General features: G+C 43.8%; 1 protein-coding gene across 1 annotated transcript; it reads left to right on the top strand.

The window, feature by feature from the left end:
• Positions 1–38,151: 38,151 nt before the first annotated feature.
• GRIN2B (glutamate ionotropic receptor NMDA type subunit 2B) lies at positions 38,152–393,424 on the top strand. Its single transcript, XM_068970887.1, has 12 exons — positions 38,152–38,562; positions 161,694–162,292; positions 256,356–256,470; positions 330,103–330,305; positions 331,023–331,194; positions 332,088–332,241; positions 336,743–336,868; positions 339,510–339,739; positions 382,944–383,104; positions 384,900–385,087; positions 387,838–388,076; positions 391,529–393,424. Exons 1-12 carry the CDS (start codon positions 38,152–38,154, stop codon positions 393,422–393,424), a joined length of 4,494 nt encoding a protein of 1,497 aa, XP_068826988.1.
• The last annotated feature ends 183,292 nt before the right edge of the window (positions 393,425–576,716 follow it).

Here is a 576,716-nt window from a genome sequence, read left to right on the forward strand (position 1 = left end):
TGAGGTTTTAAAAAAACCAACTCTTCATTGATTTTTTTCTATTTTTTTATTCTGTATTTTGTTTATTTCTGATCTAGTCTTTATCGCCTAACTTTGAGTTTAGTTGCTTTTCTAGTTCCTTGAGGTGTGAAGTTAGGTTGTTGATTTGAGATTTTTCTTCCTTTTTAATGTGTTTGGTATAATAAACTCCCCGCTTAGTACTCCTTTTATTTCAAACCATAAGTTTTGGTATGTTGTGATTTTGTTGTCAATGAGGATCAAATTACTAAACATAATCTGGGTGCAGGGCATAATTCTCCAGCCAGTAGAACTAAATAACTAAGGCATACTCAATTATTTGTATTTTCCAGTAAAAATGTACTCTTATTATGTATCTATCGTCTTTTGATCTTCTATCTAAATATAGTTGACCCTTGAATAACATGGATTTGAAGAGTGCCAGATTCACTTGTATGCAGATTTTTTTCAATAAATATGTACTACAGTACCATACAATCAGCAGTTAAGTGGAGGTGCAGAATCGTACCTGTTGAGGGACAGTTGTAAAGTTCTTGGGCTCTGCAGGAGTCAACGCTCCTAACCTCTGCATTGTTTGAGTCAGTTGTATTAATCTGTTTATTAGTCTGTCTGTCTATCTCTGAAATGGACTGTTAAGATTACCTAATACAGCATTTTTATTTTCTAGAGGGAGAATCCATGCTCAGAGAGAGAAGTGTCTTGCATGAGATCCCATAGCCAGTTACCTCTGAAGGTCTAAGGACTTCTGACTCAGTGGGGAGCCTCTATAGTCTACAGACTGAAAACAAAGTTAGCATGCATGCAGACACTCCAGAAAATTGTTTTGGGTAATGGTAGGTAAGGAGGTTAATAGCTTAATTTGAATTCTTGTCGAATATTAAAGATTTGGGAGTCTCTTACCGTTTGTCTGATGCACTTTCGTTACACAGCAGTCTCTGTCCTCTGCACATGCTCATTTGTAACTTTTGGCTTTAGCAAGGCAGTGGGGCTTTAGCAAGGCAGAACTCTATCATGTTCTTTCATTGAGAACATGCTATCTGTCAGAGAAGGTGGTGGAGTGATTTGGATAGTGTCTGCAGCAAGGCTCTGGCTAGTCTGGGTCATGGTTTCCCTGCATGAGAGAGGCATGAGTTTGGCTGATTACGCGAGAAGCTCTGAGGAAATGTGCTCAGTCAGTGAGAAACTTTCCTAAGGTATCAGCTTTTCCGTATTTCTTGTGCTTTTCTCAGAGAGTTGTAGGGAGTGCAGGAGACAGTGGAATGATGCTTCTTTTTAGGGCAGTCAAAAAGAGCAAGGGAGGATGGGGAGGGAAATGGGAGGGAGATTCAAAAGGGAGATATATGTATATCTATGGCTGATTGATGTTGAGGTTTGACAGAAAACAACAAAATTCTGTAAAGTAATTATCTTTCAATTTAAAAAAAGCAAGGGAAGGAGAATTTTAAATGTTTGCAGTATTTTAAGTAAGCAGCATTATTATCATAGCTCATCATAATTATTATCATAAGTAGTGTCTGTTACGGGGGCCAATGTAACAGGTTTCTTTCTAGATACTTTACATACATGATCTCAGTTAATTCTCCCAGGAGTTCTTTAAGGTGGGTATTATTATCTCAGTTACTGATATCTTTACAGATGAGAAAACTTGGTTTAAAGAGTTTACTCAAGACGACTCATGTCAAAGCGTGGTTAGCTCTGTCTATAGTCCTTGCTAGAGAGTAAAATATGTAGATAAGGCTTAACTTGCCCATAAAGTGATAATAGTCTTTATATATATGGATTTCTAAAGGCCACCCCCAAAGACATTTTATATTCTGGACTTTTCTTTCTCAAGGACTTCGCTTGTCTACAGAGCCATGAGATCCCCATGTGAGTATGATAAAATAATGAGATGGATTTTCTAGGGTGATTTATGGAAATCATCACCATGTAGTTGTGCCTTCATTTTGGAGATGTGTTGCAAATTTTACCACCACCACTGTGGCCTCAATGATAAGCTTCTTACAGCGTCTGTGTTTTCGTAACTCTGGACTCTTTGCATACCCTCTCTGCCAGTGGTGATGCCGCAGACCTTTTGAAGGACTTACTGCATCACTTTGCTCTTTTCATTGGACACCCTCTCCGCTTCTGAATTCCATTCCAAATATCTGCCTTGATCTTTAATTGCAATCCACTATGTACTTGTCATAGCCAAGCTCATCCTGCACCTTAGCTTCGTCAGCTCTGCACTCCTGTCCAGTCCTCTCACTATTACTCATTTCCCTTGGCACCATACTCCTGTCCTCAGCTCTGAATTTAGTGCCAGTTAAAGGAGCCTCCACATTGGATGAGCCCCCCATTACACCCCACCTCTTCTCTAAAAGCCCACTGTAATCCTCTACATGCATTATTTTCTGTTGCATTATCAATATTGAGTTTCTATATGTAGAAAATGGGCTTCCCTGGTGGCTCAGTGGTAACAAATCTGCCTGCCAATGCAGGAGATGTGAGTTCAGTTCCTGGTTAGGGAAGATCCTCTGGAGGAGAAAATGGCAACCTGCTCCAGTATTCTTGCCTGGAGAATCCCATAGACAAAGGAGCCTGGTGGGCTACAGTCCATGGGGTCATGAAAGAGGTGGACATAACTTAGTGACTGAACAACAGCAACGACAAATGTAGAAAATATTTGCAAACAGAATTTGCCAAAATAGTATAGATGAAATATATAAGGTATGTACACCAACTATAATATGCACACATATATTTGGTAAAAGCCCACTGGGTATGAACGGAGTTGACAAGTTCTGCCGAAACGGTTTAAATCCTGATTTAGTCAACCTCTGCTACATATAAGGATACCCTGATTAATATGCACAAGGATTCTTAAGCTGAAAGACACTTCCTTATACCCCAAAGTTGAAAGAACTGATACAGCAGGAAAAGATCTAAAGATCCACATTCAAAAACTTTTTCTGAAGCCCTCAGATATCAAGCCTAATAAGTCACCTTGAAATACTTTACATATGCTAATCACAGCCACCAAGAATCACAAGGCAGGGCTAGCCAGCCTAATGTTGTACAGGAGCAGTAAAATATTTATTATCTGCAGAGTTCAGTTTACATTATTAACCCACTTTTCTGTCATTCCTCAAGAACGTGTCAAATTCTTGGCCTTTCAGATTTTTGGAAAGAGCCATTTTGATCTTACAATACCCATAAAACAAACACTGTTTTAGCCTCCACTTTCAGTTCATTCTGCTAATTGAGCAATTAGTGACCACCCAAGACCATTACACACAGATCAAAGCTTCCAGTCACATGCTCCCAAAAGCTTTTGAAGTCCCTTCAGTATACTGAGTGGATAAGGTAACAGTGCTCATTTTCTGGGTAGGATATGAGTAGCGTGTTACAGTAACATTATTTCAACTCTCTAGTTTCTTAACAGTTGCATTCCTGGGGTTTAAACTTGGCGACCAGGTCAGTGGAAAACCTCCAAACTGGTCGTCCAGCCTCACTGGCTTTGCCACTGACTGTCAAGTGACCCTGAGCAAGGCTTTTTAGCTTCATGGTTTCTTTGGGTCTCAGTTTCTTCATGTGGCAAGAGAGAGGGTTGAAGTCAATCAACCCATACAACTCTTAGTTGCTCTTATATTCTTTAGTATGTGTCTACATGTTGCAGGCACATCCACATTATTTATACAATATACACATGCCTTCATAGGCTCAAAAATGGGATGTGTATGCATGCTAAGTCGCTTCGGTTGTGTCTGACTCTTTGAGACCCTATGGACTCTAGCCCGCCAGGCTCCTCTGTCTATGGGGATTCTCCAGGCAAGAAAATTGGAGTGGGTTATCCTGCCTTCCTCCAGGGCATCTTCCTGACCCAGGGATCGAACTGGCATCTTTTATGTCTCCTGCATTAGCAGGCAGGTTCTTTACCACTAGTGCCATCTAAGCAACCCCCAAAAGAGGGTGCAACCCTTTAAATAAACTTGAAAACTCAGAATTAGATCATGAATCTCATTCAACAGAAATGGTTCTTTCCAAAATGATTCATTCTGTGATTCCTTTAGGTCAGAAATAGGAAATATGTGACCCTGAACAGATTTATGCATCCAAGTTAATTTTATTCAGCTAATGGGGTAAATATTTCATATGCTTGCAGTTGCTAACACAACATGGCCTTAAAAATTTTAGAGGCAGTGCCTAAAAGGGGACAGGAAGAGGCTCCATTAATCTGTGTCTCTGCCTTATTTCAGTTTTATCCATTTCTGTTTTTATCTTTTTTAAAGAAATTAAATGGTTGGTGTGAATAGTTGGAATGTAATATATAATTTTAATGTTTTTTAATATGCAAATAATATATACTCACTGTGAAATATTTGGGAAAAATGACAAAGTTGTCAGAAAGAAAAAAAAATCACTTAAATTCCAATAAAGTAATTGTTGTTAACATTTTGATATATTTCCTTGCAGCATTTGTGTATGAATTTTTATATAGATGGAATCATACAATATTTTTTTGTGCTGGATTTTTATTTAACATTGCAGCCATAAGGGATTTTTCTGTTATTAAAAATTCTTGGTAAACATAATTTTTTAGGGTATTTAGCATTCTGTCATACAGCTATCGCATAATTTACTTAACCACCTTCTTACTGTCAGCCATTTAATTACTTTGAATTTTTCACTATTATAAATGATTTTGCAGTGAACATTTTGGTGCATGAAGCTTCTCTGTCTCTATTTTACATTTTTTTTTTTTTTAGGATAGATTCCCAGAAATTAAATTACAGGGTCAAAGGTATGAACATTTTTAAGGCTCTTGATCCATAATGCCAAATGGCTTTTCCAAAATGGTTTTTTATCCATTTATACTTCCTATAGCAATATGTGAGAGTGCCTTTTTCTTTTTTTTTTTTTTTTACCATATCTTTGGCTACTCCCCTCTAAAAATTAAATTTAAAATATCTTTATGACCTGTTGGGTAAAAATTATACTCCTTTGCTGGGTTAATTCTTATTTCTGTAGTTACCTGTGACATTGAACAATTTTTTGTGTTGGTTAATCACCTGTAGTTTCTATTTTGTTAAAATTTCTGCTCTTATCTGCAGTATTTTAAAAATTCTCTATTATATTTATGAACATAATGGCTTTCAAATATCTATGTAATAAACACATAGAATTAAGTATAATGTGTAGATTTCAGAAACGTGTCTCACTATAAAGTGAGATACACTCGTGTATGTCTTTTCACAGATTTCCAGGTAGCTGGAACCTTAAGTTTTTGCAGTTCAATGTTAGTTAATATAGTAATGATTAAACAAAAAATTAAATGAATGTTTTTCATCTAGTATTTTGGTATGTTTCTTTCTTTATTTCTATGCATTATTCTATTAATTTGAAATCTCAATTTTTGCTCTCACACTTTTCATTTGACATTACAAGTTTAGGATTTTTTTATGACTACCAAAAAATTCCTCAGGAAATAACATTTTCAAGGGTTTCTGTTACCCACTCCTAACTCACACCATCTGTCTTCTGCATCAGTCTTTACCAGCATAGGGAAAACCGAAGGCACATTTCTTCGGTAGTTGGCCATATGATTAGAAATCAATGTGTGTACAAGCTCCATGAATATTTTATTGATAACAGTGGTGAAATAGAGTGTGCTCGCTATTTTAAAATATAGCTGCTCAGATGTAATTCAAAAGCTGTTCGAAGCAATTTAATCATCTTTATTTGTATACAAGCACTTAGATATGGGCCAAGTGCTAGTCATTGATCAGTGTCAATCAAGTTATTTGCATAGCGAACAAAGCTGGAAACCAACTGAATGGTTCTCAAGGGATGGAGGTGTGCGGTCAGGCCTCCTGTCAGCTCTGACTCCAGGTCCTCATCCTCAAGCATGTTGCTCTGAGCTTTGGATCTACTGGTTCTGTGGAAGAGAAGATGCTTTCAGGATGTTAGGTGAATTCTTCTGGAGCAAGCTTTAGAATTCATTCTCAGGAATCTTCGTCATATGATGTCTTCCTGGAGGGCTAACTGGATAACCTTCACTCCCCTGAAGTCCTCCGGAGAACTGTGTGGTTAATGTGGACCGTACTTAGCCCCTGAGACTCTCATTGGAAGCCCTCGTGTCTTACTGTATTCTAGGCTCTCGAGAGTGTTATGCATTCGCAGGGAGGAACGTCGTTATCCGAGGTGGCAGTCTTTGCCTCTCTGACCTCTGCAGAACCAAGAGGGATAAACAAATGGTTGAGGAATAGAGCCAGTGGGAGATAGAGGTTCATTTTTCACCAATGTGATGTTTCAGCTCAGGGCACCTGGAAATCTTGAGACTTCATCACCCCCTGAGATGCTTGTGCATCTCAGTGCCCGACTCTTTGTGACCCTGTGGACTGTAGCCTGCCAGGTTCCCCTGTCCATGGAATTATCCAGGCAAGAATGCTAGAGCTGGTTACCATTTCCTCCTCCAGGGGATCTTACCGACCCAGGGATTGAACCTGCATTTCCTGTGTCTCCTGCATTGGCAGGCAGATTCTTTACCACTGAGCCACCTGGGAAGCCTTTGGGAAGTTTCATTTATTCCCTTCCCAGCATAGGAAGGATAAATCTAGACTGTGTGATATTTCATTATGAGAATTTGAAGTAGCTTTTTAAAAATGATATTCCTTATAAAGGCACTAGGACTAGAGAACCATGAGGCTATTTTATTGAATTTGACATGTAAGCATTAAATACAAATTAGAACTGGGCCACTGGGAGGTAGAACTTCTGATTCCTTTCTTCCCCTGTGTTAGCCCTAAGTGTAAGCCTTTTCTGAGAGTTAATTTAAGGATCTTATCTTGGTTCTTTGGGATAGTTGTGTTTAGCCTATGGAATTTTAACTCAATTCATTTAACAATTATTATTTTTTAAACCCTCCCCCCCTTTTTTTTTTACCACACCACAAGGTTTGTGTGATACTAATTCCCCGACCAGGTCTCAAACCTGCGTTCCTCTGCATTGGAAGCATGGAGTCTTAACCACTGGACCACCAAACAATTATTTATATATGAGTCACTAGGATGGTTTTTTGGGGGTTGAACCTGGCCTCTACCATTTTTTAACTGTAAGATTGTACTGTAACTGTACTGCAAGTACTGTTGTCATAAGGAACCTATGAAGCATTCCTGCTGAGTTGTCGAGTATGATGCAAAAATAAGTGCTAAGCGAATATTGGTTCCTGTCATTATTTTTATTAGATCGTACCCTTCTAAATGGCAAGGCTGATCTTCAGCTTGTATTTTTAATAACTCAGAAGGGTGTCTTGTACATAGTAGGCAAATAGTTGCTTGACACGCTTAGTTTCTTCAGCTACATCTCCTGGATCTGAGCAAGTCTTCTTCTCCTTGTAGCTTTGATGATGGCTGTGGTGGTGATGGTGGTGGTGGCTCTGGTTGCGTATGTAAGATATATGTGATTTACTTGGTTACTGTTGTTCAGTCACTAGGTCATGTCAGACTCCTTGTGACCCCATGGACTGCTAGCCTCCTCTGTCCATGGAGTTGGCTGTTCTAAGGCTAAATAGAGGGCTCAGTTTTGCAGGTGCCAGTCTGACACCTTTTACCAGTTCCATTCTAAATATCACTTTAAAAAACTTTGTAAACTGCATTTTTTTTTCTTTAGAAAGGTTATGTGGCTGCATCTGTACAGTAGGTGAGAACACTTAAATTTAGAATTACTAAAGAGACTGTCAGATTCCATGAGGTTAAGAATAAAACCCCAAATTGGCAGTGAAGGAGTGTGACCCTCATTGCATTTGTAGCACACTTATTGAAAGGCACTAAATAATGTCTTGGAATGACCATTATAGGTTTAAATGTAATTCAGTGGCACCTGTAATTTTCTCAGGGCTTTGAAGCTTAGTGAAGTTACAAGCTGGTCAGGACCTTGAAGAGAAGAGCAGGAGAGCACTGATGCAGAGGGACATGAGGAAGATGCTCTTCCTTCTTGAATAAGAATCACAGTCCCATTAAAAGAAAAATGCCAGCGTCTTGGCTCACACACATTTGCATATTATTCACATGCATTTGCATATCAAGTTCAAGAGGCTCTATCTTCAAGTACATAAAATAAATAGTGTAGTCTGCTGCAGTTGTGTTCCAATCCAGGTTCCAGGGCACTGCACAGATGAAGTACATAACACATTTAAAAGTCACATTCCAGGAGACGAAAGATGGCAGTCAGCTAAAGGCAGCTGCATATCAGTTATGCTAACAGGGAGCAGAGATCGCCTGGCTTGGCTCAAGTGGGACAGCCACTGCCCTAGAGCGTCCTCACCTGCAGGGGATGCTTCTCGGAAGGGTCCTGAGCACTCTGGGCGTTCCAGAATCAGAGACCATGGTGCCCAGGGTGTTGCCTCTCTCCCAAAGTGAAAAGTCTGCATGGTGCCCAATAGCACTGCTTTCCATGAAATCCTAGCTGAGCTGGGTAGGAGATGAACCATTCACAGGGCTGTGGACCAGACACCATCATCTGCTAGATTTCACTGACTCTTCCAACCATAGAGACCTAAACACTCAAGATGGTTCAGGTGACAGCAAGGAGTAAGGTGGGGGAAACATTATCCCATAATATCTACAAGCCATCCTACAGCACTCCTTCGCCTCAGTAAACAAGTAAACACACACCAAGTAAACATAGGGCTTGCTATGTAAATGCTGGCTTATGACAAATCCCTTAGCTTCATTTCTCACCAGACTGGTGCTTCTAAGCTTGTCTTAAATGAGCATTCTAGTACTGCCAATGGTCGCACTGAGGAGCACATACCCCAGCTTCCTTGGTGGCTCAGATGGTAAAGAATTTGCCTGTAATGCAGGAGACCGGGGTTCGATCTCTAGGTTAGGAAGATCCCCTGGAGGAGGAAATGGCAACTCATTCCAGTATTCTTGCCTGGAGGATTCCATGGACAGAGGAGTCTGGCAGGATACAGTCCAGGGGATTGCAGAGAGTCAGATACAACTCAGTGACTAACACTACCCCTAGTCAGCAGTAGACAGATGATAAGACTCAGTTGAGATGCTGTGGTTTACAAATCCCCGTATGGCTTTCAGAAGTTAGAGAATAATCTGAGAATAACCTGGACTCTTCTGAGTCCAGAAGTCCCTGATGTAGATGGGCAGGTGGTTAACCAAAAGGGTCTGAGAGAAGGGATCGATGGAGCAAGAGGAAATTCCTGGAGGTGACAACAATGTGCTGGTAGTAAGGAGTGGCAAATTCGTGGGAGAGAGGACATCTGCATTGAAAGAGTGTCCTTCGTGTTTCACGTTTATAGTTCACAGAGATTTGACTTTAAGGTTGTCGTGGGATCCTTGCAGTAGTCATTGGGAAAAGGGAGGATGAACATGGTGGCAGAGGTCAGGGAAAGTAGAACTGATTCAGCAGTAGAGATAGCTTCAAAAAATTATTTCAAAAGAGAGGGACAGACAGACACACACACAGGAGGAGGAAGCACCAACTGATAGAGTCTGAATAGGTCCAAGTTTCTGTTCATTTAGAAAGGAGAAACCGTCAAGAGCCACGCAGAGGGTCAGGGCTCTTATTTTGTGACTGGAATTCAGGGCAAGCCTCCTGCTGTAACAGGCGATTGTGGGGTGATCAAGGAGGCAAGATAGATCCGCCATATGGGCAGGATGAGCCCCACAGCTGGGCAGCAGGGTCTCAGTTCCGCCCAGGCACCAGGAGAACAGAATTAAGATAGGAAGACCCGCCTGCCAATGCAGGAGACATGAGATGCAGCTTTGATCCCTGGGTTGGGAAGATCCCCAGGAGGAGGGCATGGCAACCCACTCCAGTATTCTCACCTGGAGAATCCCATGGACAGAGGAACCTGAAGGGCTACCATCCTTGGGGTTGTACAGAGTCACACAGAACCATTTCAGTCCCCACTAATTGAAGGGACACAGGCTGATGCCTTGGCCAGGCTTTGCTCAGAAGCCTAAAAAAAGATGAAATCTGCACATGGGTAAGGCTATAGAATGACAGTGACTGATGGTGAGCTTTTGTGCCCTGCTTGTGCAAGGAGATCCAACCAGTCCATACTAAAGGAGATCAGTCCTGGGTGTTCTTTGGAAGGACTGATGCTAAAGCTGAAACTCCAGTACTTTGGCCACCTCATGCAAAGAGTTGACTCATTGGAAAAGACTCTGATGCTGGGAGGGATTGGGGGCAGGAGGAGAAGGGGTCGACAGAGGATGAGATGCAGGGATGGCATCACTGACTCGATGGGTGTGAATCTGAGTGAACTCCGGGAGTTGGTGATGGACAGGGAGGCCTGGCGTGCTGCGATTCATGGGGTCACAAAGAGTCAGACACGACTGAGCGACTGAACGAACAGAACTGAAGTGTGCTTCTCTGTTCGCATTAGTACTGGGTGTTTTAGTTTTCCCAGGCTCATATTTACTTGTGGGAAGTGTACCTCTTTTTGTCATTTGAATGAAAGCCAGTTGTGTGTACCTTTTACTAAGTGCAAAACTCCATCCCTGGTGCCATTCCATTAACACTAGGAGGTTGAAAACACAAGCAGTTTGAAAAACATGGGTTTGGCATGGTCTTGGGGAACAGAAATTCTTCATTGCTGTTCCCATTCTGATTTCACGTGCCTGCTTCTCTTCACTTTTAGGTAAGTTATGTAAACTCAGGCACTTGATTTGTCCATTTACGGTGGGTGTTTAATACATTCAGACCTTTTGGAGGTTTGGTGAAAATTAATTAGGTAAAGGTTGTGAAGTATTTGGAAGATGAAGCCCTCGGTGATATTAAGTTGGGTGATTAGATCGTGCTTACCTAAAACTCCCTCAGCAGCTCAGATAGTAAAGGTTTTTTAATGCATAACCTGTGCTAATAATGAGCTTCCCTGGTGCCTCAAATGGTAAAGCATCTGCCTGCAATGCTGGAGACCCGGGTTCGATCCCTGAGTTGGGAAGATCTCCTGGAAAAAGAAATGGCAACCCACTCCAGTATTCTTGCCTGGAGAATCCCAGGGACGGAGGAGCCTGGTGGGCTACAGTCCATGGGGTCGCAAAGAGTTGGACACGACTGAGCGACTTCACTTCACTTCATTTCTGTGCTAATAATAGGTGATGGCAACCTTGTTTTCCTTGCCTAGAGATGCTATATATGTTAATTTCAGGGTTAAATGCAACTGTCTCTCTGTCCCCTTTATTCTTATTCTGCTAGTTCCTGTTGCCTCTCATCTCTCTGCCTTCTCTTTCCAATGCCGATTCAGCTGTTCTGTTGTTTGCTCAACTGACTTGGAATTGGGACAAGGGAGCAAACAGGCTTATGAAAGTGGAGGAAGGTGGACTGCAGACTGCATCAGTCCATGGCCACTAAGGCAGCGAGATCGTCCCCCTGCATCTGAGGACACGGCATGGTTTCCTTCATGTTTCAGCGTGATGCTGCTGTATAAAGGTATTAATAGTACTTACCCCCAGAGCAGGCTGTTGAAGTAAATACCTAAGAGCTATTGAACTTCTCTCCTTCTCAAGATTGTTTCAAAGAAATAAAATCCATGAGATCCAGAAACCCCCAGTCTTCATTACTCACGTTGTATAATTATTACGTGTCCTAGATGAGTGGGTAAGTGTAAGTAAGTCTGAAATAAATCCCCAAACTGTTTTGAAAGCAGGTCACTTTGACTAAGAATTGAAAGATTCTTTTAGGAGTTGGGATTTCCTTTATTTTTTCTCTTTCCATTCATGCTGTCTTTTGCTAATTTTTTTTGTAAGAGTCCTGTTGAATTTTCTGCTTTATCTTCCTGCCCCTCTATATTAGGTTTTTTCCTTGTTCCATTTTTCTTTTATTAGAACTTTTTTAAAATTAGAGGATAATTGCTTTACAATGTTGTGTTGGTTTCTGCCATAAACAATGCAAATCAGTCATAATTATTAATATATGTATATATATCCCCTCCCTCTTGAGCCTCCCTTCTACCCTCCCATCCCACCAATATCACACATTTTAACACATATATATGAAATCTAGAAAAATGGTTCTGTTGAAACTATAGGGAAAGAATGGGGGCTTAGATGTGAACGGACTTGTGGACACAGCAGGGGGATGGGGGAGTAGGACAAGCTGAGAAAGTAACACTGACACACTTGCACTGTCGTGTGTGAGACATAACTAGTGGGAAGCTGCCGTGTAACACAGGGAGCACAGCTCGGTGTTCTCTGTATTAGTTTTTTTTTTTTTTAATTTTGATTTAGGAATAGAGAGAGCAAGCATCAAGCATCCCCATGATAATTTCTCTGTATTTAATTACAAAGGCATTAAAAAACTTCAGTGGTAGTTTATTTGATAAAAATTCATTGAGCTGTGTGCATACTTATAATGTATGTATTCTTCTGTGTAAATGTTATCGCTTAATGAACAGTGTTTTAAAAGTCACTTACGTTAGGGACTTCCCTGGTGGTCCAATGGTTAAGACTTCACCTTCCCAGGCAAGGGGTATGGGTTTGATCCCTAGCCAGGTAACTAAGATCCCTCATGCGTTGTGGCTGGAAAACCAAAATATAAGACAATACAGCATACAAATTTGCAAAGCAATATGGTACCAAATTCAAGACTTTTAAAGTAGTCCACATTAAAAAATACTTTTAAAAAGTCACTTATGTTATTCATATTTTTGTAATCTATTTACTTCTTTGTGTTTTTGTTTCTTCTGTCTCACTGAAGAGTTTTTAAAAGCATTTCTGTTCATTTTTGTGATGGTTTTCTAGCTTGAAATTGTATTTCTTCTCCTCTGCTGGCATCAGCTGTGAGTGTGCTGGTAGATGAACATGGGGACCCATTGGCTTTTCTGCACTCCGCTAATGGGCACTCCCTTACGTATAGTGTGGGTTCCCCCAGAGGCTCAGTGGTAAAGAATCCACCTGCAAGGCAGGAGACGTGGGTTCGATTTCTAGGTCGGGAAGTCCCCTGGTAGAGGTCATGGCAATCCACTCCAGTATTCTTGTCGGGAAAATCCCATGGACAGAGGAACCTGGTGGGTTATGGTGCATGGGGTTGCAAACAGTCGGACACTACTGAAGCAACTGAGCACGCACACACGTACCTAGAGTACACAACAGGATCACGTGGGGCACTTGTGAAAAACACAGATCTCCAAATTTTATCCTCAGAAATCCTGCATCACCTTTTCTGGTGTTAGGCCTAGGTATCTATAGCTTTTGCCAAGTGCTCAAGTAGTTCTGAAGCAAGGTGCTTACCGCTCATCTTTGGAGATACACAGCGTTGGATGTGAGTCCTTTAATAAACAGTAATCCTTGCCCTCCTTTTCATCCTCTCTGTGCAAGAATACTCTGTCTTATGAACAAGTTGTATTCAGAAAATTGGTTCTGAGACTTTCATTCAAAAGAACTTAAGAATACACCTCTTTTGGGAAGGTTGGTAGATTTCTAAAGCCAACATGTAAAAGCCTAGTTAAGCCTTCTGGTTTGTTACCAGCTTTTCCCAGACCCTGTTGCTGGCAGCACCAGTTATAAGTGAAGTAGGGGTTGGGATGGAATGTGGATTATAGTTAGGGACAGCGTTGAAGGCCCCACCACAGTAGAAGAGCTTTTATATAAAGAGCTAAGTGGACATGAAGGAAGAGTGAAAATTCTTACATTAATAGGGAAGAAAAGTTCATTTGGCATAGTTTCTAAGCATACCAGGTAGACAACAAGCTCTTCTCTTAAGGATGTGTATTTGTGCTTTCAATTTTGAAAGGGGTTTCATCTCCATTTAGTTGTCACTTAGATTAGTTTTTTTGGGGGCTCTGACTGCGTTTTTTCCGTGTGGTATAGTATTTATCCTTCATTATCTGTAATATTTTCTACAGCACTATGTACTGCTGACACCTGGAAATTGAAATGGAATAAACAGAACTTGTTCCCTAAGTTGTCTTCCATCATGGACTTCGCCTTTCAAACATTGCTGTAGGGGACAGTTGTAGTACAATTTTAGTTTCCCGCCTTTTCCACATCTCTGTCACTCAGTTGTATCTGACTCTTTTTGACCCATGGACTGCAGCACACCAGACTTCCCTGTCCTTTGCCGTCTCCAGGAGTTGGCTCAAACTCATGCCCATTGAATCGGTGATGGTGAGTCATCCAACTATCTCATCCTCCATCGTCCCCTTCTCATCCTGCCCTCAATCTTTCCCAGCATCAGGGTTGTTTCCAGTGAGTCGGCTCTTCGCATCAGGTGGCCAAAGTACTGGGGCTTTGGCTTCAGCATCAGTCCTTCCAATGAATATTCTGGACTGATTTCCTTTAGTATTGACTGGTTTGATCTCCTTGCTATCCAAGGGACTCTCCAAGTCTTCTCCAACACCACATCTTACTGTGTTTTATTCCTTGATGAGTTTCAGATCTGTTTTCACTTCTCCAGCTATTTTTTTTATAGCCTGATTATCTTCTATGTGAATAGCTATAACTTCCTCGGGGAGGCTTCTCACTTTCTGTTATACTTCAGTCAATATGATAAATTCTAACCAGAATAACCCACTCCATCTGTACTACTCTTTCTTTGCAAATCCCTGTGAGCAGCCAAACTCACAGACAGAATTTTGAAGCAAAGGCACACACACAAAATTGTTTTTTCCAGTAAAGGAAACAAAACCTCCTAACTTTACATACATGTTCGTGACTTTAAAAATCCATGAAACTAGAACTGGAAGGGAACGTCCTCAACCTGACAAAGGGCATCTATGAAAATCCTTACAGCTAATATCCTGCCTAATGCTGAAAGACTGGATGCTCTACCCTGAAGATTAGGAACAAGGCAAGGATGCTTCCTGTACCACTCCTCTGAGCAGTTGTATTGGAGGAAGTCCTAACCCATGTAACAAAAATAGAAAAGGAAGGGAAAGGGAAAAAGAAAGGTGTATATATGATCATCTGTGTGGAAAGTAGCAAAGAATAGACCAAAAAACTAAGAAAATGAACCAGTAAGTTCGGTAAGGTCACAAGACCAATATACCAAAATTAATTGTATTTATAAATGCTATTAATGAACAATTAGAAATGGAAATTTAATAGTTTGCCTCTGCTAATCCCAAACTCCCATTCCGTCCGTCCCCGTTGTAACCACCCCCCTCCCGCAACCACAAGTCCGTTCTCTGTTTCTGTGAGTCTGTCTTTGTCCCGTAGATAGGTTGGTTTGTACTGTAGTTTAGATTACACATATAAGTGACTTACTCTGCTTAGTACGATAATATCCAGGTCCATCTGTGTTGCTGCAAATGGGATTAGCAGGTGCAAACTATTAAATACAGAATGGAAAAACAAGGTCCTACTGTTTAGCACAGGGAGCTATATTCAAGATTCTGTGAAAAACATAATGGAAAAAACATGAAAAAGAATATGTATATATGTTATATATATATATATATACCATTAAATATATAGTATAACTGAGTCACTTTGCTGTACAAAAGAAAGAAGCACAACATTGTAAATCAACTGTACTTCAATAAAATTTTTTAAATAGAAATGTAAAAAACAAATTTATGACATCAGAAACATTATATTCATAGGGATAAACGTTATAAAATTTCTGACTCGGTATTTTTTTTTAAAGAAACAGTCTTTTTTTAAAAAAAAAAATTATTTATTTTATTTTTGACCGTGCCGGGTCTTCATTGCTCTGAGGGCTTTTCTCTAGTTTCAGCAAGCGGGGGCTACTCTCTGGTTGTGGTGGGCAGGCTTCTCATTGTGTTCACTTCTCTTGTTTTGCAGCAGGGCCTCTAAGGCGTGTGGGCTTGAGTAGTTGTCGCTCCCAGGCTCTAGAGCACAGGCTCAATAATTGTGACACATGGGCTTAGTTGCTCTGCAGCATGTGGGGTCTTCCCGGATCAGGAATCAAACCTGTGTCTCCTGCATTGGCAGGTGGATTCTTTACCACTGAGTCACCAGGGAAGCCGAGTATTTTCTTTTTAATTTGTATCTTTATATTTAAAATATATATATTTCAAGACAACACAAAACCAAAGTATACAACTCAGTGAATTATTATAAAATGCAAAATGAATACCCATGAAATCATTTCCACCACCAATTCAGTATTGTTAGGAAGTCATTTCTTCTCAAAGTTTTGTTAAGATTCAACACAAGCCCCATAGAAATCCCAGCAGACTTTGTTTTTTGGTAGAAATTGACAGATGATTCTAATATTTATATGAAAAAGCAAAAAAGCCAAAATAACTTTAGGATGAAAGAGTAAAAACTGGAGGACATACACTGATTATGAGACTTACTATAAACACAATAGTAATCAACTTAGTGCAGGAATGGCATAAGAATAGAGACAGAGATCAGTCAGGCTGCAGAGAGAGTTCAAAAGTAGACTCACACATGTGGGCAGTTGATTTTTGACAAAAAAAGAACCTCTGCTCATATCTTTTGTCATGTAAAAAATTAACTTAAAATGTATCATAGAAATATAACTGAAACTAAAATATTTTTGGAAGAAAACAGGAGAAACATCTTTGGGTCTTTTGTTCAGGTAAAGGCTTCCTAGATGTACAAAAGCATGAACCATGAAAAAAAAAAAGCTGATAAATAAGATTTCATTAAAAAAAGAAACTTCTGTTCTTTGAAAGTCATTGTTAAGGAAATGATAAGATAAATCACAGGGTGGAAGAAAACGTGCAAAATGCTTGTCTTCTGTGAAGGACTTGTATTAATACGAAGAACCCTTACTACTCAATAGTATGACAAACAACCTAATTAAAAAGTGGGCAAAAGACATTTTATGAAAATAGGGATACAGATAGTAAATAAGCATTTGAAAAGATTCTCATCATCATTAGTTGGCAGGAAATTTAAATCAAAAATGTAGTAAGATACTGTTAAACGTCCAGTGGCATGGATGAATTTTTTTTTTTTTTAGTTTAAAGAAGAGGTAGAAGGAAGAAGGAAAAAGGAAAACTCACAAAATCTAATGTTGCTAAGAATATGGAAGAACTGCTGGTGGGAACACAAAATGGTATAGCCACTTTAGAAAAGTTTGGCAATTTCTTATAAAATGAATATTACTCTTACCATATAACCCAGCAACTTCATTCCCAGGTACTTACTTAAGAAGAATGAAAACATATGTCTAAGAAGTGTATGTGAATGGTATAGCAGCTTTATTTTAAAAATCATGAAAAGTAGGTAGATAAATACATTCATACAAAAGAATATCACTTGTCAGTAAAGACAACCAGGTACCAACATAAGCCCCAATACTGAGGAGTCTCTAAAGCCACTATGTCAGGAGAATACATGGAATCTAGAAAGATGGTACTGATGAATTTATTTTCAGGGCAGCAATGGCGAAGCAGATATAGAGAACAGACCTATGGATACGGGGGGATGGGAGGAGGGAGGGGGTGAGCTGTATGGAGAGAGTAACATGGAAATTCACAATACCGTATGTAAAATAGATGGCCAGTGGTAATTTGCCGTATGATTTAGGGAACTTAAATAAGGGCTCTGTGACAATCTAGAAGGGTGGAATGGGGAGGGAAATATGAGGGAGGTTCGGAAGGGAGGGGATATGGGTGTACCTATGGCTGATTCTTGTTGATGTTTGACAGAAAACCACAAACTTCTGTAAAGCAGTTATCCAAAAAGTGGCAAAAAAAAAAAAAAAGAGAAAAAGTCAGACATACGATACGACTACATACAGTATGATTCTATTTATAAGACATTCTGAAAAAGGCAAAATTACAGAGACCAAATCAGATTCCAGGGGTTGGGGAGTAAAGTGATTATAAAGGAGTACCTGCAGGGAAATTTTTGGGTGATGGAGATATTCTATAATTTGATTATAGCGATGGTTTCTTACATGCTGTATAAGTTGGCAAAACTTATATAACTGTACACTTAAAAGAGCTAATTTTAATATATGCAAATAATACTCCAGTAAACTAGACCTAAAAAAATTGTTATTAGTTAAAATTTACATACTGATGTATGCACCAATGAATAATTTGTCAGTTCTATTTAGTAGTAACAGACTTCCCCATTTGCATGGTACTTTTCAATTTGTATGCTGTATTCATACCTGTTTTCTCATGTAAGTCTCCTAACCCTGTGAAATTGTGTTATTTTCACATCGTTGTTCACAGTTAGAGAGGACCTCCTCTCTGACCTTTAGAGAGCGTAGGTGATGTGCTCAATGTCACATGGTAAAATTTTTTCAAATTCTGGGCTTTTCCCACAATTTTTCAGTGCCTCTTTTTTTTGCGGGGGTGGGGGGGTTGTTTTAATAATTGTTTATTTTTGGTTCTTCGTTACTGCACCTGGAGTTTCTCTGTTTGTGGTGAGCGGAGTCCACTGTTCATTGCGGTCCACCAGCTTCTCATTGCAGGGGCTTCTCTTGTGGAGCGCGGGCTGTAGGCACGTAGGCTTCAGTAGCTGTGGCGCTCAGGCTTCGGTGCTCTCCGGCATGTTGGATCTTCCTGGACCGTGTCCCCTGTATTGGCAGGAGGATTCCTATCCACTGTAGCACCAGGGAGGTCCTCAGTGCCCCTTTATTTATTACTTTATCTTTTGGCCATGGCTTGTGGCCTGCATGATCTAGTTCCCCAACCAGGGATTAAACATGAGCCACCTGCACTGGAAGCCTGGAGTCTCAATCGCTGGACCACCAGGGAAGTCCCCAGTGCCTCTTTAACAGTTGCTTCTCATTATGGGTTACTGGATGTTCTTTCTTCCCCTGGACTAGCTGGGAGTTCCTGCTTTGGTGCCTTGCACTCCAGGGAGTTTCCTGGCGCTTCACTCAGTCTCTCCCTCTCTCACACGAGCTCTGTCAGAGCCCTTTCCTTTCCTCCAGACTTTAGGCCTCCTGAGAAAATGCTCTTGATGAGCTCAGTCACTGCAGGAACCCACTGTGCCCTCTTCCTTTTGGCAAACATGACACATACTGTCATTTGTGTTGGCTATAACTAGTGGAACTCTGTGTTATTTCTTCATCTGTCGCTTGGAGAGATTTGTGTAAGAAAGAGCCTGTTGATTCTGGACAAGGAGACAGATGGAAATTTGGAGAACTGGCGTGGGAATGACCAAGTGCGTGGCTGGGAGAAGAATAAGTGAATTTCCAGGCAGAATGATTAATTAGGTGCAGGGGTAAAGGCTCAGCAGACTGATCACTAAACTCTGTGGAGTTCAGACTGGATCTCTTGGGTTTTTGTCAAGCTACATCACTGAATGTCTGTGTAGGCTCTAAGGGGAAGAAGAGACTAAGAAATGAGATGTCAGGTTTCAAAGGAAAAAAAAACGTTTTTTGGCAACCAGGAGGAGTTGATTCTGATGGGGATATTTTGATGTGGAGTGAGAGAAGAAGTTGGAGGAAAGATGGTTGTATGAAGACATTAAGAACTCACATCAGGTGATGAGAAAAGACTTTGGTGCCAAAATAAAGTAGCAAAGTCTGACTTAGATCTGAATATAAATTAGACAAAGGAAAATGACAAGGGCATGCAAAGAGCTGTGAAAGCATTTCAGATATGTTGACCTTGAAGTGATGCTGGGCAACCAAACAGATGGAGAGAAGTATAAAATGAGGCCTTTCTTTAACAGGTTAGGACTGAGTAAGATTTGAGTCACCAGCTCAGTTGAGGGAGGGAAAAGTATTAAATTCCGGGTAAAAATGGAGCTCTTTGGAGAGATGGGATGAGGAAAGAAAAAGAATGGTCAGAGAAACTAAGAGAGGAGAAGCAGAGACACTTGAGTGCAAACAGGTCAAGGTAAGCAAGGTGGTTAAGCTTCCAGAGAGATGATGACATAGGGGAGAAACAGATGATGAATACTGTCAAGCACAGTCAGGGAAAATAGAACAGCAGAAACAAGGAGGCAGCCGGAGACTTTCATGAACATATTGTTAGTGACTCCTGTCAAGGGGATGAAAGTGAGAAGACACTCAAAAAGAACTTGGGACTAGAAAATTCTAAGAAAAAGGGAAAGCAGATTTGAAGAGTGAGGTGAGGAGTGCCATGAAGACGTTGGAAAAGGCGATACCAAATGAATGAGAATGAGATATTCCCTGTTGCTCTGTAATCCACACACAGGTGTGCACACACACGCTGAACCTCATACGTTTTCGTTGGCCACTGTGAAGCCAGAGAGAATTTGCAAACTGAAAAAAGCTGCCTGAGGATGAAGGGTTTCAATGAGGCTGTGAGACAGCCTTTGAATGAGCAAGTGAGGGTCCTAAGCTGGAGGAGCTGAGGGACTCACCTTAGGATGGAGATGAGAGAAGGAAAGAGACATCTGAGCCCAGGGGCAGTTTCAGGCAGTGGTCCAAGGCCATGGTGGTGAAGTTCGTCTTACCAACAGGGAAATGTTCCCGTTGAGAAGAGCGCTGTTGCCATGAATAGAATCTGAATTAAAAACACTTCCGTGAATGACATTTCATTAACACCTCAGTTTCTTAATCATCACAAAATTGGGGTCTTCTCAACAGTGGCTTTTCCAATAGCCATGTATGGATGTGACAGTTGGACCGTAAAGAAGGCTGAGCACTGAAGAACTGATGCTTTCAACCTGTGGTGCTGGAGAAGATTCTTGAGAGTCCCTTGGACAGCAAGGAGATTAAACCAGTCAATCCTGAAGGAGATCAACTGAATATTCATTGGAAGGACTGATGCTGAAGTTCCACGACTTTGGCCACCTGATGCAAAGAGCTGAATCATTGATGCTGGGAAAGACTGAGGGCAGGAGGAGAAGGGGTCGACAGTGGATGAGATGATTGGATGGCATCACTGACTCAACAGACATGAATTTGAGCAAACGCCAGGAGATAGTGAAGGACAGGGAAGCCTGGTGTGCTGCAGTCCATGAGGCTGCAGAGTCAGACATGATTTAGCAACTGAACAATAGCAAGAACAGTGACAGCTATTATCCAGAGCAGTACAGGAATTGGCATGCTATCATAGGCCAGCCTGGTTGATTTCCCAAACACCACTGGAGTTTTATTTGCCTTGGCAATTGAGAATAAACTGGATCTCGTGACCGGATATCTATTCCTCCCTTCCTGTTCTTTTATAGTGTCTTGTTGCCTCCCTCAGTTCGGTTGCTCAGTTGTGTCTGACTCTTTGTGACCCCATGAATTGCAGTACACCAGGCCTCCTGTCCATCACCAACTCCTGGAGTTCACCCAAACTCACATCCATCAAATCGGTGATGCCATCCAGCCATCTCATCCTCTGTCATCCCCTTCTCCTCCTGCCCTCAATCCCTCCCCACATCAGAGTCTTTTCCAATGAGTCAACTCTTCACATGAAGTGGCCAAAGTACTGGAGTTTCAGCTTTAGCATCAGTCCTTCCAAAGAACACCCAGGACTGAGCTACTTTAGAATGAACTGGTTGGATCTCCTTGCAGTCCAAGGGACTCTCAAGAGTCTTCTCCAACACCACAGTTCAAAAGCATCAATTCTTCAGTGCTCAGCTTTCTTCACAGTCCAACTCTCACATCCATACATGACCACAGGAAAAACCATAGCCTTGACTAGACGGACCTTTGTTGGCGAAGTAATGTCTCTGCTTTTTAATATGCTGTCTAGGTTGGTCATAACTTTCCTTCCAAGGAGTAAGCATCTTTTAATTTCATGGCTGCAGTCACCATCTGTAGTGATTTGGGAGCCCCCCACAATAAAGTCTGACACTGTTTCCACTGTTTTCCCATCTATTTCCCGTGAAGTGATGGGACCCGATGCCATGATCTTCGTTTTCTGAATGTTGAGCTTTAAGCCAACTTTTTCACTCTCCACTTTCACTTTCATCAAGAGGCTTTTTAGTTCCTCTTCACTTTCTGCCATAAGGGTGGTGTCATCTGCATATCTGAGGTTATTGATATTTCTCCCGGCAATCTTGATTCCAGCTGTGCTTTTTCCAGCCCAGCGTTTCTCATGATGTACTCTGCATAAAAGTTAAATAAGCAGCGTGACAATATACATCCTTGACATACTCCTTTTCCTATTTGGAACCAGTCTGTTGTTCCATGTCCAGTTCTAACTGTTGCTTCCTGACCTGCATATAGGTTTCTCAAGAGGCAGGTCAGGTGGTCTGGTATTCCCATCTCTTCCAAAATTTTCCAGTTTATTGTGATCCACACAGTCAAAGGCCTCTCTAGCAGTAAGTAAAGTACCTTAGCTGAGTACCCAGATTCCTCTTGTCCTTTTTCAGCTTTATCTCATGACCGCTCTTTCCATGAACTCCTCTTCAGCCAGACCACACTGTTTACTATCCCCGATAAACTTTGTGCCTCACAGTTTCACCACCTTAGCGCTGCCTGCCTCGTTTCTGTTCCTGCATCTGAGCCCAGTTTCTCACCTCAGATACCCTCAGAGCTGCCTCTTGAGAAAGCTGTCCTCACTTACCCAAGCCCAGAGCCAGTCTCTCTCTGTTCATCTCTGTCCTCCTTTTCATCCTTCATGCCTCCTGATGGTCCAGTGTTGGGGAGTCTTTGTTGTCTCCTTGCTGGGGTGGGCGGTCCTTGTGAGCAGAAGCCCAGTCCTTGACTGCCTGGAACACTTCTCTCTGATCTGCAAAATGAGTGAGTCTTCAGTAAGGATCTGTTGATTCATTGGACATTTGAGGGGAAAGGGGTAGGAACTGGTGTGTGAGGTCAGGGTTTTTGCTTTAGTATCTGTTTTTTCCCTAGGTTTATTGAGATATAATTGACATACAGCACTGAGTAAGTTTAAGGCATATAGCATAATGACTTAACTTATTGTGAAATGATTACCATGTAAGTTTAATTAATATCTGTTGTCTCCTATATAAAGTTCTGACTTTAACGGGAAGGCCTCAGATACTCTGAGTGCACTCCCGATATCGGATGCTCAGATCTTAGCAAGTGGATTCCAGTATGGCCTGTGGCTGAGCTGTATCAGAGAGGAGTTTCATTTGCCCTGGACCAGGCCTGGGAGGGGAGGTACAGGCCTGGCCAACTGGCCCTGTCGCTCCATCTCTATGGTGATGGAGGACATGGTGAGGCAGGCCTGATATATGTGCTTTTCTAACAGTGCAAAAATGCTGGACTTAGGCAGAGAGAACAGCTTTGCTGTTGCTCCATTGTTAAGTCATATCCGACTCTTTGTGACCCCCATGGACTGCAGCAGGCCAGGCTCCTCTGTCTTCCGTCATCTCCCAGAGTGTGCTCAGACTCATGTCCCTTGAATCGGTGATGCTATCTAACCATCTCATCCTCTGTTACCCCCTACTACTCCTCAATCTTTCCCAGCATCAGGGTCTTTTCCAATGACTCTTTGCGGCAGGTAGTCAAAGTATTGGAGCTTTATCTTCAGTATCATTGTTTTTTCAAAACAGTATGAAATGTGAAGGGTGACCAGATTGCAACTATATTATTAGCGTTACAGCATCTTTTCCACTTTAAGAAAAAATGGAAAAGAAAAAAATATACAGAGTTAACTGTCATGTTGCCTTGAAATATCACCTTTATGGTTTCTTGTGTTGCTATATTTCTTTATTTACAAAGAAATTATTGGCTTACGATTTGACAATGGAAATTGACTCTAAAACTCATTTTTTCATGAAACAGATTCCATCCAAATCAAACCAAATGAATGAAAGTTAATGTTTCCTTACCCAGTTTGTTTCTTTGGTAACATAAATTCCCATTTAATGACCACATCTTCCTTCATGAAAAGACTTGGCCTTTCTCTGGGTTGTGCTTTGGAATCAGTCTGATAATTGCCTGGTGTATTTTTCTGATGCACAGTGCTTTTACGGTCCCCACTCTCCAAATGCTAGCTCCCAGCTATTCTCTTGACATATTATATTCTACAGACACTTATCCATCCTTTGCAGGGGAGCCAGTCACTCAGAGAATGTTACTGTTTATCATGCTGCCGACCAAACCTGGGCCTGAAGATACACAGGAAACCCTAGGGGTAGAAAATACAGTCTAAGGCAGTCACAGTCTCTACTTAAGCCCCCATTCTTTGGGTACAAGTGAAAGAAAGTGAAAGTGAAGTCACTCAGTCGTGTCCGACTCTTTGCGACCCCGTGGACTGTAGCCTACCAGGTTCCTCCATCCATGGGATTTTCCAGGCAAGAATACTGGAGTGGGTTGCCATTTCCTTCTCCAGGAGATCTTCCCGACCTAGGGATTGAGGTCGGATCTCCCGCATTGTAGGCAGATGCTTTAATGTCTGAGCCACCAGGGAAGTCCCTAGCAAGAGAGGCCATACCTTCAGGAGAGGCCATACCTTATTTAGTGGTGGATGGGGTGGAGGTCAAGTCCTGCCTTTGCCATTTCAAACCTGAGAGTTTTCTAGGCATTATACATGAAATGCAGGAGGAAGCTGTATCACTTATGGTCAGAGTAGGAAACAGATAGCAACCTTCAATTGATTTAATTTGAAGAGAATTTACCAAGATGTCGGCAATGCACAGAAACCACAAGAGGTGGTATAGTGTTCTGAACTAGAAGCGACTTTGTGAAGTTAACCACCACTTCTAGTCCTGAAGGAGGAAGTGGGGGAGGGATTTCTGGAATCTGGAGGGAGAACTTGATGGAGAGAGTCAGGTGGAGAAGGATGTTTCATGAACTCCATGACCTTCAGTCAAGTGATACAGCCAGCCCACAGGGAACCCACAGGAACAGAGGCACAGAAGGGAAACAGCCCAGTCTTGGCTTTCTTATTCCCTTTCCTTTTGTCTGTGCTGTCTGTTGGGTCAAACCCAAACGAACACCGGAGGGCTAGGATGTCCATGGATGTGCTCCAAGCAGGACTGCCTCCCTGGGCTCAGAGAAGAGTAGAGAGTTGAACTTGAGGGAGAAATGGACGACAGAGCGATTCACAGAATTTTAAAGCTGGAGGAGACTTTGAGAACAACCAGTCCATTTCTCTCACTTCACAGATAAAGAACCAGAGTCACGGAGAGGCTGAGCAGTTCTTTGCGAGTCTCCTGGCTCATTCACGGCGGGCTTGTAAGAGGGCCTGGGGGCTCCTAATCCTCAGTCCTGCGTTCCTTCTACTATGTGTTTGTCTCGTACAGTTACGTGGCCCGCGAGAGGGGGAAGGGTGAGTGAAATTAGAGAGGAATGTTTCTCCTGATGAGTAATTCTCTGAGTAGGTGCTCAGTTCCACATATAAGGTTAGAGAGAAATTTAAGTGAGCTCAGTTATGATTGGTTGCATGGTTAACAAATATGAATATCAATGGCAAAAATAGAGACAGCATTATGTATTAAGAAACGCATGACTGCATCTGAAGGTGGCCTGCGAACCAGGCTGCTCAGATGGTGTGGCTTTTGCTTCCTGTTGATTCTGGCCCTGCCACCATGCTCTCTTTGGGATCTTTTATGGCCTCAGGGTCTTGTTTAAAACCTTTGAGTGAAGGCTGAATCATGATTGGATACTATGCTTCAGCAGCAGCAGCAGCATCTTACAACTCAGAGACAAGGAAAAGAGGGCAAATTTGTTAACATATTGTACATCGCCAGTATAGGCATTGATTTACACACATGGTGGTGGTTTAATCACTAAATTGTGTCTGACTCTTGTGACCCCATGAACTGTAGCCTGCAAGACTCCTCTGTTCATGAAATTCTCTAGGAAAGAATACTGGAGTGGGTTGCTATTTCCTTCTCCAGGGATCTTCCCAACCCAGGAATCAAACTCAGGTCTCCTGAATTGTAGACAGGTTCTTTACCAACTGAGCTACAAGGGAACCCCTACACACACCAATCTATATGCAAATGAACACTCAGATACATAGGCAATTATCAGCTAACAACACTGACCTAAGAATGACCCTGCAGAATATCAAGAGTTTGGGAATGGTATTGGTGTTTATGGTATTCCCCTCTCATGCCAGTAACCCTTGGGAGAGAAGGATCTAAACCTTCCTTTATGTGTCAACAGAGATGGAGAGAGTCAACTTATTATTGCCTTTCTTAGGTACTTATTCACTGTTTCATTAAGTAATGTCATCAACAACCATTTATTGAGTACCGATTATATGCCAGACACTCTGGTAAGTACTGGAGGTAGATAAGGAAGACACATGTAATCCTTGACTTCACTTCATTAGGGTTTTCTAGAAAAGCATTTTATTAGCCAAACTAGTGAGAATCGGGTTCTCCCTTCCTATATTCCATGTAGGGAGAATCACTGTTAGTAAGTGAAGATCTGGTGATTAGTAAGTGAAGATATGATGAGATGGCTGGATGGCATCACCAGCTCAATGGACATGAATTTGAGCAAACTCTGGGAGATCGTGAAGGATGGGTAAGGGGAAGCCTGGCGTGTTGCAGTTCATGGGGTTACAGAGAGCTGGACATGACTTGGCAACTGCACAACAACAACAAAGTGCAGATACGGGTTCCAAAGATAATAAATGACTGTTTTTATGTAGTTGAAGTTATTGCATTACTTTGCCCCAAATTTAGTGGGTGTCTTGTGGCTGGTGGGAGATGGGGGAGTAGGTTCTGCTGCTGGTTGGTTCTAGAGTTTAAAGTCTAGTTTAAATATTGTTTATATTGAATATCAGGTGGTTAGTTATAGACTAACTTTTGATGGAGCAAAGGTGCTTTTTTTTTTAATTTTTATTTTTAATTTATTTTACTTTACAATACTGTATTGGTTTTGCCATACATTGTCATGAATCTACCACGGGTGAAACAAGCTATGTCTAAGATTAGTAGAAATTGTACTAAAGCTGGAGAGAGGGATGTGAGGGAAGCAGTCTTTGACTTCTAAGTAATTCAAGGCAAAAGAAGTTCCTTATCTGTCTCTGAACCGAATATATTCATATTCAGTAAATAATATCAGGTACCTGTTATTTGGGAGCTTCTCTGGTGGCTCAACAGCAAAGAATCTACCTGCAATGCAGGAGCCACAGGAACCATGAGTTCGATCCCTGGATGAGGATGTGGCAACCCCCTCAAGTACTCTTGCCTGGACAATTCCATGGACAGAGGAGCCTGGCAGGTTATAATCCACAGGGTCACAGAGTTGAACATGGCTGAAGCGACTTAGCACAGCACCGCACCTGTTATTGGGGCTTCCTTGGTGGCTCAGATGGTAAAGAAGCCTCCTGCAATGCAGGAAGCTCGAGTTTGATCCCTGGGTCAGGAAGATTCCCTGGAGAAGGGGCTAGCTACCCACTCCAGTCTTCTTGCCTAGAGAATCCCATGGACATAGGAGCCGGGCATCACTGACTCAGTGGACATGAGTTTGAGCAAACTCTGGGAGACAGTGAAGAACAGAGAAGCCTGGCATGCTGCAGTCCATGGGGTTGCATGGAGTGGACATGACTTAGTAACTGAACAACAACAACACCTGCTGTTTGCTAGGTTTAATTTTCAAATAAATTATTTATTATTCATAACAACTCTGGGGGTGATGTTAAGCATCTCCATTTTGTTGGGTTGGCCAAAAAATATTTGTTCAGGTTTTTGTGAAATAGTATATGAAAAACCTGAATGAACTTTTTGGCCAACCCAATACAATGAAGAAAATGAGGTCCAGGTAATTGAAGTTATTGCCTCCTCTGCACCTAAGGGGAGTAAGTGTCAAAGCCAAGTGTCAGTCCTACATTTTTTGACTTCTAGTTCCTTGCTTTCTCCTCTGTATCATAATTTCCTTCTAACTAATATTTTATTCTTTGTGGTTGTATTATATTATTTTCATTACTGTTTCCTGTTTTCTGTTGGTGAAGGAAATGGCAACCCATTTCAGTACTCTTGCGTAGGAAATCCCATGGACAGAGGCGCTGCAGTCCATGGGATTGCAAAAGAGTGGGACAAGCATGCACGCTTACCTGTTAGTAATTAGCTTGTTAGTCTCTTGGTCTCCCAGGTGGATTAGGTGGCCTCATGGAGCACCAGGTATGCTCTTTGCTAACTCATCACATTGTACTGTGATTTCCTATTTATTTGTCTTGGACACTGGACTAAGGCTCTTTGTAGATTGTATTCTATCCCATGTTGGGTCCCATCTCCTAGCACGTTCTTTGGCACATGGAAAGTGAAATGAAGGTTGCTCAGTCGTGTCTGGCTGTTTGCAACCCCATGGACTATACAGTCCATGAAATTCTCCAGGCCAGAATACTGGAGTGGGTAGCTGTTCCCTTCTCCAGGGGATCTTCCTAACCCAGGGATTGAACCCAGGTCTCCCTCATTGCAGGAGGATCCTTTACCAACTGAGCCACCAGGGAAACCCATGGAAGGCATTTAATAAACATTTGTCAGATGAGTGAATCCTCACCGTTATCCTGTGAAAGCTGTTACTATCTCGAGTTTTACAGATGAGGGAGCTGAGGGTCAGAGAGGTAAAGAAGCTGATCTCAGATCACATAGCAAGTTGAGAGTAAATGAAACGTGTGTTCTTAACTCCAAAGTTTTGCTCTCTTTGCCACAACACAACACAGTTATCATTGGTGTTGCAGGAGAGCTTGGTAGAAGGTTGCAGTAGCTAGGGATATGCTTAAGCAGTAGAGTGATCATAAGGGACACTTGGAAATGGCCCTTCTTAACACCCCATTTTTAATTCTGTTTTAGTGCAGGCTGTTTTTCTTTAGCTCAGAACACCAGTGTTTTCTGGGTGAATGCATAAAGTTCTCGTGGTCCTTGCCCCATTCCTGGATCACTGTTATCTTCCCAAGGTCATTGACCTCCTTTCCAGTAGATATTTTTCCTGCTACCCTGTTCCCATGATTGTCGTTCTTATCATCCATCACCCATTTTTACTGCTCATCACCCCTCTTAATAGTCAGTGACAAGCCAATAATTTTTATTAACACTTGAAAATGCTATTTTGCTGTTAAACCAATACACACGATTGCCCTAATCTGCTGCCAAATGGTAATAATCAGAATCAGGTTTCAAAAGGTTTGGATTTCACCAAGGCTGCCCACACTGTCCTTGGAGGCATATAAATTAATTATAATTAAGAACTGTGTGTGGATGTTGCAAGAGAAATTTTGAACAATTTTGGTGTCTGCTCTTGCAGAATATTAAAGAGAAAAAAAAATCTATGACTGGCTGTTGCTGGTGAGAGTATTGATCATCATCCATGTTTGTATTACAAATTCCTATGAAAATGCATGCATGTAAAGTGACTTATAATCCTTTATTAGTTACCTGTTCAAATCTAATGTCAAGAACTTGGGTGACAGTAGAAGTGACACTTCTGCTTTGAGCATACAGAAGGAAAAAACAGATGAGATAGAAAAGCCAGGATTTATCTACTAAAGTATTGCAGAACAAGGAGGTAGGTTGTATTAATAGAACAAGGCTGAGGTGGTATGTCTGCTTGGATTGAGTAAGAACAAGAAGGCTCTTTGGTGACAGAGGTCCTAGGAAAGCAAATTTCCCTGCTGAGGAATTCATGCTACACTGGCCCTTTCCAATGTGGGGACCACCTTTCCATAGGGTCTTGGGGACTGGTGGTCTTTGGAAGGATATCCTTTCCTGCATTTTGCAGGAAGACTTGATGGAGCCATCTACTCCCTAGTTCAGTAGTTTATCAGCTAAAGTAGTTTAGATAAATGTTACCTGTATCATTTTCCTTTCTCCCATTGATCCTGCTCTTCCCTGATTGAGCCCCTTCCCAGAAGTGATTTAACTAAAGGCTCCCTTTTCTTTGATTTTTATATTTACATTAGTGGTTGTGGCTATGGTATGTTGAAATGGATTTGGGATTAGCTCTGCACAGAAGTGTTTTTAGATTAGCTAAATACCCCAGCAGGACCATTAAACTGTTGTTACCATGTTGGTCACTACATTAAAATTGGGTTCGGCATGTTTATAGAGTGTACAGGTAGACTTTTATTTTGTCATTTGTTTCATAGGCATAGTCTCAGCCCCCAAACTCCAGACTACCAGGATTTCTTACTTTGTTCCTTTTGAACAAAGAGCAGGGGCAAGGGAACTCAGAAGCTCCAAGAGTTTGGATGATAATAATAGTATGAAAAGGAGCAAGATGACAATATAGAGAGAAGTTGTAGGTTCTAAGTACACTAAAATTAAAAGTGTGTGCCTGCTCAGTCATGTCCAACTCTTTGCAACCCTGTGAACGAGAGCCCACTAGGCTCTTCTGTCCATGAGATTATCCAGGCAAGAATACTGGAGTGGGTTACCATTTCTTTCTCCAGGAGATCTTCCTGACCCAGGAATTGAACTCTCTTCTCCAGCTTGGCAGGTAGATTCTTTACCACTGCACCACCTTTTATATGTTATTGCTACAGATTTAGATGAAATTTACATGGATCTGGAATGCATCTGGAGGATTGAAATTGGGTTTCCAAATGCCTTGAATATGTAGATGGCATTTGACTTCAGAATGGCACTGGATAGTAGACGTGTGGCATCAGTTATACTTTTTGCTTCAGATGATTGGTGAACACATTTGGCTAAGCTATTATTCTGACTCAAAGGCACCTCTTTGGTTCAACATTTGCTCTGGTCTTACAAATTTGAATTTAGGAAGTATTTAACTTAAAACCCCAAATTGACTTGGAACATAAACATTTTAAAAATGTTCTTAATAAAATTTTTCTTTTATTTTGGATCTGTTCCGCAGTGTTAAGTTAATCATACTTCTCTGTTTATGGCACACTTTCATTATTGGTTCAGATAAGGATGTCTTGCTCAGTTAATTTGTTCTCTATGTATGTTTATTCTTGTGTATATCTCTTAGAATAAGATAATAAAATTCCTTTAAAAATCCTGCTGTTATTTTGATAGGAATTGCCTTGAAGTTATGGATTAATTTGAAAGAAAATAGAACTCTCTAAATATTATGTTATCCCCTCTGTGAATGTGGTGTATGATTGCATTGTTCAGGACTTCTTTCATATCCTTTAATAAGAGTTTCAGCTTTTCTCTGCAGAGGTCTTGTGCATTTTTGCTAATTCCTAAATAATTTATAGTTGTTTTTGCTGTTATGACTGTTAACATTTTCTGGTTGGTTAAAAGATCTATTGATGTTTTCTCCGAGTAGTATTTATCTAGCAATCTCATTCTCCCCATGTTAATATTAATAGTTTTAAAATTCTGTTGGATTTTCTTTCCAGATAACCGTATTATCTTATACTACTATTTTTCTCTATCTTTTCTAGTCTTAAAACTTCTGTTTTCTTGACTTATTTACCAGGATGCTCAATATGATAGCACTAAACTTGCCTTTTTCTCATTGTCAAAAAAAAAAAATTTCTTGAGAGATTTTGGAGGAGTAGGATGGGGAGGTAGGAGAGAGGCTCAAGAGGGGGTGGATATATGTATACTTAGGCTGCGGTCCATGGGGTCGCTAAGAGTCGGGCACGGCTGAGCGACTTCACTTTCACTCTTCACTTTCATGCATTGGAGAAGGCAATGGCACCCCACTCCAGTGTTCTTGCCTGGAGAATCCCATGGGCAGAGGAGCCTGGTAGGCTGCAGTCCATGGGGTTGCTAAGAGTTGGACATGACTGAGCGACTTCACTTTCACTTTTCACTTTCATGCATTGGAGAAGGAAATGGCAACCCACTCCAGTGTTCTTGCCTGGAGAATCCCAGTGACGGAGGAGCCTGGTGGGCTGCCGTCTATGGGGTCGCACAGAGTCGGACACGACTGAAGCGACTTAGCAGCAGCAGCAACAGCTGATTCATGTTTTGAAACCAACACGGCAGCATAAAGCAGTTATCCTCCAATTGAGGAGAAGGGAAAAGCTACCTACTCCAGTATTCTAGCCTGGAAAATTCCATGGACTGTATAGTCCTTGGGGTCACAGAGTTGGACATGACTGAGCAACTTTAACTTTCACTTTTTTTTTCCAATTAAAAATAAATTTTAAAAAGTTTTGGGTATATACTCTTACAGGTAGACTGATGATCTCCTTTATTTCCTGTCATCAAAAAGTTAAGAAAATATTCTAACATTTATGTCATAAATAGGTGTTGCCCTTAATGAAATGTCTTCATTTTTTGAGATATTCATGCAAATGTCTCCTTTGGTCCATTAATGTGGTAATTATTTTTATTTATATTCTGATATTAAACCACACTTGAATATTATTATTATTACTATTATTAAATATATTATTTGTTTTGTTAGCTAATATTTTGTTTAGGATTTTTTTGCCTTTATGTTTATAAGTGAGAGACCTATGATAACCTTTTCTTGTACTATAATTATCTGGATTTATATTTAAACTTTTCTTCTTTCTCTGGTTTGTTCTACTTGTATGAACAAGGCTCATTTCTTTCATATGTACCTATTTTATTTCCTTTTGTTTTGGCAAAGGTAGGGTGAGTGTATCTGGTGCATTTGGATTGGGGACTTTTGATAACCATTTTATTTTCTTTAATGATTATTATTTTATACAAAGTTCCTGCATTATTTTGAACCTCTTTTTGCTTTTTAAAATTAGATTTTATGCATTAACTTTAAAAGCAGCTAGCTTTCATAATATTCTTTTATCTTAAAATTTTTATTGTATATATTGCTATTGATTCTTTTTCCATTTAATTTGCATTTTCTCTTCCATTTCTCTGATCTTGTCAGAATTTTGTCTAATGTAGACAAAGGATCAGCTTATGGTTTTGTTTTTTCCTTGCTTTCTATCTTATTGTTTCCTTTCTTATCTTTTCTTATTCAGTTCCTTCTTGGGGTTGACTCTGATCCTTGTTTAATAAGGGAAAATTTAATTACAATTAGTTACATTTTATTTTCTTAAAAATGAATTTAAAGGTATAGATTTCTCTCTAAATTGTTTCAGTTATGCTCTAGAAATTTTGATATTTAATATTTTCATTGTCATTCTAGTCAAAGGATTTTTCATTTCTGTTATGATTTCCTCCATAACCTTAGTGCTATTGTTTTTAAAACGTTTTGGATGTGGGACTTCCTTGGTAGTCCAGTGTCTAAGACTCTGTGCTTCCGATGCAGTGGACCCAGGTTCGTTCCCTGGTCAGGGAACTAGATCCCACATACCACAGCTAACACCCAGTGCAGCCAAACAGATAAATTTAAAAAAAAAATTTGGATGTGTGATACTTTCAGCTACCTTTAAAATTTTATTTGTAAATTTAATCATGTTATAGAAACTGCCAATCATTTCATATCGATTCTTTGGAATATACTGAGGCACTTTTGTAGAGTTACTATTTTTCATGCGCTTAAAAATATATATTCTTTGTTGTATATGTATTGCTAGATATCTGAAATAGTTGAAGCTGATTACTTATGCTTGGATTGTTTTGGTTTGGTGTTTATCTTTTTGATCGTTTGCCACTGCGTTTTTCTGTTGAATGTATCTGTTACTCCTTAGTGTGATTTTAGTTGCTGCTTTATACATGTTCCACCTTTATTTTTAGATTCATATATATTCAGGATTATGGTATCTTCTTGGACCTAGTATGTGACATCTCTCATTGTCAATTTTGATATTTTCATCTTCAATTTTATTTTGTCTTGATGCTAAAATTTTGATGGACATTCTCACATTGCCCTCCATTAAGGTTACATTCATGTATATTTCACTTGACTTACACTGTGTGAGACTTCTTTCCCCTGCGTTCTCCTGTGTAACAGATTTTTAAGGCCTGTGCATCTGAACTTTCTGTCTTTATTGCTATCTTGGTAAACTGGACCTGATGTATGGTTCTGGCACTTTTAATCTTCAATTTATTCACTGTCTGTCATATTCTAATCACAGTTGCCTTAATTGGGTCACTCGGAACACTGTCTTGACTGCATTAAGGATGGTACTTCGAGAATTTGACTTAATCATCTATTAAATCACACTTTATCCTTCCTGTTGGGGTTGCCCCAGGACTCAGTTTTCTCTGAGGACAGGATTGGTCCAGCTTCTCACTCAGATATGTCTTCCCTTGGAGTCCACTGTGGGCAAAGTGTAGACTGGCTCCTGATAGAGTTACCTGGCTCTGCTCATAGGCAACAATGCAAGCTGCTGTGGTCTTCTGCTTGCTGTAAATCTAAGGGCCACTCATCTCAAGCCACAAGGAGGCAGAGGACCAGGAGGTGAACAGCTAATTCTCTAATCCTGCTGCTTTCTTGTCTCTGCTTGTGAACGCCTGGGTCTGAATTGACAGCATCATTTGAGGGGGTGCCGAACTTCATTGATCCCCATTACTGTCCCTGGCTCGAATGACTCTTGAATTCTGCTACACTTGATGGTAAGCTGTCTGGGGAGTTTGCTGCTACCCTCAGGCCAGTAAGCAACATCATCTTCAGGGAGTTAGAACATCATGGAACTCATATCTCCTACCACCCCTCCTGCCCCCCACTGTGAGGCTCCCCTTAGCTTTCCTCTCAGTTTCTGCCAGCCACCGCACCCCCGACTTTCCATATGCTGACCTGGTGCTTTCATAAATAGCCAGGTTCCTTGAACAACTTCTACAGAAGCGGAAAGGTAACATCCTTTGCATCTATAGAGCATTTTATATTCTTCAAAGCACTTCCAGCTGCATATGACCATTTGATCCTCACAAAAAAAATTCTTTCAGGTATTTAGGTTAGGTATATTATCCGAATTTCACCTGTGAGGAAATAGAGACAGTGATGAAGACTTGACCATCCCCAGGTACTTAATTAATGTGGAACTGGTATGAGAACACAGCTTGGTTTGGTTAGTGAACTTGTTTATTTCTTCATTAATTCACACACATACTGATAGGGAGCAGGATGGAACCAGCAAAGGTTTTGGGGACCAACTTTGGTTTGAAACTTGATGCCATCCCCTCTTAGCTGTGTGATTCCGTTCGTGTACTTGACCCCTTTCTCAGAAGAGCAGTTTCCTGATTTGTGCCTGTGCCATATGCTCAATTGTGTTTGATTCTTTGTGACCCCATGACTGTAGCCCACCGGGTTCCTCTGTCCGTGGAATTTTCCAGGCAAAAATACTAGAGCTGATTGCCTTTTCCTTCTCCAGGGGACCTTTCCCACCCAGGGATCAAACCCACGTCTCCTGAATTGCAGATGGATTCTTTACCTACTCAACCATTCGGGCAGCCAATGCAGGGGAAAATTATATAATGTTCATATGTGATTTAATAATCCATGAAAATTACCTGGCAATTATAGTGTTTGGCATAGGGGAGATTATAGGTAAAATGTTACTATAAATATATAATATGTAAAATAGGTTAATAATACAGGTAAAAATGGCCAAATATCGATAATTTCATAATGGTAGGAACTCAGTGGTTCAGTCCTTTCTTGTTGTATCCAAGGCCCTGCTAGGCCCCAGGAACTGCAAATACAGGCAAGGTGAGGTTTTCTTGTGTGTCTCTATCTACTAGACTGTGGTCCTGGAGGTTAGAACCTATCTCCATTGCCTCCCAGACGACAAGAACAATGTCTGCTAGGGAGGAGGTGCTTAATAACTGTTTACTGAACTGAAAAGGTTTGTGCCTACCAGGAGATGACCAAGCAGTGAAGATAGGCAGATGCATCATCATATAACGCTAATACACTGTAATAGGTATTTAGATAGACACGCAACAGGCGATGGCAAGAGTCCAAGAGACAGGATGCTCAGTTCTCCTGGGGGAAGGGGAGTGCAGTCCAGAGGAGGGGCTGCCGCTTCATAAAGCAGGTTCCTGAAGACTGACCGTGGTCTGTGGGTGGAAGGGAGAAAAACCAATTTGCTTATCTTGGACTACAAGCTTTCTCTGCACCAGCCCCCTTCTAATGTGTGAAATTGAGTTTGTATTCACGGCACTTCTTTGTTTGTCTCGCAGTCCCTCTGTTACTGGTATCGTCCATAATGTATTGCTTTGTAAAGTGCTTTGCTCGATCCTGAGTATAAAAGAGATGCTCAGTAAAACCAGAGTCTATTCTTCGAGTGTCACCAGTCGCCATTGCATACAAAGTGTAATATATTGTGTGAGAAGAAATAGAGGAATGTAAGAGGTGTCTTAAAGAGAGCAAATAAAACATCAGAATGGGAGAGGGAAGTGCATTAAAGTTAATAAACTGTCATGACGGAGTGGACCACTTTTCAGTGTGAAAGAGTCTGATGTAGTGACTGATGATGGTAGGATTAGAGCCCCACTTTAATGAAGTTAGTTGCTACTTTTGCCAACTTCTAAATCTTTTGGTTCTCCTTGAGAGTCAGTCCTTGAAATTTAATAGATGTGATGCCAATAGCTCTTTGAGATGCTGAACCCATCTGTCTTCTTTTGAGAATTCAGTGCTGCTGGACTCTGTATAGTGCTGCTTGGCTGGGAGCTCAGGGCTGGAGAATTCAGCCCTCAGCTGCCCTGCCCTGTTGGGGACAGTTCAGCACACAGGTTTCCAGGGCCTCGTTGTCATTCCCTGTTTCCACAGAGACATAGCCAATGAAGCAGTCAAGAGCAAACCTTGCTCAGATGTGTACCACTGAGCCACTCCTCTACCTTGCGTGCACAAGAAAGACAATGCCATCGATACAAGGCTCCTTCTTGGCAGTGTGGAAGGATGACCACAACAGCAAGGGTTCCAGAATGCTTTCTGCCAAGACCTGGATCGGATTTGTGCTTCTTCAGCCACAAAATGTCCCCAGCATCTTAGCCTCAAATCATTAATGCTCTTTGCAGTCAGTCTGCTCTGCCTGAATACTGCGTTATCTTGCTTCGCTCAACACCCTCATCATTATTGTTTTCTTTTTGTTAGTTAGACTCTCAAAGCTTTTAGATTCTTAATATCTTACTTCTCCTCCCACCCTGGCCCTGCCCATCCCGCACCACCCCCCCCCCTCCCCTGCCAAACAAGCAGGAGATACGAAGCAGCATTTTCATCCTTGGTTACACTCTCTCTTTGGAGAAGAATGAAAACCCTAGTTTTGGTTTGGGGTGCAGTTTGTAGACTATTTCCTTGGAGTATAAAGATGCTATGTGTCTGTATTGGCATGCTGTTATAATATCATTGACCTTGGCAACCCTGCATAAGCGTTTTGAGCTTCAGTTTCTCTGTTTGAGAAGCGGGGATAAAATGACTAGTTTATCGGGTTTCTAGGAAGACCAAAGAGATTGCATAGGAAGACACGCTTAGTACGGTGCCTAGCGCATCCCAGACGCATAACAAATGATTATACATCTCTGTGGAGAGCTGCACCCTCCGTCTGGTGCAGAGTTTAATACTGAGGGGCATATGTGAAAGTAAAAAGGCAGGAGATCTTTGTAAAAGGTAGAAAGTGGTGAATTGTATGCAGACATGAAGTCAGTCATTTCAGGAAGGAGACTCTATCAGTAATTTAATAGCATTTGTCAAAATCACCATACTTCGATGCGTAATCAAATGGGAATAAAACTATCCTCATAGTAACTGATGATGTAAGAGGCAGTGTGATGTAAACCAGCCTGAAATTTGGAAGATCTGGGTGCATGTTCATTTCATTTAATTGGCTCACGATCTTGTACTTCTTAGGCTTTGCTTCAACATCCATAAAATGGTGATAATAATGTTTCTCTTATTTTCCCCCTGCTGGGTTATTGTAAGGATCAAAGGAGATATTTTTAAAAGTACTGCCCATGTATGGGTTGCTTTTGATTTAGTAATAAGAGCCAGATGGATTGCTGAAGAATCTGCAGGCTCTTTTCCTCTTTGAGGTGAATACGAAGTCCAGGTAGCAAGAATGGGGGCTTCAGTGTCTGTAGCTTCCTATATCTGGCTGCTCCAGGTCATGTTTTGTTGGTAGCCTCTGCTGACCCCATTTTGCTGCTCATTTTGCCTGGCCTTTGCCATCCTTTGGCCTCAGGAGCCATTAAAGGATGGGTTGTGACTGGGGTACCAGGGATCTCACAGCAACAGTTAGACCCCTTTTTGGAAAATCCTGTGTTGGTATACTTGGCGTGACTGCCTGGACTGCTTGCATCCTCTTTCCATGGCTTGTCCCTGCCTGTCTGCTGATGATGGCTAAAGCAATAACATCTCTTACTGTCTTGCTCAAGGATTTCTGATGCTTTGGGAAAGTTTTTTTTTTTTTTTTTTCCCCTCTTACTCTACTGCTCAAACACAAGAGATAAGAAACCAAACTAGAAGATAAAAGTTGGGTTTGAGGATCAGGAGAAGGAGATAAGTTCCCTGACTTGAAGTATCCAGCCTCTCCCCAGACAGTGTGGGTTGTAGTTTAACCTCTGTGTGTGTGTATGTTTCCAGGGAGTCGACGAGTTGAAGATGAAGCCCAGAGCGGAGTGCTGTTCCCCCAAGTTCTGGTTGGTGCTGGCTGTCCTGGCCGTGTCCGGCAGCAGAGCTCGTTCTCAGAAGAGCCCGCCCAGCATAGGCATTGCTGTCATCCTCGTGGGCACTTCAGACGAGGTGGCCATCAAGGACGCCCACGAGAAAGATGATTTCCACCATCTCTCTGTGGTGCCCCGCGTGGAGCTGGTGGCCATGAACGAGACGGACCCAAAGAGCATCATAACCCGCATCTGTGATCTCATGTCCGACCGGAAGATCCAGGGGGTGGTGTTTGCTGATGACACAGACCAGGAAGCCATTGCCCAGATCCTTGACTTCATTTCAGCCCAGACTCTCACCCCCATCCTGGGCATCCACGGGGGCTCCTCGATGATAATGGCGGACAAGGTAAAAGTGGGTCGCGGTGAGAAGAGCCTGAGGGCTGTGTGTGAGAACTAAATGATCCATTTGTTTACATGCCAAATCTGGTTATGAAAGATGGAGGGGAACCAGATTGCGCTGGGTGAGGGGACAGTCCAGGAGCTAGTCTAACTGTTTGGAGATTAAAGCGAGTGCAAGGTGCTTGTGTCTAGAAGCTCCTTTTGTTTTGAACGGGTTGTGTGTCCATTCGTTTGTAAATGAATTTACCGAAATGGCTAAGAGATGTTGAAGCTGGTAGCTCGGTGATAAATTTTTTTCAAATACATGAATGAATAGCTCCTTCCAAACTCTGTTCTTCCTTGATAATATCCTTTCTCTCCCCATACCAATTTCTGGAATCTAAAAAGCAAAATCCCTTGAGGCAGATAGTTTATCTCCTTGGAGATACAGATGTCCTCAAGAAGTACTTCTTGCTAAGGTGTCGAGGCTCAACACGCATCAGTCTGCACATATGAATGGATTTTAATCCATAGAACCAGTCATAGCTGTGCTTTTCCGCAGGCTGAGCTTTGAAAGGTGGTGGTTCTTAACCTTGACCACACATTGGAATTTCCTAAGAGCTTTCTGCACAACCAGTGCCTGAGTCCTACCCCTAGAGGTTCTGGGGCACAGTCTGGGCTTCAGGATTTTTAAAAGCTCCCCAGATCATTCTAGTGTGCAGTTAAGGCTGAGAACCACTGCTGCAAGGCCACAAATAAATCATAGTCTCTGCTGCATTAATATTAGATTGTCACATGACAAAATAATTATCCTGTGACACTGATACTTACCCTCTAACTGCAGGAAAAGTGTTTTGTCTGTAGTTATGTTTTGTTTTTACATTTTTCGCTTAGTTATTTTTCCTTGCTTTATACAATGGTTACTGCTTATTGCTTAAGTACAGTTATTTTCACATACATATTGTCTTTGCAGTCATTCATATCATAGTCATTCATATCATAGCATATCATCTTAGAATGATTCATTTCACAGATGCAGTATTTGTTTTGTATCACTTTGGTTTCTTAGAGTGTTTCTACTTTTGCATTGTCATCTTAAACTTCTTAATGTCATTTTCAAAACTGCCTTCAGTTTTGTACTTAAAAGACATGTTGTGGGGTTAATGATGTTTGCAAACATCTCAAAACCTAGCACGGACACTGTAAGCCTGCAACTTGGCAGGTAGAGAACCATCAGGGTGCAGGGCTTAACAGAGTGAAATAACCTTGCATGATCCCTATCGCCATCTGTTGGCAGCAGGCGGAGAGGACTCACGTCTGTTTAGGAGCTTCCTTTATTCAGTCTAGGAAAGGTCAAGTGGAAAGTACTAAGTGGAGGAACTTCAGTACCATATGAGAAAGATATTGTCCCATTCGCATGGATAAAGGCACGGGTAAGGATGTTAGAAAAATGTTGCCACTAAGAGCCCATGTAAAGGGAAGTGGGATAAACTTGAACAGAATGGAAATTATAGACTGACTATAGCAGAAAGTTGCTTCCCTGATAGCTCAGTTGATAAGAATCTACCTGCAATGCAGGAGACCCCAGTTGGATTCTTGGGTTGGGAAGATCCCCTGGAGAAGGGATAGGCTACCCACTCCAGTATTCTTGGGCTTCCGTTGTGGCTCAACTGGTAAAGAATCCGGCTGCGATGCGGGGGACCTGCGTTCAGTGCCTGGGTTGGGAAGATCTCCTGGAGAAGGGAAGGGCTACCCAGTCCAGCGTTCTGGCCTGGAGAATTCCATGGACTGTATAGACCATGGGGTTGCAAAGAGGCAAACATGACTAAGTGACTTTAACATAGCAAAAACTTCCCTGGTAGCTCATCTGGTAAAGAATCCATGCAGGAGACCTGGGTTCGATTCCTGGGTTGGGAAGATCCCCTGGAGAAGGGAATGGCAACCCACACCAGTACTCTTGCCTGGAGAATCCCATGGACAGTGGAGCCTGGTGGGCTTAGAGAGTTGGACACAACTGAGTGACTGACACTATACTATACTATAGCAAGAACTAGGGCTTCCCAGATGGCACTGGTGGTAAAGAATCTGCCTGCTGAGCAGGAGACATAAAAGCCGTGGGTTCAGTCCCTGGATTGGGAAGGTGCCCTGAATGAGGGCATGGCAACCCACTCTAGTATTCTTGCTTGGAGAATCCCATGGACAGAGGAGCCTGGTGAGCTATGGTCCGTAGGGTTGCAAAGAGTTGGATACAACTGGAGTGACTTAGTCACACATAAGCACACATAGCCAAACTTACTGAGGTTTTTACTTTAGGAAGATTTTTTTGGTCCTTGGTAGATTATATTTTAGCAGTGGTATTTTGAGGGCACAATATGCATGGAAAGAATGCCAAGATGGATGAGACAAATTTTTGAGTGATAAATAAGTGCAAAGTTACTGCGAGAGCAAGACAGGTGGAAATGATTGATTGATTTAGCATCTGCGGGCTTTTGTGCAACCTATGTTGTTTCAGGTTCAGCCTTCCCCAGTATAAAAGGTTGTTGGCTAAACTGGTTGATTGTGTCTCTTTTTTGCAGTTATTTGTTACGTCTCTTAGAAATGCATAATAATAACAGTGTAATAATTTGAGGAATGATGCAGTGGTGTGGAGAGACTGGCCTCTTTTGTTCACTGATGTATCCGAGGTGCTTTGAGTGTCTACCATGTGCTGGGCACATATTGCTTTGCCTGCATTATCTTATTTAACACTCTCAACAGCCCAGTGAGCTAAAGTAGTATTATTAATTTCCATTTAGCAGATGAGAAAACAGGCTCAGAAAGGTTGAATAACCTCCCAAATGATGCTGCTAGTAAGTGACATCCGGAACTTTAACATTGGTGGCTGGCTCCATAGGCCATGTGCTTGATGACCTTTCAAGAGAATGGAGAGGCTGGTTAAGGTCTCACATACCATGATATTCTTTACTTCTTCCTCTGTTACCTAGTGATGGGAGATGTCATCTCATGACAGGGGATCCATTGCTTGATTCATTGTGGCAATATTGGAGTCTGACTAGAGGAGAGGATTAATGAGATATGAAATACTGGAAGCTTGCTGCTACTGCTGCTACTAAGTCGCGTCAGTCGTGTCCGACTGTGTGTGACCCCATAGACGTCAGCCCACTAGGCTCCCAGTCCCTGGGATTCTCCAGGCAAGAACACTGGAGTGGGTTACCATTTCCTTTTCCAATGCATGAAAGTGAAAATGAAAGTGAAGTTGCTCAGTCATGTCCGACTCTTCGTGACCCCATAGACAGCAGCCCACCAGGCTCCTCCGTCCATGGGATTCTCCAGGCAAGAGTACTGGAGTGGGGTGCCATTGAGTAGCATAATTCTGTAGGGGGCCCGTTGGCTACCAGCTCCAGGGGTAAAAACGCAAGATGGAAGCCAGTGAGGAGGCCTCTTCTGGGTCACTGTAATGAGAATTCACCCCCTATACCCTCCCCTCACACCACAGTCACACCTCCAAATCCCATCTTATCTTTTTCTCTCTCCATCAAAAAAAGGAGGTAGGTGATGATTTTTAGGCTGCTGCTGCTGCTGCTAAGTCGCTTTAGTAGTGTCCGACTTTGTGCGACCCCATAGACAGCAGCCTACCAGGCTCCTCTATCCCTGGGATTCTCCAGGCAAGAACACTGGAGTGGGTTGCCATTTCCTTCTTCAATGCATGCATGCATGCTAAGTCGCTTCAGTCGTGTCTGACTCTGTGCAACATCATGGACAGCAGCCCACCAGGCTCCTCTATCCACGGAATTCTCTAGGCAAGAGTACTGGAGTGGGTTGCCATTTCCTTCTCTATATTTTTATGCACTTCCCTCAAAATAGCCTACGTAATATCTTATTGACTTTGGACCTGAAAATAAGTTTCTGAAAGGCAGGTAGAAAGAAGAAAAAGGAGAAAGAAGCAAGCAGGAAGTCCTGGTGCCACAGAAGTGGGAGGGTTGAAGGTTCAGTCCCGGGGGCAAGAAGCCCCGATGGGCAGGGGGCGACTGCAGCGGCAGGCATAGGGAGGGGCCCAAGGACCACTGGGACCCCAAGGGCAGCAACACTGAGACTGTGGGCAGCTGGGAAGGAGGGACATTCACAGGCTGGAGAGGTTGAGTGGAAGGCAAATGGAAAGAGGCCCCCAGATCTCCAAGAAATAAGCTTTGGGGACAAGTTTCAAAAATAAAATAACTTCACATTCTGAGGCCAGCTTTTTTTTTTTTTTTTTTGATAGAAGTGTATTTTTGGTACCATGACCATATTTTACCAACATAGAATGGAGACATGGAGTTTGACAACACTGAATCAACTATGGGGGCAATAGGGCAACGCATTTGAAAGTGGAACGAATGCAGAAAAATCCAAGAAATACAGCTTTACTGCATGTAAGGAGTAGTCTTGAAGGTGCAATTGCCACCTGAAGGATGGTGACTAAGCCTTCTCTTTTGCTTTCTTCTTCTAAGAGATAGGAAATTGCCACTGTTTTGACTCGGTTTTTTGTTTGTTTGAAATACAGCTCACTTATTACGTGTCTTTGTGGAAGATTGCTTTACAAGGATGAAATTCCCGATGCAGGGAGTCTGTGATGGAAGGAAGGTAGCACATGGAGTTATAAAGACTTTTTGGCACAAGTAGGGAGACGTGAGCTCAGCATCTGGTCAGCTCACGTTTTTTGCATATGCTAATTATCACAAATATTAATTAGTGCTGTACTTTCCCTTTGAGGAAATGCTCTTGTACCACGGCAGAAAAAAGCATGGAAGCTGGTGGAGCAGCGGTCTTTTAAGCTCAGAATTCAGAGTCAGAGCAGTTTTAATAATCACTTGCTAGGTGTGAGGATCTGGCCAACTCACCAACCACTTATTCTAAGCCTTGGTTTTCTTGTCTGTATCATGGGGATTATAATGTATTCTATTACAGGGTTGTTGAAGATTAAATGAGGTCATACAGAGCAGGTGCTTCACTAAGTGTCCAGCAAAGCATTCAGTAGGCTAAGCTGAAGGGCGTATGGAGCAGAAGAAAGGGAGATGGCTTCATGAAACAGGAGGGGAATTGATTAGAATCATAGCCAATTATATAGAACTGCAGACCAACCAAGGAGACAGCTCAGGTGAAAACCTGGGAATGGGCTCTGAGGTGTGGTGGGAGCTCCAGTCTCACCCCACCAGGGAGGCCGAGACTCATCCGTGATGTAGCCCCTACAGGGCCAGCCAAAAAGGGGCACGTTCATTTAAGGGAAAACTGTAACGAGGAAAGAACTGCTAGGCGCTTGTTGCAAGAGACTGTTTAGAATAGTAGCAGAACCCATTTAAAAATGTATGAGGTGATTTTTGGCAGTTCCCCACCTGAGAATAAAGTGTAGATTTTATTTTGCCTTTGTTATAATTGCTTTTATTCTCCCTGAGATGCTGGATTTAGGATGCCCGTCTGAATCCAAATAATGAACTGAAGCTAGACATAAACTTTCATTTCTTTCCAGGAGGTTTCTCTGCTGATTTGCTGAACTCTTGCTTGGGTTTTCAGATTTTAGCTCAGACAGGTTAAGTAACTAGTCCAAGATATCACAGCTGATGAGCAATGGGACTGGGATTCAGATCCCAGAAGTACCTATTATGAAGCCTGTGCTTTCTATTTATACAATTCGGCCCAACAAAGCTCCGCACTAAGAATTGTAAGTCGTGAGTTGTTTCAGTCTCCACTCTTACGAGCTTTGGGAATTGAGACAAACAAATTGCTTTAGCTTTATGATACTCATGGATACTCCATGATACTTCTGTTTTATAAGATTTAAATTTTGTTTTCTGCCCTGCTCACTTTACAACATTTTGAAGATAAAATGAAATAAAATAGTTGGAAAAGTGCTGGGCAAATAGATACTTTAGGTGAAGGAATTAAAAAGTGGCAATAGGGAATGACAGTCATTGACAGCTACTTTGTCACTATCATTAGGACCAATGAAAGAGCTTGGGAGGGTTGTAGGAAGGAACCCAGAAAGAGAGACTTGCAGTAGGATCAGGCCAAAGAATAGAAGATCCAGGCTCTAATGCTGCAAGAATGGAAGAGAGCCAGAGTGCCGCTGAGTAAAGGATCAGGGTCTGAAAATAGATGCATTGATCAGATACAGAACCGTAACTAAGATGTGTGTCATGCTCCATACCTTGCTCCTCCCTGAAGGACAGGTGAACATATTCTTACTCTGGCATCTGTTGCTATGATTCCTTCATCCCTACACTTCTTGGCTGAGAAGTCATACTTTGACTAGCATTCTAATTTTTTGGGTAGAGAGCCACGCTTTGGAACCCACCTGGGCTGAGGAAGATAGCCCGTATTCTCCTCCGTCCCCATCTCCTCTCACTCTCTCTAGGTTCCTTCCTCCTCCCCCTGCCTAATGGAAATAGGCTTGGAGGGGGTTGAGCCAGCGGTGGTGTGTGACCCTGTAAATCAGTGGTCCCCAACCTTTTTGGCATCAGGGACAATCTTCCATGGAATCAGGGGTGGGGGGATGGTTTAAGGAGGATTCAAGTGCATTTCTTTATTGTGCACCTTATTTCTATTACTATTACAGCAGCTGCACCTTAGATCATCAGGCGTTAGATCCCAGGAGGTTGGAGACCCCTGCTGTAAATAGTCTTCCTGCTTCCATCTGCTCTTGTAGGTTTCCATCTCCAACAGAATCTTGAAACCAAGATGGCCAGGCTGTTCATAGCCCACTGTATGCTTCTTCCCTATGTTTCAGTGACTTGGAGGTTTTACCTTGCTTCTTAGTTGTTTGTGATACGGTATTTCTGGGACAGCATTTGGTATTTCTTGCTCTTTCTTCAAGAGCAAATGGTGGTGTCAGAACACTCTTGGGGGATGGGCAGAATTAAGACATAGAGGTGGGAGGGACAAGACTGTAACGAAGCTGATATCATCAGATGCCAACTTTGTGCCGGGCATGGTGTTAATGAGTATGTTAATTCTTAAGCCGACCTATGAACTATGTATTATTATTTCATTTGACAGGGAAAAGAAATCAGAGAGAGTTTATGTATTGTGGCCAAAGTCACGTAGCTAGAAAACTTGTGGGTCTGGAAGTTTTAACTTTTTTGATTGACTTTAAAACTCCCAGTCCACACACTGAGGAAGTCAGGGCTCATTTCTGGGGTTCTCTTGACATTTTGATCATGGAAATGAGGAGGCTGCTCTAGCTCTAGGTATCCCACTCATACCCAAAAGCAGGGACAGGCAGAGGTGGCTATTAAATCAGGAAAGTCTTCCCCATATCCTGGATCTCACGACCCCGTATCTTATCACATGGCCACCCCGTGGGGGTTGCAGGCTCACTGATAGAGTGGCAAGGGGGCAAGTGTTGGGACCAGCTTTGAGGTTCATCAGCAGTATCTCTCAAAGGAAGTTAAGTGATCACCTGGGAATACAACCAGTATTTGTGTAACTCTAAGGCTCAGCATCTCTCATCTGTCATTTCTCCTCCTTCATACCAAACTACTTTTGTGCCATTGGTCTGGCATGTGTCCTCCAGAACTAGGACCTTGGCTTGTCAGTTATGTCCCTTTTCCTTTTAATTATCCACTTCTTCCTCCTTGCTGGAATCTGCCCTCTAGCTTAGTGGTGTGCGTGCTCCTGGTATCAGTGCTTAGAACCCAGAGGCCAGGCATGTTGTGTCCTGCAGTACATAGGATAGTACAACCAGTCAAGAATAGTCTTGCCCAAAATGTCAATTTTGCCCTCATTGAACCTGTTCAGATCACTGTCATATCAATAAATAAACAAACCTGCTTTCCTTGACCCCAGGTTTTCCTCCCTCGCTGTTTCTTTTCATAGTTAAATTCCTTAAATGCTCATTTGAAATTGCCCTTTTCACGTCCTCATCTTTCCCTTTATCCAAGATGCCCAATCCAAATGGGCTTTTCAGGTCGTTGGTGACCTTCTGCGGCACTGAACACCGTTGACCCTTTTAGTGCTGTTACAAATGTGATGACAAGAGTCGTGAGATTTGTCACAGGTTTGGTGACAGCAGGAATGAGGCTGAGTAGGATTGAAACATGGTTAGGTCACAGAAGGGGACGTGTCTGGGAAGCAGCTGGATTTGGGACTGGAGGTTGAAGAGAGTGATTTGGGCTGGAAATTAAGAGATGAGCCTTGTTAGCAAGGAGAGGATCGCTGGGAGTAGGAGGGTGGAGGAGAGGCTCAGAACCAACAAGGGGACTAAGCGGGAAGTGTGTCCAGAATAGGGACGGCCAGGGGAGGGGGAGATGGGAGAGAGCTAAAAAACTTCTTTAAGATAAGAACATGAACAAGGGAAAGAGAGGCGTCTATATAAAGCAGCAGGGAGCAACTGACCAATCTGGAAATTGACCGGGCCCTCCCCTCCCCTTAGGACAGTTCCTCCTGCAAACAGTACAGAAGCCTTACTTTCAGTTACTAGGGAGGGAAGGATGAGGGGAAGGGATAGTTAGGGAGTTTGGGATCGACATGTATATGCTGCTTTTTAAAATGGATAGCCAATAATGTCCTACCGTATAGCACAGGGAACTCTGCTCAATCTGTGGCACCCTGGATGGGAGGGGAGTTTGGGGGGAGAATGTGTGTGCACTTAGCTGTGTCCGACTCTCTGTGGCCCCGTGGACTATAGCCCACCTGCCTCCTCTATCTGTGGAATTTTCCAGGCAAGAATGCTAGAGTGGGTTGCCATTTCCTCCTCCAGGGGATATTCCCAACTCAGGGATTGAACCCGAGTCTCTTGCATCTCCTGCATTGACCAGCAGATTCTTTACTGCTAATGCCAAGACACTCAGCATTTGAGAGGAGAATGGATACGTGTATATGTATGGCCGAGTCCCTCTGCTGTCCACCTGAAACTGTCACAACATTGTTGATCGACTATCCTCCGACATAAAATAAAAAGTTAAAATAAATAAATAAAGCCTTGTTGTGGGTCCCCTGCCCTCTGAGCACTCCTGCCCTCTATGCCTCTCACCACACGGCAGATTACCTGTGTGATTCTTTAGGAACTCAGATCCAGCTGTGACACACTTTCATTTAAAACTTTCCCCTGGCTTTGCACAGCTGAGACTAGGACACCTTCTGGGATGTGGTCCCAGGCCACTCCTCCAGGATTTCCTCTTCACCTCCTGGCCCTCCCATGTCATGAAGACACACTGAGTTAGTCACCGCTCCTTGGACTGGTCCTTGGTGGTTTACAGCTCTGGCTTGGGGCCTCCTCTTCTCCTGTCCACCCTGAAGAACCTGCTCACTTTCCAAGAGAAATCATGGCACGTCTGTGCACCCTTTTCTGACTCTGATCTTCACAGACTTTCTTATTTCTTCTTTTGATTTTTTGTGTTTCACCTGTGCCCTATTTTAGGGCCTTTATGATAACCCATCTTGTTTCCTCATCTGTCTCATTTGCTGTACAATGGGCCCACTGTGGTGCAGGCCAGGCTTTACTAACTTTTGCGTTCCCAGCATATGCCATAGTGTCTGGTGCATAGCAATAGCCAATTTAGAAGAAAAGCTATGACAAACCTAGACAGCATATTAAAAGCAGAGATACTGCTTTGCCGACAAAGATCTGTAGAATCAAAGCTATGGTTTTTCCAGTAGTGATGTACAGATGTGAGCATTGGACCATGCAGAAGGCTGAGTTCCCAAAGAATTGATGCTTTTAAATTGTGGTGCTGGAGGAGACTCTTGAGAGTCCCTTGGACAGCAATCCTAAAGGAAATCAACTTTGAATATTCATTGAAAGGACTGATGCTGAAGCTGAAGCTCTAATACTTTGGCCATGTGATCCAAAGAGCTAACTTATTGGCAAAGTTCTGATGCTGGGAAAGATTTAGGGCAAGAGGAGAAGGGGACGACAGAGGATGAGATGGTTAGATAACATCGCTGACTCTCTGTCAGATATGACTTAGTGACTGAATAACAACAGGCAACTGTTATTACATGATTAGCAGTTATAATAATGGATACTCTCTATACACACTCCAGTGGATTGAATGCTGGCCCCCAAGATAGATGTGTGTGCTAACTCCTGGACCCTGTGAATGTGACCTCATTTGAAGAAAGGATCTTTATGGATGGAAATTAGGTTCTTATGATGAGATCATCTTGGATTAGCCAGACAGGCCCTAAGTCCAGTGACATATGTCCTTCTAGGAGATGGAAGACGGGGAGGCGTGGCGTGGAGTCTGGAGTTATTTAGCCACAACCCAAGCAAACCACCGGAAGCTGTAACAGGCCAGGGAAGATCCTCCCTTGGAGCCAATGCTGTATTTAAAATGGATAATCAACAGAGACCTGGTGTAGAGCTCAGGGAATTACTTAGCCTGGCTGGGAGGGGAGTTTGGGTGACAATGGATCCATGTGTATGTGTGGCTGAGTCTCTTCGCTGTGCATCTGAAACTATCACAACGTTGTTAATTGGCTACACCTCAATACAAAATCGGAGAAGGCAATGGCACCCACTCCAGTACTCTTGCCTGGAAAATCCCATGGGTGGAGGAGCCTGGTAGGCTGCAGTCCATGGGGTGGCAAAGAGTCGGACATGACTGAGCGGCTTCACTTTCACTTTTCACTTTTCTGCATTGGAGAAGGAAATGGCAACCCACTCCAGTGTTCTTGCCTGGAGAGTCCCAGGGATGGGGAGCCTGGTGGGCTGCCATCTATGGGGTCGCACAGAGTCGGACACAATGGAAGCGACTTAGCAGCAGCAGCAGCAATACAAAATAAAGAGTATTTTTTTAAAAAAAGAAGTAACATGATCCCGCTGACACTTGATTTTAGGCTCTGGCCTCTGGAACCGTGAAAAAAATTTTTTCTATTGTTTTAAGCTGCCAAGTGTGTGATACATCTCTTAGGGCAGCCCTAGGAATCTGGTAACACCAACATCTCAGTGAAGAGGGGCGCCCTGGAGTCTCGTTGCCTGGATGTTTCCTGGCTCCACCATTTACTGTGTGATCCTTGGCAAATAACTTGACTTCTCTGAATCTTGGATTCCTCATCTATAAAATGGTGGTAAATATAGACCCTGTTTCTTAAGGTTATTAGGTAAAGCCATTAAACAGCACTTAGAAAAGTCCTGGTAAATAGCAGGAATTGGTAAGAGTGGGTCTGTGAGAGCTTTTCAGTAAGTCTCCATTGAATACATGAGTGACTATAGTGATATGAATATAAACGCAGGCCATCCACGACAGGATCGGAGCTCACCGAGCTCCGTGGTGACTGGCTCATACATTCTGGATCCCTGGGACCCGGGGCGGTGCTGAGAGGTGAGGCGATACAGTTAGGCAGCTCTGCCCTGGTGGAACTTCAGGGCAGCGAGGCTCATCTTGAGCACCCTTTCCTGTGCTCCTGTCTCCTTGGGTTTGCTTTTGCTTCTCTGTTCTGTGTGCACTCATATGTGTGTGCACGTGAGCATGTGTGTGTGTTTCCCGCCACGGTTGGTTGCCTGTATCTTTCCTCAGTGCTCAGGACAGAGGATCTCACCTAGGCTGCCCTCCTCATCCAATGTCCTGCTTTCAGATTTTTCTTATTCTCTCCCCTGAAATAAAAATTTTTGCCTCTTTCCCCTTTATGCTCTTTCATTTCATACTTTTCATCATCTTCATCACAATTGTAATGAATCGCCATCATTTTTTATTAGTTTCCTGTCTTGCTCAACTACAGGCTTCATGAGGACAAGGGACTATGTCATTTTCCTTTTTGTATCTGCAGATCCTAACATATAACCTGGTACAGGCTTAGTCCTTAATATACACTTATTTACATGTGTGGCTGGATTCATTATTTCAGTGCAACAGCTGTCAGTAGCAATTAAAAATATTTTAAACCCAAATGAAAATGGATGCTAGGATTCATCTCTGGTTACTGGCAAGTTACCTTCCTTATCTCTGTCCAGGCTGCTGTCTCTCATCCTTCCATTCTTCACACCTGCCAGATGCCAGCAGTCAATATCTTGGCACTCACATCCACTTAATCTCCATCAGTCATGGCAAGAGGACAGTCTCAGGTCAGGGTGCATTCTGGGGTGGCAGAGCAAAGCTTTTATCATGCAAAGCAGATGGGTGCTGATGATTATCTTGACTTTATTAGCTTCTTTCAAAGGGAGATACAGAAAGAAACAAACATTTTCAAAAAGTTTTGAAAGATAAACATATGCAATTCCTGCGACATGCAAATCAGCCAGGTAACACCAAGGAAATTTAATCAGTGCAATTAAGTTTCCAATGGTAGAAGGAAGGGATTTTGAAACTTGCTTTAGCAAACAACAGCCTTTCTCCTTGATTTATTCATTCATTCCAAAAATATTTATTAAGTGTCTGCTGGGTGTCAGGAACTGTTCAAGGTCTTAAAGACATAGTCCATAAGAGAGGTCTTGTCCTCATGGTATATTGAGTGACAATAAACAAACGCATAAATGGAACCGTGTTATTTCAGGCAGTGGTGACTGTTTTCATGAAAATAGCAGAAAGGGATGTTGTCGGCTGTTTTAGGGTTGTCAGGGAAGGTCTCTGAGGAGGTGGCGCTTGAGATTTGTATGAGAAGAACACGAGAATCTGAGTCTTAGCAGAAAGATGGGTATTTTTAATTCATTCTAGAAAGTGTAAGAAGGGAGCAGTGTAACTTGACTTAGCATCTTTTCAGTTGGAAGCAGTAGAGTGTGCTGGACGGGACATATACCTTGGTGCGTTTTCAGCCCTGGCTCCATCTTTCAGAAGCTGAGTGACCTCTGCCTTGTTCTGTGACTTCTGTGATCTGTTTCTTCTCACCTCTGTGATGGGGTTAATACACATCAACTTCAAAGAGCTATTATGAAAGAAAAGAAAATAACATTTACAGGACTCATTACTCTGTTAGGAACACTCCTGGTTTTAATAAATCAATGCTATTATCATCTCTGGTATGATTGAATACAAATTCCTCTGGAATTGGACGTCATTTACTCTTGATATATGTACCAGTGATGTAGTTTTGTTGTTTTTACAAAATATGTTTACTAACTTGGGAACACATTAGCTCTGCAATGGAAGAAATTAGAAACATTGAGATTGGCTTTCCTCTCCCTAAGTAGTTTCCTGTCCTTTTGAGTTCATAGAGTTCCCAGTGGCCAGTGGCCAGTTCCTGGATTTGCATCGACATCATTGCAGCCCAACAGAATTTCCCCCCTTTCCGAATGGGGCTTCTGGCTCTGAGAACAGTGCCACAGGGAACAGAGCACCCAGGGCAACATTTGGGGGTGAAGGGTGTGGGCACTGAGCGTGGGAGGTAGTGTAATGGCACAGCCAGTGTAGCCTGCCTTGGGCTGAGGATTCCTGGCACAGCCCTAAGACGTCATGGCTGGCCACCATGTGTCCTGGATGCATTCTGTTGCCTTGAGAACATGTGGTCCAGGGTTGTAGAGAGCAGCAGCCTTCAGTCTTTCAGCATCGTGTTGCCATGACAGCAGACCACTGTAGCCAGACTTCACTGTAGTTTCTCCACCATGCTGTCACCCACCCCTCCCACCTATCCTTGCCAACACCTGCCCCCTCCCTGTCACTCTTATTCCCACCTGCCCTCCATGTGCATTCTCACACCTTCTGCCTCCAAAGGTCCTCATCTGTGTAGTCCTTCCGGTTCCCTCCAACCCCTTTGCCTTTCTTTCTCTTACCATTTCTGAGTTCTCATTGCTCATATGAAAGCAAATATAGTAAATTCTCAGGAAATAAAGCCACATGGCATCATAAGTTGAGAGGGCGATGGGAATGAAGGAGCTAAAAAATCATCAAAGAAAAGAGGGGAAAGGAGCTTGATAGAGTTTTGCAGTTTAGTTGTACAGTCTATGATCTTAAACTGACTTGAACTTAGAAGCAACAGAGAAACTTTAAAATTTTATTGTTATTATTATTTAAAAGTAGAGCATCTCTGATCCCATACTCAAGGATTCTGATTTAATAGGTTTGGAATAAAGCCCACTAATGGCAATTTTCACAAACTTCACCCAAGGGACTGTGAGGCACAGCCAGGTTTGGGTACCACTGAGGAGTAGAACATGGCGTGTTTTTAGGTTGTAAAGTTTTGTGATGGGTTAAGGTTTCTCCATTGAGTTTATTTTTGTGGTCTCCAGTGCAGTGTATTCGTGTGGCTGCTGTGTAACATTTAAGGAGCAAGACGAGGGATTGGAGAAGAATGAGAAGAAGCTAAAGGAAGTGAGAAGAGGAAAGAAAGTTGGAAGGGAGGGAGGAATGTGAAAATTATAAGGTGCGGGGCACGGGCGGGGACAATCAGCCATCAGACACCAGGCTCCAATGCCCTTGCCCCCGCCTTTCAGCTAGAGTGCAGGCTCTGTCTTGGTCCGGAAGTAATTAACATGCTTTTTGGGATGTATTTTGATTCTAGATTTTCCCTGGTTATTGAGAGACTGGGGAGGACTAGATCTGGAGTTCCAGAAGAAGTCAGCTTCATTCTCTTTCCCCCTTTGAATAAAACAAATACCTCCTACAATTTAGGGCTACACCTTATATGAGATAGTGCCTGCTTACATTTAGCCAGTTTAACTCTCAAAGGAACCCAGGGATTTAGACAGTAGGATTGTTCTTTTTCTTTACAGATGAAGAAATTGAGGGTTGGAAAGGAAAGTGGCCAGCCATGGTCACGCGCTGGCAGTGGCAGGGTGACAAGGAGGACCCTTGTCTGATGAGAGTGACGTTCCGGGACTTCAGTGGGGGGCTGCACTTGCCCGGGGTCACTAGCATGGACTTGGTTTTCCTGAAACATCCAGCTTAGCCTGTGTGAGGTGACTATCCCAGCCGCCCAGAGAGCGACCAGCTGGAGCTTGACCTTTAAAGTTGATTTTTCTTCTAGTCGGTCTTGATTAGGACCTAACTGCTCCAAACAAGATAACAGCTCTGAAGGAGAGAAGAGATTGAGATGAGAGACAAGAAGCAGAACGGGCAATCCAGTGGTTAAGACTTCACCTTCCAGGGGTATGGGTTTGATCCCTGGTTGGGGAGATAAGATCCCACATGCCTCTCAGCCAAAAAGCCAAAACCTAAAACAGAAGCAATATTATAACAAATTCAATAAAGACTTTAAAAAAAAAGGGTTCAAAAGAGGTTTTGGTTTTTTTTTTTTTCTTTTAAGAGAGGTACGGGAGGGTGGACAAAACTGCTGGTTGGTTCCCAGCCTGGGGGTGCCAGGGACTGTAGTCTCCGCTCTCCAGTGTGGACCTGCCCCCCTTCAAGCCCACCCACTTCCAAGTGGATACCCCAGAATTTGAGTCCTTGATCATATCAGACTCTTCACTGACGTTTTGGGGGATTGGAAGGATTATGTTTTTCTAGCTAGCTGTGTGTCTGGAGAATGTGAAATCAGATATACATTGGTCTGAGATTCCATCTCAGCAGATGAGAATTTGACAAAGAAGGAGGAATATTTTTGCTTTACTGCCCTGGATGGCTATAGGTCGTGGAGAAAATGGTCTCTTCCTACTTTCCGAATAGTCATAGAAAAATCAGCTGTGACTGTGGCTGTGAGTATGTTAGTCACTCAGTCCTGTCTGACTCTTTGCGGCTCCGTGGACTGTAGCCCGCCAGGCTCCTCTGACTGCTGTTACTTTGGACCAGTCTCAGAGGGTATCACCTTCCTGGGGGTGGTAATCAGAGGCTGCTTCCTGAGCCCCTTCATGCCGTTTCTCTCTATTTGCTGGGCCTTCAACACCCACACTTTCCCTGTTAGTTTCCCTGATGATCAGAGACTGGTCTGTTTATGGGCAAGGGTGGTATTCAGGTGTGCCAAGGGTGTCTGTGTTGGGATGGAGGGACAGAGAGAAGGGTGGATGCAGGCAGCACCCAGGAGAGGCATGGCGTTCTTGAGGTGTGACAGCCATTTCCTGAAGAGGACAGTCCATCCGTCTCCCCGTCCCGTGGTTGGGGCAGCACGGAGCACTCATGGTGCACTCGGTACATACTTCACTGTGAGGAAAGAGCCTTTGCAGTCGGATGGGAACAGGACTTATGTTCCTGGAAAGGGGCCTACCTCGCAAGGTGGGATGGATGAGTGAGCTGTGTGTCTGCAGTTCTTTTCATCTCTAACATCTGTGAGCCTGTGACTAATTCTCCTCCCCCTGACCCAGACTGGCCGCTTGCCTGGAATCTCTCTGCCACAGCTCTCCCCCTGCAGCCCCTCTGAGTGGAGATGACAGAGGGTCTCCTACCCTGGACGGATGGTTCTGGAAGGCAGCGTTGATACTGAGAGGAGGAAAGGTCTGGATGCCGGGGTTGGAGCCCAGAGACAGGAATTGGGGCAGGATGTGTGAATGCATAATCCTCAAAACCAAACAGGAGAGAAGTGGGATGCATCAGTTGAAGTCGTCACTAGCAGCAGCTCTGGTTGCACTCCTGGGGGCCAAGGAGGGGCACAGGCAAAGCAGCAGGGCCCCACGACTGCTCAGCGAGGTGGGGGAAAACAGTGGTGGCCAGAGTCTAGCTCTCATCCTGCCTGCCCCATGATCTTCCCAGACACATCTGACCCGTCTGTATCAGAAGAATCCGTAGATTCAGATACGTTTCTCATGAAGTCTTGGTCTTCGATCATTGCTGCCGAGACTAATATTGATGGCTAATTTCCCCAAGGAAAGTCATGTGGCCTTTGGGGTTCTGGAACTTCTGCCATTCATCCCTGGAGTTTCTATGTCCAAGGACAAGTCTCACTGGTCAGTGGAAGGGGACACCTGATAACACCTTGAAGAGTTACTGAGGTCACTTTGGTGCTTTCTGGATAGCCGTGTCGTGATTAGGATGGAAACCCGTCTGTTCAGCCGAGGAGGGGCCAGGAGGAGGCACCTCCTCTTCCTTCGCCGTTTTCTATTTGTCTGCCCTGTCATCCAATAGTGAGGCTGCCCCATCATTACCGTAAGGGCTTCTGCTTCTAAGAGTTGCAGATATCTGGAACTGGTTTCCTGTGCACTAGGAGGGGGCAGCAGGGCTTGAATAGGGTTCTTTTTTTGTGTGTTTGTACTTTCAAGTAGCAACCAGGGCCACCTTTGTCATCCTGACCTCCGTGGTGTGTCCTGAGAAAATGACGCAATTGGAAAATAATGTATTTTTAATCTTCTTTTTAAACTCCCTTTTCCCATGCTCCTCTCTCCTCTTTTGACAGCTGCCACCTTGTTTAACCATCCTGTGTCCTTATTCTGCCTCTTGGCTGCCCAGAGGACGCCTAGCTCCCTGCCTCTAGGTCCCTGCTCTGCTCACTGATGGGGCTTCCCCCAAGAAGCATCGTATGATTCCATCTTCTGTCCTCCAAGGAGCGCCACTGCCCACTCCCCCCGCCACCCCCCACCCCCACCCCAAGGATGTCCTTCTTGTGGGTCCCTGTTTCATTTCAATCTGGGAGACAATCTAATCAGTTAAGTCCTTGCCTGGTTTTAAATAGACAAAAGCAGCTGATGTGTGACCCTTTCCATGGGCATTTATTTATGTTTTAACTCAGAAGAAGGACTTGAACTCATGGAGTTTCAGATACCATATTGGGCCATAGGGGAAATGCATATTTAAAAGGGAAGGTACTTCCCTGACTCCCACAAATCCTGCCATTCGCAGGGAACCTCGCTTTGGCCAGCATCAGCCTAGGCTCCACTAGGGGACCTGGTTGCAAACAGAAACTAAAGGGAAGCCACTGGAGAAGGGTGTCAGGTAACCCCGACTGGCACAGCACACAGCCTGCCTTGGGGAGCATCTTGGCCAAGAAGCCAGGAGGCATCTCAGCTCACTCTGAAGAGTGGAAGAGAATCCTGTGGAAGAGGAAGCCCAGACTCATCAGTGGACTCTAGTTCTAGATGTTTTAATTTTTCACACCACAGAGAAGGCTCAAATCCTACTGTTTGCGCTAAGAAAGCTGTCCTTGCACGCCCCTAGGGCTCTGCTCCCCGCCTGTCTGGATCTGGGTCCTTCTTTGCTGCTCTCGCTCTTAGACTCTCGGTTTCTCCTTCTCTGTCCTTCCCCCTCCTCTCTGCTCCCTGCTCCCCTCTCGTCCAGGTTCTGGCGTGTGTTTCTCTGTCCTTTTCTCCCCTTGTCTTCCCCCTGTATTCCGTGACCCACTCTTCCATGTGACTTACCCTCTGTGTGGTGCACGCAGCCACCTTCATGCTTCATCCTGTCAGTGTCCGGGTCCCTCAGTGGCCCACCTTTGGACCTGGCATAGTTAAAAGTTCCCAGGTGGTCTGCTCGTGGCCGTCAAACAGTACTTTTATAGGTTGTGGCAAGTGGGTTCAGTTGGTCAGAACCTGGTATTTAATGAGGCCAACCAAAGATATGTCTTGTCTCTGTAGGACCCACTCTGCGAGCCGCCTCCTTCATATCCACAGCCTTGGTCACAGGGAGGCGGTGGCTGAAGGGCTCTGGTGGAATCCGTGCTAATTTATTGATAAAGGACATCAGTAATAATATTATATGTGTCTATTTTTTTAATTATATTTTTACATTGAGATTATTGTAGATTCGCATTTTATGTTGTTAAAGGTCTGAAAAAGATTTGAGCTCAATGTTATGGACAAAATTCAGGCTCAGACAGCCCTGGACTCAGATTCTGGCTCTCTGTGACCTTAGCCTGGTTGCTTAGCTTCTCTGTGCCTCAGTTTCCTTACCAGTGAGGCGAGGGCTGTGATGACAACAAACCACGCGTGGCCTCTGGCAGCCTCCCTCTGCCTGCACGCCTTCCCCTATCTCTTCTGTTACTAGGTCTTCAATTATGCTCTTTTCCTCCTTAAGTCTTTTTTTTTTTTTTTTAAACCAAAGTCTCTAGAAAGTCTGCTTTTCCTCTCCCCTCCTCTTCTTTTCTGTTCTCCCTGTTTTGTGCTTCTCTTTCCATTTTCCTCTTAGCCTGTCCCTCATCCTAGTTTCTTGCTGTCTCCCCATCAGCCTATCTCTGAATTTTCACTTCCTTTCCAAGGCACGTGTCCTGATCCATTTCCCCCCGTCATTCACTCTTCTAGGCCCTTTGTGGTTTCTGGGAGAATGTACAGCCCTTAATTACTTATAAGCAGGAGAGAATAATTACAGAACTGATTTAATTGCCTTTTCCACGTAGATCCTGGGCTGGATGATGGTGGAGTGGAACATATCAGCTGGCACTTTTTCTGTGAGGAAAAAGGGTTGGTTTGAGTGGCTCTGAGGTGGAGATGCAGCTATAAGGAGTCTATATGTGGTTCAGTGGTAAAGAATCCATCTGCCAGTGCAGAAGACATGGGTTCGATCCCTGATCTGAGAAGATCCCACACGCTGTAGAGCAACTAAGCCCGTGCACCACAGCTATTGAGCTTGTGCTCTAGAGCCTGGGAGTGCTAACTATGAGCCCACGTGCTGCAACGACTGAAGCCCCCCAACCCTAGAGCCTGTTCTGCGCAACGAAAGAAGCCTCCGCAATGAAAAGCTGGTGCACCACCAGAGAGGAGCCCCCACTCAGCACCACCAGAGGAAAGCCTGCACAGCAGTGAAGACCCAGTGCAGACAAACAAAAAAGTCTATAGCAGACTTAATCATGTTTGTCAAAGAACTGAAAAAAAACATAGGCAGTTATACCCAGCTCGCATTATAAAAGATACATATCACCAATATCTGAATTTGAGGGGCTAAGTTTTTTTAGAAACCACTTTGAATCATAGAAGCCATGGAGTCGATGGAAGACTTCTGCTCATTTTTGGGCAGGGAAGATTGTATCCTCTTTCAGCTGCTCCATGGGGTTGGATAGAAATCTCACTTAGTGGTAGCTGGGGTTACTGCAGAAAGCCTAGACTGAACTACAGAGTTAGGAGGCCTGGTTCTCAATCTTCCTTCATAACCAACTACAGCTGTTTGACTGGTCATATCCCTTGATCTCTCTTAGTTTTAGTTTTGTTCATCTGCAAAATGGAGGGATAGGGATTCATAACGTGTGGAATGCTTCCCTAAAGGAGAAAATGGCACAGACATTAGAGGAGGAAAACCAAATTTGATCAACCAAGATTTGGGAGGCCTTCATGAAAAGTTCACAGCAATGAGCTACACAGGCCAGGCAGATGATTCATTCTAGAAATTTCTGATAGGATGTCCAAGAGAAGCAGATGGCAATTACAGGGAAGCCACAAAAAAGAAAAGGAGTCAGGATGAGGAGATACAAGTAGACAAAGGCAGTGAGGGTCAGTGGTAAATATGGACACATGTGGTCAGACTGAGTTTTCCAGCTGCATCCTTTCTGATAGATTTTGAGGTTTGAAATAGAGGTTGCAAAGAGAAGGTTGCAGCTCCCTTCACTCGGTGAAGAAGGGAGAGGGAATTTCTGAACAGAAGCTCTCTGTGTTTATCTTTACCCCACCCTAGTCCCCACCCTTCTGCAGAAGTCTGGGTGCACATGTTACCTCGCATCCTGTGTGAGAGACCAGTTGGCCTGGAAGCAATCTCAGAGACTAGAGCACTGTCCTTATTTCATGGTAGAGGAAACTGAGGCCAAGGAAGATTAAGCGGCTTGCCTGAGGCCACACTCAGTTGTCTCCTGGAGTTGGCCTGATTTTCCAGATTACCAGGTCAGTCTCCGGTAGGACTTTTACATCCACAAATCACTAATCCTGTTTACTAGTTCACGCTCCAGCAGATAATGTGATGTAATGAATTGCAGTCTCTCCTCTTTCCTGGCTAGAGGTGAAGGACAAGGGCAAATTCAAATTAGAATGAGGGGAAAACTTCTTTTCTTTTTTACCATTTTTGTGCACTGAATGTGGTCTGAGGTAATTGATTACAATTATTTTTAACAAATCTGTCAGATATTGATAAAAGTAAATATTGAATGAATTTCTGAACTATTGTAAAAGACCTGTAACCCACTCCAGTGTTTTTGCCTGGAGAATCCCCTGGACAGAGGAGCCCAGTGGGCTACAGTCCATGTAGTCGCAGGTCAGACACAACTGAAATAACTTAGCATCCACGCAGGCGTGCAACGCACACAAAAGCCCTATATATTGGGGGTTGTGTGGATTTATGATAATCAAGGTATTCGGATAGAAAGTAGGTTTAGATAAAGTAAATTCCATCTCGGTGAGACTCATCAGTGATCAAAGAAGCAGGTATCTTCCAAACTACTTACAGGTTGAAGGTGAAGATGAAGTTGCTCAGTTGTGCCCGACTCTTTGCGACCCCGTGGACTGTAGTCTACCAGGCTTCTCCGTCCATGGGATTCTCCAGTCAAGAATACTGGAGTGGGTTATCATTTCCTTCTCCAGGGGATCTTCCTGACCCAGGGATCGAACCCGGGTCTCCCACATTGGAGGCAGACGCTTTAACCTCTGAGCTATCAGGGAAGCCCTGGTAGTAACCTGTAACTTACAGGTTACAGATAAGAAAATATACATTTTTCTCCAAAAATGGTGCTTTGGGATTACCCCTCTTACTTTTCATTTTGAACCATTCTTCTTACTAAGATGACTAGGAAAGCAGGACTCACGTACACATGGACATTTGTCTGCAAAGGGGGATTCCTCCTGGAAGGGCAGGGAAGCCTCCAGAAAGAAAGAGTGTGGGAGAGAGATGAGAAAGAAACTCGTTAGTATGTGTGGTTAGACTATAACCAAATCTTACATTTTACGATATTCTGCACTTTTCAAAGACAATTTATGTACTTTATCTTAATTTGATACAACAGTTGTACAAGATGGGAAGTACGGCTTTACCTTGTCACTCTGAAGAATACAGGTAACCATAAGCATCATTTCCCTTCTCCCAGATACGGAAACAAAGAATTCAGGAAGTTAAATGCTATATAAGAGACTGGAAAATTATAGGCTCCAGCACTGGAATCTAAGCTACTGCCTGGGAGAGGAGAGAACCAGGTAAACTGCACTGAAGGGCGCTAAGTGTGGGGTCAGTTGGTGTCATGGGGAGTCACACAGAATCCAGCGCAGGTCACCACAGGAGTTCTTGGTAGACCTTGGCTGATGAGATTTTAGTTGAATGAAGAGCTCAGGTGGAATTAGAGAAGATCAAAAAGTTATTTAGAGGGGAGAAAAACAAGCCATGATACGTTAAATCTGTATGGACATATCAGAAAGGTCAGGCCGTATCTAGGATGGGGAGATCACAGGTAAAGCCCATACAAAGGAATTTTAAGGTAAGGACAAGGATTAAACCTCAACATTCGTGAACGACAGACAACATTCGAGCAAAAGGTGGCAAAGCCGACAGTACAACCTCTCACTTTATCTGTCCTCTCTTGGCGGAAAAAAAGAGCCGCTAGTAGAGCTTTTTACCAGGGTACACTTAAACCTGTTCTGAACAAAGCTTAGAATGGCGGGGACATTTTCCCTTCATTAACACTTCATTAAGCTTTGTCAGATGTAAGCCTCCTAGCCAGATCCTGGCAAGGGACTCGTACTGAGGTGATAATGAGGAGAAAATGTACTAGGTTTTGGCCTGCTCCAGAGCTGTTGAATGTAGGCTGAAATATATTTTGATAACATTGGCTTTAACATGGACATTAAGCACTATTTTACACTGGGCAGTGTAAATAGAATACATAGGCACAAGCAGAAAGAAGTGTGCATGCCAGTATAACATGACACATCTCAAAGAGATTTGGTGATTTGTTGCAAACGAATGATAAGAATCTGAGTCCTGTTGGATCCAGAAAATGCTCGGATCTTGAGAGATCTGCAACTTTTACCTATTATTTAAAAACTGCCTCTTTCAAAACTAGACATAATAATCTTGTGTGATTCTTGGGATGTTGGTGCTGCTAGCCCTCATTGATGACTTCTGGCTATGTAATATTTATCAGCTACAGGTGCTCTTAGAATTAAATAGCACTCACTTTTCAGAAGCTTTCCCAGTGCTCCTAAAAGTCCTGTTACACTGCCTTAATATACCATGAAAGCCTGAAGGTGCAGACATTTTAAAAGAAAAAAGAGATATTTAATTTTTACTTTGAAGAAGCTTTTGATTTGATCATCCACACAAAATTGGAAAAATTTAAAAACTGGGTCAAATGTGAACGGCCCTTAGAAGTATTTGATGTGGACACAGGTGTCTGGAAGATATTATATTTATAATAATTAGCAATGTGATGCCAACCAAGGGACTTCCCTGGTGGTCCAATTGTTGAGATTCTCTACTTTGATATTAATTTCTCATTTAAGCTTTCTTCTCTGCAATCAACCTGCTATGTTTTTTCAGTCTTCTAAGTTTATTAAGACTTTCAATGGCTAAGTCAAATATCTCTCTTGGTAAGTGTCACGTTGTACTTGAAAATATGTGATTATTTGCAAATATGTTTGATATTGATCTGTAACACAGAGGTTAGAGCGTCTGCCTGGAATGCAGGAGACCCAGGTTTGATCCCTGGGTCGGGAAGATCCCCTGGAGAAGGAAATGGCAACCCACTCCAGTACTCATGCCTGGAGAATCCCATGGAGGGAGGAGCCTGGTAGGCTACAGTCCATTGGGTCACAAAGAGTCGGACACAACTGAGTGACTTCACTTTCACTTTCCATAGTGATAAGAGGACAATCTCTGCAGGATTTTAATACCTTTAGACCATGAAATTTTTGCACCTTGTTTTATGTTCCTGGATGTGTTCCAGTGTCTCCTAGTTTATCATCTATGCGAATTTGAATGGAATTTGTACCCGACTGTTGCATGAAAATTGTATAAATCTTAATTATGTTGAATTGGTTCATAGTGCTTTTCAGGTCTACCGTATCCTTCTACTTTTTCATATATTCATTCTATTAATTTTCGAGAGTTTGATATTGAAACTCCAATTAAAGATCTTGATTTATCTACTTAAAAAATAATTGTAATAGATAGTGGGACTACATGTAACTTTGTTCTGTATTAAAAAAAAAAAAAAGACTCTATAATTCCAATGCAGGATGAGCCAGTTCGATCCTTCATGAAGGAATGAAGATCCCATATGCTATGCAGCCAAAACAAAACAAAACAAATTCACTTATACGATGTCAACCAAAATTTTGGAAGAGTGTGGTGTGCGTGCATGTGTGTGTATTCTGAAGAACGTAACACATGGTGAAAGGGTATTTTCAAGGTGTTTTTCCTTGGCCTGGGGTTGACACTATACACTTTTTGAAAAGCAGTGTTGTGACTGCACCAAAGTAGATTTTCAAAAAAAGAAAAAAATAAATCATCCTGGCTTTCCTACAATAAGAAGAGGGCTTGGAAAGGGAAGATTTGTGGAATCCTTGCTGGGTACAAAACTTTATCTGTGTTATCTCATTATAATTATCTTAATTACTTTTGTGGTGAAAACTCATCACTTCCCTGAACCTCACGTTCAACCTTTTTCTATAATGAATTGTAGACATTAGCTTTCTTTCCAGGTCTATGTTCACAAAAAATGTCAACATTTTGATAATTTCATTGAATGGTTTTAGGATTAGCTTCTTAGAAAGTGGTCTAGGATTAATTATTTATTCATTTGGTAAATATAATTGAGCATTCATTATGTGTTAGTTCTGGTGCTTGTCACTGGGAGCACCATAGTGAGGTTAAAGAAATAGATGGAGAGAAATAAAATTTTAATCTATAGTAACATGCAGAACACCTCACTAAAGGAGAAAATGACTTGGAAATTAGATGAAGAAGGCCTAATTTGAGAAACTAAAGTGACCTGTCCTGAGGTCAGCATGCAAAGTTTGTAGCCATGAGCTACAAAAACCAGACAGGGTCACTATGAATACTTTGAAGGCTTGCTCAGAAAAATGATGCCTGTAAGAGCTGCTGATAGCCATATTGGTGCTTGGGTAGGTCATTACCTACCAATGTTAGTTGGATATGAAAAATGGAAGCAAAGAAATTAAAACCAAAATCCCAAATGTAACATGGTGAAAAACCTATGTAACTAAGTTCAGAAGATACTGAGTGGTGAGTATTGTGTTGGACTATGGTTTTATATGCACTCAGTCACTCAGTCATGTCCGACTCTCTGCTACCCCATGGAATGTAGCCTGCCAGGCCCCTCTGTCCATGGGATTTTCCAGGCAAGAATACTGGAGTGGGTTGCCATTTCCTTCTCCAGGGGTTCTTTCCAACCCAGGGAATGAACCTGTGTCTCTTGCCTCTCCTGCATTGGCAGATGGATTCTTTAATGCTGTGCCACCTGGAAATCCCATAGTTTTTTGATGCCTGGGGAAGTCTTTTGAACATGGCGGTGGCAGGCCCTTCCCCGGGCCTCACTTCTGCTGGGGGTGCCCCAACCTCAGGGGAGACTTTAGTGCTTCTTGGCACACAGCCTGTGCTGCCTGCTGCTAAGAGGTGAGATTCCTGCTTTCCTGATCCACAGATTCTAATTATTTTATAGTCATGATGACAGTGGTGGCATGATAGAGCATGGTGAGTCTTCATTTTCCTGATTAAAGATACATTTTGCAAACCCTGTACCAAATTATTTTTTAAAAAGAAAGGCCTTGGATATTTACTAAAAACAATGCTAGGAACTACATGATCTCAGAATAAAGGAGAGTCCTTTAAACTGAATACATTTAGCAGTATCAACACATGCTGCATTGTTCTTCTTTTTCTCATTTCTCTGGGCACCAATGATAACTTCATCATGGACTGTCATTGATCCATGGACTAGTGTTTGGGAAGCACTGGTGTAGATATTATTGCTAGAGGCGGCGTTACCAAGGAAATTACTTCTAAGAGCAGCAGATCCAGATGCGTCCCCTGAACTGTTGGTCTGGAGCTTGACAGGTTAGGGGCTTCACTCATATCCTGTTTCTCTGCCAGAAATCACATCGCTTAATAAAGAGTGTTGCACTGGGATTCTCCGGGGTATATCATAATCTCCTTCAGTGACTGACTGATGAGGCTCATGCCCTGGGGGGCAGTGATCGATGTACTCTGTCTCAACTTTAGCGAGGCTTTTATTTCTGTCCTGTGTGACATATTCATCAATAATCTGAGAAAATGAAATCTAGGCACAACTTTCTGGTGGGAAGGTTATCTCACAATTGTGGTGTTGAGGAGGTGGGGGCTCGTCTGAGAGTCCCACGCCCTGGGTAGGTGTCCTGGCTCTGTCCTGGCCAGCTGAGTGACCTTGGACAGGTCACTTCATTCGTTGGTCTCAGTTTCCTTATCCATAAGAGAAGAATTGTATCCCCTGGGGCCCACCAGCTTGTCTTCAGTGTCCAAAAAACCCAACAGTAACTTTATGTTTACCTGCAACAAGGGCTTCCCTAGCAGCTCAGATGGTAAAGAATCCACCTGCAATGCAGGAGACCCAGGTTCGATCCCTGGGTCAGGAAGATCCTCTGGAGAAGAGTTGGCAACCCACTTCAGTACTCTTGCCTATAGAATTCCATGGACAAAGGAGCCTGTCCATGGCGGGCTACAGTCCATGAGGTCGCAAAGAGTTGGACCTGACTATCACTTTCAGGCTATTTAGGCTAAGGAAAATAGTATGTTCCTTTGCTTTGAGTTACCAATATATGAGCTCACTGATGTATGGTTATCTCATACTGCTCCAGTACCTATTCATAAAAAGAAGAAAACTATGATTACACATGGATAAGGGTATTATGTCATCCCTGTAGTGAAGGATGAGCTGCCTTCACTTCTTACTTCTGGCCCCTAGAGAATCAAGCTGAAGAAGAGATTCATACATTTACTCTTTAGAAATGTGTTAAAAATGACAGGATAAACAATTCAAGGCTCAGAGTGGAAAGAAAAACAGAAAAACAGAAGATGTAGCACATCAGAGATTAAAAATCAGTCGTGTAGTATTATTTTAAAATTAAATCAACAAAGAAATATTCAGTGCTTTTGGACCTAGTTAGGAAAGGGATATAACTTGAACGGAAAAGGTACTTTGTTGAGTACCTGTTCAGCTCAAAGTATATTTTATCAAATCTGATTTTATTTTTTACTTGTATTATTTGGGCTTCCCTGCTGGCTCAGTGGTAAAGAATCCATCTGCCAGTGCAAGAGACTTGGGTTTGGTCCCTGGGTTGGGAAAATCTCCATGGCAACCCACTCCAATATTCTTGCCTAGACAACCCCTGGACAGAGGAGCCCCAATCCACGGGACTGCAAATAGTCAGACATGACTTACTGACTAAACAACACCATTATGTTATTTGTTCTATAATCTTACTGGTATCTTGGTTTCACTATAATCCTGTGAGGTAGATATTATTACCCCCATTTTATATAAATGAAAACTGAGGCCAAGGGATTTCAAGTGGTTGTCCAGGCTGCACATCAGGTAAGAGGTGCAGCCAGGAGTTAAACCAGGCATCTTGGCTCCAAATTGCAAGATATCCCTGCACTGATACATTCATTTTTGCCACTTCCTAATGCCGAGTAAGTGTCCAAGGCACTTTTCTCAGCATTGGAATCTCTTTGCCTGTCTCATTCTGCTGTGTTTCCTTTCCAGTGAGATGACCTTGAGGTCCTTTCCAGCTGTATGTTTCTAGAATGCCTGGATTCTTACCGAGTAAACAAGTTCCAGGGGAGCAGAGCTGGCTCCAGTGATATGGAGGGGTGCACTGGGGCAGAACTGAGAGGCACAGAATGAAATAGAGCAGTGCGTCACACACCGTGGTAGCATACCTAATGTCCTCCTAGAGATGATGAGAACACAGCTCACCATTTGAGTTATGAGTGGTTCGGTCCTTCATTACAGGATAAACTTTCTCTGGCGAGGTAGGGGAGAAAATGACATGTTTTATTCAGAAAGATTCTCAAGTGTAAAAATATTCCATGATTCCTATATAAATACACACATAGGCAGATTTTCTATTATGGAGATGCTTTATGTTCATTGAATGAGCTATACTGGTCCATTCAATAAAATCAAAGCTTTGACCTGGGTTATTAGTCGCTAAAGAAGCTGCATTTTCAATAGCTAATTGATGCTGTTGGGTGGCTTTTCATGAGCACATTATTCTTGGATCTTGGGCTTTTCTTGCGCCTGTCCTTGTTCCTCCTAGGACTGGGGCAACAGGGGCATAAATTTGTGGTGTGTAGTCACCAGACCTTTGTCTGACACGTGGGTCTTCCACTTGGCTCTGCTTCTTGCTGGCTGTGTGACCTTGGGCAGATTCTTGAAGATCTTTGAGTCAAAGTTTCTTTGTCCATGAAATGACATTGGATGATGTAACAATTAAAAATGAGATGATACACATAAGAGTGCTTTATTAAGCTATAAGCACTCTACAAGCATTAGATGTAATTGTCACTCCGGTTAGAAGGAACTGAAAAGAACTTGGGGATTTTCACCACAGTGATTGTGTGTGAGGTTACATTTCACCGCTTTTAAATTTCCATCATCCAGGAAAAGTTCTCGCCGCCACCTTTCCTCTGTGTAAATAAACCGTGGTAAAGCGCCTCCTGGGCTCTCTCACCCTCACTCTGTCACTTCATAGTCTTTATTCAAACTCCGCTCTTTTGTGCCTGTATATGTGACATCATACACGTAATTAATTATAAATGAGGGGAAATCAGCCTGCCAGACCACTGTGGAAACCACTGGATTCTTTGCTGTTCCTCATAGGCTCATTCACCTTTTTGCACATGTGGGCTTCACACTGTCAGAGCTGACTTGACCGCCAAGTGCCATCAGCATGTTATAAGGGTCCTTGGTGGCACCTTTTCTGCCACATATTGGCCAAGTGGATGGGTGCAAGGGTTGATCAAAAAGCAGCTCGGGTCCTGGGGCCTTGGTCAATGATTGCAGATTTGGTGAGCTCCCCAGAGGTGTGCTTCCAAGTGAGTGAGTGAGTGAGTCAGGTTATCGAAGAGGGTGAGTAGTGATTGGCTGGTAAGCAGGGAGACTGGTTTTATGCCATCTTGCATCACCGGGGAGCCAAGAGCAAGCTGCCAGTTCCCTCTGTACGACAGCCCTAAAATATATGTATCTCTTGAGCAAAACATCTGGTTTTTGTAACCACTCCCCCTGCACATGTCTTGCCCGTTAAACAGCTCTGAGGCCATGTTAGAAATCCTCATGTGTCACACCTGATCATCAGTGACTACAGGTTGAATGAGTGGTTTGACTCTATTAGTCCTTGAATAGGTGCAGGTAGAGGCCAGAGGGTTGGCAGTGCTGTTGCCAGATGAAACGTCTCGTGATGAAACAATACAAAGATAATTCAGTTGTTTTTCAAATGCAGGTTAATTCGCCAGAGGAATGGAAAGAGAAACAGGAAGGCCAGATAGAAAGAATAAGAGGTTGGCAAGAAAAACAGCGCCAGAGTCTTTGAGTTCTAGGGGACTGGGGCACACAGACATGGGAGTTTCTGTGGGTCAAATGGACCGAGTTAGACGAGGAGTTTTTTCCTTAGAGAGTGAGGCTTCCAGGGAAATAGCAGGGGCTTTGAAGCGAGGCGGGGAACGGAGCATTTTGGGTCACGTCTGGCTGTATTCCAGGCATTGTACTAAGTGGGATTTTAAGTGGTGAGTTTATTAAACACTTAACATTTTCCTCTCTCCTTTTCCCCATTTGCCATTTGTCTCATTCTCTCCTAATCTCACCCCTCTAATAGGCAGCCTTTTGCTCGTCTAAATTTTATAAAAACAAATGGTTTCACATTTCCTCTTGTATCGCCTTCCCAAATCTTTAAATCCCTTGCTAATTCATGGAGTTCCAGTTGGGAAAGTAAAAGCAGAATTGCTATCAAAGAATCCACAACATGGCACTTTCTATTAAATAGATATTGATTTGCATTTATCAGAAGTGTAATGTGCTCAGGGCAACACCAAGAAGGGTGGTGGGTAGGAGGTGGAGGGGTGGGGGAGATACCTTCCCAGACTTCCATCAGCTCTTCCGCCTCACCCCAAATAAACCCACATAATACTAAGTGCTGATTGTGCTATGAAGTACCGTGTTGGCCAACATCTGAAGCCCTACGTTCTGATCAGACCGCCAGCCCCAAGTGCTTCTGTGCCGAAACCCTGAGCCACCGTTGAGAGTAGGGTGGCAGTCAAGTGCGGTGACTATGAAAGTCAAAATCGGGGTCTGCCCACTCCTAGCTCTTTGAACACAGGGAGTTATATAACCTCTTAGAACCTCAGGCTTTCATTTTAAATTAGAGTCATAATACTTTGTGGGGTTGACAGAGAAGGAAGTGCCTTATGGTTCTTGGCACACACACACACACACACGGGGACCCCCTTCTCACTTTAGTCTACACTTGGGCTTCACTCTTACACAGATACCTTATTCAGTTCCCCTGGCAATCCTAGGAGGTGGAGATTGTTGTACAGGTGAAGACATTTAGGACTCGGGGGTTGTGGTTTGAGTCTGTGCACAGGAAGTAAAGAGGGGAAGCTACAGGATAAGTGGAGGGGGTGGGCGGGGGAGAGGGTGTTGATGGAGGGGTAAGGCCTGGTTTTCTTTGGCTTGGGATCTCGTGAGGCCTCCTGGGGGCCTGAGGCGTGGCTACACAGGACTAGATGGGAGCCCCCAACTGGGCTGTGGGATGTTCACGTAACAGGACACTTTCTGAGAGCTCACAGCAGAGCAAGTGGAAAGTTGAGCTTCACCTGCCAAGAAGAAATCTATGGGGCAAATGATGTGATGTAAGCAGATGAGCAAAAAGAGAGGGAGGCTAGGCCTGAGGAAACAATATACTTCTGCTTTTATTATTCTTGTTGCTGTTACCCCGCATTGGGCGACCTGTGACACCTTTCCCCGCCACCCCCTCCCCCCTTGGTCATCCACTGGAGCTGCTGTGCTCTCCTGTTCCATCCAGGGGCAGCCCGAGGCCCTGACCGAGGAAAAGTGCGGAAGGGCAGGTGGGCAGGGTCAGAAGGGACCAGGCGAGGGGCATTCTAAGAGGAAACGATACAAAGTAATGTGGAAGATAAAGACGGCTGAAGATGATTGAGAATTAGTTGCAAGGTAAAATAAATGCCGAACATGACATGCATAATTCAAGCAATTAACGTTCCAGATGGGAGAACAATTTTATATTCTTACTCATATTTTCAAAAGGTTCAGAGCCACTCGGTAAACTGTTTCCTGAATTCCTGTCATCACTGGCTTGATCCCAAAGAACCACACATGGCATCATTTCATTTAGACATGGTTTCCAGGTGGATTAAACCTCTTTTTTTTAATAAACAATTTTCCCTCCCTTAGGCCACAATTCCCAACCAGTGTGCCATGAATCAGTTATAGATGTGATTCTCCCCAGCCCTGTGGGCTACTGGATTCCCTTCCTTTTTGGCACAAGACCACGGTCCCCTTGGGGGTCTTAGCCCAGAGGGCAGCTTCAGTGTTGGGGCAGCAGTTCACATGAAAAAGATTAAAATACTGAATTAATAACTTTATGCCTTCGAGAAAATCTTCCTTACAGGTTGTGTGCCTAAGTCACTTCAGTCGTGGCTGACTATTTTGTGACCAAATGGACCATTGCCCGTCAGGCTCCTCTGTTCATGAGATTCTTCAGGCAAGAATACTGGAAGGGCTTACCATGCCTTCCTCCAGGGGATCTTCCCGACCCAGGGACTGAACCCCGGTCTCTTAATGTGTCCTGTAGTAGCACACAGGTTCTTTACCACTAGTGCCACCTGAGAAGCCCAAGACACAGGTTAACTCTAGGCAAATACAGCCCCCAATCTGCCCAAGTCCCAGGGGAAAGATCCTTCTCAGAACCCGAGGCTTCACTTAGTAAACCTCCCTTGAAGAACAGCTGGGCCCTGGGTAGCGTGGCCCTCTGGCCCACAGCGACTCCAGACCTCTTTCTTCTCTCTCAGACCCCCTACACTCTTCTCTCTCTTCTTCTTCATAGCTGAACTATTTAACACGCTGTTTAAAGATATGCCTGGCTGCCTCTTGGAGATTCAGAGTTGCCATGGCAATGTGGCCTGTTTCTCCAAATTAGGACATATTCCTGCTGCCTTTTTTTTTTTTTAACGTGATATGTTTTCTCTCTCACACAACTCCTTTGCTTCTTTAAATTCTTCCCTCTCTTTTTCCCCCAGAATGCTAGTTTAAGTGCATGTCCCCAGGACCAGCTAGGTCCCCAGCTTAAGGGGGCATTTTCCTGAGGTTCATCCCTACCCCAACCCCCCACTCCTTCATCCCACTGCATGAGGGCTTGTGTCTGTTCCGGTCATTTCAGTGGCCTTCACACAGTCCTTTCTGCTGGGTTCACTCCTGGCTTGGCTCCTGTTCTCTCTGGGCTGAGCTCATAGCAAGTAAGTTTCTGTTTTACATCAAGGCTGCTGTGAATGAGAAACGGTAAGGTAGAGACAGCTGAAGCTGAGATGTTAAGTATTCATTCTCAGAAACGTCTCAGTAAGCACATAATCACTTTAGGGGATGTTCACAAGATAACCAGGATTCTGGATAAATGAGCGTGCGTGCATCTTGTCTCTTCCCTTATGACCCGTTTTAGGATCCTGGGAAAATATGAGCTTCAAATCAAGAAAGCTCAATAATCTGAGAGTAAGGACAGAAGTTGGCCAGTAGTTTAAAAAGGGGGCAGGGGGAGGTATTCTTTTCCTTCAGGATTATTTCTGGTCCGTAGATGGTAGAATCTCTTTAAGTCACTTAAATTACAGCCTATGATGAAAATGGGGGAAGAAAGAGAATAAGAAACAGGTCACAGATTTAACCCTCCTTTTCCTCCTCTCCATTGCTGGTGCTCTGTCCTCGGCACATAAATGTCAATTAGAGAAGGTTCCTTTGGTCCATGCTTGGAACAAAGGTGCCCAGACTCCACTGTACTTGGGAATCACCTGGAAAGTTAAAAAAATTAAAAAAAAGAAATACAAGTGCCTGCATTGTTATGCAGGCCCATCCCACCCTCAGGCTCTGATGTCATTGTTTTGGGGTGCACCCAAATGTCATTTTTGAAATCCCTCCAGGTGATTCTAATGTGTAACAGAGGTTGAGATTTACAAGCTTAGCTGGTGATTGTTTGGGAGGAAGTGATCCTGGCTTCTGTACCCTTAGCTGTGAAGCGGCCATCTCTAAAATCTTTGGGGAAAAGAGGCACAGAATTCTCAGATTTAGTTCAAACCTTCCCCTCCCTCTCCGCAGATCACTTTTAGAAGATGTAGGGTCTTTGTGAAACATGACCACTCTTTAACCTGTGAAAGCAGTGAAGGGAGAACACCACGCAATTAGCCAGATAAACAAGCAGGAGCTGCCCTAGGGTGAAGGTCTTCCAGCCGACGGGATGACAAGATGGGAACACAGGCGGAGTTAGGGGTGCCTAATGTGAGGGCACTGGGGGTGGGGAAATCGTGCACTCTGGCGGTCACTCAGGTCGAAAGATGATGCTCTTCGTGGTGAGCCTGAAAGAAACATGACTTGGCATTTTGATGTGCGTCTGGAACTTGACCTAAAGCTGCTGATGGAGCTTCCTGTGGAAGGGCGTCTTCTCATTTGAGACATTGTCAGATGGAAGAACTGTGTTTCATCTTGCTCTCTTTTCTTGCTTTTGTCTGTACTCAGTGGACATAAGCAAAAAGTGGCGAGCCAGAATTTTGATCACGTTCAGGAAGCATCACTAGAATGGCCATCAGCTTCCTTTCTTTCCTCTGTGAGTGTCATGGAGGAGGAGCCATAGGGCTGTAGGAAGGACTTGACACCTCTTTGTCATCATAAGCTGTGACGCTGTGGACCAATCCCTTATCTCCTGGGACCTCACTTCCTAATCTGTAAAAAGAGCGAGAATGGGAGCGAGATAGGACCGTTAGGGCCTCTTGGGTTCTAAGGATGTTGTTTCCATCGGTCTCGCACTGGCAGTTCTCATGTGCTCACAGGTACCTAGCAGGTGGCCACACAGTGACAGCCCCCTCCTGGACCAGGTCGAGAGAGACACCAGATGAGAGGAATTCCGGATTTGGAGCATCTTGGGGTCAGGGTTCGTTCAGCAAAACCAAATCCGAAAACGAATTTGTAACAGTTTTATAACAGAACTTATAGTTTACTCAACTAGTTTCATGAACAGGATTTAGGAATCGGGGACAAATCATAGAGTAAAATTAGAAAAAGGCCAAGGTTCCAAGGAGACAGAAAGGAAGAATGTTCTGAGGCCCATGGTGGCTGTCCGAAGGCAGGCTCTAGAGTGTTAATCCCCTGGACCAGGCCCAGACAGTGGGTCTAACGATTCTTACATTCGAATGCCTCCAACACTCTGAATGGTTAAAAACTGTAGGATATCTTAGTGGTCAGCTGTATTCCAAGGTCAGATTTTTGGTATGTTCCTGGGTCAACACAGATCCACAGCACCTGTCTACTTTCAATTCAAGAGATAATTGTTTTTAATACTATGTGGAAAAGAAAGTGTGTTAGTCACTCAGTTGTGTCCGACTCTTTGGGACCCTGTGGACTGTAGCCCACCAGGCTCCTCTGTCTGTGGGATCCTCCAGGCAAGAATACTGGAGTGAGTAGCCACTCCCTTCTCCAGGTATCTTCCCAACTCAGGGATCGAGTTTGGGTTACCAGCATTCCAGGTGGATTCTTTACCATCTGAACCACCAGGGATTCCAAGTGCCAAATGCCCTGCCAGGCACTGTTTTCAAGAAGTATGCAAGCCCAATAATAACTCCAACTTTAATAAAAACCATCATGCCAGCCATTGTACTGTACCACTGTACTTTTCAAGGTCCTGTACTGTAAGATTAAAAATGTTTTCTTTATTTTTTTGTGTTTGTTTCATATGTATTATTTGTGTGAAAAGTAGTTCAAACCTATTACAGTACAGTACTATATGACTGATTGTGTTTGTCGGGTACCTAGGCTGTGTTGGACTTACCAACAAATTACGAATGCATTCTCATTTGGAACTCATTCGTATGCACGGGACTTCCTGTATTGTTTTTGGAGAAGGCTTGAAGGAAGGGTGGGCTTCCTATAAGTGGAGATGGTGCGGAGGATGGAAATGAGATAGAGGAAGAACAGCTGGCCTGGGAGGAGCAGCGAATATCCATTTTGGCTTTTCTGTCAGTTAGATGAGGGGAGAATAACAGAAGATTAGGGTGGTAAAAGGTGGAGAATTGACTTTATCTCTTTGGCAAGTAACATGATTTTGAAACTTTCCCGAAGAACACAGGAAGCTCAATTTCACTGATATCAAAAAATTCAAATTCAGACTGTAATGAGACACTATATTTTAGCCATCAGAGTGACAATTTTTTTCTGCATTAAAATACTTACTTTTGGTGAGAGTATAGGGAAATAGACACTCTCATAAATTCATGGTAAAAATATAAACCAGAATGACCTTTCAGGAAGACAGTTTGGTAATTATGTATACACATTACAGCTGCTGAACTTACAGAAAAAGACCCTATGACAATGCAAAAAATATTTATCTGAAAGATGGTTATCAAAGCATTATTTATCATAGTGATTTGAAACATTTTACATGTTCAGTGATGGCTACTTAAATTACGGCATGGAGGATAAACAACCATTAAAAATTGCATTAATGAAGACAAAAAAATTAATGAAATGGTAAAATGTTATATTCAATAAATACATGAACAAAGAAAGTTGTAATAGTCAACAAATGCTTATTGATTCCCTATTGTGTTCAGCATGCAGTATTTACTGTGATATGCAGGGAATGGAGTGTAAATAAGAGAGACAGACAATGCACTCTAGGAGATTCCATCCAGTGCGGACTGGGTTGCATGCTGAAAGTTTTACCTGATAGTGGTGTGGTGGCGTGTACTGTGTGGAAAATGATGCGCAGTGTGGTGTGTGTTTTGCTGAGGTGGAAACTGACCTTAGGAGGAGGACATGCTGATAAAAATGAATACACTGTGATGCTATGAGCAATGAGAAAAAGACACCAAAAACAATGTTATGATCACTAAATGAAGATAATGGACACGGTTTCAATGTTCTTCTGTATGTTCCTTATAATTCCCCAATTTTCCACATTACTAGATGTAATACTCTTGCAATAAGAATACATACTATGAAAAAGAAACAGGTCCTAGGACATTTGCTAAATTTTCCTGAATTCCACGTTTGTTTATGAATAGTACCTGCCTGGCCTGGTAGGGTTTTTAGATCTGTCTATATGGCTTATATTGTCCTATAGCTTAGTTTCTTAGCCTGAAATAGACTAAGAATAGACTAGTAAATAGACTGGGTGTGTGTGTGTATGTGTGTATGTGTGTGTATATTTATATGTGTGTGTGTGTATATATATATACATAAAATATGTGTTATATATTTTAATTTTTTCTTTATTCCTTTGATAAGGTATGTTACAAAGATAAGCTAATGCTAGTGTTTGTTCCAGAGAAGATGACAGTATTTGTCTTTTTCTCCAATTATATTCTCTGTAATTTCTCTACAATTTCCTCTTTCATTAAGATATGAAAGGCACATTCTCTTTGCATTTGTCTGTATAGGATCATAAAGCTGGAAGTCTTATATCAAAACCAGGTACTCCTCAGGTAGAAGCCTGAGTAAGTTAACCTGATTTGTTTCCGTTTCTGCAAGACTTATAGTTTCCTTATCTTAGTCTGCATTAATGAGTTATAATTCAAGTCACAAAAATAATAGAATTGGGTCATAACCCAAGGCGTAAGAGTGAGCTGACTAACTTGGTCCTGCCCTGGTTTGGCCTCTTCTTGGGCTGTAGCCCTTACTTTCTGTAACATGATGTCTTCTGTAAGGTTCCTTGCTTTTGTCGAGTATGTTTCACGTGGGTGTCTTAAAGGACTTGGGCTTGGTGACAGACCTCAACCATTTTCTGATCATAGGGTAGCAGACTCACCATCTGTGTCTGCCAGGGAGTGGGTGGGTCTTGGGTGCCTTGAGTTCTTTGATCTGAACCTCCACACACGCTCTCCTGTCTCATTCCCTCCAGTAGCCCCTCTTCCCCCAGCACTCTGCACCCCTTCTCCATGCCTGTACCTTCTCACACATTTTGGAAAGAGGAGGAGGACACTTTCTTTGAGGTGGCCCTTTTCTTTGAGACAGAGCCCTGGCCTCACAAGGACGCCTTCATGTAAGCATGGGGCAGCTGCTTCTGTAAGGGAAGTCCTCCTTTCCTGCCCTGAATTCAGGAATAGCCTCATCTGAGACACAAAGAGAAAGGCTGCTGGAAACTGGCAGGTGGACTCGCCACGGCTGGTATTCTCTTGCCTCCTGCACCTCCCTCTTAGAGACTGGCATCCCAGAGGATCCTAATTTTAATTTGGATAAAGAAAAATCTCGAATATTCTACCAGGATCCAATGAAATCTGCATCATTCTCAGGTCTCAAATTGGTCTGTTAGGCCAGGGCTGCAGATAATGAAGCGGGAGTGGGTGTGTTGAAAGAGCAATTGGAGAGAAAGGGTGTCAGCCTCTCCAAGGGCTCAGTTCCTCACTGTGTTTTCTCTTCATTCTAGACCACAGTCTGTTATCCATGTGCTAAATTCTAATTAAAAGTGAATTATACTATTTATTCAACATATACTTATTGAATACCCAGTACAGGCAGGTATTCTTGTGGCTGATGGATATTCAGGAGTGAAGAGACTTGTCTCAGGTCTCAGGTCTCATGGAGTACCCCCCTAATCTTGGGGGTACTCAGATAATACACCAATAAACAAGATAATTTCAGATAATGGTGAGTTTTATAAAGGAAATACAATGGAACCTTTTAATGCAAAGTGACTGGGAGAGTAGCTAGCTTAGACTGAGTATCCAGTGAAGATACTAAGGAGGTTAAGTTTGAATATTTAGTCTTTAAAATTTTTTTTCTTTGACCGTTCTGGGTCTTAGTTGCAGCACACAGGATCTGTTTTAGTTGTGGCATACAGAATCTTTCCGTTGCAGCTTGAGAACTCTCAGTTGTGACACATGGGATCTAGTTCCCCAGCCAGGAACCAAACCTGGGCCTCCTGCATTGGGAGTGCAGAGTCTTAGCCACTGGACCACCGCAGAGATCCCCAAGGAGGTAATGTTTGGACTGGAATTGAATGACAAGAGGCCACTTATGTGAAATCTATGGTAGACACACCTTAGTAAGAGTTAGCAGCAAGGTAAAGGCTCTGGTGAGGAATTGCGGAGAAAAAGGAAGGCAAATGTGGCTGAAGTGGAGTAAGCAGAGGATGACGGGTAGGCGATGAAGTCAGAAAAAAAAAGGCACTAGATCACGTACATCCTTAGAGACCATGGTAAAGACTTTGGATTTAATTCCACTTGTCATATGAAGCCATTGAAGGTTTCTTAGCAGAGACAATATGATATAATTTAACAGCAGTTTAATATCAAAAATGAAAAGTATGAGGCTTCAGCTCTCAGCCATGAAGGGGTAAGACAAGCTAGAATTAGCCCCCCACTCCCCGCCATAAAGAACTAGAAAATTGAAAGGAAAAAAGAAAATGGCTAATTTTAAACCTTGGAAAATAAGCAGCATAGGACCCGTCTTTCTGGGAAAAGTGAAGTCAGGTTATCCTATGCTGCTTACCTGGAGGTAATTCCATGTCTAAGGCACTGGGAGGGTTGACCTGAGTCGAGTTCAGCAGTCTCACTGAGGTAAGGAAACAGAGAGCATACTTTCAGGAGGCTGGGAAGGATTTTTGTGGGATTGAACACCTGAAATGAGAAAGAGCTCCAGAAATATGCATAGGGCTCCTCTTGAGTCTTTGTCCAAATATCAATCTGCATATTTCAAGAGAAACTCCCTGAGGTTGGAAAAGAACAATTTCTGAGGAAATAACAATTATCATGGAGTTGTAAGAAGAACAATGTCAGAACTTATGTAGGGCCGGGGACCTTTCTAGTTCCTTTAAGCCAGAGTGGAAAGACTACTGAATTCAATAGAGATCTCAGAAGGACCATGTCTTAGAAGTGGGGTTAAATTCATGTTAAAATAAGGGTTATTCTAGAATGCCATCAAAAGGAATAAACTGACCTGTAAGTAACTCTGCCAGAAAAAAATCTCACCTTTTTAAAAGGAATTCTAAAATTTAACACACACACACACACCAGGAAAATATCACCTGTAAACAGGAAAAAGATTCCAACAAAACTTTAGAGGCGGAAATAACAGATATTCAAAGCATAAATAAAGGATGCTAAAAGTGTTGTTATAAATACGTTCGAGGATATAAAAGAACATATGAATATGATGAGGAAGAAAATGGACGATTCTTATATTGTCCGAATAGTGGTATAATATTTGAAGAAAGAGTAACATAGTTTAAAGATGAATATTGCAAATCCTAGAGAAACCTGAAATCCAAAACAATGACAGTCCAAGAAAAGGCAGAAAATAAAAAAAAGGAACAAAGAATAGATGTAAAAAGTAGGAAGCAAAGAGCAAAATGGTAAATAGAGACCCAAACATTATTAATAATGCTAAATGAAAATGGCCTCAATATTTCATCTAAAGACATACATTGTCAGATTGGATAAAAACTGAGAGCTGTATAAGAAACACTCTTTAGATATAAAGACATAGCTAAGTTAAAAAAAGATGAAACAAAATATACTATACAAATGCTAATCAAAAGAAATCTGATTAGGCTGTATTAATGTCAGATAAAAATTTAGGGCAAGGAATATTAAGAATATTACCAGGCATAAAAAGAGACATTTCATGATGAAAAAGTGTCCTTTTTTCCCAAGAAGATGTAACAATCTTAAATGTGTGTTCATCTAATCACTTAAAAATACACGAAATGACCACTAATGGACCGCTATTGGTAAAGAGTAAATAAACAAAAATACATTAGTAGTTTGAGGTTTCAGCATTTCTCTTTCATTCATTACAAAACAAGTATGCCAAAATGTATTAAGCATATGGATGACTTGAGAGCATTGCCCATCATCTTGACTGTATGACTTTTGTAGAACACTTTATTCAACAACAGGAGAATATACATTATTTTCTAGTACATACCTAACATCAAGACAGACAATATTCTGGGCCGTGAAATAAATATCAATAAACTTAAACTGATTGAAGTCTCACAGGATGTATTCTGTGACCACATTAGAATTAAACAGAATTGTAGCTGGAAAATACTCAAATTTTGAAAATTAAGCAATAAACTTCTAAAAATAAATCGGTCCAAAAGAAATCACAAGGGTAATTAGGAAATACTTTGAACTGAATTAAAATGAAAAACAACACATTAAAATTTGTGCCATATGCTAATGAAATGGTTAAAGGGAAATTTATAGAATTAAATGCTTATATTAGAAAAGAAGCAAGGTCTTCAATCAATTAAGATTTCAGCTTAAGAATCTAGGAAAGTAAGATCAATATAAATCCATAATAAACAGAAGAAATGAAATAATAAGAGGGGATCTCAATGAAATAGAAGATAGATAAATGAAAGAAAACAAAATCAAGGTAATCCAAAAACTATGTCTTCAAAAAGATCAATAAAATTGATAAGCCTCTAGCAAGACTGAGAATTAAAGAGATTAAATATAATTGTCAATGTCAGTCATGAAACAGGGAGACCACTATAGATCCTGCAAAAATTAAAAAATATTAAAGGAGTATCATAACCGATTTTATGCTAATAAATCTGATGACTTAGATAAGTGAATGAATTCCTTGAAATGTACAAAACTGCCAAAATTCACTCTAGAAGAGAAGATAACCTAAGTAACTCTATATCTATAAAGAAATAGAATTCCTAGGTAAATCCTGTCATAAAGATAATGCTGAATCCAGGTGTCTTCACTGTTGAATTCCACTGAATTATTTGAGGAAAGAATAATATAAATTCTACACAAACTCTTCTAGGAAATAGAAAAAGAAGGAACATTTAAACATCAGTATTACCTTTGATAGACCTGGGAGACCCAGGTTCGATCCCTGGGCCAGGAAGATCCCCTGGAGAAGGAAATGAGAACTTATTCCAGCACTCTTGCCTGGAAAATTCCATGGATGGAGGAGCCTGATAGGCTTCAGTCCATGGGGTTGCAAAGAGTTGGACACAACTGAGTGAATTCACTTATTATCTTTGGTACTTAAAATGAGATATTATAAGAATACTATATACACTAATATTTCTCATGAACACAGAAGCAAACATTTTCAACAAAATAATAGACAATGAAAATATAGCAAGAAATAAAAAGGATAATACATGATATCCAAGAGGTGTTTCTCTCAGGAATGCTGCTGCTGCTAAGTCGCTTCAGTCGTGTCCGACTCTGTGCGACCCCATAGACGGAAGTCCACCAGTCTCCCCCGTCCCTGGGATTCTCCAGGCAAGAATACTGGAGTGGGTTGCCATTTCCTTCTCCAGTGCATGAAAGTGAAAAGTCAAAGTGAAGTCACTCAGTCGTGTCCGACTCTTAGTGACCTCATGGACTGCAGCCCACCAGGCTCCTCCATCCATGGGATTTTCCAGGCAAGAGTACTGGAGCAGGTTGCCATTGCCTTCTCCGCTCAGGAATGCTATGGTAGTATAAAATGTGAAAATTAATGTAATTTACTATATTGACAGAAAAAGAAGAGAAAAACCATATGACCATCTTAATAGATGCAGAAAAACATTTTGGAAAAATTCAACTCTCTTTTCTGATAAAAACTCTCAACAAACTGAGTATAGAAGGAAACTTCCTCAACCTGATAGACAAATTGTAATTGAAAAACGTAGAATTAGCATTGTGCTTCATGGTGGAAGAGTGAATCCTTTTATCTTAAGATTGGAAATAAGGCAAGAATGTTTGCTCTTACTGCTTCTACTTAGCGTTATACTAAGTCTTGTGACATACTGAAAAAGTCAAGAAAAAGAAAAACTATACAGATGAGAAGGGGAGAGATGAAAGTATCATGACATGATCTTAGAAAATTCTAAGGAATAGGAATAAAATCACTAGAATAAGTGAATGGAGCAAGGTTATAGGATTCAAAATATGTAAGAATCAATTGTATTTTTATATATTATCAAAGAAGAATTGGAAATTAAGAAATTTCAATAAAATACTATTTATAATAGCATTAAAAACATAAAATAGTTATAGAAAAGGTAACAAAACATTGGTAAGACTTCTGCATTGAAAACTGTGAAGCATTACCTAGAGCAGTTAAAGACTTAAGTAAATGGAAAGATAGACTGTGACCAAAAGATTTACTATTTCTTTTAAGATTCAGATTTTTTCACCCGAATCTTTAGATTCATCTAAATCGCTATCGAATTTCCAGGGAATTTTTTGGTATAAATTGACAAGTTATTATAAAAAAGCTTATGGAAAATTGGAATTACAAAGGACCTAGAATAGCCAGTAAAATTCTGAAAAAGGACAAGGTTGGAAGATTTAGACTTCTTGATTTCAAAACTTACTAATACATTATAGTAATAAAGAAAGTGTGGTGTTGGCATAAGGATGGATATATATAGATCAATGGAATAGAATAGTATTCTTAAATGGACCGTATACTAATATGTTCAGTTGATTTTCATTAAAGATGCCAGAATAATTCAAGGAGGAAAAGGCTTTTCAATAAAAAGTGATGGAACAATTGGATAATCAAATCATGAAAGAAACTATTCTCAGCAGGTATCTTAAAGGGATTAAAACTAGTAACTGTAGATTATGGTCTTTGTCATTTTTGTAAGGAAGACAGGAACTCTAGTCATCAAATCAACAATCAATGAAAAATATACCAAAAGATTAGCAAATGGATGCTCATTTATATATTTTAGCTTAAAATAAGATATAAAAGGTATAAATATTACTTGCTTCAACCAAAGTTTTCTGTCTATCCTGATCTTATCAGATAAGAAGGCTTCTAGTGTAGTGACTTTGTATGGTTATTATGAGACTCAAGTGTTGTAAACTACTTGACACACAGAGCTTCTCAATAAATAAAGGTTTGTTTTAATACTACCCCTTACTTTCATTTCTTTGCTGTTCATATCATCAACCTTCATCTGATTCTGTCATATTTTAGTTACCTCTCCTCATAGGCACACTTTATTTTATCAAATAGTTTGTAAGTCCATGGGCTGTGTGCTTTTTGTAACCTCTAAACCATCCATCCCCCTGTGCCTGATACATTTTATGTGTTTGACTACTGCATTACAGACTGAGAGGGCTAAACCGCTTTATGAATCTTTTTCAGAATCTGTTAGATTGCTTGGCTCCTTTTGACCAAATAAATTAGAAGGGTGGTACCATTATTTTTCATTAAATATGTTGCAAGTGTGGTTCCATAATTTTTTCATAGAGTTCTCTCTCGTTTTGCATATCCAAATTCTCTTCTGAAGCGCCTATTAGTAATTCATGAGACTTTAGGCCCAGCCCTTTAGGAAACACAGTGCAGAAAAGAGAGTGGAGTGACAGAGCAAATTAAATCGCTTTGCATCTCATTCCTTTAGTTGCATTTGACTTGTTATATGTGTTAAGAGTTAGGACATATTTCATGACTAGGATTGAGAATATTTATGGGCAGCTTCTTACTGCTTCATTGCCTCCCATATTTATTCTGTTTAATGGAGAAAGTTAGTAATGTTTGAAGTCTCAGAAACTTCCAAGGAGTCCAAAAGTCCAAGGAATATATTTCCTTCATTTTTCACTCAAGTTGGTAGAAAACATCTGGCCCTGGGTGGGAGGACAGGCTTGTAATTCTTGTGAATTCAATTACTTACTCGATTGTAAGCTGTTTGAGGATAGTGACTGTGTCTTAATCATATATGGCTCCAAAGGAACATTTCACATTGCCTGGTACTAAATTTTTCCTAAATGACTGAATGATCAGGGTCTCTGCTACTATTGGGTTGACCAAAAGGTTCGTTTGGGATTTTGTGTAAAATGGAAAAACTCAAACGAACCTTTTGGCCAGCCCATTACATGATTCAGTGTTGATCTGAAAGTGAAAGTGAAAGTGAAGTCGCTCAGTCAAACTTTGTTTTATATTTCTTTCTACCTCTTTTTGTATGTAGCCCCTTTCTTCCTCTCTGATTTCTTCTTCTTTCTGGACACTCGTTGCTTTCTATTGCTCAGCTGGTGATTAACTAATCCCTGATAACAATTAACTGATCATTAGGTTAGCCTTTGCTTGTGATATATCTTTTAGATATTAGCGTTTTAACAAGATCTCCTTACACACAGAGGAGTACATTTCCCAGTTTTGAGTTTGGGGCCAGAAATGACCTCTGCCAAGTGTATGTTATGTGTAAGGGAGGAAGTGATCCCTTCATTCTGGAACCTTCCTTGACTATATTGCTTGGTTTCAGGGGAAGAGAATGAGTTTGCCTGAGGAGCTGGAGAGGCTCCATATAAGAAATGATTTTTGAGCTGGGTGCTGAACAATGAACAGTGGGTTTTTTCTCATGGGGAGGTGTTTGCAGATAGGGAACAGAGGTAGGAAAGAGGAGCGGTAATTAGGCATTATAGAAAGAAAAAAAGGAACAGCATGGAGAGAGACGCAGATGGAAGAGCAGGTGTATTTTAGGAACATGGAGCAGTCTTGGGTAATAGGTAAATGTTGCATAGTAGGAAGTGCAAGGAGAGTGGAAAAAACAAAAAAGCAAACCAAACAAAAACCAGCTTGGGCTGCATTGTGCAGGGTCATGTTCGTGATCCAGAGGAATTTGGTCTTTGTCAAAGGGCAGTGAAATGATCCAATTTCTGTTTTAGAAAGCTCTCTTTGGTAGCAACGTGGAGTGTGAATTTTTGTGTGCACGGAGATCAGTTATCAGACTGTTGTGGTAATTAGCCAAAAGTTAGTAAAGGCCCAGCTCTGGGAATAAAGAAAGAAGGATTGCCTTTAGGTAATTAAAAACATGTAGTAACCAAGTTCTCTATCATCCCTGTTCATTTGTTCATTAATCCAATCAATGTTTATCTGGACCTCTAATATAGGACAAGCATTATAAACTTGAGAACTAGAAAGGACATGGCTTCTTTTCTGCAACAAACTCAAAGTTTATTAGGGGAGGTTGGCATTTAACAGGTAAAATGCAGTGTGGTAAGCACTATAGCAGAGGTAAGCAATGTGTGCTGTTGGTATACAGAGCGAAAAGGCTGCTAAGAAGTTCCATGAGGATAAATTTAGTGTTTACTCACGGTTGTATCCTAAGCACTTGGTTGAGTTGAAGAATCTAACAGTTATTTAATATTTATTGAATAGATATTTGCACTTAGGTGTATGTGTAATGACAACCTTGTTGCAGGCTAGAGAGGGACCCTTCTCTTGGTTTTGAAAATGGAAGGGTCAAAATGGATCGGATCATGTCTCTAGGTGGTGGGCTTAGGGATAGCACTAGTTACTTGGCTTTGGATCTTGTTTCCTCTTTTCTCTTGGGATGTGTATTATTTAGGGGGCCCTGTGAGCCACTGAGAGCTAGCTACCCGGAGTAGAGTCAGAGTAACTATTTGTTCCCCTTTGGTATTTAATGAAGTTTTTGTTTTTATTTTTTGGAAGTTCTCAAAAGGGAAACTAAAGGAAAGCCTTTGTCCAAACTTTGCCAGAGATTTAAGAAGTATTCACCCAGGGCCAAGAACTAAAGTAGGGGAATCCAGTGAGGAAGGAGAAACCTCATAGCAGAAAGTTTATGTTGCTCATTGGTTGCTCCTATTCACCAGAAGAACCTCCATTTAATTCTCAACTCTGGAAGTTCTGAATTTCATTTATTAAGGGAGGTGGATTGAGTTCATGATCGCTTATTTGCTGGGGAGAAATCCAATATATTCTGAAAAACAAAGCATTTTGTTTGTGTAGTTCAATTATGGTTGAAGTCTGATCTAATATAAATTCATTTGGCAACAAAATCTGACCTAAAGTGATGTGAATCAATTTATAGTCTTAATTTAATCATACAAGTGTTCAGTTTTTATATTTTGTGGGGGGAAACATTTATGTGTTTGATTATAGGGTCTTGTCCTAGACAAGGCGGGCTGTTGTGTAATATTTGGGAAATGTACCACCATGTTACTTTTAGAATTAAAAAAAAAAAATTAAGTGATCAAGCATATGCTTCTCCTGGAGTCTTACATATAAGGATTGTGGATTTAAAGCCTTTTGGACAAAATGAGTGTGAGCTGGGTTTTGAAGATGTACAGAATCTTGTTTTGCTTCTCAGCCAGAGGTGGTATTATCTCCTTTATTGGTTCACCAGGGTTGCGATAATAAAGGCCACAGGCTGGGTGGCTTAACCAACAGAACTTATTTTATTAAAGTTTTGTAGGCTAGAAGTTCAAGATCTGGGTGTCAGCAGGTTTGGTTTCTCCTGTGGCTTCTTTCCTTGCCTTGTAGATGGCTGTCTTCTTGCTATAGGTCCTCTTGTGACCTTTTCTCTTATGAACATGTCCCTGGTATCCAGACCTTCTCTTCTTATAAGAACACTGGTTCTGGTCATTCAGTTCAGTTCAGTCGCTCAGTCGTGTCCAACTCTTTGCGACTCCATGAATCGCAGCATGCCAGGCCTCCCTGTCCATCACCAGCTCCCGGAGTTCACTCCGATTCACGTCCATCGAGTCAGGGATGCCATCCAGCCATCTCATCCTCTTTTGTCCCCTTCTCCTCCTGCCCCCAATCCCTCCCAGCATCAGAGTCTTTTCCAATGAGTCAACTCTTCACATGAGATGGCCAAAGTACTGGAGTTTCAGCTTTAGCAACATTCCTTCCAAAGAAATCCCAGGGGACTCTCAAGAGTCTTCTCCAGCACCACAGTTCAAAAGCATCAGTTCTTCGGCACTCAACCTTCTTCACAATCCAACTCTCACATCCACACTACTGGAAAAACCATAGCCTTGATTAGACGGACCTTAGTCAGCAAAGTAATGTTTCTGCTTTTGAATATGCTGTCTAGGTTGCTCATAACTTTTCTTCCGAGGAGTAAGCGTCTTTTAGTTTCATGGCTGCAATCACCATCTGCAGTGATTTTGGAGCCCCCCAAAATAAAGTCTGACACTGTTTCCACTGTTTCCCCATCTATTTTCTGTGAAGTGATGGGACCAGATGCCATGATCTTCGTTTTCTGAATTTTGAGCTTTAAGCCAACCTTTTCACTCTCCTCTTTCACTTTCATCAAGAGGCTCTTTAGCTCCTCTTCACTTTCTGCCATTAGGGTGGTGTCATCTGCATATCTGAGGTTATTGATACTTCTCCCAGCAATCTTGATGCCAGCTTGTGTTTCTTCCAGCCCAGCGTTTCTCATGATGTACTCTGCATAGAAGTTAAATAAGCAGGGTGACAATATACAGCCTTGACACACTCCTTTTCCAATTTGGAACCAGTCTGTTGTTCCATGTCCAGTTCTAACTGTTCCTTCCTTACCTGCATATAGATTTCTCAAGAGGCAGGTCAGGTGGTCTGTTATTCCCATCTCTTTCAGAATTTTCCACAGCTTATTGTGATCCACACAGTCAAAGGCTTTGGCATAGTCAATAAAGCAGAAGTAGATGTTTTTCTGGAACTCTCTTGCGTTTTTCATGATCCAGAGGATGTTGGTAATTTGATCTCTGGTTCCTCTGCCTTTTTTAAAACCAGCTTGAACATCAGGAAGTTCACAGTTCACGTATTGCTGAAGCCTGGCTTGGAGAATTTTGAGCATTACTTTACTAGCATATGAGATGAGTGCAATTGTGCAGTAGTTTGAGCATTCTTTGGCATTGCTTTTCTCTAGGATTGGAATGAAAACGGACCTTTTTCAGTCCTGTGGCCACTGCTGAGTTTCCCCAATTTGCTGGCATATTGAGTGCAACACTTTCACAGCATCATCTTTCAGGATTTGAAATAGCTCAACTGGAATACCATCACCTCCACTAGCTTTGTTTGTAGTGATGCTTTCTAAGGCCCACTTGACTTCACATTCCAGGATGTCTGGCTGGAGGTGAGTGATCACACCATTGTGATGTGCTGGCCATTAGTGGCTCCGATAATGACCCCACTCTAATGGCCCCATTTTAACTCAGTCACCTCTTGAGAGGCCCTGTCTACAAATGCAGTCATATTGTGAAATTGTAGAGGGTGGATTAGGGCTTCCACTACATGAACTTCAGAAGAACACAGTTCATCTTGTACTAAGCCCATGGGATGTTTTGAAATGTGTGAATGCAGATTAGAGGTTACAATGACTGTGACGTTATTCTCACAGAACTGCTAAACAGCCTGTAGTATAAAAGAGAACGCCCCTCTCCCCTGAAGGCCTACCATGGAGGGAGGAGCCAAAGAAAGACCTGGACCCTGGGAGGAGGTATGTCAGGGTGGTCCCGCCTTTGCTGGGAAATAGAGGTCATCTTCAGGGAATGGATATTCTCTTCTTCAATCCAATGTCCACTCTCCCCTCTTCAAGCCCTTTTTGACTGGTTCCCTTAGGCAGCATTTCTGGACTCTCTAAAGCAGATGTCATGAGGACGTAGATTGAAGCATATGAGGTTTGGGCTGGAGTTTGGGCTCCTCAGTCTCTAGGAGTAATGAGAAATTGACACTTTCTGTTTCCTCAACTCACCTGTGACTCTTAGACTGAAATAACACCCCTCTTTGAAAATAAATCCTGCTTTGTCTTCAAGCTTGCAGTGGTATGAAATAAGACTGCATCCAGAGCTCAGCACTGTGCTCAAAAGCCAGAGCAGGAATTAGTGCCCGGAAATGGGCCTCTGGCATGCGTGGGGGCCAACATCTTCCTGAAGTGGCCTTTGGTTCCAGCACATCCCAGGGCTTTCCCACTGGGTTCTGTGCTCCTTCCTACCCTGTGGAGAAAATGAAGAGATTGAGACAGTTCAGTCCCTTTCACATTTAGAACATTGAAATGCTCTACAAATTTTATCATGTTCATTAACACCATTATAGGTTGCTAATTAAATTATAGACTGGGGCATCACACAAAAGTTAAGAAAAACAACAAAATGACCCTATTTCGTAGGCATTCATTGCCCAGCCAGTACTCCACTTAGGTTTTCTTGAGTCATGCTGAATTATTCAGTCTTCTTTTTACAATTTCAACATCCAGGAGAAACAAAAAACTGTAGCAATTGCCACTACAATACATAAATAAAAATGAATAATTCAGAACTCCTGTGTAATTTTACTCCCCCTTGTCTAACTCTGAGTGATCTTGGCTTTGCTTTCCATTTCACAGTCCTCAGCAAGGCAGGCGGAGGAGACTTTTCAGGTGAAGCAATAAAGACATAGAACATTTTAGTTGTTGGCCCTGAAGATGCGTTCCTGGGCTGCTGGAAACTCAGGGCCTGACTTTCATCCTCTCTGCTTATGTATATGTACCCTCTCTGCTCTGAACTCCTCATCAGGTGATGCTGAAGGGGTTAAAAATCACAGCCCCATCTGTCCCCATCAGCAGTTTTCCTCTCCTTTGCTACCTTTCCTCACAACAGTTTTACCAGGAACTGTAGCTTCAGGCTCTTCTCAAATGTAGCACTTTTGTGCATCTGTGCATTCCATGGGCGGAAAGGTCAGTGTCTCATTTTATCAGGTGGGAAAAGATCTGAAGACAGGAAGGGGATTCTGAGGGTCCAAGCTGGAGTCCCCTGGCTAGGCCAGGAACTGTCCTGCCGTGCTCTGTCTAGTTTCTGAGCATCAGCAGATGCTCAGAGGGGTTACCAGCCCCTCTGAGCTCTCGGCTGCTCCTGGTCCACGGGCATCGCTCCAGCTCGACCAGAGTGTGTATCATCGAGCCAGATTCTAGTCCTGTGTGCTGCTGGCCGGCTGTCACTCAGCCTTCAGAGGGGCCAGAGAGAGACACAAGGGCCACAAAACTTGTGCAGTCACCCATGCTTCCTTCTGTTGGAATTTTCTACCTGATTCTAGATGGCCCTTTCTGAACTTACATTCTGTTTTCAACATTCTGACCAAGGGATGGAGACTGAGAAAAAAATTCCTTCCAAAGCTCCAGTTGATCACCCATACTAGCGATTAGGGGAGAGGACCGTAGACATTCTAGCAATTAAATCCTTTATATTTGGACACCGGCATTCCAGGCAGACAAAAGAGGATCAGAGAACTGACTGTGTGAGATTAGTAAGCACATCTTTAATCCAGTACTTGATAAGATTTTTTATATTTCTGCAACTTCAAGTTTCGGGGTTTGGGGCTTTTGATTTTGATTTTTCTCCTTTTTATTCACCACCTCCCTTCCACCCCCAATGAAAGAGGAAGAACCATCTGATTTTTTTTCTTCTTCTTTCAAGGATATTAATGTATATTAATATCACCAGGCAGAAGCCCGGTTAGGGCTCCGCTTTCTCAAAATACCCTTTAATCATTTGTGAGGGGTTGGGGGCATGTGATAATGGAGGTGGGTGTGGGAGCAAAAAAAGGGAGAGATGCTTCAGTTTGAGAGGGCCGGGAGGCAGAGTCGAAGAGAGCTGTTTCCATGGCAGTGCTATGGAAACCAGGTTCTGCCGCTCACTCCTTCCCAGAGTATAATTTCCATGCTTCGTATAGCATGCAATCCTAAAAAGGGTGCAGCCTCTTGCCCAAACTGTGACTTTTCATTGTAACCTCATTGTAATGTATTGTTCTGGTCTCTCATAAGTGGAGGAAGGTGGGAAAAAAATAGGAACCTAGTCCAAATCACTGGTAGAAACCGTAAACCTTAAATCTTCTGTGAATTTTCTAATAAGATGGAAAGAAAAATTTTACCATATGTTGGTTGTCTTACCCGTATGCATCCACTTTTCCAGGTTCCATTTTATGGCATTGTCAAACCTCATAGGTTTACAGGTGTTAGCTACTCATACCTGTTTGTTTTTGTTTTTTTTTTTTAAATAACCCATTGGAATAAGGATACAGGATCTGACCCTTTAGGGACCTGTTATCTCTTCTATCTGTGCATAGACAGTGGTCTTAGCCATCCTATGATATGTATGTGTGAACTGATTTTCACAAATGGGGACCATGAGATAGACCACGGATGATTCTTCACTCTGCAAACACCTCTCCTGTGTATGCACTGCTGGCTGTTGATTCGTAGCATCATTTCATACACAGAGAACTGCAGCTATTTGTGTGTTTGTGTATGTATGTGTGTGTTGGGTCTCTTGAATCAGGGTGTTGATTTACACTTGCAATTATCACCTACTTGTGTTCTTTTAATGGAAAGATTATTGTGTAAGAAATGACGTCAAATGAAGCCCATGAATACAAGTAGCAGAAGAAAGCCTAAAGTCTACAAGTCCATTTTTAGAAGGACAGGCAGAAAATGTATGTGTGTTTTAACTCATCTTTCCACTTCAAAGAGAGGCTCAATGGACTTTCATGAACTATACCAAGCCAGATTGTTTGCAGTGAGAGCTTATTTTGTTAGACTTTAAAAACTGGCAATCTTTTTTTCTTCACTTCTCCAGTTCTCATATTACACAGGTACATCCCCAAAGACCCATTATTAGACTGTGAGCACATCTCTTCTCCAGACTCTTCAAATATCTCTGGTACATATCTGTAGATCTTCCTTTTCTAACGACTCCATTTACCCCCTCAATAAGCAACTCACCCTTAATGATTTTTAATCATTTTCTGCTCCAGGAATTTGTGAAACCCTGGATTCTCCATGATTATTTTATTCTTATAGTGTCAGGATTTAATATATATTGTCTGTTCTGAATGGTACCTGATACTAGATTCAGTTGAAATCTATTCCTGTTACATGTTTTTTGATTTGAGAGGGTTTTGCCTCTTGGCTTAACCTCAATATCAATTATGTTTGTCCATTGATTTGAAGAAAGTTGCCTTGAGTAATGCTTCAGTTACTTGCTGGCCACCTAAATTCATCATTCATTTATTTGGTCAATATTCATTTTTTCCTTCACTCATTCACCCTTTCATTCATTTATTTAACCGCAGATGGTTTCTGTTTGCATAGCTTTCTTTGTTTCTTGTATCAGTCATACCAAAGAAGCCCAGGGCACATTATATAGAGTTGAACCATAGGAAACTGCCAATATTCCACTGTTTTTGACCTGTAAAAGGGCAATTTTAAGACTTTAACCAAAGATAAAGGTGCGGTATAAAAAGACCTTGAAAAACAAGATTGACATTTAAAGATAGATTTTAAAAAATCCGAGAGCTAAAAGTTAAGGGAAGAGTTGAAAATAGCTTTTAGATACAGGAAGAATTAGGAAATAAGAGCCGAGCCTGCTCAAAGTTCTAAAGTTTCTGCCATGGCCAACACAGTAATCACTCACCACCTGTGGCTATTTAAATTTCAATTTAAGTTACTTAGAACTAAGTAAAATTAAAAATTCAGTTTCTTAATGGTATAAGCCAATTTCAAGTGCTCGGTAGTCACATGTGGCTAGTGGTTCTTACACTGGACAACAAACATTCCTGTCGTCACCGGAGGCCCTGATGAACAGTGTTGCAAGGCAGAGAGGGTATTGGTCATGGCAGAAAATACAGGTTAAAGCAACTTAAACTTCCTCAAGAATATCTGTAATGATAGAGAAGAGGTTTGGTGACTTGACGGAGGCTCAGGTTATTCACTGAAATTCTTTCATTCTCTCCTTGAGTACTAAGCTTTATGACTGTTTCATAACTCTTAGTGGTCCCAGTGGGACTGGTCCTAAATCCTAGAATACATAAACTAAGCATCACATTCCAAAAATACTTGTGGTGATTCTCTCCTTTGCTGGCCATCTCAGCCAACCCTAAATGTGACATGTGGGGTCTGACCTGGCTCTTCTTCTCTTGGACCCCTGTGGCTGGGACTGCACACTGAGGAATACACTGGAGAGTGAAGCTCTCATTAACCTGCCTTCATCGCTTTTGAGAACATCTTGTACTTTAGATTTAAGTTCCTAAATCCAAACACTTCCCAGGTTAACTGGAAACCCAGATGTTTGGTCCTTACTCTGAATCTTTGCTGTTTCCTTCCTTGTGACTTTTTAACATCGGTGGTAACTTTCTTATTGTGTCTAAAAGGAACCATTTGGGGAAATCCTGAAGTGGTGACATGTCCCTGGTTTTTGCCTCTTAAGTCATTGTCCACACTGATCTGAAGACTCAGTTGATGGAGTGTAAGAACACATGTACACAGAGGCATAAACACTGTCAGCCTTGAGATTTTCGTTTCCCCAAAGGTGGGACTGTACAGCTTCATTAAAACAAGACTGAGAAAAAGAAAGCATTTTGAGAAGGGTAATTTTGTTACTTATTCTGTGATATGTCCTATTTTTATTACCCATTATTGACCTGTAGATGCTCACTTCAGAAAAGGGATGTGTTCTAAATTCTTGACTTTTTATGCTTCATTGAGTGAATTAACACTTAGGAGGCAGCGCCCACCCCCCCCCCCAAAAAAAAAGTGAAAATGTTAGTCCCTCAGTTGTGTTCAACTCTTTACAACCCCGTGGACTGTAGCCCGCCAGCCCCTCTGTCCGTAGGATTCTCCAGGCAAGAATACTGGAGTGGGTTGCCATGTCCTTCTCCAGGGGATCTTCCCCAACCCATGGATAGAACCCAGGCCTCCTGCATTGCAGGGAGATTTTTTACCACTGAGCCACCAGGGAAGCCCAGGAGGCAGGCAAGCTTGGGTATAAATCCTTCATAAATGACTTCTGACAAGTGCCTCCATCCTTCCTTCTGTTTCCTCATCTATTACAGAATCTTGTACGGTGGTCATTCAAATAAAATGAGAGTATGTGTCAAGCACTGGCACATAGTAGGTTGCTCATTAGTTATTATTATTTTTGTGGCTGCTGTTGTTATTGCTCTGCCTCCTCCCCCCCAATTTTATCCTCCCCCTGTTTCCAACTTCCTGTAACCAAGTCCCGGAAGTGCAGTGTTTGGGATCCACAGCAATCTCACATGCTTGCTTCGCCATCTGGTTCTCATTTTTGCCACTCTTATTCTAGCCTTCTATCATAATTCTGATGTTCAGTATTCAAATGGATGACTCTTTAAATAGCTTTATTGCTTGGTCTTTACTTTTCTTGAGTTCCAGTTTTACAGAAAACTTCTCCAAACTTCTCAGTTGCTTACCTCACTGTAGCCTGGATTCCAGTTTACCATGAACTGCCTTTACTGATTTCTACAGCGATCCTCTAAAGGCGAGTCCAGTGTCTTTTCACTCCTAATTGACATGGTTTCATGGTTTCAACATCATGTGTCTATGGTAGACACCCTGATCAGCATCTCTATCTTATTATTAATTTTCTTATTTCTTTTCCTCACTTCCGTTTCTTTCAGACATTGCCATTTAATCTCTTGCAGCTGCCTCAGATTTAATAGAGAAAAACAGAATTTTTTATTTCATTTGCAGTTTTTATTTGTTTCATTTTATACTGTTCTTCTTATATGAAATGCAAAGCACTGTAGCAGGATTTTGCTCATGGAAAATGTTCAAAGTTGAAACAGATTTGGTAGCAGATGAGAAGAGGAAAAATGAAAAAAAATATGTACAGATGAAAATCGAGGTTGGGGAGAGTCAATAGTGGGAAATGCAAATGTAACAGGTGAATCATATTCAGTCTAAATGCCTGATCCCAGAAGTTATTTCAGTCAACATTTTGCTAAGAACTTTATTCCTACCTAAAAGAAAAGAATACTAACATTTTCTCGAAATTTCTTCTGTCAGGCACACTCCCTTGGGCATGCTGCTACACAGTATCTTGCAAGTCTGAGACTTCCCAAATATTTATTGAATTGATTTTTATGGTTGCATAGATTGATTAACACAAAAATTGAATACTGCCTATGAATACCACTATATCTTATGAGTTACCAGGAATCCTTCCTTTTCTCTTTGGAGACTTGTGGACATGGCTTACAGAGCCTTTAAAGACCCTAAGGGAAGCTATAGGCCCCCTTTTCAGGAAAATATCCACAAACCCAATTTTACGTGCAGCTTCAGGGGCTTCATGAACTCCTTGAGGTCCATTCAGAAACCCCAGGTTTAGCATCCTACTTTCTATTCATAGTTCACCCCTATTCATAGATTCATAAATTCTTCCTCCTTCCTTATCTCCATTGAAAGGTGACCTCTGTGGCCAGTTCCAAACTGAAAGTCTTAGTGCCATCATCCACTCTCTGCCCTCCAAGCAGGCTAGTGTGTTAGTTGCCAGACTTCATAGCTTCATCGAGCCCAAGTTACTCTATTTTATGAAGGAAAAAAAAAAAAAAAACCCGCTGAAGCATTTGTAAGTAATATTGTCCAGAAGGTCACTGTGCAGGCATAGAGAGGACCCTTCTAGATATCTGGCTGTATTTTACAACCGTTAAAGAGGGTCTGTCCCTTGAAGAATGGGAATGGAATCATGGGGGGGGGTGCTTGGTTTCCATACTGTCATCTCTGGTTTGATTTGGCATCTTCCTCCTTAGTTCCTTCCCCAGTTATTCATGCCCAGAGTCCACCAACTGAAACGAGGCCACTGTTCCCTTCTAGTTACCATGGGTGGCAGTGGCTTGTGATTAGATAAATGAATCTGGATGCTGGATATGATAAATGAACCCTACTCAATGTGACAGGCGGCCAGTCCTTTGTTGCCCACTGGTACGTTAATTCCAGTCCACACAGTGAGATGTCCCTCCACAATGATTATTTGTGGAGATGTTTTAGGGGTGCTGGAAAGGAGGAGAGAGGCCTTCTGTGACCCCCTTCTTAGACAGTTTGAACAACTGGCCCAGTTTGGGGATGTACTGACAGTGCAAAAAGGTGTATTATTCCTCATTCCTCTGTTTTCTCTGATAGTAGAAGACATCCACATGTTTGGGGGTCTGCTGTGTGCCAGGCACAGTGCTGGGCATTAGGCAGAGGCGTACAAGCACCACCAAGAAAGATGCAGTGGCTGTTCATTCAGGAGTACCTGGGGTTACTCCTTTCTCATGAGCCGGTGCTCAGGGAGGTGGGCTACTGGCTCCACTCACCAGTAAGAAAGTCCTTTAGAATGAGCATGTCTGCAGCTCAACTACGTTCATTCGACAAAGAGGTGCAGAGTGCCCGTGGCTGGCTGGCCTCTGGGGCTACTGAGTGGACAAGACAGAGTCCCAGCTTTGAACTTACATTTTCATGAAGGAGACAGAAAACAGATCACACAAAATCTAGTTTGGGGCAGAAGTTAAGTCCTGCAAAGAAAGGAAAGAAGGTAAGGGGATAACAACTGTGGGTGATGGAGAGGGAGTTCGCTTTGAAAAGATGGGTGAAATAGGTCTCTCAGAAGAGATGGCGCCTGAGCAGAAGCTTGAAGGATGGGAAGGAAGAGGCACTGTCTAGGTTGAGAGAAGAGCCAGTGGAGAAGGCTGGAAACAGGAAGGCATTTGGCAGTTGCAGAGCGAGCTCGAAGCCTTCCTGGATGCGGCAGAGTGAACAGGGGAAGGAGCAGCAGTTCAGGTTGGGGAGGGGATAGGCTAGACCCTCAGGCCAGGTTGAGAAACCTGGGTGCTGTTTGAAGTGTGCAGAGAAGAAATGGGAGGGCGTTAACGTTTACAGAGGAGCGCTCTGAGTGCTGGGGGAAGATGAGGTGGAGGCATAGAAGTGGCCAGGAGGCCGGTTTAGATGGTCATGCTTGCAGTCCTGTTGTGCAGCTATATTCCCGATGTTCCCAGCCTCAAGGAGCCCAGCTTCTGGAGGGTCTTGCTTATCTCTCTCTTCCTTTCCTTCCTTAAACCATTTATAACAAAATTTCATGGTGACCAGCCAAGGTGGCTAATGTTTCACTTTACAAGTTCTCTCCCTGTCTTTGAGATGTGATCCTCTGTCTCAGATTCTCTGTCTTGGAGTCTAAGAGTTTGAGTGCTAATGATTGCCACTGTTGGGTTTTCTTTTCTTTTTTTTTAGATTTTTTTTTTTAACGTGGACCGTTTTTTAAGTCTTTATTAAATTTGTTACAGTATTGCTTCTGTTTTATGCTCTGGTTTTTTTGGCCACAAGGCATGTGGGATCTTAGCTGCCTGATCAGGGATCAAACCCACACCACCTGCATTAGAAGGCGAAGCCTTAACCACTGAACTACCAGGGAAGTTCCACCACCGGTTTTTAATATCTCCTCTATAACCACATGCCAGGCATATAGTAGTATATGTTCTAATCCTCATAAAGTAATTAACCTCCAATTAAAATAAATAAATTTATATTAAAAATAAATAAATAAAATGGCAAAAAAAAACCACTATGCAGTGAAATGCTGCTCATCCTACTGAAGCTCAGAGAGATAAAGTCCCTCAGCCATGATCATACACTAGCACACGTGATAACTGGGATTTGATCATAGACCTCTTGACCTCACAGTCTCCCTGCCACACCATAATGTCTCTCAGCTGAAAGCCATGATGAGCTTAGTTGGGAAAAGTTAGGAAATGGGTTTTTCTGAGATTGCACTTATTCTAGAGCCGTGGTTCTCAAGGGAAAGGGGTTTTGACCCTCAAGACATTGACAGTATCTGGTGACCTTTTGGGTTGTGACAATCCAGGGTAGAGGGTGTTCCTGTCATCTTACGGGTAGAGGCCAGGGAGACTGCTCAAGCATCTATGGGGCCAAGGGCGACCCTGCATAAAAGAATTATTTTGTCCAAATTGTCAATAGAACCAAGGTTCAGAGATCCAGTTCCAGAGTCATTTTCTGTATTCCTGATTGGTTGGTCCCTTTGATCAGTACCCATCCCCTGTATTGCTCATCACCTTGATTGTATTTCTTTGCTCTGATTCTAAGGAGAAATTAGGATACACCTAAAAAAGAGCGACCTCTGTTGTCAAGCAGCTTTTTGTTTCGCTTTGGTTAATGAGTGGTTGTCTCCTAGCACCACTTGATCTATTGGTTACTGGTGACCTGGGCTCTGATTTCTAGGGCTTGGGAGCCCCTGAGCCATTCTAGTGGAATCCTGGGGCCCTTTCACTGAGCTGCCCCATTGTTCCACGCTGGACTTCCTTTGGAGGGGTGCACGTCACTGGAAAAAGTGCTTCTGCCAGAAAGTCATGCAAATTGGGAGCAGGTCAACTCTAACTCCCTCCCGCAACCAAATTCAAAGTGACCTCAGCAGCTCTGAAATTGGGAACATGGTCTGGTGAGCAAATTGCCTTCTACCAGATAACGTGCACCTTCAAAGTTTAAAAATGCCGATGCATGCCCTCTGTGCTCCTCCCTGCAACAGTGCACGCATGCAATCTTTATGGGCATGCGATCTTTATGGTTTTCTCAGTCTGGACACTAACACAATTCAGAGCTACTATAGCAATGACCCTATAAAAGCAGCAACTTCTCCACATGTTGCATTTATTTTATATGTACTGTGCACTTAGGAATTTATTAAGAAGATAGATCTCATGCTAAATGTTCCTACCACAATAAGTTTTTACAAAAGAGAATGGTTTATAAAATTGAATAAAACATTGCCATTTGAAGCAATGTGGATGGACCTAGAGAATATTATACTTAGTGAGGTAAGTCAGTGAAAGATAAAGACTATAGGATGTTATTTCTGTGTGGACTCTAAAAATTAATACAGAAACTATATACACAAAACAGAAACAGACTCACAGACACAGGAAACTAATGGTTACCGAAGGAGAGAGGAAGAGAGGGAGGGACAAATTATGAGCATGGGCTTAACAGAGGCAAACTACTATATGTAAAATAGATAAGCAACAAGGATGTACTGTATAGCAGAGAGGATTGTATTCACTATCTTGTAATAACCTCTGGGTGTGTGTCCATACGTTGAATTTTAATTGTGCACTGCATGAAATAACCCCAGTCATCTGACTCTCTCTAGGGCACAAGGCTCATTCCATTACTTAAAAGGATCAAGGACTATGAATTATCTTGCTGCTTCTTGAATTCTCATGGAAGGCACGGTCCCCAGCTGGCCAGGCTGCTTGCGGCCCTGAAGCCATGACCATCTTTCCCTGGGAGAACCTTGGTGTGGAAACTGACGAGGGTCCTCAACTGGGTGCCCTTCTCTCGGCAGCTCCTGGCACCTTTGCTTTCCCTCTGACTCGCCTGAGTACAAAAAATCGCCTCCCGCTTAATAAATGGCAACTTGTAATATTCTGAAACAAGGAGGCTAATCAGAGGCCCTGTTCTACAGAACAGGACGCTAAATGACAAGATTAATTTCCGTAATCAAGCAGCTTAATTTGGACACTTTCCCCTCTCTGTGGCTGATTGAAATTGAGGCGGATTTCGCTGTGGTGAGATTCTCCCCTGGCCTCGTAAATCTCACTTCCTGGGATGAGAAGAGGGGAGGCAAGGTGACTGTGGTCAGAGAGGAGATGGGAGGTGAGAGGGAGTGAAATGTGAACAGATGCAGAGAAGCAACTGGCATTTTCTAGGGCCCTTTATTAGACACTGTGTCAAGCCACTGGCCCAGTTGTCCAACTGATGACCACCCACCTACCTGAAATGTTTCCGTCATTTCAGCCAATCAGCATTGCAGCCATGTAGATACACACAGTTTGGGCAGAAGAACATCATAGAAGTCTTCTCATGTGCCTGCCTCTTTCCCTAAAACAGCCCCAGAGACCTTAAGGAACTTGTGCCCTGTTCAAGCAAAAAGTCAAGACAGAAAGTAAAGAAATGAAGCCATCTCATGGGGTTTGCAGGAAAATAAACATAACACAGTGATGGATCTCACATTCATATAAGGTGTTATCATTTATGAAGCACTTCCAGGACATTTGAGTGGCAGTCTATATTGCTCAAATTAGGATTTGAACTGAATATTTTTAGATCTTTAATAACACACATGATAATGACCTGCTTGCTTGTTGTTTCTTAGAAAAGTAAACACCTTACAGCCTAGATGCAAGCAGCTTCCTTTCTCTGGTGCTATAGTTAGCACTGAAGAGTATTACTTTCAAAGAAGAAAAATCACCAATCCTGCAGTTTGGGATAACTGTTTGGATCTGTGACCTTCAGGTTTTTCTCAATCCAGTTTTATTTGGGTTAGGAGGTTCTTTTATGCTGAGCCCTGAACCCTGGTTTCTGGTGGGAAATGTGGTAAGGTGGGAGAACCTGCGGGCAAGAAATTTGAGTGCTGTAGGGTTTAACATTGACATTATCTTTGCTCCTCCATGAGTCATAGACATTTTCTGGGCTTCAGTTTCCTGATCATAAAAGAAGGATGACAGTACCGATCTGTCTCACAGAAGAGTAACTAATAAATGATTACAAAGCTCTTCCCAAACATGAAGTACTAAATAAACACTAAAAGATAAAGTAAATTGACAGTCAAGGCCAGATTGAAATTAATAGTTAAACAGAAAGGCTGTGTGTGCGCTGGGGGTAAGAGAGGGGCCACTTCTTGCCCGAAAAATCCATGAACTCTGGGTTCACTGTGCACATTGGCCTTCATCCTCATAGCCAGGATCTTGGAGAAACACAGTTAGGTTTATTTGTTCATTCACAAAGTAATATTTGAGGACCTCTTAAGGGCAAGATGTTATTGCCTCAAGACACTCTTCTAGACCTCATGGGGTTTAGAATTTATTGGAGGAGATAAGACATAACCAAGGAAATATAATATATATCTTTATGAGAAGCGCTGCAGGAGCTGTAAAACTAAGTGTTATATATGAATGCAGAGGGAAGCTTTAATTAGTGTGATCAGAAAAGGAGGTGGTATTTGAATTTCATGGATTTCCAAGGGCAAAGAGGGCGACAGTCTAGGTGAAGGATCCAGCATGACCAAATGTGAATGAAAGTAGAATAATTGTCATGAATGAGGAGTTTGGATGACTTGCTTTTGGATTTATGTTGAAGGACTGAAGAAAAAGGACTGAAAAATAAGTTGGATTAGAATGTGGAGAAACCTATATGACTGTGAAACACTAAAAGGCTTAAGAATATGTGAATGGGGACTTTCATGGTGGTCCAGTGGCTGAGACTCCGCACTCCAGTGCAGCAGGCTGGGGTTCGATCCCTGGTCATGGAACTATATCCCGCATGCCACAACTAAGATTCAAATAAATAGAATAACAATTTTTTGTCATGCCTTTAAAGGAAGAATATATGAATTTACAGGTTTTTAGGAATAACAACCTAAAACATGAAGAAAGCTCTGATCTTCAGGAAGAGGAGAGTGAAAATCAATTCATTAAATCTAAGTAATGCACAGTGTATGCTGGACAAAACAGACAATAGAGGATTGAAGCAGGATTGAAAAGATTGCTTATCTCAATACAGTATCTTGCTAACAAAAAGACTCTGCGAAAACCACAAGACACAGTGAGATCAGAAAGAAGAGGCAGAAGTTTGACAGGTTCATACTTGATCACGCAGGAATGCATATCACAGCACAAAGATATAATTTGCCAGGTTCAGAGAAAGATGAAAATGGGTAAATAATGAATAAAGCACTTAGTGAAGTGACAGTTCCTACTGAGCACAATGTAATTCCATGGACTGTACTTTACACAGAATCAGAGGGGCATAAAATGACCGGTTGGCAAAAACATAACTGCAGGTTCACAGGCAGAAAGGCAAATACCCATCTGGTTGACTTTCTCCATCAGCTGAGACTTGGCTGTGGGTAATTCTGCGTGAATTGTTGTTCCCACATGAGTGTCTTCTGTTTTTTTTTTTTCTTTCTTTCTTTCTTTTTATGGCTTCCTACTGTTCCTACCCCGTCCCTGTCTCATCAGAGGCTTTAGGGGGCTTAGCTATAAGCTCAAGTGAAAGAAATTTCATTTAAAGGCACTTTTTTTTTTGCCTATTCACAATCCCCTAAATTTTATTTAAGGTATTGTGTTGGTTTAAAAAATGTTTTCATTTGGCTTATATGAAAAACTCTTTGTAACATCATAGTGATATCAATGAAAAAAAGTCTGATTTTAGGGAACAAGTAATATGGACTAGCCAACAGGGAGGGAAATAGGAGTTTGGGAACCTGATTTCTTAGCACAACTGCTGGTTTACCGATTGTCTGACTAGGTGAGTCACTTAATCTCACTCATTGTCTGCAGGACTGTGAAAATTAGAGATTGTTTATGCACAGACATCCCCCATGCCCAGCACAAGATATGCACTTAATTTTCTTCTAGAATGAAGTGTAACTTAATTTTTTTTCTTATTACAAAAGCAATGCATGCACATGGGAGAAAAATTGGAAGAGAAGGGAAAAATGAGAGCAGACATCGTCTCACCAGATAGCAGCGCTGCAAACATCTCTGTGTGTTATGCAAAATAAAAATGAGGTCATACTATGCATATTGTTTTGTATCCAGCCTTTTCTTTTTATCAACATACAGTGATTATTCTTTCCTGTCAGAAGCATCCTATATCATTTCTAATGACTGCAAAGAATTCTGCAGTTTAACCAGTTCTCTATGGTTCAGCATTTTACTTTGCTTTCAAAATGAAGACTTTTGCAAATGGCATAATGATGCATAGTCTTGTATAGAAATCATTTTCTCTGTCCTTAATTATTTCTTTAGTATAAGCTTGTAGAACTGGGTTTACTTAAGGTCAAATAATATCAACATTTTGTGACTTTTGGTATGTATATTATCAAACTGATGTCCAAACATTTAAAACTATTGTAGATGTTTGTGTAAGTGTATATGTTTGAGAATATCCAGTACTCTGACCTTTGCATTGAAGGCAAAAAACCTTTTCATATTTAAGAAGGTATAACGTTATTGCTTAAAACTCAGAAAATAAGATCAGACTTGTGGTTACCAGAGGTGAAGGGCAGGAGGAAGAGAAGTTGGAGGAAGGTGGTTCAAAGGCTCAAACTTCCAGTTATAAGGTAAATTGGGTGGGGGGGACAGTGCTCGGCTTGCAATATAGCTGGACATGAGTTAGCGACTGACCAGCAATAGCAGCACCATGATGACTATAGCTAGCACAGCTGAATGATATATAGGATGTTATTAAGAGAATTAATCCTAAGAGTTCTCATCACAAGGAAAATTTTTGTCTCTTTTTTAAAAATTATATTTAGATGAGGAGATAGATATTAGCTAAACATGGTAATCATTTCACGATATGTATAAATCAAACCATCATACTGTGTGCCTTGATTTAACACAGGGAGGTAGGTCAATTATTTCTCAATATAATGGGGAAAATGTTTAAATTTCTATTTAGTTGATCTTTCAATGAGCTTGAGCTTGAATTTTAAAAATATCCTTTTTAGCCATTTGAGTTTTATTTCGCTTTTGTGAATTGTCTGTTATTCCAGTAGGAGTTTCAAGTGGAAGCTTTCTTCCCCTGGGTCTGTCTTCATGATTTCACTTCAATAAATTATTAGTCTTTGTTTACGTGTTTATTACTTTGGTGACACTTCAGATTCCTTCAGGCCAGCATCGTATCTTATTTGTTTCTATCCTGAGCACCAGCATAAGGACTCAATAAACCTCTGGTGGGTGTGTGAAGAGATGGGTCTCAAGTGAATGGAAAGATAGGAAGCAGTGTATGAAGCTGAGGGGCTTCCCAGGTGGTGCCAGTGGTAAAGAACCTGCCTGCCGATGCAGGAGACATAAGACACAGGCAGGTTCACTGCCTGGGTTGGGAAGATACCCTGGAATTGGGCATAGCAGCCCACTCCAGTATTCTTGCCTGGAGAATCCCATGGACAGAGGAGCCTGGAGGGCTACAGTCCATAAGGGTCGCAAGGAGCTGGACACAACTGAAACCACTTAGCATGTGCACGCACACACACATGAAGCTGAACTGGATTGAATGCCGCCTGCCTGCTCTCCTAGACTTGCACTAAGCCAGTGTAGGTAGGCCTCCTCTATGCCATGCTGGTGAGCAGAGCTCTTAGCTGCTCCCAGGGACAGACTGAAAGGCTTAGTTTGACTACAGGTGGGTGACATGTAAGATAGTGAGTCAGTTCAGTTCAGTTTAGTCGCTCAGTCGTGTCCAACTCTTTGCGACCCCATGAATCGCAGCACGCCAGGCCTCCCTGTCCATCACCAACTCCTGGAGTTCACTCAAACTCAGCTCCATCGAGTCGGTGATGCCATCCAGCCATCTCATCCTCTGTCGTCCCCTTCTCCTCCTGTCCCCAATCCCTCCCAGAATCAGAGTCTTTTCCAATGAGTCAACTCTTCGCATGAAGTGACCAAAGTATTGGAGTTTCAGCTTTAGCATCAGTCCTTCCAAAGCACACCCAGGACTGATCTCCTTTAGAATGGACTAGTTGGATCTCCTTGCAGCCCAAGGGACTCTAAAGAGTCTGCTCCAATACCACAGTTCAAAAGCATCAATTCTTTGGCACTCAGCTTTTTTCACAGTCCAACTCTCACATCCATATGTGACTACTGGAAAAACCATAGCCTTGACTAGACGGACCTTTGTTGGTGAAGTAATGTCTCTGCTTTTCAATATGCTATCTAGGTTGGTCATAACTTTCCTTCCAAGGAGTAAGTGTCACAAGATAGTGAGTCAAGTGGCCAGCAATTCACAGAAAGAGCTGAATGATCAGTACAGGTTCAAATGAGGCACTGAGTGTCCACAGAACTGCGTTTCTTTTATTTTGTCAAGGTTTTTCCCATATGACACTTTGGAATTGTTATATCTGATTTCCTCAATTGATCGATCATGTCACCTAGAAGGAACTCTTTAAGTATGAAGATTCTTCGCTCTGTTTATTCTTGAGAAGGTCATTTTCATTTGCTTTCATAGTGGATGGTAGAGCCTGGCTGGGACATTGTCATAGGGTTCTCTGTCCCCTCAACCTTTGGAGAGGCTGGTGGTGGTGAAGCTCCTGGAGGAATTCTTCTGGCTTTCTCTCTCTGGAATCTTGTCTGTTTTGAGGTTCTGGTATTTACAGGAATAGGTACAGGAATGAAAAGAAGGAAGGACATTGACACTAAATAATAAATCATCGGTAGATTTTTACAGAGTTTTGACACAGAGGTCACAGATTGTCATTTGAACATACTGTGGCAGAGTGTTTTATATAGTCTCTGTGCACTGGTAATATTTGCACAATATATTCGGCATCAGTTCAATTCAGTTCAGTCGCTCAGTCAGCATTATGTGCTTAATAAGCATTTACTCTCCCTACTATGGAGCTCAATTCTAAATCTATAGTTACTGTCAATGAGTATATGTTGACATGACAGCTTTGGACTTATTACAGGTTGTCTATTGTTTGCTGGTTGTTGCTTTAGTAGGGGCAGATAGTTTTATAAATCTCCTGCTTATTAGGCATTCAACCAGAAACAAAAGAAAAAAGAAGATAAAACTCCTTGAGAAATGCATTCTTAATCTGTATAAACTGTTAGCAAATGCTAACCTACTAGATAGAATATTCTTTTGGAAATATATATATATAATTATATAGAGATAACTTACATCTTACATCATTTACTTACATATTTATATCAGAATATGATATGATATTTAAACTATGTCTATGCAGTAGAAAGTGAATTTTTGATATTTACTTAGTTTATTGGATCACTGTGGACATCCAAGTCTTCTGAATGTTCTGTTCTGTTCATGGTAAGTATTCTTTTGAGCCTGTGACATCCAATAGGTCGTCCACAGAAGCAAAATCAATGAGGTAATAGCTGTTTTTCTCCTTTTAAGTACATGCTTCCCAGGAATGCCATGTTGGTTTCATCTTGTAAATCTGCTTGTGGGACCAGAGGTGAAATTTCTATCATACAAAAGCCCCAGAAATGGGCGCACAGTGACCATTTGGACAGATAAAGGAGATTTAAGTAAACTTGCCCATGAAGAAAAATCATGAGAAATGTTATTAACTTTGAAGTGACTTTAGTAAAGAATGATAAAACTGGTCAGGAGTTTGGATGACATGAGTCAAACCAAGGTTCACAAATATACCATGGATGAAGGAGGGGCTGGGAAAGGAAGATGAGCAGGGCTATGCCCACAGTTCAGTGAACAGTATAACTCTCCCACTATAGGACAGGGCAAAGAGAAGGTAAAAACTATACCCAAACCTAGCAAAGGCAGCAAAAAGTGGGGTCAAAAGGGAACCTAGCTGTCCTTAGGTCCTGAAGCTGTTGCAATGGGGAACTTCCTATAGGGGGCCTTCACTTGGCCCTCTACCAGGTACAATCCTGGATACTGAATCGAGGGGCAGAGTGGCATGCCTCAGTCGGGACTGAGGGAGTCGCTCTGTACTCTTGATATCAGAACTCTTCGTATTCTGGTGCTGATCTTCCATCAACATTGAACCAATGGCTCGTGCTGTTCAGCAGGGTCCCCTGGGAGAAGTCGAGTGTTCTGGAGCTGGGACGTATCCCAGGTAGGCAGCAAGTTTTCAGGTCTGGCAGAGTTTCGTATTAGGATCCTTCATTCCCTCCACGGTGGCTCAGATGGTAAAGAATCTGCCTGCAGCGCAGGAGATCTGGGTTCAGTCCCTGGGTCAGGAAGATCCCCTGGAGGAGGGCATGGCAACACACTCCAGTATGCTTGCCTGGAGAGTTCCATAGACAGAAGAGTCTGGTGGGCTACAGTCCATGGGGTCACAAAGAAGTGGACTCGACTGAGCAACTAACACACACACACAGGTTTCCTCCCAGCCCCTGCTTAGCACATTCTCCCGAGGCTTCTCTCTCGCACTCTCACCGCAGGGGGCATCTTTAACATGCCCGCAGCCCCCTGCCATCCTTTGACAGTCCGTTTCTCAGGGAAACAATCCAGGATGCTCCTGACCACCTCCCCTCCTCCTCTCCTCCCTCCCTCCCTCCCTCCCACTGATTTGTTATTATGTACTGCAGCTGCCCGGAGGATCTTAAATAGACCCATAATGGCACAGCAGCGCCTCTTGGAAGTTTAAATATAACCTTCTTGTTAATCTTGTCTGTGGCGGCAGCGGGAACAGCACCTGGAGAAGAAGGCAAGGGGCAGGAGATGCCCTGGGGTTCTACCCTGAGATCGTGGCTTAGCCATCTCTCAGGTGTCCTGTGATCTGAAAGCCTTTGGACTCAGCCTCATGGTGGCAGTGCCTCTGCTTAAGTGGATTTGGTCCTAGACTGACAGTCCCTGGAAATGGAAGCACAGTGTAATACCAGAGTGAATGAGATGCAGCGAACGGCGGTGAAAACCCTGAAATTCCTCTCCACTGTGTGCCATCCCCCACCGCCCTGAGCAGCTGACTGTGTTTGTGTTTCCTTTAGCCTTTGGCCTGGCATGGGGCCTGCAGTGGGAAGGGCTAACTAGTGTCAATTCCATGAGTGGCCATGATTCTTAAAGAACAAGTGTATAAATCATAAGTGCTCCTAAGGCACAGCATCAAGGTCAGCTTCCAGGGGATGTGAGGGGTGGCCGCCCTGACATGGGGCAGTGAAATTGTTCATGAAGAGAAGGAGGGCTAGGGATCCTGGCTCCAGTTCCCAAACATGTCAACATGTTCTTGGATTTAACAAATGTCAAGTGAAAGAAAGCGAAAGTCTCTCAGTCATGTTCAACTCTTTGAGACTCCATGGACTAGACAGTCTATGGAATTCTCCAGGCCAGAATACTGGAGTGGGTAGCCTTTTCCTTCTCCAGGGGATCTTCCCAACCCAAGGATCGAACCCAGGTCTCCTGCATTGCAGGCAGATTCTTTACCGACTAAACCACCAGGGAAGCCCAGGAATACTGGAGGGGATAGTCTATCCCTTCTCCAGCGGATCTTCCCGACCCAGGAATTGAACCAGGGTCTCCGCATTGCAGGCAGATTCTTTACCAGCTGAGCTACCAGGGAAACCCTAACAAATGTCACTCCCTAATATCAATTCAGTCATTCAGTGAAAGTTTATTGAGTGCCAGCAGTTGTGGGGACTGTTCTGATTAGTGGAAGGAAGGGGCCATGGGGAAATGAAGTACCTTGTTAAATTCAAAGAAGATCTTAATGTTGGAATGAGAAATGATGCAGAGCAGAGATTTTTGGAGGATGTGTCCTAGTATATCCATCTGGTTTGATTTTTTTCTTGTGGAAATGTTCTAGGATGTACTGCCTATCCAACAACAGGAAAAAAAAAAAAGATAAGATGTTCAATGAAAGAATTTAATTTCATAAGGTGTAAAAAACTATGCTAAACTCTTAGTTTTGGAAGAAGGGAAAAAAGTGATTTTTGTTAGCATCAGGCAGTTTACAGTATAAAAGCGGAGCCCAAAACAGATAGGAATGAACACGTTACACGTTTTTATAGTAATAATACATTTTGGAGCATGTTGTGAGTTCTTATACATAGTTCTGCTTTATGCTTACGCTTCCCTGTGAGGTAGACATTGTTATCCTTATTTTATAGAAGAAAAAGCTAATACAAACAGATCAGGTAGTTTTCCCAAGGTCAATCAGCTAGTAGCCTGTGGGACCATGACATCTGTCTCCAAGTCAGGTTATGTGTTGTTCATCTCTGTCTTCTTAGGGTCTGCTATGATATGTGCCTTATCTCACATTCTTAAATATTTTTAACTGAACAAGTGACTCCATTGGTTAATTTTCATAACACTGCAATTGTAAGTTCATTTTACAGTAAACACACAGAGCATCTTAAACATTTCAGTAAACAGGTGCTGAGGAAAGGGGGTGAGTCAGGAATAACATGGGTCATTAGGCAGACATAGTAGGCTGCAGTTGACACATACACACACATGCCAGTAAGGATAATGATGAAAGAGGAGGAGAAGAGCGAAAAGGTTGGCCTGAAGCTCAGCATTCAGAAAACGAAGATCATGGCATCCAGTCCCATCACTCCATGGGAGATAGATGGGGAAACAGTGGAAACAGTGTCAGACCTTATTTTTTGGGCTCCAAAATCACTGCAGATGGTGACTGCAGCCATGAAATTAAAAGATGCTTACTCCTTGGAAGAAAAGTTATGACCAACCTAGATAGCATATTCAAAAGCAGAGACATTACTTTGCCGACTAAGGTCCGTCTAGTCAAGGCTATGGTTTTTCCTGTTGTCATGTATGGATGTGAGAGTTGGACTGTGAAGAAGGCTGAGCGCCGAAGAATTGATGCTTTTGAACTGTGGTGTTGGAGAAGACTCTTGAGAGTCCCTTGGACTACAAGGAGATCCAACCAGTCCATTCTGAAGGAGATAAGCCCTGGGATTTCTCTGGAAGGAATGATGCTGAAGCTGAAACTCCAGTACTTTGGCCACCTCACGCGAAGAGTTGACTCATTGGAGAAGACTCTGATGCTGGGAGGGACTGGGGGCAGGAGGAGAAGGGGACGACAGAGAATGGGATAGCTGGATGACATCACGGACTCGATGGACGTGAGCCTGAGTGAACTCCGGGAGATGGTGATGAACAGGGAGGCCTGGCGTGCTGCGATTCATGGGGTCACAAAGAATCAGACACGACTGAGCGACTGGAATGAACTGAAGGATGATCCCAGGTGACAGTAGATACACCGTGGTAATTAGACATCTAAGGTCATAGGAGTCACACTTGGGGAGTTAGGGAAACATCGTGGGCCAGAGTAGACACGCTGGGAATTTTAGAGAGATACCCAGGTCAGAGTAGACACACCTGGGAAAATGGGAAGACATCCCAGGTCAAGGTTGGGTTGGGTTGTTGGTTGCAGCATCCATATTTTCAGGGACCTTATTAGAAGTGTAGACTCTTGGGCTGCACCTCAGATCTTCTGAATCACAGCTATGACTTATAAGACAAGCAGGGTGTGGTGGAGTACGTGTGGAGGCTCTGCACAGCCTGAACTAGGAATGTTATTGGAGATAGGAGATCAGTGGTGGTAAGGCATTAAGCATTGCTAGAACATCACGGTCATAAAACAGCAGAAAGTAAGAGGATGAAAAGGCTCACAGGAGGGCATATTCCAGTTCTGTCTTTGTATGAAATAATGACTGGACCATTTAAGTTGGACAGCATTATTTTATTTAAAAAATTAAAAATTTTTCTTTTAAATTTGTTTTTATAGTTAAAATTACAATGTTGTGTTAATTACTGCTGTATAGCTGTAATACTATATTATAGCTGTATTACTCAGCTATAAAAAAGAACGCATTTGAGTCAGTTCTGATGAGGTGGATGAAACTGGAGCCTATTATATAGAGTGAAGTAAGTCAGAAAGAGAAATACCAATGCAGTATATTAACACATATATATGGAATTTAGAAAGACGGTAATGACAACCCTATATGCAAGACAAGCCCTATATGCAAGACAGCAGAAAAGGCGTAGATGTAAAGAACAGACTTTTGGACTATGGAGGAGAAGGTGAGGGTGAGATGATTTGAGAGAATAGCACTGAAACATGTATATTACCATATGTAAAATAGATGACCAGTGCAAGTTCGATGCATGAAGCAGGGCACTCAAAGTCGATGCTCTGGGCCAACCCAGAGGGATGGGTTGGGGAGGGAGGTGGGAGGCGGCTTCAGGATGGGGAGACACATGTACACCTGTGGCTGATTCATGTCTGTGTATGGCAAAAACCATCACAGTACTGTAACGTAATGAGCCTCCAATTAAAATAAATTAATTCATTAAAATTTTTTTAATTTCTTTTTGCTTTTATGGTTGAATTACAATGTTGTATTAATTCCTGCTGTACGGTGAAGTGACTCAGTTATATGTATTTATACATACGCCCTTTTTCATATTCTCTTCCGTTACGGTTTGTCACAGGAGATTGAATATAGCCCCCTGTGCCATACAGTAGGACCTTGTTGTCCATCCGTTCTGTATGTATCACTTTGCATCTACTAATTCCAAAGTCCCAGGTGGGTGGTGGATAGAATGACTGTCTCCCACGCTGCCTCCCCTTTGGCACCGCTAGTCTATTCCCTACGTCCCTGATTCTGTTTCTGTTTCACAGAGAGGTTCATTTGTGTTGTATTTTAGATTCCACATACAAATGACGTCCTATGGTATTTGCCTCTCTTTCTGATTTTCTTCCCTTAGTGTGATAATCTCTAGGTCCATCCCTGTTGCTGTGAATGGCATTATTCTATTCTTGCTTATGGCTGGGTAGCATTCCATTGTATATAGTGCCACATCCTTCTTTATCCATTCATCTGTCCGTGGACATTTAGGTGGCTGTTCCCATGTCTTAGCTATTGTGAATAATGCTGTGACCACAGAGGTGTATCTACCTTTTTGAATTACAGTTTTGTAGGATACATGTCCAGGAGTGAGGTCACAGGATCATATGATAATTCTGATTTTAGTTTTCTGAGGAACCTCCACTCTGTTCTCCAGAGTGACTGTACCAATTTACGTTCCCACCAACAAGGTAGGAAGGTTCCCTTTTCTCCACACCCTCTCTGTAGCATTTGTTATTTGTAGACTTTATAAATGATGGCTATTATGACTGATATGAAGTGGTACCTCATTGTGTTCAATAATTTTGGTTTGTAGTTCTCCAGTAATTAATGAGATTGAGCATCTTTTCATGTGCCTATTGATCATCCGTATTTCTTTGAAGAAATGTCTTCTGAGGTTTTCTGACAGCATTATTTTATAAGATTTGTAAAGGCAAAGACCATACCACATTTTTTTTTAGTTTTATGCCCAGTGAATAAAGATATTATTTCTTCCTTATGTACCATGAAACTCTTGTTTCAATTTATTTTAATCCTGTATGAAAATGGAGAACAATCAGTTGTTACTCTAGTCAATATGTATAGCTTTCCGCCCTCTTGCATGAAGCTGGGCTAATTTGAAAATGGTAGGTCCTATCCATATTCTGTGAACCTTAGGGATTTTTCAAAATTATTAGCACAATTAGGTCTGACATGAGTGAAGCAGAATAAATCAATCCTTGTCCAAATGGGTCTTGGTTCCTCTCTTCTGCACTATTATTTTGATAAAGGTATAATAGATTTGTATTTAAATTTCTTTTATTGGAGTACAGTTGATTTAGAGTGTTGCGTTAGTACCTGCTGCACAGCAAAGTGAATCAGTTATACATACACGTATCTCCACTCTTAGATTCTTTTCCCATGTAGGTCATTACAGCATCTTGAGTGGAGTCCCTTGTGCTGTACAGGTTCTCCTTTGTTGTCTTTCAGTTGCTCAGTTACATCCGACTCTTTGCAACCCCATGAAGCGCAACATGCCAGACTCTCTCCTGGCATTACTATCTCCTGGAGCTTGCTCAAACTCATGTCCATTGAGTCAGTGATGCCATCCAACCATCTCATCCTCTGTCATCCCCTTCTCCCCTGGCCCTCAATTTTTCCCAGCATCAGGTCTTTCCAATAAGTCAGTTCTTCTCATCCGGTGGCCGGAATATTGCAGCTTCAGCATCAGTCCTTCCAGTGAATATTCAGGGTTGATTTCCTTTAGGATTGACTGATTTGATCTCCTTGCTGTCCAAGGGACTCTCAAGAATGTTCTCTAGTACCACAGTTCAAAAGTGCCAGTTCTTTGAACTGATTCTCATTAGTTATCTGTTTTATAGTTTATACGTACCGATTTAATCATCTGTTTATGGCTGTGAGTGAGAAATACTAAAAGTTGAATGCTTTACCTACCTTTAAGGACCTTGTTGGGGCTTCCCTGATGGCTCAGTGGTAAAGAATCTGCCTGCAATGCAGGAGATATAGGGTCGATCCCTGGGTCAGGAAGATCCTCTGGAGAAGGAAATGGGAGCCCACTCCAGTACTGTTGCCTGGGAAATCCCATGGACAGAAGAGCCTCATGAGCCATGGGCTCACAAACAGGCAGACACGACTGAGTGACTCAACAACAGCAACAACAGCAAAGGAGCTTGCAGTCTAAACAGAGAGAAGTGAAACCATCATATTCCTTGTCGTCATGAAATCTTTGAGGTGAGAATGAACAAGTCAGGCATGACGGGTAATCAGAAAAACCAGGCTATTGTACCTGTTTTGCCACTAAATTGGCATTCTTGGAAAACACCTTCATTTCTCCTAGTCTCAGTTCCTCATCTGTTAAAATGAAGAGTTTGATCTGGGTGGACTTCAGGGTCTCTGCTATTCTCCTCCGAAGCCTGCAGGGGAAGTGGCGAGTCCAGTTGTGGAATGATGATGGGAAAGTTTAGCACACCAGATGGGAGAGGCGGACTGCAACAGGAAGCCTGTTTCTCTCGCAAAGGTTTTTAAAAAATACGTGGATCCTTTTCCTTTTCCTTTATAAGGTGACAATATTTGCATTACTAATTGCCTGCTTTCAAGGTTAATGGACACTTCTATTTAAAATGGTCCTGAAAGCCTTTTGGAATTGGGGAAGGGCTTGGCTTGTCATTTGCAAGCCCAGCTACAACTGATCCAGGTCTGTGCCCTGTGGTCACAATTATGTTCCCCTTTGGCCCTCTTCCTCCACTCACAAAGTGAGGTTAAATGGAGAGATTGCCAAGGAGTCTGGCAGTTTCCCTAGGCTGAGCCTTGCAAAATGGGGCAGGGGCACAAAGTCTGAGGGTCCCACCTGGTCCTTAGCTTTGTAGGTCTGTGGTTGGTCATATTTCCAGGAGACATTTTTTACGATATTTAAAGTGTATAAGACTTCCCAAGAAAATTGTACAGTATGTTTCCACTCATCTTTCTCTGGCAATGTCAGGAATAGGTGTTCCATGAACAGCTAACATTTACTGAACTCTTATCCTTGCCATGTACTTTAAAGCACTTTATATACATCACCTCACTGAATTCTTATAAAATCTAATGAATTATGTATTATTATTATGTCCATTTTATAGGTGAGAAAACTGAGGTTCAGAGAGTTTATGCCAGGTGGCATAGTGAAAACGCATAGCAAGGTCAAATCCAGTTCTTTGAGGTGTAAGCCTGTATTTTATAGTATTGTTTTGTTCTTTGTCATTGCCCAAACCTGACTTCTTTCTCTAGAAGAGACCTGTAGGGGAGCAACATTTGCCACTCCAAAGTTTTCTTTGGCATGTGGATTACTTTGAGTTGAAATGACTCAGGAAGATGCCTTGACCTTCCCCCTAACTACTGACAGAATGTTTAGGATCTGGTCGAGGAAGGGAAATAGCTTAGATCACTATTGTATGAACTTGGGGTGGAGACAGGGAGGAACCTACCAAAGTCTGTTAAGAGCCCCAGGGTCTCGCTAAGACCCTGCCAACACTTGCCTTTCCATCTCCATGTCAACTGTCTTCCTCTCTTTTGTAGTCCCAAACCATTTCCCTCGACATCGTCTTTTGGCTTTAGCTGAAGGTGGTATTTAAGGTGAAGGTTTTAGCCATTTTGGTGAGTTGACTTCCCTGGTGGCTCACACGGTAAAGCATCTGCCTGCAGTTCAGGAGTGCCATGTGCTGTGCTTAGTTGCTCAGTTGTGCCCAACTCTTTGTGACCCCATGGACTGTAGCCCGCCAGGCTCCTCTGTCCATAGGGATTTTCCAGACAAGAATACTGGAGTGGGTTGCCATGCCCTCCTCCAGGGGATCTTCCCAACCCAGGGATAGAACCCAGGTCTCCCACATTGCAGGCGGGTTCTTTACAGTCTGAGCTAATAGGGGAAGCCCAAAAATTCTAGAGTGGGTTGCCATGCCCTCCTCCAGGGGATCTTCCACCCAGGGATTGAACCCAGGTCTCCCACATTGCAGGTGGATTCTTTGCAGTCTGAGCTAAGAGGGAAGCCCCCAAAATACTAGAGTGGGTTGCCATGCTCTCCTCCAGGGGATCTTCCACCCAGGGATTGAACCCAGGTCTCCCACATTGCAGGCGGATTCTTTACAGTCTGAGCTAATAGGGAAGCCCCCAAAATACTAGAGTGGTTTGCCATGCCCTCCTCCAGGAGATCTTCCACCCAGGGATAGAACCCATGTCTCTTATGTCTCCTGCATTGGCAGGCGGTCTCTTTACCACTTGTTTGGTAGGAAGCCTATAATTCAGGAGATCTGGGTTCAATCCCTGGGTTGGGAAGATCCCCTGGAGAAGGGAATGGCAATCCACTCGAGTGTTCTTGCCTGAAGAATTCCATAGACAAAGGAGCCTGGTGGGCTACATAGTCCATGGGGTTGCAAAGAGTCGAACATGCCTGAGTGACTAATGCTACACTGCTACACTCTCATGCACACGTTATTAACCTTTCATGTGGTTTTTCTCCTGTTAATCTGTCTCATGTCAATTTAGTTCCTAGACAAGCCAGAAGAACCTAGAAGGGCAGATGGAACTCTTTTGCTCTCTGACAGATCTAACCATATTTTAGGATAATTCTCATGTCTGCCTTGCATTCTGAAATTTAGATATTTTGATCTAACTTGTTCTTACCTTGTTACATCACTAACTCATTTGGCTTATTGTCCACTAAATGTTCCTGGACCTTTTTTTTCCTCTGCTTAGTACAGACTGACTCAGCCTCTTTGTACCGAGAGGCACTTTACTCTTTTGGTTCTGATCATGTCACGATTGTGTGCTACAGTAATTCCAAATTCTGGTGGGTGAGCCCAGCTGAGTTCTGACTGCTCCTTTAGGTCCTGAAACATCAGAGTCGCCTGAAGCCATCCTCAGGCTCTGTAGCCGTACCCAGCCTTCCTGGGGGCTGGCTATGGGCACAGTGAGTTCTGCTCCTGGCCAGGCTAGCTGGCAGCAGAGACTCGGAGTGCATACCTGCAGTGCAGTCTGGCTTCTGTGCCCAGGAAGACGAGATGGCTCAGTGTCCATCTGGACTCACCGATCACCTCCTGGGAGGACAAAACCTGAATTAGATTGTCATGGCTGAACAGAAAAGGGCATTTGTGTATTCTGAGGCTTGGCGATGAGAGAAGCGCTTGCCAGCATTTTGCTGAGCTACGTCTTCCCACTCCATGGCTAGCATTATTTTTAGCCTCATTTCTTCTGATTACTCAATTGTCTTCAACAACTTTGTGAGGAAAACTGATGTCTCTGTCAGACAGTCTTAGAGGAATTTCTTGCTGGAGCTGTGCTGATGTAAAAACATTCTGTGTTCCTGTTGTCACTGGCTGTCTGTGACCTCTTGGGTTTGGAAGGGGGAGGTGAGACAGTAAAGGAATTAACCAGGGGATGATTGTTCTGGTGATAGCACGTCTTAATTTGGTGTTTGATTTGGTGGAGAGGAACTTTTCCAGATGTGCTGAAGTGGGCCTTCTGCTCTAGAATCATCTACTGGCCATGGGCATAGAAAATGGAGGTGGTCTTTACTCGGGAACATATAAGTAAGTAAACTACTCACCTTTCCTTTGCTTTAACTTTCTTCTGCTTTCGTGAAACAGTTGAAGACACAGATGTGAGCAGAATTAAAAAGTTGCCCCCCTCCGCTTCTATATCCCCCCAGAAGTATAATGTATGTATGTTAGTCGCTTAGTCATGTCTGACTCTTTGTGACCCCATAGACTGTGGCCCGCCAGGCTCCTCTGTCCATGGAATTCTCCAGGCAAGAATACTGGAGTGGGTTGCCATTCCTTTCTCCAGAATCTTTCTGACCCAGGGATTGAACCCTAGTCTCCTGCACTGCAGGCAGATTCTTTACCATCTGAGCCACCAGGGAAGCCCAAAAGTATGATGGTGAGGCAGAAATTGTTATGTGCTCGAATGCTGAGACAGGGTTGAAAGAGCCCCACTGGAACACACGATTCAAATAGGGGCCAAACCATGGAGAACGCCAAGGCCAGAGAGGGCTGGTCTACCTCGCGGTTGTCAGTGAGGAGAGGAGCTGAGGCAAGGTTACTGGAACCCTTTGGGGAACTGATGCAGAATGGATTCAAATAAGGAAACAGAAGCCAAAGAGGAGGAAGAGAAAAACGACCACATTCAGCAGCATCCTGGGTCCTCAGCTCCTTCTGCTTGGAAAGGAGGGAGGGTGCGGAACAAAGTGTGTCCTGAAATTTCCTCGAGGACTACAGATTTATGAATCTCATCACTTTATCCAGAAGACTGAGGTCCACACTGGGCTTAGTTTGAATGGCGGACATTACAAATGCGGCAGAAATTAACACAACATTGTAAATAAACTCTACTTTCCAAAAAAATTGCAGTTAGGAGTACAACCGGTAGCACTGACTTCCCCAGGCCTCTGCACTCTGAGTGTGTATGTCAGTAACAGTTCAAATCACATCTGGTTTTGAAAGTGGAATGAATTGGGAGAATGGCATTGACATATATACACTGCCAGGTGTAAAATAGATGGCTAGTGGGAACGTGCTCTCTAGCCCAGGGAGCTCAGCTCAGTGCTTTCTGATGACCTCTAGGGGTGGGTTGGAGGGAGGTCCAAGAGGGAGAGGATATTTGCTTACATTATAGCTGATTCATGACAGCAGAAACTAACACAACATTGTAAAGCAATTATTCTCCAGTGAAGAAAGAGCATCTGTTCTTGCTTCCTTCTACTCTTGTAAGACCGCAGTCCCCACAAAGCCGTTATCTGCTGGGGTGGCTCGGGAAGCCCCCAGAAGGGCACGTCACAGGTTCACAGCTGGTTCTGATACCAGATTTGCTGCCATTTTCCAGAGTTTCCTGGATTTCCCCCTTGGCGCTGCTGCCGTTTCCTCTTGTTTTATGTGCACGGCAATGGAGTTCTGTGGCATCTGCCTTGCACGTCGGCCTCTTTCCGACCCTGCTGCCTCCTCCCTTGGGGACCACAGTCTCCCTGTGGATATGATGCTTTCCCACTGAGCACCTCCTTAAGTTCACTGGGGCCTTCCTCATGCCAAGGTGTCAGCATGGGCTGTGGAGAAGTGTCTGGTGAGAGCTCTCGTCCCCCGTTGTGTTATAAGCTATTACTAAGGCCGCAGGCACGCTCGTGACATAATTTCTTCTAAGGTTTTAATGAAACAGCTTTTCAGTGTTTACTTACATCTCCTACTTTCTCATTCCCCGAGGACCTGCAGTCAGGCTGGGGGAACTTAAGCAATAACCATTACGATGGCTTCCAAGCTGCTCCTCCCACCCTGTGACTACAGCCTTGTGAGTGGATAGCATTTATTTGGTTGCTTCTTAAGGAAAATTTTCCCTCAGGGTGCTCCTTCGTTTCTCGTGAAAATAGACTTTTTTTAAACATATAATAAAATTCATTTATTCTAAGAACACAATTAAATGACTTTAGTAAATGTGTACAGTTACAATCTATTACTACATTTCAGTCTTTATATTTTCATCAGCCTCCAAATGTTTTCTTGATCTAGTTTTCTTTTCTTAAAAAAATTGTATTGGAGTATAGTTGATTTACAATGCTGTGTTTGTTTCTGCTATACAGCAAAGTGAATCAGTTATGCATATACATATATCCACTCTTTTTTAGATCCTTTTCCCATATAGGTCATTACAGAGTAGTGAATAGGATTCTCTGTGCTATACAGGAGATCCTTAGACACCAAGGAGATCAAACCAGTCCATCCTAAAGGAAATCAACTCTGAATATTCATTGGAAGGACTGATGCTGAAGCTGAAGCTCTAATACTTTGGCCACCTGGTATGAAGAGCCGACTCACTGGATTAGACCCGGATGCTGGGAAAGATTGAGGGCAGGAGGAGAAGGGGGCAACAGAGGAGATGAGATGGTTGGATGGCATCATTGACTCAATGGCCATGAGTTTGAGCAAACTCCGGGAGATGATGAGTGGCAGAGAAGTCTGGCATGCTGCAGTCCATTGGGTCTCAAAGAGTTGGAGACGACTTAAGACCAAACAACAACAGCAAAGTTTTATATATAGTAGTGTGTGTGGGTCAATTCCAATTTCTCAGTTTATCCCTCCTCTCCCCCCCATCCCCGCCCCAGCCCCAGCTTTCCCCCCCGGTAACCCGTAGGTTTGTTTTCTACATCTGTGACTCTATTTCTGTTTTGTAAATAAGTTCATTTGTAAATAAGTTCATCTTTCTTAGATTCCACATATAATATATGTTGTTCTTTCTGTGTCTGACCTCTTCACTCAGTATGACAATCTCTGAGTCCATCCATGTTGCTACAAATGGCATTATTTCAAAACCGAAGGGGATATTTTCAGAAGTCTCTTTTCATTCAGTCATAAAAGAATGAAAATATTTGTCCGCAGAGCCCGCCCTCCAGTTTCCAAGACCTGCCTGAACATTGAAAACACACAAGATGGCTGAGGCTGAAACAGGACCTTCATGGGTTCCAGGCCACCTGCTGCCCTTTAAGGCATGAGAGACTCTGCCCTCATTTATGGTTGGCAGCTGAGGCTGATTGGAAAGAGCATGGTATATGGAGTTAGACTTTGTGCCCCCATCCCACCTCTGACACCTACCTACTTCATAGCCTTGGGGCAAGTCCTTTAGTATCCCTGAGCTTCAATTTCCTTATCTCCATATTTAAGTTACACATTCCTACCCACAAGTCTGTTGAGAAAATGAAAAAGTTCATAATGAGTGGTATTCTTAGGGTGAAGTCAGAGAAGTGTAAGAAAATGATAACCTGTAGCTCAAGTGATAAAGAATGTGCCCTGCAATACAGGAGACTTGGATTCAGTCCCTGGGTTGGGAAGATCCCCTGGAGAAGAGAATGGCAACTCACTCCAGTATTCTTGCCTGGAGAATCCCATGGACAGAGGAGCCTAGCAGGCTGCAGTCCATGCGGTTGCAAAAAGTCAGACATGACTGAAGCAACTAAGACTTTCACTTTCAATCCTAACTCTGCTCAGTGCTCTGTGATGACCTAAATGGGAAGGAAATCCAAAAGAGAGGGAATGTGTATATATATACACATGTACAGCTGATTCACTTTGCTGTACCGCAGAAACTAACACAGCACTGTAGAGCAACTAGACGCCAATGAAAATTAATTTAAAAAACAAGAAAACACCCTCCTGAGAATGGACTGATCCTGTCTTTGGTATACTCTACACTCCTGTGGTTTTTTTTGCTGTTAAAATTCTGTGACTCTTTCACAAGAGGTGGAATGTTAAGCCTGTTGTCAGGAACATATTCCAGTGAAGCCCCTTCATTGTCTCCGCACTATCGTTCTTTTCTGTAGTTATTATATAGTCACCGTGCTGAGATTAGTACGGACCATGTGGGCGGCTCCCTGAGCACCTTCTTCTTTGCCTGAGGTGGGGCTAGGGCTGTGACACCCCTGTCCTCCAGGTCTCCCTGTGGGGTGGAGCTCTGGCCTCTTTTCTGGCCCTAAGGGCAGCCCCGGCCTTGCTTGACCTTTCGTTCCTGGCCCTGCTCTCTGGGTCCTTATTGCAGCCTCAATCTTGCACAAACCAAACTGCCCACCTTGGGCCCTCTTTCAGCACTGGCTTAGGTCCTAACAAAGGTGCTTATTTCACTTTCACATCTTCAACAACAGGGGCGTGTGTCTTCTCTGGACCTATGGTTCCTACTACAAATTTTATAAAATCGCTTGCCAACAGGTACTGCCCACTGCCCACTGCCCACTGCCCACTGCCCTGCCACTATTGCCCCTGCCAAAAACAAAATACAAAAAAGGAATCAGTCAGTCAATTCAGTCGCTCAGTCGTGTCTGACTCTTTGCAACCCCATGAATCGCAGCACTCCAGGCCTCCCTGTCCATCACCAACTCCCGGAGTTCACTCAGACTCACGTCCATCAAGTCAGTGATGCCATCCAGCCATCTCATCCTCAGTCGTCCCCTTCTCCTCCTGCCCCCAATCCCTCCCAGCATCAGAGTCTTTTCCAATGAGTTAACTCTTCGCATGAGGTGGCCAAAGTACTGGAGTTTCAGCTTTAGCATCATTCCTTCCAAAGAAATCCCAGGGCTGATCTCCTGCAGAATGGACTGGTTGGATCTCCTTGCAGTCCAAGGGACTCTCAAGAGTCTTCTCCAACACCACAGTTCAAAAGCATCAATTCTTCAGCACTCAGCTTTCTTCACCGTCCAACTCTCACATCCATACATGACCACAGGAAAAACCATAGCCTTGACTAGACGGACCTTTGTTGGCAAAGTAATGTCTCTGCTTTTGAATATGCTATCTAGGTTGGTCATAACTTTTCTTCAAAGGAGTAAGCGTCTTTTAGAGAAGAGAAATGATTTTCCACAGAGTGTTCATGTGAGATGGCTGTTATAAAATGCAGTGACCCCTAAAGTTATGGAAAACTTGAAAAGAGACCTCTGGGAGCTGCTGATGCTGGCTTTAACTGTCCGTAACAATTTGCACCTCTTGAAAAGGAAAATAAAAACATTTTCATCTGGGTCAGGTGGATACATGATTAGGGAATATTGTAATAAAAAGAAGGGATATGTGTATACATATAGCTGAGTGATTTTGCTGTATAGCAGAAAGTAACATAGCATTGTAAAGCAATTATATACTCCAATAAAATTTTTAAAAAATGCTTTTTTCCTTTATAAATGAAATCTATGTCTTCAAGGATTTGACTCTTCCCAGGTGGCGCTAGGTGTAAAGAACCCGCTGCCAATGCAGGAGACCTGGGTTTGAGACTTGGGTTCAATTCCTGGGTTGGAAAGATCCCCTGGAGGAAGACATGGCAACCCATTCCAGTATTCTTGCCTGGAGAATCCCATGGACAGAGGAGCCTGGCGGGCTACAATCCATGGGGTCACAAAGAGTCGGACACGACTAAAGCAACTAAGCAGAGCACATATATTCAAGGAAAGCAGAGATAATGAGCTCAAAGAGAGATGATTCAGATCAGAAGGGCTTGGGGATGAGTGGGATCGGGGAAGCCTGAGGAGCCAAGTGTTCGGCTGAGGAGGTCGCTCCCTGCAGTAATATTACACAAGGGACCGAAGGCCCTACAGTCTGAAGCTTAGATTTACTGCAGAGGTACTATGTGTGTGATGGACAGACTGGTGGAGGCCGGGAGAGCGCAGGGCAGATTCATACCTAGACTAGGTAGTGCTTGCTCACCCAGTTTCATAGGAATTCAGAAGTTTGAAAGCTGGGTGGACATCTCAAAGTAGGAGTGGTCCCCCGCTGATATATCAAGTATCAGGCAGTGTGTCAGAGCCTGTGGAGCGAGGGTGATGAGGGTGTGTTTCTGCTTTAAACTTATGCCAGACTAGCTGAGTAGAATTTGCTTCTGATTCGCCTTACCTCTGTGGTTATGGGACCCCTCCACATGTCAATAAAAGCCAGTTGTGTGAAATCACCACATGGCCTCAGAAGCTCTGTGGTCTGAAGATGGATGGAGCACTGCAGACAAGCCAAAGATTGTCCTCCCACTCCCAGCCTCCTGGCCAGCAGCGTGATCCCATCCCCATCTTCTGGGTGATGGTACTAGCAAGTTACCACCATTCGATACCAGTGGTAATGTGGAACGTTGAAAGAAACCTTATTTCAACAGATTGGAAAAACAATGGCAGCTATCATTTATTGAGCCCTTACTTCTTGTACTCATTCCTTGTTCCCGATCATTTCATCTTTCCAGCAGTTCTTCTACAAGGAAAGGGACCACTATTATCACCTTCAGAGCCACTAACAAGCTGACCTTGGACTGGCCCTCAGGTCTAACAGAAGGATGTTTACCACCAAAATAGTCTTCTTCATTCTAGGGTGTCTTGAGGTTTGAGAAGGCCTGGCCCAGGGGATACCCTGAGAAGCAGAGCACCCTCAGCTCTTGCCCCTTTTGTCCTCCTCCAGCTCCTTTCAGCCTCAGCCATCTTCTAAAACCTGTTGCCGGAATATGATGGCACACCCACTCAGTTTAATAGTAACATTCTTTTGCAGTTAGTGCCACTTAAGATCTCAATTGGTGACAGGGAACCATTATTGCACCATTGTCACAGTTTATCATTGTGCTGCCCTGGCACGCATCCTGTCGAGGCAGTTGTTGAATATAAGAGTTTATAACCTCCGGCATGCAAAGCTATGGATAAAACACTATTCCACTGTTTTAAAAACATTCTCTCTTGCTTAATGAGGTTTTTAAGTGTATGCAGGGGGAAAAAAAAATTAAGACTCTTTAAGAAGCCTTTGGCAAGAAGCTCCAGAGGTTTAGCTGGGGCTGACTTGAAATGTGGAGAGGAGCCATTGATCATTTGGTTAGCAAATGAAGTGAGTTGGACACTTGCAGGAGTTTTATTGCTCTCTCACCAGTGTCTTCCACTTGCTTAGGAGGTTGTGAGTGCAGAAGGCCTGATGCTAAGGGCCAAGGATGGCCTTCCTTGGAGAAAAAGGAAAAAAAAGAGTTCTCCTGGCTGCAGAGAGAGTTCCAACGGAGTCCTCAGAGTTCAAAGGGAGATGCCTTGGGTGAAGCTATTAATACCTTCCCTCAGATAAACAACCTCTGTGGCTGGGAGTGGCATTTAACTTCCAGGGGGAGCATCAAGGCAGAGAAATGAAAGGCTCCTGAAAGAAGAGAAACCAAAGTTTATATAAGAGGCACATGTAATAGTGTCCCCAGTGGACACCAGGTGATTTCTGTATCTAAGTAACTGGAGTACTTTCTGGAAATCACTCAAGTTTTCCATCTTTTGATGACCTTGTATTTAAAATGAAGGTCTTGAGGTAGATGACCTCCAAGGCTCCATTAAGTGCAGAACTTCTATGGTTCTAGAAAATTCTTGGTGAGAGTTGAGTATATTGATAAGATCATTATACCTAGATTTTTTTTTAAACTGTATCTTTCTATAATTAGTATGTGTGTGTTAGTCGCTCAGTCATGTCTGACTCTGCAACCCCATGGTCTATAGCCCATTGGATCCTCTGTCCATGGGGATTTTCCAGGCAAGAATACTGCAGTGGGTAGCCATTCCCTTGCCAAGAGTTGAGTCTATGGATAAGATCATTATAGCTAGATTTTTACAACTGTACCTTTCTATAGTTAGTATATAGTGGTTAAAATCAGTATTATGAGTGATAGTTGCTGGAAAAGTTAGACCTGCACTCAGCATTCTGTTGAAAGGCTATAGTGGCCTCCCCTATGTTCCAGGGGTGTAGTTCTGTCCCTGAACTCGGCATCTTTTCTTAGGATCCAGGTAGAAAGCTTCACCACATACTGCCTCCCTTCCTTTGATGCTCCCTGACTTTAGGAGGAATCTTTCCACCTCTCCCACCAGAGTCTCTCTCCAGCTCCCACAGTGATGGAACCTGATATGTTTTTCGCTTTCTCCACCATAATTTGCACTGAGATGTCAGGATACTGATACCAAGGGGACTTTAAGATTCAAGGGGCCTCCATGGGGTGAGGCTCAGAGAGGCCAGAAGCTCTTAGGAAGATTCTTCCCAGTGTTGTTGTTGTTTAATCACCAAGTTGTGTCCAACTCTTTGCGACCCCACAGACTGTAGCACACCAAGCTTCCCTGTCCTTCAGTGTCTCCCAGAGTTTGCTCAGATTCACATCCATTGAGTTGGTGATGCTATCTAACCATCTCATCCTCTGCTGCCCTCTTCTCCTTTTGCCTTTAATCATTCCCAGCATCAGGATCTTTTAAGATGAGTTGGTGTTTGCAGGCTGGCCTGAGTTTGCAGTCACCATCTATTACATTGGGTCCGTGGGAGGATGCTTTGGAGTTTCTAAGGGAAACTTTCTGGAGTTAATTTTTGGAACGTGGTGCATTTGTATATTGGGGAATGACCAGTCAGTCTTGTTAGAGAGATAAAGAGAGCGAGATCTGACAAAGACATTGTCATATTGAATGAAGTAAGTCAAACAGAAAAAGATAGATACTGTGTGATATCACTTGCATGTGGAATTAAAATAAAAAGATACAAGCGAACTCGTTTACTAAAGAGAAACAGGCTCACAGATATGGAAAACAAACTTATGGTTATCAAAGGAGAAAGGAGGAAGAAGGGATAAGTTGGGAGTTTGGAATTAACAGATGCACACTACTACATATGAAATAGATAAATGAGGACCTAGTGTACAACCCAGGAAACTACAATATATTCAGTATCTTGTAATAACATTTACTGGAAAAGATCTGAAAAAGAATACTTATATATGTCTATGTATTTATATATGTGTAACTGAATCCCTGAGCTGTACCTGAAACTAATGCAACATTGTAAATCAACTATATTTCAATTTAAAAATAAGGTGAGCTCTTTTTCTTAGAAAGGTAGATTACATGTTTATGCTGATTGTTTGCCTTCCCTTTTCTCTACCATATCTGGAGTGAATAAAAGGAGATTGGACACCTTATTTACAAAAGATTGCTCCCACTGACCTAAACTGTGTCTCCCAACGTGTTGAAGAGTCTGTTACTGAAGTTAATCTTAGTTATACACCTTAGGAGAACAACAGGTTATATGAAATCCTTAGATAATTCACAAACATTATGAAAGGTCATAATTCTTGCTCTTTCCCTCCATATGAGGTCTTTTTCTAGCTGAACTGGCTATTGTTTGTATGTCATTTCACTGGGACTGCCCACCCTTTGGCAGAGTGCTCATAAGCCTGCAGAGTGGGAGGAGCTGGGGGAGAATCAATGGTTCTGTTAAGTCAGACTTTGAGGAAAGAATGACTGAATGAATGCACATCAGCCTGAGAATCTGGAAATTTCTCTTCTAAGGGCATTCCCAGCAGCAAAGACCCATCTTATCTGCTATTACCTCCCTCTCTCCTGAACTGAATAGAATAGCATTCACCTTTTCTTATGATACATGTGAGATAAGCAATGAATAACCGAAGACATCTGGAATTCAACTGAAGTTCCCCTTTAATACAGGTGTGTACCTGCATACTAAGTTGCTTCAGTCATGTCCAACTCTTTACGACCCTATGGGCTGTCGCCCACCAGGATCCTCTGTCCATGGGATTCTCCAGGCAAGAATACTGGAGGGGGTTGCCATGCCCTCCTCCAGCGGATCTTCCTGACCCAGGGATTGAACCCAGACCTCTTATGTCTCCTGCATTGGCAGGTGGGTTCTTTACCACTAGCGCCACCAACGTAAGGGCTTCTCATAAACTTAAGAAAGTTTTCCAAATAATACTGAGTGGATACCTTTCCCAGCCTAGGTGAAGCCTGACCTTCTGTTTCATCCAGTCACTTGTTATGCCTATTTTATAGGGCTTAAGGAAAAAAAACCCTCTTACATGAGCCAGAATTGGGCAATGCAGAGGATGGACATAAAACCACAGGAAGAGCTGTCGATCAAAGGTTCCTTGGAGGAGGTGGATCAGTGTAACATTTTCTGTTCTCCTTTGAAGCCTGCATTTGTTGTCTCTCTTTTGTGGAGAGTCTCAAACTGGGAGGACTAAGCGCTCTTGAATAGACCCGTTCTCCCGAGCCCTCGGCAGCCCCTGCCACTCGTGGTGGCAGCTCGCACCCGCTGGGCAGCTGCGTGGACAAAGAAAGGAATGGGCACCAGGCACAGCGGCCAAACAAGCTGTGTCAGTTTCTCTTCCTTCCCGTTTGAGTTAGTAAAAGAGCTATTTCTAAACTTACATGGTTCACCTGAGCTTGTAGTCAGCGCTTTTTTCTTTTTTTCAACCCTGATTCTTGTGGTCAAAATGTGCCATATTCTTGGTTAGCATTCTGCTATAGTCTTGGTTCATACTGCTCTCTTTGGCTTTAGCCTCTCGAGACTAATAACGACCGGCCAACTGCAGGCCTGCTTTCTTAAGAGTGCAAGTGTATGCCTCAGGACCAGAGACAACCCTGGCTGACATTCTCTGTAATTAAAAGGGAGCACAGTTCTTGAAAAGCAAGTCTTGATATATTCAGCTATGGGGCGCTCTTTGGGAGATCAGTAACTAAAGCAGGGGGTTCTTCCCTGATGGCTCAGAAGTAAAGGATCTGCCTGCGCTGCCAGAATTGTTGTTCAGTCGCTTAAGTCATGTCTTTGTGACCCCATGGACTGCAGCACACCAGGCTTCCCTGTCTATCACCATCTCCTGGAGTTTGCTCAAACTCATGTCCACTGAGTCGGTGATGCCATCCAACCATCTCATCCTCGGTCACCCTCTTCTCCTCCTGCCCTCAATCTTTCCCAGCAACAGGGTCTTTTCCAATGACTCGGCTCTTCGCATCAGGTGGCCTTAGTATTAGAGCTTCAGCTTCAGAGACTCAACTTCAATTCCTAGGTCGGGAAGATTCCCTGGAGGAGGATGTGGCAACCCACTCTAGTATGCTTGCCTGGAAAATTCCATGAACAGAGGAGGCTGGTGGGCTGCAGTTCATGGGGTCTCAAGAGTCAGGCAGGACTGAGTGACTGAGCACAGCACACCTAAAGCAGGACAGCATGAGGTTAGCATGCTTAAGGCATCAGTGTGACCTGTGTGGCCCCACAGAACTAGACACAACTGGGAGTGTGGGAGATTTAGTTCATTTATGTATTGAGAGTGTTACTGGGTGGACTATTCTTCACATGTGAATCAGATGAAGCCAAAATTTAATTTGGTTTTAGATTCAGTTTCTTCTTCTAACTTTGCAATCTTGGCTGAAGTGCAAAGGATGAGTCCAGCAGCAGGAGAAAATAAAATCTACATGTTTAGTTCAGTTGAAGCATTCTAACTTAAAAAAAGAAAAATGGGCAAAGGCGAAAATGGCACATGCTCTGCTGGGGATACCACACGGCAAATATATTTTCCCTGGTGGCACAAAACTAGCATAAGATTGGAGGATCTGGAGTCCTTAATTCATGATCTGGTTCTGCTGATGACTTTGAGGCCTTTGGGCAGGTCATTAAACTCCTTTGTGCTCTCATTTATTACAATAAATATGGGAAATTCAAATGAAACCATGAAGTATCTTAGTGTTTTTACTCCTGGAGTCCTTGATCCACATTTTAGCTCTGCCACTTGGTAGATATTTGACATTGGACTGATCAACCTCCTGAGTCTCATCTGCTTGTCTATAGCATATAGATAGCGTTAAGAATAGCTGTGCCCTAGAATTGATGTGCTGGTTAAAAGAGAAGGCGTTTGGAGTGCTTAACACAGGGCGAGTTCATAGTGTATGTTTATTAAATATTACTACTGGCACTGTTGTTATTATGATGTCACTTTTATTACATAAAGATATGGTGGGAGATTAGGATAGCGTCTTTGAGTGGGTGACTTGGGTGGGAGTTTGGTGTTTAGAAATTGCAAGCCTATGGAGCAAGTTGGGCAGAAACATGAATGTGGAGACGGTGGGAATATGGAGAAACACAGGTGTCCTGGGACATGAGGCATTGTGGGGGTTGCAGTCTGAGGCCAGCCTGGGAAGAGGCGTTGGGACAAAAGTGCGAGAGACGTGACTGGCTGTGTTGTGTAGTTCACGCTTGGTTCTGTGCACGATGTGAAAGGCTTAAATGTTCTGATGACAGGCCTCACTTGTTCACACACATGTTTTGTGATGATAATTCTTACGTGTTAAGATGGGATTAGAGCAAAGATGGAGGCCTGAGGACCAGCTAGGGACTGATTTTACTAGAAAAACAGATAAAAGTGAAGACTGCCAGAAGTTAGAGGCAAGTAGATGGGAAAGAGGATGGGCATTTAGAGATAAGTTATTATTGAATGAATGATAGGGATTCTTTTTTTATTTTTCTTTTGAATTGAATGATTAGAAGTGAAAATATTTCACAAGGATTTAAAGGCAAGGTCAATGATAAAAGCAACATTTAGTGAGTGATGTCAGTTTGCTACGGTTGGATAGAAGCCACTATCCAAAACTTGGTGGCTTGAAACCGCAACCGTTTATTAATACTCATGAACCTAGGAGTCAACTGGACAGGACTTCTGGTCTCAGCTGGACTCAGGCATGCATCTGTGGTGAGCTTTGTGTTGGGTTGAACATCTCAGCCGAGTTCCCTCATCTGTGAGTATTGGCTGGCTTTAGGCTGATCTAGGATGACCTCAGTTGGGACAGCTGGGCTCTTCACCATGTGATCTCTCATCCTCCATTATGCTAGCCTGGGCTTATTCTCAAATCATGGCAGATCCCCAAGAGAGAAAGCAAAAGTATGCAGAGCCTCTTGAGGCCTAAAGTTGGAACTCTCACATTGACACCTCCTGCATCATATGCACTGAATTGAGTCATTAGGCAAGTTTATTTCAAGGGATGAAGAGCTTGACTATCCCTCTCAATGGGAGGAGCTTCAGAGTTATGTTGCAAGGGGTGGATCCAGGTAAGCCATTGATGAAAGCCATTAGTACGTTCATTCTGCCGCATAGGGACAGCTCAAATGGAGCTCTTGTAGTCACGTAACAAACATGTATTAAGCACTTACTATATTCTAGTCACTACCGCAGGCATTTCCTGCCTTCAGGAAGCTTCCTATTGAGCAGGGAGACAGGGACCCCATAGCTAGCTAGGATGCAAAGGGATATGTTCTGTGTTAGTTATGCATTCATTCGTGTGCTCCTCTGATCTGCTCAAGCGCAGATTCTGAAGACACTGAACCCTGAGGCTCAGCATCTCCTAGTTCTTGAGTCGGTTTACACCAAGTCCAGCCAACAGGTCCTAGAGCTTTGCTGCTGGGAGTGGGCTTCTTTGTTTATTCAGAATAAATTTGTTTCCTGTCTTTTCTGAGATCATTTGCTTCGTAACAGAGAGACATAGTTTGTCCCATGGAAGAGCCCAAAGTCCTTCATCTTGCCAGGAGTTCACAGACCTCAGTCAAACTCCCTTTGTTCATATGCCCCAGATTTTTGTACCTAGATCATCATGACTTCATTATTAATATCATGATGTTTTAGCCTTTGAAATACTTTCTCTGTTAACACCCACCCAACTCTGCCTAGTGCTTGGAACAAAGGGCTGCATTTCCCCCTACTACCTGTGGTTTTCTAAAAATCCATTCATGCTAGTATTTCTCTTGTCTCATATTTTGGACATCAGTAGAATGTCCATAGCTTATTACGTAGGGAAACCTGTCGTTTATAAGCTGAATGTAGGTATTGTACATGGAATGACTATCTTACTCCCCTCTTTCTCCCTAGGGCATGAGTCCTTCTTCTTTTCTTTTCTTTTTTTTTTCAGTATCCTGCTCCTTTGATTATTGAGATGGGAGAAGGATGAACTGATGTAGAGGAGACCCAAATAAATTTTCAGTGAAATCATTGAGTAAAGTGAAACTTTTCCTTTTTTTTTGTAGCATATTATAAACTTGTTAGATCTTTCTGTTATTTAATGTTGAAATTGAGAGTACAATTGTAGTTTTTTTTATACTAAATAGTATTTAAAAGATCTCCCACTCAGTCTTTGAAAAATTTGATTTCTTTTGGGATTGACGGTAGACTTGTGTCAAATCATTGGTTCTCTCTAAATGTGAGAGAGCTCTGGGTGCTCATACAGTGTATGCCTCTTTCTATGAAGACTGGAAAGATCTGTTTTTCCCACTTCCATAGACTAAAGGATGGACTCCTTCCATATCACTACCTTCTGAGTTTTTAGTGTGCTGATGAGCTGTAGTCTTGACCTTTCGTGGAGAGTTACAGTGAAACCAGGAGTGTGATGCGGAGATAAAAATATATGGGTGACTCGGGTCCAGAACAAAGAACCTCCCAAGCTTGATTCACCAAAATGAAAGCTAGCTCCAGAATGACGTGCAAAGTGAAACTATAAAGTAGTGAGAGATCTTTTCTCAAAGCTGCAAGAAATGAGCCTCATTATCTTACTTTCAGAAAGGGAGCCATATTGAATCATCAATTTTAAAACTGGAAGGGCTGAGAGATGAAATGGAATTCTTTCTGTATTTTATTGAAGCCTCCACTCCAAGACAAAAATGATATCTGACAATCTGACAAATTCACCCCTTGAGAAAAGGAAAAATATAATACTATTCTTAACCTCAGTGGCAAAGATCATCTGGATATAGAAGGGGAACATTTGCTGTCAAGCTGCTTAGAAATGTTGACAGTCCAGAAGCCTAGTCCCTGGATGCTACTGGGAGAGTGATTGTGTGTGTGTGTGTGTGTGTGTGTGTGAGAGAGAGAGAGAGAGAAACAGCCCCCTCCCTTCCTTTCCCCTGTGTACAGAGAAATGAACACCATTCCTTTTCCTCTGTACCCTTTTTCCTTCCCTTGACAAGCCTGCTGACTGACCTCTGCTTTCTAATTATGGAAAAGTGAAGGCTATTTCATCAACTCAGATAAATTCTGAGCATGTTCTACATTCAGCCTCGCTAGCTCAAAGTCCAGCACATAACTCGGGTGACATAATTGATCTACAGATATGGAAGAGCTGAGGTTTGAGTCTAGTAATAACATATGTCCCCAGGCAGCGCTAGTGGTAAAGAGCCCACGGGCCAGTGGAGGTTAGTTATAAGAGTTTCAGGTTTGATCCCTGGGTTGGAAAGATCCCCCGGAGAAGGGAACAGCAATCCACTCCAGTGTTCTTGGCTGAAGAATCCCATGGACAGAGAAACCTGGTGGGTTACAGTCCATAGGTTGCAAAGAGTCAGTAGTGACTTGGCAGCAGTACAGTATTCTGTAATACGGGTGAAAGTGTTATTCGTGCAGTCGTGTCTGACTCTCTGCGACTCCATTAACTGTAGCCCATTAGCCTCCTCTGTCCATAAAATTCTTTAGGCAAGAATACTGGAGTGGGTTACCATTTCCTTCTCCAGGGGGAAGGAATCTTCCTGACTCAGGGATCTAATGCAGGTCTCCTGCATTGCAGGCAGATTCCTTACCTTGTGAGCTACCCGGGAAGCCATATGTGTAATTACCTCACAGTTTAATGTTATAGAGTCAGACAGAGCTGACTCAGTTTGTCCACATTTCACTACATAAATACCATACTAGCAGAGTCTCACAAGGAACCCAAAATATCATTTGGTTCACCATCTCACTCAGCGCAGGCCTCGTGACTCAGTGGTTAAGAATCCACCTGCCAATGCAGGAGGCTCATGTTTGATCCTTGGGTCAGGAAGCTCCCCTGGAGAAGGAAATGGCAACCCACTCCCGTATTCTTGACTGGGAAATCCCATGGACAGAGGAGCCTGGTGGGCTCCAGTCCATAGGGTTGCAAAAGAGTTGGACATGACTTAGCAACTAAATACAACAATAATATTTGGAAGGGTAAATCATGGTGAATGCTTTCCTCTGACTAAACAGTCGTGAAATACTGGCAAGAATTCAAGCATAGAGATAGAAGTTGCTTGCATAAATTAGGAGACTGGTTTAAAAAATAGTTTGATGGTGAATAAATAAAACTTCAGATAAATTAACCAGGTAAATAAAAAGTGTATTTTCACTGTCTGTACTTGGGCTGTACTTGGCTGAATTCACTTTATGTTACATTCAATCCATTTCGGTCAGGATAGGCACCCTCTAATTAGCTGAACATGTAAAACTGTTCTAGGTCATTATTTCTCCAATCAAAAAAAAGGCAGAGGCTGGACAACAAGTTCCTAGTGAGAGAAGTTATTCATGCTTAAGGGAAACTGTAGCCTGTAAGTTCTCTAATTTTATATAATTTGCACCATCGTATAATATGCCTAGAGGAAGCTGTATTCTCCAGAATATCTTTCAGAGAGATTAATTTGTATTCTTCAGAAGAAGCAACTTGAAAAATTTGCCTGGGGTAGAAACTGAGTTTGAGGGACTTCAGGGTCCGAGAAATGGTTCTACTTGGTGTATGAAGAATTATATGAGGAAGCTGTAAATATATATAAAGAGAGAGAGGAAGGGAGGAGAGAGCCAGATGTGAACCAGCATGGAAAGGGTGCTGGTCCATTCCTGCAGTATTGTGGCCCTTCCCTAGGTCTACCAAGATCTTATGTCAAATTACTGAGCTCACAAGATGGATGAAACAAGTGGGTTTTTCCCTCCTTTATGTAGATTTCAATTAAGGCTGGGTGTCAGATTTCAGTTGGTCTGGGTGGAACAGCAGTGGGCAAACAGGGCAAACATTGGAACTCGAGGCCACAAGAGGTGGTAGAAGTTCAGCAAAGATGGAGCATGCCAGTGTAAGAACTGATACTTGGGCCAACATCAATAAGACTGTCCTAGAGGAGGGAGGCATTCGCTGAGATGTTGGGCATAAGCACACCCTTTAAATATGTGCATATTTTCTAAATATCAGTGTTCTTTGAGAGGGAGGAACAAAGGAGAAAGGCCTATGAATAACAAGGCTTTGGAGGAGAAATCATTCTAGGTGATGGTGATAAGTGTGTGCTTGCTAAGTTGCTTAAGTCATGTCTGACCCTTTGTAACCCAATGGGCTGTAGCTCACCAGGCTCCTCTGTCCATAGGATTCTGCAGGCAAGAATACTGGAGTGGGTTGCTGTGCCTTCCTCCAGGGGATCTTCCCGACCTAGGGATTGAACCCTGTCTCTTATGTCTCCTGCATTGGCCAGTGGGTTCTTTACCACTAGCGCCACCTGGGGAACCCCGCCGGTGATGGGAAGACACTAAATGATGTGAGGTCTTCTCTCCTTTGGGGACCTTTCATCCCAGTCGATGTGGATCTTGCAGCTGCTGTTGCTCTCGTTCTGCAGTGGGCTGGGGGGTACTGCAGAGAAGCTCAGGGCGGTGAGGGTACAGACCTCCTGAACTTTCTCTTCTGCTGCCTCTCCTCTCCTGACTGACTTGCCTTTTCTGCGGTCCCTGGCATAGGTGAGGCGGGCTGAATTTGGTGTAGAAAAGATGAGGTTCAGAGGAGGCTGGAAACTCTTGCATGGTCAGGTTGTAGATGAGAGTTTGGTTAGGTGATCACTCTTGAGCAGAAGTGTCCTTAAGGAAGTTGGCGAGTGGAAGCCCTTGGCTCCCGTTCACTCCTATTCTTGGCCTCCGTCTTACTCCATTTTCTCTGTCTTGACCTTCTGTTCTTGGAACCAAGAGGGGCCATTGCAAAGACGACTTGGGCGAAAGGATCCACGTCCAGAAGCTGTTCTTATCTGATCAGGTCCTTCTTTTTTTGCTTCCAGGTCAGGACAGAGACAGGGCCACTAGGTTAATGGAATGGGGCTCAGGATTACCTTGGCTTTGGAACAGTGCCCCCTGGGGACTCCCATTAGCGTGTCCTTGCTCTCTCCTTCCAGCTTACTCTCCCCGCCCTCTCCTCCACATCACTGTGCAGCTCCAGTCATCGAGATAAAGCTTATTTGTTCAAGTACAAACCTGGGGGATGAAAAGAAACAAACTATATGAAAATTTTCTTATTTTATTTATTTTTAATGATTTTTTCTTTAAATTAGAGTTGATTTACAATGTTGTTTTGGTTTCAGGTATACAGCCAAGTGAATCAGTTATACATATCCATATATCCACTCTTTTTTAGATTCTTTTCCCATATATGTCATGACAGAGTATTGAGCAGAGTTCCCTGTGCTGCACAGCAGGTTCTCATTAGTTACCTAGATCATGTATAATAGTGTGTGTATGTTAATCCCAATCCCCCGATTTATCCCTTCCCCTGTATGTAAATTTTAATTTGGGAGCTGATTTCTCATCTACTTCCTTTCTTTGCCTACTTTTGGTAATCACATTGTGCTCACTGTCTCCTCTTCTCTTTATTTTGTTCCCTATTCCTCTTTCTGTCTTAAAGTTTTCAATGTATTCTCTTGTCTCTCTTCTAATCCATTCCTGCTCCATAACTCCCATAAATTTCCCTTAGTATTAATTTAGTTTATTTCTGTTCTTTCCTAATAATGTGACAAAAAAGGACCAAGCACATGGACACTGTAGTGTAAAATCATATCAATTTGTCCCCCTCTCAGTAATTTTCAAGCACATCACATCTTTGCTCTCTTTGAGTCCAGTCTCTGCAAAATTCCCATTTTTCCCACCTTTAAAATGGTAATGCCATTTTATGTGAAGAAAAATACGCACGTCTCATACACATGAAAAATGTTTGCATCACCATAATGAAAAATACAGAAATGAAAAAAAAATGATATATCATTTTCATCTTTAAACTGGCAAAATTTTAAAGCATATATTAACTGTGGAGTATAGTGAGGTCAGTACTTTCCTACACTGCTTATAAGAGTGTGAAACGATACAACATTTTTGGAAAACAGTGTGTAAAAAATACATTAGTGACTTAAAATTAGTATCCTTGACTTAGTCTTCCCAAGTTTTACTTCTAAAGAGACTCTTATGGCTTCAGATATTCTCATAGAAGTACAAAGATATATATTCTTTTTAAAACAATTTAGTTTGTGGAAGTATAGTTAACTTACAATGTTGTCTCAATTTTCACTGTACAGAAAAATGATTCAGTGATTCATACACATACACACACATATACATTCCTTTTCATATTCTTTTCAGTTATGGTTTATCACAGGATAGCAAATGTAGTTCCATGTGCTATACAGTAGGTCCTTGTTGCTTTTCCACTTTATATGTAATAGTTTGTATCTGCTAACCCCAGACTCCCAATCTATCCCTCTCCCCACTCCGGCCTTGACAACCGTAAGTCTGTTTCTGTGTCTGTGAGTCTGTTTCTGTTTTGAAGATAAGTTCATTTGCGTCCTATTTTAGATTCCACACGTACGTGCTATCACATGGTATTTGTCTTTCCCTTTCTGACTTATTTCACTTACTATAAGAATCTCGAGATCCATCCATTTTGCTGCAAATGCCATGATTTCATTCTTTGTTATGACTGAGTAGTATTCCATTACACACACACACACACACTCCATTTTGTTTATCTATTTATCTATTGGTGAGCACAGAGATACTCTAATACTATTCACTGAGCACTTGTTCTGTGTCTATCACCGTACCAGGTGCTTGACAGGTGTCATCTCATCTACCCTATGAAGCAAGCACATTACTGACTGATATTACAAATGAGGAAACCATGCCAAGAGAGGCTGAATAACTTGCCTACATTAACAGCTTGTTGGTGATTGAGTCCCGTTCCCACCTACATGGTCTTACCACAGACCTCCTGCTCTTAACCTCCAAGCTGTAGTGCAATTAAACTGTTTACCTTTGGCTCAGCCCCATGAACGCTTAGGCAAGAAGCTCCTGTCTCCGTCCCCAGCCTCCAACCCAGTGTTTGGCATTCATTAGGCACTTGATGAATATCTGCTGAAGGAATAGTTTAATTGAACCTTTATTGTCCTCAGAACCAAATTCTCACCTATGCTTGAACTGCTCCTGCCACTAGAATCAGCTTCTCACCCTCTTAGTACCTGGTTGTTATCACCACTGCCACCATCGTCTTACTTCTCCGCTGTGAAAATTTTCCCCATTCCTGATCATGTGTTATCCTTTTCTCTTCTAAACTCCGTAGCATTTGTTTTAATTCACTTTGTGATAATTGCGTTACAGTTTGCATTATTATCATTAGTGCATTCCAGGCGTCAGAACTGTAAATTCTTTTTTATCAGGGCTAATTTCCCACAGCTTATTGTATCCTCCTTAGTGCTTAGTATGGGATCATTCATGTAGTGTATGCTCAGTTCAGTTCAGTTCAGTCGCTCAGTCATGTCCGACTCTTTGCGACCCCATGAATTGCAGCGATACATGTTATGTCTTTAATAGTAAATAGACAAGGCCAGATTATTCATAAAATACATCCTCCAACTACAGCTCTTGATTCAAAAAGAACTTTAGGAAAGCACTGTAACATTATGGCAGTGTTTTGGAAAATGATATTTACTCTAACTTTGTACATTAGACTTGGCAAAGTTAGTAACCCAGTAAGTGTTAGCCCCTTCTCTGATGCCCTTGTACCCTAGGGAAGGCCTGTAAGATCAGATTAAATACCTGCTCTAGACTAAGAATTTCACTAGTCCAGTTCTCTTGAGTCTTATTTTCTCTCCCAGGGATGAACATTCTCCAATAAAGTTGGCTTGGAACCACACTGTTTTCAGAGTATCAGGCAAATGAGCTATAATTAGCCATCTGGATGTTCACCTTTCCCCTCATTACACTTCTTGTTGTTCACATTTTGATAAAAATCTACTAGCAAAATTAACTAAATTGAACCTAAAGTGGTTCTATCTTTATCTAAAACGTGTAACTAGTTTTATGTCCATATTTGTACTAGTCATCAGCTTGGGTTAAAAGAAGGGTCACATTTTTTTTTTTTAATTTACTGTTAAAATTCCCTTATACCCATATTGTCAGGAAAAACAATTTTTCCCTCTGAAGGTCTCACTAGTAACCATGCCAGGTTATTCAAGAACACAAGGAATTTACTAGACCTCAGGAGGAGAGAGAACTGGACAGTCTGAGCAGTCTACATAGTATAGCCCATTTTGGTTTGGCTTTTTTTTTTTTTTTCTGATTTGTCTTGGGCTTGCAGTGCTTCAAGCTACATTAATTTGCTCATCCACTGTTCCCAAGACGGGGTCATCGTCCTGGGATTTCTGTATCTGAAGGACTTCCAGCTTCAGCCTTATGCCGTTTTGAAACTGGTCCTCCTCCGTGAACTTCTAGTCCCTTTCAAGTTGAGCAGGGTTCATGGTGCAGACTCCCCATTGCCTCACGGAGAGCACCACCATTTTCTTTCCTGTCAATGGTGTCAGTCTGAACTATATCCATCTACAGAAGAATGTCTCGTAATTCTGCAGGAGTTCGGTGATACCAATCTCTTTTCTCCCAGCTGAATCCTTGACCTGCGTTACTTTCTCCATCTCTTCTCTAGAGATCACAGTTTTCCATACCAAGAGGGATACTTTGGGATGCCCCAAAGCCTTCGTTTGCTTCTCCTCCAGGAAAGAAGCTGCTTGTTAGCCTTAGGGAACTTCTGGCAGGATGCAGACGTCTTTCCCGAGGTCCACCTTAGTGAAGAAGCATCCGTGGCTTCTTTCACTAAGCAGTGTTAAGTTCCACCTCACCATGACCCTGCCTCATGTGTATTTAACAGATACTTTGTTGTTCATTCTCTCAGTTATGTCCAACTCTTTGTGACCCCATGGGCTGCAGCACACCAGGCTCCTCTGTCCACCTTTATCTCCCAGGGTTTGCTGAAATTCATGGCCATTGAGTTTGGTGACACTATCTAATCATCTCATCCTCTGATGCCCCTTTCTCCTTTTGCCTTCAGTCTTTCCCAGCATCAGGGTGTTTTCCAATGAATCTGCTCTTCGCATCAGGTGGCTAAAGTATTGGAACTTCAGCATCAGGACCAGTCCTTCCAATGAATATTCAGGGTTGATTTGCTTTAGGATTGACAGGTTTGATCTCCGTGCAGTCCAAGGGACTCTCAAGAGTCTCCTCCAGCAGCACAGTTCAATTCAAAAGCATCAGTTCTTTGATGCTCAGGCTTCTTTATAGACCAACTCTCACATCCATACATGACTACTGGTAAAACTATAGCTTTGATTATATAGACTTTGGCAAAATAATGTCTCTGCTTTTTAATACACTTAGTTTGTCAGAAACCGTGTCCTATGCATTGGCAGGCAGATTCTTATCCACGGCGTCACAAGGGAAGTCCAACAGATATGTACTCTCTCTATGTAGATCTTTCTGTATTGACTTCCTTCTTCCTATTTTGCACATGTGTGCACAATATTGTGCAGTTGTGCACAACTGAGAGCACACTAGCTATTTCAGAGAATGTAGAAATTAAATTTGAGAAAAACAAAAAAAGTGGACCTTTGAGTAGAGGGGAAAAAATGCCTCTTTCTTCGAGCCTTGCAGTTTCTACATGGATGGGAAAGAACTTACCAAGCCTGTATTATGAGTCACTAGGAGGGCACATGGTAACACCAGTCCCTTCTGCAGTTCTAACCATCATCTCCAACCCAACACCTCAACAAAGTGCAGTTGTTCAAGAGTTCCCACTCTGTTAGTGTTTCAGTGTGAGATTCACGACTGTAATCAGTGACCTCTCTGGACCCTCCCAGAGAATAGACCCTAGAGCACTTACTTCACCACTGAGGATGTGGGTAAGAATAAAGGTTCAGGCTTTGCTCGTTGAGAATACATTCATCAGAGAGCCGGGGCTGGTTTTGATAATGATTAAGAGCATTGAAAGGGTGGCTCAGACTGCCTGAAAATGTAAAGCATCTGCCTGAAGTGTGGGAGACCCGGGTTCGAATCCTGGGTCAGGAAGATCCCCTGGAGAAGGAAATGGCAACCCACCCCAGCACTCTTGCCTGGAAAATCCCATGGATGGAGGAGCCTGATAGGCTACAGTCCATGGGGTCGCAAAGAGTCAGACACAACTCAGCGACTTCACTTCAAGAGTATTGAAAAGTGTGATTATTTTTATAGACCTGTGAACATATTTAGAAATTAGTTGATCTGCGAAAGAAAAACAAAAAAAACTGTTACAGGGCTACTATGTTGCCTGTGATAGAAATGGATTCTGTCTTAAGGGATTCAGATATTTAGAATTTCAATTTATTATTTCTGCCTTCTCTCTTCTTGCTATTAGTTCAGGTATTTACTCCGTGAGGGCATGATTTAAATACTGCTTTTTTTTTTTTTTTTGTCTCAGAATTATTTTGCATACTTTATGTGTATGCTAGAGAGTTTTATAGTCTAGAACTTTGACCAGCAGACATGAGATGGTTATTTCATTGCATTCATGCTGGCTGGTGAGTCATGAAAGAGAACCAAGGGAATAAGGTGCATGCTGAACCATGGGCATGAATTGGAGTGAGAGTGGGGAGTGTTAGTCTTTTTTTTAATGTACATTTTATTTTTCTTTTATGTGGAAGAGGATTGAAGGTCTGAATTCAAAGCTTCTATGAAGGTTCCTTGGTCATCAGGCTTTTTACTGTTGTTCTTTTGTGTGTGTTTTGCTTGTTTGTTTTGGACCACACAAGCATGTAGGATTTTAGTTCCCCCACCAGGGATTGAACTCGAGCCTCCTGTGGTGAAAGTGCCTAGTCTTAACCACTAGACCGCCAGGGAAGTCCCTAGTCTTTCTTTATGCTCAGAGCAAACCAGCCTGCAGATAAGCCCAAAGCTAACGGTATTCTTCAGACTGGGGACAGAACTTGGGTTGGAGCAAGCCGAGAGGAAATCTGTGATTTTCACACAGGAAGAGAGGGACAGTTTTCCTTATGATAGTGAAGAGGAATTGTATCTGGTAAAATAAGGTAACCTGTTGGTAAAGAGCCGCCAAAGTGGCACCTGCCAATCAGACCCAGTAGAACCTCTTCCACCTGAGATCCAGTGCTGGGAACAATGGCTGAAAAAGATGACTTTTATGAAACTATAAGATGAGTATCATCCATGGGCTGGTGAATGTTGTTGACTGGAGGAGCAAGAAAAAGGCAAGAGTATGTCTCTTGGTCTGGAAATCAGCAGCCATTCAGTTGAGCGAATGACTGAAGTCATGGAAGAATCAGTAGGACCCATGTCAAGACAAGAGAAGATGGAGTGTTCTCACACACTCAGGAAAGGACACAGTGGGAGCCCAGCTCTTATGGGTTGTATTGGAGGTCCAGTCAAACTTGGAAGCTGTGTTTAGTCAATTATAACTGATGCTTGGGCTCCCCAAGTGGCACTAGTGGTAAAGAACTCCTGCCAATGCAGGAGGCTTAAGAAATGTGGGTTCTATCCCTGGATCGGGAAGATCCCCTGAAGGAGGGCATGGCAACCAACTCTAGTATTCTTGCCTGGAGAATCCCATGGACAGAGGAGCCTGGGGGGCTACTGTCCATGGGGTTGCAAAGAGTTGGACACGACTGAGCAACTTATGCTTACGCTAGAAGGACAATTAAAATGATGATGGATTTATCAACGTAACCAATTTGTAACTATGTAAATACATGTGAAATAAACCTCTTCCTCGACTGTGTTGTTGGTCATAATATATAGTAAATAGATTCACACTTACCAAATCTGAGAATTTAATCTGTGCCAGGCATTGTAGTCGCCACTTTCATATGTGTTATCTCATTTGATCCTCTTTACAGTTCTATAAATGAAGAATTCACCCTGTTATTTTGTAGAGGAAAATAACGCTTGGAGAAGTTAAATTACAATCAAGATCACAAAGAAGTATGCAGATTTGGATCTGAATTCCAGATCTGTTTTTTTTTTTTTTTCCCCATAGCCCTCATATGCGTCTTCTCTTTTGTACTTACTGCTTTGCTATGTTGGTTTCTTCCTTTTAAAACCACATGCGTTTTTAAAGGGGCTTCCCTGATAGCTCAGTTAGTAAAGAACCCACCTACAGTGCAGGAGAACTAAGTTTGATCCCTGGGTCAGGAAGATCCCCTGGAGAAAGAAATGGGAACCCACTCCAATATTCTTGCCTGGAAAATCCTATGAATAGAAGAGCCTGGCGGGCTATAGTCCATGGGGTTGAATGAGTTGGACATGACTTAGCGACTACACCACCACCACCACCACCACCAAGTTTATAAAGAGCAAAATCTAAATTTTAGATGTTCACTTAGGGGTCTTTATGAAGTGGTGGCTATGGGAAACCAGTTATCCAAATCACAAAGAAGGTTGAAGCATCTGGGATTGAAACCAGCGAGTTAATGTTTGCAGAAATCTCGGAGATCAGGACCAGCTGTTCTTGTCAGACAGAATTCGTCACAGAATATCTTTAGACCATTATTCTCAGGGATAAATAATATATATCTGTCTTTAAGTGTGGTCAAAATGGACCAAGTTTGCAGTTTGTACATCAGGGGTGTTGAGATGCTAATGCCAAGGGCTAAATTCATGTTTTTTGTAGTTTGTTGTTCAGTCATGTCCAACTCTTTTGCGATCCCATGGACTGCAGAGCACCAGGCTCCTCCATCCATGGGATTCTCCAGGCAAGAATATTGGAGGGGTTTGCATTTCCTCCTCCAGGGGATCATCCCGACCTAGGAATCAAACCCATGTCTCCTGCATCTCCTGCACTGCAGGCAGAGTCTTTACCACTGAGACACTGGTTTGTTTTAAACTTTAATCTCAATGCCAGCAAATAACTCTGGAAACTCCTCCATATACCAAATTTCAGTGAATTCTATTAAATATTCTGGAAACTAGCCTTTTTGACAGCTACTGAGCTACCATTTCACAAAGGGTTATACCCTCCGAATGAGCCAAATTTGGTCAAAGTCAGTGCACATTAAGTTTATTGACTTGATCGTGGACAGATAGGCCACTGTGAAATGCCCCGTAATTCAGAAGAAACAGAACTAACTTTCTCTCATCCTAAATGTATAAGGATGTAGGAAATGACTCGATGTAAACAGAGTGAAGTGAAGTGAAGTCGCTCAGTCATGTCCGACTCTTTGCGACCCCATGGACTGTAGCTTACCAGGCTCCTCCATCCATGGGATTTTCCAGGCAAGAGTACTGGAGCAGGTTGCCATTTCCTCCTCCAGCGGATCTTCCCCTCCCAGGGACCTAACCCAGGTCTCGCATATTGTAGGCAGACGCTTTACCGTCTGAGCCCCAAGGGAAGCCAGAGTACACACTAGCTTTCTGTGCCATGAGAAAAAGTCAAGGACTGGCATGAATTTGGCTTCATTCAGGGCATATGGATACAGGACTTAAGTTAGCAAGGCAAGATGAAAGAAATTTCATTTTTTTGTAATGGTGCAGAATGGGATGTATTGAAATTTCAGAAGCCGAGAGCCATGTTCAGATTAGCAGAAACCTTTTAAAAAATAGAAGTTCAGGTGACATACATAGCTTACTTTCTCAGCTGTTAGATGTTGGTCTGATACTGCAGGAGTAACCTTCCCCAGTGCCCGACAGAGGTTTGTGTAGGTCCCCGTGGCCTTAGAGCACGTGGAGGCACTGTCTTGTTGCTGAGTTATGTGCCTGTGCTTCTCATTTTTCATTTTGTGTGTACAGCCTGTGCACAATAATCTGAGTTACCTGACATCATCGACTGGCTTGCTTTATTTCTTTGGGAGCCTGTTTGCAAGCAACTTATGGTTAACCCTTTCAGTGCCTGTGAAAGGTTGTGGTTTTGTGAACATCCAGCATATCAAAGAGACATAACTGCTTCTGCCTCTGGAAGTCACTCACTGAGTGACTGGAAACCCTCTTCTAGTACATATTTAATACAAACTGAAAAATAAAGCAAAAAACAATTAGGTATCCAAGGCATTTTACTGTGACCACATCAGGAGGATCTTTGCCTTTATGGAAAGGAAATGAGAGGGGAATCTGGGGCATTATTCTCCTTTGGGAAGAAAAGAAGGAGAGAAATTGAGAGACAATGCCCAGTGTTGCTCACCAAGTTCAGGCCAGCTGTTCTAAGGAGTTTTCTGTCTGGGGGGTGGTATGGGTGGGAATAGAAAGGTAAGCAGTAAGACTGAGATGATTTGAGCTCATGCAAGGAAAATGGTCTCATATCCTAGGAGACTGGAGAAGAATTTAGCTTATCTCTCAAGCCTCAAATTTAAATTTTAAAGATAATGCAAGTGTAAAAGATACCAGATACACATTTCTGATAAGTCTCTTATTTTATTGTGAAGGACCTTAGTAAAGAACAGTGGAATGCTGAGGCTTGGAATGGGCGCATTTTCAAGAATCTGTCTGAGAAACTTGAATTTCCAGATTTCCCTGTAGGCTGTAAACTGGCAGAAGTTTTCATACTTGCTAAAGAAGAACCCTTCTCTTGCTTTTCCTGATGAATTTAGAGGAGTACAAGCACGATCCACTTTAAAAGATGCATTTGGACTTCAGATTTAAAATGTGTGTTCTTTGAAAGATATTGCTATAGAATAAAAATATGCCCCCCCCCCGCCAAAAAAAGAAGTTGAGAGAGATGAACTTATTCTTTGTCACCAAAGATTTGAATATTAAGAATTTAGTATTACTAAGCAACTGATTCCGTGAAGGTTCTTGGTAGGAGGTCTTTTGAAAACTCTGTCTAGATAACTTAGATAATCTTTGCATCTTTGTGGGACTCAGGAAGACAAATACAAGGAGATGTTTTCTTATGAGCCAAGACGTTTCTTTTTTACGTGAAGCATAACTTGCGAACTAAACTGATTATTTCTAGTAACTTTGCTAATAAGTGGTTATATATGTAGCCAACATAAGCCTCAACACACAAACAAGGACATCGTCTCTCACACCAGTTACACCTGAAAGCATCTCTGGTTCAGATGTGTCCTTTTTAAAAATTTTGTTTTATTTTTGCAAAAGGTGAGAAACTGTGTCACTGTGTGAATACTTGAGGATATGCCATTGCTACTATGTATTCGTTTAATTTCATGGAGCCAAGAACAAAAGCAGATCTTGAAATATACCCTTTGTTCATCAGTAGGCAAATAAGATTAAAAAGAACTTTATGTTAATTTAAGAGACATGGTGGGAGCTTTGAAAATTGATAAGTGTTTGGGTAGTTGTCTGTGTATTTTTGAATGAATGGGACATAGAGACTAATAAATTGAACTAAAGAAAATTTGATGTCAGGCTACTTTTGCGAGTAGCTTGGATCTAATTTTACCATCATAGGTCATCTTTATGCAAGGAACACTAAGATAGTTGATTGATCTCTTGATTGATACACACAATTATTGAAATCTGTTGAAGGGTCAGAGGGAAAAGGCCAAAGTAGAGAAAAAATTCATGGAGAGAAAGGAAAGAACAGAAAGTATCATTCCCCTAGTTCTTCTGAAGGAACTCTGAAAAGAAATCTTAACAAAATCAATTTGCAATCATTTGAAGAGAGAGGGTTTTTTAACTGAGTAGCTTGACTTCATAAAGGACAAGTCCTGTCATACTAATCTAATCTTCTGAGATGAAAATGAAAGGCTGGGTAGATCAAGGAGAAAGATTTATATATAATTCATTTAGACTGTGGAATGCTTTGGGTATGATACTGTACGGTACTTCTATCAGCCCTTACATCGCTGCCTGAGAGAGTGGACATCAGAGGCCTGTTGTCCACCTGAGGACAAATTGTCTAAAACTGAGCTCAAGGCCAGTGCTACTTATATTTCTGTCCATAGTCGGGTATTTGGATTAAAATGCATAGGCATTTAATTTGCTCACGGCACAGAGCTGGTGAGAGAACTGGCAAAGAAAGAGATAAGTAAAAAGAAGCTTAAAAAATAGAGCTCTCCAGCCACCCTGAATCTATGACAAATATTCTAAGCCTCATGTTATCATTTAGTTTAAAAAAGTCATCAATTCTTCTGTACATTTTGATCTTATTGTCCAGTTGGCTCACTTTGAGCATGAGGATAAAGACTTATACCTTATCTCTACTTGTTATAGCACGTGATGGGTATTTAATAAATATTTGATTGATTAGCAAACAACTAATAAGATCATAAAGAACCAGTTGTACGACATTCAATAAAAGAGGAAAGACAATGCCAAAGAATGTCCAAACTACCACACTTTGCATTCATCTCACATGTTACCAAAGTAATGCTCAAAACTCTCCAAACTAGGGTTCAACAGTATGTGAACGGAGAACCTCCAGATGTTCAGGCTGGATTTAGAAAAGGCAGAGGAACCAGAGATCAAATTGCCAACATCCTTTGGATCATAGAAAAAGCAGGAGAATTCCAGAAAAACATCTAGTCCTGCTTCATTGACTATGTTAAAGCCTCTCACTGTGTGGTTTGCAACAAACTGTGGGAAATTCTTAAAGAGATGGGAATACCAGAGCACCTTACCTGCCTCCTGAGAAATCTGTATGCAGGTCAAGAAGCAACAGTTAGAACTGGACATGGAACAACAGACTGGTTCCAAACTGGGAAAAGAGTATGTCAAGGCTGTATATTGTCACCTTGCTTATTTAACTTATATGCAGAGTACATCATGCGAAATCCTGGACTGAATGAAGCACAAGGTGGAATCAAGATTGCTGGGAGAAATATCAATAACCTCAGACATGCAGATGACACCATGCTTATGGCAGAAAGCGAAGAGGAACTAAGGAGCATCTTGATGAAAGTGAAAGAGGAGAGTGAAAAAGCTGGCTTAAAACTTAGTATTCAAAAAATGAAGATCATGGCATCCAGTTCCATCACTTCATAGCAAATAGATGAGGAAAGAGTGGAAACAGTGAGAGACTTTATTTTCTTGGGCTCCAAAATCACTGCAGATGGTGACTACAGCCATGAAATTACTCTATTCGGTTCAGCTCAGTTCAGTCCTTCCATGCTTGCTCCTTGGAAGAAAGGCTATGACCAACCTAGGCAGCATATTAAAAAGCAGAGACATTACTGTGTCATCAAAGTGTTGTCTAGTCAAAGCTATGGTTTTCCCAGTAGTCATGTACGGATGTGAGAGTTGGACCATAAAGAAAGCTGAGCACCAGCGAATTGATGCTTTTGAACTGTGGTGTTGGAGAAGACTCTTGACAGTCCCTTGGCCTGTAAGGAGATCCAACCAGTCCATCCTAAAGGAAATCAGTCCTGAATATTCACTGGAAGGACTGATGTTGAAGCTGAAACCCCAGTACTTTGGCTAACCTGATGCAAAGAACTGACTCACTGGAAAAGACCCTGATGCTGGGAAAGATTAAAGGCAGGAAAAGAAGGGGATGACAGAGGATGAGATGGTTGGATGGTATCACCTACTTGATGGACATGAGTTTGAGCAAGCTCTGGGAGTTGGTGATGGACAAAGAACCCTGATATGCAGCAGTCCATGGGGTCTCAAAGATTTGGACACAACTGAGTGACTGAACTGAGCTTAACTGGATAGGGTGATAATGTGTACCAGGTCCATCATTAGTTGGTAGTATAACTATGCTAGTGGTTGGATACATAAGCTTAAGGACTCATGAAAATAGTCTGTGTACTATGTGAGGCTGGGATTAGACCTTTAGTAGATGACTGTGATCATTCTGTGGTTCACAATTAAAACAGGAGGTGTAAATTGTTCAGATAGGAGCCACAAAGATGATTTACAGAAGCTTGAGGCTGTGTGGTTGAATAAGCACACTCTGTAGGCAGACCCAGCTAGATTCTCAAACTAGCAGTGACCTTGGGTGTGTTACTTCTCAAAAGCTTACTTTCTCTGTTGCTGAAACTGAGAGAGTAATAGGGGTTACTGCATAGAGATATGAGAATTAATGAAGGTAATACATGTATAAAACACCTAATACACTTTAAACTCAATAAATATTGTAATAAGAACCATAATTGCTGAGACATAAAGGGATCAGTTTAGTCTAAGGAAGAAAAGGTTGAGAGTAAGTATAATAATCTTTACACACAAAGCAAATCACAAACCATCTTCTAAGCTGACATTGCCTTAATTTAGTTTGATAAAATTTTTGAGGACCTTTCACCAAGGAAAGACTTCCCAGGTGGCACTGGCGGTAAAGAACCCGCCTGTCAATGCAGGAGACATAAGAGACGTGGGTTTGATCCCTGGGTCGGGAAGATCCCCTGGAGAGGGAAACGGCAACCCACTCCAGTATTCTTGCCTGGAGAACCCCATGGACAGAGGAGCCTGGTGGGCTACAGTCCGTAGGGTCATAAAGAGTTAGACACAACTGAAGCAACTTAGCGTGCACACACCAAAGAAAATATGAGAGCCAAAGGGTTGCATCTGCGGCATGATGGAATTGAGACAGAGCAGGATTGCTGACCTCACTGGCCTGTGTAACTGAGGAAGAATGTGGAATTTTCTTTGAAGGCTTGGGAAATTGTCTAGTTCCTCCTCCCATTTTCCTGAACTGGTTTAATTGTATGTGAGCTGGAGTAGTGTCTTCTCAAGCCACTCAGGTTAGTGTGTCTTTTTTGAGATCCCAGGCTGGCATTTATTTAATTGAGCATTTAGGAAATGGCAACCCACTCCAGTATCCTTGCCTGGAAAATATCACGGACAGAGGAGCCTGGTGGGCTGCCGCCCATGGGTTGTAAAGAGTTGGGCATGACTGAGCGACTAACACTTACCCTTAAGGTGTGCTTACCCAAGGTCAATGCATTGGCACCTTTCAAGCAGTACCGAATCAACATCAACATGTTGCCGTGGACCATCAGGATCCGCCATTTTGTTTTTGTCAGCCTGGATCAGAATTCACAGCCAGCTGATAAAAGCCTGATAGGCGAATGGCTTTTCTGCCAAGTCTAAAGATAATGAGACCGTGTAAGAATCCTACTTGTCTGGGATGATTCATCTGTAGGCAGAGGCCCCACTGTGAAGAACCTAGATGAGAGATTAATAAGTGCCAGCATCTGATTGTAACCATGGCTCTGTACTACAGAGATGCTGATGAGGACGGGTGAAAGGCTAAGCTCTGAGTTTCTTTCTGTTTGAAACACCAGTTGGCATTTTCTTTTAAAGAACTCTTTCTCTGCTCACATGCGTCCATGAAAGGAAATGTATCTAGGTGAAGTATATGAACTATAGAAAAGTAGGAGACCATTGAATGTGGTTTTAAAAACAAACAAATATACAAACTTCAAAAGAACAATGTATATGTCCCCCATTCCTTACTCATCCGGTTCTTCTCTTTAGAAGCGATCTTGCCACCTTTGACACTGCCCTTGTTGTGATGGCCACTGCCAGTCTTTCAGAATCAGATTGAGATACTGACAGCATTTCAGCTACCCGTGGCCCCAGAGAGGAGAATGGAAATGCTGGGCTAAAGGTGTAGGCCAGTTGTGGGTGTATTAATTGCTTCAGTCGTGTCTGACCCTTTGTGACCCCATGGACTGTGTAGCCCACCAGGCTCCTCTGTCCATGGGATTCTCCAGGCAAGAATACTGGAGTGGGTTGCCATTTCCTTCTCCAGGGGATCTTCCTAACCCAGGGATAGAACCCGGGTCTCCTGCTTTGCAGGCAGATTCTTTAGTGTCTGAGCCGCCACGGAAATCTTCCAGTGAGGTCTTCATCTGTGGGACTAACACTGTGGGGAAAGAGAGACAGCAAAGAAAGAAGCCTCAGCCTGAGTTGCATTGCCCAAGACACCAGTGCCCAGGACGTCAGTGGCAAGATGGCCGGGATATTGGCAGAGTTGGTACTGCTGCATTGGTGGGGGGAGGGGCAGGCTGGACCAGAGATGGTGACCCTAGACTGCTTTGGAAACTGGATCTGTAGCATTGTACCTTCTCAGCCAAGTATTCCTTCTGTGTGTGGATAGAGAAATAGACAGGTGTTTTCTAGGAACATAGACAGGGTCCTGTGGTTCTCCTTTTGTCCAATTGGGCACTAGATGTTAGTTCCAGTGAAGCTGTGCACTCAGTGAGACGTCATATACCCACATGTCCCAGAGCTGGAGGGAAAGAAAATGAAGGGTAAGCAGTTAGGAATTCTGAACTCTTAAAGAGCCATTTGTGCTATTAACCCATAGGCACAAAGGAGGCATAGCTAAAGTGAAAGTTGAAAAATTCCAGCAAAAGAGAGTGATTTGCAGCATGAAGTGAACAAAGAAAATTTCAGAGAAACTTAGATGTAACCGATCCAGCACTGGACACCACTTTCACCTTTTTGCAAGCCAGGCATTCTGGGGTCTAAACGAGTCTGAGGAGAGGCCAAGGGTGGGGAGATAGTGGACCTCGCCTTGTACACTGCCTGCCACAAGGGAGGAGCCAACGAGCTCCAAAAAACCTGTGTACGTGCAGGCAAAGTCAATTCAGTCTTTGTGACCCCATGGACTGAAACCCTCCAGGCTCCTCTGTCCATGGCATTCTCCAGGCAAAAATACTGGAGTGGGTTGCCGTGCCCTCCTAGAGGGCATCTTCCTAACCCAGGGTGCAAACCCATGTCTCTTATGCCTCCTGCATTGTCAGGTGGGTTCTTTACCACTAGCACCACCAGCCCTCCAAAAACAACATATTTCGAATCAAATAACCCACACTTGGTGTGATTCAGGATGGTGTGGGAATGCAGGGGTTTGATACAATAGTGGACGAAGCAACATAAACTTCTTATTGTTAAGAGCAGGAAAGGATGTCCAGTCTCTGTTGGCACCTGGATATAGGGAGCAGGGAGTGTCCAGCATCAAGGGTGTTGGCAGGGACTGTGCAGAAAGTGGGAAGGTCTAAGTAGGGCTGTTCATCTGGTAGGGAGTGAAAGTCGCTCAGTTGTGTCCAACTCTTTGCGAACCCGTGGACTATACAGTCCATGGACTTCTCCAGGCCAGAATACTGGAGTGGGTAGCCTTTCCCTTCTCCAGGGGATCTTCCCAACCCAGGGACTGAACCCAGGTCTCCTAAATTGCAGGCGGATTCTTTACCAGCTGAGCTACCAGGGAAGCCCAGTCTCATCTGGTAGAGACAGGAATAAAAGTCATGCAGAAGTTTGGGTGGGCACTTAGTAAGTCTGAAGGGGGGGAAGCCTTCATCTTCTGCACCCAGCCAGGCTCACATCATGTGCTGTAAATTCTGGAGTTGGAGCAGCCCAGTCAGCTCTAGAAGATGTTCTGGTTGAGGATGGGACACAACCAGTCCTGCTTTAAAGGGTGGAAGGCACAACTGGTGGCCAAAATTCTAAGTCCACAGTCAAATCAGGCAGAGCCAGGCAGGTGATGACAAGCGGTTGAAGATGTATATGTATATTTAATTTGCTTGTATGCAATTTTCTTTTCATTTCTGGAGCCCTTCAAAATGTGTTGCCTATTTTAGACAGAGGACCAAATTGGTTTGGAAAAGTGAAAGTTTCAAAGCCATGTTAATTGTGAACAGCCATCCTTGGCTTTCTGTGAGGAAGTAGTGATCAGTTTCTCAGTGCAGGGACCTGGGGAAACAGATCACTGGATATTTGTTGGGAAAAACTTTTTCAGGAAACTTCTTTCTGCCCCTGGAGGCAATGGCTTGTTCAGTCAGTTCAGTCACTCAGTCGTGTCTAACTCTGCGACCCCATGGACTGCAGCACACCAGCTTCCCTGTCCGTCACCGTCCCCCAGAGCTTGCTCACAGTCATTTCCATTGAGTCGGTGATGCCATCCGATCATCTCATCCTCTGTCATCCCCTTCTCCTCCTACCTTCAGTCTTTCCCAGCATCAAGGTTTTTTCCAGTTAGTCAGTTCTTCATGTCAGCTGGCCAAAATATTGGAGCTTCAGCTTCAGCATCAGTCCTTCCCATGAATATTCAGGACTGATTTCTTTGAGGATTGACTGGTTTGATCTCCTTGCAGTCCAAGGGACTCTCAAGAGTCTGCTCCAACACCACAATTCAAAGCCATCAATTCTTTGGCACTCAGCTTTCTTTATGGTCCGACTCTCACATCCATACATAACTACTGGGAAAACCATAGCTTTGACTATATGGACCTTTGTAGGCAAAGTAATGTCTCCGCTTTTTAATATGCTGTCTAGGTTGGTATAGCCTTTCTTCCAAGGAGTAAGCATCCTTTAATTCCATGGCTGCAGTCACCATCTGCAGTGATTTTGGAGCCCAGAAAAATAAAGTCTCTCACTGTTTCTGTTGTTTTCTCATCTATTTGCCATAAGGTGACAGGACCGGATGCTTTCTGAATGTTGAGTTTTAAGCCAGCTTTTTCACTCTCCTCTTTCACTTTCATCAAAAGGCTCTTTAGTTCCTCTTCCCTTTTTGCCATAAGCATGGTGTCATCTGCATATCTGAGGTTATTGATATTTCTCCCGGCAAAGGCTTGTTGACCTGTGCCAAAGAGCACGATTGATCCAGATTCTCAATTCAGCAATGTTTCATCCTTCTCTATAGAGCAGGGACAGAAGGACAGAGACCTTTTTGTTTTCCAGGAATCTTTTGAAGAGACCCATGTTCATGAACATAGCTACTGTATTTAGAACCAGGGCTTTGTTATTTTCAGCAGCATGTAAGGTACCAGCACTCATAGCTTTGTCAAGTATAAAATGCCTTTCCTCCTCATCTCCTCTTGTGAGCACCTCCCCAATTCTTTACTCCCATTGGTATATGAATGTGATGCTCTGAGCAAATACATATTAAGAGATGAGAACATTAATATTTTTGAGACAAATGTCTACATCTCCACTCTGAAAAATGCTGCTGATGCATCCAGTACCATCACTGGTCTGTACTTCACCCTGTTCTTTATTAACGAGCACATTTCTTCTGTAAACTCCACCCTCTTGGCTTAAGTGAAATAGAAAGATTTTGATGGTATAAGCAGTTTTGATTTTGGATTGCGCTCCTAATAAAATTTTTCTTTTCTCTTAGTTCTGTGGTTTAGTTTTACCATGCCCTTCTTTTTATCTATGAAATGCTTTTTTTTTTAATTCATGAAAATCCCCAGATCTATATTTGTGTTGAGCACACTTGATTTTGTAAACTTGTCTACATAAATTTAGTCTGATATTGATAATCCTAATTAATACTGTTGGTTTGATGTTTATACTATTTTTCTCTATTTCATTTTCCCCCCAACTTTTCCTATTCCCCTGCTTTCTCCACTTGCATTTATTTAAAAGTATGTTTATTCAGTCACAGAATGTGGTGATTGTTGAATATGTCAGCTCGTTCTTTTATAGGAAAGGACCCCTTAATAAAAATACAAGTCAGTTCATCTGAGAGTTGTTTCGATGTGCAGAAAACACTGGTCATAGTGAAGAATTTTAATTGAAGATGAAATGCAATTGCCTTGTTAGGATTTTGATGTCTTGATGCCTTATAGCAGAGCCCAAGCACATTCTGAAAGTCCTTTTGGTGTTCTCCAGGCCTTTTGCTTCCTGACTCAATTCTTTAATTCACTTGAGTATCTTAGTGAGAGGGAACTGGCCTTTTTATTCTTCTCCTCTTATTGCCCTGTCTGTTGCTGGTAAGCTTTCTTCTTGCTAAAAAATTGTCCCTGAGACCTAGAATAGGAAGGACCTTGTAGACATTCTCAAAGTGAATACTTTTAGTTTGTTTCTCAGCTGTGGCTTAAATTCAGCGATTGAAGCACATCCAAGAGGGAGATTCAGGGAGGAAACTAGGACACAATTCAAGGAGAAAGCAAAATTATCTTCTGAAAGAACAAATAAGAGAAAGAATGCCGGCTTCTGGGGGAGTTGTTTAGCTATCCAGAATGGCTGTTAGACTAGCTCAATCTGCTTGAATGTCTGTTCATGGGCTTTTGAAAACCCAGAGCATTCTCTTTGTGTGCAAGGGTTTACTGAGAATGAATCTAGCGTTTAACTGGCAGGAAAGATCATGCTTCTCCACCAGTGAGCTTCCTTTATGTGTTTCACTCATGATATTTCTGATTAATGGCGAGACCATCGGGTGTTTTTTTCTTTCTTGAAGGGCTCACAGAATTGACACTAACCAAACCCACTCTAAATAGCTACACCAGCCTTAGTCATCTGAAAAAAAACGGTGGTTGGTATCAGAGTTTATAGTCACCAAAAAGGGGATCTCTTGGAGTTGGGAGGGTAGAGAAAATCCTCCCCTTGTGTTGGGAGAGGAGAGATTTTTGTCCCCATATTCTGCTTCTACTTTGTGGTCGGTGTGGAAGAAGTAGAGAAGAAATACCCAGGACTAACCCAGCTTGGAGGAACCTGACCTCTTAGCCCGTCATTTCTACACTTGCCTTCTAAATCTGATGGGTAGTGGAGGTTTTCAGCAAAAGCCTAGAGGTTTTAGCCTTTTTTCAAACACAGATCCTTCTTAAGAACTGAATTTAGAAGGAAAACAGAAGGAGGAGAAAGGTCAAATTTATTTAATCTGAATTTGCTTTAATGTCCTAGCAGGCTTGTAATCCCTGGGATGTTATACAGTGCTAAGATTTGTGCAGCATGAGGGACCTCAGAGGACATACGTATACCTACAGCTGATTCATGTTGGTGTTTGGCAGAAACCAACAAAATTCAATAAAGCAATTATTCTTCCATTAAAAAATAAATAAAATGCTGGAAAATGTTATCAGTTCAATAGCCAACAAAAATAAACTACATTTGAAAATTATCTATGGCTTCCCAGGTGGTGCTAGTGGTTAAAGAACCTACCTGCTAATACAGGAGACATAAGAAATGTAGGTTTGATCTCTGGGCTGGGAAGATACCCTGGAGGAGGGCATGACAACCCACTCTGGTGTTCTTGCCTGGGAAATCCTATGAACAGAGGGGCCTGGAGGGCTACAAACCACGGAGTTGCACAGAGTCAGACCCGACGAAAGTGACTTAGCATGCCTGCATGAGCATTATCTGGAGGCAACATCAACTGCCACTCTTGTAATTGAGGTGTAATTGATATGTAATTTTATATTGTATTTTGAGCATGCAATATAATGATTCCGTATTTGTAAACACTGTGAAATGATCACAGCAAGTGTTGTTACCGTTCCTCCCCAAACATGTTACAAAACTTTTTTTCCTTGTGGTGAGAACTTTTAAGGTTTACTCTCTTAGCAGTTTTCAAATATGCAGTATCGTATTATTAACTATAGTCATCATGTGGTACATTACATCCCAATGATGTATTTATTTTATAACTGGAACTTTGTACCATTGACTTCCTTCACCCATTTCACCTACTCCCCATCCATTGCCTCTGGCAACCTCCAATCTGTTCTCTGTATCTATGAGCTTAGCTTTTTTTGTTTTTCTTTTTTGGTTCCATTTTGATTCGTTTGCTTTTTTATTTTTAAGAATCCACTATAAGTGAAATCATATGGTATTTGTCTTTCTCTGCCTGATTTATTTCACTTAGCATAATGCCCTCAAGGTCCAACCATGTTGTCACAAATGGCAAGATTCCATTCTTTTTTATGGCTGAGTAATACAGAAGCAAAAATAAACAAGTGGTACTACATCAAACTAAAAAGCTTCTGCACAGCAAAGGAAAACATCAACAAAATGAAAAGGCAACCTACTGAATGGGAGAAATATTTGTAAATCATCTATCTGATAAGGTTTTAATATGTAAAATACATAAAGAACTCATAATGCTCAATAGCAAAAAAAGCAAACATTATGATTAAAAACTGGGCAGAGGGCTTGGATAGATGTTTTTCCTGAACATGCAGATGGCCAACAGGCACATGAATGATGCTCAGCATCACACATCTTCAGGGAAATCAATTCAAAACTATAGGAAGATAGGAGCCCATACCTATTGGAATGACTGTTATTAAAAAGACAAGAAATGACAAGTGTTGGTGAGGATGTGGAGAAGAGGGAGCCTTCGGGTACTATTGGTGGGAATGTAAACTGGTACAGCCGCTCTGGAGAACAGTATGGGGGTTCCTCAAAACATTGACCATAGATCTACCGTATGACCCAGCAGTTCTACTTCTGGGTATTTATCTGAAGAATGCGAACACACTAACTAGAAAAGATACATGAACCCCACACCCCCACAGAAAAATGTGAACAAATACAAACACAAACAATGGCAAATGACTACTTTTTAAAATTCACCAGCTGTTTACTGAGAGTCCACTTTGGGCCAGGGCCCATTCTAGGTGCTGAGTTACAGCAATAAACAAATAAATTGATGCCGGCCTTCATGGTGTTCATATTCTAGTTGGGAAGAGGCAAACATTCATGATAAATACATTGTATTATGTTTGATGGTGGTAAATGAATGCTGTGGCAAAAATCAAAAGTGGATTCATAATTAAGAGTAGGTTTCGTATGCTGGCAGGATAAGAGGACTCAGGCCTACCTTTGATGGGAGAGAGTGACTGTTGTATCGTATCACAGGCTCAGGATTGAGCTTTGTTGAGAAGGTGAGGTTTTAGTGAAGACTTGTACCAGGGGTGTGTGTTAGCCCTGTGGGTACCTGGGAAGCTGGATGAAGTGTTTCAGGCAGAGGCTATAGCTTGAGTAAAGGTCTGGGGTGGGAATTAGTGTATTTAAGAGCAATCAGCATGCTTGGAGGAGTGTGTGAGGTAGAATTGGAGAAGGTGGGATCTGAGGGCCAGTGGGGTTCCAATCCTGGGTGTCAGCTTCTTCCTTTTAGTGAGTTGGGAAGTCATTGAAGATTTGGGACCAAAGATAGCATCTTATGATTTAAGCTTTCAAAGAATCATCTTGCTTCTTTGTTGTACATGAGACTGGGGCAGAGGCAGGAGGGCCAGTTAGCAGGCCTTTCAATGACAGGTGAAGGATGAGGGTGGCTCAAACAATGTGGGTGGTCAAAGGCTCTTAATGGACAGCCTTTTGAAGGTAAGGCAGTCAAGGTGTCCTGGCTGATTGGATGTAGAAGTCCAAAGAAAGAGAGGAGTTGTCAGTAGGAGGAGAGAATCGCCTTGAACTGAAATTGGAAACATTTCCATTTTGGATATGTTCAGAGATATCCAAATGGAGATGTAGAATAGGCAGTTTGACGTGTCAGTTTGAAGTTTTGGAGAAAGAAGTGTGAGAGCAATCGGCATCGAAATGGGATTTAAATCGGGAAACTGAGTGAGATTTCTGAGAAGGGGAACAAAACGAGGATCAAGGATTGACTCTGGGGCGCGCCCGCTTCAAAAGATCAGAAGGAAGAGGAGGAACCAGCAAAGGAGATGGGAGAACAGCTACCAGTAAGTTAGGAGGAAAGGCAAGTGAATAGGAAGCCCTGGAAACCAAGGGACGAGAGCATATTGAGGAGCCTGTGATGACCCACGTCAAAGGCTGCAGATGGACGTTAGAGTTGGCAGCACAAATGTCACCACTGCGTTTCACAAGACGATCTTTTGGGGAGGAGGAGTGGTGTTGGAAGTGTGATTGGAATTAGTACAAGAAGGAACGGGAGAAGAGTTGGAAGAGGTGTAGATGATGCTTCATGGAATTTGCCGTAGAGAAGAATGAAGAAATGACTGGTACACTTCCTGCCTCTTGGGCTGGCTCCAAGGTAGATCCCCTTCACTTTTTGTACAAGTGCACAACCATTCAGGCATAACTGCAGACATGTGCCATCAGCATAGAAATTTGGAACCAGTTGAGACCATCAAGGTCATTTCAGTTCATCTCCCACCCAACAAAGGAATGTACTTTGTAATATTAATACAACAAACATTTAAATTTTTTTCACGTGCCACCTGGAGATTCAGAGATGAATAAGGTGCAATTCCTGCTCTTGAGAAATGCACATTTTTTAATGGGATGAAGCATGCATATATGCTTCCCATGAGAAAAGGGAATCCTCAAACACCGTTGGTGGGAATGTAAATTGGTGCAGTCACTATGGAAAACAGTATGGCAGTTCCTTAAAAAAATAAAAATAGAACTACCATTGCTGTTGTTGTTCTTCAGTCCCTAAGCCGTGTCTGACTCTTTGCCACTCGATGGACTTCAGCACACCAGGCTTCCCTGTCCTTCACTGTCTCCTGGAGTTTGCTCAGACTCATGTCCATTGAGTTGGTGATGCTATCTAATCATCTCGTCCTCTGCTGCTCTCTTCTCCTTTTTCCTTCAGTCTTTCTCAGCATCACAGGCTTTTCCAATGAGTCTGCTCTTCATATCAGGTAGACAAAAGTATTGGAGCTTCTGCTTCAGCACCAGTCCCTCCAATGAATATTCAGAGTTGATTTCCTTTAGGATTGACTCGTTGATCCCCTTGCAGTCCAAGGGACTTTCAAGAGTCTTCTCCAACACCACAGTTCAAAGCATCAATTCTTCGGCACTCAGCCTTCTTTATGGTCCAACTCTCACATCCACACATGACTACTGGAAAAACCACAGCTTTGGAGGAAGGAATGGCAAACCACTCTAATAAGCTTGTTGCAAGAACACCACGAACAGTATCAAAAGGCAAAAAGAACTACCATAAGACCCAGCAGTTCTATTCCTGGGTATATATTTGAAAAAACCCAAAACTCTAATTTAAAAAGACACGTGTATCCCAGTGTTCATGGCGGCCTCATGTACACTTGCTAAGATATAGAAGCAACCTAAGTGTCCATCAACAGATGAATGGATAAATAAGTTGTAGTCTGTGAGTGTGTATATATACACACACACACAATGGAATACAATTCAGCCATAAAAATGAATGAAAATTTGCCATTTGCATCAATAGGAATGGACTTGAAGAGTATTATGTTAAATGAGATGTCAGACAAAGAAAGATAAGTATTGAATAATATGACTTATATGTAGAATCTAAAAAAAAAAAAAAAATACAGCAAGCTAGTGAATATAACAGGGCTTCCCTGGTGGCTCAGAGGTTAAAGTGTCTGCCTCCAATGCGGGAGACCCGGGTTCGATCCCTGGGTTGGGAAGATCCCCTGGAGAAGGAAATGGCAACCCACTCCATTATTCTTGCCTGGAGAATCCCATGGACTGAGGAGCCTGGTGGGCTGCAGTCCACGGGGTCACAAAGAGTCAGACACAACTGAGTGACTTTACTTACTTACTTACTTACTTAGTGAATATAACAACAAAAAAGAAACAGACTCAGATACAGAGAAGAAAGTAGTGATTCCCACAGAGGGAAGTACGGAGGGGCAATATGGGGGTAAGGGAGTAACAGCTACTAACTATGAGGTATAAAATAAGCCAGCAGGAAACACTGTACAACACGGGGAATATAGCCAGTATTTTATAACTATAGATGGAGTATAACTTTTAAAGTTGTTAGTCACTGTATTGCACACCTATAATTTATATCATATTGTACATCAATTATACTTCATTAGAATTTTTTAAATAAATAAATATGGTGATGAGGCATGTATAAAATATTGTGAAAGCACAGAGAAAAGAGAATTGACTTGGGAACGTCAGAAAAGACAATACGCACAAAAAAAGCTGACTTTTGAAATAGGCCTGAGAGATGAGCCTGGCATTTTCCGCATGGAGTGCTGGGGAGAATCCCTTTATCTGTTAATAATCCAGCTCCTTTTTGAATGTTCATAACGACAGCAAGCTCCTTACCTTACGAGGCCCATTTCATTTTAAACAGCTATAATTGTTGCAAATGTACTTTCTCCATTGAGCCCAATGGTGCCTTTTACTATTTCTGCTCACTGGTCCCAGTTTTCTCCTCTGGAGCCAATGGGCAGAGACTTAGTTTTCTACCATGTAAGTCATTTTTATATTTGAAAACAGATAACCATGTTCACTTTCAAGTTGTCACTTTTTCACATTGGAAAAGGGAAATGGATAAAATCTGCAGCTTGGTTCCCTGAGAAGGTGATCTGAGGTGAAGTTGGTGCATGGGAGGTTTAGGAGCGAATGCTCTCCAGTCCCACACGCCCTGAATGGAAGGGCAGGAGTAGACAGAGGGAGAAATACAGTGTGAGACAGTATTTTCTTTCTTTATTTCTGACTGTTCTGGGTCTTTATTGATGTGCGCAGGCTTTCTCTAGTTACTGCGAGCAAGGGCTGCACTCTAGTTGCGGTGTGCCGACTTCTCATTGTGGTGACTTCTCTTGTGGCAGAGCATGGGCTCCAGGGCTCACTGGCTTCACTAATTGTGGTGCACTGGCTTCGCGGCCCTGCAGCATATGGGATCTTCCTGGCCCAGGAATGGACCCTGTGTCCCCTCCATTGGCAGGCAGACTCCTAACCACTGGAGCACCGAGGAAGTCCTTTGATGCAGTATTAACGGAACCTTGTGGGAAGTTCTGAAGACAGACACATCCTTCAGAGTTGCCCAGAATTAAGGCAGGAGGACCAGGTCTTTAGACTCCATGACCACCGGTCACTCCGTGCACTCTATCCACTTTGGGTGAGGGGGTTCTCTTCAGCTGGGGCAGTTCCCAAGGTGAACTGGCAGCTGAACGCCATTGCTAGTATATCCTTTATGTCTGAAGCAAATCTGTAAGGGATCTCAGTGATGTAGAAGAAGAATCTCATGTACGGCTAATTTTCTAGGCAGCAATTTTCTGAGGCAGTTAGTAGAATGAAAATAGTACTTGTTTTTGTTTCTTCTTATTAGCAAATAAACACCATGAACACCGACATGATGGGGTTCACCATAACAGTTCCAGACTGACAGGCTCTGATGTCCCATCGTAGCTTCCCTGTGCTGGCTGCACCTATCAGTCATGGCAACCCTTTATCTTGGACTGCTTTAAAGGTGCTCTGGAGGCAAGTTGAAGAAGTACATTCATATAATAAATTTGACTGGGAATCTGAGGAGACTGCTCCAAGGACCTGTGCACATAACGTTTTGTAATGACACCAGGAGATAAAAATGTTAGTGGGGAAGCATAGTGCGCTGAGTTATATCCCTGTCCTTCATCCTAGAAGATGCTACTTCTTGTGGTGATCACAGTGCATGCTGGGAGCCTGCCAAGATGGATGCATGGCCACAGTCCTTTCCACTCCATGCACACATCAAGATTGCTCTTTGATTTGTGGCTGTGACCATAATTTGCAAAGGCTGTCACTGCTTACAACTTATAGTTAGCCCAAAGCTTTGTTGAAAAAGAGCTGTTCCATTCCCGACTGCTATATGCCAGATTGATGTGTCAACTAAATTAATAATGCTGGACCACTCATTATACCAGGAAACATTTGTCCAAGCTATAACTTTGTCTCTTGATTCCCATTTGGTTTCATTAACCTCCTCTTGGTGCCCCAGATAAAATCGCCTTGTAAGGCCTCCTTATTTAATGAAGGATTGGCAAGATAAGATGGTTGAACTGGGCATTGACAGGAGTGGAGGAAATCAGAAAAGGATGATCGTGGAAGATGATAGAATTAGTAGGTAAGATAAGGATGTGGTGGAGGTAACTTGAAACCATATTAATTTTTCCTTTTTTTCCTTTCACTGTTTATTGGCTTTCTTCACATAATAGCTGGCAGTTTCTTTAAGAGCTCAGTTATTTCTGTGAGGGAGTTTTAAGAGAAGACTAAGAAGGAGAGGGTCAGGTTGGTATACAGTAGATTGGCTGTCTTTTAAATTCAGTCTCATTAGCATGGGCTCATTGACTATGGATGCCCATGGGTTTTCCTTCAAGGGATCTCTAGCTGTGTTTTGGAATCAGCTGTGGCTTCACTGTGGCTGGAGCTTTGTGGGTGTTCAAGAACCTCCTTGTGATATGTTCATTTAGCATAGAATGGGCAGTAGTTTTACCCATCTAATCCTACGCCTGTGCATTTTAAGGTATATTTGGATGCATCTGTCCCTTAGTCATGTCCACTGGGCTGGGGAAAACTCAAGTGATAATACATCTCATTTGAGAATCTCCCAAACTCCCCAGTTTAGCTGAAAGTCACAAGGAAAACACATGGCTGTCACTTTAAAGTGATCACAACCGTTCTGGGTAAGTTGTTCTGTCACGGGCCTTCCTTTCCTGTTACTGTGGTTTTCTGTGGGTCCCTGACAAGTCTTGTCATAATTAAGCTTTGCTGTCTTGGATTCCCACACTATATTGTAACCCAAGAACAAGGTCAGTGTCACCTGAAGAGCAGTCCATACTTGGCGTTGAAGTGGAAGACAAGGAGCAGGGGCTGGGTGCATTAAAAAAAAAAAAAAATCACTATTCTGTTCCGTGTAGGAATGCAAGGGATTTCTGAGTATTAATTTTATATCTTGCAACTTTGCTATAGTCCTTAGAGGCTCCTTTTTGACTGTCTGTTTAAGCCAGGGGAGAGAGCCATTATAAACACCATTTTACCCTTAGCTCCAATAATTTTCTGGTGGCATCTTTAGGGTTTTCTATATGTAGTGTCAGTCATTTGTAAACAGTGAGAGTTTTACTTCTTTTCCAATCTGGATTCTTTTTATTTCTTTTTCTTCTCTGGTCGCTGTGGCTAGGACTGCCAAAACTAGGTTGAATAATAGAGATGAGAATGAGCACCCTTGTCTTGTTCCTGATCTTAGAGGAGATGCTTTCAGTTTTTCACCACTGAGAATAATATTTGCCGTGGGTTTGTCATGTATGGCCTTTATTATGTTGAGGTATATTCCTTTAATGCCTACTTTCTGGAAAGTTTTTTTTTTTAATCATAAATGGATGCTTATTTTTGTCCAAAGTTTTCTCTGCATCTGTTGAGATAATCATTTTATCTTTCAATTTGTTAATTTTGTGTATCACATTCATTGATTTGCATATATCAAAGAATCCTAGCATCCCTGGGATAAAGCCCACTTGATAACAATGCTTTTTAATGTGTTGTTGGATTTCATTTGCTAGAATTTTGTTGAAGATTTTTGCATCCATGTATATTGGTGAGATTGGCCTGTAATGTTTGTGTGTGTGTGGTGTCTTTGGTTTTGGTATCAGGGTAATGGTGGCATTATAGAATGAGTTTGAGAGTTTTCCTTCCTCTGAAGTTTTCTGGAAGAGTTTGAACAGAATAGGTGTTAGCTGTTCTCTGCACTTTTGGTAGAATTCACCTGTGAAGCCATCTGGCCCTGGGCTTTCTTTTATTCTGAAATAATTTCCATTCCCTCCCCATGCATTCCTGGTACCCCACCCTCTCTATATCCCTGAGTTCCATGATCCTAAGAGGCTCCTCTTGGACTGTATGTTTAAGCCAGAGGAGGGAGCCATTATAAGTACCATTTTACCCATAGCAGAAGGAATTAACCCCACATGACTGAGCAGCTCCTGTTTCATTTGGATCACTTGGAAGAAAATGTGAAGAGTTCAAGGCACGTGAAGCACACCCAGCCCTGGCAGAGCCTCAGGCTGGCAGCTCTTGCTGCCGAATCAGGGTCTTTGGATACCAGCTGGATATCTCCCAGCCTGCATTTTTTTTTTCAATAGCGAGTGCCCAAAAAATACTCAGCAATTTCTCAGCTGTACAACAATATGTTTCTGAACTAAGAAATCACTGCATCATTTTGTTTAAAAGCCTGATCTCTTGTAACCATGCTTCAAAGCTCTGGTTTTGGGGATAAAAAAGCACTGCCCCCTTTGAATTAAAAACACAATTTTGTTAGCTTGGATAGTTATACAATGGAGATAAACCATCAGATAGGAGACAGGGGCCACTGACCAAGAAAAGAGACGCCATTACCCAGGAGGAAATCAGGGGAAAATAGACTGAAACAGAAGGACGAGGCTGAGAGGGTCTTCATTTTGTGGTTTCAGATTCTTCTAGCTGTAAGATGGAGGTAAAACGCAGGGCCTGACATGTCCAAATGGCAGGTGGAATACAGCTTCACATGGGAGAAATGTAAAAGGGCTTCTCCCTCACAAAGTGGGAGAAAACATAAGATGCTTAGAATTGACAGAGGGTTGTGTGTAATACACAGGTCAGACGGAGACCCTTGGCATTATAGAAGAAAGAGAAAGAGCTGTTCTCTATACGCTGTTCTCGAATACAGGCTTAATCACAGATGACCTTGAAGACAAGTCATTGTAACTTGTAGCTTACATAGACTGACTGTGCCTCATTCTAACCTATATGCCTCATTACCAGAGTAGAAGACAGAGAGAAAACTCCATGTGCTATTCATTTAACAGTTCTGTCTTTATAGACAATGCAGAGATCAAGTCTTGTGCTACAATGCACTTCCCAGCTCGCCATACCTGAGTGCCATTCACCTGCTGGACCACTCACTTGCCCCCTCCCTACTTGAGGTAGATTTAAGGGCAGATTGAGGGCATTTTGGATTATTCCCTGAATTGAATGAAACACACCCACAACTGATGAATCCAAAAGTCTCCAAAATTGGAAAGAGCAAGTTTGTGTTTATATAACTCATTTGATAGCAAACCCTGACCTCAGCTGACATGAGGCCATTTAGTCTTTATCCTGCTTCTTGTGACTCTTCCTACATTTTGCTCTAGAAATACTAACATATTTGATTTTGGGAGGCTGTCTGGGGCTCTGCAGTAGCCTCGAGGACTTCAAAGAGAGCATAGACCCAGGTTGGTTTTCTCCAGGGGAAGGTTTTAAGAAGGAGAGTATTACAGATGTTTGCAATTCAAACATATCCCTCTTTAAAGGCATCAATGTGGAAAAAGTAATTGACACAAACAAACCTCTGTGTCCAGCTGGTTCAGGCTCTCCCTCACCATCTTTGTTTTGACTTTTCTCTCTCTTTTTCTTTCTTTATGTTTCCCACTCTAGGATGAATCCTCCATGTTCTTCCAGTTCGGCCCATCCATTGAACAGCAGGCTTCCGTGATGCTCAACATCATGGAGGAGTATGACTGGTACATCTTCTCTATCGTCACCACCTACTTCCCTGGCTACCAGGACTTTGTCAACAAGATTCGCAGCACCATCGAGAACAGCTTCGTGGGCTGGGAGCTGGAGGAGGTCCTTCTGCTGGACATGTCCTTGGACGATGGGGATTCTAAAATCCAGAACCAGCTCAAGAAACTTCAGAGCCCCATCATTCTTCTTTACTGTACTAAGGAAGAGGCCACCTACATCTTCGAAGTGGCTAACTCAGTAGGGCTGACCGGCTATGGCTACACATGGATTGTGCCTAGTCTGGTGGCCGGGGACACGGACACAGTGCCCTCGGAGTTCCCCACAGGCCTGGTCTCTGTGTCCTACGACGAGTGGGACTACGGCCTCCCTGCCAGAGTGAGGGACGGGATCGCCATCATCACCACCGCGGCCTCCGACATGCTGTCGGAACACAGCTTCATCCCAGAGCCCAAGAGCAGCTGCTACAACACCCACGAGAAGAGGATCTACCAGTCCAATATGCTGAACAGGTGAGCGCGCGGCAGACGGCGCACCGACTGTGGCGGTCGGAGGGGAGCTCCGGAGACCGGGTCGGAGGTTCACGTGCCGGGAAGAGCAGTTCGCCGTGTCTGTGGTTGAAGGCTGCCCACTGGGAGGGCCAGTGACGGTGGGGGCGACCCAGCTTCAGAGCTTGCTGTGCAGTTGTTCTTGTTTTAAGAAATACAGAACAGCTCCCCTCCTTCTCGATTGCTTCCCACATGCCTGGTCTTCCTCTTAAGAGTTTTGTGTGTTCAACCTCCTTTAACCCTCAAGGCAACAACTCTACCAGGCAGCTTTTGAAAATTGCTTGCATTTTAGGATATAAAAGAATAGGCTTGTAGGTGTAAGCTGTCTAAGGTCATGCTGAAACTAAGAGGTTGAGTTTGGAGTTGAACACAGAGCTCTCCGATGGCTACACACCTGATCACTGGGAAAGATGAGACAGGCATAGATGTGAGAGAGGACTGGCTCCTTACCTTCGGGATGATGCTCTACCTGAGGCTGTAGGCACATGAAGAGAGTTCGTCCCTTGGCTTATTTTTGTTTTTTAATAAATACTCTTGATTTTATTGAAAAAAGTTAAAAAATCAGTAAATACAAAGAATTTTACAACAAATAACAGTGTGCTCACCACCAGGAATTAGTTATTAATAGTTTGTCTTTACAGATATGACATTACAAATATGACAGAAATAGATGTTACATGTATGGTGATGTCTTTTTCTTTTTGGCTCATTGAACATTTATTGTTTTTATTATTATTACATAAAAAAATTTTTTTAATTAAATTTTTTTTTTTTTTTTTTTTTGCTTCTCCTCTCTCTGCCTTTGAGATTAAGTGAGAGCACCATTATAGAGAAAACTTTTATGGTTGCCCTTGTTCAGGTTTACTGAATGAGAAGATATGGGTGGAATTCTGCTCCCCTGGCCTCACCCCTCCCCATGGACAGAGAAGCCTGGCGGGTTACAGTTAGAATCCAGCTTTTTGGCAGGACATCCTCATAGGGGCCATTGTATAAACGAGTCAGGTACAGGTTCTGTATCTGCTTCTGTGGTTTTGTTATTTGTCTAAAGCTGCTACAGTGGTGACCTAGATGGGTGGGATGTTGCGGGGTGGGAGAGGGGTCCAAGAGGGAGACCCTTCTCCAGGGGCTCTTCCTGACGCAGGGATGGAACCGGTGTCTTCTGCATCTTCTGCACTGGCAGGCAGATTCTTTACCACTGAGCCACCTGGGAAGCCCAGTAGCCGATTCATTTCATTGTACAGCAGAAACTAACACAACTTTGTAAAGCAATTATACGCCAATAAAAATTCAAATAATATGGAAGAGGCCCCCCCAAAAGTAAAGATCTTAAATCTGAAGAAACAATCATTGCCGAAATAATCAATGGCCATCTTTCTAACTAGCTCCCTATGCAAGTGTCCCCGTGTGGAGATGAATCTACAGTTTTACATAAATGAAACTCTAACCAGACATACTGTTCGATAACCTTACTTCCTTTCACTCAACAATGTATTTTGGGTATCCATTTCACCTTTATTGTGAACTATATCAGACACATAGAAACATATTCAGAAAAACTTAATTCATACTCAGGTACCCTCCACCCAGCTTAAAAAAAAATAAAATATTAGAAAGTGTACTCTGGAGAGGTTCAAGTATATTGTATTTACAGGAGGTTGAATGTGTACCGACTAATGCTTATTTGACTTCTGGAAGGGACTTGAACTCCATAGCCTCTCAACAACGTTCCCAGTTCAGAGTCGGCACTAAAGGTAGTTTCTCTGTGACTGTGACTGGACCTGGGATCCAGCCCTGACATTCCCCCGCCTTGAACTCCCTGCTCTCTCTGTCATCCCTCGTTATTCGCACTTGTTGCTAAAGACTATCTTGGTTTTCTTCCTGCCTTCCTGGCAGATCTGTCCTGGCCTCCCAGCTTGTTTGTTTCTTTACATGTCTCTTAAATGTTGGTGCCTCTCAGGGTTCTGTCCCAGCCCCTCTGCTAGATTTCTCATCCACTGCCGAGAGTGCAATGTCTGTAAATTCCCCCAAATTGATGTCTCTGGCTGCAGAGTCTCCCTTGAGCCCCATATGTATCCCTCTAACCATGACCACATCTGTTCTCCTTTGGATGCTGTGAGCCCTAGAGCACACCATATCCAGAGCTCAACTGCTGTCTTATCTCCCATCAACCCTCCCCACGCTCTTCTAGCGAAATTGGCACCTCTTATAAAGGGATGTTGTTATTTAGTCGCTCAGTTGTGTCTGACTTTTTGTGACCCCATGGACTATAGCCTGCCAGGCTCCTCTGTCCATAGGATTCCCCCAGGCAAGACTACTGGAGTGGATGGCCATTTCCTTCTCCAAGGGATCTCCTAACCCAGGGATTGAACCTGTATCTCTTGGGTCTCCTGCACTGGCAGGCGGATTCTTTACCACTGAGCCGCCCAGGAAGCCCCTTATAAAGAGTACCTCTTATTACCCAGTGCCTACAATAAAAATATCCAAGATGTCCTTGGTGCCCCAGTCAACCATGACCTTGTCTGTGGGTTCTCCCTGGAGAGCCTTCTCTCACTTTGACCCGTGCACTGCATCCCAGCCCACCTCTGCTGACTCGCATTGCTACAGGGCCTCCTAAACACCTTCTGGCTCCCAGTTCTGCTTCTTTTAAATCTCCTCTGCAGTCAGAGTGATCTAAAATGAAACTGTGATTTCATCACTCTCGTGCTTAATACCTTTCAGCAGCTTTTCATTGCTCCTGTAATAAAGTCCCAGCTCCTTAATATGGTTTATAGAGTCTTCCACAGCGTGAGCCTTCTTGGCTTTCCAAAACTGTCTCTTGCAGTTCTCTCTCTTCAATGCCACCTTCCTGCCAGGCTGAACCTACCACGCCCTCCCTCCCTTCCAGCCCCTACTGCTGCCTAAGTGTGCTCCCCAGGTGCCCCTGCCCTCTTCTCCTGCCCCCTTTTCATCGTCCCTCAGGATTCAGTCTTGGCATCCCTTCCTCTGCAAGCCAAGCCCTGGGCTGACATCACTCTGTTACACACGTGCCCCGCATCCTCTGCCTTTCCAATAAAGACGACCGTCATTATGTGCTTTATCACCTCTCTTCCCTGTATGCTCTGTGGAATCAGGGACGCTTCTGTCTGCCTTGTTCATGCAGCATGAGAACGATCCTTGGATCGAATGCAGGACGTATCTCCGAGATGCCCATCACCCATTCCCCCCCTGCCCCGCAGGAGCGTCTCTGCTCTGCTCCTCTTTTCAAGACAAGGGGCGTTTCCTTTAAAATCTTACTGTGTGTTCAGTTCTGTACATTCGTGCTTTCTCCTCATTGTCGGTGTTAAATTCAAATCTGATTCAGATGATTTTTCCAAATATTTGTTCATGAAAGCCAAAACTAATAATGAAGGAATAGCGAGATGAAAATATCTGCCAAAGAACCCAAGGAAGTCAAGTGGATATTACTTTAGGGTCCATGAATACGGTTTAGGAATGCCTGCTTTTATCTCAAAACTTCCTCTAGGTAAGCTGCCATCTGAAGATAGTACCTCTCATCTGGCTGACTTCATGTTAGACTGTAAAAGTTATCTGTGAAGCCTGGTCTCCAATCACCATATCTTTGAAACCATAATTGTTTTTAACCTTGTTGCCATCTTTTCTGGACACTAAGGCAGCCTCTTTCATTCTCTGTGCTCTTTTTTCTTTTTTCTGTCCACAAAATGGGATCTTGGTAGCCCCACCAAGGATTAAACCTGGGCTCTAGGCAGTGAAAGCTCAGAGTCCTAACTACCAGACCACCAGGGAAGTCCCAGTCCTCCGTCCTCCTTGCTTAAAGCTTATTGTCAAGAGGACCACAAACACTCACCTCCACCTTCTTGTGCACAGTGGTCCTAAACAGAGCAAAGATGGCACAGTGCAGGTTATTCACACTTTCCTTGAGACCAGTGCAGAGCAGAGAGACAGTCCGTCCTCCCTCAATTTGCCAAGTGCCCCATGTAAAGGGCTCACCAGGCTTACCAGAGCGCATCTGCACTGTTTCCTCCGTGAAGGTTCTCTTCTGCTCCTGTTCCCTGACTCTTCCAGGCTTCTGTCTCTGTCTGCTGGGCATCTCCCCTGGACAGGATATCTCCCCTGTCCGTGGACCTGCAGCCCACACACTTCTCCATTGCCTTTTCCTTCCCCTTCTCCCCAGTGCAGCTGCCCCTGGCTCTAGAATCCAATGCCTAGCCTCTCTTAGTATTTGCACACTAGTATTCGAATAGTTTTTCTATTAGGATCCAGAAAGGATTGGGAGTGACTAACAGGGACTCTTTCAGTTCATCATGGAATTCAATTAGGCATCCTCAGTGCTCCTCCTCCTCCTGATCTGAAATCAGCCCCTCCCCACTCCCATCAGAGCTCTGGTCTCACTAGGGTCACTCTTTTAAATAACAAACCAAGCAGCCACCGCATTTAGCCACAGCAGGAAATCTTGCAAATGAATTGCTGCAGATGCTGAGCTGTTTTCCAAGGAGGACTTTTCCTTTGGCCTGATGCTTAGCCCCCCCGCAACAGCAGCAGCCCCAGGAAGGCTCCTCGGGACATATCCGGGGGCACGCAGCCCCTGGTTGGCACCAGGAATACAGAGTCAGGAAATGGCTTCTTGCCTCACCTTCTGAAAACCCAGGAGCATTCACAGACCCTGTAGTCCGTCCTTTCCCAGCAATACTGCAAGGGGAGGGAAGGCCCTCATTCATACCTGACGAGACTGTGGCATTCTTTCCACATGAGGGACGTTCCTAAGTCTTGACTTGGGGAACACAGACAGAAGGCTCTATGCTCTCCCTGAATCCCAAACAGAAACACATATTCAAAGGGATTTACTTGTTATTTGGGCTTCCCAGGTGGCTCAATGGTAAAGAATTCTCCTGCCAGTGCAGGAGATACTGGAGACCCTGGTTCACTCCCTTCATCAGGAAGCTCCCTTGAAGGAGGAAATGGCAACGCAAGTATTCTTGTCTGGAAAATTCCATGGACAGAGGAGCCTAGCAGGCTGTAGTCCATGGGGTTGTGAAGAGTCGGACACGACTGACTGGCTGAGCATGCACGCACTTGTTCGTTGCAGGAGGAAAAAATTTTGTTTAATGATATATAAGCATTCTCAGAAAGAATCCTTAAAATGAGCTATTTCCTCCACTGTCAAATGAATGTTATTTATCCCCCATCAATCCAAATTCCTTATTGATAACTTCTTAGCTCTTGGAAGCCTGGTGCCTATATCCAGACAGACTTCTGGACAAAGCTGTTTACCAGGATTGTAAGAAAAGTACAGAAACCCAGTTAAATTTGACTTTCAGATAAATGACGAATTTTTGTAAGCATAAGTCTGACTCAATTATGGCATGGGACATGCTAATATTAAAAGATAATGTGTTGTTTATCTGAAATTCAAATGTAACAGGGCTCCTGTATTATTTTTTATTTTTTGGCCAAGTATGACAATCCTACTTGGTATCCTGATAGGAATTCATTTTCTGTTAGAACTTTACAGCATTCATCTAGGCCTTATTAGTAAACGTAGTACAGAGCCCTTATACCAAGACGTGCTGAGAACATTTTGTTCCAACTGGGAACTTTATTTGGTTGAAAGAGCTGGAGAATTTCTTATGCCATACATTCTTGAAGTGAAGAATCTTAGTTGCCCAGAGAAGCCTGAAAGCCTTTTGCTATCAGATGATCTGGAAGTGTTTAGGAAGTGATCAGGCAAGTTGTCTAAAGCCTCTCTTATCCCCCTGAGCTAGAGAAGATTGGTAGCTTTTAGTAGGCATGAAGAGCCAACTCTTTGGAAAAGACCCTGATGTTGGGAAAGATTGAGGGTAGGAGGAGAAGGGAATGACAGAGGATGAGATGGTTGGATGGCATCATCGACTCAGTGGACATGAGTTTGAGCAAACTCTGGGAGATGGTGAAGGACAGGGAACCTGGAGTGCTGCAGTCCATGGGAGCCCAAAGAGACACGACTGAGCCACTGAACAGCAACAGGAAATAGGCACGTATCTGTGTGTTTCCTTTATCATTTCCCTAGGGAAACAGGTGACGGTGAATTTCCTTCTCAGTGGGCCTCCACTACTTGGCCAGCCTATTTCTGAAACTTGATGGTGTACCTGCTGCTCACCTCAGGGCTCCCCTTCTGTCTTGAGGACCCAGCACTCTTGTTCTTCATCCATAGCAACTCTGGGGACTTGTAGAAAGAGCAGTTGCTCTTTGACGTCTCAGTATAGAAAATCTCTTATCTTGTTGTTGCTGTGCTCAGATGTGTCCAGCTGTTTGCAATCCCATGTTCTATAGCCCACAAGGCTCCTCCGCCCCTGGAATTTTCAGGCAAGGCTACTGGAGTGGGTTGCCATTTCCTTCTCCAGGGGATCTTCCTGACCCAGGGATCAAACCCTTGTCTCTTGCATCTCCTGCATTGGCAGGCAGATTCTTTACTACTAGTACCACCTGAATCTTGCTTAATTATTTTCCCCTGGTGTCCTCAGCTTTCCTACTCAACAAATGTTTTGTGTTAACTCCCGCCACCTCCAAATTCTTCCTTCCCCGTGAAAGTTGCCATCTCAAAAGGCCAGAATCCTCCCCTAGTGAGGTCTTTGAGGGGTGAGGATGTGAAGGAAGGTGCTTTGTTAGGTTCTTTTTAAAAGAGCTGTGATGAACACGATCTTCCTCTAACCCTGGGGCAGATGCCACATCCTTCAAACCATTATGTTAGTGGGATCGTTCCCACGGGATGCCTCTTTGACTCTCCTGGCCTGAAAAATGCTGAGGTTAAGAAATGAACTAGGAGTCGAGTCAGTTAGTTTTCAGGCACTGTGGGCAAGACCAGCTTGGGTGTTCCTATCTCTTGTGTGCATGATAAGTGGCTTTAGTTGTGTCAGACTCTTTGCGACCCTGTGAACTATAGCCCACCAGGGGTGGAGCCTGCATCTCTTGAGTCTCCTGCCTTGGCATGTGGGTTCTTTACCACTAGTGCCACCTGGGAAGCCCCACCCATCTCTTATTGTTGTTAAATATGAGGGGTGTGCCAAGCACAGGCAGACTGAAGGTAAGGCAAATAGTTATTATAGGTTCATTTCGTAGAATTTATATGTGAGTCAAAAGTTTCCACAAATGCATTGTTCTAAGTGGACTGTTAGGCATGGTGGTCTTTACCTGATTGAAGAAGTCTACCCTGGTGGCTCAGAGGTTAAAGCGTCTGCCTCCAGTGCTGGAGACCCAGGCTCCATCCCTGGGTCAGGAAGATCCCCTGTAGAAGGAAATGGTGACCCACTCCAGTATTCTTGCCTGGAGAATCCCATGGACGGAGAAGCCTGGTAGGCTACAGTCCACGGGATCGCAAAGAGTCAGACACGACTGAGCGACTTTACTCACACTCACTCACTAGAACCTAAGGAAAGCTCCATTTTTCACAAAAAATGTTTAGTAAGGCAAGACACAGTCTGTGCATAGAGAGACTTTAGCTGCTCAGTGGTGTAGCAGGAAATAGAAATTTGGGAAAATAACAGAAGACTCTAATAATCCTAAATGATATATTCATTGCTGATTGTAATTCAGGCAAAGCAAGCTTTAACTATTCATGGAGGAATGGCTGAATATGAGGATTATTCAAGCTCTCCTGTTTTTCTGTAGTCTTTCACCTTCCTCATGTCAGATATATAGATGGTCATTTCAGTAAGTGAGTCTGACTCCTTTCCCTTAAATTCAGGAAAGAACATTCTGAACTGCTTAACACTGAGACCCTCTGCAAGATTCCTTCCTTAGTCACTATTGCGTTCTATGGCTGACGTTACTTACCAGTGACATAGTTGGGGTTTCCCTAGTGGCTTAGACGGTAAAGAATCTGCCTGCAATGTGGGAAACCCGGGTTCAGTCCCTGGGTTAGGAAGATCCCTTGTAGAAGGGAATCAGTCCTGTGCCGTGCTAAGTCGCTTCAGCCATGTCTAGCTCTTTGTGACACTATGGACTGTACCCCACTGGGCTTCTCTGTCCATGGGATCTCCAGGCGAGAATACTGGAGTGGGTAGCCATTCCCTTGAGAAGGGCGTGGGGTCTCACAGAGTCGAACATGACTGAGTGACTAACACATTTCATTACTGTTACGGCTGGTGTTTCTTTCCTCTTTCTTCTCTTTCGTTTTCCTCCTCCTCTTCCTCCTCCTCTTCCTCCTCACTCTCTTCTTTCCTCCTCTAAAAAATTATTTACAGTTTGGAGGAGAAGGCAGGAAATAGAGAGGGGGAGTGAGTGGGAAGAGAATTCCATTCCACTGAGGACAGTTTGGGGAGGGGATGGGATGCCCACTTGCTCTGGGCGAGAAGGCATAGGTGGTCCAGGATCTGTGGGGAGGAATAGGATGGTCTCAGGAGAAAGGAAGCAAGAGCAGTGCAGGGCTGTGGCATTCCATGAAGGAAGCAGACAGACTCATCCTCAGAGCACGCTTAGCCTCAGAATGTGGGCTGGTGGCGATGGTCAGGGTTAAGAAGATGGTCATAAGTACATGCTCAAAAGCAGCCCCATTGTCAGCCAGGCGGGCAAAGTTAATAACTCCAGTGTTGACTGCCTTTCTGAATGCGTTCTGCACACCCGGCATAGTGCGATTATCTAACTGGATCCCTGCAAAAATCCTGATCCATGCAAATGTCCTTGGGAAACGTTTTCTTATCACCTTTTTAAGGGCAGCTTGTCCTTCCCACCCTCCCAAGCTCCCTGTCCCCGTCTCCTGCTATTTTTCTCTCTGTAGCACTTATCTGACATGTTGTATACATTTTATTTTAAAATATTTTGTTGTCTGCATTGTAGGCACTTGATAAATATTTGTGCATAAAAGCATGAATGAAAGCGGGAACCACTATGTCCATTTTATGTTTGTAAGAAGCCCGAAGCCCAGGCTTGGGCAATGTGTTGCCTGGGTCTGTCTGGGGTACCTGGATTTCAGCCCCTCCCCCTGCTGCATAGTAATCAAGCTTTAAAGAAGCCCTGGCTGCCCTTAGAATCAGAGCATCATCGCAGCTGTGAGAGGCCTCGGTGCTCATCTCATCCAGCCCTTTCAAGGTACGTATTCTCGAGGGAGAGAGAGAGAGTAGGTAGGATGGTGAATGGATTTCACAAATGTGAGGACAGAATCTCAGAGCTGTCCCTTGGCTGTTGGAGGCAGGGCAGCGGCAGAACCCAGGGGTCCCACTGGGAGGAGCCACACTCTGCAGAGAACACACCCCTCTTGGCCGCCTGACCACAGACTTGGAGGAGCTGGCAGGCAGCCAGGGCTCCCCAGGTAACCTTTGGCCAGGTCTGGCAACGTCCCCATGATCCTTGCTCCGTTTTTCTTACCCAGACAAGGGTGCAAATTCACAGTTAATGGGAATCGAAGCTGGTGTTATTTAGGAATTGAGTGGGAGTCATTTCTCCATCTGCTCTCTCTTCCCACCAGAGGATAAAGGCTGGCTGGGTGGCGGTAAGGACGGAGGCGAGTTGCCAGAAAGCGCTAGTGCTGTCATTTATGGTTACAGACATGGGCTGGAAGCCCGAGTGAGGGCTGGACCACGGCCGGCCAAGGTCAGCTTAATGAACACAAGCTTCTTGAGAGTAGAGAGGGTTCTGTGGCTTTGGCATCTCTGTAAGACCTCGCACGTTTTAAATAAGTAATGGTTTGAGCCTTTCTCCGTTTCCTCTCCAGTGGAGCTGTCGTGGATGCATAGATGGTCATCTCTCGGAAAGAATCCTCCAGGAACTGGTGTGGCTGATAAGGATCCGGAGGAAGTGGGGTGTTGGGCCTGGCTGACCTTGAGAAGGGCTTGCTGAGGGAACTGACCCCATGCTGCAGACGGGGGCACCCGGAGAGGTGGAGGAGGAGGGCAGTGGCTGGGGCTGGGGGTCAGGAAGCCCTCCCCGGCCCTTCAAGGTTTCATCAGTGGCACATTCTCTTCCAGGAGGGCCCAGCGGGGTCAGTGGGCCCAGACTGGCACCAGTCCCCAAGCTGGGCCGGCCGATCACACATGTAGGGACTGCTGCTGACAGATTAGAGCCCCTGCTGCTGGAATCTGTTCCCTCTTGTCCGGCTGCCAGCAGCAGCAGCAGGCCGGGGGCTGCCGACTGACTGCCTCCCTCGCTGCTCCGGCTTCACTGTCCCTCATTCATCGCTGCCTTGCACCGCTCCCCACCTTCCTGCTTATTCTTCTCCATCTTTCTCTGTAGGGTGTTCTGTTCATTGATCTCTTGCTGCCCCTCTCTCTTTCTCCCCAGCTTTCCTATCCAAGCTTTAAAAGCTTTCTTGCATTTAGCTTTCTGTGGTCTTACGTGACCCCGTGGAGTTCTTGCACATGCACACACAGGCATACACATTTATGTACATGTGCATTAGATATCCATACAGCATGGACTTTTGTGTGTACCCTGCCCTGGTGGCTCAGACAGTAAAGAATCTGCCTGCAATGCAGGAGACCTGGGGTTCTTTCCTTGAGTCTGGGAGATCCCCTGGAGAAGGAAATGGCAACCCACTTCACTCTTCTTGGAGAAGAATTTCATGGACAGAGGACTCTGGCAGGCTACAGTGGGTCTCAAAGAGCCTGACATGACTTAGTGACTTTCACTTTTGGCATCTCTCAGGTGAATAGAGCATTATTCAAAGAACTGGATGAAAATATTTCACATAGAAAATGTCTCCACTTCTTCCTGTCACTGAGACTGTGTTGTTGATTGCCTGCAAAGGGCTGTAGATGGGACAGAAGTTGGGAAGACTCTTTCTATGTGACTTGCGTGCAGTTAGCTCAACAAGGTTTCCATCCACTCTGATTTCATTTATAAAGTCTTGGTGGCTGTAAGACTTGTTGCTAAGTAACCCCACATTTACTGTTTAGGTAAAGGAGATAGACATAGTAGGCCAGTGGGTCTGTATCATGAAGTCCATAGATATCTTCTTTTTTCTGAAGGAAAGATCTTCCTGATGAAGCAGCAGAAATAGCCATGGCAGCCACACTGTGACTGTATCATATTCATTCTAAGCAGTCCTTTTCAGCACTCCTTAAAAGAGGTCAGGGTGGCATCCAAATGAGGATGTGTGGTCCAGGTGAGGATGTATGTCACAGACCATTTAGTGTTTGACATCAAACCTGATTATCAGTACCTTCAATTCATTCATGATCATGGCTGATGATAATCAAAGTGACCATTTTCATACATGGAATCTTCATGTCCATCGTCTGACGGATTCATTACAACAGAGCTGTGAGGGCTTTGTCTGATCACTGCACAGATAGACGGTGGGGATCAACAGAAAAAACTCTGACACTTACTTTCTTTTAATTTTCCCACGAGCATTTCCAGATATTCCTACGTACTTTTCTTGGTCATTGAACAAAAATCTATCAGAAACTTTTGTTCAAGTGAAAAAGCACAATAGAATGGCATTATAATATAATTCATTATTACATAGATTATACTAATAAGTCAAATTTCTCTCATTTTGAGTAGGTAGAGAAAAAGCCAGGTATCTGAGTGTATTATAGATTATGACTCAAAATGGTGAGTGATCCCACAGGCTGTGTGTGTGTGTGCGCTCAGTCGTGTCCGACTCTTTGTGACCCCATAGACTGTAGCCCACCAGGCTCCTCTGTCCATAGGATTCTCCAGGCAAGAATACTGGAGTGGGTTGCCATTTCCTTCTCCAGGGATCTTCCCGACCCAGGGATCAAACCCTTGTCACCTGCAAGTCTCCTGCATTGCAGGTGGATTCTTTATCACTGAGCCTCATAGGAAGCCCAAATAAAAATTTTGGCAGTTCCACACAGCATGTTGGATCTTAGTTCCCCAAATGGGGATTAAACCTGCACCCCCTGAGTTGGAAGTGCAGACTCTTAACCACGGGACCACCAGGGAATTCCTTGTTGTTCAGTCGCTCAGTTGTGTACAACTCTTTTGCTGCCCCAGAGACATTACTTTGCTGACTAAGGTCCGTCTAGTCAAGGCTATGGTTTTTCCTGTGGTCGTGTATGGATGTGAGAGTTGGACTGTGAAGAAAGCTGAGCGCCGAAGAATTGATGCTTTTGAACTGTGGTGTTGGGGAAGACTCTTGAGAGTCCCTTGGTCTGCAAGGAGATCCAACCAGTCCATTCTGAAGGAGATCAGCCCTGGGTGTTCTTTGGAAGGAATGATGCTAAAGCTGAAACTCCAGTACTTTGGCCACCTCATGTGAAGAGTTGACTCATTGGAAAAGACTCTGATGCTGGGAGGGATTGGGGGGCAGGAGGAGAAGGGGATGACAGAGGATGAGATGGCTGGATGGCATCACTGACTCGATGGACGTGAGTCTGAGTGAACTCTGGGAGTTGGTAATGGACAGGGAGGCCTGGCATGCTGCAATTCAAGGGGTTGCAAACAGTCAGACACAACTGAGCAACTGAACTGAACTGAACTGAACCACAGCCCACCAGGCTTCTCCGTCCATGGGATTTTCCAGGCAAGAATACTGGAGTGGGTTGCCATTTCCTTCTCCAGGAGATCTTCCTGACCCAGGGGTTGAACCCACATCTCCTGCATTGCATGTGGATTCTTTACCACTGAGGCACCAGGAAAGCCCCCCACAGGCTATGTTTTGTTCCCACATCTCACGTGTGTCCACATACAGACTTACCTCCTTTACCTGAGAGAGAAGGGGTCATAAATTCAGCAATAGGATGCACTAAACATAACCAAGAATCCTAAAGAAAGCAGAAAAGGGCTTTGAGCTAAAACCACGGACACAAAATCTTACCATAAAATGAATGTGGCCTATTTTATCCAAAGAGTTCATATCCTGTAATTTTAATACATATTTCTAAGAAGCTTGTGGGACAGTTGGTTTAAATGTGGCATAGAGTATCTGTAACCCCTTCTCCTCCTGCCCCCAATCCCTCCCAGCATCAGAGTCTTTTCCAATGAGTCAACTCTTCGCATGAGTTGGCCAAAGTACTGGAGTTTCAGCTTTGGCATCATTCCTTCCAAAGAAATCCCAGGGCTGATCTCCTTCAGCCCTTCAGTTTAAACAAGATTCACGAACATATTTTTGGTGGTTTGTCCAGAACTGGTATGGTGGCTGCCTGGTCATGAGGCCCCAGACTCCTCCTGTTAGCTTTCTACTCTTTTGCTTATAGGGTGTGGCCTTTATCCCCATGCTAAAGATGCCTCTTTTAAGCAGCAGAGTGAAGTTAGGAAGGAAGGAGGGCAGGTTGTTTCCTTTCAAGGAGAATACCCAGAAGGCCCATACTTTACTTCCAGCCCATCTGTCAGAAATCAGTCAAATCAGGGCACTGCTAGCTGCAAGAGAAGCTGGCAGTTCAGCTTCATCCAGTTTAATTTAGTTTTTGCCCTGGGCAGTAATAGGCCCAGTTACAAATCCAAGTTCCCTTAACTAGAGAGACAAAGTCAAGGCTCTATGTTTGGTAGGTGACCGTTTGTGTCTGGAGATAACTAGCTTCTCTGATTTCCCAGATGACAAGAGCTTAGAAATAATAAATAGGATGGGAGTTGGGTAGGTGAACTGATGGCACTAAGAAATAAATACAATTATGAGGCACAGAAAGTATTAGGAAAATCCAGTGGAAGACCTTGAAAGGAACATTTGTCTAAGATCATTTGGGGCAGACTGCCTTATACTCCTTAGAAAACATATACCCCCTTTAAAAGCATCCCTGTAGAGCAAAACAGCATAGGCATTGTTAAGTCATCAATAAGACCTTAAATTATATTGATTATCTTTTTTTTAAGGCATCAGTGAACTCTATACTACCTTTCTGAAATTTTCCATTTGAAAATGCTTCCTATAATCAAGAAAATCTTGATACTTAAAAACACGAAGCTTCAGCAATTTAGAACATTTACTTAAAAAAAGATTATTGAGTGACTACTTTGTGCCAAGTGTTTTATATAGCCTTATTCATTTTAAAAGTACTGCTCAGAGGCATTATTACTTCCATTTTTCAGAGAAAGAAACTGAGATCTGGAAAGGTTCCATCACTTGCCTACTCCATGTATAGATAAACTTGAGTTTCAAACCCAAGTCTTGATGGGTTCCAGGTGTACTTTGCCCCATGCTGTCCATCTTTCTGTGACTGAGGAGGTCAGGTGGGCGTGACCTTGTTGGCCAACTCATGCGAAGAGTTGACTCATTGGAAAAGACTTTGATGCTGGGAGGGATTGGGGGCAGGAGGAGAAGGGGACGACAGAGGATGAGATGGCTGGATGGCATCACTGACTCAATGGACCTGAATCTGAGTGAACTCCAGGAGTTGGTGATGGACAGGGAGGCCTGGCGTGCTGCGATTCATGGGGTCACAAAGAGTCGGACACAACTGAGCGACTGAACTGAGCTGAACTGTGATGTAGGTGAACACATCATTAGCCTCGGAATGGAGAAGTCTGATAATAATATCCTTTCTTGACTGCTCTGCTGAATTCTTGTCCTGAAGCCATGGTCAACCTGGAAACAGTCCAGGAAGAGATATCTGTGCACATGTGTTCAGGACACCCCAGACCGAGTCTTTCTTTTCCTCCCCATCCCAAGCTGTGTCACGTCTGTTTACCCAGCCTTGCTGCGGTCTGTCTTATACCTTCCTTTCCAATGAGAAAGGTTGATTTCCCCCCCATATTCCTGTATATTCCAAAGTCCTTTAAGTACGCCTATGAAAAAGCAACCACTTGTAGTATTCTTGGACCTGAAAGTCCTTTGAACTGAAGTGAGAGCTGACTTTCTGTTCTGAGATCCAGCAAGGCTCCTGGAGGTGACATACATGTGGAAAAACACTGTCAGGGGCTTGTAATAAAACAAAACAAGACCTTGGCCCCTGTCATGATTTACAGATGTCCTCCAAGGCTGCTCTTCATTTTTGACAGGTCAGATAAGTTTGGATTTGCTTAAGGGTAATACTTGACTGCTGCTACTGCTGCTGCTAAGTCGCTTCAGTCGTGTCCGACTCTGTGCGACCCCGTAGACGGCAGCCCATCAGGCTCCTCCATCCCTGGGATTCTCCAGGCAAGAACACTGGCGTGGGTTGCCATTTCCTTCTCCAGTGCATGAAAGTGAAAAGTGAAAGTGAAGTCGCTCAGTCGTGTCCGACTCTTGGCTAGAGACTGGGTAAGAGGGAAAGCAGTGCTTTGGGAGCGAAAGAAACATGATATGAAGAAGGTAGCTTTCTCTACTTCTTAATATCTCATTCACTGTTAGTTTTTGACCTCTTTTTTATGTCCTGCACACTGTGCTGGGCCCTGGGTGCTAGGCATACAAATGACATGCCATCCATTTGCTTGGCATCACTAGCAGTGGAGCATCCACAGAAAGTTCTTTCCGTCTCCTTGTTTAGGCTGATTTTTCTCATAACACAGAGTGAATTGCTGAAGAGGCTAGAGGAATGAGCCTCAGAAGCCAAGATCAAAATTTCAATATACATTTGTTAAAAGCTTCCAGAATTGCCTGATCCTTCTGACACAAGACTGTGATGGATCTCCTCTGATAGAGAATGAGATAGTGGAGTTGAGGAGGAGCAAAGAATCCTTCTAATATCGCTGATAGCAGCTGAATTCTTTGATCTCGTGGTCACAGATTATTAGCCACCTGCAAACTCAAAACCTCATAAAAGAATATTCTTTGGAAAGGAATCGGAGTCCCCTCCTCCCCCCCACACGCATGTTGTGTGCTCACTCTCCAACAAGCTTAGAAACAGGAGCCTCTGTGCTGCTGACTCCCAGGCTGCTGCTGCTGCTGCTAAGTCACGTCGGTCGTGTCCGACTCTGTGTGACCCCATAGACAGCAGGCCACCAGGCCCCAAGCTACTAGCAACCTTCACTTGCCTGTGATTTTACTTTGATGCCCAGTTGACCAAGGCTCTGGCTGAGAGCGCCCTCTAGCGGCTGGCTCAGTCCTCAGGGAAGCGCTTCCAGGAACAGAAACATTCAGCAGATTCCAAAATTCACCCAGCAACCATCAGTTCCTTCTCTAAGACTGTGAGTCTGTTTCTGTTTTGTGACTTCATTTGTATAATTTATTTTTATTGCCTACATGTAAGGGATGTTGTATGATATTTCTCCTTCTCTGTCTGGCTTGCTTTACTCAGTATGGTTGCCCGGGGAAAGGATAGGAGGAAGGGAGAGTTAGGGAGTTTGGGATGGACATGTACACACAGCTATATTTAAAATGGATAATCCACAAGGACCTACTGTAGAGCACAGGGAACTCTGCTCAACGTTATGTGGCAGCCTGGATGGGAGGGGTGGTTTGGGGGAGAATGGACACATGTATATGTATAGCTGAGTCCCTTCGCTATTTACGAAACTATCACGACATTTTTAATCGGCTATACCCCAATACAAAATAAAAAGTTAAAAAAGAAATTAACCCAGACTAGCCGAGTGGAACACTTGTGTGTTCTGAACCATCCTCCATGTGATCGGCTTTTTACAGATTCTTTCATCAGCACAAGGAACAGATTCTTTCATCAGTCGGTACCTACTATGTGCTCAAAACCATGGGAACCGGTCCAGAAGCTGAGTCTTGCTGGGGAATGAGTCCTGAGTCCCACAAACATTTCCCGAGAGCAGGGGCGGGGTGGCTGGGGTAGAAGTAGTAACAGAGAGTGAGGTAATGCAAATAAGCTGTGTTTGCTGTGATCATCAGAAGTTAACCTTTTCCCTTTCCAAACACAGGAGGCTTCTCAAATGTACCACCTGATGCTGACTCAGCAGCCTCGGGGAGGTACTGATGTACTGACTTGCCACCAAGCTGTCTTCAGTTCCTTGTGTTTGGAGTTTTCCATGTCAGTGTTTCTCAGTCCTGACTATGTGTTAGGATTTCCCTGAAAGGTTTAAGAAACTGCACAGATCCCAGGGTCCCCTGCAGCAACATTCCGATTTCGGTGTACAAAATGGGGTAAGAGCCTGGGAAGGCATGCTAACTTGCTTCAGTCGTGTCTGACTCCTTGCAACCCTACGTACTGTAGCTAGCCAGGCTCCTCTGTCCATGGGATTCTCCAGGCAAGAATACTGGAGTATGTTGCCATGCCTTCCTCCAGGGGATCTTCACGACCCAGGGACTGAACCTGTGTCTTTTATGTCTCCTGCAATGGCAAGCAGGTTCTTTACCACTAGCGCCACCGGGGAAGTCCAAGGGCCTGGGCATGCACATATATGAAAAGCTCCTAAGTTGATTCTCAGAGGCAACCAGGATTGCAAGTCATTGTTCTCAGTTCAGCTGCCATTTTTATAGCCCCCCAAACCAGAATGGGGGCACAATGGTAAAAGGATCTGCCTGCCAACACTGGAGACTTGGGTTCAGTCCCTGGGTTAGGAAGATCCCCTGGAGGAGGAAATGGCAGCCCACTCCAGTATTCTTGCTTGGAAAATTACATGGACTGTGGAGCCTGGTGGGTTACTGTCCATGGGGTCACAAAAAATCAAACATGAGTACACACAAGAGAGAATGAACAGAATAGGGTGAAAGACAATGATAGCATTTGCACAGACTTGAACTTGGTGCTAATGGGAGAATTTTCTTTTGATTCTCTCCTGAGGACCAGTCTAAAAATTGTGGTCCCTATCAGTGCTCTGAAATTTTAATCCCATAAATTTAAAGTTTGATTCAGAAAGAGTAAATACAGGAAACAGTAGAAAGGACACAGAGGATCCAGAAAGGGTGCCTAGAGGGTCATACACTGCTGGCCCTCTTGCAGGTGGTCATGCTTTCCTTATACAGTCTTGGGTCCCTTTGCTGGCACTCTGTGTGTCTGTTTTATGCACAGAAATGAGTCTCCATCAGGAAAGCCGGCAACGTGAGCATCAAAGCAAATCTGACTTTAAATGGCATTTCAATTCCCCTGTACTTAGATTACCAACTCCAGAGAAAGGGAACTTTAATGCTTCGAATTTGATGTCTGCTGGCCTTGATGAGAAATGGTGGCTTTACTAAATTTTGGAGCACACAAGTGGTTTTAAAATTAAAGTTATTAGCACTAGAAAATGATGTTCTTTGTATTACTACACTGTTATTACATTTAATGGAATTGCTCCCTAAAGTGTTAGAGAATGAAGGGAAAAGCGGTTTAGAATGAGGAAGACACAGGGTAAGAGATAAGATAAGGAAAAAAACAGTGGGCTGTCTTGATCTTACAGCTCTACCCCTGGAGGCCAGGGGAGCTCTCCTTCATGGCAACCCACTGAATTGGGCTTGAGAATGTTCTGGTTGGGGGAGGGGTGGATTGCAGGTGGTTTCATAATATGTGGTATTCTGACTGCTGTGAGCCAGCAAGAAAGCTAGGCCAAGACACAGCTTTGAAATTGTATATTAAGGAGGACAGAATTTTTCAAAATAGAGTGATGCCATCCATCTTATTAAAGACACCGCAGGACAGAAGAAACTGTCCAGAGGAATAAGAAGAAGAGAAAGAAATGCTGCTTTATTATTGTTAAGGCTTTTTGTGATTTGTGAGTGAGAACTGTGACAGTCTCCAAACATACTTCCCAAGCAGGTGATTATTAGGTGACTGTGATCACTGGCCTCGATGCCCCGTCTTCCACCCACCCTGCCATTTCTCCTACATGTATCATATCTCCTGGCGGAACGCATGGCATTTTGCAGTGGACCCTTAAGGCCATCGGACTTGGGCTTTGTCGAATGAACAGGAGGGAAGGAATCCAGGACACCTGTGCTCCCCCAGTCTCCAGATTTCAGATCTGGGCTCTTAAATGGAGGCTTCTGGTGTCTCTACACTGAGAGCATAACAGGAGGGAGGAAATAATCACTATTAAGAAGAGTTTATTAATTGTCCCACAACACGTGTACCTCTTTTGGGCTCTACCAGGCATGTTCTAATAGAAAGCTGGCTCCTTAAGGTTGATTGAGAATGTCTCGTGAAGGCAGTCATATCTTTATTTTGCATTTGCCCAGTGACTGGTGATGTAAGTAGGATTATGTGTTTAGCTGTCTGTTTCTAAGTATGTAGAGTGTTTTTTTCCAGATTTCATGGCAGGGATGCACAGGACAATGTTGGGATCTGCACTGGCAGTGAATGGCAGATAAAGGGAGGCGTAGTTGCTGCCCCGCACTGCAAACCTCAAACAGTTAGGCATCTGTGGCTCTTCGTGGCCGAGAACCCATGGCCCTTCTTAATGTTTCTTGTGCTTTACAGCAGTTTCCTTTTCCTTGCAGCCATTGTTTTCATATCAACTTTATTTTACCCTGGCTGTTTGATGTTGTCTTCACAACCAGTCAGCAAGGAGAAGGGCCATCAGGGTTAATCCCCTTAGAATAGCCCACCGTCCTATCTTGCGTGTTAAGTCCAAAAGGTGACCTAGAGACTTCCAACCAAGTGAATTGAGTCAGACAAAGACAGAAACCATATGATATCACTTATATGTGGGATCTAAAATATTACAGAAAATAACTTATCTACAAAATAAAGCAGATGGATGTAGAAGACAGACTTGTGATTGACAAGGAAGAGGTGGGTGGGGGAAAGACGGATTGGGAGTTGGGGTCAGCAGATATAAACTATTCTATATAGGGTGGGTAAACAACAGCGCCCTACTGTATAGCACAGGAAACTATATTTAATATCCTGTGATAAACCAGAATGGAAAAGAACATTAAAAAAATGTATATATTACTGAATCCCTTTGCTCTACAGCAGAAATTAACACAACGTTGTAAGTCAACTATACTTCAACAAAATAAAAATGAAAGAAAAGTAAATTAGAGAACTTGCCAAAAAAAGGATGACCTATAAATTTTATATTCTCTTCTGGAGGAGCTGGGGATACATTGGGAGTTGAATGGTCACCCGATGCTTCTTTTTCCTCTATTTCTGTGGGAGATGATAGTTCATGTGTCTCGGTGTCAGGAAAACTGAAACATGCTTCTTTTTCCACTGAAAAGGTAAAATTGGCAAGTAGGCAAAGAAAGCAAGTACAGCATTGACTCAGGCCTCAAAATCTTTTGGGTCCCGTGTAAAGAACACACATTCTACGTTTGTCAGCCCTACCAATGACACGTGCTTCAGATTGTGAGCTTTCTTTTTTTTTTTTTTTTTTTTTTGAAAAAAAATAGCCTGTCTTCCATTCCTTCTGAGCCTGGGAAAGGATCCTGCTTTCTGCACACTTGGTCATACCAGCTGTCGAATCAGTCACTCTGGTTATTAGTAAGCAGCAGGGAAATATGTCTATTAAAAAAAGAAATTGACAGGAGATGTAAAGAAGGAACAGGACATATCTGAGGGGGAAGAGACTTTTCAGAAATAAATGAGACTGGGGCATGATCTTGTAATGCCTGGGTACTGAGAGCCTGATCACAGAGCCCACAGATCTTACCACTGCTCCAGCCTTTGCTGGCCCACCCTGATGGTGTGGAGAGGAGTAGCATTAGGCAGGGGAGCAGTCTGTTCAATGCAGCAGCATCGTGCCTTCGTGGATTCAGTTCAGGGGTGTGTGCTCCTGAAAGGGGCTGTATGGTCATAGTTCCTCAAAAATATTCTGCTTTCCTTTACAAAGAAAGAACCCAGGGCTGACAAGAATGGCAATGGTCCCAGCAAGCATATTCTAGGACTTTACTGCCGGATGGCTACCCTGAATGGTGGAAAACCCATCACCTTTGCATCTGTGCTTTCCTGGGGGTGGAGACATTGCCACTGAAGGCCTCAATGTGGCTAAAGTAATCTCTCTCAAATCAAATTGGGATTGGGAAGAAGTTGCAGCCATGACTTGCTGAAGCAGATAATAAATAGGATTTCAGTGACCTGCAAAGAATGAAGAATTGGATATTGAGAGCAGAAAGCTAAGTTTTCCACAAATCTCTGTTGGTTTCCTTTTATCTACTGGATGCTGCTGCTGCTGCTGCTGCTGCTGCTAAGCCGCTTCAGTTGTGTCTGACTGTGTGACCCAATAGACGGCAGCCCACCAGGCTCCCCCGTCCCTGGGATTCTCCAGGCAAGAACACTGGAGTGGGTTGCCATTTCCTTCTCCACTGCATGAAAGTGAAAAGTGAAAGTGAAGTCGCTCAGTTGTGTCCGACTCCTAGCGACCCCATGGACTGCAGCCTACCAGGCTCCTCTGTCCATGGGATTTTCCAGGCAAGAGTACTGGAGTGGGTTGCCATTGCCTTCTCCAGTATGATATATATATATATCTCAGCCAGCCATCAAAGACCTTGAATATCTGTGTCTAATTTTTTTTAAAAACAGTCTTTAAAAATTATTTATTTATTTGGGTGCATTGGCCAAATACATTATTTTAGTTGCACCATGCAGGATCTTCATTGTGGCACACAGGCTTCTCTCTAGTTATGGTATGCAGGCTTAGTTGCTCTGTGCCATGTGGGATCTTAGTTCCTCAACAAGGAATCGAACCTGCATCCCATGCATTGGAAGGTGGATTCTTAACTACTGAGCCACCAGAGAAATCCCTGGATCTAACTTTTACAATTGGGCTTATCCAGCTGCTTCCCTCTTCCAACTCCCTGCCTGGCCCCAACATACCCTGCTTGTGATCCAGCAATATCCAATGGCATGACCAGCCCTACTCTAAATGTAACAGTTTCTTACTGTTCCTTGCATCCATGTGGTTGTATCTCTAATATTCCTCTTTCAACTTCCGTGATGGATACATGACTGTCCCTTAAGATCTAACTCGTGTCACCTCCTCCATGAAGCCTTCTCTAACAGTTCCAGGCAGAATTTGTCATCCTTCTTGTGTTCCCACAGCCCCATGTTCACAACTGCTATTATCACACTTAGATGTGCGGGCGGTTCAAATTAAAAGTAGATCTGGGAGCGCCTGAGGCTGGGCTGTCTCACTTATTCTCACAGGCACCCCAGGATTCAATGCCTAGAAGACTCACACATTTTTTTTGGTGAATGAAAATGTGATTGAATCAATAAAGATGAAAGGTGGGGCTCATGCCTGTGGAGTGAAAAAGTGATTATTCTTTTTAAAAATTCAATATGTTATCCGTCATGTGTGAAGGTGATATTTCTGATTCATTGGCAGTAAAATGTAGACTTTGGACTAGTTTGAAACATTGGCTTTATGTGCAGAGTGCTCACATAGCCTTCTGCCTTCTAATCAGTAACGTGAACTTGGAAATGAGTTCTTACTGCCCTTCCTGCCTTTTTTATAAATAGTCAGACTCCATCATTCTTGCACAGCTCCCCAAAGTTGTCATTCTTTCCTCTCTGCTTTCACAGCCTCTGTCCTCGTTAGCTTGTGCCCAGATTCCCATAACAAGCTGTTCTGGGTCTCCTTTTTATTAATATCACAAAAATCATCTTACTCACCATCAGGTTTATATTTTTCAAATATCATTTGGATCATTTTGCCTACATGATGAAGGATGGATGGGGACTTCTTTTAGCCACATTGAAACTTAGCACAGCAGTCATCCTCCCTAGACAGCAAATTTCTGCTTTCAAAATCTGATCTCAAATTAATTTTCAAAAGGGACTTCTTTTCTCGGCCTGCTCTTCTCTTTACCATCCAGCGATGCGGTCTCTTGCGTGGAAGGTGCACTGTGCTGAGAACACGCGTCTGTTCCCAGCTTTGCTACCCGTTAGCTGTGTTGTGAGTCATTTTACCTTTCATTTTACCTTTTCAGACTTTGGTTTCCTCATCTATAGGATAATGTCTTGGGAAAATGATTGCCTGGAAAGAATTGGGAAAAGATGAGCCCTGTGTTCCTTCTGATTAGGTTCTTTGATTCTTTGATTTTTATGAGGTATTGAACTTCCATGTTTCCTTCCAGCCCTGTGATCAAGACTTGAATAGGTCTGAATCCAGAGCTGTGGCCTCGTTCCCAGCACACACTATGCAGTAGCTGACTGAGCACCAGGAATAGAGTGGAGTCAGGGCTTGTGTGTTAAGCTTGCCCTTTGCATGCGTATACACACCAGGAGCCATCCTTTTTCAAATGACTTAGTTTTCCATTCAGCTAAGCTTTTGATTCACTTGATAAAGAAAAATAAATGGGCCAGATGTGATTTTCTTGGATTGAAAAGATCTATTTTGCATTCTTCCAGTCTCAGCAAACACTAACCTGCGGTTATTCACAGTCTAGTTACCCAGTTCTGAGCTGTCTGAACTCCTTGATTCTGCTTTTCTCTTCTCAGGCCCAATTTTGGGTGGAGCATTTTCTCTTTAAGAAACATCATCTGAAGGTGAACAGGATAAAAGTCAGGACAAGAGCCTCAAACTGCTTCTTGTTGACTTTTCTTATTTGATAGGGTTCTAGTAATGAGCTATTCAGCCTGCCCAAGGCTGAATTTTCTTGGTATCAATACAATCACTTCAACCTTGCCCTCCAGTACTTCCCTTCATCTCAGAAGAATGGCAGGGTATCTTTACCATTGTGTGTATCAGAAATTTGCAAGTTATCTTTCTTTTTTCTCCCTCAAATGCTTCATCTCATCAATTTTCTAATTTTACTGGTTCTATAGCAAAATATATTTCTAATCTGTCCACTTCTTCCCATTTTTCCTGGTGTGTGTGTTAGTTGCTCAGTTAGGTCCAACTCTTTGCAACCCATGGATTGTAGCCTGCCAGGCCGCAGGCTTCTCTGTCCATGGAATTCTCCAGGCAAGAATACTACAGTGATTGCCATTCCTTTCTCCAAGGGTTCTTCCCCACCCAGGGGGGTGGAATCCAGGTCTCCCACATTGCAGGCAGATTCTTTACCATCTGAGCTACCAGGGAAGTCCTATTTTTCCTAGAGTCCTAGTTAAGCTGGGCCTTCCCCATGGCTCAGCAGTAAATAATGCACCTGCATTGTAGGCGATTTGGGAGATATGGGTTTGATCCCTGGGTCAAGAAGATCCCTTGGAGGAGGAAATGGCAACCCACTCCTGTATTCTTACCTGGAAAAAAATCCCATGGACAGAGGAGCCTGGGGTCCATGGGGGTCTCAAAGAGTCAGACACGACTGAGCGACTAAGCATACATACCCACCTATTTAAATTAAACACATGCTCACACTTAGTGTATGTAATTGCTTAATGTTTGTGTCTTTCTCTGACTAGACTATTAGCTCCATGTTGGCAGCAATATATCTGTTCCACTCACCATTGCATTTTAATGCTTGGCACTTTAACTGGCCCAGAGCAGGCACTTATTAAATATTTGAAAACGAGTTAATTAACTTAAACTAATTGGAAAATTAAGCTTTGTATTATCTATGGACTTGATTTCCTCCAGGCCTTTGGTTTATCTATTTAAGACTTTGTTTCAGGTTGTATTAGAGTCTTTATGTTTTTAACAAATAATGCAGTATATCTGTGCACAGAGCTATAGTTAGTGTGAAGGGCAATACAACAAAAAAGACATGAGCTAATTCTCTTCAAAACTTGAGTTTAGTTGAAGAAGCAAAGGCTGCATACATGAAATTTTTGAGTAAAAGTTCTAGACAAAATATGATTTAGTGCCTCAAATGGGTAATACAGTTCATATGCTACAGTCAAGCAATATTAACTACTTGCAGCTTTGAAACACTGGAAGAATTGGAGGCAGTGGAACGTGACCTAGACTTTGAAGCATATGGAATGTAGGGGCCCAAGGGTAGGTGACTTTCTCCAAGTGAGAATGATAGCATGAACTAATATTTGGACTTGACACTGAGCATGTGAGGGTTATATTGGGATCAAGTTCATCTGAATGGAATTGTAGACAAGAAATGGGAAATAAGCATGGGGTTACCATGGGACAGAGTCATTTTCAGGGAAGGTTAGGGTTGGAAAGGTACTGTATTGGGAGTTGACATCTAATTATGTGACCTTAATCAAGTCATTTAGTCTGTTCAAATCTCATTTAAAAAATAGCACGGTAAGGAGCATGCATCAGTAAAAGGTAAGGATACATCAGCTTTTAGTTAATACATGTTATGTTTCTGTAAAGGAGTTGAAATGGACACCACTGAGGTATCTTTCTGCTTTAGAATCTTCTTTCTATGAAACAGCCTATTTGGTTTTTGAATCCATGCTTTGGGCTGAATGAGTATGACTGCTAACCAGTAGGCTGTGGAAAAGCCTGAAAACTAGATTGATGTCATTTAACTTTATCCTGGGAGGAGAGACTTGATGGAATGGTTATGTTGAGAAAATTAATCCTGAACCATTGCATGAAAGGAAGGAAAGAGTAGTGACCCAAGGTGGGAGACAAGTCAGAGCTACTCCAAATGCAAGGTGACAAAAGCCAGGATTTTGGTGACCTCAGAGATGACAAGAGAATTTTAAAGAATACTACTCTCGGATCTGGTAGTGCCTTCCACAGAGATAATACAGGAGATGAAATAGTCAAAGCTGGCTTTTAGGTTTTGAGGTTGAACGGCTGGTGATGAATCAATGGAAATGAAAAAGTTGAAGTAAAAAACCTGTTTTTCACAGAAAACATGTTAAATTCTGAGCTGAGGGCAGGATATGCCAGTGAGGATGTCTTGCAGTTCCTCCAGCTAATAGAGTCTGGAATCTGAAGTTACAGATTTGAAATTCATCAGAGTAGTGTTGATACAACTGTCAGTGGCCAGCTGAGAAAAGATCTGCTCTCTCAGGAGAAGAGTGTGTAGGGAAACGTAAAGTGAGACTCGGCTAAGCCTTGAACACCCAGGACAGCTGGAGGGACAAGGAGGCAGAATTATTCAGTGAAGGTCACAGGCCAGTAGAGACAGGGAGGGACAAGCGCTGTGGTCTGCTCTGTAGGGGGCAGGGTAGTGAAGTCAAAAGAAATAAGTAAAAAAAGCAGAAAGGGTCATAGCGTCAAGTGTGGTAGAGAGGGCAGACACATATGGTCTGTATGTAGCTTTTATTTCCTCTTTCATACCATTAACTGTCATTGATCAAGGAATGATTATTTAGGTTTTTGATTATTACTCAAGTCAGTTGCCAAAAAAAATCTAGGATCTTAGTTCCCCAACAAGAGATTGGACCCATGCCCTCAGCATTGTCAGTGTAGAGTCTTAATCACTGGACCACCAGGAAACCCCCCCTTATTTCTGATAAAGGGCAACTGGAGTGGCCAAGATGGTGGAGCCAAAGGACTCTGGGCTCATTTTATTAGTTTTTAAACAGTGTAGGGAAAGATTTAAAGGGAAGGGAAGGATTCAAACATTTTGTCTTCATTTCCCGGTATAGGAAAATGTTGGTGGGCAAGGAGCTTAATACTCACTGTTGGTAAAATAAAATTTGGGTCATTTACATGATATGGAAAGCCAGAGGTATCTCTCAACATTCTGGCCCCATATTTATCAGCTGTGCAGCCTTGGCCAAGTTACCTAATCTCTCTGAGCTTGCTTCTTCATCTGTAAAACCAAGGGTAGCACTAATGGCTTCCTGTTGTCTTCATACTGGTTAAATGAGAATGTATGCAAAGTGTGTACAAAAAGACCTATACAAGTGCTCAAAAAAATGTAGTCATTGGTTTTATTATTATTGTTTTATTTTATTTGTTTTATTGGACTGTCCCTGCTCTATTGATGTTAACAACTGAAAATGTCCTGGTCATCCAGTGGTTAAGACTCCTCACTTCCAACTGCTAGGGACGTGAGCTTGAGTCCCAGTCAGGGAACTAAGATCCCACATGCCATGTGGCAAAAAAAAAAAAAAAAAAAATAGAGAACTGTATTTAGAAAGTGTGAGCATTAAAGATTGTATTTCTTTTCCTCATTTCTTCCCAAGAGGGACAGATTTCTTCCACTCTAGTTCTGTGAGATGAAATCTACATGAAATCTGGACAGGTACTTGCCCCTGAATATTCCCTGCCCTGGGCTCCCAGCATCAATTTATCTAAAGGGTGGTGATGGCGCATTTATGAAGAATGCTGAAGAAGGACCTGGAAATGCTATATGATAGCAGAAATGAAATCATCTTAGTCTCTCAATTCGAAGTGTTCTGCTGATGTGGGAATGGGGAATCATCTTGAAAAGGAAAAAAAAAAAAAGATGTGTACATTTCTGAGAGCAGAGATGCATGTGATGACAGCTTAGAGTTTTGCCCAGAGATGCTGGCATTTTCCTCTGGGGGCGGTTCTTCTGTTTCCAACAGTGTTCCCGCTGCATTCCATGTTCTCTCCTCCTCACCCGTCTCCTCCACCCCCTCCCCATATGTCTTCCTCTTTGTCTCGCCCACCCTACTCCTGGTTTCTTTCTGTCTCTCTCTTCCTTTGTAGGTTATTTCCCTTCAGTAACAAAATGAATCCTGTCATAGAACAGACGATTACTTTCCCCAAATCCACTCTCCGTCTCATCACCTCTTTCTTTTCTGAAAGTTCTGGAATGAGCAAAAGAGGTGGGAAACAGTTTTTTCTACAGATTCGGTTGTACTTCTTCCTTGGTTTCTTGCCCCACCCCCTCCCCGATCATTCCAAACTTCTTCTCTAATGCTCTTTCTTCTCTTCTCCTCCAAGACTGTCTCTCTGTGAATCACCTCTTCCCAACTCAAGAATTATCTGGCCTTGAAAATCTCCATCTCTCAAAAATTGGGTCAGACAGGGAACTACCCAAAATTGGGAGGGACAGAAGGAATGAAGTTCTCTGAGGAGTTCAGACATGGGTATCAGTAACCTGAACTGCCAGATGCAGCTGTTGGAATGGCAATGAATTATCTGGACAAAAAGAACAGATGGCAGGACTTGCAGAGACTAATTTATGTTACCTCCCACCTCCATCCAAGGTAATCTGCAAATGCTAGGTTATTGTTAGCCTGTTTTATTTTTCTCGCTTTGAAACACAGGGTAACTGGTGTCAAATAAATGACAGCAAAAAGAAAACATCTGTCTTTGACTTTAATGACATTTCTGATTTCATCTCTTACTCAGATGAAACACAATACAGTGAATGAAAACCCCATTGTATTTTGTTGTTTGTTGTGTAAGAAGACACTTGTGTATGTAGAGGGTTTTACTGTTGGATGGTGAGGGAGACAGTTTTCTTTTGAATGATTGAATAAAGAAGGTGATAAGTAAATATCAGTTCTATACAAAAAAGGTCAAGAGAGAATTAAGGGGAAAGAGCACACATGCCACAGGGTGTGGTCAAAAAATTTTTTAAAATATATTCTGTCCACCCATTTATCCATCCATCCACCCAATTTTTATTGAGCACTGTCTGTGGGCACAGCCAAGTGCTAGGTGCTGTGGGAGCTCTACCAAGTTTATACTTGCTTCTTGTCACTAAGGAATTCTCAATATTCTGATTATGGAAGAGTGCACAAAGAATGTATTAACAGGCATCTCCCCCTTCAGGATCTTTCTTATCCCCACTTCCTTTTTGAAAATTGTCTTTGAAGCCAAAAACTACAACTCTCTGAGTGTCTCCCCAGGATTAAAGTGCCCTTCAAGACAAAGTGCTGGACTGAGTTTTATAAAAACTTGATTTAGTTTTTGCTTTTTAATATGTGAAGGAGAGCATTGTGATGCCGAGGGAGTTATGGGCGCCTTTGGAGAATTAAGGGAGGGAGTTATGGGCACCTTTGGTTGGGTGATCAAACACTGGAGAACTATCAGACAATGTGTCCTCACACACAAGTTCCAGGCTTCACTGGCTCTTCCCACTCTTCCTGAAAATTCCATTGACTCCCCACTCCAATGCTAGCCCTGCTGACCGCAACTCTGGGAGGGTTACTTCAGAACACCCTTAGCCCTGGGCTGCTGAGTGAAAGCCAAATGGCTGCAGTCCAAGGACGTCAAAAGAGCATTCATTCATTCCCTATTCCCCACCCATTTCCTGGGCGCCAACCACACTGCTGGCTTTGTAGATAAAGAGATAAAAGGCAAAGGTTCCTGTCGGTGAAGGGCTCCGCATGTCCACTGTAGAGGTAACTGAGAGAACAGCAGAAACTCCGCGTACAATCAGGTTTGATACCTGAGGTTTGCCTGCAGCGCTACAGTAAGGGTGGCTGTGAAGCAGGTGAAGGTGTGTACCCCAGGTCTGGGGGAAGGTGGCCCTGCAGAGGCATGTCTCCATGACGCCCAGTTTCTCTATTACTAGCCTCACATTTTGCCCTGCCGCACCATTATCCAGAGCCGATAATGACGAGAACATGATTGCATTTCCAGCTTTTACCCTCAGCCTCCCTGATTCCCACAACAGCCGTCTCAGCACCAGATACTTCCACCTTAAGATGACCATCCGAGTCTCTATCCTCATCACCATTTCAAAATGTCTGCAGAAATCATGGGTGAAACCTGGTGTTTTCAACAGTGCTAATCATCAGCATTGTAACTTTAGGGTTTACAGGTTTCTTACAATGTGTAAGGCTATACCTCCCATATACCAGCTGGACTTTCCAGAGAAGAGAAAGAACATGTCAGGGTCTCCCAGCTGATCAGGAACCCTAGATTCACAGATCACCAGATTCTAAAGCCCCAAAGGACTAGGTGCAGAGCCTTAAGATGACCCATGTGTTTCTACACAACCTTGGTAAAATGGTGATCCACAGTGATATTATAAATCTGCAGGTCAGTTGTAGAACTCATGGGAAACCACTGCTGAACCATAACCTAAAAGTGAAGACTGTCGTAAAGAGCCTAGCCATGGAATGTTGGGGCAAAATCATTGAACTGGAAATCGGAAAACCTGCCTGCCAGCCTCAGTGTGCTTATCTTTGCTAAGATCACTTAACATTTTGTGTCTGAATCTCCTCTTCTGTAAAATGAAGGGAAGGGGTGAAATGATCCCTCACGTTAAGATGTGTTTTAGGGCGTGGACTTCGGAGCCAGACTTCCTGGTTCTGCCACTTTCTAATTGTATGGCACAAATCGAGTTGTTTAGTCTCACTGAGCCTCAGTTTCCTCATCTGAGAAAAAAATGAAGTACTATACCTAACTCATAGAATTGTCATGAGTATTCAATAGGTTAATAATTTCAAGGGCTTCAACACTGTGTGTGGCTTAGGGTAAATGTAATTGTTTCCTGAATTTCTTTAAAAAAATGGTCCCTTCAGCTCTAGGGTATCACGATTCTTTGAAGCTTAGTTATTACTGGATATGTTAAAAGAATGTGCAGATTACAAAGGACTTGCCTCTAAAGAAGAATGCTGAAATGGCAAAGAGTTAGGAGGACTGCAGTGGGAACCTCAAAGAAGGGATGTGGTATAAGAAGAAATTAGCTGTTTCCTTGATGGAGCTGGAAATTCACGGGCAGAGATCTTTGTAGGGAAGCAAAGGGAGGTGGTGTAAGACTCTCAATTTTCCAAAAGCAAAGCAGAACCATAGAACATGTGCAGGATATATGAGTCTGGTTGCGTTGTCTGGAGTATCATGGTCAAGTTCATTGTGTAGTTAACAGCAGCTGCCTTGGTTCTCTGCCCTGGTTCTGGGCTGCCTCATCCTGGTGCTCAGAGTTCAGAGCTCGGTGAAGCAGGTGCTTCTCTTCACAAGCCTTTGTACCCTCTTCCCTGGAAACTACTCCATCTCTACTTTTTGGTGACCAGGTGGCACTAGTGGTAAAGAACCTACCTACCCATGCAGGAGACATAAGAGATGTGGGTTTGATCCCTGGGTTGGGAAGATCCCCTGGAAGAGGGCACGGCAACCCATTCCAGTATTCTTGCCTGGAGAATCCCATGGACAGAGAAGCCTGGTGGGCTACAGTCCGTGGGGTCGCAAAGAGTCAGACAGGACTGAAACAGACATGACTTAACAACCACACCACTTGTTAAGCAGAGGGGGAAAATGAAAATATTCTAGTTGCCTGCATTTCAGTTCTATGAATTTTCCCCATAAATTGGTATTTCCAAATAAGTCCGAGCTCAACGAGGCAGAGGCCTTAAGCATCAGTCTGTCTGCTCTGCTCGGTTTCCCTTATTCTCAAGTGAGCCCTGTCTCTGGTTCTCATGGTGGCACCACCTGCCCCTCCTGGCTGTCAGTTTAGCTTAGGAAGCAGGTGTTTAAGACAGGGACCCTGAGCCTTGACGTCCTCATCCGTGTGACAGGAGAACACCTTGCAAATGTATTGTGATGATGAAAGGCAATCAGACGTGTGAACTCCTCAACCGCAGCGCTGTATCCTCCTGTTTGCCTCCTTCCCCCCCCCCCCCCCCCCCCGCCTCCTTTCCTTTCTGTCTTCTTCTCTTCCTTGTATTCAGAGCGACACAGTCTGGTGACTAACTCCCAATCTGCTCTTTGATTTCCCCAGAAGGGGAAGCAGTCCCTCCAGGGAACATAGTTAACCTGAGGCTATGTAGTGAGGAGGGAGACAAACCATGTGCTGGGGGAGGAAAAGCAGAGTCAGGGCCCCTCAGCCAGAGTGGGCTCCGAGGGGCTGTGGGGTGCACCGAGCAGAAGAGGTACTGTTCTGTCCCTAGGAGGTGTTTGCCCATAACTGCCGTCCAAAGTTACTGATTCAGGGGAAGGGAGAAGGGAAGGAGAGAGTTGTCATCTAATGAGGACCCACTGTGTGCTGGATGGACATGCAGTAGGAGGTATTGGGTCCTATCATGTTTGGAGTCAGTGACAGGAATAGGAGCAGCCTTGGGATTCCCTACCTGGCCTAGAACTTCTGCTACTTGGAAGCAGCTCTTAGTTTTTGCACGGGGAGTTTATGTGGAAGTCAATCCTAAGGGAAATCAACCCTGAATATTCATTGGAAGGACTGAGGCTGAAGCTGAAGCTCCAATGCTTTGGCTGCCTAGTGTGAAGAGCTGACTCACTGGAAAAGACCCTGATGCTGGGAAAGATTGAAGGCAGGAGGAGAAGGGGACGACAGAGGATGAGATGGTTGAATGGCATCACCAACTCAACGGACAGAAGTTTGAGCAAGCTCTGGGAGATAGTGAAGGAAAGGGAAGCCTGGCGTGCAGCAGTCCCTGGGGTCTCAAAGAGTCAGAGATGACTTAGTGACTAAAAAACAGCAATAATCTTGGGGAGCAGATAGTAGGGACCAGGAAAGGGAGAGAGTGAAGGAGGGAAGCCAGTGAGAGGAGCTGTACTGAGCTAATCTATCCTGTGGCGACCAGTGCTTAATCCCTCCAGCACTTTCTGGAAGAGGCTTCAGAAATCACCTCAGTGCAGTCACGTGATTGGTCTCAAGCTCGCATGGTGCTTCCAGCCTGACATTCTCACCCTACTAGTCTTCTGACCCCGGATTCTGCCAAAGTCATTCCATCACCCACTGCCTCATTCCCTGAGCCACCGACTCGGGAGCATCTTAGCAGTGCCCCAGGGAGGCTTTGCCAGGACCTTGACCCTCGATGCACAAGCAGGCACTCGTGTGCCAACAAATTCTCTATCATTCTTACCCACCCGGACTTAGGAGCAGAGTCATACTGAAAGGCACCTGCCTCAGATGAAGTCCTAGCAGAATCTCTGTGAAATGTCAGATCTCTTTCCTTTGGTGAGGAAGGAGGGTGGGATAAGGCTATAGATCTGTATCTCTTGCCTCCCTTGAGGTTTCAGGAATACCCTCCTTCCCTGTGGACTCAAAGGTCCCCATGTGGGTCTCGGGGTCCCATGCTTTTCAGATTATTGTCACATAAGAGATAGTCCAAGACTGTGCATTTACTCTCCTTTGTTGCGCTATCATTGCTACCGAGTCTGATGTTCAGCAGTCTGCCTATGGCTGTATGGTGTGAATCTCTTTATCCATGGCTGTCCAGGTTTCACAGAAAGCCTTGAGTGGATAGTTGGCTGACTTGATCTTTTCAATTTCCTTTTGCAAAACGTGCAGAATATATCGACAAATCAGCCAGTTGCCCACATGTTCAAAGACAAAAGAGCCACCACACAACCCCATACATCATTCTCTACCTCCACCCAGTCCCAGGCCACTGCCAGGGAGATTAGCATTTGTGAAATCACACATGCCAGGAGTTTCCACTACTCTGCTTACCCCCCAGCAGTGAGGTCTTCACTGCACCCCACAATCCCATCTTGGGGCTCTGATTTCTGTAACTCTTCTTAATACCAGTAGGCTACTTTGAAGGCAGAGATTTAGGCAAAGACTTATATGTAGGTAGGTTTTTAAAAAAGCAACCCCAAAGAGCAGAAGTTAGGGACCAGAAGGGTGAGATGAGAAAGAAAAGAACGCTGAAGCAAGGATGCATTATTGGATTGAGCACTGATAAAGGCCGGTGGTCCTTCATCCTAGCAGCATCCTCTAAGGAGTCTGAAGAAATATGTTTTAGAACTGTGTACTGGAAGGGGGAGCCTTATCTGTAGGCTCCCAGGCACTCTCCCACTGCCAACTTGCACCAAGGAGTTCCTTCCTTAATATACCAGGTCATGGCAGCAGAGAAGCCCACGGGGCAAGAAGCCAGAGCTGGACAGGATGTGCCCAGCGCGAGATCTGCATGTGCTGGCTGGCGCCTAAGCCCAAATAGTCACCGTATTTGTGACTGAAGAGCAGGGAGATGAGAGGATTTAAGTGGTGCCCAAGTGGTGCCTGTTACAGCCCTGGTTGAACTATTTCCTTTTTTAAAAATTTTATTGAAGTCTAGTTGATTTGCAGTGTTGTGTTAATTTCTGATATTCAGCAAAGTGATTCAGTTGTACATATGTATATTCTTTTTCATATTATTTCCCATTGTGGTTTATCATAGGATATTGAATATAGTTCCCTGTGCTGGACAGCAGGACCTTGTTGTCTATCCATCCTGTATATTCGTTTGCATCTGCTAATCCCAAACTCCCAATTCTTCCCTTCCCCTTGGCAACCACAAGTCTCTTCTCTATGTTGTAAGTCTGTTTCTGTTTCGTAGATAAGTTCAGGGTATCATATTTTAGAATCCACATATAAGTGATATCGTATGGTGCTTGCCTTTGTCTGTCTGGCTTACTTCACTGAGTATGATAATCTCTGCGTCCACCCATGTTGCTTCAGATGGCATTATTTCATTCTTCTTGTGGCTGAGTAGGCCGCCTCTTCATGCCTGCGTCAAAGCATTTGAACGACTCCAGTTTCTCCTCCCAAGCTGAAGAAACACAATCATGATGACAAAGCCACAATTCTCAAACTGCGACTTGATCCTGCCCAGAGCTCCTACCGCATCTCCTACTGTATTAACTTGCTCCCACTCCAAAATCACTTCTCACTCTCACTTCTCGCTTCAAACCTGCTACATCTCTCCGCTCCCTGATTAGCACTCTCTGCTGGTAAATCTGCCTTCAGAATTCATTGAGAAAATGGAATTATTCTGCCAGGAACTCCCTCATTTTCATATTACCAAATCTTCCAGGGTATCTGCATCGGCACCACTGCCTTCTGCCTTTTCTCCAGGTTCTGTGGACGAAGCTCCCCTGTCTCGTAGAGACCAACCCTCTACAAAGAGCACCGTCTAAGAGAAAGCACAAGTTTGAATCCAGATCTCTTGAATTCTTAAATACTGGCTCCTAGCCTTTTTCCTTTCTCAAAGACCTTGTGTTTTTTTATTTTTCTCTGTCTCTACTAGACCATTTTCTCCAGCCATGAATAAGTTCTAATACCTCCTGTATTAAAAATAAAACAGGGATTTCGCTGGCAGTCCAGTGGTTGAGACTTCATCTTCCATTGCAGGGGATGCGGGTTCAATCCCTTGGTTGAGGAGAAAGGTCCCACATGCCTAGCAGCCAAAGAACCAAAACATAAAAAACAGAAGCAATATTGTAACAAATTCAATAAGGACTTCCAAAAAAAGGTCCACATCAAAAATCTTGAAGAAATAAAGCAATACCAAAAATCCACCTTTTTCTGTTCCTCGTAATAGCAAAACTTTTTGTAAGAGTTGTCTATGATCGTCTTCTCTCCTTCTTCACCTCCCATTCCAGTTGGGATTCCGTTCACACCATATTAATGGAATGGCTCTTGTGACTCTTGCTAGAGTCACCAGCAATCACCATTTGCCCAAATAGAGTGGTTACCCTATTGTCATCTCCTCCTCGCTTAGCATTTGATACAAGTCACAGCTTCCTCATTGAAATCCCTGGTTTTCATGAAGCCACACTTCTTGTGATTTTTCCTCCCACCATATTGGCTGGTTCCTCTCAATCTTCTTTGCTAGCTTCATTTTTTCCCCTCTCCATCTCTAAAGGCTGTCCAAAGGGCCCTGTTTGGCTCCCTTATTATTTTTTAATGTACACAGGTTTTCTACGTGATGTCATCTAGTTAATCACTTTATACATCTTCTTTATGCAAAGACTTTCAAATATTCATCCTCAACTCAAACCACCACCTCAGCACCACATACGAACCTTGATAGTTACCTCCCAGACATTTCTGCACAGCGTCTGGAAGGCCTAACATTGCCCAGACATTTCTGCACAGCGTCTGGAAGGCCTAACATTGCCAAAAGAGAACATTTCTCCCCTTTCAAATTGTTATCTCTTTTGTCTTCCACATCTCGGTCAATGGGCAACCAAATTCACCCCATTGCATTTCTCACTCTTACATCCAAGCATAAGCAATAACTCTGGAGCCCTCCTTCTCCTCATAGAAAACAATCCACTCGCCTTTCCACCAGTCGCCCTGTCCAAGATGCCACTGTCCTTTCCCTGGATTACTGCAGAACGCTTGAGGCGTCCTCTCCACACAGCTGCTGCTGCTAAGTCACTTCAGTCGTGTCCAACTCTGTGTGACCCCATAGACAGCAGCCCACCAGGCTCCCTCATCCCTGGGATTCTCCAGACAAGAACACTGGAGTGGGTTGCCATTTCCTTCTCCAATGCATGAAAGTGAAAAGTGAAAGTGAAGTCGCTCAGTCGTGTCCAACCCTCAACAACACCATGGACCGCAGCCTACCAGGCTTCTCCGTCCATGGGATTTTCCAGGCAGGAGTACTGGAGTGGGGTGCCATTGCCTTCTCCGACTCCACATAGCAGCCAGAATGAATTTAACAAGAAGAACTCAGGGACTTCCCTGGCAGCCTAGTGGTTAAAACTTCACTTTCAAATTCAGGGGGTTCGGGTTTGATCCCTGGTCAGGGAGTTAAGGTCCCACATACCTCAGGGCCAAAAAAAAAGACCATAAAAAACAGAAGTGATATTGGGATAAATGCAATAAAGACTTTTAAAAAATGGTCCACATCAAAAATAAGTAAATAAATCGAAGAAATCAGATGATACCGCTTCAAGATCCTCCCGTGGCCTCCTGTCCCACATGAGGTATTAGAAACCCAGCGCTTACTCGCCACGTTTGTGTCTCCTACTCTGTTTCCTTGGCTGTTGTGTGTTCAGTCGCCATCAACTTTCTTTCTTTCCCTCTTTCTTTCCTTCCCCCGTGGAGCTTCTTCCTGCAGCAGGATTCTTGAACCTGCTTCCTCCTCTTGGTGGCATGTTTTTCATTGAACCACCTCACTCTTGCCATTTAATTCTCAGTCTAACTGGTATTTGCTGGGAGCAACCCTTCCTGTCTGCCCTGGTCACTCCATCAAAGGGCCCTAATTAATTCTCCAAGGAGCAGCCATTGTTAGTTACTGTTTCATTGTCTCAATGTTGTGTGGTGGTGTTTTTCTTTTTTCTTGTCTGACTCTTTGTAGACATAAGTGTCCTAAGTCCAAGTTCCAAGGCTAACTTGTTCACATCTGTTTCTGAAACATTTTTCCGTCCCAGTATAGAGTAGATAATATACATCCAAAGAGCAAAGAAGTAGCAATTGCGCACTGAACAGGAGCAACTTTAAGACAAATCATTTAGTCTTGCTTCTACCAGTTTTCTGCCTCTCATCCCAGCTCTCCTTATGTAGAAATTCTAGGAGCCCTGACTAAGAATAACATGCTTATTTGTTTGTTTAGGGAAAAGTGAAAGTGAAAGTCGCTCAGTCATGTGGACTGTTAGCAACCCCATGGGGTATACAGTCCATGGGATTCTCCAGGCCAGAATACTGGAGTGGGTAGCTATTCCCTTCTCCAGGGGATCTTCCCAACCCAGGGATTGAACCCAGGTCTCCCACATTGCCGGCAGATTCTTTACCAGCTGAGCCACCAGGGAAGCCCTAGTACTTGACCAGAATAAACTTCAGAGGATGAAGGGTCTTTGAGGAGCAATGGTGGAGTTACCCAAAGGCCAATGGCTCAGACGGTAAAGAATCTGCCTGCAATACCGGAGACCTGGGTTCGATCCCTGGGTGGGGAAGATCCCCTGGAGAAGGAAATGGCAACCTGCTCCAGTAATCTTGCCTGGAGAATTCCATGGACAGAGGAGCCTGGCGGGCTACCATCCATAGAGTCACGAAGAGTCGGATGCAACTGAGCAACAAACACTTTCACTTCAAGGGCTCACTCTAGGTTTTTCCAAGCCTTCAGAAACCTGCCAGTGGAAGGAAGGAACTCACAGGCATCAGTACATATTTCTTCCACAACTTGCTTTCTGATAACACTGAGCCTCAGCTCAGTGCCCTGCTGGTGAACATTCACAAGGAAATAATTGTGCCATCGAATTAAGTGCCTTCCTTAAGACCTCCGCGAAGACTTGTCAGCCCTCAGCACTCTCCCTACTCAGTGTCGTTAGTACCACTCCCTTCCCATCACATCCATCCTGTGCGCTGGTGTAGACAGTCTGACACAGTGCTGGAAAGGCCATGTCATTTTTAATTGGAAAAAGAAAGCCTGCTTGGTGGAATGTGCCAGAACCAAGGAACCAGACACCCCATGACAGGTGCTAGGCCACATGGGTGCTAGGAAAGTGGTATAAGTGAGGTTATTTTTAAAAATTAGATGAAAGCAGACTGACTCCACATTTACCCATGTTTCCTTGAGCCCTGGGGACCGAGACTCAGACCTGTCTTTTTTGGCCCTGTCGAATCTCCCCTCTCCCATTGCTGTAAGCGAAATATACCATCCCTGGGCGAAGCTCCTTCCTAGCTTCACATAGGAATGGTGGTTTGGGTTAATTGTCCCTTTTATCCATTGAAAGATGCACAAGGGAGTGAACCGGAAGTCTTCCAGAGTTCTTGCAGCGGTGCTGTGATTGACAGTTTGGGTACTCACAAGCAGAGGCCTCAGAATCTCTGGAGCATCAATTAATGAGAGTGACTGCTGCAGCAAACTGCCTTCTGTTTCTATGAAATAAGGTAACAAAAGAGCTGTCTCTGAGCCTGTGGCCCTAGAGCAGCTACATTTCAGAAGGGACAAGTTAGCCTGCAAATGGGTTTCTGCACCAGAGTCCAAGGTCAAGATGCCAGAAGTAGCCACATGAATTTGGTAGCTCCGTTTAACACAAGCTTTTATGCATGGAAAAGAGCCCTTTGGATAATAAACAGAAATGTGGGCGTGGCATCGCCAGACCCCGTGCGCATTGTACTGTGATGGTGTCCTATAAAAGTGCCACTATGTGACTTGTCACACGGACGAGGCGGTAAACCAGAGGGTCACCATCATTTTGGTTGTGTGGAGGGGCTTTTCTTGACTGCACTTCCATATGAAAACAAATATTTGTTAAAATATATATCGGAGAATCTGGGCTTCTCAGGTGCACTAGTGGTAAAGAACCCGCTTGCCAGTGCAGGAGATGTAAGAGATGTGGGTTCAATCCCTGGGTCAGGAAGATCCCCTCAAGGAGAGCATGGCAACCCGCTCCCCCGACCAAGTATTCTTGACTGGGAAATGCTGTGGACTGAGGAGCCTGGCAGGTTACAGTCCAGAGAGTCGCAAAGAGTCATGTACAACTGAAGTGACTTGGCACGCATGCTTCGTAGAATTTAGACATTTTTCTGAAAAGAAACTATGTTCATGTGTTGGCATTTATAACAAAGAACAGGGGTGATTTTCTGATACTTGTCTGGTTTGTGTGGATCAGTGCATGGAGAAGTAAGTCTACTCTCGAATATTCATTTGAGTGGGAAAAAGTCAGCACAGCTGAATCACAGGCTGCACTGTGGCCATCTGTACACCTAGGATAGGTTCGGTGTGCCACGGGGAGGCGAGAGTGCTGGGCGTGAGCAGGGATAGTGAGTGGTCTCCTTTGGCGATGGCAGGGGTAGGCCAGGTTTTGGCCTCTGGAAATGGAAGATGGTGGGTGATGAGGGGTGACAGGGAGTGTGTGTAAGTGACCTTAGTGTGTGAGGGGCTGTTGGGGAGGATTTGTGTGAGAGCCGTTGTGAGGGGTGGATGGTGGCCTCTCACCAACTCCACGAGTGGTGAAGGCTTAGCAGGTGTGGGCCAAGTGGGCGGGCAGTGTGGCTCCGTATTGAGAGTGGGAGGCCGGGGGGTGAAGGCGTTGGTAGGCATGATGCTTTGGGCTGAGTTGGAGAGAGATGCATGTTGGAGCATGTTTTCTCCTCTTTTCACTGTCAGTGTGAAGGCAGCCAGTGACATACTCCTGTTTGAATTGAACACATCAAAGCCGTATCATCAGTGATAGAGCTGTGAGCTTTCTCAACCCTCCTAACCTCAGCCTCACGCCCCAGGGATTGCCTCCCCAGAATGTCACATGACTGACTGAAGGGGCTTCCAGGCCCTCGTTGGAAGTGGCTGTTGTGTGGCGGCCTTGCAGCTTCTCTCCTGCGCTTTTGTATCATCTGTGGTCTCACAGGAGTTTGCAGGCCATGCTTCCCGACACCAGAGAGATGCTGTCGGGCAAGGTGAGCATTTTCCACTCAGGAGTAAGCCAGCAGCAGCCCCACACCCCCTTCATCTCTGCAGCCACCTTGGTCCAGGTGTTCGCCCTTCTTTCCTCGGGACCCCTCCCTCACGTTTGGATCCTTTTGTGGACGTTCATCGGGGAAGGCGATGGCACCCCACTCCAGTACTCTTGCCTGGAAAATCCCACGGACGGACGAGCTTGGTAGGCTGGAGTCCATGAGGTTGCAAAGAGTCGGACACGACTGAGCGACTTCACTTTCACTTTTCACGTTCATGCACTGGAGAAGGAAATGGCAACCCACTCCAGTGTTCTTGCCTGGAGAATCCCAGGGACAGGGGAGCCTGGTGGGCTGCTGTCTATGGGTCACATAGTCGGACACGACTGATGTGACTTAACAGCAGCAGGAGCAGTGGACGTTCATAGCTGCCATTCTTTCATGAAAACACTCTTAGCTGAGTTTCTTGAATGATCATCCTGAGAGGCTTTGTCTCTTCACCTTAAAGGAGGGAGAAGGAGGAGGAAGAGCAGCCTGTGTAATGTGTGTATGTGGGTGTGTGTGTGTGGTGTGCAGGTGGCAGAGATGCTGTTCTGGGCACTGGAGTTCTCCCATGGCCCTCTGGAGAGTCAGCCAGGAGCTGGATCTCCGCCTGGGGTGGGGAGGGAGAGAGGTGTGTGTGTGGTTGTGTGTGTAGCATGTATCGTATGTGTGGTGTGTGTAGTGTGTGTATGTGGTATGTAGTGTGGTGTCTATGTGTGTGTGGTGTATGTCTGTGTGATCGTGTGTGTAGTGTATGTGATGTGTGTGTTTGGTATGTGTGTTGTGGGGGGGTGGTATGTGGTGTGGTGTGTGTGTGTGTGGTATGTGTGGTGTGTGTGGTATGTGTATGGTGTGCGTAATGTATGTGTGTGTGTATGGTGTGTATGTGTGTGTGATTGTGTGTGTAGCATGTGTGATGTGTGTGCATGGTATGTGTGGTTTGTGTTTGATATGTGTGGTGTGTGTAGAATGTGTGGTGTGTGTGTGGGGGGGTGGTGCAGAGGGCAGAGATGCTGTTCTGGATACTGGAGTTCTCCCATGCCCCTCTGGAGAGTCAGCCAGGAGCTGGATCTCTGCTGGGGATGGGGAAGGAGAGAGGTGTGAATGTGCATTTGTGTGTGTGCATGTGTGTGGTGTGTTTGTGTGTGTGTGGTATGTGTATGGTGTGCAGTGTGTGTGTGTGTATGTATGGTGTGTATGTGTGTGTGGTATGTGTGTGATTGTGTGTGTAGCATGTGTGATGTGTGTGTGTGTGGTTTGTGTATGATATATGTGGTGTGTGTAGCGTGTGTGTTGTGTGTTGGGGGGGTGCTGCAGAGGGCAGAGATGCTGTTCTGGGTACTGGAGTCCTCCCATGCCCCTCTGGAGAGTCAGCCAGGAGCTGGATCTCTGCTGGGGATGGGGAAGGAGAGAGGTGTGTGTGTGCATGTGTGTGGTGTATATGGTGTGTGTGTGTGCGTGTGGTGTGTATGGTGTGTGTGTGTTTGGTGTGTGTGGTGTGTGTCTGTGATTGTGTGTTTGGTGTGTGTGGTGTGTTTATGTGGTTGTGTGTGTAGTGTGTATGGTGTGTGTGTGGTATGTGGGGGAATAGTGTATGGTGTGCGTGTTTGTGCATGGTTGGACCAGGTCCCAGGATGGGAGGCTGGCATGCCCATGTGAAACTTGGGGAGAAAGCAGCTGCCCACGAGATGCAAAAGACTTTGCTTCCTGAGGAGAAGCAGGAAGTTACCATTCTAGATTCCAGACACACAGAGTGGTGGAGGAGAGAGATGAGCCAAGAGGCCCCAGAGGAAACGGAGTCCCTTTCCCCATGGAGGGCGAGCCCTCCACCCTGTGCTCCCAGTGGGATTCACCTGCCTGGTTCTTCCTTTAAGAGAAACTGTGGCCGTGGGGGAAGCGACCTCAGGGGATGAAGAGAAAGAGACTGATTTGCAGAACAAGGACAAGTCTGTTTTCAACTTTGGAGCCCCCACCCACCCTCAGGCTGTGTTTTTACCTCCACCTCCAGTGTCTTTGTGTTTTTCACTTTGGATTTATGACAGCGAAGGCATAGGTAGAATGATTTCTGAGGGTGGTGGAGAGATCGGAAATTCTTAACACTAAGTTGACCATCTGTTACAGTTTTGCAAAAAGAAGATGGTTCTTCTGGGGTTTCTCTCTTCTACTTCATTATCATTCAACAAATATTTACCCCTTGCCTAATGCAGATTCTGTTCCAGAAGTCCTACTGTACCAACCACAGAGTTAGATACGTTCACAAAGGCACTAGATTTAGTTTGTGATGCTGTTATTTGGGGCAGTTAATATGCCATTTTATAGAAGAGAAAACTAAGGCTAATAAGATAATTTGTCCAAGGGTTGATGAAGGAGATAGTGTTCAAACAGGGCTTTCTGAGTCTAATTCTCATGATCTTTTCATTATTCTGCACACCATGCTTTTATTTCAAATCAAAACTTTGTTTTGCTATCAGGAATTGTCAAGCTCTGCCTGTTTTCTGAGCTGTAGTGTATTTTAGAGTCAGCCAGGCCTGATTATGAATCCCAATAAATCTACTGGGGTCTACTGGGATTCATAAACACCTACTATTTAACTTGTATAAAATTATCTGTACCTCAGCATTACCAATGGTTAAAAAAGAGTTATTAACTCCTTATTTTAAGGGTATCTGTGAGGATTTTGTGAATATGTACATATATGCTCAGTCATGTCCACCTCTTTGCAACCCCGTGGATTGCATGCAGCCCATCAGGCTCCTCTGTCCATGGGATTTCTCAACCTAGAATACTGGAGTGGGTTGCCATTTTCTACCGCAGGATATGTACATACATACACATGTATATACATGTGCACGCATATGTACAATACATACATCATTTTGTGTGTGTGTGTGTGTAGCTTAATATCATATATGACACACTTATTATATAGGAAACGCTAGTGCTCTTTCCCTCATTCCCCGTTCTGGTGAGAACTCCCTCTTCTTATTTCCTGTGGATGCATAAAATTGAACAGTTCTATCATTCTTATTCTTATGCTTAAAGAACCAAGCCCTTGAATATTTAGTCATCAGATCAAGATAGGCAGAGTCCTCATAGGTGATGAATAAATGGGAGAACTAACATTACTACATGTATGCACAGAACAGGACTAGAATGATAGAAATAACTGGTTGTAAACTCTTTCTATTGTATGTTTTTCCAAAGAATATTACATGACATTCATTCCCAGAAGACAGATTAATCCTTTACCTGAAGTTGTGAGAAAGGAGTCTTTCACTGAAACCATATCTTTCTTTCTGACTTTCTTCCTCACCTTCATCCCATACCCCTGTCTTTAATCCTTTTTGAAAAATGTAGCCTTGATCTCTTATATGGTGATGCTTCTCACTGCATTGTCTTTTGAAGCATCTCATATCTTATCTGCCATGGTCCACTATGACAGTAACTGTACACACCTCTGTCCAGCATGGTCCCTCTGAAAGAGTAAGATACTGAACATCAGAAAAGCCTTGAGTAAGGTGCCACTGTGGGATTGCCATGAACCGTGGGAGATCAGGGCTTTTTCTTTCATTTATTTATTGTTGGCTGCCCTGGGTCTTTGTTGCTTCCTCTAGCTGCGGCGAGCAGGGGCTACTCTCTCGTTGCAGCGCGCGGGCTTCTCGCTGAGGTGGCTTCTCTTGTTGTGGAGCATGGGCTGTAGGTTCACGGGCTTCAGGAGTTGTGGCACCTGTGCTCAGCCTAGTCCACAGCATCTGGAATCCTCCCAGACCTCAGATCAAACCTGCGTCCCCTGCATTCGCAAGCGGATTCCCTACCACTGGACCACCAGGGAAGTCCAGGGCTTTTTCATATTAGGCACTTAAATTAGCACTGGCTGATAACACAGTTATCAATATCTTTATCAATTGTTATTGATTTATCAATAACAATTATCATTTATATTTATCATTTATAATGATCAATAGCAGTAATCATTTATCAATATATTATTTAAGTTCTCTGTCTTCCATGAAGTCCACTCTGACTTCACCTCTCCACACTATGCTCTCCTGTCTCTAAACTTGCACAGTATTTATTGCCTGTTGCATCACCTTAGTCTCAGGTCTGCATTTAATCAATGGCAGTTTATTAAAAGATTGTTTCATTCAAAACTTGGTCTTATATTTGCTGTAGATACAGAAGTAAGTTAGGTATATTCTTATTTCTGAAACATTTTCAATCTTTTGGTGGTTTATGTCATCAATGGTCCATTGATACTTTAGCTGTAGATTTTTTTTAAATCCTATAGAAATTATTTCATGGCTCAGTCATGTTGGACTCAGATCATTATGGACAAGGTAATGATTTGGGGATAGATATTGTGGAGGAAATAAGTGAACACTGATAGAGACACACTTCATCACCACTTTGCATTAGAATCAAATTCTTCTGCTTCCACAAATCATCTGGTTAAAATTGACATGAAAAATTATAATGGCTTACAAAAAGCTTGCTCTTATGAGATCATTATGACCAGTTTGCTTGGCTTTGTCATCAGGGGGTCATATTTTGCAATTCTGGAGCTCATGCAGCCTTGCATTGCTCATTTGAAGAATCAGCGTCCAGGTTTCCTGAGATCATTCTTTCAGAGCATAAGCTCCAGATTCTTAAATGTGATCTTTCTTTTTTTTTTTCTTTAACCTGTACAATAGTTGCTATTCTAATTAGCAGAGAAATATAGTTCAAGGAGCCATTCTTCGTTTGCTCATTCACTCATGGATTTCTTCATTCATTTTACAATCATGCCTGCATTCATTCAAAACATTTACCAAGTGTTTCTTGCATGTTACTTGGAAGGTGAGGAATGAAGGCAGTGCTTTAACCTTCGGTTCAAGATTATTTCTGAAAAGCTCAATATTCTTGAACACTTTGGTAGCTCCTAGTTTGTTAATTCCATACAGACAGAAAGATATTTCTCAGTCTAATGATATAAGAAGTTTAGCATGAATGATGTTAGCTTGACTCCTGGAACTCACTTTCTGCCACATCTATATTGTTCTAGAAGTGAGTGTGACATGGAAGGTGAGAGTTGAGAGGTTTCAGAAAAAGTGAACGATGAATAAATACATAAAAACCACTCTCAGAATAATTCTCAGTTCATTCTGTCAGGTCATTAAAAAAAAAACAAACACCTTGGCTTAGTCTCATTGTCTCCTTCATCACTCTTACTATTGGTACCAACATCAGCTGCATCATTCATCAGTGTATAGTACTATCAGATGCATAGCCCACCAGCAATGCACTAGGCACCATGAATGAGAGCATGTACTGAGGAGGCTGGACCACTGTCTTCAGGAGGTTGGCACCTAATTTGATCTTAGTAATAATAATGTGAGTATAGTGCATAGAAACATATTTCTTAGAATTCCGAAATCTCTTGGCTGAACATTTAACTTTGGTTCACTCAAGAATTAGGTCCTAGTGTCAAGAAACTTATTTTCAGAACATTTGCTCTTCTCAGTCTTTCTAATCCTTTTGCGGGTGGATGGGAGGCTTGGTACCCTCCCAGAATTTCCCCCTGGGCTTGAGATTAAGAGATAGCACTGATATTATTCATCAAAGTTTAGAACCCACAGAATACTTAGGACTCAGCAGGACTTTGTGGAATGGGGGCATTTGACAGAGAAGATATGACCTCCTTTTCAAAGAGCTTGGAGTCTAGGTCAGCTTTAAATCATAAGCATAGAAACATAATATTTCTTAGAATCCCAAAATCCCTAGGGAAGCTATTTCTCTCCAGTTTCTCTAAAGAAAGAGCTGTCCTTTGTTTAAAAATCTCATATCAAGCCTCTGTCATGGACTATTTTCTTTTTTTCTGCCATATCAGAGGAAGCATCTTACTGAACAGATCTGCCTTCCTCCTGTTTGCTGGGGCTTATTAAAAGAGCTGACTGCAAACAGATTTTTACTGCCTCAGTGTGGCCTTACATCAGGTAGCACCCAATAAGACTTGACAAGCTGACATCTCTTATCCATCAGCAGTGATAGGTAGGGAAGGGACCAGAGGGAGGAAAGAATTCTATTCCCACCCACTTTGCAAAGATGGACTTTGGTTGCAAGATAGAGGGTCCATTTTTAGAAATCTGTTTAATTTCTGGTTGGAGTTTTGGGGGATTTTGTTTCTGGCTGGAAACAATACCCATTTTGTCACTGTTAAAAGGAAGCTAATCCTTCTGACTATATTTTGAGATAAGGCTTTTAAAGAAGTAATCAAGGTTAGATGAAGTTACATGAGCATCAATCTTGATGCTGAAGCTGAATCTCCAATACTTTGCCACCTGATGTGATGAGCCGACTCACTGAAAAAGACTCTGATGCTGGGAAAGACTGAAGGCAGGAGGAGAAGGGGGCAACAGAAAATGATATGGTTGGACGGCATCACTGAGTCAATGGACGTGAGTTTGAGCAAACTCTGGGAGATAGTGAAGGAAGGGAAGCCTAGCGTAGCTAGCGTAGAAGTCTATGGGGTTGCAAAGAGCTGGACATGACCTAGTGAATGAATATCAACAATACTATCTTACTGATATCCTTAGAGGAAAATGGAGAGACAGCAGGGATATGTACACAGAGGAAAGTCTGTGGGAAAACACAATGGCCATCTGCAAGCCAAGGAAAAAGGCCGAGAAGAAAAGTACCCTACCAGCATCTTTATCTGGAACTTCTAGTCTCCAAACCTTTGAAGAAATAAGTTTCTGTTGTTGAAGCCATCCCATCTGTGGTATTCTGTTATGGTAACTTTAGCAAGCTAATACCATTACCTACTGATTGATTATTCAGCCTATTAATTACATAGGAATATCCATCTCACCATTGTTTGGAATGTTCATGTCCACTCTTTAACACATAATTTTGAAGAATTTTGCTAACTTAGCTTTTAAGATATTTTAAACTGAATATCCCCTTGTATATTTTTGAGTTGGTTTTCAAATGTTTCTTTTCCACATCAGCTTAAATAGTTGTAAGGATTATATTTTGTAATAAATTTTATAGTATATACATGTATTAAAATCATGCATTCACAATGAAAAATGAAAATAAAAACGAAGCTGAAAGAAAGCCATAAGAATGAGTCCTTAGGAGGAAATAGGGAAAAACTTACAAACGCTAGTGCTAGAGCATCACGCTGCATTCTTCTCCAGCCAGGTAGCCTAACAGCTCTCTGTGGTTAATACTGATGACAAGATTTTCTTTTTCAAAGACGGAATGATCTTATAAACCCAGATTTCCACCAACTTTTGGCTCATCCTTGCCTTAGTTTTCTTTCTTAGTCATTGGTGACACTGATTTTGGGGGGAAAAAAGCAAATCTACCACCAGATTCTGACTTGTTCACTTACAGAATTTTCATTTAATGTGGAGTGAAATACTGGTGCATGTGACTTCTTGTTTGGCTTCCCTGTTGACTCAGTTGGTAAAGAATTTTCCTGCAATGCAGGAGACCTGGGTTCAGTCCCTGGGTCAGGAAGATGCCCTGGAGGAGGAAATGGCAACCCACTCCAGTATTCTTGCCTGGAGAATTCCATGGACAGAGGAGCCTGGTGGGCTACAGTCCATGGGGGTGCGAAGAGTTGGACATGACTGAGCAACTAACTCACTTCTTGTTCTATCAAGAATTTGTCACCAACAGTGATGGCTCATCCCTAGGAAAGAAGTAAGTCATGGCTGCTGTTTCTTTGGAAGAATGCAAATATAAATACTTATTTCTGCTTAATTTTTAGGATAATTAGATTCTCTTATTCTTTTAGGAAGAAGTTAGTGCCTCTTTAGGTGGGAAACCACACTGGTCTTCTTATGTAAGCTGGGACCTCTTAAATATGTGAAGTTTACACCAATAAGGTCAATGTTCTTTGAAGATCACTTGCTTAAATTATTAGAACTAATAGGAACAGAAATTCACTGGAATAAAATCGTCAATGTCTGCTAATTATGTTTGTGAGGGAGCATAAAAATGGCACATCAAATGAACTGAAAGTGGGAGTAAGAAAGTCACGTTGTTAACAGAATGCCTCTCAACCAAGGATGTTAAAAGCAGTACCTAACATTTCTCAAATTTATTGTGAAGTTTTTGTATCTCATTGGCTCCCTATTATGCATTTTAAAATTCCTTATATTCTACCAGCATTTTAGTTTGGTATTCCGTTATCTTACTGTGAATAACAAGCATCCGGAAGAGTAGACTGTATGCCTTCTATCTTGTATTTCTTACATTGCTAAGCACCTGAACTTGCATGCAGATTTGGTCAATAAATAGTTATTCAAATGAAGTAATAAGTGGCACTGGAGAAGACTCTTAAAAGTCCCTTGGGCTACAAGGAGATCAACCCAGTCAATCCTAAAGGAAATTAACTCTGAATATTTATTAGAAAGATTGATGCTGAAACTGAAGCTTCAATACTTTGACCATCTGATGCAAAGAGCCGACTCATTGGAAAAGACTCTGATGCTGGGAAAGATTGAGGGCAGGAGGAGAAGGGGTGACAGAGGATGAGATGGTTGGATGGCATCACCGACTCAATGGATGTGAGTCTGAGCATGCTCCAGGAGATAGTGAAGAACAGGGAATTCTGGCGTGCTACAGTCCATGGGGTCACAAAAAGTCAGACGCAACTTAGTGACTAAAGGACAACCAACAACAACGTGAAGTAAATTGAAATGAAAAAATATTTACACCACATGAACATATTCTGAATGTAAAGCACCAAGAGAAGCTATGTCTAAGGACTGTTGGAAGATGTGAAGGTGACTAGAACTTTGGGGGATATTGACCATACTAACTTAAGGGTTTAAAATTTAGATGTTAGAAATCATGTGCTTGTACTTTATGGAAAGATGTTTCAAAAGCCAAAAAAAATAAAAAATAAAAAAGGTTGGCTTAAATGATACTCAGAGACTCTAAAATATGTTTTTAAAATAAAATTCTAATGAAAGTAAGTACACTAGGTTTTTCAATATATATTTTAGGTGTGAATTCAGTGACTTTTGACAAATGCCTTTTTAGGTATAATCCACATCTCTACCAAAATATGGAATGTTTTCATGACTAAATGTTGCCTTATGGCCCTTCCCAGTTGATCCTACCACCTCCCAGCCCCCATTGACATGCAATATTAACCACTGATTTTTTCACTATAGACTATTTTTGCTTGTTTTAGAACTTAGTATGGACATACAACATACATTATTTTGTGTCTGACTTCTTTTGCTCAGCATAATGTTTTGAGATTCATCCATGTTTTTGCATTTATAAATAAATTGCTCCTTTTTAAAGCTAAGTAATATTCCATTATGAATATAGTAGAATATGTTGTTTTCTGCTGACAATCACTTCAGGTTTTGACTTTTGAATGAAAATGCTCTGAACATTTTTGTTCATGTCCTTTATGGACATGTTTTTTTCATTTCTCATATTTTTTTCATTTTTCATATATTTTTCATTTCATTTCTCTACTCTGAGGGTAAATACCTCAGAGCAGAACTGTTGGGAGAGGAGAGGTATATATTTAACTTTGTAAGATACAGACAAACCATTTTTCAAAGTGGTTATATCATTTTACATTCCACCATAAATGTATGAATATTTCAGTGAACAGGAGGGAATGTACTGTAGAAAATTGGAGGGATGAAAGAACAAAAAGAGAATACTGAGAAATAATGCCTGCAGGAACAGCTACTGTTTCTAGAGTTAGGGTTGTGGTTAGAACTTATAAGATTAGAGGAAAACATATGTCTGGTGCCATATGAACCTGATGTGTTACTTAGAGCTTTAAGAATGATATACTGCCCAATTACTCTTGTTAACTTTAAGTCACTGACTCTTCTGCCATTAACTTTCTTGTCACTGAGTCTGTTTGGTGGTATTTTCAATTATAAAACTTTCATTTGCTTTCTGTTGCAATCTTTTGTTTCAGGAGTGTTTGAGACTGCTTGTTTGAGTATTTTTATAGTAGCTGCTTTAAAATCTTCATCACATAATTCTCATATCCCTGCCAGCACGTTGTTGGCATCTGTTGATTGTCTTTCCCCACACAAGTCAAGGTTTTCATGGCTTCATGTGTTATGAGGAACTTTAGGTTGGGTTCTGGATCTCCAGAATATTGTGTTCTGAGACTCTGAACCTTGTTTAGAGTCATTAGTTTGATGGGACTTTGCATTCTGGTGTTCTTCCCAACCTGCATGTCGATGTTTGATTTTCAGAGATCTCAGATAGTTGTTTTATGCATTATGTCTGGGTTTAATAGCTGCTTTCAGAGGGAGAGAAAAGTTGTCATGTATGTTCTCCATTTTATCTTACTGGAATCAAACCAGTGAACTTGAATTTCAAAAGCATGCATTCACAAAGCAAAAGAAAATCCAGTTGCTCATTTATCTCTGGTTAAGGGCAAGGATCTTTTTCATATTACCAATGTATCCCAATACTCAAAACACTGTCTCAGTTCAGTTCACTTCAGTTCTGTCACTCAATCATGTCTGACTCTTTGCGACCCCATGAATTGCAGCATGCTAGGCCTCCCTGTCCATCACCAACTCCCAGAGTTTACTCAAACTCAGGTCCATTGAGTCAGGGATGCCATCCAGCCATCTCATCCTCTGTCGTCCACTTCTCTTCCTGCCTGCAATCCCTCCCAGCATCAGAGTCTTTTCCAATGAGTCAACTCTTCGCGTGAGGTGGCCAAAGTACTGGAGTTTCAGCTTTAGCATCATTCCTTCCAAAGAATACCCAAGGCTGATCTCCTTCAGAATGGACTGGTTGGATCTCCTTGCATCCAAGGGACTCTCAAGAGTCTTCTCCAACACCACAGTTCAAAAGCATCAGTTCTTTGGTGCTCAGCTTTCTTCACAGTCCAACTCTCACATCCATACGTGACCACTGGAAAAACCATAACCTTGACTAGACGGACCTTAGTCGGCAAAGTAATGTCTCTGCTTTTGAATATGCTATCTAGGTTGGTCATAACTTTTCTTCCATGGAGTAAGCGTCTTTTAATTTCATGGCTGCAGTCACCATCTGCAGTGATTTTGGAGCCCCCCAGAGTAAAGTCTGACACTGTTTCCACTGTTTCCCCATCTATTTGCCATGAAGTGATGGGACCAGATGCCATGATCTTAGTTTTCTGAATGTTGAGCTTTAAGCCAACTTTTTCAGTCTCCTCTTTCACTTTCTAGAACTAAATAAATATCAAAGGCATTCAATAAATATTTCAGAATGAATGAAAAATAAGCTAGTAAACAAGGAAGAATACACTAATGTTCACTGAGCAGTATTACAAGAAGCCAATTAAAATAACCAATACCTGTGCCATTTTACAAGTTGATCAGCCTCTCTCTGTGTGTAGGTCAGTGTCTTCTTTTATATAATGAGAAAATTGATATTTATTTCATAATAGAAAAAATATGGAATTATCTAGCACATAGTAGGTACCAAGAAAAGAAAAAGCACAGATTCAAAATTTATTTTTAATTCCTCTTCAAGCACAGAGCCAATAACCATAGCTTTTAAAATTGAGAGCAAAAATAACCAAAAGATGGGTTCATTTCATGGGGCAGTTGGTTTTGTGTTAACAGATGGCAAATGGAAGCAGAAATATTCTACTGCCATTTTCCTTCCATCTTCTCTATTAAGGAACATGAAAAAGGTAATACCATGGCTTTGAAGTGAGTATGGAGCTTCATAGGTGACTTTTTAAACGTTCCTCAGGTTAAGTCAAATTATCTCTGTAAAGCGAGAATCATAATACGTACTCCCATAGAGCTGTTCTAAGTGTAATAGGATAAAAATTATGAAAGTTTGGGGGCCACAGGAGAATATAGGCTTTTCTCATTTCCCAGCCTGTCAAAGAGAATCTTCTAATTGCCAGCTCATCTCCAAACCAGTTCTAATGGGCAGGCGTAAATTGGCAACCTTATTCATTTCACTGCTGTTGACCTTTTGGTCCAGCAGAGCTGGGCTAAGTTTGACAGAACTCTGCTTGCTGAGTCACAGCCTACTCTGCCTTACTCCTACTGCGTGAAGCCTGCAATTTCTTTGGGACCTGCAGACCAAAACTCCATATCCATCAGTCTTCCAGCTTTGCTTGGAAACTCAACCTGGATCCACCTTGCAACAACCCTGTACCAGAGCTCTGTGAGAGACCAGAAGCCTGTTCCTCTTACCTGTTAGATTGCCCAGTCACCTGGCTCACTATTTCGCCTGTTACGAACTCTCAGTACATCATTTCTTAACCAAAGAATTTTCTCTTTTTCATTCCTTCATTCCCGATATTGAATGGAAATATCCTCAATAACACTTCCAAACAGCTGAAGTCATCAATTTTTTGACAACTGCTTCCACCCAGCATTCATATGTTACCCATCCTCACATTTTCTACCTCGCCCATGCCCTGCGTGGGGTGCTTCGTGAAAGTTTCAGGCTTTGTGCAAGAGACCTGGCAAGTGTTCAGAAATATGCCTTGGTTGCCTCAATTTAGTTGTTCATGGATACAACACTATTTAATTATTCTGCAGACTCCTGAAGACATTCTGAAGTCTATGGGAAGATGCTGTTAACATCTTGCCAACTGTGTGAATGTGTAGCAAATGGACATCTCTGTGAGGGTCTTCAGCTCTGTTTATTACTCTTTGGCATCAGAGCTGCTGAACTCAGGGAGAGGATATAGGGATTAAATATGCAAAGAGGGGGTTAGAAGACAGTGAAGAAAGTGAAAGTCACTTAGTTGTGTTCTACTCTGCAGTCCCATGGACTGTAGCTTGCCAGTTTCCTCTGTCCATGGGGTTCTCCAGACAAGAATACTGGAGTGGGTAGTTGTTCCCTTCTCCAGAGGATCTTCCCAACCCTGAGATGGAACCCAGGTCTCCTGCATTGTAGGTGGATTCTTTATGATCTTAGCCCCCAGGGAAGCCCAGAAGCCAGAGTCACAGGCTATCATTGAAAATATATCCTTTGGAACATGTGAGGAGACCTCCTTCACTGGACACAGTCCAGTGTAGAGATCTTCTGAGATGCCACCTGATGCTAGGGGATACCTGCTGTTTGCCTTTTTTAAATTGAAGTATAGTTGATTTACAACATTGTGTTAGTTTCAGATTGTACAGCACGGTGATTCAGTTATTTGTTATTGTTGTTTGGTCACTAAGTTGTATCTTTGCGACCCCATGGACTGTAACCTGCCAGGCTCCTCTGTCCACAGGTTTTCCCATTCAAGAATACTGGAGTGGGTTGCCATTTCCTTCCCTAGGGGATCTTCCTGATCCAAAATCAAACCTGCATCTCCTGCATTGGCAAGAGAATTCTTTACCACTGAGTCACCCTTATAGATTATCAAAAAATATGGAATATACCTTGCACTATACCGTAGGTCTTTGTTGGTTGTCTGTTTTATAGTAGTGTCTGTATGTTGTGCTTCCCGGGTAGCTTAACTGGTAAAGAATCCTCCCGTAATACAGGAGACCTGGGTTTGATCCCTGGGTTGGGAGGATCAAGGGCATGGCAACCCACTCCAGTATTCTTGCCTGGAGAATCCCCATGGACAGAAGAGCCTGTCAGGCTGTGGTCCATGGGGTCGCAAAGAATTTGACACAACTGACCAACTTAGCACAGCACAATATAACCCCAAACTCCTAGTTTATGCTTCCTCCACCTTTTCCTTTTTGGTTAAACAAAAAACTCTAGGATGAAAAAGAGACTATAAGGACCTCATTGGTAGGGTAAATGGTGATAGGATTGACATTTGATAGGTTCTTCAGGAACAAGAACAAAATGAGACTTCCATTTACTGTCTCAGAGGGGAATTAAGGCCAAGGAGACAAACCAGACTCTGAGAATATTTATTAGAACCTTGAGTTTTAAAAATTCATTCCCATTTGTATAAGGCCATAGTGATTTTTTTTTTTTTAAAGATCTTTGAACAGAAAGGGGCTTATATATTGGCCTTCATGGGCAGCAGGAAGTGAAGGATTGGAGAGACTGATTTCCCTTGTATAGTCCTTGAATGAAGAGCTTTCACAAAGGATAAGGAGCATGGGGGATATTCCTGAGAGCAGGGGAAGGAGACTGTGTCTTGGGCACTAGCATCAAAGGAAGAGAAGACGGCCGTCTGGTCCATGGGCGCTCTCAGAGCCTGGAAAGATGCTCCGGGATGTGGCAGACCGACATTCCTCCTGCTGTCGTGGACTGCCGCTCTGTTGGTTCTGGAGGCCAGTCAAGCAGACATGAGAGAGCCCTCACGGGTGCAGTGACCCAGATGCAAAGGCAGTGATGCGGTGAGTGAGATGTGCACTCTGGGTTGAAGGGGTCTGGTAAAGCTTCAGAGAGAAGCTGGCATCTGAATGGGATTTTAGAGATGGTGCAGACTTTGAGGGTCAGACTTGTGGCTTTGGGAGTCCCAGCCTCAGGCTGCAGGAAGAAATGTGCGAGACTGCTCTCCACATGGACTTCTCTGGTAGCTCAGTTGTAAAGAATCCTCCTGCAATGCAGGAGACTTGAGTTCAGTTCCTGGGTCGGGAAGATCTCCTGGAGTAGGAAATGGCAACCCTCTCCAGTATTCTTGCCTGGAGAATCCCATGGACAGAGGAGCCTGGCGGGCTATAATCCATCAGGTTGCAAAGAGTCAGACACGACTGAGCACACACACGCTTGCTGTTCATATAACTGCACTGTGTAAAGCAGGGGCTTAGGATATGTGACACATGTTGGTTTCCTGGAAAATACAGTTAAATAATGATTTTACTTTGACCTCTTCATTTTCTCTAGCAATTGAGTTCTGCTTAGGTCACTGAAAGAAACTTTATTTTATTTCTAACCATTTAGTCTCCCACTGGGAAAATATGAGTTCATGCATTTTTCTTTTTATCTTAATAGCACTAGAATATGATCATATTGGAAGATGGCACGTCTGATGTCTATTCAGTCCTTAATTCTACCGCTAATCCCTGCTCTTCCTCAGCCTTATTGATCCTCAGCCTTTTGCCAGTTCCAATAATTTCTGTGATCAATGAAACACCAGTAAACACTGTGAGAGTCATCAAATCAAATAGTTGTAAAGGACTCTGGAGGTCACTGTGCCTATAGGTAGATGAGTTCCAAACCCACTATAGACAAATGAGTTGTTTATTAGCACTCCAGGGATGGAAGCTGGCAGCCTCCCTTAAGTAGCTCATTCTAGTCATTAATCAGCTGGAAGGTTCTTCCTTGTGTCTAATTGAAATCTTTCCTGATTTAATTTCATTTGCTCCTGTTTTGTCTGCTTGGGTCAGGACAGCCAATGATTGAAAAAAGTGTTAGTTGCTCAGTCATGTCCGGCTCTTTGTGACCCATGGACTGTAGCCCGCCAGGCTCCTCTGTCCACGGGTCTTCCCAGGCAAGAATACTAGAGTGGGTTGCCATGCCTTCCTCCAGGGGATCTTCTCTACCCAGAGACGGGACCCATGTCTCCTGCACTGCAGGCAGATTCTTTACCTTCTGAGCCACCAGGAAAGTTCAGCAAATGATCACTACACACTGAAAACAGCTTTTTATGAATTTGAAGACAAAAACCTCATCGCCTTCCCACCTCTCTTCTCTAGATGAAACAACTCCAGTTTCTTGCACTGTTCATCAACTGTTTCTTTTCTGTATCTTCAGCTATTTTTATTAAAGTTTTCTCAATTCTTGAGTTTCTCTACATTGTCTTAAAATAATTACTATAGTGAACATTCAGAGAAGGCAATGGCACCCCACCCCAGTACTCTTGCCTGAAAAATCCTATGGATGGAGGAGCCTGGTAGGCTGCAGTCCATGGGGTTGCTAAGAGTCGGACACGACTGAGCGACTTCACTTTCACTTTTCACTTTTCACTTTCATGCATTGGAGAAGGAAATGGCAGCCCACTCCAGTGTTCTTGACTGGAGAATCCCAGGGACGGGGGAGCCTGGTGGGCTGCCTTCTATGGGGTCGCACAGAGTCGGAAACGACTGAAGCGACTTAGCAGCAGCAGCATAGTGAACATTAACTTAGACTGAGTGCAGAGTAACTGTTTGGGAGACCTCACTGATGACTTCCAGTGTGACAAATATCATGGGCCTTTCTCAGTGAAAATTAAAATGGCTGCTACTAGGGCCAGATTTTAGGTAGGCTATTGGTGACACAATGCATTACAAGTTTCTGTTTTTTAAAATTGTTTTAACAGACTTCATCTCATTGTGGTTCACCTGCATTTCTCTGGAATTCTCGTGTGCATGACCATTTGCCTTCTTTCTGTAAAATTACTTTTAAATTATAAACCTAGAGAAGACAGGGCACTAGGCCTTATATTGTGTGTTGTTTTTTTTAATGTGAGCAGTTTGGGAGTGGTTAGTGTATTTTAGAGTATCTTGTCCAAAGAACCTGAAATCATAGACAAATAACTGGGTAAAAGTGTATGACTTTATTTCTTCATGAAATGGCTTTGGGGTTCATGGAGAGGGGAAGGGGCTAAATAGGTAATCAGGATGCACTAAGTAAACAGATAATCAGGATTTCCTTCCTGGAGAAGGAAATGGCAACCCACTCCAGCATTCTTGCCTGGAGGATTCCACAGGGTTGCAAAGAGTCAGACACGACTGAGCACACACATACACAAGGTTGGGGAGCAGGGGGGTGAGATTCACCATTCATCAGATACCTCCCGTGTGTGGACATTGTGCTAGGTCCCATGGCTACACAAAGATGGGCAGAGATAGCATATCACCCTCAGGGGAAAGGCTGACGAATGGATGGGATGATAGAATCCGGGTATGTTTGTGTGGCAATACTACGGCACTTGGGCACTGGAGGAGGGGCCATCCCAGGAGGTAAGGGCTGTGGGGCTATTCTGCTGAGATCAATCATTTGGCACTGATTTTTCAGGCGGGAGGAAACTGGCACCTCAAAGTTAGGGCTAAGTAAGAGATGAGGAATGAAAGTGCCAATGGCATGCATTTTACCTGTAAATGAAGAAATCACTGTAATAATGGTTAAGTTTTTCTTACTAATTTTTATTGGTGTATAGCTGCTTTACAATATTATGTTAGTTTTTTGCTGTACAGCAAAGTGAATCAGCTATAGGTGTACATATATCCACTTTTTTTCTTAGATTTTCTTCCCATTTGCTACTGCTAAGTCGCTTCAGTCGTGTCTGACTCTGTGCGACCCCATAGATGGCAGCCCACCAGGCTCCCCCGTCCCTGGGATTCTCCAGGCAAGAACACTGGAGTGGGTTGCCATTTCCTTCTCCAATGCATGAAAATGAAAAGTGAAAGGGAAGTCGCTCAGTCGTATCCGACTCTTTGCGACCCCATGGACTGCAGCCCACCAGGCTCCCTCGTTCATAGAATTTTCCAGGCAAGAGTACTGGAGTGGGGTGCCATTGCCTTCTCCATCTTCCCATTTAGGTCACCACAAATCATTGAGGAGAGTTCCCTGTGCTATGCAGTAGGTTCTCATTAGTTATCTATTCTCTACATAGTAATGTGTATATGTCAGTCCCAGTCTCCCCCTTCATCCCACCCCCTTTTCCCCACTTCATAAATAGTTTTTCTTGAGGTTTCACAGCATCCCAGGTAAAGTTCTCAGTCCATCTACATGTATTAATTTACTTAACCCTCACAACGGTGCTGTGAGGCAATACTGTCTTAACTCCATGGGATGGAGGTACAGATGTGGAAATGAACAGGGAGGAGAAATCTCATGGAAATTCCTGGAGTGGTGGGTCTCAGTAGTGGGGTCAAAGTTCACTTGGAGACGATGCCAGTAGCATTTAAAGAGATGGGGCACCAGATGAGCAGGTGTGTGGCTGCTCCTAGGGGATTGGGGCTTGCTGAAGGGTGATGTGATGACCAGGAAGGACTGTAATGCTGCAGGCGTTATTTCAGCATATTTCTGAAAATAGATAGATGCAGAATGAGGGATGTCTGCTGTCTGAGTCATCAGAGATGCTGGGTGACTGCCGTGCAGCGATTGGCCATTCATGAGTGGGCTTCACAGAGATAGAGTCCTTCCTCTCTGTGTTAGCCCGTGCCCCTCTCCTTTCTCTCCTACTGATCTCTCTTCCTCTAGGACCACCCCCAGAGGTCAATTCCTCCTGGCCCCAGCCCTGGCTCTGCATGGCTATGAGGTGGCTCCCTGTGTGTGTGTGTGTGTGTGTGTGTGTGTGTGTGCTCAGTTGTGCAGTCATGCCCAACTCCTTTGGACCCTAGGGACTGTAGCCCATCAGGCTCCTCTGTCCATGGGATTATCCCAGCAAGAACACTGGAGTGGGCTGCTGTTTCTTCCTCCAGGGGATCTTCCTGGACCAGGGATCGAACCTGTGTGTCTTGTGTCCCTGAACTGGCAGACTGATTCTTTACCACTGCGCCACCTGGGAAGCCCCATGGGGTGGCTCCCTATTTGGCTCACATCATCCTCATGTCATCATTCCCTTGGAGTATCACTATCGGTCTCCCAGTCTCAGCATCAAACCCTTTCTGACTAAGGCTGTGATGCCTTCTTCTCTTCCCATAACTACAGATGCTACCCTCATGATCCAGTCATTACTTTCTTATCCTTCTGATGACTTCCATTCCACTGGAGCCTTCAGAACTCCTCTCCTGCCTTGTTCCCATCCTCGATCACCCCTAGACCCATCCTACCCTTTCCCTTCTTTGGGTGCCAGATATAGTGAACACATGACCCTGCCTATGGGGTGAGCTTCTATATGAGTTCAAGCTTGAATCTGAACACAGCTGTGAATGGAAGTGCCAGTGTAAGGGTCTGTACAGAATGAAGAGTGCATTTGTGCTCTTTTGTCTATTCATATAGTTGGTCCCAGGATGGGAAGAAGCAGCTTGAGTTAAATTGATAAGACATCAAAAAAATCCTGTGGTCAGACTTACTTAAAATAAGGACAAGGTGAACTGCATAAAAACATGCCTTGGAAGGTGATTATCCAGTTTTTGTAAACTGTATGCATCCTTGATTTTTATTACTGTGTCCATATCTATGATGGGATTAATTACATTGTGGCTCATCAGTCAATGAATTATGAGTTCTTCCAAATATATATTCATTCTTATGTGTGTGTATGTACGTAGAGAAAGGGATGGAGGTATAAAGTGAAAATAGAAGGTTAGAGCAGTTGCGTATAATGTGATGTATATTTTTATTGTATTTACATATTTACGCTTCAAAAGTATCTGAGCATATTGCTAAAATAATAATATGGTTACCCCCAGAAAGTGAAATTATTTTTCTTAGTTGTGTTTTCTGATTTGCTACAGTGAACACATAACATGGGACTAAGAAAAAATATAAAATCATGAGAGGTGACAACAGTATTTTAGGAGTAACATAAATATGAAGAGTGGGCAGAAATGGAAGAGGTCATTATTACAGACAAATAAGGGCTTCCCAGATAGCTCAGTAGATAAAGAATCCACCTGCAGTGCCGGAAATGCAGGAGATGCAGGTTTGATCCCTGGGTTGGGAAGATCCCCTGGAGGAGGGCATGACAACCCGCTCCAGTATTCTTGCTTGGAGAATCCCATGGACAGAGGAGCCTGGTGAGCTACAGTCCATGGAGTCACACAGAGCTGGACACAACTGAAGCGACTGAGCACACAAGGGAGGATTATGAAGCCTGGAGCTCATCCTCCAGCTCGCCTTACTTTGGGGCACAGAACATATGCTTAAAAGTTTTCCCCAGTTAGAAATTTATTTGAAGTGATAAATACCCCTGGAAGGGCAGAGACTTTCCAGTGATTCACAGGACATTTTAGCCCATAAGTCATCTTTGTGCAAATTGGAAAAAGATGTCCATTCCTTAAAGGCCTGCCAGGTGCTGGAGAATTGTCATAGTGAAAACACTCAGCAATTGTATTCATGTTAGAACAATCCTCCTGAATTTGTACAGTGCTCTCTCTGCACACACATAATGGGCCATTCCTTCACCACAGTTTGAGTTAATGACTTGGAGGTTGCTTTCCTCCTAGTTTGGCTGAGACCATAGCTTGAAAGGAGGATTGTCTCCAGGAGCACAGAAGCACATGGCACAGCGGGAGAAGCAGTGACCTTGGAGCACCTTGCAGGAGGTGTCTGAGAGCTCTGAATCCAGAAACTCTGGAGAGCCTGAAACCACAGAGGGCACTAACCCAAAGCACAAAGAGGGACCTGGGCACCCAGGGTCTGAGAGCAGAAAGCAAAGAGATGGGGAATCCAGAAGCTGTCCTTCAGATTCTTGGTGCTGGCCCATGGTCTCCAGAATTCTGAAGGTCTTGGGACACTGTCCTTGAATTATTGTGGGGCCCCTCTTCATGGAGCTTTGAAAGTGAGTTGATTCTCTTGTTTATATTGGAGCTACATCCCAGGGATGAATAGACTTGTTGTGCTAATGGTGTGTGGACCCCTATGGAGGGCAGATTAATGCGATCTATTTCTGTGTTCAAGCCCTAATGTTCATTTAGCAGCTGTGCTTCTTGGTGTAGTTTATAGCCATTTATGACAATTTCCATCCTAGAGCTTTTCATCCATCACTGATGTAGAATCATTCAGATTCACTGAAGTCAGGAGCCTAAGAGCGACCAGGAAGCCAATGGATATCTGAGCACACAGACTCCAAGCCTGCGCTCTGGCTTTGTGTCCTATGATAAAGCGCTCCTTGGCTCCAGGCAGTTTTGATTGTTGCCAGTCATCAAGTTATCTAGTAAAAAGTGGATACCCTGAGACTCCCTCTTCAAGGGAAAGATCCATTTTTGGACTATTAAACGGTAGACAATTTGACAATTATGGCTCTGTTACTTTGGGTGTGATGGTAGCAGCTGAGAAGGGAACAGGCCAGGGTCCCGTGGGAAGCAGTTTCTGAGACTGATAATGGAAGGACTAGGATATACATGAAAGAGGTCCATGAATTCTAAGATGCTCATTATACGAATCTTAATTAGTATGATTATTTGTTGGCAGATTGCTGAGGTTCTGTTATTGCTGAGATAATTCAAATTAAAAAAAAAAAAACAACAACAACACTAAAACTTTCTTGGAGTTTGAATTGGCCAGTATGGGTCTGTATACCAAAGACTCTGAACTCACTTAGAAGAGTTCCATGTAAATTTCTTAGTTCTCCAAGTATTCCTCTCACAGTTCCTGTAAACCCCTGCTTTGCATTTGTCTTTCATCCAAAGGACCCCCAGACCTGAGGGTATATCCAGGAGGATGGGAGCAGTCTTGCCTGCCTCTTGGGGTGCTCAGCTTAAGGAAAACCCCTAGGAACTGGTGACGGCATTTGAACAGGCATCTCAGCTGGTGAAATTCTGGGCTCCTTCTGGTGGGCCAGCCTTCCGCACCAAAACAAAACCTCCACTGAGATCTGGCCTGAACTGTAGTGGTGGTGGTAGCTTAGTTACTAAGTCATGTCTGACTCTAGCAATCCCGTGTACTTTATAGCCCGCCAGTCTCCTCTGTCCAGAGCTGTAGTCAATGCAGTTAGAGCAGACACTGCTATTATCATTAGAAAGATGAACTGGGCACCTACCAGACCAAGAATCCCGGGAGGGCAGGAACTGTTTCTGGTTTAAAATAACAACCAGTAAGCTGATAGTTTTGCTATTTGAGAAGGACTCAACAAGGATAGTGTATTTTTCACTCCAAGCAACCTCAGTTAGTGTTTGACTCAAGCTGGTGGGTCTAATTCCAAGATAGTTCACTCAGACTGGTTCTGTCTGTCAGCTTGGAGTCATCATGACTCAGTTTTCCTCCAGGGGGTGCCACCACTTGGCTACTTGGGCTTCCTCAGAGCGTGGCTGCTGGTTCCACCTGGCACAGTGCCACTTCTGCTGTGTTTTCTTATTCAAAGCAGTCACAGGCCCTGCTCAGATTTACCAGGGCAAGGGAAGGGAGAGAGGATGGATAAGAAATATACTACCTCTTGATGGAAGAAGCACAAGCTGGAATCAAGATTGCCGGGAGAAATATCAATAACCTCAGATATGCAGATGACACCACCCTTATGGCAGAAAGTGAAGAGGAACTAAAAAGCCTCTTAATGAAAGCAAAAGAGGAGAGTGAAAAAGTTGGCTTAAAGCTCAACATTCAGAAAATGAAGATCATGGCATCTGGTCCCATCACTTCATGGGAAATAGATGGGGAAACAGTGGAAACAGTGTCAGACTTTATTTTGGGGGCTCCAAAATCAGATGGTGATTGCAGCCATGAAATTAAAAGACACTTACTCCTTGGAAGGAAAGTTATGACCAACCTAGACAGCATATTAAAAAGCAGAGTCATTACTTTGCCGACTAAGGTCCGTCTAGTCAAGGCTATGGTTTTTCCAGTAGTCATGTATGGATGTGAGAGTTGGACTGTGAAGAAGGCTGAGCACTGAAGAATTGATGCTTTTGAACTGTGATGTTGGAGAAGACTCTTGTGAGTCCCTTGGATTGCAAGGAGATCGACCAGTCCATCCTAAAGGAGACCAGTCCTGGGTGTTCATTGGAAGGACTGATGCTGAGGCTGAAACTCCAATACTTTGGCCACCTTGTGTGAAGAGGTGACTCATTGGAAAAGCCCCTGATGCTGGGAGGGATTGGGAGCAGGAGGAGAAGGGGACGACAGAGGATGAGATGGTTGGATGGTATTCACCGACCCAATGCACGTGAGTTTGAGTGAACATCGGGAGTTGGTGATGGACAGGGAGGCCTGGCATGCTGCAGTTCATGGGGTCGCAAAGAGTCGGACACAACTGAGTGACTGAACTGAACTGAACTGAACTGAATCTCTTGATGGAGGAAGTGATAAAAATTTGTAGCCATTTTAACTGAACTCCAAATGTTCACTGGAGAAGATCTATTCAGAAGATTTGATACTAAAGTTGAATGTTCATTACAATTTTCTTCCTTATAGAAAAGTTTCAGTTAGCTAAATTATATAGCCCAGAGGATGGAACTTGACTTCCTTAAAATTCCCATCAGCTCCCCTTCCAAGCCCTGGCAAATAAATGTACAGTCTAAGTGGGACCCATTTATTATGCAGATGTCTTTTTAACAAAAGTCCCAGTCTGCCATCATCGCCTAATCCACCCTTCCCACACACAAATCACATACGTTTCTTCTTTTATTGAAACACTGGAGCTGCCAGGACCCAGTTACAAGAAGAGCCCCTGGTATGCAGAAACCAAGGGAGTGAATTCCATCGTATGAGAATCTATCTGGTGTCACGAAAGTTGTGGTATATCCATCTCAACTGTCATGTTACTTGTCAAATGTATTTATAACAACAACAACAAAAAGCTTTATTTGTCCCTCTATGCTAAAAAAGTCATCAGCAAATTCACGTACATTAGTTTTTCTTCTAGAGATTTCAAACACATTTCCTTGATCAGTTCAATCTCCAGAGATTTTCTGCCCTACAAGTTGCAGATGTTTATTTGATTCTTCTGCAGATTCCTTATTCCGTTAGAATCACCCTGGTAAGTGTTCCAGAATCTGCTTGTTTTTCTTGAATTTAGGTGACTCGAGTAGCAACCACCTATCAATGGCCTATCGATTCCAGGCATATATATGTGTTACACTGTCTCCAGGCAGCACTGCAAGGCACCAGTGGGTATTTGGGAAAGAAGGGGTGTCTGAGAGGCCAACTCACCTGAGGTCCTTAGTGCTGCCTCCAGGTGTGAACTCAGTCTTCTTAAGTCCACGGTCTTCGTGATGTTTTATGCAAGCCCACATCAGCCGTGATAGGTCCAACTGTACTAGTTTACCTCTCAGAGCCAACTTCTCTCCGTGTATGGAAGCACTTGGCCCTATCCCCCAATAAACTGACTTAGCAAGCCATAATACTGAGTCCATTTTTTTAAAAGATAGATAGATGAGATAGATGATTAGATAGATAGGTAAGTAGAGGACAGATAGGTAGATAGATAGCAACAATCGGAAAATTGGAAATAAAATAAAATAGACTTATTTTCCCACCACCATAAGACAAGCATTTTAATTTTACTGTAGCCTTTTACCTTGTGCCCACTGATTTTTATACAATTGCCATTACAGGCATATACCCAATTTTCATTATGTTTTTCAGAACATGTTTTGATATTGGACTCTCCCCCAAGTTTTTACCTTTTATAATAATAATTTATATTTGCTAGTGTAATAGTCTGGGTGGATGACCAAAGTAGATCGATGGTTTTTTGGTTTGTTTTTAAAATTTTTTTTCTGTCTATAAAAGCAATTCATGTGCATTATAAAAACATTTGAAAAATCTACATAAGCCTAAGAAGAATAAAAAGATTTTTGTTCTACTCAGAGATAATATTGTTACAATTCAGAGTATTTTCTTCCAGGCTTTAAAAATACGTTATAAATAGATTTTGTTTCTATAGACACACATATGTCATTTTATTGTATGCAGAAGTGGGATAATGCTGAAAGCCACAACTTCAGCTAATGTTTGCGTGTCTCGACAAAAGGAATTTTTTTTCCCCCGATGCTTTGATTTTCTAGAAGGACTCTCCTTTTAGAGAGTTTCACTGTTTCCCAGGAATTCCTTGGGATTTTTGAGACGTTCCTCAATGCGAAATTACTTCCTCCCAGGTTGGGCTGCATCAGCATAGAGCAGCACACACACGCTTCCTTTAGCAGAGCGTGTTATGCATTCATTGCCTCATAAACCATGGAGCAGGGCTGATAATGAGGTGGCGAGGTGACCTCCAGCTAAATGCTGAAGCTGGACGAAACGATGCTACTCTGCGCAACTGTGGTCGCCTCTTGACAATGCCCCAGCCTCTCATGAAGGATGCTGCAGACCTCATGGAGGAGAGTGGGCTGGGTCTGCTTCATCCTACCTGTGAGACGGATGAGCCGATCTTCCCTGTTGTGGTTAGTCACTCAGTCCTGTCTGACTCTTTGCCACCCCATGAACTGTAGTCTGTCAGGCTCCTCTGTCCATGGGGATTCTCCAGGCAAGAATACTGGAGTGGGTTGCCATGCCCTCCTTCAGGGGATCTTTCCAACCCATGGATCGAACCCAGGTCTCCCATACTGCAGACAGATTCTTTATGGACTGAACCACCAGGGAAGCCCAGCTTCCCTGTTACTTTGGTGCCTATTTCAGAGATGTGAGTTAAATTGGGTATGGACGCTGAGTTTCCAGTAGGAGTAAATACTGTACACATAGCAAAATACATATCTTAGGATCAACATTCTCTACTTTAACTCTAAAATAGTAGAATGGTGCAAGTCACCGGTCTTTTATGTTCCATACAGTGTAACATTTTTAAAATGCAAAATTCTTTAAATGCACAGGGAAGTACAGAAAATAGTAACTTGGATACCATGATTCCATTGCACAGATTTTTTTAAAAATTTACTTATTTATTTTGGCTGCTCTGGGTCTTTGTAGCTGTGTGCAGGCTTTCTCTAGTTGCAGTGTGCAGGCTTCTCATTGCTGTGGCTTCTCTTGTTGCAGAACACGGGTTCTAGGCATGCAGACTTCAGTAGTTGTAGCACGTGGGCTCAGTGGTTGCAACTTGTGGGCTCTAGAGCGCGAGCTCAGTAGTTGTGGCACCCGGGCTAACTTGCCCCGAGGCATGTGGGATCTTCGTGGACCAAGGATCGAACCAGTGTCTGTTGCATTGCAAGTTGGATTCTTAACCACTGGCCCACAGGGGAGGCCCACTCTACACAGATTTAATGAAGATCAGTGTGGTCCATATTTGCTTTCTATGTCTCTGAAAGACAGCATTTCATGGTGGGTATACCCTCCCAACACACAATCTTGGAAAAAAGTCTTTTGGCATGAGGACTGGGAGCCGGGGCATCTTGTCAGCCTCTCCACTCTAGTTCCTGCTCTCAGAAGGTCACTGTGAAGTGAAATGATTCCCTCCGGTGACTACAGAACCCACAGGAGAGAAAACAAAGGGTAGAGCAAAAGGAAAGATGAAGTCAGGCGTTGCCCAAAGCCTAGAGTGACGAGGGGGAAGAGGGTATGGTGGGAACACCGGCTGAGCTGGATGTTAATTGCGCCATCTGTAAGTGTGTTAGAAGCCCCGATAGACGCAATAGACTGGGTTTTTTGTTTTTTTTTTTTTCTTTTTTTTTCCCATCACATTTAGAGACAAGCTGCTTCCTGAATTGGATGAATTTTAAGGTTATGGTTGCACATTTAAAAAGTGAAAATTGAGGCTTCTCCCATTCTTTGCCTCTCTCCTGAGTTGTGGGAGTAATTCACAGCAATTCAGAATTTACATCTTGGAGCAAACTTGATGATTTGTCTTCATTGTATTTGAGGGAGAAAAAGAAGCCTCATCAGCCAGGGTCTGATTTTCCAAGAGCCTATCATTCAGTCACTTATTATCCATTTTATGAAGTTTCTAGGTCTTTTGCTTCCCCTGCCCCCTTCCACCTCCTGCTGGGTTTCGGTCATTTTTGCTGCTAGTTAGGACTTCCATCAGCGTGTGTGGAGGAGCAAAGAGAATGGGCAAAGCATTATTAAGTTTTGCTTCGTGATAAGAGCTCTACAAAGGACTCAGTGGGGGAGAAATGTGAGCCTTTGCCTACAACACGGTTTGAGTTATCTGTTGATTTGGGTTATGTATGCCTCCCTGTCCTCCTTTAGTCCTGGTGATTAAGAGTTGACTTGTGGAAAAACAGCTACAAAATACAGCTGAGAATCACAGTGAGCCTTGACTTCAACATGGTCCTGTGATAGGACACCAATGAGAGGGAGGCTGCATCATCCACCAGAGTTCACTGAAGGGCCGAATTGATGTGCGGTCTTTGTCCTCATCCGGAATAGGCACACAGTAAAATAGAAGCTTTCAATAGGAGAGAGTCTATGTGGAGGGGTAGAGTCTAGAATCACTTGGGACAACTTTCTCAAACTGAATGCAATGACTTCTCTGCATGCTAACTTTTGAGATAGGTCTGGGTATGGACTTCGGGTTGTATATCATCTTATGTCCTGACATGTAAAGTGAGAGGAATTGGAAAAGAACACTGAAAAGAGTTAAAGGAATTCCAAAAGGAGAAGGAACCTGATTTCTCAGACCTGAGTAGAATACTACTTAGCCATGAAAAAGAACAAACAGTGCCATTTGCTGCAACATGGGTGCTACTAGAGATTATCATACTAAGTGACATAGGTCAGAAAGAGACAAACAGATGCCATGTGATATCACTTCTGTATGGAATCTAAAATATAGCGCAAATGAACCTATCTACAGAATAGAAGTAAACTCACAGACGTGGAGATGGGACTGGTGCTTGCCAAAGGGGAGTGGAGGAGGGAGAAGGATGTACTGGGATAGGGTTGGCAGATGCAAACTATTACACTTAGAATGGAAAAACCACAAGGTCTGACTGTATAGCACAGGGAACTATATCCAGTCTCCTGGGATAAGTCATAATGGGCAAGAATATTAAAAAAGAACATATATATGTGTGTAACTGACTCACTGTGCTGGACAGCAGAGATTGGCACAACATTGTAGATCAACTCTACTTAACAGCAACAAAAAAGAATTCTCATTCCTGAAGATGGGGGGCTTCTAAGTTAGCTAAATAAGTGTTGTCAGGTATATCTCAGGTCGCTTATGGGCAGCCAGCTCCCCACTTTTGCTAACACAATCTTGCAATGTGTGGAATGGCCCTGTTGCCCCCCATCTTGGTCTTTATTCAGGCTCCAAGCTCCCTTTCCTTTGTGACTCCCCAGTCTTCCTTCTTCGCTGTCTTCTAATTTGAATAAGAACCAGTCAATTCACAACGGAGCCCCAAGTCCTAAGAAGGTTGTCATTTTACTAAGGAAGATCCTAAACACAAGATGCCGTGTCCTGAGAGTGGCCTACAGAGCTCACAGCTGTACTTTTTCTCCCTGTAATGAGTGGGAGTAGATGATGCAGCCAGACCCACTCCAGTTCACATCCTGCGTCCATCCACACCGTTCACAGGGTCCCTTAGATTGCCCCCCTGCGTTCAATCTCCACTTCTACTCCTAAGCTTCACATTCACATGGTTTCTCTGATCGGGACTATGAGCCCCTTAATGTGTTTTCATGCCAAGTGTCATTTTTCCCAACAACAAAAAAATTAATTAGAAAGATGATTTGGCTCACTTATCTGCCCCATTTGAAGACTTGTCCTGGATTCTTACTTATAGGGATGGAGCATCATGTCCAACACCTTCCCTCATGACCTCAGTCTCTTCCCAGGATTAACCTTGTCATTGCTTCTTTCCACTCCAGTGACCTTATTCCCCTTCCTCCACCCTGTCCTGTGGCCACAACACCAACATTCCTACAGACTCTCCAGCCCTTTCTTCCCCAAACAACTCATTAATTAACTTTAATTTTTATTGGAGTATGTATACATTGGTTTACAATGTTGTATTAGTTGCTGCTGTACAGCAAAGTGAAATCAGCTGTACATATACAAATGCCCCCTTCCTTTTGTATTTTCTTCCCACTGAGGTCACCACAGAGCATTGAGTAGAGTTCCCTGTCTGTACCATTATGTTCTCATGAGTAATCTGTTTCATACTTAGTATCAGTAGTGTATGCATGTCAATCCCAGTCTCCCAATTCATCCCATACCCCCTTGGTATCCAGACGCTGGTTCTCTCCATCTCTACATCTGGTCTCTATTTCTGCCCTGCAAATAAGGGCATCTGTACCATTTTCCTGGGCTTCCCAGGTGGCACTAGTGGCAAAGAACCCTCCTGCCAATGCAGGAGACATAAGAGATACCAGTTTGATCCCTGGATCTGGAAGATCCCCTGGAGGAGGGCATAGCAACCCACTCTAGAATTTTTGGGCTTCCCCTATTAGCTCAGACTGTAAAGAATCCACCTGCAATGTGGGAGACCTGGGTTCAATCCCTGGGTTGGGAAGATCCCCTGGAGGAGGGCATGGCAACCTACTCCAGTATTCTTATCTGGAGAATCCCATGGACAGAGGAGCCTGGCGGGCTACAGTCCATAGGGTCACAAAGAGTCGGATGCAACTGCAGTGACTTAGCACCTACGCATACTATTTTTCTAGATTTCACATATATGCATTACTTTATGGTATTTGTTTTTCTCTTTCTGACTGACTTCACTGTATGATACTCTTTAGGTCCATCCATACCTCCAGGAGCACCTCAATTCATAAAGCAAATGTTAACAGCCAGAGAAGGGGAAATGGACATAAACAACTCATTCTTTAGAAGCCCCTAAAACAGCTCCCCCCACAGGGCTCCTTCCATCAGTTCATTTCCCACACAGTTCCCTGAGTCCTCTAGGCTCTCCGTTCCTGGTAAGGCAGCCACAGTGCTTAACACTGTGTTGCTGAGTCTTCCCTCTCCTGGGCATCGCTCCCTGCTGGGTTCCTCCTTGCTATGCTGTGTTCCTGGGAAATTAGGCAGTTGGCAGTCAGCACTTGGAGAGGCAGAGAGAGGGGACCAGCAGGTGAGTGAACACATGTAGGTTTCCTGCAAGGCTTGCCTATCCTGACTGTGTACCGCCAGTGGGACACACTCCCCAATACAGATTTCTTTTTTGGCCATGCTGTGAAGAATGTGGGATCTTAATACCCTCATCAGGGATCAAACCCGTGGACGCGCAGAGTCTTAACCACTGGACTGCCAGGAACGTCCCCAGATTCTTTTATTTCCTCGATCAGGGCTTCGCGTGTGTCTTTTTCGGTGAGTGGAGTGGGACAGTGTAGCTACTGCAGGGATCTTTTTGTAGCTTTCCACAAAGCACCCTGCTCCACCTCTTCCACAGGACTCGCAATCCTCTGCATTCTTCAGAGCCAGTCAGCACCTCTCAAGGGCATGCATAGCCTCAGGTCTTGTGAAAGGGGCTGAACTAGAGGATAGGTAGGCAAAGGGAGCCAATATACGAATATATTCCTTTACTCCACCCTGGAAAGGCTTTCTTCCCAGTCTTCAGCTCTGAACAGAGGAGTGGGAAACATCTCTTGTCTCTTCTTAGAAAGTGTTAGTCGCTCAGTCGTGTCCGACTCTCTGCGACCCCATGGACTGTAGCCAGCCAGGCTCCTTGGTCGATGAAATTCTCCAGGAAAAGAGTACCAGAGTGGGTTGCCATTCCCTTCTCCAGGGGAATCTTCCCAACCCAGGAATCGAACCTGGGTCTCCTGCATTGCAGAAAGATTCTTTACCGTCTGAGCCATCAGAAGAGGTATTTTTTCCCCCATGATAAGTCTATGTGCCTGTTCCGGGATTGAAGTAGAGGGGAAGAGTGGACACATGACTGGCAGTATGAATTTTGTACACACATTTCTCTGTGTACCCCAAACTGGGAAAGCACTCCTGTGGTAGATTTTAAAAGTATCATTTAGGGATCAGACACACCTCAATTTTAATTCCACTTGTCATTTAGTAGCTCCGTGAGTTCGAGGAAGTGAGCCACCTTTCTGAGCCTTAGCTTCCTCATCTGTAACAAGAGATCACATGAGGTACCGTCTGCAAGACACCTGTGACAGAGTGAGTGCTTGGGAGATGCCAGGAACTTCTGTCTGTATTCACCATGTCTGACACATCACAGGGTTCCATTAGCTTGAGGTTGCTCCTGTCAGAGGCCTCACCTCGTAAATTTTACTTCTTTATAGGCATGATTGAGTTAGTTTGGGAAGTGCTTCTTCAGACGTTTGGTAGTAGGAATCAGGATTAAAAGGCTGGTGTTACTGAAAGATAACGGAGTTTTGAGATAAGTGACGTCGAGGGTGACATTGAGCAGGGGGCAAGGAAGAATGCAGAGGAGTGCCTCTGTGGGTCCAGAGAAGGATTAAGGGTACCTGACTTTCTCATTTGAAACTTAGCTATTTATTTTACCTTGCTTCTGCTAAGTTGCTTCAGTCATATCCGACTCTGTGCAACCCCATAGACGGCAGCCCACCAGGCTCCCCCGTCCCTGGGATTCTCCAGGCAAGAACACTGGAGTGGGTTGCCATTTCCTTCTCCAATGCATGAAAGTGAAAAATGAAAGTGAAGTTGCTCAGTTGTATCTGACTCTTTGTGACCCCATGGACTGCAGCCTACCAGGCTCCTCTGTCCATGGGATTTTCCAGGCAAGAATGCTGGAGTGGGGTCCCATTGCCTTCTCCGTATTTTACCTTAAGACCTAACTATTCTCAGTTAGTGTCCAAGCCCTCAATGTCAACGGTGTTCCCTTTCTCCCAAGTTCAACCTTTTCCCCCCAACATTCATAAGAGTGATTCCAAGATCAAACTCTCTTTCACAGGAATGTTAGCAAAAGTTCATGTGCCTGACATGCAATTAGGCCGAACAAACTGAACTGAGGGCATTTGGAGCAGAGAAAGGTGTATTGCAGGGCTCTGCGAGAAGACCGGTGGCTCATGCCCTGAAAGTCCAGAGCTCTCCTGGAGGGTTTTGGCAAAGCATTTTCAAAAGCTGGTGGGGTCCCAGGGTGTGTGGTCAGCTTGTGCACAGTTCTCTGATGGGCTGATGGTGAGATCACAGGGAGGTGTCATAGGGGTTAACATTATCAGTCCAGGCTCAAGTAGTTAACAGCTTCCATTTGTTGGAGAGGGGGACATTTTTCACATCTGCAAAACAACTTGGGAAATGTGCCTCAGATATTGCCAAGAGGAGCTAAAGCAGAGCTTATGGGAGAAGGGCTTGTCCCTGGAAGCCCCCATAGGGTTCCACTGGGTTACTGGAGTAGGTGGTGACCAGCCCTGGTCTCAGACCCGTTTTCAACACAGAATGACGTTTTTCTGGCCTGGGGAGTGAGGGGTAACTCTCTGCCAGGCTTCAGGGTTCTGCCATTTCAGGGCTGAGGAGAGGCTGCCTTCAAGCTTTTTGGAGAGGCAGGTGGTGGTGGTTTTGTTGCTAAATAGTGTCCGGTTCTTTGCAACCCCATGGACTATAACCCACCAGGCTCCTCTGTCCATGGAATTCTCCAGGCAAGAATCCTGGAGGGGCTTCCCATTTCCTTCTCCAGGAGATCTTCCCAATCCAGGAATTGAACCTGGGTCTCTTGCATTGCAGGGGGATTCTTTACTGACTGAACCTGAGAGTAGGGGAAGTCACAAGAAAGTGAGGGAGGGAGTTCGCTTCCTGGGATGGTCTCTACACCCAGCTACAGTACAGAACCACCAGGGAGCTTTAAAATGTACGTTCCTTAGACTCTTCCCAGGCACAGTGAAGACCTGTCTCTGGAGCGTGGCTCACAAATTCATATTTTTAGCAGGCTCCCCAGGTGAGCACTGGGGCTTCCAGGTGGCTCTAATGGTAAAGAATCTGCTTGTTAAGGCAGGAGATGCAGGTTCGATCCTGGGTGGGGAAGATCCCCTGGAGGAGGCTATGGCTACCCACTCCAGTGTTCTTGCCTGGAGAATCCCACGGACAGAGGAACCTGGCAGGCTACGGTCCATAGAGTCACGAAGAGGAACGACTGAGGGCCTGAGCACTCGCACATACACACTTACCTATATGTATAGCTGATCACTTTGCTGTACAGCAGAAACTAACACAACATTGTAAAGCAACTATACTCCAATAAAAATTAACTTAAAAAAATGTAATGAGTTTGGTGAGTTGAGATCACACATTTCAGAACTGGAGTTTGCTGGGAAACCAGAGAGAGATGAAGGTCCCAGAAAGTCCTGTTAGGGAGCCTGGGCTCCACCCTGTAACTCAGTGGGCAAATACTCCTCACTTCAGATCACTGGGTGACTTGCTGAAAACAGGAATTTCTGAGCCCTACTTCAGAGTGTAGGATTTCCCAGGTGGCTTAGTAGTAAAGAATCTGCCTACCAATGCAGGAGATGCAAGTTTGATCCCTGGTTTCAGATGATTCCCTGTAGAAGGGAGTGGCAACCAGCTCCAGTATTCTTGCCTGAAGAATTCCATGGACAGAGGAGCCTGGCAGGTGACAGTCCATGGGGTTGCAAAGAGTCAGATGCAACTGAGCACACATACACACACACACACACACACACACACACACACACACACACACACACACACATCCAGTGAGCCTCAGAGACTCACTGGGTCCCTGACTCAGGTAGAAACCTGTGTGAAGTCCACATGAGGCACTAGCCTGAGACTCCCCACAAGGCATGAAAATCCTGGGGCTCTTGGTGGTTCTTATATGTGATGTCCTAAAGTTATAAAAAATGGACTGATTCTACATTATTTTCAGATTCAGAAAATAATCACTCCAGGCACCTAAGTTTTCCAGGGACATCTGACTCTATTTTTGATGAAGTTTCTTCCGATGTTACAGGGTTGGATTCTCCACCGGGGGTAGCCTAGACCACCGGTGTAGTGACTTGGTACCTGTCTTACACATTCAACAGCATCTCCATCAGTGTTGTTGTCCCTCTTTAGGTCAACTGAAGAGTGAAAATAAAGCTATTCCTTCTGTGCATATTTCTGGAAAGAAAAAAAAAAGTTGGGAAAACAAGCTATGGGCCATGGGGATCTTATTCACCTCCCTCAGAAATTTTTTTTTTCTCTCTCTTGGCTTTCCTGGGGGTCCTTAAGCCTCATTCCTAGGATCCCAAGACCTTCCTGGATGAAATTTGGATTTGGCAGCAGCCACACATCAGTTGCATTCTCACTCAAGTAGGAACTTTGGGTATGGTTAGAGAAAGAAACGAGAAGAAGAGTTAAGCTCCAAAGAGGATTCATCTCCTCTAGCTGGTTTTTGTCCATTGCTGAGTTCTTATCTCCACTTCCCACCAACACCTACTTACTTGGATCTTGACTTATTTTGGCAGTTCTCTGCGCGCGGACTGTGGTTGCCATGGAGATGTTATCCCCCGTGCTGCATGCTGTCTCATCTCCATCTCTTCCTTTCTCTCCAGCGTGCGCTCGCTCCCTCCATCCTCTCTTGTACACTCAGCCTGGCCCCGTTGTAATTGAGGACATCAAACACCGCATCTCTTCAAGCTATTTTGCCGCTCTGCCCCCAGTCACACTGACTCTGTTTTAACTTCATATAATCAAAGCAACCTGGGAGTTATTGGAAGAGAGGGGAGGAAATTGACTCAAATGCTAAATTCCTTTACGTTATGCTAGGATGCTCAGGAGTTTGAGGGAATTCAGGCAAGTGTTAATCAAATTAACTTCCTTCTGCTTTCACAGGGATTAAACCTTTGCTAAGGTTCAGAGAGACTTATTAACAGTACTTTTCTGTTTTCCACCTGGACTGTTTCTTCATGTCCTGGTGTTATCTACAAAGGAGAAAGCCTGAACTATTTCAGCTCCTAATTTCCCATCCATGAAATAATTCACTTTGTGCATTTTCTGCACTGACCCGAGGGTGTCTCGGAGGAAAGATATTGACATCCTGGGTTATCAAGAGTTGAGCCAGACGTAGAAAAGATCTTAGTGTGAATAACTGAAGATTTGCCCTATTTGAATAACTACAGGTATTATGCATGTTTGACTATGTGGACACTGGGGGTAAAGTTCTCTTCCTCCCCCACTGAGGTCATTTTATTTTATTTTTTAATTTACTTTTAAAATTGGAAAATATTAGAAGATAAATAACAAATTCTCCTTTTGTTTTTCTGTTTTTTTAAAAAGATCTTCCGATTCCATTGTTACAAACAAAGTATTTTTCTCTGTTCCTTAACTAGCGAATTTATATTGGTAGAGAACACCCCCAATATTATATTTTATATATATTTCAGATTCCCCTAGTGCTTTTATTTTTCAAACTAAAAATCACTACCAGCAACTCTGTTATCAAGAAGTTCCTTTTGCTTTCTTATGGAATAAGATTTGAGTAAGTTACATGATTCTCAGAGACAAACAGATGTTTTATGGACCATTCAAAGGGGAGAATGGTATGAACATTCAAAGGGAAGAAGTTTAAAAGTTTAAAAACATTTCTGCTTGTGCAGAAATGAAGTCATCCCCACTGTTTGATTCATTGTTTTTCAAAAAGAAAGATTATAGATGTATATTCTTTAGAAGTTACACTTCTTTAAATCAATCTTTGGAGGGGTCACTTTCTACAGGGAATCAATACTCAGTGCTGATATCGATGCACTGCCATCTGTGTGTGTAAGAGAGATGACATAGAAAGGTGGGTGTGAGGGGTGAGAAGTAAGAAAGCAGAGGAAAGGCTTTCAGGACTAGTCTTCTGGAAGTTCAAAAATAAATCAGTAAGTATTAATTGACTGCATACCACAAGCAAGGCACTAATTTGGAATCTGCAAAGGATAATCGAAGGACAAGATTTGATACTTACCATCTAATAATGTCTTGTCTATCCAGACACACAAAATGATGAGTAACAAAAAGGAATAAGAGGAGCTCTGTGACAACCTAGAGGGGCTGGATGGGGTGGGAGGGGGGGAAGTTTCAAGAGAGGAGACATATGTATGCCTAAGACCGATTCATGTTGATGTATGGCAGAAACTAGCACAGTATTGTAAAGCAATTAGCTCCCAATTTAAGACAAAAGAATTTTTTGAAAAAAGGAACAAGATAGGTCAGTTCAGTTCAGTTCAGTCGCTCAGTTGTGTCCTACTCTTCACGACCCCATGAATCGCAGCACGCCAGGCCTCCCTGTCCATCACCATCTCCCGGAGCTCACTCAGACTCACGTCCATTGAGTCGGTGATGCCATCCAGCCATCTCATCCTCTATCGTCCCCTTTTCCTCCTGCCACCAATCCCTCCCAGCATCAGAGTCTTTTCCAATGAGTCAACTCTTCACATGAGGTGGCCAAAGTACTGGAGTTTCAGCTTTAGCAACATCCTTCCAAAGAACACCCAGGGCTGATCTCCTTCAGAATGGACTGGTTGGATCTCTGTGCAGTCCAAGGGACTCCCAAGAGTCTTCTCCAACACCACAGTTCAAAAGCATCAATTCTTCAGCGCTCAGCTTTCTTCACCATCCAACTCTCACATCCATACATGACCACTGGAAAAACCATAGCCTTGACTAGACGCACCTTTGTTGGCAAAGTAATGTCTCTGCTTTTGAATATGCTATCTAGGTTGGTCATAACTTTTCTTCCAAGGAGTAAGCGTCTTTTAATTTCATGGCTGCAGTCACCATCTGCAATGATTTTGGAGCCCAAAAAGATAAAGTCTGACACTGTTTCCAACTGTTTCCCCATCTATTTCCCATGAAGTGATGGGACCAGATGCCATGATCTTCATTTTCTGAATGTTGAGCTTTAAGCCAACTTTTTCACTCTCCTCTTTCACTTTCATCAAGAGGCTTTTTAGCTCCTCTTCACTTTCTGCCATAAGGGTGGTGTCATCTACATATCTGAGGTTATTGATATTTCTCCCAACAATCTTGATTCCTGCTTGTGCTTCTTCCAGTCCAGTATTTCTCATGATGTACTCTGCATATAAGTTAAATAAGCAGGGTGACAATATCCAGCCTTGACGTACTCCTTTTCCTGTTTGGAACCAGTCTGTTGTTCCATGTCCAGTTCTAACTGTTGCTTCCTGACCTGCATACAGGTTTCTCAAGAGGCAGGTCAGGTGGTCTGGTATTCCCATCTCTTTCAGAATTTTCCACAGTTTATTGTGATCCACACAGTCAAAGGCTTTAGGTCAACAGTTAATCAAATGCTGACATGTGGACTGGAGGCTAGAAAGGGCAGGAGGAGAGAAGAGGAGAGAGGGAGCTGGGATGGTCAGGAATGGAGAGGGGGAAACTGGATTGAGACCACAAGCATGAGTAAGATTCATATTGAATTCAATGGGAAAAAAATAGAATAGAGGCAGGGAAATGCAGGTAATGATTAGGGGACAGTGAAGAAGCCTCTTGGCTTCAGCAGGAGTTCATACAACACACAGAGAGACAGGGCCAGGGCAGAGAGGACTTTGATCATGGGCAGACTTTTTCTCTACGTAACAGAGAGTCAGTGAAGTTCTTTGAGCAAGCAGCCCTAAGAGGTCTTGTCCTAAGATGAAGTGCAGGTAGTATCTGGAAGGTGGGGGCGATTGATATCGGGCTGATGGCCCAGTAGAGGGCTGCTTTAGGTGTTCGTCTACCAAGTGACGAGATCTAGTCTAGGATGAAGGTCATGGGACTTGAAGGGAAGGGCCAGATGCAAGAAGTATGTTGTAAAAACAGGACTGTTGTGGGGGAAGGGGTGGGTCGCTGAACATGGGAAACTAGGAAAAGGAAGATGGCAGAGACTCCTGGAAAGTTTCAAGACCACAGGAATGAGGCCAGTTAATATTCACTGTGAGCTGGGTCATAAAGAAGGCTGAGTGATTAAGAATTGGTGCTTTTGAACTGTGGTGTTGGAGGAGACTCTTGAGAGTCCCTTGGACAGCAAGGAGATCAAACCAGTCAATCCTAAAGGAAATCAACCCTGAATATTCATTGGAAGGACTGATGCTGAAGCTCCAATACTTTGGCCACCTGATTTGAAGAGCCAACTCATTGGGAAAGACCCTGGTGCTAGGAAAGATGGAAGGCAAGCGGAGAAGAGGGCTACAGAAGATGAGATGATTGGATGGCATCACCGACTCAATGGACATGAGTCTGAGCAAACTCTGGGAGATAGTGAAGAACAAGGAAGTCTGATATGCTGCAATTCATGGGGTCACAAAGAGTGGGACACAACTTAACGACTGAACAACAATATGCACTGTGCTCTGGGCAGCATCCTAAATGCTTGGTAAATATTAACCAAGTCAGAGAGAGGAATTAGAAGGTCAGTTAGTGTGAGGAAGAAGATAAAGCAAATGCATTTCCAGCCCTAAGAGTTTGTAACGGGGGAAATGTGAGCAGAAATGGTGATTGAAGGGTGAATGTGGGTGATGGGAAAGGGGTGGGAATGCAGGTGTAGAATCAGAGCTCAGAGGAAGAGTTGGTTCCCTGAGGATGGCTGCAGTGAACAGAGATGCTATAATTTCAGGGTTCCTACAAATTTTCTACCAAACCTCAAATAAGGGAAAAGAGAAATTAAAGCAGCCAACCAAGAAGGGAAAGAAGGAGCAATGGCAAGTAGAGGAGAAGAACCAAGATAATGATGAAACTTAGACTAGACACGTTTCCAAAGGAGGGGCGTGTCGTGCGGCTTAAACCTGGGATGAGATGCAGTGGATGAGCACCAAGGATAATCAATGTATTTGATTGTCCAGATCATAAGTACAGTTCTGCCTCCCTCATGGAGGACTGCTGAGAGGTGATTGCAGCTCCAAAGCAATACTTTAAATATTGTATTTTTTAGGTCCAGAGAGAGCTTGAATATTCTGTGCCCAAGCAGGATAAAGTTTTTTTTCCCCATCTTATCCGAGCCAAATAAATATTCTAACTCTTGTTGTCTGCCTCTAACAAGAGCTCCAAGAATATAGTCTTAGACTTTCATAACTGACTTCCTCCCAGAGCGTGATCTGAGAATTAATTTCTCTATAAGTTCAGTCAGGCTTACTGCTTTGTGGTTTGTCTCCTGTTTTCTTATAAAGAAAATTAATTCCATTTCTAGACTGTTTTGGGGTTTAGTGCTTGTGAAATGACAGACTGACAGACCCCAGAGACCTGGAGTTCTCTTGTTATTCTGTGAATATATCTCCTGACCAGCAATGTGCCTCCAGTCTTCCTCAGGGCTGTGAGAACCCATGTGGTTCTCACCTCTTCCCTGAAAACTTCCCTTAATGGTGCAGGCTTAAGGGACAGTTAAAAGCAACTGACGGACTGCTCCTTGGTGGTCTACGTAGTGACTGAGTACTCAGGCTTTGAGCTATTCAGAACTGGGTTTAGATTTTTGTTCTACCATGTTAGGAGTTGGGAACTTACTTCCCTCTTCCCTGACCATCACTTCTGACAACAGTATCGTTAGTGGGAGGAACATGGGTTTTGGAGCCACTCAGAACTGAATGCGGTCAACTCCCTGTGGCACCAACCTTGGGTTTTCATTATCATGTGATCTGTCATTTTATAGCATTGCTGTGACAAAATCATGTAATGCGAAACATCCAGAACAGAGTTTGGCATGTGCTCAAAAAATGGTAGCATTTGCTAGAGGTTTTATTTTTATTTTTAATTGAGTGACCAGAGCAGAAATATGACTTCTAAGCAATTTCACTTATAAGCTAGAAAGTCATGAGATTCATTTACCTTGGGGAGACAAAATTCTGAAAAAAGGGGGGAAAATATCCATCAGCTTATTTTGTACATAATGGTAAACTCCAGCTGGTGATTTAGCTGAATTGACTGGTTCTGAGAAAGCAGCTCATAAGAGCAGCCAGCCTGATCTTTGCGCTCATGTTGTAAAGATGAAAGCACAACAGAGGGAGGAGCCAGAGCTGTGGCAAACTGTCAGACCCTAAGAGTGGTGGTCTCATCGCCAGAAGACCGGGGAACCTGGCCTGCCCTTGACCGTGTTCAGTCTGACCTGATAACTGAGCACTCAGGTAGAATGGTCCCACCAGGAATATAGAACTGAATGAAGGTCAGGAAAGAGATGGGAGCTCCAGTGGAGATTTTGGAGGCCTTGGTATCGAGGTGATGATGGTTGATACTTGGCTGTGAATGTGTCTTCGAGAGAGAGCAGCGGTGAAAACCTGAGTCTTGAGTGCCCCAAGTTAGGGATTTCCCAGCAAAAATGGACAGAAGAGGGAGAGAGAACTGGTTCTAAAGGTATAGGAAGAACCAAGAAATTATCCTACTTTAATCCACAAATATACAAAGGAAAGGGGAGTGCTGAAAATGTGGGAGTGTCATCTGTTAGTTGTATAATGTCAGGCAGAATAATGATGAAGCAAGAGCTACTGATTTTGTTTTGGTTATTGGTGACCTCGTAAGAACTGTTTCTGTAGAGTGATAGAGACAAAAGCCTAACTGCAAGGGTTAAGGAGAGAGGGCTGGTGAGGAAGTCGGGACATCAAGTCTCAATTACTTTTTTTTTAAGTTTGTAGTAAAAAGAGGTAGAAAATGGAATTACTTTTGCAGAAGTTGGAAAACAAATCTCTTTGTGACCTCCCCTGGCTGAGAAGGAGTTAATGTTAGAACTGCACAGTAATTTCAGAAGCATTAAAGAGCATGTTTCCATGGCAACATCAACCTACAGAGGGAGAGAAAGAGCTAGGATCCCCTGACAAAGAAGGAACAGCCGAGTTCTAGCCCCCACATGTACAGCGGGGAGAGATGATTGCATGTTTCTTTCAGCTTCCCTGTGAAGACGCAGTTGGGGTCCATGTGTGCTGTCCTCTTGAGGACCAGGAAAGAGGGAAATGGGGTTGGATTTAAATAAACTCGTGCTATCACCTTGCTTCAAATTCTGACTCAAGGGGCAAGCCATGTTAGAGTTATTGGAACAGATCAATGAATGTCTCTAACTAACTATCTAAAAATAGTTAAATAAATAAACAAGTTTGATCTTCCCCTGACCTCTCTGCTCTTACTTGATCTAGAAACTGTGCTATGAAGCACTGCGCTTCAGAGCAGCATTCATAGAATCTCTAGAAACACAGGCTGTGTTTGACTGATAACCTTGGCTCAGCACTTTCGCATTGTAGTTTCTATCTTGATGTTTTCTCCTTGACAAGATATACATTTCTTCTTACTATTTTCAGGTCCCTCGTATCCCTTTTAATACTGACAGGTGTACATTTCCGGTACCTTCAAACTCAACCAGGCTTTAAGAGGTGGGTCCTCTTGCGGCACTGAAGCCAAAGAAAGCTCTTTTCCAGACCATGCTGCAGGAGCCACATCAACAAATTCGTTGTCGCTAACTTTCCCAACAGTTCACTTTCTTCACGTCCATATTTTGTTCCACGTCCATGTTGCATCTGAGACGTGTGTATCTTCCATTCCCCTGGTCTTTCCTTGGACTGTAGACTCAGTAAATCACTTCACTTCCTATATGAAAGGGCATTATCCTTGGGACAGGCGGTTCATGACTGCATCTTCTGAAGATGAAGATGTGCTCTGGAATGAGGCCACAGCCTCCACCACCCTCTGCCTCGCAGCTGTAGCATGATGAAATTCTGAGACACCCATCTCCCTGAAAGACACCATCTTCACCCAGATAACCTGAGTCCTCTGTCTGTTGGAAATCATCTCCTGCCCCTGGAATGTCTTCCTTCTTTTGACCACTCTTTTCCTTTCATTCAGTGCAATTGCTTCTAGAAATTTCTACTTAAAGATCTGTACCAACTGCTCCTGAAAGACTTAAGTCAACTCCCTTTTTCCATGGATAACAAGACAGTTCCTCGTAACCTCATTCCCAGTCCCTGTAACTAGAGTCATCTCACTAATTCCTTTGCTTACCTCTTATTCTTCCCTTCAGTAGAGCTGTTGCAGGGAGCTGAGGAATTAAGTGCATCAGAGCTACAGAGCGGCTAGGTGCTTTGTGTATGGAGGGATTGCCAGTCTGTTGGTCTTGTTGGCCATCTCAGGTAGAGGAGAGGGTAGAAACGGGCTCCCATGGCAAAGCAAACTGAGGAAATGGAGAAAGGTCAAAAGGAAGAGAAAAACCTCCTTCTCCTCTTGCTTTCATGCCCAGGTCACTTTGGATTTCTGACCAGAGGTTTCTTCTTGGGCATATGTGACCAGGGTTGCTTTCAATTAAGTCGGAATGGTTCACAGGTAGGAAAAGGCTTCTGAGCAGAGCTGGATGTCCTAGAGAAATCTTTGCCAGTCATTGTTTGGCTGATTTTGGCATACCCCTGAGTAGGTCTGCCCGCTCGTGAGCTAGAATGGATGTCCGCAAAATATTAGTAGGCATAAAGTTGAAATCCCTGAAAAATATTAGTAGGCATAAAGAAGAAATACTGAATACTCAGTGATCAGCTCCCCTTTGATCTGCCTTGGCATTTTCTCTGGGAAGGTTCACTGCTTAGTTCTGATGGCCCACGCTGGGCTATATTCCAGTATATTGAGCACATCGTCTGGGGAAGAGAAGAGGGATTTTATTCAGGGCTTTGGAAAAAGAAAGCGGCTTTAACTTACATGCAACGTGAAAACATGAGCTTAAAATGAATCCGGGAGAGTTATTTGATTCCTTCCCACTGGGACTGTCACCTTTCTCAGTGCCTCTGATGACTCTGGGTTTCCCGTCACACCTTCACTCTCCTCACCCATCGCAGAGGTGATAAAGGGCCGTGGACATGAATACCAGGAGGAATTCCTTTCCCGTCTCAGGTTCTGTGCACAGTTCCCTAAGCTTTGGTGTCCAGCACTCTTGATTAATTGGCATCGTGAGTTCCTAAGGAACCCACAAGCAGAAGCGTGCCCCGCCAAAGGGAATTTTAAAGAGAATTACACAGTGTTCCAATCAGGGCTCTAGAAGGTCATAATGGGGGTCATTTCAAGGAGTCATTTATTCTAAACTAAAATCATGAGGTTATGAGCTCATCTTTTGCCTTCCTCAGAAAGCAAACTTTACATTGAAGTCGTACAATTAAATGATTCCCCGCTGTAAAATACCTCACAGGGATAACCAATCACAGGAGAGACAACAGACATCCCCAAGCCTGAACGGCTGGGATGTTGTGGGGGTGGGATGAATGTGCTGTTAATGGAAAAACAGAGATCCAGAGACTGGGAGACCAGACTCTGAACTTATCCTGCCAAAGAGTGGCAACATCTACCCAGGCAATATCTTCTGTTAAACTTTAAATATGGAAGGTCAGACTGTGATCCAGAAGTCCCTGCAAACTCTAACATTCTCTGGTATCCAGGCAATACTGTTTTAAAGGTAATCATAATAATAACACCAGCAGCAGCTAGAACTAAAGGCTTTATGTACAGGCGCATGTGCCCTCACAACAGTCCTGTGAGGTAAGTACTATTATTGTTCACATTTTCATAGTGAGGAAACTGAGGCAGGGAGAGATTAAATAGCTCATGAGATCACGCAGCTTCAGAACCAGCCGAGCAAGGACATGAGCAGAGGTCAACGGGCTGCAGAGTCCTTGCCTGTCCACACCGCGCTGCACTGCACATTGCTAATATTGGGTGTGTGTGTGTGTGTGTGTGTGTGTGTGTGATACATACTGCATTTCTCTCATCTTCACTTCACATTTTCTGTTTCTCCCTTTGTTTTATCATCGCTGTTTTTTCGTTTTCTTTTTTATTAAAGTATGGTTGATTTGCAGCATTGTGTTAGTTTTAGGAGTACCATTTCTCCCTTCTATGTTCTTTCTACTCACTCCTCATCACTAAGCATTTGAGGCATTCAGGACTTTTCATTCATTTGAATGTTGGTATCTTATAATGAGAACAAGCTCCTGGCTTTGACCCCAGATGAAAGAGTCCAGAAGAGAGTTGTCCCCTGGCCATGGCCTGCCACATTGACCACATTTGGTGAAAGGAGACAGACATGAGGGTGAAAAGGTAGACAGCAGGCCATTGCAGCTGGGGGCAGAACCTCTTGGAGCTCATTGAGTTAACATTTAGAGGAAGAGGAAATGCTCTCTACCGTCTTATATATCTGAGCAGAGATTGCCAGCAACTCTCAATGATGCCCCTCTTTTTCTTTTCATTTTGTGTGTGCTCAGTTGCTCAGTCGTGTCCAACTCTTTGCAGTCCCATGAACTGTAGCCCACCAGGCTCCTCTGTCCATGGCAGTCTCCAGGCAAGAATACTAAAGTGGGTTGCCATTTCCTCCTCCAGGGAACTTTCCTGATCCAGGGACTGAACCCACGTCTCGGGCACTGGCAGCTGGATTCTTTACCACTGAGCCACCTGGGAAGCCCTTCTTTTGTTTTAGATAAAACTAATTCATGGCATTCAGTTGTGAAACAGAATTTGGGTAATGGAGCTCAGAAAACCTCATTGTCAGGCTGAGGGGTCTGAGAAGACTCTTTCCCTGCAATAGTTGGGAAGTTCACGCATCACCACTTACCCTCAGCCAGACTGCTAAGGGGCCGAAACACAATCCTTTTTCTTAAGATACTTTAATATCTCATTAGTGTTACACTACAGATATAGAATTTCAATAACTGAGTTATGGACGAGCCCAAACGTGAAGCTTTTATGATTTGTAAAGAATGGTTCATAAAATGAATGGCATAAACACCACTTCAGAGAAAGTGTTTAGTCCACTGGCAGACAAACTATTTTTAATTTGCCTCAAGTAATGATAAATTAATATTACAGTCTACTCTTTAAATTAGTTTTTCCTGAGGTTCTAAGTATCATTTTGCAAAAGTGAGAAAAGGCCTGCACTTGACAGCTTGGGAAACTGGTATTTCTAATTATTTTGTTCAATAGCATGGTTTAGTGTTTTTATATTTGACATTGTGGCTCAAAGGAAACCTTTAAAACTTCTTCAAACCCCTTTTCCTCAAAGAGAATACCATTGATGACCAGAATAAAATAATTCACGTGCCTTGAGAACACTGTCCCATAACCTAGGAACTGATGGATCTAGAATTTGAACAGAAGTGGTCTGATGGCAGCATCCTTACCTTACATGCCATGCACACTGGCTGCTGCTGCTGCTGCTGCTGGTGATGGAGTATTATTTAGAGCACACTACATTCGTTCCTCTCCACTCAGCTTATTTTTCCTATTTTCCCTTAGTTTTCTTTCTACCAGCATTTAGGGGCATTGTCTATGTTGTTCATGTGAGTGCAGGATATCTTACTAATGAGTTACTTCTTCTGAGTCTGATCCTAGAAAAGGCTATTGGTAAATCCTAGAGAGAATTGTTCCCAGGCTATGGTCTGCCACAACGACCACATTATACTGAGTTGGCCATTTTAGATTCATTTTAATTATTATGAATTTCTATGCTGGGGAAAAGTCAGAACTTTCTATTTAATTTCCCAAACCATCACAAGGAACATCTGATTTTTAAATATTTACCTTTGTCTCCCAATACTGATCTCTAACTAAGTAGCTTTTCAACGTTTTCAGTTCAGTTCAATTCAGTTGCTCAGTCGTGTCAGTCATGTCCAACTCTTTGCGACCCCATGGACTGTAGCATGCCAGGCTTCCCTGTCCATCATCAACTCCTGAAGCTTGCTCGAACTCATGTCCATCGAGTCAGTGATGCTATCCAACCATCTCATCCTCTGTTGTCCCCTTCTTCTCCTGCCTTCAGTCTTTCCCATCATCGGGGTCTTTTCCAATGAGTTAGCTCTTCACATTAAGTGGTCAAAGTATTGGAGCTTCAGCTTCAGCATCAGTCCTTCCAATGAATATTCAGGACTTATTTCCTTTAGGATTGACTGGTTTGATCTCCTCACAGTCCGGAGGACTCTTAAGAGTCTTCTCCAGCACCACAGTTCAAAAGCATCAATTCTTCGGTGCTCAGCTTTCTTTATAGTCCATCTCTCATATCCCTACGTGACTACTGGAAAAATCAAAGCTTCGACTAGACAGACTATTGTCAACAAAGTAATGTCTCTGCTTTTTCATATGCTGCCTAGGTTGGTCATAGCCTTTCTTCCAAGGAGCTAGCATCTTTTAATTTCATGGCTGCAGTCACCATCTGCAGTGATTTTGGAGCCCCCCAAAATAAAGTCTCTCACTGTTTCCATCGTTTCCCCATCTATTTGCTGTGAAGTGATGGGACAGGATGCCGTGATTTTAGTTTTTTGAATATTTACTTTTAAGCCAGCTTTTTCTTCTTTCACTTTCATCAAGAGGCTCTTTAGTTTTTCTTTGCTTTCTGCCGTAAGGGTAGTATCATCTGCGTATCTGAGATTATTGATATTTCTTCTGGCCATCTTGATTCCAGCTTGTTTTTCATCCAGCCCAGCATTTCACATGATGTATCCTCAGTTCAGTTCAGTTCAGTCGCTCAGTCGTGTCCGACTCTTTGCGACCCCATGAATTGCAGCACGCCAGGCCTCCCTGTCCATCACCAGCTCCCGGAGTTCACTCAGACTCACGTCCATTGAGTCCGTGATGCCATCCAGCCATCTCATCCTCGGTCGTCCCCTTCTCCTGTCCTGCATATAAGTTAAATAAGCAAGGTAACAATAATCAGCCTTGACGTACTCCTTTCCCAATTTGGAACCAGTCTGTTGTTCTGTGTCCAGTTTAACTGTTACTTCTTGACCTGCATACAGTTTCTCAGGAGGCAGGAAAGGTGGTCTCGTATTCCCATCTCTTTCAGAATTTTCCACAGTTCGTTGTGATCCACACAGTCAAAGACTTTGATGTGGTCAATAATGCAGAAGTAGATGTTTTTCTGCAACTCTCTTGCTTTTTCGATTATCCAATGTTTATGTTGGCAATTTGATCTCTGGTTCCTCCTTTTCTAAATTCAGCTTGAACATCTGGAAGTTCACAGTTCACGTATTGTTGAAGCCTGTCTTGGAGAATTTTGAGCATTACCTTGCTAAGCATGTGAGATGAGTGCAATTGTGCGGTAGTTTAAATATTCTTTGGCATTGCCTTTCTTTGGGATTGGAATGAAAACGGAACTTTTCCAGTCCTCTGGCCACTGCTGAGTTTTCCAAATTTGCTGGTATATTGAGTCCAACACTTTCACAGTATCATCTTTTAGGATTTGAAATAGCTCAGCTGGAATTCCATTACCTCCACTAGCTTTGTTCATCCTGATGCTTCCTAAGGCCCACTTGACTTCGCATTCCAGAATGTCTGGCTCTAGGTGAATGATCACACCATTGGGGTTATCTGGATCATGAAGATCTTTTTTTTTTTTTTTTTTGTATAGTTCTTCTATGTATTCTTGCCACCTCTTCTCAATATCTTCTGCTTCTGTTAGGTCCATACCATTTCTGTCCTTTATTGTGCCCATCTTTGCATGACATCTACTATTTCTAATCTTTAGAAATAGAGATTTCTATTTCTAAAATTGTAAATTGTAAAACACTGTTCCTATTATTTTCAGGAGGACATGCATATGATACAGGAATTGTTAAAGAGACCGGCAAAAGCTTTTTGAAAAATCTGTGGTTTTGCTATTTTTTTTTTCTCTTTGTTTATTTACTTTTGGTGCCTGGGCAGGGACTTAAACCCTGGACTCTCAGATTAAAAATTGGTTTTTGTCATTTAGATGACGGAGCTTAGCAGTGTGATAGCTGCAGTATTAATCAGGTGAAGCATCAAGATAGAGAGCATCTCCTAGGAGTTGTGTTCTTCCCACATCAGGCAGGCGAGGTCGTCTGAGTTTTATAGATGATGGTCTATTTTATAGATGAAGGAGCTAAATGCTTTAAAAGGTAAGTGACAAACCAAAGACACAGTGACAAAGTTACAGGTTTTCAGAGCTGGAAAATCATAAGCAAAGGGGTCAAGAATTTGAGTCTCTTCCCTGGAACAGTGTTTCCTCCTTTATTACTTTGCTCTGAATAGCTGGAGAATGGAAATGGAGAGCTATGAAAAACTCCACATTTTTTAATAATTTTTTTTTATTTTTAATGGAAGGATAATTGCTTTAGAATATCGTGTTGGCTTCTGCCATACATCAACATGAATCAGCTATAGATATACATCTGTCCCCTCCCTACTGAGTCTCCCTCCCACGTCACACCCCTTCCCACTCCTCTAGGTTGTGACACAGCCCCAGATTGAGTTCCCTGAGTCATACAGCAAATTCTTACTGGCTATCAACTTTACATATGGTAGTATATATGTTTCCATGTTACTCTCTCCATTCGTCCCCACCCTCTCCTTCCTCCCTTCTACTCGTGTCCCCAGGTATGTTCTCTGTGTCTGCATCTCCATTACTGGCCTGCAAATAGGTTCATCAGCACCAATCTTTCTAGATCCGTGTCCATGTGTGTTAGTTGCTCAGTCGTGTCTGACTCTATGTGACCCCATGAACTGTAGCTTCCCAAGCTCCTCTGTACATGGAATTCTCCATGCAAGAATACTGGAGTGGGTTGCCATTCCCTTCTCCATCTAGATTCCATGTATGTGCATTAATATATGATATTTGTTTTTCTCTTTGACTTACTTCTGTATAAGCTGTATAATAGGCTTTAGGTTCATCCACCTCATAAGAACTGACCCAAATGTGTTCCTTTTATGGCTGAGTAACTTTCCATTGTATATAGGTGCCACCATTTCTTTATCTATTCGTCTGTTGATGGACATCCAGGTGGCTTCCATGTCCTAGCTATTGTAAATCATGCTGTAATGAACATTGGGGTACATGTGTCTTTTTCAGTTTTGGTTTCCTCAGAGTATATCACACACCTATGGGCACCTTACTTTTGACAAAGGAGGCAAGCGTGTGCAACGGGGAAAAGATAGTCTCTTCAATAAGTAGTGCCGCAAGACCTGGATAGCTAAGTGTAGAAAAATGAAATTAGAACACTTTCTAACACCACACACAAAGATATACTCAAAGTGAATTAAAAACATCTATGTTAGACCAAAAACTATAAACTGTTAGAGGAAAACAGACAGAACACAGTATGACATAAATCATAGTCAGATCCTCTATGACCCAGTTCCTAGAATAATGGAAATAAAAACAAAAATAAACAAGTGAGACCTAATTAAACTTAAAAGCTTTTGCACAGCAAAGGAAACTATAAACAAGGTGAAAAGACAGCCCTCAGAATGGGAGAAAATAATAGCAAATTAAACAACTGACAAAGAATTAATTTCCAAAATACACATCCAACTCATACCACTCAATACCAGAAAAACAACCAAATCAAAAACTGACATTTCTCCAAAGAAGACATACAGACGGCTAATAAACATGAAAACGTGCTGTGTCGCTCATTATTAGAGAAGTGCAAATCAAAGCTACAATGAGATATCACCTATCACCAGTCATTAATGGCTATCAAAAAATCCACAAACAATAAATGCTGGAGCAGGTGTGAAGAAAATGGAAGCCTCTTTGCACTGCTGGTGGGGATGTAAATTGATACAACCACTATGGAAGATGGTATGGAGATGCCTCAAAAACCATGAGAATAGTTTCACATTTTTGAGACATGATGTTGAGCAGAAAGATCACTGGTGTGGGGTGGGGACACCTGGATCCTCTTTCCAACCCTGTCATCTGATCTTGGTGAAAACACAAACCCCTCCAGACTTCATCTGCTTCATCTGAAAATGAGAGGATCGTCTGAGAGGATAGACTTGTCTCTCTTATTACCACGTTGAAAGACATTCATTAAAAAAAAAAAAAGTCCCTTGTGAGAATCTGGAGGGCACAATGAGAACTGTGGTGCCAGGGCACTTGGTTTGCTGGGGAGATTCTGGCAGAGCCCTCTCGGACGCCTCCCACACATGGTGTACTGCTAAATCATTGCAGCGGATGGGCTCTGAGTGGCATGGTCAAAGTCAAAGAGGCACACAGGCCTTTTACCTCAGCTTGACCCCATTCAACCCAGCAGAGGATGACTTTGGCCACAGGCAGCAAATGTGTTGGACCTGAGCCCAGCAGGTTCCAAGACTTTCTCCACAAGCCAGAGTCAGGCCAGAAATGTGATCGGTTTTACCTTCTGCAGTTTGTATGAGGGGTCTCTGTAGTTGAGGGCACATGATGGTGATGTGAGAGTGCTAAGAGGCCCATCTGAGGCTCTGATTTACTGATTTCACTTTACTTACTGAGGTAACGAAAAGAACCCTGAGCTTGAAATAAGAAGACTTGAACTCCACTCCTGAACAGGCAAGCCACCGTGGAAAGTCAGGTAATATTGGGGAACCCATTTCTCCCGTCCAAACTGACAGTTCTCAATGGATGGTTTTGAAGTTTTCTTCTAGTTCCGGTAATCTGAGATTTTTGCAATGTTAGAACTTTATGAGATAAGCCATCATTTGGCTTATGGGTCAAACTACATCCCAGAGACAAATCAAGCAATATTTTTTAATATACCAAACCTTGATGGGCCTTCCAAGGGACTAGGATCTTATGGGCAGAACTTCTGAATTTGAGTGCCACTTGAAGCTAGGCTTTCTCATTACAGTCTTGAGGATGACATTTTCAGAGACAAACAGAATAGCTGTGGCATCTCTTAATAATATAGTCAAATCCTTTACTGAGGATTTATACACGGACACTTTGAGGTTTTAGTTAATATTCAAAATTGACAAAGTGCCGCCAGATGCAAAGGTGGTTAGGTACTTTCAGGTCTTACGGAAATTTGAACTGATTAATATGACCATTTGACCTAGTTTATCCTCCATATGTGGGAGGCAGATTCCGTTTCTCCCATGTGTTCCACTGACAGTTCAGTCTTGGTGAGTATAATCATCCCACTTTTACTCGCTGAGGTCCAAAATGAGGCAAGTTCCTTGCCTTTAGATGATTCTAATCAGGCTAGTATATTATTTTTGTCTAAATGTTTCCTACTATATAACCTTGTGTTTGTGTCATATTTTATCTAGTTTTTCTACCCCCTATTTCAGGTGATCATCACAACCTAATAAACTAGAGGTAAAAAAAAAAAAAAAATTGGTGTTTCCATTTTAAAGAGGGAAAAACTCAGGTTCAGGGCCAAGGTCACAGGTCTAGAAGTGACTGCACTCCCAATTATGTTTTCACACTCTTCATGACCAATGAATGGATTGGTCTGTTCCACTATTCTAAGGGCATCCTTGCTCAAGGCAAGTGTGTATCTGCAAGCTCCTCACTAATAGCTAAAGGTTGGCACGTCTCAGGGAATTACTCAGAAAAACACAATGTGAATGATGAATCTTTACACTGCTGAAGGGTATGAATAATTAAAGGATACTTTGCAGAAGAGTATTTTGTGTACTGTCATAACATTTTATTAATATTTTTGAGAAGTAAAATATATGGGAAATGTCAACACAGAATAAAATGAACATGTAGAACTGGAATAAGGTGAACATTCTAGAGAGAGAAAACTATATAAGGAAAATCAAAAGGATTGGGAGCAGGAGCAACTAGAGAAATTTAACTGCAGAGCAATTACCCATCAATGTGGTTTTATTTTCTTGGAGTTTGAATTTCCCAACCTATCTACTCAATTCAAGGCTATCCCTTTTCAAAGAAGTCATCTTGAGAGGCCATATGCTTATTCCATTCATGCTGATAGTTGCTTATATGATTTGGGGGCTTCTCTTTTATAATTGCCTTCTGAAATGGACACTTTCTTTGAAATATTCTTCATGGTATTTTAGATAAAGTCAGAATTACTCAGAGACATGTCTGGTGAAAGGGAGGGTTCATTAGCCAGATAATTTCCATCTCTCCCCCATCCCTTCCTCCTTCTTCCTCTCTTTCTTTCCCTTTCCTTGAATCCCTCCCTCTCTCCTCCCTTCCCTCCCCTCCCTCCCTTCCTCTCTCCCTTCCTTCCTTCTCCCTCTCCGCTTCCTCTCTTGTGTTCTTCCAAAAAAGAGTCAAGACTAATTTTTTTCTACAAGTCGCATACACTTCCTCTGAAAACTTTCAGAAATTAAAGTATAATGCCATATTGATGTAGTAAGAACCTACTTTCCAAATGGATTATGTCTGATGCTTAAATTCTGGTCTGTTAGTTTAAAATCATACTCCCTGAAATGAACTGCTTGGGACTCAGGTTAGAGTACTGAAGTTGCTGTAAACTACTCGAATATCATCTTCCCACCACTGATGGGCGGGAGCAGGCGGCAATGAGCTGAGAGGAGGAGCAGCGCGGAGGGTGGAGGAGATACAGATGGAGCCTTGCGTTGTTGAATCAAGGATGTTACACGTTTACCAACTGAAGGCGTCCAGAGATCACAGCTGAGAGGGTAGAGGGAGTGGGTTACATCATGGCACAGTGTAGCTTGGTGCAGGATCACGGATATTAAAGCTGCTGTGGCGTGTGACAATCAGAGTGGGATGCTGGAGAACACATGGGACTGGGAACAGCTCTTTTTTTAAAATAAAAATTTATTTGTTTTAATTGGAGGCTAATTACTTTACAATATTATAGTGGTTTTGCCGTACATTGGCATGAATCAGCCACGGGTGTATGTGTGTTCCCCATCATGAACCCCCCTCCCACCTCTATCCCCATCCCATCCCTCTGGGTCACCCCAGTGCACCAGCCCCGAGCACCCTGTCTCATGCATCGAACCTGGACTGGCGATTCGTTTCACATATGATAATATAGCTCTTAAAATGTTATTTCTGCTCCCAATTAGCTGGGGGCAAATAATTTGACCTCTTTGTGCTTCAGTTAGTTCCCTTATCTATCAAGTTAAAATTATAGAACCAAATGAGCTCATAGTTTCTTCAAAGACTAAAATTCATTTCATAAGGGATTCGTTGTTGTTGTTGAGTCACTAAGTCATGTCTGACTCTACGATCCCATGGACTACAGTCCACCAGGCTCCTCTGTCCATGGGATTTTCCAGGCAGGAGTACTGGAGTGGGTTGCCTTTTCTTTCTCCAGGGGATCTTCCCAACCCAGGGATCAAACCTGTGTCTCCTGCATTGGCAGGCCGACTCTTTACCACTGAGCCACCTGGCAAGCCCTTTATGAGGGATACATGATGAATATCTTCAAATGCTTGAAGAGCTCCCATGTGGAAGAAGCATTAGACTAAGACTGTATAACTCCTAAGGAGGAGACCAGATCTAGAGGTGGAAGGGGAGCAGATTTCACCTTTAAGTAAAAAAGAACTGCCCAACAGTGAGGTGGCTGCCTTGGGTTAGGGAATACAGTGATGAGCTCCCCATCAGTGGAAGTATTCAAGAAGAGTTGAGAGGGCTGGTTTTATGATGTCAAAGAAAGGAAAGATAAACTGCGGGAAGTGGGCTCGTTGATTATGAAGATCTCTTCCAATTTTGAGATTCTAGGGATCTCTGCTCTTTTGTGACCTCTGTTTTTGACTGCATTTGCCCTGGAAATGACAGGTTGAAAAGTCCCAGGCAGCTTTAGAAGCAGGAATGTGGTCCAGGAGGATTTGGTTCACAGTACCTAGACATATTTAGAATTTCCTGGAAGACCTACATCCTAGCAACCCTAGGTTGCTTAATCTAATGTTACCTGGTAGCCTCAAAGAAGAGGCTCACAGTTTTTGTTAAATGAGAAGACTTAAAGAGGAGCCTTTAGGCTGCCTTCTGCACGTTCTTCTTCTCCCCTTCAGTGAAGTGGAGAGCCATGGTTGGTCGAAGTTTTGAAGCCTGTCAAAGACTCCAGACAATCCCAGGATGCCCATTCTGCTTCTGAACAGAGACAGGTCTCACTGCAGCATCAGGTGCAAGGCTCCAGAGCAGCATGTCATGTGAACGTGGAGCTAGTCATCACTGACTCCTTGAGCCATGGTGGTGGAGGGACCTGAATTACCATCAGCATGGTTGCACTGATGCCATGGGAATGAGCATGCCTGTGGGAATTCCCAGTGAGGGAACTTCATCAGGTCAGAGCAGCCAGAAGGGGAGAATGGGGTGAGCTGGGGGTACAGGTGTTGAAAGACAGCTCCATCGGTCTGACTCATTATTAGCGTTTTTGCTAATTTACGTATCTGAACCTGAAGCACTCTGCGAAATGTCTTTCCCTCCTCCCTGGACCCCCACCCCACCTCTGCAATTTTCCGTTCACTATAAAAGTGCAAAGAGACATCACTTTGCCAACAAAAGTCTGTATAGATAAAGCTATGAATTTTCCATTAGTCATGTTTGGATGTGAGAGTTGGACCACAAAGAAGGCTGAGTGCCGAAGAGTTGATGCTTTAAAATTGTAGCGCTAGAGAAGACGCCTGAGTCCCTTGGAGAGCAAGGAGATCAAAGGAAATCAGCCCTGAATATTCATTAGAAGGACTGATGCTGAAACTGAAGCTCCAATACTTAGGCCACTTAATGTGAAGAGCCGACTCATTGGAAAAGACCCTGATGCTGGGAAAGATTGAAGGCAAAAGGAGAGGAGGACAGCAGAGAACGAGATGGTTAGATAGCCATCACCAACTCAGTGAACAAGAGTTTGAGCCAACTCCAGGAGATAGTGAAGGACAGGGAATTCTGGCCTGTTGCAGTCCATGGGTTGCAAAGAGTTGGACTCAACTTGACAATTGAGCAACAACAATAACAAATAAAAGTTCAGTATCCCTGGTTTCCAGATGCATTTGGGAGAACCAGATCCCTGACTTGCTAGACTCATTAAGTATGGGCTGGACAGAATTGTCGCAAGAGTTTGAAAGCATCAGTGTATCTCTGGGAGGGGAAAGACCCTAAACTCCAGCCTCTCTGAGCAGGAAGCTGTCTTGCCCACTCCCACTGTGTCTTGTCTCTACCACCCCACCCTTGAACACACCTCCTTTTTTGAATAATCATCATTAACACTTAATGAGGATTTGCTCTGCCCCCTGGTCAGCTATCTCATTTAAGCCATACAAACCTAATAGAGAAGGTTCTTTATTATCCCATTTTTGTCAAATTATGAAAAAAACAGATATTCAAAAGGCTCAATAATTTGCTCAGTCATAGCTGCCAACTAAACTCAAGCCCATTGCTCTTATGTCAAATTTTTACATTATCTTTTCTTACCATTCCTATAATGTGAAAACTTGGATGGCAGTTATTGGATAATGAAATGGAAGCCCGAGGGACACCAGCTTTACGTGACATTTATAGAGCTATCTACACGTCAGTCTCCATCCACCTTTCTCTCTGTCTTCTTGACTGTCTTATTCTGGCATACCTTCTTCATGCTTGTAACCTTCTCTTCATTCTCTCTTTACAGGTATCTGATCAATGTGACTTTTGAAGGGAGAAATCTGTCCTTCAGTGAAGACGGCTACCAGATGCACCCAAAGCTGGTGATCATCCTTCTGAACAAGGAGAGGAAGTGGGAGAGGGTAGGACATGTCTTTGGCAATTCTCGAGCTAAGTGGAGGGGGTGGGGATCAGAAATTTTGCAACACACAGGAGGAAAAGGGCCACTTGGTTTTGGTCTCTGAGCTTGAGATCAATACTTTGAGAACACAGAGGAGGCCACTTCTCAAATGTGCATCTTCATTTTCTTGCCACTTTGGTCAATCAAGAGATGATTTTCCCTGTGTATTACCATTTTTATTGGTAGCTGTGCTGTCTGCAGCATGACTTTGTTTTGATGGAAGAGTGTGCAGGCACGGGATAACACAATTAAATGGAGAAACCGAATGATGGTATAGGAGCCGTGTCCTACAGGGTGTACTGGGAGGCCTGTGAAACCTAATTTATGAGTGCGCAAATTTTGATTTCCTATGATTGGAGGCTTGCTCTTAGGACCTCTCCCACTGTCAGCTGATCACAGTGTCTGAAATTCTACTATTAGGCATTAATTTACATGGGTGCCAGACTGCCTGGGTTCAATTCCCAGCTCTCTACTCACTAACGTGGCTATTTACAACCTTGGGCAAATCTCTTAACTTCTCTCTGCCTCCACTTCCTCATCTGAAAAGTGGGAAAAATAACAGTGTCAGTATCACAGGGTTGCTATATGCATTAAATATACTGATATATGTAAAGGACTTAGAAGGGTTCTTGGCACATGGTAAGCACTCACTAGGTATTGGCTTTTATTGTTATACCTGATTCCTAGTTCAATACAAATGTTCCTGAGAGGCATTTCATTACACATGTTCATGAGAATCAGGACACTTGTGCCTTGAGATGCTTTGCGGAGAAATGGTTTCTCAGATAAATAAGATTAAGGGGTACTGTCTACTGTGTCTCACTTTGGAAGAGTCTCCAAACACATATTAATTTGAAAGTTCAGAGGTGTCTTTTTTGCTGAGGTGTCATTGACATGTATCATTGTACTAGTTCCATATGTACAATATAATGGTTCAATATTTGTGTATATTGTGAAGTGATCACCACAGAGAGTCTAGTTAAAATCCAACACTGTGCATGGTTCCAAATTTTTTTTCCTGTGTTGAGAACTTTTAAAATCTACTCTCTTAGCAACTTTCAAATATGTAAGAGTATTATGAGCCATAGTCACCGTGCTCTACCTTACATTCCCATGACTTCCTTTTATAACTGGAAGTTTGTATTCCTTGACCAACTACCAGTCTGCTCTTTGTATTTATGGCTAGATTTTTTTTTTCTTTTTTTTAGATTCCACATATAAGTGAGATCATGCAGTATTTATCTTTCTCTAACTTCACTTAGCATAAATACCCTCAAGGTCCATCCATGTTGCTGCAAATAGAGGTGTCTTAGCAAAGGAACATCTTTAATTTTATCTAATTTGGCATTTCCCCAAATGAGTTTTATCACGAGACCCTTTAGTCTGTGGAATCAGATTCTGTGAAACATGTTGAGAAACACTGATTTAAGGCAATTTCTGCAGACTCTGTGGGCCAGTTGGCTGAGAGCAGACTTCAGGATGTCAACGTGGCTCTGACTAGGATGGAAACCAGGCGATATATTTTCCGAGAGAGTAGCCAGGAAAAGAAGCCAGAGATAAACTTCTTGAAATTCACAATCTTGTCACAGAGAGACGTGGACAGGTGAAACAGGGCATGTGTGTCTCAGGTAGTGGGACCCAGAGCCTTGCCCTTCAAATGAAAGACGTCTTCCTGTCATGTGTTCCTCCAATAAGGGCTCAGCTATAAGGCTAACATCATACCCGGCGTCCTTGATTGAAGTTATCATTTGTTCCGAAATGGCTGTTCTCTGGGCTCCTGCTCTTCACCCCAATCAAGCTGCTTTTCACTGCTGCTGTGCAGACATAATAATTTAAGAAGTGTTCTGGGGCCGGTGTGTACACCAGGCACTTCTGTAGATCTCCAGAAGAGGAGTTATTAAAAACTGAGGCTTCATACGTGGAACAGAAGACGTCCAGCTGGGGATAGCTTTTATGCCGTAGACTCATGATTACTGACTCGAGTATGGGGCCTCTCACAGCCATCCTGTCTTAAAGAAACACCACTTCCACTCATTGGCGCTGCCTTCTCTTCCTTAGGCTGGAATCTGAGGCCTGGGACCCCCACCCCTTTCCACAGCTAGTTTCTCCTTCCTGGGGGTTGAATCCCTCCCCTCCTTATCAATTCTACCTTTACTCTCACTCTTATATGTATTGCTTATCTTTATTTGATCCAAAAACCATGTGGATAATGTTTTAAATGGACCGCCTTCTCTCTGATGCACACACACTTTCTTATTTTTTTTTAATTTTTTTACTTTTAGATATGTTTTATTTCAGAGATCATTGGCATATTCAAGTGGCATCAGTAATCATCCATAAATAAAATTAAGGCCTAGCTGACAAAAATAAAGATTCAGATTGTAAAATGATGTGTTTCACTCAATGATAACACTTAGTGAAATTTTTAATTGCATTGGCTCCTTATTAGCTGGGAGCCCAATGTAAGCATCAACCACACCTGGATCCAGGTGTTCAAAAAAGATCACTCGGGATGACACCCACTTTTTTCCATTCAGCTCAGTTCTGGACATGGCTTCTAGAAAGAGCTTCTCAAGGCACCGTTCTGGTTATGTTCTTTCTCTGCTCCAAACCTGCTCCAAGCTCCTGTGGTTTGTGAATTGGACCCAAACTTTATCTCTTCTTGCATTCAAGGCACCGGTCTGTTTTCCAACACCATCTTCTCTTTCTTGGTGTGCCCTCTGTCGCCATCAAGCAGCACTGGGCCCATCGCTGTTCTGAGAAGGTGCCCCTGTACGTCTCGCTCCCTGTACGGCCTGTCATGATGTTTTCTTTTCCTGGAACGAATGGTCCAATTATACAAATCATAATCATCCTTTGAAACCAATTAAAATTCTGCTTTTTCCTTGCCTGATCTTTGACTGGGATTTCACTTTTTGCTCCCGTATCCCCTGTAGCATTGGTCCGCACCCATGTCAGCAGCACTCGTGACAGCTGCCTGTGTCAGAGCTGTGTGTGTGATGCTTCTGCAGGGCAGAGGCTGTGTCTTCATATCGTCGTGTCCTCATGGGAACCTGGAGGAGCATGTCACACGGCTCAATAAACATGTCGAACAACTGAGAACCATTACATAATGCAATGGTCTAAAATCCATCATTAAGAATCCAAGTTTATGTTGTTGCCCTTGATACAATAGCTGAATTTTTTTTTTTTTTTGGCAAGAGGAGATAAAATCTTTATGTAGATTGAGTTTTCATAGATCGTATTTTAAGTGTGCTAAGGGAGCTTGTTATTTAAAGAAATTCTGTGGGTAATCTTTGATAAAGCATTGTGGGGGGATTGGGATCATACTAAATAGAATAGAATATTTCACACTGACTTGGTTACATCAGAGAACGCTGCTGCAGAGAGAAGTCAGTATTTTTTGGCTTTATGAGCCTCGTGGCTCCCAAACGTGGAGGCCCCTGTGGGCAGGGAGGGGCAGCCAGGCTCAGGTGAAAGGCGTGTCTGGGAAATGGTGAAATTGAACATCCTTTTCTTCCACCATCACCCTGGCCCCCAGAACCCTTCTGCCTCCCCAGGATTCCTAATAGTGTTCTAAATGGTTCCCAGTGGTCCTGGGAAGATTTGGAGCTCAGAGAGGCAGGCCTTAGAGTGAGGATTCTACAGTGAAGAGATGCTCACTGGGGAGATGATCGAGGAGTGAGTCTCAACTTGCGGAAGAAACATGGGCTAAGGGATGGCGCTGTCGGCTTCTAGTGACATGCCTAACTCATGTGTGATCTGCTCCTTTCACTTGTCTAAGGCCTTTCCTTCCTCAGGTCTGGAATGGTGGCATGAACAATGGGTCCTTCTCAGCTCTAACTCCTGAGATTACAAATTCATGCTGTAAAGAAATAGGACCTTGGCGTGGAAGTTGGGTGAGAGCTGGAGCATACAGAAGAAGACTTTGTTTTTAAGGACAGTAGCTCCCAAGTCTTTCTTGTCACTTGGGTAAAAATCATGACCTGAGCTGAAGCAGCTACGCAGTCAGGTTTATGTTTATTTTCTTCAGTATACTTGTTACCTGATGTTTTGCTTATTTGTCTGCCCGTTTACTGCCTGTTTTCTCACACCAGGAGGGGTGTTGCATGGGGCAAGGGCCTCTTTCACCTCGGTAAATCCAGCACTTAAGAAGGGTGCTTGGCTCACTCCAGAGACCATTGTTCAATAAACGAAGAATCTGTGTGCTTAGGGGGGTTGGAGTAGTGACTAGCCATTCACTTCTACCTCAGGCTCTCCTGTGCAGATGGCGTGGTTTACTGAACAGCTCACAAGACCGCATACATCCCTGCCTTTAGGGTGAGTGCCCCCAAGGACCAGCGAGGGACTCAGGGGCCCTTCGGGGAGGCCTCATCTCCAGACAGGCATGCCCAAGCAGTGCTCAACAAGACCCTTTGGGTGGAGGAAGATTCATTAAGTTGTCAGTGTGAACCCCATGGTAGGATTTCACAGGATTCCTTCAGGTTTTTACAAAGCCACTGTCTTATAAATTCAGTTCCTTCCGAAAGACTCAAAGTAAAGGCAGGATGGTCTAGAGAACTGAGCTTGGTTTTGGAAATGAGAGAGAGCCCAGTTCAATGACCCACACTAGTTTTTTTTATCAACTGTGTTAGCTGAGCCACTGATATTACCTGAGTCAATTTTCCTTCTGTCATATAGGGCTTTGCCTAAGGCTATTATACAGATTAAAGGGGATTTTATAGTAACCAACTATAAAGGAGATGATAGTAAAACTGGTTAATGGTGGCTAAAACATAGCCATATTTTACGAATATCAACTGGTAGTCTCCACCCTCTTGGTACAATTTTTTAAGATACTATCTGCACATGATAAAAGTCAAATGATGCAAAAGAACATTCAGTGAAAAGAATGTCCTTTTATCATCTATGAGCCTTGGTTCCCCAGACTGCTCCTCAGAGCAATTGTTGTTCCCACTGTCACGTATTTGCTCTGAAAACACACCAAGCATGTACAAAGTTTCTACATCTACTCAACCTCCTTTTTTCCTTTTAAACAAAGGGTACATACTTTTGTGACCCTTTAATGGGATCCTGTATAAGTAGCCATTAAGGAGGCATGGAGGCAGGGAGCTGAAATAGCAGAGATCTCTGGATCAGAATTATATTCACAGAAAGCCAAGTACATATCTCTGGTAGGTAGAAATGTGAGGAACATTTAAAGAGGACTACACATACATACAGACATAGCCTGGTGAGTTGGAAAGGATAGGGGATGGTAGAAAAATATTTGTGTGCAGAAGGGTTCATTTCTAAGTCTCTCTAAGAGGGGGGCAGATGCATAAACTTGCATTAAAAATAGTCTGGCACAGAGAGGCAGTTCCAACAAGCATTCGGGCTTCTGTCTTTATCTGAGCCTCTCATGATTTGCTTCATTGCTGCTGCTCCCTGCTTCCATTTAATCGTTCCTAAAATGGGGATAATAAAAATGAAATGCAGTGGGGGTGTGTTCTGAGCAATGACTTCAAGAAATGATGATGGTGCATTTTCAAGCTGTAAGATATAAACAGACCTTAAAGGGACTGTCTAGGTCAGAACTGCGAGGATACGTACGGTTTTCACCTCCGCTATCCTTTCTCCCAAAAACACCAGACGTGTATTTTACAAGCCCACTCCCTCTTCCCTGCATCCATCCACCGGAAAATACTCCTCCTTGTATAGAGTATGGCATTCTGTTTGTCCAGGTCATTCTTTGGGCTTGCCAAACCTCAGATGTCATTTTAGGCTTGCAGTCTTAACAGATTAGAGCCACATTCACCAGTGAAAGAAGGACTCCAGGAGAAAGTGGTTGGTTGGAAATGCTGGGTCAGTAGTCTTATTTGTGAATTAACGTCTGGATCAGTAAGAGAGAGGAAGGTTAACCAAACTGGTAGAAAGGTAACTCCCAAGAGCTGCTGCAGCAGCAACATCATAAACCAGAAGGCGCCACTGGCATTTGGAGCCTGAGACGAATGAGTCAGGTTAAAGGATGCTTCTGGTCACCCCGTATCCAGGAGACAGCACTAACCCCAGGCTGTGGATGTCCTGTCATACTGGTACCTGCGGTTGTTGTTCAGTCACTCAGTCATGTCCAGCTCTTCGTGACCCCATGGACTGTTACCCGCCAGGCTCCTCTGTCCATGGGATTTCCCAAGCAAGAACACTGGAGTGAGTTGCCATCTCCTTCTCCAGGGGATCTTCCCAACCCAGGGATCAAACCCGCATCTCTTGCCTTTCAGGTGGATTCTTTTACTGCTGACCACTGAGGAATCCCTTGAGGACTAGCAAAATCATATTCCAGGATGGTCAGTTTGGTGGTGATATGAGAAAGGTCGATCACTGCCATGACAGATTCCACTTGAAAGCCACTGACTTTTGACATAAAACAGCCTCTGCATCTCCCAAGCATGTATGTGTGCTTGCGTGGGCTCACACACACACACACACACACACACACACACACACACACACACACAGATCATGGACAAGCTGACGGGCTGCTCACAAACACAGGAACCACATCTGTTTGGTTTTCCACTAGATGTCTGTACCCTGCCTTAGACAGTGCTCCGCAGGCCAGGAAATACTTGATGATGGCTGGAACACACCTGCCCCCACTTCACTCCACCTCCCACCCCAGGGGAGGAGCACGCCCCATCCGCACAGTTTCCAGGCTCACAGAAGGCATCTGAGGAGTGAAATATGAACTCCTTCCCGTGTCGGTGTGTTTGCTCTGCATCTCTCAATACCACCGCTTAATGGCATGTTCTTTTCGCTGACTTTGAACTGCGTCCTAATAGGCATCATTGGATTAAGGGATTAAGAAACAGACTCCATGGAGAAAGGCTGTGGGAATTGGGGTCATGGAGGGGAAGGAGGAGAGCAAGGAGGTGGTGACTTTCTTTAAATCTATGAAGAATGATCGGACCAAGTGTTGACATCAGCTGTTCTCTCTCTTCTCCTAGACAGAACCCGAGTAAGTGGGCTTAAGATCCAGCAGAAAGGATCTCTACTAGCTCCCAGGAGAATTTCTTCAAAGAGAGAAGTGTATAGTGCCAGAACTGTTAACCGCACCAGGGGCTGACTTTGGAAGAACCTAAAATCTGGGATATTTCTTAGGGGGCAGTCTGGCCCTGACAAGGCGTGGCCTCCAAGGCATTGAGGGTTTTGAGTCTTCCCTTCTTTCTTACACATAATAATTGAGCACCTACTATGAGCCTAGCACTGCTCCCACCAAATTAGTCTTGTCATTTTCCTAGTTGCTGGGGAAAACAAACAAAAAAAAGAGTACTGCAAGGAGAAGGATGCTGATTGTGACACAAAATTTCTATAACCTAAGGTGATTTTTAAACTATCGTCTAATGTTTGGGTGGCCTTTCATGTTGCCTGGTTAGTAAAGACCGTGCATCTATATGACCCTGGCTTATAGACGTGGCCTCTGGGTTGCATGCTTTTGGTTGTCTTTCCAAGTTGTTGATAATCACAGACTCTCACATCCAAGTGATGTGGCTCCCTCAGCTCCAAGAGCCATGGCCCATGTGGCTTTTTGTCTACACCCTTTTCTGAGGTTCCAGAAAGAGACTTGTGGGGTGGGGAGGTGTGCGCTTAGCCCTCCAAGTCTCTGCAGCCCTGTTTGTTAGTCCACAAAGTCAAGCTGCTGCCCCATGTACGTTTATAAAATAATTTGAAGAGCAGAGCAGGATGTATTGGGGGAATAGACTTCAGAAATGTCATTTTAGAAAGGCTGGTTGTCTTCATGTGCTGTGTTCAGCCACTGAAAGAAAAGGATAAAAGACCAAGATAACCTTGGTTGACTTTGCTTTTGAAACCTATACCTGCTTATCGGGTTTGAGAAAAGCTGGACGGAGCTTGGAGACAGAAGTGCTGGCTTGACCTTGACTTGAGGAAACGCAGTAAAGAGGAAAGTGTCCCCAAAGCTGAAAGATGGCTTTCATCCACCTTGTTTACATTTTATTGACTTTTTTATTTCATGACAGGTGTCTCTGGTTGGCTCCTGACTCTCTGAACCATCTTTCTAATTCTGGCTTATGATGTTTTTTCACTAGCAATACTGAAGAAGAAGTTGTGGTGTAGGGGGTAGTTACAAGACTCTTGTGTTGATAGACAAGTTAAAAACACTTATGATTTTATTATAACATTTGTAATTTTCTTATTTGCTTATTAAATGTATTTAGGGGACAAAATAAAATTTACCCATTTCCATACCTACAAAGAACTAGCATTTACATTTCTTCTGTTTCTTATCTGATGCTTTTTTCTGTGTATATTATAATATAATACAGTGGGATACAATAGAATTGGAAACACAACATATGAACAGTTTGCAATCTTCTTCCTTTCACTATGATATTGTGGCCATATTCTTATTTTATTAATGTCATCTGAAAGCATGAAACTTAATGACTGCCTCATATCCCATTGTAAAGATGTATTGTACTATTTTTTTTTTTTTTTGGCTTCATCGCATGGCATGTGTGTTCTTAGTTACCCAAACAGGGACCTAACCCATGCCCTCTGCAGTGGAAGCACAGTCTTCACCAGTGGACCACCAGGGAAGTCCCTGTATCATACTTCTTTAAACTAACTTCCCATGATTAAGCATTCACATGTGTATTCAGTAGAGACTGGTACTCAGATGAGAATAATTTCAGAGTTTTTGATAATCCAGCTTTGATGCCGTAAGATTGATGTCTAAGGTGACAAGGTTTGGTCACATTTTTGTTGTTGTATAATGACCCTAAACATTCAAAATGACATCCCTTAACCTGAGAAGCTTGGGTTATATTAATTCAGTAACAGGAAAGTAGACACATATGTGGTGGGTATGTGTCTCTCCTTGGTGGTTCCTGGTCGGCTGGGAATCTCAGAGGGTTTTCTCTTTCTGATCATCTGATCCTCTAATTTCGCTGATAAGAATATTTATCATCTTTGTCAGTTACAACACACAGAAGATGGGGTTGGTCATGTGGTTTGTGTCTTCATTTTTCATCATGCTAGGACCATTTCCTTGCAAGTTAGAGGCCTCCAAAATTCAGGCACATGTTCCCAAGGAGCTAATAGGGCTCATGCTTGTTGAGACATCATTTCTAGCGCTATTTCCATTCTCTGTGCCCCAGGTGACCCAGAAAGACGAGAGAGCAATCCCTTCTTTCACCAGTGGGGGCAGCACCTGGCTGGCTCTCACAGGCACAGGATGATGTGCCTCAAGACTGTCAGAGGCCATCATGGCAGAAACCACTCCTTTTGTACCTTGATGTATTTTCTACTAAACTGGCTACTTTGTGCATACATTAATAACCTACTAACTTTTCCTGAAGTTTGGCATTAAAGCTATAATATCTGAGTGCCCTTCATATACAAGCATACCTCTGTTGGTCCATCACCAGATCTTCTGCTTCGAGTTCTTCCTGTAGCGCTGATGGATTTGTGCAAGTTCACACACAGTGTCTCTATCCGCAATACCTATTTCTGAGAGTTTGCTGAGACCAGGGTAAAGCAATTTGTGTGTACAGGAAGGGAAGCAACTGACCTTGGCTTGTTAACTCTCCTGATTGGCCCCTAGTACAGAAATTTAAAGGGAAGTCTAATTAAGAAAGTAAAGTCTTCCCTGGTGGCTCAGACAGTAGTGCATCTGCCTGCAATGCAGGAGACCTGGGTTCCATTCCTGGGTCGGGAAGATCCCCTGGAGAAGGAGATGGCAACCCACTCCAGTACTCTTGCCTGGAAAATTCCATGGACAGAGGAGCCTAGTAGGCTACAGTCCATGGGGTCGCAAAGAGCCAGACATGACTGAGCCACTTCACTTCTACCTTTAAGAATGAAAGCTATTAATATAAAACATGAATATAAATATCCCGCAACAGGTATAGAAGTCACATTATTTGGTATGATTTTTCTTTCTCTGTTAGAATGATTTCTGTCCACAATTTGGTGAACATTTCAGTTCATTTTGAGAGTGAGTTGGCGGAGGGGGGGCTCTGACACTTTCTACCCACTCTCCCTCTCTGTGATCATGTGACCCAGCTGTTCTCTCCTGCCCATAAAGGCTGCCAATTGCTGTTTCTACAAGCATTCCAGGTCTTAGTTCTATCAGCTAAGTGTTCTTAAGGTTTAAACTTAAAGCACCAAGGGAATGATGAGAATGAAAGTGTGGTCTTGGGGAGGCAAAGCAAGGAGAAGAGCAGAAGCAGAAGGTAGTCGTTGGGGAGAGAGTGATAGACCCCACGGGGAAGAGGACCAATCTCCTCTGCTGTGCGTTCCAAGTGCACCATATTCTCCTTTTACACCAGACTCCACGAGATCAGGGATGGGGGAGCTTGGTGGGCTTCTGTCCATGGGGTCGCACAGAGTCGAACACGACTGAAGCTACTTAGCAGCAGCAGTAGCCACTAGATCTCCTTTCCTGGTTTTCTAGTCTTAGAGTTTGATGTGTGGTGTCTTCTGAGATCGTCAACTTTGGCTCTTCTCGTAATAAAATGTACCTTTTTTTTTTTTTTCACTCATCCTATAAGGAAGGAAAGTTGCTGGTGAAGAATTTGAATACTACCTACCTCTTAGTTAGAATTTCTGGTGGATGTCTAAGTCTCCTTAACATTCTCTTCATAGAACAGTGAAAAACATCTGTTCTCCCTATAGGTTCTGAGGACGATGTATAGTTTCTAGAACACTGTAGCCTGAGATCAAAGGATCTTAGGAAGATTTGGCCTCTCGCACATCTGACATTTATATGGCCCTTTAAGAGCAATGTGGTTTATGAAGAGTTTTATCATACAGGATCTAATTTTGATTCCGGTGAAAACTTTGGGAAATACTTGTGCAGTTACATAAACTGAGGCTCAGAGAAGTTGTCTGACTTGCCAAATTCATACACTTCAGGAATGGCAGTGCTGAGTGTAGATATTTACATCTGGCTCCATTTAAGTTCAATATGCTTTTTGCCTTGATACACAGACTGTAACTAGGCTAATGGGGTCAAGTGTAGCAATACCAATGGGAATTCTTCTGTAGACCAGAGGACAGACCACACCATGGACACATGTGAGCTCTATCACATGAGAGTGTTTAAACGAAGTGTTCACAGATGATCCTGTACTGGGAGGAGGGAGGGGTTTGGCTCAAAATGTGACTGGCTGCTTCAGGGTAATATTTTCCTGAGAGGAACACGAAATGAAAAAGTAAGGTGGGGAGGAGTGGAAGAAGGGAGAGAGGCAGGAAAGATAGAAAGAGCAACAGCAGAAAAGCTTTTCTGCATCCTTACACCCATCCAGGTGGTGATAAAGAACCCACCTGCCAGTGTTGGAGATGTAAAGAGACATGGGTTTGATCCCTGGGTCAGGAAGATCCCCTGGAGACGGAAATGGCAACCCACTCCAGTATTCTTGCCTGGAGAATCCCATGGACAGAGGAGCCTGGTGGACTACGACCCATAGGGTCGAAAAGAGTTGGACACAACTGAAGCAACTTAACACGCATGCATGCATTACAGACACACATACCTAAAAATACATCATGAATACACGCATCCATATTGTCTTTTTTTTTTTCCCAATTAGAACAATAACCTGTCTCTTCAAACTGAGGACAGAACACCTTTCTCCCAATAGCAAAGGCCACAGCTACTAGGCCACAGCTGTCTAGGTTCTGAGGGCATAGGGGAGATTTTGTAGCAAAGAGCTCACTTCTGCAATTGAAAGCTCTTCTAAAATGCAGCCCCCGTGGCAGTGGCACTGTGGCCATGCAGCCCCATTGATCAGACACCTGCTGGAGGTGCAGAGAAATGTTGAACCACCAAGGAGAATTTAAAATAGCTGACCTACAAAACAGTCCTCAAATCTTAGCAGGAGAGTGACATGAAATTTTAACTTTGTTTTCTATAAAACAGAATCAACCAAATATTTTATGAGTTCAACTAGCTAAGAGAGAGGAGTTTGGGGATCTTCTGTAGAGCTAGCTAAAGATCCATTGAGAGAAATACGTACAAATATATCAAAGGTAAAGTAGAAGCCAAATTTGATAGCTGAGACCACTGGTCTGCGATTCATCATTGCCACTTCAGTGTTTCCCGAAGTGTGATTTTGAGTTTCACTGTGGTACGTAAGTTAAGAAGAATGAGTATTCTTCAATTTAAATAATCTACTTTAAAGTTTTTAAATTTGTTTTTGGCTCTGCCACGTCTTCGTTGCTGTGTGTCGGCTTTCACTAGTTTTGGCAAGCAGGGGCCACTCTGGTTGTGATGAGAGGGCTTCTCTTTGCAGTGGCTCTCTTGTTGCGGAGCATGAGCTCTAGGGCATAAGGGCTTCAGTAGTTCTGGCGCGCAGGCTTAGTTGCCCTGAGGCACGTGGGGTCTTCTCAGACCCGAGATCAAGCCCCAGTCCCCAGTCCCAATACAGTATCCTGTATTGGCAGGATTCTTAAGCTCTGGACTACCACGGAAGTCCTATTTATTTTTATAGTTATCTTCTCTCTTTGGCAAGTAACGCTGTCTTACATTCACAATAATGATACGAATTTTTTAATAAATGTATTTTTTAAAAGAAGGCTATTTCATATATTAAATTAAAAATAGTGGAAATGGTGCACATATGTTACAAAATTAGAGGAGTAGTTCTTGAGTGAAATTTGGGACATGCTTCCAGAAGGCAAGGGGTGTTACTGACCCCTGGTTCCCAAGTCACAGGGTCGGGACGGCCCTCCCGTTCCCTCCTCTTTCCTCCTCACCTCTCTGTGTTGAGTCTACACACCAGCATAATTGCGACAGCACCTTCTCCCAACCTCCTGTACTTTTATGGCTGCATCTCTTGTCTTATGCTTTCTCCTTAACCTTGGATTCTTGAACTTGTCCTTTGGGGCATAGTTAAAAGCTGAGAGGCATCATATCTTGCTGCCCCTCTGCCTAAAACAGTGAATCATACAAAGCAGTGTAAATAAATGTTGCTTCAGCTTTCTCATCCCTTTCCTCCCTTTCTTCATCTATAAATGGGAAGGATGGTAGCACCTACCTCAAACTGTTGCTGTAAGGATCAAACGAACTTTAATTCATTTAAAATTCTTAGCACAGGATCAGGTGCAGGCACTGTGCAAGCGTTCACTGTTCTTTACTTGAACATGTCTTTTCTTCTCGTTTTATTGAGATAAAATTGACAGCCCTGTGTGAGTGTAAGGTGATTTGACTTCCATACATCATGAAATGATGATCATAATAAGTTTGGTGAACATCCATCATCTTGCATAGACTCAGCATTAAAGAAATAAGATAAAAAAGTCTTTCTGCTAATGAGAACTCAGGATTTCGTCTCTTCACAATTTTCATATATATCCTATAGTAGTATTAATTATATTTATCATGTTGTACACTACATCCCTGGGATTTATTTATCTTACACTTAGCAGTTTATACCTTTTACCACTTTCATCCAGTTTCACCTATCCGCACCCTCCGCCTTTGGTAGCTACAAATCTAAGCTCTTTCATATGAGTTTGTCTTTGAAGTATAATTGAACATATGTTAAACAAGTTTTAATACAACTGAAATTGGGTTCTAGAAAACAAGAAAATGAAGAAAAATGATCCACATGCACACATAAGAACATGGCTGGATTTTGGCCTTAGTTGCTGAAAGGACGTAGCTAGGAAACAACACAGAGAATCCTTGACACACTTGATGATAAACTGGTGATGAATATGCTTCTTCCTTCATTCTTGAACAATGTTTTATACAGAGATTTTTTAAAATTGAGTCTTACTAATAATAAAAGAGTAGCAAGGGAGTTCCAGAAAAACATCTATTTCTGCTTTATTGACTATGCCAAAGCCTTTGACTGTGTGGATCACAGTAAACTGTGGAAAATTCTGAAAGAGATGGGAATAGCAGACCACCTGACCTTCCTCTTGAGAAGTGTATATGCAGGTCAGGAAGCAACAGTTAGAACTGGACATGGAACAACAGACTGGTTCCAAATAGGAAACGGAGTACGTCAAGGCTGTATATTGTCAGCCTGCTTACTTAACTTCTATGCAGAGTACATCATGAGAAACGCTGGACTGGAAGAAACACAAGCAGAAATCAAGATTGCCGAGAGAAATACCAATAACCTCAGATATGCAGATGACACCACCCTTACGGCAGAAAGTGAAGAGGAGCTAAAAAGCCTCTTGATGAAAGTGAAAGAGGAGAGTGAAAAAGTTGGCTTAAAGCTCAACATTCAGAAAATGAAGATCATGGCATCTGGTCCCATCACTTCATGGGAAATAGATGGGGAAACAGTGGAAACAGTGTCAGACTTTATTTTGGGGGGCTCCAAAATCACTGCAGATGGTGATTGCAGCCATGAAATTAAAAGACGCTTACTCCTTGGAAGAAAAGTTATGACCAACCTAGATAGCATATTCAAAAGCAGAGACATTACTTTGCCAACAAAGGTCCGTCTAGTCAAGGCTATGGTTTTTCCTGTGGTCATGTATGGATGTGAGAGTTGGACTGTGAAGAAGGCTGAGTGCCGAAAAATTGATGCTTTTGAACTGTGGTGTTGGAGAAGACTCTTGAGAGTCCCTTGGACTGCAAGGAGATCCAACCAGTCCATCCTAAAGGAGATCAGCCCTGGGATTTCTTTGGAGGGGATGATGTTAAAGCTGAAACTCCAGTACTTTTGCCACCTCATGCAAAGATTTGACTCATTGGAAAAGACTCTGATGCTGGGAGGGATTGCAGGCAGGAGGAGAAGGGGACGACAGAGGATGAGATGGCTGAATGACATCACTGACCCGATGGATGTGGGTCTGGGTGAACTCCGGGAGTTGGTGATGGACAGGGAGGCCAGGCGTGCTGTGATTCATGGGGTTGCAAAGAGTCGGACATGACTGAGCGACTAAACTGAACTGAACTGAAAAGTCCGCAACACAGCACAGCAGTCCGTGCTGGGCACATCGCCCCCAAAGTGGGGGTTGGAAACATGTTCAGCTTCGATTTAGGACCTTGTGGTTCCCAGTAACCATTAAATAACCACCAAACCACATTAAGCAGTTGTGACTGCTCCTGAAACCTCATATATAAGGTGTCCTTGTGCCATGTGATCTCCTTGGCTTTTGTTTCATTGTAATAACCCACCGCTTTGTGGTTGATAGTAAAGAACAGCCAATCTCTCCTTTATGTTTTTCTAACTGTGCAGCAGGTAGGTTGACCCACAAGTTTGAAAGGAATTCCTCCCACAGGGGATGGTGGTTTATGTTCAAAGATAAGTCCCAGTCAGGGTTGACTGTAAAGGGGATGGCGGTGAAGTGGAGAGTGAATGATAGTAACAGTTGACGCATGATTAGTGTCTTACAGTTCATACCAGTGGTTCTAAAAGTGTGGTCCCCTGGCCCGCAGCAGCAGTATCACCGGGGAACTTACTTGAAATGCAAGTTCTCTGGTCCTATCTCTGAAGCTCCAGGGATGAGATCCCAAAAATCTGAGTTTTGACCTATAAAATGCAGGGGTATTTTACCACAGATGTTGCTTTTTCGCAAGGAGAAATGTCCACTTAATGGATATTGAATACTGCCACTTTGTCACTGTTTTCTGTTCTCATTTTTTTTTCCAGCCATTTACTTTGAAATAAATCTGAATCTTTATCCCTCCACAAAGTTAAAGATAGAGCCAGAAGCCCAGCAGGAAAGAGTTAAGGCCTGTACCTCTCACTCCAGGAGATTCTGAATTATTCATGGTCTTCAGTTGCTGATACAGAACTCCAGGATATTAGGCTGATTGTCTGAGGCTATTCATTCAGGAAATATCTCCTGAGGCCCTACTAAGTACCAGGCACTATTCCAGGTGTGGGGTAAACAGTACTGAATAAGATCAATAAATTTCCCACCCTCAATGAATTTATGTCTTGGTGAGGAGATGAGACAACAAACACATCAACAAATAAGTAACTGTCATCACCTCAAATAATATCCAGTGCCATTAAGGTGGTAAGCTTGGGTACAGTGGCTCTCAACCACGTGACACCAGCCACCAAGGGGCTTTTAGAAATATCAGCCCCCAAAGCGGCTTCCCAGATGACTCAGTGGTAAAGAATCTGCCTGCCAGTGCAGAAGATTCTGGTTCTGTCCCTGGGTTGGGAAGGTCCCCTGGAGGAAGGAATGGCACCCCACTCCAGTATTTTTGCCTGAAAAATTCCATGAGCAGAGGAGCCTGGTGGGCTACAGTCCATGGGGCCACAAAGAGTTGCACACAACTGAGTGACTAAGCATACACAAAGGGGCTTATTTAAAATGTATTAATTTTACATCAATGCCATTCTCCCAAATCATCCCACCCTCTCCCTCTCCCACAGAGTCCAAAAGACTGTTCTATACATCTGTGTCTCTTTTGCTGTCTCGCATACAGGGTTATCGTTACTATCTTTCTAAATTCCATGTATATGCGTTAGTATACTGTATCGGTGGTTTTCTTTCTGGCTTACTTCACTCTGTATAATAGGCTCCAGTTTCATCCACCTCATTAGAACTGATTCAAATGTATTCTTTTTAATGGCTGAGTAATACTCCATTGTGTATATGTACCACAGCTTTCTTATCCATTCGTCTGCTGATGGGCATCTAGGTTGCTTCCATGTATAATATCATATAAGAAACTACTCGCCAGTCCAGGTTCAATGCAGGATACAGGATGCTTGGGGCTGGTGCCTTGGGATGACCCAGAGGGATGGTACAGAGAGGGAGGTGGGAGGGGGATTCAGGATGGGGAACACGTGTACACCCATGGCAGATTCATGTTGATGTATGGCAAAACCAATACAATATTGTAAAGTTATTAGCCTCCAATTAAAATAAATGAATTTAAATTAAAAAACAAACAAACAAAAAATGTATTTTTTAAATAAGTTGTTAGATAAATTTCTAAGGAGTATACCCAATGGCTGTTATTAATTTAACTGCAACTTAAGGTAAAAACCTTTCAGATGATGCCCATATATCCCCTGTTTAAATGTTGTCTAGCTGCTTTGTTGCAGAGAAGGCAATAGCACCCCACTCCAGCACTCTTGCCTGGAAAATCCCATGGATGGAGGAGCCTGGTGGGCCACAGTCCAAGGGGTCACACAGAGTCGGACACGACTGAAGCGACTTAGCAGCAGCAGCTGCTTTGTTGAGACTCCAGACCCACTTCCAAGCAACAAGGAAAATGTGGGTAGTATTTGATCTATTGTTTTTCCCATGACTACTCAGTTTTAGAGAACTGAGATATGAATTTTTATAATTTTGACACACTGGGCTATGAACATTCCACTTTTTATGCTCGATTTTTCCAAAGAGTCGGTAAGTGTTAACCCTCTTTGTTTACTAAGAACTGCATCTAGTCACATACCCTAACCTACTGTTCCAAGTGAACATGACATTGGGCTGTTGTGTCAATTATTTCACTCCATCAGGTGTCTCCATTTGACCCTGTTATGACATGACACGAGGACTTGGTGAGAATATTTAGGAAAGGTAATAAATCACAGGATGGGTAAAACATGGATCATAGACATGTTCTATGTGACCTGGGGTGTTGTATTGAAGATTAAATTGGCTCTACCGTTTAAAATTTTATAGATTACCCTGAAACTCCAGATTTGTGGGTTCCTAGAAAATCAGGAGAGTGGCCACCCTGGGCTCGCATTCTGCTGGGACTGAGGGGTGGACCCTCCTTGGAATGGAATGCATGCTTGCTAAGCAGCTTCAGTCATGTCTGACTCTTTGTGACCCTATGGACTTTAGCCCGCCGGGCACCTCTGTCCGTGGGATTCTCCAGGCAAGAATACTGGAGTGGGTTGCCATGCCCTCCTCCAGGGGATCTTTCCTATCCAAGGATGGAACCCATGTCTCTTGTGTCTTCTGCATTGGCAGGTGGGCTCTTTACCACTAGTGCCACCTGGGAAACCCCAGGAATACATGCTATCAATTCAGTGCAGCCCTCTGGGGGTCCAGCCCTGTATTAACAGTCTGCCTAGTTCCTGCAGCCATTGGAGTCTGCAACTCCTATAACAGGAATGAGTTCAGAAAAGATGCAGTCCCTGCTTAAAATTTAAAACATGTACCTTGAGAATGGGTGCATCAAGGGTTAAGGAATTGGGTTAAAATGTAGAAGACACAACCCTTTGATTGCTTGCTGCAATTCTCCTTGTGGTCCCTAGGGGGCAGCTGAGAATTCTGAGCGCTGTATTAAAAACACATCAGCCCCACAGCGCATCCACAGTTCTGGACTGTACTGAATCCTCAAATTCACCTTAGAATTGTAGAAGGCAAAAGACACTACCTGTCTAAAGGGCTTTCTATTCATCAGACAATGAAATACAGAAATATAAACTTCTAATGTCTTTAAAAGTTTTAGGCATGTGTGAATTTGTCTTTTCTCTTGGCAAAGTCACAAATAATTCTACCTAGATGAATATCCTGGAAAGGCTTTATAGACAAGAGCTTTCAAGGGGAATTTGAGTGATCCAAGGACATGTACCTGGCAAAGAAAGAAGCCTTCTGCAGAGAGAAATCTCAGCCAGGAGACCAAGAAAATGAAGGAAAGTGGTGGGCAAATGAAAGGAAAGAGATGTGGAAGAGGAAAAATGAAATCAGAATTGAAGGTAGGGGAAATGTCACATCTTAAGAATAGAAACCTGATAGCGATTAAAGACAGAGCAATAGAGTCTGAGTGTAGGGAGAGAGCCAGATGACTCCCGTTATGCCAGTCTGCTTAAACTAATGCAGAGAGAAAGGAAAAAGTCAGCAGAGTCAGGGCGAAAGGAGGTTGAGGTTGTCCAGGCAGGAGAAGAGCGACACTCAGATGAGATTCCGAGCTTTCAGGATGTAAGGCAAGGCAGGTTCATCATGACGGTATCGGCAGGGGTATCTTGATCTTCCTGCAAGTGCTAAATAAGGATGTAAAGGAGGGTGCTTGGTTTCTTTCTGTCCTGGAGAGGAGGAATTGTAGGTTTCCGGGCCCCCTGCCCCACCTCACCCCAGAGGTGAGAGACGCTCCCATCTCAGAACAGGATTTCCTATATCCAAAGAACTGTAGTGAGTAGGCAGCATCTTACTCTACTCTGCAAAGTTCAGATGAACAAACCTTTCTTCTTGGATCTCCACTGGCATCTCTTCTTTTCATGTGAGAGCAGAATCTCAAAGTCCACCAGAAGGCATTGCTTTTCCTTCCTGTATTCAGTTACCGCTTCCTGTATCACAGGGCTTCAGTTCAGCTCTGCGAACGTATTCTGAAGGGCTTCAGGAAATAAAGGTAAACAAGACACTCTGTCCTCAAGAAATGCATGCTGTTGAGAATATCACACAGGTATAATGTAGGGAAGAATGTGATGATAGTAGGCAGCCACTAAGGAGACCCCCCAAATCCCTATGTATATTTTTATTCTCCCCATGACTGCTTGGGCTACTTAAGACTATACTTACGTGAAAGCCCAGAGGAGGAAACTGTGGTTTTAAACGTATTGCACACAAAGTTGTGAGGATCTCTTTTTCAGAACCAGAGCAATCTCATTTCATCTTTAGTAATAAACCTCTCTTTTATGTACTGATATTTGTTGTTTATGTCTGATCCAAAAGTTCAGCAGTTGTTCACTGAGAAAAAGTTCATAAAATAGAGAAAAGCATAAAAAAAAATAAACTTCACCTCAAATTCTATCACCCAGAGATAATTTCTATTTATATATTGGGTTCTATCATTCCAATCTTTCCCACCATGCTCTTCCAGATTATAAATGTTTTATAAATGTAAGTGTGTATTTTTAGAATATTGAGATAATATTATACGTCCTGTTTTGCAATCCATGCTTTCCTTTAACAATACGTTGTGACTGTTATGCTGTAAATATATATCATTAAAATATAAGAAATAAAATATGACAGAAAATATATCATTAAATGTTTATCAAGCCATTAATTGATCTATTATCTACATATTGTTGTTGTTCAGTCACTAAGTCTTGTCCACCTCTTTGCGATCCTATGGACTGCAGCACACCAGCCTTCCCTGTCCTTCACTGTCTCCCAGAGTTTGTTCAAATTAATGTCGATTGAGTCCATGATGCTATCTAACCATCTTATCCTCTGTCATGTATGCTTATGCAGTTGGTGATGCTATCTAACCATCTCTATTCATCTATTTATTTATCACATAACTTTTGGTGCTAGGTATTATCTCATTAGTTAGAATCTGTGTGTGTAGATATACGTTACAAAAATCCTTCTCCCATCAATGCACCCCTTCTTCTTCCCACACCCCTGCCCCCGTCATTGACACATAAGGTGCAAGATTTTGGCCATGGCTCATTGGTCTGAGCGTTTTAGCAGTAGGGGGGCTGCCCTTTTCGGGGTTTGCCTCCTGCATCTCTCACTTCCAGGTAACCTGCTAGAGGGGGGACACCAACAGGTGCTCTGGGAACGCCGGGCCGCCTGCCCATGTTGGCCCTCCCTGTATCACTGAACGTGAACTCTGCTCCTCCTCTGAGCAAACGCAGCCCTCCTGGGACTGCCGCTGTAGTTGCAAATCTGTCTCCTGGTGCTCTTTCCTAAATGCCTTTTTAAACATGTTCAATAATAGATGAGCACCTGGGCCCTTCTTCTAGGAGAGCTCCAGTGGTTTTCAGAACATGAAAAAGCTATTTGGCCCTTTAGAGCCGAGTCTTGGAACATCCCCAAATCCCCGCGACAATGTTTAATAACCAGTCGCTCCAGGACAGCAAGTGGTTTGCCTGGTGGGTTTTGTTGCTCCATTTCCTCTCTGCGTTACTTTTTCAATCCTGGCCTCAACTCTCGTTGAATCTCTGAAACCAGTCTGCTGGCATGGAAGTTCCTGATCTCTTCCCTTGCCCTTTTCTTCTTAAAAAAGTATTTATTTATTTGGCTGCATCAGGTCCAATTGCAGCATTCGGGATCTTCCGTCGCGGCTCATGGACTCTCCAGCTGCGGTGCGTGGGCTTCAGAAGTTTCAGCATGTGGGCGCTCTAGTTATGACACGTGGGTTCAGTCGCCCTGCGGCCTGTGGGATCTTAGTTCCCCAACTAGGGACCGAACCAGTGTCCTCTGCATTGCATGGCGGACTCTTAACTACTGGCTGGACCACCAGGGAAGTCTCTCCTCCCTGCTTTCTTTCTTTCTCTGGCTCCTCGCTGCTGTCTGCTTCAAGCGGGGTGTCCAGCCCCAGTGGGCCCTAAATTCCCAGATACAGGCAAGCCCATTCCCCTTGGCCTGTCCAGACTTGGCTCCACCTCCATCACTGCATGACCTTGGACAAGTCACTTAAGGTCCTCGGGCTTCAGTTTCCGTATCTATAAAGCAAGAATCCCCAGGATCCCTTCTAGTTCAGGCAGTCTGTGGTTTCAAATACATACTTGGATTTTCCACAGTGTTCTGACTGTGCCATGGTTTTAATGGCGTCTATTTATTCGTTAATTTGTTGTAAGAATTGCTTATTTTTGGAACTTCATTTCCTAGGTGGGGTAGCTCTGTCCTTGGTTCCGTAGGCTTTCTTAACGGCCACCTTTCTGGGATGGGAGCTGGGAAGGGGGATTGGATTTTTCCGCTGCCCTGCTTCTCTGGTCTTTTTAGTAATTGACAAAATAATGGTAGGGGGCAGGCTTCTTTGGGACCTGGCTCCTAAGCACTTGGGGGAAAGCTCTGATCGTCTGCCTTATGAGGTTTGACTGTTTGTGTCTCCTTCATGGAAGAGGCATGGGTGGCTGTGTTGCCTACATGTAAGTGTCACGGTTACACACACACCCACTGGAAACTTCTCTTCTTATCTTTATTTTGTGTTTCTGGATATTGTTTGATAAGTGATCACTTATCTCTTTCTATGAGATCCCTTCCTTCAATATTAGAAATAACTTATAGGTTATTTTTTTTTCCTTTATATGTTTTGAAGTCACTATTGTATTCTGAGACTAAATTGTATGTTACTGCTCTGGTTTACTATTGGTTGGATGAATTTTTAATTAGTGCCTGCCGTGTGCTGGATTTGTTCTCCAAGAAAGGAGAGTGAGGGAAAATGGACAGAAAGATGGAGAAAGCAAGAGAGAACCAAGGAAAAGGGTCGGCATCACAAGAGAAGTTAGAAAGGGTGGACATTTCTCAAAAGGGGTAAGGAATAGTGTAGACTGCACCCAGGACAGAAAACAGGGGAAATGAAGGGAAGAAATCAGAAGACTTTGGGAGTCAAAACCCTAGTTTGTGCCAGTTCTTCTAAAGGAGATTCTCGAAAGAGACAAGAGCCCTGGCTAACAGATAACAGTTAGTAATAGCTATCACTTCTGCAATATGTCAGTAGCATAGCCCAGGCCCTGTTCTAAGCAGATCACTTATATTAACTCATAGTAGTCTTCACAGCATTGGTATGGAGCATTATTTAGGGACAAAGCAACAAATCAAAAAATCATGAGGCCCAGAGAGGTATAGTGGCTTTCTGAAGGTCACACAGCTAATAGGTGGAGGAGCCAGGATTTGAACCAGGCAGTCAGACTCCAGAGATGGTATTGACTACCGCACACCATTACATGTAGCATAAGGAAAGATCTGGTCCCACTCATGGCCCATTGGTGGGGCAGGAGGCAGTATGGATTAATGCTCTAGCTTCTAAGTGTCCTGATGCCTGTTTCCTTCCCCATCAGTTCTCGCTGCTCTGAAATTCAAGCCTCATGCTGCATGTTTGCCAAAGGTGCTCAGCATGTTTGCTCTGGCCACAGGCATTGAGTATAATCGTTGCTGGTTGGGCTGAGTGGTTCTATTCTGGGCCAAGTCCGGTCAGGAGAGCAAGTCTGAGAAAAGAGGGTATTTGGCCGACATGTTTGCTTGTACAGAGAGAGATGAGAACTGTATGGGTTTTGAATACCTTGGCTATCTTATGCCTGCTGGTTTCATGTAACTGAGAGTATAGGAAATGTAGAAAAATGGTAGTGATGAACCTATTTCAGGAGCAGGAATAGAGATGTGGACACAAAGAACAGACTTAGGGATACAGGGGAGTGGGGATGAACTGAGAGGGCAGCATTGACATGCATACACTACCGTGTGTAAAGTAGATCACTAGTGGAAACTGCCATATACCACAGGAGGCTCCGCTCGGTGCTCTGCGACAAGCTAGAGGGATGGGATGGTGGGGTGGGAGGCTCAAGAGGAAAAGGATATATATACACACATGGGAAGGACTGATGCTGAAGCTGAAGCACCAGTACTTTGGCCACCTGATACAAAGAGCTGACTCACTGGAAAAGACCCTGATGCTGGGAAAGATTGAGGGCAGGGGCAGAAGGGGGCAACAGAAGATGAGATGGTTGGATGGCATCAGTGACTCAATGGACATGAGTTTGAGCAAAGTTCAGGAAATAGTGAAGGACGGGGAAACCTGGTGTGCTGCAGTCCATGGGGTTGCAAAGAGTCAGACACAACTTAGCGACTGAACAACAACATAGATCAGAAACTGACATGGCATTGTAAAGCACTTGTATTCCAACTACAGAAGGTGGCTCAGAGGTTAGAGCGTCTGCCTCCAATGCGGGAGAACCAGGTTTGATCCCTGGGTTGGGAAGATCCCCTGGAGAAGGAAATGGCAACCCACTCCAGTATTCTTGCCTGGAGAATCCCATGGACTGAGGAGCCTGGTGGGCTGCAGTCCACAGGGTCACAAAGTGTCGGACACGACTGAGTGACTTTACTTACTTACTTACAACTTAGGGAGTTGCTTGTTTATTTCTTCAACTCTCAGAGAGAAGGCTGACATTCCCAATTCCATTTCTTCAGTCAAAATATTGTTTCTCATTGTTCCTGCCGTCTCTGACAGTTAGAAGCTTCTGTTTCTCTTATTTGCAGATAAATAACCAGAACCTCGGCTAGAATGTCATCCTTCACCTAAGACCTGTTCTTAAGCCTTGGGCTGGGCTTTGCAGAACTGGAGGCAGACCGAGCCCTCCCTTTCTTATAATTGCCATGGTAATGAGTAGACAGGAATCCCAGAACCTTAGGTTTCAGGATAGTTCCAGCCCAGAAAAGCAAAACATACCAGCAGGATGGCCAAAACTAAACTCCAGAGCCCTTAGCAGTTTCAGCTCCAGAAGAGAACACAGTCAGTACTTGTTGTCTACAGGAACTCAGCAAAAATGAAAATAAACTGTCAGAAACAGAACCAGTTGACTCATGGGCAGCGAAGAGTTGAGGGGAGCCAGTGCTAAGCTGCCTTGTCCACCTTCCCATGGGCATCACCCTGCAAGGCTATTGTCTGAAAGTTTAAGCAGAGACCCCCAGCTGTAAAGTGTTAGCAACAGATTTCTTAAAAGATGTGCTTTATGTCAAGATTCTCTCTTTGGTCTTTTCGCGTACAAACAAGCAAATGGGATTAGTTCACCAGCACTGAAGCCTTTCATTCTTCAGTTTTCTACTTATTTCTCAACAGTCACACATTTTCAAATATTTTCCTACAACTTCTCTGCGAGGAACCCAAGGAAGCTTTTCTTTTCCTGGCCGCCGCCTCCTTCTTCTTGCTCTCTAGCCCTGCAGTGAGCTTCTCATTACACCTCTTACCATGATAATTCCAGAAATAACATCTCTCTCTTCCCTCATGCCTTTTATCTGTGGTTTCCCATTGAGCCACTCAAGCAGTGAGGGCTGCCCAGCAGCCTAGTGACCAGTGCAGTGTTCCTCTGCTTCTGGGCCTTGGAGGGAAAGTGCTGGAAACACAGGTGTAGCCCCTTGGTGTTTTGAGCATCAGAGAGTAGGGGATGTAGGAAGGAAGTAACAAAATTGTGCAGCTGTCTTCTTGATCATTTTTGACAAAAGCAGATACCTAGTCCCAAGTCTGACTCAATGGATAGAAATTTTTCAGTAAAAGAACCATAGACCTATCCTGCAGAGAAGGGGAATGACAGACAATACTCACCTGCTGTCACTGGATGGAGACACACTTATTTGAAACAATGGAATATTATTCAATCCTTAAAAAAGAAGGAAATCTGCAGTATTCAACAGTGTGAATATTTTGTCACAGAAGGACAGACATTGCATCATTCTGGTTATGTGAGGGCTCTAAAATAGCCACATTCATAGAGTCAGAGAGGGACGGTGGCTGCTAGGGGCCAGGGGGTAGGGCATATGAGGCGTTGCTAACCGATGAGCATAAAGTCTATGTTATGCAGGATGAAAAGGTTTTAGAGATTCACTGTGCAACATCGTACCTGTGGTCAATACTGCTGTATTGTGCATTTCAAAAGGTTAAGACAGTAGATCTCATGTTGTGCTCTTAACACCATAGAATATTTTTTTTTAATTAAAGAAAATTTAAAGACATAAACTTATTTCAAAGATAAAGTCACAATATTGTCACTGTATGTACCCGATGAGCAGAATGGAAGTTGTCTCACTTCCAGCACTTGTCATGCTATACAATGTGCTCCTGTTGTAGTGGCCTTTCCCTAGTGACACTGTGACTTCCTGGCTCTCAGTCCAGTCAGTCCACTTATTTCCTTTCTGACCTCTCTTTGAGAGCTGATTCTGGTGACCCCTCTTTCATTCTTGTGCCTTCCCCTCTGTTTGTGTCCCCTTCCTTCACTGGCTTACCTTTCACTCTTGTTCTCACTTGGCCACCCCATATTCACTGTGTACATCCAGGGTTCTGTCCTTAATCCTCTCATTCTCTCACAGATGGATCTACACAGACGTTATGGACAGCCTGTGTCTACAAGTGATGACTTAAAAATGTCTATGCCCAGATTTTTCTCCTGAACCCAGACTTAGACTTAAGTGTCCAACCACCTTTAGCCTTTTCTTTTTTCTTTTTTTCCAGCGTGGACCACTGTTTTTAAAGTCTTTATTGAATTTGTTGCAATATTGCTTCTCTTTTATGTTTTGGTATTTTGATCGCAAAATATGTGGGATCTTCGCTCCCTGATCAGGGATTGAATCCATACCCCTTCATTGGAAGGAGAAGCCTTAACCACTGGACCACCAGGGAAATCCCCACCTTTAGTCTTACATCCCACAGAGACCTCAAGCCCACCAAAACCAAACTCTCGTCTCCTCCTCTCTTCTCACATCAACACTGACACCACCATCTATCCAGTTATCAAGGTGGAAACCTGGGAACCGTTCTGGGTTAGTTCTCTTTCTCGTCTATCCCTCTCGTATCTGCCTGCTTCTCTTTCTTTCTTCTCTTGCATTTATTGCATGAGTCACTGCACTTTCCTCCTTTCCCCGACTCTGATCCAGTCCTATTCTAATCTATCCTTCACACAGTGTTAGAGGGATCCTCCTAAACATAAAATTATTCATGTCTGTGTTCCCTGTCTCAAACTTTGCCCTAGCGCTCCAGTGACATCAAGGTGAAAACTCAAAGCTACTCTGAGAAGCTTTGATTCTCATGTTCTGGCTCCAAACTCCTGCCAGCCTCTTCATTCTCATTTTCCATCACTCCTCCCCTTAAACCTGATCCTCTGTCCACAAGAAACTGATTATGGTTCTCTGAATCTACCAGACTCTCGCCTCCCTCTCTTAACCTGCTTTTCCCTTTATCTAGAAGGGTCGATTCCTGTCTCAGGACTTTTCCACTTGGCTAACTCTTTTTTTTTTTTTTTCAGTTCAGTTCAGTTCAGTTGATCACTCGTGTCCGACTCTTTGCGACCCCATAAATTACAGCATGCCAGGCCTCCCTGTCCATCACCAACTCCCGAAGTTTACTCAAACACATGTCCATTGAGTCAGTGATGCCATCCCGCCATCTCATCCTCTGTCGTCCCCTTCTTCTCCTGCCCCCAATCCCTCCCAGCATCAGGGTCTTTTCCAATGAGTCAACTCTTCACATGAGGTGGCCAAAGTATTGGAGTTTCAGCTTCAGCATCAGTCTTTCCAATGAACACCCAGGACTGATCTCCTTTAGCTTGGGCCAACTAATCAGTTGGTCTTAATTTTTGGATAAATATCTCAGTCAGTCACTTGCCTAACTCTTAATGACTCTTCAGGGTTCCTTTGGCCAGCTTTTCCTGACTTTTCTTGCCAAGTAGATTACAAACTGAGTATGTTTGTCCTGGAACCAACTGATACGTACCTTCATCCATATGCTTATCACACTATACTGTGCTTGCTGGTGTGTGTCTTTCCTGATGTGCTTGCTTGAGTGCGTCTTTCTCCTGACTGCAAGTCCCTGCCAAATAAGAACTGAGTCCTTAATCTCTGTGTCCTTAGTACATGATGCAGCCCAAAACATAGTAAAGGCTCAGTAAATGTTAAACAAACGAATAAATGAGATCTTAAATGATCTTAAATGATCTCATTTAATCCACACAACTTCTCATTGGGTAAATATTGTCCTTGTTTTATAGATGAGAAAACCTAGATCTGAGGAGGTTAAATAACTAGCTCAGGATCATGCGAATATCATGTCGCAGAGCAGCTTGGGTCTGTCTGAACCTCATGGAGAGTTTGCATGGGCACTAACAGCATCTCCTTGCACTTGAAGCAACTTCTGATGTAGAACAGCTTTGAGCATGGTTAGGAGAAAGGTAGGGAAGTAGGAAAGAGTCATATTAATAAGTTAGGGTCAGAGTGAGGAAAGTTAGCAATAGATCTTAAGCCCAGTGAAATGGATGGGCTTTATGCTGGCCTTTATTTTAGTCACAAAATTTCTGTTAATGCCTATAAAATCAACACCAGTGCTCCAATTCACTAGCATTCACTGAGCCACCGTTATATGCTTGACTCATTGGAGAATGTAAGGCTAGCATTGCCGCTGCTGGAGAAAATCTGCCCTGAGATATCTTTCTTCCCCCTCTTCTCTCATTTCTGTCTCTCCCTCTAAAGATATTAAACTTCTTCTTGGGCTCCTATTTCCACTGGGTTGCAGGAAAGATGTTGGAGACCCACTTGTCTACACATAGTTGATGACAAATTTGACTGATCACAAGGCCCATTTTATTGGAGGACAGAGTCACTGCCGAAGACTTGTGCTTCTGCCTGAATGCTGTCTGGGTCTGTTTGCATACCTGTGGGTCCATATCACCCTTTCTCATTGCATGAGGAATTCAGTCTTGTCACCCTCCCTCTTTATCTTCCACAAGCTAGTCTGGCCTGGGTGCTGTCTCTACCATGGGTTAGGAGGTCTACACCAGCTGAGCTCAAGGTTTCTGAGATGAGCAGTATGCTCCAGCTATCTTTCTCATTCCCTTTTCTCTGCCACTGGTGGATGTGCTTCAAAATGGACTTTCCCCTTATTGAGTGGAATGACCTCATCTTCATGGAAATATGTGGTAGATAAAAGAGCAGACAGTAAAAGGCCATATAAACCCTTTAGGTTAAATGGCATTCTTTGCATTGATTTATTCACTCAAAAAATTTATTAAGTATCTACTATGCACCAGGCTCCAGTCCCATCACTTCATGGGAAATAGATGGGGAAACAGTGGAAACAGTGTCAGGCTTTATTTTGGGGGGGGGGGGGCTCCAAAATCACTGCAGATGGTGATTGCAGCCATGAAATTAAAAGACGCTTACTCCTTGGAAGAAAAGTTATGACCAACCTAGATAGCATATTCAAAAGCAGAGACATTGCTTTGCTGACTAAGGTCCATCTAGTCAAGGCTGTGGTTTTTCCAGTGGTCATGTATGGATGTGAGAGTTGGACTGTGAAGAAGGCTGAGCGCTGAAGAATTGATGCTTTTGAACTGTGGTGTTGGAGAAGACGCTTGAGAGTCCCTTGGACTGCAAGGAGATCCAACCAATCCATTCTGAAGGAGATCAACCCTGGGGTTTCTTTGGAAGGAATGATGCTGAAGCTAAAACTCCAATACTTTGGTCACCTCATGTGAAGAGTTGACTCATTGGAAAAGACTCTGATGCTGGGAGGGATTGGGGGCAGGAGGAGAAGCAGATGACAGAGGATGAGATGGCTGGACGGCATCACTGACTTGATGCACGTGAGTCTGAGTGAACTCTGGGAGTTGGTGATGAACAGGGAGGCCTGGCATGCTGCGATTCATGGAGTCGCAAAGAGGCGGACACTACTGAGCAACTGAACTGAACTGAACTGAACTGATGCACCAGGCTTAGTTTCATTGAGTTAGGCAAGGCAGTGGTTTGTGTGATTAGATTGACTAGTTTTCTGTGATTATGATTTCAGTCTGTCTGCCCTCTGATGCCCTCTTGCAACACATACCATCTTACTTGCGTTTCTCTTACCTTGGACATGGGGTATCCCTTCATGGCTGCTCCAGCAAAGCACAGCCACTGCTCCTTAACTTGGACGAGGGGTATCACTTCACTGCCACCCCTCCTGACCTTGAACATGGAGTAGCTCCTCTTGGCCGACCTGTGCCTGTGCAGCAACATGGGGTTGCTCCTCTCGATCACTGCCCCTTGGCAAGCCACTTCAGTATTCTTGCCTTGAGAACCCCATGGACACTACGAAAAGGCAAAATGATAGGATACTGAAAGAGGAACTCCCCAGGTCAGTAGGTGCCCAATATGCTACTGGAGATGAGTGGAGAAATAACTCCAGAAAGAATGAAGGGATGGAGCCAAAGCAAAAATAATACCCAGTGGTGGATGTGACTGGTGACAGAAGCAAGGTCCGATGCTGTAAAGAGCAATATTGCATAGGAACCTGGAATGTTAGGTCCATGAATCAAGGCAAATTGGAAGTGGTCAAACAGGAGATAGCAAGAGTGAATGTCGACATTCTAGGAATCAGCAAAATAAAATGGACTGGAATGGGTGAATTTCACTCAGATGACCATTATATCTACTGCAGACAGGAATCCCTTAGAAGAAATGGAGTAGCCATCACGGTCAACAAAAGAGTCCGAAATGCAGTACTTGGATGCAATCTCAAAAACGACAGCATGATCTCTGTTTGTTTCCAAGGGAAACCATTCAATATCACAGTAATCCAAGTCTATGCCCCAACCAGTAACACTGAAGAAGCTGAAGTTGAACGGTTCTCTGAAGACCTACAAGACCTTTTAGAACTAACACCCAAAAAGGATGTCCTTTTCATTATAGGAGACTGGAATGCAAAAGTAGGAAGTCAAGAAATACCTGGAGTAACAGGCAAATTTGGCCTTGGAATGCAGAATGAAGCAGGGCAAAGACTAATAGAGTTTTGCCAAGAGAACGCACTGGTCATAGCAAACACCCTCTTCCAACAACACAAGAGAATACTCTACACATGGACATCATCAGATGGTCAACACCGAAATCAGATTGATTATATTCTTTGCAGCCAAAGATGGAGAAGCTGTATACAGTCAGCAAAAACAAGACCAGGAGCTGACTGTGGCTCAGATCATGAACTTCTTATTACCAAATTCAGACTCAAATTGAAGAAAGTAGGGAAAATCACTAGACCATTCAGCTATGACCTAAATCAAATCCCTTATGATTATACAGTGGAAGTGAGACATAGATTGAGGGGACTAGATCTGATAGATAGAGTGCCTGATGAACTATGGACGGAGGTTCATGACATTGTACAGAAGACAGGGATAAAGACCATCCCCATGGAAAAGAAACGCAAAACAGCAAAATGGCTGTCTGGGGAGGCCTTACAAAGAGCTGTGAAAAGAAGAGAAGCGAAAAGCAAAGGAGAAAAGGAAAGATATAAGCATCTGAATGCAGAGTTCCAAAGAATAGCAAGGAGAGATAAGAAAGCCTTCCTCAGTGATCAATGCAAAGAAATAGAGGAAAAGAACAGAATGGGAAAGACTAGAGATCTCTTCAAGAAAATTAGAGATACCAAGGGAACATTTCATGCAAAGATGAGCTCGATAAAGGACAGAACTGGTATGGACCTAACAGAAGCAGAATATCTTAAGAAGAGGTGGCAAGAATACACAGAAGAATGGTACAAAAAAGATCTTCACGACCCAGATAATCACGATGGTGTGATCACTCACCTAGAGCCAGACATCCTGGAATGTGAAGTCAAGTGGGCCTTAGAAAACATCACTACGAACAAAGCTAGTGGAGGTGATAGAATTCTTATTGAACTATCTCAAATCCTGAAAGATGATGCTGTGAAAGTGTTGCACTCAATATGCCAGCAAATTTGGAAAACTCAGCAGTGGCCACAGGACTGGAAAAGATCAGTTTTCATTCCAATCCGAAAGAAAGGCAATGCCAAAGAATGCTCAAACTACCCCACAATTGCACTCATCTCACACGCTAGTAAAGTGATGCTCAAAATTCTCCAAGCCAGGGTTCAGCAACACGTGAACTGTGAACTCCCTGATGTTCTAGGTGGTTTTAGAAGAGGCAGAGGAACCAGAGATCAAATTGCCAACATCCACTGGATCATGGAAAAAGCAAGAGAGTTCCAGAAAAACATCTCTTTCTGCTTTATTGACTATGCCAAAGCCTTTGACTGTGTGGATCACAATAAACTGTGGAAAATTCTGAAAGAGATGGGAATACCAGAACACCTGACTTGCCTCTTGAGAAACCTATGTGCAGGTCAGGAAGCAACAGTTTGAACTGGACATGGAACAACAGACTGGTTCCAAATAGGAAAAGGAGTACGTCAAGGCTGTATATTGTCACCCTGCTCATTTAACTTATATGCAGAGTACATCATGAGAAAAGCTGGGCTGAAAGAAGCATAAGCTGGAATCCAGATTGCCGGGAGAAATATCAATAACCTCAGATATGCAGATGACACCACCCTTATGGCAGAAAGGGAAGAGGAATTAAAAAGCCTCTTGATGAAAGTGAAAGAAGAGAGTGAAAAAGTTGGCTTAAAGCTCAACATTCAGAAAATGAAGATCATGGCATCTGGTCCCATCACTTCATGGGAAATAGCTGGGGAAACAGTTGGAAACAGTGTCAGACTTTATTTTTGGGGGGTCCAAAATCACTGCAGATGGTGACTGTAGCCATGAAATTAAAAGACGCTTACTCCTTGGAAGGAAAGTTATGACCAACCTAGACAGCATGTTAAAAAGCAGAGACATTATTTTGCCAACAAAGGTCCAACTAGTCACTGGTTTTTCCAGTGGTCATGTATGGATGTGAGAGTTGGACTGTGAAGAAAGCTGAGCACCGAAGAATTGGCGCTTTTGAACTGTGGTGTTGGAGAAGACTCTTGAGAGTCCCATGGACTGTAAGGAGACCTCTCTAAAGGAGATCAATCCTGTGTGTTCTTTGGAAGGAATGATGCTAAAGCTGAAACTCCAGTACTTTGGCCACCTCATGTGAAGGGTTGACTCATTGGAAAATATCTGATGCTGGGAGGGACTGGGGGCAGAAAGAGAAGGGGATGACAGAGGATGAGATGGCTGGATGGCATCACCAACTCAATGGACGTGAGTTAGAGTGAACTCCAGAGTTGGTGATGGACAGGGAGGCCTGGCGTGCTTCAGTTCATTGGGTCGCAAAGAGTAGGACACGACTGAGCAACTGAACTGAACTGAACTGGTGCACCAGGCTCGTGTATAGTCCTCTAGCACTGAGATTGGGTCACAAACCCAAAAGACAAAAATGTCTGCTCTTATGGAATATCCTTTATAGATAGGGTGACAGAAAACAATGGAGCTAAGTAAATTATACCGTATGCTGTTTTCTTCAGTCGCTCAATTATGTCTGACTCTTTCCAGCCCTTTGGAATGTAACCCGCCAGGTTCTTCTGTCCATGGGGTTCTCCAGACAAGAATAAGAATACTCAAGTAGACTGTTATTTCCTCCTCCAGGGCATCTTCCAGATCCAGGGATCAAACCCTTGTCTCCTGCATTGCAGGCGGGTTCTTTACCACCTAGCCACTGGGGAAGCCAATACAGTATGTTAGAGATAAATGCAAGAGATAAAGTGAATGAAGGACATTTGAAGTGTAACAGGGAAGGTGTTGAAATTTTAGAGAAGTAGCTGAAGACGTCCTCACTGAGAAGGTGACTGAGGTGACCATTTCTGCTTTATTTGTAAGGGGAGTTCTTGAATTAAGAATCAATCGGGAGAATCCAGAGTGAAGCACTTCTATCACAGATCGTGGCTCATGGCGAATGCTCAGAGACCACCACTGAAAGCCTCCCAGAAGGGAATTGCTGGTTATCTAAGAAGGGCCATAATAACATGCATAATTTTTGAATCCTTAATCCTATAGTTCTCATCCACATATAAATGTTCAACTATTAGAACTAGATGGGTACTCAGAATATGTCTCTAACCCCTTATTTTACAAGTGAGAAAACAGAGGGCCAGAGGTTTGAACAACTAGGGCAGCTTAGCTGATGAGGAAGATGGGCCTCTTCTTTCAGAATATTTTCCCAGCAGCCTCTTCTGGGGACTTTTCAAACCAGTGCTTAATGAAAGCTAGTATGGCTGTCTATTGTGTTACTCTCCCCAGATTATTTATTTTTCATCTCTTATCCTTCTCTCCCTTGTGAAGTCAACCACACAAGGCATTTATGTTAAAACCAATATCCTAATAAGTTGAAGGAGAATGCTGGACTCGCAAGGACATTCAGCCCCAAGGCTCCCACATTTCCTGTGCCTCTTAGGTTTTTTATTTAGCATGTAATTTAGTCTTTCTCAATCATCAGATCCTCCAGGTCAGGGCTTTGTTCTCTGCATTCTGAAGTTCTCACTGAACACTACCTATGCATGCCTTTTTCTTGGAAGGTGAAGATGATAAAGTCCAGAAGTGTTCATTGATCTCACACCCCTTTTCAACTAGACCCTGCCTGCTATCACAGGAGGTCCCTGCAATAAGATCTTTCATCCAGGAAGAGGCTGTTTCCTTAGAGGCAGTGGGAGGGAATCTGAAATTCTAGGAATTCTCATAGCAAATGACAACCTGTCCCTTAGGCCTTTCATACCTGCTACCTGGTCTTCTCTTCTCTGCTGGCTCAGATGCAGGGTGCTCAGATGCTCAGAATCTGCCCACAATGCAGGAGACCCAGGTTTGAGCCCTGAGTCAGGAAGATCCCCTGAAGTAGGAAATGGCAGCCCACTCTAGTATGCTTGCTTGGAGAATTCCGTAGACAGCGGAGCCTGGTGGGCTCCATGGGGTCGCAAAAAGCTGGACATGACTTAAGCGACTAACACACACACCTGGTCTTCCAAGTGGCCTAGTGTTACCTAACTGATTACATTAGAGCTGAGGCTGGCAGTGCTCTTCGTTCTTGCCTGCTCTAGAGATGACCAGTTCCAACCATTGGGAAGTCTGCTTAGTTATTCATGTATACCCTTCTCTGTCTTACTGGATTATAGACTCTGGGCAGGGGCAGTTAAGGCTGTGTCTCACCCCTCTTCGCCTCACAGTACCCAGCCCTGGGCCTGGCGTGGGATAGGTTCTTAACTGTTTGTTGAGCTCCTTCTGAAGCTGTGCTATAGAAATTGAGCAGTATGATGGGTTGGGGAGAGCTAAGATTTAGGCTGCTCCCTCTATGCTCCCATGTAATTTGGCATGTCAAGATTTTGATACACTTAGTTTATTACAGTTCCAGTAATTTAACCAAGGCACATATAAAGTACAGTCCAACTCTGCCCAACAGCAGACAGGCCCAGCCAAGCCTAACCAATGAAATTTCAGCTGTTATAATCCACATCAAACAAACAGCCCCTAAAATATCTGAACCAACGCTCCTTGACTTGTCAAACTCAGAGTCAGCCTCCTGCCATCCTCCTTTCATCCAACCCAAGCCAAACATTATTGAAGTGAAGCTGCGGGATTCATTGTTACCCAGCATTGACCAAACCTTATTCATCAGCCCCAGGCTTCTGCCTCCGGGGTACTCCTGGTGGGAAACTCATTATTGTGATTCTCAGAGCTTTTTTTCCTAGGTGGAGCCATTCTTTTTTGGAGAACATTTATTTAATTCCCTTTTGAGTGGGTGAGAACCTCTCCCTCTGGGGCAAGTCAGACAGCTTCCTCCATTCTAAGCTTCCCCATTTGGCCCTCTCCTCTCCCTCAAGGTGAAGAGTAAGCGGCGTTCCTCCACATCAAGGCCAGGGAGGCAAGGAACACACTATTATACTTCAGGTCTTTCGATTTAACCTTCAAGACCATATCCACTAGAGGTTCATAACTGCCAGAGGTCATATCATAGGCCAAATGTGGTGATATTTCATCAACAGTGCCAGTGAATGAGAAGAAAAGTGTGGAAAGGCATCACGCTGTATTGGAAAGCATTTGACCTTTAGCTTTACGGAGACTTAAGTTGAAATATGAGTTCAGCTGTTCACTGGCTCTGTAACCTTGACCAAAGTCACTTAATTTCTCAAAAGCTTGCATATTTAGGTCTTCAAAGCTTGCTTTTCTCCTCTATGAAATAGGAAGAGGAATTACACTAGTTTTCTACTGCTGTGGAACAAATTCCCACAAATCTGGTGATTTTAGTTGAGGTAAACTCATTATCTCAGTTTTTGGAGATCAGGAGTCCAGGGTGTCTCTAACTGGGTCTTGAACTGAGGGTCTTACAAGGCTGCAGTCCCAATATTGGCTGTGCTATGTTCCCATCTGAAGGCCTGAATGGAGAAGAATCCCATTCAAGCTTGTTCTGTTTTGTTGGCAGGATTCATTTGCTGTGGGCTTCCCTGGTGGCTCAGATGGTAAAGAATCTGCCCCCAGTGCAAGAGACCTGGGTTCAATCCTGGGTTGGGAAGATATCCTGGAGAAGGAAATGGCTACCCACTCCAGTATTCTTGCCTGGAGAATTTCATGAACTGAGGATCCTGGTGGGCTACAGTGCATGGAGTCGCAAAGAGTCAGACATGACTGAGCAATTAACACTTTCACACTTTGTTTTCATTTGCTTGTGTCTGCTTGGCTTGAGATTCTTGTGGGATGTGGTCTAGAGGCCCCTAACCGTATGGTCCTCTCCACAGGCAGGTTGACAGCATGCTGTTTGCTTCTTCAAGGCCAGTGGGAGAGTCTCTCCCTCTAATCTGTAAAGAAGAAACCTTATATAACATAACACAATCATGAAAGTAACAGTTATATCACCTTTGCCATTAACGTAACCTAACCAAGGAGGGGAGGAAGGCAATGGCAACCCACTCCAGTACTCTTGCCTGGGAAATTCCATGGATGGAGGAGCCTGGTGGGCTGCAGTCCATGGGTTTGCCAAGAGTCGGACACGACTGAGCGACTTCACTTTCACTTTTCACTTTCCACTTTCCACTTTCATGCATTGGAGAAGGAAATGGCAACCCACTCCAGTGTTCTTGCCTGGAGAATCTCAGGGACAGAGGAGCCTGGTGGGCTTCTATCTATGGGGTCGCACAGAGTCGGACACGACTGACGCGACTTAGCAGTAGCAGCAGCAACCAAGGAGGGAGCATCTTACCACTTTTTTTCATATTCTACTGGTTAGAAACAAGCCCTCAGGGAGGAGATTATACAAGGTTACTCAGTAGGAGTCACCTTAGGGTGTATCTGCTGAAATAATATCTGCTCCCCCCACCCCCACATTCAGTTATGGTGAGGATTCAGTGAGATAATCTATGTAAAACATATGAAAAAAAATATCAGTTCCATTCTTCCTGTCTGGGAGACACAATGAGATGTTTGGAGAATCTTGTTCAGTTGCTCAATCATATCTGACTCTTTGCGATTCCATGGACTGCAGCTTCTATTCATAAGCTTCTGACTAGAAATATTACACGTATTTCTTTGGATTATTCTTTTGTAATTCCAGAGAGAGGAGCTTCAAATCATTAACCTCTTATGGTTTGCTGCTGTTCATGTTCTTGTTTTTTGTTCTGGAGAAAGCCACTGCAGACTGTTCCCTTGTTTATTAGTGAGCATTGTCTGAGGAATTAAAAAAACAATTCTCAGTGTCTTAAGGTGACTGATTAGAAGAACACAAATTTCTGGGGCGAAATGATGCTTTCCAGTTTCTTCTAATCATTCCTTTCAAATATATGTCTTTCTTTTTACTCTTTCCCGGATTTCACAACAAGGCCTATGGATGTCTCCCACCTTTTTCCCTGCTGTTTAAATATTTATTTGTGTAGAATTTGCCTTGCAGGAAAAATTCAAGTGAATCGGAGAAATCAGTGAATAGGAGAGTAGAAATGTTACGGAAGGTCAGGGAAGGGGGCTGTTGACATCATTCCTCATACCTGGAGCCCAATCTGGTAACTGTGGAAAAGAAAAATCAAGGTCTGGATGAAAAAAGGAGGAGGAGGAAAGGTGGGTTGGGGAGAAAGAGGAGGAAATTGTTTATTTCTACGATGAACTTAGTACCAAGAATTTGATTTTTTAAAAATTATGATTGTTTCCAGACTTAGAGTCAAATATCTTAAAATAATTTACATATCCACAGTGAAAGAAAATTCAGAATGACGTCTCCACCAGCTGAATTAAATGGTCATTCATTATTGAAAAAGAGAGACGGTCCTCTATAACATAGGGAAGCATTTTAGTTGATTGCTGAAATAATCGATGGTATTTTCATTAATACAGATACTATACTGAGTTTGAATAAGTTATGTTGAAAAGGAACATACCAAATGGAAAGAGTATAGAAGACAGAGTCTAAAATCCTGACTTTGAAACTTCATAAATTTTTATCTATGGTTAAGTTACTTAACTGCTTCATACCTCAGTTTCTTCATCTTTAAAATGCAATAATAGTAACTGCTCATAGGAAGGTTGTAAGGATGAAATATATGTATGTATGTATGTGTATATATATATATATTTAAAGAGCCTAGAAATCCAAGTTCAAGCCTGAGCTTTGCCACAAGCAAGTTTTGTTGCCTTACACAGTCACTCAACCAATCTGGGTCTCAGTTTCCTCCTTCTTCAAGTGGGAATTCTGAAAGAGGCTCCTGTATTGATTATCAGTGATGTCACAAAGAAATGACAAGCATCAGGGCACACCTCATACATACCTAGCATTCAAGTACTTGAGAATGCACGGAGAAGGCACATATAAGCAGATAAACATGCATTTCTGGCAGATGAATTCCAGATGATGTTGGAGCTAGTCTAAATTTTACTTCTAAAATGTATTCAGAGTTGTAGCATTATATATACGTGTCATGGGAAAAGTTTATAATCAAAGAATGTGTGTAGCAATTTGCCACTGAGAATAATTAGGCCCTTCATCACGAGAGAATCACAGCCTCTCAGACAGGAAGGCACATTTGCAGGCATCTGATGGGAGCCCCTCATTTACTGATGAGGATACAGTCCAGGCTGGCAGAGGTTAGGTAATTCACCCAAGGTCACATGCCGAATGGCAGAGATGGAGCTGGGAACCAGGGCCTTGCCCTTCCCACCCAAGGCCCCCTCAGCAGGGCAGAGGATGTGAATGACTGATTCCCAGGGAAGAAAAGTGAAACTAGGTACTGACTTCTACATTCAAAACAATGAGACTTTTTTTTTTTAGAAAAAAGGTATGTTTTAAGCAATGATTTTGATTATTTAATTTGACTTGGAAGGTCAAATTACCGACTTGAATTGCCAAAAATGTCACAAAGTCTACCCCAGATTCTGAAAAGAAGAGAGGCTTCTCTTTTCTAAACATCATTAAAGCACCTGCACGTACGCTTCTCTTGACAAGTAAACACATTAAAGCTAGGTCTTGTGCTGGGCCCAGCCCTGGACCCACTTCTAGTTAAGCCTGTCATCAATGACTTGGATGCAGCAAGAGCATACTCATTAAGTTCATGGATGAGACTGAATCTAAAGTGGAGGCTAAAGCCTTGGGGGATGCGATTAGAATTGGAAATGGTCTCAACAAATTGGACAAGTAATCAGAAGCTAACAGGATGAAGTTCAGCCAAGACAAGGGCAGAGGGAAGTCGAGGACTCAGAGAAAATCAAGACAAGAAAACTCTGAGACATGGACATGGCAGGTCGGACTGAGAACTACCAGAAGGTGTGTGGGCTACAGAGAACCTGGAAATAAACGCGACGCAGTTGTGGAGCATGAAGTTATGTGGTTACAGAGGTCACCATGTGCAGCAATGCAAGTCAGTGTCTATCTGTGGATCCTACGTTTTATGGAAAGGAGAATGGAGTCTGAAGTTTTTGTAGGATGTTTATGTCCTGCACTGATCTTCTTATAATAGAATTATGTTCACCAAAAAGTAATCTGGAGTGAGAGCCAGTGGTTAATATTGCTCGCAAATTTTAAAACCTTTAGCTAAAAAAAAAAAAGAAGAAAACCATTATCTTCATTATCTGGGCAGGTAGTGAGTGTGGCCCTTACCTATGAGGTAGACTCCTCAGTTACACATTTGGTTCCTGCGGGTATAGGGCAACCTGGCCATTCTTTGATTCTAAGTTCCTCATTTTTTACAGATAATTCAGAATGGTCCAGAGGTATTTAATATTGTTTGTCTCACCATTATTTAAAATCAGCATGTCACTGAAGTGCTTGAACGCTTTGTCTGTGTGCAGTATTCCGTGATGTCTAATTCTTCCCACATAAGGGTGGACTCGGAATAGAGAAGTCAGCCAAAGGGAACCCATAACACAGTGAGGGGGACGAGATGAGCTGGATTCTGAGCCAGGAGCAGAGACAACAGCTAGGAGAGGAACAGAGAGAAGGGTGGAATTCACAACAGCAGGACAGCAGACAGGACGGAAGTGGGGGTTTTGTCCTACTTCCTTTCAAAACCCTGAATTGAATTTATACAGATGATCTCGTGTAATATTCAGGTCTAGACATGAATACCGTTGATAAACATGCTTTACCAGTGGGAAGACTGAGGGCATGGGGTCACACTGAAGGAACATTGAGTCTAAGCCCAGTTTTTGAACCAGGTTTGTGTGACATCAATTCCTGTGTTTTTAAAACCAACTGCTATCGTGTGTTTGCTCAGTCGTGTCCAACTCTTTGTGACCCCCTGGACTGTAGCCCACCAGGCTCCTCCGTCCATGGGATTCTCCAGGCAAGACTACTGGAGTGAGTCACCATTTCCTTCTCCAGGGGACCTTCCCAACCCAGGGATTAAACCCCAGTCTCATGTCTCCTGTATTGGCAGGCAGATTCTTTACCACTATGCCACCTGGGAAGCCCCAAACTGAACCAACTGCCCCCTAAACATATGAAAGAGGAAGAGCAGGGTGAAGGAACAATTGTGGCAAATTTAAAAAGTGAAAGAGAGAAAGATGAAAAGAGAAAATGACTAGAGAAAAATAGAACAGGGGTAGAAAGAAGGAGATATGGTAGGGGGAGACAGGTTAAGAAGTGGAGGAAAGGAGGCCTCAGTGAAATGAGGAGAGGGAGGTGTGAAACCCCAGCAGAAGTTGTGGCATGCGTCTGACAAGCACGTTCTCAATGTTGATCAAGACCTCCTTCTTCCAAGACGCACTGCACTTTCCCAATCTCCCCAGAGAACTGGATCCCGTGGAAAACTACAGACTCCACAGGAATTAAAGAGAACCTGGTGAGTATCTGTTGGAAAGTAAGAGGATGATTAAAAGGATGGTAAATGGAACACGTGGGGCAACTTAAAAGGAAATGGGACATTGGAACATTGAGAAGTGACCTATTAATGGTTTCCCGGTATGAAAAATCTGTTAACACTGACTGCCCAAAACCACAGGAGTTAACCGGTATTAGGGCAAACCACCTCCCTCTCTGTGAACACAGTGACAGCTTTTACTGCCTCTGCTGATGGAGGATCTTTTTATTTTCATGACCCATCCAAGGCACTTTCTGGCACTGGGATCTGCTGCTGACGGGCTGCCATGGTGTGTGGATCAAGAAGCATTGTTCCTGAGATTTCACTGGGACCTTGAGTAGGATAGGCGTGATCAGAACCAGGACTTGCCTGGTGGCTCAGTGATTAAGATTTTGTCTTCCAGTGCAGGGGGTACAGGTTTGATTCCTGGTCAGGGAACTAAGATCCCACGTGCCGCAGGGTGTGGCCAAAAAAGTTAAAAAAAAAAAAAAAAAAGGAACCAGAGTGCCTTTCCTGGGAAGAATTGTGGCTTTTGGGGTGTCAACTGGGTTTGAATTTTGACACTGCAACTTTTGGCTCAGTGCCCTTGGGCAAGTTACTCAACGTTCCTGAACATCAGTTCTCTCTTCAGTAGAAAGGAGAAAATATAACTTACCTGGCTGGGTATGTAGACCTTCCTCAAGTTCGGAAGATTGGAGGTATTCCATAAATGCTATCCTTCACTTCCTGTTTCCTTCCTTTGGGGTACAACAAAGGGGAAGAGAATGCCTCCGCTTCACCATCACCTGTCATAAGCAGGGGAGTCAAGAGTAGGGAAAGAAGAGGGGTCACATTCTATGCCCAGAAAATTCACACTCATTCCTTTTCATAGACAGAAGTAGGATGGGGCTTGCCATCCTGTGGTCACCAGGAGTTCAGTTCTCAGTGTGACATGACTTACAAGAAGCTCACTCCACTCTCACTTGCCAAGTGGTTCTTCAGTGTTAAAGGCTGACATCTATGCTCTGTTACTGGTATTATTAAAGATGGACCATTATGAAATGAGAGTTTAAGCACCCTTCCATAAAAAGAGTTGGACTCCTACATTCTGGAGATGTGTTTAACTTGCACATTACGAAGACCCTTTCTTGTGATGACTCAGATGGTAAAGAATCAGCCTGCAATGCAGGAGACCTGAGTTCAGTCCCTAAGTTGGGAAGATCCACTGGAGAAGGGAATGGCAACCCACTCCAGTATGCTTGCCTGGAAATTCCTGTAGACAGAGGGGCCTGGCATGCTACACTCCATGAGGTCACAAAGAGTCGGACACAACTGAGCGACTACACTTTCACTTTTTCACTTTTGTGCTATTGACAGAGGACTAGATTGAAAGCTACAAAGCTCAGCTCCACTATCTTTGGAAAGCGTGACTTTCCCTCCAAGATGTTACTTTCTTTCATCAGTGTCAGTGCCCACTGACTGCCTCTGCCAATAACTCCTTCTGCCTACACATACCTCAGTGTTCATTCACCAGGATATTACATATGCCTATGGACATATCTTGGCCCCGGTCTACTCCTTACCAAAAAAAGAATCATCATCGTCACTGAGTTCAAGTCCTTTAAATCTATGATTGTCATTTCCCAGTATTGTGGGAAACCTAGTACTAGTTCTTTTGAGGATTTTGTTGTTGTTGTTAGTTTTGTTTTTAGTTTTTTTTTTTTTTTTCAGTTATCTTATATACCATACTCTAGAAAACAGGGTCAAGGGAAGTGTCCTTGTCTGGAAAATGTTTTGTGTACTTAAGCCACTGGAGATGGGGTTTTGCTCAGTTTCCTTGGGCAGATCTTGTTTATCCCTTTATTTCCTCTTACATCGTCTTTGGCTCAGGTCAACGAGTACATAACTGTCACCATCTGGGACAGTGGAAAGATGACAGCAGGTCTCTCTGAAGAGTAGAAGCCTTCCTTCCCATTTCAGTGGGAAATCTGATCTTGTGTCTTTTAAGTCCCGTTTGCCAGTCAGACCTGTATACTTATTTACAGGCCAGTGACATCATTTTGGCCTCAACTCTTAAACAAGCTCTGTTTGAGTTAGTGATACAATTTACTGATGCCGCTTGGACTTCAGTGATTTGGCACCCAAAGTAGAAGGGAAAAGGAAAAGAGTACTGAAATATTTATTTGATGGACTATGTGAACAGGGATCTTCATATGTCCAGCTTCTATGTATATTAAAGGATCTACTGACCTAAACAGGGAGGAAACCTAGTAAACCTTTTCATCAGGGTCCCATTTACACTTGGGTTATGAAGGATAATGGTTTCTTAGCTTAGATAAGGCTCAGTGTCATGATTATTGTTTTGAGAAAATGCTGACTAAGCCATGAACCATTTCTTGCTGCAGATGCAAAATGTATGGAAATTCTGACATTTCCTTACACTGATGGATGCAGAACTTTACCAAAGATGGGACATCTCATTGAAAAGGACTCACTGATGTTTTTCCTAAGGAAATGTACACAGATGCACAATTCTTTTTTTCATTGTCCTTTTCTATGCACATATCTTTTTCAACCTGCTCAGTGTGGGCCACGAGTGTCATGACCAGAAATAGACAAAGAGGAGTGTGAGCATAATTATGAATGGAATTTCTTCCCCCAGGTTTCAACTTAAATCTCAGTTGCTCAGGGAAGCCATCCCTATGCCCCCAAGTCTCTAACTTAGCACCTCTTCTTGTGCATGACTCTGCCACCCTGCCTTTCCTTGTTAGCTTTCAGAACAGATTAATTTCTTGTCCATGACCTATATTTTTTATTGAAGTACCGTTAATTTACAATGTTGTTACGCACGTATTTATCCCAAACTCCTCATTTATCCCCTGCCCCCTCTGCTATCTCTTTTGGTAACCATAAGTTTATTTTTTATGTCTGTGGATATATTTCCGTTTTTGAATAAGTTCATTTCCATCATTTTTTTTAGCTTCCACATATAAGTGATATCATTTGACATTTGTCTTTGTGTGACTTACTTCACTTAATATGATAACCTCTAGGTCTGTCTGTATTGCTATAAATGGCATTATTTCATTCCTTTTTATGGCTGAGTAATATTCAACTGTACAAGGTCTTAATAGATGGCGTCACCATTCACCCATGGCCCAGACCCCAAACCTCAGAGTCAACTTTTGTTCCTCTCTTTCTCTCCATCTCATATCATGTGTCAGCAATCCTGTCATCTTTACCTTCCAAATGTATCCTGAAACTAACCAATTCACACCCCCTCTACTACACCACCATGGTCAAACTCACTACCACCTCCTCACTTGACGTCTCCGTCTACTCTTGCTGCCAGAGTCAGTGCTCTATGTAACAGCCACAGTGGTCCATTCAAAACAGAACATTTCATATCAATGACTTGCTCAGAACCCTGCAACAGTGGTCCATCAAACACAGATGGTCTAAAGCCTCACTACATAGTCCCACCAGACTCATTTCCTGCCACTCTTCCATCAGATTCTCCAGCTCCTGTCATATTGGCCAACTTCCTGTCCCTTAAACACTCCAAGGAAGATGCCATTGCAAGATTGATGCCTGTTCAGAATTCCACCTGAAATTCTCCTCCTTTAGGTATTCACAGGACCCTCACTTCATACAAGTGTCTGCCCAAATGCCACCTCTTTGGAGAAAACCTCCCTGACCACCCTGTGTCCCATCACACACCTTCCTCTTTCCCACATTTAACTTTCTTAGTAGCACGTCACTCCAACTGACCCTCTATTATATGCTTGCCTACTGTCTGCCTCCCTCACTGGAGTGTAAACTTCTAGTGGGCAGGGAGTGGATTGTTCACCTCTGTCCTCAGAACCTAGAAAAATGCCTGTGTTCTAAGTGGTGTATAGTTGTTGAATGAAGGAATGAACAAAAACTTGTATTCTAATTATAACTCTTGGTATATGAAAGCTTTTTCCTGAGCTTGCGTTTCCACCATCAAATGCCAGAGGTGTAAAATATCTTCCCCAGCATAACACATGGGAACTCAAGCACATACTCATTTCCTCCCTGCCACTGTCTAGGTGAAGCAGAATGTCTTACTTAAAGCAAGCAAACGGCTCTATTCAGGGCACCAAGTTAAAGAGCCCAGGTTCACACGTTTGCCAGTTCTTCTGTGCTCACACTCAGTCTTTTGATGACTACTTACATCTGCTGTTTGCAGCAGACGATGAGTGTCTGTTGATTCCAATTAGACAATTATCTTTGCAGAAAAGCAGCAGGTGGGGGAGGTGTTGCAATCCCAGATGTGCGCTGCTTTTCCATCTTCTTCTGCTCCTCCCTGTGCCCTGAGCTAATAAAGTGGTGTCTGGGAAAGTGCTGGCAGGGTAGCGAGGGGGAAAAATGAGATAGGTATCTGGTCTTTGCCCAGAGGGAGCTCTTAAGGAGAGTCTATTGATTTCCCTTCTTTGTAGAAAACAGGAAAAAGTGCAAATGGCCCTCTCTCCATTTCCAGTCCCTCTTTAGTCCTGCAGACTGTTTCATCATCCTGCACTCTTCCATGTGAAGAGGTTTGTTTCCTCATATTTCTCTACACTCTGTTTTAACTTTTTATTTCATTTTGGAATATAGCTGATTAACAATATTGTGATAGTTTCAGGTGGACAGCAATGGAACTCAGCCACGTGTCTACATATCCATTCTCCCCCAAACTCTTCTCCCATCCAGGCTGCCACATAACATTGAGCAGAGTTCCCTATGCTAACAGTAGGACCTTGTTGGTTTTCCATCTTAAATACGGCAATATGGACACATCCATCCCAGACTCCCTAACTAACTCTTCCCCCAATCCTTTCTCCCTGGTAACCATAAGCTTGTTCTCTAAGTCTGTGAGTCCCTTCTGTTTTGTAAATAAGTTCATTTGTATAATTTCTTTTAGATTCCACATATAAGGGATATCATATATTATTTCTATTTTTCTGGCTTACTTTACTCAATATGACAATCTATACATCCATCCATGTTGCTGCAAATGACATGCACCCCACTGTTCATTGCAGCACTGTTTACAATGGCCAAGACATGAAAGCAACCTAAATGTCCATATATATATATTCAATGGAATATTACTCAGCCTTTAAAAAGAATGAAATAATGCCATTTGCCTCTGAATTTTTAAATCTCCTTTTAGCATTAACATCCCATCAGGTCCCAGAACACATTCATTCAGTGTCCTGCCTTACTGGACCACTCTCGGCCCAGGCACCAAAATGAAATCCATCACTTCCTGATAAGTGCCAACGCCAAAGTGTTTTTCAAGCATTGGCATTAAATAATGAGTTACTGGCTGAAAGGAGGGAAGTAAAGATATTAAGGAGCATCATAATAATACCCATCCCTGGTGTATGGACTGTACTGAATGGTATTCCCTAGAGGTCTGGGAAAATCCAGGAAGTAGCCATATGTACAGATACCGAGATCTTCAAAATTCAGGATAGAGGGGACACATGTACACCCATGGCTGATTCATGTAAATGTATGGCAAAAACCACTGCAATATTGTAAAGTAATTAGCCTCCCATTAAAATAAATTAATTAATTAAAAAAATAAAACATGAAAATGGGAAGCGATGAAGCAAGACCATCATATATAGAGCAAGCATTTACCAATCTCCCTACACCTGAGCCTCACACTCCCTCCCCAACCATGCTCAGTATGGCAGAGGGTGTCGCTGTTTACCAAAATGTGTTTGCTCTTCAACTTGGGGCGTGTAACTGGACTCTCTTTTCCAGATTCTCTTATAGTTAGGCATGGCCTTGTGACTAATGGCCCACCAATGCAACATGAACAGAAGCAATGTGTGTCATAAAATCCCCCCCCACAAACTCAACTCTGCTCCTTCTGTCTCTGTCTGGCTGCAAGGGAAACACCTCCATGGGGATCTTGACAGCCTCCTGTTGAAGATGGGAGAGTCTCCACTGGCCCCAAATACCTACATGGAGGAGGCTGCCCTGGCCTCCTCAGTGCAGTTATGTGAATTAGAAATGGAATTCTACTGTGTTGGAGTTATAAAACACTTAAGAGATTATTTGTTACAGAGCTGATACACCAGATGCTGTAAGGTGGTTTTCAGTATGTGTATTGCTTTTTCCTCCATTTTATTGTGCCATCAGCCCTCCATTTTATTGTGCCTTCAGCCCTCCATTTCTTTGGGTTCTGTGTCCTCAGATTCAACCAGGATTGAATCCAGCCAACTGGGGTTGTTTGAACCCACAAATGTGGACCCTGCAGATGTGAGGCCCAACTCAGGGGCTTGAGCATCACAGATATGGTATCTTTGGTGGACTCTGGAACCATTTCTCAGGGGACCCCGAGGCATGACTGTAAGCTTCTTGAAAGCAGAGTCTGTGTCAAGTGTCTTCTACATCCCCCATGGGGTCTCACATGCAACCTGGCCCAGCCCACATGATCAATAAAGAGGTGTTGGTCAGAGAGCTTATCTCTACGTTTTATTGTAGGGTGAGTTAAAACATGAGTAGGAACATGGCCAAATCATATGGGCTTTTCATTTTGCTTAGAAATCCATCTTGGGGATGAAGGATCTCTTCTGTATGTACAGGAGCTCAGAACTGACATGGTCAGTGAAGTGTGACACACATTTTTTATTATCCCTAAATGGATTATCTGCTGTGACCTGGCTCTTCCATCATCTCAGCACATTCCTCTTGTCAACAGCTGTGTGGTAGGCGCTGAGAAGGGCCCTGAGCCAAGGGAGGATGAGAAACAAGTTGGGGAGGGTATTTGGGGATGAGTGCTGGTGTCATTGACTGGGTACGAGCAGATAAAATGTTATCTTTTTACTATTATATGAATTTCCTTATTATCTATTATGAGACATAATCAAGGGTTGAAATAGAAATACCAAAGTTAACAGCAGGTAGGGTACTGAAATAACCCCTATCGTAGGCAAAACTGGAGCTTTAATCAAAGCAGGAATGTATCAGTTTGACATCACAGCTCTTCAAGGGAAGAAAAGGCATTTTATTTTCACCAGTTAGCTGTAGCCAGGCAGGTGACACAAGGTAAATATCAAAATCCTCATTGTAGACAGACATTATGTGTTTTACCCTGCGGTCCATGATTCGTCCAAAGAAAACCCAGCCATCCTTCATCCTCAGTTGCAGGGGTCAGTGTCCTCATGAGCCTCTTACTGCCATCCGCACCCACTCTACTTCCTGCCGCTAAAGACCCGCTTTTCAAAAGTGTGTGCTTCAGGTATGTTATAACCCAGATTTCTGGGTTCCACCCCCTGCCCCCACAGTTGCTGACTCATGGGGTCTGGAGTGAAGCCTGAGAACGTGCCTTGTTAACAAGCTCCCAAGTGATGCTGATGAGGCTGCCATGTGGACTACATTTTGAGCATCACTGGTGTAAATTCCCTCAGCTTCACTTCCTATTAACAAAGGCATGCCCAAGTGTGACAGCCTGACAAAGGGAAGGATCCCAGGTTCTGATAAATGCCTTTCCCTTAAAGCCAGATTGAATCTGTGCATGCAGAGTGAGGCTGCTCAGGGCAACTGAGTGAAACATCCGCTACCACCTTTGGCCCCCACTGGCTCTCTCCTTTGCTTCCCCATGTCTGCTCCCGAGTTTCCCCCTCAGTAAAATGAAGAGGTCGCCATAGATGCTGTTGTTGTTGTTCAGTTGCTAAGTCGTGTCCAACTCTTTGCAACCCCATGGACTATAGCACTCCAGGCTTCCCTGTCCTTCACCATCTCCCGGAGTTTCCTCAGACTCATGTCCATTGATTCGGTGATGCCATCCAGCCATCTCACCATAGATGCTGCTGCTGCTGCTAAGTCACTTCAGACGTGTCCGACTCTGTGCGACCCCATAGACGGCACCCCACCAGGCTCCCCCGTCCCTGGGACTCTCCAGGCAAGAACACTAGAGTGGGTTGCCATTTCCTTCTCCAATGCATGAAAGTGAAAAGTGAAAGTAAAGTCACTCAGTTGTGTCCAACTTTGTGACCCCATGGACTGCAGCCTACCAGGCTCCTCCATCCATGGGATTTTCCAGGCAAGAGTACTGGAGTGGGGTGCCGTTGCCTTCTCCTCACCATAGATGAGTGGACCTCAATCTTGCTGCATGTGGGAATCTACTTGGGAGACTGTTAATCATACTATGTTTAGACTACATCCTGAAATTCCAAGATTGAGGTTGGGGACAGGGCCCAAGAATCAGCATTTTTTATGGGGCTAAATCTTTATTGAATCTGTTACAATACTACTTCTGTTTTATTTTTTGGATTTTTGGCTGCAAGGCATGTGAGATCTTAGCTCCCCGATCAGGGATCAAACCCGAAACCCCTGCATTGGAAGGTAAAGTCTTAACCACTGGGCCACCAGGAAAGTCACAGGGATCACCATTTTAATAGCTTTACAGGTGATTTTCACATACAGCCTGGTTGAAAAACACTGAATCTCTCTAGATCGTTTTCAGATCTCAGAGTCTACCCTTACCACCTCCCTCCCTCATGGAGTCTCACCTGGTCTCTCCACGCTAAGCCCAGTCCCAACCCTCAAGCCTCCCTGACTCTTTGCCCTGACCCCTTTCTCTCTTTCCCCATGTACTTTATGTTCTATTCACTGGGTGACATGAATGCACTGCATACCTCATTAACTTCCTCTACTTAATTAGGCAGAGGACAAGTCCCAAACAACTGCAGAATGCATGGAAATTCACTGACAGAAGCATAAACAATGAATTAGGAGCACTTTTAGAACCCTTCGGAAATGTTAAGTGCAGAAGCAGAGACGGGACTCATTCCTGGAAAGTGACTGTGACTCATGAGGTCACAGGAGAGCCAAAACAGTACGCATGGCGTTTAACACTGGCTCCATATTATTTATTCCCCTAGGCTGACCCGTTCCCCCTTGTTGTGATCGCAACAGATTGCACACATACAGTTGGCCCGCCATATCTGAGGATCTGAGCACTAACTGTACTATGTTATTTTATATAAGGGATTTGATCATCTGAGCATCCCTGGATTTGGTTCCCGGGGATGGGAGGAGAGGAGGCAGTCCTGGAGCCAATATCCCATGGATATCAAAGGATAACTGTACTTTATATTTACTGTAACTCAAGTAAGTATAGTGAATCCCTTTTTCCTAAACAACCCTTTATCCTTTAAATGGGCTTCCCAGATGACACAGTGGTAAAGAATCCATCTGCCAATGCAGGAGAGGCAAGAAACTTGGGTTCAATCTCTGCGTCAGGAAGATTGCCTGGAGGAGGAAATGGCAACCCACTCCAGGATTCTTTGCTGTAAAATTGCTTGGACAGAGGAGCCTGGTGGGCTACAGTCCATGGGGTCACAAGAGTTGGACACGACTGAGCACAACATGAAATATCCCTTAAATAAGCAGAAATGAACTGGAAAATGGAAGCAGTGTCTGGGTGCTTTAGCTTTTCCCACACTTCCACTGTAACCATGCAGATAGTGGCAGTGAACTGGTGGCTTCACTTGGAAGGAATTAGGATGTTTCCATTGTATTTCCTTAGTAGGTGCAGATTTGGAATTGCTCTGACCTTTTGTCTCGAACTAGAAACACTGGAAATCGCTTTCTTTTCTGGACTACACTTGAAGTTTTAGTTGGTGGAGCCTTTTCAATTTGATTATCATTCTCAGTGAAGTGGGTTTTTTTTTTTTCCTAGTCAAGTCGCTTTAGTTAAGTTACATGAAGGGCACTGGGGGCTTCCCTGGTAGCTCAGGTGGTAAAGAATCTGCCTGCAATGCAGGAGACAGTGTTCAATCCCTGGGTTGAGAAGAACCGTTGGAGTCAGAAATGGCAACCCACTTCAGTATTCCTGCTTAGAGAATCCCATGGACAGAGGAGCCTGGTGGGCTACATCCATGGAGTCTCAAAGAGTCAGACACGACTGAGAGACTAACACACACACACACATAGGCACACTGAGGCAATATAGTCATTTAATCCCACCACGTGCTCTGGACAGAAATCCAGGGCTGGGGACTGGTGCCTCTCTGCTAATTAATCCTGCGTGTCAGGCATCTGGAAACTGGCCTCTTCTGCCTCATCTGAGTTGACTAATTAATTAAGCTGTGTCTGTAAACAAGCCGTTTCTCCCCCAGCACTTTTTTGATCATCTGTTTCTTTAGCCACAAGCTGGTGACCCCATTTAATGGTGAACTACCTGGCCAATAATCTTGCTTTCCTGCGGGGCTGAGAAGTTTCCATCTAGAGGCTGTCCAGAACTATACAAGAAGCCCAGGCTTTGGAGGGAGGCCGATTAGGATTTGAATCCAGTTCAGCCGTTTATTAATTATGTGCGTGTGTACATGCTATGTCCCTTCGGTCATGTCTGACTCATTGCTACACTGTGGACTGTAGCCCACCAGGCCCTTCTGTCCATAAGATTCTCCAGGCAAGAATACTGAAATGGGTAGCCATTTCCTTCTCCCAGGGATCCTGCCAACCCAGGGATGCAACCTGGGTTTCCTGCATTACAAGCAGATTCTTTACTGTCTGAGCCACCAGGGAAGCCCTTATTAATTATGTGGACACAGGCGAATAATCTTGCATCTCAAAATGTCAGTTTCCCCATTTTCCCCTTGCAAAACCTACCACATGGTCTAGTGCCTGGGCATTTTCTCAATACAAATACTGCTAAATAAATAAATACTTTAATCATCGGGTTTTTTCTATTTGCTGCTACCTTGACCTTGTGCAGGGTATAGTCAGTTTCAAGACATATCCACACACAGTACCACATTTGTCTCTCTTGAAACCCAGTGGGGGAGCTTGGGAAAATGTCATTACTCTCATATTTTACAGGTAGAGAATCAGGCTCAGGAAGGTTAAGGGACAAGATCCCAAAGCTATTTAGAAGTAGAGACCGAGCAAGTCTCCACACTCCTGGCCAAGTGCTTTGAGATCAGTTATCACCCAGTCTGTAGTGCATGCTGTGAAACCAGATTATAAATACCAGGGGAAAAAAGAAAACAGTTTCATGAGATAGCGAAGACCACCTTCTACAAGAAAATGAAAAGGTAGCGCTAATATAAAAGGTGTTGAAATACCTACTAGAGAAACATTATTTGATCCATGGAAACACGATGACAGTTTAACTTCCAAATTTCCCTCACCATGCCCCCTGCTTCTGTTGGCTCAGGGGTGAATTGTTAGTCATTGTTGGAACCAAAGCTATTAACTAATTTCAATCATATTAATACTCACATTTGGACAGTTTGTTATATACTTTGGATTTTTCCACCAGCCCTGTAGAAATATGTGTACATGCATATCGCTCTACTTTGCTGATAAAGAAGTTCAGATTCCAAGAGGTTGAGTGATTTGTCACATTCGCAGGGCTTGTCAGGAGTAGCGCTGGGCTTGAAATTCAGGTTTTCTAACTCTATGTTTAGCACTGTTCCAACAGTGCTACAATTAAGAAGGACTTACGTCAGCACTGTACTTATTAAAGAACTCTAAAGAACTTCATGCTATTTTGTCTTTTAATTCTATCTCCATTTGTCTTGCTTCTTATCTTCTCCGCTGGTTTTGCTTGCTAGCATAGCATTTTTTCCAGAGGTGGCTATATTTCAGTTAATAACCTCTGCTATGTAACCACCACCCGAAACTTAGTGACACTGAGACCACCACCGTTTTGTTACTCGTCATTCTTTGGGAGAGTCTGGATTAGTATAAGCTGGGTGGTCCTTGGTCCGTGTATCACTCATCTGATGCAGTCAGGTGGCTCAACCGAGGGTGGGTAATCCAAAATGGCCTCACTCGTGTTTAGCTGTTGGTACTGGCTGTCGACTGAACCTCTTTCTGTGTGTTTGCTCACCCTCAAGGAGGCTGGTCCAAGTTTTTTCAGGGTTGCCAACAATAGTTGAATAAGGAAAAACCCTCTGCACTGTCATTTGTCAAATCTTTACACATGTCACATTTTTTGGTCTCCTTTTGGTCCAAGCAGGTCACAAGGGCATGGCTCCTGAGACATATGATTCATTGGGCGCCACTGATGCCTGCGTGCTGCTGCTACTGCTTGGTTGCCCAGTCGTGTCTGACTCTGTGCGACCCCATGGACTGTAGCCTGCCAGGCTTCTCTGTCCATGGACTTATCCAGGCAGGAATACTGAAGTGGGTTGCCATTTCCTTCTCCAGGGGGTCTTCCTGATCCAGGGATTAAACCCAGGTCTCTGGCATTGCAGGCAGAATCTTCACCATCTGAAGCACCTGAGTAGCCCAACATCTACCATAAGTGGGTATAAACATAATATCTACCTTGTAAGATTATATTGAGAATTAAATTTGATAATGTGTGTGCATTGCTTAGCATCGATCCTGACATATAGTAAATGCTCAGTAAATACTAGTATTATCTCCATTAGCCCTTATTAGCTACCAAGAGCAGATTCTCCTTTTGAAATCTTATCACTTTTACATTCAGCTAAATTTTACTGAGTGCCCATGATGGTACTATTCTCTATGCTGGGCATTCAGGAAAAAAGAAATATTATTCAGCCTCTGCCATTGAGGAACTCATAGTCTGCTAGAGCAGAGGAGATGCATAAGCAAATAAATATAGTATCCTACAGCAAGTTCAGCGATTAAGATTTGCTCAGAGCATTTAGAGAGTACAGGAAGTCTACATAAGAACCTTCAAGTTGTGAACTTTCAAAGATGCAAATGTGTATTCATGTGTCCAGTCACATAAGTTAGTTCGCACGTCTGGCGTACATTGTCACATGTGTATATCCTCTACAAATGGTCGTACTTTTGCGTGCTGTAAGATTAAAAATATTTTCTGTACTTTTGTGTTTGTTTTTATGTATTATCTGTGTGAAAAATATTATAAACCTATACTACAGGTCAGTAGTGTATAGCCGATTGTGTTAGGTACCTAGACTAACTGTGTTGGACTTACGGACAAATTGGACTTATGAGCATACTCTTGGAACAGAACTCCTCCGTATGTAGGGGACTTGCTGTACCAAAGAAGGATACCTAACCCCTGAACCCAGCCTGGAGGTGGGGTGCAGAAAGGCTTCTTGATACTATATCAATTAAACCCTAAAGGCTATGTGGCTTTCGTCCAGAAGGGCAGGGGTTCAAAGTGGAAAATATTAGAGCATGAGTGAAGGCATCAGGTAAGAGTGTAGTGTGTCGTTATCAGAGTTAGAGATGAGGAATCCTGAAGAGATAAGCCAAAGAGATGTGAAGGCAAGAAAGACAGAGAGAGAGAAAGGGAGAGGGACGGAAGGAGGGTGGGTAGGAATGGGAAGGACAAAGTGTGGGAAATAAGTGCATCCTCTTCCAAGGAGGTCAGGGACTTTTCTCTAGGTGAATGAGGAGGCATGAGAAGTTTTGTAAAGAGCTGGGGTGGAGTCAGATCTGTATATTAAGAAATCTAGAGCCAAGTGGGGAAGAAGGCAATGGGAACCCACTCCAGTACTCGTGCCTGGAAAACCCCATGGGTGGAGGAGCCTGGTAGGCTGCAGTCCATGGGGTTGCCAAGAGGCAGACACGACTGAGCAACTTCACTTTCACTTTTCACTTTCATGCATTGGAGAAGGAAATGGCAACCCACTCCAGTGTTCTTGCCTGGAGAATCCCAGAGACGAGGGATCCTGATGGGCTGCCATCTATGGGGTCACACAGAGTCGGACACCACTGAAGCGACTTAGCAGCAGCAGCAGGGCCAAGTGGAGGAGGTAAGGCTGGAGGAGGGCAGACACCAGCTAGGAATAATCCAGAACCCCAGGCAAGTGATAGAATATCTGAGAATGGAGGCCCGAGTGAGATTCTTTCCAGCCATTTCTACCCTGTGAAGCTGGGGAAAGTCATTTCAGTGAGAAAAGGGGTGATTTCAGATATCCAAGTTTGGGACAGCATAGTCCAGAATATTCTGGAAAAGAAAAGCTATTTTCTACATATGTAACAGGTATAAAAGTGAAAAGTTGGAAAGTGTTAGTCACTCAATCATGTCTGATTCTTTGTGACCTCATGTGAGCCCACCAGGCTCCTCTGTCCATAGGATTTTCCAGGCAAGGTTACTGGAGTGGGTTGCCATTCTGTTCTCCAGGGGATCTTCCCAACCCAGGGATCGAACCCACATTTCCGGCATTGCAGGCGAATTCTTTACCATCTGATCCACCAGGGAAGCCCATGCTTGTCTACAAAAGGCACTTTTTACTGGCTAAGGAGAGGTGGTAGACCCTCGACACCCTTAAAATGTTCTAATGAAGAATTTTGTCTTCTTGTGCATGGCCTTAGTGAAGTGTGAGCAAACCATTCTGTGAATTCTCTAAGGGACCTACTTGGACACACATCTTCAAGATTTTTTTCTTTTCTCTGTGGTCTAGTCTTTTAGAAATTTTAATACATTTTCGATGACTTTGACCTCTTCTAATTGTGCTCCCTTATTGCTTCAGTTATTTTTCTGTGACTTTTCAATGTTTATGCCTTGTTTCTTTTCACATATATTCACAACCTTATGCCTTGGATTTCCTGAATGATCATGCTCTCAACTCTGCTGTTTCCTTGTCCCTGAAAACACATTCATAATCATCAGACTTTACATCCAGATTTGTGGTCTGGAAAACATTGTCATTATACTTACACAATATATTCCTTTTCCAGAATTCTTCCTTATACTTTCTTCTCGGCTCTTGTGCACAAGCAGCCTGCAGTGCTGAAAACAGCTCTCCGCAGCCTCCCCTGATGAGGCCCTGTTCCAGCCCTGGCCATTTTATTCCTTAGCTCCTGAAGATTTGCATGAGACCTCGATTTTGCTGGTTTGGTTAGTTCCGTCAACGTGCAACACTGGCGTCATTTTTCAGTGTCCTGAGATGTACTTGATAGAGGTTCTGGCCTTGTGTGTCTAAGATTTATGGGTAGATGCTTGGATATTTTCAAATAACCTTGTCTTTAAACATTAAATGCATTTCAAATTCAGAGAAGGATTATGATGGAGGATGTGATGAAACTCATCAGGAGGCCAAGGGCAGAGCAATCGGGGATCTGGTTCAGTAAACATTATTTGAAGAGCAGTGTAATCGCCTCTAGCTTCCAGAGGTCTCCCATGAGGAGCTGGTTTCTTCTACATGGTGGTGCTGCTTCTGCTTCATGTCTTCCATCCTGCTGCTGCTCTGGGCCCCTAGGACATGGACTGTCTAAGAGCAGGGTAGGCAGGCTATTCTGCATCAGTACCATTCAGTTCAGTCACTCAGTCATGTTCACCTCTTTGTGACCCCATGGACTGCAGCACGCCAGGCTTCCCTGTCCATCACCAACTCCCAGAGCTTGCTCAAACTTATATCCATCTATTTGGTGATCCCATCCAACCATCTCATCCTCTGTCATCCCCTTCTTCTCCTGCCTTCAATCTCTCCCAGCATCAGAGTCTTTCCAGTAAGTCAGTTCTTTGCATCAAGTGTCCAAAGTATTGGAGTTTCAGCTTCATCATCAGTCCTTCCAATGAATATTCAGGACTGATTTCCTTTAGGATTGACTGGTTTGATCTCCTTGCAGTCCAAGGGACTCTCAAGAGTCTTCTCCAATACCACAGCTCAAAGGCATCAGTTCTTTAGCATTCAGCTTTCTTTATAGTCCAGCTCTCACATCCATACATGACTACTGGAAAAACCATAGCTTTGACTAGATGGACCTTTGTTGGCAAAGTAATGTCTCTGCTTTTTAATATGCTGTCTAGGTTGGTCATAGGTTTTCTTCCAAGGAGCAAGCATTAGTACCATTAATTGAGCATTATTATTTGAGTATCAGTTATCAATTATTAATTGAGCATGAGTACCATTAATTGAGCATTATTACTACATGTTTCAGAGAAGGCAATGGCACCCCACTCCAGTACTCTTGCCTGGAAAATCCCATGGATGGAGGAGCCTGGAAGGCTACAGTCCATGGGGTCGCTGAGGGTTGGAAAACGACTGAGCGACTTCACTTTCACTTTTCACTTTCTTGCATTGGAGAAGGAAATGACAACCCACTCCAGTGTTCTTGCCTGGAGAATCCCAGAGACGGGGGAGCCTGGTGGGCTGCCATCTATGGGGTCGCACAGAGTCAGACACGACTGAAGTGACTTAGCAGCAGCAGCAACTACGTGTTTGATATAGTTCTTGTATGTCTTATCCAGTAATTGAGGCAGTATAGAGCAGTGGTTCCCAACCTTTTGGGCACCAGGGACCAAATCTACCACTTAACCTAGTGTCTGGCACATCCTGAGTAGGTGTCCATGCATGTTAAGTCTCTTCAGTCAAGTCCCACTCATAGGCCCCACTATGGGCTGGGGTCTGCCAGGCTCTTCTGTCCATGGGATTCTCCAGGCAAGAATACTGGAGTGGGTTGCCAATCCATCCTCCAGGGGATCTTCCTGACCCAGGCATCAAACCGGAGTCTCTTATCTCCTGCATTGGCAGGCAGATTCTTTACCACTAGTGCCACCTGGACAAAGATATGGCAACCCCCTCCATGCAGTATTCCTGCCTGGAGAATTCCATGAAGAGAGGAGGCTGATGGGCTGCAGTCCATGGGGTCACAAAGAGTCGGACATGACTGAGTAACTGACCCTTTCACTTTCAGCGCCACCTGGGAAGCCCATCTTCAGTGTAAATAAACTCTAAATAAATATCTCTAAACATTGGGTATTTTCTGCTTGAAAATAGAAAGCATTCTGCTTGCAAGGAATAGTCAGTTTCAAGACATCTCCACACATATTATCATGTTTGTCTCTCCTGAGCCCTAATTGGGGAATTTTGGTAAATATTGTTACCCTTATATTTTACAGATAGAGAGTCGGGCTCAGGAAAGTTAAGGGACAAGGTCACGCAGCTGTTTAGATGCAGAGCCCAAATGAGTCTCCATGCTCCTGGCCAGGTGCTGTTGCTTTGAGACCAGGTATGCCCCTGGCCTTTAGCGGATGATGTGAAACTAGATTATAAATACCAGAGGAAAAAGGAAAGGAACAGTTTCATGGAAGATGATTTTTCTGTGGACTTGGAGGAGAGAGGGAGGCAGGGATGGTTTCAGGATGATTCAAGCACTTTACGTTTATTATGCCACGCTGATCTGACAGGAGGCGGAGCTTAGGTGGTAATGTGAGCAATAGGGAGCAGCTGTAAATACAGAGGAAGCTTCGCTGTCTCACCTGCTGCTCACCTCCTGCAGTGCAGCCTGGTTCCTAACTGGACTGGTACTGGTCCATGGCCTGGGGTTTGGGCACCCCTGATACAGAAGAGTGGTAAAAGCGAAGACTCTGGTGTTAGAATGCTTGAATTCAAATCTTGTTCCTGGGCTTTTGAAACCTCTATATAAGGATCTTCTTGGAAGCTTCTGGTTATGAGCTATTGATCCTGGAAAAGGATTTGTGGGCAGAGTCCATGAAGAACAGAAACAGAGGTGAAAGGAATGAAAATAACTGGACCTGGAAGCACAGTTTAGTATGTGGGCCAATGGGTAAAAGAACCTTCCAAGTGAGATTGTCTGCAAGTAGAGACCCTGTGATTATCCAAATTACCCCCAGCCCAAGGCCTGGAGACCAATGGTGGATGCAGCCACAAGTCACTATGAGACTTGACCTCAGGAACTCTATTGATCAGCTCTTCTCATACCCAAGAACTTGGTCCTGTTTCTCCTTGGTCCCATGCAGGAAGTGCTTATTTAGGAATGATGGTGGGATCTGCCTGTCACTGGTGACACAGCCTACTTGATATTTACAGCTCAGTCAGCGGATGGACTGGGAGATAGAGTAACATGGCAGCTCTCAGAGAACCACATGGCTGGAATTAAGGAAGTGGCAGTTCACAAAAGGAGAGATTGAGCTAAGAAAAGGAGTCGGGAGAGAGAGTGGGTTGATGGGGGAGAGGTTCAGACAGAAGATCGCTGGTTGGTAGCAGATATCTACAACCCAGAATTTGAAAGGTTAGGTAATTTGTCCAGAGTCACACACAACCAAAGCCAGGACTCAAATTAGGCCTTTTTGAGTTCAACACCTATGCATTTAACTAAGATGGTGAATTAGAATGAACTAGTGAAGTAAGTGAAAGCCTGAGTGCACACATATGTACATATGGAAATACCACTTTAGACCTTGCCAAGTCAGCTCTCAGATCTAGGAGTGTGTTAGTCATTCAGTGGTATCCGACTCTTTGCGACCCCTTGAACTGTAGCCCACCAGGCTCCTCTGTCCATGGGGATTTTTCAGGCAAGAATACTAGAGTGGGTTGCCATTTCCTTCTTCAGGAGAGCTTCCCTTCCCAGGGATAGAACCCAGGTCTCCTGCATTACAGGCAGATTCTTTACCATCTGAGCCACTAGGGAAGCCCTCAAGTCCAGGAAGCCACATTCAAAACCTTCTGGCACTGTGGACTTTTGCTCTATCCTACCAGCTTGTAATCCAGGGTCAAGGTAGCAATGAGAGGGAAACTTGATGGTAAGTAATGTCCATGACTAAAGCCTGTAGCCAAGTCCCCCCAGAAGGTCATGAATCCACCCTCATATGTTAGTCAGTCCATCAGCATCCATGTTCATCTGAGTTCTCAAGCAACCAAAGCCTTGGGTGTGTTGCACACATGTCTGGAGCCCCACGATACAGGAGAAAGTTGATTCAGAGAAGGTGGGACACAGATTGGTGCTGATGAAGTTCAAGAGGAGATGGTTCAGGACTCAGTTTTGATGTTCAAGAAGAGGGGCCTTTTGGGGGGCAGGAGAAAGGTGGATCAGAGGAGAAGGTGGAGCTCAGGTCTCAGTAACTGAGCCCCTCTGAGTCCTGGAATGGACTCCGAGGGTTACTGTCCAAGGAGCAATAGTCAACTTGGGAAGTTTCCAACCCTCAGGGCAGGAAGGCATCAGATACTAGAGGAAAACATGATGTATCCTTCAGCCTTTTTGAGCCTATTTAGTAAACTATTTACAATATCCTCTGATTTAAAAGAATTACTATCTTTTCTAAACTATCCATCTTGCCCCAGGGAGGGGCTTATGGGAGGGGAACACCTGGCTAGATGGCATTCGTTGGGTTCAAGGCCTCAGGTAAACCTAGAAGGATCATAGCAATTTTGTTCACATGATCTATTTTATTTGCACCTGAATGAAACTATTGCGTGAAACTGGAAGAATTGCATAGAGTTTACTCTGACATTTTGAAACACATCAAGTTGAGGATCTGAGAAGTTGGAAGTGGTTTAACATTTCCCGTTGCATGGGGGAAACCATGTTTCTGAGAGGAGAGCGGTCATGTTGAGGAGCTGCACTGATGTTTCTGGGAGCAAGAGTGATAGTAACGGCAAGGAGGGGGAGAAGGAGAAAAATAGCAAATACTGGTTGTGTAAAACCACCACACACCATGCCCAGAGACGAAATCACTCCCCAGAGGTCACACAGCTTGCCTGTGTCCTGCCTCCCACAACCACCTGCCTCAATCCTGTCGATGTCCCCCACTCCCAACAGACTTGGGCTGACACTTGGTGTAAAGTCTTCAGACACAACTGTCAACCCTAGTTTCTGCGGGGCTGAGATGAAAGTGGGAGGCTGTGGAGCTGAAACAGACTCTTCTCCAGACTCTTCCCTCCTAGAATCACAGAAGGGAAGGAGTAAAGAGGTCAGAAATAGTCTCATGGCAACATGGCATTATGCAAGAAACTTGGGCTTCCAGAGTCAAACAGATCAGCAATAACGTCCTAAACCAGATATCCCCAACCTCCAAGATCTAATGCCGGATGATCTGAGGTGGAGCTGGTATAGTAATAATAGAAATAAAGTGCACAATAGATGTAACACGCTTGAATGATCCTGAAACCATCTCTCCTCCACCCCCGTCCCTGGAAAAATCGTCTTCCATGAAACCAATCCTGTGCCAGAAAGGTTGGGGACTGTTATACCTAGACCCTTGATGAGCCTCAGTTTTTCATAATACTCACCTATCTGGGAGTTGGTGCTAGTGGAATGCCATCAGTCTGTGAGGTGCCTGGCACAGGGCCTAGCCTAGAGTAGCCACAGTGACTCTAATGCCATTGCAATCTCTCCCCATGGTATTATCTGAAATGACCATAACTGTTGTCTGGTGCTGAGGGAATTAGCACCTTCCATTCCTGGACCCAGATTCTACCCCAGCATGCCACTTCTCCATTCCTTCACTCTCAGAGCAGGAGAGATGGAGGGAGAAACCATGGAGAACAGGGCCCACGCGGACAGCCATGACCAGCAGCAGCAGTGGGCCTGCACAAATCCCAGGGAACCCTGGGCTCTCTCCGAGGGGCTGGAGTCAGCCAAGGAGAGCAGCTGAGGCCTGCAATGACAACTGACTCTCGGTGCCTCTGGGAGACACACACAGGTGCCAGGCAAGAGAGGTTGGATGGGTGTGTGTGTCCAGAGCCCCCACTCCCAGCTTAGTAAGTTTCAAAGATCAGGGCAGTCACAGATCAAATTTGAATATGGAAATAATTTTCTAACACATTTTTTTCAATGCAATAGCTTTCCAGATCTTAGACATCACTGAGTATGCACGTGATGAGAGGATGTGTGCAGCAGATAATGTGGTTGTACATACAGCCATCCACATGGAACTGAGTCTGTCCAGGGCACCTTTATAATCTAGAGACAGAATCGAGAGACACAGTATGTGGGGCACCTCCTACCTCCTAAAGCCTCTCCATGGAAGAACACTGGACTGATATCTAGCACTGGGGGCTTTCTGAGGATATGAAATATTTTTCCCCCTAGTGACATTATAATTTACCAAGAACACACAGTCAATAATTTACTGAGAATACACTTGTTCAAGCCAGTACAAGGGACAGAAAGAGGTCAATAATATAGTCTCTGCCCTCCAGTGCTTAAAGATACATTCAGAGAAAAGAATTTGTGAATCAAGCTATAGCTAACATTTTAATGTAACTGCCCAGGGGAGCAGCTGACCCACAAAATGATGATGGAAGATTACATCGAGCATCTTCTCTGGGCAGGGTGGCCAGGCACAGCATCGTGGTGGTCCTGAGACCCAAGGAGGGCTGGGAAGACGGCAGAGCGTTTGAGAAGCAGGGAAGGAGATGATGGAGGAAAGATTGTGCAGCCCTGAAAGCAAAGCTACCACACACAGTACAGAAAAAGCTTGTGCAAAACGGAAAAACAAGGAACCCTGGGAGGAGACATAGAAAACCAACTTGTGGCTACCAAAGGGGAGAGGGAGGGAAGCAGGGACAAGTTAGGAGCATGGGATTAACAGAATAAACTACTGTACAGAAGATAAATAAGCCACAAGGACCTACCTATAGCACAGGGAATTATATTCAGTATCTTGTAATAACCTATAATGGAATATAACCTAAAGAAATATAACTGAGTCACTTTGCTATGTGCTTGCAACTAATACAGTATTGTAAGTCAACTCTCCTTAAAAATAAACAAAAAACAGTAAAGACTGAAATATTACAGCAACAAAGCCAAATACATCATATTAATTAATATAAATGAGCAAAATTTAGTTCTTAATAAAGACTTTCAGGTTGGCTTGTACAGCAAAAGCCAACTTATGCTATACTCTAGAGTCACACCGAAAATAAATTTGTACTTTTATATTTCTTCCCAGTCCCTTTTAGTTATTTGCCACTGTCAAGGTTCATAGCATATATATTTCATCTTATAATGTTAGCTGTTTTATTATTTATTCCTGGCTCTATGTTTAAATTAGTATTGCAAATAACACTTCCAAACATTTAAAAAAAAATGCTATGAGAGGAGGTAAATTTTTTTTAAGTAAGAGTATGGAACCAAACATTCTATGTTAAAAGAGGCATCCAGTTCAGTTCAGTTCAGTCGCTCAGTCGTGTCCGACTCTTTGCAACCCCACGAACAACAGCATGCCAGGCCTCCCTGTCCATCACCAACTCCCAGAGTTCACCCAAACCCATGTCCATTGAGTCAGTGATGCCACCCAACCATCTCATACTCTGTCGTTCCCTTCTTCTCCTGCCCGCAATCTTTCCCAGCATCAGGGTCTTTTCAAATGAGTCAGCTCTCCGCATGAGGTGGCCAAAGTATTGGAGTTTCAGCTTCAACATCAGTCCTTCCAATGAACACCCAGGACTGATCTCCTTTAGGATGGGCTGGTTGGATCTCCTTGCAGTCCAAGGGACTCTCAAGAGTCTTCTCCAACACCACAGTTCAAAAGCTTCAATTCTTCGGCGCTCAGCTTTCTTCACAGTCCAACTCTCTCATCCATACATGACCACTGGAAAAACCATAGCCTTGACTAGATGGGCCTTTGTTGGCAAAGTAATGTCTCTGCTTTTTAATATGCTCTTTAGGTTGGTCATACTTTACTTCAAAAGAAAAACCAAAAGTAAAATTTTGTGCATAAAAATTTACCAAAAATAGTCAGAAGACAAATCTTAGAACAGAAGAATGTTTCAAGTATAAAGGGTTCCTGTCATGCTGTATATCACAGCTTCCTATCAATAGACAGGAAAGACAAACAACTCAATAGAAAATAGGTGAAAAATGTGAACAGAAGTTTAAAGAGGAAAATCGAAACAGATGTGCAAAGGTGCTCTGGCCCATTGCGAGTCAAGGAGATGAAAATTAGAGCAGTTTGATACCATTTTTTTATTCTTCAGATTAGCAAACATTAAATAGGGATGACAAGCTAGTGCTGGCAAGAATGTTAGCCAGGTGCACTCTTGTGCTTTGCTGATGGGAACTTCAGTCACTGTAAATCTTTAGTAAAGTATTCTTTCTGGCAACATCAACATTTTCATTCTGCTTTTTTATTACTACGAATCGATGCTTTGGATATACCAAGATACGTGCTAAGTGTTTTGGTTAACTTTCGGGGGAACACCCTAAATGTTTATCAGTAAAGGTATGACTGGATAAATAGGGTGCTTTCATTGTTAGGAAGTACTGTGCAGCTAAACGGCTTCCCTGGTGACTGAGCATAAAGAATCCGCTTACAGTGAAGGAGACGCAGGAGATGTGGGTTTGATCCCTGGGTCGGGAAGATCCCCTGGGGGAGGGCATGGCAACCCACTCCAGTATTTTTGCCTGGAAAATCTCATGGATAGAGGAGCCTGGCGGGTCACAGAACATAGGTTCACGAAGAGTCAGACACGACTGAAGCGACTAAGCATACACGCAGGCATGCAGCTATTAAAAGGAATTAGGTCTGCCATCTATTGGGTTGGAAGGAAGTCCATGGCATATAATTAAGTGGGAAAAGCAAATCTGCTGAGACATGTCTACTACGATCTGATTTTGGAAAAATACATACATACTCACATATACTCCTTCCTCAAATGTATGTGCATTCTGTGTGAATATAGAGAATGGATGGTTATATACCAGAAATTCACTTGGTTACCAGGAATGAAGGGAAGAAAATATTGAGCAAAATGAAGTGTTATCAGATACTTAACCTTTGAAACCCTCAGAGCTGAGATGCATAGCTCTGTTGATGTTCAGTCACTAAGTCATGTCTGACTTTGTGACCCCATGGACTGCAGCATGCCAGGCCCTTCTGTCCTTCACTGTCTCCCCAAGTTTGTTCAAATTCATGTCCACTGAGTCAGTGATGCCGTCCAACCATCCCATCCTCTGCCACTCCATTCTCCTTTTGCCCTCAGTCTTCCCAGCATCAAGGTCTTTTCCAATGAGTTGGCAAAGGAGAAAACAGGAGGAGAAACAGGAGTGCCCTGCTCTCCTCAGATTTCTGTCCTGTTAGGAGTCTCAGGTCTGCCCCAGGGCAACCCCCACCCACGGTCAGGGACAGCTGCCTGATGGACGTCACTTTGGGATGGGATGGAGGTGCAGATTTCCCATCGCCTGGCAGGGACTATGCTGGTCCCTTCCACTTGCCCAGGGAAATGCCTTGTAGTTTGAAATTTTGCATTCCAACAGTCAGAGGAAGGCTTCAAATAAGCAGCGAGCATTTGCTGTTAGATCCGGATGTCATCTCCAGCCAGAAACAAAAATGCTCTGATTTGGAAAAAATAACCTCTGATGCTTAAAGAGGCTCTAATAAGTGCTTTTGTTCCAGAATCTTGAGAGATGACTTTGCCTGTACATGAGAGAGGGCGTCCAGGAAGAGCGATGCCCTTTGCTCTCTGAGCAGGGACTGCAGCAGCCTTCACAGCAGCCCTGCCTGGGCCCTTCTCCTTCTCCACGAGGACACATTCCCCCAGGGGACAGACCCAGGGACTTCCAGAAAGAATATGTTCCCTGTGTGTCCCAGTGTGCCGACGGCTGCCACCTTCACTGCTGCTGGTGGAGGAACTCTAAAGCAGGAGGAAGACTTTGATGTCTCAAATCAGCACAGATTGGTTCTAGAATTTTCCTGAGGGAAGGCTTATGGCATAACATGCTATAGTTTTGTGAGGCAGACTTTCTTCTGAGGAGACTCCCTGGCCGAACAGGTGTTCAGCTTGTACTGTGAGAACTGATCAGAAACCCTCGAAATGACTTCGTGTTTCCCTGCGAAAACTAATCAGAGATTTCTTTTTTCTCTTGAGGAAGATGATTTCAGGTCTCCAGAGATCTTCTGAAATGTTAGTGTGGCAGGGAACTGCATTTTTTATAGACAGATGTTGTTGTTAAATGTGTTTGTGGAGATGATGTTTGCTTAGTGCCGCCCTCTGAGGAATTCAGGGCGCTTTACAGACATTTTCTTCATTATTTCTTAAGGATTTTTCTTTCTCCTGAACATATTTTACTCCTTGACTATAAATTTTTCATTCGGCGTTTCTCACTGGATTTTCTCTGAAATATTTCCTGTTTATTTCATTTCCTCCTACTCTCTGCATTTCCAAGATGATATACTCATGCTGGTTCAGCCATCCTAGAAAAGACTTCAAGATTTTCCCTTTCAGAATCTCAGGCTTCTCTTTCTGAATTTACTTTCACAACCCGTTTATAATGTTTTCACCATACTTTCCCCCTCTTGAAAGAATTGCTTAAAACATACCTTATTCTTCCGCATAGATAGTCCCTATGTTAACTTTATTTGTTTACTTGTTTCTAACAGTCTTGCATCACAAAGAAGTTGAGGTAACTCTTGGGTTGGCCAAGAAGTTCATTTGGGAATTTCTGTAACATTTTTAACCCAACAATTTGTGGTAACTAAACACATTCTTTGGGCTTCCCTGGTGGCCCAGCAGTAAAGAATCAGCCTGCAATTCAGGAGATGCAGTTTGATCCCTGGGTTGGGAAGATCCCTTGGAAAAGGAAATAGCATCCCACTCCAGTATTGTCGCCTGGACAATTCCATGGATAGAAGAGTCTGGTCGGCTGTAGTCCATGGGATGCAGAGTCGATACAACTTGGTAACTAAAACAACAGCAAACAGCAAACACATTCTGAAACATGAGTACTGAGTATTGGCGTTGCAAATCTGATATTCATAGCAGAATTGTGTTTTTTCTTAACTTGAAAGGTTTTTTTTTTAAGATTTTTTTTTAAAACTGAAAGGTTCTCCTTTCAGTCCTAAAGGAATTTGTTAATTTCCTTCCCACTGTCATCATCCTTGAAGAAACAATCAAGAAAAGAGAATCACAACTGTAAGACAAGCTAATCTTCTGTAGACACAGGTCAGATACTTCTCTCCCTTTAGGAAATAATCTCTAAGAACACCTTTTTACTGGTGGAAATGTAGTAGGGAGCCTGTATCCTAAAGAGATCTTGGAAGCATGAGAATATATAGAAAGCACCTAGAAATTACTCCATATTTTACAGATGTGGAAACTGGGGCTTAGAGAGTTATAGAAATTTGTCCACAGTCATAGTAATACTTAGGGACATGTTCAGAATTTCATTTGGGAGACAAGACATCTAAGAAGTCACTAAAGACGGTAGTAAAGACTGTGAAATAATGATTTAGTTACACTGGGCAGTGGTGAGCTGGTAAATGTTTAACGTCTGGGGGTCTGGGTGAGCAATGCATGCATGCCCAGTCGCTCAGTCATGTCTGACTCTTTGCAACCCTGTGGATTATAGCCTGCCAGGCTCTTCTGTCCATGGAAATTTTTCAGGCTAAAATGCTGGAGGAGGGGTGCTACTTTGGGATCTTCCTGACCCAGAGATTGAACCCAAGTCTGCTGTATTGGCAGGCAGATTCCTTACCACTGAACCACCTTGGAAGCCCATGTGTTTACATATCTGTGTGCTGGGAGTGGGCAGAGGAAGCCCCAGTGTCAATGTCATGGTGCCCATGGCCAGTTTCAAACCACCAACCTGAAGCCGTTGAGCAATGAGTTGGGAAGAGATGGGTGCAGGCCAGCTGGGTGTCAGGAGAAATAGTGATCTTCTCTGTGGGGGAAGCGGATCTGTAAGGAAGAGAACTGAGCAAGACCAACACTGCTCTCCACACACGTGAAGGACCATCTTTGGTCTCTACATAGAGCACCTGCAGGAATCTGCATCTTTGTTCTTGCTTTTGTTTCTGCAGATAAACTGCTCTTCATCCACTAAGCAATCACTCCTGTTTCAAGGCCCAGCTTTAAGAAAGGGTCCTGGTCAAAATATTCCCTGACACTTTCAGAAATAGTCACTACTACTCTGAATCCCAGAGTAATTTTTTAATACCTTTTATTAGGGTAATTAGCAAAGCCTGACTTGATACTATCATCAGTAGCTAGTGTCTTTCCCTCATAGTAGCCCTTATAATAGCCCTCATGGTCAACAGAAGAGTCTGAAATGCAGCACTTGGGTGCAATCTCGAAAACAACAGAATGATATTTGTTCGTTTCTGAGGCAAGCCATTCAATATCACAGTAATCCAAGTCTATGCCCCAACGAGTAATGCTGAAGAAGCTGAAGTTGAATGGTTCTAGGAAGACCTACAAGACCTTCTAGAACTATCACCCAAAAAAGATGTCCTTTTCATCATAGGGGACTGGAATGCAAAAGTAGGAAGTCAAGAGATATCTGGAATGACAGGCAAATTTGTCCTTGAAGTACAAAATGAAAAAGGGCAAAAGCTAACACAGTTTTGCCAAGAGAATGCACTGGTCATAGCAAACACCCTTTTCCAACAACACAAGAGAAGACTCCACACATGGACACCACCAGATGGTCAATACTGAAATCAAATTGATTATATTCTCTGCAGCCAAAGGTAGAGAAACCCTATACAGTTAGCAAAAATGAGACCAGGAACTGATTGTGGCTCAGATCGTGAACTCCTTATTGCCAAATTCAAACTTAAATTGAAGAAAGTAGAGAAGACCACTAGACCATTCAGGTATGACCTAAATCAAATCGCTTACAATTATACAGTAGAAGTGACAAATAGATTCAAGGGATTAGATCTGATAGACAGAGTGCCTGAAGAACTATGGATGGAGGTTCCTGACGTTGTATAGGAGGCAGTGATCAAGACCATCCCCAAGAAAAAGAAATGCAAAAAAGGCAAAATGATTGTCTGAGGAGGCCTTACAAACAGCTAAGAAAAGAAGAGAAGCAAACGGCAAAGAAGAAAAGGAAAGATATACCCATTTGAATGCAGAGTTCCAAAAAACAGCAAGGAGAGATTAAAAAAAAAACAAAAAAGCCTTCCTCGGTGATCAATGCAAAGAATAGAATGGAAAAGACTAGAGATCTCTTCAAGAAAATTAGAGATACCAACGGAACATTTCATGCAAAGATGGGCTCAATAAAGGAAAGAAATGGTATGGACCTAACAAAAGCAGAAGATATTAAGGAGAGGTGGCAAGAATACACAGAAGAACTATACAGAAAAGATCTTCATGATCCAGATAACCACGATGGTGTGATCACTCACCTAGAGCCAGATATCCTGGAATTCAAGGTCAAATGGGCCTTAGGAAACATCACTATGAGCAAAGCTAGTGGAGGTGATGGAATTCCAGCTGAACTATTTCAAATCCTAAAAGATGATGCTGTTACAGTGCTGCACTCAATATGCCAGCAAACTTGGAAAACTCAGCAGTGGCCACAGGACTGAGAAAGGTCAGTTTTGATTCCAATCCCAAAGAAAGCCAATGCCGAAGTATTCAAACTACCACACAGTTGCACTCATCTCACATGCTAGCAATGTAATGCTCAAAATTCTCCAACTGTGGCTTCACAGTAGGTGAACCGTGAACTTCCAGATATTCAAGCTGGATTAGAAAAGGCAGAGGAACCAGAGATCAAATTGCCAACATCCACTGGACAATAGAAAAAGCCAGAGAGTCCCAGAAAAACATCTACTTCTGCTTTATTGACTACATCAAAGCCTTTGACTGTGTGGATCACAACAGACTGTGGAAAATTTTTCAGGAGATGGGACTACCAGACCACCTTATCTGCCTCCTGAGATATATGTATGCAGGTCAAGAATCAACAGTTAGAACCAGACATGGAACAACAAACTGGTTCCCAATTGGGAAAGGAGTATGTCAGGGCTGATTGTTGTCACCCTGCTTATTTAACTTATATGCAGAGTGCATCATGAGAAATGCTGGGCTGGATGAAGCACAGGCTGGAATCAAGATTACCGGGAGAAGTAGCAATAACCTCAGATACACAGATAACACCACCCTTATGGCAGAAAATGAAGAAGAACTAAAAAGCTTCCATGAAAGTGAAAGAGGAGAGTGAAAAAGTTGGGTTAAAACTCAACATTCAAAACACAAAGATCATGGCATCCGGTCCCGTCACTTCATGGCAAATAGATGGGGAAACAATGGAAACAATGAGAGACTTTATTTTGGGGGGGTCTCCAAAATCACTGCAGATGGTGACTGCAGCCATGAAATTAAAAGACACTTGCTCCTTGGAAGAGAAGCCATGACCAACCTAGACAGCATATTCAAAAGCAGAGATTCCTTTGCCGACAAAAGTCCATCTAGTCAAAGCTATGATTTTTCCAGTAGTCAGGTATGGATGTAAGAGTTGGACTATAAAGAAAGCTGAGCACTGAAGAACTGATGCTTTTGAACTGTGGTATTGGAGAAGACTCTTTAGAGTCCCTTGTACTGCAAGGAGATCAAACCAGTGAATCCTCAAGGAAATCAGTCCTGAATATTCATCAGAAGGACTGATCCTGCAACTGAAACTCCAATACCTTGGCCACCTGATGCAAAGAACTGATTCATTGAAAAAGACCCTGATGCTGAGAGAGATTGAAGACAGGAGGAGAAGGGTTGGATGGCATCACTGACTCAATGGACATGAGTTTGAGCAAGCTGTGGGAGTTGGTGATGGACAGGGAAGTCTGGTGTGCTGCAGTCCATGGGGTTGCAAAGATTTGGACATGACTGAGCAACTGAACTGACCGAGTGCTTTCCCAGATGAAGCTAACGGTAAAGAACCCACCTGCCAATGCAGGAGACATAGGAGACGCAAGTTTGATCCCTGGGTTAGTAAGATCCCCTGGAAGAGGGCACGGCAACCCACTACAGTGTTCTTGCTCGGAGAATCCTGTGGACAGGGGAGCATGGCGGGCTACAATTCATAGGGTCTCAAAGAGTCAGACGTGACTGAAGGAACTTAACACAATGTCTTCCCCAGGAGACTGTCCTTGAAGGACAAAGGACCATGTCTTACTCCTTCATTTTCCTAGAAGCAGTGCAGGGTGGTGGGTGGGAGCCCAGGCTCTGGAATCAGACTGGTCAGCTTCAGAGCCAACACTGTGCTCACTTACTTTGATACCATGAGCAAGTCATCAGAACCCTGTGCTCCCACTTGTAAAATGAGACCTTAAATTGCAGCCTCCATCTCACAAGCTCACTGTGACGATTCATGAGATTCCTGGATGTGTTTGGTACCCAGCACATACTAAGCCCTCAGTAAGCATTGCCAGTGTTATTTTCTCGAGCACGTAACTCAGTGCCTGGCACAGAACTGATGTGCAGTTGATGTCAGTTGTGTTGCATTGAAGTGAAGCACAGATGTGATCCAGCGAGCTTGACAGGAAGTTGGGGAAAAGAGTGCTAGAGGAGACCATGTGAGCACATGATTGCTAGGGAAATGAGAATGAGACAGTAAATGAAAACCGATGGATCATAGAACTACAGGATCAGAACCTAGCTCTCCAGCTGTGATATGATGAACACACAGAGCCGGGTAGGATCACCTACTCCCTCCCCTCGCCCTGTATGCTGAACACTCTAAAGTCTGGAAATATCCCAATTTTCATGACAATAGCTTGTGTAGACTGCTGTTCCTTGAAATAGCTCCTTTTCAGTACTGTACAGTTGCTTTAAAAAATCTGAATGCTAGACATTAGTATAAATACTGTTGAATTTTGTCCCATTCCATTCAATCCATTATTCCAGTGAATTTGTGTTGCTTCCTACCTTAATTCTGCATTGCAGTCTATCTTCTATCCGTTCTAGTTTGTGTTATCTGCAATTGGGTGAGCATGACTTTTATTTTGTTTTCTGAAACACTATACAGGCCACTTCTAAAAGCAGCGTCTCCAGACATGTTGCTAGAGACCTCTTTCTGTGATAGCATTGATTCATTAAACGATCTTGTATTTGTTTTTCTCTTTGGGTATAGATCTTAGATTCCTTTCAAATCTATCAAGTATATAAGGATCTGTATTATATTCATTCTTGTTCACAAGTTTCATGAAAAAACTTGCCAGCATGCTATGTCTGCAGCATTTTTGTTTCACCAATATAGCGAAGCTGTCAGAAAAGAAAATGCAGGCAACTTGTTGAAACCTGTTCCTGATTAACCTATGTGAACTTCCTAAACTGACTTCCTTTTCTGATTTTAACAAGAGATGTATGTTTCAAAATAGTGAAGTTAACAGTATCAAGATAGATTAGACTCGATGCCCAAACCTCGACCATCTAAGTGAAAAGCCTGGACACAATCCTGAGAGTTGTGGAAGGCTGTTGACATTTTTGAATAGGAATTATATGATGATACGATGTTTTAAGAAGATCCATCTGGCAGCAGAGTCCATGGTGGATGCTAGCAACATGTTATGTGAGGTTTAATGTTGCTCACAGTGATCCCAAAATAGGCTTCCAGATCACTGGACTAGCAATAAAGATGGAAGAGAATACATTTGGGTTTAAAGAAGAAAATTCAGGGAGACTATTGGGGTAACACAGCAGCGGTGAAAAAAAAAGATAGATACTTTGGGGCTTCCCAATCTTTTTCACATAATGGAACCTGCAGAAAATGTCAGTTTGGCCACTGGGGTAACTAGGGCTGCTTGGACAGGGCCATGACCCAATGTCATCGGCCCTCCAGGGCTGGGGCCTCCCTTCTTCAAGCCCCACCTCCCCCATATAACACAAAAAAGACATTATTAAGATCTCCACGCAGACATTTTTGTTTTAGAAATGAGTAGTCTTAGCAATATGGAGAAGAACAAACTTGCACCAAGGTCAGGACCAGCAGTATGGAAGAGACTAGATGTGTAAAGGGAAGCCATGTTTGCTTCAGGGCCTGATTCTGAACAGATGTGAAACGTGGCTGACACTCTTGGAAGAAAATAAGCATCAAGGTTAATGCCAAACAAGAGAGGCCAGGCCACCAAGCCACTGCCCATGCTAGCTGACACAGGAGAACAGAGGCGGTGGCTATACAGCCTAACTTGGGCATGAAAGTAGGCAATACCCACCAGACATTTTCGGGGGAGGTATAGACCACAGCTAGGGGAGCGACTTAGCAGCAGCAGCAGCAGCAGGGAGGCACTGGGTAGAAACTGAGGTGAAGACAAACGCAGAAGCAAAGCAGTGACTTTGAGTTTTGTATTATTGTGGAATCTAAGCCCGTTTGCTTGGAACTGTATGCAGTCCTGCCCATTTATTGCTCCTTGTTGGTTTTTGAGGCTCGTAAATTAAGGCGTTCTGTAGTTTTGGAGCCTCACCTGTGCTACTAATTTGCTTTGCTGCATGGAGCAAATTATAGACTGAGAAAATGCAGGAACTTGCCATCTATGATTCCTGGCGCTAATTGAAGATGTTTGGTTATAGAAAATTAAAAGGTGTTTCCTTTTTCTTCAGTAAATTCAATGATAGAGTGAGAGCAAGAATCTTACCAACAAGGCGTGCAGATTCTATTATAAAAACAGGAATGAACGGCTCTTTTATAAAGGAATGGAACCCACACATTTCTCCCAGTGCCTGGCAGCAGGGCCACCATGTGCCTGATGCCAGGGGCACCCACCTTTACGCTGGAGTGTGTGACAGGGGGGCACACGGCCACATGTGACAGCTCACAGAGAGACCTCTCTGATTCCCCCTGGGGCACCCACCCAGTCCAGCAGGTGCTATCTGCATTGAGCTGTGACACTCATCACCCCCACGACCACACTCCCGTCCCCAGGCAAGCTGTGCTCTAGCCTTTTATTCCAATTCACATCCACCCAGTTGTCCACATGGCTTCCCCCTGGACCTCTGGCACGGGCCAAAACACATCCTTCTGGATTATTTGCTCCAGTCGCTCTGTTGACCTTTCCAGAAGTATGCTCTGCTCTCATCGTCCCACTCCTCACTACAGTTAAGGAGAAAACACCGGCAGGCACTCCAGGCAGGCAGCTCTGGCCTCCTCCCAGCACTGGGCAGGCATCAGTTTTGCACTTGTCACTGGGCACTGTAAACATTTGATTGCACTATGACTCCTTCACTCCATGTGAGCTTGATGAAGGGCAGGGCTTCTTTGAGCACTGGGGCTTAGGAGCGTATCCAGCAATAGTAGGCCCTCTTTTCACGTTTTGTACATGGGTGAGTAAATGAATATCCTGCCTTCCTTAGACAGAGAAGGCAATGGCACCCCACTCCAGTATGCTTGCCTGGAAAAGCCCATGGACGGAGGAGCCTGGTAGGCTGCAGTCCATGGGATCACAGAGTCAAGACACGACTGAGCGACTTCACTTTCACTTTTCACTTTCATGCATTGGAGAAGGAAATGGCAACCCACTCCAGTGTTCTTGCCTGGAGAATCCCAGGGACGGGGGAGCCTGGTGGGCTCCCATCTATGGGGTCACAGAGTTGGACATGACTGAAGCGACTTAGCAGCAGCAGCAGCAGCAGCAGCAGCCTTCCTTAGATCCAGACACAGTATTCGCATCCTGAGCACATGGTCTAAGGAGGATCCGTCTCTCTACTATGGACAAAGCCAGCATCTTTCACCTTCGTTTAACAGCTGACTGGGTGATACGAGGAGAGGCCACCCTGTCTCTGCCAGTGGTTTCTGAGTCTTTCCTTTACCCCTGTGCAGGTAGGGAAGTGGAAAGACAAGTCCCTGCAGATGAAGTACTACGTGTGGCCCCGAATGTGTCCTGAGACAGAAGAGCAGGAGGATGACCACTTGAGCATCGTAACACTGGAGGAAGCCCCATTCGTCATTGTGGAGAGCGTGGACCCTCTGAGTGGAACCTGCATGAGGAACACGGTCCCCTGCCAAAAGCGCATCATCTCCGAGTATGTCACCTTCCCTGGGGCTCTGGGGAGGGAGTGGGGCCCGGGACAGTCAGACTGGCCCCAGCCATTGGCACCAGGCTGGGATCCGAGGCACAGAATCGACTGGGCGCCATGTCTGAATCCTGTTACTGTTGAGTGATGGGGTTTCTGGCAGCCCTGTGGCCTGGCATCTGGTTCTATCCAGATCATGACCCGGGAGAATTGCTGCTAAACTACTGTTATCATTTCTGAGGCTTTGCCTGGGTTTCCATGAGATTCAAGTTCATAGAGATTTAAATTTACATTGGCTTTGAAGGATGTTTTTTCCGGTCAGCATGTCCTGACATTGTGAGATTTAGAAACATTTTGGGAAATAGATAAAACTAAACTTATATTGTTAGAAGTCAGGATAATGGTTCGTTTTTGGCGAGAGTGGAAAGGGTCTGGAAGGGAGATCAAGAGGCCTCTAAGGTGCTGGGATATCTGTACTTGCCTAATGCATTTTATACTTCAAAGGAACATTGAAAATTATAAGAAAACATGGTCCAGTGTGATGAGATAATGAGATTATTTTAGTTCTCTGTTCTGATTTATGTCTTCATTCAGGCCTGATATAAATTGTGCCGAGCTGTGAAGGGGTGCCTGCTTTGTGGTTGGAGTTTTAATGGCAAAGGGTAATATTTTGCCTCTTGTATAAAAGCCTGGTTTTTGCTGTTTTTTGTTTCTTTACCCGGTTAGAAATAAAACAGATGAGGAGCCAGGTTACATCAAAAAGTGCTGCAAGGGGTTCTGTATTGATATCCTTAAGAAGATTTCTAAATCTGTGAAGTTCACCTATGATCTTTACCTCGTTACCAATGGCAAGCACGGGAAGAAAATCAATGGAACCTGGAACGGTATGATTGGAGAGGTGAGTGTCAGGAGTTAAGGGCCGTTTCCATGTTTCATTTATTTCATCCAATATAAAAAATACTTATTTCACAATCAGCATTTTTTTATTGGAATATAACTGCTTTTACAATATTGTGTTCATTTCTGCTGTATAACATCATGAATCAGTTATATGTAAACCTATATCCCCTCTCTCTTCTGCCTCCCTATCACCCTCCATCCCACCCCTCTAGGTGATCACAGAGCTCTAAGCTGAGCTACCTACACTATACAGCAGCTTTCTGCTGTTGTTGTTTAGCCACTCAGTCACGTCCAACTCTTTTCTACGCTATGGACTGTAGCCTGCCAGGCTCCTCTGTCCATGGAATTTCCCAGGCAAGAATACTGGAGTGGGTTGCCATTTCCTTCTCCAGGGGATCTTCCTGACCCAGGGATCAAACTCTCATCTCCTGCATTGGCAGGCGAATTCTTTAGCACTGAGCCACCAGGGAACCTCTCCACCCCCCAGCTATCTAGAAAATACAAAATAGTATAGTTGACTCTTGAACAACATAGATTTAAACTGTGTGGCTCTATTTATGCATGGATTTTTGTCAGTAAATACATCATCGGCCCTCCTTACCTGTGGGTTTTGCATCTTGGGATTCAGCCAACCACAGATCCTGTCCTGTTTACTAGCGGCAGTTGGTGGAATCTGAAGATAAGGAGGGCTGACTGTGAGACTTAAAGATCCTCAGGTGTTGGTATCCACAGCAGGTATTGGTACCTGGCGACACTGAGGGATGACTGTAAACGAAATGTACTGTTCCCATTATACAAAGGGAAGCACTCTAGGACCCAGAATCTTTTCCCCACGTTGACCCTTCACCTCCCTGGGCACTCTTAACTGGAGCCTTGCACCTTTTTCCTCAGGTGGTCATGAAGAGGGCCTACATGGCAGTGGGGTCGCTGACCATCAACGAGGAGCGATCAGAGGTGGTCGATTTCTCCGTACCCTTCATAGAGACCGGCATCAGTGTCATGGTGTCACGCAGCAATGGGACCGTCTCACCTTCTGCCTTCTTAGGTGAGTGATGGGCTTGTAGGTGTGAAGAATATGGATGCAGGGACAGGTAGAGGAAATGAAGAAGAGGTACAGGCCAGGCTCTCTCAGTCAGGAGCTGGTTTGCCAGGAGCTTCCCTCAAAAATTCCCTCAGTTTCCTTGCGGGGACCTCATCTTTCTCCAACATGGAAACTGAAGAACACCCTCAAAAATTGGAAGGCATCATTCCCTATTAAAAAAAAAAACAACAACAACAATGCAGGACTGGTAGCAAGGGATCCTACTTGAGTCCCACTCCTGCCACTTCCTGCCATTTAACCTAGAACAAGCTTGCTCCCTGCTGGGACCCAGTTTCTTCATCCATTATTGCTGCTGTCAGTGCTAAGTTGCGTGCTACTCTTCCTGACCCCGTGGACTGCGGCACACCAGGCCAGTCTTGCCTGTCCTTCACTATCTCCCGGAGTTTGCCTAAATTCATGTCCATTGAGTCAGTGATGCTCTCTAACCATCTTATCCCCTGCCACCTCCTTCTCCTTTTGCCTTCAATCTTTCCCAGCAGCAGGGTCTTTTCCAGTGAGTCAGCTCTTAGCATCAGCTGGCCAAAATATTGGAGCTTCAGCTTCAGCATCAGTCCTTCCAGTGAATATTCAGGGATGATTTCCTTTAGGATTGACTGGTTTGCTGTCCAAGGGACCCTCAAGAGTCTTCTCAGTCACCACAATTTGAAAGCATCAGTTCTTTGGCATTCAGCCTTCATCCGTAGAAGAAGGCATTTTGACTAGCTGATCTCTGAAGCTGCTTCCTGCTTTAATAACTTCTAATTCTGGATATCATTCAAATACCTATTTATTTCAAATCATCTTCAGGAATGGAGCTCAGTGCTACCAAAAAAAAAAAAAAAGGTTTTCTGCCTTCATGTTAATTTTCAGAGGCTGCCAAATCAAGCTATTCTGACCCTAACCTGTCCCCCACCCTTCTCCATAGGAACCTGTACCTCACTCTCCAGCGTCATTTACGTGTCAAAAGCCTTCCATATGATATAAGACTAGATGAGGTGAGGCCAAGATTTCAATTAGATGAGGTCTTTTGTGAGATCATACGCCATATTTTTTTGCAGGGACTGTGAAAGCAAGAGATTGGAAAATAAAATGTCACCTTGAAAACAGACCACTGGCTAGGAGATAGGAAGCTGGTTTGGTCCTAAACAAGCTGAAGGCCCTTGGGCCAGTCACCGTCTCTCTAAAGGGCATTAATACTTTTTTGTGAGGATATTGGAATAGACAATGACTAACACTTCTTTCAGCTCCAATCTGGGGGAAATTATTGGAGGAACATACTCCAAGGCAGAGTTACAGATTCCAGAGAATTTTTCTATAATTACTCAGATTTCTCAACTAACCTCTTACTCACAGTACAGCGACTCTCGCCCTGCCAATTTTATGTGAAATGTTATTGGATAGCACACACCATGTATATTAATCCTCAGAGCAATTTTACCTATTTTATTTGCTTTTTCTCCTTTACAAGGGTAAATGAAACATTAAAAAATACAAATAAACCATATTGTAATTCTCACCTTGTCAGCCCAGCACTAACCTTAATTTCTGAACTAGAAGGCCCAGTGACACTTCAGTGTAGCTCTAGGATGACATAGAAATACCAGGCGGGGGGTGTGTGTGTGTGGAGGAGGAACAGTCAGTTAATTACAGGAGTGAGAGAAGTCAATATTTATTGAACACTTATTATGTGAAGGCCCAGGCATCGCTCTACCAATTTTGATTATATTATTTCATTGGCACTATTAACATACCCAGTTTATGGCTTAGGAAACTGAATCTCATTTATGTAATTTTCCAGCAGTCTTCCAGCTAGTAAGGAGCAGATCCAGGATTAAAGTTTAGATGAGGCTGCCCTTGCAGCCTGTGTTCTCATACATGTCGGGCCATTTCAGAGCTCGACTCCTAAATCAGGAACCAGTCCAGTGGGCTGGGACTAAGATGTGATTTTAAATGGCAAAGCACAGACTTTTGCCCTCAGAAGCCCTCAATGTTTATAACCTGGCCCTGCAACCTTCAGAGTATGAACTTACAAAGGGCTGGGACCGTTGAATCTTAGTTTACTGCTCTGTAAAATACATATAATAATCCGTAATGAAAGGACCATAGAAACTATGTGGTGGAAAACCCCATGGACGGAGGAGCCTGGTGGGCTGCAGTCCATGGGGTGGCGAAGAGTCGGACACGACTGAGCAACTTCACTTTCACTTTTCACTTTCATGCATTGGAGAAGGAAATGGCAACCCACTCCAGTGTTCTTGCCTGGAGAATCCCAGGGATGACAGAGCCTGGTGGGCTGCCGTTTATGGGGTCGCAGAGAGTCGGACACGGCTGAAGCGACTTAGCAGCAGCAGCAGCAGCAGATAGAAACTAAGTTGTGTAGACCAGTACAGATATTTTTTTTGTTTTATGTACTGAAAGTTGCCCTGGGTCTAATGAGGGGAAAGCCTAGAGACAGTGCTTTTACTCAGTTATTCCCTAATCTTGGGCAAAGTGAGATTGGAGTAGGATTGCAGTCAGTCAGAACCAAGGAGGAGAGGGTTTCTCCTCCACTTTTTTATTGTTCAGTTGCTCAGTTGTGTCCGATTCTGCGACCCCATGGACTGCAGCATGCCAGGCTCCTCTGTCCTTCACTATCTCCCAGAGTTTGCTCAAATTCATGTCCATTGAGTTGGATGGTTGGCCATCTAACCATGTTGTCCTCTGCCATCCCCTTCTCCTCCTGCTCTCAATCTTTCCCAGTACTGGGGTCTTTTCTAATGAGTCAGCTCTTAGCATCAGATGGCCAAAATATTGGAGCTTCAGCTTCAGCATCAGTCCTTCCAATGAATAGTCAGGGTTTATTTCCTTTAGGCTTGACTGGTTTGACTCTACTGTCTAGAGGCTTTGAAATGTACATTCCACCCTCACATCTCTGGCTACCACGGAAAGGTTTTGCATTTCACAGTTGGAGTGTGCCTTATCAAGGTTCTTTTTAAATTAATTAAGTGACTAGGCTGTTATAATTCCCTTCGGAGTTCAAAAGTAAAGTAGATTTCAAAGTTAAGGAAATATTTTTGAGTTTCCAGTCCGTTTTCCCCATTTTCAGTTTCATCTTTATTAATGACTTGGAAGATGGAGAAAACAGCATGTTAATTCACGTAGCTCAGAGTTTACAATGAGATGTGACAGCTATTAAAGGCCAGAACTATTTTGAGGCACAATTGAGGAAGCATTGTACTGTGGGACTGAAGAGTGATTGTCCCTTTTCACAGGCCTCCAGAGAGAGAGCCACTGGAATTCAGTGTTCAATTACTGGATACCTCTGAGCCAGGGAGATTTAGATCAGCTGGAAAAGAGTCTCCAAAAATGATTAAAGAAATTAAAGAAAGCAAGTGTAGAACATTCCTACTATCTTGCCTGGTCTTGTCCCATCAACCCTGTCACCCGGAAATAAGAACTAGATTGTGCTTGTATTGTTAATTATCATGTTCCTCTGTTATTTGCTACATTCCCAGTGTTGTAGATACTGATATTTAATTTAGATTGATTTTTTTAACATTGACATAGTCTCATACACTAATGATATCTAATAAAATATACCATATCCAAGCAGGTTGAAAAAGTCAATCTAGGCAGGAAAGTTTAAGAGAAGTGAGGCAAGGAGGCAAGGGAGTCAGTCATTGTACTTAAGTATTACTGAACCAATTCAAGCCTCCAAGAGTGACTGAGTTTGTTGAGAATGAACTTGGCCACAAGGCTTGAAAATGTTACTGAAAGCTTTCCTAGGTCCCACTGTGGGGTGTATAGATGAGGCTGTAAACCAAGAGTGGGTCCCACAGGACTCACTTACTCCATGTCTAGTGTAGGGTTGGCCAAAAAGTTCGTTTTTTTCTGTAAGATGTTATGGAAAAATCAGAACGAACCTTTTGGCCACATGAGTGCATGCTCAGTTGCTTCAGTCCGACTCTTTGCGACCCTACGGACTATAGCCCACCAGGCTCCTCTGTGCTTGGGATTCTCCAGGCAAGAATACTGGAATAGGTTCCCATGCCCTCCAGGGGATCTTACCAACCCAGCGATCAAACCCACAACTCCTGCAGCTCCTGCACTGTAAACGGACTCTTTACCACTAAGCCACTGGGGAAGCCCAACTTTTTGGCCACCTCAATACTTACTCTAGTTCCACTGTTTACCAAAAACCCAGATATTGGTCTCATCATGGCATAAACTGTCTCTGCAGTCTCAAAAAGGATGCGCAAGAGGCTGTCCTCCTCACGTGTTTGAAAGAAAATAAATTTCCACGTGCCTATCAGGGGAATGGAAATAGTCAGACACAGCCTCTTACTCCTCCCTAACCCAGGCTCTCTGAAAGGAGCACACACCTGTGGTTTGTGTTTCCCAAAGAGACACCTGGCACGGAGTAAAGGAAGACATGACTAAATCAGGACCTGTTCTAACCGCGAGTGCTGGTGTTCTCCTTCCCCAGAGCCATTCAGCGCTGACGTGTGGGTCATGATGTTTGTGATGCTCCTCATCGTCTCGGCCGTGGCCGTCTTTGTCTTCGAGTACTTTAGCCCTGTGGGTTACAACAGGTGCCTCGCTGACGGCAGAGGTAAGGCGGCCGCATCCGCTGCATGTCTGCCTTTTCCTAGCTCCCGGCCCTGAATCTCTGTGCCCCTCACCTGCTGTCTGCCTCCTCCCTAACCCCCAGTCTTCTGGGTCGTCCTCTTGGTGACTTGTTAGAAAGACTCCAATTAAGATGCTAGTTTGAATCTGTGTGTCCCCTCCCCGGCTTAAGCCTGACCCCAAGCCCGGTTCCACCCCTAGGCGAGTGAGAGCAGAGCTGGCAGGAGATACGTGTAACATAACCGTGTTAGAGGAAACTGTTGTGATAACCTTAGGCTGTGATAAGCAGTCTGTCTGATCAGATGGGCTAACAAGGCAGATGAGATGCGTGTATCAAGAATAAGAAAAAAAAAGTAGACTGAATCATGGAAAAGCAAGGGCTAGAATTAGTTTCAGAATTTTCCAAATTCAGAGAATAAAACATCTAGAATGGTTAAAAAAAAAAAAAAAGAGAGAGAGAGAGAGAAAAGAAAAGAAAAAATAGGTCACCCCAGGGTACACGCCAGGGTAGCTGTGACTGAAAGAATCCTCCACAGCCAAAGGATCACCTCTGGTCTCTGCAGCATGTGTCCGCAGCTCACATCACTCTGTCAAGAGGTAGAGATTTGGGTATTAAATAAAATGGCCAGGAGATAACAGTTCTCACCCACAGCTACTTTGAGGGTGGTGCATCCATCTTCCTGGCTATGAAGGTCCACCCGTGTGTTTAAGGCATTTGTGAGACTTCACACAAAGTTTACTGGGATTTCCAAAGGGGGCCAAGGGAGTCTTCTAAATATCTCTTCTAAAACTTCCTGAGAACCCCAGGATTAGGAAATATTATGCCTTCTCTGAGTCTTTTCCCATCCATAATGTGAACTTTATCCTGGAATTATGCCTCAAAGAGCAGAGATTCTTAATACATTAACTATAGGGCACTTAAAAGACAAAGATGCAAAGACCTCACATTCCAGTATTCTGAATATTCAATATTCAAGTCCAGAGTGGGACTCGAACCACTATATGTTTCAAAATAGCAGTTCTCTACCTTGCTTGCGTGTTAGAATCACCACTCCACCCCACGCCAATGTAATAAGAATCTCTGGGGATGGGGTGCCAGGCAGCGATATTTTGTCAAAGCTCCCCTTGTGCTTCTGCTGAATCCGCAGTCCAGGCTGTGAACCACTCCTGTGCTGAAGGATTTCCAGGTGCACACCTACATTCTCATCTGGGGTGTGCATTCTGGGCTGGAAATTTGAACGTCTCCACCATACAGAGGAGTCAAGTGCTTCCAGCTTGTGCCAGAAGGTCACCCAAAAGCCGTGACTACTCCCCATCCCAATTAGTAACAAGTGAGACATTGGAGAAGCACAAGAGTACCTACATATGTTGGCGATGTTAAGAACTGAAGCCAGCATGTGCCCTCCCCGACCCACAAAGAAAATCAAAGCAGCAAATATTCAGGCACCAAATTCAGAGCAAGAACTTACAATGACTCACTTTACCAAAGGATGCTTGTCTTCACCAAGGAATTCAACATAGGGCCACTGTAAATATCAAGTCCCCTTGGGGCATCTTACAGTGTACAAAACTGACTTAGACACAACTCTTTCAATATGCATCTGCTCCATGAGATAAGGTCCACACACAGAGATGTGTGTGCGCAGTTAGATCTTAGGCCTGACATGTGTAGTCACTGATGGTTTAGGTGGCAGAGCAGATGCTCAAAGGATCGCAGAAAGCATCGTAAGACCTGTGCTAATGTGCTGTAAAACTGTGTGTGCAGATGTTCGTTTCTGAAGCAGAGGAGCTGCCAGCAGACGCAGGGAACAGGCAAGGTTTCACCATCGCCAAGCAGAGAAAGCAGAGAGGTCACAATAAATTTATGGGCAGAAGCCTTGCATGATCTACATAAAGTTTGGGTGGAGGACAAAGACAGCCTACCTTTCTGCCTTTAGATTCATATGGCCAAGCCAGGGATCTGCGGCTCACTCTCTGGGCCTCCTGGTGTTCTCTTATAAGAACAAAAGGCAGGCGCTGCTGAAGGCAACCTTGGCATGGGAGTGAGGTCAAGATTGTCTTTGAAAGACTGAATGCTGAGTGCTAGAAGCCACTCCAGAAAAATCAGGATCAACTGCATTCAAAGCAGTGTCAGTGAATAAAATTGGAGGAGGTCTGTGACCAATGGGCAGAAAAGACCCTGCATGGTTCTTGCTCATCTTCTTTGAAGTTTAATTGCTTTCTTGATAAATACAAATATAAATTTTAAGAACAACAGTAATGAGGATGCAAAGGTGACCACAGTGGGATGGTTGCCTTTGTTACTCAGTTTTGATGGGATCTTAATGGTCTTCCATCCGTCAAGGCAGAAAGCTGGCTCCTCCATTGTCCTGGTTGAGTTATGGCCATTGGTTGAAGTGAGATCTCCCACACATCCCAGGCCTCTGGTTTTTCTCTTCTGCCTTCCGGAGGGCCCCAGAAGAAGAGAGACATGAACTCTCAACTGAAAAAGCCACCTATGAAAGGGCTGGGGCTTCACTGGCTGGTGTCCAGTCTGAGCAGGAATTTATCAGCCAATGTACTTGTAGGTTTAAATGGAACCAGTGAGTCTGTTTTGACCTTCTGTCCTTGTCTTTTTGTCCCACCAGAGCCAGGTGGCCCATCTTTCACCATCGGCAAAGCTATTTGGTTACTGTGGGGTCTGGTGTTTAACAACTCCGTCCCCGTGCAGAACCCCAAGGGTACCACGTCCAAGATCATGGTGTCCGTGTGGGCCTTCTTTGCCGTCATCTTCCTGGCCAGCTACACTGCCAACTTAGCTGCCTTCATGATCCAAGAGGAGTATGTGGACCAGGTTTCCGGCCTGAGTGACAAGAAGGTAAGAGCGCCACTTGAAACTGCCCATCTTTCCCCTCAGTCCCGTCCTGAGCCGCACTCAGAGCTCTCATGGACCTGTTAATTTTCTAAATCTCTAAAATCGACCGTTCTTTCTTATGACTCCTTAAATTGGGACGCGGGAGCAGAAATCAGTGTCCCCACTGAAATAATATCACTGTACGTTCGCCTTCTCATTTGTGAAAGGTCAGCGCCAGCAGGCTCTGGGCTGCAAATGAGGGGCTTGGTGTGTTAGCGACTTTCTGAGCGCAGGGCTCCTGTTGCTGAGTACGCTCAGCACAGAGCTGTGAATTTGGGGTGTCATTAGAGGGCTGCCCCACGCACGCACGCTGAGCGCGCCGGCTCCTTAGGCCTTCATTTTCTACCCAGGGCTGTTCGCCTGCACGTTCCGCCTTTGTTCTTCTGCACTCTCGCACGTTCCCAGAGCTGGGAAGGAGGATTGTTCTCACTGTGTCCTGAAGGAAAGTAGCTGCCCTTTAGCTAGATGATTGTCCAGGGTGGGAGGTTGGTGTACCCATGAATGGGCTGTCCCCAAACCCAGCACAGGCCTCATTGCTGGCCTGTGCCACGGTTGGGGTAGGGGGGTGTGTTTGCTGGTTGCCATGGTCTCTGGGTGAGGATATACAAAACCCATGCTCAGCACCTGTGACTCTCTAGGTCTGCTGGAACCACCAGTTTCCATGGGGCTCTGTCACCTGCACTTCTGGTGACTGGAGTGGTCCAACCCTGGCACGAGGGGCTGCCTTCCCAAAGTGTCCAGCAAAGCTTCTGGACACCTCAGAATCCTCTGGAGATTTTCACTTACCACAAATCTCCTCCTCTCTGCTTTCTTAAGATTTAGAAACCGTGATTTCCCATCTCTACCCCCAGGAGAAACTGTGTGATACAGACAGACCTGTGTTAGACCAGACAGGTCACATGTAGTTAATGGTTTATCACATGTGCAGCTTTCCTCAAGATAAACCTAATTAACCACTGAGCAAATGGTTTGGGAAGAGGGAAAAGGAGAAGATGGTCTCTTTGGAGGCTCCAGTTATGGTTTCTCCATCTACTCATCACTACTCATCAGAACATTCAGAAGCATGAAGAAATTAACAAGCTTCTTAAGAAAATGAATATATATATATATATATATACATATATTTGTATACACACACAAAAGGATCACTCACGATGTTTTCCTGTTTATGTCAGCTCTTTCTCTGCTGTGTCTTCCTTTTCACTTGATTTTTCTTCCTTGCTTTTTTAACTATTCCCTCTCTTGTATTTCCTTCTCCTTTACTTTTAAGCTTTTTTTGTTACTTTTTTATCCTAACTCCTGATTTATTATGCATTTATTCAGATATTCATCCATCTATTACTTCATTCGTTTTAAGCCTTTCTCACCTTGTTCCCTTGTCAATATCCTTCGTTCACCATCATGATCCCCTCAGAAAATCTGAGCTAGACCTCTCCCCTCACTCCCTTCTACAACTGCTTTTTGTGCCCATTTCTGTAACCTGGGCAGTCATGGGACTGAGAACAGCTGATCCCTCAGGGCTGCGTACCTGGACCTGCCCTAGCTGCAGTGGGCCGTATGTGTGTGTGTTAGTCGCTCAGTCGTGTCCAACTCTTTGTGACTGTAGCCCGCCAGGCTCCTCCTTCCATGGGGATTCTCCAGGCAAAAACACTGGAGTGGGTTGCCATTTCCTCCTCCATGGGATCTTACCAACCCAGGGATCGAACCCGGGTTTCCTGCATTGCAGACAGATTCTTTACCCTCTGAGCCACCAGGGAAGCCCTTGTTTCAGGTATAGCAAATAAAGTCCCTTGGAAGCACATGCTCTCCAGGACACTTAAATACCTGTTGGTTTTGTGGTGTGTACACTTAATTGGCAGTGGTGGTTTAGTCGCTCAGCCATGTCTGACTCTTGCAATCTCATGGACTGTAGCCTACCAGGCTCATCTGTCCATGGGATTCTCCAGGCAAGAATTCTGGAGTGGGTTGCCATTTCCTCCTCCAGGGGATCTTCCCAACCTAGCAATTGAACCCGGGTCTCCTGCATTGCAGGCAGATTCTTTACCCTCTGAGCCACCAGGGAGGCCATGCCCCTCCTCTAACACAAACGTGCCAGAGGCATGCAGGGCTCATCCCCACATGTGGGTCTGGCAGAGGTACGGAGGACCGTGTCCTCACATCAGGGGATGGCAGAGGTGTGGCCGGTCCTGTCCCCATGCAGAGGGTGGTGGAACCACGTCCCTTTGCAGTAAACAACGTGCTTGAGGTCAGGGCACTCTGGGCTGTTTGGTGGGGGAGCCACCACTTTTATCACATTGTTTTCTTCCAATGCCTCCGAGAATTCATTAGGACGCTGTATTTATGTTTTCCATCCTCTCAAGGGCCATCCGGCAACAACTGAATGATTTTCTACTTGAGCTAAGCATAATTGAGATGGAGGGAGATTGTTTTCCCTTCTGCGACTTTGAAAGAACATACCGTTCTGGGCCACACCACTTGAACAGAGAGGCTCTACCCCTGTCTGTCCTCCACACCATGTTGGTTATGTTCTGAAAAGATGGATCCCACCATTGCTTGAAGAACTCTGTGGCTCCATTGTTTACAGTGTAAAGGTGACTTTTTTCAGATGTGGCTTTCAGAGCTTTTACTAATGATCCCCAGTGTGTGTCATCTATTGCATCTCATCCCATGTGTAGACTCATATGCCCTATGTTCCAGGCATCCTTGCCTCCTTCTCCTTCCCAACCACATGCCTCTGCACCTGCCTGGGTTGTTCTCCTCACTTCTGCACTCACCACACTCCTACTGAAATGGCAAGACAAATTCGAGATCACTTTATTTGTAAAGCTTTCTCATCTGGGAAGTTAGCCATTGTCTTCTCTGTCCTGGCAATCATTTGTACCTTTGTTATAACCCTTGTCTCCCACATGGTAATCTACAGACCTGTACCTGACCTGTACCTGTATCTGCCTCTATTTTTTAATATTTATTTTTGGCTGCACTGAGTATTAGTTGTGGCATTTGGGCTCAGTAGTTTCAGGACATAAGCTTAGTTGCCCTGGGGCGTGTGGAATCTTAGTTCCCCAACCAGGGATCATACCCACATCCCTTGCATTGGAAGGCAGATTCTTAACCACTGGACACCAAGGAAATCCCTCTCCCGCTATTTGACCATGTGCTCCACAGTGTCAGTGACCATAACTTGGTTATCATTTTTATAAAAAGTCTGTGGGAAGAGAAGGAGAGAAGTATATTGAATAGTCTCTTGCACAGAGCAATGGACTGAGCATGACAGGCAAAGAAAACAGCAAGAGAAAAGAGCCCTTTAACAGCTGTTCTGCTTGAACATGGTGATCTGATCCATTTCAGAACTCTGCAAATGACAAAATAGGAAATGGTAAGCATCCCACCAGAAAGTGTCAACATCATTCACATAATTATAGAAAACACTCAAGTAACTAATAACACACGACTGCATATCAGTGTCAGGAGCAGTATGATAAATCAGAGTTTTCTGAAAGTACACTTAAAATGTCAAAATTCTTATTAGTTTTCCTTCAGAACTAAAAGCTAAGTCTTGGGAATGACTTTGCGTGAGAGGAAGTCTATCTTGTGAATTTAGGAAAAAAAAAGTAATAAAGCCATCAAAGCCATAACATTTTGCTTTGCAAAGAAATGAGGTGATTTTGAGGATTCTTTTTTCAGTGTAATTAAATTTTCATCAGGGAAGGTAACATTTGAGGTGGAGAAGGGTTTCTAAACTTGTTTTGACTCTCATAGATGACATATCTTCTATGTAAATCAGACCAAATCGTAAATATTGTGGAGCAATGATGGGAAGGTATTTGCCATCATTAAATCTATATATTTTAAGAAATTAACTTCAATGTTTGCAGGAAAATGTTCCTGGGTCTTATTTATGTCAAGGTACAAAGTCAGAATGTTCAGAGTTAAATTTCCATGGCATCCTATTTGGGGGTTCCTTTTTACTGGATGACTTCCGTCTTGCAATAGCACATTACATCAGTGAATTCAGAATGATTCCGCTGCCTCTATAACTAGAAATGGTTGCAAGTTCTAACCTTTAGCAGCCCTACTGTACATTCCTTCAGCTCCCCCAGTGGGAGGAGGCTGTAAGGGGGCTGGTGACATCTTTCTTCTCTTAACAAAGAGCCGCAATGCTCATTCTCATATTCTCAGCTCTCCAGATGGGTTTCTCATTTCGCAGTCTGCCAACTACCATGTGGAGGGGAAAGAGCTTGGCCAGACAAACAGAAGACATAGTCTCTGGGTGTTGGATACATTAAGTATGTTGCATCTATGTTACACAAATGATTTCCATGAGGTATGATTATTCCCATTTTACAGATAAGAACACTGAGGCTCCAGAAAGTTTAGTGATTCCATAAAGTCCTACATTATCAAGGTTTGAGTTCAGAGCCAAGGTTTGAGTTCCTATGTGTCGGCCTCTAAAAAGCACTATGCCAGGATGTCTCCCTAGACAACATTAAGACACAGCTAAGATTGGTATTAACACCCTGCACCCACTTCTTCATTTAATCTCCCGTCTTCTTATTTAATGACTTTCAGTTTGGGTTCCACTTAATCTATCCCTTCTCAGGTCACCATACACCACCACTGCTATGACTGCTACAACTACTTCTACTAATAGTAACAGTTATCATTATTATTAATATAACTTCAACAGTGATGTCTCTGTGAACATTTTTCAGCTCTCAGGAACCAGGCATAATGCCAAATACATTACACAGATTATCTTATGTAATGGTGCTTTTAATATCTTCATTTGTAGATGAGAAAATTGAAGCTTGCAGAGGTTAAGTCATCTGCCCTTCTGATGTTCCTGGCTGGCTAATAGCCCCTAAACAGCCTGTCACCATGTCTAGATCCCAGTTCTCTTTCCAGCTAATCCTTTCTTTCTAACCTTCCCATCTACCTTTCTGATGCTTAGCAAATGAGATCCTTCTCCTCTATAAAGAGTAGCTAGCTATCTGATTAACTCACCCCAAGTAATTAGATAGTGTTTTAGCATTTGCCTTTTATTTCATAAGTTTTTCAGAGGCATGACTTTGAATGGAGGGTGATATTTCCTGGGTTTGAGCAGACTTACTGCCCACAAGATTGACTTTAGCCTGGGCCTTCTGTGACCAGGAGCTTTAAGCCATGGTTAGAGGGTGGGAGAGGGATGGGAGCAGGGAAAGAGGTCAGGAGCCGAAGGAAGCCTGCTGGGGGTGCAGAGGCTGCCAAGGTCACTAGAGGCTGCTGTCAGGCCGTGGGCTCCTGAGGGTACCTGGCTGCATCCCACCTCACGCATTCTCACCACATGAGTGACATATGCCTGTGTTGTATTTTGTTGGTTCTTTTCCTTGGGGAACTACAGGAACTTTATTTACTTGAAATGTCAAGAAGGTGTTTCTCTAATTAATGAGGGCAGGCATGTTCACTTGCAGCATTGAAAGTACCATCAGGACAGCCTTCTTAAAACTGAGGACTCCATGGCTTTTCTAGACAATGACTCTTCTGAGTTCCCGAGAAGTTCCACAAGCATCTGGAAACTGCCTCATATCCTTCTGGCAGATAGGCACTGTATGACTTTTTAAATCAGTGTGCAAACGCATGTGTCAGTGTGCATTCTGGAAGAAACCCAGCCTGGTGAGGAGTGCATTTACACCGCAGTTACACTGGTGTATGATGCCTGGGGGGCCCTTGATCGTGAGTCAGGAAATGGGCCTTGCTTTCGCCTGTACAAATGGGACTTTCTCGCCCTATTAACTTTAGGCCAGGAGCCAGTGGGAGACAGCTGATCTCAAGCCTGATCTGTCACACGCTGGTCCTGGCCCAGGCCATCTTGGTTAGGTCCTGGAATACTGAGCTAAAAATAGCTCACCAAGGCACACAGCAGGCATGAAATACTAGCTGGGGACATGGGAATGAGGGCCTGGGCCTGGCCTTCAGGTAGCTGAGCAAAATAAGGGAAAGATTTATTGTGTGGTGTCCCCCAGAGTTGTCAAACCTCTGGTCCTTTTGTTGGAACTGGTCTAGAGCAGTTCTGGAGGGGGACTTCCCTGATGGTCCAGTGATTAAGAATCTGCCTTGCAATGCAGGGGACATGGGTTCGATCCCTGGTGGGGGAACTAAGATCCCACATGCCACGGGGCAACTAAGCCTGGGCACAGCAACTACTTAACCGTGAACTCTGGAGCCTGTGAGCCACAGCTAGAGAGTCTGTGTGCTACAAGGAAAGATCCCACATGACATAATGAAGGTCCCACATGCCACAACTAAGACTCGACACAGACAGACAAATAAATTTTTTGAAAAAAAGGCCAGTTCTGGAGGAAATGACAGGAGAAGAAAACTCCCCAAACCCTGGGGTGGTACTGGGTACAGGACACGCATGGCTTCGGGGAGGGACACCAGCCCCTTTGCCTCCTGATTAGCTAGCTGAACCAGTCTACACTATGGACCACCGGCCCCCAGTACCATACCCCCTCATTCCTGCCAGGCCTCCATCCAGATGGATCCAAAACAAAGCCCTGGGGCTTCAGCAGCCCCCACTCTGTTACTCACGGTTGGCTCTCACCACGTCTCTAGCAATATTTGAGAATGGGACTGCTTATGGTCCCCAGGTGGCTGCCGTGAACTCTTGATTCTCAATTTCATTCTTGACTTGACTGGCTGCCTTAACTGAGGCATCCAGTGGAGCTTAGCAATGGTCACCCTCCCGGTCCTGGGATACAGATGTCCTGGTGTTGACTGTGGGGCTCCCAAGGGGGCCCAGAGTCCCCTTCACAGTGTCAGGCTTCACTCTGTCCTCTTCTCCTTGCATGACCAACTGCTTCCTGACCTTCTGTGACTTCCCCCTGTAGAGGTCCTCACCTCCCACCTCTGCAATACAGTAAGTTCCCTACGTATGAACAAGTTCCATTCCACAAGAAGACATGCATAAGTCCAATTTGTTGGTAAGTCCAACAGAGTTAGCCTAGGTACCCAACTAACACAATCAGCTATACAATGCGTGTGTGTGTGCTCAGTCGTGTCCAGCTCTTTGCGACCCCATGGTCTGCAGTCCTCCAGGCTCCTCCAGGCTCCTCTGTCCATGCAGTTCTCCAGGCAAGAATGCTGGAGTGAGTTGCCATTTCATACTCCAGAGGATCTTCCCGACCCAGGAATCGAACCCCCATCTCCTGAACTGGCAAGCAATTCTTTACCACTGAGCCACCAAGGAGGCCACCATAATAGGTTTATAATACTTTTCACACAAATAATATATAAACAAACACACACACAGAAAACATTTTTAATGTTATCGTACAGTACCTTGAAAAGTACAATGGAACAACTGCTACAGCGTACAGGGGCTGAGCAGGTATCCAGTACAGGCATCGAGGGAACAGGCAGGAAGAGTTACTGACTAGAGGGGGGAGAGCAGGTGGGAGATGGAGGAGCTGAAGGATCGTCAGCCATAGGAGACGGAGGGCAAGCTGCAATTTCATTCACACCTGACGTTGATGGTACAGGCTCTGGTTCCTTGCTGGTTCACATCTTTAAAAGCTCACAACTTGTAGGTTTGTATGTAGGGGACTTACCATACTGTCAGGGTTTCTTGGGATTGAACGGTGGTCCCCGAAAAGCTACGTCCACATTCTCATGCCTGGAACCTGTGAGTGGTGACCTTGTTTGGAAAAAATATCTCTGCAGTTGTAATTAAGTTGAGGATCTCAAGTTACAATCACCCTGGATTGCTGCTAAATCCAATGCAAGTGTCCTTACAAGAGAAGGGCAGAGGGAGAAAGCTGACACAGAAGAGAAGGCCAGGAGGAGTAAGAGGCAGAGATGTGGCAGCCACGGAAACCCTGGGAACCGCAGGAAGCTGGAAGACACGGGCATGGACTCTCCCCTAGAGCCTCCGAAGGGAGTGAAGCCCTGCCATTGATTTTGGACTCCTGGCCTCTGGAACGTGTGAGAATAAATTTGTATTGTTTGAAGCCACCAGGGATTTGTTACGGAAGCCACAGGAAGTGAACACGGAGTCTCAATACCCTCCCATAACCCGCACTCTCAGGGGCTTGCCCACCCCCACCCCCCCGCCCACCACTCAAATCCTACTGCTCCTACTCAGCTTCTCTGGTCAGCCACCCACCCCTGTCCTTCCAAGCAGGTATTTCTTACCCCAGAATCCAGTTCCTCTCCCCACTAATCTCTTTGCCAGGAAGAACAGATCTACATCACCCTGAAGATTTGCAAAGATATGGCTTACACCCAGAGGGAGTCTTCTCCCTGCAGCTTCATTTTAAGGAGACAATAAAAAGCCCCATGTGTTGCTGTGTGCTCACGTTTGCTGTGTCCTTGAGCCTGATTACTGATAGTTTATCCCCAGATGTAACGTGTGAGCTGTGTGTGTGCTCCACACGCAGGCTCTGAGCAGGAAGGTCATTGTCAGAGGGGACGGTGGACATGTTTTTGGCAAGGTGTATCATTTTCACAACTCTTCTGGGGAAAATATTATTCGTGCAGCCCTCTTAATGTTCTGGGTTTTGCGGTGCTGCTCAAATTACAGAGCTGAAAGGGATGCTAGTTGGTCATCAGGCACAGGTGCTGTTTTTCTCATCAAAGGCAAACAGGTGTCCATGTTGATGAAGGTATCTTCCTTGTTACGTAGGAAGGCACACTCATATGCATGTACGTGTGTGCATATGTGTGCACATATATGTGTGTATCTCTATCCTCCAAAATTGTTGTTGTTCAGTTGCTAAGTCATGTCTGATTCTTTGCGACCCCAGGAACTATAGCACGCCAGACTTCCCTGTCCTTCACTATCTCCCAGAGTTTGCTCAAACTTATGTCCATTGAGTCTGTGATGCCATCCAACCATCTCATCGTCTGTGCCCCCTTCTCTTGCCCTCAATCTTTCCCAGCATCAGGGTCTTTTCCAATGAATTGGCTCTTCACATCTGGTGGCCACAGTATTGGAGCTTCAGCTTCAGCATCAGTCCTTCCTTCCAATGAATATTGAGGGTTGCTTTCCTTTATGCTGACTTGTTTGATTTCCTTGCTGTCCAAGGGATTCTCAAGGGTCTTCTCCACCAACTGAGTTTGAAGCATCAAATAACTGGCTAATTAGGAACGTGACATTTAACAGAGCTGCATAAGGAATGTAAGTTTCCCATGCACGCAGAACTTAAGAAAGTTGTCTTTGCCTGGAAAAAGAGAAAAGATTTGTCTCGTTCTGCTATCAGTGGAATCATCATTTTGTGAAAGGAAACAAAAGGCAATGAAGGAAGGAAAAAGGAAAGAAAAGAAAGAAAGAAAGAAAGAAATGCACTGAACCCAGTTGTAAACTAGATCTGCTCCATCCAACTCTTTTTAGAAAAGTGGTCCTGGGCAAGATATAGGAGAGTTAGACACCTTCCTGGAGCCATAGCTGTTTTTAAATTGTTATTACACAGATTAGCACGAGGATGAATCAATCCACAATTTCCCCACCTGCATTGAATAGGGCTGGGCCTGAAATAGAAGCCAGCAATAAACAACAAACACTTTTATTAGCAGAAATCCAAGCACATTCCACTGCATGCAGCACTCAAGTGTTGAGTGCCCTGGGAGTGGGAGGAGACAGTGCTTCTCTGAACTGATTGGATCCTTCAATTTATCTGTGTGGTGTCCAGTGTTGCTATTGTTTATAGTCACTAAGTCGTGTCCAGCTCTTTGCTACCCCATGGACTGTAGCCCACCAGGCTCCTCTGTCTATGGGATTTCCCAATAATATTGGACTGGGTTGCCATTTCCTTTCTCCAGGGGATCTTCCCCACCCAGGGATAGAGCCCGCATGTCCTGCATTGACAGGTGGGTTCTTCAGCCACCAGCGAAGCCCTGTGGCTTCCATATGGGGCCTCTTCCAGTCGGGCCATGTCTTCCAGGTCGGGAAGAGCAAGTGACCCTGGAGACTCCCAGAGAAGTTGGAATTTACTTGCGGTCCAATTTCTGGTTCCAAGAGAAGGGAGCTGTTGCATTTAGCTGACAGTTGAAAGCAGAGTCTTCACTCTGGAGTTCATTGACATCCAAGAAAAATAAGGGAGTTCTTCAAAATCCTTTTCTGTCTGGTTAAAAGCAAACATTAGAAATAAGTGTTTCAGTACAAGGGAGCTCAGCTTTCACAAGCTGATGAAATCTTGGCTTGTGGGTTGAAGACTTATTAAGAATTACTAAGTTCAAGTCCTTCGAGACAAATTAATGCAGCCATGAAAATTTATATGTGGCCAAAGGCATCAAGCCTAAAATAAATCAAGTTTTAGAGGTGTCAGAATTGTATTCACAGTGAAAACCATGGCTTGGACTGGCTCTGGGCTTTTGTGGATGTTTTGGCCTTTTGGCTCTTCCAGTGTTCCTCTCCCTGTTTCTATGAAGATGGCAAGAGAATAGACAAGGGGCTCAGTGGGCCATGTGTAGTCTCTTGTATTGTATTTTGGGAAGCTTTCTGCATAGCTGGGCATGTGCTCAGGGTAAGGTCGGGGAGGAGGGGTTGAGGGCAGGCCTTAGAGTGCCTGAAGCTGGGGAAGACCAACCATTTAGTTCAAGGGTCCCCAACCCCCAGGATCTAAAGCTTGATGATCTGAGATGGGGCTGATGTAATCATAATAGAACTAAGTGAAAGTAGCTCAGTCGTGTCCAGTGCTTTGCAGCCCCATGGACTGTAGCCCACCAGGCTCCTCTGTCCATGGGACTCTCTAGGCAAGGATACTGAAGAGGGTAGCCATTCCCTTCTCCAGGGGATCTTCCTGACCCAGGGATTGAACCCAGGTCTCCCTCCTTGCAGGCAAATTCTTTACCGTCTGAACCACCCGGGAAGCTCTAATAGAACTGAAGTGCACAATAAATGCAATGAGCTTGAAGTGTCCTGAAACCACCCCCTACCTTCCCCTGTCTGTGGAAAAAACTGTCTTCCATGAAATCGGTCCCTGGTGCCAAAAAAACGTGGGGGCCCATGATTCAGTTTACAGTTCAGGGTCAAGTTCTCCATTCTGGGCCAGTCAGAGAGCCATGGAGAGACCAGTCATGCTCTACAGGCTCCGGGTGGTGGTGTTTAGTCGCTAAGTCCTATCCGACTCTTTTGTGACCAGACCCTCAGACATTTCCTCTGGTGTTTTAATCCAGCTCTAGCTGGGTGGCTCTGATTCAGAGCATCAAGGGCAGTGGCTCCAGGCCAGTGTGATCCTCAGAGCTGCCCACATGGCGGGTCCCCAAGGTATGGCAGCTCAGACGTTCAGGGGCAGAGTCGGAGGAAGATTGGAGTCTCACGTCCTCTCTGTAAACATTACAGGGTTAGTCTCTCCGTGTAGACCTGTCTGTGGTGTGAACACTGGGGAAGGGTGGGTAGAGCAGGGTATTGATATCAAAGTCACTGGGGGAACCTTTTTCATCCAACTGGAAATTAAAGTCCAGGTGGAAGAAGGTCCCACCTGAGCAGCACCTGCCAGCATGCAGCCAGGAAACCGGATGTATGAAAAGGGTTGTGAGAGAAAGTTACTCTGGAGAGGAAGTTATTGGAGGACTATGCCTTCTCTTTCCTCCCACCCGTCAGACCTATAGGCTTTGGGGGATCTTTGGAAGAGCTTGAGATTCACCCCCTGCAGTTAGAATAAGGGAAAGACTGGCATTTCACTCCAACTTGAGAAGACCCAGGTGACAGATCTTGGCTGATGGTCCAGGGGGTGGTCCAGATGCCCACCAAGAGCTGCTCATGTCTACCTTCCCCAGGTCCAGGCCACACGGGCAGGAGGGGCCAGTCTGGGTGGGAATGGAGGGAGGTGATGTTAAAGATACCTCCCCGTGGGCTTCCCACTCAGGATGAGGCAACCGTTAAACCAGAGATATGCAGGACGGGTGGGCAGCCCGTGGAGGAGCTGAAGGGACTGATGTAGACAAGTGACTGCCTTCAGGGAACCGAGACCGAGTGCTCACTAAGAAGCCCTCGGGAACTCCGTGAGCCTGCCTGACCAGGAGAAGACTCTATCTTGCACAGTGCCGGTCAGGGTCCCACCTATCCTTGGCTCCTCTTTCCCTCTGCCTTCCACCCGAGCCCCCCGACCCCGCCAGAGAACAAGGGAGAACAGCTCAGGGTCAGGTCCCAGAAGAGCTGACTTGGCCCCCCCTGCCAGGGACTAGGGTTCTTGCAGCCACATGTGCCGTCCTTGCCCTTGTTACTGAACAGTGAACTACTCAATGAACACGTACTACACGCCAGCTGTTGGAGTCGTCGTATCTGTGGCTCCTTGCAGCCTCATGCCCACCCTGTGCAATAGATGCTACCAGTGTCTTTCTACAGACGAGGAGGGCCATTTCAAGGATGAGTAAGTGCCCTGAAGTTACACACAACCAGGTGAGGGGGTTGGATCTGATCCGGGCAGAACTGACTCCAGAGCCCATAGCCACCCCATGTACTCTCTGTGTGGACATGGGGACAAGGGACACACTCCTAGAGGCATGGCCCTGGGGTGGCAGAATCCTGTGTAGCCCCCGTCATGGGACCCTCTTTGGCCTGGCTTCTCGGATTCTTAAGGAGATGATTAAGGACCCTCACCAACCCATTAGGAGTGGGTAGACCCTCTACCCACCTGTGGATGCACAGGACCCCAGGAGAGCCTTCTGTTCACTGGGATCTGGGCATAGCCAAGGGCTCTGTTGCCCTTGTTTCTGAACTCATGTGTGTGCATGTGTGCCTGGTCACTTCAGTCATGTCCAGCTCTTTGTGATCCCATGGACTGTAGCCTGCCAGGCTCCTCTGTCTGTGGGTTTCTCTAGGCAAGAATATTGGAGTAAGTTGCCATGCCCTCCTCCCTCCAGGGATCTTCCAAATCCAGGGATCGAATCTGCATCTCTTAAGTCCTCTGCATCGGCAAGAGTGTGTGTATTTTTTTTTTTTTTTTTACCACTAACGCCACCTGGGAAGCCTTTCTGAACTCATAGCCCCTCGCATATTGAAGAGCCACTTACTTAATGTTAACTGGATGAATGAATGTTGTCAGACGCCATGTTTTCTCCCTTCTTTGAAGTAACTAATATACATACTTACTTAATCCAGCTAGAAAGGAAAAGATCCTACTCTTAAGAAAGAGGAAGGAATTGGAGAAGTGAGATGTGCACCCTTCTCCCCATTCGATCCTCTTCTTAGGAGGGAACCAAAGCAAGAACAGTGTTCACTTACTGCTTCTGAAGTGCTTGTGGCCAAGAGACCCAGAGAGCTTAAGTCTAGAAACCACCTCAATAGTAAAGGTGCTAGATGGATGCTTAATTCCTTCAAACTTGCTCACCCATCTCCCAGCTCATCACTAGCACAGTAGTGGGCTCTGAGTTGAGGACAAGGCAGTTCCATTTCTTGCAAGAACTGATTGCCAGCAGACCCTGAGACAGCTGGAGCTCAGCCTTTTCTGGACTGAGTACAAAAGAACTGTTGAGCTGCATGTCATCCTGGTACTGAAGAAAGAAGTCCGTGATGTCTAATGATGTCTCCTAGCAGCCTCAAGTCCAAATTGAACAAGATGGCAAACAGCATTGCATTAGGAAGGACAATGCAGCCGTGGCCCTCCCAGGCAGAGGTGCCACTAGGGAGCAGTGCCCTGGGCGGGGTGGGGGCGGGGAACGCACTTGAATATCCAAGGTTATCCTCTTATGTGCCTTTCTGGGGCACACTCACCCATCACTGCCAACACACTCACACACCTGAGGGTGCCAATGCAGGCTTGACAGGGAGTGCTGAGCCATTTCTGCTTTTCCCCTTTTCTTCTTGTAGTGTGGAGGTGTTAGTCTCTTCAGTTGTGTCCGACTCTTTGCAACCCCATGGACTGTAGCCCGCCAGGCTCCTCTGTCCATGGGGCTCTCCAGGCAAGAATACTGGAGTGGGTTGCCATGCCCTCCTCCAGGGGATTTTCCCAACCCTGGGATCAGAGGCATTTCTCCTTATAAAAGCACATCAAGTTAATTGTGGCCAATTGCAGCCAAATTCCTTTCTCTCTGCCAACCAGGGCTTTCTCACCTGCTTCATTATGCAAACTGATGTTCAAATGCTGAAGCACAGAGCAGCTTTCAGCATGGCAGTGATTCCAGGTCATGATTAGGAGAGGTGACTGCCGGCATGGACATTGTGACCCTCTGATGCCAACAGAGGAAGCTGAGGAGGTTCAGGCGGGGATGGAGTCAGAACTGACCCCAGCTCCCCAAGCACCTGCTACCTTGGTGTGAATTGGATCCTGATGAGGGAAGTCACTGCTAGATCTGTCAAGATTAGGGCTGATTTGGAGTCCAAACAGTATAGGCAGAAGAGCTTGATTTTTTAGATACCCCAGTGGTCTGACAATCATAGATACCATTCCATGAGATACCTGGGCATCCATAATCTGGGGGTCAGGTGTAACCATAAATGTATCCATATTCAGAATACCTGGAGGGACTTCCCTGGTGGTCCAGTGGATAAGAATCCACCTGTCAATGCAGGGGACATGGGTTCAATCCCTGGTTGGGGGACTAAGATCCCACATGCCGAGGAGCAGCTGAGCCTGGGCCCTGCAGTTACTGAGCCCACACGCTCCAGAACCTGCAAGCCACAACTAGAGGTTCCATGTGCTGCAACAAAAGATCCCACATGAAATAATGAGGATCCTGCATGCAGCATCTGTGACCCAATGCAACCAAATATATAAATGATTGATTTAAAAGAATACCAGAAGTCAAAAGCAAGCATGACCCACCATGTAAAGAACACAGAAGGATCAATACACACACACGAAGAAATCAGTGAACAGTAAGATCTCACAGGGGCCTCCCAGGTGGCTCCGGGGTTAAGAATCTACCTGAAATGCAGGAGCCGCAGGAGATGCGGTTTCAGTCCCTGAGTTGGGAAGATCCCCTGGAGGAGGGCATGGCAACCCACTCCAGTTATCTTGCCTGGAGTATCCAATGGACAGAGAAGCCTGGCAAGCTACAGTCCATAGGGGTCACACAGAGTTGGACATGACTGAAGCAACTTAGCATGCACATGAGATCTCAGATTATGAGACTGATTTATTTGCAAAAGGCCAATATAGTTAATTCAGGAGCCCCTGTATGCAGAGTAGGAGTCTTCCCAATCATTACAGTGGGGAGGGTTGACTTCTCTCTGGTCCGCTCACCCTGTCACCTTGCCCCGGCACTTCAGAGCCTCATCTTGAGTTAGGATTACAGTCTCTCCTCTCAATCCTGTCATTGGAAAGAGGCTTTTAACAGAATTATGTAATTGTCACCCTGGTCCTCTCTGCTGGAGGCGACCTGGGCCCGACACAGCTCACAGCAGTGGGGGCATCTCTGCTTGATGGTGCGGTTGGTCCTAGTGACAGGAACAGGGCTGGGATTTGCGGGGGAGGAGGGTTGTCAGGATTCAGGGCAGTTTTCCAGCCCCTCCTGAATAGTCTTCATGAAGTGCCCTCAGTTCTTTGGTTTGAAGGGTCATGAAATTGCACATATCTCTGCACCCTGGATGAGTCCCCCTGGGTTACAGATGACCCCGGCAAGGCACCATTCCACTGCCAGTCCCCCTCCCCCACTGGAAGCCCATGCACATAAAAAGAATAGCAGGCACCCTTGCAGTATCTGAAGGACGCGGTTCAGTGGTAAATGAAGAGTCCTTGAAAGACGGGGTGCCAGGGGCAGTCCTCAGGCAGGGCTGAGGAGTCTGTGTGACCCCTGCTATTTTAGAACATTTTCGTGTGCTTTCTAGTTTAAATGTTTATATAGAGGACTAAAAAAATTTAAACTATCTGCTTCTTCAAATGAGATCTTAGGGACATTGAGTAATAGTTTAATCACAAGTTAGTGACATTTTTTTTGTGATAGTTTCAGGTGAACAGTGAAGGGACTCAGTCATACATATGCATGTATCCATTCTCCCCCAGACTCCCCTCCTATCTGGGCTGCCACAAAACACTGAAAAGACCCTGATGCTGGGAAAGATTGAAGACAGGAGAAGGGGGCGACATAGGATGAGATGGTTGGATGGCATCACCAACTCGATGGACATGAGTTTGAGCAAACTCCAGGAGATAGTGAAGGACAGGGAAGCCTGGTGTGCTGCAGCCCATGGGAACACAAAGAGTTGGACAGGACCGGACAACTGAACAGCAGCAGCCCTGTGCTGTACAATAGGGCCTTATTGGTTATCCATCTTAAACATAGCAGTGTGTACCTGTGTGTATAATGTGTGCATGTCCATCCCAAACTCCCGAACTAGCATCTCCTCTCTGCAGCAACCATAAGCTCCTTCTCAAAGTCTGAGTCTATTTCTTCTGTTTTGTAAGTTCATTTGTATCATTTCTTTTTAGATTCCAGATATAAGAATCGCACTTGTTTCTGAGATCATCTCCCCTTTGACACCTAAATTCCTTTGGACTGAAAAAAACGGACTTTTGGTCTTACAGACATGGATCATACATGGGGACTTTGGGATGCCTGGAAGGGATCTTAGAAAAGCAACAGGGCCCAGAAAGTGGGGTCTGACCACAGAAAGGGAAGTGTGAGGGCCAGCCCTGACCCCAAGCAAGGGAAACTCCTTCCCGTTCCTCCAGGACTTCATCACCATTTCCCACCCTTCCCCCACCCCAGATACCCTGCCCCTGTCCTCTGACCACAGTCAGAAACCATCTCTGCCACCCTCCGTTAGAACCGCTGATCAAATGACCATTTCCTTCATCACACTGTAAGCTCCTTGAGGCAACAGACATGCTTTCAATAAAATAACTCTGTTCAGCTCCTGGGCTTGTGCCTGGTACATCACAGAAGGGTGTTAAGTGAATGAGTGTTCCCAGAACAGAAGCTAATAATATTAACACTAAAGTTCTGCACTCTTATGGATTAAATTGCCCTTAATGAGCTAAGCATTTACAGTCTTCTTTCTCTGGGGAAATGTATTTCTGTTTCCGAACAGCTGACTTATAAATGAACTATTGAGGACAATGTGTTCATAGGTTGGAGGCTGCCTATTAAAAATTGCATTTCCAAAGCCAAAAATAAACCAATTTTGTGTCGTGTGCTCCATTGCCATGTGAGCAACTGTGGCCGTCGTCCACGCAGTCCCTGTTGAAACCAAAATCTGGACTTCCAGTCTCAGAGTGGGCCAGTCATCCATGCCAGGGGTGGCCTTCCTGGGCTAGACGCTCTGCATTCTTGGTCCCTTCCTCCCAGACCTTTTAGGCAGATGCTAACTCTGCTTTCCAGAAGGGAAAACAGACGCAGCTGCTGAAAAGTATGGCTTCACAGGTGGCTCACCGGCAAAGGATCTGCCTTCCAATGCAGGAGACGCAGGTTCAATCCCTGGGTTGGGAAGATCCCTTGGAGGAGGAAGTAGCAACCCACTCCAGTATTCTTGCCTGGAGAATCCTCATGGACAAAGGAGCCTGGCGAGCTACAATCCATGGGATGGAAAAGAGTCAGACATGACTGAGCATGCCACATATACACCCTGGAAAGTATATGATATGGCCAACTTACTAAGCCCCTCTGATGCCTCAGTTTCCTAATTACAACATGGGGATAAAAATATTACCTACACTATAGTTGTGTGTTGATTAAAGATGTATAGTACTGTGTACTTACAATAACGTGAAATGCTTAGAAGAGTGTGTCCTAATCCCTCAGTAAATATTCAGGCAGATTCAGGGTTTGCCAAAATCCATCTTACAAAACCCGCGCTGTTTCCATTAGATGATTAACATGTGCCCGGAAAGCCATAGACAAACTGCTCTCGATCCATGATAGACCTCCCCATGGTCCGCCCTCGACTCTCCCTGCACTTTATTTCGGTGAGATTCCGACATAGGGGAGTGGGGAGGACCTGTATGTCAGGGCTGGAAAGGTATGCAGGGCAGGATGGAGGTGCCACCCTGCAGTGCTTAGACCCCCTGAAAATAGCTCTGGGTCCAGGGATGCCTGGAAGGAGGGTCTCTGCCATGGGAAGCAGGCACCAGATGCCTCTTTGCAGCCATCCTGTGGGAATTTTGAGAGTGAGCAATAAGCATCCTTTCCTAGGTGCAGAGTGAGAGTTCAGTGGACGTGTCTTTTTATTTTTTGGTGTGCTGGGTCTTCATTGCGGCACATGAGCTTCTCTGTAGTCGTGGCACATGGGCTTTGTGGCCCCACGGCACGTGGGGTCTTAGTCCCCCTACCAACCAAGGACTGAACTTCGCGTTGCAAGGTGGATTCTTAACCACTGGACCACCAGGGAAGCCCCTCAGTGGACATTTCTAAGTCTATGTCTTTCACCCACCACTGTGATAAAAAACAATTTCAAATATCATTTCCTTAGGCAAGTGATCCCTACCACAAACATTTTCTTGGACAGTTTACAGACCTGGGTTCCTCTTTAGGCCTTCCCTGCCTTCATGGTCCATATTTATTATTGCCCAGGAAGGGTCTGTCCTTCCAGATTCCCAGAAAAAGTAAACCTAACTGCTTCTATCTCAAGGTCTCTTATTAAAGAAGTGGGAATGGGCGTTAGCTGCACTGCGAATTACTGATGAAAACAGAGCATGTATTACACTCCTACTTTTATTGTTAATACACATTTTGACTAGTTTAGCAACAGAAATTATGTTCTTATTGTCCTAAATGGTGGCTACTCTATCATAGTTTGTCTTCTAATAAAGGAAAGACTGATGTTCCCCAATCACTCCTTGCCATTTAAAAGATTACCAGAAAATCAAGTTTGATGTCGGTTGGAGAGAACCTGAAACCCAGCGGTTTCCTTCCCTGAAGCTCCTAGTCTCAGTTGCTAAGCCAGGGAGCTCTCTCCCCACTTTCTGCACCACTTAGGGTGTCTGCTGTCCGCGTCACACTGAACACACACTGTGTTAGTGCACCTTTTCTTGGGCATCTCTGTGATGCAAACCTAATGTGATGGTGTTCTCTAAACAGTCTGTTTCACTGACTTTCAGTCTTCATGTCTACTCCTCATTTATTCATTCAGCTGCTGCTGCTGCTGCTAAGTCACTTCAGTCGTGTCCGACTCTGTGCGACCCCATAGACCACAGCACACCAGGCTCCCCCGTCCCTGGGATTGTCCAGGCAAGAACACTGGAGTGGGTTGCCATTTCCTTCTCCAATGCATGAAAGTGAAAAGTGAAAGTGAAGTCTCTCAGTCATGTCCGACTCTTAGCGACCCCACAGACTGCAGCCCAACCAGGCTCCTCCATCCGTGGGATTTTCCGGGCAAGAACACTGGAGTGGGGTGCCATTTCCTCAGCAGTAATCATAAATCTCTCCCACTGGCCCATCACAGGGCCTGACCAGGTCCTTCCCACCTGCCACGTTTCTCTTTAGCTTCGCATTACAGGCTCCCCATTTGCATAGCAGCACCATGTTGCCAGCGCATGTCACTTGTGGTCCACGAGGGCCCCACGATACTTTCTGACCGTGCTTTGACAGAGCCAGTTCCTGCCCCTTCTTGCTCTGGGACAGTGTGACTTTACATCCTGTGGAAGTTCCTTTGTGCACTCTCTAATTGAACTGTATCCTTTTAATATCTTCTCTCCTCATGCCAGACTTACTACTTTGGGGTTTAATTCTATTTCCAAATGGCCAGCCATCCAATCCAATTTAGTGTCATCGCAGATTTAAGGAGCAAGTTTTCCATTCCATCATCTAAGTAATTAAAGAAAATGGGACCTTTCCCTGTGTGCTTAATAAGTGATCCCCCACACTCCCCACTCAAGCACTCATGTCTGCCCTTTCACCAGATGTCTCATCTGTCTTTTCATAAAGAGAAATGTCTTTCTTTACAGTTTGCTTTGGCATTGAGTAGAAACTGGTGGCTCATATGGTAAAGAATCTGTCTGCTATGTGGCAGACTGGGGTTTGATCCTTGGTTCGGGAAGATGCCCTGGAGAAGGGCATGGCAACCCACTCCAGTATTCTTGCCTGGAGGATCCCATGGACAGAGGAGCCTGGTGAGCTACAGTCTACAGGGTCACAAAGACTAGGACGTGACTGAGTGACTAACACTCACACAGAGACTTTTCTTCCCTACTGTTAATTAGCTCCTGATTTGAAATTTATAGACTAGTTTTACAGCAGGCTAGGTTCTCTGTAAACCGTTGACAAAGGGAGCATGACACATGCACTTAGAACCATTGAAAGGACCCAGTGGGCTGGCATCTTAAAAGAATGGTCATGGAGCTTGATAAGGAAGCTGGCATAACTTCCTACTAGGTAGCTGATTCAATAGCCCAATTAGTGCACACATTTACCTCTAATTATGCACACCCAGATAAGGGTCTTCAAAATAGAAGTGTGACATGAAACTCATCTAGATTGTTCTCCCAAATATATATTGCAGTTCATAAGCAAGCTACCCTACCAGTAATTCTCTCTCATTTGCTTTATTCTAGAAAAAGTCTCTCTCCAAGCCTGAGATGAGACACACCTTGGGTTTTAAGTGGAAAAATAAATTTTAATGTGTCTTATCTAATGCAAACTTGAAGTTGTTCTTCTGAAAATTCACACCAGACCAAGACTCAGGAGGAAGGCTCTTACAGGAAAGTGCATTAATAGAGACAAGAGTTTCCAGGGAATAGCGACTTATCATACGTCCCTAAAAGACAGTCTAAGCCCAGGACATCCTGGAGGGCAGGTCCTCAGTTAAGCAGGCACCTAAAATCTGGAAGAGGTTCTAAAACAGGTTTTTCCCTCCCTGTCTGTTTTTCTCTTTTTTTCCCATTAGTGGAAATTATGTTATATGGCGTGAGGACCAATCCGTCTTCTTTCAGGCAGCAGGCAGCAACTGCAAATGCCATGCCGGTGTTGGCGCTCTCTGGCTCATCTCTAAGTCCTATCTGCTTTATGAGTGTTTTGTGCGTGCATGCCATGTCACTACTGTTATATCTTGAGTCTTTGCAACTCTATAGACTATAGCCTGCCAGGCTCCTCTGTCCATGGGATTTCCAGGCAAGAATATTGGAGTGGGTTGCCATTTCTGACTCCAGGGGTTCTTCCTGACCCAGGGATCCAACCCACATCTCTTGCATTTCCTGCATTGGCAGGCGGGTCCTTTACCACTAGCACCACCTATTTTTACCATATTTACAATGTTACTTGTCTCTCTCTACTAGACTGTAACCTCCACGAAAGCAGGAATTTTTGTCCTTATTTACTGATATATTCACAGTAACTGTAGAATCTGTTAAATAGAATCTGGCAAATACATATCCTCAAACATTTGTTGAAGGATGAGTTAATGAATTATTTAATCAATGAATGAAATGAGTGAGAAGATAGTTACATAATTCATAGTGTTCATAGAGTAAACCAATACTTCCTTTTCTTTATTAGCCATTCAGATGTGAGGAACAGTAGAGGATAGTTTAATCACTAATGGTGAGGAAGAGAGGGTAATGTAGAGAAATATTGGATATTTGTAGTCAGAATTTGCTCATCCTGTGATTGCTACTGTCAAATCATCTAAATCAAATAGGTGTATAAGAAGAATACTGAATAATACCACTATTGTGGCTCACCAGATCTTAACTTACAAAGTGATTTCAGGATTTATTTGATTTAGAAAGATTTGTTTGGCAAGATATTTGATTTTTTCCAAAGTCCCTGATTGCTTCTCATCTCGTAAGTGAGCAGGGTACAGCAGGCTCTCTGTGTACCCATGTAAGTGCTTTCTGCTTTCCCATCGCTGATGTAACAAGAGGGTGCTGTGCTTAGTCATTCAATCGTGTCTGACTTTGCAACCCCATGGCCGGTAGCCCACCAGGCTCCTCTGTCCATGGGGAGTCTCCAGGCAAGAATACTGGAGTGGGTTGCCATGACCCGCTCCAGGAGATCTTCCCAACCCAGGAATCAAACTCAGGTCTCCCACATTGCAGGCGGACTCTTTACTGTCTGTGCCTCCAGAGAAGCCCAAGAATACTGGAGCTGTTAGCCTATCCCTTCTCCAGAGGATCTTCCCAACCCAAGAATTGAACCAGGGTCTTCTGCATTGCAGACGAAATAACTATAACAATGCCACTTGCCACTTTTAGGGGGGAAAGAGATAAATCATGATTAAATCCAGCTTATATGAACGAATTATTAAAAGTGAAGCCAGTTTCAAAGATTTTTCTGGCATTAAACACAATCTGTTAAACCACTTTTCACCTTTTGGGTCTACTTTCCTATGCCCGATCCACATCCAGCAGCTGGAGGCATAGTGGTGCTCACTGAGCATGTCTGACAAAGGTAACCCTAAAGAGGAGTGTGTTACCATAAGTTCGACTGATCCTCAGCCAAAAGGTTGAAAGTGAGTGAGCTTTTGGCTTAACCCTGTCAACTGGAAAAATCAAATCCATTCCTCTCCTGATGTGGTTATTGATCTTTTACTGCTTTCCTTGTGGTTCAGACGGTAAAGAATCCACCTGCAATGCGAGAGACGTGGGTTTGATCCCTGGGTTGGGAAGATCCGCTGGAGGAGGGCATGGCAACCCACTCCAGTACTCTTGCCTGGAGAATCCCCATGGACAGAGGAGCTTAGAGGGCTACAGTCCATGGGGTCTCAAAGAGTCGGACACGACTGCACAACCAAGCATGAGCACAGCAGTCACCATAAAATAGTGATGCCCACTTTGTAACCGGAAGCCCATCAAGGAGGAAGCAGTCACACTGGGTCCTCCTTATCCCCAGGCGTAGAATCCTGTCCCACTAATCACTGAGGCTCGCACAGCTTCTGGTGCTGAGTTACTGCTTAATACATGTGTGGTGACCAGATGAGGGAGGAGATGGAGGGGGCAGGAACTGGGGATGGCCCTGTGGCCCTGGATAGGTCAGACTGCCCAGGCCTCTGCTTCCCACTCTGTACAGCTAGGACGTCACTCAATCGGCATTTCTCAAACTTTGTTTCACAGCCCACAAGTGTCCTGGGAGACATAATGGGTATTCTTTTTTTTTTTTTTAATTGGAAGTTATTTATTACTTTACAATATTGTATTGGTTTTGCCATACATCAACATGTATCTGCCACAGGTATACATGTGTTCCCCATCCTGAACCCCCTCCCTCCTCCCTCCCTGTACCATCCCTCTGGGTCATCTCAGTGCACCAGCCCCAAGTATCCAGTATCATGCATCGAACCTGGACTGGCTATTCATTTCATATATGATATTATACATGTTTCAATGCCATTCTCACAAATTATCCCACCCTCTCCCTCTCCCTCTCCCACAGAGTCCAAAAGACTGTTCTATACATCTGTGTCTCTTTTGCTGTCTCGCATACAGGGTTATCATTACCATCTTTCTAAATTCCATATATATGCATTAGTATACTGTATTGGTGTTTTTCTTTCTGGCTTCCTTCACTCTGTATAATAGGTTCCAGTTTCATCCACCTCATTAGAACTGATTCAACTGTATTCTTTTTAATGGCTGAGTAATACTCCATTGTGTATATGTACCACAGCTTTCTTATCCATTCATCTGCTGATGGACATCTAGGTTGCTTCCATGTCCTGGCTATTATAAAAATTCATGGCAGAATGTGTCCTGGGAAATGCCATATCAAGATTAGATATGTCCCTTTACTGAAGGACATATCAGAGCCCACTCCCATGTGGGTCCCTCATGAACCCAGAAGGGGATACAGTGAGCACTGTGGGGTCACTGAGCCCTCTCCCAGCACCAACACTCTACAGTCTAGAATGTCCCCTGCTGGGGAGGTCGACTCCATTGATCAGAGCAAGGAGTTCTGCTCTGTGTACACTGGGCAGTGTGAATGTGTGAGCATGTGCTGAGGTTTCCATTTCTCAGTCTGGAATTGACTGAGCTGATCAATGGCCAGGAGAGCAGATGTGTGTCTGTCTCCTCGCCATGCCCCTCCCTGGATTCCCAGCCCTGCCCCGGCACAGACCTCAACTTTGCCATCCCCAACTTTGCGTCTCTAAAGCTGTTTTTACTGTGATAAGAACCTCAGGTTGCCATGCTAATAGCTGGCATGCTCCTAAATTCCCAGGGCATCTTGACATATGGAAACCCTGGTAGTAGTCCTGAGGAAGCAGTCTCCCCCAGACTGTGGACGAGCTGCTGGAGCTCTCCACGGTGAATCCATCTGCAGCATTTACTTAACATCTTCTTTTAAGGCTGTGTCTCTTTGCCAGCACCCACAACTTTCATAAGAATACCTGCACAGTGACTGCCTTCTGACAAGTCTGTCTGGGGGGTCAGCATGAGTGGACAGAAGGCCATCATACCTCTTTGTAACGGTCTCACCTAAGAGGAGGTTGAAGAAACACCACCAAGACCACCTGTCAGGCGCAGGATGACTTCAGGATGAAACTCAAATGCCTCAGCCCTTCTGCCTCTGGTTCCTTCATCCCCGTGTTATCAGAATCATCTCCAGTTCTGTCACATTTTTGGTGCGAAAGAAATATCCACACGCATTGTCAAGTCCTAATTTGACATGCTCTCCTGGGATCACAGCTCAGATGTATTTTTTGAAGGGAAAACAGAGACGTGGCCAAGAAAGATGTCCTATGCTGCTGTGAGGATATTTTAACTCCTTATTCACCAGGGATACGAGAAGGGCACCTGCTCTGAGCACCGGTCAGTTTCAATCGAGCTGCTCGGTAACACACTTGAGGGATTTTTTTAAAATATAATAAATAGGCTTTTTTTGTGCTATTTAATTCATTCACTCATTTAGTCCTTCAGTCATTCATATGGAGAGCCACTAAGTCTCAAGTTCTGTTTTAAGCGCTGTCTGGTGACACAGCAGTCACACAGCAGATCACAGTTCATTCAGTCAGTCGTGTTGACTCTTTGTGACCCCATGGACTGCAGCATGCCAGGCCTCCCTGTCCATCACCAACTCCTGGAGTTTACTCAAACTCATGTCCATTGAGTCAGTGATGCCATTCAACTATCTCATCCTCTGTCAGCCCCTTCTCCTCTTGCATTCAATCTTTCCCAACATCAGGGTCTTTTCAATTGAGTTAGCTCTTCACATCAGGTGGCCAAGTATTGGAGTTTCAGCTTCAACATCAGTCCTTCCAATGAACATTCAAGACTGATTTCCTTCAGAATGGACTGGTTGGATCTCCTTGCAGTCCAAGGGACTCTCAAGAGTCTTCTCCAACACCATAGTTCAAAAGCATCAATTCTTCGGCACTCAGCTTTCTTCACAGTTCAACTCTCACATCCATACATGACCACTGGAAAAACCATAGCCTTGACTAGATGGGCCTTTGTTGGCAAAGTAATGTCTCTGCTTTTTAATATGCTATCTAGGTTGGTCATAACTTTTCTTCCAAGAAGTCTTTTTATTTCATGGCCACAATCACCATCTGCTGTGATTTTGGAGCTCCCAAAATAAAGTCTGACACTGTTTCTACTGTTCCTCCATGTATTTGCCATGAAGTGATGGGACCAGATGCCATGATCTTTGTTTTCTGAATGTTGAGCTTTAAGCCAACTTTTTCACTTTCCTCTTTCACCTTCATCAAGAGGCTCTTTAGTTCTTCTTTGCTTTCTGCCACAAAGGTGGTGCCATCTGCATATCCGAGGTTATTGATATTTCTCCCGACAATCTTGATTCCAGCTTGTGCTTCCTCCAGCCCGGGGTTTCTCATAATGTGCTCTGCATAGAAGTTAAATAAGCAGGGTGACAATATACAGCCTGACGTACTCCTTTTCCTATTTGGAACCAGTCTGTTGTTCCATGTCACAGCAGATCACAGCAGTGATCAAAACAGAAAAAAATCTTGTCCTTCATATGGCTTGTATTCTAAAGGGGAGGGGGCAGAAAGTGAAAGAAAAAGACAATTGTATACTATCTTATGGACAGAGGGGCCTGGTGGGCTGCAGTCTATAGGGTCGCAAAGAGTCAGACACAACTGCGTGACTTAGCATGCATACATATACTATCTGAAAAGGTGTTCACTGCTGCAGAGACAAGTAAAACAGAGAAGAGAGAATTGACATAGGAACTGCAGTTTGAAGTAAGGTCTCTGACATGAAGTTAGTGAGGGAGCGTTGAGTGTGTGGGACTTCTGGGTGGACAGCAGAGCAGGCTAAGGTGGGAGGTTGCCTGGTGGGTTCTAGGAACTTCCAGGAGGCCAGGGTAGCCTCGAGGGGCCGGTGAGGAGAGCCGTAGGAGTGGAGGTGATGGGGCTGAGCCCCTCGGCCACGTCCTCTCTTTCCTCCTTCTGAACATGGAGGCCAACCTAGACTCTGCCGTGGCCTCTGCTTAGGTGTCTTCTCCATATATTCCTCCCATTATTGTTTCCTGGAAATTGGACAGACTGCCAGTGAACATTCCAGCCCAGGCCACTTATGTCCTTCAAGCTGTTGATTTAGCTGCATAATGATGCTTAATGCTGCGTCCTTCACCAGCCTGACCACGCCCCATGCTCTGCATAGGGCTCCTGCCTGGATGCCAGCGCGTGGTCCACTTTCACACGTTCAAACTTTCTTTCCATCTTCCCTTGAGACACCTTGCCTGGGTCCCTCTGTGTCTTTGCTCTTGTCTTGAGTGTCTTCACTGCATGTCTGCCTGTATAAACCTTGGCCCATCTGTAGGGGTTGCTCCATTGCTGCTTCCTCCCTGGAGTCTCACAATGATCTCTACTCCTCTAAACCTTTTGTCCCTCTTGGAACTTGGTATATTCCTTAGTCATTGGGTTTTCCTTCTCTACATGTTGGCTGAGCACCTACTCTGTGTATCTAGAACTCTGTGCTGTGTTTTGCAGTTAAGGGTGAGGACCCTGGACTGGAACCCTTGTTGTACTAGTTTCCAGCTAGGTAATCTTATTCAAGTTACTTACCTCTCTGGGCATCAGTTTCCAGGTCAGTTACCTGGGGATAATAATACCTTCCTCATGGGGTTGAAGGCTTCTCAGGTGGCACTGGTGGTAAAGAGAATCTACCTGCCAATGCAGGAGATGCAAGAGACACTGGTTTGATCCCTGGGTTGGGAAGGTCTCTTGAAGTAGGAAATGGCAACACACTGCAGTATTCTTGCCTGGAAAATTCCGTGGGCAGAGGAGCCTGGCATGGGGCCCGCAAAGTATCACACGTGACTGAGCACGTAGGGTTGATGGGAAGATTAGTGAGTTACTATATGTAAATCGTGTATGCATTAACATGGATGTGTTAGCTGTGTCTGTGTTGTCTTAACACTTTTATTTCCAGTTGAACTATAATGTAGGAATTGTATCTACTGTCCCATTTCATTTCAGATTCTAATTTCAGAGCTCAGCAACTTATGTTCGGATGATTCCCCTGAAATGTGTGTTGATGCTGGTACTTTATGGCCAGACACCTAAGACCTCAGGGTACATACACTATAACTTGGTAAAGTGAATACAGGAATCAGCCCACCTGTTCTGCTCTACCAGCTCAGGAACCAGACCTCAGCAGGCTACCATGAACTAGAATGCTACTATCTAATCTTAGGGCATATTTTAGGAAATATTTATTAACGATTCTAGATTCAAACTTTGCAAAATACGAAAGAAGTGACTGTTTTACAATGAGGAAAAAAAAAAAAAAACTGATCATTAACTCCTTTCTAGGAATCCAAAGAACTGATATTTTCTTTTCTACAAGCTCTTGTTTTGGCCATAGCAGGAGGGTACCAACAGGAGGTGAGCCAGTACTGTGCCCTCCATCACGCTCTGCCCTCTGCAGCCTGTCATGGAGCCCCAGCTCCACGTTGAGCTCAGAGAGGTAAGGGGTGCCTTCCCCAGAGGCACAGCATCCAGAGCTGTGAAGACTACTTACCAGGCTTCTTACAGCCAAGGGCAGGTTTCTTTTTTAACTTTTTATTTTGTGTTATGGTATATCTGATTAGCAATGTTGTGATAGTTTCAGGTGAACAGTGAAGGGACTCAGCCATACATATACATGTATCCATTCTCCCCTAAATCCCACTCCTGTCCAGACTGCCTCATAACATTAAGCAGAGTTCCCCGTGCCCTATACAGTAGGGCCTTGTTGGTAACCCATTTAAAATATAGCAGTGTGTACTGGCAACCATAAGTTCATTCTCTAAGTCTATATCTTTCTGTTTTATAAGTTCATTTGTATCATTTCTTTTCAGATTCCATAAATAAGGGATGTCATGCAATATTTCTCCTCTCTGTCTGCCTTACTTCACTCAGTATGAAATCTCTAGGTCCATCCATGTTGCTACAGATGGCATTATTTCCTTCTTTTTATGGTTGAATAATATTCCATTGTATAAGTGCAGGTTTCTTCACATGCAAATTTAGGTGTGTTTGCCACTGTAGACAACCGCAGGACTAATATTAATAACAAGAGAAAAAAAGAACAAAAATGACTAAGGTGTTAGGTTCTTCCTGAATGCTAACTCCGTTTCTGACGGTAGCAAAATGGAATCTTTCTCCAGGTACCCAGCGAGAGAACTGAGTTAATTTGGGCAATTTGATGATATACCTGTATCTTCTAACTACATTCTGTATTATTGTTGTCACAGTAATTGTTAATCAGACACCTATTCCAAATGAATTTGAACAATATTCTCTCCAATGAATAATGTAGAATGAAATAGAAAACCAAATTTCTTTCCTCCATTTCCATCAGATTCTAATTCTCATGAACAGCTTGCCTTTCTAATCTGTCACTATGTATCCACAGCCAGCTTGTTCCATGGCAGGTCCTCGGTGGCTACCCGGGGCCCCAGGTTTGAAGTGGAGGACCTGTAATGAGATGCTGTTCATTATTTCTGCTCTTAGAACACTGTCGATATTCAGTTTCAGAGCTAAGTGGTTTGTTTATGAAGTCGCTTAGTTAATAAAGGGTGGAACTCAGTTTTGAATTTAGATCTTCTTAGCCCATGACCCATGTTCTGACTTACTGTTCCATCATTACACTGCCTTTTCCAGCTAAGCACATTGTGCCTCCTTTCCACATCTTCCTGAGCACTGACGGGCCATCAAACAGTGAAGGTCATACCTGCAAGGAGTCTGGTCTGTGTTGTCATCTCACCTTCTTCTCTCTTTGGGCAAACAAGGGGTCACTGATCACCATGGAAGAGGACAGGAACCACTTTCTCCAGCCATTCTCTCCCACCTTCAGGGGTTGCTTAGAGTCTGAAGTCACACACGCACAACTACATCATCCTAGATAAGCTGTAGGATAATATTATGGAAGAAATGAGAACCAGGCAGAATAATAAGATAATAATCTTGGATGTACTTACTTTACATGGTGGTTTAGTTACTAAGTTGTGTCTGACTCTTGTGACCCCATGAACTGTAGCCCTCAGGCTCTTCTGTCCATGGAATTTTCCAGGCAAGAATAACTGGAGTGGGTTGCCATTTCCTTCTCCAGAGAATCTTCCTGACCCAGGGATCAAACCCAGGTCTCTTTGACTGCAGGCAGATTTGTTACCAACTGAGCTAATTTACTTTATAGTTCATAGGAAAAATGGAAAGGTCAAGAGAGAGAAGAGATGCAAAAAGAGGTGCACTTGAGGGAGGAGGTCCCAGGCAGGAGGGTGACTCATGACCCAGAGCTCCCACTCCCAGGTATTTACCTTCAATGCAAATTTATTTTCATACTAAAACTTGTACATCCATGCTCCATTCATGATTATCCCAAACTGAAAGTAACCGAAATGTCCTTCCATGGGTGAATGGATAAACAAACCAGTGCAGCCACACAGTGGAATTCTACTCAGCAATAAATAGGAATGACCTTCAGATACAAGCAGCAGCATGAATGAATCTCAGGGGTGTTATGAGAAGAGAACAGCCCGTCTCAATAGGTTACATGTTGTGTGATTTCGTTTGTAAGACAGACATTCCGGAAAAGACAAAACTGTGGCGACAGAGGACAGAGCAGTGGTCGCCAGAGGCTAAAGGTGGAGGGGGAACAACTCTAGAGAGAGAACATACGGGAGTTCTTGGAGGTGACGGACTTGTTCTGTGTCCTGTCCTCCTGCTGGTTACGAGATTCTGTACACGGTTAGGGCTTCCCTGGTGGCTCAGTAGTAAGGATCCGCCTAACAGTGAAGGAGACATGGGTTTGATCCCTGGTCTGGGAAGATTCCACATGCCTCAGAGCAACTAAGCCCGTGTGCCACGACTCCTGAGCCTATGCCGTAGAGCTCGGGAGCTGCAACTACTGAGCCCTCGTGTCTCAACTCCTGAAGCCCGAGCACCCTAGAGCTCATGCACCCCAACAAGAGAAGCCACCGCAAGGAGAAGCCCATTGTGCAACTAGAGAGTAGCCTCCACTCACTTCAACTAGAGAAAAGCCCAAGCAGCAACAAAGGCCCAGCACAGCTAAAGAAAAATAAATTTTAAGAAAGATTCAACGCACGATTAAAATTCATTGAGTGAATGGGGAGTTATTGTTTAATAGGTACGGCGTCTCAGTTGAGGAAGATGAAAGATTTCTGGAGACGGATGGTGGTGATGGTGCACAATAGTATGAATGTATTTAATGCCACAGACCTGTACACTTAGAAATATTTAAAATGGTAAATTTTATTGTTAGAACAGAGGGACAGCTCTAAGAAGATTAAATGAGTGCCAAATGCATTTTTTCCTATGAATAAATAAAAGTAGCACAAATTCTTGTATTAAAAGCAAAAGATTCTCAGATTGGATCCCAAAGCAAAACCAAACTATCAGTAATGGATTAAAAGATAGATCAATAACAAAAAAGAGTTCATTTTATATATGTGTGCAGGCTCAGGCGCTTCAGTCATGTCCGACTCTTTGTGACCCTGTGAGCTGTAGCCCACCAGGCTCCTCTGTCCGTGGGATCTCTCAGGCAAATATACTGGAGTGGGTTGCCATTTCCTTCTCCAGGGGATCTTCCTGACCCAGGGATCGAACCCATGTCTCCCACATTGCAGACAGATTTCTTTACCGGCTGAGCCACCTGGGAAGCCTTCATTTTATGTACGTGATGGTGGTGTTAGTCTCTCTTTCGTGTCTGACTCTTAGCAACTCCACAGACTGTATATTGATAAAATGAACGAACACAGTAACAAAATTCGTGGAACTGTACATCAGAATAAAGGAAGTCAATGGTAAAACAGTCCTGTGGAAACGGAGGGTACTGATGCTAGTAACAGCGATGACGGGATGCGACTCGGGTAGGTAATGTGCTCCCCGCCAAATTCTGCTATTCTGCCACCTCCTCTTCACTAGCACATCACCAAATGCCACCCTTGCTGCCTAAACCTTCCCACCTTTTCTCCTGGGTGCCTCAGACGGCTGAGCTGAGCTGCATCTGGGCATTGATTCTTTTTGTGATTCAAATGTTAAAGCAGGAGTGCTGGGATGAATATTTATGCATGGGATTGTCAAGCTTTGCAGACAAAAACCCCCAGATTCTGTCTCACGTGGATGGACTCTGCAAACAGGACGTTACAATATCCATCTCTACAAGGTCACAGTGCTGGTTTGTCCTAATTTGCATATGCTGATGGGACTCTGACTGAAGGAGAAAAGCCATCTTGCAGGGTCCCCAGCTACCCCTGAAGGGACTTATTGCCACCCTCCTCCTTTCATTTGCCTCCTGTCATTCCCAGGATCTAATGCTAAGGAACTTCGCTGGGCTGTGTCTGGTGGTCAGCACAAAAGCCTGGATGCCATCAGCATGTAGAACGGTTTGTGTTTTCTTTTTTCCTGGCATCATGGCCTCAAAACTTCCCTGTGAGGACCTGTTTCCTCTCTCACTGTGGGAACAGAGCTGCACGAGGAGTGTCTTACAGTGGCTGTTTAGTCGCTCAGTGGTGTCTGACGCTTTGCGACCCCATGAACTGCATCACACCAGGCTTCCCTGTCCTTCACTATCCCTCCAACTTGGCTCAAACTCATGTCCATTGAGTCGGTGATGCCATCCAACCATCTCATCTTCTGTCACCCCTTTCTCCTCCTGCCCTCAATCTTTCCCAACATCAGGGTCTTTCCCGATGAACTGGCTCTTCTCATCAGGTGGCCAGAGTAAGTATTGGAGCTTCAGCTTCACCATCAGCCTTTCCAGTGAATATTCAGGGTTGATTTCCTTTAGGATGGACTGGTTTGATCTCCTTGCTATCCAAGGGACTCTCAAGAGTCCAGCACCACAATTCAAAAGCATCAGTTCTTCAGCACGCAGCCTTCTTTATGGTCCAACTCTCACATCCATAGATAGCTACTGGAAAATCCATAGCTTTAACTATACAGATCTTTGTCTGCAAAGTGATGTCTCTGCTTTTTAGTACACTCTCTAGGTTTGTCATAGCCTTACTTCCAAGGAGCAAGTGTCTTATAGTGGAGGGTTCTTCTAATGGGATGGGACATTCATGCCCCACCTCCACCCTTCCAAACCCAACCCACTCCTCCAGCTTAAATCCAGCCTCCTTCAAGAGCTGTCCAGGAAGCCAGGTTACTTGTACTTTCTCCTTTGGAGTTTCAGTGGCACTGGTGTACACCCTGTGGTCCTGATTTTATCTAGCTGTGCACGTGGTGTCTTTCACAGTCTTGGATGGTAGGGAATTATCTACAATGTTCCTGCTCTCCTTGTTTTCGCTGGCACCCAGACCCTCATCCCGGTGCATCTCCTTCTTGGCTCCTGTCTCTCTCCTTTATCCCTGCATGTCTCAGGGCTCTTTCCAGCACAAAAAAACCCAGTCTTGACACTCAGCCAGAATTCTCTGGTTGCTTCTGATAATGATGATGATGACAGTTACAATAGCTTATCTAGTGTGTTTAACTTGTGCCAGGCACTATGCCAACATGTTGCCCAGATTAATCTGTTGAATGGTAAGAAGCTTAATGAGGTAGGTAGCATTATTAGCCCCATTGTACAAATATGGAAACTGAGGCACAGAGAAGTTAAGTGAGTTGCTCCAAGTCACACAGCTATCAAGCGACAGAGCTGGAGTTTGAACTCGGGCTGTTTGGCTCCAGAGGTTCTACTGCTTCTTTTCCGTTAGAGCATGGACTTTGTGCAGAATTCAACTCCCATTGGGACCCAGGCACTGCCTCCCTCTTCAGCCCCAATGCCCTCTGGTTACCATGGCCATATCTATTAGTCTCCAGTAATGACAAATGAGAGGTAACTCAGCAGTGGCCACAGGACTGGAAAAGGTCAGTTTTCATTCCAATCCCAAAGAAAGGCAATGCCAAAGAATGTTCAAACTACTGCACAATTATACTCATCTCACACACTAGCGAACTAATGCTCAAAATTCTCCAAGCCAGGCTTCAGCACTACGTGAACTGTGAACTTCCAGATGTTCAAGCTGGTTTTAGAAAAAGCAGAGAAACCAGAGATCAAATTGCCAACATCCGCTGGATCATCGAAAATGCGAGAGAGTTCCAGAAAAACATCTACTTCTGCTTTATTGACTATGCCAAAGCCTTTGACTGTGTGGATCACAATAAACTGGAAAATTCTGAAAGAGATGGGGATACCAGACCATCTGACCTGCCTCTTGAGAAATCTATATGCAGGTCAGGAAGCAACAGTTAGAACTGGACATGGAACAACACACTGGTTCCAAATAGGAAAAGGTGTACGTCAAGGCTGTATATTGTCACCCTGCTTATTTAACTTATATGCAGAGTACATCATGAGAAACGCTGGGCTGGAAGAAGCACAAGCTGGAATCAAGGTTGCTGGGAGAAATATCAATAACCTCAGATATGCAGATGACACCACCCTTGGCAGAAAGGGAAGAGGAGCTAAAAAGCCTCTTGATGAAAGTGAAAGAGGAGAGTGAAAAGGTTGGCTTAAAGCTCAACGTTGAGAAAACAAAGATCATGGCATCTGGTCCCATCACTTCATGGCAAATAGATGGGGAAACAATGGAAACACTGAGAGATTTTATTGTGGGGGGCTCCAAAATCACAGCAGATGGTGATTGCAGCCATGAAATTAAAAGACCCTTGCTCCTTGGAAGAAAAGCCATGACCAACCTAGACGGCATATTAAAAAGCAGAGACCACTTTGCCGACAAAGGTCCATCTAGTCAAAGCTATGATTTTTCCAGTCAGGTATGGATGTGAGAGTTGGACTGTGAAGAAAGCTGAGCGCTGAAGAACTGATGCTTTTGAACTGTGGTGTTGGAGAAGACTCTTGAGAGTCCCTTGGACTGCAAGGAGATCCAACCAGTCCATTCTGAAGGAGATCAGTCCTGGGTGTTCATTGGAAGGACTGATGCTGAAGCTGAAACTCTAATACTTTGGCCACCTCATGCAGAGAGCTGACTCATTGGAAAAGACCCTGATGCTGGGAGGGATTGGGGGCAGGAGGAGAAGGGGATGACAGAGGATGAGGTGGCTGGATGGCATCACCAACTCGATGGACATAAGTCTGAGTGAATTTCGGGAGTTGGTGATGGACAGGGAGGCCTGGCGTGCTGCGATTCATGGGATCGCAAAGAGTCGGACACGACTGAGCGACTGAACTGAACTGAAGTGAAAGACAAATGCAGAAAGGGAATGCAGCCTCTCTCAGGGCCCTGTCCGACTGGTGTCTATCTAGAAACGCTTTGGCTCCTCTTGCCCTGCTACAAGACTCTCCCTGCATCTCTTAGCTCCAGGGCTTCAGCCTTTGTAGGCCTGTTCAGGACAGCGCCACTTGCTCTGGGCTCCTCTGTCATGGGCGCGCGGTTCCGTGATGCCCCGCACGTGGCTCCTGGCCCACTGGCCACACCAGGCTTGCCTCCTTGTCTGGCCTTGGTGTTAGCTGCTCCCTGCACTTGCTGCACTTTCCCCTGATCTTCACATGCCGAATTCCTCCTCTCATCCAGGGCTTTGCTCAGATCCACCTTCTCAGACAGGCCTTCTCAGGCCAGCCGGGCTAAACTCGTCTTCCTGCCAGTCAGTCACCCTGTGTCCCGTGTCCAAGCTGCGTCAGTTTCTCCCCAGAACGTGGTTTTCACTACTTGAGATCACCTGTGGGCTCGTGATCTGTGGCTGCACAGCAGTTTACCCCAGCACTTGGTGGCTTAAGCAAGAGCCATTGCACTGTATTTCCCCAACTTGTGAGTCAGATATGCGGGCAGGGTTGCCTGGTGCCCTGACTGGAGCATTTGGAAGGTTGGGTTCAGCCAGGCCTGGAGACAGAAGTGCCTACACATCACAGCTCTGACATGGAGCCCATGGGGGTGTTGACTTCTTACAGAGGCCCGGGTGGAAACCACAAAGCTTCTTATGCTGAATCCTCAGAAGTCCCAGTGTTCTTTCTGCACGTTCTATTGGTCAAGCAAGTCACAAGCCCAGATCAGAATTAATTTTGGAGAGTGTAGGCTTCATTTCTTATACAAGGACTGGAAAAGAATCTGTGGCTGTGTATTAGTCAACTACACATTATAGTTTATTTTATTTGGGGCTGCACTGGGTCTACATTGCTGCATGTAGGCTTTCTCAAGTTGCAGTGAGTGGGTGCTGCTCGCCTTGCAGTGGTGTCTCTTGTTGCAGAGCACTGGCTGTGGGGCATTCGTGCTTCAGTAGTTACAGAGCAAGGGCCTAGCTGCCCTGGGGCACGTGAGATCTTCTAAGGTCAGGAATCAAACCTGTGTCCCCTGCATTGGCAGGCAGATTCTTAACCACTGGGCCACCACAAAGTCCCCAGTCCACTACATTAAAAAAAAAAAAAAAAAGGTTTATTATCTGTCCCCTTTGTTTACAGTATGAACTCCTTGAAGGCAGGTTCTTCCTCTCCTGTCACATTGCATCCCCAGCACCCAGAATATGGTGATAGATACTGTAAATATGTGCTGAATGTCTATAAGAATGAAATGATGAATGAATGAAAAGGTAAAGGAATGAAAAACTGAATGAATGTTTACATCCCTCTCTGGTATGTAAACTTCCTGAAAACAAGAGTCTGAAGTTTTCATCTTTGAATCCTCATAAATACAGGCTCTGCACTATTAGATGCTCAGAATATATATTTCTCAAATAAATGGAGGCATTTAAACTGTTATCATTAAAAGAGTTGAGAGAGTTATTCTCAGCACATACATAGGTGTTGAGTATCAGTAGCTGCTATGAACAAATTAATAATGCTGTATACATAGTAAAATCAGTTCATGTATTTAATAAACAAGCAAAATGGACCAGATCTCCACTCCCTTGTTGTTGTTCGGTCACTCAGTCATGCCCAACTCTTTGCAACTCCAGGGACTGCAACACACCAGGCTTCCTTCACCTTCGCTATCTCCTGGAGTTTGTGCAAACTCATGTCTATTGAGTTGATGATGCCACTTCCTTGACATCTTGCCTTTTCCCTTTCTCTCTGAAGGGTGCAGAAGGGCCTCTCTAATGGGAGGGATTAGCCAGTACCACTCCAGGGCCCCCAACTCCCCTCATCTCTGGGTTGGGGTGGAGCCTTTTTCTTGCCTCCACACCTTTCCCCTCCCTGATAGCCAAGATTCACTCACTTTGAGGTCATTAATGTGAGGGCTCAGATAATCATCTGAGCCTCTCAGATGGCTGAATTCTGATTCCCAGCTGCTCTCCAGGAGGATCAAGTGAGATTACAGGTCCCTTAACATTCTGGCACCTTCCTGCCCTTGGGTGAGAGCCTGCTTACAATTATGGCTGGACTCCCTGGGTTGAACCCTGAGAGGGAGTTGGCATCTGATATTCCAGGAAGGGAAAGGTGCCCTCACCAAGTGGCCCCACATACACATGCATAGAGTCCCTTGCCGGTGAGCAAAGGTAGGACCTGGCAGCTGGTGTTTGAGCCGCGGTTGGAGGACTCAGCTCAAGGGTCAAGCCCTATAAGCTGGTCCTCCTATTTCACTCTGTGGCCTGGAACAACTCCTTGGTTTCTTCAGAGCCTCAGTTTTCTCATCTGTGAAATGAGACTGATCCCCAACATTTCTTCATTTCTGTGTTTTTGTTTTTATGTTTTTTTGGTGTCTCCTGGTGGCTCAGCAGGTAAAGAATCTACCTGCAATGCACCAGACACAGGAGACCCGAGTTCGATCCCTGGGTCAGGAAGATCCCCTGGTGGAGGAAATGGCAACCCACTCCAGTATTCTTGCCAGGAGAATTCCATGGACCAAGAGCCTGGTGGGCTAGAGTTCATAGGATCACAAAGAGTCAGATACAACTGAGCAACTAAGCACATATTTTTATAATCTAGAGAAACATTCCAAGTTCAAGAAAGCTCTGTAATAGCCAAAGGTGACTAATAAGGAATAACTATATAAAATTCCCTGTTTCAAAATCAGACCAAGCTTTTTAATTCGATGCTGGTTTCCTTGGTGTATTGGGGGTCTTTAATTAAAAAAAAAAATTTTCTCAGAGTCCTCCCTGTTCCATGGATTTTAAGACCCCTGGTTCTGGACAGTACTAAGTCTTACTCCTTCCCCAAACCGCAGGGAGCACTGACTGCCGTTCAGGTTAAACAAACGCCGTAGAACACCTCACAGCTTGGAGTAAGTTTTATTATCGGGCATTTATTGGAAACATCAGGTGGTATTTGGAAGATCCTTCCTTTTCCTTCTTCCTTACTGAAAATAAAGTTCTCCATGGCCATTAATTTTAGTGAAATTCAAGTCCCAGTGACAGTGTTTTTAAAATATAGGTTTTATTTAAATTTCACCAATCTGGGACAAGAATTTTTCAGAGGAAAAGGCCGGCTTACTTCTGCTTCCGCTCTGGCTGATTCTGGGATGATACACTCACCCGTTTGGTCCCCAGACTGGCCAAGTTTAAGGAACAAATTAGGAAACAGGAGTTTTCCATCTTAGGGGACATAATGTAACATGGGACAGTTTTAGGTATGAGAACCTCACCCTCTTGGAAGCAGTTAATAGTTTTGAGAATTCGCCATGTGCCAGATATTGTGTTAAGTGATCCTAGATATTATCGTAATCGTAATTAAAAAAAAATACTTCCAGGAAAATAGGGCTCCATGAAGTTAAAGAACTAGCCCATGTTCATACAGTTGGTCAAAGAACTGGAATTCAAATCCAAATTGTCTGCCTTCAAGACCAATGCTTTCCATAGGCCTGTGCCTCCCATTCTTCTTGTGTTGGCAATTTCTGACTGTTTTCTTACAGAAGATGCTGTCACCATACAAGAGTCTTGCACTGTTGTTATATACTCCTTTATATCCTTAATAGTTTTAAACTGTTTTTAGAGAATTTTATCTCGCTGGTGGCTTGTCTTTCTGTGATCTTAACGGTACCTTTCAAAGAGTTCTTCATTTTTACGAAGTCCAACTTAGTTGTTTTTGATATTGGATTATACTTTTGGTGTCACATCTAAGAAATCTTTGTCTAATTCAAGGTGACAAAGCCTTTCTCTAATATTTTCTTCTGGACGTATTATAGTTTTAGGAGTTGTATTTAGGTACATTGATCCAGTTCAGTTCAGTCGCTCAGTCATGTCCGACTCTTTGCGACCCCATGAATTGCAGCACGCCAGGCCTCCCTGTCCATCACCAACTCCCAGGGTTCACTCAGACTCACGTCCATCAAGTCAGTGATGCCATCTAGCCATCTCATCCTCTGTCGTCCCCTTCTCCTCCTGCCCCCAATCCCTCCCAGCATCAGGGTCTTTTCCAATGAGTCAACTCTTCACATGAGGTGGCCAAAGTACTGGAGTTTCAGCTTTAGCATCATTCCTTCCAAAGAAATCCCAGGGCTGATCTCCTTCAGAATGGACTGGTTGGATCTCCTTGCAGTCCAAGGGACTCTCAAGAGTCTTCTCCAACACCACAGTTCAAAAGCATCAATTCTTCGGTGCTCAGCCTTCTTCACAGTCCAACTCTCACATCTATACATGACTACTGGAAAAACCATAGCCTTGACTAGACGGACCTTTGTTGGCAAAGTAATGTCTCTGCTTTTCAGTATGTTATCTAGGTTGGTCATGGCTTTTCTTGCAAGGAGTAAGCATCTTTTAATTTCATGGCTGCAATCACCATCTGCAGTGATTTTGGAGCCCAAAAAAGTAAAGTTTGACACTGTTTCCACTGTTTCCCCATCTATTTGCCATGAAGTGATGGGACCAGATGCCATGATCTTTGTTTTCTCAACGTTGAGCTTTAAGCCAACCTTTTCACTCTCCTCTTTCACTTTCATCAAGAGGCTTTTTAGTTCTTCTTCACTTTCTGCTATAAGAGTGCTGTCATCTGCATATCAGAGGTTATTGATATTTCTCCCAGCAATCTGGATTCCAGCGTGTGTTTCTTCCAGTCCAGCATTTCTCATGATGTACTCTGCATATAAGTTAAATAAGCAGGGTGACAATATACAGCCTTGATGTACTCCTTTTCCTATTTGGAACCAGTCTGTTGTTCCATGTCCAGTTCTAACTGTTGCTTCCTGGCCTGCATACAGATTTCTCAAGAGGCAGGTTAGGTGGTCTGGTATTCCCATCTCTCTCAGAATTTCCCACAGTTTATTGTGATCCACACAATCAAAGGCTTTGGCATAGTCAATAAAGCAGAAATATATGTTTTTCTGGAACTCTCTTGCTTTTTCCATGATCCAGCGGATGTTGGCAATTTGATCTCTGGTTCCTCTGCTTTTTCTAAAACCAGCTTGAACATCAGGAAGTTCACGGTTCACATATTGCTGAAGCCTGGCTTGGAGAATTTTGAGCATTACTTTACTAGCATGTGAGAATTTCCTATATCTTGTGAGATGTGGAATGAAGTTCTCTTTTTTACATATAGAGTTCCAATACCATTAGTTAAAGACTGTTGTATCTTTACTGAATTGCCTTTGTACCATGTATGTTGATCTCTTGTGGGCACTCTGTTCTCATGATCTCGTTACTCTCTCTGTGTTAATGTCCCACTGTCATGATGACTACAGCTTTGTAAGTCTCAAAGTCAGGTAGTATGAGTCTTTCAATTTTGTCCTCCTTTTTCAAAATCATCTTGGATATTCCAGTTTCTCCATTATTTCTTTAGTTTTTAAGTATTGAAAGATATAAAACAGCATCTAGAAGTCTAAAGATAATTTAGAAATCAAAGTTAATAAAGAGTAGCCCAGAAAACTTCCATAATCTAGCTTTATTGGGACATGAGGCCTTCTGGATATCACATTCCATTTGATTTGGTTAATCAAAAATTGTCATATCTATAGAGAGCAGATTTGTGGTTCCCAAGGGGAAGGGCTCGGTGGGGAAGGAAAGAATTAAGTGTTTGGGATTAGCAAATGAAAACTGTTATATGGACAATAATAGAAAAATAAGGTCCTACTGTATAGCACAGGGTACTACATTCAATATCCTGTGATAAACCATCATGAAAATGGATATATATATAATGAATGGGCTTCCCAAGTTGCACTGGTGTTAAAGAACCTGCCTGCCAATGCAGGAGACACGAGACTAGGTTTGATTCCTGAGTCAGGAAGAACCCCTTGAGGAGAAGATGGCTACCCCCTCCAGTATTCTTGCCTGGAGAATCCCATGGACAGAGGAACCTGGTGGGCTACAGTCCATAGGCCTGCAAACAGTCAGACACAACTGAACTGACTTAGCATGCATGTATAACTGAATCACCTTGTTGCAAAGCAGAAGTTAACACTGTAAATCAACTCTACTTCAATAAAAATATTTTTAATTTAAAAATAATTATTATATCTATCTTATATTGACTACCGATTTTCAAAAAACTAGAATGTAAAAATTTATACCAACACTGTACTGGACATGATTTCAACTTTCATTGATGTTTCAGAAAATACTTTAGACCCTAGAGTATCTCGGTCATTGTAAGCATCAGTTCTCACTGTCCTAACAAAATGGGAAATTACTGATTAAAGAGAGCACATTTGGTTATATTGCTGCCTGCCATGGTATCTATGAATACTCTACTTTTGACTGGGGGACACTATCTTTCAAATATCTGAAGTGTTACAACTGGCAGTTCTATGCATAGCATTCTGTCTCTTCCAATAAAGCATATTCGTATTTACTTTAAACTTGTTATCTGCTGGGAACCATAAGAAGTACTATTAATTAAGGCAGTTGATTTCTGATAATGTTAGCCATCACTGCTGTAGTATGACATTGAGCAGATAACTCATCCTCTTTGGGCCTCTGTCTTCATTTGTAAAATTAAAGTTTAGACTAGTTAACCTTGAGTGGTTCATACAACTCTAAAATTCTTTGACTCTTTTGTAGTATCTTTATTTTCTTAAAAATCACAACCCCTTAAAAAATAATTAAACAAAAACTCTTAATGGCAAAAAGCTCTGTGGTAAGTCAGAAAGTAGAGATTTTTTGATGCATCTCAGATTACCTAACCCCCCTGCATGACCTTACTTTTAACTACAGCCAACTCTAAGCAATGAAGATGGCATTTATGGTTACTGGTGCTGTGACATTTAGTGGCCCATGAAATCCCCATATTCTAAGAAGCTATAAGTGTCTCAGGTCAAGGCAAGGATAAAGGAGAATGGTTGTAAGCCCAGACAGCTCCAGAGCTTCAGAGAACTCCTAAGTTAGACTTTTAAAGGTATCTTCAAAGATTTTTAAGATATCTTCACTTAGAAATGGCAACCCACTCCAGTATTCTTGTCTAGAAAATTTCATGGACAGAGGAGCCTGGCAGGCTACAGTCCATGGGGTCGCAAAGAGTTGGACACGACTGAGTGACTTTCACTGCACTTCACTTAATGGTGAAAGCAACTGGACTTTAAATATCTACATTGGCTTTCCTATACCAGGCCACAGTATATATGACTGTGAACTCCAGTCATACTCTAGCTGATCATTGCTGTTCTAATAGAATGAGAAACTTGGAGAGTATGAAGTTTCCTAGAGAATGTAAAATGTAGGTATGAATTTAAACTGATATAAGAAGTCTTTATTGAGCACTTACTGTGTGCAAGATGCCGTGTCATGTACTTCCAATGCATTGTATCATTTAATACACACAACAATCTTGAAAAGTAGACAGTACTGTCTTTTTATTATATATGAGGAAATGATACACAGAGAGCTCCTGTTACTTGCCTTGGTGGCTCAGATGGTAAAGAATCTGCCTGCAATGTAGGAGACCTGGATTCAGTCCCTGGGTCAGGAAGATCCCCTGGAGAAGGAACTAGCAAACCACCCCAGTATTTTTGCCTAGGAAACCCCATGGACAGAGAAGGCTGGCAGGCTACAGTCCATGAGATCACAGACTTGGACACGACTGAGCAACTAACACACACTCAGAGCTGGTCTTCAATCCATATCTGTCTCAATCTAGAGCTTCCTGACTACCTCAGAGACGAGCTCTCAGAACTTGGTCAGCTTATTTAGAAAGTAAATGAATTTGTAGTATTAATTACAAGAATCTAGACCAAGAACACCAAGTACCGATGACTCACTCTTGGGTAAACCTGATGGAAGAAGGAACTCATAGAAAGTGTCCTGAAGAAATTGCTCTGAGTTACATGAATGAGGTGAAGGACATGAATTGGCTCAGGGAGAAAGGTGAGATCATGCTGAGGGAACAGAGTCTCGGAGGCCATGAAGATACAAATGCACGAATTGTGCATTCAGGAAGCAACATAAAGACTGATTACTGCAGGGCAATAGCCAGAAACAAAGCTGATGTCATAGGGGTGAACATTCAAGAGATTTCCCTTTATTATGCTATGCCCTGGCAATCCACTCTCAGTTCTTAAACACAAGAGGGAACATAATTAAAATTGCATTTGCTTTTACAATCTATCCTACAACTCATGTAGGATACATATGGGCTTTTAAAGCATCAAGGAAAGTAAAGAGAGAATTTCTTAGCAAAACATATTTGCTACCCAACAAGTGATTTTCAGGAGTATGATGTAGCTTGCCTTACATCCTAGAGCCTTAATAGTCCAACGATGGGGCCTGGAAGCAGATTTTACACAATTTTCAGAAGTAAAGGCAACTAGCCCACTGCAGTTAAGCTAATAGCTCATTCCCATCATCCCTGGTTTTGTGCAGTGTGCATACACAGGGCAGACGAGAGTGACAGATTCAAGTCAGGGGTGGGCATTTAGAAAGCTCTCAACAATATGGATTAAATTGAGTTGAATTGAAGTTCACTTTCAGATAGCAATTGCTACTCCTGAGCAAGGGCTAATGTTTGGTGAACTCTCATTGGTCCCTTCCATGATAAATCCACAAATGTTAACTTAATATCTCTCCACATTTTCTGAAGCATTCATCTTCTCTGTCTCTCTTTAACTCTCTTTTTAGTTCCAGAGACCTAATGACTTCTCACCCCCTTTCCGCTTTGGCACTGTGCCCAATGGCAGCACGGAGAGGAATATTCGCAATAACTATGCAGAAATGCATGCCTACATGGGGAAGTTTAACCAGAGAGGTGTCGATGATGCACTGCTCTCCCTGAAAACAGGGTAAGAACTGCTTCCAAGCTCAGAATCTTTGCTGTGTTGCTCACATTTCTTAAACATCCATGGAATAAGATGCACCGTGTTTGTGTGCCATACCAAGTTCAAGCAAAGAAGACTGCATTTGCACTTTGTGGGTCTCCAAGTTAAATTGATGGTATAATTCAGATCAGTGTATGGAGATTCCACTGGTATTATTCACTTATATATATTTTCAACAATTTTTACTTACTTGCATGAATGTCACAGTGAAATAAGAATGTAATAGATATAAAAGTCAAACAGGAGAGTCAAGGCTAAAGTTCATGTGTTACACACAAAATAAAGACCTGCTGACCTAAAAGTGAAATTGATTTTGGTGTCTTATGGACAAGGGAGAAAGAAACAATGAAAAGGGTGAAAGCTTTTAGATAACAAACAGTAAGAATATGTTAACTGATCTCCAATTCCAACAAAATTGGCACTCTTTGATCCAGCTCTATAATCTAGAGTGGATTGTTCATTCAAAAGAACTCACGAACTGCAAATATGTTGGCTTACATAATCTCAGCCATGGCGGTTCCTTCCCTCAGAAGCCACAGCTGTGGAATAAGACAGACAGTTGAGCCTGAGAGTTGTTGGAGTTTAGGTCTCATAGCTGATTTCCTGTGTTGTAGGATGACTGACAGCCTTTAGGCCTTCTGGTGGCTCCTGTTGGGAATGAGCCTCCCAGAGGCATGTTTACTTAAATACTGTTAGACTCTGTCTTATCGTTATAAAGTCATAGCAGATTTCAGAAGGTGGGATCTGAGTTTGGGGGACAGATGACTCTGGGTTGTCTGGCCCCTGGTGCAATCACAGTTCTCAAGCCCTTCAGAGCTTTGACTTTCTGATAGACACCCTTCTAAAGGATACTCATGGACCTTTGGAAAAAATGTTCTGTTTTTTGTCATGCCAGAAAAGGCTTCTTTTTTCTTAAGGAGGGGTAAAGCTAACTGAACTGCACTTGAACAGTGCAGGTCATGATGCCTGCCTTTCTTTCTTGCAAACCTCTGTATTACCTATATGAATATATCTGAATTTTTTCTCCATTTATTGTGTTTAAATATGGACCTGTACCTTCCTGAACTTGCCCCTAGCCTTTCCCCACTCCCTGCCTACTTCTCCTTGCAAAGCACTGTACATACAATGAGATTCTCATATGTTTGGGAACATGAGACATCTGAATTCTCCTGTATGTTGCATTGGCCGTGGCTTCACACATTCACTGTTGACCTGAGCCTATAATGCCACCACCCCCAGCAACACTCTCCTCTCCTTGTGCTACAAAACAAAATACTAAAACCTTTCTGACCGCCAAAATAGCATTGCCCATCCAGTACTCCTCGTCCACCTACACTTATCCCCACTCTGGACTGTAATGAACTGAGAAATGAAAAATGTTACGTAAGTCTAACCCATGCTATTTGTTGCTATCATTGTGATGGTTCCTTTTCATTATTTCTGTTATTATTTTTATTGATTCCTTTTTACTCCTTCTCCTTTTCAGACACAGCTTATGAGTTGGCTCCAGGCCCAACTTGCATTCTCATCATTCCCAACAGGAGGGAAAAAAAACTCCTCCTTTCAATCTGAAATCATACAAAGAACCACCTGGGAGTTAGGCTTTAGCTTCTGGCCGAGTTCCACCTTGAGTCCTGCTTTGAACCAATTCTCCCCATAGTCTGCTGGAGTCCTACTTCTTCCTCTTAATGGCCCCATAGGTAGTTTTGGACTTGAATTCCTCCACTGGACTTGGTTTGTTTGCTCCTTTCTTGCACAGGAAACTGGATGCCTTCATCTATGATGCAGCCGTGCTGAACTACATGGCCGGTAGAGATGAGGGCTGCAAGCTGGTGACCATTGGCAGCGGGAAGGTCTTTGCCTCCACTGGTTATGGCATTGCCATCCAAAAAGACTCTGGATGGAAGCGCCAGGTGGACCTTGCTATCCTGCAGCTCTTCGGAGATGGTGAGTTAAAGAAAGGGAAAGTGTCTACTTGGCCTCTTCCTACGGCCAGTCCAAAACATCACCCTTCTTCCTTCCCTGTCCCTCTAACCTCTGCATTTCCATTAAGCATTTCATAGTATGCTAGGACATTGGGCGGTCTATGTTAGTTTTCTAAAGCTTCGTAATGAGGTTGTTGTTATTGTTCAGTGGCTTAGTCATGTCCAACTTGTTACAACCCCATGGACTGCAGTGCACCAGGCTTCCTTGTCCTTCACTATCTCCCGGAGTTTTGCTGAAACTCATGTCCATTGAGTCAGTGATGGATGCCATCCAACCATCTCATCCTCTATTGCCCACTTCTCCTCCTGCCTTCAGTCTTTCCCAGCATCAGGGTCTTTTCTAATGAGTAAGTTATTCACATCAGGTGGCCAAAGTATTGGAGCTTCAGTATCAGTCCTTCCAATGATTATTCAGTGTTGATTTCCTTTAGGATTGACTGGTTTGATCTCCTTGCAGTCCAAGGGTCTCTCAAGAGTCTTCTCCAACACCATAATTCAGAAACATCAATTCTTCAGCACTCAGCCTTCTTTAGGGTCCAGCTCTCGCATCCATATATGACTACTGGAAAAACTGTAGCTTTGACTATACAGACCTTTATCTCCTCTCTCTGGTCCCAGAGAAATGGCAAAGAAATCCATTCATGACCATTTGCTCATCCTTCCCTCTCCTGTTTTGCCTCTCTCGGTGGAAGAGATAGGAAGCAGGGCCAGGTCCTCAGAGACAGACACTGGAAGGTACTCACTCGCCAGAGTGATTCCTAGAAGAGACAACTTGCTCTGAGAAAACCTAATCTCCTATTTTTATTTTGCTCACACCTTCCACATCCTGCTTCACTTTATTGTCTAAAGGACCTCCTTCTCCTGTTAGTCTCACAGAAGCTAATCTTGTTACAACGAGCAGCCTGACTGTACTTGGCCCCACAGGCCATCAACTCAGCAGTTCCCCCGTTGTGTCTGCTGAATCTTTGCTGGTAGGGAGAAGACAACATAGCTGGATTGGTAGACTCCAGGTGGGGTCAGTTGTTCAGTTAGGAAAATCATCCAAGTTTGATCCAAGAAATGAGCAAAAAGTGATTTGATGAATGCTGGAAAGAGGATGGGGTTCTAGGTGGAATGTTCCAAGCTATTTTAGTGTAAGAGCTTCTGTCACGGTGATGTAGCTGTCACTTCAAGGCAATAAGTGAAGAGCAGCAGTAGAGACGATTTGCAAAAGTTACCGGAGATTCCTGGGCTTCCCCGGGGCTCAGACGGTAAAGACTCTGCCTGCAACGTGGTGGACCCAGGTTCAGTCCTTGGGTTGGAAAGGTCTCCTGAAGAAGGGAATGGTAACCCACTCCATTATTCTTGCCTGGAGAATTCCATGAACAGAGGAACTTGACGAGCTACAGTCCATGGGGTCACAAAAAGATGGACACGACTGAGCGACTAACACACACACACCAGAGCTCCAGTCAGACTATGCAAACAGATTTCACGTTTTAAGCCAAATCTGGCAATTTTCTTCATGAGATGTTCAGATTTTTGCTTCTCTAGAGTTACATGCATTCTCAGGCTCATGGTTTCTTTTATTTTTCTCTTGCCTACACTTTCTACCTTTCTAGTTCCTAGTATCCACTGAAGTGGATCAAGGTTGTTGTAACCTGGCATGACTTGAATTAATCAAAACTTCTCTAAGCGGCATTAAAAGGAGGCAGGTCCGAATTTGGTGGTCTCATTTTATTCCAGCTTCCTCCCTTTTCCTGTGAATATTTATGTTTTCAACAAGAGATCAGGAAGTCTGAGGGCCTCTAGGGAATCAATCAATCTCTCCACCGATTTGTCTCTGTCTCTCCTCCCCCAACTCGATCTGCTTTGCACATTTCGTGAGAGCAATTTTCTGAATCGCTTCTTCCATTATGTTGTTCCTCACTGTCTACAAAAAAAAAATAAAACCCGTGCAAAGTGCTTAGTCTGATACTCAGGTGCTCAGCAATCTTCCATCAACCTTTTGTATTCAGCTTATTTTACCGTTATTGTATTTGAATTGTTCTGCCAGCCTTTCCCAAATACGACTTGTGTTTTTCTCCTTCCTCCCCTTGATCATGCTCTCTCTGCTGCCTGGAGTGTCTTTTAGTAAAATATCAATAAAAATTCACCCATTCCCCATGCCCACCTCCAAATCCTACCTTCCTCATGAAAACCCACTGGCCACCGTATCTACAAAATTACGCTGACTAATTCAGGAAGCTTCTATACTTACATACAGCTTGTCATACTGATTGTTTTTATACCAATTTACACTGGGTAGCTAAGGCTTACCTGGCTCAGACGGTAAAGGATCTTCCTGCTATGTAGGACGCCTAGGTTCTGTCCCTGGGTCGGGAAGATCCCCTGAAGGAGGGTATGGCTGCCCACTCCAGTATTCTTACTTGGAGAATTCCATGGACAGAGGAGCTACAGTCCACGGGGTCTCAAAGAGTCTAAGCAACTAAAACTTTCATACATTCATACAGGGCACAGAGGTAATGTCTTCTATCTCTGTATCACCTCTGGTACCCACATTGTGTTTTCATTGACCGCTTGTTGAATAACTTGATAAGTTTAACAGTATTGATAACATTACTAACTTTCTCTCTTGATTTTCTTTATGTCTCTTTCCCTCTCTCTCATGTTTTCCTCTTTTTCCAACACCCTCTCTCCCCGTCTCTTCTCTCCGTCCTGCCCGGCCCCCAGGGGAGATGGAGGAGCTGGAAGCTCTGTGGCTCACAGGCATCTGCCACAATGAGAAGAACGAGGTCATGAGTAGCCAGCTGGACATCGACAACATGGCGGGCGTCTTCTACATGCTGGGGGCCGCCATGGCTCTCAGCCTCATCACCTTCATCTGTGAACACCTCTTCTATTGGCAGTTCCGGCACTGCTTTATGGGTGTCTGTTCTGGCAAGCCCGGCATGGTCTTCTCCATCAGCAGAGTAAGTGGTTTGATTTAGGTGCCTGGAACTTGGGAGAGGAAGCTTAGCCTAGCGCCATGCAAAGCAAAGAGTCCAGAGGGGCACTAACTCCAGCCTGAGGCTGTGAAAGCAAGAAGCCACATCATGTACATTTCCCCAGGGGGTAGTATGACATCATTTCAAGTGGCTCAGAGAACAGGTGATGCTGTTTTTCCTTCAAGAAATAGCTTTCTGTGTGGGGTTTGGGCATTTGGTTCTTAAAAAGAACTGGCAGATCTATCAAAATGAAACATTTGGCCTTTCCCCAGGTGCCTGTCATCACTATTAGTTAATTCTGCCTAGGCTGGATTAATCATTTAATCCTTTTAAAAATTACATTTCTGTATAAATCATGACATATATCTCTCTTATTCTGACATGCAAATGTATATTGGTCGTTTCACCATCCCGCTTTATATTTTAACCATGTATGCATTTGGAGCATTCAGGAGCTTAACAGAACTTTCAAAAATAAGTCCTGACCTGTGAAGAAATTTGCATTCCAGAAACTACCTTAATTGGAGCAAGAGTACCACTCAAGTCCTTTATTTAGTTCTTTTCTACATGACTAGTCTAAAGTGAGATTTGGAGCACAGTGTTGAATATGAATAAAGGGTCACAGGGAAGAGGTTTTTTTTTTCTTTTCTTTTCTTAAAAAAGCAGACTTTTTGATTTTCTTAATAAAGTTATGAGATTCATTCACGATAAGTGAACTCAGATGTCCTCTTAGAATAGAGGTCTAGGCTTCAGATGTAACCAACTTTGTCTCTAATGGGGTTATATAAGAAAATGGAGTACTCATTAAGTTGTCCCATCTTTTTATCATTTTCCTATAGTATTTTAGTTCTAGAGAAAAATGTCCTCTCTGGCTGTGAGCTGCTTCAGGCCATTCAGTTAACTGGAAGCAGGAGGCTGGGACTTGTGGTCCCTAAGCCACCTTTTTGCACCTCGTGGCACTTCCCAAGACCCCAGACAGGGAGCTGGACACAGCACAGGAAGCCTGTAGTAGAAATCCTATTTGTCGCCCCTCAACATAATCAATGGCTCTGAAGAGGATAAGTGCATTTTCTCCTGGCCATAATCAAGAAGGGTCAGAAAGGAGAAGAAAGCAGGGGAACTCTCTATTTTTTTTTTAAAGGGAGTATAATTGCTTTACAGTGTTGTGTTAATTTCTGCTGTACAATGAAGTGAATCAGCTGTATGTATACATATATCCCCTCCCTCTTGGACCTCCCTCCCATCCCCACCCCTATCTCACTCCTCTAGGTCATCACAGAGCACAGAGCTGAGCTCCCTGTGCCAAACAGAAGCTTCCTACTAGCTACTTTACACATGGTAGTGTATATATCTTCTCTTCTGCACTCAGTCATGTCTGACTCTTAGCAGCCCCATGGACTATAGCTCGCCAGGCTCCTCATCCATGGGATTTTTCAGGCAAGCACACTGGAGTGGGTTGCCATTTCCTACTCAGGGAATCTTTCCAACCTAGGGATTGAAACCACATCTCTTCCATCTCCTGTATTGGCAGGCAGATTCTTTACCACTGTGCCACCTGGGAAGCCCCTATTGTGTGTGTGTGTGTGTGTATATATATTAATCTCCCAATTCTCTTGTAGATCTCTTATCTTGTGGCTGCCTCCAGGGCAGGGATGCTCATCTCATGCAAACCATCCTTTTTTCCCATCTAGCTGCCACTCTACTTTTGAATCTTCTCTCCTCTCATCCTCCTCCCTCAATCGGGACAGCCCCTTTCCAAATGAATCCCCCTTGTTTTAAAGACACTGTTCAATCAACTTCTTCTGCAAAGACTTTCCCTTGCCAGGTGGAAAAGTTCCAAATATGTCCACCTTTCAAGGCAGGGAACTAGAGATTGGCAGGAGGTTGGCCTGACTTTAGACTTGAGCCCAATCCTCTCCCTCTCTCAGACAGGGCTCTACACAAGAAGCTGCACACAGGGAGTTCTCAATCAATACTAATGTTAAGATACTATTATTTATGATCACAGTGAGTGAGAAACTTGAAGGAAGAAACCTGGAGCTAAAGAGAATAAAAGAGAGCATTCGACAAGGGAATTCTTTTAAAATTCATTTTATTGAAGTATAGTTGATTTCCAATATAAAATTTCACTGTACAGCAAAGTGATTCAATTATACATGTATATACATTCTTTTTCATATCTGTTTCACATTATGGCTGTTTACAGGATATTGAATATGGTTCTGTGCTATACTGTAGGACCTTGTTGTTTATCCATGTTATATATACTAGTTTGCCTCTACCAACCCCGAACTCCCACTATACCCCTCCCAAACTACTCCACTCCAGCAGGGGGATTCATGATTGCTATTTAGTCCTTAATATCTGTCCCAGGTCCTCCCTCCCATGGTGTAAGGCACAGCAGCAGAAATATCCTTCCTTGACCTCAAAGCTGCCTAATTGTCCTGTTGAATTTGGTTCATGCTTGGCTCAGGGAGAGAATTGCTCAGCTGTGATCTGATGATCAAAATCCTAAAAGCTGCTCAAAATTTGTCAGAGCTGGTAAAGAGTGGCAGTTGTGAGCGCCTGGGCTCCCCAGTCTTTACTGCCAGCCAGGGGTGACCAGCCAGGGCAGAACAACCCCAACATCTGTAAAGCATTGCTGTTGATTTCCAGAAGGCTGACAGTGTTGTTTGCTATCAGTTGATATCATGGCCTCATTTCTGTGAAGCAAAAACTCAGTGTAGAAAGAAAAATCAGTACAAATCAGTGGCGGAGTGAGGCATGAATCTCATGTCTTGCGATTCCAGTCCATTTGCTTAGATAACTTGGTGTATGCAGTGAGGCCCCTTTTGGAAAGCCAAGCCTATCTATCAGACCCCAGCTTATGATGCATGCTACATTCTAAGTTGCTTCAGTCATGTCCGACTCTTTGTGACTCTATGAACAGTAGCCTGCCAGGCTCCTTTGTCCATGGGATTCTCCAAGCAGGAATACTACAGTAGGTTGCCATTTCCTCCTTCAGGGAAATCTTCCTGACCCAAGGATGGAACCTTTGTCTCTTACATCTCCTGCAGTGGGAGGTAGGGTCTTTACCACTAGCCCCACCTGGAAAGCCCTAGGGTTCATGATGAGACTTGCTAAATGCTGGTGAATACGGCAAGCAAGTGGCAACCCACTCCAGTGGGTTCTTGCCTGGAAAATCCCATGAAACAGAGAGGATCCTGGCAGGCTACAGTCCATGGGGTCCCAAAGAGTCAAACATGACTGAAGGAGCGCACAGCACAGCACAAGGCAGGCAAGCTTCTAGACACAGGTTTCTATGAGTCTACAAGACCACCTCTTTCATGTTTTCCTGGACTTTTCTCAACCATTTAGGCAGTTATCGGGGGTAGGGATCCACTTGAGGGTCCCTTCCAGCCTCACGAGAGACCTAACCCATCTCATCCTCTTTGCAGGGTATCTACAGCTGCATCCACGGCGTGGCCATTGAGGAGCGCCAATCTGTAATGAACTCCCCCACCGCCACCATGAACAACACGCACTCCAATATCCTGCGTCTGCTGCGCACGGCCAAGAACATGGCCAACCTGTCGGGTGTGAATGGCTCACCGCAGAGCGCCCTGGACTTCATCCGCCGCGAGTCGTCTGTCTATGACATCTCCGAGCACCGCCGCAGCTTCACGCACTCCGACTGCAAGTCCTACAACAACCCGCCCTGCGAGGAGAACCTGTTCAGCGACTACATCAGTGAGGTGGAAAGGACTTTCGGGAACCTGCAGCTCAAGGACAGCAACGTCTACCAGGACCACTACCACCACCACCACCGGCCCCACAGCATCGGCAGCGCCAGCTCCATAGATGGGCTCTATGACTGTGACAACCCGCCCTTCACCACGCAGCCCCGGGCCCTGGGCAAGAAGCCCCTGGACATTGGCCTTCCCTCGTCCAAGCACAGCCAGCTCGGCGATCTGTACGGCAAGTTCTCGTTCAAGAGTGACCGCTATGGTGGCCACGACGACCTGATCCGCTCCGACGTGTCAGACATCTCCACCCACACGGTCACCTACGGCAACATCGAGGGCAACGCGGCCAAGAGACGGAAGCAGCAGTACAAGGACAGCCTGAAGAAGCGTCCAGCCTCAGCCAAGTCCCGCCGCGAGTTCGACGAGATAGAGCTGGCCTACCGCCGCCGGCCGCCCCGCTCCCCAGACCACAAGCGCTACTTTCGGGACAAGGACGGGCTGCGGGACTTCTACCTGGACCAGTTCCGTGCCAAGGAGACCTCGCCGCACTGGGAGCACGTGGACCTGACCGACCTCTACAAGGAGCGTGGCGAGGATTTCAAGCGCGACTCGGTGGGTGGCGGAGGGCCCTGTACCAACCGAGCTCATCATCTTAAGCACGGCACGGGCGACAAGCACGGCGGGGGGGTCGTTGGCGGGGTCCCGGCCCCCTGGGAGAAGAACCTGACCAACATGGACTGGGAGGAGCGCCCTGGGGGCAACTTCTGCCGCAGCTGCCCATCCAAGCTGCACAACTACTCGACGACGACAGCAGCAACGGCGGTGGTGGCTGGCCAGAACTCGGGCAGGCCGGCCTGCATCCGCTGCGAGGCGTGCAAGAAGGCCGGCAACCTGTACGACATCAGCGAGGACAACTCGCTGCAGGAGTTGGATCAGCCGGCCGCCCCAGTGGCGGCCGTGACGTCCGCAGCGTCTAAGTACCCGCAGAGCCCCACCAACTCCAAGGCGCAGAAGAAGCCCCGGAACAAGCTGCGGCGCCAACACTCCTACGACACGTTCGTGGACCTGCAGAAAGAAGAGGCCGCCCTGGCCCCGCGCAGCGTGAGCCTCAAGGACAAGGGCCGCTTCCTGGACGGCAGCCCCTACGCGCACATGTTCGAGATGCCGGCAGGCGAGAGCGCTTTCAGTGGCAGCAACGATGGCAAGGCGGCGGCGCCGGCCACGGGACATCACCACCACGGCAATCCCGGCGGCGGCGGTGGCTACATGCTCAGCAAGTCTCTCTATCCCGACCGGGTCACGCAGAACCCTTTCATCCCCACTTTCGGGGACGACCAGTGCTTGCTCCACGGCAGCAAATCCTACTTCTTCAGGCAGCCCACGGTGGCTGGGGCGCCGAAGGCCAGGCCGGACTTCCGGGCCCTTGTGAGCAACAAGCCTGTGGTCTCGGCCCTGCACGGGGCTGTGCCGGGCCGCTTCCAGAAAGACATCTGTATAGGGAACCAGTCCAACCCCTGTGTGCCTAACAACAAAAACCCCAGGGCTTTCAATGGCTCCAGCAATGGGCATGTGTATGAGAAACTGTCTAGTATTGAGTCTGATGTCTGAGTGAGGGAAGAGAGAGGCCGAAGGTGCGTCCGGGAGGGTCTGGCTGTGGGCGTGTGGCACGCATGTCACGGAGGGCGAACGGGGGGTAAGGGGGTGAACTTGGTTCCCATTTGCTCCTTTCTTGTCGTTTTCATTTATTTTTGAGATCCTGGAGTTCTGATTCCTTCTGAGGGTGAGCCTGGTGACCAGCACCATTTCTGCCTCCTTTCCAGCACCCTCTTCCTACTTCCTCCTCCTTCCCGTCTGTCCATCCTGTCCCCGTTCCCAGTTCCCGCAAGAGGATACAGTAGGCTGTTGTTCCCAGTTCCGGAGAGTGGATAAGTGGGCTGGCTCGGCTAGAGCCGAGAAGGCAGTGGCCACAGGGGATCTTGCTGCTGGCGTGGAAGGACTCTTTGCCACCCGGTTGGAGTGAAGCCAAGGAGAAGCAGGAGGAGGCCACGGGGAACGCAGGATACCTCTTGCTGAACTGATCTGTATGTGTAGGTGAGGAAGCAAAAGCATTCCCATAAGATCTATTAGCGGCGTACTGCCTGTGAATGAAAAGAGGCTTTTGCTAAATTCTTGTTGCTTAGATGGGTGTGTTTGGGGATCAGGCGCCAAGCAGAGGGTGGGAAGCCCTGTGTGTTTATATATAAGCCAAAAAAAAAGTTTTCTCCAATTCCATGATGATGGTGAACTGGAGTGAAAAGTCATTGACAGATGATGAAAAGAACATTAGAGCAGTGTTTCGTGGCACATTAGAGGCAAAGAAGGAGGGACTGCCTGTGCATGTGTGTCTGTATACACTTGCACACCTATTGTCTATACACATCTGTTGTCAGAGGCCTATTTGTGTAGAAGGCAACCTTGACCCCATAAAGCTGTTTCTTCAGTATCCCTAAGCAACAGGCTTTTTTTGGCTTGTATACAAACAAAGATGGTCCTATGTTATCTGAATTATGGCTCTCTCTCCCCCTTCACCCGTCCTGAATAAGGAGAATGAAGTTCTTGACGAGAAGTTTCTGTGGCCTAGACAAAACATGTGGGTGAACATTCCTACAAGAGCAACATATACAAAAATAATTCCTTCATGGTTGCCAGGACTTTCAACTAGTCTTGGCCAAGAACTTTCCAGGAAGGCTAAAAGGAAATAGAAGCAGCCAGGATTCTTTTGCACATAACTGAGGGCAGAATAGTGGGCAAAGCTCATTTGAGCTTTTGAGACCCTCAGCTGGCTGTTTTGCGGGAAAGAGCTAAAGGAACACTTTGAAGGGCAAGGGGCATCGTTTATGATAGGGTAAGTGAGAGGGGGGATGTTTTCAATGCTTTGATCCCTTCTTACTTAACCTGGAGCTAGGTGAGCAGGCTTGTTACCCCCTGAATTGGCCACAAGTGATATGGAACAGACAGTGCAGAGCTTTGAGCTTGCTCCTCAAGTACAGCTCAGGAGACAGGAGAGGAAAGGGAAGAGATTTGAAAGAGGGGACGGGAGATGGAGAGGGACTCCCCTGCTACCTCGTTGGGTCTGGCTCCCAGAGAATGTGACATTGAGCCCAGTGTGGACACTCTGTAGAAGCCCCTCCTCCTTCCTGCAGCACCTCCTTCATCTCCCAGATCGTACTATACAAGAATAAAAAAGTATGTGTGTGTGTATATATATATATATATGTATACATATAAAACTCCAGGGATGAGGGTACTGGCAGACAGGAAGCCCCCTTCACTCAAAGTTGAAAACTTGAGAAGGGAAACGACTACTTGTCACTGCCAGTCCCGAAACTTGGGGTAGACGTGTTCCGGGGCTCAGTTCCACTCTTTTGCCAACCTCCCCTCTCCCCAGGTGGCAGCCAAAGAGCCGGGTCAGTTTAGAAGCTTGGCCATAGGATCTCCATGTTACACACAGGACATATAAACCAGAAAGGTGCTCATCCTCCTCTGAAGGAAGCTGCCATGTCTCTTGGAGAAATCCCATCCACCCCGACTCACCTCCCTTCCTCACCTCCCCACCCCATCCTTGACTGCGACCTCCGCCCTCCTTGATTTTTACCTCAGTGTCTTTCATTTTCAAGCCAACGGAAGGCCTTGTAAAGCTTTGTTTTCTTTCTAAAATGAACCTGGGGGCAAGGGGCTGAACCTCTCACAGATTTGGAGAGAGGAGCACGGAGTGCTTTACCTTAGATTCAAGGAAAGACTCGGAGCGAGAGGACAGAGGGCGTGAGGTGTCTCCAGGAGGAGGAAGGCGAAGGGCCATCAAACATTCTTCACCCTGACTTGATTCCAGGTCAGGGGCTCCTCCTTCACTCTTCCTCTTACCTCACCCCGTTCAAATAAAAAACCAAACCAACCATAGCGAACAGCAATCTAGAACAAAGGGGGCTCTGTTGTCTCCCGCTGGTGATAGAAATCAAGATGGTGTTTATTTCATATGTAAATATTTTGTTTTTTAATTCATTTTGTATAGATAAAGTGTTCTCTCTCGTGAGTATTCAGGGTGTTGGCTGGAGGGAGCGGGGTGGGGATGGGAATGAAGGGGGAAGTGTTTTGTTAAGGGGTTTCATTTTCTGTTTGGGGGGGGAGTTTTGTATGGCTTTGGCTGCAGGGTGTCTGAGGTGAGAACAGTGAGCGGAAATGGAGGCCACAGTGGTGACGAAGCTGGGGAAGGGCTGTGGGTCCTTGCCGCCCACCTCACCAGTCTTCTCACTGGCCTGTGAGAGGTAGTCATAGACGGTGGGTGTGACTGGGCTTGGCTTGGGTCCAGTTTGGCTTCAGGCAAACCCCAGGCCCAGCTTCTGTCTTCCAGGTGGCCCACAGATCACCAGCATCCGTGCCAGGTCAAGCTGGTGGCGCCATATTTCTCCTGTGGGCACCTAAGGTAGGAAAGATTCCCCAAAGGGCTTAAACCAGAACTGAGATCAAATCAATCTCTCCTTCTTGATGTGGCTAAGAGATTTCAGGAAGCTCCATCTTGGGAAATCTCCCCGCAGCTCAGTTTTTTCTCCCTAGTACCTGGGCTCCAGCCTTCTTCCTACCCACTTCCTTCCTCCTGAGAAATCACCACCACAGGCACACCTGGAAAATTCCCATGAAGTCTCCTTCCTGGAAACATGTGATATCTGGTTATGGGAGGGTAACTCTGGATCTGTGTCTTACAAATTTGCATGCTTTCCCGGAAAAGATTACCAGATCTGCTCCAAACTCAGTGGCCAGGAGATTCTCTTAGAAAGGTTACAAAGTTGGTTTTAGAGGTGGAAGGGTGAGTCTGGGAAGGGTGGTGCCTGTAGTGACTTTATATCTGCCTTGTCCTCACTTCCGCCATCAAGAAAGTGCTGTTTGTCTCAAGCCAGGTGTTCAGAACCTGACCTGGGGTTGACCAGACAAATAGAATTTCTTTCACTGGATTGTTGTCTCTGTGAAGGGTGGCAGCCTTCTCTCTCTTTGTCCCGCAGGATGAAATTTCCAAATCCATTTCACTGGGATATTACATTTCTGTCCAATCGTCCCATCATCAAAAACTGTTGGCTGGTTAATTTCATTTCTCTAAAACCCTCTTTGGCCCCAGTTGGCCACTTCTCTTCAACTGGATGTTTGAATTGAGCTCAAATAAGATATTCACAGCCTGCCCAAGAAATCTTACAGAAAGGAAGGCTGAGCAATGCCAAGTTCTAGATGTTACTTCCTTTCAAATCCATGAGGATGAATTCCACTGTCAGCTCCATCTCTTCCACAGATGGGTCTGGACCAGGACTCAATCTATCCAAACTGTGAGATTCCACAGACACCCTCAAGAGGGCTAATGGTTCCAAGTTTCTTCAGAATCCGTGATTTCTATCTCTCATGTCCTCCATCATTCCCTTCCACTGTGGAAGTGAGTTGGTAGGTGTTGTCCTGTATCCCTCCTCTCGGTGGCCATGCTGAAATTTCAGTGTTTCTACCGACTTCAGATTGACCCTTGAATTTGCCTGAATTAAGAGTGTGCACACCCTTCAGAGTGACGCATGTACAGTGGATCTTGTAATTTCAAAAAATGTCACTGTGTATCTTCAGCCAGGATGTGGGAAACATCCTTGATGTGGGTTTCCCCTGTACTGGCCACAGCCATGTTGTATTGAGGGAGAGAAAAATTCCCAAATGATTCCATTAAATGTTGGTGGTGTCAGTAGTGCCAAAACGCATGTATAATGTGATACAAATAGGAGTCGTCTAGAAAATTAAGGGAATATCACCCGCCCAGTCTTCCGTGGCCATCAGAGAGTCTCCCATGGGTGAATTCTCTGCATGGGAGGTGAAGACACTGTGTTGCCAAAACGCAGCGTGCTGGTCACCTGCACATCTCATTTAAAACTAGGGTTTCTTTATTTTTGTTTTTAATTTAATTTGTTTGTTCTTTGCTTATTTCAGGATTTAGGCACAGAATAACCAGATTGTTTGGGCAATAGCCTTTGGAAAAAAGCTATTCCAGAACTCAGTTTATTCTTTTAATTTCCATCTCTTAAAAAAAAAAAAAAATCCCTGTCTGTTTGACACTCTGTGTGTGTCTGGTGCATTAAGAATGATTCAGATGTGTGCATAAATGATGCAACTGCAGTGCTACTGATGAATGTATTAGGGATTTCTAGGTATGTGGCCATACCTTCTATGCTGTCTGAACCCAAAGCCATATAAGAAATGTGTGCTCAGTAGATTGCCAAATACTGGCTGAGCGTGTAATTCTTTGCTTGAGTGTCAAGAGACTCTCCTCCTTGTCTAAGGAACTCTGTGGATGAGAAGCAGCTCAGGGTAGGCAGTTACACTGGAATGGGTCTGGCCTTACAAATGGCATATGGCCCATGGTGTGACTTCAGGGGTCCTGAGAAGACCTTTCCTTTTTATTCCTCAGCCTCACTCCAACTACTGTCTTCCCACGCAGAGTTATCCCTTTAGCCCTGAGCTGCTCATCTGGGCGTTTAAGTGAAAGTCATCCCAGGAAGGGTGCCATATTAAGCCATATTAGACATTTAGATATTGAAACACCTAGCTTACATTAGGGTTCTCATTTCCTTTCCTGGGAATAAAGTGATGGTAGAGGAAAGAGGGAGAAGGTAAAGAATGCTGAGAGTTACAGAGTAGGGAGGAAAGAGAGAGATTCCAGAATGTAAAGACATATAAACCATCTCATCTTTCTCTCGCTTTTATTTAAGGCTCATGTGACACAAAAATAAGACTCCCAGTTGGGAATCATTTCCAATAAGCTGTCACATGAGTGTGTAGTTTATAAATTCCTAACATTGTAATGGGTAGGACAGGCCAAGGGCTTTGACTCCTTCTGTAGGCAGTGGAAGACTGATGTTTCTCCTCCATTACAGGTTACTGAGTAGACAGCTGGAAAGACCAAATTATGATAGCAAAAAGTTACTGTCTGTCCCAGTTCAATTAATCTTCCCATGTAACTGGGTTGTTCTGGGTTTTCCACTTTCTACCTTCATAGAGGGATGATCCCAACACACACTAACTGATAAGGAGTTCCAGGACAAGGTATAGTTTAACCAGTGGGCAGTTCTTTTTTAGACCTACCAGGTGTTTCGGACATCACTAAAATGTAGACTCATCAGTCTAAGAACTTCTAATAATATTCTAGGTCTAGGGTTTCATTCTTGTTTGGAGGTTCCAGTATTATGTAAAATCCCAGGATGTCTGCATATATCCCCCCTCCAGCCCATTCCAACCACATTGACTTAATCACACAGGGGCCCAATGGGTACTATGACCTATGTGCTCTCCTGACAAAGAATACTCCCAAGAACCTTAAATGAAAAGCAGTGCTCTTTCCATGCCTTGGAGAGATTAGTTTGGGGCCTCTAATTTACAATGCTGAAGCCAGGAAAGAGAATTTTGCCCAAAGGGTGATAGATTAGGCTAGCAGTCCTGAGCATAAGTGGGCAGAATTAGGAGTCATCCATGTTTATCTGCCAGTCTGTCTATTTGCATCTATCTCTGAGCTCATCACAGTGAGTTTCTGGTTCTGTTCTGTGCTTTACAATAGAATTGCTGGTGTGGTTATGAGGGTGAAGACTCCTGATGAGAACTGAAGGTAGAAAGCAGAGCAAACGAGTAGAATTCCCCAGAGCCTTGGGACTCGTGTGTAGAATTTGTGCTTCGGCAAAAGTGAAAGAAAGGGAGCTCACTGCGAGGATTAAGGGTACAATTAAAAAGCACAACGCCAAGTCCATTACAAATCCGTTACTTAAAAGATCTGGTCTCTGCAGTTTAAACCTGAACTCTCTTTTTTTGTAATTATTTTAGTGTTGTGGTTTTCAGGGTGGAGTAGATTCCAATACTACACAGGAGAAAAAAAAATAAAAATTCTGGTTAAATGTGTTAGTGCAATTAAACCAGTGTCTACTGAATGCCTATTATGCCCCTGGGCTGGTGCTGTGAAGAATATAAAAGAGTTTAAAATGGAGTATATTATACTCACATATAATATGTGAACACAAAAGCATACAGTATTTGAATGTATGCACTATGTATGTATAAATAGGTGTGCATAAATGGGTAGATTTATACTTGCAAGTTTAATTTTTTCTGGCTTCAAGGTATGAGTCAAATATATTGTGCATTATATTATCTTAAAAACACTGCAGAGAGCCAGCTCTCCCATAATGGCCATGCCCAAATCCTTTCAGAATTATTCTGCCTCCCAGTGCTTAAACTCTGAAAATTTCCTCTCTGCCCACTACCTAGCCTTTACTATCATCCTGTCTGCCTTTCTTTGAGGTCCCTCGGTTGTTCTGGTCCATAAACCCCTCTGATTTCACTTACTTCTCTCCTTGGTCTCACCCTGCGTTCACCCATATCAACAACACCCTCCCCAGCAATGTCTCTTCCTCTCACCTTCTCACCACACCTACTTTGTTTTTGACTCTGTATCCCATTCTGCCAACATCCACTCCATCTCCAAAACAGAAGGTCAAAATCTATGCCAGAGTGCGCAGCTCGGATCCATTTAATTGCACCTAACCCCTACCCAGCTCAGACATCTTTTTTTTATTTTCCAATCTTGACTCCCCATCACATCTTCCAAGGGTTTGTTAAATTTGTGTTTATGTTCATTTTCACCTCATCTCTTCCTACTGTATTACTAACAAAATGTACCAGATTTTATACATTTCTCACATGATCTTTCCTGTCTACCTTTAAATTTCTCCTGTGCTTCATTCATCTTTACCATCCTCCCTCCCAACGCGGTGCCCCTCTTCCCGGTACTGTTACTCACCCTTTGATCTCTTCTGTGGCACCCCAGCCAATAGCAATTCTTTCTTTTGCATCTTTAATCTTTTCCACACACCTGCCTACAACCGTCTCTAAAGACAATTAATCCTACCATCATCTCCAAAAGCAAATCCTGCAACAGTCTCTAAAACCAAAACTCTGTCAATACAGTTAGATCCTTGAATTCCTATCCTATCTCCAATTCTTTCACTTATAAGCTTCTCAAAAGGGTCATCTTTCTTTCTTCATTTCCTCCCTTAATGCTGGTGATTTAACTTTAAAATCGGGCTTTATCCTGTCACTCCACTTAAACTACTGTGGCAACCTTCCAGTGAATGTCTTAGACTTCTTGTTATAAAATCTAATAATTTTTTGTTTGTTTGTTTTATTTCTGCTCCTCAGTCTGATGAATACTACCCTAAATTTACTGCTGGGTAGCACCACATTCTGTAGAGTCTTTTTTTTTTTTTTTCATTTTTATTTATTTAATTGAAGGATAATTGCTTTACAGAATTTTGTTGTTTTCTGTCAAACCTCCACATGAATCAGCCAAAGGTATACATATATCCCCTCCATCTTAAACCTCCTTCCCATCTCCCTCCCCATCCCACCCCTGTAGGCTGAGTTTCCTGAGACATACAGCAAATTCACCTTGGCTCTCTATTTTACATATGGTAATGTAAGTTTCCATGTTACTCTCTCCATACATCTCACCTTCTCCTCCCCTCTCCCCATGTCCATAAATCTGTTCTCTATGTCTGTTTCTCCATTGCTGCCCTGCAAATAAATTCTTCAGTACCATCTTTCTAGATCCCGTATATATGCGTTAGTATGTGATATTTATCTTTGTCTTTCTGACTTCCACACTCTGTATAATAGGCTCTAGGTTCATCCACCTCATTAGAACTGACTCAAATGTGTTCCTTTTTATGGCTAATATTCCATTGTGTATATGTACCACAACTTCTTTATCCATGCATCTGTCAATGGACATCTAGGTTGCTTCCATGTTCTAGCTATTATAAATAGTAGCAGCACATTCTGATTTTGATCCTAGCCCTCTGGCCCTCTCTGTGTGTTCCCTCACTGATTCCTGCTCTTAGTCCTGTCCCATCAGCATCGACTTGCTGGGATGTTCTGTGCTTGACCCTCTTCTCCTTTCCTCTATGCTTCTATGGCAATCTTTCTGTTTTCCACAACTTCAACAACTCTCTGGATGAGGATGAAGTCTAAATATTCCCTTCTAGACCTGACTTTTTGCTTCAGCTTCATGCACAAATTTCCAGCCATGTCTTTAAATGTGGAGGGATTCATAGTATGGGAAGGTCACCTCTGACCTTATGGCCCCCCTGTTCGTTTAGCTTCTGAGCCACAGTCATCTTTCCCACCACCTTACTGGTGGTCTGGTGAGCAGTCTATCCTATTCTTTCTGGTCAGCGTCATTGCTGTTTGACTCCCTGAACAAACTCTTAGAGCTGGTATTGTCTTTTCACTCAAGCTGCTCTGGTGACCAATCATGTTCCCTTCTCCTGACCAGCCTTCTCGATAACTTTCATTTTGCCGTAGAGCATGAGTTATTTTTCTGTGGGAGGCATCTTCTGCCACTGTGTGCTAATTTAAAGCATCCTTTAGAGAACCAAACTCAAATACATTACAGGCAGTGACAAGTCTGTTCTTCAAAAAAATGAACAAATTTCATTCTTCACTGAGACAGGAGGGGCTGGAGGAATTATTATGGGCAAGATGGGGCAGAATGAGACAACTTGGGAGGCACCCTAATGAAAATTAAAATGTAAGTCTGGGGGAGAAGTGTTCATCTCAAAGGCCTCGTTAAGTCTAGATGGTCCTATTTCAGGGAATGGGGATAGTTTAATGTTTAAGAACAAAATCCAGCTCATTCTGTTATGACACTTTTTTTAAAACCAGTGAAAGAAATAGTCTGATAATAGCTGGTGGAAGGGTCAAGAGGTGCCATCCTCGTGAAAAAGGACATTAATGAATCTCTCTTGGTCAAGTGGAATGGAGAGACTTCCAGGGAACTCAGTATATCCAGAACATCCATGAGGTGTTCATGTCAAATTTTTTTTTCTTTTTTTTTTTTGCCTACAAATACTTACAGAAGTGGAGGAAAGTTAGCGTAGGAGGAAGGGAAAGCACGGAGGCCTCCAACGGAGCATGGTTTTGTTAGGTGCCAGGAACTGCACCTGAGTCTCTTAGGCCCCTCCCATTGGTTACTGGTGTTGATGGTAGCTTTGGAGACTCAAAGCTGATGACCTTCTAGGTGTCTGTTCCTTTGATCCTTCCCAGGGCATGAAAATTCAAACTTGGACTTTGTTTCCTGGGTATAATTGGAGTAACGATGGAATCATACTTCTCATTTTCCCTCTCCACTTGTAATCTGAGATGCAGCAGGTTCAGAAGCACTTTCTGAAGCAGCTTCCTGCCCATGTGTAGCCTGGTAGTTGTTTGATCCAAAGCCAGAAATACCAGGGAAGGTAACAGCTGTACAGGGAGGTGCCAGGGAAGTGAGAACCCCATCACAGCAGCCTTCAGCTGTAACCATGCCCCTCCCGAGGAGGGAGAAACCTGGGCACCACCAAACGTGTGCCGTCCTGGATGTCTGCAGGGAGTCAAGGCACACAGGCCAGCCCTAAGCCCAGCCCGAGGCAGAGACGGGGTAACAGGGAACCTAAGTCCGACACTGAGGCTCCATCCCCTTCTTTATGTTTAGATGCACAGTCTCCGAGATCTACCAGGAGCAGAGCATCATGGGATGCGGTCCCAGGACTCTGAGTGCACTGGGCCGCCCGCTGATCTCAGATAAGAATATTTCCTATTTCTAGGGGGGACATTTTTTAATTTTTTGAAAGACTAAAACATGCCTGCCTGAAACCTGAGTCTTCTACAGAGTCCTCTTTGTAGTTAACTCCCAATGTCATCATCATGTTTTCATTGTCTTTGATCATTTTCTTTCGAAATCAAGGGCTATTGGAATGTTCCCTTTGGCTGTGAGGTAGAAGCATCTGAAAATCAGAGGCTCAGCCTTGCCTCCTCTGTCTGAGCTGTGCTCTTTGTTGCTTATAAATTGCTTCCACAGATTCCCCCCAACAGCATGACAACACGTAATTTGGTCTCTCTGTCATGCTTGTGCACCTCCCCAACACACATCACAAACATACATGCACAGACTCACTCTCCTAACAATTAAACCTCACACTGCCAACGTCACCCATGTTATCGGGGAGCAGGGGTGCATCTTTGGTAGATGAAAGTGTTCATTTGGAACTCAATGGATATATTACAGCCTGTGATTTCTCTGGGCTCTTCCTAGCCTGTGGATGGCTGTTACCTCAAGGTTTGACAGCATGTCTAGGCTTTATGTGAAGGGAGCATTTCTTCCTAATAGAACAACGTTTTTGCCCTGCTGCCGGTCCCTGTTGAACCCTGTGGAATCCGTGTGGCCCTCTGATGTCTCATTAGTGCTTAGTGCTAAGAGGATGGAGATGCAGAAGCCATTCTCTGCAAGGACAGACAGGCTTGCTGCTTAGATAAATACCTCTCCACATGTGCCCGCATCTCCTCTTTGACAACAACATGAGCGGGGGTGGTGAGGTCTGCCTTCAGTGGGGACGGAAATGGCAAACATACCTTGGGAGATTCAATAATCTTTCTTCTCCCAGGGTTGAGAGCCGGGAAAATATCAAGACTTCATGTCAGCAGGAAGCAAAGAGGCCAGAGAACCATCCAGACAGAACTCTTATTGCAAAAAACATAAAATGGCAAAAAAAATACCCTTTATTTCATGTGGATGCAATTGGAAGACAGCCAGGGCACTTACAGCCATGTTTTCCCTTGCTCACATGTCCTCTTACATTCTTGTTCTCAGTTCAAGGATCTCAAGGTGCTCTATATTCTAACTTAACCCTCAGAACAGCCACACCCATGCACACATACAGTGTTAGAATGAGACTCTGAGAGAGCACAGGGCTGTCACGTGTGCTTGGTATTCATGTTTTCAAACCAGAGCCCAGCAAACCTAGTACAATCAGCCCCACAGCATCTGAATGATGAAGGACCACACTTGCTGCACATCATGTGTACTCAGGATCCCAGAAAAGAGAACAGCTTTATTACTAGACTCCTCCTGGGCACTGGCAGTGACCAGGGCAAGTGCATTGGTTGTTTCTTGGTAGCAGGTGCAAGAAATGGGGCACATAGAAATTTGAGGATTCATTGCTTGAACATTCTTAGCTTAATTCCCGTGTGAAATGGCCCTGAGCTATGGCAGTTTCTAGCCTGACTGTGCTCCCCCTCCCTGGAGAAGGATGCGGTTCCCAGGGTCACCAACTGCTCAATTACACCTCTACCATAACCTTCCCTCTGAATGGCTTCCTTTGGCATGGGAATACAATTGTCTTTTAATTTTATAGATGAGAAAGCTGAAGCACAACAAAATGTTATGCTTAGTTAAAACTAAGGTTATATAGGAAATTCTTGGAAGAACTGAAACTTGTCTGAATTTCTAACTCTCAGCCTAGGTCACAGAGTAATATTGCCTGAATTGTCCACCACACCCTATGTTCAGCATCTAATGGAAGAAAAAAAAATCTTCACACCGTACACACACACACACACACATTTGAGTCTACAGAGATCAGGAAAAAGCTAAGGAAAAAACTTCAGAAGGAGGAATGAGTAGAAAAGTTTCTGTAATGAAGATGAGTTGAAGGCTAAATCACAAAAATGTTTTTGAATTTTGTGGAGTGACACATTGTGAATAATTTTTTATCCTTAAAAAAATTTTTATGTAGCATGAAACCCACTCAAATAAAAAGGTCAAGAAAAACTGAGACAGAATTTCTTCCAGAGTATTCCATGGGGACAGGAGACTTCTAGAATCTGTGTGAGGAAGCCATGACTCTGAAGGTGTCAGCAGTTTTAATCAGCTGACAGTGAAGAGGGCAACCCCAAGACAGAGCCTTTTAGCCTCTTCTGGGTAACTCAGTCAAGTTCAAACACAGCAAACTTGAGGCTAATTTGAAGGCAGAAGTTAGTGCTGGAAGCTAAGTAGAAACATAAGGAAGGTCACATATACGATGAATTTCATAAGGAAAGAGTTATTCCCCATAATAATTATTGCTGCCTAAAGCCAGGAAGAAGGGTGGCATGGATGTTGCAAAGACTAATAAAGGTCTCCTGAGAATTCTTGTGAAGCCTTCATTTTGCCCCAGGATTATAATGGTAAAATCTTTAAGCAAACAAGGGCCAGGGAGTCCTGCAACCATCCTCTTTTGCAATCCACCGGCCCACTGATGAATGGTTCAAGCTCAGGAAGTAATCATCAGTCTTTCCAAAGAGAACAGTCTTTAGGTTGTGCCACAGAACCGATGTTGGTTCACACACAGAGCATTCGGCTTATACCAAGAGCCTGAAAGAGCTCTTAAGTGTCCTAGTTCAATGTAGAAAGTTGTTTGTTTGTTTCATTTCATCAGTCAAGCCTGCCCCAAAGGAAAGACAGGAGAAGAAGTCGGACGTTGGAAAAGTCATAGCTGACTGGGGCAGTGGGGAGAGGGTGGGGGAGGGGTTCTGTACATCAATTACACAGTGTGGTCATTCCTCAAAGCCTGGTTCAGGACTCTGTCTCTGAGAGAGAATATGGGCAGAGAGAAGAGGTGAGTTTAATTCCTGTGTACAAGGATGATTAGAGGAAGACACTAGAGCCCTCCTCAAGCTCAAAGTTTAGAATCAAGCCAATTACAAATATCCTTTCTCTCCTGTCTGTCTCCCAAGAGGCTGCCTGAAATCATGATGGTATCAGGAAGCTAAGAGGGAGAGACAGGGGTTCCATCTTGAGTCCCTGGGAGCGTCATCCTTCACAGGAGTGATGTTACAGGTTCTGGGTCCTGATGCTCCTTCATGAGGAGTAGCAGAGCCAACGGCTGATCATTCAGAGCATCTTTCATGCCTGGGATGACTATTCCCTGCTAGGCTCAGCTCTCTTCATTGGAGGCAGAGAGGGGAATAAAAGGATTCCTGGGGACCCTCAGATCGAGAAACAACAGAGAATTATTTAGTCAAAACTACAGAGATGTTGTGCTTAGTATTAAAGATTATGGTAGAAATGAAAAAGCCAACCCTTCAGCAAAGCTGCTAAAAAGATAGCTCATAGAAATAGATGGGAAACATTATAACAGCAGAAATTTACAAAGAAAATCCACATCTGCATGGGACTGGAGTTGCTGAGCCAAGAGGACATGTACCTTCTCATTTGGAGTAGGTTTGAGTGGGCCTGGGTGCTAGGTGTCCCATGGAGAAGCAGCAGAGAGGAGAGTCCATTTCAGAGCCCAGGTATTTCCTGGGGCACCAGACTCCTTGTGAGTTTAAACGCCTTCTCACTGAGACTTAGGGTAGGATGTAAGTTCCTCTGGGAGCATGGTTTCGATTTCTTCTCAAGATAGGGTTGCCCATTTGGTCAGCTCATATGTCTCCTTGGCCTCTTGCTTTCTGCAGCTGACTTGAAAGAATTATCTACATGGTAATTCAGGTAATTGGGTAAAGCCTGATGAGTGAAAAGATGAATAAGATCAAGCACAGAACTCTGATCTTCTGGGGCTGTGTTCATCCTTTTCTGGTTTCCTTTTTTTTCATTTTTCATTTGCTTTGGCATATTGCGGGGAAATCTACTTGATCATCACTGAGCAAATATCCTTCTGGCAGAGTTCGGTGGGGAAGTTCACAGAGAATGAGTAGAATCAGCGTATTTCCTTTAATCCCGACTGTCTTTGGGATCTTCTTCTCTTCTCCAGAGCCATCTCTTCTTTGGGGCATTTGCTCTCTTCCTTTTCTGGCACTATGATGCCAAAATCAATTTCAGTGGTTGGCGCAGAACAAGAAGAATGGTGACTGTAATAGGAAATAGACCAAAATACCCAAGTTTTTAGCCATTGCCAGCTGGGTTTTCTCATTGAACCCTTCCGATTTCTTACATGGAAACTATTCCAACTCTTCCTCACCTCTCAGCCTTCTTGGTGGTTCTCCTGGTCCTCTTCATGAATTTGGATCCCCCTCCTTAAGGAGCGATCTATTCCTTAGCCTGCATCATTATCTAAACTCTTAGATTGTTCAAAGAAACTCTTAGTAATTTCTCGTGGTTTTTTCCTCATTATTTTTTTTTAAACTTGGGAGATGGAGAAGCTTTAAGAGGAGAACGATAAGCAAAGAAGAAGTGTCTTATTGCCAGATGTTTCAACTCAAGGTCAAGTGCTGGGAAAGTGTGTGCCTGTCCCAAGGACAACCTCAGGTTCATCTAGTGGAGAAAGGCTACCCTGGTCGCTCACAAGATAAAGACTCTGCCTGCAATGAGGGAGACCCAGGTTTGATCCCTGGTTTGAGAAGATCCCCTGGAGAAGGGAATGGCAACCCACTCCAGTATTCTTGCCTGGAGAATCCCATGGACAGAGGAGCCTGGCGGGCTACAGTCCATGGGGTCGCAGAGTCTGAAACGACTGAGCGGCTTTCACTTTCACTTTTTTTTTTTTTTCCCCCCCACCAAATGGAGCGGAGATGTGCAGTAGAATATCAGGCATCCTCTCTGAGGATGTGCACCAAGGCTTTGATCAAGGGCACAGAGGCATTTCATGGTTGTCATGGGTATCATCTCTCTTTTTTATTATCTCAAAGCACAAGCCCGTGTGACAGGGCATGCTTGCATTCCAGTCTGAATCTTCCAGCGATATGACACTCTCCACAGCTATCCTTGGCCCAAAGGCCACAGACTCTAAATATCACACCCAGTGAGCTGTTGTACATTATATTTTTTAATCATTAACATTATCTCTCTATTGGAATGAAAGACAGAAGGTGAACTAGGAACCAGACACAGTGACAAGTAGATTTAAAAAAATCTTTCTTCCAAAAAATGCTCTTCACTGAGCATTTGAAAAAATCCAAAAGCAATGAGGTGAAATCAGGGTAGAATGGTCTGGGGGGAAGAGACGGTGACACAGATGCTCTGGTTTATTCTATAAAAGATTTGTTTGCTGTTCCCTATGAGCTGAGGCAGCAGAAGCTGTGCAGATATTGATTGTTCAGAAAAAAATGGGGACATTGACATTAGAAAGAGACATAGGTTTCCTTCCAGGTAGACATGGGTAAACACTACATCTTAACTCTTCCAAATGGGTCTACAAACCCTTAGGGTGGCTCCTCTCAAACGATTTCCATTCTCCAGTCAAAACTGTTCTGAGTGGAACAGTGCAAGCCGCATCATGGTTACGTTGACTTAAATTGGGAAGGCAAAGGGTGCTGGGGAGAATGAAATATATCGGGAATAGAGTTAGCTGAAGCTTTTCAATTTTGGAATGATTGTGGATCACAAACTTAGGTTACCTCTGAGAAAGAAAATCTTTTAAATAAAATTATATCTTCCCATCCCCAGTGAAAACTCCAGGTTTCTAACCAGATTACTATTTTCTTCAGGAAGGAAATTGGTAGATTTGATTACAAATAGGCTTTTTTTTTTTAACAGATCGATTTAATCCTGAGTCTTACACATATTAACATAGAATTTACTGACTCAGACATGATCTTCTAAGCTATAAAATAGTATTGAAAGGCAGTAGATCTGTGTGTTCTGAGCAAACCGGAAATGCTGAAAAATGTTAAATAATCCTCCCAAATATTGAGTCTCTATAAATTCTACCAGACCCCCAAGGAATTTAAGAGTTATGCAACCAAAAGAGAGATTTTTAAGACTCAAGGTGATTTTTTTTTCTAAATTATTGAAAAACACAGTAAGCCCAAGGACAATTCTTAAATCAGAAAAGCTCATAGAAAGTGAGCTCTACCCTTGTCATTTAGAAATCTGTTAAAGTTTAGAGTTGATAACCAGATTTTTGTTTTTGACTGAAACTCTTGTTTTGGGGAGACTTGGCCTGCAGTGTAGGAGCATGTTTTGGAGAGATGGTTTATTGGTGTGTTGATATTTATTGATACTTAAGAACGTGAGGTCTGTGGCCTCCTGAAGCTTACATATTGATGAGAGGAAACAGGCAAGAAATCAATAAATGTATTTCATGTCAGACACTTCAATGCACCATGGAGAAAAAAATGAAGCAGATTGAATAGGGGGTGTGGTGATAGGGTGGGTGTGGTCTTGCTACTTCATATAGGTTGGAAAGGAAAAGTTTCTATAAAAAGGTGACAGTTGAGCAAAGGCTTAAAAGGAAACAAGGCAGTGAGCCTTGGAGTTTTCTAGATGACAGGGTTTTCAGCCAAAGAGAAAGCAAAGCCCCTGAAGTTGAACATACTTGAGGAATTGAACATACTTGAGGAACATACTTGAAGAACGTACTTCCTCAGGTGTACTGGACATACTTGAGAAAGAGCCAGGAGGCCCATGAGTGAGGAGGAGAGTATGGCAGACGAGGTCAGAGAGTTGGCATTGACCTACGGGTAGGGAACTTACAGGCCATTATCGTAAGGGTTTTTACCAAGAGCAAGATGAGAAGTCACTGGAAGGTTCTGAGTAGAGAGTGATACGAGTTGGCTTCCGTTTCAAATGCAGCTTTGTGACCGCTGTGTTGGGAGCACCCTGTGAGAGAGAGTGGGCATTGGGAGAAGCAGCAGGTCCACTTGCAAGGTGGTTACCTCCATCTAGGTAAGAAATGTAGTGGCTTGGGCCATGGTGTTAGTGAGGGAGGTGAGAAGTGATTGGATTCCAGAAATATTCTGAGGGGTTTGTCGAGGCCCTAGATGTTGAGTAAAACAAAGAAAAAGTTCAAGAATGAGCCTAGAATTTTTGGCCTCGTCTACTGGAAGTTTGGAGTCACCATTAATGAGATGAGAATCTTGGGGTTTAAGTAAGCTGGGAAAGAGATCCTTCTTCTAAGTGAGGTTCAGATATCTATCAGATGTCCAAATGAGGAAATGTTGATGAGGCTGTTGGATCCTTGAACCTGGAATTTGAGGAAGAGGTGGTGCCTGAAGATATAAATTTGGAATTCAGAGGCATCCAGATTGTGTTTGAACCCGTGGTACTAGATCTAGGCATCAGGACAGATCTCGGAATGCAGGTCTAGGAGTGAGTACTTCCCCGGTGGCTCAGACAGTAAAGAACCTGCCTGCAGTGCGAGAGACCCACGCTGGGTCCCTGGGTTGGAAAGATCCCCTGGAGAAGGGAATGGCTACCCACTCCAGTGTTCTTGCCTGGAGAATCCCATGGACAGAGAAGCCTGGAGGGCTAGTCCCTGGGGTCGCAAAGAGTCGGATATAACTGAAGCGACTTAGCACGCAAGTTCAGCGAGGGCAGCACAAAACACAGGGTTGAGGGCAACTGCAAAATGGTAATGATGCTTTGCCCTGGAATCAAAGCCAGGTGAGAGAAAAGTGAGCCTTTGTAAGGAACTGGAAATAATGAAGTGTAGTAGGGGGAAAGGACTGAGATGCAGGCTGGGGTCACCGAATGATTGAGCCAGCTTCCAGAAAGAGTAATCTGGAAGGTGGAAGCTGGTCAGAATGTGTGATGCTTCAGACTGCAGTTTTACGGAGGTTGGAGTTACTGGTCGGGGGTCTGGTATGGGATGGGGGCTGCTGTTATGTAGAGGGAAAGATTATTGAAGGAGTAGAGGCCAGGGAACCGAGTGGCATTCTGGTGCCTCTTCTTCAATCCTGAAGGATTTGTGTGTGTGTTGTTTTTTGTTGCTGTTTTTAATGTTCACTAAAAACCCCATTGCCATCTGTGGTAGGCCACGTCTATTTTTATAGATGTCAGCAAATGTGATCGTGGCTTGAGGCCGCACTTTGACTGTTTGCCCTAGAATGAACACATTTTCCCAGTAAATCTTGTCCTTTCTATTTTCAAGGTTCCCAACAAAGTCAGTTTCCTTGGGGGAAATCGTAATTCTTTGTTCACCTTTCTCTTCATTTATCTTTAGAAAAAGTCAAAGTGAAAAAGGATTAGAAAGCAGCTTTGCTTCTGCCCAGTTCTGCTCAATGAAAGTTTTCTCTCACGGTTCGTTTTTATTTAGTATTTTCTTTTGTGACAGAGAGGAACATAAGGAAATGATGCAAAGTCTAAAAACCCTGGGTGAGAGGTTTGAAAGATCAGGAGTGGGTTAGGAAGAAAAGGACTTTTGAGTGGGGCTGCATGAAAAAGGGACAAGTGAGGGCTTTTAAGAAGGGATGAAGAAAATCAGAAATTTGACCAAGGGAGGCAGAAGGAAAAGTCCACTTGCATCAGCATTTAAAGATTTTGCAAGAGCAACCTGGAGTCTGTCCCCAGGAATGTGCTTTCGACACAGATGGTGTGCTCTTTCTATTGTATATCCTGTGCCCTTAAAGAAAAAAAAAAAAAAAAAAAACCTTTCATAATCTGAAAAACAGATAGAAGCTGTTCAACCATTTCTGGTGCACTAGTTCTCCAAACCATCACAGAACCTTGGGCAAGGCATGAATTTCATCACATCACAGCTACCACTGATTCAGCCTCTGTCCCCCAGTGAAGGGACCCCTGAGCTTAGTCACGCCCTGCCTGGCATTTTCCCCCGAAGATTCAACTGTGTTCACCCTGGCTTGTCTGATGCCACGTCTTGAGTTCTTGTATTGGGGGGATATTGTGACCAACTCAAGGGAGTACATCGTGCTTTATGCACTGAAGACTAAGAGGACCTCATATAGGAAGGAAGAAGGAAGCAAGGGAAGAAAGCCAGGGACGGGGTTGTCACACTCTGTTTTCTGACACCTGGGAATGGAACCTTCCAAAGGTGAGCAGAAAACAACGTGGTTTCTAGTGCCTGGGTCTCAGATTTTTCCCTAGTTCAGGTTGCCTCCCACACCTGATTCAGCAGGTGCACCTGTTTGTTCAGGGCATTTGCAGGAGTGCCAGCAAGGGGCAGATCTTAGTAGGAGCTTGGTTACCCAATGACCATCCAGCATTAATATTTCTGAGTAGCTGGAAACTTTGAGGGAGCTAGATGGCATGTTACAATGGAGATCAGAAAGGGACGAGATGGAGCAGTGAGCCCTTGTCCCTAAGGGCACCTCTTCCTCTACTTGACAGAAGCCGGTACTCCGGCACCGTCTTCATCACACTGAGCCACAATGACGCGCATGCGTGTGAGTGCCTGTGAGTCTGTGCGCACATATGTGTGTGAGCATGGGGGTGAGGGGGGATGATGGAAACCACAAACTCACCGCATGATTGGGTTGCAAACTCAGAGCCGCAGCCCTCCAGAGGCTCCATGGCAGAAGGGACACGTTTCTAGCTTTCCTGGTGTGGCACCCTCCCCAGGGAAAACACAGAGGATTCAGGTTCACCTTGACTCTGTGAGGCCCAGCCTCCCTCCCTGGGGTGGGCTCTCCTTCCTCTTGACTCTCAGATCCCCAGCCCATTCACCTCCGAGTTCTCTTTTTTGTTTGTTTTGTTTTCGTTTTCTGTAAATATATATTTCTTATTTTGGACGTGCAGGGGTCAATTGAGATTCTGGAGTGGGGGGAGGGGGCGGATGACTGGGTCTTTTTATTTTTTTCCTTTCTCTCTTGGATTTTGGTGTTTGAACTTGAAAAAAAATAATTACAAGTATATATATAAGCAAATGACTTACCTTAAAAAAAAAACGAAATAAGTTGATTTCATTCTTTTAATTTATCTTGTTTCTCATTGGGGTTGGGTGGGGGTGGGGGGTCTTTTGGGTGGAGGGCTTTTTTGTGAGCTGTATAGATTTCCAGTTTGGACTTGTTCAAAATGATGCAGGAACAAAAATTAAAATGAATTTAAAAAAGACACAACATAAAAACAAGAAAAACTTTGTGATGTATAAAAGCTGTAAATAGTCAAAGATTCTTTCTCTTTTCTAATGGCAAATTATTTCTGTCACTTTATATTCAAAAAATAAAGAAACCTACCACAAATTATCAGGGTAAAAAAATCAGAATCAGTGTTGTTTTTTTTTTTTTCTTTTGGTCTCTGTGCTTTCTTTACAGTGGCTTGGAAAAGCTTGTTATAATAAGATCCTGTTCAGAAAAAATTCCTTTCCTAAACAGTTTTTAATGGTCAGTGGTAGATTGGACTGGTGAGTCCAGTTAAGTTGGGAGTCTGTTTCTGCTAGCTGGTGCTGAAATTGTTGGTAATACTGAAAATTATGTTGGGAAGGGGTTGGGAAGAGGCTAAATAATTATGATCTTACAGCAACTTTTTAGTTTCCATAACATTCTTTCCTTACTACACAATAACTGTCTTCTACTTTTTTCTTTTCAGCATGGAAAATTTTAAACATATTCAAAAGTAAAAAGAATGGTATAATAAACCTCCATATAGCCATTATCCAGCTTCAGTAATTATCAAATTATGCCAGTCTGATTTCAACCATATCCATATTTCCCCTTCTATATTATTTCAAAGCAAATTCCTTAATGACATAATTTAATCTGTAAACATTTTACTGCAGATCTCTAAAAATCAAAGCCTCTATTTTAGAGTAATCGCAATACCATTGTGACATAAAAAATAAGCAATAATTCCTTGATAACATATCTAGTTACTGTTCAAATTTCTTGTCTCAAACATAATACTGTTTTACAATTCAGGTTTTTTTCTTATCATAAGCCAAATAAAGTCCACACAATTGGTTGCTCTTTCTCAAATTTCTTTTGAATCTGTAGTTTCACCTCTCAGCTTATTTTTTGAAATCTATTTGTTAAAGACATGGAATCTTTTATCCTGAAGACATTCCGACAGTTGGATTTTGCTGGTGGCATCCCCAGGGGCATGACGGACATATTCCTCTGTCGTCTGCATTTTCTTTCAATTGTTAACTTTCGTACTCTTTTTTCTTTTTTAAGGTTTATTTATTTATTCATGGCTGCGCTGGGTCTTCGTTGCTGCCCACGGAGCCTTCTTCAGTTGTGACGAGCAGGGGCTGCTCTTCACTGCAGTGCAAGGGTTTCTCATTACAGTAGTTTCTCTTGCTATGGATGGAGCACCGGCTGTAGGCCTGTGGGCTTCAGTAGTTATGGCTCACAGTCTCAGTAGGTATGGCACACAGGCTTACTTGTCCCTCGGCATGTGCGTTCCTCCTGGACCAGGGACTGGACCCTTGCCTTCGGCACTGGCAGGTGGATTCTTTACCACTGAGCCACCAGGAAGCCCTCTTTCTTACTCTTTAGTGCATTTCTCTTCCGTTGCTCAGAAATATCAGGAGAGTGAACCAACCTGCATTTTGACCAGTGTGTAGTGCATTGCAAAGAATTAGCTACTCAGATAGATCTTCCAGGTGGTTGGCAGTTGGGTGGATCTAGTCACGGTGTGACCAGGCTCCTCTCACAGTCAAGACAAGAAACGGTGCTCGGTCTGGCTCTTCAACCAGTCCTTCTGAGCTATTACATTTGCCTGCATGGTCTTTTTCTTCCTCCTCTAGTCCCAGGTCTGTCTTCGATTGTATATGTAAGGATACTGGATGATTTCCTTTACTATACCTTGATTTCTAAATTATTCAAATTAAATGGTTTTTCTGATGATAAATACATTTAGCTTTTCAAATGAAAATCATAAAGCACATTCCAGCGTCACTTTATGAAGAGCCATGTGCTCCTCCTATAATCCTAGTGCTGAAAAGTACTATAGTGAGAACAGTTACTAAAACCCTATCTTATGACGTGGGGGCCTCAGCAAGTTAACGCATGTGGCAAAGTCTTGACTAGAAGTCAGCATTTCTGGTCCTTGGTTCTGAGCATCTTTCAGCCCAGATAACAACCTTCCCCCCTCCTCTAACACAGGTTACCTGGAGCAGTGGTCCTCAATTCTGGTTGCATAGTGGAGTCATCTAGGGTGGTTTTAAAACACTGATGCTTGGACTCCCCTGGTGGTCCAATGGTTAAGACTCCATGCTTCCATCACAGGGGGCTCAGGTTCAATCCCTGGTCAGGGAACTAAGATGCCCCATGGTGTGGCCAAAAAAAAGAAAAAAGAGCATGGGAATAAAACACTGATGCTTGAGTCTCATCCCTCAAAAATTCTTGTTCAGTTATTCTGGGGTGCTGCTTGGACATCAGGCATTTAGAACCTCCCTGGGTGATTTTAATATGCAGCAGAATATGGAGAGGAGAGGAGGTCTCATATTTACCCCTAATTCAACTCTGTGCTGTAGCTGCTGCCTGTTCCCGTTCTCAAGCTCACTACAGACCACCTCACCACTCATGGCACATGTCACAGATGACCACCTTCTGGAACTCCTAGACCTGCTTTCTCCTCTCTCAGAGCTGCAGAATGAACCTAGGGAAGGCTCAGCTTACTCTTACAATCCAGTTCTTTGATTTTGCCTACCAACACAATCCACAGCCAGAGAGAGATAGACTGAAAAGTTTGTCTACCTACAGGAAATTCAACACAGACATTTTAAATCCATGCACACACATTAAATACTATTCCCAAAACAAACACTATGACATCTAGAAAAATGGTAATTAATGAACCTATTTGCAGGGCAAGAATAGAGATTCAGACATAGAGAATGTATTTGTGGACACAGTGGGAGAAGGAGAGGGTGGAACAAATTCAGAAAGTAGCATTAAAACAGATATGTTACTATGCGTAAAATAGATAGCTAGTGAGAAGCTGCTGCGCAGGGAGCTCAGCCCAGTGCTCTGTGATGATTTAGAGGGGTGGCATGGTGGTGGGGTGGGAGGGAAGCTCAAGTGTGAAGGGGTATATGCATACCTAGATAGCAGATTAAAAAGCAGAGACATTACTTTGCCAACAAAGGTCCGTCTACTCAAGGCTATGGTTTTTCCAGTGGTCATGTGTGGATGTGAGAGTTGGACTGTCAAGAAAGCTGAGCGCCAAAGAATTGATGCTTTTGAACTGTGATGTTGGAGAAGACTCTTGAGAGTCCCTTGGACTGCAAGGAGATCCAACCAGTCCATTCTAAGGGAGATCGGTCCTGGGTGTTCATTGGAAGGACTGATGCTAAGGCTGAAACTCCAATACTTTGGCCACCTCATGCGAAGAGTTGACTCACTGGAAAAGACTCTGATGCTGGGAGGGATTAGGGGCAGGAGGAGAAGGGGACGACAGAGGATGAGATGGCTGGATGGCATGACTGACTTGATGGACATAAGTTTGAGTAAACTCTGGGAGTTGGTGATGGACAGGGAGGCCTGGCGTGCTGCTATTCATGGGGTCACAAAGAGTCGGACACGACTGAGCAACTGAACTGAACTGAACAGCTGGTTCACATTGTTGTATGGTAGTAAAACAATTATCTCCAATTAAAAATAAATTTAAAAAAATTAAAATGACTATTCCCATGATCACAAGAAGAAAACCAAAAAGTGATGCCTATTCTAGGAAGTTGTTTTATTGGATGTCTCATTGTTGCTGGATTTATTCCAAAATTTGGGATGATCGATGATCTTCTAAGGACCAAATGCCTCTAGATAGTATCTGCTCTTGGGTTTTGTAAAATCCCTGTCAGTTACCATTACTTGTCTCACCTTAGTAGGTAATTAAGTGTACCACACTCTCCTTCTTCCATGCCATCTGCCCTCGACACACACACGTACACAAGTCTGATCTACTAACTGAAGTCCAATCTACTAACTGCTGCAACATACTCAACAAGTTGTACTGGCTTTACGAAAATAGCATTTCTTATTTCAAGTCAAAGTGGTGACAGTGTTTGGTTTTTCCTCCTGTTCTCTGTGCACCAAGATTCCACCAATGACTAATAAAATGGTACACTATATGACCTTCTACAATGTTTAAGTATACATACCCACAATAACTTTAAATATCAAGTTTTTTTTCCTTTCTATGCTGCTTCCTTTTGAGATTAAATTTAGTATTTGGACAGATCCTTCTTTATTCCCAGTGCATATGGCAGTGTGAGTTTTATCCTATCTAGAAAACCTCCTGGACATCAGAAGAGAAGGTATTTTTTCCTTTAGTTAGACCTAAAAAAAAAAATACAGCATTTATGTGCACCTGTTCTGTTCCAGGCCCTTTATTCACCGACTTCTGTAATCCTCTTGGAGCTTCACTGGTGGTCCAGTGGCTAAGATGCCATGCTCCCAATGCAGCGGGCCTAGGTTTGGTCCCTGGTCAGGGAACAGATCCCACCGCCGAAACTAGGAGTTCACATATCACACAACTAAGACCTGGTATAGTCAAATAAATAAATAAAAATAAATATTTTTTAAATGTATTTTTTAAAAGTATGTAATCCTCTTAATAAGTCTGGTTTCACAAATGTTACTATTGAGGTTCAGAGAAATTTATCAGCTTGCCCAAAGGCACACAGCTATCATGGATAAAGAAGACAATTTATGTGATACAAACTTCTTTAAAACCTCATGAAGCAGACAGTCTCCATTCCCAAGGGTCCAGAGAACTGTAAAGTAAGGCAGAAGGCAGGGGAATGTTTATGGGATGAAGAATAAAAAACAGGACGTAAGTATAGAGCCCAGAACTGCCTTGGTGTTTGGAGATTGGCTGACTAGACATGCTGTCAAGCAGAGCATTCACAGGGACACAAACATTGTCTAAGGTTTGGTTTACTGCCATGCCCCCCTCCCCGAGCAGAAACAACTCCATACTGAGCTTAGAAATGTGTGTCAAAGATCAGCAGTTCAAAGCCAGCAAAGCTGATCCCAAACATCCCACTCTCACCATTAAGTCAAATAGTCTTACAGATCTGTTCAAAGGAGAACACAATACATGTGAAGCCATTCTGAAATCAGAAGCATACTCCAGATAAACGGTAGGTCATGCTATCATATCTATTAATGGCTTGGTATTCACTTGCTTGTTTCTGATACTCAACGTAGTTACTGCTACTCACTTAGGCAATGCTCCTGCCAAATCTTGCCCCTTTGGATGCCGTAACACTCTGCTTTTCCGAAGTGTCACATTTCGTAGACATTCTGAGAATGTTATGCAGAAGTGGTCTTTGCCTGTGAAAACAGCCACTACTTCTGTCATTATAAATCCAGTCTATTGAGGATTTAATTTACCAGACCTGTGCTAAATATTTCACGTGTCATCTTATTTGCTCTTTCTAATAATGTTGGGACAAATCATATTTTTCTTTTCATCTCTCATCTTACAGGGAAGGAAACTGAAGCTCAGTGGGGTTACTTAATGTGTCTGGAATTTCACAGGTAGACCTCTCCACATAACCCGCAAATCCTCCCACTACTTTAAAGGTTTCCAGTGCCCCTAAAAGCATTGCTTTTGTGGCAGCCTTACTTTTTTTTTTTTTTTTTACCATGAGCCATGTGGTATCTTAGCTCCCTGACCAGGGATTGAACCTGCACCCCCTGCATTGAAAGGTGAAGTCTTAACTGCTGGACCACCAGGGAAGTCTGAAGCCTGCCTTCTTGACACTGATTAATCCAGAAATTTTCAACTCTGGCTGCCTATTAGAGTTACCTGACCAGATTTCGAAAATGCAAGTGCTGACTACTCAGTAATTTGTAAAAGCTCATTGGATGATGCTAACTTGGAGCCAGGGTTGGGAACAAGTGGTTTCATTTAATACCAGCAAATAAATCAGGGTCACAAGATGGGGAAGAGGCTGGAACACGTTTCCACAGCCCAGTGAAAACAGAGAAGTTTTCATGGCTAGAATACACAAAACCCAGAAATACTTTTGACCCTATGAGCCCCTAGGTATGTGAGAGCTATTGAGTCTTGCCTCCAAGCTCCACATGCACCCATCTTTGCTGCTTTGTGACTCCGTGCTGCTGCTACTGCTAAGTCACTTCAGTCGTGTCCAACTCTGTGTGACCCCATAAATGGCAGCCTGCCAGGCTCCCCCGTCCCTGGGATTCTCAGGCAAGAATACTGGAATGGGTTGCCATTTCCTTCTCCAATGCATGAAAGTGAAAAGTGAAAGTGAAGTTGCTCAGTCGTGTCCGACTCTTAGCGACCCCATGGACTACAGCCTACCAGGCTCCTCCGCCCATGGGATTTTCCAGGCAAGAGTACTGGACTGGGATGCCATTGCCTTAGCGGGTTCATTTCTACTTGACCAATCAGCCGATGTTAAGCTCTGCCAGTAGAGGACGCTGGAGAAAGAAGAAGACTTGCTCAGTCAGCAAGCCAGCCTCTCTGTGTGCAGGTGACCCCCAAGTCTACACCACACTGCTGGGCAGTTCCCAGGGTTCTAGAACCACCCTGATCATGCGGCCAGGGCGCGCTGCCACAGTGGTTAAGTCTCAGCTTTGCAGGTTCTCCTTAAAGAGTAAAGTCCCTTCCCTGTTCACTCTCCCCTCAGTCTGAGGGGTGGAAGCTCTTCTCTGCAGGGGTCTCTTCCCCTCCCCAGTAAACAATTGTAGTCAGTCCCCTACATACGAATGAGTTCTGTTCCAAGAGCATGTTTGCAAGTCCAACAAGATTAGCCTAGAAAGCCAACCAAGACAATTGGTTATAGAGTACTGTACTATAATAGGTTTGTAATACCTTTTCACACAAATAATACATAGAAAACACACACACACAAATTTTCAATCTTTCAGCACAGTATCTTGAAAAGGACAAGAGCTAGCACATGGGCTGGCATCAAGTGAACAGGCAAGAAGAGTTACTGGCTGGAGGAGGCGGGAGATGGTGCAGCTGAAGGATCGTCAGCAATAGGAGATGGAGGGCAAGCTGAAATTTCACTCACACCTGGTGTTGATGGCATGGCTTCTGGTTCCTTGCTGGATTCAGGTCTGTCTAGCCGCTTGAAAAACATGATCCAGTGATGTCTGGATAGTAGCTCTTCTTCTCTCACCATAGACGGGATGGCAGCACTGAACTGCCTTCTGAACGGCTGCTGCGCCCTTCCTGTGCTGTTCTGCATTTGAGACCTATGCCTCAAAAACTAACAGAGCCTCCCCAAGTAGAAGTGACTCACATGACTGGACGTAGGAATCCACGTTCACACCTTTGAAAGTTCACAACCTAAAGGTTCATATGTAAGGGACTTACTCAGCTACTCAGAAACATTCTTCAAGTTCCGTTTTCTCCATTTAGATAATTGGCTGTGGTTTCTCTTTCCTTACTGAACCCCAATGGCTACATTAGTAAAAGTCTCTCAGTTGTGTCCAGCTCTTTGCAACCCCGTGGACTGTAGCCTGCTAAGCTCCTCTGTCCAAGGAATTCTCCAGGCAAGAATACTGGAGTGGGTAGCAGTTCCCTTCTCCAAGGGATCTTCCCAACCCAGGGATAGAACCCAGGCAGGTCTCCCGGATTGCTGCTGGATTCTTTACCAGCTGAGCCACAAAGGAAGCCCAAGAATGCTGGAGTGGGTAGCCTATACCTTCTCCAGGGGATCTTCCTGACCCAAGAATTGAACTGGAGTCTCCTGCATTGCAGGTAGATTCTTCACCACTGAGCTACCAGGGAAGCCCGATGTCTACACTGGGTTACATCAAAAACTTGTTTGCTGAATCCATCACTCTTTTGGTAACCTGGCTGCCAGATCACAAAGTGGAGATGAAGGAACATCTTCTCACAGGCTCCCCCGTGAAGCCTGAATAAGCATGTCCCTTTTAGACAAATAACAGATGTTGTATTTCTGAAAAAAAAAAAAAAAAAACTCCTGGGTTTTGTAGGAATATGGGGATCTAACTCAATTGATGATTTTAGTTAAGAAAAGACTCCATGAGCTATAGACTTCTTTGTGACAGTTAACACTGTAGTTTGCTTTGCTTCCATTGCTTTATCACATCAGTAGGAGAATTCAAGTTAATTAACTTGCAAGCTGAATATTATTAGGAGACATTATTTCCTGACAACTTTATATAAATTATATTTACATAAGATGAGTTACATAATATATAATTTATAATTAATTTTCTACATGACTTAATAATAATTTATATAAGTAAATGCTTATGCTTTCATGTTTTATATTGATTCTCGTGATTGTGGTGGCAGTAGGGGAGAGAAAAGGAAGCCTTAATTATTTTGTCTCTGTCTATTTTTATTAGAGTAAACTTATAGGAAATTTTTGATAAAACTGGTGGCAGTGGTGGTTTAGACTCTTGTGACCCCATTGACTGTAGTCTGCCAGGCTTCTCTGTCCTTGGGATTTTCCAATCAAGAATACGGAACTGGGTTGCTATTTCCTCCTCCAGGGAATCTTCCCAACCCAGGGATCGAAGTCTCCTGTGTCTCCTGCATTGGCAATCAGATTCTTTATCACTGAGCTACCTGGGAAACCTAAAAGCAGTGGTTTAAAGCAGATGGAGGCTGACTCAACGAGGCTGTCTTCTCTTCTCTGTCGTTCTGTGCTGAGTTATGTCTGACGCTTTGTGATCCCATTCATTGTAGCCCGCCAGACTCTTCTGTCCATGGAATTTTCCAAGCAAGAATACTGGAGTGGGTTGCTCTTTCCTCCTCCAGGGGATCTTTTCCATCTGGGGATCAAACCTACATCTCTGGCACTGGCAGGCAGATTCTTTACTGCTGAGCCACCTGGAAATCCCTTGCTAAAGCTAGTCTGCTCCAAATCAACAATGATCACAAAACTTGGGTGAGGACTCTGGGGAGGATTCATGGGTGAGGCTTACATGAAGGTTCTAGGGGGAAAAGCTGGGTTTCCACTGCTTCTACTTATTTTTATTAATTCATCCGTTTACTGTCTGCCGTACACCAGACATTGTTCTAGAGGTTAAAGAAGAAACAACTTGGAAAAAAGGAAAATAGTCCTTCCATCAAGAAACTCCCATGCTAGTTCTTAATTGGGCAGAGCCTTGGAAAATCATATGTGGTCCCAACAAACATTGGGATTGACTTCCAGGCAGGACACTGTATCTGGCCCCACATATACTGGTCACAAGAAGTGTTCACTGTGCCTTGGGTGCCAGCTCCAATGGAGTACCAGCTCCTGGGATATCAGCCTTTGCATCTGGAATGATGCATTAACTCCTTTTCAGGGAAGGGGTTCTCTTCCAGACAGATTCATTTTAAGGACAGCCTCCACAACAGAGGATGAAAACCATACCTGGATGGAAGTGAAAAAATAGATACATTGATATATAAGAGTATAAAGAACTCTGAAGTTGGGGGTTGGAGATAGAAAGAGGTAAGTGACATAGGAAGAGAAATTGCTTCCAAGCAGTTGTCTTTCTGAGTCTCACAACATCCCTGCCAGATAGGCAGGGAAATAGTATTGTTATCATATTATGGATGAGAAAACTGGGGAGAAGGGGCTGTTCCAAGGTGAAGCTGTGAGTAAAAAGTGAGTCCCAGATTTTCCAGCCCAGTGTTCTCTGCATGGCACCAGGCTCCTTTCATGATGACTGACTGACATGGACAATTGCAGGACTTTTTTTTTTTTTTTTTAATGTAACATAAGATGATGAAGGATGATGAGACAGAAGTGAAGGTGAAATGGAACCAAGTATGGCGATGCTTACTCCCTGGAAGGAAAGTTATGACCAACCTGACAGCATATTAAAAAGCAGAGACAGTACTTTGCCAACTAAAGTCCGTTGTTGCAGTCCTTTAATGGACCAGAACCTGGTGGTCTGGAGTAGACGATAAGAAAGTAAAGGAGAGAAAGAGGCTAATATTCCTTGGTTTACACAGAAAGCCAATAAAGCCCCTGCACGGGGCTTGCTCTGTTCACGAAGGCCTCAGGCACCCTCTCAATGGGGTGAAGGCGCAGAGCACCTTCTCGAGAGGGTCTCAGAAGCCCAGGCAGGAAAGTGAACTCAGAGAGCCTCTGTGCTCCAGGTGATCAGCCTGAAAAAGAAAGGGAGAGAGAGAGAGAGAGAAAGACACGGGGACCAGAGCTCTGATGGAGCAAAGGTGTTTTAATTAATGTGGTGTGTGTATATATACTGTCTTACAAAGTTGTTATTCTTAGCAAAGATAAAGATTAAAATTCCAGACTTACAAAACATAGGCAATCCATATTAAAGAGAGAGATTTGTAAACAATCACTTTTACTGTAAGGTTCACAAGGAGGAAGAGGATACTTATCACTGTATAGAAAAACTAATGAAGGAAATGCCTGGATTCTTCAGCCCCCAGGAGAGGCTTGCAGAGAGTTCCTGACAGATCCAAAATAGCACCCAGGAAGCCTCCTGTTAAATATTTCCTGACAGTCTGTCTAATCAAAGCTATGGTTTTTCCAGTGGTCAGGTATGGATGTGAGAGTTGAACTATAAAGAAAGCTGAGTGTCGAAGAATTGATGCTTTTGAACAGTGGTGTTGGAGAAGACTCTTGAGAGTCCCTTGTACTGCAAGGAGATCCAACCAGTCCACTCTAAAGGAGATCAGTCCTGGGTGTTCATTGGAAGGACTGATGTTGAAGCTGAAACGCCAATACTTTGGCCACCTGATGCGAAGAGCTGACTGATTTGAAAAGACCCTGATGCTGGGAAAGATTGAGGGCAGGAGGAGAAGGGGACAACAGAGGATGAGATGGTTGGATGGCATCACTGACTCAATGAACATGAGTTTGAGTAAACTCTGGGAGTTGGTGACGGACAGGGAGGCCTGGCGTGCTGCAATTCACGGGGTCGCAAAGACTCGGACATGACTGAGCGACTGAACTGAACTGAACTGATGGAGACAGGTGCACATTTTCCTTATGACTTTGACTGAGTCACTACTACAAGGCCTTCAGATGAAGAAAACAACCTGGCAGATCCTTTCAAAACATTTGCCCGCAAGAGCTGAATCGTATGAAACTACAGAACTCATGCTGGCTCTTCTGAGTTGTGGTGCTGGCAGGTAACGGCACAGAAGTTCCTGGGGAAACAGTGAAGCGAGGGCTGCATTTTAGCTACAGTTCTGCTCATCTTGCAACCCAAGCTCCCCCATATCTGAGCTTGTCCTCAGGCCCCTGGTTGCCCAGTGTCACTCCCCTGCCATCCTGCTAAGTCAGCAAATACAGATGTTGTCCTAGGGGCTAAAAATGTGCCAGATTCTTGCTGGGGCACTGACTTGTTAGAACCTCCTGGTATTTCAGGTTCTAAACTACCTCTTCCCCGCTCTTTAGCATCTGTAGGTTGGCAGTCAGTCACTTCTCTCCCATGTCACTCTGTGACCTACTGCCATTCCTGTCTAAGCGGGAAAGAGGGATGAATGAGGGGCTCCTAGGCTGCCCACAGCCACTGGAGGATTCATGTCATCCTCCCTAAACCCAGCCTCAGCCATCGAGATACTCTCAAGGCACACTGATGACCAAGGGGACCGAGAATATAGGGGACCCTAAGTATCAGAAGATGAAGCTCCATTGCTCTCACATCCTGTCCTCACCCCTGTGGGTTCTGAGCCATGATGGCTTTGACCTACCTGGGGTAAACCCTAAAGAAGTAGAATTCAAAGGAACATTTGCAAAAATGATTGACAGGAGGGGAACAGCAAAGACCACAACTCACTTGGGAGAGGGATCTTCTCAAGAGAGTTTGGGGAAAGGATTGAATGCTTCACTACACAATTACGTGAGGCTTGAAGAAGGGAGGGGAGAAGAAAAGCAAATGTAGGCACAAGCATACACCCTCCTCTGTGCTTAAGGTGCCCTTCCCAGTAACAGAACAAAACTCAGCCATGGAAAGTCAAATCTTCCTTTTGCATAGGAAGGTGACTGTCAGACATGGGTCAGGCTTCTGTTTTTTATTTAAACCTTTCTCTTCCTTCCGAGCTTTTGTCTCTAACATGCCTTAGGCTGAACTCGTTGGGAGTTGAGAGAGAGAATCCTAGTGTCAGAATCCCCAGGAAGGAAGCCGATGGGCGTTCTCCACAGTTACAGAGCCAGACAGACCCAAGACCTCAAGGGAATGCTTTCCTTGTTAGTGCAGGCTGGCACCCTGCCTGGCTGCGGGAAGGTCAGCCCAGCCCTCCCCTCTGACTGACTTCTTGCCCTTGGAGTCTTGGCTTCTAAAACAGAGCGAGCCGCAGTGTGAGCATGGAGGCGTGTTAACTCCTGCGATGCTTCAGGAAGGGCCATGGGAGCCTCCTCCTCGGGCTTCTCCCTTTGCAGCCTGGTCCCCCTCTCCCTTCAGGTTGCACTACCTTCTTAGTAATTCTGCCAGTTGAAGGAGAGCCCTGGTTTTCAGGCTGTAGTGGATACAATGTTTCCCATCTTCTGCCATTGCTTAGGGCCGGCGCTTATTCCTTGGCATCAATTGGGAAAGTAACAGGCTTCCTGAACCCCCATCACAGCGGCCACTGCATCACATGGGGGCCGGGACTCAGCAGGTGGTATTCAACCCATAATAACTCCCTGTTCTTTTCCCAATTATCCCAAACCAATAGGTCCAACGCAGGCTCCGCATTTTGCCTTTGCAATTTAGATGCCACAGGTAGCTTCCTGTTTGGATGGTTGAGAAAGGAAAAAAACAAGCTTGCTTTGCTAGGGCTGCTGCGGTGGGTGTTCCAGCGTCCTAGGGCTTCACAGCCTGGGTCTATCAGACCCATTTAATGCCCTTTCTTTCCAATCACAAATGCAAACCCTTCCTGGGTGGAGTTTGGCGGGGGTGGACCATCTGCAGCAGAACAGAGCAGAGCCACCACCGGAGGCCAACAGCAAGGAGGAAGTGGAGCACAAAGGAAACAGTGAACGGAGGCTGAGGCCTGGGAAGCTGGAATCGGGCCTGATCCTGAGATCCCCCAACCCGCCCCCACAATAAATAGCACCTCCAACAGGACAAGCCCTTTGTGTGCACAGACCAACTGCGTTTCCACCACATCCCTGTGAGGCTGGGGGTTCAATGCACACAGCAAAAACATTGTCTTCAGATGTTCATGCTGCCCTGTCGGTTGGTGGAGGTTAGCATCATCCACTTCCAACGGAAGGAGAAACTGAGGCATCCTGGGTTCGGGGACGTGCCAGAGGTGGCTCAGTTCAGCAGTGAGGCAGTCCTGCCTCGTTGACACAGTTGCTCGGTTCGGACGTTCTGTGTAACTGCATCTCATGTACCCCAGGATGGCTGAGGGGTTGGATGGGTGAACCGACTGGGTGGCTGACTTCGGTATCCCAGTCCTAAGGCTTCCAACTCATCATGAAGCTCAACAGGCAAGGCTGCTCCTTGATTCCCCCGAAGGGGCTCTCAGCTTAATGGACTAGAACTGAGCTCCGTCCCCACCTCAACCTTGAGGTGAATGAATTCCCAGGAGAGATGGGGCCTCTCCCCTCTTTAGGAGAACTGGTACTTAGGTGCAGAGGGGTCTATGCTCTTGAGGGCTTACTGCAGGGCAGTGGTTCTTGAGCTGGGGTCTCAGGAGAGCCATAAGGCAGAGCCCTGTTGTCTTGAATGAGGGTGTTTTTAAAGTGATAATGTCCGCATATCTTGGTATAGTGGGGATGGATGTGTGGTTGTTAGTGGTGTTTGATTAAAATTTAACTTCAGAGCAAAAGGAAGAAAATGAGAGTGAGTCAGCTGGAACTTGGGGGATAGATAAGTTCTCACACCCTCTGCCTCTTCCTCCCTGCGTGCTGTTTCCGTTCCTCTGTGCATCCGGGCTCAAAGTCGGGGTCATCTTTGACTCTCCTCGTGCCCCTGGGTCAGTCAGTCATCATGTTCTGTCACATCTGCTTCTGAAACATGCCTAAATGCCTTCCCTGCCCTCCCTTGTCCGGGTCAGGCCCTCCAAATTTACCAGGGACAATGGCAGTGATGTCCTGAGGGCTCTTCCCCTGCCAGAGCCCCTCATGCCAGCCTTCCCTTCAAATTCGCTAGGCATGAGATTTCCCTAGCAGCCCAGTGGCTAAGACTTCCCATTTCAATTTAGCCGGTGCAGGTTCGATCCCTGGTCAGGGAGCTAGGATCCCACATACCTCGTGCCCAAAAAGCCAAAACATGAAACAGAAACAATATTGTAAAAAAAATCAACAAAGTCTTTAAAAATGGTCCATGTTATAAAGAAAAAAAAAAAAAAGGCAAAAACAAAACCCTACTAAGCTTGCCTTCCAGCACCAAGTGACCCCGGCCGTTTCCTAACAGAAGCCACCTAGCTCCTAGCTGCCTCCCAATGAAGTTGGACCTCTCCCCTGACATCGTAACCTGGCCTCCCTCTCTGGCTTCCTGCCTAGCATCCACATTCTTCCGTCTCACCCCATACTGCCTGCTTTCATGCAGGTATTCCTGTGTATACCCCAACCCCCACTGTGTAGGGAAAAGCCCTCCTATATGTCAGTTCTCCTCTACTCTGTCACTGACGCTTCCGTGACCAGACGGGTGGGATCTCCGCTCTTCAAGCCGTGTTCTACAATTCGGCTCGGTTCAGATGCTATGACCTGGGGACAGCATCAGGTCCTACAGGCTAATGACTCAGTCCCACAAGACTGTCCTCTCCCTCCACTGCAGATGCCCATTGTAAGTCCAGGTTGCCACTTATGCTTCTAACTGACCAGCTATCAGAGGTTACTAGGAACTCCACTGCAGTTTCGATTAATTGGCTAGAGTGGCTCACAGAACTCAGTAGCAGTTTACTTACCAAATCGTTGATGTTTAGTCACTAAGTCATGTCTGACTCCTCTGTCCACAGGATTTCCCAGGCAATAATACTGGAGTGGGTCACCATGTCCTTCTCCAGGGGATTTTCCCAACCAAGGAATCAAACCCATGTTTCCTGCATTGGCAGGCAGATTCTTTACCACTGAGCCACCAGGGAAGAATTTACCTGATTATCAGTTTATTATAAAAAGACACAACTCAGGAACAGCTGGATGGAAGAGATGCTCAGGGAAAAGGGTCACTCTCCTAGCATGGCTGCCTGTTCACTAAACCAGAAGCCCTCCCCAAACCATTGTTCAGGATTGTCACAGTGCCTGCTCTATGTCAGCATGACTGATAAACACATGGACCATTGCTGATTAAGTCAGACTCTAGCCCCTCTCTCTTCCCAGAGATGGAGGTGAGGATGAAGTTCCTCAGAAAGTTTCAGCTCTGGTCACAGAGCTGGTTCCCACCCTGCAGTTTTCTAGGGACTTTGTAAATATCACCTCATGAACATAAACTTCCCTCGCAGCTCAGTTGGTAAAGAATCTGCCTGCAATGCAGGAGACCTAGGTTTGATTCCTAAGTTAGGAAAATCCCCTGGAGGAGGGCATGGCAACCCACTCTAGTATTTTTACCTGGAGAATCCCATGGACAGAGGAGCCTGGTGGGCTACAATCCTTGGGATCCCAAGAGTTGGACATGACTTAGCAACAAAAATACCACCAATATAAATTCAGATGTGGATTATGGATAACAAAAGACACCTTTAGCTCTCTGATCACTTATGAAATTCTAAAGTTTTAGAAGCTCTGTGCCAGGTAAGGGGATGAACACCAAGTATACATCTCTTATTATAAATCACAATAGCCTACTTCCTCTATCCCATAAAATGCCACCTAAAATGTCTTCCATAAGACATTGGCAGGCAGATTCTTTACCACTGAGCCAGTCATTGGCCTCTCCTTCCTGTGATCTCTCTCACGCCACTTGCTTCCCACCTGTTCTCAGAAAGATCACAACCAGATCTGGAGGTCCTGAGTGATAGAGACCACTAACTCATTACTCCAGGATGTGACCAGGGGCTCAGCAAAGAGTAAAGATGGAAACAAAGTCTGTTAAGTTAAATGGAAAGTTTGGGAGCAAAAATGTCAATTTTGCCTTTTTTTCATACCTTTATCATCCCTTTCATCTCCTCCTTTCCTTCCTTGTGTCAACTAAGAAAAGATGCAAAATGCGAGAGTTTCTAGTTAAATTTTATTTGAGGCAAAATGAAGACTGCAGTATGGGAGACAGCACCCCAGAAAGTTCTGAGAAACTGCTCCAACCAGGTAGCGGAGGAGGTCGATATAATTTTGGTGAAGGGGGAGTTCAGTGCAATCAAGCACTTATTTTACAAAAGGTTTTCTGCTCGTCCCAAGGAGCTGATGTCAACATGAAGGGATTTAGTGCTTTTATAAATATGAAGAGATGCAAGGATTGGGATCATGAAACCACGAAAATATCTAACTATCTAAGGACCTATTCCACCAATTTCTTGGGAGCAGAGTGCGTTACTCTCCACCCTGAACTCTCTTCAGGGCATGCTGAAGATCAACATCTTCTGCAGCAGAGAGCTCAGTCTTTGCATAGGCAGATGGCAAATGCTCTTGGCAAGTGCCAGTTTATAGTTTGCACTTGCAACAAATAACTGAGTATCTACTATTTGCCAGGTAAATGCTTGTTGCTAAAGATATAGCAGTGATTAGACTTGACAAAAATTTTTTCTCCAGCAGAGCTTAAGGTCTAATGAGAGGAGGCAAAAGATAAACCAAACATGTGAGAGACTTAGTTCACTGAATGATAATTAATGTTGTGTTGGAAAGTAGAACAGGAAAAGGGGGAACAAGTCCAGGGGGAGTGGCCAGAAAGGCTTCCCAGAGACGGTTCCTCAAGAGCAGAGAAAAAACAAACCATGCAGCATCTTAGGGAACAGCATTCTGTGAACCTAAAACAAGAAAACAGCCACTTATTTTACCAGCAAAATGGGTTTATTCAGTAGCAACAAAGAATTGCAGTTCACGACATGCAGCTTCGAGGACCACAGGCAAAATTAGTGAAGCAAAGGAGAGGAAACTGTTTTATAGAGGAGAAGGGGAGGTTGGGAGGGGCTATTGTAAACAAAAAGTCTATTGGAGGAAACTAGGAAGTTGAAGTATAGTGATTTTTCATTGGCTGAGCTGTTGCCAGGGAAGGAGAAAATCTTTCTTCCTCCTGCTGGCAGTTGTACAGTCACTTCCTGCTGGAGCCTATATCCCAGTCACTTCCACTGGGATCTGTGCTTCAAACGGCATGTGCTTTAGAGCGCCCCCTTCTGGCCTGCTGACTCCATTTTAGTGAGTTTTCCTTTTATTAGTTTTCAGGTTTCTGAGCGGAAAGAATGCCCAGTGCAAGACTCAGTGGATGGAATATGCATGATGTGTGGGAAGCGCTGGGTGAGAAGGAAGGAGAGGAGAGAGAATTTGTTTGAATTCTTTCTTCTTCCCTTCTACCTTCACTGTCTTCTAAGAGAAGCTCACCTTCACGGCAGGAAATCAGCATCATCAGTGCCAGTGGCTTAGACTGGTCAAAGCCTGGCTGCCATTCCCTGCATCCCAGTCAGTGGAAGGCACACCAACCCCGGCTATGTGATATAACAGAGGGCCTAGATTCTTTGAAAAGTCCCCATTTACCAGTTAATTGTGGTGCTAACATAGCACTTGGATTAATGCCCAGCCTTCTCTAGCTATGGCATTTCAGCACATGGCCTGTGACTGATTCCCAGGTGCAGAGTATCTGGATGCAAAGAGAAATCAGATGGGAATGGAGAAACCAAAGGGAATGGCAGAAAGCCCTGCAGCTAGTGGAGGGCAGGGAACACATTCATAAACTTCAGGGGCCATGCAGTAGCTGTGTCCGACAGAGCTGGGTTGACCAAGCCAGCAATACCAGGGTATTTGGACATGGGTCGCTGCTGGATTCCTATGTTGACATTGGGCAGGCGCCTGATCTTGGGTTCCCTCTTTATACGATGAAGGAAGATCTTACCAGTGGCCTGCTCTGCCCATGCTTCTCCTGACCTTTGACTTGTCTGGATGTATCTTTACTTCCAACCTCTTTCACACCAGTGTTTGTGTGTCTGCTCAATCATGTACAACTCTTTGCGACCTCATGGACTGTAGCCCGCCACACTCCTTGGTCCATGGGATTTCCCAGGCAAAAATGCTGGAGTAGGTTTCCATTTCCTTCTCTAAGGATCTTCCCAACCCAGGGATCAAACTCGAGTTTCCTGTGGCTCCTGAACTAGAGGCAAGTTCTTTATCACTTGAGCCACGGAGGAATCCCTTCACACCAATGATTCTGGTGCAAAGCCATCATTGCCTAGGAGGGTCTGATCGCCCAGAGCTCCATGTCACAGGGTCAGTCTGTGCAGGGTCTCTATGTCCAAATCCTGGCGATGCTGGCTGGACTGCAGACAGCCCTGCTTGAAGTTTTAGAGGCACGTTGTCTCTTAGTTTTAAGGATTTCTACCTGGCCCTCAATGGAGACCCACACGCGAGTGTTCCACCTCACTGCAGCATCTGGCACCAAGATTTCCCACCTGATGGAAAGTAGCCTTCAACATTTTCGTATCTGCCTTCATAATATGCGGTGCTGTGCTCTGCTAAGTCGCTTCAGCTGTATCTGACTCTTTGTGACCCCATGGACTGTAGCCCACCAGGCTCCTCTGTTCATGGGATTCTCCAGGCAAGAATACCAGAGTGGGTTGCCATGCCCTCCTCCAGGGCATCTTCCTGACTCAGGGATCAAACCTACATCTCTTAAGTCTCCTGTATTGGTAGTTGGCGTTCTTTACTGCTAGCACCACCTGAGAAGCCCTTTGCCTTCATAAAAGCCACAGTCAAACTGTCTACAAAGATGTAACGCCAGCTCCTTGTGTCACATAATCCCCACCAGGCTGTGGGCGAGGCTTTGCTGTTGTTGTTCCGATTTTCTAGATGAGAAAGTGTTATGTAAACAGCTACGTAATACTCTATGGATCTTTGTGTTTATCATTTTCATATCATTAAATGATTATATGCTTCGGGGTTCTTCGAGATGAGAAAAAAAATAATTATTCCATATTTAACTGAGTACCAGACAGCAGGTTAGGTTTTGTATTTTCAAGTTTAATCGCACAGCAATGTTGCTGATGGACAGGGAGGCCTGGCATGCTGCGATTCAGGGGCTCGCAGAGTCGGACACAACTGAGCGACTGTTCTGAACTGAACTGAACGCTGTGAGATTACCACCCCAGGCCTTCCCTGGTGGCTCAGTGGTAAAGAACCCGCCTGCCAATGCAGGAGATGCAGGTTCAATCCCTGGTCTGGGAAGATCCCCTGGAGAAGAAAATGGCAACCCACTCCAGTATTTTTGCCCAGAAAATCCCATGGACAGAGGAGCCCAACGGGCTACAGTCCATGGGGCCACAAAGAGTTGGACGTGACTTAACAACTAAACAGCAACAACAATGCTATTATTCTCACGTTCACCATGGAGGAAACAAAAGCTCAGAAACGTTAAAGAGCTTTTTTGCAGCTGCACAGCTTGTGGGTGACAGAGCTGGGATTCAGGTCTGTCTGCCTTCTCAGCCCATGTGCTCCTGTAACAACGCCCCTCCAGAATCTGGAGAAGGAAGACCCCTACCAGTGGAGGAAGCATGGAAATTCTAAGATGATATGAAAACATCGTGCTGGGACTCCGGGTGAATGGTCACCCTAGCAATGGGGGTGCTCCCTGTGAAGTGTGCCAACACGCACCTGGGGGTTACTCTAGGGGTGACAATGAAGCCCGCATCCAGAAACAGATTATAAGAAGAGAGTGAAAGATAAAGGAGCACAGGAGTTCAGGTACAAGCTCATTCACTCAAAAGTGAAGCCTCAGGTAGCTCTGATGCACAGCTGCTCACCCAGAGGTGACCATGGCCCCTCCCCTGGTCTCCGACTCTCCTCCTGACAGCTCTGGTTCTCCTCGGCCTGCCTCCCTCTTCCTGGTACACAGTCTCTCCTGTATGGAGAAATGCCTGTCCTCCAGGCCTAGGTCCACACTCAGCTATACTCGGATCTCTTAATTTCCATCGCAGACAAGTCTCAGGAAAAGTGGCCACTCGTGTGTAGTGAGCAGTGAAGAGGCTCTGTCCACTGGGCCAAGTGATTTACACTTTTTTTTTCAGTTTCTCACAATGACCCAGCGAGACAGGAACTGTAAAGTGAAAGGTGAGTGGTAGTTGCTCAGTCATGTCTGACTCTCTGCAACCACATGGACTGTAGCCCACCAGACTCCTCTGTCCATGGGATTTCCCAAGCAAGAATACTGGAGTGGGTGGTCATTTCTTTCTCCAGGGGATCTTCCCAACCCAGGATCGAACCTGGGTCTCCCGCATTGCGGGCAGATCTTTACCTTCTGAGCCACCAGGGAGATAGGAACCTTAGGAGGACAAAATTGGCCACATCAAAATATCTCTAGCATGCCTGTTATTTCAAGCTGATAACAATCAAGGCTCAAAAGATTCAGGAAGACCCTTTGACCTTCACCCTAACTGCCTGAAAAAATTTAAATTGAGGGCCTGTTCCTAGAATTTCCAGGGGATAATTACCAGAGAGATCTGCAAAGAATATGGGTTGGGTGTGATGGGGGACACTGGGCAATGCCTGGAGCCCAGGGTCCTCTCTGTGTTCTGTGGTCTCTGAAGGGCCCAGCAAACATTTGTTTACCAAACATCTGCTTTTCCATCTTTACGTCAATTGCCTTCCTCCCCTTTGAAGTTGCAAACCACCACCCCCAACATCTGCTTTTGTCCTTAGCTGGAGCTGCTATTTAAGAGGAGGGCATCAGACATTTTGGCTCTTCTGTGTGTACATGTTAATAAACTTTTGTCTGATTTTCTTATGACAGTTTAATTCGTAGACCTCTCAGAAAGAGTCGCACACGACTGAAGGAACTTAGCATGTATCACACAGCAGAAGAACCTAGAAGGGACAGATTTTTTGTCTCTGACAGCACTATTATCATACCCACTTTAGGGACTGGCAAACTAAGAGTAAGGGGCTTCCCTGGTGGCTCCTACAAGGCAGGAGACTAGGGTTTGATCCCTGGGTCAGAAAGGTCCCCTGCAGGAGGAAATAGCGATCTACTCCATTATTCTTGCCTGGAGCATCCCACTGACAGAGGGGCCTGGCGGACTATAGTCTGTGCGCTCGCAAAGAGTCAGACACAACTGAAGCGACTGAGCACGCACGCAAACTAAGAGTGACTTCAGTTACATGAGGGACTTCCAAACTCCAGGATCTAATGCCTGATGATCTGATGTGGAGCTGATGTAATAATAATAGAAACAAAGTGCACAATAAATGAAATTGGTTTAATCATCCTTAACTGTCCCCCACCCTCCCCCCACCTACAGTCCACTGAAAAATTGTTTTCTATAAAACTGGTTCCTGGTGCCAAAAATTCTGAGGCTTTCAGCTCAGTTCAGTCGCTCAGTTGTGTCCAACTCTTTGAGACTCCATGAACCGCAGCACACCAGGCCTCCCTGTCCATCACCAACTCCCGGAGTTCACCAAACCCATGTCCATTGAGTTGGTGATGCCATCCAACCATCTCATCCTCTGTCATCCCCTTCTCCTCCTGCCCTCAATCTTTCTCAGCATCAGGGTCTTTTCAAATGAGTTAGCTCTTCGCATCAGATGGCCAAAGTACTGGAGTTTAAGCTTTAGCATCAGTCCTTCCAATGAATATTCAGGACTGATTTCCCTTACGATGGACTGGTTGGATCTCCTTGCAGTCCAAGGGACTCTCAAGAGTCTTCTCCAACACCACAGTTCAAATGCATCAATTCTTCATCGCTCAGCTTTCTTTATGGTCCAACTCTCACATCCATACATGATCACTGGAAAAACCATAGCCTTGACTAGACAGACCTTTGTTGACAAAGTAACATCTCTGCTTTTGAATATGCTGTCTAAGTTGGTGATAACTTTCCTTCCAAGGAGTAAGCGTCTTTTAATTTCATGGCTGCAGTCACCATCTGCAGTGATTTTGGAGCCCACAAAATAAAGTCAGCCACTGTTTCCACATCTATTTGCCATGAAGTGATGAGACCGGATGCCATGATCTTAGTTTTCTGAATGTTGAGCTTTAAGCCAACTTTTCCACTCTCCTCTTTCACTTTCATCAAGAGGCTCTTTAGTTCTTCTTCCCTTTCTGCCATAAGGGTGGTGTCATCTGCATATCTGAGGTTATTGATACTTCTCCCGGCAATCTTGATTACAGCCTATGCTTCCTCCAGCCCAGCGTTTCTCATGATGTATTCTGCATATAAGTTAAATGAGCAAGGTGACAATATACAGCCTTGACATACTCCTTTCCCAATTTGGAACCAATCTGTTGTTCCATGTCCAGTTCTGACTGTTGCTTCCTGACGTGCATATACATTTCTCCAGGTGGTCTGGTATTCCCATCTCTTTCAGAATTTTCCATAGTTTATTGTGATCCATACAGTCAATGGCTTTGGCATAGTCAATAAAGCAGAAATAGATGTTTTTCTGGAACTCTCTTGCTTTTTCCATGATCCAGCGGACATTGGCAATTTGATCTCTGGTTCCTCTGCCTTTTCTAAAACCAGCTTGAACATCTGGAAGTTCACAGTTCACGTATTGTGAAGCCTCACTTGGAGAATTTTGAGCATTACTTTACTAGCATGGGAGATGAGTGCAATTGTGTGGTAGTTTGAGCATTCTTTGGCACTGCCTTTCTTTGGGATTGGAATGAAAACTGACCTTTTCCAGTCCTGTGGCCACTGCTGAGTTTTCCAAATTTACTGGCCTATTGAGTGCAGCACTTTCACAGCATCATCTTTCAGGATTTGAAATAGCTCAACTGGAATTCCATCACTTCCACTAGCTTTGTTTGTGGTGATGCTTCCTAAGGCCCACTTGACTTCACATTCCAGGACGTCTGGCTCTAGGTGAGTGATCACACCATCATGATTATCTGGGTCGTGAATATGTTTTTTGTACAGTTCTTCTGTGTATTCTTGCCACCTCTTCTTAATATCTTCTGCTTCTGTTAGGTCTATACCATTTCTGTCCTTTATTGAGCCCATCTTTGCTGGGGCTTTAAGCCTTCTTGTTTTTGCTGTGCCAGTGCAAGCTCACGTGCACGCGCGCGCGCGCACACACACACACACACACACACACACACACACTCATTTACACCTAATGCTTTAGCTGCCAATCAGAACCTATTGTTTTCAAATCTATACCTGTAAGCAGACCTACATCTAAGCTTCAGAATAACATTTCTGCCCGCCTGTTACATGCATACCTGGGGGTCTCTTTGTAGGCTCAAATGCTTCCTCTCTAAAACTTGTTGGGACTTCGCTCATGTGTGCAGTGGTTGACACCCTGCTCCCAGTGTACGGGGCTAGGGTTCAATCCCTGGTCAGGAATTAGATGAAGTGACCATAGGCTGAAAGTAGGAGCCTACGTGCTGCAACTAAGAAAGACCCGGTGTAGCCAAAGAAATTAAAAAAATTTTTTTACTAAAATAAATGGAATTTGTTAGTTTGTTCCCATCCCCGCTCCTCCTGCACCGATAGCTTGGCAAATGGCCCAGTCATCTGCTGGGCCACCCAAAGCAGAAGCTAGGAGCCACTGTCCACACCTTCCACACTGTCACTCACTCTGTCCACTCAGCTGCTAAATGGCTTTCAAACCTGCCCCTCACCTTCACTTCCAGTTTCTGTTTCACCCACACTCCACACACTATCACATGCTTTCCTGAAATATTACATTCTCTATGTCATTCAACAGCCAAACATTCTGTCACAGCCCCCTGTCACCTGCAAAATACAGAATAAACTCCTTGTAAGTCACAAATCTTCCTAATCAAGACCTGTCCACTCTCCTTGCTCTATGTTCCATTCTCTCCCCAGCCCCAGATGCTCCACTGATGGTCTTGCCTTCACACCATTTCTTCTACATGGAACATTCACCCCTTTCTTCCCATTACCACCTTCCCATCTTCTCCAGATCCTCACTCTGTAGAAAATTCCTATTGCTCAGCAACACATGGCCCCACCGTCATCCCTTTGTTTACTGATGTGGCAGGTATTCTCTTCCTTCCCCCAGGGCTTACTGGCTCACCAAAGGCTGTGGCTGCAATCTCTGACATTCTTAGTTTATGGATATGGCAGGGAATATTCCATTTATCACTTCAGTTTAAAATTTAGTATTACTGTGCCCCAAAGGAAAAATGTCCCACCCACTGAGGGAGGGCAAAGTGAAGGCTTCCTTAATTGTGCCTGAGGCAAAACGTGACCGGAGTGACACCCAGAGAAGAACTGATGGTAGGGGCCAAGTCACAGTCTTAGTGAACCAGTAAGCCCTGGGGGAAACTCAGGAAGGGAAAGAATACCTGTCATCTAGCAATAATCAGAGAGCTTCCCAGGTAGCTCAGCTAGTAAAAAATCTGCCCGCAATGCAGGAGACTCCGGTTTGATTCCTGGGTCAGGAAGTTCCCCTGGAGGATGGCATGGCAACTCACTCCAGTATTCTAGCCTGGAGAATCACCGTGAAGAGAGGAGCCTGGCAGGCTACAATCCATGGGTTGCAAAGAATTGGACACGACTGAGCTACTAAGCACAGCACAGCAGTCATCAGATTGCAGCCACTCCCTAGAGTGAGCCCTGAGGACACTCCTGTGAAAACACAGGAGACTTGTCCCAGATAGCTGAGGTGCATATCAGAGGAACGATCTCAGTGAGCCCAGACTCTTGCATCTTCCTGTACATAGAAAACCACTAAATTCTTTAATTTGACAAGTCTGATTTTCTCTAATTAACGGTAATTTTTTGATGCATCCGGTCCCATCACTTCATGGCAAATAGATGGGGAAACAATGGAAACACTGACAGACTTTATTTTCTTGGGTTCCAAAATCACTGCAGATGGTGACTGCAGCCATGAAATTAAAAGATGCTTGCTCCTCAGAAGGAAAGTTATGGCAGAACTAGACAGCGTATTAAAAAGCAAAGACATTACTTTGCCAACAAAGATCCATCTAGTCAAAGCTGTTGTTTTTCCAGTAGTTGGACCATAAAGAAGGCCGAGTACCAAAGGATTGATGCTTTTGAACTGTGGTGTTGGAGAAGATTTTTGAGAGTCCCTTGGACCGCAAGGAGATCAAACCAGTCCATCCTAAAGGAAACCACTCCTGAATAGTCATCAGAAGGATGCTGAAGCTGAAGCTCCAATACTTTGGCCACCTGATGCAAAGAGCTGACTTGTTAGAAAAGACCCTGATGCTGGGAAAGATTGAGGGCAGGGGGAGTAGGGGGCAACAGAGGATGAGATGGTTGGATGGCATCACTGACACAATGGACATGAGTTTGAGTAAGCTCCAGGAGATGGTGAAGAACAGGGAAGGCTGGCTTGCTGTAGTCCATGGGGGTGACAAAGTGTCAGACATGACTGAGCGACTGAAGGACAACACCGTAAATCTTTTCATGTTCCCGACTACCTGCTCTTTGCTGCAAAACTTCTATATATCCTAACCCTGTCCCCTCCCCCCTGCCTCCTTGGAGCCATTCTGTCATCTCAGGATTATTTGACATACTACCTTCCAAGTTTGAAGTCCTAAAAATTCCCACCGAATAAAACTTAACTCTCAACTTTTCTTAGTTGACAGACAACAGGGACCAAACATCTCCATATTACCAGGGGCCATCATGAAAGCTAATCACAGTGCTTAGCTTTGAAGCACTTTCCAAATAAAAGAGTTGGCAATCTAGTAACTAAGTGAAGGACTAAACAAGGAGAAAGTGAATTCAGAGATCTATCTACTTACTGAAGGGTTAGTCAGTGAGGTGTGGAAGAGAAAAGATCCCAGGATGGGAAACCAGTTTGGCTCACAGACAGTTGACCTCTCTGTAATTATATTTCTTGTTCAATTAGAATTGTCTTAACTAACGCTGCAGCAGCCCTGTAGCTGGGTTACTTGTAGTTCATGAGGGAATATGTCATTTAACTTACGCTCGACATTGTGTAATTAAACAGCAACTTCATGCATCTCATTTCCCACACATACCAGTTAGGACACTTCCTTTTTTAAAGAAATGAAACTTGGTCTAGTGACTTGGGAGAAGTGGGGAAGGATTGAAGTCTTTCATCTATTACAGCCGAGGGAGGTGGTTAAACACATTGGTTAGAGCGCTGTTTTTTTCAGCTTGCAAGTCTCAAGTTATGAGGAAGTTGTGAAATCAATTTAGGGAGTTCCATCTAACATTTTTAATGAACTCAAATAGGATAAAATGTAAAAAAAAAAAAAGAGAGAGAGAGAGAGAGAGAGCATTGCACACAGCAAAGAGAATTATTAGCTTGTGATACTTTCATTTCAGATGTGTTTATTTGTCCTAGGTGGTAGTGTTATATTTCTTACGATAGATCACTGTCCAAAAGTTAGAAAACACTAGTTGAAAGCATGGACTTTAAATTTTGTTGCAATTAGCTCTACTGCCAACTATGATACCTGGGTGATCGTGGACAATTGTTTAAGTTCTCTAAATCATAGTTTTCTCTTCTATGACATAAGAATAATAAAAACTACTCAGTTCTTGATATTATCATGTGGATTAAGTCTTTTAAACATGTAAAGAAATTAGTTAGACTAGTGCTTGTCACAAAGTAAGAATTATACGCTTTTCAACATTATTAATATTATGGTCTCTAATGAACAACTGGGCTGGACGTGAGCTATTAACCTCATAAAGAAGAAAGAAAAGGGACATCCCTGGTGGTACAATGGATAAGAGTCCATCTGTCAATGCAGGGGATGTGGAAGATTCCACATGCAAAGGAGCAACTGAGCCCATGCACCACAGCTACTGAGCCCGCACTGCAGCTACTGAAGCCCATGTGCCTAAGAGCCTGTCCTCTGCAGAAGGGAAGCCACTGCAGCGAGGAGTCCCCGTACAACAACTGGAGAGCAGCGCCTGCTCTCAGCAACCAGAAAAAGCCCAAGCACAGCAATGAAGACCCAGTTCAGTTCCGTTCCGTCACTCAGTCGTGTCCGACTCTTTGCGACCCCATGAATTGCAGCATGCCAGGCCTCCCTGTTCATCACCAACTCCCGGAGTTCACTCAAATTCACGTCCATTGAGTCCGTGATGCCATCCAGCCATCTCATCCTTAGTCGTCCCCTTCTCCTCCTGCCCCCAATCCCTCCCAGCATCAGAGTCTTTTCCAACGAGTCAACTCTTCTCATGAGGTGGCCAAAGTACTGGAGTTTCAGCTTTAGCATCATTCCCTCCAAAGAAATCCCAGGGTTGATCTCCTGCAGAATGGACTGGTTGGATCTCCTTGCAGTCCAAGGGACTCTCAAGAGTTTTCTCCAACACCACAGTTCAAAGCATCCATTCTACGGCGCTCAGCCTTCTTCACAGTCCAACTCTCACATCCATACATGACCACAGGAAAACCATAGCCTTGACTAGCCAGACCTTAGTCGGCAAAGTAATGTCTCTGCTTTTGACTATACTATCTAGGTTGGTCATAACATTCCTTCCAAGGAGTAAGTGTCTTTTAATTTCATGGCTACAGTCACCATCTGCAGTGATTCTGGAGCCCAAAAGGTAAAGTCTGACGCTGTTTCTACTATTTCCCCGTCTATTTCCCATGAAGTGATGGGACCGGATGCCATGATCTTCATTTTCTGAATGTTGAGCTTTAGGCCAACTTTTTCGCTCTCCTCTTTCACTTTCATCAAGAGGCTTTTTAGCTCCTCTTCACTTTCTGCCATAAAGGTGGTATCATCTGCATATCTGAAGTTATTGATATTTCTCCCAGAAATCTTGATTCCAGCTTGTGTTTCTTCCAGTCCAGCATTTCTCATGATGTACTCTGCATATAAGTTAAATAAGCAGGGTGACAATATACAGCCTTGACGTACTCCTTCTCCTATCTAGAACCAGTCTGTTGTTCCATGTCCAGTTCTAACTGTTGCTTCCTGACCTGCATACAGATTTCTCAAGAGGCAGGTCAGGTGGTCTGGTATTCCCATCTCTTTCAGAATTTTCCACAGCCATAACCTAAAAAGGAAGTAAGTAAATAAAAAAGAAGAGACTATGCAGGAATGCTGGTTCATGTGAGAAATAGAAAAAGATGCTCTTGATATACTGAGACAGTAATTCAATTCGATAGACATTTACTGAGCATCTACTACCCAGTCTCTGTGCTTAGGAGGTTGGATGCTTTATTTGTACTGCTCCAACTGGCAGGAAAGCACTAAGTTGCGGAATGACGGTCCTTGCCCTTGAGCCCTTAAAACCTAGTCAAGTAGCTGAGATCCAAGAACAAGCATCTCATTTACTAAAAGGCAATATGTAATAAGTACCACATAAATGTTATACATTGTGCCACCAGAGAGCAAGGAAAATAACTTCTGGCTAATGACATTCACGTGTGGGGAGAGGAGAGGGGCAAAGGAGGATCCCTTTGAGAAGGACTAGAAGAACAAGTGCTACTTAAATAAGGGAAGACTGAAGCAAAAGGAGCCAGCAAAAGACAGTCAGAGGTATGGAGATGCGAGATTGTGATGCTGGTTTAAAGGAGCATGGTGTCTGTCATGAGGGCTGTAAGAGGTAAGACTGGAAGCAGAAGGGACTTCCCTGGCAGTCCAGTAGGTAACACTCTGTGCTTCCAATGAAGGGAGCAAGGGTTCAATCCCTGGTCAAGGAACCAAGATCCCACCTGCTGCGTTGTAGGCCCCAAAAAAGGATGAAAGCAGAAGGAGAACTGGGTTGATGCCTTTGACTTTGTTGTCATTGATAATTGCCTTTTCTCCAGGTTCCAGCAACCAAGCACCTTTTCCCATTCTCACAGCTCAACTTCTTTGCATGACATTTAGCTATTTTATTTATTTATTTACTCATTTATTCATTTATTAAAGTTTTGTTGAGATATAACTGACAAAACTGTAAGATATTAAAAGTGTACATCATGAGGACTTGATAGACATACTCACTGTGAAAGGATTCCTGCCGTCTAGTTAATTAAAACACTTATCACCTCACATGCTTACCTCTAGGGGTGGAAGGTAAGAACATTTTAGTTCTACTCTTTTTGCAGATTTATATTCTACTATACAATGTTATTGACTATTTTCACCATGTTTTGCATTAGATCCTCAGCTCCTAAACATTTTAGAGCTGAAAGTTTATTCCTTTTCATCAACCTCTCCCCACTTCTCACACCTGGAAAGCACTTCTTTACTCTCTGTTTCTATGGGTTTGATTTTTTTTTTAACGTCATGTGTAAGTGATATCCGTGTTTGCCTTTCTCTGTCTGGCTTATTTCCCTTAGCATAATGCCCTCTAATGTATTTATTTGGTAATGTCTACCCTTTCCTCCCCTCCCCACCTGGCATCAGTACCGCTTGTATAGAGCCTGATGCCCAGTGAGAGGGGAGGAAAGGGTAGACATTACAAGATAAATACATTACTTGGCATCATGCTATGGGAAGGGGCTTCCCAGGTGGCACTAGTGGTAAAGAACCCACCTACCCACGCAAGAGACGTAAGAGACACAGGTTTGATCCCTGGGTCATGAAGGTCCCCTGGAAGAGGGCATGGCAACTCACTCCAGTATTCTTGTCTGGAGAATCCCATGGACAGAGGAGCCTGGTGGGCTATAATCCATAGGGTCGTGAAGAGTCTGACATGATTGAAGTGACTTTAGCACAGCATGGCACAGCATGCTAAGGGAAATATTCTAGAGACTACGTATGTTTCTTCCTGCACAAGAGATGACACAATGACTTTGGGGATTCATAATTTGGTGGGGCAGTGATGTGGAAAAGTCTCCTCCTCCTTCAAAACCCCAGACTGACCTCTGACAGACTTTGCTCACAGAACCCCATCATACAGCCTTTCTTCTTTCCCAACACTCCTCACCTGCATGATTTTATCTGCCTTCTGACAGTCTCTGATACAATTCATTCCACACACCGACATCCATCCTCTTAAAATGTTACTGTCACCATATTGCTTTCCTGCCCCAAATATTCATAGGTTTCCCACAGTTCAAAGAATAAAGTCCAAAATCCTTCTCCTGAGGCAAAGAAGCTTTGGCAATGGCTGTGAAAGCTGCCTGTGGATATAGAAAGAAACACTAAGTGTTTCTGGTCCAGAAGCTGGAACACTCTGAGATGAGTTATTTCTCCCTTTGTAGCCCAAGTGATTTCTCCAACAGTGTAACTGAAAATTTAATACCAATGTCCCCAGAGTAGCATCTCCTGCCCACCAACCCAAAACATCTGAGCAGGGCTCCACAATAAGTCTCACCATGCAAAGGCAACGGTGCTTCGAGATAATATAAGTGTTCCAAAAACACGAAGTTCTTCCAAAGTTAACCTGGAGTGTTTACCAAGACTCCGTGATCACTTCCCATAGAGGAGGCTTTGGTAGATTTGTTGAGTGGTCCAGTATGCTTTTTCTCCTTCCATTCTTCTGATTCCCATCAGTCTGGACCAGGGGGTCTATGCTAACCACACATTTGAATAAGATGGAGAGTTTTTTAAAAATTACAGTCCCTGAGCCCCACTGCAGTTGACTCAAATCAGAGTCCCTGTGGTGGGACCCAAACATCAGATTGTAAAAATCCATGACCCTGTGATCAAGAAGTGAAACAGAATGGACTTGTGAGAAGGAAGACTTTAGGGAGTCCTGACTCTTTCTAGAACACCAAGTACCAAACTTTTAAGAAACTACATGAGTATGGGCTGAGGGTGGTAGAGAAAGGTAATGGAGAGAGAAGGAAAGCTAAGACGATTGAACTAAAAGCTAAGATATTTAAAAGCTAGTATATATCAAGGAGGCAATGATCAAAGTGCACTGACTTCCTTGAAGTCCTATGAGAAAAATCTCCATTTTACAGATGAAGAATCAGAGGCATGGAGAGAAGGTGAAGTGTCTGCCAAGGTCAGCAATGTGAAGCTGGGAAAAATGAGGAACTGGGTGGCACACACTTTACTACAAAAGATTCCAGGCCCTTGGGGGCCCCTTTTGTTGTTTCTGGGTCCATTACCTTCCTGGGTAGAGTAAGCTGTTCATAATACAGCTCAGATCTCCTCATCCCAGCAGTACACTGTGCTCTAGTCCAGACCTTGCTCCTTCCTACTCCTCTATCAATATGTGCCATCTGAAATTTCTCTTATAAAAATTGCCTAAATGTGTGAAGGAAACTTCATTGAAAAGTGCCCATCCCGGGTCTACGAGGAGCCTGCTTTCTTTCCATCTGTTAAATTTACCCATTGTTGAATTTCCCATCTGGTGCTAATGAGTGAATGTTTTCTCATTCCTGTGTCATCATACTTCCATTATTATTGATACAACTGTGGCTTTTGAGACATGGCAGCCATTAACGATGGGAATCTCGGTACCTTGGCCAAGTTGGAAAGTGTGAATTCAACTGTGTAGGCAAGAGGAAGCTTTAGGAGGATTTTGAGCAGAAGAACAATGTGGGACCTACTTTCAAAAATCAGTCGGGCAGTGATATGTAGAAGGAATTGGAGCAGGGAAGGGAACAGTTGGTTGGAACATGATGTCGCAAAGCCAAAGGCTTGGAAATGTTGGCACGGAACACGTGGATTCATCAGCACTAACCATTCTCAGCAATGAAACCCTGGTCAAAGAGCATGGCTAGCAGATGATGCATTTGTATTAGCAGGACAGCACTTAAAATGTGTGTCTCTCCTGAGCTGCTTTTATCTTCAGATACCATATTAGGAGAAAGCTTCCATACATCTGTCATGACTGAGTGAGTGGCCTCCTTGGTGCACTAAAGCTTCTATTTTCAGACTTGAATGTCCCCAGCAAGTCACTCCATTTCAAAGGAATGAGGATGCTCTTTCATCTCTCTCCCTGTTATGCAGGGTTGGATCCAGGCAGAACTTTCTTCTTTGACCACCTCCCCATGCATCGGCTCTTGCCTTTCCTTGGCCACTTTATTCATCTCTGACCCCAGGCTAGGCTGCTGGGTGTAGCAGGGGAACCACCCCTTCCCTCTCTGTGCCTTGTCTTCCACTCCTCCCGCCCTCTTCCCCAGTTCAATGGAGGCATGTACCATGTACTTGAGCTCTGACCCTGGTGTACTGACAGACAACTTCAGGGGCTAATGGCTTGAGATCTTGCCCCCTTGAGAAGGGCTTTTCTGACCTGATGGCCAAGTCTTGCCGTGGTCTACACTGCTATCTGAACACAGTGGTCACCATGCTCATGACACAAGAAAGGCCTGGACAAAGTACTTGTGAACCTGTGTCCAATGTTTCTGAAGTTTCTTTCCATCTCTTCAGCCTAACAGGAGGAAGACCTCCATCAGATCCTCCCATATTGTAGCTACCGTGCCTTGGTATAAAAAGCAGGATATGTAACCATCAATAGTGTGGGAAACTCAGATTTCTTTGTGCTCAGTCACTCAGTCGTGTCTGATTCTTTGTGACCCCATGGACTGTAACTGGCCAGGCTCCTCTGTCCATGGTATTTCCCAGGCAAGAAAACTGGAGTGGGTTTTTATTTCCTACTTCCTATTTCTTTAATGATTCAGAAAAAAAAAAAAAAGTTTCTAACTCACCATTCAGGCTAATTTCTCTGTTCCATCACTACTCCAGGAGCAGCAAATCAGCTTTCAAAATTTTCCCTCTGCCAGCCAGTAACCTCAAGCAGGATCTGAAAGTCACCTCTTCCTTCCTTTCCAGTCTTTCCGTCTTTCTCTCTAATTCTTTTTCTGTTTTTCTTTGTTGTGTGTCACCCTACTTCTCTTCCTTTCTTTAACTTCCAGTCTTCTTCTCATCCTCAAACAAAACAAGACAAATCACTCTGCTCCTTTTAAAATCTTTTCTATCACAGCATAAAGTGACAGTGTTAGTTACTCAGTCATGTCTGACTCTTTGGGACCCTATAGACCATAGCCCACCAGGCTCCTCTGTCCATGGGCTTTTCAGGCAAGAATACTGGAGTGGGTTGCCGTTTCCTTCTCCAGGGGATCTTCCCGACCCAGGGATCAAATCCACGTCTCCTGCATTGCAGAAAGATTATTGTCTGAGTCAGAAGGCAACTTCATTTGCCCAAGAACCCAAGGCAAAATCCTGGAGTTTATTCTACTGAGTTTGGTGATCATATTTGAACTTGTATCTGAATCCCCTGCAGAGTTTCTTAACATGCAGATTTCTAGGGCTTCAACATCAGTGTTAGTAATGAGGTAACTGATTTGAAGGTCTGAGACAGGCCATGAAACTTGCATTTTCTTATGAGTTCCTAGGTGATGCTGATGTTGCTGGTCCAGCTGTCACACTTGTTCCAGAAGTCTCCTCATTGTCCTTTCCCTTTTCCCCCATCTGGCAAACAACCAATCAGGTTCCACTGATTTTTGTCTCCAAATTAGTCTATCTTCTCCCTGCCACTCCTGTCCTAGCTCTGGCTTTTGCCATTCTTTCTTGAATGATTCCAATCACCTGCAAGCCAACCCCTCCACCTCCAGTGTTGCCCTTTCCATATATACCGCTAGTGAAATAATCCATCTAAAACTGCTCAGACCCCATTTGTCCCCAGATAAAACCCAGAAGGATAAGGTTAGCTTTTTCAGCATGGCAGGCAGTGTCCCAAGGGGACTGGCTCTGTCTACCTTCCCATCACTCCCTGTGGCACAAAGGGGCTAGGACTTCATAGCCCCTGCATTTCCACGTTCCGCATGTTCTGCATTTCCATGTTCTCTTGGATCCTGGTACGTTTTCTAGACCGCTCGAGAAATGCATTCTGTCTGTGCAGCTGGCTCTCAGCTCAGCTTTCAATTGTTTAGGAACACTTCTTTTATTTATTTATTTATTTATTTATTTATTTTAATTTTAAAATCTTTAATTCTTACATGTGTTCCCAAACATGAACCCCCCTCCCACGTCCCTCCCCATACATCTCTGTGGGTCATCCCCATGCACCAGCCCCAAGCATGCTGTATCCTGCGTCAGACACAGACTGGCGATTCAATTCTTACATGATAGTATACATGATAGAATGCCATTCTCCCAAATCATCCCACCCTCTCCCTCTCCCTCTGAGTCCAAAAGTCCGTTATACACAGCTGTGTCTTTTTTCCTGTCTTGCATACAGGGTCGTCATTGCCATCTTTCTAAATTCCATATATATGTGTTAGTATACTGTACTGTATTGGTGTTTTTCTTAGGAACACTTCTTTTAAAAACCACCAAGGTGGGACTTCCCAGGTGGTCCAGCGGTTCAGACTCCTAGGCTTTCAATGCAAGGGGTGCAGGTTCAATCCCTGGTTGGGGAAATAAGATCCCACATGCAGCTTGGTGCAGCCCAAAAAAAACCCCAACATGACCTCAGTGACCCCATGTTCTTATCCCAGGATTCCCTAGCACATCTTTACAGTATTTCTAAGCACCCGGTACTGAAATGTTCTGTTTGCACATCCTCTTGTGGCAGGAAATTGAGGGAGTTTTGTCTCGGTGAATGCTCTCTGAACTGATTTCCTCCTACAACTCTTCTCCTTCTTCTCCTTTTTCATCCACCCTCTTCCCCTCGATCCTCACGGAAGAGATCAAAGATCCTGAAAGGGCCAGTAAGGGCTAAGCTTCCACCCACCACGGGCCCTCCTTGTCAGTCTGTGAAACCTAGTGATATTTTCTCATGCACCCTTGATAAGACAACAGGTCTCCTTTGCACAAAACTGGCCTTTCTCTTCACAGAGCTTGGGGAGCTCTATAGCTCTGGCTCTGCCATCTTATGTGGAACCCAACCCGGAGAAGAGTGGCCAAAAGCAGATCATTTGAGAGGCTGGCATGCATACTAAGTCACTTCATCATGTCTGACTCTTTGCGACCCTATGAACCACAGCCCACCAGGCTCCTCTGTCCATGGGATTCTCCAGGCAAGAGTACTGGAGTGGGTTACCAAAATTGCCTCCAGGGAATCTTCCCAACCCAGGGACTGAACCCTCATCTCTTACGTCTCCTGCATTGGCAGGCTGGTTCTTTACCACTAGCGCCACCTGAGAGGCCACAACCCTAAAGGAATCCAATTCTTTTGCTGTGTTCATGGGTCACTGTGGCTGCAGGAATCTCCAACTCTGCAGAATTTGGTATCTCTCATGTTTTGTGTCTAAACTTGAATAAAATCAGGCTGGAGCATGCTGGTTCCTATGAGCTGCTGCCCTCAGAGCATGGGAACAGATCACAGAAATCAGGCATAATCTCCTATGTCAAAATGTCTTGTCCACTGCTGTCTCTCAAGTTCTTTCTGCTTCAGCTTTTCTGAGCAGGAAATGACATTCTCACAGGAAGATGCCCCCAGCTTCTTAGCCATCTATAGGGTGTTGTGCTCAGTTGCTTCCGTTGTGTCTTACTCTTTGCAACCCCATGGACTGTAGCCCAATAGGCTCCTCCATCCATGGGATTCTCCAGGCAAGAATACTGGAATGGGCTGCTGTGCCCACCTCCAGGGGATCTTCCCGACCCATGGATCGAACCCACGTCTCTTATGTCTCCTGAATTGGCAGGCAGGTTCTTTACCACTAGCGCCACCTGGGAAGCCCCTATAAGGTATTAAAAGATAATAACTTTGACACTAAAAATGTAAATGGCCCAAATTGATGAGATTGGGAGGAGGCTAATGTAATATTTGGGATTAAAATTTCAAACTAGGCAAGATGAATAAATGTTGGAAATTAATCACACAAAGGACAGTGTTTCATCGAACCATTTTATGGACTCAGTACACTGTGCACATCCTCTTCTGGGCATATGCAAATGCACAAACCTCACATATTAAATAGTAGACTAGAGGAGGAGAAGTGCTTTAGGTGTATAAAATATGATCATTTTCATTATTACAATTATTGCAAACCTGAACACTCTTTATTGGAATTGTTCTTTGCTTGGAGAAATTTGGAGGCTTTGGCAATTTTCTACCATTGTTATGAATTTCTGTGTCAGGAAGCAGGGTCTTTGGAGGGGAAAAGGGTAAAGGATGCAGAGAACCAGTTGGAAAAGAATCCTGTTTATTATCAGAGCTTCTCTGGCCTGACTGCTGAATCTGTGGCCCATTAATAGTCTGGAGGCATCTATCCCATACCTTCCATCTCTGAGAAATAGCCACTGTATTCTGCACTATGTTGTCAGATCTTGGGAGGCTAACAAGTTAAGAAATATAAGGATTCTTGCCAGTAGGAACTGCCTTGATCTATAAGCATCAGACCTAAGGGAAGCCCTGAGTTCTTTGTTCTAAAGCATAAGGAGGAATGACTGTGGTTGCCAGTTTTGAAAGAGTTGGACATGATTGAAGGGACTTAGCACAGCACACAGCTGGCTTTGAAATGTTGGTGGAAATTCAACTCAAGGTGCAACAAGGTGCCCATGCTGCCACTGGTTGGGACTTCTTAGTTGGCCAGTAAAATGTATGGGAATTGATGGCAATGTGTTTATAAGAAGAAGGTGAAGGGAAGGATGAGAACCTTTACTCTGAGTAGCAGTGACCTCAAAAAGTCCAAGCTACATCAAATGCAGCAGAATATTCAAGGAGAATCCTTAATGTTTTATCATCCCCTATAATCCCTTCTCCTTCGTTCCTGGTTCCTAAAACAGAATATTTTCAAACAATGATCATTATAGCTATGAAATTGCAACCCACTCCAGTATTCTTGCCTGGAAAAATCCCATGGACAATTGAGCCTGGCTGACAACAGTCCATGGGGTCACAAAGAGTCAGACCTGACTGAGAGCCCTGAGCACACAAGACACACTTAGGACTGTGGTACTCATTTTCCATGCATTACAGCATTAAAGCCATGCAGTAATCTTGTGGAGTATATACTGTTTTAGCCCCATTTTACATACAAAGAGACTGAGGCACAGAGAAGTTGAGTAACTTGTCCATGGTCACACAGCTAATAAGTGGAGGAGGCAAGATGTGAATCCAGGTAGTCTGACCAAAGAGAAATGAACAAAGTAACACAGTTTCCCTATCCCAGTGGAAAGATCAAGACTGATTGAAAAACAGAGACATTTGGATCCTCTAGTTGCTAAGAGTCTGATACGACTGAGCGACTTCACTTTCACTTTTCACTTTCATGCATTGAAGGAAATGGCAACCCACTCCAGTGTTCCTGCCTGGAGAATCCCAGGGATGGCGGAGCCTGGTGGGCTGCTGTCTATAGGGCTGCACAGAGTCGGACACGACTGAAGCAACTTAGCAGCAGCAGCAGCAGGAAGGACTACATGGTGGAGTTGGTCATGTTCTGAAACTCTGGGAGCTACAAGTAATCTGTGTCCTGCTCCAGGCTCAGAAAACACAGGAAACATTTCAATGCAGGTGTGGTCACCAGCCCCCAAGGTGGTGCCCAGAGATCCTGTTTAGTTGCTGCCATCACGTGCCAGGGTTGGTCTATGTGACCAACAGAAATGGCAGAAGTCATGGTATGGCACTTCCAGCTTCAATCGGGGAGGCCTCTGTGATGTCTGGAAAGAGGCTTTCATAGTTCCTCAGTGCTGAATCTCCACAACATGAGGAGTAGATGCTGGGTTCCTGAGCCATAAACAGAGAAATCAGTCAAGATCACCCAGAGCTCAGTCTATCCAGAGGAAGAGGTTAGTAGGAACTGGCACCTCTGCCACCTTGCAGAGAGCCCTGACTGGGGTGCTGAAATGCAGCCCCGATTCAGGTGTAATCTCTGCCTAGGGCTGCAGTAACACTGCACCACACACTGCTGCTGCTGCTGCTGCTGCTAAGTCGCTTCAGTCGTGTCCAACTCTGTGTGACCCCATAGACGGCAGCCCACCAGGTTCCCCCATCCCTGGGATTCTCCAGGCAAGAATACTGGAGTGGGTTGCCATTTCCTTCTCCAATGCATGAAAGTGAAAAGTGAAAGTGTAGTCACTCAGTCGTGTCTGACTCATCACAACCCCATGGACTGCAGCCCACCAGGCTCCTCCGTCCATGGGATTTTCCAGGCAAGAGTACTGGTGTGGGGTGCCATCACCTTTTCTGGCACCACACACTAGGTATCTTCAAACAACAGATATGTGGAGTCTAGAAAAATAGTACAGACGACCCTATCTGCAAAGCAGAGATAGACACAGATGTAGAGAACAAACGTATGGACACCAGGCAGGGGAAAAGAGAGGCGGGATGAATTGGGAGGTTGGGATTGACATATATACACGACTGTTTATGAAGTAGTTAACTAATGAGAAGGGCTTCCCTAGTGGTTCAGTGGTAAAGAATCGGCCTGCCAATGCAGGAGACCTGGGTTCAATCCCTGGATCAGGAAGATCCCCTGGAGGAAAAAATGTCAATCCACTCCAGTATTTTTGCCTGGAAAATCCCATGGACAGAGGAGCCTGGTGGGCTATAGTCCATGGGATCTCAAAGAGTCAGACACAACTTAGTGACTAAACAATAAGAACCTACTGTATAGCTCAGGGAACTCTACTTAATGCTCTGTGGTGACCTAAACGGGAGGGAAATCCAAAAAAGAGGGGATATATGTATATATCTAGCTGACTCACTTTGCTATATGAGCAGCAGGCAATAACAACATTGTAAAGCAACTATACTCCAATAAAAATTTTTAAAAACAGCATAAATATGTCCTCACAGTTCTGGAGGCCAAAAGTCCAAAATCAAGCATTGGCAGGGCTGTGCTTCCTGCAAAGGCTCTAGGGAAAAACCCCTACTGGACTCTTCTAGCTTCTGGTTCAGTTCAGTTCAGTTGCTCAGTCATGCCCGACTCTTTGCAACACTATGGACTGCAGCATGGTGATGGCTTCCCTGTCCATCACCAACTCCTGGACTTGCTCAAACTCACATCCATTGAGTCAGTGATGCCATCCAACCATCTCACCCTCTGTCGTCCCTTTCTCCTCCTGCCTTCAGTCTTTCTCAGTATCAGGGTCTTTTCCAGTGAGCTTCCGGTGGTTGCTAGAAATCCTTGGCATTCCCTGGCTTATGGACACATCCCTACATCCGATCTCTGCTGCTGTCTTGACATTCTCCTCTGCGTTGGTGTCTCTGTGTCCATCTGTCGAAATGTCCCTTTTATTATGAGGACGCATGTAGTACAATCTGTAGGGTCCACCCTGTCTTAACTAAGTAACATCTGCAAAGACCCCCAAATAAGGTCACATTCATGGCTTTTATGTAGATGTGAATGTGGGGGACATTATTCAACTGAGTTCATCAAGTGTGAGCCTGTTGTGAAGAGTCTTCTTGCCGTCGATTTCAGGCAACCCTGGTCAAGTGTGGCAGCCAGGCTGGATCCCCTCCATGGGCTCAGCTTCTATTTCTCTGACCTCTGCTTATGCTCTCCCAAGCTCCCTCTTCCCCATCTCTCTTACCATCTTTTCCAACTGCAGAGTGGCCAGCTGACATAGCTCTGGTCAGGAACTGAGGAGGTTAAGAATCCCGTTCCAGCTCTGTTGTTATGTGAGTTTTTCCATCTGTCAGCTGGCCATATATCAACCTTCTGCATCCACTAAGGGTTAATGGTGTATTGAGTACGCATAGTCCCTTGGCTCTAATGTCACAGGATTATTGAAGAAATTGACAAAGAAATCATTCAGTATTTGCCTCTTTTTACCTCTTAACAGATTAATATTATCAACACTGATATTATAACCTTCTAGATGCCTCTATTTCAGATCTGCCCTTGTCTCCTTCTTTTTTTTCTTTTTTGAAAGATCTTTGGAGGCAGGCATGTGGGATCTTATTTCCCCGGCTAGGGATCCAATCCAAGCCTGCTGCTTTAGAATTTTAACCACCAGACCACCAGGGAAGCTCCCCCCTACCCACGTCTCCTCTGGCTTGAAGATCAAGGTCCCTACAGAACCATGACCCAATCACTACAACCTACCAACTGATGATGCTAAAGCCTCTGGTGCCAGCATTCCTCATCCTCACAGAAAGGCCCTGCCCTCCATGTTGGGGGAGCAGGCAAACAGAAACTGTCTCCCCATTCTTCTAAATCTTGGCACATTAACTTCTCCCTTTTCCTTTCTGAAAGGTTGAGCCACTGGCTCCCTCTTGCCTCTATTCCTGGTCATGAGAATCTGAGCTCTGCCACTTCCTCTCCCCACAAAGCATTCTGTGTCTCAGCAGAGCTTGTGCTGGTATGAGTTTGAAGAAAGCTCATCGCAGCCCAGGGACTGAGTAGGGAGCTTGCAGAGTGCCGCTGACCCCTCCCAGCTTCTGAGGTTGTCTGTGGCCGCACAGCTGAGATTCCCGTGCCTATGTTCTCTCTCAGTGTGCCACCCTCCAAGAGAAGCAGCTGACTGTAGGCTGTTAGCAGAGCGGGTTCTGAACCCCGAGACCTCAATTCCAGCCTGGACACCTCAGGGGAACCTGTTCCCTTGGAGCATCGTGTACCACTAAGTTTCCAGTTTTATGTTAGCTCTCAGGCAATTCCAGGTAAAACTAGGGTAAGAAGACAGCATATAAGCTAAAGGTTTGGTTTCCATTCTCATACCTCTGAAACCAAGGACCACAGTCTAGCACCTGCAGGAACCCAATCCTTACTTTGATGAAATGGGAATTCAAGGAAGGGAGGGATTAAACTCTAAGCTCCTTCTATTAATCAGAAAAATATATGTAAACCCAGTTTGAGAGTGAGCTCAAAACTCTACCTGAAGAACTGGGTCTTCTTGGAAGATGAAGGACCATTCCTGTTCTGAGTCCAGCAGACGGTCTGGGAAGCACAAAACCCATGTGGAAGAAGCTTCTCCTTCATCACAGGCCTTCAGGGTTCAGGCCAGACTGCATGAGGCGCAAGTAAAGCCAGTGAGGGACATGTCTGGGTGGACATCCCGTGATGCTCAACGTCATGGTCTCAAGTCAGTCCAAGCTGGAAGGGTCAGTCTCTTCTATAGCAACGCCAGGAGAGGGTTTTTGTTCATCTTCTAAGACAACTTTTTCTTCATATTTTACAATATCTGAAACCAAGTTGCCTCTTATCAACCTAGTGTCTAAGTGTTAGTCACTCAGTCGTGTCCAACACTTGGCAACCCCATGGACTGTAGCCCACCAGGCTCCTCTGTCCATAGGATTCTCCAGGCAAGAATACTGGAGTAGGTTGCCATTTCTTCCTCCAGAGGAATCTTACCAATAAGACAGCTTGTAAACTTAGGGGGTAGGGGGCTAGCAGCACCTATGAAACACCATTCTCCGTGCATTTACAGGGTTCCTCTGTTATTTATATTGCTCCTTTGATGGGTTGTTACTTTTTGTGAACAGAGTACATTGTGATTTGACTTTTTTCTTAAATAACAGCTATATTGAGATATAATTCATATATCACAAAATTTCACCACTTTTAAGTAGACAATTCAGTGACTTTACCCCTAGGATTACAATACATTTTTTTTTCAGTTTTACATGTATTTTTTTTCAAATTCTTTTCCCATTTAGGTTGTTATATAACACTGAGCAGAGTTCCCTGTACTGCACGGTAAGTCCTTGTTGGTTATCCATTTTAAATATAGCAGTGTGTACGTGTCAATCCCAAACTCCCTAACTTCGCTCCCCTCAGCCTTCTCCCCTGAAAAAAAAAATGAAATTAGAACATTCTTTAACACCATACACAAAAATAAGCTCAAAATGGATTAAAGACCTAAATGTAAGACCAGTCATTTTTAAAAGCCTTAGAGGAAAACATAGACAGAACAGTCTCAGTGGTCTGACTTTGAAATGAAAACTTACTTTGTATACACAGAGCACTATCAAAACAGAATAGTGGAGATTCACTGGCTAATACGGGAGCAAATGTTTGATCCTGGAGGAGTGACCACAATTCTTTGTCTTCTGGCGAAGCAACACTAAGTGCCCTCCAAGACACAGGAAAGGAAGATGCTTAATAGTAGACAAAGCTTAGTTGTGTCAGTTCATTGATGTGTGAACAAAAATCAACACAGAAATCACCATTTTCAAAATTTTCAGAAGGATTTCAGCAGCTTAGAAGAAAATCCTCCAAGAGAAATCTCTTGAGAAATTATACATCCCAATGACCCTGATGATGCAGACGCTGACATTGTGGGGAAAACACAGATATTGATAACTTTGAGCTGAAGACAATTTTAAAAAGTCAAGTTCTCAATATATCACAGTTTCCGGAATTCCTTAACCAAGTCATCTACCTTATATTTTCTTCCTGATGTGTATGTGTGTGTGTATACATATATATAAAATGCACGCATGCGTGTGTGCATGCTAAGTCACTTCAGTCATGTTCAACTCTGTGTGGCCCTATGGACTGTAACCCACCAGGCTCCTCTGTCCATGGGATTCTCCAGGCAAGAATACTGGATTTGGGTTGCCACTTCCTTCTCCAAGGGACCTTCTGAACCCAGGGATCAAACTCGCATCGATTGTCTCCTGAATTGGCAGGTGAGTTCTTTACCACCAGTGCTGCCAGGGAAACACCATATATATATAGGGTTCCAAATCAGGAAGGGAATGCATCAAGGTTATGTATTGTCACCCTTTTTATTTAACTTCTATGCAGAGTACATCATGTGAAATGCTGGGCTGGATGAAGCAGAAGTTGGACTCAAGATTGCCGGAGTAATAGCAATAACCTCAGGTACGCAGATGACACCACCCTTATGGCAGAAAGCGAAGAACTAAAGAGCCTCTTGATGAAAGTGAGCGAGGAGAGTGAAAAAGCTGGCTTAAAACTCAACATTCAAAAAACAAAGAACATGGCATCTGGTCCCATCACTTCATGGCAAATAGATGGAGCAACAATGGAAACAGTGAGAAACTTTGTTTTTTGGGGCTCCAAAATCACTGCAGATGCTGACTGCAGCCATGAAATTTAAAAATGCTTGCTCCTTGGTGGACAAGCTATGACCAACCTAGACAGCATATTAAAAAGCAGAGACATTACTTTGCCAACAAAGGTCCATCCAGTTGAGCTATTTCAAATCCTAAAAGATGATGCTGTGAAAGTGCTACACTCAATATGTCAGCAAATTTGGAAAACTCAGCAGTGGCCACGGGACAGGAAAAGGTCAGTTTTCATTCCAATCCCAAAGAAAGGGAATGCCAAAGAATGCTCAAACTACTGCACAATTGCAATCGTCTCACATGCTAGTACAGTAATGCTCAAAATTTTCCAAGCCAGGCTTCAGCAATACAGGAACCGTGAACTTCCAGATGTTCAAGCTGGAGTTAGAAAAGGCAGAGGAACCAGAGATCAAGTTGCCAACATCTGCTAGATTATCAAAAAAGCAAGAGAATTCCAGAAAAACATCTATTTCTGTTTTATTGACTATGCCAAAGCCTTTGACTGTGTGGATCACAATAAACTATGGAAAATTTTGAAAGAGATGGGAATACCAGACCACCTGACTGGCCTCTTGAGAAACCTGTATGCAAGTCAGGAAGCAACAGTTAGAACTGGACATGGAACAACAGACTGGTTCCAAATAGGAAAAGGAGTATGTCAAGGCTGTATATTGTCACCCTGCTTATTTAATTTATATGCAGAGTACATCATGAGAAACACTGGATTGGAAGAAGCACAAGCAGGAATCAAGATTTCTGGGAGAAATATCAATAACCTCAGATATGCAGATGACACCACCCCTATGGCAGAAAGCGAAGAACTAAAGAGCCTCTTGATGAAAGTGAAAGAGGAGAGTGAAAAAGTTGGCTTAAAGCTCAACATTCAGAAAACGAAGATCATGGCATCTGGTCCCATCACTTCTTGGAAAATAGATGGGGGAACAGTGGAAACCGTGTCAGACTTTATTTTGGGGGGCTCCAAAATCACAGCAAATGGTGATTGCAGCCATGAAATTAAAAGACACTTACTCCTTGGAAGGAAAGTTATGACCAACCTACACAGCATATTAAAAAGCAAAGACATTACTTTGCCAATAAAGGTCAGTCTAGTCAAGGCTATGGTTTTTCCTGTGGTCATGTATGGATGTGAGAGTTGGAATATAAAGAAAGCTGAGCACCAAAGAATGGATGCTTTCGAACTGTGGTGTTGGAGAAGACTCTTGAGAGTCCCTTGGACTGCAAGGAGATCCAACCAGTCCATCTTAAAGGAAATCAGTCCTGGGTGTTCATTGGAAGGACTGATGTTGAAGCTGAAACTCCAATACTTTGGCCACCTGATGCAAAGAGCTGACTGATTTGAAAAGACCCTGATGCTGGGAAAGATTGAGGGCAGGAGGAGAAGGGAACGACAGAGGTTGAGATGGATGGATGGCATCACCGACACAATGGACATGGATTTGGGTGAACTCCGGGAGTTGGTGATAGACAGGGAGGCCTGGCATGCTGCAGTTCATGGGATCGCAGAGTTGGACATGACTGAGCAACTGAACTGAACTGAACTGAATCAAAGCTATGGTTCTTCCAGTTGTCATGTATGGATGTGAGAGTTGGACTATAAAGAAAACTGAGCACCAAAGAATTGATGCTTTTGAACTGTGGTGTTGGAGGAGACTCCTGAGAGTCCCTTGGATTGCAAAGAGATCAAATCAGTCAATCCTCAAGGAAATCAGTCCTGAATATTCATTGGAAAGACTGATGCTGAAGCTGAAACTCCAGTACTTTGGCTACCTAATGTGAAGAACTGACCCATTGGAAAAGACCCTGGTGCTGGGAAAGATTGAAGGCAGGAGGACAAGGGGATGACAGAGGATGAGATGGTTGGATGGCATCACTGACTCAACAGACATGAGTTTGAGCAACTTCTGGGAGCTGGTGATGGACACCAAAGCCTGGCATGCTGCAGTCCATGGGGTCACAAAGAGTTGGACACAATTGAGCAAATGAACTGAACTGAACTGAATATATATCACTAAGAAAAATTATGTTTCAATGAGCTTAAAAAAAAACTTTTTAGAAGTCTTAAATAAAAATCCAATGTAACAATGCATTGTGTCCTAATTTAAATGGCAGCACTCTTTTTTTTCTGGTATGTAAAATTATGGTGTGCCTTAAAATTTGTGATTTGTTAGAGCTGATGTAATGTGGTATGTGATATTTTGGATTCTCATCACTTCTCTTGTATGACTTAATTATTCAGTAAAGTTTTTAGAATCTTAAATATCCTTCACAGTCCTTTTCTTCACATATTTAAATTTCATAGGCACAATTTATAAGCTGGCATAATCATCACAGAGCTGTGGGCAACTACTGCAATGCTAATTTGGGGGTCTCTGTGGTGACCTTTTGTAAAATTAGCTTGTATGTGGAGTTCATGATGAAATCCCAGGATCTGAACTCTTGAGTGAATGAAACCTCATATTTTAATGGCAAAAAAGGAAATAAACTCCTAGCCTTGAGAGAGTATTACCACACATTTCAAACATCAAAGAAATGACCTCCTTTATAAACATGGAGGTTGTCTGCAGCATGTAAACACCGAGTTCTTAGCTACTTGGCAGAATCTACCAAATTTCTTTCTCAGAAAACCAGCATTTCATTTCTAGAGGGCAAGCTGGGTGTCAGCTGGGATAATTCGATTTTCTCCCTGGCTATGTAGTTTACCCGGCACAGTGCCAGGCACTTAAGAGGCAGTTAATAAATATATTTGAATGAGTGAATAAAAATCACCCCTGCTCAGTCTACAGGGATTACACACCAATTCTCAGTTCTTAGACCATGTAGGACAGTGAAAAATGTGTGGATTTTGGAAGAAGATGGATTTGCCTTCTGGTCACTTGTTAATAGTAATAGAACAAATGGGTTTATGGGGAGATCCCCGGTGGCTAAGCGGTAAAGAATCCTTCTGCAGTGCAGGAGACATGGGAGATACAGGTTCGATCCTTGGATCAAGATGATCCCCTGCAGGAGGGCATGGCATCCCACTCCAGTATTCTTGCCTGGAGAATCCCATGGACAAAAGAGCCTAGAGGGCTATTGTCCATGGGGTCGCAAAGAGTCGGACATGACTAAAGTGACTGAGCACAGCACAATTAGTGTAGTATTATAGAGCATATAGGGGGAATGAGGAATGAGCAGGAAATGCTAAAAATTATGATTATCCTTATTATGACGGAGAATATGAGAAGGACTCTTCTAGAAATACAGTTTGGGTGAAATGGACTTATTGGAGTAGACTAATTCCAGACCCCACCCACAGTAGCTGTGCTCGATTATATATTGTTAGGGCTCAGGGCCTAGACGGAGTGAGCTTGGGGGAGTACAAAGACAGGATAACTAGATAAGGACAATCACACATCTGGTGACATAATTAAAGGTATTGTTGGTGTTTAGTCTCTAAGTTGTGTCCAACTCTTTTGTCTCTCAACCCCATGGACTATGGTGGCCTGGCTCCTCCCTCCATGGGATTTTCCAGGCAAGAATACTGGAATGGGCTGCCATTTCCTTCTCCAGGGGATTGACCTGGTCCAGGGATCAATCCCATCTCCTGCATTGGCAGGGGGGTTCTTTACCTCTGAGCCACCAGGAAATTAAATTGATAGGCAATGCTTAAGTTTATAGATTTAATTTAATTTAAATGAAATAATTAATTTATTTAAATTTAATATATAAATTAAATTTATAGGCTATGCTTAAGAATTGCACTGTCCGATATGGTAGACACGAACCACACGTAGCTATGGAAATTATAGCGTCAATTTATTACTTTTTAAATACAACCGAAAATTCAGTTCCTCAGTCACACTAGCCAAGTACTAGTGGCCACCTGTGGCCAGTGGCCAGTATATTAAACAGTGCAGCTATAGACCATTTCCACCAATGCAGAAATTTCTATTGGGCAGCATTGCTTATACTATCGGAGAAGACAATGGCAACCCACTCCAGTACTCTTGCCTGGAAAATGCCATACGGAGGAGCCTGGTAGGCTGCAGTCCATGGGGTTGCTAAGAGTTGGGCACAACTGAGTGACTTCACTTTCATTTTTCACTTTTATGCATTGGAGAAGGAAATGGCAACCCACCCCAGTATTCTTGCCTGGAGAATCCCAGGGACAGAGGAGCCTAATGGGCTGCTGTCTAGGGGATTGCACAGAGTCAGACACGACTGAAGGAGCTTAGCAACAGCAGCAGCAGCTTATACTATAGCCTCCAAATCCTCTTACTATCCATGAAAATTGTTACAGACCATCCATAAAAATCTTTGTGGGATTTCTTGCTTCCTATAATTTTTTTGAGAAGTAGTTCTAGCATCTGAGTAATACTATTGGTCAGTTTAAGGCAGTATGATGAGGAGGAAAGAGCACTATTTGAAACAACAGCTGGGCAACTTGCCTGACCAAGTCACATTACCCTCCTTCCTCAGTTTACTCATCTTTAAATGAATGAATTGGCCTGGATATCACAGTCATTGATAGCTCTTATGCTTGTGGATTCCAGGAAACAGCTGTTGGCTGCATGCCATCTGCCATTTTGCAGCTCTGCACAGCTGCGGCATTGCAAAGGAAAGTAGCCATGGTAAACAGCATTATTATGGACCACATATTTGTGTCCCCCCCCAAATTAATACACTGAGGTCTTAACCCTCAGTGTAATGGTGTTAGGTGAGGACTTTGGGAGGTGATTACATCATAGAGGTGGAGGCTTTTGAACAGGATTAGTGCCCTCATTACTTTCCTGGTGGCTCAGATGGTTAAGTGTCTGTCTAAAATGTGGGAGTCCCGGGTTTGATCCCTGGGTCGGGAAGAACCCCTGGAGAAGGAAATGGCAATCCACTCCATTACTATTCCCTGGAAAATCCCATGGACTGAGAAGCCTGGTAGGCTACAGTCCATGAGGTCGCAAAGAGTCGGACACAACTGAGCGACTTCACTCAGTGCCCTTATTGGGCTTCCCAGGTGGCTCAGTAGTAAAGAATCTGCCTGTCAATGCAAGGAGACACAGGAAACAGGATTTGATCCCTGGGTCGGGAAGATCCCTGAAGGAGGGCATGTCAACCCACTCCAGTATTCTTGCCTGAAACAAAAGTGAAAATGTTAGTCATTCAGTTGTGTCTGACTCTTTGGTACCCCTCTGACTCTTTGTAACCCATCAGACTCCTCTGTCCATGAAATTCTCTAGGCAAGAATATTGAAGTGGGTTGCCATTCCCTTCTCCAGGGAATCTTTCCAACCCAGGGATCGAACCCAGGTCTCTTGCATTGCAGGCAGATTCTTTACCATCTGAGCTGCCAGGGAAGCGAATCCCATGAACAGAGGAGCCTGGTGGGGTACAGTCTATGGGGTCACAAATAGTAAGAGATGACAGCCACTGGCTGACCGAGTGCCTTTATTAAAGAGATCTCGGAGTGCTCTCGGACCCCTTTCCACCATGTGAAGACACAGTGATAAGGATGCAATCTACGAACCGGGAGGCAGGTTCCCATCAGATACAAAGCCGGCAGCACCATGACTGTGGACTCCCCAGCTCCGTGACTATGACGAAGAAATTACTGCTTAAACCACTCCGTTTACGGTACTTGGTTATAGCAGCCTGAACACACTAAGACAACTATGGACAGCAAGCTAGGATCGTGTTCTATCGCAATACTCTTCACAAGCTCAGAAAGCTCTACCATCAACCTCTCTCTTGAGGCAGTCCCATGTATTGTGTACATATCTTTCTTGATATTTATTTCACTGCCCTGTCATTACCACGTTCTATAGATTATGAGTTTCTTTAAGATAGGCTCCTGGTTTCTTCATCATTATTTCTCAAGCCCCCGGTGTACAGAGAACTTGAAATGTTAGCCAATGTCTAAATAAAGATAGATCAGGCTTCTTTTGGGTCCTCATGATTAAAGTCCCTTGTAGTGGATCACAGATGTCAAACCACTTGCTAAAGGTAGGGGGAAGATTCTGGAATCCAGGACCAGGTCAAGATGATGCCAAAGCCCATCTTATTTTCCTCCTACCACACTGCTTTGTTGAAGTCCATGTGTTTCTGGGATTTTAATTTGTTTTCCACATGGTTGTTGACTCTAAGGACTTTAGACGTAGTGTTTTGTCTCGTCTTTCAGTCTGTGAATTCATTAGACTCAATCTGTCACTTTCTACATTTATGTCCCGAATGCCTGTAAGCCCTAAGTCCAGCCTGGTCAATGTAACCATTTAAAATCTCAGTGAGGGACTTCCCTGGTTGTCCAGTGGTTAAGAATTCACCTTCCAATACAGGGGGTCTAGGAGCTAAGAACCCACATGCCTCGGGGCCAGAATAACCAAAACATGAAACAGAAGGAATATTGTAACAAATTCAATAAAAACTTTAAAAATGGTCCACAGCAAATAGAATCCTTAAAAATCTCATTGATTTCTGCAAGAATGCAGCAGTTACTCACATGTGCTTTGCTGTGTCTTCATTTCTCCTACTTCCTGCCACTTCCAAAGTTTATAGACCAAAGAAAGGTAAAAAAATTTCAAGGGCTCAGAGAGGACTCAATGTATTGTATTTCCCCCTGAGAAATAAGAGAATGAGCAGCTCCAATAAATAAGAAGACTGTATCAAAACCGAGATCACTGGAGAAAGAGCTGACCCACAGCTACCCTGTCCTCTATGACGACTTCATTTCCAGGCATTTGCGCTCCTATCGCATGTCTGTTTCCACATGTAGAATCTAGGTGTGTTCTAATACCCCATTATTGTCGTGGGCAGAAGAAGGGGGTTAGAAAACCACTTCTTTCCTAAATTCAGAAGGAATGGGGCCTGGCTATGTTCTTAGGAAAACAAAATTGTCATCAGAAAGTAGTACTTTGTAAATTAATAGAAATTTGTTAATTTCTATAATTGTATGATACTTTTTCATTTCAAGTCATATGAATAAAGAAATTGTAGTACATATATACAACGGAATATATATTGGAATATATATATATACTCAGCCATAAAAAGAAGCCAATTTGAGTAGGTTGGACTAAGGTGAATGAATGTAGAGCCTCTTATACAGAGTGAAGTGAGTCAGAAAGAAAATATATATGGTATATAGAAACTGTAAAAAGAAATGAATTTGAGTCAGTTGGCCTGAGGTGGATGACCCTAGAGCCTGTTACACAAAGGGAAGTAAGTCAGAAAGAGAATATATATGATATCTAAAAAATGGTGTTGATGAGGCTGTTTGCAGGGCAGGAATAGAGATGTAGGCACAGAGAACCAACGTGTGGACACAGCAGAGGAAGGAGAGGGTGGACCGAAAGGATAGAGTAGCCCTGACCTATATACACTACCATGTGTGAAACAGATAGCTACTGGGAAGCCGCTGCATAGCACCCAGAGACCAGCCTGATGCTCCTGATGAGATGACCTGAGGGGTGAGATGGGAGCAGGGAAGGGAGGCTCAAGAGCGAGAGGGTATATGCGTGCTTTAACGGCTGATTCTTGTTGTTGTTCAGAAACCAACACAACATTGTAAAGCAACTATCCTACAATTAAAAAAAAAAAACACATGAGTTGGATTGGCACAGTCTGTGGGCTCCCTGGTTTTGTGGAGTTTGTTGGGGTCAGATGGTAAAATAATCATACTCCAGGTAGATTCGGACTGGCACAGCTTCCAGACCAGGTGAGCCCCCCATGTTTTTCCGTCTCTCCCTCTCCACCATCCCAGTGCTTCACTTTCACTCCACAGCTGCCTGCTTCTCTTGGGTCTTGAGCTGGTCCTGGACTTCTAGTTGGGGAAGGCCCTTCCTGATTCAAGCCATAACTACAAAAGTCCCACCCCAATGGCACCAAACTTACAAATATTTTCTTTTAGGTACCACCTTTCCCCACCTGTAACTCTCTAGACTGGCTTTTCATGTATCTTCCCTGCTGCGTGCCATCATTCTGAAGAATTCCCTTTGTTGATTTTTCAGGCTGTTCTCCTTCAATAGCATCAATTGCTCCAAGCCCACCTGCCCTTCTAGTCTTTTCTCCTTTCTCTTTACCCCAAAATCTAGCTATAAGACTTAAATGGCCAATGTTATCTTACCTTGAGAAACCGTCCCCAATTCAGCAAGTCCCTCTGAACCCAGGAATTATCAAGTCTTTTTTTTTCAAAGACTCTTTTGGTTTTTTTAATGTGTTTCTCGTTGATTGCCTTAGGATTTCCTCCAGTTTTTAGCTTATTTGCAGGGTGGAGATTACCGTGGGGCTAAAGTCTAATCAGATCTCCTGGGAACCAGGTTCTCTTTGATGCCTCACCCAGAGGTGGTCTTGCAGAATCCTCCGCCACAGGAGGAAGCTCACCAGGAAAATGAATGTCCACTCTATGGGGGACATTTCTAGTCACTTACTAAACTATGATCATTTGAGATTTAAAATAGAACTCCAGGGTCCTCCCTTGAAGATTAATATTTAATTCATAAATTATTTATTGAGTAACTGCACAGCTTGGTGGTGTAGAGAATTGCAAAAATAAGTAATACAGGTACATGCCTTAATGTGGCTTAGAGTCTAATAGGAAAGGTGAGATATAGATTCAAATACCTATGTTATGCCAAGTGTGAGTATGTGCTCAGTCATTCAGTCATGTCTGACTTTTTGCAACCCTATGGACTGTAGCCCACCAGTCTCCTCTGTCCATGGGATTCCCCAGGCAATAATACTGGAGTAGGTTACCATTTCTTTCTCCAGGGGATCTTCCTGTCCCAGGGATCCAACCTGTGTCTCCTGTGATTCCTGCATTGGCAAGCAGATTCTTTACCACTGAGCCACCTGAGAAGCCCTTATATTGTGCAATAGAAAATGATAAATACTATAGACAAGATATAATTTCTAGGGATTCCCAGAAGAATGGGAGTATTAATCCATTTCTGGGAGTCAGGAAAATCTTATCATTTGAACCTGTGCTTGAAGGATGGTAGAATTTCAACATGGTACAGTCACAGGCAAAGGCTCCCCCAAAGTCAGGAAAAGAACATTTGAAGGTCACAGCAAGTCTTCCCATTGGCTGGAAACATGGGCGTGGTGAGGAAGATGAAAAAGGAAATTGAAGACAGAGCTCACGGTTTCTTGAAAGCCAGAAAAGAGGGGCATTATATTTGTGGTTGATGGTGAACTATTGATGGCTTCCAACTGAGGAACAGTCTGGCTTGCGACTTATGATGACCCTGACAAGATGTACAAAGAGAACCTGAGGAGGAAGAGACTGAATGTTATTAGGTTAAGGTAAATGACAGCATGAACAAACAAAACTCAAATCTCAGCGGCTTAAACCAGCACAGCTTCCTTCTCATCCTTAGGCACGTCTGCATCACACTGGCGGGGGCTGCCCCGCATCCTCATCCAGGACCCCATGGGCACAGGCTTCACTTTCTGGAATGATCTAACCCTCTATCATAGAACAGAGAGGGCAGGAGACACTTCATTACTGTTCAGACTTCTGTTAAGATTTCAGTGGGCAGAAAACGGTTTGAGTGTATATAATAATACTTCCAGGAGGCATCAAGTCCAGGGGAGCATGATCCTGGTGAGCAGTAGTGATGTCTACCTCTTTGGGGAAGGGACATAAGTCAGGAGACTGATGCCACCATCCAGGATAGGAGTGTTAAGGATCTGGACTAGAATGTGTGTGTGCGTGCTAAATTGCTTCAGTAGAGTCTGACTTTTTGTGACCCTTGATGGACAGGGAGGCCTGGCATGCTGCGATTCATGGGGTCACAAAGAGTCGGACACGACCGAGCGACTGAACTGAACTGAACTGAACTGATGGACTGTAGCCTGCCAGGCTCCTCTGTCAATGGGATTCTCCAGGCAAGAATACTGGAGTGTGTTGCCATTCCCTTCTCCAGGGGATCTTCCCAACCCAGGAACTGAACCTGCATCTCTTTATGTCTCCTGCATTAGCAAGCGGGTTCTTCACTACAAGCATCACCTGAGAAGCCCTCTGGACTAGAATAGTGGCAGAGAACATGGAAGGGAAGGAAAATATTCATGAAATATTAGGGGGATCAGCAGCACTTGGATGTGCAGAGCTAAGGAAAAAGAGTACTGGCAGCTGGAGTTAAGCTTTTGAAAGTGTTGGTTACAGAGTTCTGGACTAAAAATAGAAATATGGGAAAAGTGCCCCCAGGATCTTCTGTGTTTTTCAATAGCACCAGGAGCACAGGAACCCTCCCCCTAGGGAAAGTGTTTATTTTGTGTATTCTTTCAATAATTTCACTGACTAGCTGAAAAATAAAAATTGGGGTGCTGAAGATCATAATAAAAAATGACTTATAAAGGGAAATAAAAATGATTACCCTTCCCAGAAATAAACATCAACCTTTAGTTCCGGATTGCCTTCAATGAATGGATACAATAGTTATGACATGGATTTCATATTCTTAAGTTTAAGTTTATATTAATAGATAGTATCTGATATTTTAGGGACCATGATAAAAGGAATCTTGAGGAACCAACTGGAAAAGTGCTGGAGTGTTTACTGATATCTTTATTTTGGTTTTGTATTTCATACTGGAGATTACACAACTCCTACAATTAATGTTTCTCATTCCAGATAAGTGACTCGGACATTTTTGAGATGTTGGGGTTTTTTTTGTAGCACCTTTTCTAAACTAAATATGAAATTTAAGTAGTATTCAAATCTCTCTTACTTAGAATCTTCTAAACAACAGCAATAAAGAGATGTCAAAACCCATTCTTTCTAAGACTTTTTTTGATGTGGTTTGTTTTTAAAGTCTGTATTAAATTTGTTACAATACTATTTCTGTTTCATGTTTTGGATTTTTGGCCACGAGGCATGTGGGATCTTGGTTCCCTGACCAGGGATGGAACTGGCATCTCCTGAATTGGAAGGCGAAGTCTAAACCACAGGACCACCAGGGGAATCCCGTCAAAACTGATTCTGTCCATAAGCCACCTAGACAATATTTTCCATGATGACTCCTATCTAACTCTTAGTGAAGAGTCAAGAGTAAAAGACACTTTGAGATTGATTCACCCTTCTTTCCATTTCCCCAGAATATCTGAACTAAATCTGAATTTCCAGGCTATGCAAAAGCCACTGATGCTGTTTTCTGGAAAAACTTCACTGAAAGTGTTGCTGGTTACCTTCTGTTGAGTGCTTGTTGATTCACAGGGTTTTAGCCATGACCTTGAAGTCCAGGACTGTCCTGTCTAGGGAGGCTACCAGGGGCAAATGGAGCCAAAGAGACAAACTGTGTTCTCATAAAAAATGGGCACCACCACTCTTGCCACCCACCTTTCCAGACTCAGCAAGTAGGATACTCACCTCATTATTGAGGTAAATGACCCCCATCCTCCTCTTCCAGCGGGGGCCAGGAGGAAGTCTCCTCGAAGTGCAAGTGCATCATGAGCACAACTGCTTGTAGAAAGTTGCTAAGCTGCACAATCAGGTTGCGTGTGAGCCGTGGGTTTTGCCCTTTTCTACATCTTCACCTGCACATGGCTGCCAGGAAGAATCAGACACAGACACTGTCTTTCATCGCCCTTTCTCGGGGGCTGCTCTTCCCTAGAGACAGACTCTGCTGGGGCGTTTCTGAGCTGAGTCCAACAGACCCAGAAAATATGGCAAATGAGAGAGCCAGGATTTCTGGCAGGAAAAAGGAAACCAGCTTTCATGCTCAACGAGAGGCCCATCACAAATGGAGTGCAAGTGCATCAGGCCACAGCTGAGAAAAATGCCAAACCAGCAGGAACCTGTACTTAGTTTTCTAGAACATCAACAGATAGAAGTACGGTCATGGCGCCCTCAGTCTTCTTCATCAGGGCTGACCAAGCAGAGAGATTCTTCAGCCCAGGAGACAGGATGGGCAGAAATCCAAGGGAACAAAATTCTCTACTTACCAGCAGAGCCAGACACGCACTCTCTCCTCTACGTTTATGCAAACAAGGCTCAAGTCAAGCCATGTGCTTTCTGGAGAAAATCTTTTCCCATTTTTTTCTGTCAATAAAGAATCCACCTGCAATGCAGGAGACCCAGGTTTGATTCCTAGCTAGGGAAGATTCCCCTGGAGGGAAGAATGGCAACACACTCCAATATTCTCACCCGGAAATCCCATGGACAAGGGAGACTGGCAGGCTACAGGCCATGGGGTTGCAAGAGTCAGACATGACTTGGCAACCAAACTACCACCACACATACTTCATTTTTCACAAGTTTGTGGAATGGGTATTACTAGTCCCATATATAAATGAAAGAAGTGTGTTTCAAAAAGTAAAGCATATTGCCCAAGATCATACAGCTTGTTAGTGAGGAAGGTGGGTTTAATTTTTTATTTTATTTCTTTTTGAAGGTTGTAGTGTTTTTAGTTTTTTAAATTAATTTTTACTGGAGTATGTTGTGTTAGTTTCTACTGTCCTGTGCTGGAATCTTTCTGAAACCATTCCCCACCCCTGGTCCATGGAAAAATTGTCTTCTGCAAAACTGGTCCCCAGTGGCAAAAACACTGGAGACCACTGTAAAGAGTTCAGGTTATTTATTTTGTTGATTGTCCCACAATTTAGAGTTATGTGATTGTTTTCTCATAAATATATTAAACATTTTTGCCAAGAATATACATAGGTGATATTGTGACTTCTTAGTACATCAAATTTGAAGTCTGTCGATTTGTCCCTTGGTTGGTGATGCTGAGTGTGTTCAGTTAGTTGAGGGGGTGCCTTCTGGGTTTCTCCATTGCAAAGTGTCACATATTTTCATTTATAGTTAATACGTATCAGTGGCATGATACGTTCAGACTGTGTGAATGTCCTTTTCCAATAACATTCTCCCTGTAGGTTTATCATCCATTGATGATACTGACTTATTTTGGTGATTATACAGCGGTTACATTACAACTCTATCATTTCTTCTGTATCTATTCCCTGGCATTCTTCTATTAGAAGAAACACCTCCCTTTTTTGTAGAAATATTCTGGATTGAGGGATTCCTTGTTTTGTTAAGTGTATTATTATAGCCCATAAGTATTATTATTCTTGTGAATGATTTAATTTTACCAAACTGACTACTTCAAATCCCCTCCTCTGTACTTTTAACACATTCCCCTCGACTTTTTCCCTCTTGTTTTTTCCTCAGACTTTAAATTCTTTATTTTGTATTGGAGCATGGCCAATTAACAATGTTGTGGTAGTTTCAGGTGAACAGCAAAGGGACTCAGCCATACATACACCTGTATCCCTTCTCCCCCAAACTCCCCTCCCATCCAGGCTGCCACATAACACTGAGCAGAGTTCCTCTCCACAATTTTTGAGCAATTCATTACTTTCTGATATTTCCTTACAAGACATTCCAGAACTTGAGGTTTCCATGCCGCAGACCTGGAATCAACCAACCGCGACTCCTTGGCCCCCTGGTTCTGTTTAACAGCAAGTGTTTCATCTTACATGTATTCAAGACAAGTAAATAAACACACACACATATATATATACATATATATATGTATATATATGTATGTATATATGTTCTTTTTGTTGTTGTTATCAGTTGCTCAGTCATGTCTGACTGTTTGCCACTCCGTGGACTATACAGCCTGCCAGGCTCCTCTGTCCATGGAATTTCCCAGGCAAGAATACTGGAGTGGGTAGCCATTCCCTTCTCCATATATAGTTAGTTAGTTAGTTACTTAGTTAGTCTCATGCCACTTTAAATCTAGGTAAAGAAGGCATTTTGAGGCATCGCGTTTTGGGGAGTTGTGCCTCACACTGGGGATCCCTCTGCTGTTCGCTTGGGTGTCACGTTTTGCTCAGCAGAGTGTTTCTGAGGGGATGTGGAACACAGAGTAGGGAATGTTATTTTTGACTGACCAGTTATAATAATTTGATCCATGTCCAGTGACTTTTACCTCAATGCTAATCACACCATAAACTGAGCCATAAATAGTAGTGTATATATGTAATATACACATTCTTAAATCAAATCTATTTATATACATAATGTACATTTATAAAATTCATTTACATATGCACATTGTGTATAACTATGCATATATACACAATAGTCTTTTTTTTTATTTTATTTTTACTTTATTTTACTTTACAATACTGTATTGGTTTTGCCATACATTGACATGAATCTGCCACGGGTGTATACGAGCTCCCAATCCTGAATCCCCCTCTCACCTCCCACCTCCCACCCCATATCATCTCTCTGGATCATCCCCGTGCACCAGCCCCAAGCATCCTGTATCTTGTATCAAACATAGACTGGCACTTCGTTTCTTACATGATAGTATACATGTTTCAATGCCATTCTCCCAAATCATCCCACCCTTTCCCTCTCCCTCAGAGTCCAAAAGTCCATTCTATACATCTGTGTCTCTTTCGCTATCTCGCATACAGGGTCATCATTACCATCTTTCTAAATTCTGTATATATGTGTCAGTATACTGTATTGGTGTTTTTCTTTCTGGCTTACTTCACTCTGTATAATCGGCTCCAGTTTCATCCATCTCATTAGAACTGATTCAAATTTATTCTTTTTAATGGCTGAGTAATACTCCATTGTGTATATGTACCAAAACTACAGGCCAATATCACTGATGAACATAGATGCAAAAATCCTCAACAAAATTCTAGCAATCAGAATCCAACAACACATTAAAAAGATCATACACCATGACCAAGTGGGCTTTATCCCAGGGATGCAAGGATTCTTCAATATCTGCAAATCAATCAATGTAATTCACCACATTAACAAATTGAAAAATAAAAGCCATATGATTATCTCAATAGATGCAGAGAAGGCCTTTGACAAAATTCAACATCCATTTATGATAAAAACTCTCCAGAAAGCAGGAATAGAAGGAACATACCTCAACATAATAAAAGCTATCTATGACAAACCCACAGCAAACATTAACCTCAGTGGTGAAAAATTGAAAGCATTTCCCCTAAAGTCAGGAACAAGACAAGGGTGCCCACTTTCACTGCTACTATGCAACAATAGTCATATTTAAATAAATTTGTATATGTGTGTATTATATATGAATTATACATATATACATATATATAATACATATATCTATCCTTGGATATGGAAACTGAGAAACCTTTCAGGCACTCTCAGTTTTTCGAACTCCAATCAATGTTCAAGACTTTGGACTAGGAGATAAAGAGAAGTGAGAGCTAAGGGATCTTTCTGTCTTGGCAATCCAGCCGGGGCTTTAGCCAACAGCTTCTTGAAGAGTTCAAGTATATTCGTACACTTGCTCTCGATCTGGCCAGAATAGCTAAATGCCTTTCTTTCGGTCACCTCCCAAATAGTGACTCCAGGCCTCTTCTTATCTGGTCCCATCACTTCATGGGAAATAGATGGGGAAACAGTAGAAACAGTGCCAGACTTCATTTTTGGGGGCTCCAAAATCACTGTAGATGGTGACTGCAGCCATGAAATTAAAAGATGCTTACTCCTTGGAAGAAAAGTTACGACCAACCTAGATAGTATATTCAAAAGCAGAGACATTACTTTGCCGACTAAGGTCCATCTAGTCAAGGCTATGGTTTTTCCTGTGGTCATGTATGGATGTGAGAGTTGGACTGTGAAGAAGGCTGAGCGCCGATGAATTGATGCTTTTGAACTGTGGTGTTGGAGAAGACTCTTGGGAGTCCCTTGGACTGCAAGGAGATCCAACCAGTCCATTCTGAAGGAGATCAACCCTGGGATTTCTTTGGAAGGAATGATGCTAAAGCTGAAACTCCAGTACTTAGGACACCTCATGAGAAGAGTTGACTCATTGGAAAAGAGTCTGATGCTGGGAGAGATTGGGGGCAGGAGGAGAAGGGGACGACTGAGGATGAGATGGCTGGATGGCATCACGGACTCAATGGACATGAGTCTGAATGAACTCCAGGAGATGGTGATGGACAGGGAGGTCTGGCGTGCTGCGATTCATGGGGTCGCACAGAGTCAGACACAACTGAGCAACTGAACTGAACTGAACTGAACTGAATGCTCACTTGATTTCCCTGCAGTAGACGCTGGCATCCGGCCCATGCTTAATCTTAGAGTACAGAGGGGGGTAAACATCTTCCTATTGGGTCCAGGATTGAAGCTTCTTTTCTCTCCTTGAGGTTGACCACACATCTCCTCCACTTCACACCTCTTTAGAGGACCTTCATCATTTTTTTCCTTGTTATTCTCAAGCTAATATTTTTTCTCTGTATATATAACAAACATTTTTATCTTTGGAGGTTATTTGGTTAATGTTATTCAGTATGTTTAAATTAAAATTATAAGCTCTTAAGTCTCGATTATGATTAAGATGACTATAAAATTTTAAGTCTCATGGGACTCCAGCATCCTGAATGACCTCAGTCATTTCCAAAAAAATATACCTATTCCATCATCCATTTTGTTATTGCTTAGAACTTGTATGGCTTTTTGTTTAAAGTAATAATAAATTCACTTAAATTTAAAATTAAATGTCTTATTGTCTCTTCTATCTATAGCCCAATTCTTAGTTTTCTTTGAAATTTTACCAGATGAATTTGTAGAGATGCAGAATAGTTATCAGCCTAGATCTAAGTGGTGCCGCTGAGCGCTGGGGAGTATGTCTTAAGATTTAAGGCTGCCTGTGTGCCACATATTAGGCTTCTTCTCCAGTAGTCATGTACAGATGTGAGAGTTGAACCATAAAGATGGCTGAGCACCAAAGAATTGACGCTTTCAAATTGTAGTGCCGGAGAAGACTTTTGAGAATCCCTTGGACAGCAAAGAGGTCAAGCCTATCGATCCTAAAGAAAATCAACCCTGAATATTCACTGGAATGAATATGAAGCTGAAGCTCCAATACTTTGCCCACCTAATGCCAAGAGCCAGCTCATTGGGAAAATACACTAATGCTGGGAAAGATTGAAGGCAGGAGGAGAAGGAGGTGAGAGAGGATGAGGTGGTTAGATGGCATCACCAAGTCAAAAGGCAAGAGTGTGAGCAAACTCCGGTAGATGGTGAAGGACAGGGAAGCCTGGCATGCTGCCATCCATGGGGTCACAGAAGGTTGGACATGACTTAGTGACTGAACAACAGCAACCACAGAAATCTGGGAAAGGTTCACTCTACTCTTCTCCTTTCGTCTGTTAGTGGGCTCAGCTTCTTGTCTCTTCACATTCCTCACGGCAGGAATCGTTGTGTCAGCTTCCACGTCTTCATCTCAGAAAAAAAAAGAGCAAGATACTTTAAGAACCCCCAGGCACCTCACCTGCCCTGGCTGCCTCCTGAGGCTTGACAATTAAACTTCTCAGGTGGTGTTGATAGAAATGATATTGTTGTGATCTTTGAATTACAGGCTCTGGACTCTTTCCCTGTGAATCCAGATGTGTTGTCAGGAGCACAGCGGGCCTTTGTACTGCACTAACTTAACCATGTGCAGGTCCCATGGCACATATAAAGACTCCCCCAAAGCATAGTCTCAGCTAGATTGGGCATGAATTACAAGGAAATCCTACTGAACCCTACAGTCTGCCCGCGCCACCAAGAAAGGCATGAACTCACAGTATTTGCGGCATGCATGAGTGTGTGCTAAGTCACTTCAGCAGCGTCAGACTCTTTGCAGCCCTACAGATTGTGGCCCGCCAGACTCCTCCGTCCATGGGCTTCTCCAGATGAGCCTACTAGAGTGGGTTGCCATGCCCTCCTCCAGTGGGTCTTCCCAAATCAGAGATCTAACCCATGTCTCTTAACGTCTCCTGCTTTGGCCGGTGGATTCTTTACCACCAGCGCCACCCGGGAATCCTATTTATGGCATGAGTACGGTATCAACATGTGGTTTTAGCCAGAGGAATTGTGTCAGCATCTGGTTACTCCAAAGAACAAACCAGCAAACCTGTGTTGAGGGCCTATGGGCGCATCTGCGTGCTAGTGAGAGTCGACAGAGTCAAGTAAGTGGGATGGTGGATCTATATTCACGGATGATTCAGAATGAATCTCAGACACGGAGGGAAAAGGTCTGGAAGGATATATACTTAGATTAGGGGTCATTTGTAGATTGCCCTCATGGTCAGTGGTGGGTGGCTGGGGAGGACAGGCCCCAGGAGGAGTGAACAGGCGCCTGACACAGGGGAGGAGCTTATTAAACATTTATTGAATGAATGATGCTGAAGACATGCAAGAATGCCTCAGACTGAGGTTCCAGAATCTGTTGGGGGTCCAGTGGATAAGAGTCTGTCTGCCAAGGCAGAGCATATGGGCTTGACCCCAGGTACGGAAGATAAACAGAAAGGAATCAGAATGTCTGTGGTTAAGCATGAATTCTGCACTAACGGTTTGTTCTGGTTATTTGGATGAAATTGCTCTCTCTGATAACTGGTCTTTCTTCAGTTTCTAAGACAAACACGAATTAAGCCACAGGGTTGGCTGTCGGCTCCAATGTGGCCGTGACAACCTGGATGAGGGAAGGCGTCCTGCCACCAGGGAGGTATATTCAGGCATATTCTTCCAGTTAGTCCTGTGTTTCTTAGTGGGTTTTGTCTCCTCAATAGGATTACTCTCCCTCTGTTGCCTCAGTGACAAATTTCCCTGATTATATACATAACATTTATAATGACAAATACTCCAATAAGAGCCCCTTTGGCTGATGGTACAGAGCAGGCAGACTGTAATTATGACATAAAGTGAGATGACGGGGATTTCACAGTATTGGCTAGAATCCTCTTGCAAATATGCTGTGCCCGTGTCTCCTCCCCCATTTCAGAGTAAGCTTTCATGTTCTGAGTTGCACCCTGAGAAGAGCAAGCCTGTTGCCCTTGAACTTACATGATGGGGAGTCCCATCCAGGCCCACCGAATTCTCCTTGTGAGGTGAGGGCTCAAAGGACTGGGAGCTGAAGCCCAGTGAGGCTCTTGTCCTGCTGAAGAGTAAGCTTATCCACCTACTAGAAATTCAGCTTTGTGTGCCTGTCTGCAGACTGCACACTGCAAGGGCAAAGGCTATGCCTATCTTGTTCACATCTATGATTTGCTGCCATGTTAATACAGTAGCATCTTCATAAGTATGTGTTTATATAAAGCAATGAAGAAATGATTGGCATGCAATGGCCATAGTAAAGGGCTGCCCTGAGTAGTGTGCCCTTAGTTGCTCAGTCGTGTCCAACTCTGCAATCCCATGGACGGTAGCCCGCCAGGTCCCTCTGTCTGTGGGATTTCCCAGGCAAGAATACTGGACTGGGTTGCTATGCCCTTCTCCAGGGGATGTTCCCCACCCAGGGGATTGACTCTGTGTCTCCTGCATTGGCAGGCAGTTTCTTTACTGATGCACCACCTGGGAAGCCCTGAGTAGATAGAGCATCTCTGAACACTTCTGCCTCCCTTTCACACGTGTGGTCCTCTCTCTCCGCCCTAGATCTCCCAGGGCTTATTCCATGTTCTAGAAGCTTGGACCATCTTCCAGCTGACATGTTAGCTGACCACAGAGCATAACGTCTAAGGCTTCCAGAGGGCTACCAACAGTTTAAAGGAGTGAATAGATTTACAGTGCTGGGACTTCGACTTCTGACACTGTGATCACCATCTGTGATGATCCTCAAAATGTACCAGATGGGTGGTCCCTGTTCTGCCTTCTTATAAGGCTAGCCTGAACCTGTGACCTAACCTCCCTGCCTCCATTTCTCATCCCCCCGCCCCAAACAGGAGGATTATCCTCGTCTGAAGACTTTCCTCAACGGACTTTTTTTTTTTTTTAGTGAATTTTTCTTGATACTTACAGAAAAGTGTAATAAAAATCATGAGTTTAACTCAATGGATTTTCACAAAAAGGCCTCACCTGAATAACCTGCACTTAGCTCAATAAATAGAACCTTCCTAGGACCATGGATGAACCACTGTAGTACCACCTGGTTACTGCCCCCAAAAGATAATCACATCCTGACTTTTAACAGCATAGATGGAGTTTGGCCCACCTGTACTTTGTGTGAATGGGTGCGTGTATGCTCAGTCACGTCTGATTTTGCGACCCCATGGACTGTAGCCCGACCAGGCTCCTCTCCTCTGTCCATGGGATTCTCCAGGCAAGAATACTGGAGTGGGGTGCCATTTCCTTTTCCAGGGGATCTTCCCTACCCCAAGATCGAAACCCTGTCTCCTGTATCTCCTGCTTTGACAAGCAGATTCTTCGCCATTGCACCACCTGGAAAGCCCCATATGAATGGGTACTTTATATGATTTGGTGAGTATGGTGGTATATAGTGAAATCTCATTGTGGCTTTGAGTTGCAGTTCCCTGATAACTGCTGACATTTGGCTGTTTTTCAAATGGTTATGAGCCATTTGGACATCCTTGTGAAACACTATTCAAGCATTTTACTCATTTGGGGGGATAGTTATCTTTTTTATTGATCTGGAAGAGTCTTTTCTATATCTTGGGTACAGAAAGATATAAAAGCATATTGTGAATATGTTCTCCCACTCTATGGGTGACACTTTCCTTCTCTTAATATAATAGTATTTTTGAAGAACGGAAGTTCTTAATTTTTATAAACTCCAATTGATCATTTCCCCCTTTGTGATTTGTGTTTTTCTATTTCCATCTAATAAATTGTTCCTTGTGCCAAGCTTATGCAGACCTTTTCCTATTTATTTCTTCTAGATGCTTTTAAAAAAATCACATTTTTTAAAAATGTGATTTTACCTTTCATATTTAGAGCTACAATCCATTGGGAATTGGTTTTCTTTGTATGGCGTAAGGTGGGGTAAAATTAATATTTCCCATTTAGATAGCCGATTAAGGTGGCACAATTTCCTGAAAGGGCTTCCCAGGTGGCTCCGCGGCAAAGAATCCGCCTGCCAATGCAGGAGCCACAGGAGATGCAGGTTCGATCCATGGGTCGAGAAGATCCCTGGAGGAGGAAATTGTAACCCACTCCAGTATTCTTTCCTGGGAAATCCCATGGACAGAGGAGCCTGGCAGGCTATAGTCCATGAGGTCACAAAGAGTTAGATACGACTGAGCTCACAAGAAAAGGAAAAAGATTTCTTGAAAGGATTATTTTTCCTCACTACCCTACATTGTTACTTTAGTGATAAATCAAGTGAACTCATATTTGTGATATATTTCTAGACTCTATTGTATTCTATTTGTCCATTTGTTTATCCTGGCTCAATACCACACTGTTTTCATTATTACTTTATAGTAAGCCTGAATACACAGTGGTATAATGGCTCCATCTTTGTGTTTCTTCAAGAATGTCTTGCCTTTCCTCATCCTTTTGCACCGTCTTATAAGTTTTAGAATCAGTTTGTCACTTCACACACACATACACACATGCACGCACAATTCTGCTGAAACTTTGATTATGACTATGTTGAATCTAGTCCCTTGGACTGCAAGGAGATCCAGCCAGTCCACCCTAAAGGAGATCAGTCCTGGGTGTTCATTGGAAGGACTGAGGCTGAGGCTGAAACTCCAATACTTTGGCCACCTCATGCAAAGAGTTGACTCACTGGAAAAGACCCTGATGGTGGGAGGGATTGGGGGCAGGAGGAGAAGGGGACAACAGAGGATGAGATGGGTGGATGGCATCACTGACTCGATGCACATGAGTTTGGATGAACTCCGGGAGTTGGTGATGGACAGGGAGGCCTGTCATGCTGCAATTCATGGGGTCGCAAAGAGTCAGACAGGACTGAGCGACTGAACTGAACTGAACTGGTGTTGAATCTATAGATCAATTCAGGGAGAATTCACATCTTTACAGTATTTCAATGCATTAACATAATATGTATCCCTTTATTTGTTTGGGTCTCTTCATTTGCCTCAATAAAGTTTTAAGGCTGCAAGTGTATAATTTTGTAAGATTCATGCTTATGTATTTTATATTGTGAATGCTTTGCAAATTGTAACTATTGAAAAAGATTAAGCTAAAATTTTTATGCATAAATATGTAAAATACAAAAATTTGTTATTGATCCAGAGTCCAACATTCTTTACTTTACTTATCATTTCAGTAGTTCATCTGTAGACTGAAAACAATTTTTTCCTACATGAACTGTTATGCCATCTGCAACATTAGTGGCTTTATTTCTTCCTTTTCAATCATTGTCCTTTTTTTTTCTTATTCTTAGTGTCTTGGCTGGGACCTACTATACTACTGTTTAATTTTCAGGATCAGGCAGCATTGACAGAGTTTTTTTAATCATTTACGTTGAAGCAAGGCCTCTCCTCATCTCAGGTCAACATATCTGAGCTTTCAATAAGCTGTGCAACAGGATAAAAAAGGGGGATGGGATGCAGAAGGAGACTTAGCAGAAATGGTGCTGGAAGAGGAGATGGAGTTCCATGAGCTGGAGATGAGGATGTGTTGGTCCTTGAGTGTGTGTGTGTGTGTGTGTCTGTGTGTCTGTGTGTCTGTGTATGTCTGTGCTCAGTCATGTCCAACTCTTTTGTGACCCCATGGACTGTAGCCCACCAGGCTCCTCTGCCCATGGAGTTTTCCAGGCAAGAATGCTGGAGTGGGTTGCCATTTCCTACTCCACAGGACCTTCCTGACCCAGGGATTGAACCCAAGTCTCCTGCATAATCCCCCCAGTGTGGGAGAATCTGACTCAACAGAATCACCAAATCCTAGTGTTGGAGAGCATCTCATTCATCTTCTACCCAAAGCATGGGTCCCTGGGAATATCTTGAAAAACTTGGGATTGGAGGACGATTGTCACCTCCATATCTAAGAGCCTCTTCAGAAACAGCCCATCAGCACTTCCATGGTCCCTGCCTGTTCCTTTCCACAGTTTTTGACCTCACAGCGTTACCTGCCCACCACCTCCACCTTCTACTGAGCTGGGAATGGTTCTCACATTTTAATTCCACTGCTTCATGAAATCTGGACCTGCCCCTTAAGGGGGCCTGGGTGAGGTGCCCGTGGTGAGGCCGGCAGTGTCTGTAGGGGCTGGGACTGACTCCAAGGGGTGCCCCACTGATATGTCCTGTTGAGGAAGCCCCTTACCCTCTGTGCCACTCATCGTATTCTTGGGCACTCTGATCCCGGGCTTCACTGAGGACTAGTGGGACCCTCCTCCAGGCAGAGCAGATGGCAAAGACCCAATCCTCTGCAGGAAGAAAGCCAAGATGCTGATGAAGCAGCTGACATCATGTTCCCCCTTCTCAGTGATTACACTGTCGGGTAAGTTGGAAGGTGTCCCACCCTGCTTTATGCCCACTTTGGTTTTTATCAGCCCTTTTCCTTTTTCCTGGTCAAATATGATGACTAGTTTACTGAGGGAGACACCCCTTCCCCTAGCCCCCGCATCCTGCCTCCCGGGTCACACCTGTGCCTCTCCGATCTTTCACTGTACTTGCTCCACAGGAGGCCTGCACACCCCAGAACTCTGCTCTGACTCCATTGCACATCCTGACAAACTCTCTGGACAAGAGGAAAGCCTGAGTCCCAGGGGGCTTTGTCCGGGGGGCGTTACACGGCCCTGGTCCAGGCTCCCATCTTTCTCCAGAGCTCACCTGGGGAGCAGGAGAGTATACACTCCCTGTGGAGAGAAGCAGGAGGCCCAAGCTGCCAGCAAAATCTTTGTTCCCCATCAGTGAGGATTTCTCTTCATGCAAGAAAGAGAGATTGAATGGGGATGACAGATCATACGCTCTCTCCCTTCTTTTGTTATCCTGTCTCTCCTCTCTCACCCCTCCCAGCCCTTCTGTGGCTGCTTTCAATTTCTCAGACCCTGAAGGAGGGAAACGAAAAAAGCAGTGACCTCCAGGGCTGCAGAGAACGAGCAGTTACTCAGAGAGCGGGAGGGGGGTAGAGGAGGGCGAGGAGCTGCAGTGGGGCTTGGCATGAATGGAGACGGGGGGTGCCATTCAGGGCCTGCTGGCCCTCCCTCCACTTCACCCACGTGTGCGTTCACTCCCCGCATCACCACCAGCACTAGGACACGAGCTGAGAATAATTAATTTTTATTGAAAGAGGTTTTTTTTTTTTTTTTTTTTGGTGTGCAGACATTGTGTTCTGCTTTTGCCACGACTATAAAGTCTCCAGTATAATTCTGGATTTAATTATAGTCCTATTTCGAGGGAATGAAAAAAACAAATCACCCTGTGTCAGAGGCACAGATAATTGGTGGTGCCAGGTGGAACTGAGACACGGATTCTGGGGACCAGAGCAGTTGCTTCCGGCTGATTCAGATCTCAGAACCAGCTGGGCTTTGGTGGGGTTCAGGCCTCTCTGCTCTCCAGCTTCAGAATTAATTAACCTGAGGCCCAGAGGGACAAGGAGGATGTGACTTCTGAGTGGGCTACAGACCTACTCCTGGCCCTGCCCCCACTCCTTAGCTTGGCACCCCCACCCCCCAGTATTCTGATGACCTTAAACTAGGCCAAGGTTTTCCCTTATGGTGTGATTGTTAAATCCTTAGACCTGGGCAGAACCCTGGAATCTGAGTTATGGACATTCCCTTTGATTCTTGCAATTAGACTTGTTTGGAAACCCTTCATGAGGCAAATGGCTTGGCTTCTGAGGGTGAAGCTGGTGCTTCTGAACATGAATCATTAGGAGACAGAGACTCAAGCAGGAGCAGATCCAGGACTGCGAGAAGGACTAGCTCTGGACATCTGGTCCAGGCGTGCGATGCTTCATGGACACAGAGAGAGAGAAGTGACAAGAGAGGGACAGGGAAGAGGGGACCAGAAAGGAGAGGACGCTTAGTCCATCACAGAGAGCCTGGGTCAGCAAGAGAAGCAAGAGCACCCAGGATGACACCGAGGGGAAGGCAGACACACAGTCAGGGCCAGACATTTGAACACTGACCATCCCAAGAGGAGGATTCAGAGAGGTGGCATGAGTCAGAGCTGGAGGTGTCCAGGAAAAATGCTCTCCACTAGAGGGAGTTATTTATGGGTAATCTTCATTAAGCCAGCTTTACCTTTTTGCACAAAATTTCACAATTTATGTCTTTCTTTGGCAGTCAGCCTAAAATTATGAGCCCATATTTGAAATCTATCAGGGGAAGGAAAGAAACAAAGATGAAAGCAGTGGAAGCAGAAAGAGGAAATGCATTAAATGAAGGGGGACTGGAAATTAGTGATGACTGAGGAATCAGGCAGAGACCCTTGGATGGACTAAGTCAAGAAAGAGAGACATGAAGGAACTGGAGCCCTGGGAGGGAGAGGGACATTTGCTGAGATTCCAAGAGTCAGAGGGAAAAAGAGAGAGAAAACAGTAGATAATAATAAAGCTCCCTTCATCCTCCAATTCAGTCCCCCAGCGGGCCACTTTGTTGGCTACTCCAGAGGGCATCCATCATAACGTAATCAAATATGTTCCCTGTGAGTGGTGCCCCCTGGAGTTGTGCACAGTGATTGTTCTGCCTCTGTCCATCTGTTTTCCTTTCTTTCACCACTTCCCCCTTTGGGTCCTCTTGCCGTGCTAATGGCCTGTGGCATTCCCACTCAGGGAAGTGAGTGCCTCAGAGCTGGCCCTGGTAGCTGGAGCAAAAGTCCTGGGTGGGCTGCACCAGAATGGCACCTGGATCACAGCAGGGGACAGACTGCAGTCACACATGTGCCCCACCTGTGGAAAACACCATAGTCACATATGTGAAGCTACAGAGCTTAGGTCTGAGAGGTCAAAGATGGTGGCACTTAGTGGCAACTACTAGGCAGTGTTCATTATTTCGTGTGTGTTCTGTCTCCCAAGGGGCTCAGCAGTAAAGAATCTGCCTGCAATGCAGAAAGTGCAGAAGACACCATGGGTTCAATCCCTGGGTCAGGAAGCTCCCCTGGAGGAGGGCATGGCAACCCCCTCCAGTATTCTTGCCTGGAGAAATCCATGGACAGAGAAGTCTGGCAGGCTACAGTGCATGGGGTCACAAAGAGTCAGATACAACTGAAGCAACTGAGTACATTCTGTCTTCTACATGAATTTGTAAGCTCTTCCAGGATGAAACTCTATCATGGAAAGTCTCTTTAGTTCTATTTTGTGTGGTTAAGAAAGCTTGAGTTCAAAAAGTGTATCACAAGAACAATTGTTTCCTTGGGAAAAATGGGTTAAAGACTAAAGCAATTCAGCCTTTCAGTTAAAAAAAAAAGTTATTCTCTGGCAAGAATTTCAAAAGTAAACCCTTTTTATAACTCTGAGTGGGTAGCTGTAAAACCCAAACATCCCTGAGTAAATCCAACTTCTGATTATACGGAGCTTTTCTATAGAGATGCACCCAGCCTCTTCCTTCCAGCAGCCGTGGTACCCTTAACACATTCTTATCACCTCGATGGTCTGTGTTGCTCCGACAGCACCTCCCAGGACCAGTTTAGGGGAGGTGCAACAGGGATTGGTCTATGTGGCATATTTTATACCATTCAGGAAGTGGATCTCTGGCCCCTTAAAATAATCTTCCCTCAGAATTTGGGGGAGAATGGATACATGAATATGCATGGCTGAATCCCTCCGCTGTTCACCTGAAACTATCACAACATCGTTAATTGGCTATTGAAAGTAAAAGCATCGGTCACTCAGTCATGTCTGACTCTGTGCAACCCCATGGACGGTAGCCCGCCAGGCTCTTCTGTCCCTGGTATTCTCCAGGCAAGAATACTGGAGTGGGTTGCCATGCCCTTCTCAAGGAGATCTTTCTGACCTAGGAATAGAACCTGGGTCTCCTGCATTGGGGGCAGATTTTTTACCATCTGAGTATACCCCAACACAAAATAACAACAAAAAAAATTTTTAACCTTTAAAAATGAGGATAATATGGCAAATGGTTCTGTCTATTGATCCACCCCAGATTGTCGTCTGAAGGCAATTCCTAAAAGTCTCAGTGGATTTGCTTAAAGAGAATTGGATTGATATCCAGTCAGTCTTCACTCAAAATAAAACAGGTATTGCCTCCAGTCAAGATTATGCAAATAATAATAATAATAATCTTTCCTCACCTGCATCCCTGCCCAGACAGTACCTGACATTTCTCCTGGACCACATGCTCTGTTCCTTACTTTGAAATAGAACTTAAAAAATAAAAAACAAAAAACGCGTGGCATGGGCACAGACTGAGACTAAAGGGCCAATGAATGTTAATGTCCCCAGAGCAAGAGTGGGGAGGGGACGTTACAACAAGGTCTCCCAATTCACACCTGTGGAGGGACGGTGCCTGGGCACCTGGGCATCTCCTCTGCGAAGCATTCCCAGCCCCTGAACCCCTCCCCTGGGTGAACTCATCTCCAGCTACTTAATCAGGCATCACCCCTTCATGATAGATTTCAGTGTCCCTCCTCCATGCCCCAACCACTGCCTGGGCAGCACGTCACCACCATCTTCCCCATATCACACTGAATGAACTCTCCATGGTGTGCCCTCCCCCATAAGAACACAAGCTGCACCAAGGCAAGAATCGAGCATTCTTCATTGAAGGGTCCTGGCGCTGGCATCTACAGTTCCTGGTACACAGTGGGCTCTTCATAAATGCTCCTTTTAAGCTGAATTTAGCAGCAGCATCGTAGAAAGACTGTGAGCCTTGGAACCAGTGGTGGTCTCAGAACTTGCCAGCTTCATGACCTTGAGCAAACAGTGTAACTCGGAGCCTCTTCAGCACAAATGGGCAGAATCAGACCTCAGGTGGTTGAGAGGATTCATGAGACGACAAAGATGCTTCCGTCAGCACAGGTGTTCCCTGGTTGTTTGTAATATGAACAGGAATCCTACAGTGAAAGTTGATGATGAGTCATCAGCCCTGCAAGTGTGTGTGTTGGACACCAGCTGTTTATACACTCCCTGGAAGAACATCTCTCAACATATGCTCGAGAGAGTGATCGAGGGACAGAGTCAGTCAAAATCAGAAATAAGAATGGAATGTGGCCAGTTTGAGGGAAGTCTCAGCCCTGTCAGATATAATCTACCTTCCAATCTCCTTGTGTCTTTCTTTTTAATAACATCTTGGGTTTTGTTTCATCATTCTAAGGTTTTTTTCTTTTCTCTTTTTTAATTACTTGTACTTAAAACTGAGAGTTTAAGCTTGATTCACACCTTCTAGAAGTTCAGGGTGAGTTGAGGTAGGGAAATGCAGTAGCCTGCATGCTTGGGGGCCCCCAGACTCACATCTTAAATCCTAACACCTGAAGTAATGGCTTCAGGAGGTGGATCTTTGGGAGGTGATCAGGTCATGAGGGTGGAGCCATCACGAATGGGATCAGTGCCCTTATTGAGACCCCAGAGAGCTCTCTTGTCCTCTTCCATCCTGTGAGGACACTGAAAAGACAGACATCTATGAAGCAGGAAGCAGGCCCTCGCCAGACATCTAACCAGCTGGCACCTTGATAGTGGACTTCCTGGATCCTAGCACTGTGAGAAATAAGTTCTGCTGTTTCTAAGCCATCCAGGCAGGCCTAAGGCATTTTTGTTATACCGGCTTGAATGGCCCAAGAGAGGGAAGCTCAGTGATGCCACCTGGCACCTTACACTTTTCATCAGCAGTTTTGAAGTGGACAGAGAGGCACAGTCTAAACTGGGAACATACCCCCTCCACCTCTCTCTTCAAAGTCTAGCTCTTCCAGGGTGGTGGAGGGCAGGGGTGGGCAGGGCAGGAGCAGGGCTCAGAAAGCATGAAGTGGTGCCAAGGGTGGTGTCATAACTGACAGGCTGGTGGGAGAGGTGGCCCTGGTGTGGATCTGAGATGCTTGTGCTAAAACTCTGAGTGTGTTTTCCAGGCCTAGAAGGGTTTTGGTATGTGTGAGCGGATGGTGCACACCAGAGAGAGGACTCACTGTGGGCAAAGCGCAGAGGCACAGGAAAGCCTGCCCTGTTCTGAGGAAGATGAACACTTGGAAATAGCCAGAGAGAACCTTGCAGATAAAGCAAGCAAAGGTCAGCTCGGGAAAAAGCACTTTCTTGGGAGACTTTCCCTACTGGTCCAGTGGCTAAGACTCCATGGTCCCAGTGAGCGGGGCCCAGGTCTGCTCCCTGGTCAGGAAACCAGGTCCCATGTGCAGCAACTAGGAGTTCCCATGTCACAACTAAAGACCCTGCATGCCCCAGTGAAGACCAAAGATCCCGAGTGCCACAACTAAGCCTGGGGGCAACCAAGTAAGGAATAAATAAATACAAATGAATGTTAAAAAATAACCTGGGTTATATCCAATAATGATGAGCAAACACTGAAGGACATTGAGGCAGGATTGTGGCATCCTGGGAAAGTCTCCCAGGTAGACCTTGGCGGGCAGGTCAGAGAGGGTGAGTTTGGAGGGCAGGTGACCCGCACCAGGTGTGGCTGGGGAGCTCAGTTCTGCTGCTTCGCTGAGGGCTGCCCCCCTCCACCAGATGCTCTTTGACAGACCCCTTCAAGCGGAGGTTCCGCCTGCTAGTTCCAGGCCACTTCCTCCTGTGCCCACCCCCACTGGCCTCCTTCCCAGTGCTGCCCCAGTACAGGGCGGCCAGGAGAAACGCCAGGCTCCCTGTGCAAAGTAGCACTTGCTACCAGTGGAGGAAGGAGGCCTTCCTTTTATAGGAGGCCTGGAATTCTTCCTTGACAACAGTTCTTAGATCCTCGCTTAGTTACAGAAGATCCCCCTCCCACTTTTCAAGTTCTCTCAAGAGCTGCTCCCACACAGGCCCCACCTGCCTGCTCTCAGCCTGCCACAGGCACCTCCTACTGAGGCTGCAGAATCGAGTCTCAGCAGGGGCCCTTTGAACACACACACACACACACTGACCCCACAAGGCCAGTGGAGAGAAACACTCCACGTGGGAGGTCCAGGAGGACCCAGTGTGATGGAAGTGGTGGCGGGTGGTGTTGGATCCGCACAAAACCACACAAAACTAGGGCATCCCACCTAGAGATGATCATCCTAAGTGAAGTAAGTCAGAAAGAGAAAGACAAGTACCATATGATATCGCTCACACAGAGAGTCTAAAATACGACACACATGAGCTGATTGACAGAGACAGACTCATAGACCTAGAAAACACACTTATGGTAACTGAAGGGGTAAGGGGGTGGGGAAACTAGGAGTTTCAGATTAGCAGATCAAGCTACTAGATATAAAATAGGTAACAAGATTTTACTGTACAGCACAGGAAACCATATTCAATGTCCTTTAATACATCATAATGGAGAAGAAAATGAAAAAGAATACATATGTGGAGATACATATAAATATATATATTAGGCTTCTCAGGTGGCTCAGTGTAAAGAATCCGCCGGCTAATGCGGGAGCCACAAGAGATGCGGTTTTGATCCCTGGGTCCGGAAAATCCCCTGGAGGAGGAAGTGACAACCCACTCCAGTATTCTTGCCTGGAGAATCCTGTAGACAGAGGAGACTAGCGGGCTACAGTCCATGGGGTCTCAAAGAGTCAGACATAACTGAGCAACAGAGCATGCCCACATACATATATATAACTGATTTATTTGATGTACACCAGAAAGTAACACATTATAAATCAACTATATTTCAATTAAAAAATACATTAAAAAAAAACTAAGGGAGTCAAGAAAAAAAAAATCCTGAAACAAAATTCTAGGGTGTCCTAGATTCCTACTCTGCCTCACAGCTACCTAGTCAATTGGGCAGATTATTTAACCTTTCTGAGCCTCCATTTTCCCACCTGTAAAAGAGGAACAATATCCGCCTTTCAGGATGATTTTGAGAACTAGAGACACGTTTTGTAAATATGCCTTACTTAGCATTGTATAATCAGTTAAAACCACTAACGGGACGGACATTTCCACCCACATCAGCATTTGAGGCCTCCCATGAGGATTCCGTGCCCCACCTCACACTCTAAGATGTTCTGAATCAGTTTCATTTATTACGCTTGTTGAAATGCTACACTTGTTCAAAGCACCATCATAAACATTATAGGAAATAAAATATATGAGATAATAATGGTATCCTTGGGTTGTTTACAAAGGATGTGAGAATGGAATGTTTTGCTTAGAGGCTAGATTTTAACAGAGGCTTCATTTATTCCTTCTTTAACAGATCTTCAGACTTGACTTTTAGGGCCTGTGCTTCCCCCAAAGGAAAGGAAATAAGAGAATATATTGTTCTGTTTAACCCTAAGACAGAAATTCTTGATATTTAATGCTTTGGTGATTTTTTATTTTTTAATATTTCTATATAACTTTTAATATATATATGTATTTATTTATTTGGCTGTGTGGGATCTCAGTTGCAACATGTGAACTAGCTGGAGCACGTGGAATCTAGTCCCCTGACCAGAGATTGACCTCCGGACCCCTGCACCGGGAGCATGGCGTCTTACCCACTGAACCACCGGGGAAGTCCCTGGTGTTTTTCAAAAGTGTGGATCCATGTTCATCTGAATGTATATGTGAGAGCAAAAGAGAGGTGAAAGTTATTGCCAAGAACTAGGCCGATCATATAGCAGGAAAATCACACACACACTCTGACCACCACCCCCACCCCCCCACCACACACACACACACACCCTGCCGTCTTAGGACTTAGGAGACCAATTACTAAACATTGGATCTTGAAGAAAACATTTGACTTCTCTACAACTGGCAATCATAATCTGTTCTCCAACCATGTTAGTCATTGAATCCAATAAAATAATAGTCATAAATATTTCATGAAAGAAAATGCTAAATCGCTAGCAAAAGGTGATCAAGAAGTTGAACAGGAGCCAGACTTTGCACGGGTGAAGCTTAGAAGGTGAGTATGTGAGATGGGGAAGGCATTTTAGGCTACTTCTGGAAGAACACAGAGATCCAAAATTGACACCCGCGCAGCCTGGAGAGGGAGGAAAAGGACAGGGGACATGCGTTCTCTCTCATCAAAGGAAGAGGCCCAGCTTCACCTAATACTCACTGATGGCCCCCTGGCCATTTTCCCCCATCCCTCCTGCGATTATCTTTTCTCCTTGTCACTGACATCCTCAATAAGACTGTCTATAGACTGACTGATGGGTTACTGGCCAGTCACCATCTCCTTCATCAATACCTTGCACATGAAGGGCCTCGCAGAGGGAGTGACCACTGCATTCAAGGTTCCAATCCAAAACCCTTGTCCGTGGAGTCAGATTTTCTAACCCATTAGAATGCTATGATAACAACAACAACAAAAATTATTAGATGTTACTATGCTCCACGGTGGCTCAGTTGCTAAAGAATCAGCCTGCAATGAAGGAGACCCAAGTTTGATCCCTGAGTGGAGAAGATCCCCTGGAGAAGAAAATGGCAAACTTCTCCAGTATTCTTGCCCAAGAAGTCCCATGGACAGAGGTTCCTGGTGGGTTACAGTCCACGGGGTCATAAACAGTCAGACATGACTAAATGACTAAACCACCACCACATGCTCCATCTCTTTGCTAAGTCCTTTACGTGTATCACTCATTCGATTTCCACGCCAGTCCCCATGAGAGTTCTGCTATTATCTTCATTTCGCTAGTGAGGAAACTGACATGTAAAGAATCACATACTGGGACTTCCCTAGTGGTTCAGTGGTTAAGGTTTTGCCTTCCATGCAGGGGTTGCGGGTTCGATCCCTGGTTGGGGAGATAAGATACCACATGCCTCATGGCCAAAAAGCCAAGCATAAAACAGAAGCAATATTATAGCAAATTCAATAAAGATTTTAAAAATGGTGCATGTTTGAAAAGGCCTTTTAAAAAAATCACCCACCTAAAGTCGTACAGTAAGTAATTGGGAGACCTGAGTCTGAATCAAAAGCTCATGCTCTTCTCTACATTCTATGAACTTGGAACCAAGTATGAAAGCCTTGTACCCTAAGGTCATCTTGAGGTCATTAAGGGATCCAGCCCCTTCTTTGGAAAGATAAGGTCAGAGGAAAAAAGGAAACAGAAATCTCTTGTTTCATATGTGGGTGAGGGAACCAGAGTTGGAAACAGCGGCAATTGTGGGGCAGACCCCCTGATATAATAGAAAGAGCATCCTCTGAAACGAGAAGGATGCTGTCTAATCTCCCTTCTGATTCAGCTGGAAAATTATGTGTTCAGGAAACCAGGGAGGCCCCTTATCCTGGAGGAACATCTTTAACAATCTCTTTTCGCCTCTCTGAAGTCTGGCTCCAAAACACAGAACTGACAGTTGTCATTAACCATGAGAAGATGAACAGAGAGGATGAGAAGAAAGAGACATCTAGAAACTCTTTTTTGGAGGTAGATATTTTTTCTTTAACTTTTCCTTCTGGCAACCAAATAACACATCTTGTCTCAGAGAGGCTTTCATGGCGTATAATTTAAAGCCTATAAATAGATGCCTGTTATTAACAAACACACACACTCACACACACATACATTTTTCTCTCTATTCAGACACCAGCAGAAATATTGCAGATGGAAGAGATAAGCTGTTTAAAATGGGAGGCACCTTTTCCTCTCCTCCACCAGCTGGATGGATGCCTTTGTCTCTTCCTCCGCCCTTTCTCTCAACTCGTTCTATCCTTCTCAGTTTTATTTCCATCTCTGTTCCCTTTATGCTGCTAAACTGCACCCTTCATGCTCTGACTGTGATCTTTCTGGAACACTCGCGACTCCCCTCTAATCTTTGTGCCTGAGTCTTTGCCTCATGAGTGATCAGTCTCCTTTCTCCCTTCCCAAAGGCCACTGAAAACCTTATCAGATTTCCCTAAAATTCTATCTGACACAGAACACAGAGGTGTGGCTACAACCACCTTGGTAGAAAGAACCAGAAGAGAAGCTATGTCAAGAAATAAAAATGACAAGAATGACAATAAAATCTGTGTGCCAGCCACTATTTATTGCAGAAAATTTAAAACAGGATCTCTGATGGGGTAATATAAGATGATGAATTCATTAATGGTTAATATATTAAAATGTGCATTTATATGGCATAACAGATTCCAAAGAGCTTTTAAGTACATGATTTCAATTGATTTTCAAACCAATAAGCCAGAGGGCAGAAGGGACATGGTAACTGAGAGTGTATCCTCTTTCCTCAGGTACCATGGCCAGTGAGTGGCAAAGCCAAAGCCAACACCCAGTTTTATGTGACCCCCCCCCCCAACTCAGGAAACATTTGGGCTTCCCAGGTGGCTCAGCTGTAAAGAATTCGCCTGCCAACACTGGAGACACGGGTTCAGTCCCTGGGTTAGGAAGATTTCCTGAAGAAGGAAATGGCAACCCACTCCAGTATTCTTGCCTGGGAAATCCTATGGACAGAGGAGCCTGGTGGACTACAATCCATCAGGTCGTGAAAGAGTCAGACATGACCGAGTGACTACGCAACAGGAAGTACTCAGGCCTATGTCTTATTCCATTCTAGCCTTCATCACGATGAGTTATAACTGTCTGTTTACTTGTCTTTCCTCTCCACTCTTCTGTAAGTACTTTGATCGTATTCCAAGCACTAGGAAAATGCCTGACTCAGAGAAGGAGGGTAATAAATGCTTCTTCAAAGGATGAATAAAAGAATAAAGGAAAGAATGGGTGAACGCTCGAATGCATGCACCTGTGTTCCCCAAATGCCAACGTTAAACTAAGTGGTAAACAAGGTGGAGTTTGCTGTGGGAGATTCTTTGCATCACCTCACACCATCCTGTTGGTTATAGGCTGCAGCACTAGCTCAGTTCAGTTCAGTCGCTCAGTCGTGTCCGGCTCTTTGCCACCCCATGAATCGCAGCACGCCAGGCCTCCCTGTCCATCACCATCTCCCAGAGTTCACTCAGACTCATTTTCTACTCAACCACCAGGGCCCCATTCCTTGAGTTCGTTAGCTCCTGTCCATTCAGACAGTCTCAGCTCCTTTTTGCCCATGTCTAACTCTAGCTGTGGGCTTCCCAGGTGGCGCTAGTGGTGAATAACCACCTGCCAATGTAGGAGACATGAGACGCAGGTTTGATCCCTGGGTTGGAAAGATCTCCTGGAGGAGGGCATGGCAACTCATTCCAGTATCCTTGCCTGGAAAATCCCCATGGACAGAGGAGCTTGGAAGGCTATGGTCCATAGGGTCGCAAAGAGTTGGACACGACTGAAGCAACTTAGCACAAACACACAAAACCAGTTGCATTGTGCCACAACTTTCCTCCTATTACAGACTTTCAGTTTCTTAAGTAGCCATGTCTTACTTAATTCCCTCATTCATTAATTAAAGGAGGAAAACTAACATGAATTACATGCCAGACATCGTGAACTTAGGAGAATTATACTTTAATCTTTATTTTATTTATGAGGAAACTGAGGCTCTGAGAACTTAGATAATTTATCAGAACACACCATAGGATCTTAATACATATTTCTTTAATGAAGGGGAAAAAAAAAATGGTGCAGGTAATAAGTGATTGATAAGGGATTCAAGGCCAAGCCTTTCTGATCCCAAAGCCCAACATTTCTCCAGTGGAGGAGCCTCTTCCAATTCTCATTCCAGCTGAAAGATTCCTTCCATTTCAAAGACACCATGAAGGATCCAGGAAATCACTGAACTGAAAAATCAGCCCCGAGTCTCCAGGCAAATGTAATCATAATAATAATTCTTTGAAACTATTTTAATATTTTCTTCCAGAGAGCATAAGGAATAATATGCATAGTGCATATCCCTGACTTGATTTTATTTACACACAAGGGGACTGGTTATTAGTTCCATTTTTCATTCTAAGGCATGAAGCTATTTCCTGTGTGACCCATGGTTACCAAGTGAGTGAGGATGGCTCTGGGGGATGAACTATTTCTCTGACCAGAATCATATACCCTGGTCCTTTCACTAACCCAACAGTTTCTTTTATTTGATTTTTAAAATAGCTTAGTTTTCATGTCTCCAAAAGGAGTGCATTAGCTGCTCAGTTGTGTCCAACTCTTTGCAACCCCATGGACAGTAGCACACCAGGCTCCTCTGTCCATGGAATTCTCCAGGCAAGAATACTAGAGTGGGTTGCCATTCCCTTCTCCAGCGGATCTTTCTGACCCAGCGATTGAACCTGGGTCTTCTGCACTGCAGACAAATTCTTTACCAACTGAGCCACCAGGAGACCTGGGGGCTAAAACAAAGGTGGTCAGCCCTCTCTTCTTTCAGAGACTCGGCTCTCAGCTGGCACCCTCTGGTAGTCAGCTTCTGCACATTGTAATCAAGAAAGATCCTGGAGTTCTGTAAAAATCCTAATAAATCTTCTGAGCAGGCAAAGACAGACTAAATTATTTTCTCTCTTGCTTTGGTATTGCTTCCCGGGTGGTTCAGTGGCAAAGAACCCGCCTGCAATGCAGGAGACACGGGTTCCATCCTTGGGTCAGGAAGATCTCCTGGAGAAGATGGCAACCCACTCCAGTATTCTTGCCTGAGAAATCCCATGGACAGAGGAGCCAGGCAGGCTGCAGTCCGTGGGGTCTGACATGACTGAGCCTGCACGCAGGCACCTGGTGTCAGGATTAACTGAAGTTCAGTTTCTTTTTTTTTTTCTTTTTTCTTTTTGAAGCTCAGTTTCTTTTGTCTTGGTGCTGGAAGAATTCAATGAGACGTAAATAGTGAGTTTATTAGCTTAGGATGCTTTCGGGAGATACAAGAGAGCAAGCAAGGGGGCACAGTAGCTCTGAGAACAAAAAGGACTCCATTTTATAATCAAAGAGAAAGTGGGGGAGGGGAGAATACTGCCCTCTATGGCATTCTTGGGCAGACATCAAGGCTTACTGGTCCTTCTTTGGCCCTGTATGTTTTAACCAGCACTATCACGGCATTATTTAAATCATATGTATATTAGTCAAAGGGTAGTAACATATACTAAAATATGGTAATACTCACCTCAGGTTTTGGTATAATGTCCTCTTTCACCTAGTTTATTTCCCCTCTCACCTACATTTCTATCTTGGTTACATGCACAAGGACTATTAACTCTCTAATTTCATGCAACAAGATTCAGACCCCATATCTGTTCTCCTGTGTTTTAACAATCAGAGTTTGTGACTTGAGTGTGTCTGATCCTTGGCTGCACTTGGTCTTCCTTCAAGGTAGGTCAGCTGTTCCCAACCATTTAGCCACCATGGACCAGTTTCCTGGAAGACAATTTTTCTACAGATGGGGTAGGGGATGGTTTCAGGATGATTAAAGCACATTACATTTATTGTGCATCTTATTTCTGTTATTATTACATCAGTCACACCTCAGATCATCAGATGTTAGATCCTGGAGGTTGGGGATCCCTGGTGATCATTGCTGAATCCTTTTCTTGAGTGGTCATTAGCTTATAACAGTTTACCAAACTCCCTTAAAATTCCTTTTCTGTCTTTAATCCCCTAGTGGGATTTCTAAACCAATTAAATAGTTGGTTTAGAAATCCCATGAACAAGGCTGAGCTCCAAAGAACTGATGATTTTGAATTGTGGTACTGGAGAAGACTCTTGAGAGTCCTTTGGACTGCAAGGAGATTAAACCAGTTAATCCTAAAGGAAGTCAACTCTGAATAATCATTGGAAGGACTGATGCTGAAGCTGAAGCTCCAATACTTTGGCTACCTGATGCGAAGAGCTCACTCACTGGAAAAGACTCTGATCCTGGAAAAGATTGAGGGCAGGAGGAGAAGGGGGCAACAGAGGATGAGATGGTTGGATGGCATCACTGACTCAATGGACTTGAGTTTGAGCAAACTCTGGGACGTAGTGAAAGACAGGAAAGCCTGGCGTGCTGCAGTTCATGGGGTCACAAAGAGTTGGACATGACTTAGCAACTGAACAACAACTCTATCCCTATTACCAGAAACACAAAATGAATAGTAGATTAATTTCAATCCCTTGAAATGTAAATATACAAATGCTATGAATGATAAACCTTTCTTAATAGATTGAACTCAGCCTCTAATAATCTGAATTAACCAGAAAGAACTCTCCATTACTCAGACTTAACAGACAACAGAGACTTTGGGATTCCTACCGACTGGACCAGCATCTCTTTGAAAGCATGTACTGGGGACAACAGGTCAGGCCTAACAAGGACCTTGGTCTGACATGAGGAGCAAGGGAGCCCCAGTGAAACACAGGTGTCCATGTCTGATGCTCAGCCCTGCACAGTGTGTAGGGACATGAGCAGGGGGCGGTGCCTGAGGCAGACTCAGAGCTGCAACTCTGTTCAGCATCCTGGGCAGCACACTGTCTGAATCATATCGCAGCAAATTTAGGACTGTGCCAATGGAGACAAGAACCTCAGCACCTCCCTTTCCTTTGCAGCCTGCCGGATGCCTGGCATCTGGGCCACAGTCCCTCTGCGGGGTCACTCCCCTTCCTGGAAAATGAGAGAGGTTGTTTGGACAGTGGGTTCCTGCAGATGGTTTTACTGCCTCGTGCCAGCAAAGGTGCTGTATGGGAGACTGGGGCTCTGGTATCTTTTTCTCAAGGCTGGGGTGTGTTTTGGGTACCAGTTCTTTCCCCCTTTCCCTCTTGGTCAGGTTTTGTTGGACAACAGTGACCGACAGTCTCGCAACAGTTACAAGCCTAAGCTGCCCTCTTGGGTTTTTGAATTTTAATGTAGTAAGTCATGTATTCGCTAAAAATAACATCTTAATCAAATGTTCTCTAGAACCGAACCGCACTGGGGCTGTAGCATTACAAAAGAAGAGACAAGGAAGCCTAGATCTAGATGTCAAAGTCGGTCAGAACCTCCTCGTTTCCAGTCTTCACAGCTGTAAGGAACTCCTATCACTCCACGTGTCATGGAACAAGACTGCCAGGTTGAAGCACAGCCTTCTCTGGAATGGCTGTTAAGGATAACAGAAGCTTCCCATGGCAGTTGTGGTTTTCATACCTGGCTTTCATGCCGGGGTGAAATTCTGTATTTAAATTAACCACCAAGGCTGGGCTCTGATTAACAGACTTACAGATAATTCCGATTTCTGTTCACAAGCGCATGTCTCATTTTTTATGTTTTTCTCCCTGCTTGTGTACGTGCATAATTCAATACATAACTGCTGAGCCTAGAAAAAGGAGCAATTGTACCTCTATTTCTTCCTCTTTTTTTCATAGCTAATGTTTCAAAATACTCTTTTGAAATGCTAAGAGACTCTGAAATATTTAAGTAAACAGACTATTAGGATGAGAACCTAAGTGTCAAACAACAAAGAGGCAATGTAGCAATTTGCTATTCGGGGGGGAGACAGAATTCAGAGCTACCTTGCAGGAGACAAAAAAATAACAAATAAACTCTGCCTGACAACAGACCTCCCAAGCAGATCCCACAGAAAAGCTATGTAACACCAAACAATAACAAGAACAACAACAGTAATTTCCTTGGTTGAGACAAGCTGAGTTGCATAGACATTAAACACTTTTCTGGCCATAATGACGGAGAGGGGTAGAAGCTTTCACCCCCATTTTCCAGATGAGAAAACTGAGTCTCAGGGAGGTTAGATAACTTGCCTAAAGTCACACAGCTAAGTAGCAATTCAGCCAGTGCTAAACCCACATCTTTTTACTCCCAAACTCAGTGCTGTTTTCAGGACACTCTGCCACAAGTGGAAGGCATTACAGACCTCCCATTCTTCGTTTTGAGGTAAACCTAGAGGAATAGCTTGTGTGGCCCTTCGTTTCTGGCTGCTTCAGCCTGAATGACACTTATAGGATTATTCTTTTCCTAGTTCTTTCTTGGCAACAACTCTATTGAAAAAAAAAGCCCTTGTACAAAAAAGACAGCTAAAATTTCAAAGCAAGACTTCAAGATTTCTCAAGGGAAAATCTAGGCCCTGAGGGGCTCAGTTGTTTCCCAGGCCACATAGTAATACTGCAAGATGAGCAAAATGTCTCAACTTACCCCACCCTCTAATAAACCCCAGAGAGGTGTCAGCAGATCACCAAAGAGATGGCCTGCTAATAGTGGGCAGGACAGTGTTGATCACAAGCTGAGCCGCCAGGCAAAACCCCTGGTCAGGTTGCTCTGTCTCAAACCAAATGAGATACCTGTGGAAGAGTTTAAAAGTGGAAAAATACTATATAAATGTAAAGCTTTATTGTTTCCTCCATGTTTCATGAGCCCCAATAGAACTACTTTTTCCCCTTTTAAAAAAAAATTTTTGTTTAAATACAATGGATTTACAATGCTGTTAGTCTCAGGTGTACAGCAAAGTGCATCAGTTATACATATATTGACTCTTTTTCAGATTCTTTTCCCATATAGATCATCACAGAGTATTGAGTAGAGTTCCCTGTGCTATATACAGGAGGTTCTTCTTAATTACCTATTTTATGTATGCGTGCTCAGTTGCGTGTGCTCAGTTGCTTGGTCCTGTCTGACTCTTTGCGACCTGCCAGGCTCCTCTGTCCATGGGATTTCCCAGGCAAGAATATTGGAGTGGGTTGCCATTTCCTTCTCTAGGGGAGCTTCCCAGCCCAGGGACTGAACCCGGGTCTCCCCTCTGAGTCACCAGGGAAGCCCCCAAACACATGTAATACAGTTTAACAAATAAATGAATAAACTAAGAGAACACCCACATGATCCACCAGCCAGGACAAGAAAAGGAACACTGCCAGAGTCTTAGAAGCTTCCTAGAGGTAGCCACTGTGCTGGCTTCAGTGACTGTGATACGTTTCATTTTCTCAACCTTGGCTTCTCAGTTTTGAAGTCTGTGGAAATAGTACCGTTCTCTCTGGAGTGTTTCATTCAGCATCGCGCTTGTGGGATTCATCCTTGGGTAAACCCGTGACTGCGCTAGTCCACTGCGTGAAAACCTGCAGAGTCATTCCCCTACTCTATTGCTGATGGGCACTTGGGTTGTACCAAAGTTGTATTATATACAGTGCTGCTATGAATATTCTTGGATTGCTTTGTACCCATATGAACAAGGTTTGCTACATTACTTTGCCAACTAAGGTCCATCTAGTCAAGGCTATGGTTTTTCCTGTGGTCATGTATGGATGTGAGAGTTGGACTGTGAAGAAGGCTGAGCGCCGAAGAATTGATGCTCTTGAACTGTGGTGTTGGAGAAGACTCTTGAGAGTCCCTTGGACTACAAGGAGATCCAACCAGTCCATTCTGAAGGAGATCAACCCTGGGATTCCCTTGGAAGGAATGATGCTAAAGCTGAAACTCCAGTACTTTGGCCACCTCATGCAAAGAGTTGACTCACTGGAAAAGACTTTGATGCTGGGAGGGATTGGGGGCAGGAGGAGAAGGGGATGACAGAGGATGAGATGGCTGGATGGCATCACGGACTCGATGGACGTGAGTCTGAGTGAACTCCGGGAGTTGGTGATGGACAGGGAGGCCTGGCGTGCTGCGATTCATGGGGTCGCAAAGAGTCGGACACGACTGAGTGACTGAACTGAACTGAACACCTGGGGTTACATTTCTGGGTATTTCTATTCAGAGGTCATATATTAAATAAAGTCAAACTGATTTCCAAGTGGCTGTACCAACTTCATTGACGTCAGCAGCCAGGGAGAGTTCAAAATGTTCCATCACCCCTTCACTGTCAGACTTCAAGCATTTCTTGTCGAATTGAGTATGGAAAGAATTTCATTGCTATTGTATTTGAGTTCAAAGATCGTATTCTCATATTTACCAGAAATTTCCTTTTTGTGAAGTGTCTGTTTAAACCTTTTACACATCTTTCCTATTTAACTTGTCTGCCTTTTCCTTAGTGAAATGGAGGAATATTTTTAAGTATTTTGAATACTAGTCTGTTGTTTGTTTTGCATGTTGTAAATATTATCTCCAACTTCATGGTTTATATTTTTACCTTTGATACCATTTGCTGAAGAGGATGTCTTGATTTTACTGTAGAAAAAATTTACAATTTTTTCTTTATAGTTTGTGGGTTTTACGTCCTGTTTAAGAAATCTTTACCCCAAGATCATGACAATATCTTTCCTTATTGATTTTCCTTTCAGCTTTAGTCTTTTATCCACTGAAATTGAGGTTTTTTGGTATGGTACAAAGTAAAGATCCAGTGTCTAATCATCTCAGCAATTTGTTGAAAAATTTTTATTTTCCTTGCTGATCTTTAAATCTGGTAGAGTCAAAGAATTCTACTTCTTCCAGAATATCTTGGATTTTTTTTTATTAACTCTTTGCATGTCCATATAAATTTTAAAAACAGCCTGCCAATTTTTTTTTTAAACTTTGGAATTTTGCTTGAGTAGGCATTAAATTTATAACTCAACTTGAGGACAAATGGCATCTTTGTAAAAATTAACTATTCTGATTCATAAACTTGGTATGTCTCTCAACTTAGTTTTCTTTTTTACCATCTCTCAATAACACTTTATAATTTTCTCTGTGGATGTCTCAGACAAAAATATTTTGTTAGTACTATTCCCAAGGATATCATCTTGTTTTATGCTCTTCTCAATGGTAGCTCTTTTATTTCATTTTCAATTTGTTGCTTGATTATATGAATTAAATGTGTTGTTTAAGTATTGAACGTGAGCAGTACAATCGTGTCAAACCTCTATAATAATTACAGTAATCTCTATGCAGAATCCTTTGGATTTTCCACACATAATGAAATCATCTGTGAATAATGACAGTTGTTTCTCCCCGCTTTTCAATTCTCATACCTTCTATTTCTTTTTATTATTTCACTGAGCTGGCAAGAGCCTCCAGGACAAGGTTGAATAGAAGCAGCAATCATAGGAATTTTTCTCTTGTTCCAAATTTCAAAATGAGAGCTCTCAAAGTTTCAACATGTGATGTCACATTTGCAATAAGGTTTTCATAGGCATCCTTTGTTGGATTAAGGAAATTTCACTTTATTTCAATTTTGCTAAGAGTTTTGTTATGAATGAATGTTGATTTTACTTAAATACTTTCTCTGCATCTCTGTGATAATCACCCCATTTTTTTCTGTTTTTTCTTATAATGTGGTGAATTACATGCTTTTCCAAAGTTACGTAATCATGCATTCCTAAGAGAAATGCAAATTAGCCATGATGTATTTTTTTGGTATATTGCTGGATTCAGTTGACTAATTGCAGTTCACGTTTTGCATTTACATTCATGAGTGAGATTGGGCTCTAATTTTTCTTTCTCATTTTGCTCTGTTGAGCATTAGAATCAAGATTAGGGGTAGTATCACACAGCATAATGGAAGATTTGGCCTTTTATTCTATTGTCTGAAGGAATGTGTTTAAATTGGAAATATTTCTTGAACATTTATAGAACTTACTGGTAAAACCATCTGTGCCTAGAGAGTTCTAGATAAGAAGTTTCTGTTTTACTAACTAAAAGAAAATTCAAGATACTTATTTCTTCTTGAGAAGGGTTTTGGTATGTTATATTTTTCCAGGAATGTATGCATTTTGCATACATTGGGGTTAAGTTTTTTGTATATCCTGTTATATTTTCAGTATTTGCAGTGTCTGTAGTAATGTCCACTTTTTCACTCATAATGTTGATTATTTGTGCATTTCTTCTTTATTTTCTTGATTAACCTCATCAGTGGTTTGTTAATTTTATTCATAGTTCAAAGAGCCAACTTTAGGGTTTGTTTGTTCTCTTTATTATATTTCTATTTTGTTTAATATTTTTCTATGACATTAATTTATCTTCTTAATTGTTTCTTTCTTGGATTTTACATTGCTTTGTTTTTCCTAGTTTCTGAATTAGAATTTCCAGCGTTTTGTTTTTCCTAATCCATGCTTTTGAGGCTATAAACTTCCCTCTATGTAATATTTTAACTGCATCTCTTGGTCTTCTGGTAACTAATTTGCAAAAGAAAGATAGGAAGGAAGGAAGGCAGAAAGGAGATAAGGAAAGAGGGAAAGAAGAGAAGGAGAAGGAAGAAATAAGGATGAAAAGAAATGAAAAAGTCCTGCTTTACAGCATGCCAATTTTATATTTCTGTGTTTAAGTGCTTCACCACGACTGATTTCAAGCTAGTAGTGGGTTAATAACCAGCTGGAAAACTCCTAAATATCTAACATTCAACTCTTGCAAGGCAACTCTAGTATACCTCTAGCTATGTGTCTCAAATTTTAAATAGTATTTTCATTATTGTTTTCAAAATACATTCTAATTAACACTATACAGTTGATCCTTGAACAATTCTGGTTTGAACTGTATGACCTTATTTATATATTTTTTTCAATAGTAAATAGTACAATTCAACACCATCTACAGCTGATTGAATCCACAGATGGGGAACTATGGATGTGGAGGACCTAGCCATAGATTTTTTTTATTGTTCAGAGGATCAGTTCCCTAATTTGCCCTCCCACTTTACTCAAATGTAAACTGTTTTTTCTCTTTAAGCCGAACTTCTTTGACTAGATGGAAGCACATGTCTAAATTTCCAATTATGTGCAAATATTTTAGTTCATTTTTGCTTTTTATTTCTAGCTTAATTGGATTTTTATTGGAGATCACACTTGATGTGATTTCAATTCAGTGAAATTCATTGAGATTGACCCAAGGTCCAGAAATACTTGATTCACATGAACATTATACATGTGCCTAAAGGTAGCAGGTTTTCTGCAACTGTTTGATGCAATGTCTATAAGCATCCATTATGAAAAATTTTTAAATCTGGTTTAAATGTTCTAGACGATTATGATTGTTTCTTGTAAGATGTATCTCTGACTTAGAGAGATATACAGCATTACAGTCTACCACTTGGATGGTTATTATTTCTCCTTTTCTATCAATTTTTTTAAATTTTTATTTTTACTTTATTTTACTCTACAATACTGTATTGGTTTTGGCATACATTGACATGAATCTGCCACGGGTGTACATGAGCTCCCAAACATGAACCCCCCTCCCACCTCCCACCCCACATCATCCTTCCGGATCATCCCAGTGCACCAGCCCCAAGCTTATATACTCTAAAGCTTAATTTTTTTAGTTTTACTTTTACTTATTTTAAATTATAGTGTTTTGTTAATTAAAATGTGTCATTGTAAAATTTATACTCTTTAGTAAAGCTTCAGTTCAGTTCAGTCACTCACATGTCTGATTCTTTGCGACCCCATGGACTGTAGCATACCAGGCTTCCCCGTCTAACTCCCAGAGCTCGCTCAAACTCATGTCCACTGAGTCAGTGATGCCATCCATCCATCCATCTCATCCTCTGTCTTCCTCTTCTCCTGCCTTTTCAGTCTTACCCAGCATCAGAATCTTTTCCAATGGGTGAGTTTTTCACATCAGGTGGCCAAAGTATTGGAGTTTCAGCTTCAGCATCCGTCCTTCCAATAAATATTCAGGACTGATTTCCTTTAGGATTGACTGGTTGGATCTCCTTGCAGTCCAAGGGACTCTCAAGAGTCTTCTCCAACACCACAGTCCAAAAGCATCAATTCTTCGACACTCAGCTTTCTTTGTAGTCCAACTCTCATATTCATACATGACCACTGGAAAAACCATAGGCTTGACTAGACCTACCTTTGTTGGCAAAGTAATGTCTCTGCTTTTTAATATGCAATCTTGGTTGGTCTTAACTTTACTTCCAAGGAGTAAGTGTCTTTTAATTTCACGGCTGCAATCACCATCTGCAGTGATTTTGGAGCCCAAAAAAATAAAGTCTGACAGTGTTTCCACTGTTTCCCCATCTATTTGCCATGAAGTGATGGGACTGGATGCCATGATCTTAGTTTTCTGAATGTTGAGTTTTAAGCCAACTTTTTCACTCTCCTTTTTTGCTTTCATCAAGAGGCTCTTTAGTTCTTCTCTTTCTGCCATAAGGGTGGTGTCATCTGCATATCTGAGGTTACTGATATTTCTCCCGGCAATCTTGATTCCAGCTTGTGCTTCATCCAGACTGGCATTTCATATGATGTACTCTACTTACATGTTAAATAAGCAGGATGACGATATACAGCCTTGCTATACTCATTTCTCGATTTGGAACCAGTCTGTTGTTCCATGGTCAGTTCTAACTGTTGCTTCTTGACCTGCATACAGGTTTCTTATGGAATTTTTATTTCATATTAATGAACTCTCCTAAGATATCTGTTAATTAATATTTGTTACCTGTATTTTTTCCTATTATCTTTAACCTTTTTGTATCCTTATGTTTTAGAATTTTTTCTCTTGAAAACAGCACATATAGAAATGTATAGCCAGAACACCTTCGGAATTTTTGTTGTTTTTTCCTGGAGAGTTTAATTCATTCAAGTTTTTTTAAGTTCTAACACTTCAGGTTAAAAATCTGCATCTTAATTTATGCTTATATTTGTCCTACTTGCATTTGTTTTCCTTTTCTTTATTGTCTTCTTTTTATTTATTTTTTATCATTTCTATTTTCCTTCTATTAGAGAGTTATACATGCTGTTTCTATTCTTTTAGCACTTACCCTAAAAAATTCAATGTATAAAATTTTAAAGTTACAGATAGTATAAAGACTTTACAACATTAAGCTCCATTTTCCCTCACCATCTTATTGGATCTTTCTATTCTTTTTCTTCTTTTCAATCTGATATTACTGTTGTTGTTTCAACAGTGACATAGTCTTATATAGGGACACATATTCATAAATTTTCTCTTTCTTTTTTCTTGCAAGAAGACCTGCCTGAGAGCAAGATATGCATCAGAAGGATGGGAAATCTAAGACAGAGATGGTGAGACAAGACAGAATGAAAACCAGTGGCTTGGCCTGATGGAGCCAGATTCAAGGGGAAATCTGAGAGCCCATGGTCAAGCAGAGCTGGGAGCAGAGTTAGGTGAAATAAAAGAAGTCAGAGAAGTCAAGCGAATGCAAGAAGCCAAATCTTTTTTTAAAAATTAAAGTATAGTTGATTTACAGTGTTGTGTGAATTTCTGCTAAACAACAAAGTGCTGCAGTTATATAGACATTCCTGTTGATATTCTTTTCCATTATGGTTATCACAGGATATTGAATATATTTCTCTGTGGTCCCCAGTAGGACCTTGTTTATCTATTCTATATTAAATGCTTTTTATCTGCTAATCCTAAACTCCCAATTCATTCCTACCCCATCCCCTCCCTTTGCAAGAAGCCAAATCTTGAAAAAGACAAATATCATATGATATTGTTTACATGTGAAATCTAAAAACTGATATTACAAATAAACTTACTTACAAAACAGAAACAGACTCACAAACATAGAAAACACATTCATGGGCACCAAAGGGAATATTGGGGTGTGAAGGGGAAATAAATTAGGAGTCTGAGATTAACATATACCCATACTACGCTGTGCTGTGCTTAGTTGCTCATGTGTGTCTGACTCTTTGTGACCCCATGGACTGTAGCCTGCCAGGCTCCTCTGTCCATGGGATTCTCCAGGCAAGAATACTGGAATGGCTTGCCATGCCCTTCTCCGGGATACACACTACTATTTTATTAATAAAATGGGTAAACGACAAGGCCCTACCTACTGTGTAGCACAAGGAACTCTTCTTAATATTTTGTATAACCTATAACGGAAAAGAATTTGAATCACTTGAAACTAACACAACATTGTATATTAACTATGCTTAAATAATAAATAGGTAAAAAATTTTAAAAGAAGCTAAATCTTAGATGAGCAGTTGGGAACTAAGGGTCTGGGCAAGCAAGGCACAGAAAGTACCCAGTGAGTGGTCCTGACCACAGAAAGAAGGCATCACAACCAGAAGATCCATAATGCAGACAACTCCCAGTTCAATAAGATAACATTTTATGCACCTTTTGCTGAGTGAGGCCCAAGCCCACAGACGTGGTCAGTAAGTCAGGGAGCTGAAGGCTGAAGAGAAATAGGGGTGAGGAGGAAGAGCAGGTCTTATTTCATCTGTGGACACTTTTCTGTTCAAGTATTGATCTCCCCAGCAGAGCACAATGCCCAGCACTTAATAGGCACTCAATAAATAGATAGCTGTTTATTTATGTATTGACTCTCATTGAACCAGTGGGACTGTGGCAGCCTCCAGAAGGAGAATAACACAAATCAGACATGTTTCCTAACCTTGAGGCACTCAAACCTAGGGCTTGAGATCAACATTTCACTGGAACATAAAGCAAGATGATGTAAGTGCTAAGCAGAAGTTAAAATGCCAGAATAAGGCCATTCGCTCCAATTAAGATTACCAGGGAGGACTTCATGGAGGAGGTGGCAGGATTTGGGGAGGGTCAACATTACAATGACAGCCATAGGGGAGAGTGTGAATTTCCTGAACCGGAGTTCAGATCTCCTGAGTTATTAACCCTGCAGGTCAAACCAAGGACATACAGAGCTCTTGAGGACCGTCTGGAGAACACCAAAGAGAGACTTCTCCTTCACCCCTCCGTCATCCACCAGTGCTGTCCATTCCGCTTCTTTCCTTCCCGTCTTGCAACGCATGTCACACTCTGCCTTGAATTCCAGATGGACAAGTCCTGGGGCAGTCTAAGCTTCTGAGACTAGGAAATAGACCAAGGTAGAGTGTCAGCAATTCCCAAAGCCCTGATGATAAGCATCACTGAGATTCAGCACTGGGTGGATGGTCAGCCACTCTCCACTCCCAGCCCAGACTCTGATGGTGGAGTTTTCACTGCAGCAAAGAAAGCAAGTGACAGGCATACCATGTAGCATCCACATTCTGTATACAAGAACGCTTCAGGTCTGCTCCAACACTCAGCTTTCTCATAATCCCATGTTAGCACCAGAGAGGTTTCCAGAAGGGGAGGCAACACACAGAGCCTACCTAGGATCGTCTCTCCTACCTCTTCGTGCCTGTCAGCAGCATCCTAGGACTCCTGGTTGAGCACTTTCTCTGACTCTTTAAGGTCCACTTAAACATGGCACCATCAGGGACCATTAGATTATTAGTGTGGGTCCCTGTGTTGTCAGCTGGCTCAGATGGTAAAGAATCTGCCCGCAATGCAGGAGACCTGGGTTCGATCCCTGAGTCAGGAAGATCCCCTGAGAAGGAAGTGGTAACCTACTCCTCTATTCTTGCATGGAGAATCCCATGGACAGAGGAGCCTGGCAGGCTATAGTCCATGGGGTTGCAAAGAGTCAGACATGATTGAGTGACACTTTCACTGTCACTGTGCTGTCAAAGGAAAGGGGGCAATCTTTACCTGAGCCACTTTACAACCTGCCAACCCCTCCCCAAGACCGTCCCTCTGTAGCTCCTTTCTCCTTGCTTTCTGGACATCTGTGTTTGGAAACTTTACATTCCACCTTGTAGTTACACAAGCACAAAGATTAGAAGTTTTGGAGGTAAAGTCATGGCACATCTGTGTCATCACAGATAGGACTGTGCTACACTCAGAGAAGATGCTCTGTAGAAAGACCATTGATCCTGAGGTTTGATTAACGTATTAGTTTCCTGGGTCTGACGTAACAAGGCACTAAAAACTGGGTTGCTTAAAAAAACCTAAATGCATTATCCCACACTTCTGGAGATCGGGAGCCCAAATCAAAGTGTTGGCAGTGCTGGTCCCTTCTGACACACTTGGGGCAGAATCTGGTCTGTCTCCCAGCTTCTGGCAGCCTCAGGCAGTCCTTGGTTTGTAGGGAGCATTCTCCCTATACCTTCGCATCATCTTTCCTCTGTACATGGCTGTATCTGAGTCCAGATGCCTCTTCTTATAAAGATGTTAGCTGCAATGTATGAGGCTTTATGTGATCTTGATGTGAACATTTGCAAAGACTTGATTTCTAAATAAGGTCACGTTTATTAGTACTGGGCATTAGGACTTTAGCTTCTTCTGCGGGGTACCATTTTTCCCATGATAAGGAGTATTTGGACATTTGCAGATGGAAAGGCATTTCAGGCTGTAGGTAGAAAATGAGCTAAAGCATGGAGAGGGGCACGGAAGTGGTTTTATATGCTTGAAAGAGCGATTGGCTTCATTTGACTCTGAAATTAAAGTAATATCATGAATATAGATGCTTCTGAAAAGTGTGCCCATGTACATGAAATCTGTTTATATACAAATCCCCAGTGTAGACAGACTCACTCACTTTAGCTCTCTGGTTCTGCATTTGCCTTTCATGTGAGTTTCAAGAGATTACAGTTGGCATGACAATGCTGCCTCAGTGTGTTCAGCATCTCTCTCAGTTTTGCAGAGGTGAGGCATTGCCTGATGGGATAGGGCACCTTTGTGCCAGGTTGGTGGGACCTTTGATCAGCAACAGAGACGTCAGCTCAAATGGGCTCGCAGAAAGGGAGACTGAAGCCTCATCCATTGACTCCTCCAGAAACATTATGTAAACCATGCTCATTTCCCATTCTGTAAGCACTGTGTTCTGTCCTGGATTGACAGCTCCTGGGAGACTGGCATCTGCAGCCTGCTTCAGGCGAGGAGGAGAGTTTGTCACATGTCACCTTCACTCAGGCACCACCTAATCCTTCAGCACGCCCCAGCTGTGACCCAGCTGCCACTTTGGAGAAAATCCACATGGCCACATGCAAACAACAGATGCTTTCTGAAAGTTTTCTGGTGCTGATGATGGTGGTGCTGATGGCCAGGGTGTGGGTGGAGGTGCTGGTGGTGGTGGCAGAGCTATGGGGGTGACAATCACAGTGCTGGTGACAATGCTGGGAGATGCTATCTCAACCCCTGGCTTTTGTGAGTGTCACATAAGCCTGAAGCTTGATAAGAAGGGCAGTCAGGCTGTAGAACCTTTTATATCCCTCCTAATGCCTAGCCCAGGCTTCCAAGGTGGCTCAGTGATAAAGAATCTGCCTGCAATGCAGGAGACCAGGGTTCAATCCATAGGCCGGGAATATCCCCCAGAGAAGGAAATGGCAACTCACTCCAGTATTCTTGTCTAGGAAATCCCGTGGATAGAGGAGCCTGGCTGGTTTATAGTCCATGGGGTCGCAAAAGAGAAAGACAGGACTTAGTGACTAAACAACAACAATGCCTAGCCCAGGACTTTTCCTACAGTAGCTGCTAAATCAGGATCCAGCAACTGAATAAGTAAATATTCAATATGATCATTTCCTATCAAGTTCACAGTCCCATACTTAAGAGTTGAAAACTCACTGTACAACGTATTATTCTGTGACCCTACAGAGTGTACGAGAACAAATCTCTTTCTTAAATTTATTTTATTGACGTATAGCTGACATTGCAGGGCTTTCACAGTGGCTCAGTGGTAAACAATCTGTGTGCAGTGCATGAGCCGCAGGAGATGAAGGTTCGATCCCTGGGTTGAGAAGATCCCTGGAGGAGGGCATGGCAATCCACTCCAGTATTCTTGCTAGGAGAATCCCAGACAGAGGAGCCTGGCAGGCTACAGTCCATAGGGTTGCAGACACGACTGAAGCCACTTTAGCACACAGGCACACATAGGTGATTTGCAATGCTGATGTGCGCTGTAAAGCAAAGTGATTCATATATACACACACACATATATAATATGTGTGTATATGTATATTATATATATATATATGTTCTTTTTCATATTCCTTCCCATTACGGTTTATCATGGGATACTGAATATAGTTTCCTGTGCTATATAGTTGTTTCTCCATCCTATGTGTAACAGTTTGCATCCACCCATCCCAAACTCCCAATCCATCCCTCCTCCACCCGCCTCCTTGGCAACCACAAGTCTGCTCTCTATGTCTGAGTCTGTTACAAGAACAAATCTTGACTCTCTCTCTGGACACAGTAAGCCTTCGATTAATGAGCTCTGTTAGTAGTGTTGTGGTCCTAATTTGGAATTTATAAAAGGAAACACAACAACCACTTTTGCAGACACAGAGCTGTGAGCCTCTTTGTCCACTTTAAACACCGGCAGAGCAGTAGACGAGTTCAGGAGAAGCTAGTGGGCCCCGCCGCTGGTATTCCCACCTGCTTCTACTCCTGCAGGATAACTGTTGGGGTACACGAAGCCTGGTGAGGTTACAACTGACCAACATGCCAATAAGTGACTCAGCAGTAAAGAAAGTACAGCAACTGTGGTTACTGACTCATACATCAAAGCTCATTAGCCGTGACTAACATCTCTAGGCCATTTGTCTTGGGGAAGGAGGGACTGAGGTTCTGAACTCCGACGCCACCTGAATGTCCCTACTCAGCCCTTCTCAGAGAGGGAGGGTGTCAAGGTGCAGAGAGGGGTAAGTGCCCCTTCCACAAAGGAGACTCTGTCCTCTGGGACTGGCTTGCCTTTCCCATGGTTTCTCGTCCATTTCTTTTTCTTTTTCTGCTGTTAGTCTGCTCCTTTCTATCTTCTCTGCATGTCCTCCATGAGGCATTAGACTAACTCATCTCATTTCTGCCCAAATGAGAAGAAGGCAAAGTATTCAGAAAAAGGCCCAACTCCATTCAAGAGACCGCATCAAGGCATTTTGGGTCTTTTACCACTGAAAAATATTGTGATTTGAGAAGTCTTTGCACAAGTCTTAAGGCTCTGCTTTGCAGGCATTCTAAGTTGCTTCAGTCGTGTCTGACTCTCTTCGACCCCTTGGACTGTAGTCCGTCAGGCTCCTCTGTTCATGGGATTCCCTAGGCAAGAATACTGGAGGGGGTTGCCATACCCTCCTCCAGGGGATCTTTCCAACCCAGGGATCGAACCCACGTCTCTTAATGTTCCCTGCATTGGCAGGCAGGTTCTTAACCACTAGCATCACCTGAGAAGTCTCATTTTGTGTCTTTAAAAAATAAAGTAAGTAGCTAGCTCAGAGGAGGCATACTGCCCATCCCTGGTGCTAAGTCAGATATTACTCATCAAGATGGAAGATTCTCTCTCTCTCTCTCTCTCTCACACACACACACACACAGACTTCAGATTTGACAAATGTTTGCTATGCAGCCCTCAAGGGTGAGGTGATAGGTTAGCAGAGGGGATGAGAGCCTAGGACAGAACTGTGCCCTAGGCAGGTGATCACTGCTCTGATGGAGGTACCAAGTTCCCTGGGAGAATCCAAATGAGTCCAGCTGGGAGGCTTGGGAAAGTCAGCTGCAGCCCATTTCAATCAGGGCTTTGTTTTCTCCGGCTTTGTTACTGGTTGATTGTCTCAATTTGGGTGCGATCTGAATCAGCTGTCAGCACTGTGGAACTAAGCAGATCAGCTCTGCTTCTGTGTTCCTTAATCATAGCTCACATTTATTTAGAGCAGCTTTTCCACACCATCTCTCCATGCAGTATTTCATTTTATCCTCCCCCTGTCTCTGTGAACTAGCTCTGGCAGAAACCAAGGATGCCCAAGGTTGTGCTAGGTGCTGCCTCCCAGCGAGAACTCACTGTGCTTTTTGTTGAATGGGGTCAGCTGGCCGGATGCTTGAAGGATGTTACCTATTGAGGTTAAGCGACTCTTTCAAAATGCAAAATGCTGTGGGTCCTTAAAATCAGAACTGGGACCTTATTCCAGCCTTTCAATGTTTCTGCTCCCTGTTCCTCTCATTCTATCTTTAAGCATCATGCTGTCAGGGACCAGCTATTCCCAAAGTCAGGATAGCCCTCTTCCCTCAAACTCCCGAACCTACCAGTTAGCATAGTTTTCATAGTGGGGCATGGTTGTTTTCAGTTTCCATATTTATTTCAAGACAGCAGTCAAAGAAATATTGCTTTCTTTTGATTATTGGGCTTTCTCTTATGGCTCAGCGGATAAAGAATATGCCTGCAATGCAGGAGACCTGGGTTCAATCCCTGAGTTGGGAAGATCCCCTGGGGAAGGGAAAGGCTAACCATTCCAGTTTTCTGGTCTGGAGAATTCCATGGGTTCAATCCCTGGGTTGGGAAGAACTCCTGGAGAAGGGAATGGCAATACATTCCAGTATTCTTGACTGGAGAATTCCATGGACAGAGGAGCCTGGCAGGTTACAGACCATGGGTCTGAAAAGTTAGTTGGACATGACTGAATGACTAATACTTTCATAAGATACATTGGATCTCGTCACTGATTCAGTTCAGTTCTGTTGCTCAGTCTTGTCTGACTCTTTGCAACCCCATGGACTGCAGAACACCAGGCTTCCCTGTCCATCACCAACTCTCAGAGCTTGCTCAAACTCATGTCCATTGAGTCAGTGATGCCATCTAACCATCTCATCCTCTGTCATCCCCTTCTCCTCCTGCCTTCAGTCTTTCCCAATTTCAGGGTCTTTTCCAATGAGTCTGTCCTTCGCATCAGGTGGCCAAAGTATTGGAGTGTCAGCTTCAACATCAGTCCTTCCAATGAATATTCAGGACTGACCTTTAGGACTGACTGGTTTGATCTCCTTGCAGTCCAAGGGACTCTCAAGAGTCTTCTACAACACCACAGTTCAAAGGCATCAGTTCTTCGGCACTCAGCTTTCTTTATAGTCCAACTCTCACATCCGTACATGACTACTGGAAAAACCATAGCTTTGACTAGATGGACCTTTGTTGGCAAAGTAACGTCTCTGCTTTTTAATATGCTGTCTAGGTTGGCCACAGCTTTTCTTCCAAGGAGTAAGCATCTTTTAATTTCATGGCATTGATTTAAATCACCTTTTTATCCTTCCATTCTTTTGCCAGACAGACTTCTCACTACTCATAGCCCTAAACTTCAAGCAAATATTTATTTTATATTAATTACAGCTACATCTACATTTTTGTACAAAATATTATACAGCCATAATAGATATATGTATATGTATGACTGAGTCCCTTTGCTCTCCACCTGAAACCATCACAACATTGTTAATCTGCTATCCTTCAGTACAAAATTTAAAAATTTTTGAATATATAGCCACAGCTTAAAAGACATAGAAAATATCAATCAAACTCCTACAGCATTGATGCAGGGTTTATTTTTGCATATCACCTTACCACATTTGCTATAGTGCAGGCAGTAGTTACAATGATAGTTTCAGACTATTTTTAATTTTCTTTCATCAGTTCCAGTCTATCATAAATATTTCTCATATTGCTCCACAGGCATTATAATTACCATTTTAGTAACTACATACTATCCCATCAAGAGATGCACCGTTTATTGAATCTTCTACCTCATCCTTGAGTATTAAGTTATTTCCAGTTACTTATCATTATAAACAGCATTGCAGTGAAGATGTTTTCATTACAGACCATAGTGTTTATCTTTGTTGTCCACAACTCCTGAGGATGCCCTGACTGTGAGCTTGACTTGTATAAAGAAGCAATATTCACTGTATAGTTTCTATATGCTTAACACTGTGCTACAGGTTCTAGAATATTATAAGGCACAATTCCCTCCTTCAAGAAGTTTACACTTTTAACGCATGGACACCAAGGGGAGAAAGAGGAGTGGAATAAATTGGGAGATTGAAATGGACATATATATATACTACAGTGTGTAAAACAGATAACTATTGAGAATCACGGGGTGGGGGAAAGGTACAATCTGTAGGACATATAAGTTAACCATAAAAATACCTTCCAATGTACATTAGGTATGGACAATTACTGTCTGATTCCGCTTATAAGAGGAACCTAGAATAATTAAATCCATAGAGTCAGAAAGTATACTGGTAGATGCCTTGGGCCCTTAGGGTTGGGAGGTGAAATAGCTAGTTAGTGTTTAACGGGGACAGTTTCAGTTTAGGAACGTAAAAAATAAAATTCGGGAGACAGATGGTGGTGAGAGTTGTACAACGTGAATTTAGTGCCACTGAAGTGTCCAGTTAAATAGGGTTATGACAATGCGTTTTATATTATGTGACTTTCACCACAATAAAAAAACATTTTTAAAAAGGAAGTTTACATTTTGCTGAGAATGAGATAAATGTACTTGAGACCACTGGAAGCTATGGGAAAAGCTATGGTATGATATCCTCATGCTGTATAGACGCTGGGGGGCTTGGAGCACTTTGCAAAATGTGTGAGTCAAAGGAGATTATTGGAAAGTAGAGTATGGATTGCAGTGTCTGCCGTCTCAGCATCCTCACCTCCCCAGGGCCCTAGCAACTATACCTCGTTTCTGTGCTGACTGTTTACTGAGATCAAAGATATTAGTGACAGGGACCAGGTAAGCCCCAATTGTCAGAGGGAGGGCAGAGATGAGAGATCCAAGGATAGGGATGACTCTTAGAACTGGATCTCATACATCAGTAACACACTGTGTCCCTGAGCAGAGCCTAACCAGGTACATCTGATGGAGGGGTTCACACTGAATAGGACAGGAAACATCCTCAGGACCAGGGCAAGATGCTCTGTGGGAACTAGCATGCCTGTTTGCCTCACACTTCCCAAAGTAGAAGAACCACCTGGAAGCACGTTAATTCTATGGAATGGTAGGATGATATTTCATCTGGATATCTACTTAACAAGCATTTATTGGATATCCATGGGGCCGCTGTGTTTGGGGAGCTGTGACAGACTTTGGGGCATATATCTGAATAACGTATGACTATTTTGAAGGCTCTTGTAATTCACTGAAGGAGACAGACTCATCAACAACTAATTGTCTTAGGCACATGTGAGTACTCAGTCGCATCTGACTCTTTGTGACACCAGGGACTGCAGCCCATCAGGCTCCTCTGTCCATGGGATTTCCCAGGCAAGAATATTGGAGTGGGTGCCATTTCCTTCTCCAGGAGATCTTCCCAACCCAGGGATCGAACCTGTGTCTCCTGCATTGCAGTTGGATTCTTTATTGCTAAGTGATTGGGAAGGCAACGTGTGAGATAGAGCACAATAAAATAAGCGTTAAACTTAGAGAAGCAAGTGGTGCATTTCCAGTGGGATATTCAAGAGAAGAGAGAGGAGATGTGGAATCTCCATGGGACTTTAAAGACAGTGGCTTTCAACAGAGTGAGAATGGGGCCAGCAGCAGGAGGGAGCCCCTAGGTCAGGAATGAACAGGAAAAAACAGAGAAGAGAAGCTGAGCCTGGAGGTGTGGTGATGCCAGGACGATGGAAGTAGGTGGAGCCAGGTCAGAGAGGAACCATCAGTGCCAAGGGTGTGAACTTGGTTTTCCATCGATGGAGAGCTAGTGAAGCTTCAGGAGCCCTTTAAACCTCTGGACAGAGCTGGGGCTCACTCCCAGGTCTTATTCTTCCCCCCAAACCTGTCCCCAGGCTATGATGCTCACTGGGGCCCCAGTAGACTCTGGAATGTTCTGGAACAATGGCAGCCTCTGACTCTGGCCACCCACCAGTGGCCCTTCGCCCTCATATACAAGCCTGGAGCACCCATCCTGCTGGGCACCTATCTCCTGGCTCCCAGTCATCTTCCTTTTGCTACAAAGTGTGAGTGCAGAGACCATCTCCAGATGACCAGGTCCACCACGTCTCCAGGAGGAAATAGAGCAAACCCTGGATAATCTAGGTCACCAAGGAACAGAGCCACCATGTGACTCTGAAACAGCCCTTCCCCAGGAATGCAAGGTCTGGAGGCTTCCAAGGAACTCAGTTTGAGCTTTGCTTTGATTTTTCCAATGCATGTGGGGTTGGGCACTGTGCCCAGGACACAAAGAGCAGGGGCTGTGAAAAGGCCACAGACTTTGGGATAATTCAGAGCCAAGAACAGAAAAGGCTTCTTTCCTAGTGCTACAATCTAAGACTCATGGGGGCCTCATTTCCCTGGTGTCTTCTTTGGGAAATGTGGTCACAAAACTACAGTTAATTGAGTAATTAATATATCTGCCCAGCATTGTTTTGAAGGTTCTTTCAGATGCAGAGGTGAAACAGACACAAATCTTTCTCTCAGGAGCAAATAGTTTGTAGAAGAGGAGACTTCACCTGCAGAGAATGCAGGTGACGTGCCATAACCTTTGAGAGGAAGAATTGATTTCTTTCTGCTTGGAGAAAGAGAGAGATGCAGGCAAGGGTAGCTTCAGAAAGAAAGTGATATTTGCATCAGGAGAAAGGAAGCATTGAAACATGGGTTGAAATGGGGCAGGTAGAGATGGAGGGTAGGGGAAAAGAACACGCTAGGTGTGGGGGATGGAAAGGTTAACAAACCAGAGATGAGAAAGGGCAGAGCTTGCAAACAGTTTGGGATCCAAAATGTTGTTTTTGATTCATGAATCTTCAATGCCTTGCCCAGTGGTTCAATAAGTGTCTATTGAATAAATGAATGAGTGAGTGAGTGAAAAGTCCTTTAATTTAGTTGAAGCATAGGGAACATGGAAGGAGTAATGAGAAATTGTGTTGCAAAGGCCACACCTTGAATGTGGACTTAATTCTGTAGGGAACTGGGGAGCCATTGAAAGGTTGTTAGCTGGGTTAGGGCATGATGAAAGCTGTGCTTCAGGCAGATTAACCCCATAGGCAGGACTGATTTGAGGGAGGCAGAGAGACCGCTTGGGAGATTTTGCTGTAGCCAGGCAAGAGGTAATGAGCCCTGGGCAGCAGCCATGGGGACAGAGGAGGGGAGAGACCTGAGAGAGAATAGGAAGGCAGAATTGACTACAGACGGGTGATCAGAGTGCAGGGGAAGGAGAGAGAGAGGAGCAAAGATAACAAGGAGATTTTGAGCCTGGGTGGTGGGGAGGATGGTGATGCCATTAACAAAAATAGGCAACTCAGGAGGTGGCAGCGGGCTGAGAGGGAAGAATACGAGTTCCGTTTTGCACACACTTTTCAATCTGTACCACGAATCGAGTCTTCATCAGGAAGATATGTGAGCAGAGTGAATGGGCTCCCCAGGCCAAACCACAGCACCGTCTCATTTTTTTATGGACGAGGTCAAGACCCAAGTCATTTCCGGAAGGCTGCTTTTTCAGACAAACTCTAATTGTGCTTCACGCAGAGAATATTTTGGGAAAAAAATATTCCATTTTCATAATGATTTGAGATAAAAATTTTTTTAAAAAGCTGCCAGTCTTCTTCCTTTTCCTCAGTATTAATGAATTAGGTGATACTCAGACCCAATTAAAAAACACATAAAGTCTCAGAATCATCTTTCAGATCTTCTTCACCAGTCAGTCACTTTCATTTTCTAAAGCTAGAATTTCTCATTTTTAAATATTGCATGAGAGCAGTATTTGACTATACTTCTAACACTAATTCAACAACAAAGAAAGTGTTGAATAAGCACTCTCTATGGACTGGTACCTTCCCAGGTGCTGCAAAAAGAGTGGTGAAAAGAGAAAAAGGAAAGCATCCCCCTATCAGAGAGACCACAATCCAGGGCAGAAGATAAACAAATAAACCGATGAACACATACAGCATCATATGTGCCAGAAGAGAAAGGCAAGCAGGCAAGAAATTTGAGACTTTTTTATTCAGTCTTCGGAGAAGGCATTAGGGAAGACTTCATGGAGGAGGTAAATGTCTAAGACACTTGACAATGACTTTGGAAAACTACTGTGGGACCATGATAGAAGGTTGTTCTGTGCAAAGATAGAAGATGAAGAAAATGAAGATGATGATAAAGTTTAAGGAGGAGGAAGGGAAGAGATAGGAGGAAAAACTGGGGCCAGATCATGAAGGCCATTATCGACATCAAATGCTGAGACACGTGAAGTTTATTTTGATGAGGTGGTTAAATTTACCACCTAGGTGAGTCACTGTAACAGCATCGTGGAGAATGTTTCTGACAGATGAGATAGCTTTGAGTTAGTCCTGTGTGCTTCTAAGTTGCTTCAGTCATGTCTGACTCTTTGTGACCCTATGGACTATAGACCATCAGAGTTTTCTATCCATGGGATTCTCCAGGCAAGAAAACTGGAGTGGGTTGCCATGCCCTCCTCCAGGGGATCTTCCTGATCCAGGGATCGAACCCACCTTGTCTCTCGTATCTCCTGCATTGAAAGATGGGTTCTTTACCACTAGAACCACCTGGGAAGCCCTGAGTTAGTCTCACTAAACTATACTTCATCTGTAAATATAATAATACTGAGAAATGCATTGTTTTAAGCCATTGAAGTTAGATTTTCATTCATGAGAGTATAACCGGTACTAGACTTTTTTTCCCATTGGGGAAAAACTACCACACTGGAAAATACACAAAACAATTATTTTTCAGGCAATGAAAATAGCAAGCACTGGACTGTGAGCTTTGAGAAAAGAGAAACGCACAGGGGACAGTATGTGATCTGGCCTCAGCTGTCATGCGGTGTCCTTTGTTTTTGTTGTCAAACATGTCTGCCCGGGTTCAAGCAGTGAAGACATAGATTCTACCTCTTGATAGAGAAGAAAGAAGCAAGCATCAAAAAGAGCCCGTGGGACTAAAGATGCTCTGTGGTCACATTTGGAAAATGCGGTCTGTCATATCTACCCCATGATTCAGCAATTCCACCCCCAGGTATTTGCCCAAGAGAAATGAAGAGTACATAAAAAGACTCTTACACGTATATTCATAGTGGCATTATTCATAGTATGTACATTCCATCCAAATGTTCACCAATAGGAAAATGAATAAAGAAATTGAGGTAAATTCATACAGTGGCATGCAACTCAGCGAAAAAAAAAAAGGGTGGATTACTAACACACATGATAACATGAGTGATTCTCACAGACGTTATCCTGAGCCAAAGAATGAAATAGTGTATCTATATTATTATCTCATTTATATAATGTTCTAGAACAGACAAAACTAATCTTTGGTGAAAAAAATCAGAAAAATGGTTGTCAGTGGGAGATGGCAGTATTGACTGGAAAGGGCTTGAGAGGATTTTCTGGGGTGGCGGATATATAATATCATGATAGGAGTATGGGATATATAGGCATTTGTCAACTCAATAAATTATATCCTTAAGTTCTGTACACTTGTACTATTTGAATATTTTCCCTGAAAAAATACAAATGTTGAACTCTAATTAGTAAATTTAGTTTCAGCAGTGGCACAGGTTAGGAGTTCCCAAACAATTTTCTGTTTATTCTAGGGTTGAAAAAGAAACAAGTAAATATATTGAGGATAATAAGAGCCAGGGTTCTTACTGTTAGGAAAGCGAATCATATGTCGAAATAGAGGAGAAAGACTATGTCTCATAGGACACATGATTTTACTACATATGTATATGTGAATCAACTTTTCTATCATATATGTATATATATTCTAGCTCTGTCTCCTGAGAAAGCCTAGGAATAATGATATATCAGGAACACTAATTGTATATAGACCCAGCTTCTGGCTTCTAAATACCATCGTCTATTAAAAGGAAAGGGCTGATTCCAGGCAAGGAAAAGACAAGATAAGCCTGAAACATCTTGTTGCATAAGAAAGTAAGAAAATTCTCAAAACAATGTTGGGGATACATCCAAAGGACAGGCATGCCTCCTGGAAGGAGCTTCCACTGGCCAAATCAGGGCAATTTAAACAACAACAACAAAAATAACTGTAATTTGTTATAACCCGTTGAATGAAATAAGAATCCATACATTTTTATGAATATAAATAAATAAATGTTCCTTAAAAAGAGTCCCAATGAGTAAATATAGAATGAATTAAAGAGTTTAGAAATCAATGGATGTAAAGACTAGTGGGTGAAAGTTTGATGAAAGAGGAAATTTCCAGACTTCCCTTGTAGCTCAGCTGGTAAAGAATCCACCTGCAATGCCAGAGACCCCAGTTTGATTCCTGGGCCAGGAAGAACCCCTGTAAAAGAGATAGGCTATCCACTCCAGTATTCTTGGGCTTCCCTGGTGGCTCAGATAGTAAAGAATCCGCCTGCATTGCAGGAGACCTGGGTTCGATTCCTGGGTTGGGAAGATCCCTGGAGGGAAGCATGGCAACCCACTCCAGTATTCTGATGACTGGAGAATCCCCATGGAGAGAGGAGCCTAGTGGGCTACGGCCCATGGAGTTGCAAATAGTCGGACATGACTGAGAGACTAAGCACAGACAGCCCAGCACAGGAAATTTTCCTATCCTCAAGCTATTTCCCCATAAATCACGTATTAGTTACAAAGGAAGAAAGTGTAACTTAACAGATGAAAACTGGCAGATGCCACCTTAAACAAGTAATCAAAGTTAGCATCACCAGTACTGGGACAAACCGACACCGTGGGCCTGCCAAATGATATTCCTGCCAAAACTGACTAGCCTGAATTTACTCACGAGGAAACATCTGACAAACTTAAGTTCTGTAGCATTCTACAATATAACTCGCCTGTACTCTGAAAAATGTCAAGGTCAAGAAAGACGAAGAAAAGCAGAGGAACTCTTTCTGATTCAAAGAAACTAAAGAAGCATGGCACCTAAGTGTAATGTGTTCAATCTTGGACCAGGGAAAACAAATTTTATAAAAAGAACATTATTGGGACAATTGATAAAACTTGAATATAGAGTGTAGATTAGATAGAGCTGTCATGTTTTTCAGTGGCTAAGTCCTGTCCAACTCTTTGTGACCTCATGGACTGCAACATATCAGGATCCTCTGTCCTCCACTATCTCCTGGAGCTTGCTCGAATTCATGTCCACTGAGTCGGTGAAGCTGTCTAACCATCTCATCCTCTGCCACCCTCTTCTCCTTTTGGCTTCAATCTTTTCCAGCATCAGGGTCTTCAGGGTTATATCAATATTCAATTTTCCACTTTTGATGATTGTGCTGTGGTTATATAAGAATAGCTTCTTGTTCTCAGGAAATATGGAAATACAGAAAGAAGTATTTAGTTGTAAAGGGGCATGATGCCTCAAGTGGTTCAGAGGCAAAAACCACACACATTCACATGGAGTAAGAGACAGGGAGAGAAAGAAGGAGGGAAAGTGGGAGAAACAGAGGCAAAACAAACAGTTTGGGCACAGGTCACATGGGAATTACACAATTATTAATACTTTTCTGTACAGTTGGAAATTATATGTACATAAAATAAATTAAGACTGAGAAGAAAAAGGAGGTGACAGATTTTAGACCACTATAAGGAGTGGATGGAATAGAATACAGAAAATCATTGGAATGATTGGGTAACTCCTAGGTTTCTAATGGAGAAACTAGATGAATGATGATGTTATAAGTACACATCTAAGATGGGGAGGGTAGGAGTGGGAGATGAGATGATGAGATCACCTGGGGAGAACTGAGTTTGATGGCTGGTGGGATACCGCAGAGTTCCTCTGTGCAGCCATCATCCATTGCTCAATGTCTCCTGAAAGAAGGAAGAAGAGAGAAGCCCCAGTTCACACACGCACTTGTTTCCATTTCCCATAGCCTGACTTGGTCATCCCAGGGCACAAACCGAAAAGACAATTGTGGTCCCAGACATGTAGCTCCAGGAATCACATTTTGAAATTGGAATGAGTTTGATGAAGATAAGGATTTGATGAATGATTGAACAGAAGTGGGGGTTAGTTGGTGCCCCAGATGCAGGATGCGGCATTTTCCCCAGGATGGGTTAATACAGGCTCACCCAGCACAGCCTCTCCTAGGAGGTCTCCTCTCTCCACCTCCTTTTACATCTCCTGCTTCCACTCCCCCACCCCAACCTAAGAGGAATAACTTGGCCTAAGAGCCCAGCATTCTTCAGACAGACCACAAGATGCTAACCAGTGCGGTAGAGTCTTGTTAGGATCCTATGAACTTCTAGAAAACCTCACCAAGCTCCCACTTGTCTGGTCCAATAAAGACCTTTACTCTCATGATCTATACCCAGTTCACTCACGGGGTACCCACTGGATAAGTTAGTCTCAGCAGTGTCACACGGACACACTTTGCCTCCAATTCAACACTTACTGGGTTTTCACTATTTGCCAAACATGTAGCCTACTTTTCAGGTAATTATTTTCTAGTTCTAGATCAGGCCCAGAACTCTGCAGTATTACTTCGCTTCATCCTAGCTGTGTTAAAGAAGTATGATGTTGTTCAGGTGTACAAATGCTTACAAAGAACAATACTATGAATTCCAGTGTGTGTGTGTTAGGTGACTGCATGATAAATTGCCACACACTTCGAAGTTTAAAACAGCACCTGTTCACTGGCTCACAGTTCTGTAGGACTGCTGTGTAGTCATCCATGTGGCTTGGTTTTCTACCAGGGTCTCAGAAAGCTTATATCAAGGTCTCAGCCAGATTTGCTAATTGTCTCATCTGTGGCTCGGGGTCCTCTTTGAAGCTCACTCATGTGGTTAACAGAAAGCAGTCCCTTATTCTCAGGCCTCAGGTTCTAAAACTTTTCCCAGTTGGATTGTTCTAGAAGAGGTAGAGGGGGCAGCGAGATCCAGGATGTTGCCCTCACGGCAGTCTGGGGGAAGACAGTCCCTCGTGATCAGCACCTTGGGGATCAAGCCCTTAACTGGAGAAGCAGATGGGCCTGGCCCCATGCTGTTTTCTGGGAGCTGTTTTGCAGTCTGGCTGTGACTGACTCACTTCCCAGAGAATTTCCATTTCCCATCTGCAAATGCAGAGATGGAGCTTGGGGACCAGAGAGAGCAGGAAGAGTCTGGAAGGGTAGACAGAGCTTCAGATTCAGCGTGGCTTCAAGAAGAAGTTTGCAAGACACTAACTCTTTTCTTGGACTGTGAAGTATTTGCTTCTCTGTTAGATGACAGATTTGGTTCCAGTCCCACCCAAGCCTGGGCTTCCCTGGTGGCTCAGTGGTGATGAATCTACCTGCAATTCGGGAAATACAGGTTCGATCCCTGAGTTGCAAAGATCCTCCCGTGCAGGGCATGGCAACTTACTTCAGTATTCTTGCCTGGAGAATTTCATGGACAGAGGAGCCTGGCAGGCTATAGTCCTTGGGATCACAAAAGTGTCAGACACAACTTGCGGCTAAACACCACCACCACCACCCAAGCCTGATTTCTCTCCAGGACTCACTCCATTAAGCGTCTGACCTATGTTAAGGGTAACAGAGTTTTAAAATGTGCTTCCTCATGCCAGCCTCCCAGGGAAACATTCAAATACATGCCTCGGCTAAATAGAAAATTAGCAAATGTTATTACCCTTTGGGGTCTCTGGCAAAGAGTCAAAACTATAAAAATATTAACAATGTTGATTGAAATTTTTTGATTATAAAAGTGATATGTGTACATTTTTCAGAGTGAAATGTTCAAAACCCATAAAGGGCAATAAAAATTACCCATAAACAGTGGTTAATATTTTGGGTGGTTCTAATCTTTTTATATGTAAATAGATAATAAGATCACATTATGTGAATCCAATTTTGCATCTCAGTTTTTATACTTTACACTATGAGCATTTTCCAGGGTCATTAAATATGCTTCAGAAACATGATTTGTAATCATTTCATAAAATTCCTTCCTAGGAGTACAATATAATTTATTTAACCTTCACCCATCTGGGGACACTTGTGCGTGCCATTTCCTACTTTTCTCTCTTATAAATAATGGTGTACTTCAGTTGCTTGTATGAATTTGTGTTTCTTTCATTAAGGTAGATTCCTAGAAGTGAAATTACTGGGTCATAATTGTCAGGCCTTAGTAGCAAATAGCAGAACACAAAACTTAAGCTAGCTTAAACAGAAAAGATTTTTGTTGTCACATGTAAATGAGAATTCCAGGAGGAGGCCAGACTTCAGACTGACTGATTCAACAATGTGGTCAGGGACCCATTTTCTCCCTCTATCATCTATCAACCACAAAGGCAAGCCCTATCCTTGGCCAAGTCCCCTCGTGGTTATCAGCTACAATCCGGGCTACAGACATCATCAGTTACACTTAGCAGGAGGGTGTGCGCTTCTGTCTCCACATTCCAAGCCTGCTTTGAGATTCACCCTGATGAGAGTATCTGTCCTACACCCATTCACACACCAATGACTGTGGACAAAGGGTTGAGCGTTCTGACTGGTTTCAGTGAATCAGACTACCCATGAAATTAGGGAAAGGGTGAACTCAGTCCCTGCTGAGGTCCAGCAGGATGAACATAACTAACTTCCCATCCTGACAAAGCTCTTTGCTCCCTGCCTTCACTGCCCAGGAAGGAGAGGGAGAGAGATCCTGAGTAGCCATCCACCCCAGAAACTCAGCTTGCAGCCCACACCCTCTTGGGATCAAGCATAAACTTAATGGTACACATCAGCAGAATACACTAGAGACGAGGAACTAAGTCCATTGCCCCAGTAGAGCTTAATGGAATTAGACTGCGGTGGAGATTCTCTTGGGTATGGAGCTTCCTCGTGATATTCTACAGACAAAAGCAAGATGTGGAAGAGGGCCTTTTCTCTAAGCTGTTGGGAAAGAAGCTCTTCAGTTGAGGGAGCTCAGTGATAACCCTTGGAGCACCCTCCGATTTCAGAGATTTGTCATTCTGAGAGTTCATCTTTAAATGTCAGATTTCAACACAAAATATTAGTGATCAGAACCTTTAGAGGCACTCTGCTACTGGTGCTATGCTAGAAACTGGGGAAGTTACAGGATTGTATCTTACCTACATTGTCATGGCAACCAGCACACAGTCTGAGAGCACTCCTGGCAAAGTTCCCCAGCAACTGGTGGGCAGAGAATGTTGGACTCTGTGTGTTACTGGTTTATTGAGCAGTGAGAACTCAGTGGGGTGTGTTCATAAAATAATTGTAATTTTTCCAGCTTCTGCTTCTGTCTATGCTCTGTAGAATCTCCTTTTCCTAATACACAGCACATCGTTCAACAAGATGGGGGACAGATTCCATAATTTTCTGGTCATTTTTGCCTCCTAAAGTACAGTCCAGGTTCAAGTTGCAGTGGTTTTAAATCATATCTCCTTTCCCTCCAACACAGTTGGGAGCTCTGTCTTAGTTTCCTGGGTCTGCTGTTGTGTTAGTCACTCAGTCGTGTCTGACTCTTTGTGACCCCATGGACTGTAGCCCACCTGGCTCCTCTGTCCATGCAATCCTCCAGGCAAGAATACTGGAGTGGGTTGCCATGTTTCCTTCAGGGGATCTTCCCAACCCAGAGATCGACCCTGGTTCTCTTGCACTGCAGGCAGGTTCTTTACCTCTGAACCACCTGGAAGCCATTACCAAGTATGATGAACTGGGTGCCTTAGAACAATAAGAATGCATTGTCTCATAGTTCTAGAGGCTGGAACTCCAAAATCAAGTCGTGAGGAGGGCTGTGCTCTCTGGGAGCCCCTTGGCCCTTGGCTCGTAGAATATAATTCCAGTCTTCACGTGTCATTTTTTTCTCTGTCTCATCACCGTGTCGTCTCTCTATGGATGTCTGTCTCCAGATTTCCCTATTATAAGACACTGGTTGTATTATTAGAACCCACCCTAATGACTTCATTTTAACTCGATTACCTCTGTAAAGATCCTATCTCCAAATTAGAACACATTCTGAGGTGCTGGGGTTAGGATTTCAACGTATCTTATGGGGACGTAAAGTTCAATGCACAATGAACTGTGATCTAAGACAATGAGCTGACTCCAAGATCCCTCTTATGCCTCAACTCTGCAAACCCTGGCTCTTCTAGGGATGGTGGGATGGGGGAAATGAGAGGAAGGAGAAAAAGTGTCTCTTTCTGAGGCTGCACCACCGTCTTGGTCTCTGCTGCTTGTGGCTGCTTCCCTAGCTTCTGCAGGTGGACCATGGAAGCCCTCCATGCAGCTGGCTCCCAGCTGAGGGCTGTCTCTTCTGGGACACATGTGTGACTCTCTCAGAGTGGCCTAGGAGCCCCTTGGTGGCACAACCCTCTGATGTTGAAGATGTAGTTCAGACTTGATCTCTTCCAACTGTGCACCCTCCAGCTCTCAGACCTGTGCCTCACCTACACCTCCCCAGTCTCCTGAGGGAGAAATCTGGACATCTGGGAATTGTTGCACCCCAGACACAAATTCCAAGACAGTAGGAAACATTTCACTCACCACCCTGTTATGTATGACAGACAGTAGGTGGATAGATAGACAGAAAGACTGGCAGACAGATAGACAGATAAATAGATAAATAGACCAACAGATAATAGATAGATAGATAGATGGATGTTGTTGTCATTCGGTTGCTTAGTCATGTCCAGCTCTTTGTGACCCTATTGACTACAACACGCCAGGCTCCTCTGTCCTCCGCTATCTCCCAGAGCTTGCTCAAACTCATGTCCATGGAGTTGATGACATTATCTAACCATCTCATCCTCTGCTGCCCCCTTTTACTTTTGCCTTCAACCTTTCCCTGCATCAGGGTCTTTTCCAATGAGTTGGCTCTTCACATCAGGTGGCCAAAGTATTGGAGCTTCAGTATTAGTCCTTCCAATGAATATTCAGGGTTGACTTCCTTTAGGATTGACTAGTTTCATCTCCTTGCAGTCCAAGGGATTCTCAAGAGTCTTCTCCAGCACAATTCAAAAGCATCAATTCTTCAGCACTCAGCCTTTCTTACAGTCCAGTCTCATATCCATACATAACTACTGGAAAAAGCATAGCTTTGACTATACTGACCTTTGTTGGCAAAGTGATGTCTCTGCTGTTTAATACACTGTTTAGGTTTCTCATAGCTTTCCTCCAAGGAGCAAGCATCTTTAATTTCTTGGCTGAGATCACCATCCTCAGTGATTTTGGAGCCCAAGAAAATAAAATCTGTCACTATTGCCACTTTTCCCTCTTCTATTTGCTATGAAATGATGGGACTGGATGTCAAGATTTTAGTTTTTTTAATGTTGAGTTTAAAGCCAGGTTTTTCACTCTCCTTTTCTACCCTCATCAAGAGGCTCGCTAGTTCTTCTTTACTTTCTGCCATAAGAGTGGTATTATCTGTATATTTGAGGTTGTTGATATTTCTCCTGGCTATCTTGATTACAGCTCATGCTTCATCCAGCCCAGCATTTCACATAATGTGCTCTGCATATAAATTGAATAAGCAGGTGACAATATACAGCCTTGTTGTACTTCTTTCCCAATTTTGAACCAGTCCGTTTTTCCATGTCTGGTTCTAACTATTGCTTCTCGACCCGCATATAGATTTCTCAGGAGACAGGTAAGGTGGTCTGGTATTCCCATTTCTTTAAGAATTTTCCAGTTTGTTGTGATCTGCATAGTCAAAGTCTTTTGCACAATGAAGCAGAAGTAGATGTTTTGCTGGAATTCCCTTGCTTTCTACATGGTCCAAGGAATGTTGGCAATTTGGTTTCTGCTTCTTCTGCCTCTACAAAACCCAGCTTGTACATCTGGAAGTTCTCCGTTCATGTACCACTGAAGCGTAACTTGAAGGATTTTGAGCATTACCTTTTAGACAGATAGATAGACATAATCTCGCAACTAGGATATAACTGAGACAAATCAACAACAGATTAAAATCTCAAACGATGTAGAAGACAATAAATTAATATCAACCCAGAATTACTGGAATTGTCCATGGGACTTTACTCTTGTTTTCTAAGGCTGATAGGTTTTAAACATCATTCTCGTGAACTAAGAATGTCTCATAGAGATAGTTGAAGAAATGTGTGCTGATTATGGGTGGACATTAGCAAAGGACACGTAATGATTGCTGCTATTTGCCAATTATTTTCTACAAGCCAGGCACTGTGCTGGATGTTTTTATAAGCATTTTCTAGTTTCTCCCTCAAGCCCTGTTGGATAGGAATAGTTGCCTTCTCTGTTTTATAGGAAGCTGCTTAGATCAGCAAGGATCATGCCTCAAATCAAGCAGCTAGTAAGATCTGCAGCTAAAGTTGAACATAGGCAGCCTGATTGAAAGCTTACATTCATTCCCTTGTAACTTCCTGCCTTCCTTGGAATTCACACCACATACATGCGCCGCTGAATCCTGATGACCTAGACAACTCTCCCAGCTTGTTTCCAAAATTTCTCCTGCTCACATGACTATGCCTCAAGTTCACAGAACATTCAAATAAGTGCTTAATCAACAGAAATGTCCATCAACGGATGAATGGACAAAGAAGATGTGAGATATATAAAATGGAATATTACTCAGCCATATAAATCAATGAAACAATGCCATTTGCAGCAACATGGATGGACCTAAAGATTATACTAAATGAAACAAGTCACAGGATAGCAGTTAGTAGTAGTAGTGGTTCACTTGCCCAGTCATGTCTGACTCTTGGTGACCCCATGGACTGCGGTATGCCAGACTTCCCTGTCCATCACCAACTCCCAGGGCTTGCTCAAGCTCATGTCCATCAAGTCAGAGATGCTATCCAACCATCTCATCCTCTGTCATCCCCTTCTCCTTCTGCCTTCAATCTTTCCCAGCATCGGGGATTTTTCCAATGAGTCAGTTCTTCCCATCAGGTGGCCAAAGTATTGGAATTTCAGCTGCAGCATTAGTCCTTACAATATACATTCAGGATTGATTTCCTTTAGGACTGACTGGTTTGATCTCCTTGCAATCCCAGGGACTCTCAAGAGTCTTCTCCAACACCACTGTTCAAAAGCATCACTTCTTCAGCACTCAGCTTTCTTCACAGTCCAACTCTCACATCCATACATGACTATTGGAAAAACCACAGTGTTGACTAGATGGACCTTTGTTGGCCAAATAATGTCTCTGTTTTTTAATATGCTGCCTAGGTTTGTCAGAGCTTTTCTCCCAAGGAGCAAGCATCTTTTAATTTTATGGCTGCAGTCACTATCTGCAGTGATTTTGGAGCCCAAGACACTAAAGTCTGTCACTGTTTCCATTGTTTTCCCAACTATTTCCCATGAAGTAGGACTGGATGCCATGATCTTCATTTTTTCAATGTTGAGTTTCAAGCCAACTTTTTCACTCTCATCTTTCACTTTCATCAAGAGCCTCTTCAGTTCCTCTTCAGTTTCTGCCATTAGGGTGATGTCATCTGTGTATCAGAGGTTATTGATATTTCTCCCAGAAATATTGATTCCAGCTTTTGCTTCATCCAGCCTGGCATTTCACATGATATACTACTCATATAAGATAAATAAGCAGAGTGACAATATACAGCCTTGACATACTCCTTTCCCAATTTGGAACAACCAGTCTGTTGTTCCATGTCTAGTTCTAACTATTGCTTCTTGACCTGCATACAGATTTCTCAGGAGGCAGGTCAGGTGGTCTGGTATTCCAATCTCTTCCAGAATTTTCCACAGTTTGTTGTGATCTACACAAAGACTTTGGAGTAATCAATAAAGCAGAAGTAGATGTTTTTCTGGAATCCTCTTGCTTTTTAATGATCCAACATATATTGACAATTTGATCTCTGGTTCCTTTGCTTTTTCTAAATCCAGCTTGAACATCTGGAAGTTCACAGTTCATGTACTGTTGAAGCCTGGCTTGGAGAATTTTGAACATTACTTTGCTAGCATGTGAGATGAGTGCAATTGTGCAGTAGTTTGAACATTCTTTGGCATTGCCCTTCTTTGGGATTGGATGAAAACTGACCTTTTCCAGTCCTGTAGCCACTGCTGAGTTTTCTAAATTTGCTGGCATTTTGAGTGCAGCACTTTCATAGCATCATCTTTTAAGATTTGAAATAGCTCAACTGGAATTCCATTACCTCCACTCACTTTGTTCACAGTGATGCTTCCTAAGGCCCACCCGATTTCACACTCCAGGATGTCTGGCTCTAGGTAAGTGATCACAGCATCATGGCTATCCGGGTCATGAAGATCTTTTGTGTATAGTTCTGTGTATTCTTGCCACCTCTTCTTAATATCTTCTGCTTCTGTTAGCTCCATGCCATTTCTGTCCTTTATTAAGCCCATCTTTGCATGAAATGTTCCCTTGGTGTCTCTAATTTTCTTGAAGAGAACTCTAAACTTTCCCATTCTATTGTTTTCCTCTATTTCTTTGCATTGATTGCTGAAGAAGGCTTTCTTATCTCTCCTTGCTATTCTTTGGAACTCTGCATACAAATAGGTATATCTTTCCTTTTCTCCTTTGCCTTTAGCTTCTTCTCTTTTCTCAGCTATTGGTAAGGCCTCCTCAGACAACCATTTTGCCTTTTTGCATTTCTTTTTCTTGGGGATAGTGCTGATCACTGCCTCCTCTACAATGTCAGAAACGTCCATCCATAGTTCTTCAGGCACTCTGTCTATCTGATCTAATCCCTCGAATCTATTTGTCACTTCCAGTGTATAATTGTACAGGACTTGTGAAACAATTCATACAGAGAAAGAAAAAACATATGATATCTCTTATTTGTGGAATCTAAAAAATGATGCCAATGACCTTATTTACAAAGCAAACGATGGTTACCAAAGAGGAAAGGAAATTAAGAGGTTGAGATTAACATGTACACACTACTGTATATAAAATAGGTAAACAAGGACCTACTGTATAGCACAGAGAACTCTACTCAAGGTCCTGTAAGTACCTATAATGGAAAAGAAAATATATGTGTACTGATACGCATATGTATGTGTAATTGAGTCACTTTGGTGTACTGTTGAAATTAACACAGCACTGTAAGCTAACTATACTTCATCTAAAAAAATAAAGATAAAAAATCAGCGGGTCGTGTCATCTTTCTTCCCACATTAGCCTCTGCATCTCACTGCCTCTGGCCTCTAAGGAATCCGAGGAATTTGCATCCACCTCTACTGAACTGAGCTGCAGTTCCTGCTAATGAATGCTGAGTTTGAAATAGAGTTCATCAGTATTGTAGGTTTAAATAAGAGTGCAGGGGACAGGGAATAAAAATAGACCCCAGGAGGAAAAAAATAGTCCCCCTGAATGGAAACTGAGGGAGGGAGGGAGGGAAAATCATCATATTAATTCCTTTTACCTCTCACAGGTCAACTTGAAATATTCAGGCTAGAAGAAAATGTATGTCGTGTTGCAGAAACCATGTGCAATTATAATTAGCTCTGGCAGTAGTTGTGTTATGTTGAAAGCATCCTTGAATATGAATTTTGGAGAAACAAGAAGATAGAAATGAGAGAGCTGGAAACTGACAAAAGTGAATGGGAGAGAAAGTCTAGACTGAGGCCAAGTGAGGGGAGGGAGTGAATTCAAGTACCTCTGGCCTTTCTTCTCAAAGCATCACCTGTCAAGGAAGACCATCATTGTTCAAGGCTCCAGCAATGCTTACAATAAATGTCTAGCCACAATACCAGGTTATATATAAACAGATGAATGTAAACAGAGAGCAGGGCAAGAGAATTGGGCAATGTTGGAGTATAATGTACTCAAGTTCATGATTTCCATTCCTGCTGTATTTGGGTGGAAAATAGAGTTTGCAATTCACAGTAAGCAATGAGCCTGGGTCGTCTTACAAGGAAGAAGATGCACATTTTGCCTCTGAATGGAAGGAGGGCTAAAATAATCACAAACACACACACACACACACACACACACACACACACACACACCTCCTTTCAGACACGCTCATTCCTTGCTAGTGACATCTGACTCCCTGACTTTCACAGCTGAACATTCCATGCAGATGTACTGAATCATTTTCATTTTCTAGGAGATGTAATAGACTGAGTTTGGTCCCTAAAGTGGTCAAAAAGTGGTTAATATAAAAATTCTCACAAATGAAAAATTCGCTCAAATATGTGTTTCAAGGAAAGACATTGTATTGGGCAGCTTGGATCACTGAACCATTGAAGGGAAAGGAAGAGAGGTGAACCTCAAGTGTAGATGACTCATTTTTCAAGCACTTTCAAAGATACAACATCCACATCCTCCTTGGCCTTCTTTGCTCAGTATCTATTAGCCTTTATGACTAGGAAAGGCTTTGTTATATCCAACTCAAGTCACTCTTATCAAAGCACAGATATATGTCCTCTTGCAATGACCATTCACTGATATGAAGCTATTACAAAAACCACCGCATTCCATCTCATCTTTATTTTCTAATCATCTTTCTGACTGGATATTAAAAAATTCTTCCTATTCCGTGGAAGTTGCACTGCACTTCTGAAGGCCTCCATCACTTTTATAGTTGTTGTTCAGTCACTAAGTCGTGTCTGACTCTTTTGGAACCCCATGGACTGTAGCCCGCCAGGTTCCTCTGTCCACAGGATTTCCCAGTCATGAGTGCTGGAGTGGGTTGCCATTTCCTTCTGCAGAGGATCTTCCTTACCCAGGTATCTAACTCAAGTCTCCTGCATTGGCAGGCAGGTTCTTTACCACTGAGCCGTGTGGGAAGCCCCTCCATCAGTTTATCCATATTCAAAATTATGAAGTACTTAACTTCATAATGATATGAAGTGGATCATATCTTGGGAGGGATACAAAGGCAAAGGTACAATACAAGGTCCCCACCCTCCAGAGCTCACAACCTATGCCCTCTAATTGCTAAATCAGAGTACTATAGAAATATGAAGTCATGAAAGAGACTAGAGTCTGTTGAAGCCACCCAGCATTTTTCAACCACACACACCAGTGTTTCTGATATTTCAGTGAGCCAACAATATTAGTGGGCATGTCACAGGCTGGGAGATATGTCCATTTTCCAGGTAAGCCACCTTTCAAATGCAAATGCAAAGCGTTTATAAATGTAGATACTTTCTTACCATTGATAAGAATACTTTGAAACATCTAAGTTGAAAATTATTCATCTAACTCAATTTCCTCCCAAATGTGGGGGCTGAGGGGGTGGGTGGGGGCGGTTTCTGTGATATCCATGACATGGTTATCCAGATTTTCACCAAAAAGCCTCAGGACCAGAGGGTTCCTTAGCTAATGAGACTTATTCCATAGCCTTTTCTTTTTTCCTTGAAATATAGTTGATTTACACTGCTGCACACTCCCCTTCATTCCCTGTATTCACACACCTGTCCTCCCTGTCTGCATCTCTATTCCCACCCTGAAAATAGATTGTTGTTGTGGTTCAGTCACTCAGTCGTGTCCTACTCTTTGGGACCCTGTGGACTGCAGCACACCAGGCTTCCCTGTCCAGAATTTGCTCAGACTCATGCCCATTGAGTCAGTGATGCCATCCAGCCATCTCATCCCCTGTCGCCCCCTTCTTCACCTGACTTCAATCTTTCCCAGCATCAGGGTCTTTTCAAATGAGTTGGTTCCTTGCATCAGGTGGCCAAAGTATTGGAGTTTCAGCTTCAGCATCAGTCCTTCCCATGTATATTCAGGGTCGATTTTCAGTGAATATTAGAATTGACTGATTTGATCTCCTTACGTCCAAGGGACTCTCAAGAGTCTTCTCTCACATCACAATCCAAAAGCATCAATTCTTTAGCACTCAGTTTTCTTTATGGCAAATAGATTCAGCTGAACCATTTTTCAGGCCTTTCTTGGTGGCTCAGTGGTACAGAATCTGCTTGCCAATGCAGGAGATGCTAGAGACGTGGATTCAATCCCTGGGTGGGGAAGATCCCTTGGAGAAGAAAATGGCAACCCACTCCAGTATTCTTGCCTGGGAAATCCCGTTGTCAGAGGAGCCTGGTGGGCTACAGTCCATGGGGTCGTAAAGAGTCAGACACGACTTGCAGATTGAGCATGTACCGTTTTTCTCGATTCCATATACATACGTTCTTATATAATACTTGTTTTTCTCTTTCTGACTACATTCTGTATGATGGACTCTAGGTCCATCCACAACTCTAAAAATGACCCAATTTCTTTCTTTTTCATGCAGATGTGGTACATAGATACAATAGAATATTATCTAGGCATAACCTTTTCTTAACTCCCCCCATGTTGACCTCCGCAGAACAGTCCGCACAGTTGAATTGTTAATGCCTCTCTGCCTTTGAGTGAATCACACTGCCCCAGCTCTGCTCTGATTATATTGATCCCATCTTGGTTGATATCTCATTTGCCAGCCCTACATGTAGTCATAGCCTAAGGTTCAGACTTTGACCTCTGTCTCTTCTCTCTCGATGCCTTCTCTTTGGCAGCCATCCATTCTGAGTAAAGCCCTCTCAAACATACAATTCCCTGCCCAAGTTTCGCACTTAGCTTTAATTTTACATTTACCTGTGCCTCTGAACACTTCTATGTGAAAATCCTTTATTACCTTGAATTCTATGCATTTAAATGAAGTGCTTCATTCTTTCCACACAACTGAAATCTAACCTCCCCTTCTCCCTAGTTCCTAAGCTTGTCTATATGGCATTGCCGGTTGTTACTCCCGGAATATATGGAGCATTCTAATATTGCTCATTGATTATGTATTATTATCCCCTTTTAGGCTGTAAGAAATCTAGCCAGGGTCTTGTCTTATTTATCTTTGCATTTTCAACCTCTAAGCCCAGCATCTGGTAAATCGCAGGTATTCAATTAATGACAGACAGTGTATGTGTGTAGGTGGGTGGGTGTTATTGAATCCTCCTGAAATCCAGGCACAAAATATTTAACACCCACATTTGACCCTTCTCTCTTTTCAAGCCCATGTTCACCTGGTCCTAGAAGCTTGTTGATTTTTCCTGTGCTGTTTCTCACATATGTCTATTCACTTTCCATTGTGAATAGTCACCTCTGCCCTTACTAGATCCTTCTAGCCTCGTGGTTGGACCCCTACATCAGCCTCTTGAAGAGCTTCTCCATTTTTTAAAAGATTTTTTTCTTTTTAGATGTGTACCGTTTTTTAAATCTTCATGGAATTCATTGCAATATTATTTTTTCATATTTTGGTTTTATGGCCACGAGGCATGTGGGATTTTAGTTCCCGAATCAGAGATCGAACCTGTACCCCCAGCACTGGAAGGCAAAGTCTTAACCACTGGACCGCCAGGGAAGTCCCAAGCTGCTCCTTTCAAAGCCATTCATTTCACTGCCAGACAAATCGTTCTGAAACATCACACCCCTACAGAAGTTTGGTCTCTTGATTGCACAGAGGATGATATGTAAACTCAGTAAGACAGCTTTCACTGCCTTCATCATCTGGTCTTAATCATCCTCTTCTGTTTTTAGAGAAATTTTCTTTCTCTTCTGTTTTTTTACTTTTTATCTACTCCAGCCAATCTGGTTCATTTGTTTTCCTGCAACAGACGCTTTTCTTTCCCTGCCCCTGTACTTTTATGTAATTTTCCACTCTTCCTCCCTGATAAGGTCTTCTCTCATCTTCCATCATATTCTTAACCAATCTTCCCCATCCTTTCAACACAAGTTTAAGTCCTAAGTCTTCTGGGAAGCCTTCCCAGCCCACCTTTTTTGAACTCCTAAAGTTTTTACTATCTGTAGCATTCCCTGGGTAATTCATCACACAGTGCTTTCTGACATCACTTGTGTTGGTCTTGTCTTAAGCTGCTATTTAACTCTCATAAAGTTATTTACTTTTCACTAATTTATGTCTTGTCTCTACAGCTAGATAAAAAACTTGCCAAAAGCAGAGACCCATTCTGATGTCTTTGTATTCCCCATAGTATTCAATCTAGTATCTTACACATAGTAGGCACTCAATAAATATGTTGATTTATTTTCCCCCATCCTTCAAACTCCTGTTAAATACCACCTCAATCATAAGCCCTTCTCTTCAGACTTCAGCATATATATGTTTTCCTCCCTTCAAATTGCCTTGTACTTACTGCCTGTCCTGTGTAATGCGTGCATTAGGAAGGAGAATCCTGTTTACATCATCTTGTGTATAAACTGTGTTCATCCTACTGGATGAACGGGTCATTATCTTAGAATTTTCCTATATTCTTCTCAGGGCTAGGCTCTGGTTAAGTTCCCAGTGAATAGTTATCCATTGATCTGAAATAGTTTCCAGTAAGGTATAATTAAACAAGACAGACATTAGACAAGATAACCCAATAAGACTTGAATTGGTTATGAATACATATACATTATCACAGTTTGATGGGACTTCCCTGGTGGCCAAGTGGTTAAGACTTTGCCTTCCAGTGCAGGAGGTGTATGTTCGATCCCTGTTCGGAGAGCTAAGACCCCATACGCCTCGTGGCCAAAAAAACAAAACAGAAAACAGAAACGATATGTGACAAATTCAATAAAGATTTTTTAAAGGAAAAAAACAAGTATTATCACAGCTTGATATAACTTAGTTTATAAGTAGGGACTTACAATGTTACATATACACACAGGACATATATTTTCTGAGTCTGGGTTTCTACTGCTATGTAGATATATTGAGTCACGTGCCTGGGATCTACTTGGCAAGTTAGAGACAGGCTTAAGCAAACATAAACAACCATAGAATGATGGGCTTGAACCAACTAGCTTGTACCCACTGATGGCTGCTCCTATAGACATCATGTGCTCAAAAGGCGGCTTTGGTGGCTAATGTGAAATACGGCCTACCCCTCAAATTCTTTGAATTTTATTTAGTAATAGATTCATCCACTGATGTGTTCATTCCAGGTGCTGTGTTAGCATTGTTGTACAAAGGTGTAAAAAATAGAGTTAGCCCCAGCCCTACAGGAAAAGAATGACATAACAAATAACCACAAACAAATAGCAACAAATGTTATAAAATAAATAACTGAAACTTATTTGATGTGGTTTGTTGGGGACAGATCCTCAAGAAAGCACATTTAAGCCAGGGCTTAAAGGACAAAAATGAGGAAGAACTCAGCAAAGAGCATTCCAGAGAACCACATATGCAAAGGCCCTGAGGTTGATTTAGAGAGCCGAAGGAAGAGTATGGCTGAAACATAGTAAATGAAGCCACTTTTATAAAGAACATACATTTAATACATTAAAAACATCACATTCTTTCATCCTTGCTGAGGGAGAGACCTCAGGCCTTCCTTAACTTCAATCTAGGGGCAGTGACCCAAGTGCAGTTCTATAGGTTGTGGTTGATAAGGGAGGCAGTGGAGGAAGGAGAAAGGTTTTGAACTGTGTTGCAGAAACCTACTTTTGCCTGGAAAATCCCATGGATGGAGGAGCCTGGTGGGCTGCAGTCCATGGGGTCGCTAAGAGTCAGACACGACTGAGCAACTTCACTTTCACTTTTCACTTTCACACATTGGAGAAGGAAATGGCAATCCACTCCAGTGTTCTTGCCTGGAGAATCCCAGGGACGGGGGAGCCTGGTGGGCTGCCGTCTATGGGGTCACACAGAGTCAGACATGACTGAAGCGACTTAGCAGCAGCAGCGGAAACCTAGATGTGGATTCAATCCATAGGTCAGGAAGATCCTCTGGAGAAGGAAATGACAACCCATTCCAATATCCTTGCCTGAAAAATCCCATGGACAGAGGAGCCTGGTGGGCTACAGTCCAAAGGATCACAAAGAGCACGATTGAGCTACTAAGCACGCGCACATGCGTGCACATACAAATACATATAAAGACCTGAGTTAACTTCCTTCTCTACCGTAGATACTGTGTCAACTTGGACAATTCATTCCACCATTGTCTGAAATAAATGATTACTGATTCATTCTATTTAACAGTTATATACAAAGCACCTACTATGTGACAGGACATATTCTAGGTATAGAATATAAAGAACGGAGATATGCTGCTAAGTCACTTCAGTCGTGTCCGACTCTGTGCGACCCCATAGATGGCAGCCCACAAAGCTACCCCGTCCCTGGGATTCTCCAGGCAAGAACACTGGAGTGGATTGCCATTTCCTTCTCCAGCGCAGGAAAGTGAAAAGTGAAAGTGAAGTTGCTCAGTCGTGTCCGACTCTTCGTGACCCCATGGACTGTAGCCTACCAGGCTCCCCCATCCATGGGATTTCCCAGGCAAGAGTACTGGAGTGGGTAAATGTATATATAATACATGTACTATACATACATGTGGGCTTCCCAGGTGGCGCTAGTGGTAAAGAATCTGCCGGCCAATGCAGGAGACATAAGAGATGTGGGTTCAATCCCTGGGTCAGAATCATTCCCTGGAGGAGGGCATGGAAACCCACTCCAGTATTCTTGCATAGCGAATCCCATGGACAGAGGAGCTTGGCGGGCTATGGTACAAAGGGTTGCAAAGAGTCAGACACGACTGAAGCAACTTGAAACACACACACACATACACACATGTGTCTTATACACACATGTACTGTACACATATTATGGATAGTACAGATTCTTTACTATTTGAGCCACCAGGTAAGCCCGCTATATACATAGGTACCATATATGTATATATATATATATGAGTGAGGGTTGCTCAGTTGTATCCAACTCCTTGCAACCCCATGGACTATACAGTCCATGGGATTCTCAAGGCAAGAATACTAGAATGGGTAGCCTTTCTCTTCTCCAGGGGATCTTCCCATATATATACATATACTATATATATATATAGTACTATATATTGGAGAAGACAATGGCAACCCACTCCAGTACTCTTGCCTGGAAAATCCCATGGACAGAGGAGCTTGGTATGCTGCAGTCCATGGGGTTGCACAGAGTTGGACATGACTGAGGTGACTTAGCAGCAGCAGCGGTACTATATATAATAAGTGTATAGTACACATGTGTGTAATACAGAGAATATATACTAAGAAACAAAAAAGGCAAAATTCCTGCCCTCATGGAGCTTTCATTCTAGTGGAAGTAGGCTAACTACAAACTATATACATTTCATTCTCTCTCTCTCCACACATGCATGCATGCACAATATTAGAAGTCAATAAAACAGGGAGGGACTCAGTGGCACTGGGGCACAGTACGGAGAGCCTCATGGAGAAGATGACGTTTGAGCCAAGACTTGAAACAGGTGGGTGTGTAGGCCAAGTGGCTATCTGAGGGAAGAGTGTTCAGCCGTGGGGATAGCAGTCAAGGCTCCAAGGCAGCAGGGTGCTGCCATATTCAAGAAGCAGAACAGCAAGGAGCTTGGTGGTTCAAAGTGAGAAACAGAATGATAAGATCAATCATGATGGGGTTTGTAAGTATCTTCTACAAAATCGAGTGGTTCCATGGAAATCTGCAAGGGAGATTATACATGACTGAAATTGACATGTAGGCAAAATGCATGACAATGTTAGAATCATAGGCCTCCCTGATTCCAGGGAACAGAGTGTCTAACCAGGAGTGGGTGATAAAAGGCAAAATGCAATGAAGAGACATGAGACATAGGCCATCCACTGTGGGAGACTCTAGAGGAAGGGTGGGGGTGGGGCTGATGGTGAGGGATGCTGGTAGAAGGTGAGGGGTGGGAGCAAGGTGAATGAGGTCAAGATACACAAATATGGAGGGAATGAATTTCTCCCAGGGGAGACCATAATCAAGGCCCGGTGGACTACAATTCCTTCAAACAGGGAAACTAATTGACCTTAGCCTGTGTGGCTTCAAAGAAATAAGTTTACAGATTTTATGGACATGTTTTAAAAAACAAAACAGAATTAAAGGAATTAAAAGAATTCCCAGAAAAGGGGGATTCTTCCCAGGAAAGTGAATCAACTTTTTTAAATCTAGTGACTTCTCTGGTGGTCCAGTGGATAGGACTCTGTGCAGGGGACTTTTACTGCAGGGGGCATGGGTTCAGAACTCGATTGGGATATTAAGATTCCTCATGCCATAAATAAATTAGAATTTAAAAAAATTTTTAATTGAGGTTTATGTTTCTTCCTTGATCACCTCCTGATAGCAGAGATTTGCTGGGTGATTCACAGGTTTTATTTCATTTAGTCATTAGTCAAGCCCTATCCAATAGGCATCATTTCCCCCTTTTGATAGGCAAAAATGTATGGGGGCTCTTCATGCCCTCTGTCTTCAAGGCCGAGCTTCCTGGCCTGTGTGCATTGGTGTGTGAATGTGCCTCAGATGGATTAGGGGTTTGGTGATGTACTACCAGCCTCCCCTTCTCCTTCTCCCAGGTGCTGGGGTGGCTGGAGGCCCTGAGAAGTAACTCTAGCCATGGAAAGCTCTTCAGGTTATCACTTGTTACATGTGACATTAAAGGGAAAAAAAAAAAATGACAGGCATTCATTTGAAGATTCTTAAAAAGAAGGGGGTTAGGAAATAATATTTGAGTGCTGAATTGTTTTTGTTTTTCCAAAGCAAGGTAATGGTAGGGGCAGAAGACAAAAATCCTTGTTTTCTGAGCACATGATGACTATACATTTGGAAATGCAGGTCTGAGTAACAAGGAAGTGGACAGTGACTTAGAGATCCACAGGAACTGGAGGAGGGAGCAGGGATGTGGGATGTGGGGAGACCAAGTCTGGGCTCTGTGTGAAGCAGAGAGAGAGATGAGAGGCTGTGGATTAGCAGATGGAAAGACTTGGAAGAGAAGATCTGTTCGTGGGAACTCATGGGGTTTTCTGCAGAAGTGTGTGATATAAACCCTCCTCTGATTCTCTACAAAATCTTCAGTAAACTCAAAGGGGCTCTATAGTTCTACAGTTTGGATGGATCCACTGGAAAGAGAAAGAGGTGCTGACTCCTATTGGCTAAGCTGAGAAAACATCAGTCTGCCTGGAGGAGTGGAGCCAGGGTGGCTGCCCACACGCAGTTGGGGAAACTGGGGCTCGGAGAGTGTAGGCTACCCTCCCAGAGTCGCACAGGTAAAGCTGCTGAAAACTTGCAGTTTTCAAAGCTGGGGTTCTGCCCACTCCAGCATGCAGTGTGTCCTTGGACCATTTAGGTTGGGAACTTGGCAGTTACCCCCCAAATTCTGGCCTTGAAACATGTTTGTTTGTTTGTCTCCACCCACCTGGCCAGTAGGTAAAGCCACATCTGCACATCATTTTTTGCCTTGTTTGAATCAGCACAAGCTGAAAACAGAAAAGGAAGCAAAACAAACAAAAACTTACGAGACTTTAATTGGAGCTCAAGTGAACACAGGTGAACACATGAGAAGTGGAAAGGGAGCCTCAGTTTAGCTATAAATGATAGGAGATTGAGAAGAGGCAGCTTTTGACTGTCTTTCATTTAAATAAAGAGGACAGCAGAAGTGGTCCTTCAGGAGAGACCGTTCAGAGGATTTGGGAAGTTGCAAGTCTGGTAGATCATAAAAAGTATATTTCCAGGGACAGCACATTTAGTAATACAAGTAAATCATTATTATTGTTTTTTTTTTTTTAATTTTAAAACTGACTTCCTTAAAATCGAGCCTGAAGGCTAGGCAGGGAGAATATTGAATCAGAACCTGAAGACTGGATGCTTTTTATTTTTTCTTGTGCTCTTGTCCTTGGGCTTCTGCTGGGACAGGACTTATGCATCATTTGAGGAGCAAATAGCTTACCTGAAGGATAGTGTCTGCAGCTGCTGGCTGATACATTCTTTTTCTATATTGCTTACACAGAAAGGTAAGAAAGTATGGGAAAGCAAGAAGAGTCTGTACCTATAACAATGTATCTTAACTTTTTTCCTGAACTCCTTTGCAGATCTCTTTGGGCTTCCCTAATAGCTCAGTTGGTAAAGAATCAGCCTGCGATCCAGATAACCCCAGTTCGATTCCTGGGTTGGGAAGATCTGCTGGAGAAGGCCCAGGCTACCCACTCCAGTATTCTGGCCTGGAGAATTCCATGGACTGTATAGTGCATGGGGTTGCAAAGAGTCGGACATGACTGAGTGACTATCACTTTCACTTTCACTTTCACTTTGGAGATCTGAAAAAATAAAAGACTGTTGTTATAAAACAGCACAGAGGTGACTTCCCTGGTGGTCCAGTGGCTGAGACTCTGAGTTCCTAATGTAGGGAATTTCCAAATGCAATCTTCGGTCAGGGAGCTAGTTCCCACGTGCCACAGCTAAGAGTTTACATGCCACCACTAAAAATCCCACATCCACATTGAAGATCCTGTGTGTCATAACTAAGACCTGGAGGAACAAAGTAAATAAGTAAGTTTGTTAAATGGCACAGAGACACATACATTAAAAGTTTGTGTATAAGTTGTCAGGAAGTGAGAGTGGAAGGATGGGACGCAGAGCAGAGAACCCCTGGGACCTCCTGGGCAGTTCTCACAGTGCAGTCCCAGGACCACCTGCATTAGAGAGACCTGAAATGCCAGTTAAAAGTGCAGTCAGCCTCTCTGCCCCACCTCCAGACATACTGAGGAGGAATCTGTAAGTTTCAGGTTCCAGGGTCTGCACTCTTCTCACTCTTCCAGTGACTCTTCTACACACTGTAGTTTGAGGACCTTGCCTTAGCACGCCTGTGAAGCCCAGGTTTAAATCTCCTGCCCTAGAACCACCTAAGCCTCCTGGTTTAAAATGCAGATTCATGCTCAGAAACTGTGATGGAGAAAGGCTAGGGTGGAAGGAAGAAATCTGCATCTTTATCGTATGTGTGACTGTGGTACAGAGACTCCAGCACCAGGTTTTCAGTGATGGACTGGAGAGCTGTCCCCTAGCTTTGTTGTCCCTCATGTGCCTGGTGCTGGAGCTAATTCAGATACCCAGACTTCCTCCATTATCGTGTGCAAATCAGTGCAATTACTTTGGAGGAAAATGTGGCCACATACAGTAATGCTGAAGACGTACCTAGCTAACCACCCAGCAACTCGCCAAGAAAAGTGTCTGCTCCACATCCCATTCTCTGATAGCCAAATCCAGCTGGCAGTCATAACAACTCATAAACATTAAAATTTTGTGTTGCGGGTAATATAATTTCAAAAGTATTTCTATTTATCAAGGTCAGCTTATATCTTAACTTCTAGCAGGGACTGTTTGTTAGGTTTTCAGGTTAGAGATGAAGTCATACATGGATGTGAGAGCTGGGCTATAAAGACGGCTGAGTGCCGAAGAATTGATGCTCTCAAATTGCAGTGCTGAAGAAGACACTAAAGAATCCCTTGGACAGCAAGGAGATAAAACCAAGGAGATAAAAGGAGATAAAGGCAATAAATTTTAGATATTCCTAAAGGATATCAACCCTGAATATTCACTGGAAGGTCTGATGCTGAAGCTGAAGCTCCAGTACTTTGGCCACTTGATGCAAAGAGCCAGTTCATTGGAAAAGACCCTGATGCTGGGAAAGATTGAGGGCAGGAGGAGAAGGGGATGACAGAGGATGAGACGGTAGGATGGCATCACTGACTCAATGGCCATGAGTTTGAGCAGACTCCAGGAGATGGTGAAGAACAGGGAAGACTGCTGTGCTGCAGTCCATGGGGTCACAAAGAGTCAGACATGACTGAGTGACTGAATACAACAACCTGGTTGTTCAGCCCAACAATTCTATCACCACTTGACCAGAGTTGAAGTCATCTGAGGATGTAGACTATGGCTTCTTTAGCTTTGTATGGGCATCTCTGGTACAACTCTTAAAACATGATCAGTGCTCAGTAATTATTATTTAACCTTCAGATTCACTGAACATGGGTGGGCATCCCACCCCGTGTCATTGGTGCTCTTTAGAACAGCCCCTTTTACATAAAATTCTGTACCTGGACATGTCTGGGAAACAGGACTCAGTGATCAAAGTCTTGCCCAGAGTAGAAGACATCCTCCTTTTCCAGTCCCCTCCTGGCAACAGTTCAGTGACTGAAGGGAGCAGTCCAAGATGATTTCCTTTCCTCAAAAAGTGGAAGGTGCATAGAAGTAAAGAGAGATGGATGCAACCACCCTCAATAATTCTTAGAGCCAAATAAATGGTCTGGCAGGTCTTTGTGCTCCCAAATGAGCAGATTGGAAGGGCTGCAAGAGAGAAGACAGCTTCAGAAAATCAACTGGTCTCCAGAAAGTTTTCTTGGAAACTTAGTTGAAAGTCAGCTTGGATCAGAACCCAGCCTCATTGATTAAACACTGGCTGAAAGACCACAGGGTGGTGATGAATTGCCAAGGAGCCCATTTGGGGGTAAGCATGTAATTGGCGCCACAGGATTTAGGGTAAGAACCTGTCTTCCCTCACAGCTTTATTAACGATCTGGAAGTGGTTAGAAATGATGTGCTCATGCTCAGCTGGGGGCTGGTACAAGCAAGAGAACAGGAGAATAATGATACAAACAGACTCAACTAAGTAAAGATAACCACGTGGCGTTCAGCTTAGAAAAATAAACTGCAAGATTTTTTTTTTTTTTTAATCAGGGGGATAAAAGAAAGCAAAGAGATGGAGAAGAAAATGGATAATGGATATAACAACCTGGGCTTCCCAGGTGTGTCAGTGGTAAAGAACCCACCTGCCAGTGCAGGTCAGGAAGGTCCCCTGGAGGAGGGCATGGCACCCCACTCCAGTGTTCTTGCCTGGAGAATTCCATGGACAGAGGAGCCTGGCGAGCTCCAGTCCATAGCGTGGCAAAGAGTCGGACACGACTGAAGCCACTTAGCACACACGCACACATAGCAACGTTCTAACTGAATGGTTCTAAAATCCAGGGGATCTTCCTTCTATGGAACCTGGAATGTCAGGTCCATGAATCAAGGCAAATTGGAAGTGGTCAAACAAGAGATGGCAAGAGTGAACATCTACATTCTAGGAATCAGCGAACTAAAATGGACTGGAATGGGTGGATTTAACTCAGATGACCATTATATCTACTACTGCGGGCAGGAATCCCTCAGAAGAAATGGAGTAGCCATCATGGTCAACAAAAGAGTCTGAAATGCAGTACTTGGATGCAATCTCAAAAACGACAGAATGAGCTCTGTTCGTTTCCAAGGCAAACCATTCAATATCACAGTTATCCAAGTCTATGCCCCAACCAGGACCATTGAAGAAGCTGAAGTTGAACAGTTCTCTGAAGACCTACAAAACCTTTTAGAAGTAACACCCAAAAAAGATGTCCTTTTCATTATAGGGGACTGGAATGCAAAAGTAGGGAGTCAAGAAACACCTGGAGTAACACGCAAATTTGGCCTTGGAATGCAGAATTAAGTAAGGCAAAGACTAATAGACTTTTGCCAAGAAAATGCACTGGTCATAACAAACACCCTCTTCCAACAACACAAGAGAAGACTCTACACATGGACATCACCAGATGGTCAAAACCAAAATCAGATTGATTATATTCTTTGCAGCCAAAGATGGAGAAGCTCTATACAGTCAACAAAAACAAGACCAGGAGCTGACTGTGGCTCAAATCATGAACTCCTTATTACCAAATTCAGACTCAAATTGAAGAAAGTAGGGAAAACCGCTAGACCATTCAGGTATGACCTAAACCAAATTCCTTGTGATTATACAGTGGAAGTGAGAAATAGATTTAAGGGCCTAGATCTGATAGATAGAGTGCCTGATGAACTATGGAATGAGATTCATGACATTCTACAAGAGACAGGGATCAAGACCATCCCCATGGAAAAGAAAGGCAGAAAAGCAAAATGGCTGTCTGGGGAGGCCTTACAAATAGCTGTGAAAAGAAGAGAAGCGAAAAGCAAAGGAGAAACAGAAAGATATAAGCATCTGAATGCAGAGTTCCAAAAAATAGCAAGAAGAGATGAGAAAGCCTTCTTCAGCGATCAGTGCAAAGAAATAGAGGAAAACAACAGAATGGGAAAGACTAGAGATATCTTCAAGAAAATTAGAGATACCAAGGGAACATTTCATGCAAAGATGGGCTCCATAAAGGACAGAAATGGTATGGACCTAACAGAAGGAGAAGATATTAAGAAGAGGTGGCAAGAATACACAGAAGACCTGTACAAAAAAGATCTTCATGACCCACATAATCACGATGGTGTGATCACTCATCTAGAGCCAGACATCCTGGAATGTGAAGTCAAGTGGGCCTTAGAAAGCATCACTATGAACAAAGCTAGTGGAGGTGATGGAATTCCAGTTGAGCTCTTTCAAATTCTGAAGGATGATGCTGTGAAAGTGCTGCACTCAATATGCCAGCAAATTGGGAAAACTCAGCAGTGGCCACACAACTGGAAAACGTCAGTTTTCATTCCAAACCCAAACAAAAGCAATGCCAAAGAATGCTCAAACTACTGCATAATTGCACTCATCTCACACGCTAGTAAAGTAATGCTCAAAATTCTCCAAGTGAGGCTTCACAATACGTGAACTGTGAATTTCAGATGTTCAAGCTGGTTTTAGAAAAGGCAGCGGAACCAGAGAGCAAATTGCCAATGTCCGCTGGATCATGGAAAAAGCAAGAGAGTTCCAGAAAAACATCTATTTCTGCTTTATTGACTATGCCAAAGCCTTTGACTGTGTGGATCACAATAAACTGTGGAAAATTCTTAAAGACAATGGGAATACCAGACCACCTTATCTGCCTCCTGAGAAATCTGTATGCAGGTCAAGAAGCAACAGTTAGAACTGGACATGGAACAACAGACTTCCAAATCAGGAAAGGAGTACATCAAGGCTGAATATTGTCACCCATTTATTTAACTTATAGGAGAGTACATCATGTGAAATGCCAGGCTGGATGAAGCACAAGCCTAAATCAAGATTGCTGAGAGAAATATCAATAACCTCAGATATGCAGATGACACCACCCTTATGGCAGAAAGTGGAGAACTAAAGAGCCTCTTGATGAAAGTGAAAGAGGAGAGTGAAAAGTTGGCTTAAAACTCAACATTCAAAAAACTAAGACCATAGCATCTGGTCCCATCACTTCATGGCAAATAGATGGGGAAACAATGGAAACAGTGACAGATTTTATTTTGGGGGGGCTCCAAAATCACTGCAGATGGTGACTGTAGCCATGAAATTAAAAGATGCTTGCTCCTTGGAAGAAAAGTTATGACCAAACTAGACAGCATATTAAAAAGCAGAGACATTGCCAACAAAAGTTCATCTAGTCAAAGCTATGGTTTTTCCAGTAGTCATGTATGGATGTGAGAGTTGGACTATAAAAAAAGCTGAGCCCCGAAGAACTAGTGCTTTTGAACTGTTGAGTTGGCAAAGACTCTTAAGAGTCCCTTGGGCTGCAAGGAGATCCAACCAGTCCTTCCTAAAGGAGATCAGTCCTGGGTGTTCACTGGAAGGACTGATGCTGAAGCTGAAACTCCAATACTTTGGCCACCTGAGGCAAAGAGCTGACTCATTAGAAAAGACCCTGATGCTGGGAAAGATTGAAGGCGGGAGGAGAGAGGTACGACAGAGGATGAGATGGTTGGATGGCAGCACTGATATGATGGACATGAGTTTGAGTAGGCTGTGGGAGTTGATGATGGACAGGGAAGCCTAGTGTGCTGCAGTCCATGGGGTCACAGTGTCAGACACGACTGAGCGACTGATCTGAACACATAACAAATCTAGAAATATTCAAGTAGGATCAGAAGTGAGCAATCTTTGGAGGGTTGGGCAGCCAGAGGTTGCAATTATTTTAGGAACCATGAAGGAGAATAGGAAGAAACAGAAGCAACCTTGCATCCACTTTACACCAATGCTGACTCTAGTGGTCCCATCCAGTCCCTGTGAGAGTCTTTTCCTAGGAGATGGATGGACGCTGATACCTCCACTCGATGACAGCTCTGTAACAGGTGTGTGGATTCCTGAGAATGGAGGCCAAACATCTTGGATCTGGTGAGAAAACAGAGCTAGACGAGGGTGCCCAGGCCTGCCTGGAGGAGGTTTCATACTGAAGTGGAACAGTTTTCTTCAGAGAAAACTGAAGGACACACTGACACCAGGAGGAAAGCCCAAGAGGACTTAACATAAAATTCAGTTGAAATAGTTAGATAAAATCAGAAAATCAAAAATACAATGCTGTAGACTAAGTATTTCTGTCCTTCCCCAAATTCATATCTTGAAACCTAATGTTCACTGTGATGGTGTTAGGAGAGGGGCCCTTTGGGAAGCGATTAAGGCCCTTAAAAAAGGAGACCACAAGGACTTCCCTGGTGACCCAATGTTTAAGGCTTCGCCTTCCAATGCAGAGAGTATGGGTTTGATCCCTGGTTAGGAAGCTAAGATCTCACATGCCCTGTGACCCCCCCCCCAAAAAAAAAAACATAAAACTGAAACAATATCATAGCAATTTCAATAAAGATTTTAAAGGATTTCCCTGGTGGTCCAGTGGTTAAGAATCCACCTGTCAGTGCAGGGGACATGGGTTCTATCCCTCGTCCAAGAAGATCCCACATGCCGTAGGGCAATTAAGCTCATGCCCCAGAGCTACTGAGCCCCAGCTTCTAGAGTCCGCTCTCTACAACAAGAAAAGCCACCTCAATGAGAAGCCCAGGCACCGCTATGAAGAGTAGCCCCCACTCACTGCAACTAGAGGAAGCCCATGGTTGCATCCAAGACCCAGTGCAGCCAAAAATAAATTAATCAATTAAAAACATTTTAAAAGAATATATTTTTAAAAGCCTATGCCTTTGGCACTGATAAAAATGTGGCCATATAAGCTTGGTCTAGCCTCTTGGTTACTCAGAGTAGGCTAACGCCTATAGCAAACAAGCCCCCAGATGTAGTACAAGCAAAGTGTGTCTCTTACTCATATAAAATCCAAAACGGTGTGCCTGACCTACAGGCAGCTCTCTTTTAGGAAATAACACAGAGATCCAGTTCCTTTTATTTTCTGCCTCTGCAATTTTTAGCATTCAGCTGTCAAAGCTTTACTGCCCAATTGCCTCAAGCTGGCAGAGGAGGGCTTCCCAGGTGGCACTAGTGGTAAAGAAACCTGCCAGTTCAGAAGACATAAGAGACGCAGGTTCAGTCCTGCATTGGGAAGATCCCCTGGAGGAGGGCATGGCAACCCACTCCAGCATTCTTGCCTGGAGAATCCCCTTGGACAGAGGAGCCTGGCGGGCTACAGTCCATGGGGTTGCAGAGAGCTGGACACGCCTGAAGCGACTTAGCACACAACAGAGAAGGAAAGAGCATGGAGGATCCTGTGTGGGAGATGATCCAGGGCCTGGCCTGGAAGTAGAGCACTTGATTCTGCTCTAACTACAGATTAGAACCCGGTCTAGAGGTCACACCTAAATGCAAGATGAGCTAAAGAACACAATCATTTTCTGCATGCAGGTTTGTGAGAAAACAGCTTTCTGAAGCACTGACCACTCTCTGCCCCAGGCTTCTTTGGCCAAGGGTGTTCAGCCCCTGCTCTTGGAAGAGCAGAATAAGAATATTTCATTCTCTTTGGAAACAACCTAAGGCCATTAGCAAAGAGAAGTATGATGGGAAAATAGGAAGGGATGGTTGCATGTTTAGATGGCTTTGCTGTATACAAGGAGCTTGAAAGTGAGGACAGAAATGCCAAGGGGAGTGTATTAGGTTGAAGAGTGTCCCCTCCCCCAAATTCAAGTCCAACCAGAACCTTAGAATATGAACTTATTTAGAAATAGGGTCTTTGCAGATGTAATTAGTTAAGAAGATACCATACTGCACTGTGTGTGTGTTGTGCTAAGTTGCCTCAGTCATGTCTGGCTCTGTGTGACCCCATGCACTGTAGCCCACCAGGCTCCCCATCCATGGGATTCTCCAGGCAAGAATACTGGAGTGGGTTGCCATACCCTTCTCCAGGGGATTTTCCTGCCCCAGGGATCGAACCTGGGTCTCCTGCATTACAGGCAGATTCTTTTCCACTAAGCCACTGTGGAAGCCCCCGTACTGCATTTATAGCAGACCCTGATTCAATGACTCGCGCCCTTACCAGAGGAGAAAACAGTGACGCAAACGAGCAGGAGAATATCCTGTGAAAAAAAGAGGCAGAGTTCGGAGGGATGTGTCTACCAGTCAGGTCACGCCCAGGGTTGCTGGGAAGCACAGAACAAAGGAGAGGCAAGAAGGAAGGACCCCCAGGAACTTGGGAGAGCGCATGGCTCTGCTACATCTTGATTTCAGATTTCTAGCCTCCGGAACCGTGAGAGGAAACATTTCTGTTGCTCCAAGCCACTCAGTTTGTGGTTCCTTGTTATGTCAGCTCTAGGAAACGAAGCATGGAGCAAGATGGGTTCTAGCCACATCAAAGCTTGTTATGATCCAGGACAGTGAAAAGCCCTCCGTCCTGGTGTGCCACCAGGGCAAAAGGGAAGATCCCAACTGGAAATCCTAACCCATCAACTGGGTTGGTGCCTGAGAATACTACTTGCATAAGAGACAGAAAAACAAACAAACAAGCAAACTCACCAGGAATTCGAATTCTTCTTCTTAGATGTCTATACTGGAGGAAGAATAGGAGTAGTAATATTTTGTGAAAACGTTAATTGTCCATTCGTGTCCGACTCTTTGTGACCCCATGGACTGTAGCCTGCCAGGCTCCTCTGTCCATGGGATTCTCCAGGCAAGAATACTGGAGTGGGTTGCCATGTCCTCCTTCAGGGGATCTCCCAACCCGGAGATTAAACTCACGTCTCTTCCACTGACAGGCAGATTCTTTACCACTCAAGCCACCTGGGAAGCACAATTGAGGCAAGAGGAGAAGCCAAAGGGAGAAGTTTGAGGACATCCAAGCAAACTGCTGGTGTCACGATTCTACCATCTGGAGCTTGGAAATTTCAACCGCAAGCCATTTGGAGAGTCACAGCTGAGCGCGTATTAGTACGGTTACTTGTCATGTCTGTCTTGCCTCAGTTTACTTACTAAGCTGTTTCTCTCAGAACAGCAGGAAGCAGTGGCCACCGCAAGTTGCTCATATAATATGGTTTTTGAGTTGCTTTTCCCTGTCCACCTGTAGTTCTCTCATTTGTGTGAGAAAGAAAGAAAATCTATCTATCCACAGCAGGTGCACCTGTTTTCTCTCAGCCCAGAGTTGAGTGGACTGCTTGCAGAGGAATTTGAACTGCCTGGGGGTTGGTAGTCTCAACCTGTCTTCGGTTTTTGATCCCCATTTCAGAGCCCAGTCTGGCTGGGCTCCAAGTAGTGATGCCCAGAGATGCAGCTGAGCTGTCAGGGTGCACAGACGGTGAGAGTGGAGGGGGGCACAGCCACTCAGCACGGACCTTTCACACAGGTGGGAGTTCAGCATCAGCTCTAGACAGTGTCTCCTACACGCTCCCGGGCAGAAGAATCAACTAGGATGCTAACTGGTGGTACAGATTCGGAAGCTCCACCCCCAACTTGCTAAATTAGATTCTCAGGGGGTCTAGGAATCTGCATTCTTGCAACCATCTCAGGGGTGTCTATGATCAAGGAAGCCTGAGAACACACCCCGGGGGCAGCAGGGAGCCTGGGAGGGTTTTAAGCCCCTGAATGAGGCAATTGGATTTGGGATATCTAAACATCAGTCTGGAAGCAGGGAGGGGAGGACTGGAAGGTGATGAGCCCACAGGTGGGGAGACCATTTAGGGAGCTGTTTTAATAATGCAGGAGAAAAAAAAAGATGAGAGTCTGAACTAAGGTAGAAAAGCAGTGGGAGCTGGAGGGGCGTAAAGGCAATAGAATCGACGGAACTCGGGAAATGAGCAGGCACCTCTCCGAGGTCCGCCACTCACGCTGAGCCCCCTCCAGGAAAGGTCTTGATCTACTGGCTTCATTAAAATAAGAACCCGTAGGAAGCAAGCGCCTTCCTGGTACTTTGCCGAAAGTCTAAATGTGCTGAAACACGTTCTTTAGCTTCCTGACCCATTTCCCATTCTCTCTGATTTCCAGCCAGAATGGTTTTCCTATCATAATAACCGCTGCAAGTTTCTACACCTCCTGACTGACTCCAGCCTTAAGCCCTCCGGCTCCTCTTTCCAGGCTTCTAGTCCTGCTTTTTCATGGGATTCCTTGGTCCTCCAGCCAGACCTCTGGGTGGAACAATGCAAAAACCTTGTTTACAGCTCCTCGGGGCTCCCTGGTGCCCAGGGCCGCATGGAGGGTGTGCGGATCTGGTTCTCCACCTGCTCCAGCCTCCACCTGGGTGCTCAGACTTCCTACCCCCCGGGACAGCCTCTCTCCCCAGCTCACGACCTTATCAACCCCTGCACTCAACAGTCTTCTCCCAGGCATTTCTTTCTCCTGTGCCCACATCTCTGAATTTTTTCTTTTGCTTCTGTTACTGACTTTGCGACTGAACGTTTTCATTAAGTTGTCAGAAAATCCTCCGTGAGGCTGATTTTCTTGAATCCCACGTGGGTCGGCCACCCCATGTCGTGGCACTCGCACAGACCCTCCTCTGCTGAGAAAGTGGTCTGACCAAAGAAACCTGGGTGTTTAGCGGGTTTTCTCCATGGGGATCTGCCAGGTCAGGCAATGCAGTGTTGGAACCGGCATCTTCTGGGAGGTGAGAGGAAATCTCCGGAGGGGCTCTTGGTTCATCGCAGGGAGGGAGGGAAGATGTTTCTACAACCTCTTCTGTGTTGTTTTTTCTCTTGTTTTGGTTGTTTGCGGGTATTGTTCTTCTTTTGCACTTAATCCTGATCCAACAGTTGTGTGCAGGATGACTGGAGGAATACTTCAATGTTCAGAGTGCCTGGGCTAGGGTTGAATTCCTAATGCTTCCAAAAGAATGAGGTAGGGTGGCAAGGGGCAGGGGACAACCTGCAGACAGGCAGGGCACACCAGGGAGGCTCAGGGGAGGCGAGCGGAGGCCCCCTCTCCCTGGGCTGGGTATGGCCAGGCAGCTGGTGGGTTGGCACCATGGCAGGAAACATGTCCAGGACGGGAGGCTGCGAGGCCTCAGTCTGTGGCACCACGTGGCAGCTGCAGAATGGCTGTGGCTGCCTCACCTACAGCCATGCCCTCCAAGGGGTCGAGAACTGTCCCAGGCACGCAATGCGTCCCTCCTGGCACACTCAGGCCTTCTCTTGCTATGAACACAATTTGGCAGGGACCCTTTCCTTGAAGCCAAAAGAAAATTTATTTACAAAAGGAGAGATAAGGGCTGTTTTTCTTTCACTCACCATCCCACTCATTTTTCTTCCCTGTCTCGGATAAGGGAAGCAGAAGTGTTTTAATTATGTTTTCAGAGTGAGGGCACAGATGCTTCTTCCGTGCGATGCCCAGAGTCCCTTCTGGAGCTGCGGGGCCCTTGTGCAGGGCTGTGTTCCTGGAGAGAAATGAAACAGCTTCTCGGTTGCTGGGAATGACACTCCAGCCTCAAGTGGGGGCCAGGGGACCAAGCCCAAGGGGGCCAGGCACAGGGAGTGTGAGTGGTTAGCACTCTTGGTAGTTTCTGAAGGAAGATTCTCGATTGCAAGTGGCAACTCTGGTCTTTGAAGCCCAAAGCTGAGTCTGCCATCAATACGCCTGTCACATATGAGGCTTTGTCCTAGCGCAGCTGAAGATCTGGCTGTCTTGTCAGGGTGGCTATGATTCATCAGTGCCTTGCGTTTGTATTATATAGCCTTCTCTTGTGTCAATGCAAGACAACATGCCTGTGGTCTGTGAACCTTCCTGGGCATTCTGTGAGGTGGGAGGGCAGGAATAGTAAACCCCATTTTACACATAGAGAAACTGAAGCATGGAGACATGAGGCGACCACACACACACAGCCTACCACAGTCCCATATGGAATTAAAAGTAAAAGTAATACCTTATCATGAGTATAAAGAAATCTGACAAAATGCTAGTCTTTCTGTCTACCTTGGTGGCCTTGAAAAAAGTGAAATATAGTAGTTTTTTCTAAAATCACACCCCTTGAGGAAACGTGGTGTGTGTGTATACACACACACACACACACACACACACACACACACTAAAATACTACTCAGCCATAAAAAAAGAATGAAATTTCCTCATTTGCAATAACAAGGATAGACTTGGAGGGCATTATGCTGAGTAAACTAAGTCAAACTGAGAAAGACAAATATTAAATGATATCACTTATTTGCAGAACCTAAAAAATACAACAAATGGGTGAATATAACAAAAAAGAACCAGACTCACAAATATAGAAAACCAACTAGTGGTTGCCAGCGGGAGAAGATCCAGGATAAAAGGTTAAGACGTACAAACTATTAGATATAAAATAAGCTACAAGGGTATATTGTACCACATGGGGAATATAGCCAATATCTTATAACTGTAAATGGAGTATAATCTTTAAAATTTGTAAATCACTATATTGTACAACTGTAACTTACATAATATTGTACATCAACTGTATTTCAATTAAAAAAAAAAAGAAGTAAATAAAATCACATCCCGCCTGTCCTACCCCTCTGGCCCTGGATGGGAAAAGGAGATGGGACAAGATTTGCAAAGTAGAGGGTGGCAGAGGGAGAGACTACACAAGGACCATCCAGAAAGGAATGGGTGGGTCTAGATCTGCAAAACAGGCAGTGAAAGGACACATCAGCTCCTTCCCCACCCCGTCCCCACTATGGTCAGCCAAAGGTGACAGTGGGGCCAAGGCGCGTGGGACCCCTCAAAACCAGGGTGCAAAATTCCAGCAGGCCAGTGACAGCAGGGAGAGAGTGATGGGTGGGAAGAACACACGCAGAAGATAAAGCCACAGTCCCATTCACATTAAATGCTCTTTGGTTTTTATCGTAATTAAATGTTTTTTTAAATGTTAATGGAATAAATTGAACTTGACTTCCCCCATTTTCTCCAGATCCTGCAATTATGCTCAAGGCCTGTCTTGAAAGGATGCCAGAGGGTGATGGATTAACTCTAAAATAAATCAGATTTCCCAGGCTCCAGAGTTAGGGAAATCCAATAAGGGTTCCGTGCTGCCTCTGCGATGGAAGGACCGCCTCGCCCCTTCCCCTGGCCATTCGGGTGAGGGGCGGCCCAAGCACGTACACCAAAGTCCATCAGGGGCAATGAACCTGGGCTGCTGCAGCCCAGTGGGGGAATGAGCCTGTGCCACCATTTCTGCCCAGCTGTCTCCTCTTGCCAAGCCTCCCTCCCAGTAAATATCTAGCTAGCGAGCTCTTGGAAATGAGCCGGGCATGATGCCAGCCAGACTCCCAGCCTGCCAGGACGGGTGGTGCAGGGGGCCAAGCACCTGCTCCCTCTGCTCTGCCTGGCGTGAGGTTTTCGTGCCCGGATTCGCTGACTGGGGATCGATTTTTGGGCAGGAGCCAGGGGAGTCTGCACATGGTCTGCTCCCAGGCCTGAGTCAGCAGCAGAAGCTCCCACCTGTGCCTAGAGATACTGACACCAGGACCTGGGCTGGGAACAGTCCACTGAGTCAGTGGACGTGGGATCCTCTGAGTTCATCAGCAGTGGGGATACAGACCAGGCAAATGGAAATGAAGCCAGGTTTCCTACACTTTAAAGCCTCCTCAGTTTACCTCCAGCCTCCTATCTTCACACCCTCTCTTTACTCTCCTCGCCTTAAATTTTCTCACTTCTCTCCGTTAAAAAAAAAAAAAAACATGTTTATTTTTATTTGGCTGCACCAGGTCTTAGCTGCAGAATATGGTAACTAGTTCCTTGACCAGGGATCAAACCCAGGCCCCCTGCATTGGGAGAATGGAGTCTTAACCACTGTGCTGCCAGGGCAGTCCCCCTTCTCTCCTTCTTTCACATTTACATATGTTGTTGTTCAGTCACTAAGTCGTGTCCAACTCTTTGAGACCCCATGTACTGCAGCACTCCAATCATCCCTGTCCTTCACTATCTCCCAGAGTTTGCTCAAACTCATGTCCATTGAGTCGGTGATGCCACCCAACCATCTCATCCTCTGTCACCCCCTTCTCCTCCTGGTCCCAATCTTTCCCAACATGAGAGTCTTTTCCAATGAGTCAGCTCTTCACATCAGGTGGCCAAAGTACTGGAGCTTCAGCTTCAGCATCAGTCCTTCCAATGGATATTCAAAGTTGATTTCCTCTAGGATTGACTGATTTGATCTCCTTGCTGCCCCAGGGACTCTCTGATAGAACCTCCAGAAGTGTTTGTATGGAACAGGAATCGAAGCCTTCAGCTACAGGGACTGCTCACAAAGGGGGAAGTTTTAGGATGGCCAAGAAAGAAGCTTCTGGCCATTAAAGGTTTTTTTGGAGTTTTTTCTGAAACCAAACTGAGTATAGACTTTCCCCTTCCACCTGCAAGGCAGACCTCTGACAATTTCCACATCAGCTGCATGTTGACTTGTCTGTCCTTGTGTGTTGGGATTAGTTCAAGCTCAGCATTCTCCATCCCTGGAGAACTTTACATTGAGCCCTAAGCCAGTCCTCCAGAGCTTTCTCACACACATGCTCCTTCCACCTTGGAGGAAATCAGAGAAATCTCAGACAACTTCACACAGCGATGCCCTCTCCATGTGACTCCTGAAATGGCCCCTCGCTGTTTCTTTTCTCTTCCTTGATTGAGAATGTTTCAGGTCATTTTATTAAGAGTTAGCTTCTCTCTGCCATTTCAAATGGTCCCAGCTTCTTAGCATGATGTCCAGAATGGAAGGGAAAATTCCCAATGATATTGGACCAGGACGGTACAGAACGGAAAATCATCTCCTGAGCTGTGGACTCTCTGCTTTTATTACACTCCATTACAGACTCTATTATTATAGTCCAAGATCCAAGCAACCTTAAAGGAGACTTCACAAAGCAACTGCAGATTCTGTGGACACACTGCTAAACCTTTCCACATGAGATGCTGCTAAGCTATGCTTTCTCTTGCAATCGCACTATTAGGGGCATTTGATAAATATCACCTTGCCCAATTTCTATCTTGAACTCGGACTTTCAAAAATCTTCCCATCTATCATCTATCAATTATCTCTCTGTATGTATGTGTGTGAGAGAAAGAGGGTTTACTCAGCTCCCCATCTTCTGAAAATATATATTACTCTTTGTGGCATGGCATGGCGTGTGCGCTCAGTTGTATCCAACCCTTTGCCACATCATGGACTGGAGACTCCCAGGCTCCTCTGTCCATGGGATTTCCCAGGCAAGAATACTGGAGTGGTTGCCATTTCCTACTCCAGTGAATCTTCCAAGCCCAGGGACCAAACTCATATCTCCTGCATTGGCAGGCGGGTTCTTTACCACTGTGTCACCTTAAGTCCTAGATAATAAACTTGAATGCAGCAGAAGAGAAGGAGGGCTTCCAAACAAGGCACCTACAGATGATTTTTCTCCACGTTCATTACATCACGCCTTCAGTGCCCAGATGTTCAGCTAGTTACCAACAGGTTGATATATGCATGTATCCAACCATGTGTTTCTCTCTGGTCCATGAAACAAGACCATGGGAGCCCTTGTCACTCAGCTGACTGAAGTCCACGTGTTCCCCACTGACCAGCCTAACATGACCTTTGCAGAGAAGGATGTCCTGCCCTGGTGCGCCCTCCACAGATCCAGGTTGGATCCACGAAATCTTAGAACCTTTTCCAGATGCTACAGAGCAACCCTTCAGTAGGAAGGTTTGGCTATGTTTTGGCATCAAGCTCACAGGTTGTAGCTTAGAGAATACGTTGCCCCCTGGCTAATTAGGGATGGTGGCAGACATTAGGGACAGACAATTAGGGTGGCAGACAATTAGGGATGGTGGAGGACACTGTCATTTGCTTCTTCTCTTCTCTTTCAGGCCGAGTGCCTTTTTCGACACAGGTGTGCCCTTTCCTCCAAGTTGTATGTTAGACTTCAGCCTATGAAGACTCCCCATGAACAACAGTGAAGCCCACACTGGGGGAAAAAGAAGTTTGCAATGCATGGGTGTGAGTTATCCTTGAAGGTCTTGTGGCTAACCGCTGACTAGCCTCTGATTCACTTGGTGTAATGATGGTGAGAACAAGGCAAGTGAAATCTCATAAAAAGCCTAGAATCCAGCATTTGCCATCACCTTTCAGATATTTCTACTATCCTTCCTGTCTTGAGTCAGTGTTAATCTCAGTCCCCTCCTGCAAGGCCTTGAGTCCCTGTCCTCAGCAATATCCTTGGTTAGCCAGGTCACATGTTGGGAATGTGAGTCCCTAAGGATGGACTAGGATGGGACAAAGTTCATGAAATAATAGGAAAGAGATGGGACTCCCCTGGTGGCCCAGTGATTAAGACTCCACGCTTCCAGTGCAAGGATCTCAGGTTCAATTTCTGCTCAGGGAACTAAGATCCCATATGCCATTGGGCATGGTCAAAAAATAAAGAAATAAAAGGAAAGAAATGAAGGGAATCATGCACCCCAGGGGGAAAAGAAATTACCTGAAATTTTGAAGAAGGAAATGGCAACCCACTCCTGTATTCTTGCCTGGGAAATCCCATGGACAGAGAAGCCTGGTGGGCTACAGTCATGGGGCCACAAAGAGTCAGACACAACTGAGCAACTGAACAACAAAACCCTGAAATTTACCAGGTTAGGACTCTGGGCAACCTACTCCATCTACTTCTTGGGGGTAATGAGTCACCACTAGGGCTACTGGAGGGGTGGGAGAGGCTGATGGGAGGGGCACCCCTACAGTTTTCAATCCGTGGAACAATTCTCTTACCGCATTAAGGAAACAATTTGGAGAGAAAGAGGCAGAGGACAAAAGAGCTTGCCAGCTGCTTCTGAAAACAAACAAACAAACAAACCAAGACCTCCTAGGTGTAGAAAATCGGTCCTGTAATTCTTTTCTTCCCTGTGGTATTTTATAGGACCACCTGCAGAATTTCCACCTTTACCTGGTCAGAAGAGTCATTTCAGGCTTGAGCAGTGCTTCTCTGTACCTTCAGGGCACTTAAAAAAAAAAAAAGAAAGAAAGAAAAACCCTGATGCCTAAGCCACACCCCAGACCAATTGAGCCAGAATTTCTAGAGTTGGGACCCAGGCCTTAGAACTTTTTAAAGCTCCCCAGGGGACTCCAGCTTTCAAACACTGTTCCTGAGCCTCCCCCAAACCCAAAAGAATTAGACTCTGCAGGCACAGCGCCTAAAATTAGGATTTTTAACAAGCGCCTTCTGTGAGTTTCATGATGACATAAGATGGAACACTGCCCTAGTGAGACCTCTTCCTCCCTTTAAGGCATCCCCTAACCCTCTGTATTTACTCTTTGCTTTATTTGCCAGGACACAGAGGTGGGAAGGATGGAATGCTTTGCCTAACACATTGAGATGTCAGAATGGCCAGCCGTGAAAACTGTAGGATGAGGAAGGCCGCTGGAATTCTGGAAGGGCAATTACTCGGGAACCTGACAAACTGACAAATGAAGCACTCTCTGTTTCAAACAGAAAACCAAGATAAGATCAGAAGTATTTCCAGGAAGAGGCAGGGTGCAGTTTAGCTCAAGTTGCTCCAAGGACTCACCTGTACCTGTTTTTTCCTCCTGCCCCAGGTTCAACACCGATACCCACCACGCAGGGCCATGGGCACAGGGGCATACCTGTAAGCATGGGTCACCCACACAGCTACAGAGCCTGGAAAGAGGCTTACAGAAGCCCTAGCATGGGCCTGAGACCATCTGGGCAGGGAATTCTGGGCTTCAGGTGTAAAGCATGACAGCACATGGTGGTCTAGGTTATAGCAGTAGAGGTGGCCTCTGGCTATGTACACCCTTTAGCCTGGTTAATCCCTCACTCAGGGAATGGAGATGGGTGAAAGAGACAAAACAAGAGGAGGGCAAACTTGGGACCCTGGGGACTACAGAACCAAGGACAGGGGCTGGTTGCCCAGGTCTTAGGACAGCACTGCCCATGCAAGAAAAGGAAGGAAGTCTCTGTGCCCAGTGACTCCGCCCATTGGTCCAGTGGGGTGGAGCCTCCACAGGGAGTCTCAGCTTCTCTCCATAGACCTTGTTGCCTGGCAGGAAGTTTGTGTAAGACCCACAGGCTCTGGCCACCCAAGCCTCAGAAGAGAGCAAGATCCAGCCCCTTTTGTCTCTTTCCTGCCAATGAATACTCCCCTGCCTTCTCTGGGTGGGTCAAGTTTTCTCATTCTGAATAGTTTTTCCTCCTCTAATTCTTTCAACAATATCCTCTAAATCAGGCGTCCCCAACCTCCGGGCCATGGATGGGTACCTCCTGTCAGAGCAGCACTGGTATTAGATTAGAAGTAAGAAAGTGAAAGTGAAGTTGCTCAGTCGTGTCCGACTCTTTGCGACCCCATGGACTGTAGCCTACCAGGCTTCTCCGTCCATGGGATTTTCCAGGCAAGAGTACTGAAGTGGGTTACCATTTCCTTCTCCAGGGGATCTTCCCGACTCAGGGAAGTAAAGTGCACAATAAATGTAATATGCTTGAATCATCCCCAAAACCATTCGCCTCCCAGGCATCCATGGAAAAATTGTCTTCTAAAACCAGTCCCTGGTGCCAAAAAGGTTGGGAACTGCTGCGAATGCTTTCATTCCTGTCCTGTGTCCCTGATCCAGACTCTGGCCACACCTGACCTGGTTGCATTTTCAGACTATCCACCCATCTATCTTTCCCTCCACCAGGCTGTGTCCTGTGCAGGCAACCTTTTCCCATCCAGGGGCATTCTTCATCCCTCAAGGGGTGCTGTGTGTCTCAGGGTTTGCAGACAAAGACAAACCTCCTCCCTCTTTATCATCTTTGGCTAATATCCTGCCTCATCCACTCCCTTGACCTGCTGTCTTTACCTTTGCCCCGTCATATGAAAAGAGGCTCCTAGGCAAGGTGTCTGAAAACCCGAACTTGCACCTCCAAATAATTGCTGTCTTCAAACCGGTGACCTGCACCTATTTTAATAACATTCTCACTTCTCCCAAATGTTATTACAGTTTCTCTTTTGAAATTGCCTTAGGGAAATGAAGCACATGCTTTTGAGGATCCTAGTCCTGGCCAGGCTCTGTCCACTGTTCAAGAACTTAATGTTTTGAAGAGCCCTCTGTTTCGTTTGGAGCAAAAGGAACATGAAGTCAGCTCTGAGGGATCAAACTAAGAATTTAGAAGATGAAGGATAGATTGCTCAAGCTTATCCTAGGAAAATATATCTGGGTGTGTGAAAGGTTAAGTGAAATGGATCCCAGAAGAGTGAAACAAACGAACAACAACAACAAAAATATACATCTAAAAAATGTTCAACTCTCCATGATTGAGTAAATATAGTAAAGTCATAGAATGGAATACTTGGAGCCTTCAAATTATTAAAGACCATGGAAAGTCATGGAACTGTATATGGAGGGGGGTGTGGGTAGGGTGGAGGGTGTGGTTACAGAAGGAAGAGAGAGGCATCCTCATGTTGATGGGCCTGCTCACCATCCTACTATGGAGGTGGATAAATAACCTACACACACAATCAAATGGAACTAAATACACACACAAAAATGAGGACAAGTAAAATGAAAAAAATCTGAGCAAAACCTGTGGATTGTACCAATGTCAATATTTCAGTTGTATATTGTACTATAGTTTTACAAGATGTTACTATTCGGGAAAACTGGATAAAGGACATAGGGTTTCTCTGTATTTTTTTCATAAATCCATTTCAATTTTTTTCAATCCCAAATGCTAGCCAGTAGACTGACTAAACGTTCAGTAGCAGGCGTGCACGCTAAGTTGCTTCGGTCATGTCTGACTCTTTGTGGCCCCATGGACTGTAGCACACTAGGCTTCTCTGTCCATGGAATTTTCCAGGCAAGAATACTAGAGTGGGTTGCCATTTACTGGAGGAGGGCATGGCAACCCACTCCAGTATTCTTGCCTGGAGAATCCCACGGATAGAGAAGCCTGGTGGGCTACAGTCCACAGGGTTACAAAGAGTCCAACATGACTGAAACAACTTCACACATTCACACACAGACCCCCGCATTTATAAAGCTGACAGAATGAATTTCTTCAGAGCAAGACCTATGTAATAAGGTGAGTTAGACCACGTGGTCAGATTGAGAGCTAATACCTCCTTGAATTTTGCATCTGGGTGCCTCTCTCTGCTCACCCTAGTCCCGAGCCTGTTTTGAAATTTTGCTTTTCAGTGAACTAGGGGTGACGAGGCTCTCCAGGAAGTGGGCAGCCTGCAGTCTCCGACTCTGCAGGTCATGCAAGCTGTGTTATGGATTTCCACTCCAGGCTGATGGAGGAAACAGATGAAGAACAGGGCTGAGTGTACACAAAGCGGCTCAGTACAAGTCAACAGCAGAAGAATGGACGTGGCCTTCTACACTCAGCTGAGATGCTCCTGTTTCTACCATTTGCAGTTTTCCATAAATATTTATTAAGTGCCTACTGTGTGCAAGGCATTTTTCTGGATAACAGGAAGACCACGCTGAACGATTCTCTTCTTTCACAGAGCTTAAATGTCCTCATTTTGGGACTGCATCCCTCATGTGGGGACAAGTTTAAAAGTCCCACCAAGAGGGGGAAGGCGTGGTGCGGTGAATTGGGAGATTGGGATTGACATATATACACTAACATATGTGAAATAGATATCTAATGAGAAAAAATAAATTTAAAAAATAGAAAGTTCCCGAGAGTGTTCTGGGCTGCAACAAGGCTACAGCTTTGGGCAGGAGTTTAGCCTCTGCGGTGTTATCTCATTGTGTCCAATTTCACAGGCTTTGATGTGTGGACAACCCATGGGATTGCAAAGCGTTAACAGATGGAGGGGATGGGAGGAAGCAGAAAGAGTGTCCCTCCCAGATGGAGAGATTGATTTATGTTAACCACATACGGCTACCAGGCAGGCGTCACTGCGGGTGGGAGTCTGAAGCCCTGGCAGCAGGCGCTTTGGTGTGAGCCTGGCTCTGCCTCTTGCTTCTTTCCATGGAATTCGGTTTTCTCGTATGTAGCTTGGACACAGGGCTACACACCATCTGAGGCTGTTGTGACAGTTTGGGGTTTTTGTGTTTGTTTGTTTTATTGAAACAAAAATTGATTTACAATATTGTGTTAACTTCAGGTGTACAGCAAAATGATTCAGTTATATATAAACATAGATATTTATATACATACACATATATATATTCTTTTTCAGATTTTTTTTCCATTCTTGGTTATTACAAAATATTGAATATAGTTTCATGTTACACAGTAGATGCTCAGTTGTCTACTTTATATATACTAATGTGTATCTGTTAATCCTCAACTTCTAGTTTATTCCCCCCAAGGGCTTTTTAAATTTCTTTCAATTTCAATTTTATTTTATAATAGATTTGATTTACAATGCTGTGTTAGTTTCAGGTGTACAGCAAAATAACTCAGTTATACATATGCATATAGCCATTCTTTTTCGGGTTCTTTTCCCATATAGGTTATTTCAGCCTGACATTTTTCCCATCACTTCCTTCTAGAGCTCAGTAGAACAAATGGCACAGTTAACACTCACAGATTTTAGTTCAGTTCCCGAAGTATTCATGGATCCAAGGGCTGTGCACTGAGCTCTTGGGGTAGAGGAGGGGTATTTCTGACAAGTAAAACATTTCTCTTTGGGTTCAAAACAATTAGACTCTGAACAACTAACAGTCCCACATAGAACAATAAAATGCATGTCAGTATAGGTCCATGAAAGGAACTGGGAGAAGCATTATCATTGTTCTAATCCACTGGTCAAGCACACTCTGTAGTGATGGCAGCACACTGAACGTCTTTGATGTGTCAGACACACGCGCTTCCAGAAAGAAATACTGAAGCTGATGCACTTGATGACCTCCTCGTCCAGCAGAGGAGACGAGTAAATGATTATAATTCTACTATGATTAGGCACAACAAGAGAAATATGTATAGGACTCCCAGGAAAGAACGGGTGAGTTAGAAAAACTTCATTTATAAGACTTAATAGACAGGTACAAGCTCCCCAGTGGGGAAGGCACTCTAGACAACTATATCTTTGCATGTGCAAAGTAAGCTGATGGTCCAACATTTCGGTACTTTGGAAAAGAGCAAGCAGGACGGTGTGGCTCCAGCCAGATTTGAAAAGCAGGAAATAAGGAAATATGAGGGTGAGGTGTAAGGATCCAAGATCATGGAGGTCCTGTGATGCTCCATTGGAGAATTTCTCCTGTAAGCTGAAAGGATCCCTGCAGGGCTTTGAGGAGGGACAATCAAATTTACTTTTTAGAAAGAGAATGATTTGGACAGGGAAGAGGCGATGAACTAGAGATGGAGAGAACAATTTCTCCAGATGACCATTTCTATGGTGATTAAAAGTGCTTGAACTAAAACAATAGGGAGGGAAAGGAAGAGGAATCAAGAGATATTTACAAGCTGGAATTCCAAGGGCTAAGCGACTGATAGGATGGATAGGCTTGATAGGAAATTGGGAATGATTTTGGCTACAAGTCTTCCCAACTGGCTCAGATGGTAAAGAATCTGCCTGCAATGCAGGAGACCAGGGTTCAATCTCTGGGTTGGGAAGATCCCATGGAGAATGGAACGGCAACCCACTCCAGTATTCTTGCCTGGAGAATTCTATGGACAGGAGCCTGGCGGGCTATAGTCCATGGGGGTAGCAAAGAGTGACTAACACTTTCACTTTGGCTAAAGGCATTAAAGAAGACCATTGAATACTTATGGAAAAAATAGCTGTGGGGGCAAAGAAGCGGTTGCATTTCAAGGAGGCTGCAGAGCTCTGGGAGAGAGGCACGCAGGCCTGTGTGTGGGACACTCTCCTGTCTACAGTGCACCAGCTGCCTCAGGACTTGTGATGTGCAGCCAAGTAGAGCAAGCCCTGTAAGGGCATCTTTGGGGCATGGCCATACCATGAGCACGTGCCGCTCCTCCCTGGCTCTGTCACATTTTTCTAAAGGCTCTCACAAGAGCCCACTGTTGGCAGAGCCACATTCAGAAGTCAAACTTGATAATTGATGCTGTAATCCCCTGGATTCCCTCATTAGCAGCTGCTAATGGCTGGTGTGTTAACGATTCAATTAGGGCTCTAATAGGCCCATTGTCAACTGCATCCCTTCAAAGGAAAGGGCGGGGCTGGGAGAGATGACTGGAGCCAGCAATGAGGTCCCCAACAGCACCAGAGCCCTCCCCTTCCTGCTGTCCTTGACAGGGTTACCCTGGTCTGCATGGCACCCTCCGGAAGGCCAGCCTGGTGGAAGGATTGCCAGCCAGGAACCTGGAGACTTTCCCTGCTGCAAAAGAGGGCCCTTCCCTGGTAGTCCAGTGGTTAAGAATCTGCCTTGCAATGCAGGGGACATGGGTTCGATCCCCAGTTAGTGAACTAAGATCCCACACCTCAGGGCAAATAACCCTGAGCGCTGCAACCAATAAGCCCATGCACCTCAGCTAGACAGCCCATGTGTCACAAACTACAGCACCCACACACTCTGAAGCCCTCGTGCCATAACTGGAGAACCTATGGGCCAGCACAGAAGGTCCTGTGTGTTGCAACTAAGACCCAAAGCAGCCAAGGGAATAACTCAATATTCAAAGTAGCTATACCATTTTTGAAAAATCATTTTGACAATTATAATTCCTTTGCCTTTCCTTGTGAATTTTAGAATAATCTTATCTATATAAAAAAGTCTTCCTGGTATTATAAAAAAGGGAGTGGGAGGCCCTCCCAAGTCCGAAGACCCAGATCTGGACTTGGGCTATGACTTGAGTGCATGCTAAGTCCCTTCATTCGTGGCCAACTCTTTGCAACGCTATGGACTGTAGCCTGCCAGGCTTCTCTGTCCATGGGATTCTCCAGGCAAGAATGCTACAGTGGGTTGTCATGCCCTCCTCCAGGGGATCCTCCCAACCCAGGGATCAAACCTGTGTCTCTTACATTTCCTGCATTAGCAGGTGGGTTCCTTACCACTAGTACCACCGGGGGCTGTGACTTACCCTCTCCGAATCCAGTAACTTGGGAGAAGACTCTTGAGGGTCCCTTGGACAACAAGAAGATCAAACCAGTCAATCCTAAAGGAAATCAACGCTGAATATTCATTGGAAGGACCAATGCTGAAGCTGAAGCTCCAATAGTTTGGTCACCTGATGCTGGGAGATAGAAGGGGTGGGGGGGGCAACAGAGGATGAGATAGTTGGATGGCAACACCGACTCAATGGACATGAGTTTGAGCAAACTCTGGGAGATGGTGAAGGACAGGGAAGCCTGGCATAGTGTAGCCGAGGGGGTCACAAAGAGTTGGACACAACTGAGCAACTCAACAACAACACCAGCAAAGCCAATGACTATGAGTTGTCTTTACCTGACCACACCCACAACCCTAACTCAAAGGCATAGACTCAGAAAGGATGCTATTACAGCACCTTCTCCAGCATTTTCCCTTAGGTCTTGGTCCATTGCCATCTCTCTGCCACTTTTTTCCTACAAGCCCTCTGTTTTGGGAGATTAGCAACATGTAGAGTTGTTGGGTGGAGGTGATGGTGTCAATAAACCTAGGGCCTGATGCAATCTAAGAGGCCCAGAGGAGAGCTCTGTGTGTGGCCTGAGCTTGTGGTTTATGGAACCAGCTCTAAAAAGATCTGACATTTTAGAGCCAAAGTTTCTCCTCAGCAAAACTTGGATATCTGGGTGGTGGTGGTGGTGGTGGTTTAGTCACTAAGTCAAGTCGCTAAGACTCTTGCGATCCCATGGACTATATCCTGCAAGGCTCCTCTGTCCATAAGATTCTCCAGGCAAGAATACTGGAGTGGGTTGTCATTTCCTTCTCCAGGGGATCTTCCCGACCCAGGAATCAAACCAGGGTCTCTTGAATTGCAGACAGATTCTTTACCGACTGAGCTATATCCAGGTAGCAGGCATCTAATTGGAGGGAGAGTCACGTGTATTTTCCAGTGGTGATTGGAAGAGAAGTAATCTCAAAGCTTCTTAACCAGCCTTTTATTTAGTCCATCCATGGAAATGGAGGCTGGTACAATTTTCTCTGGTTCAGCATCAGAACTGGTTCAACATCAGACTTCAAGATCATTACCTCTCACGGTTCTGTTTTTCCCTTCATCTTCTCTCTCTTTTACTCTTTTCATCCTCACTTCTGAAAAAATAATCAGATAATATAAATGTTGCTGTTTAGTTGCTAAGTTGTGTCCAACTCTTTTGCAGACTGTAGCCCATCAAGCTCGCCTGTCCGTGAGATTTTTCTGGGAGATGATATTGGAGTAAGTCGTCATTTCCTTCTCCAACATAAATGCAGATGTTCCTTAAAGCATGAGTTATCCTATCTCATATCCACCAGCCTTTTCAGTTCCTACATCCAACCCTCTCCTCCCCCACGGGCCTCAGATCTTCCAGTGTCACACTGGAGCAGCCTAAATGGACTAGGACAGTGAGGCCTAAATTTCTGCAACGGGTGGACCCCAAAACGCAACAGCCCAAGAATAACGGAAGGTTGTTTCTTTTTCATCTTATGACATAGAGCAAGAAGCCAGGGAGCATTATGCTCCAAGGACTATTTAAGGGATCCAGACAGATGGTGGCTCTATCATCTCCAACTCATGGCCCCCAAAGTTTACTGGGAATCCCCAGTTATTGTCACCCATCAAGGTGGTGTGGTGGTAGGCAGCAGCTCATAAATAAGGTGTACAGACAGGTCTGAAAGGAGCTCATGTCACTTCTGCTCACATTAGAGAGGGAGTTTGTCACGAGGCCACGCCTGGTTCCAAAAGGAACCAGAAACGAGTCCTTGGCTGAATAATTACCTCTCAGCTAAAATTCTATTATGCAGCATTTGCTGGGAAATTAACAGTGGTTTCCATCATATTATACACAGAAAAGTGCTTAATACCTAGGAGGCTGGCGCTTAATATTTCCTAATAAGCCCAGCTCTTTGAGTTAGGGGGTTTCTGCTGGGGAATGTGGAGGTGACTGGCATCATCCCATATCCTTATTTCAGAATTCTTCAAAGGGAACCCTTCTATGCTATTGGTGAAAATGTAAACTGGTGCAGCCACTATGGAGAACAGTATGGAGGGTACTTAAAAAAAACTAAAAATAGAGTTAACATATGATCCAGCAATCCCACTCCTGGGCATATATCCAAAAAAGATTCAAAAAGATAAATACACCCTAGTGTTCACTGCAGCACTGTTTCCAATAGCCATGTTGTGGAAGCAACCTACAAGCCCATTGATAAATGAATGGATAAAGAAGATGCGATACGTATATGCGGGGGTTTAGTTGCTAAGTAATGTCCAACTCTTGTAAACCCATGGACTGTAGCCCGCCAATCTCCTCTGTCCATGAGACTCTCCAGACAAGAGTACTGGAGTGGGTTGCCAGTACCTTCTCCAGAGGATCTTCCCGAACCAGGGATCAAACCAGGGTCTCTTGAATTGCAGGCAGATTCTTTACTGCCTGAGCCACAAGGGAAGCAATATATATAATGGAATATTACTTGGCCATAAAAAATGAAATAATGCCATTTGCAGCAACATAGATGAACCTCGAGATGATCGTACTAAATAAAGTCTGACTTAGAGAAAGACAAGTATCATAAGATATCACTTACATGTGGAATCTAAAACATAATACAAATGAACTTATTCACAAAACAGAAACAGACTCACAAATATAGAAAACAAACTTATGGTTGCCAAAGGGGAAAGGGAGCAAGGAAGGTATAAATTAGAAGAGTATGAGATGTGCACAACTATACAAGAAATAAATAACTATATATAAATAAAAATAAATTAATATTTTAATATTAAAATATTATATAATAAAAACAATTAGACATAAAATAAATAAGCCATAGAGATCTACTGTAGAACACAGGGAACTCTATCCAATATCTTGTAATAATCTGAAAATATATATATAATAAATATATATATCTGAATCACTGTGCTATACACCTAAAACCAAAACAATGTCACTCATCAGCTATACCCCAATACAAAATAAAAAGTTAAAAAAAAAAAAGCAAAAATTCTTTTTAAATAAAGGAAAATGAATTTTTCAAAGCTGTTTGAATCCGCTTCTCCTGGACTCTTACTGCACCTTCCCTTCCCTATATCAGATATATTCATCAGCCGATGCCCTTCTGAGGCCTCTATCTCCCCCAGTTCACTGGCCTGCCTGGAATCTGGCCATGTGTCAGCCTTGCTCTTCATCACCAAAGGACTTCAGCAGGAATGTGCCAAGAAGGCTGTCAGCCACAGGCAAGCTTTCTGGAAAGCATGTGTCAAGTGCAGCGTCAGAAAATGCAGCTCCCTTGAATAACTGTTAATATTTGAAAATTTAGCTCCCTCGCTCCTTATTGTGTTACCCGGGTATTAGACTACAAGTGCAAGGACAAGGCCAATGCAAATTAAAATGATGTTCTCCTCATAAACTGTACAACTAGGGCAGGCCCTATTACCTATAATCTGGGGATTTTGGAAGGCTCCACTTTCAACAGACCAGAGTAATCTTGGGAATAGATGAAATTTTCTAGTTTTTTTGTTTTTTTTTTTTCCTTTGCATGGAGCAACTACTGATAATGCACATTTGAATTATCATTCTTTGAATCCCAAGCCCAGAAAACAGCTGCTATAAGCTAAGTTCTACAACTCTGGTTTTAGGTTTTATTCCCACAAGCATGAAGCCCCAGACATGGCCAGTTTGGGGTGACAAAGGGCTGTCAGTTTCCATATGACAGTCAGTTCCCATATGAGTGCAACTTAGCTTTGGAGCTGGGTGTGAGAGCGCATCACCGTGTCCACACCCGGGACCACCAGATGAACAGCTATCAGACACCAGCTTCGGACTAAAATCTGAAAGGATGCTTCTCTTCAGTGGACCATCTCCCCCTACCCCCTATCAGAAAACCTGCTATCATGTTAATACTGTAGAAAATGAGTATGTTTTGATTTAAAATAGACCTGAAATGAGACAGCCTTCAAAAGGTCAGCAAAATCTAGCCAGAGAAATAATTTTATTTCTGCTATTATACACTGACTTTTTAATTAAGATAAATAGATTGACCAGTAATAATAATTAGATTCTGACCTGGTCTTAAGAAGGAAGAATCCTTAGAAAGAAAAAAAGCCCCCTATTCTGACAAGAGCCTCTGGTCCATCTGCTGTGGGAAAGGAGGACAGAGTGGAAGAAGTCACAGGGAGTGGAGACCCCCTAAGATTGCCACCTGCCCACCAGGGACCTAAGATCCCAGGGAATACAGCTTTGTTTTATTGCTGCTTCGAAAAGTGAAAGTGTAGTTGCTCAGTTGTGTCCAACTCTTTGCAACCCCATGGAGTGTAGCCTGCCAGGCTCCTCTGTCTGTGGAATTCTGCTTTGAGGCTCAACTCAATTCTGATCTTCTTTCTCCTACTAAATAAAAGCGAAGACCACATCCTGCTTAGAACACCTGAAGTGTACATACGACCTCATATTGGAACCAGATGCAGGACATGAAGTGTAAGGCGGGGATTATCCTATTTCTCTTTTCAGCACTCTGGGCATTAGGATGCTTTTTTTCCTTTTGCTCTAGAGTTTAAAGCACGCAACGCAATTGAAACATTGGTGGGCTAGGAAGGATTTAGGTGAACTGGTCTTTAATATCTCAGGCTAATCCCAAAGCCACTGGTAACAATGTGAACACACACATCGACCCCTCCCTCCCTTCCCATAGATGGACCTCTGACCCTCCGGAGCTCCCAGGGGCTGCAACAGTGGGGAGGCAGGAAGGAGCAGAAGGTGAGCTTTATGCTTCTGGCCAGTCTCTGAAGATAAGTCTATATGATTGAAAAAATGTGTAAATTTTTAAAATTTCATTTTAAAAATTAATTTTAATTAATTTAAATCTAATCATTTACAATTTATTTTTAAATTTAATTTTAAGTTAACTTAATATTTAATTTAATTTTTTAAATTCCATTCATTAAACATCAGCATAGTCCAAAAGCGTAACCTGGGTCTAGATGGAATGAAGCACTCACTCCAGATTTAAATAGGTTTAGTTTCAGTGGCAAGCTCCTGTTCTACACCAAGGTTCTTGAGGCCCTTCATGGTGGTTCCTACATCAGGGACAAACCTCCTTCTCCTCCTAGTTCTCTTTCTCTACTGTGCCCTCCCTTAGAATGAGGTGTCCTACAGAATTCACTCTCAGGTCTGGCTTCTGGGACAACATACTTACTTTCTGAGAGAGTGTGGGGATCATCAGAGCTTGAACAGTACTCAGGTTCCCAATTACAGAGCAGGCAGGGGCTCTGTCCAGCATGAGATGGCTCTTTCCTCTAGAGCCTTTTTTCAGCTTCTAGATCCTTCTACTCAAAATCTAGCTTTCTGCCTTTGTTTAGTAAGAAATCTTTCCTGTGTCAGTGACTGCCTCATAGTCTGTGTGACATAAGCTCTAAGCTGGGGACATGGAGTCCTGAGTTTTACTCTCAGTTTCTGCCGCAGTGGCTCAGATGGTAAAGAATCTGCCTGCAATGCAGAAGATCCAGGTTCGGTCCCTGGATCAGGAAGAAGGAAATGGCAACCCACTCCAGTATTCTTGCCTGGGGAATCCCATGGACAGAGGACCTTAGTGGGCTACAGTCCATTGGGTCACAGAGAGTTGGATGTGACTGAGCAAGTAACACTTATTTTTTTCTGCCACGAATGTACCATGACCTTTAAAAAATCACATGACCTCAAACAAGTCACATGACCTCTCTGGGCCTGAGTTTTCTCACCTGTAAAATAAGGAAGCTGAGTTTTCCTACCTTTTAAAACCTCTCCAGCTTTCATTTTGCTAGAAAATACGTTCCTTCCTCCTCTAGATTCCCAGGGCATGTTATTCATCCTCTGTAGACATGTTATTAGAGTTTATCTCTGTAAAACTATTCCCCCCACTGAACTATGAGCCTCTCAAGAAGAAAGACTGTACCCTAGTTACCTTTGTTTCCTCTGTTTCTGGGGAGAGGGTGGAAAGGAGTACTACCAAATGCAGTATTGTAGTAGTACCAATTTTGTAGTACCAAAATGTTAGTAGTATCATGTTTAGTAGTACCAAAATGTTGGAGTAGTACCAACATTTTTGAACTCTTATTAAAGGGGAACGCTATGGGACACATCATACATAAAGTATTTATTTTAAAAGCTCTTTTGTGACCCCTAACCTGCAGATGAAGCAACCCAGAGGTTGATCATCCCAGATCACAGAGTTGGATGCAAAATGAAACCCAGGTTTTCCTTTTTTGTCCCAGGACCCATCATGAAGCCGTAGGGCTTTGCTAAGACTCTCACAGCATCTAGAAGATTCTCAATAAATACTCATTAAGTGAATATTAAGTAAGTTCCTTTGTTTGACTTTTGGTCATCCTGAGATGGGGCTTCCCTGGTGGTTCAGTGGTAAAGAATCTGCCTGCCATTCCAGGAGACTCAGGTTCAATCTCTAGATCAGGAAGATCCCCTGGAGAAGGAAATGGCAACCTATTCCAGTGTTCTTATCTGGAAAATCCCATGGACAGAGGATCTTGGCAGGCTACAGTCCATGGGGATCTCAAAAGAGTTGGACATGATTTAGTCACTAAACAACAACAGCAACAAATGACAGCCTGAAATGCCCTTTGATTCTTACCACCACTGAGGGGGGAGGGGGCAGAGCTGAGAGATGGGGTAGGAGATAAGTGCTCAGAGTGAAATTTTATTACAAGGATTCTTTAATTAAGAAGGGGACAGGGCAGAACTCTTACTGGGTATGAAGAAATAATGATGAAATATTCTCAAGGTCTGGGTACTTCACCCTGAAGAAGAAGCCAAAGCCCTAATTTGCATCATCACTCAAGCTCCAAGTTCATAGAGGACACGATTGTTTACACAGCCCTGGAAGGTCACATTACTCTTTCTTGCTCGGGTGCCCCTCACAGTTCCATACGGGCGACAGAAAGAGGAATCTATATCAAAGCCTCGAAGTGTGAGGAGCTTCCAGCTCCAAAAGCCTACAGGGTGCTTGGCCCAAGACCATGGCAAACACCGTGGCCTCCAACATGTTCCCCAAAAGGCAGCAATAGTGGAATTGAAATGGATTACTGTCTTCAGGGCACTCTAGTCCAGTACCCACACCTCAGAAAGGCTCTTTGGTTCTAGTTAATTTATCTTAAGCACAAATAAATTCTAAGAGCCAGCTGAGTTAGTGTTTGCCTCGGGGAAGAAAGGAAAAAGAAAAGAGCTCATCCTTCCTCAGGGTGTCTTAGGATGGTGCCTGAAGCTCTTCACCCTCTCAGGACCCACGTCAATCTCTCAGTCTCGCACAGAGGCAGTTGATACTGTTGTAGCAAGGAGTGCTGCAGAACCGTGAGCAGAAAGAGGTGCGTTTCTGTCTAGTGATGAGTTAACGCCTGCTTGCAGGCAAAGTACCAAATGAATAGCACATTACATTGAGTTCTTTTTTAAACAGAGTACTGCTTTAATGGCTGGTTGGAGGACAGGGCCATTTATGAAATGAACAACAGGTCCTAAAATCTCAGAGAGGTGAAGGGTGCTATAAGATGTCCTATGAATCTAAATACCATACAGTGGCCCTAAACTTTGTATTTTTTTTGGCTGTTTAACCATGTAGTGGATTTTGTGCATCCATTCACCCAATAAACCTTACCGAGCCCCTGCCATGAGAGGTAGAACATATGAATCATTAGGAGTGTGGATTCTGGGGACTTCCCTGGTGGACCAGTGGTTAAGAATCTGCCTACCAACGCAGAGGACACAGGTTTGATCCCTGGTCCTGGAAGATCCCACATGCCACAGGGCAACGAAGCCCCCACACTGCAACCACTGAGAATTCATGCTGCAATGCTGAAACCTGCAGGCCCTAGAGCCTGGGCTCCACAGTGAAAGAAGCCGCCACAATGAGAAGCCTGAGCACCACAAGGAAGAGTAGCCTCCACTCACCACAACGAGAGAAAGCCCACATGCAGCAGTGAAGACCCAGCATGGCTAAAAATAGTTAATGACCTTTAAAAAAGAATGTAGATTCTGAAATCATACTGTTTGGATCTGAATATGGAAATAGCTACCAGATAAATCTGTGACTCTGGGCAAATTACTTACATCTCCTGTGCCTCAGTTATCATATCTGTGAAGTGGGGATAATAATAGTGCCAGTTTCAGAGGGTGGTTGTGATGATTAAATTAGCTAATATGTAAAGCACTAGGAACACCTCTGTGACATAGTGAGTGCTGTGTGTTGGTTATTACTGCATGCCAAGTGCTGAAGTCAAACCTGTCACCCAGGCAATTAAGATCCTTAGGTTAAAGATACTGTTACTTAATCGACTGGATTGCTTAGGTGGGTGGAAAGGACAAACAAAAGGACAAAGCACACCTTTGTTGGTGATTTTGGGAAACTTTACAGGGTAATACAGTATTTTTCCAAAAGTTTGATACATGTATGCTAGCTAATAAACCAGAAGGTTGTACATAGTATAGGGAAATTTTTTTCCTTAAAATTATAATATATATGCAAAATCATGTGACAAATATATGTAAAACATGAAAAATGTTAACGGATATTATTATTATTTAATAGATTTTGCCTAAAAAAATGAGTTGATTTAAACAGAGAACTTCTAGTTTCTCATAGGATAATGGCAGCTACTTAAATCTAAACTTCTTGTATATCCCTCAGAGAACAAACGGACAAGTAGAAGAAGTATAGCTAAACCTGTGGTCTTAGTACATTACTTAGTACATGAGACAGAGTATAGTAGATTAGATGATTTGACTCAGTTTAGTTCAGTTCAGTTCAGTTCAGTCGCTCAGTCATGTCCGACTCTTTGTGACCCCATGAACCACAGCTCGCCAGGCCTCCCTGTACATCACCAACTTCTGGAGTTCACATAAACCCATGTCCATTGAGTCGGTGATGCCATCCAGCCATCTCATCCTCTGTCGTCCTCTCCTCCTCCTGCCTTCAATCTTTCCCACCATCAGGGTCTTTTCAAATGAATCAGCTCTTTGCATCAGGTGGCCAAAGTCTTGGAGTCTCAGCTTCAACATCAGTCTTTCCAATGAACACCCAGGACTGATCTTTAGGATGGACTGGATTGCAGTCCAAGGGACTCACAAGAGTCTTCTCCAGCACCACAGTTTGAAAGCATCAATTCTTCAGTGCTCAGCTTTCTTTATAGTCCAACTCTCACATCCATACATGGCTACTGGAAAAACCATAGCCTTGACCAGACAGACCTTTGTTGGCAAAAGTAATGTCTCTGCTTTTCAAAAGGCTAAGTTAGTCATAACTTTCCTTCCTAGGAGTAAGCGTCTTTTGATTTCATGGCTGGAATCACCATCTGCAGTGATTTTGGAGCCCTGCAAAATAAAGTCTGACACTGTTTCCACTGTTTCCCCATCTATTTGCCATGAAGTGACGGGACCGGATGCCATGATCTTCGTTTTCTGAATGTTGAGCTTTAAGCCAACTTTTTCACTCTCCTCTTTCACTTTCATCAAGAGGTTCTTTAGTTCTTCTTCACTTTCTGCCATAAGGATGGTGTCATCTGCATATCTGAGGTTATTGATATTTTTCCCAGAAATATTGATTCCAGCCTGTGCTTCATCCAGCCCAGTGTTTCTCATGATGTACTCTGCATATAAGTTAAATAAGAAGGGTGACAATATACAGCCTTGACATACTCCTTTTCCTATTTGGAACCAGTCTGTTGTTCCATGTCCAGTTCTAACTGTTGCTTCTTGACCGGCACACAGGTTTCTCAAGAGGCCAGTCAGGTGGTCTGGTATTCCCATCTCTTTCAGAATTTTCCACAGTTTATTGTGATCCACACAATCAAAGGCTTTGACATAGTCAATAAAGCAGAAATAGATGTTTTTCTGGAACTCTCTTGCCTTTTTGATGATCCAGCAGGTGCTGGCAATTTGATCTCTGGTTCCTCTGCCTTTTCTAAAACCAGCTTGAACATCTGGAAGTTCACGGTTCACGTATTGCTCTAGCCTGGCTTGGAGAATTTTGAGCATTACTTTACTAGTGTGTGAGATTAGTGCCATTGTGCGGTAATTTGAGCATTCTTTGGCATTGCCTTTCTTTGGGATTGGAATGAAAACTGACCTTTTCCAGTCCTGTGGACACTGCTGAGTTTTCCAAATCTGCCAGCATATTGAGTGCAGCACTTTCACAGCATCATCTTTTAGGATTTGAAAAAGCTCCACTGGAATTCCATCACCTCCACTAGCTTTGTTCGTAGTGATGCTTCCTAAGGCCCACTTGACTTCACATTCCAGGATGTCTGGCTCTAGGTGAGTGATCACACCATTGTGATTATCTGGGTCATGAAGATGTTTTTTGTACAGTTCTTCTGTGTATTCTTGCCACCTCTTCTTAATATCTTCTCCTTCTGTTAGGTCCATACCATTTCTGTCCCTTATTGAGCCCATCTTTGCATGAAATGTTCCCTTGGTATCTCTAATTTTCTTGAAGAAATCCCATGTGTTTCCCATTCTGTTGTTTTCCTCTATTCTTTGCATTGATCGCTGAGGAGGGGATCATGATCATAATGATTCGACTACTGTTCATCAAATAGTCACTCTCCCTCCCAACTAAGAATCACTACCACCACCACTGACACTGAGCATGGAGATGTGACTTACTTCAACCAATCTCATGTGGGGAACGTGATGCAGGCAGAAACTTGTTGTGTGCTAACATGGTTGTGTTTAGTCTTTTGCCATGAAAAGAATATGCCTTATTTAGCAGCTGGTCCAAAAAAGATGAGAGACACTTGAAGAGGAACTGGTTGTTACCTGCAGGTTGTAACCAAACCCACCCAATCACAGACTACATCACCTGAGTCTCAATCAACATGCAAAAACATAAGTGAAAAATAAGTATTATGTTATACTCCTGAATTCTAGGGTTGTTTATTTGGCAGCAATAGTTGACAGACATAGAAATTAGTACCAAACAATATGGTACTGGCACAAAAATAGAAATATAGATTAATGGAACAGAATAGAAAGCCCAGAAATAAATCCACACACCTATGGTCAATTAGTCTATGGCAAACACGGCAAGGGAGAAAAGACAGTCTCTTCAATAAGTGATGCTGGGAGACCTGGACAGCTACATACAAAAGAAATGAAACTAGAACATTCTCTAACACGATACACAAAAATAAATTCAAAGTGGATTAAAGAACTAAATATAAGATCAGATACTATAAAACTTTTAGAGGAAAACATAGGCAGAACACTCTTTAACATAAATAGCAGCAATACCTTTTTTGATTCATCTCCCAGAGTAAGGGACATAAAAACAAAAGTAAACAAATAGGACCAAATTAACCTCAAGAGCTATTACACAGCAAAGGAAATCACAAACAAAATGAAAAGACAGCCCACAGAATGGGAGAAACTATTTGCAAATGATGCAACCAACAAGAGATTAGTCTCCCAAACTTACAAACTGCTTATGCGGCTCAATATCCAAAAAATAAACAGCCCAATCAAAAATGGGCAGAAAACATAAATAGACATTTCTCCAAATAAGATATAAAGACGGTCAAGAGGCAAATAAAAAGATGCTAAACATTGCTAATTTTTTAAGAAATGCAAATCGAAACTACAATAAGATACCACCTCACACCAATCAGAATAGCCATCATCAAAAAATCTAAAAACAATAAATGCCAGAGAGAGTGTGAAGAAAAGGGAACCCTGCTACCCTGTTGGTGGGAATGCAAATTAGTAGAGCCACTGTGGAGAACAATATGGAGTTTCCTTTAAAAGCTAAAACTAGCTACTGTATGATCCAGCAATCCCACTCCTGAGTATATATCAGAGAAAAATGTGATTCAAAAGGATACATGCACCCCAATTGTTCATTGCAGCACTGTTTACAATAGCCAACACATGGAAGAAACCAAATGTCCATCAACAGATGAATGGATAAAGAAGATGTGGTCCATGAACAATGGAATACTACTCAGCCATCAAGAGGAATGAAATAATGCCATCTGCAGCAACATGATTATCGTACTAAGTGAAGAGATTATGAGACTAAGTGAAGTAAGTCAGACCAAGAAAGACAAATATCATATATATTGTTTGTAAGAAGAAAATTTTTTAAATGATACAAATGAACTTATTTACAAAACAGAAACAGACTCATGGACTTATGCTTACCAAAGGGGAAGGGTTAGGGAAAGGGACAGATTGGGAATTTGGGATTGACATGTACACACTACTATATTTAAAATAGATAACCAACAAGAATTTACTATAAATATGTGTGTATGTACATATATGTGTGTGTGTGTATATATATATATATATATATTTCCTTTTTAAAGAAATTAGTACCAGAAGTGAGATGCTGCTGTAACAAAAACCTGAAATATTTTATATTAATTTGGGGACTAGGAAGTAGGCAATGAGGAAAACGTTATAAAATGACAATGAAAAATAGTGTCTATGTTATACAGTGGCATATTAGTTCATAAATATTACCTGCAGTATCTTAGAGAGCAGAAAGTGTACCTAATAAATATTTAGTGTTTGATGAAGTTTTGAGGTAGAATATTGAAAGCGTGAACTGGTTGGGACTAGTTGATAAAGTAATGCATGAAAGTGATTAGATCAGAAAAAAATACTACCAGTTGTCAAGCAATATTTAGAAGAAAATTACAGGGTTGGAAAATAGAAGTACTCTTTACTAAATCAAAGGTGCTACCATTATGAGACAGCCTCAAAGAAAATGCAAGATCCAGGTACTTCCAGTAAAACATGACCTCAGGATAAAGATCAAATCAAAGGTGTGGCTACAATACTTGATTTTTTCCCTAAAGAGCCTGTGTGTGTGCTCAGTCACTCTGTCGTGTATAACACTTTTGAGACCCCATGGGCTGTAGCCCACTAGGCTCCTCTGTCCATGGGATTCTCCAGGCAAGGACACTGGAATGGGTTGCCATTTCCTCCTCCTAGGTACCTTCTTGACCAAGGGACTGAACCTGCATTTCCTGTGTCTCCTGTATTGGCAGGCAGATTCTTTACCACTGAGCCACCTGTGAAGCCATATCCCTGAAAAGATGAAAGTAAAGTCTATCAGATCTTTTCAACTGAAAAAAAGGACAAGCATAAAGCTGGAGACCATGGTTCCATAGTAGAATGGTGGGTCCAAATTTGCTGCAATTTAAGTGGCACCCCACTCCAGTACTCTTGCCTGGAAAATCCCATGGACAGAGGAGCCTAGTAGGCTGCAGTCCATGGGGTTGCAAAGAGTCGGACATGACTGAGCAACTTCCCTTTCACTTCACTTTCATGCACTGGAGAGGGCAATGGCACCCAACTCCAGTACTCTTGCCTGGAGAATCCCAGGGACGGGGAAGCCTGGTGGGCTGCCGACTATGGGGTCACACAGAGTCGGACACGACTGAAGTGACTTAGCAGTAGCAGCAAGTGTAAAAAAAGAAAGGCATGTATCGTGTGTGTGTGTGTGTGTGAGAGACTTTTGTCATTTGTGTTGATAGGAATCAAATGATAAAGCAAGAAGGAACTCCCTAAGGGTAGAGCCAAACATAGTGAAGAACAAAGGTCTTAAGACTCCTCTTACAGGAGAGCACCAAGGCCTAATGAAGGAAAATTGCCACGTCCAATACAGAAGAATCTGACAACACAAGACCAGCAGGATTTCAGAATTTGTATGGATCAGTGACAACATCCTATGTGATTGCTATTCTCTCTCTTTTAAAATTAGAATGTTTGGAGTGTAGTTACTCAATGAGAGTGCAGTTCACCTGCTTCTGGTCCATCACTCTACACTGGCTACATGTGGAGTGGTGGTAGAGAACAATTTGCCTTCTTAGTTCAGTAATCTCTGGATCAAGAGAAGAAGCCGAATTCAGATTCATTGTGGACTATGAGATCCTGGACTTCAAGCTCTATGCCATGATTTGGTAAGAATCTGGGGACTCTTGGGACAAGAGTGAGTTTATTCTGAATATGGGAGGGACATAGATATTTATTTATGAACAAGAGGGAAGCCTATGG

The sequence above is a fragment of the Capricornis sumatraensis genome, chromosome 4 (genome assembly GCF_032405125.1).
Source record: "Capricornis sumatraensis isolate serow.1 chromosome 4, serow.2, whole genome shotgun sequence".
Classification (NCBI taxonomy): domain Eukaryota; kingdom Metazoa; phylum Chordata; class Mammalia; order Artiodactyla; family Bovidae; genus Capricornis; species Capricornis sumatraensis.

Coding starts and splice junctions, on each gene's coding strand:
- GRIN2B (XM_068970887.1), top strand. CDS start 38,152: ATGAAGCCCAGAGCGGAGTGCTGTTCCCCCAAGTTCTGGTTGGTGCTG. Junction 256,471..330,102: donor AGGAGAGGAAGTGGGAGAGG/GTAGGACATGTC, acceptor ACCCCTGTGCAG/GTAGGGAAGTGGAAAGACAA. Junction 339,740..382,943: donor CCGGCCTGAGTGACAAGAAG/GTAAGAGCGCCA, acceptor CTCTCTTTTTAG/TTCCAGAGACCTAATGACTT.